The 507,783-nt window shown below is 33.8% G+C and overlaps 4 protein-coding genes and 1 long non-coding RNA gene across 6 annotated transcripts; 2 read left to right on the top strand and 3 right to left on the bottom strand.

Moving 5' to 3' along the window:
- Window positions 1-24,148: 24,148 nt before the first annotated feature.
- LOC118198934 (uncharacterized) lies at window positions 24,149-37,510 on the top strand. Its single transcript, XR_015039335.1, has 4 exons — window positions 24,149-24,222; window positions 24,648-24,756; window positions 35,168-35,285; window positions 37,283-37,510. It is a non-coding gene; the product is annotated as an uncharacterized LOC118198934 (long non-coding RNA).
- A 14,680-nt stretch (window positions 37,511-52,190) lies between these two features.
- LOC118198914 (uncharacterized) lies at window positions 52,191-137,378 on the top strand. Its single transcript, XM_085810234.1, has 27 exons — window positions 52,191-52,512; window positions 56,947-57,437; window positions 59,717-59,887; window positions 62,822-62,857; window positions 68,767-68,824; window positions 77,543-77,670; window positions 83,633-83,707; window positions 83,906-83,942; window positions 86,238-86,314; window positions 90,015-90,158; window positions 92,473-92,595; window positions 97,438-97,512; window positions 100,815-100,925; window positions 105,243-105,427; window positions 110,414-110,467; window positions 110,690-110,743; window positions 112,165-112,188; window positions 114,493-114,618; window positions 116,886-116,984; window positions 120,198-120,215; window positions 124,626-124,754; window positions 124,895-124,942; window positions 125,767-125,817; window positions 132,523-132,570; window positions 133,533-133,553; window positions 134,372-134,441; window positions 137,232-137,378. Exons 1-27 carry the CDS (start codon window positions 52,191-52,193, stop codon window positions 137,253-137,255), a joined length of 2,799 nt encoding a protein of 932 aa, XP_085666360.1. The 3' UTR covers window positions 137,256-137,378.
- Window positions 137,379-141,801: 4,423 nt separating this feature from the next.
- LOC118198907 (uncharacterized) lies at window positions 141,802-293,618 on the bottom strand. 2 transcript variants are annotated; one of them, XM_085811316.1, is made up of 6 exons: window positions 293,132-293,618; window positions 191,464-191,700; window positions 177,158-177,393; window positions 164,167-164,368; window positions 159,318-159,487; window positions 141,802-147,424 (listed from the first exon to the last, which is right to left on the bottom strand). In XM_085811316.1, the coding sequence occupies exons 1-6, from the start codon at window positions 293,466-293,468 to the stop codon at window positions 146,195-146,197; spliced, it is 2,412 nt and encodes an 803-aa protein (XP_085667442.1). In that variant the 5' UTR covers window positions 293,469-293,618; the 3' UTR covers window positions 141,802-146,194. The 2 variants fall into 2 exon arrangements, with proteins under 2 accessions (XP_085667442.1, XP_085667443.1); XM_085811317.1 differs by having other exon boundaries at window positions 164,185-164,368.
- Window positions 293,619-326,576: 32,958 nt separating this feature from the next.
- Gdh (glutamate dehydrogenase, mitochondrial) lies at window positions 326,577-396,497 on the bottom strand. Its single transcript, XM_085811315.1, has 11 exons — window positions 395,849-396,497; window positions 388,527-388,727; window positions 382,126-382,212; window positions 373,290-373,378; window positions 373,101-373,199; window positions 371,614-371,751; window positions 361,951-362,091; window positions 358,431-358,635; window positions 354,856-354,947; window positions 333,112-333,174; window positions 326,577-330,364 (listed from the first exon to the last, which is right to left on the bottom strand). The coding sequence occupies exons 1-11, from the start codon at window positions 396,297-396,299 to the stop codon at window positions 330,245-330,247; spliced, it is 1,686 nt and encodes a 561-aa protein (XP_085667441.1). The 5' UTR covers window positions 396,300-396,497; the 3' UTR covers window positions 326,577-330,244.
- A 7,142-nt stretch (window positions 396,498-403,639) lies between these two features.
- On the bottom strand, window positions 403,640-409,861 carry LOC146998619 (THAP domain-containing protein 1-like). Its single transcript, XM_085811314.1, has 4 exons — window positions 409,726-409,861; window positions 409,164-409,324; window positions 408,791-408,883; window positions 403,640-404,741 (listed from the first exon to the last, which is right to left on the bottom strand). The coding sequence occupies exons 2-4, from the start codon at window positions 409,314-409,316 to the stop codon at window positions 404,706-404,708; spliced, it is 282 nt and encodes a 93-aa protein (XP_085667440.1). The 5' UTR covers window positions 409,317-409,324; window positions 409,726-409,861; the 3' UTR covers window positions 403,640-404,705.
- Between the last annotated feature and the right edge of the window lie 97,922 nt (window positions 409,862-507,783).

Genomic DNA, 507,783 nt, shown 5'->3' with positions numbered 1-507,783 from the left:
ACTGCGCGCCTGTATCCAGGAGTGCGGTGGCTGGGATATTATTCACCAACACTTCAGTCTTCGGAAGAGTCAAATTTTTCACCATTACTGTATTTAACTTGAAGGAAGAGGGGTTTTCGTGGCCTTCGGATTTCCGCACCCTCCCGTCAGCAGAAATCCGTTTTAGTTTAAATTATTTTTCATTTCCGTGCTTTCCTTCTTTTTCCACTGGCCTTGAGACTTTTTTCCTGGATTGCTATTGAACTGTGGACGTTCCCCGGCTGTTTTTGAATGCTCGGGTTTCCTTGCCCACTGATTCGCTTTGCTTCCGTAGCCGTGTGCTTGAGTTTGCTGTAGTCTTGGCGCACCAAATTGGTTTCGCTGTTGATATTGGCGTCTTCTTTCAATGTCCGCCGTTCTTCTACTTTCAAACTGGATTGCTAGCTCAAATAACTTTTCCAGTGTAGTCGGATTTCTTAATTCAATAAAGTCTTGCACTTGGGCAGTAACCTCGGCAAAATCACTTGAATTATCTCAGGATCCGGACGGTTTCCATACAAGAGTTTGAAGACGTGAATTTTTCTTAAAATAAAACTTGAGAGATTTTCGATTCTTTGCTGATATATACTGAAAAGTTTCGTTTCCAATTTCGCACGATCCCCTACAACAGGGAAGGCTTTTAGTAGGGCAGTCTTGAAATTTTCGTAAGTATAGGTGGGACTTCCTGCTTGACCCAAGAGACTTCTGCCTATACATTTGAACCAATTAAGCGCTTGGCCCCTCAAAGCGCTGGTAGCTAAGGTAACTTTTTGAAATTCGTGCACAGGGTAGAGCATGAAGTGGTCATCCAATTTTCCCAAAAAAACTGGTTACCGGTGAGTTTCCATTAAATGTTGCTTCTGGTTTCATCGAAGCGCGCATGGTCTGGACGATGTAACCAAATCCTTCGAGGGCGGCAGCTGGCATTTCTGGATTCTGAGCCGCTTCTGCAGGCAGCACAGGTTCTTCTTGAAACTCGGCCATGGTTATTCTTCTTCGTTGGGCGCCACTATCAGGTTCAATGTTCCGTCTTACTTTCTTTGGGAACATGCAAGGACCTGACTCGGAACAGAGAGCTTACTAAAGCTATGTTCAATAACTGTGGGAAGTAGACAGGATACACAAGAAGGGTATACAAAACCCTTAATTTTTCTCTATTTACAATAATTTCCGTACTTCGGAATACAAAGACCCACTACTTGTGGTCTAAACGTAAGAATATAAAAATAGAACTAAACTCTAACTTAACTTTGAAATAATAAACGTGGAAGATTGGCCTTATATTAACAGGAAGCCGTATGTAGTACAGAGAACTGTAAACACTACAATACGTTTAAAATTATCAAGAGGATTAAACCTCTGGCCTGGAAGGCAACCAGCAACTGAGTAAAACGTCTAAGGTAAGCGGCCTGCTTCGACTAACTGCTTCCTCTCTCTCGCTTGGCAAAAAGCCACAACTTAAGTACTTGGCGTTCGCCAGACAAACTTTGCATAAATACGTTAACGCTTATAATTCAGGAAGTAGAAAATAAGAAGTGATAGTAAAGATTTAAAATAAAATAAACGTTAGTAAAACTTAAGATCCTTACATAGTTCTCGCCAGAGTTAATTAGTTTGAAACTGAGGTCTAAAACGACCTTGTTGAAAACTTTTAGCTCTAGAATCTAACGCGAGGCCAATCTTTTACAAACATACTTCGCTAGAAACTAGAAATTTAAAAGAAAGAATTTTTTTTTTTTTTTTTTTTTTTTTTTTTTTTTTTTTTTTACAATAGCAGCTCCTAGGATATACAACAATTTTTTTTCATCTGTACTGCATCTAAACAGGAGCTTTTATTCAATTCTGGTTCCTTCCAGAGATCTGGAAGGAAAACTAGTTTAATGAAATGTTACACAATGAAATGGCAAGTAACATATAATTATACTTCTCTTAACATTCTTATTTCATTCATGACTATTTTAATTATCTCTCCCCGTGCTCTCTGACATGTGTTGTAAAAGAACACCAAACACGAATGTGTTTCTGTCTACGTGTTCCACACTTCCTCCTACAATCAAAACACTAACGTGTTAAAATTCAACATAACAAGACCTCTTAACACACCCTAATTTCAACTCTAAACCCTGAGGTACTATTCTAAAAGTGGCTAACTCTAAAGTGTAGCGTCAGAGAGCCTAACTACATCATTCAACCTTTAACACATATTCGCCATGCTTTAGTCTTTTTTTTCTCTATTACAATAATTTCTTTTTACAGTCACACGAATAAAAAAAAATTTTAACATTACTTTCACTTTTACCATATCACGGTATTTCTTAACATTTAAAATAACAGTTCACATTGTATATAAGAACATATTAACATGCCGTTAATTTTACACATTTGGAAACATACATTAGTAGTACATTGTTAACTTCTATTCTTTTCAAAGCAAGTGCCAATTCTTTCTACATTGAAATAATACATTTCAAAAAGTCTTTCAGACTAAAACTTCTTTCTTGCTAGAATGTTTTAAATAAAATTTATACAATAACGTTTTACAATATTTAAGTCTTTACACAACGCTATTATACATCAACTTTTAATTTTACGCGCGAGTAATTGAAAAACATAATACCAAAATCGGTAAGAACTCATTTCTCGCCCTTTTGGTGATAAAGGTAGACCTCGCATGAGGTAAAACTTCTTGAAATCTGCCACTTGCAGTAAGAATGAAAGATTAACTTAAGTTTGCAAAGTAACATAAAATTTTTACTCATCTTTGTGATATTCGGACATTCTTTTCTGAGCCCAGTCCTGGAAGGTAGCGTAGATTCTTGTTTGATTTATCCTCCTTCTTGTACGGGCTTGCCCTTCAGTGCCTTCCTCTAGAAGCTTTCTTTTTTCTCCAGTTCGGTCACCCTTGAATACCTTCTTTTTCGCCTCTGCCTGTGGTCTTGGCCGTTTGATGGCAGCTGGTCTTGGCGGAACCGGGAAACTTCTTTCGCGTTCCTGCTTGGACCTCGTTGCTGGCCGTTCAAATTTTCCTTGTAACTTTTCCTCCGCCGCTGGTGGCCCTTCCGCAGTTCGGCGACATTTGCTGCGGAGAGTCCTGTCGGATGAGTAGATCTTCCGTTTTAGAGCCGGGTTATAGTTGCCGTCATTTCTCCTGGCTCTCTTTGCATACGTCGTCCTTCTCCCTTCTTCATTCTGGGGGTGTTCGTGAGCTCTCTTTTCTGGACGGTGGAATGGCTTCTTTTTCTTGTTACTTTCAATTTTCCCGCGGGGAAACTTTCTTTTCACTTGCTCCTGTCTCTTAACGGCTTGCCCTTGTACTTGTCGTTGTTCCACCTCTGGAGCTTGTGCCTGCCGTGTCTGCCGCGCCGGATCCTGCAAAAGATCTGTAAATATTTGCATTTTATTACGATCATAGTAGGGTTTGATTTGATCAATGTTTGCGGAGCAGGTTTCACCATTCCTGACTTTTAACACTACTACAGCGTGAGTTATTTTTTCTATGACATATGGTCCTTCAAATCGTGGAAAAAATTTGGCAGTTTTATCTTCTGGTGCTGAAGAAAGTGAATGCTTAATTTTTAATACTTCATTCCCTACTTTATAAGTTACTCCCCGTCGTTTCAAGTCATAATACAGCTTTTGATTTCTCTGTGCTACTTCAGTATTCTTTTTTGCTTCTTTAATTAGTTTTTCTATATCACCCATTTTAAATTCTGGGGCTCTTAGTTGCACATAAAATAATTTATCTAACGGCGTTATAATCTTTCTGCCTAAAAATAACTCAGCAGGAGTTTTGCCCGTTGTATCATGTTTTGCGGTCCTAAGGGCGAAAGCAAATTCATTGACATAGTTATCCCATCTTTTACGAAAATTTTTAACATAACTACGGATAATTTTCACTATATTTCTATTGACCCGTTCCGCTATATTTGATTGCGGCCGATACGGGACCATTTTTAAATGACGTATGCCCAGTTTTTGGCACATGTCTTCAAATACATTACTTACAAATTGAGGACCATTATCCGATATAACTTTTAGGGGCGCCCCGTATTTTAAAATATATTTATTTAAAATAGAATCAGTAACTAATTTCGCGGAGGCTCGTTTTAAGGGAACAATTTTGGTCCACTTACTAAAATGATCAACCATAACAAGGAGATAGCGACTTTTATTTAACTGACTTTTTGGGAAAGGGCCCAATAAATCGATGCCAATTATTTCATTTGGAAATTCGGATTTAATACTATTTAGAAACCCGGCCGGGCGGAAATTAATATAATTAACTGCTTGACATGTTGGGCAGGACTGGACATACGCCCTTGTTAACTTTTGCAGTTCAGGAAAATAGACTGCCTCGCGTACGCGTTGGATAGTTTTTCGAATACCAGCATGAGAAGCTAAAGGGCTGTCATGGAGCTCCTGCAGGATATTTAATCTAAGACTAGCTGGGATAACAGGTCGAAATTCGTTGTTGGAATTCGTAGTTTTTGTATAGAATAATTGACCATCTATTAGTTCGTAATGGGCTTCCCTATTTCTTATCGCCACAATATCTTGGTGGCTAAAATTTTCAGGATCCTTTAAATACTCATAAATGCTTCCAAACTCAGGATCCTTACCCATTTCGGTTATTACAGTTTCTCGAGAATTTATTGTACATGCTGTGAGCATTGCCACCTTTACAGTATTACCTTCTTCATCTATTTTAATTCTGGATAGGGCATCTGCTACGATATTTTCCTTTCCGGAGGTATGCTTGATTACCAGATTATATTCTTGTAGCTTGAGTGCCCATCTTATTAACCTTGGGGATAAGTTTTTCCCTGAGTACAATCTAGTTACCGCCGCATGATCAGAGTACACTGTTATTGGCGCCTTTCCAAAATAGACTCGGAACTTTTGCACTGCTAACAGAACTGCAAGTGCCTCTCTCTCGGTCGCGGAATAGTTTCTTTGTGTTTGATTTAAAGTTCGGCTAAAAAATGCCACGGGCTGCTGATTTTGCGAAAGTACCGCTCCTACCGCATAATCCGAAGCATCCGCTGAAATTTCTAAAATCTCATCCTTTTCAGGAAATTTCAACACAGGGGCTTGCGTTAATGCTTGTTTTAATTTTTCGAAAGCACTATTGGCTTCGGCCGTCCACGAGAATCTTGCCTTTTTCCTTTTTAATTTTAACAATGGTTCAGCAATAGCTGCAAAATCTTTTATAAAGGACCTATAATATGAACAAAGTCCTAGAAAAGAAGAGAGCTTCTTCGCCGTGTTTGGAGTCGGATACTTTTGTACAGCGATTATTTTTGATTCGTCTGTCTCGATTCCTTTCTGAGATATTTTGTAACCTAAATATTTTAATTCAGGGGCTGCAAATTTGCACTTTTCGACATTAACTTTTAGACCGGCCTCATTTAATAAAGAAAACACCTGTCTTAAATCCTGTACATGTTGGTCGAGATTATCACTAGTAATAATGATATCGTCTAAATAGATAAATGTGGACTTTCCAAGAACAGGCCTTAACACAATGTCCATACATCGCTGAAATGTTGCCGGTGCCCCTGAAAGGCCAAACGGCATACGCAGAAATGTATAAGTGCCAGACTTGGTTATAAAAGCAGTCTTAGGCACGTCCTCAGGCCTAAGCCCTATTTGAAAATAACCAGTCGTTAAGTCTAAAGTCGTCATATATTTGGTGGATGTTATGTTCCTTAGAATTTCTTCAATAATAGGTAACGGATATACCGGATATTTAGTTATGGAGTTTAATTTACGGTAGTCAATTGCGAATCTCCACTTTTTTGGATGTGTCAAAGGATAGTCATTATTTTTCTTACATGAAACCACCGGGCTAGCATAACTACTTGAGATGGGCGTTATGATTTTTTTACGTAGCATATCGGTGATATGCCATTCTATAATTTTTTCCTTATTCTTATCATACCGGTATGCTTTGTGGCGAACTGGCATTGAATCTCCGGTGTCAATACTATGGTTAGCAACCTGAGTAAATCCTGGAATATCACTAAATAACGAAGCAAATTCACTTACCACTTGTCGGATTCTTCGTTGCTCGTCATTAGGCAGGTGGTCAAGGTTTAACATCGGCGGTTCAGCCTTTTCTTCACGAACTGGTTTCATTGTCAGCTTAAGGGACGCTTCATTAAAATCTAGCGTTGCTTGTGCCTCTGAAAGAAAATCTATTCCTAAGATAATATGTGCTTGCAGATTCTTTACTATGAAAAACATAACCTTTACTTGTTCGTCCTTGATACGGACATACAGCGGTAATTTACCTATACACTTACATCTTTCTCCTTGCGCAGCTAACACTGTCGTATTATCCGAATTATATATACGATATTTACGAAAATACTTCCTAAAAAAATCTTCTGCCACACAGGAACACTGCGCGCCTGTATCCAGGAGTGCGGTGGCTGGGATATTATTCACCAACACTTCAGTCTTCGGAAGAGTCAAATTTTTCACCATTACTGTATTTAACTTGAAGGAAGAGGGGTTTTCGTGGCCTTCGGATTTCCGCACCCTCCCGTCAGCAGAAATCCGTTTTAGTTTAAATTATTTTTCATTTCCGTGCTTTCCTTCTTTTTCCACTGGCCTTGAGACTTTTTTCCTGGATTGCTATTGAACTGTGGACGTTCCCCGGCTGTTTTTGAATGCTCGGGTTTCCTTGCCCACTGATTCGCTTTGCTTCCGTAGCCGTGTGCTTGAGTTTGCTGTAGTCTTGGCGCACCAAATTGGTTTCGCTGTTGATATTGGCGTCTTCTTTCAATGTCCGCCGTTCTTCTACTTTCAAACTGGATTGCTAGCTCAAATAACTTTTCCAGTGTAGTCGGATTTCTTAATTCAATAAAGTCTTGCACTTGGGCAGTAACCTCGGCAAAATCACTTGAATTATCTCAGGATCCGGACGGTTTCCATACAAGAGTTTGAAGACGTGAATTTTTCTTAAAATAAAACTTGAGAGATTTTCGATTCTTTGCTGATATATACTGAAAAGTTTCGTTTCCAATTTCGCACGATCCCCTACAACAGGGAAGGCTTTTAGTAGGGCAGTCTTGAAATTTTCGTAAGTATAGGTGGGACTTCCTGCTTGACCCAAGAGACTTCTGCCTATACATTTGAACCAATTAAGCGCTTGGCCCCTCAAAGCGCTGGTAGCTAAGGTAACTTTTTGAAATTCGTGCACAGGGTAGAGCATGAAGTGGTCATCCAATTTTCCCAAAAAAACTGGTTACCGGTGAGTTTCCATTAAATGTTGCTTCTGGTTTCATCGAAGCGCGCATGGTCTGGACGATGTAACCAAATCCTTCGAGGGCGGCAGCTGGCATTTCTGGATTCTGAGCCGCTTCTGCAGGCAGCACAGGTTCTTCTTGAAACTCGGCCATGGTTATTCTTCTTCGTTGGGCGCCACTATCAGGTTCAATGTTCCGTCTTACTTTCTTTGGGAACATGCAAGGACCTGACTCGGAACAGAGAGCTTACTAAAGCTATGTTCAATAACTGTGGGAAGTAGACAGGATACACAAGAAGGGTATACAAAACCCTTAATTTTTCTCTATTTACAATAATTTCCGTACTTCGGAATACAAAGACCCACTACTTGTGGTCTAAACGTAAGAATATAAAAATAGAACTAAACTCTAACTTAACTTTGAAATAATAAACGTGGAAGATTGGCCTTATATTAACAGGAAGCCGTATGTAGTACAGAGAACTGTAAACACTACAATACGTTTAAAATTATCAAGAGGATTAAACCTCTGGCCTGGAAGGCAACCAGCAACTGAGTAAAACGTCTAAGGTAAGCGGCCTGCTTCGACTAACTGCTTCCTCTCTCTCGCTTGGCAAAAAGCCACAACTTAAGTACTTGGCGTTCGCCAGACAAACTTTGCATAAATACGTTAACGCTTATAATTCAGGAAGTAGAAAATAAGAAGTGATAGTAAAGATTTAAAATAAAATAAACGTTAGTAAAACTTAAGATCCTTACATAGTTCTCGCCAGAGTTAATTAGTTTGAAACTGAGGTCTAAAACGACCTTGTTGAAAACTTTTAGCTCTAGAATCTAACGCGAGGCCAATCTTTTACAAACATACTTCGCTAGAAACTAGAAATTTAAAAGAAAGAATTTTTTTTTTTTTTTTTTTTTTTTTTTTTTTTTTTTTTTACAATAGCAGCTCCTAGGATATACAACAATTTTTTTTCATCTGTACTGCATCTAAACAGGAGCTTTTATTCAATTCTGGTTCCTTCCAGAGATCTGGAAGGAAAACTAGTTTAATGAAATGTTACACAATGAAATGGCAAGTAACATATAATTATACTTCTCTTAACATTCTTATTTCATTCATGACTATTTTAATTATCTCTCCCCGTGCTCTCTGACATGTGTTGTAAAAGAACACCAAACACGAATGTGTTTCTGTCTACGTGTTCCACACTTCCTCCTACAATCAAAACACTAACGTGTTAAAATTCAACATAACAAGACCTCTTAACACACCCTAATTTCAACTCTAAACCCTGAGGTACTATTCTAAAAGTGGCTAACTCTAAAGTGTAGCGTCAGAGAGCCTAACTACATCATTCAACCTTTAACACATATTCGCCATGCTTTAGTCTTTTTTTTCTCTATTACAATAATTTCTTTTTACAGTCACACGAATAAAAAAAAATTTTAACATTACTTTCACTTTTACCATATCACGGTATTTCTTAACATTTAAAATAACAGTTCACATTGTATATAAGAACATATTAACATGCCGTTAATTTTACACATTTGGAAACATACATTAGTAGTACATTGTTAACTTCTATTCTTTTCAAAGCAAGTGCCAATTCTTTCTACATTGAAATAATACATTTCAAAAAGTCTTTCAGACTAAAACTTCTTTCTTGCTAGAATGTTTTAAATAAAATTTATACAATAACGTTTTACAATATTTAAGTCTTTACACAACGCTATTATACATCAACTTTTAATTTTACGCGCGAGTAATTGAAAAACATAATACCAAAATCGGTAAGAACTCATTTCTCGCCCTTTTGGTGATAAAGGTAGACCTCGCATGAGGTAAAACTTCTTGAAATCTGCCACTTGCAGTAAGAATGAAAGATTAACTTAAGTTTGCAAAGTAACATAAAATTTTTACTCATCTTTGTGATATTCGGACATTCTTTTCTGAGCCCAGTCCTGGAAGGTAGCGTAGATTCTTGTTTGATTTATCCTCCTTCTTGTACGGGCTTGCCCTTCAGTGCCTTCCTCTAGAAGCTTTCTTTTTTCTCCAGTTCGGTCACCCTTGAATACCTTCTTTTTCGCCTCTGCCTGTGGTCTTGGCCGTTTGATGGCAGCTGGTCTTGGCGGAACCGGGAAACTTCTTTCGCGTTCCTGCTTGGACCTCGTTGCTGGCCGTTCAAATTTTCCTTGTAACTTTTCCTCCGCCGCTGGTGGCCCTTCCGCAGTTCGGCGACATTTGCTGCGGAGAGTCCTGTCGGATGAGTAGATCTTCCGTTTTAGAGCCGGGTTATAGTTGCCGTCATTTCTCCTGGCTCTCTTTGCATACGTCGTCCTTCTCCCTTCTTCATTCTGGGGGTGTTCGTGAGCTCTCTTTTCTGGACGGTGGAATGGCTTCTTTTTCTTGTTACTTTCAATTTTCCCGCGGGGAAACTTTCTTTTCACTTGCTCCTGTCTCTTAACGGCTTGCCCTTGTACTTGTCGTTGTTCCACCTCTGGAGCTTGTGCCTGCCGTGTCTGCCGCGCCGGATCCTGCAAAAGATCTGTAAATATTTGCATTTTATTACGATCATAGTAGGGTTTGATTTGATCAATGTTTGCGGAGCAGGTTTCACCATTCCTGACTTTTAACACTACTACAGCGTGAGTTATTTTTTCTATGACATATGGTCCTTCAAATCGTGGAAAAAATTTGGCAGTTTTATCTTCTGGTGCTGAAGAAAGTGAATGCTTAATTTTTAATACTTCATCCCCTACTTTATAAGTTACTCCCCGTCGTTTCAAGTCATAATACAGCTTTTGATTTCTCTGTGCTACTTCAGTATTCTTTTTTGCTTCTTTAATTAGTTTTTCTATATCACCCATTTTAAATTCTGGGGCTCTTAGTTGCACATAAAATAATTTATCTAACGGCGTTATAATCTTTCTGCCTAAAAATAACTCAGCAGGAGTTTTGCCCGTTGTATCATGTTTTGCGGTCCTAAGGGCGAAAGCAAATTCATTGACATAGTTATCCCATCTTTTACGAAAATTTTTAACATAACTACGGATAATTTTCACTATATTTCTATTGACCCGTTCCGCTATATTTGATTGCGGCCGATACGGGACCATTTTTAAATGACGTATGCCCAGTTTTTGGCACATGTCTTCAAATACATTACTTACAAATTGAGGACCATTATCCGATATAACTTTTAGGGGCGCCCCGTATTTTAAAATATATTTATTTAAAATAGAATCAGTAACTAATTTCGCGGAGGCTCGTTTTAAGGGAACAATTTTGGTCCACTTACTAAAATGATCAACCATAACAAGGAGATAGCGACTTTTATTTAACTGACTTTTTGGGAAAGGGCCCAATAAATCGATGCCAATTATTTCATTTGGAAATTCGGATTTAATACTATTTAGAAACCCGGCCGGGCGGAAATTAATATAATTAACTGCTTGACATGTTGGGCAGGACTGGACATACGCCCTTGTTAACTTTTGCAGTTCAGGAAAATAGACTGCCTCGCGTACGCGTTGGATAGTTTTTCGAATACCAGCATGAGAAGCTAAAGGGCTGTCATGGAGCTCCTGCAGGATATTTAATCTAAGACTAGCTGGGATAACAGGTCGAAATTCGTTGTTGGAATTCGTAGTTTTTGTATAGAATAATTGACCATCTATTAGTTCGTAATGGGCTTCCCTATTTCTTATCGCCACAATATCTTGGTGGCTAAAATTTTCAGGATCCTTTAAATACTCATAAATGCTTCCAAACTCAGGATCCTTACCCATTTCGGTTATTACAGTTTCTCGAGAATTTATTGTACATGCTGTGAGCATTGCCACCTTTACAGTATTACCTTCTTCATCTATTTTAATTCTGGATAGGGCATCTGCTACGATATTTTCCTTTCCGGAGGTATGCTTGATTACCAGATTATATTCTTGTAGCTTGAGTGCCCATCTTATTAACCTTGGGGATAAGTTTTTCCCTGAGTACAATCTAGTTACCGCCGCATGATCAGAGTACACTGTTATTGGCGCCTTTCCAAAATAGACTCGGAACTTTTGCACTGCTAACAGAACTGCAAGTGCCTCTCTCTCGGTCGCGGAATAGTTTCTTTGTGTTTGATTTAAAGTTCGGCTAAAAAATGCCACGGGCTGCTGATTTTGCGAAAGTACCGCTCCTACCGCATAATCCGAAGCATCCGCTGAAATTTCTAAAATCTCATCCTTTTCAGGAAATTTCAACACAGGGGCTTGCGTTAATGCTTGTTTTAATTTTTCGAAAGCACTATTGGCTTCGGCCGTCCACGAGAATCTTGCCTTTTTCCTTTTTAATTTTAACAATGGTTCAGCAATAGCTGCAAAATCTTTTATAAAGGACCTATAATATGAACAAAGTCCTAGAAAAGAAGAGAGCTTCTTCGCCGTGTTTGGAGTCGGATACTTTTGTACAGCGATTATTTTTGATTCGTCTGTCTCGATTCCTTTCTGAGATATTTTGTAACCTAAATATTTTAATTCAGGGGCTGCAAATTTGCACTTTTCGACATTAACTTTTAGACCGGCCTCATTTAATAAAGAAAACACCTGTCTTAAATCCTGTACATGTTGGTCGAGATTATCACTAGTAATAATGATATCGTCTAAATAGATAAATGTGGACTTTCCAAGAACAGGCCTTAACACAATGTCCATACATCGCTGAAATGTTGCCGGTGCCCCTGAAAGGCCAAACGGCATACGCAGAAATGTATAAGTGCCAGACTTGGTTATAAAAGCAGTCTTAGGCACGTCCTCAGGCCTAAGCCCTATTTGAAAATAACCAGTCGTTAAGTCTAAAGTCGTCATATATTTGGTGGATGTTATGTTCCTTAGAATTTCTTCAATAATAGGTAACGGATATACCGGATATTTAGTTATGGAGTTTAATTTACGGTAGTCAATTGCGAATCTCCACTTTTTTGGATGTGTCAAAGGATAGTCATTATTTTTCTTACATGAAACCACCGGGCTAGCATAACTACTTGAGATGGGCGTTATGATTTTTTTACGTAGCATATCGGTGATATGCCATTCTATAATTTTTTCCTTATTCTTATCATACCGGTATGCTTTGTGGCGAACTGGCATTGAATCTCCGGTGTCAATACTATGGTTAGCAACCTGAGTAAATCCTGGAATATCACTAAATAACGAAGCAAATTCACTTACCACTTGTCGGATTCTTCGTTGCTCGTCATTAGGCAGGTGGTCAAGGTTTAACATCGGCGGTTCAGCCTTTTCTTCACGAACTGGTTTCATTGTCAGCTTAAGGGACGCTTCATTAAAATCTAGCGTTGCTTGTGCCTCTGAAAGAAAATCTATTCCTAAGATAATATGTGCTTGCAGATTCTTTACTATGAAAAACATAACCTTTACTTGTTCGTCCTTGATACGGACATACAGCGGTAATTTACCTATACACTTACATCTTTCTCCTTGCGCAGCTAACACTGTCGTATTATCCGAATTATATATACGATATTTACGAAAATACTTCCTAAAAAAATCTTCTGCCACACAGGAACACTGCGCGCCTGTATCCAGGAGTGCGGTGGCTGGGATATTATTCACCAACACTTCAGTCTTCGGAAGAGTCAAATTTTTCACCATTACTGTATTTAACTTGAAGGAAGAGGGGTTTTCGTGGCCTTCGGATTTCCGCACCCTCCCGTCAGCAGAAATCCGTTTTAGTTTAAATTATTTTTCATTTCCGTGCTTTCCTTCTTTTTCCACTGGTCTTGAGACTTTTTTCCTGGATTGCTATTGAACTGTGGACGTTCCCCGGCTGTTTTTGAATGCTCGGGTTTCCTTGCCCACTGATTCGCTTTGCTTCCGTAGCCGTGTGCTTGAGTTTGCTGTAGTCTTGGCGCACCAAATTGGTTTCGCTGTTGATATTGGCGTCTTCTTTCAATGTCCGCCGTTCTTCTACTTTCAAACTGGATTGCTAGCTCAAATAACTTTTCCAGTGTAGTCGGATTTCTTAATTCAATAAAGTCTTGCACTTGGGCAGTAACCTCGGCAAAATCACTTGAATTATCTCAGGATCCGGACGGTTTCCATACAAGAGTTTGAAGACGTGAATTTTTCTTAAAATAAAACTTGAGAGATTTTCGATTCTTTGCTGATATATACTGAAAAGTTTCGTTTCCAATTTCGCACGATCCCCTACAACAGGGAAGGCTTTTAGTAGGGCAGTCTTGAAATTTTCGTAAGTATAGGTGGGACTTCCTGCTTGACCCAAGAGACTTCTGCCTATACATTTGAACCAATTAAGCGCTTGGCCCCTCAAAGCGCTGGTAGCTAAGGTAACTTTTTGAAATTCGTGCACAGGGTAGAGCATGAAGTGGTCATCCAATTTTCCCAAAAAAACTGGTTACCGGTGAGTTTCCATTAAATGTTGCTTCTGGTTTCATCGAAGCGCGCATGGTCTGGACGATGTAACCAAATCCTTCCAGGGCGGCAGCTGGCATTTCTGGATTCTGAGCCGCTTCTGCAGGCAGCACAGGTTCTTCTTGAAACTCGGCCATGGTTATTCTTCTTCGTTGGGCGCCACTATCAGGTTCAATGTTCCGTCTTACTTTCTTTGGGAACATGCAAGGACCTGACTCGGAACAGAGAGCTTACTAAAGCTATGTTCAATAACTGTGGGAAGTAGACAGGATACACAAGAAGGGTATACAAAACCCTTAATTTTTCTCTATTTACAATAATTTCCGTACTTCGGAATACAAAGACCCACTACTTGTGGTCTAAACGTAAGAATATAAAAATAGAACTAAACTCTAACTTAACTTTGAAATAATAAACGTGGAAGATTGGCCTTATATTAACAGGAAGCCGTATGTAGTACAGAGAACTGTAAACACTACAATACGTTTAAAATTATCAAGAGGATTAAACCTCTGGCCTGGAAGGCAACCAGCAACTGAGTAAAACTTCTAAGGTAAGCGGCCTGCTTCGACTAACTGCTTCCTCTCTCTCGCTTGGCAAAAAGCCACAACTTAAGTACTTGGCGTTCGCCAGACAAACTTTGCATAAATACGTTAACGCTTATAATTCAGGAAGTAGAAAATAAGAAGTGATAGTAAAGATTTAAAATAAAATAAACGTTAGTAAAACTTAAGATCCTTACATAGTTCTCGCCAGAGTTAATTAGTTTGAAACTGAGGTCTAAAACGACCTTGTTGAAAACTTTTAGCTCTAGAATCTAACGCGAGGCCAATCTTTTACAAACATACTTCGCTAGAAACTAGAAATTTAAAAGAAAGAATTTTTTTTTTTTTTTTTTTTTTTTTACAATAGCAGCTCCTAGGATATACAACAATTTTTTTTCATCTGTACTGCATCTAAACAGGAGCTTTTATTCAATTCTGGTTCCTTCCAGAGATCTGGAAGGAAAACTAGTTTAATGAAATGTTACACAATGAAATGGCAAGTAACATATAATTATACTTCTCTTAACATTCTTATTTCATTCATGACTATTTTAATTATCTCTCCCCGTGCTCTCTGACATGTGTTGTAAAAGAACACCAAACACGAATGTGTTTCTGTCTACGTGTTCCACACTTCCTCCTACAATCAAAACACTAACGTGTTAAAATTCAACATAACAAGACCTCTTAACACACCCTAATTTCAACTCTAAACCCTGAGGTACTATTCTAAAAGTGGCTAACTCTAAAGTGTAGCGTCAGAGAGCCTAACTACATCATTCAACCTTTAACACATATTCGCCATGCTTTAGTCTTTTTTTTCTCTATTACAATAATTTCTTTTTACAGTCACACGAATAAAAAAAAATTTTAACATTACTTTCACTTTTACCATATCACGGTATTTCTTAACATTTAAAATAACAGTTCACATTGTATATAAGAACATATTAACATGCCGTTAATTTTACACATTTGGAAACATACATTAGTAGTACATTGTTAACTTCTATTCTTTTCAAAGCAAGTGCCAATTCTTTCTACATTGAAATAATACATTTCAAAAAGTCTTTCAGACTAAAACTTCTTTCTTGCTAGAATGTTTTAAATAAAATTTATACAATAACGTTTTACAATATTTAAGTCTTTACACAACGCTATTATACATCAACTTTTAATTTTACGCGCGAGTAATTGAAAAACATAATACCAAAATCGGTAAGAACTCATTTCTCGCCCTTTTGGTGATAAAGGTAGACCTCGCATGAGGTAAAACTTCTTGAAATCTGCCACTTGCAGTAAGAATGAAAGATTAACTTAAGTTTGCAAAGTAACATAAAATTTTTACTCATCTTTGTGATATTCGGACATTCTTTTCTGAGCCCAGTCCTGGAAGGTAGCGTAGATTCTTGTTTGATTTATCCTCCTTCTTGTACGGGCTTGCCCTTCAGTGCCTTCCTCTAGAAGCTTTCTTTTTTCTCCAGTTCGGTCACCCTTGAATACCTTCTTTTTCGCCTCTGCCTGTGGTCTTGGCCGTTTGATGGCAGCTGGTCTTGGCGGAACCGGGAAACTTCTTTCGCGTTCCTGCTTGGACCTCGTTGCTGGCCGTTCAAATTTTCCTTGTAACTTTTCCTCCGCCGCTGGTGGCCCTTCCGCAGTTCGGCGACATTTGCTGCGGAGAGTCCTGTCGGATGAGTAGATCTTCCGTTTTAGAGCCGGGTTATAGTTGCCGTCATTTCTCCTGGCTCTCTTTGCATACGTCGTCCTTCTCCCTTCTTCATTCTGGGGGTGTTCGTGAGCTCTCTTTTCTGGACGGTGGAATGGCTTCTTTTTCTTGTTACTTTCAATTTTCCCGCGGGGAAACTTTCTTTTCACTTGCTCCTGTCTCTTAACGGCTTGCCCTTGTACTTGTCGTTGTTCCACCTCTGGAGCTTGTGCCTGCCGTGTCTGCCGCGCCGGATCCTGCAAAAGATCTGTAAATATTTGCATTTTATTACGATCATAGTAGGGTTTGATTTGATCAATGTTTGCGGAGCAGGTTTCACCATTCCTGACTTTTAACACTACTACAGCGTGAGTTATTTTTTCTATGACATATGGTCCTTCAAATCGTGGAAAAAATTTGGCAGTTTTATCTTCTGGTGCTGAAGAAAGTGAATGCTTAATTTTTAATACTTCATCCCCTACTTTATAAGTTACTCCCCGTCGTTTCAAGTCATAATACAGCTTTTGATTTCTCTGTGCTACTTCAGTATTCTTTTTTGCTTCTTTAATTAGTTTTTCTATATCACCCATTTTAAATTCTGGGGCTCTTAGTTGCACATAAAATAATTTATCTAACGGCGTTATAATCTTTCTGCCTAAAAATAACTCAGCAGGAGTTTTGCCCGTTGTATCATGTTTTGCGGTCCTAAGGGCGAAAGCAAATTCATTGACATAGTTATCCCATCTTTTACGAAAATTTTTAACATAACTACGGATAATTTTCACTATATTTCTATTGACCCGTTCCGCTATATTTGATTGCGGCCGATACGGGACCATTTTTAAATGACGTATGCCCAGTTTTTGGCACATGTCTTCAAATACATTACTTACAAATTGAGGACCATTATCCGATATAACTTTTAGGGGCGCCCCGTATTTTAAAATATATTTATTTAAAATAGAATCAGTAACTAATTTCGCGGAGGCTCGTTTTAAGGGAACAATTTTGGTCCACTTACTAAAATGATCAACCATAACAAGGAGATAGCGACTTTTATTTAACTGACTTTTTGGGAAAGGGCCCAATAAATCGATGCCAATTATTTCATTTGGAAATTCGGATTTAATACTATTTAGAAACCCGGCCGGGCGGAAATTAATATAATTAACTGCTTGACATGTTGGGCAGGACTGGACATACGCCCTTGTTAACTTTTGCAGTTCAGGAAAATAGACTGCCTCGCGTACGCGTTGGATAGTTTTTCGAATACCAGCATGAGAAGCTAAAGGGCTGTCATGGAGCTCCTGCAGGATATTTAATCTAAGACTAGCTGGGATAACAGGTCGAAATTCGTTGTTGGAATTCGTAGTTTTTGTATAGAATAATTGACCATCTATTAGTTCGTAATGGGCTTCCCTATTTCTTATCGCCACAATATCTTGGTGGCTAAAATTTTCAGGATCCTTTAAATACTCATAAATGCTTCCAAACTCAGGATCCTTACCCATTTCGGTTATTACAGTTTCTCGAGAATTTATTGTACATGCTGTGAGCATTGCCACCTTTACAGTATTACCTTCTTCATCTATTTTAATTCTGGATAGGGCATCTGCTACGATATTTTCCTTTCCGGAGGTATGCTTGATTACCAGATTATATTCTTGTAGCTTGAGTGCCCATCTTATTAACCTTGGGGATAAGTTTTTCCCTGAGTACAATCTAGTTACCGCCGCATGATCAGAGTACACTGTTATTGGCGCCTTTCCAAAATAGACTCGGAACTTTTGCACTGCTAACAGAACTGCAAGTGCCTCTCTCTCGGTCGCGGAATAGTTTCTTTGTGTTTGATTTAAAGTTCGGCTAAAAAATGCCACGGGCTGCTGATTTTGCGAAAGTACCGCTCCTACCGCATAATCCGAAGCATCCGCTGAAATTTCTAAAATCTCATCCTTTTCAGGAAATTTCAACACAGGGGCTTGCGTTAATGCTTGTTTTAATTTTTCGAAAGCACTATTGGCTTCGGCCGTCCACGAGAATCTTGCCTTTTTCCTTTTTAATTTTAACAATGGTTCAGCAATAGCTGCAAAATCTTTTATAAAGGACCTATAATATGAACAAAGTCCTAGAAAAGAAGAGAGCTTCTTCGCCGTGTTTGGAGTCGGATACTTTTGTACAGCGATTATTTTTGATTCGTCTGTCTCGATTCCTTTCTGAGATATTTTGTAACCTAAATATTTTAATTCAGGGGCTGCAAATTTGCACTTTTCGACATTAACTTTTAGACCGGCCTCATTTAATAAAGAAAACACCTGTCTTAAATCCTGTACATGTTGGTCGAGATTATCACTAGTAATAATGATATCGTCTAAATAGATAAATGTGGACTTTCCAAGAACAGGCCTTAACACAATGTCCATACATCGCTGAAATGTTGCCGGTGCCCCTGAAAGGCCAAACGGCATACGCAGAAATGTATAAGTGCCAGACTTGGTTATAAAAGCAGTCTTAGGCACGTCCTCAGGCCTAAGCCCTATTTGAAAATAACCAGTCGTTAAGTCTAAAGTCGTCATATATTTGGTGGATGTTATGTTCCTTAGAATTTCTTCAATAATAGGTAACGGATATACCGGATATTTAGTTATGGAGTTTAATTTACGGTAGTCAATTGCGAATCTCCACTTTTTTGGATGTGTCAAAGGATAGTCATTATTTTTCTTACATGAAACCACCGGGCTAGCATAACTACTTGAGATGGGCGTTATGATTTTTTTACGTAGCATATCGGTGATATGCCATTCTATAATTTTTTCCTTATTCTTATCATACCGGTATGCTTTGTGGCGAACTGGCATTGAATCTCCGGTGTCAATACTATGGTTAGCAACCTGAGTAAATCCTGGAATATCACTAAATAACGAAGCAAATTCACTTACCACTTGTCGGATTCTTCGTTGCTCGTCATTAGGCAGGTGGTCAAGGTTTAACATCGGCGGTTCAGCCTTTTCTTCACGAACTGGTTTCATTGTCAGCTTAAGGGACGCTTCATTAAAATCTAGCGTTGCTTGTGCCTCTGAAAGAAAATCTATTCCTAAGATAATATGTGCTTGCAGATTCTTTACTATGAAAAACATAACCTTTACTTGTTCGTCCTTGATACGGACATACAGCGGTAATTTACCTATACACTTACATCTTTCTCCTTGCGCAGCTAACACTGTCGTATTATCCGAATTATATATACGATATTTACGAAAATACTTCCTAAAAAAATCTTCTGCCACACAGGAACACTGCGCGCCTGTATCCAGGAGTGCGGTGGCTGGGATATTATTCACCAACACTTCAGTCTTCGGAAGAGTCAAATTTTTCACCATTACTGTATTTAACTTGAAGGAAGAGGGGTTTTCGTGGCCTTCGGATTTCCGCACCCTCCCGTCAGCAGAAATCCGTTTTAGTTTAAATTATTTTTCATTTCCGTGCTTTCCTTCTTTTTCCACTGGCCTTGAGACTTTTTTCCTGGATTGCTATTGAACTGTGGACGTTCCCCGGCTGTTTTTGAATGCTCGGGTTTCCTTGCCCACTGATTCGCTTTGCTTCCGTAGCCGTGTGCTTGAGTTTGCTGTAGTCTTGGCGCACCAAATTGGTTTCGCTGTTGATATTGGCGTCTTCTTTCAATGTCCGCCGTTCTTCTACTTTCAAACTGGATTGCTAGCTCAAATAACTTTTCCAGTGTAGTCGGATTTCTTAATTCAATAAAGTCTTGCACTTGGGCAGTAACCTCGGCAAAATCACTTGAATTATCTCAGGATCCGGACGGTTTCCATACAAGAGTTTGAAGACGTGAATTTTTCTTAAAATAAAACTTGAGAGATTTTCGATTCTTTGCTGATATATACTGAAAAGTTTCGTTTCTAATTTCGCACGATCCCCTACAACAGGGAAGGCTTTTAGTAGGGCAGTCTTGAAATTTTCGTAAGTATAGGTGGGACTTCCTGCTTGACCCAAGAGACTTCTGCCTATACATTTGAACCAATTAAGCGCTTGGCCCCTCAAAGCGCTGGTAGCTAAGGTAACTTTTTGAAATTCGTGCACAGGGTAGAGCATGAAGTGGTCATCCAATTTTCCCAAAAAAACTGGTTACCGGTGAGTTTCCATTAAATGTTGCTTCTGGTTTCATCGAAGCGCGCATGGTCTGGACGATGTAACCAAATCCTTCCAGGGCGGCAGCTGGCATTTCTGGATTCTGAGCCGCTTCTGCAGGCAGCACAGGTTCTTCTTGAAACTCGGCCATGGTTATTCTTCTTCGTTGGGCGCCACTATCAGGTTCAATGTTCCGTCTTACTTTCTTTGGGAACATGCAAGGACCTGACTCGGAACAGAGAGCTTACTAAAGCTATGTTCAATAACTGTGGGAAGTAGACAGGATACACAAGAAGGGTATACAAAACCCTTAATTTTTCTCTATTTACAATAATTTCCGTACTTCGGAATACAAAGACCCACTACTTGTGGTCTAAACGTAAGAATATAAAAATAGAACTAAACTCTAACTTAACTTTGAAATAATAAACGTGGAAGATTGGCCTTATATTAACAGGAAGCCGTATGTAGTACAGAGAACTGTTAACACTACAATACGTTTAAAATTATCAAGAGGATTAAACCTCTGGCCTGGAAGGCAACCAGCAACTGAGTAAAACTTCTAAGGTAAGCGGCCTGCTTCGACTAACTTCTTCCTCTCTCTCGCTTGGCAAAAAGCCACAACTTAAGTACTTGGCGTTCGCCAGACAAATTTTGCATAAATAAGTTAACGCTTTTAATTCTGGCCGGAAGTAGAAAATAAGAAGTGATAGTAAAGATTTAAAATAAAATAAACGTTAGTAAAACTTAAGATCCTTACAAGTTCACAAACTGCTATTTTGTCACTTACCAGTTCTAACTATAACGAAACTGCCCAAGTTCATTCTTTTAAAATGAAACATTTTGATCTACGGGAAAACAGAAAGAACATTAACATTTATAAAGTATTCATCGCGCCTTCGTAGTGCAGTGGTCTGCACGCTGGGTGCGTATTCCAGAGGTCTGTGGTTCGATTCCCAGCGAAGACGTTGCTCATTTTTCATCTTTCCTGCTTCCAAAATATTTAATGTCTCTACAGTGACGCCCGAACTAAAAAGGGTGGTGGATGATGATTCTCCACATTCAGGATTTGGCGATTGGGTCTCCTAAAATCCCAGTCTTCCTTTAAAAGAGAGAATATATAAGGTATTTCTTCGCCCTCTTAGCGTGCGTTCGTGGCGTAAGGGTCTGCACGCTGGGCGAGTGTTCCAGAGGTCCTTGGTTCGATTCACGGCGAAGGCGTTGCTCATTTTTCATTTTTCCTACTTCCAAAACACCTAATGTCTCTACACCTGTAATGGATTTCGAGCCATTTTATTATGTTGTAGAGACATTAGGTTTATTCGAAAAGCCGGAGAGATTAAAAATTAACAACCGCCTTTGCCGAGAATCGAACCACGGACCTCTGGAATACCGGCCCAGAGTGCAGTCTACTACACCACGAAGACACGCTAGGAAGGCAGGAATAATAACTTATAATGTTTCGGAAATGGTGGGAACAGGCACATAAACTTGCCAAGGCCTGAACCCTTATGGCCCAACCTGATTTTTTTTTACCTTTGCGTATTATTAAAAGAATTCTATGCAATAAAGTAAAAAAGAGCAGAATATCTTTATACGTTGATGCAGCAGTGGATAAGAAGTGGAATAGCCTGCTCAACAAAAGAAATAAAATTCCGAATTACTTATCTAGTGCTGTTGGAGTTGCTTGCTTTCGTTTGGCAACTGGCATGATTATTTACAGCAACATTCACATCGGATTGGAGTCAAGGATTCAGCTTGTTGCCCTGTGTGTCATCAGGGTGATATGAATGGTAACCACCTCAAGAGCTGCCGTATATTTTAAAGTTCATTACAGACAACTGCATGGAGGCTAATTTTTATCCTTACGTTTCGCCATTTTATTGGGCTGCTTGTCGACTAATAGCAGAAGACGGGTATTAAGTATTAAGTATGGACGCAGTCCGACCCCCCTGTCAATCTTAAGATTGACTCAATGGTCATAGGACTACGTCCAATCCAAAACCACAAACGAGGACACCCAGCGGCCCGAGCCCCCAAACGACACCCCATGTTCCGGGAAACCAAGGCCCAGAGCCCCGAGTAACTAAAAAGTTAGAAATAAAGCAAAGAAAAGAAATTAAAAGAAACAGGCAGATCTTTACAACAGAATGAACATCAAAATACAAAGAACAAGAACACCAACATATTTTAGATCTGCCTTTCAACGGCACAAAAGGAAAGAAGAGAACAACAAAATATAACTAACAAAATAAAATGCATGTTACGAACAAAATAATATATAAGGAAATGGACAATACTACATAAAACGCATAAGAAAAACGAGAACACACCACCAGGAATGTTTTCAAACAATCAATGAATCATTATACCAACCGCTCGCCGCTCACTGTTTATAATTTTCATAATCTCCTTACAACAACTAATAAAATTATTGTAATTTGCAAAAGGATCATTGCCAATTTCATATTTTTTAACAATGTGTAGAGTAAGTTTACAGTCGCAGAGGAAGTGCTGAGCGTCGCCCAATGTGTTACATGTCATACACATATTATTTGTTTGTAATTTAAATCTTGAGAGATAGTCAGGGAAACGGCCATGCCCCGTTAAAAATTGATTGGCATCTATGTTATTTATTGGAAATAATGATTTGTGTTTCACAAAATCCAAATTGTTAATATAATGATTTCTTTTTTCAGAGTTTGACTATTTATTATGCCATTTATTATAATGAAACTTTTTTTATTAAATTACAAGTAATTCTAACAGAACTAGGAAGATTGGCAGAAGACGGGTGTAAGATTAAAAAAAATAAACATGTTGCAGGGCGTCTTTCTGCCGAAGCATCTTTTTGAAACTTTCTATCTTATCAAACAGTTACCGACTTGTGTAAAGGCCCTAAACCTTTACGAAGGGCCATCGTTGTGAAGCCTCACACTGACAATATTCCAGTTCTTCCTTGAGGACTTGATTAAAATTTTTCTTTTCGATTTGAGTTGCTTCGTCATGGATACTTCATTTCGAATTTCATTAAGAACTGATAATACACCAAGAGATGTCAGAAGAATTAGGCTTTAAGAATTTTAGAAGTACATGTTATTTCTCGTACTCAGTATCTGTTTTTTTTTTCCCATATATGTAGTATGTTTAATTTCCGATTTTCCGTCCAACTCTAGTTTTACTAGATCTGATACAAATTTTACATTCTTCCCTATTCCAGTTTATTAGGCTAGGGTAAAAACGGTTTTCCCAGAACATCAATCAGAACATGTAGTTTGCATTTCTTTTTTAGTATATATTAAAACATTCCTAAGTTCATTACTTAACGAAGCGTTTTTATTTTATTTTTAGTCCAAAGAGGCTTTGTCCCTGAAGGACTATTCTTTTCGTTTTGTGATTTTGCGTTGGTTTACTATAAATGTCTGTTTCACTTTTCAAACTGTCGCCACCAAATGTCCTGCATTATATTTGAAGAAATTAAATAATGAAAAACTGCATAAATGTATGTATATTTCTCGCATTGTGATGAAACAACGGGTCATAGAGCCATAGAATTTTGAATGACGTAATCCTCCTACAAATATGGGCAAGTGGAAGACCAAATTTGAAATTTGGAATTTGTTTTATAATCGATTTCATATTTTGTAAATCTTTAACGAATTTTTGATTAACAAAGTCAAGGATTTCAAAGCGAGAAATGGCAACATTGTACAGAAAAAACATTTTTTCTCCAGCGTGCGAGACTCTGTGTCAGAAATTCTAAAGACAGGCTCAATTTAAAGCGTTACGTCCTATGAAAGGACAGACAGTTTTACATCCATGCCTTCTCCGGGATTCGAATCTGGGGCCTATCGGTATCGCAGCCAGGCGCCCCTGACCACTATACCGTCTGAGGGGGCCCTGCTTCCAATTTATTGACCCAACATTTCATAAAGTACACATAGAAGAATTTTAATTCAATAGCCATTAAAAATTAGTCAATTAACTAAACCTTAAACCAAGACCTTTTTTATTTATTGAATACCTTACCTTTAATAAAAGTTTCGATTTTCATTTCAGACTAATCCTTCTTATACCAGTGTATGCTGTCACAATTAGTTCATCTTTTCCACTTGTTTCACGTGAGTTATATTTTAATTTTATAATAATACATCCTAGAATATATAACTTAGCATTAGCAAACTAACAATGTTAATTTTTTCCTTGTTTTTATAATTTGAAACTGATTTTGAATGAAAAAGCAGATGTGAAAATTAGTTTCATTAAAAGTGATTTATCCTGTAAAGTTTTACAGCTAAAATTATTGTTAGTAAATTTTAATTTATGCTCTTAATTCTTTTAACATTTTTTAAACGCTTAGAAACTTAGTGAAAATGGTAAGTTAGTGAAACGAGAGTTATTATTTTATTTTTAAAAGAGGATGTTTTATTTTCTAAAGCGTATGGAATAAACGGCTCTTTCTCAAGTAAATTGTCTACGCACCTTAAGTTCAAAGCATATTTGGTTATTTTTATACTTTCGTAATTAATTTTTATTTTTCCTCTAGGAACTGGTGAAATAAGTGACACACGATTCCAAAATTTTGTAGAAGAGAATAACAATGATTCCTTTAATACGTTACATATGGAACCCCGGCAGAAAAGGCAATTAAATTTGTAAGCAAAATAACTGGTTTATGTCTTTGTTAATTATGTTTAAAATGGAATGTTACCATGAGTTTGTTACAATATCATATCTATGAACTTGATTGGATTCTGCATCGTTCCATTTCCATATTTCTGTTTAGTTTTATAATGATAAATAATGTTTTTCAGATTTTCAATGCTAAAGTAAAGTTGTTCGTTGTAAAAAAATGAAAATTAGGTAAATTTATAAGCAAAATAACTGGTTTTATGTCTTTGATAATAATATTTAGTACGAAATGTTGCCATAAATTTGCTACCAATATCATATATATGAATTTAATTGGATTCGGCATTATTCCGTTTTTATCTTTATTATTTCTGTATATTTTATAAATAAATTTTTTCAGGTTTTTAATGATAAAGTTGTAGAGACATTAGGTATTTTTGGAGCAAAAATGAAAAATTACCAACTACCATCGCCGGGAATCGAACGACGGACCTCTGAAATAGCGGTTCAGTGTGCTGACCAATACACCACGGAAGCACACTAGGAAGGCGGGAGAAATACCTTATACCCTCCCCCTTTTAAAGGGCGACTAGGATTTTTAGAGGACCCAATCACCAAATCCTGGATGTGGAGATTCATCAACCACTACCCTTTTAGTTCGGGCACCACTGTAGAGCCATTAGGTATTTTTGGAGCAAAGATGAAAAATTAGCAATCACCTTCGCCGGGAATCGAACCACGGACCTCTGAAATACCGGTTCAGTGTGTTGATCACTACACCACGAAGGCACGATAGGAAGGCGGGAGAAATAGCCTATAAAGTAATGTTGTTCGTTATAAAATAATGAAAATTATGTATAGGTATTCATGTCTTCATATTCGGTTAAGTTTTAAACACGACTGGGAATTATCTGTTGAAGATATCAAAATTATCCTTGTTTTTGGCGTTTCTATGTACAAGGAAAAGAAATCAACCCCTTTTTGTTATTGAAAAGCTTTTCTCAGTCTGCCTGTCTTATCACTTGTTAAAAGAATATTTGGAATGTATTTTACACTGATTCGAACGTTCATTTCTCAGGCTTTTATGTGAATTATTTGGACATTCTTCCTGAAGATATTTATCGTGAATATAAGAAAAAAAATTTAGCAATTTTGAATAAGTATTTTTAAATATTTTTATAAATTTTGTACATAGATAGATGATTTTACTGCAATTATATGTGAAATTTAGTATTTTTCTATGTAATATAACATAAGAAAATCTAAAAGGATAACCTATGCCGGAAAAGTAAGAATACAGAACCAAGTGCATTTAACATTGAGTAAATGGATATCTCGGTAATGTGGCGACATATCGCCAAGCTGAAAACGGTTTTAGCGACTTATTTTGTCTCAAATTTCTCGAGAAATCGCCAGAAGTCGCCAAACCTCGCTACCGTTTGGCGACATTTGGTTCCGGTACCTGTATTGTAATTGAATAAATATAATTGATGACTATATTAGCTGCAACCGTAATTTGACCCTCGTATTGGTTTCCAGTAAGTTCGATAAGCAGAAAGTACTAGAAATATCTCGGTAGTCGGTTGAAAACTATATAAGGCCGGAGAGAGTATCTGCTGTCAGTTATAGTTAGTTATAAGCTCAGCTTAAATTTGGAGTATTGAGATTTAGCTTTCTCTTTAACTGCGCTTTGCATTGCGTTATGTTTAACGTTCATAGTAGTCTGAAGTGTAACTACTGATTGCAGTTCGTGATATTGAGAAGAGTTATATGACTATTTTTATGGAAAGTTCTAGATATCTGAAGTGTTCGTTTTGATAAAATAAATTCTATAAACCTATCATTGGATCTGTGTGCATTGAATCTGTAACGAACTCGTACGCATGCAACAGTATTATATTTCTATTATAGAGAATATTATTCGTGATTGATTTATATATGCATGACTGTACAACAGTATTACTGCACAAATCTAAAATTTGAATTATAAGCAAACTGCTGGAATACTGGAAGAATTTATCCAGCGAATTATGAAGATGATTAGAGTACGGATTAAAATGAGTACAAAGTACACTCCTCGTAATTTTGTAACACTGCGAGTGAATTAAGAGACTTAGAACCTAGTTTTTCTGATAAATTTGAACTGAATATGGCGTCAACTTTTACTGATGAGAACAAATGTTCTAACTTAACTGCAGGATGATTCGCTCTCCTAAGAGTACACATCAGTTACGCTAGATTTACAGACGGGACATTTTCAGTTTTAACTTTACATCGATGTTTTCAAAAATTCTTCTATTATTCTTATATTTAATTGTATGAAGCATTTATTAAATATACATATAGATAGATAGATAATTTATTTCCTAAACAGTATTGATTAATTGATTATATTATCTCCCAAGTTAAATTAAAGTAGAATTATTTTAAAAGTGTGCATCCATACTGGTAAGTTATATTTTGAAAGATGTTTTGAAGTAATTTGAAAGCAAAATGTTAATAATGTTTTAATGGGGACTGGAGTTAAATCATCACGAAGAATAAAATTTCAATTGTAAAAGGAAAAATTAAAACATGTAATCATTGTCATTGATCGGAAATTAGTTGACTTTTCAAGGGTAACAAACCAACTCCCGCTCAATGAACAATAATTGATAAAAATACGTAAATACGAAAGTGTTTCGTCTTTACTCGAGTTATTAGTTAAAGCCAAACCGGCAATTCTAGTCAGGCCAAATATTTCCGCGAATAGTAGGAATTATGAACCAATGCTGATACTCAAAGAACTTATTCTTATGAAGTAGTTTAGTCAATTCAATTTGGAGTAAAAATCAATTACTGTAGAGAAATCCTATTAAACTCGAGTAACCGTCCCCGACACTTTCATGTTTATCCATTTGAGTACTATATTATTTGTAGAAATTAAACATTGGAAATTGTCATTATGAAATCGAATTCAAAGAAAAGTTGAAATAAACATAGAAGATTATAAAAAAAGATAAATAATGCAAACTTTGTAAAAACAAATCAAAGATAATATAAAAAATAATATAGAAAATAATATAAATAAGATCAGTGAATGTACATGAAGATATAAAGGCCAGAAAAGGTATTAAGTAACTTACATTCTTTCTAGTGGGGAAGTTTGCAAAGTGTTCTCTTCGTGTCTGACTCAGAAGTGTAGGGTGTCCGAAAATTCTTAGCGGCAGTAGGGGCTTTGAATAATATCAGTCGGTAAGACTTGGGTGAAGTAATTTATGGTAGTGGGTGGGACTTGGAATTCTTGAGAGATGTATTTTGTGGAGTTCTTATCTGAGAGAGACCGTCTGTTAAGATTTTTTTGAAAATACTAGTGAATGGAAATTAATTAATTTCTGGCTAATTGTCGTGTCGCAACGATTAAGAATTTAAGAAAGGAAAAAGGCATTTTCACTGTCCAAGAGCTAATAGACAGTCTAAAGGCATGAAATAGGCCCATTTTTTTTAGTAACAGTATAGTAACAGTATATGTCTGAAGACAATTAGCTTTTTACATTATATACAATTGAGTAATTACACTATATACAAATCTTCCAACTGACAGTCATCCAACTTATACCGCCTTCTCAGGTTTAGGAATAAATTATCATATCCCTATCAGTTAAATGATTTAGAGTGAGTATTTAACGCCTGCTCTTTTAAGGCAATGGTTGATAAATTGAATGGGAGTAAGATTATTTTTGAGAATTTTGATAAGGATCAAAATTTCGCGTTGTAAATCTATTGTATCTGTGCATATAGTTTTAATTCGTTGTATTTGATTAATTATAGTATTGTTAATTACTTTTTTGGATATGTTGGAGTTCCAATTTATTAATTTGTTAGTATTGAAATTGAAGTTTCTTGTTTTGTCAAAAAGTAAAATTTTTTTGTAGTTAATGATTTGAAGATCTAGAAAGTCTATGCTATTTTGTGAATTATTAGTTTTATTAAGTGTAAGACAATTCGGATAAATCTCGGAGTGTTCAATTTTACCAAAATTATTAATTGTAATAAGGTCATCAATATACCTGTAGGTGTGTTTGTAGTAATTTAACTCTTGTGGTTGTAGATTTTTTTGGAAGTTAAATTCTTTGACAAATAAAAAGATATTACAGATCGAGGTGCTGGAATGTAAGCCCATTGGCAATCCTCTGACTTGTTAAAAAGTTGATTTTGAAACTTGATGTAGTTATGAAAAAGTGTGCATTTTAGGTAGGTTTTCCATTTGTCAAGAGTCATGATATTGAGTATATTAGGGAAAAGTTTAGGTAGATCAAGTAGACTGGTATAGATTTCGTCTAGAGGAAGTGAGGTATATAAGTTTTCAAAATCATAGCAGTTAATGCTTTGGATGTTAATGGTTTGAATGGTATTAATGACAGGAGTGTTATTATGAATGATCCAGCAATAGTTATGATTAGTGTTACAATCATTGAAAATAAATTTACAGATTTTATTAAGTTGAATTGAAAAATAATAGTCTACATTTTTCTTGTAATTATTAGTTCCATTAGCTATAAATCTAAATTTTAATGGTGTTTTATGGAATTTGGGAATGGAATCGCATAAAGATTAGTAAATCTGTTGTAATTTGCATTGAAAGTAATATTGAGTTTCTTATGAAAAGTTTTAATCCTGTTTATTATAGATGTTTCTGTAAGGTTGGCTAATTGATAAGTAGTTGCGTTGAGAAGTTCTTTATGAATAATTTCAGCGTAGAATTGTTTTCATATAATGCTAAAGTTATTAGTTGCTTTATCTATTTTTGTAATAGTAAAAAGCTGTTTTAATTTATTAATATCTGATGTAAGTTGCGACCAATTCAGTGTACTTTTAAATTTGAGGTGACTGATTTCGGTGGATTTGCGTTGAAGAATTTTAGCTTTCCATTTTAAGAAGGTATCTATGGGTAAATTCAGTTGATAGCTTGCTTTAACTATAAATTCGTTGATGTTGTTTTCGAAAGTCTTGTAACAGTAATTTGTAGTCATGTTTCTGACTGGTCTAAATTTTGTACCATAACTCATTAGTGTTCTTAGTTGATGGTTTTGTATGATATTCAGGTTGCCAGTAATTATGTGCTGGTGATGAGAATCTACGTAATTGCTGTAAATTGGTGTCTTACAATGTCATTCTGCAGTTTCATCTATTTCATGGTGGTTAGTGAGCAAGTTGCTTAAGGTCCTTTGATATTTAAATGCAATCATTGGTATTGTGTCAACTGCGGGGAAGTAATCTTTACAATCTCTGATGATTCTTGAGAAATGAATATTGTCAAACTGCGGATGCAGAAAATTGACTTTAAAATAAATTTTGCGTTGAGTGAGACTATTAGAGAGTCTGAAAAGACTAAAATCAAGAATCATGTCTTTAATGATTTGTATGTCGTCGTAGCTTTCTTGAATGAATTTTTTTAGTTTGATAAGGAATTTATTAGTACAGGAGTGTAACCAGTTGAGAAGTTTCTTGGGAAAGCAGTCTGAGTCAAAGAAACATTTCAATTGTTTTTTCAATGCAAGTGTATCCAAAGTGGATAAAAATCTCGCATTATTTTTTATTTTGCTTCCTCTTTTTCCTCTCTGCGTTTTGATGCTGTAGAGCTTAAATTGGCTGAAAATAGACTTCTTAGAAGTATCTCTATGACTATGTATATAAGTGTTAAGTCCATATGGGTAAAGTGAACGTTGTTTTAATACATATATACACTGGTTATCATAAATTAAGGAAAATCACAAAAATAGCGATAACTCCCTCAAAAATAAGCCAAACCGTGTAAAATTTGAATATGTTGCCAAGTAAGAGTAGCTGAGTAAAACTCCAATATGCAAATTAGTGGCGCTGCGCTCGGAATACGTCATCTGCAAGGAGCATAAAAGTCCATGTTTGAGAGCAAGCCCACATATTTCACTGTGATACTGACATCAGAAATCTGAGATAGCCAATTCGTAACAATTACCTCCAGGCATCATTTGCCTGCAGAACTACGATAGAGACCCATTGGGAGACTAGAGGCAGGACAAAGTCAAACAGAAGTGGCCAGATGGCTAAATGTGAGTACTTCTATGGTTCATAGAATTTGGAGGCAGTTTCAAATCACAGATTCGGCACGTAGGAGGTTCAGCCGAGGACGGCCAACTGCTACGACTAGCGCCGATGACCAATATTTGACATTATGTGCACTCAGGAATAGAACCGCTATTCCGACTCTTCTTAGATACTCCCTTGCTGCAGCTACCGGAAGGTTGGGGTCAGCGTCAACTGTGCGTAGAAGGCTTCACGAAGTTGGTCTGTATGCGAGGCGAAGAACTATTTGCGTGCCGCTCAAGTTACGCCATAAGAGGGACCGTTCGCAGTGGGCACCACAACACGTCCACTGGACGCCTGAGCAATGGAGGGCTATTCTCTTTACGGATGAGTCCAGGTTTAGTCTAGAAAGCGATAATAGGCGTTATTTGATATGGAGAGAACATGGAACCCGTTATTATCCGTCAAATATCCGTGAAAAGAGATGCATACGGAAGAGGCAGTGTCTGTGTTTGGGGTGGATCTCTTTGGGTGGACGCACAGACCTCCGTGTTTTTCCAAGGGAACCGTGAATACTCATGTTTATAGAGATGACATCCTCGATGCTTATGTGCGCCCATATGCCGGGGCAATAGGTGATGCTTTCCTGTTACAGGACGACAATGCAAGACCACACAGGGCTCGCATCGTATATGATTATCTTCAATAGGAAACGATTATGCCAGCTCGATCCCCGGACTTGAATCCTATCGAGCACGTTTGGGATGCTTTAGGGAGACGTCTAGCTGCTCTCAATCCGCCCCCTTAGACCCTTGCCGCGCTTGCAACTGCTTGAAAGAACAATGGCTCTCGCTTCCTATGGAACTGATAGACCGCATAACTGAAAGTATCACACATCGCTAAATGTGCTGTATTGCTTCTAGAGGAGATTATATTCCATATTGAAGGTACTTTTACTATAGCAAACTGACATCTTCGATTTGTTCATTTTATACATGTGCTAATTTCTATACTACCATAATTGTCTGGTAATTTCTTTATGTGTTATTTGATACCTTACTATGTGTTGTATATTGTGGGTAAATTCCATAAAATCCTACAAGTAACTTTTTCTGTAATCGTGATTTTTCCTTAATTTATGATAACCAGTGTACATTCATAATTGTCTGAACCTCGTAATATACAGTGGATGGACAAAAATATGGAAACACCTTGTGAAATGCATGTTTGAAAAGAAAGATTGATTTTAATGAAATATGTAGGTGGCGCTGGCGTTTTTGACTACTGACGCCACCTATACAACTTCGTAAATGTGCTAAACAGTTCAATTGTTGTCGGAGTACTGTTATGTGAGGTTGTCATTGCATTATGTCAGAGTTAACAGACTTCGAACGTGGGCAAATTGTTGGAGCACGTATGGTAGGTGCTTCCGTAAGCAAGGTAGCCGAGGTGTTTAGTGTTTCAAGAGGTACTGTATCGAAGATTTATTCCGCGTATTTGAAAAGCGGAAAAACATCATCTGCTAAGTCACAGCGCGGACGAAAGTGTGTCCTGAGTGATCGTGACTGACGATCATTAAGGGCAATTGTGACGAAAAATAAGAAGACCACAGCTGCAAAAGTTACTGCTGAAATGAATGTTGTGTTACTGAACCCTGTGAGTACCAAAACAATTAGAAGGGAGCTTCATAAACAGGGAATTGCTGGCCGTGCTGCAATTGAGAAGCCACTCATCAGTGATGCTAATGCCCGTAACAGGAAAAGGTGGTGTTTAAGTCATAAAGCCTGGACTATAGAGCAATGGAAGCGAGTAATATGGTCTGACGAGTCTTCTTTCAGATTGTTTCCCACTTCTGGCCGAGTTTACGTCTGGAGAACGCCCTCTCAAGCCTATAATACAGACTTCTTGTTGCCAAGAGTGAAACATGGCGGGGGTTCTGTTATGGTTTGGGCAGCCATATCGTGGTTCTCTGCTAGCCCCATGATAACTGTGTCAGGGCACATGACTGCCAAGACTTATGTGAACATTTTGGCTGATCAAGTTCATCCCATGGTACAAACTTTGTTCCCGATGGTGATGGTGTCTTCCAAGACGACAAAGCCCCTGTTCACACAGCTCACATTGTCCAGGACTGGTTTTCTGAGCACGAGGATGAGTTGTCCCATCTTCCCCTGGCCACCACAGTACCAGATCTGAATATTATCGAACCTTTGTGGTCTACATTGGAACGGAAAGTGCGTTCTCGTTATCCACCGTCAACATCTTTATCTGAACTTGCCACCATTTTGCAGGAAGAATGGTATAATATTCCTTTGGCAAACATACAGGAACTGTATTTATCCATTCCGAGAAGACTGCAAGCTGTTTTGGATGCCAACGGGTTTCCTACACCATATTAAGCAAAGAAACATGTTTTTTTAAAAGTGTTTCCATATTTTTGTCCAACCCCTGTATGTTTTCATACTTTGTTTTTGAATCCCGGCATGAATTGTTTGAGTCTTGTTTTATTCTACATGGTTTTGAAGTTGCAGTCACAAATTCGACTTAGGAGAAATTGCAGCCCGTTAGCCAATGAGATGAAAGAGGGTTTAGCATGCGTTGAGCTATAAAATGCTGTGTCAATTTCTCAGCATCTGTAGCTATTTTGTTGGATGCATAATTCAGTTCAACAGATTAGTGCTCTGAATTTGTACCTTTTTTTTTTTTTATAGCTTCAGTGCTTTAGATGCCTGTATTTTCTCATTTTAATGCTTGTATCTTTTACATTTTATAAAATTCGGTTCCCAGGTCTTTTCAATTTTCTTCTTTTAACATTCTGATTCCTACAAAGCAACAATATATATATATATATATATATATATATATATATATATATATATATTTTGTCTGTTTGTTTTGCTACAGCCTTTAAGGCGGAAAAGTGGTTAGTGACCCTCTGATAGCCCTACCCAATTATCCGGGCTCGATCGAATTCCAGAGAAAGCATGCATATAATTTGTCCGACCCTACATAGGAGGCAACGGCAGCCCACCTAGGTGCCTTCATAATAAAGAGACCACCTCTTCCGAGCTTAGTAGTGGCCGACGCCTATAAACGCCTAGAACTCGCCATGAGGAAGGGGGGAAGTCGTTTTCAGGGATAAAATATAAACGCATGTTCCTGATATGAATTGACTTTAAGACCGATTGGCGAAATTCAAATTGCGTTTTTCATGTCTCGAAATCGCGACTTAAAATATATATTAGATTTATATATAGAATTATTCTAATATAGGTATTTTAACACAAAATCGGACTTTATCTTGGCGCATTTTTTTTTCCAGTTTATGCCAAGAATAATTCAGTTGGCGGAATTCTTAATTTATGGTAACCTACTTACTTTATAATGTAATTTCACATGAAAAATTACATTATAAATTACATTGTACCTTTTTTCATTGATGCACGAGAGGAAAAAAGGTCTATCGTTCATTTTTTCAGTTAATTTTAACAAAGTGCGTAAACCACATTTTCGTTATTATCGCTTATATTAAGTACGCCAAAATGTATGTATTAGGAAATTTTGAATAAAAAACTAATTTTTTGCAGATATGCTTAGAAATACATCTACTTTAAGACGATTTAAAAAATTTTATAGGTTATAATAAAAAAAAATGTTTTCGAAAAATTTATAAAAAATACTTAAAAATACAAATTTTTAAAGTAAATAATAAAAAATATGCGAATTATAGTTGGATTAAGCCTAAATTTCGAATTCTGGAAGAAGGAATCAAGTAAGTTTAATAAAAAAAGAGGTATTAATAAGTATATATCAAATTCAATTAACGTTGAGGAGCTAAAATTTTGAGAGATAATTTTTTAAAAACTACTCGTGCGATTTTTACAAAACTTGGTAGTTTGGCGTCATTTGAGTCGTTGAATCGAAATATGGAAAAAAAAATGGCATGTCATTTCAGAAAAAGTCCGATTTTTGTGTCAAAATACCTATACTAAAACAATGCTATATATAAATATAATACGTATCTTAAGTCGCGCTTTCCAGACATGGAAAACGCAAGTTTAGTATCGTCAATCGGCCCAGTAAAACGGGAGATGTAGAACTGTGCCATTCTTTTTTGCGCTGTGTACCTTTATTTCAGTTTGATGCATGTAAGCTTTTTTTTTTTTTTTTTTTTTTTTTTTTTTTTTTTGAGCAAGTATGCTTTCCACTGAAGAAAAATAACTTTTATTAGTCATTTAAAGTATTTAAGTACTTGTTTTAAAGGCAATATACGGTTTTTAAAACTCTTTTATTACCAAACAACTATGAATTTTAAGCAGATTCATTCAAAGGAAATATTTTATGATTAAAAAAAATCAACCTCTTCCTTGATTATATGTGATGTTTTAGATTTGGATCAGACAGCAGATGGGCCCAAGTATTAAGACGTGTTTTTGCTGAAATAGTGAAGCAAGTAAGAAATGCTCTACAAAATAGAGGTTATGGTAATTCTCGTTTTATGAATGTGGTAAGTAGAGTCACTGTTGCTGTTTTCCTATCAACTTTTTAATTATAAAGAAGATTATTTATGAATAGTCCTCGCAAAACAAAACTATAGCATCATATACGAGTATTAAAACCAGGAACACATGTAGAACTTTATTTATTTTTATTTTTTTTTTTTTTTTTTTTTTTTTTATTTTTATTTATTTTTTTTTTTTCTTTTGGTGTTGCAAACATAGAGAACGGAAAAAATAAGTATTCAATGTGGTTAAATATTAGGCAATCTTTTTTTTCGTAATTTTTAAAATGTGAAATTTAGATTCTTCTACCATTTTTTATACATTTCAAAAGAAGACTTCAGAGATTTTACGACATTTACAGATTTTCTTTGGAAATGTATTTCCTACGAATATGACAGTTTTGTTTCGAAATAGTCAAAACATTCGTAACTTATGCTAAAAGGAAATGAAAAAATGTTTTTTTTTTTTTTTTTTTTTTTTTTTTTTTAAATTTATTTATGCCCTTTAATTTTTTGATAACGTAACGTAAATTGTATTGGCATTCCTTTCTAAAGATAACTGTAAATTAACCCTGAATATTGTAGTTCTAATTATACACTATTCATACCGTAAACTGTATTAATGTTCAGGTCTGCTTTGTAGCAGTTATATCAAAGAATAAATTTAGTGAATATGTTGTAAGTTTTATCCTAAGTCATTAACAGTTATTTTTAGTTAAAGCTACTGTCCTGTCCATCCTAATTTCAGCTTACCATTTCCTAAAAGAATGTGCTTTTAGAATCGCGTTTAATGCAAATGATTAAGAGTAGTATTTAAATTCCACTGACTACGAGAGAGAGCTTTAGAGTTTCTGACTAGCATGCATTTTCCTTTTGGCTACATCTCTCTAAGCTATTACTACGCTGTAGCTCTCTCTAAGCTGTTACTACGCTCTCTAAGCTGTTACTAAGTCTCTCTAAGCTGTTACTATGCTATTACTAATAATACGAAGTCTTATTTCGTATTATTTTGAGTTTAAGCCCAAGTGGAGGCTTTACTGTACGCCCTGAGAAAGGGGCCCTCTGTTATGGTTATAATGGTTAAACTCTGAATTTGAGCAGTAAAGGGTAATTAACCCTTCTCGAGTTTACTACGTCTCTGTTCCTGAACTAACGCAATTATTCGCTTAGCTGTTCACTAGGCTCTTCCACATTTAGTAGTTAGATAAAAGGGTAGAACCCCAAAATATTACCGGAAAATATGAAAAGCCGGCATTCTGCAGAATGCGTAGGCATTTTATAGGACCTTGCGTTTCTAGGCAAAGTATGAAATATGAAAATTATTACATACCTTACCTACGCATTATATATAATACCTATGCATTCCATAGAATGACGCATGTTCTTTAGGTAAAGAATGAAGAAAAAAATTATCATGAACTAGTAACCTAAACTGAAGCCTTTATATGCTTCTTGGTATGCTACGCGTTTTTCGTTAGAGAGACTTTTAAGCGGTTACAAAAAGTATGCTAATAATATGCGAGAACTTACTTTTACACATTTTACATTATTGAAGTTAAATAGATTCATTATTTTATGTAAACCTAAATATTGTATACATTTTGACAGAAAGCAAACACTTCTCACTCCCCTCCCCCATAATGCAAAATAACTTTTTAGCTGAAAATCGACATTTTTCCCAAATGAGATATTCGTCTCGAAACGACATTTTGCGTTGAATCACTATAAACAGAGTATCACTTTTCAAATTGTTGCCACCAAATATTAATGCCTTAATTGTATTTAAAGAAATTAAATAATGAAGAATCTGCATGAATGTATGCATGTTTCTCGCTCTGTAAAAAAACAATTGTAGCTAAAGCCACCAAATTTTGAATAACATAGTCTTCCACCCGAACATAGACACCTGGAAACCCGAATTTTGAATTTCCATTTTTGTTGGTTATCAATATTTATATAGTGGCTTAACAAACTATAGCATTTATTCATTTATTTATTTTTAGTTCAACGAATTGCTAAGAAGATTAACGAATGAGGACCCAGACAACAACGATTCTTCTTCGTCGCAAGATTTTGTAGACGGATTACGAAAACTCGCAAACGATGGAATCAATCAATATTTGAAAAGAATTGGCTTAAATGTGCAGTAATTGACTATATTTTTACTGAAAATGTAAATTTTTTTTATGTACTAAGGCCTTGTTTATGTAATAAATCTTCTTCTGTTTTCATCTTGATTGTCTTTTCATCGCTTTGTAACGTTTAATTCTATCTATTAAAATAATTACCCTAAAACTTTCTGTAATTCACCTGAAGTACCGTAAAAGGCTCATGGTAAGCTCAACTAAATGTCATTAAAATTCTTATGTAGTTAAAAATACATTTCCTCTAAATTCGAATTCTGTTTAATTCTCTTCAATCTCAATTTAAAAAAAATCTGATGTGTACACCACATGACTTCCTTGTACAGAATATTAAATTATAGCATTTTTTCTTGCATTTCATTTAAACTTATTGGATTGAATTAAATCTACTTCGCCGGCAGCGCATAAACCACAATAGAATAAATGCATTCTTTAAAATTCACTCTAGTATTTGTTTAACATAGCGACACTCTGGCGCTAGATTCACTTAACAGTATTATATTTCGTTCATATTATGACTCATAATGCACAAAATTTACATCATTTAAAAATTAGAATTATCTAATCGTTGCCACATGTTCTATTCAAATACTATACTGGTGTGCAAAAATTAAGAACGAGACGGTTTTTTCAATATAACTTTGTACAAAAGCTTTCCAAATCAACACATTTAATACCGTAAGATCCCCAACACGTAAGGACATGAGTAATGTAAGCAACACTTACTAAAAGAGAAATCAGAGGGATAAAAAGAAGCTTTATTGAAAAAGTAGCATGGAGCGCAATGCGACTGAAGGCCGACACATCCCTGTGATGGGTGTCCAGCAAGAAACATCCGGTCTTTAATAGGCCCAAGGCGTTTTGCTTCCGGAGTACCTTTGCAAATAAATACAATAACCTCCACAACTTCGTTAAGAAAATATTGAATAATTAAGATTAAGCATAGCTAAAGTGAGGAGTGAAAACCGTTAAGGGTTTAAAAACCAGTAATGAATGAGGAGTCCACTCAACGAATTTGCGCTTATTTGACTGTTCTTATTTGCTAGGTGTTTACATTAAAATGTTAAAGAAGGATATTAACTAAATCATAATTTAACATGTATAAATATCTAATAAACATTTTTTATCGACATACATACGACTTTTGAAATATATATTTAAAACTAAACGTATCGAATAAATACGCAAATCAATGAATGAACACTAACCTGAAAAATAAATTTGCATTGTACATACCCTTATTTCTTTGACATATTTTATACTTGAGCGTATAATTTTTAAGACAGTATATAAAGATATCTTATAAAAATAAACTTTGAATAATTTAAACCGAGGGCAAATTAAGTTCAGAACCCAAATTATGTGCTGTAAATTGCATAAGTTTAGTGGCTATATTTATTAAATTCTAAACATAATCTAAGCTAATTCAAATATCATACTGAATAAGGAACTGGCACATGAATTCGCAAATGCTATTGTAAAAAATCAAAATAGATTTTTGTAGTTGCAGATTTTTTTATGTCACAATTCGCTTTTTCAGAATCAAAAATATTTTTATTTATTTATTTTACATTATGAAGATGTATTATATATATACATATAATATTTTACACTAAGATATATGCATTTATATATATATATAATATATACAAATATTATGAGATGAATGTTTAAAAATATATATATATCAGATAATACGTAATACAAAATATATTTTTCTTTCCAAAAGTAACCAGGTATTTGCATCTAAAATTTAGTCTAGTTACGTAATTTGGATCAGTTCTGTTTAATAAAAAATATTTCTTTCAACAGATATGCTGGATACACCATTTTTTCCGCAGCTAAGCTTTGCTTGAAGAAAAATTTTAAGTATTCCTTACAATGGTTAGGCTAAAAAAATAGCGCACCTAAGATAACAAAACAAAAGATAGCTCGATTTATATGCAGTTAAAGAAATAATTTTTTGATATTACGAAATTATTTTCTTCAATTTATTTTTTCTTTTCCGCGTTATGTCACAGTTTTCGTCGACTGAATTTAGTCTTCTTTTTTGTGCTTTCGAATATTTTTTATTAACTAATTTTTGATTTAAAGTCCTTAATCGTATGAAAGTTCGAATTCTAGCAAAGGACTTAAGTAAGTTTTCATCTGTGTCGGAAAACTGCTGTTTAAGGGTTTTGACAAAGTCCTTTATAATATTTTCTCCCTTTCTTAAAGTGGAACCGTTGAAAATTAAAAATTGTTCTTCCATTTTATGGACCTGCGTTTTCCACTCTTCAGAGGGTTGAATTAGTCCTCCATGAGACAGATGTTGTATCCACGACGAAATACAATTTGGATCTTCTTTCAGTTTATACGCAGTAAAATGGGCAGAACATATCCTAGAAGAGTTTGCATTCCATTTATCTTCTCGACGGCAAAGATTTATCCACTTCCTTCTTAATGTAGGATCACTTGGAAATTTATGATAAACTATGCGCTCAGATAAATTTTTAGTTTTTTCTAAACTGTTGTGGCAAAGAGCAACGGCACATCGCATTCCAGGCATCTAGTAAAATTGAACAAAAGAAAGAATTTCAGAATCGTTTTTCTGCACTGTAAGCATTCCATAATATAATATAAAAATATTCAGTAAATCTTTTAACCTTTTGATATAGAAAACTATGTTATATTACATTAATATATATATATTTAACTTTTTAAACATTTTTAAAATACTTTTTTATAAACTTTTTAAAATTCTTTTTTGCATTTAAAGAATTATTTGAAATTTTTTAATTACGAATTTCACCTTTTGGTCTTTGTGAAAAGTAAATTTCTTACTTTATGTCTTTACTGATAATTTTTTAACAACTAATGCGCGGAAATACTAGACATGTTTATTTTTTTTATTTATTTATTTTTTTTTTAATTTGTAATTTCACATATATACACATTTTTGTAATCTTTATTCTGTAATTTAAGCTGTTTTGGCACAAATAGATATACAAAATTCGTCTATAAACAAGCTCTGAACTTAAGCTTGTTATTTTACAATTAGTACTGAAGATAAAATATTTGATAGTATAAAACAGAAGTGAATATTACGTAACATTAAAATAAAACAAAAGTACTGAAATTTTACTAACCTTGAAGAAAATATTCTCACTGACAGAGGACTTCACAGGAGTTCAGCATTCGAAAGCAATGACGGCGTTTCCCTTAGACGTATATCACGTAGGCCTCGTCTGGTCGCCCTGTGACGTCATACGTTGAGACTTGACGCATGCGCTCTATGCCTCAGTTTCCGAATGCGCGAACCTTTTCACTGTACGGACCTTGGGTGTCAATGAGTTGCTGAGGCACTGCTGCCCATTCGTCTAGCAGCGCCAATCGAAGCTCCGGAATCGTTACTGGTGGTAAGGTACGAGCTGCCAAGCATCTGCCTAGAAAATCCCATACATGCTTGATGGGATTGAGATCCGGAGATCGTGCCGGCCAATCCATACATTCAATATCTTCACTCTCTAAGAGCTGTTCGGCAGCTACTGTGCGATGACATGGTGCATTGTCGTCCATGAAAAGGAACTGCGGACCCATAGCGCCTCTAAAAAGACGCACATATGGAAGAAGAATCTCGTTACAATAACGGGTCCCGTTGATTGAACCTGCGTCGAAGATGTGAAGGTCTGTACGACTACCAAGCATGATGCCTCCCCAAACGAGAACACCGCCACCTCCATACCTGTCCCTTTCAATGATGTTCGAGGGATGATTGCGGCTTCCCCGCTCTCTCCAGATGAGTATGCGATGAGAATCGCTACTCAGACTGAATCTGTAAAGAGTACTCGTCCCTATTCATTGTCTCTCCAATTCCGGTGTTCCCGGCACCACAGAGAACGCCTTCTCCGATGGGCAGGCGTTAGAGGTACACACCGTACAGGGCGTCGTGCAAACAGACCACCACCGTGCAGCCTTGTGGCCACGGTAAAACGCGATATCGGTCGTCCAGTTGCCTGTGTCGTGTGCCTAGCGATTTCTCCCGCTGTCTGCCGCCTGTTTCTTCTGGCTTGTAAGGCAATATACCGGTCATCTGCGGGTGTGGTTCCTCGTGGACGACCACTACTAAACCCCGGATAGCTGTTCCTGTAGTTTGAAATTGCCTCCAAAGTCGTGAAACGATGCTGTGAGCAATTCCGAACTCTGCAGCCACACTTGTCACACTGCTGCCTTCGTCCAACTTCCCAATGATTCAACCTCGGGTAAAAGCATCCAGATGTCGTCTAACAGATTGATTATTCGCCATTTCTCGCTGAGGCAGCAACTCGGTGTGATTTTAACTGCTATACGGCGTGCAATCTCTTTGCCAGAAATACTGATCTTACACCGACAAGACGCTTTATACTACTCAGACACACCCCATTACGTCTAACTGCATATCTGTGCATGTGCTACCGTACATCACCTTACTTAATCTCCTGATTGGTCTTTCTGTCCGCTCTGCCTCTTCGTTCAGCTGATATGCTAATTTTTCGACTTCGTCCTTAATTTTTGCACACCAGTGTATAATAAAGCTAGAATGATGTATAAAAGAAATTAAGCAAACAAAACAAAAAAGAAACAGTTTTTCACAGACGATTGAGTATTTCTCATTTAATTAATTCAGTTCTCACATCGCGAGAAGGCAAAAATACATAAAAACTCAAAATATCTATATTAAAAATTACGAAGTAAATCTCAAACACTTATTTCCTTGAAAAAATTCCAGAAAGAATTAAGCATGATTTAATTGGCAATAATAAAGGAATGCGTTATCTTTGTTGTTGCGAAGCTAAGTTTCTCTAGATTGGCAACAAATCCACTAGTCTCCTATTTCAAATGTAAACATCAATGGCCGCCATTAAAAAAGGCTTAGCGGCAATTAAACAACTTGCTGATAATTCTAAAAATATTGCACACAGATTTACTAAAGACATAAAATCCTTAACCGGAAGATAAAAACAACATAATTCAATAATTTTTAAAGCACAAAATGTACAATTTACAAACATATAAGAGTAAAGAAACTGAGATCACTGAGCCAGGTAACAAAGTGGATATATATATAAATATATTTATATACGTTTGGTGCGGCCGATTGCAACCAAAATACGAGGTGCACATCTACATGTTATAGCAGTCCTATATACGAAATTCCAACGTTCTGAGGCTACACGTTTTTGATTTATGCGAGATACGTACGTACGCACGTACGTACATACGTTCGTACAGACGCCACGAAAAATTCTCTTCAGAATTAATTTTAAAGCAGTTTTATAATTTTTTTGAAGGAAAAGAGTATTTTATTCTGTCCTTACGTACAGATATCACGCAAAAACATCGTTAAATTACATTCGATAGCGGTGGTCAAAATGGATATTTTCGTTGAAATATGCTGCCTGAAACTTTTCGCGATTACAATACTTCCTTTTTACTTCGTACAAGGAAGTAAAAAGTATTTTTCTGAGTGCTGTGAGTCTGTACGAGTTTTTAGAGAAATGGTTAGAATTCAATTTCATTACGAATGAGGAGAAGCTACTTCTTATTTTAGCATTATTGAGGTATTTTACATATTTTCTCGTAAATCACATATCTTTTGTTTAACCTGAAAACAGTAATAATTTAATTTGCGGCAAAAGTACAACGGATTTAATTAGTCCTCTTTTTCAGCTCTAATAGCATTTTTTCCGAACTACTACAATGAAACACATTTATCAAAAGGAAAACGATACATATTATTATTGCTAAAGAAGTTAATAATCATACATAATAATAACGCAAATTAATAATAAAAAATCTTAATACCCACAGAAGAAATTATTATTGCTCTCTAAATATTTAACTCGTCCGTGATTCAGATTTGCCGTCATTGTCAAAAATTATCTTTACAAGCATAAGATTTCTCAGAAAATGGGAACTGCAATCTTATGAACTTCTGTAGCATGATACATAACGTCATAACACATAAATATAAAGGTAAACACTTTTAAGTAATTAAGTATTTAATTTTCTTTGCATACATAAAACCATGGATTTCTTCAAAAACTGCGAACTATGATTTGATGATATTCCAAAGAATGATATATAACATAATTACACTTAAATACAAAAGGAAACTTTTAAGAACACTGAATGTGACATAAATCTTTAACGTAAAATAATAAAAATAGTAGTAATATATTAAAAGGTGAGATAAAAAAAATATCTTAAAAATGAAGGCTTATAAATTTAATATCGAATGTGATCTCTTCTGATTTGTACACTGCGCAAAAAAGAAGGACGGGCAGTTCTATATCTTCTGTTCTACTGGGCCGATTGACAAAATTCAGCTTGCATTTTTCTTGTCTCGACAGTGCAAGATTTACGTATAAAGCTGCACAAACTGTAACGTAAGGCATCTGCTTTCTTGAGGTGGTCCCCCAAAAACCCTCTAGGTATCTGAAAATCATATTTGATACTGACATATAATATCTGAACCTATAAAGGGCCCCATATTTCAAATAACTTAGGGCCTTATCAAGTCTAAATCCGACCCTGTGTCTCGAAAGGTGGAACTTAGGATGTGTATTAGATTTATATATAGCATTGTTCTAACGTAGGTATTCTGATACAAAATCCGACTTTTGCTGAAATGACATGCCAATGGTTTTCTATATTTCGATTCTTCGACTCGAATTATGCCAAACTGAAAAGTTTTGTAAAAATCGCGAGAGTAGTTTTTAAAAAATTAGCTCTCAACATTTTCGCTCCTCAATGTTAATTGAATTTGGTATATGTTTATTAAAATCTCTTTTTTACTTACTTGATTCGTTCTTCCAGAATTCGAAATTTAGGCTTAATTTAAATATCATTCACCCATTTTATATACATTATTTTTAAAATATTCACTTTTCCTCAGACTTGTGCATTCACTTTATTACGAATCCGTACGTACGCAAGAATATGCTATGTTTATTTGGAAATAGCAAAGAAATACTGTTTTAATGGAATAGCAAAAGTTTCAAAATGGCTAGCCTGTAGATCAATTAGATCTTTATATATTTAGTAGTAGGGAAACTTTTGAAGTCCAATTGCATAAGTATTAAAACTTTGAAGTCCATTTGCATAAAATGTTAATGATTAATTTGATGACATTCGTTTATAATTAGTTCGATATTTGTCAGCTGAAAACCCATAAAACATCGTATCCAAAAATCTTAATTGAATTTTGAAAAAAATCACTTCGAAGTGCATTGAAAAACACTGCAGAATTTGTATCCCATATTTCTTAGCTCTGGCGAGTGTTAGACAAATACTTTTCCTACTGAAGGTCAGAATAAAATTCAGAGTTTAAATTTCTCTCGAGTTGCATGCACTTAAAAAAAATAATACATTTTATATCACGTGTATCATGAACGAAAGTTAGTGCTTGCATGAAAGTTAGACCAATACTAACAAACAATAATTTTGAAAACAAATAGTTCTGCAATCATTTATCAGTTATATCCATTACTACCATATCTTACATACAAATACATAATGAGTTTGAAATGCATATCCTTATAATTTGATACTTCTGAATGTCAAGGTAAGAATTGTTTTCTTCACATAACACGGCCAATAAACATTACAAAAGACTCATGATTAAAGGAAAAGAAATCTCGCATTTAATCCTTACTTTCATGTAAAAAAGCGCATATGAGTATTTTAGGCTTATAATATTATTAATTATTAATCAATATATATGTTTAATTTAATCCAATTAAACGTTAGCGCAATGTTTTTATAGCGCTGTTTTTATTCTATTCCTTTGCTATATAAAAGTAATAATAACCTTACTTTAGTATTTTATACTCATAGTAAATGTATTTATTTGCATTTGCATGCGATCTTAAAAAACGACATTTTCAACAAAAAGTTAATCCGTTATTTTTAACGCTATTTATTTTCTTAAAGTTTCGATTACTTTACTTTGCGTAAAATACGTAAAAACAGCGTTTTTCAAGATGGCTGACGACTGTAAAAACCGCGACAACAATTGCGCCAACGTAAATCGCCAAAAATCCGTGCAACCGTCTGCCAAAGTAGCATCGATTTCATTACTATATTATTTGGTAAAAGTTGTCAACTGGGTGCCCCTTGTTTTTTGTCGATTCTTTTTGACGCCATGATCTGGGCCAGGAAGGCACAATTTCAATATGGCCGCTACACAAAACCAAAATAAGAACTCAAAGAATTGCACATACTCGGTGTCCATGTACACATCGATCTGTTTTCACTTAAAAATGTATCAGAGAATTGCACAAACTAGGCATTGCTCACTGCCTTAACTTTGTCCATGTACACGTTGATTTATTTTCATTAAAAAAAAATCAGGAAGTTGAAACAAAGTTAAAACTATCATGGGAACCAGAAATGGTGTTTTATCGCCGAAATTTAACAACATTTGTCGCTAACTGAAGAGGCACCCAATTTTACGCTAGAGCCCATTATTTTCTTCTACGACATTCCCTGCCTGCCCTTTCTTTCAGAAAAACAATATACTTGTGAGTCACGATAAATCTGAACTATATGCATATGGCTCGAAAGATTAAAAAGTTTGGTTTCGAAACGTTGTCTAAGCACCTAAACGCATTAAAAGCAACAAATCTAAACTGTCTTGATCCATAACAGTCTCTGGCCGCCCAGATAGCATAGTGGTTAGGGAAGTTTACTGCGGAACCGAAGCGTCCGGACTCGAATCCCGGAGAACACATGAATGTTTGTAAATGTGTATTGTTTTTGCGGCACGGCGACACTCTAAATATATGGCAAGCCGAAAATCCTTTCGTGTGGTTTGATGGTAGGGGAAAGAGCTGGGAAACCCTCGGCCCCCCTCCTCTTCCCTCCCTCCACTCTCCTTCAAAACCATGGAGGTAGGAAAGGGAGGAGGGGCCATTCCGCGCAAGAAGTGAAACACTGCTTTGAAGCTTGGGTCACCAGACGGGGTGTTCTTTGTTTACATTCAGAAGCTCGCTTGACAAGATTCTGATAGTATTTCGACACACGATAGTTCCATAGAAATCGAAAAAGGGACACTCTCGCATGAAAGAAACATTCATAGTGTGATGGATGATAGCAATTTGTATAGTTTACTGACATTTACGCAAAAATCACATCTTGGTTATTTTTCGATAACTAACAACAGCGATTTTGATTATGAATTTGTTTTATAAAATTCTAAGCTGTTGCACTACAAAAATATAGATTTAAGAAAATTGCTAAAAGAGATCTGCCAAAATTTATTTTCTAGAAGATTTGAAAAGTTTGAAACTTGATGGCTAAATGTAAATATAAAATTATGTATGTTAAAATATTTGTAATTAGGCACATAGGTCAGATTAAGCTTTTATTAAATAGAGTAACGCATGCAAGGGCTATCTGCCTAAAGAGAGAGATGCCATTGTGGAGGAATTTTGAAGAAAAACTGACCTTTGAGTGGATATTAAAAATAATACTTATAATTTTCACTCAAATTATATTCATATATATTTTTTATGTAAAACTTTCGGGTCTATGCAAAATTAGTGTAAATTACTTTACACGAAAAATATAGTGAATGCACAGAAATTAAAGATTTGCACATGTCGGAAATGAAAAATAGGAAATATGTATGGGTATTTATGCATGTGCTTGCAAAAAGCATGTATCTGCCTTTGACAAAATACTTAAATATTCATTAAATTATTTATAAATGTATTTGAAATGAAGAATTTATTCACTTATAAACAACTGTGAAAGTACTGTGAAGAAATCTAATGATTAAATGTATCTAATTTATAATGATTATAAATGTTATCTAAATATATAATAACCTTAATATTGAATTGTAAACATAAATTGAAATCCTGTTGACAAATACGTTATAAAACTATTTAAGCAAGAATTGTTCGTATTGGAAAGCAATCTGTTAAAAGGTATTGTAAAGCAAATGCTATGAGATGCGCACTTAAGAACGTAATAAAGAGTTTTGGAATATGTATTGTTGAAATGAAGGGTAAAAAAAAAAAAAATCTGATAAGTATAATTAAAAGAATTATTCCCCTTACATTTTATAGAAACTCAGTTACAAGTTTTAAATAATACTTAAAAAAAAACTTATTTTATTCCCTTTCAGAAATGTTCAGAGAAAGTCAAGTACTATTTAATACCTATTTAATTATTAGGAATTAGCGAAATACTTATTTAAAGTATTTCGCTAATTCCTAATAATTCTCTAATTTGAAATGAACCGAATAGAGCATTAATTACAAATTGACTTACATTTTTCGATTTAAAAGAAGCCAAAAAATCATGTCATATTTAAGAAAGTATTTTAGGAAGAAGCTCTATAAATAGAAAAGAAATAATGCATAATTGTAATATTAATAATACAATAAACTTTGATCTTAATTTTTGTACCTTAACCGAATAAAATCCAATTACCTTAATTTTTTTTTCTAATGTAATTAACGAAAACTTGTGAAAATATTTCATTCAAATTAAACCATTCTGAGAAAACTGTCCTGTGAAAAGTATAGCATTTAATTCTGTTCAGAATGAACTGTTGTTTAAAAATATGTTGTTTTCACATACTTAGGACTCTGAAGTGTTGTAGAAAAAGAAAATATATACATTTATATGTATATTTGCGACGTAATTACAAAATATTTACACCCGAACGCGTCAAATGCCATAGAACTCAATGGTAAATGACCCAATGTTTTGGTCACCACGTAGGGATCGCCGGTGCTTCAGAGCAGGGTACGGAGAAACTTGTTTAGGGCGACTCCATCTTACTTCCTACCTCCATGTTCAAAACTGGGGTCGAAAATGGAAGTCCAGCTTCCTTGAGGCTCTGGCAACCATTTTTCTATGTAGTACGTGGACAAGACAACAACAACGACATAATTCTTTCTGTGTATTTTTAAGCCCTTAGTTGTTAACGTATGTGGATTAGGAACCATACATTGAAAAAGAAAAGAGTGAAAGAAGAGAAATTTTAAATGCTAATTTGTTAGAAAAATAAAACTATACAGCTGAACCCTAGTATACGGTACACGCGGGATTTGGTGACATTACGATAAGTAGTAAACGCGGTGTTAATGATGAGCAGTATATGAGTCATTTTGTTGTTGGTGGCGCCAAGGCCGTACCGTATACTAGAATTTTACCAACTGTACTTCCTATTTTATCGATATGGCTTGAAATAAAAATTATAAATTTTAATATTCACATTGCCATACATGTAATTTCTTTACCTTCTTTATGGAAAACAAATGCGCCTGTTCTATTTTAAAATGAGGATTTACAGGAAATATGTGTATTCATTCTTTATCTTTGTAAACTTGAAATAATCATAAATTATGATTTCGTGTAATAAATTCTGAGTTTTTAAAGTCGATATAATTTAAATGATTTATCATCTAACCCGTCAAAAGAGCTAAAAGTAACCATAAAAAGATTTCAGCGGTAAATCTCCAAGTCCTTTACCTTTTTGATAAAAAGAAATCACATTAAATCTCATTACATAATTATTTGAAAGATATGTGAATAAATAAATAACAAATGATTTACCAGGTGTCAAATCGGAAGCTCTCATTTAACTTTCACTGCAGAATGTTTTATCAAATAATTAATCTCTCACAGCTTACCTATTAAGCTTTTATATAATGGTAAAAATACCCAGTACTTGTAAATCAATTCGTTATTTGTGATGTATTCTAATTCTGCATAATTTCTGGATTTCACACAAATAGCTTCTTCATTTATTGATTGTTCTTTGATGGTGAAAAGAAGACCATAAACTTTTAAAATTTAAATTTAAAATGAGAATTACCGAAGAGAAGCTTGAAATTGTATTGTTACGAATTTTGTACATAGGTGATTTTAGTTCAATTATATGTGAAATTGGTGTCTTTTTCTGTGTAATATAACAAAAGAAAAATCTAAAAGCGAAGAGCTATGCCGAAAAAATAAAAACACAGGCGCAAATGGTATTTAACTTCAAATGGGTATCTCTGTAATTTGGCGATATCTCGCCAAGCTAGCAACGGATTTACTTTATCGCCAAATTTGGCGAAACATCGCCAATAGTCGTTTAACTTGGCGAAATTTCGGTCCAGTCCCTGTATCACCGCAATAGGTATTTGTAATGGAATAAATGTAATTGATCACTATTGTTAAGTTTTTCTTTTCTGACACCAGTTATTTCTTATATTAGACGTTATTTTCGTCCTTCACATTCGTACGGGGCTCGTAGATTTGGAGTGAATAATGACAATACTACTTGATGAAGTATCGAAACACACTTTATTGGCCGGTATTGTCAGGACAGCTCCAAAACATATTTTTACAGTCGTCGATGAGCTACTATAAACACGCTGACACGATCAGCGACACAGCCTCCAGGTTATCAGGCTATCACGGTGGAGACAGCTTCACGTCAAAGCATTAGAGTACAGCTCCCGACTCTGCTTAGTCGTTCTCGGAACTCCACCTACTCTCGAGACACTCCACGTTACAACTCGCGATGCACTCGCCGACACACAGAGCACAGCTCCCGACTCTTCGGTTCAGTCTTTCCCGGAGCTCAAAACGCTCTCTCGACGATGCACTAATCGCAATACACTATTTGAGAGAAAAGTTTCTGTTTTTCAAAAATTTATACTCAAAGTAGCATAATCTTATAAAGTAGAATTTATGAACAGGCGTCCGATTTAACAACTTCTGCAATACAACTGATATTCATAAGCAAGGCCGATTCATACAGGGATGGTTCGTAAAGCTACGGCCAAATTTATTTAGCTTGTTGATGAATGGTCACTGCGGGGCACTGTCGCTATACGAAGCTGAAGTTGATACAGAGATGGTTTTTGAGAAATTCGAACGTCAAACTGCACCAAACGCTGTGGAGTAAAAGACAATGGAACAACTGTAAAACCGCTAGATGATGCTTATTAAATCTTTCTCGTTTATGCTACATCTGAGATGAATTATGCGTACAGGAATAATATTGCAGAAGCATAATAATTTGCAAACTGTTTGAAATTTTTTTGAGAGGAAACTTGGACAGGCAAACTGAAGAGTCACAAGGAGATCACGCTGAACTATAGGATAAAAGCTGTTGATTTGTCAAAACCGAGACGCCAAACAGCTGAAAAAAAAAGTTAAATGAGTTAGTCTTATTATACTGTAAGTACTACATTTATATATCTATATAGAGTAAATAAGATCATGATGCAAAGTAGCACCAGCTGTTTGTTTAGTGTAGAGGCAGTTTCATTAAGCAACTATTTAGCTGAATTAATTAACCTGTTACTAATTCTTCGACATATCCTGCAGTTTAGCAGCATCAAGCGTTACGATGTTTCTGTCTCTCATAATTTAATCAAGAGAAATTTGCTTGATGGAGTTTACATTGATAAGGTAACTCTTAGACGTAATAAATGAATAGCGTTTTGTATAACGGTTGGTCACTGATGATGGTAAATGAAGCATTTACAACTTAATTTAGTCAAGAAGCTATCATGACTAGAGCTTGCTGATGTATTTTTTGGAGATTCTTGAAGTGGGATTTTCTATCACACTCATAGAAGATTTTGCTCAGCATTTATCCAGTTGTAAAGCGCTACTGCGCTACTGTTGCGTACTTACTGCGCTACGAATTTTTCTGCAAAACAACCAGATATTAGATCGCGATAGAGCCCATAGATGAGCATTCTGAAAATAATTATCAAGAAAAAGTACTTTGTTTTGGAGAAGGGGTCTTGTATTAGGCTCTCAATGAACAGTGCCATAACTCACATCTCGGTACTTTTCCATTAGCTAAGCAGTCTTGATATGGTGCCAGTCTATATCACTGTCACTGAATAGTTTGATGGCACTCATTGTTTAATACTTAAAAAGCAACCAAATAACGCTTCGTGGATTTTCCTTTTAACTGATAACCACGTTTAGCAATGTTTTGCAATTTGGCATTAAACCATCCTAAGATGATGTTGCTGTTGGAAAAGTTGGCATATATCAATTGGATGGCTATAAGTGATTTTATCGCGAGAAAATTGCTGGAAACTGATGCTCATAAGAGCACCATTGAGGGCTAAGCTCGAGTTTCGCAAGCAGGATCTTCGGCAATCATCGTATAGCATTTTATATTCCTATTTTGCGATATTAACGGGATCAGCGAAGGAGGATCATTACCGCAATTGCATAATTTGTGTTATGTATGTGCAGCAGTCATCCGACGTTGATAATTAGACGTAGCCAAGAACACACCAGGTGAGTACTTTTGTTGTTTCTGTAACATACGCTTCCCGTATTCCCGCGTTGTTTCGGATAACAGCCATCTTGGAAATATTGCTTCTTGACGTCATAAAAATTGTCAAAAATATCAAGGGGCACCCCATTGAAACTTTTATCATGAGGAGTTTTATACATGCATCAACATAATACAAATCCCGTATACTCTAATCAGAATTGTTCATTCGTCCTGCTCATTCGGCTTACCATATATGTATATATACACTAATAATGATATGAATATTTTCCAATGCAAGAGCAAAGTGATCATTACGTACGTACTTATTTCGAGGGAAAAAGTAATAATTCTTAAATTATTTAATTTAAGTTATTAACTTAAACGATTAAGTTAAAGTTTTAACTGCAAACCTCTACTTCTTAATAAATTACGTGAATTATAAATTTTTTCCCTATTTTCTCTGAAATCTGAGTATATTACTCTTAGGTTATCATGTTGAGCGGCAAGTTCACAATCCTAGAACTAGTGGATTTGGCACTAAGAGTTCCAGAGATTGGTGCAGTGAATTTCAACATCTTGCACACAGTTCTAACAAACATCATTCTGCAGACAGGCCTAGAGAAATTAAAGCCACTCTGCCACATTCAGGATGAAGTCCTTGCACAAGCGGCCATCACCAAAGCAAGAATGGAAGAAGATCGCCAAAAAGGGCAAACTGAAAGGCCCGGAAAAACCGTTGCTGAATTAAAGGATAGGATAAAAGCTGTTGATTTGCCAAAACCCAGAAGCCAATCAGCCGAAAAAGTATCTGAAAGTGAGTTAGTTCTATTGAATTGTAAGTACTGCATTTATGTGCGTATATAGGGAAAATAAGATCATGATGAAAAGCATTAACTGCGTGTTTCCATCTTAGAAACAACTAAATTGTATTTTAAAGGAGAGATGAGCAATAAAATGTGGTATATTTTCTGTGTATTTTCAGGGAAAAGATTTAATGCCTTATTGAAATATAGGTACTTTTCCGTTAAGAACCTGCCGTACAGGTTTTTTTAACTGTAAATATAGATTAAAAATTTGTTAAACTAACGCTTAGAAAACCGAAGAATTCCCTAACCTATGCGCTTAAAATATTGAAAAGCCCGTCTCCGTCCATTACCCATTCCTGCCGCTTCCTCCCCTCACACCTCCTACACACCTCCTACGCACAAAAAGAGGTGTGAAGATTTCAAATGGCTTCCTTTCTACTTTCCAACCTAGTAATTTTTATGATTTGGTTTTTGATGGTGCTTTCTTGAATTGTGATGAGCTTCTAAGTGCTTTTCTTGGATTATTTCGGATTTATTTCGAATGGCGGGAAAGGAGTTTCACCCATTAACTTCGGAACACGCTAAAGCGGTTGCTCGTCACCTCGTGGCGGGACTGCCGGACGAACTTGTGAAATCCACGGACGAAAAGTTAGATAAGAACTGGAACGAATTGCTATTAAAAGATCCGATTAACCTTAAGGATTACCTGAAACTTCCTAATTATGTGTCCAGAATACAGATCGAAAACGAAGCCTTGGGTGATTCGTTGTTTTCAAACCAGACTCAATGCCTCCTAGTATGGATCACTACAAAAGGAAAAGGGCGATCTGCGAAGGATTACTGACATTATTCGAAGGTAAGTGCAAAGTATTCGGTGAATTACATCCTGAATATGTTAATGTTGATTACGGTAAATTGCATGCTATAGATAATAATGTATCTTGTATTGATGGAAACCCCCATTGCTAATGTTAATTCTAATGATACTAAGGTTATTGATGATGATTGTGTTTCGATTATGCATGAAAATTATGCTTCCAACCCAAATATTTCTGATAATGAAGTGAATATTGTGACTTCGAAAGTCCCTAAGCCTAAACGGCCGTCAAAAATGTCAAGCAAACGTTCCATAAAACAAACTTTAGATGCTGATGGCTTCACTTCGCCCAAAAAAATGGCCTGATCATCTAAATTAATCAAAAGTTATGTTAAATTACTTATTCCTAACAAATTCGATAACTTACCTAAAGATGTTACAGATAACAGCAAAAATGTGATGGAAACAGAAAATATTAATATTGTCGCTCCAAAAATTAAGCCCATAATGGCTAAGCTTGTAATCAAGTACTCAGAATTTTTATAAAATGTGAGACAAGAAACTGAACTACGTTTGGGAAGAATTTCTGAAAATCTTCCCAAAAACTGAGGATGATCACAGAGGTATAACTAATTATTTAGACCAACAAAAGGTGGATCACTATCTTATTACCAAAAATTATGATCGGCCAGTGAAGGTAGTCGTTAGAGGTCTTCCGATAGATTGTCCCATTGATGACATTCAGGATGAACTCTTTAATCTAGGATTAAAGTAAGGAAAGTAGCCCAAATACACAGACTAAAAACTAAGGCACCCATGCCACTATTCCAAATTCAGCTAGAAAATGTTCCAGGTGTAAAACCAATTTATGGAATTGAATATTTTTTACTTTCTATGTAGAATTTGTTGAATATAAAGTGAATGGAGTGTTGTGCAGTGTTATAACTGCAAGCACTTCCATCACAGTTCTGATACTTGCAAACTTAAACCTCGTTGTGTGAAGTGCGCTAGTGCACATAAGACTTCTGATTGCTTAGCTAAAAGATTAGATGTTCTTAAGTGCTGCAATTGCCTGAAAGTAGGATATACCGCCAATTTCAGGGGTTGTTCTAATTTCAATAAACTAAGAAAAAACAATTCTAATTTTGACTCAATCACTGGCAAAAATGCCACTAAAACGCCTACAGAAACTAACACTTCTCAGACCACTAATGGCTTATCATATGCAAATGTCATCCAAAATGGCAACGAGGCCCACAGATATTCATCAAAACCAAGTAATACTGATGTAAACAAAAATGATAGTAACAACTTTAGCTTAAGTTCCTTAGGCGAAGTTTTCCAACTTTTTAAAGAGATAAGCAACCTGTTCAAGTGACTATCACTAACCAAAATAATTATTAAAATTACAGCCAAAATGCCGGAAATTCAATCTACGGAAAACTCAATAAACAGCTTTTCTTACTATTTAACTTATTTGAAGAAATATTTATGCAAAACAATACAAACGAATAATAATACTTATATTAGCAAAGTATTAATTTAAAAAATATATAAATAAATAAAAATTCCCATATATTGTGTTTATTATTATGTATTTATCATGTCAATTACAAATTTGTCGGCTGGCTCTTGGCTTTCGTCGACTTTCAATTACCGTTATTTAAGTTGCCACAGCTCATGTTATTTCCCTCATGTAAATTTGAAAAATTTTATTCCATCTCAAACGCGTAGTTATATTGCCAGTGTCCTTTTTTCTAATAATCACTTAAATTCTTAATTTAATTCCCTACTTGTTTTTCTAAGTAACTCTCTTACAGCAATTTATGTCACCAGCTCAAACAACTTCCCAGATGCTTCGGCATTTTCACCTTTTCGACTGATTTCACTCATAGTTAATGTTCGGTCTAAATTCTTGCACTTTTCCCAACTTCGATATAAAAAATCATTGCTTAAATTAATGTTTTTATCTTATGTTTACAAAATTAAAAAATACCCAATTTCTCTGATAAGGGGTAGGGCTTTCGGCCCAGGTACCCTGGTACCTTCTGTCGTGAAACGATTAATCTTTTAGGACAAGGTATCTGTAATAAAATGATGCAGTGCATTTGGGAAAACTGTACATGCTGCTGCATACCTTAGGAGAAGGAAAGTAAGCAACATCGCAATGTCGGTGTTTTTGGACTGCTGTGGTCGTTTGAATGAAAGGCCGTCTCGTGCGTTTTGTCCTTTAAAGCGTTAAACCCCACACATACACACAGATGGTTTGGTTCCCAGATGACTCTATTGTTGGCTCCCAGCGTGTTTTTGGCTTTCTTTTTCACAGGCGCCAAAATGAACGGGAGGTGCATAATGGAAAAGTACCGAAATAAATATAAAAGACAAAAAATCTGCATATACTTAGTTTTCCGTAACGAAGACCTAATTCATGCTTGAAAATGTGAACAATCGACTAATCTCTAATTTTAACATCACTTAGAGAGATCACTCTAATCTGTCTTAAATAGCCACACTATTATTTGACAAGTTTGTCAAATTTCAAGCTAAAAATTATAGTTATAAGTACCCTAATGTCATACTGAAAATGCATTTTGTATATACAGTCTTACCTTAAGCACTTGCAAGCTACTGGAAATTTTTTTTAACGAAACTAATGCCATTTACGCACCTTTCTTCTAACGGATAAAAGAAAACTGCGTATTCTGCTCAAAATATCTCGCAAAAAGAAAAAAAGAAAAGCCGAATAAGGACTGTGGGCACAGTATACACTAAGTCATAAAAACGCACCAGATAGAAAAATAATTCTGAAAGCTTTCAGATTTTATATTACGCCCAAAGTTTTTTTTTTTTTTTTTTTTTTTCATTTACACTTACATACATGTTCTGAGAGCATTTGGGCTAATGTCCATTTGAGCTAAAATTGTTTAGAAATGGCATGTCTTTAGAATTTCCTGTAGACAGTCTCGTGTGCTGGAGATAAAAACGTTTTTGTTCCTTACAGTGTTGCCGTTGCTCCCTTCGAAATCGTTTAGTCTGTTAATCAAATATTCATTAAAATTTTTAAAAATATGAAACAGGCAATTAAACGAATTTCAAATTCGGGCTTCCAGATGCCCATATTTGGTAGAGGACTACGTCATTCAAAATTTGATGGCTCTAGGTACCAATGTTTTTTTACACTACGAGAAACACAAATACATTTATGAATATTCTTCATTAGTTGTCTTTAAATATAATACAGGGCGATAATATTTGGTGGCAACAATTTCAAAAGTGATTCAACGCATTTAGTGGTTCTACGAAAATGAACAAAATTGGCCGTTCTGGGCTAACGTTCCTTTGGGTTAAAAAATAAGCAAAAATACTGAAATTTCTGCAATTTAAATGTACTATTTGCGCAATTATAACTATTCACTGAGCTATAATCTTTAACCATTTTAATTTTTGCATATGTATATTATTCTTTTGAATCACTCATGAATGCTTAAAGCATTTATTCAGCTGTTTGCGCATATTGACTTAAGTTGGTAAGAATGGAATCGGACTTTATCAAATAATCTCTTGAAATTCCGCAATTAAACGTTTTAAAAATCCATCTAACTTCTTATTAATTTTCGAAATTTAGGTTCCTCTTCTGAAACAGAAGATAAATCTAAAGAAGACATATCATTTGAAGATGTATCTGAAGAAATGACACAGGATGAAGCCGAAAAGGATATATCAGTTGAAGATGTACTTGAAAAAGCGGAACCAGATGAAACCGAAGAAGATATTTCAGTTGAAGATGCAACTAAAAAGGCAGTAACAGATGAAGATCAAATTCCTGAAAAAGTTGATGAAAGTGAAGGGGTACCAGACGTCGTTGAGTCAGATTTGACCTTGGAAGATGATGCGGCAAAGGCCAAAGAAAAAATTGAAGGAATGGTAGAAGATCTTGGCAGCCTAGCCCAAGATATCTTGGATGAAACAAGTGGTGAGCAACTAACAGCTGAAGCACTACAAGCTTTAGCAGATGAGAAGTTGGTAGAAGGTGAGCCGTCACAAGTAATAGCTGAAATGTGGAGGGCGATAAATATCAATAGAAGAATGGATGCCGCTGAACAAGGGCTGCGAGAAGTATGTTTGATATATTGCTCTTAAATACTTATGATATATGTTTATACACATGCTTAAGCATGTGTATAAACATATATCAGTAATCTGATGTATTGATGATAATAATAAAATTAGGTTCATATTTTTATAGGCATTTTGGTTTGAGGTTCATATATACAGAGTGCCCACTAAAGTCCGGTACCACTCGTTTAACTTCCGAACGGCTGCAGCTATAGTTTTAAAAGTGTTGTCTAGGTATAGTAAAGCGACTGTGCGCTACCAAATGGTGAGATAGCGTACAGCGCCACCTGGTGGAAAACGAAAGATTTAGCGTCCCTATCTCGAAAACGGTGCGAGATAGAAAGAAAAAGTGAATTGCAAAGTTGTAGAGCATCGTCAATTTAGTAACAGAACGCTGAAAATGCACATATGTTTCTTCGCGATTTTCGAAACGTGTGTGTTTCCGAAACTTGAATGAAAGGAGAAAAGATTATCTATTATCTTTCGGAAGATAAACGAGCCCGTATCGCGGCACAGTGGTATCGCTTGGAATTCATAATCGAGAGGCCTCTGGTTCAAACCCTCGGGTGTATCCTTGTACTGATTGTCTACAAACAGATTAGACAATATGCAGATCGTGCACAATTGTGTCGCAAAATGCATAAACTCAACGCAACTTGAGCTTGGTGTGCGAATTTTTGAATTATGCAAATAGTGTATGAAACGTCAGCCCTATTTAACTGAGACAACTATAAAAGAGATATCTCCTCAGGGTTGTATGTTGAAGCTCATGGCCATGGAGCGATTTTCAAAAGATAATTTTTGTGAGATGGTTCGTGACGGTGAATATGGGCGCAAGGTACGATCGGCAGCGAGGTTGTATAGGAATTGTTTTCCTGCAGGCCCGCATCCTTCATACAAAACCATCCTATCCTTGTGAAACTTTTACGGGAGACAGAGAGATGATGGAGAGAAGTTTGAACATCGGAAATAAAGCCAGTTTGTGATAACTAATCGTTTTTTTTTTTTTTTTTTTTTTTTAAGATCGTTTCGTCATGCCACAGTGTAGGAAACTACGAACAAACAAATGCGCGTTTAAAACGTTCTATCCTTAATATTCATGTCACGAGATGTCTTTTCGTACTAAATCGACGATACTCTAGATTTTTGTAATTCACCTTTTTTCCCCTATCTCGCACCGTTTTCGAGATAGGGATGCTTACTCTGCCGTTTTCCACACGTGGCGCTGTCAGCTATCTCATCTACCAGATCATAGCCACTTTATATACCTAGACACCACTTTTATGATTATAGCTGTAACCGTTCGGCAGTTAAACAGGTGGTACCGAACTTTATTGGGCACCCTGTACATATACGGGAAGATCGCGACTTCGATCGACTTCTAGGGGTCTTTCTGTGAATCGGATTGCAACCCAGATTTCATCGAAAGGGAGGTATATTTACATATTTCCTAAGTTGGCTGATAGGAAATGGATAATGACAAAACGATTCTAGGTCAGAATCCTAACCTTATCAATTATTTGCCGCTAGAATTAGCCGACTGTAAGTAATCACAGGACCGCTGATCCTATGTGGTCTCCAATTCCAAACAATTCCCTGAGGAGAGACAGTAATTACTTCTGAGCAATTATGGTTCCACCTGAAACTATGTGGTTCCCGTTGCGATAAAACCTGCTTTGAAGATCCTTATTCATATCCTTGTCCTTTTAATTGGTATTCAGTCCTAATAAGGACTTTTACCAATATAAGTTTCGTTCCCTAAATAGGCTTCCTGAATAAGAAATACTCCAGAAGCTAGATGCTTTTTTTTGAGAAAATAGCACCTCTTAGTGCTAGAGTCTAATTATATTCAAATTATTTACTTGGATTCATTATATTACTAACTTTTATTCTATATATTACTAACTATTATTTACTTTGATTACTGATTACTTTAATTTACTTGATTCATTATTTACTTTGAATTTAATTGTCCTTTATGTAAATTTAAATATCCACAAGTACGGGAAGTTTAAATTTAAATATCCACAAGTATGGGAAGTTTCGTCTGTAGTACAAGTTGTGCCTGTTGTGTTATATTTAAGACTAACTATATTAATCATATTTGAATCAATGTAACATTTTTCACAATGTAAGTAATTTGAAATAGTATTTAATAGCATTATCCATTAAATTTTAAATATCCCAAGATAACCGTAACTTTTCCTCAATTATTTATTCCTCATGAAGTTAAATTGTGATTTTAGTGTATTTATTCGTTACTTATTTCTTCCATATAGTTGTCATCAATCGTAGATGTAATGTTGGATAAGGTGCAAGAAGTTGAAGATGAAACTGTTTCCGTTGTAAACAAGACGAAGGCGATGTTTGAAGGTTTGGATAACTTCCTCAAAAAAGTTAAAGCTTTGGAAGAAAAATTGAAAAGTCTTGAAGTCCAACTCGAAGAATCGGTAAATTTGGTCTTTCTTCTTTCAACCATTTGAAATATTTTATAATATGGGCTTTCTAAACACAAAAATGCTATGGTCATTTCCGCGAATTATGTGAGTTATGTCACATAAATAGGAAAAGAAGACTACATTTCCTCCTTTTTTATTTGGGTTTTATAAATGATTGCCACATATGCAATTCTATTAACAGTCTCCGATTTTTTTTCTCTCACCCCGATAAAAAGCATGTAGTTTCTTAAGTTTCTTGTTTCTAAAATGAAAATTGCTACCTATTGCCAACAAGTTACTCATTTATAAATCTATTCTGCATTTCACGCTTAGTTTGTCCTGTCTGTGCCTGTTCATGTAGGACCAACCGCAAAGTAGTGCAAATGGCGCAGAACTGTGTTATACGTCACATTTCTTATGCACAGTTGTTTATTCGAAATAATAAAATCTATGCAGAATTGAATGTGGTGCAATTTTACACTTTCCTTTACCACCCTGCCAGAAATTTTCATGAGAAGCAAAATATAATATTATTGATAGTAATTAAATTAATATTTGTATATATGATATTAATAATCCTATTAATGTTAGAAGTCCTTCGCCATTCTTAAGCGCTAACAGCCACATGTAATGTTTTTAGTGCATTATAAATTTTAGCTCATCCAGCCCAAATGGTAGAGTGGTTAGTGACTCTGACTGCCTTTCCAAGAGGCCGGGTTTGAATTCCAGAGAAAGCATAGCATTAAACTGTCTGTTCCTGCATAGGAGGCACCGATGGCCCAATTATTAGGTGCCTCCATAATAAAGTGACTACCGCTCTCGGCCTTATTAGTGGCCAACCCCTATAACGGCTAATGCTCGCCATAATATTAAAAAAATTATATAATTAATCACATTTTTATTAATTGGCGGGCATCACGAGATCGTACGTACCATTTCTTAATTTATGTTATGATTATAACTTTTTCACTCCTTATGCAAGCGAATTAAGAACTTTCTTTGACATGTGTGATTAAGGACTGTATATGATAATAATTATTGTTACAGGAAATGATCCTCAATCGTAAATTGTTAGACGGGGTTAGTGCTTCCTGCGTTGTGGCCCTTGGCGATACACTATTTGATTTCGATGGGAGCTGTTTCGATTTGAGTAGACACTTTTTTCTACCTCTGAATGGCAGCGCGAAATTTAGAAAACAATAAATGGCATTAGTGCGAAAAGAGATGTTAGATTCTAGATTAGATTATTTTGTCTTTCATATACCAACAAATTCCCTTTAAAACTAAACTGAATGTTGATTTCTGATAGGAACGTCACTGAACTATTACATGCAGTAAACCAAATGCCGCATTTAGATTCACTGTAGAATTCGCAGACACTTTTCTAATATTATACTGCGCCATTATTGTCCAACTGAATTAGATTAGCCTCTATGTATAGATCAAAGTAAATTAAATGTTATTAGTAATATACTGAATGATTCATGTTCTTTTCATCAACCACAAGTCGGCTATCAATCCAGAAACATCCCCAAATATTTTAATCGCTTTTGAGTTGACAGATTGAGAGAATTGGAGACGGCCCGTTTGCAAGACATCTTCGTCCCTGTAGAGATGTTATTCTGTTAATGACTCCAACAAACTTACGCACCTGTGCCAAGCTTTGCTACTTGTTTTGTCGATATTTTTCTTCTCGAGCCTAACAACCTCTCAAAACGACTGGAAGTGATAATTACAAATTTTATTTTATTGGCTTTAACGTCCTCTCAGCATTTACGCTCTGGTGAAGTTAGTTGGAAATATTTTCATATAACATCGAACTCATTCACAAAACATCAAGCTATAGCTATTACTGAATTAGCATAAATATTATGAAATTATTATTAATTATATTCCCAAGTACGATAGCCCAGCAGAAATGCTCATACTGTTTTAATTCGGTTTTATATGTAACATTATTCTTGTGCTGAAAGCAGCTACTCCCTTCGTTGTCTTTATGCTGGTGGACTAAATTTATCATAGCATGGAACCTTTTTTTAGCAATAAATTTAAAAAATAGGAGTAAGTAATAAAATATATTAATTTTAATAAATGCTAGTTGTCAGTGTACTTTTTAACATTCCATAAATATCCAAAAATTGCATTAAATTTAAGAATAATAACTTTTTTATTTTTAATTTTTCTACTTTTAGAAAATATGTCACTGAAACTTGGAACATTCATTATTATTTCGCATTTCCTCCGATTCTACCAATTTGGTTTTCATATTTCCCATTTTAATATCACGGATCCATCTCGGATTATTAAGAACATAATTTTGCGTTATTTAAGCCTATTTATCGTTTTGAAATTTAAAATATTTAGATGTACCATCTGCTTTTAGGTTTTTCTTTAAAAAATTGTTTCTTTTAAAAGAGTTCTTTAAAAAATATCTTAAAATTCAACACTGTAAAGATATATTATCAATAATAAGATTCAAAATAAGGTTATTAATTTTGATTTAATAGAGAATTTCTTGTTAAATTTACCTTGGTCTACTATAATATTAATTAAATGCTAATCTTTTCTCAGATTTTGTATTTCGTACTGATAATGCATCCATAAAGTTTATCGGGTTGGCTTCATTTTGAAAAGATACAGTGACTGTTCGTTTGAAGCCTATCAAACATATTCGAATCTATAAAGAAAATAATTGTAGTTTACAGTAGTCCAAAGCTAAAAGTAATTATGATGAAACGATGCAATTTATTCTTTATCATCAAATTCAATAGCAACATTCTTTGTTATGGATTAGTTCCTATTCTAAATCTTTGGTTTAAATCATTTCAATTATTTTGTGAGAAGGACAAAACCTTGTATTGATCATTATTGATCAAGTTCATGTTTCTTTTTACGAGTTCTCGTATATTCAATGCATGCTAAATATTTTTTCTTATTTGGTTTCAGAACGAAATGACACGAAGTGAAGTGATAAGACTAGAGGTAAATCTTTCATTTGTATTTTTTGCTCATAAGATAAAAGTAAACATATTCTGCAATTATTCATTCAGAAGAAAGCTGAACTCACAAAATACTTTAATTTAATTTCCATACTGTAAAACATGAATTGACTCTTTAGTAGAATTCAGCTCACCAAATATAAAAAAGAAGCATCCATTTAAAAAAATGTAGAGTATTCTTATTAATTTACATAAGCCCAAACGGCGTAAATCGAAGAAGAAATCGAGATTAATTTACAAAGAAATTGTTTCGCTGCTTTGCACCCAAAACACAATGTGTTGAATGATGCCAAATAGCACAAAATATTTAAAATAATTCTAATGTATAATAAATACTGAAAAAAATCTTAAATACATATACTGCAAAAGGCAAATAATATACATACAAGGGTTGTCTGAAAAGCTTTCGACTTCTATACGTAGATAGCAACGCAAATCAATCGAATTGGGAGGAACTTGTTTGGGCATCACTTCATAACTAGCAATCAAAATTTCATCTATTTTGAACGCGACTTTTTTGTTTGACAAATACCTTTTTGAGTTGATGCGACCGTTTTTACAAAAATGGAAAATTCAAGAATCGTGCTATCATTAGATACTTGTTTTTGAAAGGTAATACAGGCGTATTATCTTTCAAATTAGAGAGGATTAAAGAGGATTTGGACACAGTACACAGCACCATCATTTATTACTGTGAAATTTTGAGCAGCTAAATTTAAACGTGGCCGTACCAGCTTGGGTGACGATGAACATTCAGGATGGCCAAAACCTGCAACCATTGATGAAAACATCGCTGAAATTCACCAAACGCTGCCGGATGACCATCGAATCAAGGCTAGAGAGATAGCCTAGGCTATCAGCATATCCCAGATGCGTATTTGACACCTATTGAACCAAGATTTACATAGGCGCAAGCTAGCTGCACGCTGGGTGCCGCGTTTGCTCCCATTCGATCAAAAACGGGTCCGAATGAACATTTGCACTGTTCTGTTGGAGCAATAAATCGGAGTTTTTTCGACTATTAACCACTGTAGATGAAATCTTCAAAAAGACAAAAACTGTTCCATCTGCTGGGAAAGATATGGCAACTGTTTTCTGGGACAGCTATGGGATTGTCTTAATAGATTATCTTGAAAAGGGAAACACAATTATCGGAGCATACTATGCAACATTACTTGACAAGCTGAAAGTAGAAATTGCGGAAAAATGGTTACATTTGCAAAAGAAAAAATTGTTACACCAAGACATGAGTCCCCTTAAGCGTGTTGGCATTTTTTTTACCTGAGCCTTAGACACGGTCAATTTTATGTTACCTGTTCAAGAGTTCGTGAGAGAACGGATGTAAAATTAAAAATAATGGATGGTCCTCTGCGAGCTTAAAAATGATGGAAAGATCTACACAAGAAATGTGTGCAAAGAGATATTTGACATCTGAATTAACATTTTATTATTTAAATCACCTTCATTTATTGAGCTAGCGGTGGCTCTTAAGAAATGTACCGCCAGTGGTTTCCTTCAGCAAGTAGAAGGGGGAAACCCCGTGGGGCAGTAAGCAAAGGGACATCCTCGCCGCCTGCCCTGAAGGCTCCGTCTCACCCCTCAGCGGTTGCGATTACGAAAATCCATGAATTACATAATATCTGGGTAGGTTTAAAAGTATGGCAGCATCGTTGGAAGAAATGATAGACTTGAAAGGAGATTATGTCGAAAAATAAAGGTAATTTTGGAGAAAAGTATCTTTTTTCTTTGTCAGATCGGAAACTTTTCAGACAGCCTGCATACAGTTTAATCTTTACTTATGCAGTCTTGAGAAGACAGCAGGTATATTGGAAGTTAATACATAGTGTTTTGTAAAGTTACATTACCTCAGATTAAAAAAGTAAGAGGCAGAAGGAGATTTGATATTTGTGAGAAATGAAGAAGGTTTCGTATTTAAAATCCTAAAATCAAATAAATCCATCAGGGTAAGCAGTGTGTAGCTGTAGGTGTTGTAGCTGTGATAAAAAGCTTAAAATACATCTGTTAACTGTCTGCTTCGCCTCAAGAATTTATCTTGCCTTAAATCTACGCAACCTTTAAAAGTCTGAATTATTAAATCATAAACAAATTTTAATTTTAAAATCATTTGTATTACCATCAGTGGTGGAAGAGGAAGTCTCATTCAGAAATATTACGTTCAGTAAGTTCAAGTCACTTTCGAAACGTTTGCTATTGAGCTTGGTTTCGATCTGCAACATCTCTTTTTAGAACTCTAGTTCTGTGAGTTCTTTGTCATCATAACGCAGCACTTCATCAGTTTCCATAAATCCAGCATCTTAAGCCAATTTCGCTATTGCGGTACTTATCGTTGCTCTTTCTAAGCTTCAAAAAATTGTTCACATTTTCCAGGAAACATCTCTCTCCAAACACAATTTTTCGTTGCTGATGCTATCAATCTACTGAGGGCGTTTCCAAGATTGGAGATTGACAGTTTTAAATTATAAAATTTTCATCGCAAAAATTTGTAATTGCGCTCTTTATCAACCATACTTGTACTAAATTTCAGTAAGTTTTATACATAGCAAGCTTTAATTTTGGCTATTAAATCTTGATTTTAACAACGACATCGTAAACTGAGAATGAGAGCCCAACATTAATTTTAGTTCCAAACTCCGCGATACTGGATGGATGAGCTGTAAAATTATCTACAGTCATAGAACACCTTTTGAGATTATTTCCCAAACATTATTTTGCAATAAAAGTGCTAACGTATCCCCTCATGTACCCATAAAAACTAATTTGGACATTCTAACCGCTGGAAAATGAGTGAGATACTAGAGATGTGTATTCTTATTAAGGCCTTTAGGTGTCCGCCAAAAAAATCGCGAATGAAAACGTCGCGGAGAAAAGAACGCAAGGAAAATGTCATTGTACAAAACAATGGAGAAAAGAAAACAAGGAAAAAATCGTTATATAAAACACTGTCGACGAAAATAAAGCAGTTCGAATTCAAAGAAATTTTAAAACATCGTCGTAAAAAATATTGTGATAAAAAATAAAGCACCTGCAAATCTCTGCATGACGATAATATCGCAGACGTGTTTTTCAAGCTTTAAAAGTTGTAAATGAATATTCGCATAATGATTTGTGAGTGAGAAAGGTAATAAAGAATATTTTTAGCTCTATATTTCGTATCTGTGGATTCATTAATAATTTTTTGCTAACAGCAAGAAGAAAACATAAGCATTCAAAATTGAAAATGAATACAAAATTAATCCTATCTACAACCGTTAATGGAATTTTAAATTTATGTATTTAACTATGAAAAGTCATTATTTAATTAATCTCTTTCATGAAGTCGTATTGGCAGTTTTTCCTGAAAAATATAGTCTAAAAAATTAGAAAAGAGAAAATTAGTAACTGAATGATGTTAACTAGATTAAGATAATTTAGTTAATTATAAAATTGTAAAATTATTATGTTCTTCTTTGTTAACCTGATATTCTTTTAGCAAAAATTAAATCATGTTTTGTTTCAGTTAGTTTAATATATGAGGTAACCTCATGCAATATCTCATTTTCCCTTTTCTGCTTTTATTGGTTTAATGATGATTCAGTCGAAGTCTATTAAGATGCAAAAATTCAATTAAAAAGTAAATTTTTTTTCGCAGTATACTTTTGATACTGCTATCACTCTGACATCCAAACCATTGAAATAAATTATTTATTAAAGCTTAATAAAATATAAATGAACTGACTTAAAATTGTATCGCATGAAAGCTCGTGTTGGATTTTATGACAGTCAGAGAGTTGATGTACTAACCAAGAAGGCTGATGTTTAATTAATTACATTGAAGAATGAATTCAATGCTGGGTGCCATCCGAGAAATATAAAAATTATTTGAAACTCTTACCAAGTATATAACGATAATTATTTAAACCCAATTATTACTGATGATAACGGTTTCCAGTTTATTTAAACAGGTTTCACCTCCATGGTTCTAATCTATGTAAAGAATGGAATGCTGTTGAAGAGGGCAAGCACTTCGTTGAACCAAGCCGTTTTAAGGCAGAGCGCAAGGGATTTATTTATGTGTTGATTTTAATGAAAATACACTCTCAAAATTTTATGAAAAGGAGCAGTTTTTTCACGAGAAATAATGAAAATAATCAATAATAATATGGACTGAGCTGTGACTGGAAAATTTGTTTTATCAGTTTAATCTAACAACAGTTATATTCATTTTACCTTATTTATTGATTTGTGCTCAGATCGAACGTGTAAAGGCGTTCTCTCTTTAGATCTAATTTATGTATGATTTTTTTAACCTTTTTATTACTTATTTCCTGAAACCCTATTTTTTAAAATTATTAATTAAATTTTCATGCACTTTATAACCTTTTAAACTTATGTGTGCCATTTGTTTGTCATTGCGCGGATTTGCTCTCTAATGTGACCTCATGGTCAAATATTGATTTAGCTAGTGACTAAGGGCATCGCCCTTAAATTAGATCACATCAAATTAAACTTGAATGCATCATATTTTTGCACAGAATACTATATGTATGTGTGTGTGTGTGTGTGTAATAAAAATAAATTTAGAAGTACTGAAGTAGGAACACCGAGAAGCAGAAATGCAGAAATACTGATTGCGTAGCACGTAGATAGCATAGAACGTAGATCCATATTGAAGAGGAAGAATTCCGATTGCGTAGAATGCTAAAATCTTGAATCCGTAATGACTAGGAAACTTGGCCGCAGAGTAAGATTAAATATTCATTTTTATTTCAATTGACATATCTGGCCACAATTCACTTAGCACTCTATAATCGTACCTATTTCCAGGATATTTACATTTTTGATACTTTTGCGATAGAAAGAGAGCAGAATGGAATAGCGTCCAAGCGGCACAGAGGTAGAAGCAAAAGTGAGCAATTATTCAATATGAAAGCTCACCAAGAAAATGTTTTGGTTTAGGTTATAAAGGTTTTCAACTCTTAAAAATCTTAGTTCAAGTTCCGAATTAGCTTCATCATCAGCGTTAGACAAGCCATGTGACATGGATTAATCTACAAATGGCTCAGTACAGAATAGTTATTTCTACTTTAGAAAGGAAATACTGAAACTAAAATTGAGGAATCAAGAGGCTATTACTAAATTAAATTATAAAGCTGATTTACATACTTTTATCTTATATATATATATATAAGAAAGTAGAAAGATAACACGAACAAGAGAGACCTTAGTGGTCACGAATTTTGCGCATTGAGCTGCAAAATCTTTAAAATATTTTCAAAGAAGAGGAATGTTCAAAAGGCTATTGCTAAAATGTACATTTGATGCTTTAGTTTCTGAGTAAAATAGTTACACCATGTAAAAACAGCAAACAATACTAAAGAAGTCTAGGTTATCGCTTAAAATCTTAATGTAAAAATTAAAAAACTAGATAACTTCAAAATCAAAAGGAATAAGGAAAAAACTAATAAATTTTAAATCAAAAATTATTTTTTTTAACTAGTGCACGCAAATAATTAAAAACATTTCAATTACACAGCAAATATATATATCCATTATCAATTACATTGATATTCATCATATAAGTATTTTGTTACAAAAATATTTGGAACAGAATATTTATTCCTAAAACTTTGAAAGTATTGTGAAAAATTGCAAATAAGTCTTCTGAATAAAATATTCCAGTTGTAATGATAATACAATTTTTCAAAATTTTAGCATTACCCTATCAAAAATATATTAAGTCTAGCCCCCCCCTCTAAAAAAGGCTTAAAAACCTCTTATCGAGATATTTCCGGATATTAAAATGTTTACCGAATATAAGATCAAGTCATCTACCCTGTATTTATACTACATATTCATGCTATTCCTACTAATATAAATTCATTTCTGGTTTAGGAAATGATAAACGAGATTCAGTCTGCTTTTGATACGACTTTAAGCGAAATTGAAGCTGGTGAGTTTTTACGATTATTATGCAGAATACTTTATCACTCCCGCTTATTTTACTTTTTTTGTATTCCAAAATTTAATAATCAACAGCAACAATTAAATTAGGATTTTTCATAGCGCAATTTTTTCTGCCTACGCAAGTTATAAAATATGAAAAGCTCTAACATTTTTACAGAAACAAGCAAAATATGGTAAATCTTTACCAGCATTTTAATGCGAATCCTATGGAGTATCCTTTATGGAACATTAACGTGGTTTACGTATAATTTCTAATTCTTCTTTACATAACCAGAATTAGTTACGATTATTACTATTAATCTTTTGTATGAAACTAAAATTTTAGTTCTTTATCATACCTTCTATCAGATTTGAAAGTGCTTGTGTTCGTAAATTTGTAACTCACTCCGTAAATTCTAAAATGTTAAATGCCACTAACTTCCGTACACACGTTATCGTGATGAAATTTCAAGGTTCATGCATACAAGGCAATAAAATTCAAATTCAATTTTAATGATCCTGTACTTTAGAATTAACATAAATATACAGGTAACAGTCAGCTTGTCTAAACATTAGTTTCGTGATAAAAATTCACAGCTTAATTTTACTCTGGGGAAAGGGGAATCACAATTCCATCTAATTTTAACGTGCTGAATTTTCAACCGTTTTTGACAAGACTTCTTCGGAATCAACTAATTTCGTCCAGGATTTAACATTCATACCAACAGCTAATTTCTCACGGATCCATTGTTGGCCTCGCTTACTCCACCTTACCTAGGCTCAGGCTCGGACTGACGCTTTTCAACCAGGCAACCTCAAACAACTTCCACGGTTCCAGCTAGTGTACTTATAACTCCTATGCTCGTCTGAAAATCTACATAACCACTGAAGAGAATAAGTAGCGTGTCTAAGTAAGAAGTGATGATAAAAATTCAAATTTATCAGTTTCCTTTTGCGTATGAAGCTTCAAAAAGTATAATTTCGATCAGTTTCATAAAGCTTAAGGCAAAATACATACTTTTCCGCTTGGGATCTTTCAAATTATGTTTTTACATAAATGCGAAATTTATTGGTTGCAAAAGGTATTGTAAAAATTTTATATGTTTTCTTTATATATGCAGTGAAACTTCAGATCACGAACGCCTCTTGTCTTAAACAGTTCTGTTCACAAACAAATTATCTGATAATTATCAAATGTCTCGGATGGCGAATGGTGTCTCCCATTACGGATAACTGAATTTGGCAACAAATAATTTTCATGGGTGTTTGAATATAACCTATGCCACAGGACTAATACTCAAGGGCTTCTGAAACATCATTTTAATAGTATCCATTGCTTAGCACTCATAATCAAAGCCAGGCAGAAGTCACTTGTAGGACTGTGAATTCAGTCTGGAGGAAATAATGACCAGATTTTGTTTCAGGCAGAGACTTTGAGACTACCTGAAATTGAGACTTTCTTTTTTATGATGTTATGTCTCTAGGCTTGGAAATGAACACTTGAATAAATTACTAAACAACCATAAAAATGAACTCAACAAGCAAGAACTACTACGATTTCAGAAAGAGTAATAGAGAACGATTGTGGAAAAAAAACTTTCTTCAGAGGAAAAGGAAAACCTACCTAAATGACTGCAACAAAAAAAAGTTCTATTTATTATATTGAAAACGACGAGGAAAAAATATACAGACCAGGTTCTGTCATAAAAGAAAGTTTCAGTAAGGTCTTTACGATTGTCGCAGGATTCTCATACAATGAGAAATCAAAAATAAGACGAGTGGAAAAAAAATGTAAAAGTCAACTCAACATACCAACTATCAAGAGAAAGTTTTAAGTTTGATAAAATTTCAGAAAAAAATTCAATTTCTTTATAATCAGTGAATTTCAAAGACCCTAAACTTCATGAAGACAAAGCAAGTCATACTTCGAAAAGCACCACTGAATTGCTTAAAAAAATAAAAACTGATATAGGTATTTCATATTTATCTTATCAACACATTCCTGTAAAGTTCTGTAACGTTTCGCCTATAGACTAATGTGCTTTTGATGCCTTGAAAAGAGCTCTTTCTAAGCAGAAATTCACCATGATTGATGGACATGAAAAAAGATTGGAAATCAATACCCATAGAAATTTTACGAAAAGCTCTTCGATCATGGCGATACAGTCGCAGACTTAAGAACATCCAGGAAAAGGATATCAGATCGTAAATTTTAAATAATATTCTTTAAACATTAATTGAACAGCTCATTCGCCAGTTAAAATTGGAAATGGGAAGTAAAATTTCTTCAATTAAAAATGGAAATGTTGCATAACAGTCATGGAGAATAATGCAAATACTAACAAGACGCTTTATACATTGCGTCCTTCAATGATTGGATAAATAAATTATTGCAGTATTTAGAAGCACAAATGTAAAGAATCAAACCAAACCGTATCAGAATTTTTATCGCGATACAGATTTGTAATCATAAAACGCGAAATATTTATCGTACACTTAGAGAAACTTCTTCGGTATGGCATGAGACGGGTAACAAGATGGTGTTATCCTAAGCCTAAGACTAATTCAGTTGTAAAGAGAAAATTGTTTCGAGAATATAATAGGGGGACCGGAAAGTAATGTCGTTTCTGCTCATGTCGACAACAACATGCTAAGGGCAGAAGTGGAAGCAAATCCATGTCAAACACTCTTAACCAACCTTAGTCGACCATCCAAGAACATTTAAAGCATAATGGAAAAATAAGCAAAGCAGCTGTTTGAGTCCCCCGTAATCTTTCCGAAAAGAACAAAGCCAACCTATCCATCGCATGCAACGCATTGCTTCAACGGCACCATACAGAACCGTTTTCGATCGTTTGATTAGTGGAGACAAAAAAATAAGTCCTACATGATAATCCAAAACTTAAAAGGCAGTTTTAATAGGAGTTACAAAGGGTTTACATCCCGAAAAGGCGGTTCTGGGTGTTTGATGGAGTATTCGCGGAATTGTTCATTTTGAATTGCTGAAACCTGAAAAAACTATTAATGTAAACTTTTATTGTGAACAATTGGATCGAGTGAACCAATCTTTAATCGAAAAATATCTGGCGATTGTCAACGAAAAAGGCGTCATTCTGCAACACGACAATGCAAGACTGCACTGTGCAAGACGAACACTGGAAAAATATAATGAATTGGGGTGGGAGGTACTGCCTCACCCACCATATTCGCCCGATATCGCGCCCCTCGGATTTCCATTTATTCCGATCCCTACAACATTTTCTTAGTGACAAAAAATTTGAAAATTTGGATGATGTCCAAAATGCCATCTCGAGATATTTTACTCAAAAACCAATTGATTTTTATTGGTCTGGGATTGAAATCGGCATACTAGATGGCAAAAGGTTGCTGATAACGAGGGTGATTATATTATTGATTAAAAATAAAGACTTGTTATAAATTTATTCGTTTGAATTTAATGTAAGAAAGCGACATTACTTTCCTGTCCCCCTATTATAAAAGAATAATTTCTGAAAGAATAGTACTAGGAGAAAAGGAAAATAGAAACCGTTTCCCCGTCAGAGTTTCATTTAACGTTGAATTGTCGCTTTAGTTGCGTCAGAAAATGGCATTTGTCTTAAATGGCACTAGCTTTTGAATTTAAGAACTAGTCATCGGTCACATACAGGTTTCGTAAATAAAGCATTTCATGTGTGAAACGCTATATGTTGGTTTTCGTATATGCCTTCTAAATACATTGAGATTAAGGACAATGAAGAAATCTATTTAAACCTCGGTATTGTGGAATACCGATATACGTAAACTACCACTCCATTCCTGAGTCCAAATAAAGTATACGTAAGTAGTAAATACGGTAGCTATTATTTTTCTGTTGGCTACTAAAACTGAGAGTTCGTGCTGCGCAACCGTGATAATGGTTAGTAATGCTGAGTGCCGCACAGAAGGGCCCGGTTTCGAATCCCTTAGACGGGATGGATGTTTGAAAATGTGTAGTGTCTGTTCGACGTGGGCACAATCTAAATATGCGGCGAGCCGAAAGTCCTCTTGAGAGGTTGGTGGGGGCGCAACATGGAGGTAGGAAAAGGAGGAGGGGCCAACCCGCGCTAAATGTGAAACACTCCTTTGAAGCTTGGGTCACCAGATGGGATGTTCTTTGTTTACACTCAGAAGCTCGCTTGACAAGAATCTGATAGTATTTCGACACACTACAGTTCCATAGAAATCGAAAAAGGGGCACTTTCGCATGAAAGAAACATTCATAGTGTGATAGATAATAGCAATTTGTATAGTTTAGTGACATTTAACGCAAAAATCACATCTTGGTTATTTTTCGATAACTAACAACAGCGATTTTGATTATGAATTTGTTTTATAAAATTATAAGCTGTTGCACTACAAAAATATAGATTTTAAGAAAAATGTTATGCTTAAAGAATGAAAAATACCTTACGGTACATTTAAAATTGTATACGTCTTTCGATACCCTTCCTTGATAGAGTATTCGCTACTTTTATTTTATTTTCCAAACGTCAAAATGTTTTAAATAAAACAAATTTTTTTCCCATCCATATATTATTGTAGCATGTACCTTTTAAAATTTTTTAGAGGAGCGGCTTTACTGCTGCTCATTTTAAACCCATCGTTTTAATTTTATATATCTGAAAAATAATCACTTTGGGCTTACACGTTTTATAAATATAAAATTATGTATGTTAAAATATTTGTAATTAGGCACATAGGTCAGATTACGTTTTTATTAAATAGAGTAACGCATGCAAGGGCTATCTGCCTAAAGAAGAGAGATGCCATCGTGGAGGAATTTTGAAGAAAAACTGACCTTTGAGTGGGTATTAAAAATAATACTTATAATCTTCATTCAAATTATATTCATATATATATTTTATGTAAAACTTTCGGGTGTATGCAAAATTAGTGTAAATTACTTTACACGAAAAATATAGTGCATGCACAGAAATTAAAGATTTGCACATGCCGGAAATGAAAAATAGGAAATATGTATGGGTATTTATGCATGTGCTTGCAAAAAGCATGTATCTGCCTTTGACAAAATACTTAAATATTCATTAAATTATTTATAAATGTATTTGAAATGAAGAATTTATTCACTTATAAACAACTGTGAAAGTACTGTGAAGAAATCTAATTATTAAATGTATCTAATTTATAATGATTATAAATGTTATCTAAATATATAATAACCTTAATATTGAATTGTAAACATAAATTGAAATCCTGTTGACAAATACGTTATAAAACTATTTAAGCAAGAATTGTTCGTATTGGAAAGCAATCTGTTAAAAGGTATTGTAAAGCAAATGCTATGAGATGCGCACTTAAGAACGTAATAAAGAGTTTTGGAATATGTATTGTTGAAATGAAGGGTAAAAAAAAAAAAATCTGATAAGTATAATTAAAAGAATTATTCCCCTTACATTTTATAATAACTCAGTTACAAGTTTTAAATAATACTTAAAAAAAAAAACTTATTTTATTCCTCTTCAGAAATGTTCAGAGAAAGTCAAGTACTATTTAATACCTATTTAATTATTAGGAATAAGCGAAATACTTTAAATAAGTATTTCGCTAATTCCTAATAATTCTCTAATTTAAAATGAACCGAATAGAGCATTCATTATAAATTGACTTACATTTTTCGATTTAAAAGATGCCTCAGAAGCCAAAAAACCATGTCATATTTAAGAAAGTATTTTAGGAAGAAGCTCTATAAATAGAAAAGAAATAATGCATAATTCTAATATTAATAATACAATAAACTTTGATCTTAATTTTTGTACCTTAACAGAATAAAATCGAATTACCTTAATTTTTTTTCTAATGTAATTAACGAAAACTTGTGAAAATATTTCATTCAAATTAAACCATTCTGAGAAAACTGTCTTGTGAAAAGTATAGCATTTAATTCCGTTCAGAATGAACTGTTGTTTAAAAATATGTTGTTTTCACATACTTAGGACTCTTAAGTGTTGTAGAAAAAGAAAATATATACATTTATATGTATATTTACGACGTAATTAGAAAATATTTACATCCGAACGCGTCAAATCCCATAGAACTCAATGGTAAATGACCCAATGTTTTGGTCACCACGTAGGGATCGCCGGCGCTTCAGAGCAGGGTACGGGAAAAACTTGTTTAGGGCGACTCCATCTTACTTCCTACCTCCATGGGGCGCAAAAGGGGAAGGAGACCCTCGGACTGGTCTCCCGAGGTGCTGTCATGGAGGTAGGAAGTAAGAAGGAGTCGCCCTAAACAAGTTTCTCCGTACCCTGCTCTGAAGCACCGGCGATCCCTACGTGGTGACCAAAACATTGGGTCATTTACCATTGAGTTCTATGGGATTTGACGCGTTCGGGTGTAAATATTTTGTAATTACGTCGCAAATATACATATAAATGTATATATTTTCTTTTTCTACAACACTTAAGAGTCCTAAGTATGTGAAAACAACATATTTTTAAACAACAGTTCATTCTGAACGGAATTAAATGCTATACTTTTCACAGGACAGTTTTCTCAGAATGGTTTAATTTGAATGAAATATTTTCACAAGTTTTCGTTAATTACATTAGAAAAAAAAATTAAGGTAATTCGGTTTTATTCGGTTAAGGTACAAAAATTAAGATCAAAGTTTATTGTATTATTAATATTAAAATTATGCATTATTTCTTTTCTATTTATAGAGCTTCTTCCTAAAATACTTTCTTAAATATGACATGATTTTTTGGCTTCTTTTAAATCGAAAAATGTAAGTCAATTTATAATTAATGCTCTATTCGGTTCATTTTAAATTAGAGAATTTTTAGGAATTAAATAGTATTTGACTTTCTCTGAACATTTCTGAAAGGCAATAAAATAATTTTTTTTTTTTTAAGTATTATTTAAAACTTGTAACTGAGTTATTATAAAATGTAAAGTGAATAATTCTTTTAATTATACTTATCAGATTTTTTTTTTTTTTTTTTTTTTTTTAACCCTTCATTTCAACAATACATATTCCAAAACTCTTTATTACGTTCTTAAGTGCGCATCTCATAGCATTTGCTTTACAATACCTTTTAACAGATTGCTTTCCAATACGAACAATTCTTGCTTAAATAGTTTTATAACGTATTTGTCAACAGGATTTCAATTTATGTTTACAATTCAATATTAAGGTTATTATATATTTAGATAACATTTATAATCATTATAAATTAGATACATTTAATCATTAGATTTCTTCACAGTACTTTCACAGTTGTTTATAAGTGAATAAATTCTTCATTTCAAATACATTTATAAATAATTTAATGAATATTTATGTATTTTGTCAAAGGCAGATACATGCTTTTTGCAAGCACATGCATAAATACCCATACATATTTCCTATTTTTCATTTCCGACATGTGCAAATCTTTAATTTCTGTGCATTCACTATATTTTTCGTGTAAAGTAATTTACACTAATTTTGCATAGACCCGAAAGTTTTACATAAAAAATATATATGAATATAATTTGAGTGAAAATTATAAGTATTATTTTTAATACCCACTCAAAGGTCAGTTTTCTTCGAAATTCCTCCACAATGGCATCTCTCTCTTTAGGCAGATAGCCCTTGCATGCGTTACTCTATTTAATAAAAACTTAATCTGACCTATGTGCCTAATTACAAATATTTTAACATACATAATTTTATATTTACATTTAGCCATCAAGTTTCAAACTTTTCAAATCTTCTAGAAAATAAATTTTGGCAGATCTCTTTTAGCAATTTTCTTAAAATCTATATTTTTGTAGTGCAACAGCTTAGAATTTTATAAAACAAATTCATAATCAAAATCTCTTTTGTTAGTTATCGAAAAATAACCAAGATGTGATTTTTGCGTAAATGTCAGTAAACTATACAAATTGCTATTATCCATTACACTATGAATGTTTCTTTCATGCGAGAGTGTCCCTTTTTCGATTTCTATGGAACTGTCGTGTGTCGAAATACTATCAGAATCTTGTCAAGCGAGCTTCTGAATGTAAACAAACAACACCCCGTTTGGTGACCCAAGCTTCAAAGCAGTGCTTCACTTCTAGCGCGGAATGGCCCCTTCTCCCTTTCTTACCTCCATGGGTGCTGTCCTTCAAAATTGGGGGCGGAACTGAGCAAATGTCGTACTGTCCCCTTGTATACTGCTCAAGGCTCTTGCCAACGGCAGGCGCAATCTTGCACTCCTTGCAGCGATGAATTTTGTGGGCTTGTGCTGATGTTACGGGGAGACAAGTGAAATAAGTCACAACACAGTTGAGTGTCTGTTTGATGGGAAATATGCTTAATGCTCTGTGTACAGTCACAATGAAATAGGAATATATTAGACCAAAATTAGCCTATAAGATTTGATTTATTGCCTGAAGATAATGAACACCTTGCAAGTTATCTGAGTTAAGTGGCATTGTATCACTTTGTTAATTACTTAACTAAGGAACTCCATCACTTTCTTTGATTTCTAACTGAATACAACCGTGACAAATAAAGTAAAAAATTAAATCGTCATGTTAAAAGAATATTTCTTAAATCAAGAACAACAAAGCAAAAAGCATAGTTCTAGACTTTCTTAGAAGAGTTCATGAGTAATACTGTAAAGATATGGTTATAAATAGATAAACAGTGATAAAATTATGGTTTTTTAATAGTTTTAATATGGTTTACCTGCAGCTTTAAAAGATTTGGAATCGCGTCACTCTGATCTTGAAGAAAGAGTTGCGTTTAAGGAAGACTTAGAAGAGCTGAAGAATTCTGGAAGAGAGTTATTAGAAACCCAAGTTAAGGAACTAAAGAAACGGGTATGGAATTTTTTCCTTTACTAGTTTTAATAATACACGCTCATACATACTTTATGTATATTAGAATTCAGCAGTATCCACACATTCCAATGCTGTTTATTACTCAATCTTTGGTTTTCATATCCCAGCTGCCCAGACGGTATAATGGTTAGGGGAGCCTGGCTGTGATACAGATAGGTCCCAGATTTGAAGCCCGGAGAAGGCATGGTTGTAAAGTTGTATGGCCTTTCATAGGAAGGTAACAGTGGCCGCATATTAGGTGCCTTTACAATAAAATGGCCAGCAATTCTGGCCTTAGCAATGGCCAATGCCATTATAGGCAAGTGCCCGCCATTGGAAAAAAAAAATAATAATAATAATCTCAATCACTGAATTATTTCAGGGAAACCATCAAAAGCACTTAATTGAAAAAGGGGCTTAAGCTGAAAAATTTAAAAATAAATACGTATTATCTCAAGTAGCACAAAATTTCAAATATTTTTAACTTCAAAATTAAATTAAATTTGGTGATCCGTATCAACTACTCTTTAAAAATATCCATCAAGGCGGCTTTAGCTATTTTTAAATAGAATTTATTAAATTGATTTATATTCCCGTGCAATGCAGCACGAGACTTATTTGAAAAGAAAGCTACGAAGAAAAATTAAAAATAGAGGAGCACGCGCATTTAATAAATATATATATCGTAATTGTACGTTTTTGCTTTTTGGGAAAAATCGAGAAAATACCAGAATATGATCGTGCTCATTTAAAAAGCTTATAAAAGCGGGATCAAAACACATCAGTTCAGTTTTGTTTAGAAAACTGTTGTTGTTTATTGTAGCAAATTCGCGGCGAAATCGGATTAGCTATCTCTATTTTTAATTAGTTCTGTTGAACGATTTGGTAATTTAAAAGGTAGCTACTGCGAGATATTGCAATGTTGACCGTTAGTTTTTCAATCTTTGGTCTTAGTCATATACTTCCAGTTACAGAAGAGTTTAAATGGAGAAAATATTCATGCTTTGGCAGAGTCAAATTTTTTAAAAATAATAGTAATATTTTTTGAAAAATAACGAAATCTATTTTTAAAGCGGTTTCACTGTTGCTCGGCTACGTAAATTTTGTGTTTTTTTGCCTTAAAAGGGATTGATTTATTTTGTTATGTTCTGGTTAAGGTTTAATGGTGTAGTTAATTTGCATTCAATAGTTGAATTATCAACAATTGAAAAGTTGTTCCAGAGCTACAGTAACAACTGATTTCTTACTTTCCATGAAAATTATAAAACGAATTGCCTAAAACGTCAAATTATATAGTTTAAATTCTAGTATACATCATTATACGTTAAGAAACGGAGGTACCAGCTTTAAACAGAAACATTTAAATATATTTAACATATTTTGATTATTATTAATTCCTTTTTTTCACATCCGGAAAGAAAATAACATGACATTGGGATATTTTTCAACATACACAAGGCCAGATTGAGTAATATGCTGTATTTAGGGGCCCTCCCAATGGATTCCTCTTCAAAATTGTTTTTCTAAAGAAGATTTCTATAGTCTATTCCTTAATTTATTGCCATTAATAATTTATTTTGGTGATAAATATTATTTTAAGCGCTTATGTAATACATTTCCTAGACTATGTGCGATTAAATTTGAAGTTTCTTTTCATTTATCTGTTTCCTCTGTTTTTACATGTTAACGAATGTTTTTCCTCAATAACTCGTGTCATATTTACAGGCTTTATTGCAATATCTTCTGCTATTCCGTTGGTCTTTAAAATTGATTTTTTTTTCCCCAGATTTGGTTTTTCAAAATTTAGTTCGCTTAATTTCCCGTTTCATTGCACTGTTTACTCACAATCATATTGACGTCTTGAGTTTCTTTTTAACATTTATTTAATTTGCTTTCCTGTCGAGGTGTTTTCCTCAACTAATTCATCTTATACTTTCTTTTTACGCTTTGACTGCTGATACAGACGTGATCTACATCGAACCAAAGACACTACGCCGAAAAAAAAACTCATAAGCTAGAAATTCCCCGATAGATAAATACTTTTATATGATCCATACATAATGACCTTTCTGTCCGGGATCCAGTTTATATATTTAAAAATTATTCTGCATACAAAAACACCGTTTAGATACACCATAAACACTTCTAAAATTTGTCTTTGGGAAAGCCTTCTAAATTCTATATTTGCCGTCAATTTATCGATTTACCATGAAAAATACTGGTTGAACAAGAAAGTATATCATCAAAGAATAGTTCCATGGTTTCTAATAGTAGAATTTTTGGAAATAACGCAATGAAATATGAATATTGACAATGAAAAAAAAAAACCACTAATCCTCTAATATTAGTTGTACGTGCTACCAGTTACACCACAAAGGGAATTATTGAGTAATGCAATAATTCCTTATTTCACCGGTCTTTTTGTTGGCGCTAAGTAAACAAATCCGTTTGGAAAAGAAATATTCCATATAAAATACATGGGTTAAGAAGAAATGTGCAAAACGCAAAAATTAAGAAAAGGAACTCTAGATTTATGAAGAATATATATAAACTTGTAACCATATTTTGTTAGCAGTCAGGCAGCGTAGCAAATGAACGTTGAAAGAAAAATTACACTAGAATTACCCTGTAATTGACTAAAATCAAAAGCACAAATTATTCAAAAGTTTACAAATAATAATAACAATAATTACGAATAATAATAATAACAAATAATATAAATATAATAACAAATAATATAAAATTTAATAACAAATAATATAAATAATAATAATAGTTTACAAATAATAATAATAACAATAATTGCTGATCGTTCTTATTTGGTTACTATTGTAGCCATATTTGTTTACATTTGAAACTTAGTAGAATAGTGGATTTGTTGCCAATCTAGAGAAACTAAGCCTAGCAAGAACAAAGTAACGTCTTCTTTTATTATTGCTTATTCAATTATGCTTAATTCATTCTGGAATTATCATTTAAGTTATTAGCTTGTTTTTGCGTAGAAACTATAATTTTAATTGCAAAAGTATTTTTTTAAATTGTTTTAACTGTGCTTGGTGTTTTTGTGTTTCTATATCTTTTAAATTTTAATGAAAATATTTTAAAATTTTTATGTACCGCGAAGTGAGAACTGAATTAATTAGTAGCTCATGCATGCGCATTACGTAAGCGGCGCTGAGTCGTCTGTGAAAAACTGTTTCTTTTTTAGTTGTTTAATTTATTTTATATATCGTTTTAGATTTAGAATAGTATTTGAATGGAACCTGTGATAATTCTTCAGATGATATAATTTTTATGCACTCTAAATTATAAAATGGATGAATGAGATGTAATGCTTTTAAGTGAACCTAGCGCCGAAGTATCGCTATAGTAAATAAAATATAGTGAACTTTAAGGAGTGCATTTATTCTATTGTGGTTAATGCGCTATCGACGAAGTAGATTTCATTCAAAATTCGTTAATTGTTAAGTCAATATGTTTAAATGAAATGTAGAAAAATTGCGTATAATTTAATATTCCGTACAAGGAAGTCATGTGGTGTACACATAAAAGTTTTTATTAATTCTGTGTTCTTTAATTTTTGATAATTCTCAATTGAACAGTTTTTACACCTTTTGTTTCCACAGTTCTATTGTTTATCAAGCCGAAATTCATCGGTGCTTCATCCATATTTCCAGTATTAGATACTGGAAGGTTGTTGTCTCATACCAATAACAAACTTGTTGTTTTGCTCCATACAGATAACAAACTTGGGAAAACTCATGACTTTATGGTCAAGATCTTGTGGTAATTTCTGCACATTTTAGTTTTCTGTCGTATTACTAGAATTTTCTGTTCATGAAACGATTGCACCAACCTAATGTTGCTTTAAATCCTTTGCCTCATTCTGGATTGGTGCGTGTGCACTTCAATGCATAAGCCCTGATCATGTTTCTTGTAGCGACATAATAATTCTGTCTCTGTTCCTGTATTCAATCTAAAATGTTATTTTCTAAATCTAGCAGGCAAGCTATTCCTTTCCTCGTAGAACATTTTTTATTAGCTCTTTTTTAACAGCATTTTCATTCTTCTCCAGTCTTTTACAGTCTTCTGTATTATATCGAAAGCCTTTGCTTCAGCGCTGTAGTTCGATTCTTTAGCTTATTTTATGGCTTTTAGCTTGAATCTTGCTTCATATTTCCTTCTTTTCGTTGGTTCCGTGTTTAAGTCCATCCTTTGCATATTTTATGCTGATTGCACTTGTAGTACAAATTGTTTAAACACACAGCACAATGAGACTACAAAGAAATTTGTTAGAGATACATGTAAATTCGCGATTCGGCACGTGCTTCTATAGTCATTGCTGCCAGATGCAAGAAAATAAATTTTTTTCCGAATGATGATCGCTGATCTAAAGTAATTTCATAGACCGTTGATAGTTTGGAGGTCATCTTTATAGGACAGATTCATGCTAAAACTATAAAATTTTGACAAAAATATATACTTGATCTTAATTAAAGGTCTTCTGTTGGCAGATATATGCGGTATTAACGTATTCCAGACCAAAATAAAGGACAGCAATTGTTACAGGACACCTACACAATAGGGAATTGCCATTAGCCATTAAGTCATGACCTTGGTTATTAATATTTTTTAACTTCACTGAAGTTAAAGCAGAGAAGTACTATTTCAATAAAAAATATACTGAAATTAGTTTTTAATTTTTACTTATGCTTATTATGTAGTGGTCCTAGTTGTAGTAGTAACATTACAGTTCATTGCTGTAGTAGTAACATTGCTGTTCTTCATATTCACAAAATCCGCTTTTCATTTCTCCCACAAAATCAGCTTTTCATTTCTCCCACAAAATCAGAATGTAATTTGTGACAGGTAGTATGCAGATTTGGAGTAAATTTCCAAAATATTGCGTTATATACAAAGTCACTGAGCATTTTTGGTACATTCTTTAACAAAAATTTTCTTTATTGAAAATCAATTTTAATCAAGTACATATTGACGATTATTATCTATGATCTTTTGCCATTTTTTGGGTATCTTCATAATTCCATTGCTGTAGTGGAACTTCTGTGGCTTATCGTCGAAAAACTTGAGTGAGGGATTTACAGCGCCTCTTCGGACGGCCAATTTTTTACCATTAAGAGAGTTTTGCAGAGACCAAAGATAATGGTAGTCAGACAGGGCAAGGTTTGGGCTATATGGTGGAATTCATCAAAATTTTCCAACCAAGTTCCGTCAATTTGTTCTAAGTCATCAAAGATGTGTGTGGCCGCGCATCGTCATGATGGAACACAACTCCTTTTCTTTTGCCCAATTCTGGACGTTATTTCTGTATTGCTTCGTTCAAACGGTCGAGTTGATGTTTAATGCCTCTGCAATTTCCTGACAGCTTATGGGCGGTCTTGCTCCACCAGTTGCAAAGTTTCATCGACTTTTTCAGTGACTGGCCGACCAGAGCGAGGTGCATCTTTGATATCGAAATTTCCTGAGCGAAATCGAGCAAACCACTCCTGGGTCCTTTGTTCACTCACAGCATTCTCACCATGCACTTCACAAATTTTTCAGCATGTTTTTGCAGCCTTTTTACTTCTTTTATAGTAATAAAGCATCACATAACGTATTTCTTCAGATATTCCACTCATTTTCAAATCAGATATTCCACTTTTTACATAAGCAACGAATTAGAAAACTATTTCCACAAACAATGGAAGCTGAATGTCACCTTTTAAACACATGTTCGTTTGAGACAATTGGGTGAGTGTTACCGGATATATAGGCATCAACCCAACTAGTGGCAAAAAAAACGCGGAGACTTTTTATATGACCCAATATTATCTAATGCGGAAACATTTTACGAAGCCGCTCTCAAATTTGTGGCCCCTCGTAACTGTCGGTGTTGCTAAACCGGCATTGATTATATAATAGTGAAGACAGATCTTAATATACTATATATATTGCGTTTCAGATAAGAGAAGTACAAGATATGATCATTTCCAAAGAAGATTTTATGGAATTAGTTACCAGAGTTGAAGTAGTAGAGGTAGGTAACGTAATTCACTTAAGCATTCTTATACGAATTGGATATTCATTATTTTTTCAAAGCTTTCCATGTAAATACTCAATATCAGAATGAAGATTTCTTTTGGTAAATGAGATTAAGAAAATTTAAATTATTAAGGGTTTAATTTCAAGTAAATCGTTGTAATTAATTTTATTTTTATATTTATATTTTTAATAGGAGACGAAAGTTAGTAGAGAAGAATTAGGACGTTTATGTAAGTATTTTCTTTTATATAAAATTTTCCTTAGGATATGGGAAACATAATGAGAAGTAAGATCTGAATGAAGTATTAATGAAAAACAGAGACCTTTTTTTTTCCTAATTAACAAGCTTGAGTTTAGGCTCGAGAGGAAATGCTTGAGTTCTTTTTGGAGACTTCCGCTGTATGGGCAAACAAAGATGATTCTAGCTGTTGAGCAAACAATACAAACTGAAATATAATTTCCCTTTTCCTTCAGTCATTTGAATAACTTGATAACTCAACATTCGTGTAAACAGTACATTCACTCTTTCGGAAAGTATGAAGAAAAACAGAAATAAATGAAGCACCATGAATCAAATATCTATTTTTAATGAAATTAAGTGCATGTTAAACACATATATTCGTACATACAGGTATAAAAAATTATTACAATTTTAAGGGTTCTAGCATATGCACCTTTAATGGTATTAATAGTAATCTGTGAAGCCTTCCTTGACTGCGATACATGATATTACATCGCGAGATAAGAAGCGAGAGTGATTCCTAATGTCATTCATCCACCACTGGTTGAGCAGTAAAGACTGTTGAATGTTGGTAGATTGTGTTGGGTTCCAGCCCAAGCAAACATCCTGGCTGCATATTTGGTTTTCGTGGTTTTCCCCATGTGTACCGTCGATATGAGACAGTTTATCTTAGAAAGCCTTCCACGAAAACATCCTTCATCCAAAGAGACAACTCTCATGTGTTTTGCTAAATTCTATTACCTAACCGAATCCCATTTGCTAGATTCGCAAACATTTCTCAACTATTATTCAAAATATTCAGTATTTTGCGATGTTTAAACTAACAGCTTAGCATATTATATATATGCCATGTATGCAACCTTTCTAGCCAAGAAAATTTGAACCAATATGGAGTCACTCCAAAGCACAAAACAAATATATATAAAATTTACAGACTAAAGACTTATTATCTCTACATATAATAAAAGAAAGAGTCTGTCTGTGTGTGTCTTTCGTTCGTGCTGCGCCTAAGCTAATAGTCCCAGAGCTACAAAATTTGGTACATAGGTGCATCTACACAAGAGCCAGTGCACCTCGAAGCGATTTTATTTTATTTTATTTTATTTTTTTTTTTTTTCAAAATTCGAATCAATGTTTTTTTATTTTATCTTTTTTGATGAAATTGCATCATTTTGAATAGTTCCATTCTTTTAGAAATGGGGTTTTGGCAACAGCTTTTCATTCAATGCTTTGTATACTGACTGTTGAAAGTATAAGATAAAATTGCTTATTTTACTGTGATTAAGATACTGAAATACAAATTTCATGCCTTTTTTTTTTTTTTTTTTTTTTTCAACGGGAAGTTGGTTAATTTATTTATTAGGATAATTAATATTTGTATTAAGGGATATTGCTTATTTCATGTTTCTTATTTTCTTTTGATTTCTGGATTCGCAACATGCACATCGCAATCTCCTTATTCTGACGCGCATGTCTCTCGCGAGGCACGACAGAAAGAATTTCTTTCTTTCTTTCTTTCTTTCTTTTTTTTTTTTTTTTCCCTTTCTCTCTTTATTAGCTAATGGCAAAGATGTTTGTATATTTTGAATTATGTCTTCCACAAAGCACCAGTTTGATTGGTTATTGCTTTTTGATGATAGTTTCATTCTTTTAGAAATGGGGTTTTGGCAACAGTTTTTCATTCATTGCTTTGGATACTGGACTGTTGACTGTTTTCTCTTGAAAATATGAGATTTATTGCTTATTTCATTGTAATTTTTTATATTATTTTTTAATTATATATAATTTTAATCATATAAAACGTTTTGCATGACTTTGTTTAGAAAACAAAGTTTGTAACTTCCTTTATACCATTTGAATTCTTAAAATTTTGCAGCGGGAAGTTGGTTAATTTATTTACTAGGATAATTAATATCTGTATTAAGGGGATATTGCTTATTTCATTGCAAATTTTTTTAATATGTAATACATTTTTTTATATATATATAGAATTTTTTTTGCTGAGTAAAATTCTGTGCAGGTTTTAAATTTAATGTTTGGTCTTTCCTTTAGACATTTTTACGGTTCATTTAAAAGTCAGACGAAGGCTGGCCGCGTAGCAGCTAATATGAAATAAATCAACTCATAAATGTTCAACAAATATAAAATAATGAGCAAATTTACAAAAAAAAAGTAAAAAAAATGTACATTAAACTATATCCATACAAAGTGAGAAATAAAACAAACATTCTTAAAAATATCTCTTACTTATTTATTTACTTTTTATCTACTTCTTCTTTTGCAGTAGAGCCAGGATTCATAGACAATTTTATAGCTGAACAAGAACGTCTTAGAGAAGACTTTGGAGAACTAAAGGAATTTGTAAGTTCTGTATTTATTGTACATCTGCATATTTCCTATTTGTAGTCTGATAAAAGATATTTTATAACATTCAGAAACAATAAAATCGAAAACCACTTTGACTAGAAATTCATATTTTTGCTAAAAATATTTATTCATGAAAAATTTTAAAATGAATATTGCATAGTGCCTGTCCATACCAATTCAGTATCATCAATCTGAGAATGAAGAATTTAATTTCACATAATTTTGAAACTTCATTCCAATTCAGTTAGCTATGAATTAATGTAAATCCTTTTTATAAGAAACCCATTACATACATTTGAAACAGGGGTTATTGATAAATCAGAGTCCAGATTTCTTGCTGCGGGAAATGGAATCAATTGCTTAGGCGTTAAAACTTAGTAAATCTAATTTATTTATCATCAGTTGCATTGGAAAATCGTGAGCCTGAAATGTTAGTTTTAAAAGGTAATAATTAACATGCTGTGCAAACATTTAAATAAATACCCTGTGTTAATGATTTATTTAACATCATATTTTATTTCAACAGCTGTATTGGATATATGTAAAATGAAATAGGGAGACTGAAATATTAATTTAAGAAAATAATTATAGTGCTGTGCAAACATTTATATAACTACCTTGTGTTAGTAGTTTTTATTTAATTTTATATTTTATCGTAGTTTAAGTTACCTTTTTGATAACTGCAGCCAACTCTAATTTTAGTAATAGGCAGCAATGTTTTGCTGTGATTTGCTACGGATTACGTGATGAGATAGCATTTTTTGATAATCAAATTTTTATTTTTCACTAACTGGCACCTCAGTCGCATGTGAGCCTACAAGAAGTTACTACAATATCAGTCCTTTTAAATGCATAATTTCGCTCCTTTTATTTAGAAATTTACTCTCTTTTTTCAAAGAATAGCATTTAGTTACTTCTATGGCATCTTTAAATGCCCTTCAGAAGCATAATAGATTTATTTAAATTAACAGCACATAAATACTGTAGCAATTCCAGTTTTTAATACTCCTTCCTTACCTAATTCCCAACTATTTTAATGTTTCTGATAAACTAAAGTTCATTACTTACCCAAAATTGAAAAATAAGAAATTAAATTTTTAAGTAATAAGATTTATTTTTATGTGGAAAAAGAAAGCAATTAATTTTGGTTCTTAAATTTTACTATATACGTAGACTTTTAGCCAACCCTAGGTGCAATCTTTTCAACTCAGACACAAGAGGTAATTAATTTTAATTCTCCAGCTTTATTCAAATAGAGAAATAAAATGCATAATATGCATATAATCAGAAATACTCGTAATTGAAAGCTTTTCTAGGTTATTCTCTTTATTTTCAAGCAATTCAGATTGATAAACTTATATTAAAGAAAGCTGTTTGACATGACATTATCGGTATCTCTGTCAAACATCTTAAGAAAATCTTAAGCCAATAGACAATGCATTGTGCTGACACTGAACTTCCATTAATTATACTTGTCACAGTGGGAAAGAAATCTAGTTGGAACTACATATAACTTATGCTTATGTTAAAAATATACTAATAGATAGAGACAAAGAGTACTTATGAGGGTTAGCTGCAGCAGTAGTTCTTGGTTTAATGGCCCTGAAGGATTTTCGAATAATACATTGCACGAAACAATAGATTCATTATTTCCAATAAGAGTCGCAACATAGAAACAACAGAGACGAAGTCAAAATTAAGATACTAAAAGAAACGCAGTAAGTCTTTAAGTAGTAGAAGATTTAGTATTCCATCGCCCAACAAGGTGTGACATTCCGTAAAGGCAGTCAGATAAAGCAGTACACGAAGTCATGGGTTCCCAGAGGAGTGGAGCCGTGCAGCTTCACTTCAGGTATGAGGCTATGGAAAAGAATCATATTTCTACTAAGTTACAGAGAAAGGATTACTACTTCACACACCAAAATTAACAGTAAAGAAAAGTATCAATAATACATCAGACGAAGCAACAAGTTTACTAACTGCTCAAGCTAAATTTCCGGATGAATCCACATAAATATATAACAGTGTTCAGACTGCGGTATAGTTACTACTGCCATATTCATAATGGTATGAGCATATTAGTTTCATTCACACCTGTGAAAAACGATTTAAACAGTAGCCATTCAGGAAGGATAAAGCTGCATGTTCGTGAATGGGCTGCTGATAGCGAAATCATCGAACGGATGTCAGTTCTCGTTACTTCGCTGTGACTTGTCGGTTCTTATACCAGGGTGGCATAGAGCTGAGCAGTTTAAATATTTAGACAAAGCGCTTATATCAATTTTCGCAACTTAATAATGACTAGTTGCCTGACAGTGGGGACTCGGCTTATGCTAACTGTTACATAAGCCTTTGAACGCTGCCTACGTTTTTGTTTAAATTACGTGAAATGTCATACAAAGAAATATCTTCCACTAGAAAAGTGTTTAAAAAACTAGATAAATTTTTAGATTAAATTCATAGATATCATATTTGATTTGGTTTTTTTAAAGCGCCTTATTCTTTTTTAATAGAGTATATACGTATAATGATAATCAGTAATATAATGACAATGAGAATGATAAGCACTTTGACAGTATTTATGTATTCTGTTGCGCATGTCGCATAGTGGACGGTAAACTGAGAAGCGTTTGCGTGTACAAATTGTGTATACGAAATATTGACAACAACATCAATGAGCTTTCATTGTTCCTAGATACATTTTCAAAAAATCGAAAAATATAATCCAAAACGAGAATAAAATGCAGAAAATGATTTTCTGATAAAGCTTATTCCAGATCTGAATGAGAACAACAATGAAGTACAATATAATTATTTTAAATAAAATTAATATTTTACTATTTACTAAAAATTCCTCTGTAGGCTAAAAGACGTTAATGGCTACAAAAGAAGTCATTTGTTTTCACGTATGTTTTGGAGGCGCGAATTGTGTTTTGATTTTGAATGTCGTCGTTGCATCTCATTACGGGCTGTGGGCTATTATTTTCTTAAACGACTTTTTGTTTTCTTTAACTAGTGGACATAGACTGCGAGTGAATCTAACTAGCTGCATTTGAAAATAAAGATATTAAAAAACATAATTAGTTATACAACTAACTGAATGTCATTAGTTTAAAGCACCAAAAATATCTAATAAAACTAAAAATTATTGAAAACATCAAACATCATATAATTTGACATTTCTTTCGTCAAGAAAGTAAAACATGATGAGAGATATTCACTGTAATTTTAAGACTTTGTAGTGACAATTGTAAAGGCATTTGTGATGAAAAAGGCTTTTCTTCGATATCTTTCAATGATTATGCAGCCATATTTTTAAGATTTTTTTTTTTTTTTTTTTTCATAAAAGTACACAAAAGTTGAAAATCCAGGTTAAGTTTTTTTAATTACATAGTATTTCAGTAACTTTTGAATCTGCTGTGTTTTACTTACGTTTTTTGAAACCAAGAATTAAATCTTTTAATTTTTTAATATTTCTGTAATATAGCAACTTTTGAGTCACCTAATATTTACTTATTTATTTAATACCACAAATTATGATCCGAATTTTTCTTTTGCTTTTTATTCTGTCTTTTTCTCTTTTTGAGCTCAAAGAATTATAAAAAATAAACATAATTTTATGTAGTTGTTCATTGTAAAGTTGCATTCGGTTGCATATTTTAGACTTCAAACAATTCTTTTGTTCGCTTTTTAGGTGAATGAAATTAATGAAGATTTAACAGCCCTTAAAACAAGAATAGATGAGGAAATACTCAAATCTATTGAAGCCAGTTTTGCTGACATAAGAAGTCACATTGACATAATAGAAGAGAAATTGGCTACTTTGGATGCAGATGATGTAACTCATTTCTTTTCATTAGTTATATGTAATGATTTTTCAATAATTTATTTTTGTTGTATATTTAAATTATTTATCTAGAAGTTTCTGTAAGAAAAGCACTTTTTCTTTTTAATTGTGAATATAAATTATTAATTTATTTATCCTTAATTTCAATCATTAGGAAAAAAAAGTGGAAACATTATTTTCTTTATGATTCTCAGATTTTAAGAGAAGTATCATCAATACTCTTCACCACATTTTTCTGAGTAACTATTTAAATTTGGCTTACATTCATCCAATAATTTCTATGATTGTTGGTTTGCGATTAGTTCTAAATATTAGGATTACCCTAAGTCTGTAATCAGATAGATAATTTATATTTTAAATTCTCTGTGTGTATTAGCATGTCTATACTTTTAGTTAATAACATAAATGATAAATTTATAATAGATAAAAACTAATTAAGTGGTGTCAGTTTTGTTACTATAAATGTAGATGTTTATAATTTAACTAGATATGAAACTTGAATTCATTCTATAAAATACTTACTGTGCATTTTGAAATTCAAGTGTGACTGATGGAATTTGTTGATTTAGTTGGAGAACTGTGTATTTTAACCCAAAATGCAGCCATAACTTTGATGAAGTTTGGTATGGATAATAAAATTATATTGTAATATGCAAGTGCCACAAATTTTAAGAGTAAGGTGAGCAAAATTAAAATTTATACCAACCTGCAAAAGGAATTGAACAAGATGTATTTAGCAATTAATTGTTGTGCCTGTATTATTCACAACTATGCTAAAAGCAGCCACCTTTTCTTGTCGCACAGAAATATATGTGATGTGCAGGCATTTTCTTATTTTTACAATAAGAGCAGAAAAATTCTGTTCTCTGTTGAAAGTCTTCATCTACAAACTTGCAGAAGAATTTTGTAATTTTTTTTAAATATTGCAAAAAAAGTACTTCATTCATGAAATCTTTTCTGCTAAAAATAATTTAGAATATTTTGATAATATATTTAACCAAATACAAAATAAGAAGACAATAATTTTTAAAATATAAGCAAATAAATATATTAAATCTTTTTTTGTCTCTCTTGCTCCCCCACCCTCAAACTATATATTGATGTGAAAATTTAAGTTTTTCTTGAATACCAGAAATTAAATAAGATACCACTAAAAGCAAAAATTGGTACTTATGTATTAATTGAAATACCTTGGCACAATTTGGCAGTCTTTTATGGGTGGAAAGGTAAAAATTACTTATTGGATGGAAGTTTGCAATTTTCAAATTAATTTTTAGAAAACATTCCCTAACTATCAGTAGTTATTGTAAGTTGACAAACATCATATCAAAGAAAAGGCATTTTAAAATACAAGTTTTAAATGTTAAACAAGGATTATATGATACATCAAAGAAGTAAAACACTTATATTTTTCACAAAACCTTTCTCTCTTTTTTTTAGTGCTGTTCCTCTTACCATTTACAAAGCAATCTGTTTTTGCTTAACATCAGAGAATTCCATGAAATTGGAATCGTCTGCCAGCTCTGTACCAAACTCATCTCATCGTTGTTCTCTTTAGCAATGTTCTGGCAAAATATTGTATTCCAGCCAAACTTTTACTGAAATTTTTTCCATTCCTGGCAATTCTACAAGCAATATTTTAAGACTGAGTTAAAGGCAAAAAATATCAAAATTTGTCTATAAAAACTATTAGAACTTTGAATATAACAAAAAGAATGCATACTAAAATGGTATTGACATTACTTGACTGAAATATTTTTATGAGCTTGGTTGGCTGAAAAATGTTTATTTCCAGAATTTGACACGTTCTGAAAATTTAATGACTTGTACTAAGGTGGCTGCAGTAATATGCAAGTACCCAAAATTATTTGATTTTTTACTGACCTTTAAAGTAAACTGTCTTAGAATTATTTTGCATAGTTTAGATAAAATAAACAAAGTAATTTATTGCATTCAGCATCTTTTCTTTCTTTCTATATACAGCAATCCTCCCCCCCAAAAAAAATCTGGTTAAAGGCAATTGGATTCATCAGTATTTTTTCTTAAATTTCATTTAAGATGAATATATATTTATAACTAATCTTTTTAAAATTGATTAAGTAAATTAAATCAGCAATATTGTAAAAACAACTCCTGTATATGCTTAATGAATCTTCTAGAGACTTCTGAAATAGGTTATTTAAAAAAGAAAAAATAAAGTATTTTTTCATGCTATTAATTCAACTTAATTGCATTTTCATACATGTTTAACGTAATTATTATTCTTAAGCAATAAAACTTAGAAATATGTATTTGCTTTTACTAGATAAATGATACTTTTGCACGCTTAGAAGAACAGTTAGTAATGATACTGAAAGATCTTGAAGAAAATAAAGCTGCATTAGAATTGTACAATAAAGAAGCCAAATCAAACTTCAAGAAAATTCAAGTGAGTTTATTCTGTAAAAATTCCCTCATATATTGAGTAAAGAGATTATCATTTAATATATTTTTACCTCACTTGTAAGCACATTTAAAGGTTGTTTTATTTTCATTTTTGTATTACTTTGAATTATGTATTCATATATAACAGAATTTAAGGTTTATCCGTCCTGGTATTAAATATTTATTTTAAAGGAGGAGAGGTACTGTTGTCGTTCAGCCTGTTTAGGACAGTGTAAGGACTGCCCCAGGGTGACTGTAGCTTGCATAAAAGGTCTTTCCTTCGAATTAGATTCCATAACCCAACTTGTCACCTTTGTTGAATCGAATGTAACTAATGTCATTAATGTAAAGTACTAAATATAGAATGTCACTAAATGTAAAGTACAATATTTTATCAATCAGTCATAAATGAAACTATTTATAATAGCACTAACTAAACAATTTAATTCATATATACTTATTAACTTGAAGCTGACTTTTCCCTTTGCAGTATGTTAATTTTTAAATAACATTTTAATTGTAAATTTTCTTTATTTTTGCTATATTTTAATAACACAAAATCTTTGTCTCTTTTGCTTTCTGTCTGTGCGTATTTTTATAAGAAAGTTAATTGTTGTTTAAGCCTATGCAAGAAACAAGAAATTCTAACACATTCATTGAATGTGTTAGAACTTCATATGAGTTTCACTAAATTCTTCTTCAGAAGTTTTTCCTGTAATTTTTATACCTGAAATTAAAATTCTGAATCAAAGCAAATATTGATAATTTTATGAAAGAAATCAGATATAATCAATATGTTGTTACAATTGCTTTTACATTCTACTAAATAGAAGACCTTGTATTTCAGAAGCTTCCTGAATTTGAAAATTTTGTCTGATAATTCTGTCTCTGTCTATATATTTATAAAATTGTAGATATATGAAATGTATATTATTTGTGGAAAGTCTGTATTATACTCACTATGTGAAAATTATTTTATTTTATAAATTATAGATATAGATATACTGTGCCCGCCACCTCTTAAACTCATCGGTTAATAAACTCAGCCACTTATTGTGCTCAAATTGCCAGGAACCAAAAATGAATATATACTAATCAATAAAAATAGCACCGTTTATTAAACTCGTCTCTGCCGCTTATAAAACTCAAATTGGGGAAAGTCTGATTATTCAGATCCAGAATAAACTGCTTATGGCTGACAAAAGTTGTTTGTAGTTAATTCATTTATCTTTCAGTTATGTAGTGCTTCAATAAAACAGGTTTAGCAGAAATCTTGGCCAGTGTAGTTAGAATCAAGATACTTAGATTTGAGATGTAGTTAGCGTAGTTAAATTCGAGATCCCCTTGGTGTAGAGTACACTCCCCTAGTTCCTCTCAGACACTATTTGCAAAATCTCTTTGTCTCAAGCTGAATACCTTTATTTTATGATTAACAAAAGCAATCATCAAGAGACATTAAAAACAAGTCCTTTGATTATAAATGAATGTTTCTCAGGATTAAAGAATAGGTGGTGCTTAAATGAACTCTGGTTCCCTTTCTCAAACACCAGCTAATAGGAAATGGACATGAATACACTCATTTAGTTTGCAGAGTCTTCTCAGAAAACATAATGAAATGCTTCTTTGCATTAGCCTACATTATCAGTGTCTGATTGGAAAAGGGTAATGGTTACTGTAGACTGAAGAAAAGGAAAAGAATTTCAGATTAGCATATATTGGTTTTAGACCAATTTGTTTTTTTAAATTTCAATGTACATAATGAAGTTCTATGGTTTTTTAATTGTCTTTTTTTGACACTATGTAATGTTTTATTCTTTTTTCGAAGTGTTTTGAAAATGTGTAGGGAAAATTCTGGTACATTTGAGATTCGAGTTTTCGGTTTTATATGAATTTTAAAGTCTTTAAAAAAAATTCAATGACATCTTTTTACGGTTTTTGATCTCAAATGGACCAGGAGAACGAAACATATTCATCGACTGTTATGAAGCTTTAATTCATTTTCCCCTTATGAGTTCTGAATTGGAGTTTCAGTAAAAGGAGATTATTATTATTATTTTGTATATTTCCCTCTCACATTTTTATTTTTCAAGATTGTTCTACTATGATTTCTCTCTTTAATTGAATTAGTTTTGATATTGTGTTATACCTCTTATACACAGTTGCAATTATTATATTATAGAGGAATTGCTTTACCTTTGTTCCAATTTACTACTTAATTTAGATGCTTTAAGTTTATATATATATCTGACTCATGACTGTGATTTTTCAGATACAGACATTCCACACTATGCAGGAGATTTTTTTATTTGCCAGTTTATTTTCACGAAAGGTTGTGTTTTCATTTCAGTTACAAAAAGAAATCTAATAATTATTTTATGTTTTATGAGAAAGCAAAAAGTGGAAATATCATGCAGCACTTGTTTTATGCAATGTCTGCAGATAATTATAACTTTGTGATAATGCACAAAAGCTCAAAGCATTTTATAAAAATGTTTTGATTATGTATAAAGACCTGTAAAGTACAAAACATGTATCTGTTTAAAAGTCTGAACATATTGCCATATTTCAAGCTTTCCATATTGGTTTAGAGCACACAGCAAAATTTGATTTTCATTTTTGGTAGACATTAGATTGACAGACATAATGACTTTACAGATATAGATGATAATAAATTATCTATAGATAATTGCACTATTCTTCTGTATGTATCTTTTATATCACCTACTACTAAATCTGTGATGACTACTACTATTTCTAAGCTTCCTAGAATCACTTTCTGTTTCTTTCGAAAGAAATATCATGTATAATAGACTGCTTATTTATCCTATTATTCTTGTTTTTTAGTTATTTAGAAGGTTTTTTTTTCAGGTCTGGGGATGTTAAAATATTTTTCTCATATAAATTAATAGTAGTTGCTTGTTTGCTTTATGCAGGAATTATGCATTTTCCTAACAGCATTGTGCAATTTACTTAAACAAAGAATTAAAATTGACAAAGAACTTGAAAAATGAAAATTGTTGCCAAGGGGTGGGATTTAGCATCAATAATAGAGAAGTGGGATGTCATAACATATGCATAATATCTTTGCCTTGATTTTATGTAGTCCTGATACTCAACCTTGATGTTATTTTCCTTTCAATATATATATTTATATATATAGTATATATCTATTAAAAATTTGACCTGCCTTCTACAGGATAACAAGCAGTGGAGTAGTTTCATAGTTATGAGACCTATGTATATGTTCAAAGCATCAGAAACTGTGAGGTTCATCAAAATGGTGCAATAAAACACACAGTGCAACTGCACAACACCAGTTAAATTCTCATTTAAGCAAATAATATAGCAACAAATTTACTAAAACGACAGGTTTTTTCTTTCTTTCTTTTTCCTCTTTTAAATATTATTAAAGATTTTTGCAGCTGGAATGACTGGCACTAGCTTTAATAAATTTGTTTGTCATACAATCTGAAACCTTGAATGCTTCAAGTGAATAATAATCATGAGTGAATTCAAGAAATCATGAGTTAAAAATGATTCATTGATATCATGAATGAATTAAATGTTTTATATATTATATCCAGATCTTGTGTCTTTAGATTATCTAAATAAAAGTTAGAAGGGTCCAGATTTACCTAACTACATAAAGAACAATCTTTCAAACTTCTGGAATAGTTGGCACAAATGTTGTAAGATCTCTGCCAACTTTCAGTTTCAACTGGAAAATATGAAAGTACCCTTTATGCCGACTCAGTTTACAAAATTTTTCATTAAGATTACATATGAATGGACTGTATGCCCGGGTACCTCGAGTTTGTGTTCCTCTATTCGTCCAATCAAGAAGGGCACGATCACAGTGGTGCCGGTAACATGTCAATTGGAATGTGTCTGACTGGGCCAATGTCATGTTTACTGATGAGTCAAGATTTGCTCTGGAGCCAGATGACAAGTGTATAAGGATATGGTGTGAACAACGAACACGCAATCAGTCCCAAAACATCACCGAACATCACGCATTCCGAGTTAGAAGCATTATGGTGTGGGCAGGGATTTCACTAGGATACCGAACCAACCTGAACATCTTTAAACGGGGTTCTTTGATGGCTGTTCAGTATTGAGATGAAGTCCTAGAACCCATTGTGAGATTGTTACTACCATTTTCGGGAAGTATTTTTGTAAAAAATGATTTTATGAATTTTTTTTAATGTTAGGCAAAAGGCATTTATTTATACTTATTAGTATAATACCAAACTATGTTTCTAACACTATATTATACATCTTTTCCTAACTTTTCCAAGTGTGCTTATTATAGCTGTGACATCTGCCTCAAAAGTCTAATGGCAATGGTGAACTCTTCTTTTTCTTTTTTAAAATTGGACTTAAATAATCAACAAAGAATAGAATAGTTGTTCTATTTATTCAAGTTGTATTAGTAGAAGATTAAACTGAGTACTAGTAATTTCATCTTATTGATTAAATTAAATTGAGTACTTACTAGTCATTTTATATAAAAGTTTGATGGTCTTAAATTGGTGCACCAACCAATTTTGTAATATTATTTCAGGCCTATTTATATTTTAACCTATTTAAAGGCCAATTTATCTATTTACAGCAGTATTCAATTTCTAATAATTTATTTCATTAAAACTAATATTAAAAAGAGGGTATATAAATTGTTTATTTTATCAATACAGCAAAATCAGCTGTATGGTATAAGTGAATAGAAACATTAGCCTAATTCCGATGTGTAATTTGATTCCAAAATGAGACTCAAGGAAGCAAATGTAATTTTATAATAAAATGTTCATGTAATCTTAAAACCATGTTAATAAGTTATTTTTAATAGGATGTAAATACTGTATTGGACAGATTAGAAACCAGAAAAGCTGATAAAGAAAAAATGTATGAAATGTTAGCACTGGTAAGAAAATTAAATATTTGAGATAATGTAATTTTATGAAACATGTATAATTTATTTACCTTTTATGTGAAATAAATTTATAGACATGATATAATGTTACAAAATGGTTTTAATGACTATGTGGTGGTACATACTTTCTTGTGAGTATTTATAACTAGGGGAGGGGAGACTTAAAAGAAAAACAGAATTTAATACATAATGGGTTTTAAAAGGCACATAAAGCTGCAGCAATATAAGATATTTAATAAAGATTCAAATTTGTTTATCTAAGCAAGAAGGAACTATTTAATAATGTAAGCTCTTCTTATCCAGAATTGTCCAGCTAGTTCTTGATGAGGGAAGCTCACACTATTAAATTCTTTTTTGCTTAAATAAACAAATTAAAATTTTTATATATGTTTGTAAGTATATTTGTATATATTGCAAGTATAATAATCAAAGTGAATTGTCATATTTCTGGGAGCAATTTTTAAGATCTGGATCAAGTTTCTTTTAAAATATGATATTCACATGCTATTTTAGTTTAGTAATTATTAATTATTAATTAAACTCTCATAAAAATAACATGTGCACTCAGTTTTTCTGTATAGAGATTAAATATACTAGATAGATAGAGAATAAAGATAGAGAATTTTGGTAGTGATAAAAAAATGACAGTAATTTGCCAATAATTGTCTACCTCTCTGTTGCAAGCTTTTTCTGTTTCAGTCATATTCTTAATCTTCAGTGTGTCTATGATGTGTATAACCCTTCCACATGTTATGCTTTGTTATTTTCTGTATGGATCTCTGGAATTTATTAATTTGTAAAATAGAAGTTATGTAATTGAAAACATTATATGCAATTTATTTTTTCTATTCTTACAATTGATTTTTTTGTTTCTGTTCAACTGAATTTAGTGTTTCTCTTCAATTTTATTTACTGTTTCTGTTCTTACTACACTTTCTCGCAAAATTTGCAACACCATAAGTGAATCATGAGAATTGTTTGAGATTTATTCCATGTACGATCTGTAATGATATAAAAGAATAAAATCCACAGAGTAATACAATAATTATTAAATGCCAAAAATCAATATTTGGTGAAGCTACCACGTACTACAATAAGAGTTTGTACTCATTGTAACCTTGAAACCAAACAGGTTTTGAAAGTGCACATAGGAATAGTACTCAGTATTTCTTCTATTGAAACTCAGAATTGATCCGTACTGGCTGCCAAACAAGTGTCATGAACTAGTGTCTGGCCTAAAAAATCCTGTTGCAAGTTGTTGGCATATTCAGTGGATGACATGTCTGATGAATTGACAGGCTGGGAAAAAAGTGTTATCTGGCATGCTGAGAAAGATTTTGGTGTCTAGAACCACCCTGATGTAATATCTGCTGCTGGGAGTATTCGTGATTCTTAGTACAACAAAATCACCTATCATATCTAATGGCACCTCAAACTATCATGCTTGATATTCTTTCAGTATGATGCTGCATAATACACTCAGGAATAATGGCATTCAACTGTAGAGTGTATAATGCATTCTTGACCATCATTCTACTCTAAAATGACATAAGATTTGTAAGAAAGTGTAATTTGTGGCCAATCAGTATGACAGTGTATGTGTTGATGAGCTCATTTTACATGCAGCCATCAATGATTTTGCAGCTGAGGATATCTGTACAAAGGAATTTATACACATGAACCATTGCACATCAGTTGCTGGTGAACTTTTGATATTAACAATGGCACACCTGCAACTTTGGTATTGTGCTAACTGTCAAGAAAATTCTGCATGGTCTGTCAGCCCATGTAGAAGTAACATCCATCAATCATGTAACATGTTATGGTTTGCTGGAATGTTTGTGACTTAGTCAATTCTTTTGAGTTCATTGCTACCATGCATGCATCTCTGATGAGACGTCATGCCCTATATAAGCTGCTATTTCATGATAGAAAACTCTTTCACAGGCTGATCATTTGCTCTTTTTCAATCAATGCAGCTTGCTTATATTGGGACATTTATCATTAATGAGTCATAGTGACTTCTTATGGAATATTTATCATTGGTAGATAACAAAACACTTTGTTTAATGTTCTGTTACATTCTTCTATTTATGCAATTAACATGATTCTATAAGAGCTCATGCATACAGAATCACTCTGAAATTCTAATTATTTGCATCATATCTTTCTTTGCATTTCCTAAGTTTTCCCTTATTTGCATGATTCTTTCATTCTGTTGCAATTTTTACATACAGAAGTGTGTATTTCAGGTGACAGGCAAGCAATATTTGTCAGGGAGGGGCATCAGCTGGAAGACCATTATAGTTAACACTGTTGCAACTGCCAATTGGTAAAATTATTTTTGTGCCTGCTTAAGTTCCTAAGCTAAGATATGACTTAAGTACTAATTGATTTAAAATGGTTTAAGTTTAATTTACAAAAGGTTTAATAAGGCTTTGGCTTCTGCAGAAATTGTAAGAAGGTTTCAACTTTTTTTTTTTTTTTTTTTTATTTAAGGCCCACTGATGAGCTATGTTTCATTTTATTGGAAGAAATTCATGATTGCCTGAGACATTAAAGTTAAATGTTTACAGAATTACGGAAAACTCAATGTAATTTTGCAAAATTGCATTAAATTTAACTTTTGGTTTGTTCTTATAAAGAATCTTCAGAAATGGAACTCCTATCTATAGTCATGTATTGTGATTGGAAGTTCAAATTCCAAATTATCTGTTCCCATATTTATAGCACTTAATTTGTTTTGAGTATTAATGAAGTTGAATAAGGCTGCTATTTTATTCTTTTAGATTAATTCTCATTTTAAATCCATATTCTATGACACAATGTAATCAAAAACTGAAAAGGGAAGGAAGACAAAATGTTGTTCATAATTTTTATAGTAAAAATTCACTGCTCTTATACTTCTAGCTTAGTAATGTGTAGTTCTATAACTAATCTGTGATTCTATAATTAATTTCCAGCGACATGGTTACCATTATTTATCTTAGTATAATCTTGATCTGAATATGAACTTCTATTTATACAATATTACCTATTAATTACATAAAAGCTTTGCTGGTTTTTTTCAAATTGAATTTTAAAAGAATTTTGAGACAGTGAAAAATATCACAAAAATAGGCAACATGTTAAGATCAGTATATTTATGTTTAAAATTTTTAGTATTGAATTTATAAGAGCATTTTGATTTATAATTCAGTTCTTAAGTGACACATTAAATACAGTTGAATATTTAATAAATTATATTTTTAGGGAAAATAATTTTTATCTGTTGCTGTTATATTATTTTTTAGAAAGCTGATATAGAATTGGTTGGTAATAAACTAGATAGAAGTGAATTTGTTGCTGTAATAGAAGACATAAAAGATGATGTGGAAAGGCTAACTATTACAGTGAAAATAAATGTGAGTAAGTATCATACTGTATGAATATGAATTCACCTGCTGTTGTTTTATTTTATTTATTTTTTAAAAGCCATCATCCTTATTTGCCTGGCTTATTTAAGTAGCACATTTACAGTTATTTAGCATTAATACTTATAATGTAATTACATATATTTAATCTATCTATATATACACTATATATATAATCAATTTTTTTCGACAAATAACAGATGCATCAGTATGAAATTACTGACGCTATATGTGTACATATATATAGTAGTAGAAGTATATGAGAATAAAGATACATTATTTATATTGTAGGTAATCTTATATTAAATTTTAAACCTATTCCTATTAACAGCATAATCATTTTCTGATTATTTAAATTTATTTAATCACTCATACTAAAATCTTTGAGTAATAAACAAAAGAGCATATTAGTCTGGAACACTTTCAACTTTTTTAGGCTCCTCGCAGCTTCCTCTTTATATTAAATGTTAAAGTTGATAGACGGGAGCACTACTACTACTTGTATTTACTGAAAACTCTCAGAATATTGCTAAATCAATAAATTGGCAAATGCTACCAACTTCACAACAAAAAATTATTATTATGGGGTGCATCTTGTAATTGATGATGTCCTTAAACAAAGCGGTGTAATAATAAGTTGATAACAATGAAAAATATCATTGTTCTTAAATTTTAAATATACATTGATATCATATCAACTTTACTATTATATAATATTATATAAAATTTAATAACATTTAAGGTACTATCATTCCATTGCTATTATATAAAATGAAGAATATTTTTGTAAAATTAATGCATTAATTATAAGTTTTTTTTTAATTACATGGCATGAGCTTAAAAATTAACTACTACACCATGGTTAAAATGAAATTAATAATGAGATAAAATATTCTAGGTTCACATGCTCGAATCATATTTACACTTGTGTTTAAACGGGGTTCCAGTGTGTCATTCTAGAATATTTTATTTTGGTTTAAACTTTAAAATTTGTATGTTTCTATTTTTGTAAACTTTCATTTAGTTCATGGTATTTCACTGTGAGTGGATTGGTTTGGTTTGGTTTATTTAATTATGGCAAAGCACACTAGGGCTATCTGCCTAAGGGAAGGGATGCTTTCAAGGAGGACTTTCTAAGGGAAACTGGCTCGTATACATGTTACACATGCACTGTGAGTGTAATTTTGTCGTCAATTTTTAAGCTACCCTCTGAGAAGCTATCAAGTTCACATTGTACTTATACACTGTTTGTCGGTGACAATGTAATACAATGAAGCAATTTTTTTTTTTTTTTCAGAATTTAGATTTTTTTTTTAAATTTAGTGCTTGAATAATTTCTTGCACATATCTTCAGAAAATCTAAGTTATGTCAGAATTTTACTGTTTGCACCATCAAAAAGAATGGGAGTGAAAATTGTAATTTAATTTCTAAACTTTTGGCAAGTTTTTTTAGACTATTTGGCATTCATGATTTTAAAATTTCAGCATCTAAAAATGTATCGATTATTGTCTTCAAACTTTCCGAGATTATAAAACAAACTTTTTGCCTTTGCCCTCTTTTAAAACAAGAAGATAGAAAAGTATTAATTGAGCTTTTATTATTATTATTATTATTATTATTATTATTATTATTATTATTATTTATTTATTATTATTTTAAACAATTTGTTGTATAAAGGAGAAAGACGCATTTCTTGCAGGAACATAGCTTTTGTTTTTGCCAAAAGCTCACTTAATCACAAAGTTTGCCATCTTAGAGCACTTAATGATAAATTGGCGATATATTCATTTTTTTCATTTTAGCCTCAAGTAAAATGCCTATTGTAACACTGTTAGTACATCGAATTTCAAAAAATGAATGAATATTCAAAGTGATTTCTTCATTCTCTGAATGATATTCAGTTATTTTTCTTAATTCACAATTTTATTATTTATTGTGTTTTATTGACTAAAAATTCATCATCAATAGAGTGTAATTGAGATTAAAAAGCAGAAAATAAAATAGAATTAAAAAAAAAAGTTTTTATACAATAAGCATTTATTTAAAATGGGCATGACAATTCGTGCACTAAAAGGAGAAAAATAATTTATGATATAGTTTAAGGAAATAATAGATTAAATAATTCTATTTTTATTATTACAATTTTATGTTAGGAAAAATTAAAAGTGTGAGGTATCTAAATAACAAAATCTATACATTTAATTGTTGTCATAGCTTATACATTGTCAAATATATAAGCCATTATCTTTTTTATTGGTCCAGTTTTTATTATTTGCAATCTTTTGTAGATTAACTCTGTAAATAGAAATATTTAATCTATTATTTCCATTAAACTATCAGAAAAATTATTTTTCTCCTTCAAAATTTTTATCATATCCATTTTAAACAAAGGTTATTTCATAAAAACTTTTTTTTTTTTTTTTAACCAATAAAATGCTTATTTTCAAAAGTTCCTCTTTTGAGAATAGCTTTTTAAGCAAACTTAGTTTAATTAGAAGTTTTTAAATAAGTGTTTATCTTGCTTAATTTTTTAAATACTTGCTGGGATCACATTTATACCTATTGAATCTTTAGGAATTAGTTAATATTTAGTTAAATTATATGAAGCCTTTTTGTTTAATTTATTGAGCTTTTGCTTATAATAAGCTAAAATTTTAAAAATAATAAAAAAAAAAGCAAAAATTTTATTAAATTATTAGGAAAAGAACTTACAATAAAATGTAATAAGTAAAAAATATTAGCAAAAGTTTAAAGTGGTTAAATCTATTTTTTTTATAAAATCTATTTTTTTTTACTAAGTTATTTATATATTACAAATAAAAATACTTTACAGCTGTTAATGAAAATTTGATTCTATTTAAATATATACTTGTTATTTGTACATTTTGCATAAAAAGAAATTTTTTTTTTAACAAAAATCAGCATAAATTTTTGGAAATGCAGATAATCTAAAAATGTATTTATAGCTAAATTTTGTGAAATAATCAGTATTTTAAAAATTAGAATAGCTTATAAAATATAAAAACCATTTAATTTTTATTAAAATTGTCATAAAATTGAAAATGGTTTTCAGTTTTAAAATGTATAAAAATAATAATGTAGTAATTAATTTAAATATTTAAAAAAACTATAAATGTATATTTTAATTTTAAGAAATCATGCTTGAATGCTCATTTATTGTATGGTTAATACAAATTTCATATAATGTATTGAGATATAGAAGTTATCTGATGCACATTTCTGTAAACATTTTTGAATAAATTATTTTAACCATACTGAATTTAATCTTTTGCAAATTAAAAAAAAAAAAAATATTCAAAGTATCATTTTTTATAAATTTAGATGTATTGTTATCCATTTCTATAAATTAAAACGTTTTTAGCAAATATTAATATCATTTATAACAAACTAAATAAAACTGTAGATAATAAATATGTTCTTTTTAATTTCAGAGTAGAAATAAATATATTATAAAGTATCCAAATATCTGTTAATTTATTTTAACAGATAACATCCTGCTGAAATAAATTATTGGTCAAATATTGAAATTATCAATTACTAATTGTTCCAGTTTAATAATTTAAAGCAAATGCAAAATAAGCATGAAAAATAAAAGATTCTGATATCTTAAGTGATAATTTCTATCTCCTAAAAGAGTGATCTAGAAACCTTTTTGATTGTGTATCCCAAGACCAAATAATCATAAGTTGTACCCCTGTAATATAATGTAATATCATATGCACAAACATACATGTGCAAAATGATCGTGAACTTACTTCCTTTGGGTGCCCTAAAGTATCACTTTGTGGACCCCCTGGGTTATATGTACCCCATTTTGCAGACCATTGACCTAAAATATACCTAAGAACTAATTAACCAGGTTGAGTGCATGGGTAAGATTATAAGGTATTTCTCCCACATTCTACGCATGCCTTTGTGTAGTGGTTCTGCACGCTGGGCCGGTATTCGAGAGGTCCGTGGTTCGATTTCCGGCAAAGGTGTTTATTAATTTTTCATCTTGCCTGCTTCCAAAAATACCTAATGTCTCTACAAGATAACCCTACTCTGATTTAACTTTATTGTAAATTACAATTTATTTGGCATTAAAGTTCTATTGAAACTAAATGTTGGACAGCTAATGTTACTTGAAACTACATTTCATTTAATAAAAAAATTTTATCACAAAAATTTGTCAATGCTAAATTTTACATCATTGCATATGGTGCCTACTTTGAAAATTGGAAAACAGAAAAGTAGTGCAATCAGATCCTGTTATGGAATTAATATAGTGCTTTATGTTAATGTAGGAGGAAGAAATGAATGAGAATGTTTTAAAAATAAGGAGAGAACTTTCCATAAAAATGTATACCGAAGATTTTATTACTGCAACAGAACCAATTCGAAATAGAATAAAAGCTATTCTGTATGAACAGGTGAAGATAAAACAAATTGCCTTAACCCATTTGTTTCCCGATGCTCCTGGTATTGCAAAGTATGTCTCTCAATGCTCTCATACGAAAATCTGTAAATTTATACGAAATCTAATACGAAAATCTGTAAATTTATACTTTAGAATTGTTCATATCAAACAATATTATTTCATATTCTTTATCTTGTAAATGCATAAAGATACTTAGTAATAATTAAAAGTTGTATTTAACTAACCCTCAGATAACAAAGTACAGTTTTGTCTTTGCAAATTGTATTTTTGTATTTTCATCAGTAAAGCCTAAATTTAAATTATTACTCTTTTAACGAGGATTCCAGTTTTAAAATTTAAAGGTGCTAGAAAGTATTTTGACTACTGAAATATTAGTTTTAGTAGCCAAAGATTTTCTCTTTCCTTCTGAAGGAATGAGAGCTTTTCTCAAATACCTCTAATTTAAAAATTATGTTACTATGTAAGGATTTAAAATATCACTATCAAGCATATACTTTCAGCTGCAAAGTTTCTTTAAGTAAAGTATAAAAGAATTCGTTTTTTATCTGGTTCCTGTGGAGTAAAAATGCTGACTAATAACATTGTCATTACTCATTAATTATTTATAAAAAATGTTTCATACCTTTTGTGGGTTGCCACTGTCCCAGTTTTACTGGAAGACTCCTGGTTTTTTATCACATCTCTTAGTCTCTCGGTAGATTGTCGAATCTTCCAGTTTTTAATTTTGGGCCTTTTACTGAGGAAAATGTTTCCCAGCAATAAATGAAATTTATTGAATTCATGAAATTTAAATTAAGCAAATTACATTTTATTGATCTTTGTGATACGAAATGTTATTTGTTCTGAGTTGTCCTAATCTACTGTAAACATTTGTAGATTTTTATAAGATGATTCATGCAATGTTTAATTAGTTAATATTTGTATTTACTTTTGTTGCTTCAATACATGATACATTACTAAATTTATCCACACATATACTGTGCATGTTAATTATTTATTTTATTTTATCGTATTTGAAAGTACTTCAATAAACAAAAACTTTTCTTATAAAAGTGTAAGAAAACTAGAAAAGAAAATTGTCCAAGGAACATAAAATTTACAAATCCAATTAAATGCTAATGCATTTTACATCAGCATGCATTATAAAGTGAATTAAAGTGCCTTAGCTTGCATTATAAATACATTACCTTAGCATTACCTTTACATGCATTAAAGTAAATTAAAGTCAATTTGAAGTTCCTTTAAAATGCTGCTGTTGCACAGAATGAAAGCCTTCTGTTTTATAAAATTTCAAAGTTAGCAAGTATGTGATTCTTACAACACCATGATGTTTTTCATTTGTGTGTAAATCTAAAATATTCTCTTATACTCCAATGGTGTAAGCCTTTCTGCTTTTTTGTTTCCTTTTAAAATTTGCAAAATCTCAGGAGAGTTACTGAAGCCGTATTTAGTTGATAAACTATTCAGCTATTTTGTTAGAAACACAGTTTTGATATTTATATTATGGAATCTATGCTCGATTTAGTAACTATTTTAAAATTTTCAATATTAATGTTAAAAAATTATTTTTTAAACAGTAATATTAGATTTGATTTAATTGTGTTAAAAGTTATCTTCTTTACTATTCAGGACTGTATCTTCCATATCAGGAAAGAATGTAAATATTGTTACGTTCTTCTTTTTCTCTTCTGACACCAGTTGGTATGTTATTTTCTTCCTTCACATTCGTACGGGGTTGTAGATTTGGAGTGAATAATGACGACACTTGATGAAGTATCGAAACACACTTTATTTATCAATAATTGTCAGGACAGCTCCAAAACACATTTTACAGCCGTCAAAGATCTACTATAAACACGTTGACATGATCGGCGACACAGCCTTTAGGTTATCAGGCTATCACGGTGGAGACTGCTTCCTGCAAAGCAGCCGACTCTGCTTTCCGGAGTACAGCTCCCGACTCTGCTTGATCGTTCTCGGAACTCCACGTACTCTCGAGACTCTCCACGCTACAACTCACGATGCACTTCACGACACTCGAGCACAGCTCCTGACTCTTTGGTTCAGTCTTTCCGGGAGCTCAACACGCTCTCTTGACGATGCACTAACCACAATACACTAACAGACTCCTTCAGTGGACTCGACGACTCACTCGGCACTCGCTGCCCGGCTGTCAACTCGATCGACTCCGCAGGGATTGACTCGCTAGACGAGGCACACACACTCTTGATGAGAGACACACTTCTCGATGAAGCACACTTCCTCTCGATGAGAGGCACACTTGCTGACTGCAGACCAGCACGGTTTATATAGCTTTCGGCTTGTGTTCGGGAACATTCTGGACTAAACCGGTAAGAATTCATTCCAGAAGGTTCTCCAACCATCCATAGTATATCGCCAATTTTGTCTCCAAATTTTGCAAATGGGTGATTTCTCAACAAACGTGGCAACCATGCCTTTTATGTTTGCCACATTTGGTGCCATTTTATGGCAACCCTAAAACTGCTTTGCGGGGAAACCAACTCACCGCGCCTGTACATTTGGTAACAATATTTACAGCAAAGCTCACTTCAATTAACTGTGGGAAGTTCATTTGACATATTATGATTTTGCCAAAATTTGCATTTCGTATGCATTTTTATACAGGAGCGAAATAATCAAATGATTATTTACAAAATTGAACAGCTGTACTATGTTGTAGTTTTTAGTATGTAAGTGAAAGTACTGCATTTATTTGCATAAAGAAAAATAAATTATTTTGCTAAAAAAATTAGTTTTGCAGCTACATATTAAAAGTTCTAAGAATTTACTTCAGTTTTATACCATTAATTTTGTAATGATCTTTTTATTTTTTCCTCAAAAGAAAATAATTGATATTTATTTATTTATTTTCACAGATGTTTTTCATGCAAACGAGGAGCTAAGCTAGCAGGAATGTAAGTCTTAACTCTTTCTTTGTCTTCAGATAAACACATCCAAACTTTCTATAGTAGTTACATCAGTTTTTAAATTTTTGTACTGAACTGTATATACAAGGGTGGATCCCAAAAAAAAAAAAAAAAAAAAAAAAAAAAAAGTTTACCAAGGGTAATAAAAAATTATTTATAAATAATAGACAGAAAATACAAAAGGGACTTAAGAGGCATACTTGCTTATCATTTTTTTACATAATCACCAATTTTATTTAGGCATTTATCTGAATGTAAGACAAACTTGTTTTACCCAGCTGTGTGGAAATCACATCCCACCCATTGAGCCAGTCTCAGTGGCTGTTTTTCACATCTCTGTTCGAAGAGACATTCCAGATAAATGTTCCTTCAATTTCGGAAAACAAAACAAAACAAAAAATAGTCAGTGGGTGCTAATGGGAGGAGCAATTCCAGATTTTCCACTTAAATTTGAGGAGGATGACACCATCACTCAACATGCCAGGGCTCTTGCTTTTGGTGTCTTCACATAACCTTGTCTAAGTGGCACAGTAAGAATCATCAGTAATGGTATGGTCTCTTTCCACATAATCGATAAGGGCAATAAATCATGGCTCACACCTCCAACCGAGACCACTTTTCTAAATGTCATGCCATTTCACTCTGACACATCTGCAGACTTGCTCTACCTACTCACTTCAACCACTTCTAGACAACTACTGCCATCTGTCTACACTCTGGGAATAAAGTATCCTCTTCACAATAATTACTTTTCAAATGCTAATGTTTGTAACCTTTTTTTTGGGGGGGGGGGAATCCATCTACTTACTTTTTATTTTAAATATTATCTCTTAATATAGATATGATATTAGGAGCTATTTTATTATTCTTTTGAAGCTATTTGAAACATGATTTGATTTTAGTGTATCTAATTTAAAATAGCTTTTATGTCTTCTTCCGCATCAAAATGGTAAATGGCATAATAATGATATGCAGTACAAAGTCCAAAATTCAGTCATCCAGTATCTGGAATGATTGAATATTGGAATCTGCAGACCAGTATAACAGGGGAGGGAAAGCTCTCCTCATTACAAAATTTAGAAATGGAGGATATAACAAATAAGCAGGTGTGACATAAATGCAATTTTTATCCCAGCTAATTCAGATTCCTCTGTGTCACTTTCATACACCCACTGGCTAGGGAATAGAACCATGGCCAATAACAATACATTGATTGGTGCTGTATTGATGTTTGCAGCGATCACATTTTCAATCATTAAATGGTTGTGCGAAGGTTAGCATTTTTTCTGTCTGACCTAAATAATAAAGGAAACCCCAGTGAGGCCATATCTGTATGTCATCTTACTGGATTTAAAATAATGACGTAAAATTGGGAAATTTCCAAAATCCGGAATCTTTCAAGTCTTGACAGTTCCAGATCTTTGGTAGGAATTTTAGTATTGCCATAAGAGGATCTATTATTTTGAATTCTAATTTAAGTATCTAATTCTTAATTAGTGTTTGAAGAATAGCTTAATCATTATAGTAATATTTTAAATTACACTGCCATTGATATATAAGAAGTTTAAATTGTGGTATATTATAAATATTTTAGAACTATAGAGTGTGTCATAAAATATTAATTTCATTAGAAGAATGATGTATCCTTCCCTCCAAAAAAAGCTTCATTCATATAGAATATTATATCAGTATATATTACATTTTTACTTATTCAGTTGAAAGTGTACTTTATTTTTGGTCTTTGTATAATTTTTTGCTTCATGCTATCCATTTTGATTTCTTATTTATTTGGGATATAGTCAGAATTTTGTATTATATTGTGGGAGTATTAGATTGATATTTATTGAGTATAATTATAATACATTCTTCTCCTCTTAATATTATGTATATTCAGCTCAATCCCCCCTTCATTTCAAAAGAATGAATGTGCTGAAATAGATTATTTGTCATATGTTATTTAAATAAATTTCTTCATTACAATAGCAGATTTTCTTAGATTTATTTTCTGTATATTAAAAAGTATACTGTAGCAATAAAATATATTAAATGCCACTCAACCATTTATATGCAGTTTGTTTCTTTATATTAGGAAGTATGGGAATGGAACTGGTTCCCCTCTGAAAATAATAAAAACAACCTCTGGGTATAGTATTATTTTACACTAATGTTTTGTCATTTAACAGTGAAATGCTGAATAAATATGCTTTATATCATTTGTCCTATTTTTAAAATACAACTATATCAACATATTTTTAATATATAAAATGCATATTTTTCTTTGTAATTTGGTTTATTTTTTTAAAATTTATTTTTATTTAACTAAATTTAGGTTTCCAAATTATAATTTAGGTTATTTTTCTTACAGAACATCTGCTGAAACTCAACAGTCTGGTGCTGCTGAACATGTCACTTCTGTCAAGTTAATATTTTGTTCTAATATTTGTTCATGAAGTTCTTGTTAGAATTCTTTGCCTGTAAAATCAACAGAATCTGTAGAATTGCATTAGAATCAACTTATATTTTTTATTCTAATTGCACACTTAGTCATTGTGATATTTCTAATACAGTCAGTCGTTAATCCGGACTTGTCTAGACTTCGGCGATTCCGGATTATTGATTTTTCCGGATTATAGATCATCAGTTTAAATCTGGTAAGATGGCATGCAGAAATTATAAAATTCAAAATATGAAACCGTAATTTATGAAATAAAGTACAATTATGATCTAAAGGGTATCAAAATTTACAAAAAAAAAAAAAAAAAAAAAAAAAAAAAAAAGCTTAATATTTATTTGTTTACTTTATTAAATATATCTTTCAATGTAAGTTGTTTAAGTTGCTTCGCTTTATGTGATAATACTTTCTCTTTAATTCTATAAACACACATAATTTCTTGTTCAGTTACAAAGTTCCGCTGTTCAAGTCCTATAATTGCTGTGTCGAGAATACCGACTAATTTGTCAATTGAAATTTTTTCGTTTTCAATAACCTCTGTGTCACTTTCTTCACTATCGGAAGTGAATTATAATGAGGAGGAATTTGATTTAAATCATATCAAAGACGGAGCACATCGAGATGAAATACTACATTTAGTAAGGAATTATAGGCCAAATAAAATAAAAACATCTGCCCTGAAGATAAGGATAGTGCTGACAGATCAACTTCCAATTCATTGCGCCTTGCGGATATCCCCCCTCCCTCCGCCACAGAGCAGCATGAAATTGATAAACAGATTTCGGAATGGTTAGAGAAACGAAGGATATGCCTTTATCCATTTTTTGCAGCAATTCCACTATTTGTGTAATGGACTTCAAAACATACTTTCGCTTTGTAGATCCTTTACATATTAGTAATATATATCGGGAATTCTATTTGACATAATCGAAAGTTCAAGCTTACTTTTATAAAATTGCTCTAACAGTGTGCAAAAAATAATAAGCCGGATCCAATTCGAAGATTAAGGAACAACGCAATCTGCAACATTAACTGAATTAGATAATTTTAGCTTAGCTTATACCGTCTGTTATACATTAAACAAGAATGCATAAACGTATTATGCGCATGCGCACATGCATATTCGCAGCCGTAAAGGTCTTATGCGCATGCGTCAACACGATGCATGCGTAGAAAGTTTATAGATTTGAGGTCCGGATTATGGGTGTCCGAATTAACGACTTTTGACTGTATTATTTATTATGTATACTATCATTATTGAGATGAATAAGTCATATGTTCTCGCAGAACTCATGGTGAACACATAAATTAATTCATCTGCTATGATAATGAAAAAGTTAAAATAGTTTTTTTTAGAATTGTTTTATATATATATTTTTTTCTTTCAGATTACCTACTATTGATATAGATAGGTACGTATAATTAATTACCTTCTTTTGTAACATTTGGTTTAAATTACAAAATGCCAGCTTTTTCAGTTTCAGTTCCCATCCATAAAAGAATAATAGGTATTTCCACAAATTTTATTTTATATTCAATATTGTTGTGAGTTGCTTAGTTTTGAATTCACAGTTTTAGCTTTTACATTTCCTAACAAACCTTCAAAATTAGATAAAAAATATCATCTTTACTTGTAAATGAAAATTAAAGTGGTTGAGATAATTAATTTTAAATGCACTTAGAGATATTCTCTCTAATTGCATTTTTACAATTTTCTGTTTTTCAGAACTTCTTTTAGCATAGGCTCTTTTTAATTTTATATCTGTGAAAAGAAGATTTTCCAGTTTTCTCTTCAGGCCTTTTAAAAAGTTCTTGCAATCAGTAGAAAATTCTTTTTACTTCCTTGTACGAAGTAAAAAGGAAGTATTGTAATCGCGAAAAGTTTCAGGCAGAATATTTCAACGAAAATATCCATTTTGACCACTATCGAATGTAATTTAACGAAGTTTTTACGTGATATCTGTACGTAAGGACAGAATAAAAGACTCGTTTCCTCCAAAAAAATTATAAAACTGCTTTAAAATAAATTCTGAAGAGAATTTTTCGTGGCGTTTGTACGAACGTATGACGTACGTATCTCGCATAACTCAAAAACGAGTAGCCTCAGAACGTTGAAATTTTGTATATAGGACTGCTATAACATGTAGATGTGCACCTCGTATTTTGGTTGCAATTGGCCGCACCAAACGTATATAAATATATTTATATATATATCCACTCTGTTACCCGGCTCAGTGATCTCGGCTTCTTTACTCTTATATGTTTGTAAATTGAACATTTTTTGCTTTAAAAATGATTGAATTATGTTGTTTTTATCTTCCGGTTAAGGTTTTTATGCCTTTAGTAAATCTGTATGCAATATTTTTAGAATTATCAACAATTTTAGTTGTTAAATTTAAAGTATTTTACACTAATGTTTTGTCATTTAACAGTGAAATGCTGAATTAATATGCTTTATATCATTTGTCCTATTTTAAAAATACAACTATATCAACATATTTCTAATATATAAAATATAAAAGTGCCGCTAAGCCTTTTTTATATGGCGGCCATTGATTGTTTACATTTGAAACAGCAGACTAGTGGATTTGTTCCCAATCTAGAGAAACTTAGCTTCTCAACAACAAAAATAACGCCTTCATTTATTATTGCAAATTAAATCATGCTTAATCCTTTCTGGAATTTTTTCGAGGAAAAATAACCATTTCTTTTTTGTTTTATTTGCTTAATTTCTTTTATACATCATTCTAGCTTTATTATAGTATTTGAATAGAACATGTGGCAACGATTAGATAATTCTATTCTTTAAATGATATAAATTTTGTGCATTATGAGTCATAATATGAACGAAATATAATACTGTTAAGTGAATCTAGCGCCAGAGTGTCGCTATGTTAAACAAATACTAGAGTGAATTTTAAAGAATGCATTTATTCTATTGTGGTTTATGCGCTGTCGGCGAAGTAGATTTAATTCAATCCAATAAGTTTAAATGAAATGCAAGAAAAAATGCTATAATTTAATATTCTGTATAAGGAAGTCATGTGGTGTACACATTAGATTTTTTTATTATTATCATAATGCTTGAAAAACTGCATTCAGACAGAGAGCTTATCTTGGAGAGTCTGATTTTTGCATGCATGTAGTAAGAGTTTAACAGAGAAAACTGTAAAAGAAAAACATTAATTAAAAAAAATATATCTCACACAGCGATCAATAAGCTGTTATTAAATCCTAGCAAATGAGCAATTTTTTCAAGTTTTTCTTCTTGAGTAAAACAAATGGAAAAAATAATTTTCTTTTAGAAATTGTCCATGAAAGCATTTGCCTCTTAGGCAGCTAGTAGTTATATTTCTCACTATAGTTGGTTAAATAATCAAACAACATAAAATTTGCTTTTTTTTTGGTTTAGAATATGCCAAGACAAGTAATATATTTGGCAAATGAATATGCTAATATGATTACTAACAGGGTTACAGATGAAAAACAGCATAATGAAATTAATTAGTAATTAATGCCTTTTGTGGTAACATCTGCTAAAGTTCATGGTACCTATTTAATTCTAACTGATATATTAAATCATTAATGCTAAATTAGTAAATTTGCTGCAATACAGTCATCAAGACATTCCAGCCTAAAATGATCTTACTAGTAATGTATGTAATTGCACATTTATGAATGAAAACCTTCCAGGTTTATCTGTTATATTTTTACAGTGTTCCTATCCCTCCAGCAGATCAACCACGGGAAACTGATGCTCTTCAATTACCTGCATTGTTTGCTTCTGTGACGCCTCAGATTGGTTTAGCCCATGAGAAAAGAAAGAGTGTCATTGATAAAGAGTATGTTAATTCTTTATTTGCTATTTTTTTTTAATAAATATGCATAATGGTTATAGATATGTTGCTTTGATGGAAAGAAATTTTGGTAATAATGAATTTCAAATATATTGAAATAACTTTATTTTAGAATGGTGAGAATTTCTAAGTGTCTATGTTTGGCAAATTTGAAATAAAATTATTTACCGAAAATGAAGAAATTATCGAGTGATGTGTGAATAATTTAATGTAAGAATTTTATATCTTTAAAATATTAAGTGATACAGTTTTACGGATAGAACGAGATGCATGTTATGCATTCTGTTTCTTAAGCTAATTGAACAAAATTATTTTCCATCTGCTGTTGTTGTTGTTGCTTATGCTCACTTGTCTGATGTAGTCAGCCCAGGCCCACGAAATTCCTCATGGCAAAGAGCATAAGAATATGCCTGCTGTTGGCAACAGCCTTAAGCACCATGCAGATAACAGTGCGAATTTAACTCAGTTCCGCCCCCAATTTTGATGGACAGCACCCCGGGGAGATGGGCCCGAGGGTCTCCCAATCCTAACCACAAAGAGGGCTTTCGGTTCGCAGCATATTTATGTCCCAATCACATTATGTTTCAACTACGCGGGACTGGATATCAAAAGGAACAATTCTCAGAGCTCGCACATTTCCAGGAAACCACGTAGCTAAGTTACCATTTTCACTTACTGCAAAGACTTAAATGCCAAACAGTAATCGATTATCGCTAAGATTGGGAACACATGATCCTTTAGAAGTGGAAATATCGTCTGACTAGTTGATCTCTTCTTGAGACAGAGCTCCAGCCAAGACATTTTCGGTGAGGTTTGAAAAAATCTCGCATAGCCACTACATTGTTTCTTAGCCAGGCGAGACTTTGCTTCCAGTGGGGCTCTTTTTTCTAGGAATCATTCCGTTTAAACCAGTGCTACCGGAATCTCATTTCTCAGAAAAGTCCCGTCTAGCAGAGACTGTTGCTAGAAGTGATAAGCTCTTTAGAATGCTGCCATGCCGCACTAGCACTATTCATTTACAAACATCCACACCTTCCCCGGAATTCGAACCTGGGCGCTTTGGCCACGCTAACCACTATACCGGTTAAATGGCATTTTTCCTTCTAAGTGAAAAAATATTTCAATCCAGTGTAAGGATTGCTAAGGAAATCACATTTTTATGAACATAGGATTGTTGCTTATAACTTTGTTATGAACATAAGATCGTTGTATATAAAAAAGTAGCAAAACTATGTCTGCATAGCTTCTGAACCTAGTCAATATAATTTATTGACAAGAAAGTTTCATTTAAGCTTTTTCTCAAACTTTTAAGTTTTTTCTGTGTTTTGTACAATATTTAATAATTTAAGTTTTTTTATCCATAACGTTATTCATGTTTTATAGGTAAAGAACTAAACATATTATAGATGTTTGAGAAACTAGCTACTTTGAAGCAGTTAACTGTCAACCCCTTAATACTTGTTTTTCTTCTAAAAAAAACATCTGCAATAACTATCCCTTCCCTTGTCTTTTAATATAAGATAAATAATATCATTTTCTATTTGAAAATGAGTGTACCAGCTTGATTTTTGTCATAGGGAAAAATTCAAAACTTTTACTTAATCAAACATATAAATTTTTTAGCTTCAAAAACAAAATTTAAAATCGGTAAAATTCGATTATTATTTATGAAATGCTAGAAAGTTGAAAATCAACCTTCATAAGATGCAAACATTAGAGTGACCAGCATGTTACACACTTAATGTGCTAATTGCTTTAGTGTTCCTAAATAGAATAATGGAGCACACAAAGTGTTTCTCATGCGAACAACTTAGAGTTATTAGTGTTATTTTATGCAGGAGATATGAAAAATAAGGAATGCCCTCGCTGGGACTCTAACCTGGACCTCTTGAATACATGCTGAGTGTGCTACCGTTACACCATGAAAGCATGTTGGAAGAAGGGAGAGTATACGTTGCATAACATGACAATTTTATGCTACTGGAAAACACACCCTAAGTGTATTTTAGAATGAATTTTAGAATCACACTCTAATGTGAAAAATTCTGTCAGTCCTCAGTGTCCAAGTGTTACTCATTTATGAACACTAATAGGTTACTTATAATTTCAATGCATACATCTCAAATATTTTTATTTGGGTTTCAAAATTAGCATTATTTACATTTCAGAATTTTCATTCCTCTGCTTTTCTTTTTTTCACGCTTCTCTCTCTGATCTGAAACATAAATTATTTTATTGTATTTTTTATTTAGAGTTTCTGCCTATTTTTCTACAAAAACTGTCCGAGCAATCGATGGAGAGCATACCAAAACAATGCCTCAGCAAAAAGGGCTTGCATTTACCAAAGTTATGTAAGTTGAAGTTGTTTTATGTTCTGTCATTAACTGAATTGATTCTGTAATTAGCTAAAATTAAAGAATAATAAGAATTCAGCAAAAAGTTTTTAATATGCTCAAGATTTCCTACAATTTATTCATCACTTTTAACACTGTAAATTGTAACATCACACAAAGCAAATTCTTTTTATTTCAAATAACTCAGAACAATAGCCAAGGAAGAACTATGTGAAAAATGTATAAAATCTGCAATATTTTTGTGTGTGAAAATTTTTTAGATATGACGTAGCTGTAAAAAAAAATACTTCAGCATTCTCAATCCATGCAATACATGAATATTTTCAACCTTTGGTTAAGCTCTTTGAATTTTTTCTTCTGAGAAGTACTAAATCATAAAATTCATTTGATGTTATCTCAGATCTTTATCATTTCTTCCTGCATATTATAGCTTAACCAGAAACTGCAATCAAAATAAGACAGTACTAATTTGTATTAAGACAGTACTCCTCCAAAGCAAAAAATACCAAAATAGTCTTGAATTTTTAACTTGTGTTAAATATTCTGCTTAGCTCATTCTATCAGTTTTCTATGCAATTTCAGTCTTTTGTAATACAGTCAATTCTGCTTAATTGGGACACCGCTTAATCGGTACAGCCACTTATTTGGGACTAATCTCAAAGAACAGATACCAAACTAAGAAGCTAATAGAAAATTTATATGTTTAATTGGGACAGTAAATTTAAGATCACAGTACATATTACGAGTTAGTTACGGAGCGTTGTCTTACAGCTTATTGCGCATGCGTTGCCTTACAGCTTATTGCACATGCGTTGCCTTACAGCTGATTGTGTATGCATTGCATCACAGGCGAGCACAAGGGCGTTCTTATTCAGTTACCATTACACCTCGTACATGACGACTGTTTCGATTGTTGCATATTTATTCACTCACAATACACATCACGCATGAACAGTGCATAAACTTATTGTTCAAATATTTAACCCTTGCCAAAATGCCAAGAAATTATTTGACACTTTCTAGCAAAATTGCTTTGCTAGATAAAATAAAAAGCCAGCCACCTAATACAAGTTATCGCCGGCTCGCTGAGATAACTGGAGTACCAAAATCTACCATATCACGTGTCTTACGACAAGAAAGTCAACTTCATGAGGAATTGGTTTTACAAGAAGGACAAGCAGGAACATCCAAAAGGAAATGTGAGGGGAAGGATCCAGACGTCGAAGAAGCACTAGATCAATGGTTTTCTATTGTTAGTGGCAGAGGCATAAATATCAATGCCCTGATATTGAAGGCAAAGTCAGAGGAGTTAGCTAAAAAACTGGGCCACAATGATTTCAAAGCAACTGACGGGTGGATATCGTGATGGCAAACAAGACACAACATTAAATTTTAAAAAGCGCATGGTGAAAAGGGCAGTGCCGACAAGGAAAGTTCCAAACAGTGGAAAACTATGAAAATTCCTTCTTTTTTAGAGAATTTTTGTGCTGATGACATTTACAATGCTGATTAAACCGTCTGGCGTAGCACGATAATAGAGGCTGATGGCTGTGCTACGCCAGACGGTTCATTATGCTATAAACACATTGCACTGACTGGTTATAAAAAGGCGATGGACCGCATTACTGTGTTATGCTGTACAAATATGTCAGGTACTGACAAACGAAAGCTACTGATCATAGGAAAAAGTGCTAGACCTCAATGCTTTAAGGGGTTGAGCATGGAGGGTTTACCAGTGGAGTACCATGCAAACAAAAAATGTGTGGATGACTTCTGAAATGTTTCGAAATTGGCTTACCAGTTGGGACCGAAATTTACAACATAAAAAAAAGCAAAATTTTGCTGATTGTTGACAATTGTGCGGCACACCCTCATTTAGACAATCTACAAAATATACAGCTGGAATTTCTTCCTCCTAATACCACATCTTTAATGCAACCAATGGACATGGGGGTAATAAAAAATTTTAAGACTTTGTATCGTGGGAAATTGGTTAATTACATATTAGAATCTATTGATGAAAATTTATTAACGACTTCCACAACAGCCAGAGAGATAAGTTCAAAAATTTCCCTTTTGCAAGCAATACAGTTTGTCGCTGATAGTTGGCGAGCTATAAAAGCCACTACAATACAGAACTGTTTTACTAATTGTGGCTTTAAACCCCTAGAAATTTCCAAAAATTTAAGCAACAAAGAAAATGAGGATATGTTGCAAGTTCCTATTTGTATTAACTATGAAGAATTTTCAACAATAGATAACAATTTACCATGTTACAATGATAATGAAAACTGTGAGGATTCAGTCATAGAAGGTATTAAATCAAAACATGGAAAATTAGACGAAGAAGACGATGATGATGATGAGTCACCTGTGCCTGTGACTAACCAGGAAGCAAAAAAATGTATTGCCACATTACAGCATTATTTTATGCAGGAAGGAAATGAAGGGAGCCCTGCATCCGCACTGAATATCTGCGCTGATTTTGTAGAAAAGAAATACTACAAAAACAAAAAACAGACTACACTTGACTGAATTTTGTAATTTTAATTTAGAATTTTAGATAAATATTAATACATAATTTTCCCATTTGTAATTTACATTTATTAAAATTATTGAAAAAATATGTATTTGTTTAATTTATTACCAGTTATTGGCCTTAGTTTCCAAAACCAAATAAATTTATTTAAAAAACTGTGAAATTCGCTTAATTGGGACATCTGCTCAATTGGGACAAAATGCCTGGTCCCGATGTGTCCCAATTAAGCGGAATTGACTGTATTTATATGAAATCACATATTTTGTAATATTTATATAATTTGAGATAAATCTATCAATTTGATAAAAATTCATAAATTTTTGTTAATATAGCTTGAATGAAGCATGAAGTTTAATGTAGCTTGGTTTAATAAATTTTTATAAGTGGTTTAATTTGAAATGCAGTATTGATACTTGATAATATTTAAAATGGGTTAATTTACTTGAGTATCTACTAACAGAAGTTTGGTTTTACAGTATTGTATATTCTACATGTTTTCATACTGTTAATATTATTATTGCCACATTTTTAGAACTTAATATGATGCATTTTTTTCAGTTTTTCAAATTTTTTAAATTATGTTATTTATGACATAACTTATATTTTCTTCATTGAGTTTTTTTTTTTTTTTTTTCATGTGAACTGAATTAAACTTTTTTGTCTAATTTTAGGTTACCTCAAGGAAAGAGGTGTGTATAATGAGTTTTTTATTATTTAAATATCTGCAATTTTTTAATAACAAGTAAAATTATTTTCTTTGAAAGCAAATGTCTGATATAAAATTTCTCATATTATGCAATATAGCACATCTTGTGGGGAAAATGTGAAGAAAGAATTAAGAATTTGTAACATGATTTTAGCAAAATATTAAATTAGGTTTGTTATTTTATGCAAGTATGGTACTCTTGCTTTGTTTGCCTAGCACTTCCATAAAGGTGACTATTTTTTTGGCCAGACTAACACATGAAAAGCAGTAACCATTTTTTAAAAAATTGCAGTGCACTGAAAAATTACATAAAACAGGAATAAATTAAAAAATAAAAATTGCAAAATACATCCATAATTAAAAAGTAAAAAATACATGAAACAGAGAAATGAAATGCATTGAATGAATTCATAATTAAACACTTAAAATTTCATGAAACAGTAACAAATTAACTAAATTAAAAATGCACAAACATTCATAATAAAATATTTACCTTTGTATTTTCTTAGTCTCTGTGTACAGTGAGTGACCTGTTTAAACTTTAAAAAATAACAAATAAAAAAATCAGCGAATAGCATAATTATCGGTCATCACAGAAAAACATACAGTACAAAGTCTTTAATTTGGACTCGTTGGGACTTCGGCGATTCCGGATTAGGGGTTTTTCCGGATTATAGATCATCAATCCGGATTCCGGATCAAGATGGCATGCAGAAATTATAAAATTAAAAATATGAAACCATAATTTATGAAATAAAGAGGAATTGTGATCTAAAGGGTATCAAAATTTACAAAAAAAAAAAGCTTAATATTTATTTGTTTACTTTATTAAACATTTCTTTCAACGCGCATGTGTAAAGCATACATTACGCATAGTCGAAATTAGAAAATTGCAACCAGAAAACTATTTGATGTGTTTTCGTGATATTTATAATGACGAGGAATTTGATTTAAATCATATCAAAGACGGAGTACATCGAGATGAAATACTACATTTAGTAAGGAATTATCAGCCGAATAAAATAAAAACATCTGCCCTGAAGATGAGGACAGTGCTGACAGATCAACTTCCAATTCATTGCGTGCCGCGGCGTCCCCCCCTCCCCCCGCAGAACAGCGTGAAATTGATAAACAGATTTCGGAATGGTTAGAGAAACAAAAGATGTGCCGTTATCCATTTTTTGCAGCAATTCCACTTTTTGTTTGATTGATTTCGAAACATGCTTTCGCTTTGTACATCCTTTGGCAGCTCCAGAATTGGAAACTGTTTTTGGCATAATCAAAATTTCAAGCTTACTTTTTATAAAATTGCTCTAACTGTCTGCGAAAAATAATATGCTGGATCCAATTAGAAGATTAAGGAACAACACAATCTGCAACATTACCTGAAATAAATAATTAGATAATTTTAGCCTAGCTTATACGGTCCGTTGTACATTAAATGTGCATGCGTAAAGGTATTACAGTCAAAAGTCGTTAATCCGGACTTCAAAGCTATAAACTTTCTGCACATGCGTCAACACATAATGCGTTCACGAATGCGCATAGGCGTTTATGCTTGCGCATAATACTTTTACGCATGCGTATAATACGTTTATGCATGCACGTTTAACGTATAACGGACGGTATTAAGCTAAGCTAAAATTATCTAATTATCTATTTCAGTTAATGTTGCAAATTGCGTTGTTCCTTAATCTTCGAATTGGATCTGGCTTATTATTTTTTTCAGACTGTTAGAGCAATTTTATAAAAGTAGCTTGAACTTTCGATTATGTCAAATAAAATTTCCGATGCTGGAGCTGCCGAAGGATGTACAAAGCGAAACTATGTTTCAATGTCCATCAAACAAAAAGTGGAACTGCTGCAAAAAAATGGATAAAGACATATCCTTTGTTTCTCTAACCATTCTGAAATCTGTTTATCAATTTCACGCTGCTCTGCGGGGGAGGGGGACATAGCGGCGCGCAATGAATTGGAAGTTGATCTGTCAGCACTATTCTTATCTTCAGGGCAGATATTTTTATTTTATTTGGCTTATAATTCCTTACTAAATGTAGTATTTCATCTCGATGTACTCCGTCTTTGATATGATTTAAATCAAATTCCTCGTCATTATAATTGGCTTTCGATAGTGAAGAAAGTGACACAGAGTTTATTGAAAACGAAAAAATTTTGATTGACAAATTAGTCGGTATTCTCGACACAGCAATTATAGGACTTGAACAGCGGAACTTTGTAATTGAACAAGAAATTATGTGTGTTTATAGAATTAAAGAGAAAGTATTATCACATAAAGCGAAGCAACTTAAACAACTTACATTGAAAGATATATTTAATAAAGTAAACAAATAAATATTAAGCTTTTTTTTTTTTTTTTTTGTGTAAATTTTGATACCCTTTAGATCATAATTGTACTTTATTTCATAAATTACGGTTTCATATTTTGAATTTTATAATTTCTGCATGCCATCTTACCAGATTTAAACTGATGATCTATAATCCGAAAAATCGATAATCCAGAATCACCGAAGTCCCGACGAGTCCGGATTAAAGACTTTTTTTCAGTATGCATTTACGCATGCACAGAAAGTTTGTAGCTTTGAGGTCTGGGTTATAGATCATTCCAGATTATGGACGTCCGGATTAAAGACTTTGTACTGTATATATTTCACATATTTTATATTAAAATAAGAATCATATTACTTTATGTAAAGGAATGCTGAAAGTATCGGTCTTATTTATAGTGTTTTTGTATTGATGCTGTTTTTATATACTGGCTGTTTTCTTAAGCTCTCATACTTCAACAAATAATCACATAGCTTTTTTCGCCATAGTGTTTTAGTGCCAGTTTCTCAAAATTTTAAAAATATTCACATAGTATTCCCCTTCTTCAGTGCTTTCAGAGAATAAAATCCCTTTAAAATGGATTCACCCATGTAGTGATTATTAAGTCTTACTAACAAAAACAAACCTTTGCAAATTTCAAACAATGTCACTCGGAACTTTTCCCTTCTATTGTTGAACATTTAATACATGAACCAACCAATCAAAGCGAAGCAAACATGAACAGACATTCAGTCTACCATTTTGCTGAGTAAGCTGCAAATTCGCCTTCTGTAATTATTTATGGATGATCTGGGACCTAAGTAGCAGCAGACAGCTATAAGAACGGGTACCATTCAGATTACAGGAAAGCTATCTTGCTAGATATTGCAATGCTAATGCTACTGTGTATTCTTATTGGAATCTAGATTTTTCTTTTAAAGAAATAATATTGTAGGTAGTTACCTGTAATTTATGAATGCACAAATACTTTTCATTTCATATATTCATACTGTAACTACATTCTTTGGAAATTAAATTAATTGCATTATTTTTCCTTCTAGACTTTTGGACGATAAATTAGTAAAAATTAGGTGGGGAGAATGCATGAAGAAATATGGTATTCATCATTAAACAAGCCAAAACATATGTAACAAATTGAATGATTTCTCACTATTAAATCTTCATGCAATATATGAAGAATGATTTATAAAAAGACAAATAGAATAGTCAAATTATAGCTAAAATTTTTAAATGGCTAAACATTTGAAACTTTGTGCATTCATCTTTAATGGACAAACACATTCCATTTAGCCATCTCAACTCCAAGGATATTGATTGCCCAGGGTACACAAAAGGGAGTGAATGAATTACAGCCATGGAGAAAGGAGGAGTATACTTAGGGAATATACCAGTACATAAAGGTTTCCTGCCCTTCATTCCCTATAACCAGGCCTCTTGAGAGAACTGGCTGCTTGACAGTATTTAAAGTGATCTCCTGCTGAAGGGCATTACACACTTATAAACATCCATGCCATCTATAAAATTTAAATCCTGACCCAAAGCTATGGCAGCTTGGCTTTCTTATCAATATGCTTGCAGGGCAGCAGTTTTCAAACGTAAATCTATAAATTTTTTCACGCATTTGCTTAAAAGTTTAATTATACTATGCACCTTTGCTATTATTTGGAAAAGGCGCTATAATGTGTTTCAAGTTTACTTCAAGTTTAAGTTACTGTAAAATTAACTTTTTCTTAATTTGAAGAAATTATTAGTGATATATTATTGATGATTACATAAGTGAGAAAGCATTTGTGTTGAACAATATTACTGAACCCAGAGATAGAACTGCATTTACAAATGAAGTCAAATTACCTCCAGTTGAATTAAAAAAGATTCAAAGCAGCATTTATCTGCATTAAATGTAAACATGACTGCTATTTTAGCAGGGTTTATAGTAAAGTTTATTGCTGACTAATGTAATAAAGAATAATATCTTGAAATATTCAGTTATTATGAATGTGTTAATCAAATTAATAATTCTTTTTGATTTGTTAATAACTTTTTATAGGTCTGAAATATTGATTAAAGGCATTGATGATCGTATTTACAAAGGAACCATACATGATTCTGAAAATATAGAAACAGATGTCACCAGTGATGTTTCACATAGTTCAGATGATCAAAATTTGGAAACTAAGTAAATTTTAATTCAAAATTATACTTTGTGAGATATAGTGATAAAATATCTGCTTTCCTAAATTTTTAATTGAATGGTGTTTAAAATTTCATTATGCTTAACATTAATTATTAACTGTTTTCATTCCACCTGCAAATTAGACAAGGAAAAATTTCTAAGCCAGCTAAGGAGAAACCTGATATTTCAAGGTAAGAACTGTTAAGTTCAATTAATGAATGTAGTAATTTAAAACTGCAGAAATAGATTTATTGTTATTATATATAAATATTACTAGTGTCTTTTGCATAACCAAATTTTCTTTTCAATGGATCTCAGCAGACTATTTTAAGCATAAATATAGCAACAATTATTCTGAAATTTTAAATATGTATTTAGGCTTTTATACATCTGTTTAAATATTATTTATACATTGTAATGTAACTGAAATAGCTGTATAAAATTTAGTTAATATGGGTATTTTTAATGATGGCAATTCAATAAGTATTTCAAATAATATAAATAGGTAATAAAATTAAAATTCAAAATAAAATTACCTTTTCAGTACAATATCACTTAACATGTTAAGTATAATTTCCATTGTATAATGGATAAGTAATCCTCTTTTAAAAAAGTTGTAAAGATATGTATTTAAAGAATTATTATGTGTGGAGGGGATTAAAAAATATAAAATGACAATTTTAATTTTTACAAATGCACTTTTAGAAAAGAAAAACACATTTTATTATTTGCTGTTTCTCTATATATTTTATATTGTATTCTTTCAACAAATTTGAATAAAATTTATTAGATATATGGACAGATTATAATTTACAATTCAACATTTTTCATTAAATTGAAATTTTTCATTAAATTTAGAAAAGAAAAACAAACAAATTTTTTCATTTGCCATTTATATTTATATATTAATTTTGCATTCTTTTAATAAATTTCAATAAAATTTATTACATCTATAGATTATGATTTATAATTAGAAGTTTTTCATCTTTTTATCTGATGTTATTCTTGCTTTTAGTCTTAAAGAGCCTAGAACAAGAAAAGGCTTCAAGAAACCTGTTATTCATAAGTAAGTTTGCACATACCAATATCAATTTTTGATATTGATATTTCAAAATTTCAATATTAAATTATTTTTGGATATTTCAAAGTTTTTACATCTTTAGTAGTTTGCAACATCTATTTTCACAAACAGTAGCAGTTCACAATTTTTACTTTTTAACAATGCCTCAAAGTTAGCAACATTTTTGCACAAAAACAAGCATTTTACATTTTACATTATTAAAGTTTACAGCATAGGTTTTTTACAATAGCTGTCACAGGTAACAGCTTTACACTCAACTTTGCATTGTCAGTGCCCTCTTTTTTATACAGTTAGCAGTAACAAACTACTCAACTTCACCTAGTTTAGCAAATGCTAATCCAACTCAGGAATTCAAATATATAGTTCTATGTAAGTTAAATTAAAACTTCCTATTATTATTATTATTATTATTATTATTATATTTTGATATATTGTATATAGTTTATTTCAGGTTTACATGTATAATTCGTGTAGGGGAAGTTTCAGTAGGCAAGAGATTCTAAATTACTTAGGTTTTCTACTTTTAATTGACATTTAATTATTTTAACTCTAGTCATTTACTTGCTAATTTCTCAAAATTCCACTGTTTAAATTTCTTTTTTAGTAATTCACAACATTTGGTTTTTAATTTTACTTTTACCCTTGCCTATATGGATGATGAAACACGAATTGAGTAATTAAGACACAATAACACGCCGAATAAATACTAATTCAGAAGTCAAACAACAAAAATCAGCGTTATACCTACAAAATTTTCACAGGACTAGTTTCGATGGTTTTACCGAACCATCATCTTCAGCTGCAAAACCGCAAATGAACAAGACAGGAAATAATGATTAGATAAGATAAGAAAGCCTGGACAAGAATAAGCAAGTGGCGCCATCTGTTGGCGAAACCAGAACTAAAACATAATTTCTCTAAAAGCCGAAGGCAAATTTGGATTGGAATTAGGATCGTTAACTAGAACAGAAAGATTTTTATGAATGTGAAATGCCTCTAGAAAATCCAGTTCTCCAATGGAAGATGTTTTTTGAATAATTTTGGCAGCAGAAAAATTGAAAGTGTGATTTTCGGACCAACAATGTTGAGCAACAGAAGACTTCTGTGTTTCCTTTTTTCTAACATATGCCTCATGTTCTTTGATGCGAAATTTTAAGGCTCTCCTAGTTTGGCCAATGTAAATTAAACCACACTGGCAAGGAATCCTATAAATACCCCAGGAATTCATATCCGGAATGGGGTCCTTGAGTATAGAAGTTGGAATTTTATTGATGGGAGAATAAACAACTCGAAAGTTAAACTTCTGCAAAATATGTGCAACTTTATAGCTAATTGATGGAAAGAAGGGAATGACAACAGAATTTTTATAATCTCCTAAAATAAGAGTGTGGCTTTTAGTGTGTTGAGATGAGAATTTTTTAACTGCTTGATTAATAATGTTGGGTGAAAAGCCCCTGTCAATTTCACCCAACATTATTAATCAAGCAGTTAAAAAATTCTCATCTCAACACACTAAAAGCCACACTCTTATTTTAGGAGATTATAAAAATTCTGTTGTCATTCCCTTCTTTCCATCAATTAGCTATAAAGTTGCACATATTTTGCCGAAATTTAACTTTCGGGTCTTTTATTCTCCCATCGAAAAAATTCCGAGTTCCATACTCAAGGACCCCATTCCGAATATGAATTCCTGGGGTATTTATAGGATTCCTTGCCAGTGTGGTTTAGTTTACATTGGCCAAACTAAGAGAGCCTTAAAATTTCGCGTCAAGGAACATGAGGCATATGTTAGAAAAAAGGAAACACAGAAGTCTTCTGTTGCTCAACATTGTTGGTCCGAAAATCACACTTTCAATTTTTCTGCTGCCAAAATTATTCAAAAAACATCTTCCTTTGGAGAACTGGATTTTCTAGAGGCATTTCACATTCATAAAAATCTTTCTGTTCTAGTTAACGATCCTAATTCCAATCCAAATTTGCCTTCGGCTTTTAGAGAAATTATGTTTTAGTTCTGGTTTCGCCAACAGATGGCGCCACTTGCTTATTCTTGTCCAGGCTTTCTTATCTTATCTAATCATTATTTCCTATCTTGTTCATTTGCGGTTTTGCAGCTGAAGATGATGGTTCGGTAAAACCATCGAAACTAGTCCTGTGAAAATTTTGTAGGTATAACGCTGATTTTTGTTGTTTGACTTCTGAATTAATATTTATTCGGCGTGTTATTGTGTCTTAATTATAGAAGCCCCAAACAGGCTTTTGTTTTGCTTTCTTTTTTGCACGTGGTGTGGCCGCCATTTTGTGATTGTAGGAGTTTCGGTGAGTACATTTTTGCAATTTTCAAGTGTTTATGTTTTGTACATTTGGATATTGTGCTTTGCTTGTCTGATTTCATGCATTTTGCTTACAAACGTTTTGTTTTCTATTCATTTCAGTGAGGGATTTTTCTGCTGTTTTGTGTGTACTTTATTATTGCTCAGTTAATTTGGTTTGATTTTCTGCATTGTTTATCATGCCTTCATCCGTTAATCGTTTCACTAAATTACGCCTGAAACGGCAAAAATTCCTGAATCATCTTGACTTTTTACTTAAATGTAAATGTAAAAAATTGATCCCTAATTTTATTCAAATCAAATGTAATCAAAAACCTTCGAGTCACGTTTCAAGAATTCTGTTAAATTGCAAGCTTGCCTTACTTCGGTCCGTGATAAGGGATACACGTCAACAATTGTCCAAAATTGAACATGAACTCTATAAGCTTCATCTGGAACTCGCTAAATCATATCCAAAATTCACTGCCCTTGAACAAAAGTCTTGGTCTAGAACGGAGAATGCAGTTAACCTTCATAAAAACACCCTTGCAGTTAAATTCGAAAAACTTCTTTTGCGGTCTTCCATTTCAAGTAGTTCAAAAAATCTTCCCATTGTAAACATCAAGCCAATAGTTAATATTTCTAATGTTAGTCTTTCAGAAGAACAAGAGAGAATTCTAAAATATAATTTTAACTTCTCACAAACCTGTAAACCCTCGATTCCAAAGATTTTGGCTCCTATCGAAAAAGCTTTCAAGTTCAGTAAAGTTTCAGATTCACAGAAAGAAATGATTAGGCATCTTATCGCTCATAATGTGAAATTCAATAATAAACCTTTGAAACCAAATCTAACTGCGAGAGAAAGAGCTACAATGCGCGAAATTCATTCTAACCCGGATATTATCATTTCAAAGGCTGACAAAGGCGGCCAGATAGTCGTCATGGATAAGAACACTTACATCGATGGTGTCACTAAACTCTTAAACGAAGGACCATATAATCCGATCCCTAAAGATCCTTCACCTTCGGACTTATCCAAAATAAAAACTGCGATCAAATCTTCGCAAATCATTTCAAGCAACTTAAAACATTCGCTTATCCCATCTGTTGCGAATTGTGCCAGATTATATGCTCTTCCCAAAATTCATAAAAGTGGTATTCCTTTCCGCCCTATTGTATCAAATTTAGGTACTGCCTCGTATCCTTTAGCTGAATATTTAGTTTCTAGATTTTCCACTCTCTTAGACAATAACATTTACACCATAAAAAATTCAATAGAGTTTGTAAAAAAGGTTAAAAACATTTCTAGTAATTTACTCATGGTTTCTTTTGATGTAAAATCATTATTCACCAATGTCCCAGTGGAGGGTGCATTAAGATGTCTAGAAACCAGACTTCGCGAATTTCATTTCTCTTGCATCGAAATTGATGAGCTAATTTCTCTCACTCAACTCTGTTTGAAACAAACACATTTTGTTTTCCAAAATAAATATTACAAGCAAACTGAGGGATTAGCCATGGGAAGCCCCCTCAATCCCATCCTAGCTGATTATTATGAATTAAAATTGTTTGAAACTTTAAATTTCCCGGTATGGTTCCGCTACGTAGACGATACTTTTACCCTGTTTGAAGGTAATAAAGATGATTTAAATAAAGTTCTTTCAACAATGAATTCTATTGATCCTGCTATTCAGTTCACTTTTGAACTTGAGACTTGCAATTCTCTTCCGTTTCTCGACATTCTGGTCACACGTAACACATCCAACTTCAGTACTACAGTTTACCGTAAACCTTCATCGGTTTGCCTTCCACCACACTTTAAATCATGTCATCCGACTAAACAAAAGTTAGCTTCATTTTATTCCTATGTTTTCCGTGCTCTTCAAGTTTGCTCCTCCAAACTAGCCCTTGATGAAGAACTAAATTATTTAAAAGCAATAGCTGTTGACAGGGGCTTTTCACCCAACATTATTAATCAAGCAGTTAAAAAATTCTCATCTCAACACACTAAAAGCCACACTCTTATTTTAGGAGATTATAAAAATTCTGTTGTCATTCCCTTCTTTCCATCAATTAGCTATAAAGTTGCACATATTTTGCAGAAGTTTAACTTTCGGGTTGTTTATTCTCCCATCAATAAAATTCCAACTTCTATACTCAAGGACCCCATTCCGGATATGAATTCCTGGGGTATTTATAGGATTCCTTGCCAGTGTGGTTTAATTTACATTGGCCAAACTAGGAGAGCCTTAAAATTTCGCGTCAAAGAACATGAGGCATATGTTAGAAAAAAGGAAACACAGAAGTCTTCTGTTGCTCAACATTGTTGGTCCGAAAATCACACTTTCAATTTTTCTGCTGCCAAAATTATTCAAAAAACATCTTCCATTGGAGAACTGGATTTTCTAGAGGCATTTCACATTCATAAAAATCTTTCTGTTCTAGTTAACGATCCTAATTCCAATCCAAATTTGCCTTCGGCTTTTAGAGAAATTATGTTTTAGTTCTGGTTTCGCCAACAGATGGCGCCACTTGCTTATTCTTGTCCAGGCTTTCTTATCTTATCTAATCATTATTTCCTGTCTTGTTCATTTGCGGTTTTGCAGCTGAAGATGATGGTTCGGTAAAACCATCGAAACTAGTCCTGTGAAAATTTTGTAGGTATAACGCTGATTTTTGTTGTTTGACTTCTGAATACAAATTGAGTAATTGAGTTGAATTTGGAGGCAACTTCCCCTTGATAAGCCTGTCTTCTGCCTGCTCAACAGTTATTCACTTATGCAATTTAGCTTTTTGGAATAATATATTTTTCAGGGTTTTAGATATGTGCATTTAATTTTCATATGCTCTTAGAATTTAAATGATATTGTAAATTAGTTTGCAGCAGTAACAAATTTTATTTTTTATTTTTGAAATTAAAATTTTGTAATTAATTTTAATTTTATATTAGCTATATACAAATAGAGAATATTTGTTAAATTAAATTTTTGGTTTAATGCATCATTTTTTAATGCATTGTTTTTATAACATCTGAATATCTGATCTATGAAATCAAGATATGTGACATACGATAAGTGCTCAGATGTATTAAGCCATTTAAAGGAGAGTTAGGACTTAAGTTAGCAAAATTAGTTGTTAATATATGGTGATTTTTAACATTATGTTGATTTTAATTTCTGAATATTAATTTTTAATAGAAATTAATGCCATTATCATTAATTTTAATTTGCATTTATTATGTAAAATCAACATTTAACAAAACTGATACATTTTATTTGTGCATTAAAGCATTTTTTTCTTTTTTTAATTCCCTTAAAATACATTAAAAATTTTAATCAACTGTGTTAAAGAGAGAAAATGATGTAAAATGTAGCTCTTTATGATAATAATTTTGTTTTTGTGTATGCAGAGTATTTTGCTGCTGATATTTAAAAATATTAAGTGGTGTTTATATATATATATGTGTGTGTGTATTAGAAAGAAATTTTTTCTTAATTTTTTTATTCTTATTAACAGTTTAAAATTTGTAGTTAATCTTATTTCATTACTTAGCATATATTAGGCTAACAATGGCCATTTGCGACTGGGCATATCGAAATATATATATATATTTTTTTTCATTTCAAAACCTTTTTTTTACTGCTATGTTACAGATTTTAAAAATTAACCCTTCTTTTTATTTTTATTTTATGTTTTTTAGATCAAGTTTTTATTTTTTCATATATTTATTTCCTTCTGCTTATATATTTTGTTTTTTGGCCTCAGTTTGCTTAAACAGAAACTAATTTTTATTAGATTTTTAAGATTTTCTGCTTGTTAATGATTTTAATGTTATAATTTTACAGAATTTTTAATTGTATTCAATTTTTTTTCAATTCATACAATTGGATTAGGTTTTGAACTACCCTCATATTTATTCATTTATATATATGTTAATCAACATAGTTATATAGTTAATCAACATAGTTATATTTCTTATAACATAGGATAGCCAGAGTCCTTTTATAAAATTATATTTGCTTTAACTTTTGTAATAATCATAATTTTTATGGTGCTGCTATATATATATTTGGTGATGTAAGGTAGGGATTTTCAGTTGAGTATAGGATCTCATAATTTCAAGAAAAATTTATTGCCTAAACTACTGCAAAATTCTTATGGCTAAGATCTGCTATAGCATTACAGAAATCACATGCCTTTTTTGAGGCTGAAAGCAAATGTAGATATCATAATTAGCCATATTAACTAATAATTAATGTTTTATTTAGTAAGTTCTTGACTTTTTAATGAACTCTTTAATTAAATAAATTCAGTATTTTACCTTCATATTGTACATTTCTTCAGTCAATTATGCATTTAAAGTACCACCTTCATATTTCAGGCCTAAATTATCAAGCATCAGAGATACACATCTGCCAGCTATTGTTAGGTAAGGTATTTTAAGAGTGGTTTCTTTTACTAATTTCTTATTTTTATCATTAATATAAATTGTTTACTTATATGCTAGAGAATGTAGTATTTTAGGTAATATTTGTAATGAAAATTAACAATTTGATTTATATTATACATTTTGAAAATTGCGAATTGCTTGCATTTTCCATGCAAGTATATGAGAAGAAAAGATGTAATGAGTAAAAATTAAGCAAAGTCTATTATGAAAAATGTATGGGCTGCACAATATCAGTTGCCAGGAAAACAGTCAAACCATAAGCAAAATGATAAGCACGTATATGTAGCACTAGAGGAAGTAAACATAATATATGTAATCATAAAGGGAATTAGCTTACCATATGCTATATGCAGGCATTTGTACCTGAGAACTGATGAAAGGGCCCACCAGTTAAAAAAAATAATGCAATGTAATAATTGAAGACAAAAACGTGCTTATTATTGTTCTGTAAATTTCACTGCTTCCTATTCTATCTGTCATCATTACTCTTTTACTAGCAAAAATAGCATGTAGTACTGAAATCCACAAAAAAATGACAAGTCTGTTTAATTTTTTGTATGAAAATATTTGTTTAAAATTTCATTTGTATGAAATGCTGCATTGCAACTTGATGCTCTTTAGTGAATTCATTTTTGAATTCTTATATGCAATGATTACTTGGATGGACATGTGGTAATTTCCTTTTCAGCCAAGGAATGTGATACCTATTTACTTTAGCACCATTTGCACATTTCTATGTCATTCATTTCCTTAAAATTATGATTACTTCCCTGGTGATCAATGTTGTTATCCTTCCATAGTTCTGAATAATATTCTGCCTTTTTTTAATCCCATAAATGATTCTGATGATACATTAAATCAATATTTTACCAAGCAATTGTTGATATGTCTTGCTGCTTTAATTTATTTTGTTGAATAATCTTGAATTTTTATCTTTACAGCTTACATGTGGATGGCAAACCGTAAGTATCATAATTTTAATTCCAAATCAAAGGCATTCAGTCATTGCCATTTTTGATAGTAAATTTTAATATTTGATATGAGTAGACCCAGTGGATTATCTTAAATAATTGTGACAATTTTTCATAGTATTAACCTTTTTATTTTAAGCACGTGTTAAAATTTTTGAAATTTTTTCATGCATATAAAACTGTACATCATGTATAATAAATTTTGATATATTCATTTCAATTATATACATTCAAAAATGTTGTTTTCTTTATCACTATTAATATTTAATATAGAAGTATACTTACTAATTTAAATTTGGAACAGTATTTGTTTTAGCCATTTAAAAGTTTGTTATTATAAGATGTGAAGTGTCATGAATTATATAAAGCATTACTTTAATGTGAATTATTAATTTTGTAGCCAAGACTAAGAAGTAAAATGTGATTAATTATATCATTTTTAACAGTCTTTCTCAATTCATCATTTAGTTGTGGAATGGTATAGTTTGTATTATTAATTAAATAATGTATTTGTAAATCTTAAAATAACATTAAGTAAAGAATATTAAAAGTAATTATCAACTAAAGAGTCTAACCAAAGTGTTAATAAATTTTTGAACTAAGCTTACAATTAATATAAAGAAGAGTACTGTATACATTTAATTCTTGCAAAATTGCTATGCTGTCTGACCTTTTAAATTTGATATTTATTTCATAGTATTATGTTCTGGTAAATTTAATAAATTTACACTAATTAATTTCTAATTAATTAATTAGAAAGAAAATTTAATAAATTTGCACTGAATTAAAATTTTTGTTTTGTTTTCCAGGTTACAAACTAGCCCTGTCATAATAAAATCTAATCCCGTCTTTATGGTACCTACAGATCAGTTAAAAAGTGTAAGTTTGTAATAATTTTAATAATTATTACATTTCTATACTAATATTTCATTTTCTTTCCTCCCTAATCTTGTTTAAGTATATTTCAAACAAAAACCTTTTTTTTCTCTGATTGTAACATACTATACAACATACTATACAACAATAATTTTAATAAGTGTGTTTAATAATTATTACATTTCTATACTAATATTTCATTTTCTTTCCTCCCTAATCTTGTTTAAGTATATTTCAAACAAAAACCTTTTTTTTCTCTGATTGTAACATACTTGTATATATTTACTATACAACAATAATTGAATTCAACTAATATTTTACTATTTTTTATGATACTAGATATTATTATGAGTTTTCAGTGAAATTGCTAATGTAGCAGACATATATTAACTGGTGTTGTATAAATAATAGTCAGGCTGACAATTTTAGAAGCAAAGGCAAATATATTTGCAGTGAAACCACAGTACAAAAGGTAATTTTATGGCTCTTTCTTATCTTGCTTTAAAACAAACATTATAATGTTTTAAGTCAAGATAAGAAATTTTCAGCATTATAAACTGTCTATTACTCTGAAAAGTAATGGTACCATATGTTCTGATTCTGACATGCATGTTCTATTATGTTTTATGATCAGTCTTATAAATTGCTCTGCATTGAATAATAGTTGTATTTAAGTTTTTTATAAGTTATTTTGCTGTCAATATATTAATCTTTGCCCAGTTTACAGCATTTGTCAGGGTAAACTAAGACTTACTTAAAACCTAATCATACTGTCACACATTTTATAAGAAATCTTTTTCTTTTATGCTTCTGCCTTTTGAGATGACAATAGTCATTGTCAGTTTCATTTGTATTTGGTTGGATATTGTAGCTTTATATTTCTGTTCATTAGTGAAGTTCGCTTATTGGTGGGAAAAAAAGTCATGTCTTAACTAGAATGGTTCAAAGAGAAAAAATGATTTATGCATTCGTAACTTTTAAATCAATACTCCTGCAATGCATATACGATTTTCTCTAATTAAACTAGATCTGAAATGTTCATGTATTTTACTTGATTGTTTCTTATTAAGTAATGCAATGAAATTTAATATAAATAAATAAACTGTGTAATGTTTTATTTATTTCAAATACGTTCTGCCTATCAGTGGCCAAGCTACAGTATGCTAATATTTTAGCTGAGGTCTTATTCCTGATGGCTGAACAGGCTGACTAGATGGGATTTTTGTAATTTCCTTCTGTTTAATGTGAATATGAAAACTTTCCCTCGTGAAATTTTCCATGAAGAAAGAAAAGTTTATAACATGATTTTTTTTAAGGAGTTAACTGTTATGTACTTTTCTATAATCAGTTAACCAACGAATCAATTTACTAAACAAAAAAATATCATCTTTTGTACTTTTATGCTATTTTCAAATTCAAAATTTGCATTAAAGTCATTCATTAAAAAATAAACAATTATCTATAAAGAAAAAAATCTGTGTGTTTGGTTGTCCTCTAATAACTCAGTCATGACTATAGCTGTCATCACCAAACTTTCAACAATTCTTTTCTGGGTCCTGGAAAAGGTCAACGTCCTTTTTTTTCCAAAAAAAAGGTAGCTAAAATGAGAGATATTAACTCAGAAAAACGATAGTTTTCACCCTCATTATTCCAAGTGGCAACAGTCTCACAAGCTGGAGATGAAAATCTGCTGTATTTTGAAAGTTGTTGCCATTGCTCGCATTTAAATCCTAGAATTTGCTAATAAAAAAATTTCTAAGTTTTACAATGAAATAAAAGTAGCATTGACAAACATTAAATACATTATTCCAATTCCAAAAAATCGTGGGAAGCCATTTCGAATATTTCTGTCTTCGTATGACTTTAATCAGCCAAAATACTAATTAAAAACTCTGAAAGCACTCATTTTTCCGAGTGGCAACAGTCTCAGGCATTAGAGATAAAAATGCTTCATTTCAAAAAGTGTTGATACTGCTCGCTTTCAAATCGTAGAGTTTGTTAATCAAAAATTTGCAATTTTTACAAAATCTATACATATAAAGAAGAATGTCTGTTTGTGTGTTTGTTTGCTTGTATTATTGATTTCTGAGCAATTATGAAATTTTTTGCCACATTTAATTGACTAAAATTGAATACTGGATGGGAACCTGAGCTTTTATGACCATTTGATTAGAAAAACGAAAATCATTAAAAACTGCGTGCCATTGTTGCTGATATAATGAGAGAGAATTAGCTTCTTTTTCTATCGAAATTTTTTATGTGGGTTCCATATTGCATCAGACTGAAAAATGTATGACTATGAACCATATTTTTTGCATCATTATTAGAAAAGAATAATTATAGCGGTATCATTTCTCTGTTATTAGATGCATTACTCTCAATCTAACTTAACTTGCATCGGGTACTTTCACTATTTATATGAAGGTAAATAATATCTTGTTCTGAAATAGAATTTAATTTCTAATCCTATCAGTGTTTCTGCTTTATGGTTAAGCAATGTAAGATAGAATAATTTATGCATGTCATAGATTTCAGCATTGGCAAATATTTCAATCTTGTTTTTTAAATTCTCTTGAAAAATGGATCATTTACTATGGTGCTTGAAGCCATTTTAAAGAGTAAACATATACCTTGCAAGTATTTAACATGAGATTCAATAAACTTCATATTAGTTTCTTTGTTAAATATAATGCATGAATAAAGTATCAATGGATTTTTCAACTGAATATTCATAAAGTTATTTAATTTTTTTCAGTAAGTAGTTATGTAAAAGATCTTTTTTATATTTTACAGGTAAAAAAATCATCTGGGATCTAGAATTTCTAAAGTCATGTCTCTGATTTATAAAAAGTAATATTTGTTAATGTGTTTTTTATATTTATATTAAGATGTTAAAAGACTGTAATTACATGAATAAATTTTGACTTAGTATATTTATAATGATACTATATTTATACAAGCATTATATATAATGCTCTATACACAGTCTTTCAGAAGGTCTCCCAACATTGGCTGAAAAATGTACAGTTAGTCTGAGGTCTGAAATCCTAATCTTTTCAAAAATAAATTCCTTAGAAGTATCTTTCATTGTTGCAAATATTTCTGGGAGAAGCACTGTGAATGAAATGCTGTTGTAGCTTCACATTCTGTGTAATGTCTTCTAATTACTCAAATTTGGTTCATTTTAATGGCATTTTAATTTTGGGAGAAAACATTTGAAGACATTCAGGAGAGTAGAAAGCGTAAAAAATGAAAGAGTGTTGTGTTTGGTGAAGAAAAATCTGAAATATGTACAAAAAATTAGCTAGTGTATTATATAATATAACAAACCAACAAGTATTTACTGTATATAAATTTAGTCTGTTGGGTTGCAAAGCATCATGAAAGCAGCAGTGGTATTCGTTTGCAATATTTTAACCTTGTGGCATACAATGTGTCAGTCATGTGAGTTAAAGTAAAGAGACAGTATGACTTTGTTACAAACCGATTGTGTATTTTTTAGTCTCGGGGGAGATGAACTTTTCCACTGTGATTATTTTACCTTGCTATCTTGGTGATATTCATAAACTCAGACTCATCACCAGTTATCATAGTATTTAGGAAAATGGTATGGCATCTATGCATTAAACATGTTCTGCAGTGTTTCCACATAGATTTGTTTCTTTTTTATTTTAGCAAATTTGGTATGAATTTTGCAAACATTCTGCATGACCAAATCCTCTATTAAAAATGAAAGATACTGAACCAGTGCTTATTCCTGTCTTGTCAGCTTGATCTTTGTGACACAATGATACTGCATGACTAAAATCTGTATATGATTAATCACTTTATCATTTGAAGTTGTGGAGGATTACCAAGAAAGTGGTCCATTCTCACCTAATGCACAATCATTCTTTGATGCATATTTACCACTCCTTAATTTATGTTATCCACCAGAATCCAGGAGCAACATTTTGAGAATAAAAAGTGATCACTTCTGACTGATGATAGATTACATAACTACCACAATAACAATTTATTAGGCTAAGCTTTTGAATGAACTTTAACTAGCCACAAAGTTAAAATACTGTAATAGATTTAACAGAAAATGTTATTTTTGCATAGGAGACTCAAATTTGTTATATAACTATTCAGCAATTCTGATTTTAGCTTCTCCCCTGTCCATTATTTTCGCCAAACCTGACTTCAGTTGATTTTTTTTTTTTTTTTTTTTTTTTTTTTTTTTTTTAAATTTTAGAAAATTAAGCAGCATTTGTATTTACATGCTGCAGCTCAGAACATGTAAAACTTGAAGATTCAAAACATTCTTTTCTGCTTTAAACTGATGCTTAACTGATCACTGTGCTAAGGGCATTAGAATTAATAGGAACTATAAAAATGCTGACAGAGTAACTTTAGACATTTATCTTGTATGAGTATGTAAAGTTTGAAGTGTATTGAAATTCATCTGTACACTGTGGGGGAGGGGGGAAGGGACAGTTCTGTATCTCCTGTTCTACTGGGCCAATTGACAAAATTCAAACTGTGTTTTTCATGTCTCGAAAGTGTGACTTAGGATATATATTAGATTTATATATAGTATCATTCTAACACATTTATTTTGACACAAAATCGGAACTTTTTCTGAAATGATATGTCAATTTTTTTCAAATTTCGATTTCCATTCTATGGCTCAAATTATCCCTAAATATTAAATTTTGTAAAATTTGGTGCGAAATTTACAGGAAATTCAAAAGTTTATCTTAACACTTTTTTTTTTTTTTTTTTTTTCCGTTTTCACAAAGAATAATTTGCTTGGCGAACTTCTTAATTTATAGCAATCTATTTTCCTTTTCTTTTTTTCATTGTATATGAGCGGGAGAAAAGTCATCGTTCATACCTCCAAATAATTTTAACAAAGTACATAAACCACATTTGGCGTTATAATTGCTTTAAAAAAAAAAACTGCTCCAATATGTAAATTAGTATATTTCAGAAAATTTTGAATAAAAGACTTAATTTTTTGCGGGTGTGCCTAGAAAGACATCTACTTTAAGACAATGTTAAAAATTGTATACGTTATTATAATACACAAATATTTTTTTGAAAAATTTATAAAAAATATTTTAAAATACAAATTTTAAAAATAAATATAAGAAAATGTGAATATATTTAAGCCTAAATTTTGAATTCTGGAAGAAGGAATGAAGTAAGTGTAATAAATTTAAAAAAAAAAAGAGATATTGATAAATATAGATCAAATTTAATTAACACTGAGGAACTAAAATTTTGAGAGCTAATTTTTTAAAAACAACTTGTGCGATTTTTATGAAACTTTTTTTTTTTATTTTAGTTTTATTTAATATTTACATAATTTGAGTATTTTGGCATAATTTGAGTTGTAGAATCGAGACATGGAAAACAATTGGCATATTATTTCAGAAAAAGTACGATTTTGTGTTACAATATGCTATATATAAATCTAATGCATATCCTAAGTCGCGCTTTCGAGACACAAAAATCACAAGTTGAATTTAGTCAACTGACCCAGTAGAACGGGAGATATAGAACTGTCCTAGTACAGTGTACATAGCATTAAAAATGTTAATACAGTGGCTGTATAACATATTTTTTTCACATCTTATTTATACTACAATTTACATTATAATATTGAAGCACTGTTTCATTACACAAACTGCAGAAAATTTAATTTGTAAAAGAGTCTGGAATTGGAATTCAGATCTTTGTAACTCTACCTATTTTGCCAATTGTTTTCTTTCTAGAAGAAAACAAAAGCATATCTTTGAGGCACAAAACTTTTTAAAATTGTACTAGCAGTATATAAATATAAATAAATTAATAAATTGTCATAAAACAGCCAACAGAATCTCTGTAGGGAAGCTGTTGTATATGGACTACAGTTATCTTACTTATTATTGTGTTTCTATTAAAAACTCCTTTAGTAAGAAATATTTATTTTTTAATAACTGATGTTTATTTGGATGTTATGCTGATCTATTTTGAAGATGCTGAATGAGTTAGTTACATCGGCCTATTTTGCCAGACAAATCCCCCCTTTCAAAATGAAAACAAAAGCTTCTCTTTCAGGTATTAAAATTTTAATTAGTTAATAATATTAACTTTTTGTTATTGTTTTAAATTATTATTTGCTTCACAATAAACATAAAAAATGGGGGGGGGAATTTAATTATCTTTTTTAATATTATGCTAGAAGCTGGAGGTAGACTTATTGTGAGCAAGCTCTTGATCAATATTTAAAATTTTAAAAAAGTGCCTTCTCTTTTTAAAACTTTTTTGATGAGAAGATCTGGATAAAAAGCTGTTATTATGTTTAGCTCTTTCAATTCATTTCACAAGCCTTCTTCTTTCTCATGCGTTCTTTTGAAGGTTTTTTCTTGGTCTCACTCAGGATTGAGCACAAAATTCTACACCTTTTAGTTCACTGAATGAAGAAATGAACCGACAGACCAATTATTTGTAAGATTACAGCTAATTTGCTAACTTATTCCTTTGTTATCCAACCTCAGTCAGTATTATGAAGATAATGGCTGAATATCAATGTTATAAAGCACTTAATAATCATTATATAGTTTCTTCAAAAATGACTGTCATTAATCAAAACATGAAAATGTGAATGCGATAACCATGATCTAAATGATTCATGCTGAGAATGTATGGTTATTCAAAGTGATTGACAAAATTTCTTAAGATGAGCATGATTTTATACCTATCAACCATGCATTGATTTTATGTACATCAAAGAAAAAAAAGACTCTAAATTTTAGAATGCCATCAAAATAATACATTATTGTTATTGCTGTTAAAAAAATAACTAAAAACTCTGAAAATTTTAAATTATAATTTAACAACATGTATTTGATTACAAATATGTAAAAAATCATACAAATATTTTCTTCTTAAATGAGTATATCTATTTTTACTAATTCAAAAAAATTAAATCTATTGCAGAATAAAATTAAGAACTCAAGGTAAATAGAATTTCAATTTTAGAAACTAACTTTTATTTCTGTATTTCTTTTTAAAATATAGAAAAGTGTTATAAATAAAAGAACAAAATATTAAAAAAGTATCTAATAGTTTAAATTAAATTATTAAAAAATGGAGAAATAGACTTATAATTTATATGATACTACACATTTTATCATAACTATTTAATTTTTTATTTTAGTTGCAGATATTAGTGTGCATGAGAAGAGGAGTTAGAATTTTTGCAGTCAGTATTCTATAGAATGCTAGAAACCCATTTTATTTGGCTTTCAATGTAAAAATAAAAACTGTTGCATAATACTTCTAAGAAATTTGGATAAAATCACTTTTTGAGTAATTAAGTTATGTTGCTGAGAAATGCACTTAAAATATTTTTTAAAAAGTGAAAGACATTATATATCATTGAACAACAACAAAATCTATAAACGAAATGATTTTATTCAGTGACTGAAAAGAATAACAATATTGCAGATGTTAAGAAAATTGTTTGTTAATAAAATAGCAAATACATGAAAGAAGGCATTTTATATGCTGGGGTTTTATTTGTTGCTCTGAAACTGATTCACGATTTGCTAAGAGAAATCTTAGGTTGCATCAATGCTTCTTGTATACCTGGGAAAAGATTATCTTGCACCATGTGTGATCACACAATTTATTGTTATCTGTGTGATCATTATTGTTGTATGTAGTTCTTAAAGCAATGTATGATTTAGTGATCCATAGCTAACTACCTAAATTACTTTAACATACAGCATAAGGTGTTTCTTTTGCAAATATGTTAAAAATGCTGTGTTGTCTTTTGCTGTTTGTCTTTTTGAAATAAAAAATTGCATTATTATATGAGACAATCTTAAAGGATATTATGATGTAAGTGTAACAAAAATTTAACTATCTTTTTAAATTCTTAAAAATTTCATTGTTATAGAAAACAGTAGCAAAAGATGTGCTCTTTAGCAAATTTGACTAAAGATTCATTATCATCTTGATGTTATTAATATGATGAAATGAAAGAATTCTTGTAAAAGTTATCATGATGAAACTTGAAAATGTATGTTCCTGCAGATACAGAGTTTTCCCCCAGTATTCCTTATTATGCTGTAAGCCCTAATTTGTGTGCTACATGACACAGTACAAAAAATGGTCATCTGCAGTTGAGGGGTTTGGGACTTCAGAATTCAGAAAAGAGAATCCAGTTCCACAAATTTTTATCAAGTTTCAGAAAGTCACTTCTAAGCAGGAAATATTTCTTCAATTATACAATCCTCATTGTCCTTGTGAAGAAACTGGACATGTCAGTGGGTCCTTCCAACAAAGCCCAAAGAAATCAACAATGACAGCTAGTTATGAACTTCAAATTCCACAGCCTAGAATTTGTAAAATTTTGCAAAGACATCTGAGATTCTTTCCATATAAATTGCAGCTGTAGCGAGGTTTAAATGAATTGGGTAAAATGAAACAAGCATTCATTATTGTAGATGTGATCATTTTTTCTCTTACAACCTACTGTCATGTGACACATGGTGATCACCTACATCACTGTGTGGAATATTGAACATTTCTATGTGCTTGCACATATCCCTTAAGTTTCACTGTGATGATTCTTTACAAGCTATTAAAAAGAAATACAATTTGTAAATATTTACAAATTATATTTCTTTTATAATAAACCTATATTTTGATTTCAAAATTATATTACTTTGTTTTAGATCACTAAAATTCTAGTTTTTACAGAACTTAATCTGAATTCTGCTGCTGTTTTTCTAAAATGTGCATAATAAGAAATATTAGTTCTTAATGTTTTCTATACATTTTCTTTCAACTTCTATATACAGCAAAGCTTAGTTGCTACAACAGAATGTTAAATGAAATTCACTCCTTCATTACACTATATCTAGTCAAAGCACTTTTTCTGTTTATACCTGTTGCTTTTAACTCCCCTGAAAGCTTAATATTGGTCTTTGTACTAATATTATGAACACAAATCTATTTTATGTGTTTATTGTTATAGTAAGTACAGTTTTAAAGTAAGTTACTGTATAAAATATAGCAAAGCAGGGAATCAGTACAACTTTTTATGATGCATTCAAAAGCCTATCAGATGTATATAAAATTTCATTTACCAAAGGATTAACTTAAATTAATGTATTATTTACATTAAGTATGAAAGTATATTTACATTATAATGAAAAGGAACACGTTAGTTTGAAAGTTAAAAATATTTACATATATAAGCATAGTGTGAAACACATTCAACCTGGAGACCAGTTTCATTTGTCTGATATCAATCAATATGCAGTTATGGTTTTCTTTTTTAAGAAAAGCAATTTTTACAGCTTTTTTTTTAACTTTTCCCTCTGTCAGTAACTTTCTATTAATCCATTTCATTTTCCTACATCATGTCTTATAATTTTGTGGTGCTTATTAAACCAAATTGTTATTTGCCACATATGCAATGCTTTTCTCAACTTGAGGAATACAAGATTCACTAAATGTTAACATTAAATGGGAAATATAAAACTTGCTGAGAACATTCTGCTATAAAGACAGGAATTTATTCATATTTAGTATATTAATGTATGCTTAGTGTATGACAATCTAAGCAAATCTGGATGTTGCATTTTTTTAAGGTAATGTAGGTAAGGTGAAGTGAAAACCACTCATCATTACCTCTAGTGCAGATCCTTTCAGCTGAACATTGGTTTTCTGCACTTTGATGAGGATGTCTATGCCTGGCTCAATAAAAAATTTTTATGAAGATGAATTGGAAGAAAATATTCTTTGGGATAGATATGTTCTTCTGATCTCACACCATATGATTTTTTGTTTTGGAATCTAAGTATAGATTTTTGCAACAAAACCATATAATGCTGGCAATCTGCTTTAAAGAATTAAAGCTGCCATAGACACTTCAGCATCATACGTTCCTGTACAGTACCTTTGGACAAATTTCAAAAATGTGTTGACAATGAGGGCAAACATATGAAAGTTCCATATTAATTTGTTCAGTCAAAAAAGTGAACATAGATTACCAGTTTTCCTTTTTCTCTTTCTCGTATAGTGTTAACAGTTTTTTTAATCACCTTATAAATAAATGATTCAGTTGTTTGAAGATTTTGTGAAATAAGGTAATTCTTTTTTATTAAATTTCTTAAGTTGTAATTTTTGGTGCATTTCATTTATTACTGTGATTACTTCAGAACAGGATGATTTTGATTTAGGTGAAAAAATCACAATCAAAATCTTTATGAAGGAAATTTCTATGGGATCTATTATGGACAAATTGTGGTGGGCATTCTACATAGTGCTGAAAATGGGACATCAAAGTATGAAATGCTGTAATTTCTGCACATTTCCTTGTCATTCTATGGAATGCTTAAAAGCAAACTGGTAAAGTAATCACGATGACAGAATAGCTGTATGGTCAGCTGCTTCCATTTAGACTATGTACTGCAGCCAAGGGATCATGAGACATACTGAAAAGACAAGTGACAAAATTCGAAGTGTTTTTGTACAAAAAGACAATTAAGTGCTATTTAAAATGCTAGTCCAGTCTGCTTTATAACAATAAGTAGCTTGATACAACTCTTTTGCTATTTCTGTAGGTTTAAAAAATAATCTGTATCTTGTATTATCACATGCATGTTTTTCAAGGAAAGCCATTTTCATAGCTTGCTGAAACACTAATTTTATATCATGCTAAGGTATTCTATATAATCCCAAGGAAGAAATATGTAAAATAATAAAATAAAATATGCATTTCATACTTTGCTTAAAAACCATCATACACTGTACAGAATGCTTGCTTTTCACACATTTTTTTGGTAACACATATTCATTTGAATTGGAAAAAAGCTTATTCAGATGTAGAATCACATGGAAGAACTAATTTTACAATACTGCTTTCAAAAAATAAAATTTAGTGATGAATAAAACACTGAAGGACCAGTTTGAATAATAAGGAGATGATGTAAGGAATACTCTTTCTTCATGGGGGAAAAAAAAAAAGAAAGTTACAAAAATTTAAAGAATCAATACATAGGTCATCAAAATACAACCAGCACTTGGTTTTATCCTAATTTTACTGAAATGTAGATCAAAGGTGGAATTGTCATTAAACTTTATTTTATTAAAGTTTTTCTATTATATTTTTAAGATTAGAGTCGGGAAACTATAAATAATGTGACCACTGATAGGTTGTATAGCCTGACAGCAGTACAGCTTGTGCCCTACTGATGGGTCACAGCACTTTGTTTTATAATGTATACTTATCTTACACCTTAAATAAGGCAGTTGTGACCATCAGTAGATCATGCCACTTGACAGAGTTACAATCTTGTAAGTCACACTAGGTGGTCACACTTCTTAAGCAGATAGAATCTACATGTCGTCAGTTATTTTTATTCCAAATTTAAAACTTTCACAGTATTCATAAATTCGATTAAGTTTATTGTCATATGGATTTTTAGAACTTTTAAAATGAAATTTAACAGAACTTGCTTTTACCACATAATGATTGATAAATAGTTAATTATGTATGGATAAATTTAATAATTATTTTTAAAGTTTTATCAAAATCAGAGGTGTACAAAGTAATGTATCCTCAAATATATAAAAATAATTGATCCATTGACTTTAAACTAGTATGGCTTGTTGGCTATAAAATCTCAATTTCATAAAATGCTAAGAATGTGTTAAACTACCTTGTAACAGTAATAAGGAATCCCCCTTACTACTGTTTAATAAAGAGTTCATTTTACTTCTGTTACAATATTGCAAGAACTACTACAATCAATTATATGCGATCCATTTAGGGTTTCAATGTTTAAATCATTAACTGAAGGTTTTTGTTTTTCACTGGATATTTCTTCATCTAATAAATCAGGACTATGTTTGCTGTTGAGGTCCTTCAATCCTCCATGAGATAAACTAGTTGTAATACTAGTTACTGTGACCACTTTAGAGTTACCACTTCCTTTAGTAACTGTCGTTTCTTCTGTTACAATGGTCGTTGAATGATTGTTCCCTTTGGGGCTGATGGACGGTGGGCTTTTCTCCACGGCAACTTCAACGCTGACTGAATTATCTATTACAATTTCTTTTGCTGGCAGTGATTTGGTTTCTTTAAGAGATGGCGGTTTTGGCATTTCGATTAAGCTCTTTAGAGCCAATGGTCGGATTCCGGATTCTAGTTTGGTAGCAGCAGATCCATTACAAGAAGCTGATGTTTCACTGCTTGATTCACTCATTGCAAGTTTTGCATCACTGATATTATTCGAAAATATTTTATTGTTTTCTGAATCTTTGTTATCCAAATTATTGCATATGCTTCCATTTTTTTTATCCTCGATCTTTTTGGACACAGGAGTGATGGGATTGCTGATGTTTAGAGATGTTTTTTTCGGCTTAGGTGAGCAACTAAATGAATCCTTCAATCTGGACTTTGGTGTACTTGGTGGAATTTCACCGACTTTCTTTTCCTTTTGTGCCGATGCAATACTTTCAGAAACAAGGGTTTCGTTTCTTGATTGCTCTGGAACTTTAGTGCGTGGATTAACTATGGCTTTTCGATTAGGAGGGAGGACAGATCCACTTGAAGAACTATGAGACACCTTGTCTTCACTGTGATCCATTGTTGATTTAGAACTCGTCGAATGGCTTTGATAACCATTCGCTATCGGTTTTTGAACCTTGGGGCTTTCACTTGAGCTTCTTCTATGTCTATGACGACGTTTTGAATAGTTTGTTAGTGTTCCATGAGAATACCTATGAGATGGAGAATATCTAGAATTCCCTTGTCGCATATAGACAGTAGTATTTTTTCGTGAATTTTGACCATCTGAATCGTTTTGTATTTTTTTATAATTGTAATTTGAGCTCATGTAATGAGGAATTGTTTTTCGTTCAAAGTTTTCTACATCTTCCCATGGGATTCTTGGGCCAGCCGTTTCCAGTCCCTTCACAGATGGTTTTGGACAAACCTTTTGATAAGAAGAAAATATGTAATATTATTCATACTGCTATATATAGCAAGATGTTTATGTGAGAGCTTAACTTTGTAATAACGTATATTTCTAAAACATAAATATTGGTTTGGCAAGAAAGTAACTATGGTTTGCATAAATAGACTGCATTATGTTTGTTTTATTATTTTTCTCTCAATCTTATATTTTGTTTTTCTTTTGAGATTTGGCAGCTGACACTGTTAAGTTGCTATAGAAACAAATTCCATGTATTTTTGTTTGCAGCTATTAGCTTACGGTCAATTTTAACATGGCATACAAAAATAAACATTTTCGACATATTTTACTTTTTATTTTTATAAAAGCAAGAAAGCGACTGTGAGGCCCACAAAGAGATGTGTAAAGTTTATGGTGTTGATTGTTTAACAGAATGCATGTGTCAAAATCGGTTTAAAAAATTTCATTCTGGAGATTTTTCACTTCAGGATAACCAGGTCAACCTTCTGAAGTTGATGCTGACAAAATTAAAGCTGTAATTGAATCGAATTGTCATATAATTGTAAGAAAAACCGCAAAAAGATTAAGTGTATCACACACAACAACTGAAAATCTATCTTAAAAGCTGCATATTTAGGTTCTGCAAGAATTGAAAGAAATTCACTGAATACAACCAATCAGTATTTGCAATATGCATTTCTAATTAATGCAGTCGACCCTTTTTTTTAAACAAATTATCACTAGTATAAAAAATTCAAAGAAGATTATGGATGAATCAGCACAAATCATATCAAAAGCTAAATTGTATCAGAAAAATATCATGCTGTCAATATGATGCGCTTACAAAGGTGATGTGTATTTTGAGCCACTTTCAAACAACCAAACGATCAACTCACATGTTTATTGCCAACAACTTGAAACAATCAAAGAGAAAAGGCCAGAATTAGTAAATCGGAAAGAAATCATGTTCCTCCTCACACATATTTAGCAAAGGGTACAAAATGATTGGAGCTTGGCTGAGAAATGATGTCACATCTCCCATATTACCCCGTCTTTGCACCATCGAATTATCATTTATTTCAAAGTTTACAAAACTTCTTAAAGGTAAAAATCTCAGTAATAAGGATGATTTCAAATTGCATTTGGATGAGTTTTTTGGCATTAAAGACCAGAAGTTCTGTGAGCGTGGAATGATGAAGTTTGTCAGAAAGATGGCAAAAGGTCACTGAACAGAACAGACGATATACTAAGTTCAATTTTTCTATCAAAAATCCTGATGTGGACACCACATGACTTCCTTGTATGTACTTCCTATTAAATTATATACATTTTTTGGCTGCATTTCATTTAAAGTTATTTCCTTGAATTTCCTTATAGATATATTTCTCATGCAATTAATTGTTCTCACTTCACGGCAAGGCAAAAATACATAAAAATTCAAAACATCTTCATTAAAAATTGTAAAATACAGAAAAACACTAATTACAGTTAAAAAAGCAATTTCTACAATTAAAATTAGCATTCCTACACAAAAACAAGCAAGCGGGCAAGGAGGCAGATCTTTCATTGCACAAAACTAGAAGTTTATATTTGGTCCCACTCGGCAAACAGACACTGAAGGTGCAGAATCCACTATTCCGGTAAGTTTCAAATATAAACAAATGGCTACTCCATCAGGTTTAGCCGCACTTAAACAACTTTTAAACTGTTGATAATTCTACAATTATTGCGTGCAGATTTACTAAAGGCATAAAAACCTTAACTGGAACATAAGAACAACAAAATTCAGTCATTTTTAAAGCAAAAAATGCACAAATTACCAATATCATATATATATATATACATAAATAGCTCACAGAGTCGAGTAACAGAGTGGGTATATATTTATATACGTTTGGTGCCTCCAATTGCAACCAAAAAGGGAGATGCACAACTACATAAAATAAAAAGTTACATGTTATAGCAGGCCTATATACAAAATTTGAGCTTTATGAGGCTACTCGTTTTTGAGTTATGCAAGATACATACATACATACGTAGAGACGTCACAAAAAATATCTTCTGAATCCATTTTACAATCCATTTTGGGAGAAAGAGTCCTTTATTCTGTCCTTACGTATAGGTGTCACACAAAAACATCGTTCAAATGGTTTCGAGAGCGGTTGAAATGGATATTTTTGTTGGAATATTATATCTGAAATTTTTCGCCGTAACAGTATTTTCTTTACTTTGTACAAGGGAGTAAAAATTGAGTTTTATTTCACACTAAAAAACCGAAATTAAATTCTAACCAACCCGATGAACTGGATATACTGAATGAATTGGATATAATAATATTACTTGTAATACAGTCAAAAGTCGTTAATTCGGACACCCATAAATCGGACCTCAAAGCTAAAATCTTTCTGCGCATGCGCCGCGTTGACGCATGCTCATAGGCGTTTTACGCGTGCGCGCAAGACATTTACAACTGCGCAAGCGCAGAATACGTTTAATGTACAACGGACGGTATAAGCTAAAATTATCTAACTATCTATTTCAGTTAATGTTGATGATTGCGTTGTTCCTTAATCTTCGAATTGGATCCGGCTTATTATTTTTTGCAGACTGTAAGAGCAATTGGATCCGGCTTATTATTTTTTGCAGACTGTAAGAGCAATTTTATAAAAGTAAGCTTGAACTTTCGATTATGTCAAATTGAATTTCCGATGCTGGAGCTCCCAAAGGATCTAGAAAATGAAAGTATGTTTCGATGTCCATCAAACAAAAAACGAATTGCTGCAAAAAATGGATAAAGGTATATCCTTTGTTTATCTAACCGTTCCGAAATCTGTTTATCAATTTCACGCTGCTCTGCGCGGGGGGGGGGGACGCCGTTGCGTGCAATGAACTGGAAGTTGATCTGTCAGCACTATCGTTATCTTCAGGGCAGATGTTTTTATTTTATTCGGCTTATAATTCCTTACTAAATGTAGTATTTAATCTCGATGTACTCCGTCTTTGATATGATTTAAATCAAATTCCTCGTCATTATAAATATCACGAATACAAATCAAATAGTTTTCTGGTTGCAATTTTCTAATTTCGTCTATAAGGTAAGCATGTGCGTAAGGTACGCATGTGCGCGTTGAAAGAAATGTTTAATAAAGTAAACAAATAAATATTAAGCTTCTTTTTTTGTAAATTTTGATACCCTTTAGATCATAATTGCTCATTATTTTATAAATTACGGTTTCATATTTTTAATTTTATTATTTCTGCATGCCATCTTACCAGATTTAAACTGATGATCTATAATCCGGAAAAATCGATAATCCAGAATCGCCGAAGTCTCCACGAGTCCGGATTAAAGACTTTTGACTGTATATTTATAAAAAGAAAAGTGTTTGAAAAGATAGCTACAAGCCGTATTTCCTTAAATATTGATCCTAGACGCGCGCTTCCGTCAGGGCCGATGTAAAAGCCTGTGTGTCTACACCAGGCGGTGAAATTTTTATAAATTTTAAGTAACATAGGCGTGGCAAAATATAGCAGACACAAATATTGCAGTGGGCGACAAAAAGTCTAGCGCCGTCCTGGCTTAAAGAGTTTCTGAAAATAAGGTAAAGAATTTTATAAGAACAGTTTCTTTTTTGTTGTTGTTGTGTGTGTGTTGTGTATGTAAAAATTTTTACTCCATCGGAAGAGCAAAATATTCATTATTAAATTATTCTTCAGTAATAAAATTAACTACTCTTCACACTGGGGAAAACAATTTTTCCATGCGAACAGAAAGTATTAGGAAAGTTCATAAAACTGCCAAGGGAAAAAGTATTTAAAAAGGATTAATATATACCTATAAAACATTTTTACTGTAGACTGTTTTAGATAACTGCACTAAATCATGATGGCAATTGGGTCCCTTAAAAACCCCAGTCGCCCTTTAAAAGGGGAAGTGTATAAGGTATATCTCCCGCCTTCCTAGCGTGCCTTCGTGATGTAATGGTTCTGCACGCTGGGTCGGTATTCCAGAAGTCCGTGGTTCGATTCTCGGCGAAGGCGTTTGCTATTTTTCATCTTTCCGACTTCCAAAAAAAAAAAAAGCCTAATGGGTCTACAGTGGCGCCTGAACTAAAAGGGTTGTGGATGATGATTCTCCGCATCCAGGATTTGGCGACTAGGTTCCCTAAAACCCTAGTCGCCCTTTAAAAGGGGAAGTATATAAGGTATTTCTCCCGCCTTCCTAGCGTGCCTTCATGGTATAGTGGTTCTGCACGCTGGTTCGGTATTCCAGAGGTTCGTGGTTCGATTCCCGGCGAAGGCGTTTGCTCATTTTTCATCTTGCCTGCTTCCAAAAAATGCTTAATGTCTCTACAGCTTTGTCATGTAGGATTAAAAATAAAATCGTTTAACTACTGTAGCCCAGAAGCCCTATATTATATTTTAAGAAACTAAATAATGAAAAATCTGCATGAATGTGTGTATGTTTCTCGCAGTGTGAAAAACAACAGTACTGTGGCAGTTTGATGTTCGACTGAGTGTGCTACCAGACCACGTCATGTGGTTTACGTTAAAAACTGCCACCGCGACAGCAAACTCGCCCACTTCGCCCTTAGCTCGAGTAGATGGATGTACGAGAAGTTTTCTGTTATGTTAACGATAGTTGTGTTAATAATATGGTGTGTTAACAAAGTTATGTTTAGCGAAGCGGAGTCATGTCTTTGACTTTTATATCACCGAGCCATAACCCATGCACCATAGTACCTAGAATCATCAAATTCCGAATAACATAGTCCTCCACCCTAACTCAGAAACCCGAATTTTGAATTTGTTTTATTGTCCATTTCGTATTTTGTAAAATTTTAAGGAATTTTTGATAAAAAAACTCAACAGTTTCAAAGCAAGTAGTGGCAACACTGTAGGGAATAAAATATTTTTATCTTCAGTGCATTAGACTGTCTATCAGAAATTCTAATGATATGCCGTTTTTAACCATTGGGCTAAAAATACATGTATGTGTCTGTAAATAAAAAATTCGAACAATAAATCTCTTGTGAAAACAGCATTTGATATTTATGTGTCCTCATCGATAATAGTCATAAGCTATATTCAACAAACCTCTCGGATGCACTGGCTATTTAAGTATCTGCATCGCATATTTGAGAAGCAATGTAAAACACTGTTTGAGTAATTAATTCATTTTATCGAATATGAATAATCAAAATCACATAAGATTGTTATGTTCAAAATATTGTAAATTTAAATTGTGCTTTCCAAATATTAATTCGGGACAGCTATTTTTCTATTTTTTACTTATTTTGTGGAGTAGTAATGAATAAACGGTACAAGTCAATAATATTTGTCTTCAGCTAGTTACTAGGATTGCTGCATAGTCAATAATATTCGTCTTCAGCTTGTTACTTAGGATTGCTATTGATATACCTGTTATCTGAAAAAAGTTTAAAAATACTGAAATATGGTTAAATTATACATATCTTGTAAAAAACAAAATGCATGTATTTCTGCACTTTAGTCGAATGTTCGATTATGATAGTTTGTTAAGAAACAGTTATGTTTAGATTTGGATTTTAATTTGCTTTTATCGTTGCCGTTTGATTTTAATTTTTAACACTTGAGATGTGTTTGGCTGTAATAATTGGCACTCATTAATTAATAAAGTAATTTTGTTTAGATCTGAAGTTTAGTTTGCTGTGTTTCCTTGTGTTGTAACCTAACGTAACTCTGTTATTTTCCATGGGATTCCTTCATTAAGTAATTGTGTTTCGATTTTTGAGTTTTAGGCCCTTTCACTCTGTTCCAACTTAAAATATTCTCCTTAAAGGCCGACGCCTAAAAAGTGTCATAAACTCCATCTGAATATGTGCGAGCTTTTCAAAAATTCAAAATCATTTTTTTATGAGAACAAATATTCACTTGTACATGAGCGTCATATGCAAGTTAAAAACAATTAATATAATCTACTTTATGAGAAGCATTCGCTCATACCCACTGCTATGGGAATTTTTATCTTTATTTGATTTTATACTCTATATTGCAAAAAGCGACTCACCAAGAAGGAATTGTCCGAAGGGGACGATATTACGTGTGCACGTACCTTACCATCGAATATGCAAATTTTGGCGGCCCATAATGTACTAGCTGAAGCTCCAGCATATTGCAACGGAGCATCCGGGTGATGTATAAAACAGAAAGCATTCCAATGTTAAGGCATAAATTCTGTGCGAATGTGGTTCCGTCGACCCGCATGGATTGTATCAGTGTCTCGCAGACGAGTTCGCGAACAGAACCAACAGTTGAGAGAAGATGTACAACTGGACGAAGGGAAACAGAGTGGTCAAATCAAAGGTTGACATTTGGATCTAAGCGATGCTACCATTAGATGATGTTGGTAGGAATGGGTGAACCATGGCCGAAGAGAGAACTTCAAGAAGGTAGCGGTCCACCGAGAACGACGACAGAATAATTATTCAATAAGCGCTGACAGCCGCTGATGCATCCTTATCGACGATCCGGTGTGTAACCGGAACGCCAGTGACTGTAATGACCACTGAAAGGAGATTCAGCGAACGGGGGCTGAGGTTATGCAGGCCATTGTGCCGATTGCCGCTCACCGTCAGGCACGTTTGTAATGGTAACGGCGTATTTTCCTGGGATTTCACGGGAGTCCTGCTTTGAACTGACCTCAATGGCCAGTGAAGACATATCTGGAGACGTGCAGGACAGCGGTGAAATACTCACGTGATTGTCGTCCACATGAAGATATTACGGTATGGGATACTATTCATTTTAATATAATCTATTTTATTATGAGAAGCCGGACCCCTTTAATTCTCATCCGTGACACCCTTACAGCAAGGTGGTACGTAGACCAGATGCTAAGCCCCATAGAGTTTTCCCTTCCTTTCACGGACATCTGGGCTTACATTTCAACAGGATAATGCCCGGTCACACATGGTGCGCCTTCTACTGCTTGTCTTCATGCTTCTGCAAAATTTCCTTGGCTAGCGCAGAGGCCATGTCCGCTCCCCAACAGACCACGTTTGGGCATTGATGAGCAGGCGTCTCCGACCGTCCCCGGATGGAGATCAAGTCGCCAGTTGGAACAGGTATGGCAAGTAATCTCGCAAGAGGTCATCTGCTAACTCTACGAGTCAGTCCCCAGCTGGATAACAGCTTGCATCCAGACCAGAAGAGGGTCAACGCAATCATCATTGTATTTCCTGAAAAACATCCAGTTCGTATAATACTATTAGCGTTTTGTTCTTTCTTGAACCGATTCTGATAACTTCTTGGTGCGTCGCTTTTTACGTTATAGAGTGTGTAATTTGCTTTTCATGTGTTTTTTATTTTTCGTATTTTGTACAATAATTTTATCGTGCATTTTTGTTTAATAAAATATGTAGCCATCTACTATGCTTATTTTGTGTAAAAAGAATATACATATTACAAAGAGTTATTTTGTCCAAATTATCGATCCCTGCGCCTCGCCTCGACTATTGGCGAAACGAATACATAGTCTAGTTTATATTAATAGCCGCTAGATGCCAGTTGTCTTCTGTTTTGCGTGGTAACCGTCGCATGTTTAAAATGGCTACTTCGCAGCAGAAATCATTTTGTGTTTTCGACTTTGCGAAGTGCAATTGCGTGATTACAGTACAAAGACGTTTCAAGTTGAGGTACCAAAGTGATCCGAATGGGTGGAACATTCGCAGATGGTATCAAGAGTTTGTAAATACAAGATGTGTATGTAAAGGAAAAAGTCCTGGCCGCCCTCGTGTTCCCGACGAATGTTGCGTGAATTCAATCTGCTTTCCAACGTAGGCCTTCAAAATCAACTCGTCGTGCCAGTCGGGAGTTACAACTGCCTACAACAACAATTTGGCATGTTTCGAGACGTCGGTTGGTTATGAAGCCGTGCAAGTTACATTTGTTACAGGCTCTGCATCCTTGTGACAAACGCAAACGTGTGGAATTTTGTAAGGAGATTATTGAAGCTATTGACAATGATAACATTTTCGCACAGCGCATCGTGTTCAGTGATGAAGCGACTTTTCATGTTAACAAACACAATGTTTGAATTTGGGGCCTACAGAACCCACATGCAGCCATTGAACATGTACGAGATTCGCCCAAAATCAATGTGTTTTGTGCGATATCCTGATCATCTGTTTACTGCCCATTCTTCTTTGATGGAAACACGGTTACCATAGCAGTTTTTTAACATAGCAGTATTTCGCTATGTTACAAAATTGGTTGTTTCCGATGCTGCACGAAGACAACTTCATTTTTCAACAAGACGGGGCACCCCTCACTGGTGTCGTCAAGTGTGTGATTATCTGAATGAAACTCTACCAAACTGTTGCATTGGTCGTCAAGCATGATGGTGACTTAGCATGTCTCAGCTGGCCTCCACGGTCATCGGATTTGATACCCTGTGGCTTCTTTCTGTGGGGTTTCATTAAAGACAACGCTTTTTGGTGGTACATAAGCGATTAACGCTTATGTACCACCACTCCCACAGAACCTGGAAGAGGTGAAGAACTGGAACCATACTGTGACGACGGACATGCTTGGCCGAGTATGGGAGGAATTTGAGTATCGATGTGATATTGTTCGTGTCGCTGATGGAGGACATATTGAACATCTGTAATCTGAACTTGAGAGGTTCGTACATATGTGTGTAAAGTTTCATATTCGCATGTCATACATTTTAATAAATATATGTATTCGAAATACGTATATTCTTTTTGAAACACGCTGTATATTGCAGATCATATAATTTTGACCTGATCTACATTTCATACGTAAATCTAGCTCAGTTAGAATTTGAAACATGGGCAGGAACTGTTTCTGACTAGTCTCAATGACAACCTTTAATGCCAAAAAGATAATATTTAGCAATTTTCCTACATTTGGCTAGATTCCAGAAGTTTCTGAATAATGCATTTTCGAAGCGTTAAGTTCAATTCTTGAAACTTCCAAAAATATTGGCAGCCTTGTCTATATTGGAGTCGATAATCAGCTAAATCTAGTGAAACCTTGGTTCGCGAATTTAATTCGTTCCTAAAGATAGTTCGTCATCCAAAATATTAGTAGACCAAAACAATTTTTCCCATAGGAATTAAAGCAAAATAAATTAATCTGTTCCCAGATCCCAAATGATTGCTTAGGAAAGAATACATTGTGTGTAAATTCATAATACAAAAACAACGTAATTTTTTTAATCTAACCCATGCACAGTATTAAAGCTTGTTAAACATATAGAAAACTGGAAAAGGTGAATTAGATTTTACCGTATTCTCTACGAAGGAAAGTTAATAGCGTAAGTAGAAAACGGTGAAGAAGCGAAAGGTACAAAATGTTATTGTTTGAAAAAGAAATCATCTACTGTAAAAATCTCAGGTAATTACTGTCTTCCTTTTTTTTCCAAGGGGGGGGGGCTTAATATCGCGTATCGTGTTTACTATTTACTTCAAAATCACCGTGAAGTGTTCTACGAACCTTTGCACTTTACCCCATTCTGCTCAAATTTCGCAAATCAAATAACTAAAATCAACCTCCTTATGCCATTTAGTTCTGATGACATTTCCTCCATTGCATTAACAGCATTTCGGAATGTTATCTTGTTGTTGTTACTTATCCTTCATCGATAGTCATTAGACTATACCCGATCCATGAGTCCAAGAACCATAAATCTAAAACGAAAGTAGGTCTTTTCAATAGGTGCTCTTTTACATGTCCCAAACAGGTGAGGATATGTTCAGGAGCAAATGATCAGCATCACATTTTCTACCGATGAGGTAATTTAAAGTATTTCAAGTATCCACTTAGGGGCCTCGTCAAAACAGTCTACTGAGCCAAATTCCCCCAAAAGCAATAACACCTCCCGGCTGCCTGTCAAAGCACAAGTCATGTGTCGAAGGATAATGCCAGGAAGAGGCAACAGTAGATATAGCTCTGGAGCAGATCTCCGAAAAGGTGAGGATGCCAGTGGTCAGAGTTGTACCTTCCTTAGCTAGACATCAGCCATTTCATTACTTCTGAGGTCAGTATGTGAAGGAATCCATTGCAGATATACATTACGATGGGAAGAGAATTTTGCAGCAAAGCGAAAATAGAGAGTGAATTTTTGTCACCATTACGAGGCCAGTTTTGCAGATGCTAGATAGAACTGCGACTGTCAGTCAAAATCCAGATATCTTTGTAGGCAGTGCAGGTGTATGCAGGCCCTCCTCAATTGCTATAAGCTAAGAATAAAAAACAGAACAGTCATCAGGGTTTCTCGTCTTAATATTAAAGCTGTTAAAAGAACACCTAGGTGTTCTAATGAAGACTCCACTACCACGTTTCCCATGTTCATTTTTACTGCCGTCAGTGAAAATCTGAAGGGTATTAGAGGAAATGCCATTTTAAGTTTCCAGTGTAGTCTGCCGAAGATAATCTGGAAAATACTTTTTGTTGTTGTTGGTATAAGAGGTTATATGTATATGGAAACAGACTCTAGAAAATCCTTCCAATGGGTTGATAGTTCGAATGACATTTTGGAGTATCATTTGTTGCTGGCTTACTTGTTCATATCTTCAGATATCGTTCGTGAATCAAAATTCCACTGTCATAACCGTACGACTGTATAAAGTTCCTGCTCGGTTTTTTTATTTATTTTAATAAAGTATATAAGATCTTTCTGCTGATCTGGCGTAGTCATCAAAGAGATCCCGTAGCTCAGAACGGTAGCTACGGGACCCTTCAACCCGTAGCTCAGAAAGGTAGCTATGATAGCTAGCATTAATATATAAAATGGATGAAAATCAGAAAGAAGAGACCAACTTTGCTTCTCTTCTTAATTATAAAATAAAGAAATATATAAAAACATTTCAATTTTTGTTGCTATATAATTTCATTATTCTTCATAATTCTGATGCATGTGTTAAGGTAAAAGCAAAAGAATCAGCGAGAAATACAGTAGTCAAAGCACATAATAACGTTAAAAATATTTTTTGTTAGTGATTCTAATAGTATAAGGGTTAAAACTTGGTAATAAAATGAGTGACAAATGTTAATAAAAATTTAAAAGATTTCGGAATTCTGCTTTAAATTTTTTATGCGAAATGTGGAAATTTAGTTTCGTATACTTGGATCGTACAGAAATGATTGACACAACGGCTTTCACAACGAAGCTATTACACTATGCGAAAAGAAAACAAGTGAAATAGACACAAAGGGGCGTGAGCTACTCAGATTGCATACATGGAACGGTATAAGTCAGCGCCCGTCCCTTTCGCCGTCGTCATTGAGAGCGTGGATAGCAATGATGGAAGGTGATTATCACGGTCAACGTTGGACATGGATAGAATCCTATGGAAGGAAGGGATACAGGGTAATGAGATCCATCGTCGTATGGTGTTGGTGTGCGGGAACAAAGCACCCTCAAGGTTTACCGTATCCCATTGGTTGTACAAGTCCAGCAGTGGAGTGGTGACCACTGCCACATACAGCAGCAAATGTGGCAGCCGTGCAGATTTGATCATGGCGAACAGGGGCATATCGTTCAACAAGATGTAGGAAGAGACAAGGCTTTGCAGGCGATTTTACATGGTGATTTGGAGATGACAAATGTGTGTGCAAAGTGGGTGGACCTCAGATCTCGGACTACGCCTTGCTTGACAACATGAAGGACGCAGTCAGGGGCTAACGTATTGAATCTTCTGCCGAATTGCTTGCAGTTGTCCATAGATGGTGCACCAACATCCCCGCAGACTGCTTTACCAAAGCCCTTCAGGACCTCCCAGCCAGATGGCAGAAGTGTATTGACATGGGCGGGGATTATTTGTAACTGATGTACTAAATTTTATTCGGCTCTGAGGCAGCATTTGTGTCATTCATTTCTGTACGACTTAAATAGAACTATAGTTACCTGTTGAACTAAGAGCTGAGTCTGCGTTGCAACCGAATGGCAGTGAAGTTTATCATCATCTAACCACTCTAATGGTGGGAACTGAGCTGAAAAAGCTACGTGTTTGCTTGACTTGTCCGTCAAAGAGTGCATTCTTTTCAGAATTTTGGCCAGCATTGATTGTTTTTCACCTGTTTTGAAAAGATTATCAGAATAAGTAAAATTACTTTGTGAAAACTAATTGCGTTAAGAGATATTCTTCTAAATTACTAAGCAGTTCGAGAAATATCAAGCGTTCATTGTAAAACCTAATGTTTCTAAGAAAATGTTAATTTTTATACGTGTGATTATAAATAATACTTTGCAAAAAACGCAATAAAAGCTATTGTAGCATTAAATAGTAAAATTTAATTTGTGGAACACGAAGAGATGTCATTAGATTTAGCAAAATACTAAACTTAATTTTAAGATTAAAACCTTGGATTTTAAGAAATATTTAAATCATTATTTCTCCATTTTGTATACAGTTTTTAGATCTTTATAATTGTGTAATTTTAAACTCTTCATCTCGTTTTCATATGTAATGTGAATTTAAAAATGTGTCTCCAAGCTTAATATAAAAACTAAAGAGCACTGGAAACATTTTTTACGAATTACAGTATTTTTTTTTTATTATTATCAGATATATGCATTATAAATAACATTAAACATATATGCCCTCGAAGGGTGCATATATGTACTATATACATATAAGCAAAAGTTGAGAAGATTTTAAATTAAGATGATGTATATTTTTAAAACGGCGCAGTATGCTGCGAAATTAATTCAATAATCAAGATATAATAATTAAATTAAATCATGAAAGGAGGAAACTAACCAATAGGAAATATTCAAATTTAAATTAAAACAAAAACAATAAAATAAAATAATGAAATAGAATAAACTGATATAAACTATATGCTGTATAAAATATAAAAATATAATGTTGAACATTTTTTGGTCTTTTTCAAGGAGCAGCAGAAGAACGTTGAACAGAACCAATTTTCTGAATTGTATCCAGATGATTATGAATTTTCGAAATGTTTTAAAATTTAAATTAAATGCCAATTAAAATTATTTAATTAAAACAGTGCTTTAAAAGTACAATAAAATAAATTTAAAAAATATGATTTTAAATTAATAAAATTATTAAAAATTAGTAGAAATAAATTGTACATGAGGAAGTTAAAAATTTTTTAAGTAAGAGAAATAAATTGTATGTGTCTCCAAGTAATACGTGGGTGATGGGGGTAGTAGTAATAGTAGTAGTAGCAGTAACGGAGGACGTGAGCACCATTACGGTTAATCGGTTCTGCCCACGTCCGCCCTTATCTAGTTTTTATTAATAAAACCAATTTTACATTGTAACAAGTAATAAGATGATGTATATTGCAATAGTTTTTACATTACAAAACATTGTAACATTGTAATAGTTTTTACATTACAAAACAAGTAATAGTTTTTACATTGCCGTATAGTGCCATATAAAAAAAATAAATAAAAATAAAAATCTTAAAGTAGTACTTTATAGTCCTTCATGAAGTGTATCTTTGTAAGTAATTCTTTATAAAATGTCGAAATTTGTCCTTAGTAAAAAACGTATGAAACTTATTCCCTCGTTCTTCTTCAAGAAATTCTTCTCTTTCTTTCTTCTTCTTTTCTTAGTTCTTCTCTTTCGTTTAATCTTCCTTTCATTTAATCTTCGTTAAATCTTCCTTTCTTCTATCTTAATTTCTTTCCTCCATTTTACATGTATTTTCTTCCTATATATCCTTTATCTTTTTACTTAATATAGCGAATAAGAAATCCATCTTTAAGAAATACTTGTTAACATATTCTTTCCATCTTCTACAGAAAATTTTCCTTTTTCTTTTTAAAACCTTTATTTGTAATTTTAAACCTTTTCCCTTTAAATCTTTTTCCTTTGAAGCCGCCTTCTTCTGCCTTTCCTTCGAAACCTTTATTTGCAAATTTAAACCTTTTCCCTTTAAAATCTTTTTTCTTTGAAGCCTCCTTCTTCTGCCTTTCCATAAACGATTAAGTAGTCCTTCATTAGCTAAATCATTGATGGGGGCAGGAAGAGTTGTCAAAAAGGAAAAGTTGAATTAACAGTTAGAAAGTATTCATCTATTTGGCGTATTATAGGACTGGAATAGAAATGGCCAAATTACTGTACATTATAAATTACTGTATATATTGTAATTTAAAAGCCGTGTACGGAGCAGAGAACAAGATTCAGGGGAAAATGGAGTTTGGTGCCTAAAAGATGTAAGTCGTAGTTACCAATTTAGCACTTGTTTATTCTTAAGAAGATTTGCTTCACTTACACTTCACTACACAGCCTAATGGGCGCATTTTGCGTACCCTTATTAATTACATTTGTTCATTTTCTACGAGTACATCTCTGTAAACAATTAATTTCAATGGAGGGAAGAGCAGCGAACTGATAATACAGTTCGTTCAATAGTACAATACTGATCATACAGAGAATGGAAGATGTCTAAGATGAAAACCCGATTCCGAATTATTTGATTTTGATTCAGCTTCATCTGGATTGGTTAATTTAAGTTCCGATTTGCGAATTTGAAATTATTTTTGGCCGAAGTTATTCCATGTAAATTAGCTGAATCATTAACGCTATATAAGTATCATGTGAGAAAGACGACGTAGTTTATAACGATTTATTATAATCAGTTACTATGTATAGTAGGGTTTCTTAAACTTTTGTATGAGGACCCCATAATATTTACGAAAATTTTGTGGGACCCTTAAGCATTGCGCAAATCGACACACGCGTGACTGAAACTATCAGTTTCTTCACTTGTACTGTAATATGCTATTGAAATTTTAGGTCATTGACTTTAAGTAAATCAATTTAATTTTTTAAGTAAAATGAACTTTTATATTATAAAAAAAATGCGTAGAAATGTTTTAGTTTTTCCTTTGTCTGTATTGTCTTATCTTTATCTTTTTCAGATACATTACGTAAAAATATTCGGTAATTGTAAAATTATTATAATAAGTTAAATATCAAAATGACTAAAGTTTTTGACGACCCCTTACTGCAGATTCCGGCGCCCAAAGTTTAAGAAACTCTAAGTTATAGGACTGAAAGTGAAAATTACCAACTTAAAATGAAGCATTAAGAGACTATTTCTAATTAAATTTAAAATTTCGAGTTACATATTTTACATCTTACATTATATATGTATATAAGAAGTTACTGCTATTTGAATAACCAATATAAGAGGTAAATAGTGATGGATTACTTCTGATTATCAAAGATATTATGTTGTCATTACATAAATGAGTTTATAATTAGTTAGCAAAAGAACCTATTAACAATGCACTGTATCTTTTCTTGCAATTTTTTTTATCTGACTATTAATTAAACATTAAAGGAATATTCTCACGAGTGTAAATTTTTCTTTTCCAGCTACACGCTGTAATGTTCGACTGTATTCGTTTTTTTAGGATTTTGCATATTATCGTATGTATCAAAGAATAAACAGTGAAATAGATTCTAATCATACTAGTCTGTTTCGCATTAATAAATTTATTTTCAGTTATTTCGGCAGTTATTTTCAGTTATTTAGAATTCTTTTTACGTATTCTTTCATTGTCAGAGCAATTTTTTTTTCTATCGTGCTACGGGAAATTTTACATAATATTTTATTTTAACTATATTTCTGTCCATACAATTTTCTAGCAACTAAATGATTTCTTGTACAAGCTATAACTTTATAACATTTCTACTCAAGATGAGAAAAACTAGTGAGAAATAGTCAATAAAAGCTCTTTATATTTAATACCAAACAAAAAAGTGTCAATCGCAAGCACGATTAATCATCATAGCTATTAGTTCTGAATTTCTGCCGAAAAAAAATCTAGCCGCGCAAGTATTAATTAATTATTTCTATTTATTTTGAACCATCCCCCTTTTTCTAACTCACTCTCTGATTTTGAAGATCACCAAACACATGTTCTAACTCTCAGTTTCCTCTATTCAGAAATGTACCTAATAAAAGTTAGGCACAAAAAGAATCTTCATGATTAAATTGTGGATTTTACAACGGTGGTGACGCTAGTACAGATACATTATTTATATTTGCAAACAGAATGAAAGATTAAATTTAAAAAATGCTCTTGAAAAATGTAACATAATAAAAAAATGACTTCTTGCGGAAAATAAATACGTTTAGACTGGTATTTAATTTGCCCATTTAGAACAAGATAGAGAAAAATATATTTATTAACACTGCATTTCAAGAAAACGTTTAATGCGGCTTTTAGAATATGGAAAAGCTGACAAAATGTATTTAGCACTCTTGTTTATTTGGAATCATATATTATTAATTATTACCTAGGATTAGATATTTCGTTAATTATTATTTAGGATTAGATATTTTATAGATTCAGTGTTCTTTATTAAATTAATCAAGTGTGAAGATTCATGTTAATTCCCAGTAAGGTTTCAGCGCCTGGGGAGAATTGCAATTTTTGCGCCCTCTCCTGTTTACCAAGAATGGAAGACATTTCATTTTAAAAATTCCTAACATCAATCAGGAGCCTCCTGGATGCTGTGCCCGTGGAAAAATATCTTCCCTTGCCCCCTCTAGCTACGCCCCTGTTAAGCCCCTAAGGAGCTCCTTTTATCTCCTTCAAAAATTTCATCTAAAACATTCATCAACATTTCCGATATCTAGTGCTTGAGATTCTTAGAGCCAACCATTCCAATACCCCCAGCCATGGGACAGGATGATTATAACCTTGAGGTCTATATAGCAAACGTGAATCGATTTAAATAATCTGTGAATATTATGTTGCTTACTGTGTTCTTGATATTTACTTTTGTGAATTTCGTTCATGTCACTTTCCAATTCCGTGGCCAGGTAACCTAATTTGTTCGCTGTTGATGTCTCTTTGAAGGAACCACCTCGATCCATCCGCTCATTGGTCTTGCTCCGCCCTTTTACCCGAAGGATCTTTAGAGAATTGCTTCTTTCCATCATTTGTAATTCTGGGGATGCTACCTGTAAAATAATAAACAATTAGCATTGCTTATTCTGCGTTTTTTAATTTCGCCTCTGAACAAGATATAGTCTGGCAATTTTAATAACATGAATAACGGCATCATAATAATATACATGTATTAAAAAGGAGGATTGTAGATAACTTATCAAGATTGTATGTCTTTTGATTTGTTTCGGGAACATCACGTGTCCTGAATAGGAACAGGGAGCTTACTCAAGCTATGTTCAAATATGTGTGGAATGGACGACACAAGCAGGAAGGGTTAACTTTACCCTTTATTGTTCACGATATTACAGGTGCTCCCGCACTTCGGGATACAGAGACCAAACACTTGTGGTCTGAACTTAAAAATATAAAAACTAGTAACTAACTAAAAGTAAGAGTTAACTGCGAGTGCTTTACACAATTGACTAACGCTAATCCTGGCCTTTTAAATTATTACGTGTGTAGTACGCAAACTGCCGAAACTACAATACGTTTTAAATATCAAGAGGACTAAACCTCTGGTCTTAAAGGTGGATCTTAAAGGTGGGAAGCAGCTGATTGGAAACTCGCGTGTAATACAGTGGCTGACTTTCTCTCTCTGCTCTTGGCGAAAACCCACAACTTAAATACTTGGGTGTTAGCAAGTACAATTTGCATAAACAAGTTAACGCGTTTAATTCTGGCCGGAAGTGGAAAATAAGAGAGGAAAGTAAAGTTTTAAAATAAAATAAACGTTAGTACAACTTCAGATCCTTACAAACTTAAAGGAAAAGAAATTTGCTTGCATTTGGGAACTAACGGCAAAGCCCCAAGTAATACGTGTAAAAGAAGTCGAAAAGTTCATTTCATTTTCAAAGGAATAATTTACCGGTTGGGCGAGAATTAACTTCCTATTGAAAACTGTTTATTACTTTTTAAATAGTTAACAAATTTTCATAAACAAAAAACACTTTGTTCCTTGCAATGTTAGAATTTATTACATGATATCTGATTTATGTCACTGGTATCAGTGATGGACCATGGCGCAACGTCTATCCTTGCTCAGCTGACATTCCGGTACGATTCGGGTTCGAATTGCGTGTCGCAAAGATAGGCACTTTAACCACATGCCTATCTTTGTGATTTCCGAGGACTTCGAGTGAACATTTCCTGAAAGCATTTGCACGTTTTCCTCCGTCTTGGATGATGAAGGCCGACTGCGTCTCCTAACACTTGATACAGAACCGGCGCCCGTTAGGTCCCAATCACATTATGTTTCGGCTACGCGGGACTAGACGTCGAAAGGGACAATTCTCAGAACCCACACAATTCCGGGAAACACACGTAGCTAGGTTACCATTCTCACTTACTAGAAAGACTTGTAGTAAGTGAGATTTATTGAACGCCAAACAATACTCGATTATCGCTCAAATTGGGATCCCGTGATCCTTCAGCAGGACTTTCGTCTGATTGGTTGTCTGTACCCGGGACCCGAGACATTTTCGTTGCGGTTTGAAAAAATCCCGCGTAGCCGCAACGTTATTTCCGTAGCTAGGCGGGACTTCTCTTCCAGCGGGACTCTTTTTTCTAGGAATCCTCCCATTTAAACCAGTGCTACAAGAATATCGTTTCTCAGAAAAGTCCCGTCTAGCAGGGACTGTAGCCATATGTGATAACCTCTTTAGCTTCGAGTGGCAATTCGTTATGGTCTTTGCATTTATCGAGGCACGAGGTCCTTTCATACTTCGCCACCATCTCTGTACTTGTACCACGGACCGCCATACTTCGCACCGAGATGCCAGCTGAGCCCGCTCACGCAAGGTTAGACGTTTCTACCATGGTCTACCACGGATACCTGCAATGGCATAAATGAGGTACCATGTGAAAAATTCTATAATTTGAGGAAAAAATATTTTTCGTTTCATAAAAATTCGTTAAAGATTTAAAAAGTTACCGGCAATTTTAAATAATGAGTTAATTCTCGCCAACACTCTGTAGATATACAGACCTCTGCTTTTTTTTTCGCAATGTCTGCGTCTTTGTAGTTTGAAAGTTTTTTAGTTCTTCAATCCTTTTATTACATTCTCTGTCACTATCGATGCATTTCTGCTAAAGAATCATCCGTTGTTCATAACACTCGTTACCAATCATGTATTGGAGACTTGGGAACCTAACTGCTTGCAGCTGCATTCTGTTTTCCTGAACTGGCGCCAGTTAATTTCTCGCTCAAATATCGTATGTTTTTATTTTATTTTTTCTCTTACATTTTTTTAAAAATGATTTTCCCCTTTTGCAGTGACCAACTGGTTCAGGATATTCAAAATAAAATAAGCACCCACCCAGAAATCCAGTTTTCCCTCAACTAGGTGAAAGCCCGCAACGGGAACGACGGCAACGAACAGTGAGGTGATTCGTGTCCCGTGGCCCAAGTCCCATATAAAATTTACACTGAATGCAATTGTCGACTCAAAGTGGCAAGAAGAATGGGATTCTGCATTGCAAGGCAGAAGAGTCCACGATTTGTTCCCAAGAACTGACAAAGAGGCACTGCACTATGACCATGTTCTGAATCAGTGTATCACAGGACACGGTCCTTTCCCCACCTACTTCCATGACAGAGACATGTGCCCTACGGATCTCTGCATGTGTGGCGAAAGAAGTGACCCTGATCATTACATTTTTGACCGTAATCTAACAGACGGTAAACATTTGATTAACCTAATACCATTTAAGAAATACGCAATAAAGAACCTTAGGAACACCTTAGGGCCAAAATCAGAGACGTTCTTATACATATCCAAGGACTCGGACTGGATATTTGTCATATCTAATGTTTATTCATCTCCATATATTACTAAAATATATTTATTTTTATTTTTTAATTTATTGTTCCAATAATTTCATTTTTCTAAGCAATGCTGATGGACGGAATCTCCAAAGACTTGCTTATTACACCTTCTGCCTTATAAAGGGCATTTGTTCATACATTTAGACTTTTGGAAGCATCAGTTGTTGAACTTTTCAAGGACAGTCTATTCTCAGTATGGTTTGTGTACACTATTAATACCAGAAATCAGTTATCTCAGAAAGTCCTCTCAAGGGGTTGATAGTAAAAAAGAGGGGCAGGAGATCCTCGAACTCCCCCCCCCGGGGGTGTTCTCCCTCAAAATTGGGGTGGAAAGTTTAACAGTTAGCTAGGTTCAGCAATATCTCAATTACCTGTGGTACTACGGAAGTGCTGCCCTAGCTTCTACCTGTACCTGTACCTGCAATTGTACATTTATTTATGTATTTTGTTAGTGTTATAACTTACTTGTGTAAGCCTAGCTGTATACTTTATGGAACACGAGGGGCTGGAATTAAGAGTTAATAAAAAAAAAAAAACTCGTATGCATGGAAAACATAACGACAATAAACAAAATATCATCATACTGCTCCAAATGTTAGATAAAATGAAAATTTTCACAAACGCTAGGAATAACGTATGTCGTCTCAACAAACAATGCGTTGATATTGACAGAGTAATCAAACTTTGAAGCAGAAAAATCTAACCTTTATATCTAAATAATTTATGGGAAATGAAACGTACTTTTGCATCAGCCTACATGTCAGAATAGCTTGTCAATTACACTTTACCACTAGATATCGTAAATTAATAGCAAAGCAAGAGCTTCAGTGATAAAATTAAGTAAATGACTGAAAATATTCTTTTTATCTGTCTCTACTAAATATATATTGTGTCATGTTACAAAGTAAAAAAATGTGTATATATTATCTTCCTTATTAGTAAATTGCTCTGATAGAATTGAAGGTATCACATTCAGTAATTTGGAGAAATGTCGCCAAAACTCGGTCACCAAAATTCTGATTATCAGGGTTCGTACACATTTCTGCACACGGAAATTAAGTACTTTTAAGGACTTTTAAGAACCATTAATGAAAAAAATTAAGGACCTATGAGCAAATGGGAACTGAATAAATTCAATTAAAATATTATTCTATTCTTGAATGTCACTTTTGCAATACCATCCTAAAAATAAAATAGTTTTCTAAGTAGTCTGCATTATTACTAAATATGAATTTTTTAACATAGTTATTAAAAAGTTTGAAAATAAAATAAACTTAACGCAGTTTATCAAGTAGCAATAAATATTTTACACATATAATAGGTTGGACATATTTGAAAGAAGATAAGTGACATTTACGTTTTACTAATAGTTAGCTTGTAAAGTTGAGCGCTTCCAACCTGCACGCAACAAAGTGGTGACTGTTCCAACCTGCACGCAACAAAGTGGTGACTCTCTGCACGCAACAAAGTGAGAACTGGAAATAGACCAAAGTCTTGAGAAGGGTTTAAATCCCTTTTTATTCAACTTTAGACATTACAATTGCGTGCTCTTGACGCTCACAAACTACGCCGACCCGGCGGTAAAATAAAAATAAGAAACTGAAAAGAGATAATAACAAGTGACTAACTAAGAGGCTCTCTAAACGTAACTAACCTCACCGCCTTCTAAAATACCGCTGATAATTCAGCAAACTCTGAATATTACGTTGAAAGATTAACAATTTGCCGAGGCAAGCACACAGGCCGAAACGCGTGGTTCTTCAATTTCTAACTAGCCACCTCCACACTCGTGAAGCAAGAAAGCACACTTTCGAACTCGTTTCCTTTCTATTTAACTCAGAATACTTCCGCTGATAATTTGAATCCTTGCGAGTTCTACTAAAATTTACATACTCTGGCATTGGCAATTCCAGGGAAAAGTAAGGCTTGACAGGAAAGATAGTTTAAACTTAAAATAAATGTTAGTTAAAATAAATATAAACCCTACAAGCTTTATGTTGATTTTTTTTATGTCTCATTTTGTCACATACTTGGTCAGTCTAGATCAGAGTCTCTCAACCGGTGGTACGCAAGAAAAAAATAAGTGGTACACAAAGAAGCAAAATATTTTTAACTGTTTGTTTCAAAAATTAAAACCCCAACATCCTGGTTGAGTTTTTTTTCTCTAACACTCGTAAATTTATGCGATCTGAGCTTTGTTCAAGAGTGGTGGTGGAACTAAAGGTTTTCAATTTCTGTTTAGATGGTACACGTTAGTCAAAAGGTTGAGAACCGCTGGTCTAGAAGTTTAGTAAATAGCAGGTAGATTTTATGTCAAACGGCATAGGTTAAAATTAGAAGTAAGATCATAATTAGCATGATTCATAACAAAAGACTGAATGTTATCACCGCTGCTGCTTGTCTAGAGAGAGACCTGTTGATTAGAACAAACCTGGAAGGCCTGATTTAGGCACGGTTGGCAAGTGTTGAAAGTTAGTCAGGCTGTGTTTGATGCAGTTAGTGTCATAGCTTTGTCTAGAGCTCCAGAGGTTGTAACCCAGTTAATATACTTTCAGGTTCCAATAAGCTATTAAAGTACCAGAGGTGATAAGTTGTTTTGTACTATTTTAAGTCTCACTAGATGCAAAGAATAAGTTTTACTTGAATTTCTACACTTTTGTGTTTTGACTTGTGACCATAGTGAGTATTAATGAAAGGCAATAACTCGCTTTAATATGTAGGGATAATTTTTAAGGGTAAGCAGTTAGTTACAAATAATTAAATTAGGTAAACAAGTAACCTTAGTCATCATGGACTTGCATAGCCACTATTAAATTCTATTTTTTAACAATATTTGTTAAAAAAGCCCTATTACATTCAAAATCTAATAAAATTTCACAGTTTAAAATACATGCAATTTATGACATAGATTCTTAAACGATATTAGAATAATTGCACATTAAAAGCTACAAAACATTTATGTTTTGTAACAACACTCAAAATATTTATCCGTCATTTTAATTTCAAGCTTTCCCAAACATTTTGGCTAGTGTATATCGATTTCCTTCTGTTTAAGCATCTTTTCTAACAATAATTAGATATTTTCCTCAATATGCAAACCAATGTTCTCGCTAGTTTCTGCGTGCTTTAGCTCCTAACTTGTCAACCTCTCCACAATGTACCTATAAAGGTTTACTTGATCTGGTAAAAGTTAAATAGTCCAAAACCCCCGACAGACGTGAAACAAATTATCACTGTCTGAAAGTAACTACAATATCAGACAAAGGTTTAAATAATCCTCTTATTTAAAAAGAATTTACAACTAGCATAAAGGCATGTCCTGATGCTAACAAAATCAATTACATCTCACGGTGACTTAATTAAACAAGAACCATGGACCTTATAAGAGATAGACTAACTCAGTGGGCGGGGTGCGCGTCACCGACATCTCGGCAAGAAAGAGTAGGGACGATCTGGTGTACTTTAACACTGAAACTTATGGCGTTTGTATCACATAACTCTATTTAATTATTAAATGTGATACGTTGTATAATGAGGAGATTATGAAAGCCTCAGTTTTTTCCAAATAGGATTTAATATATTTCATTAAAGCACTTTTTACTGCATTTCGCGCATTTTTTTCATGCGTAATTTTTGTACATACATCTTTACTTTGGTAAAACGGTAAAAACTCTAAACACAAAATTTATGAACTTAATTTTGCGTAAAAATAAAGTAAAATTAAATAAGATTGATAGTACGCGATGTTTTGAAATAAATAAGGTAAAATTAAACAAGATCTCATAATTGTTTTTTATTTTAATGAACATTTTCAGGCAGTGATTTTCCAAACTATAATAACATTACAAAACGATCATATTTATTTGATTATATGATCCTTAAATTATTAACATTAAACTGGATTAGTTATTTTAATAGTTCATAAAATTCGGAGCATAAAATTTTCTGAGCGTAATGAAGGGAAAAAAAGATAAAATAAAATCTAGAAGCACTCATTTTTTAAAGTTTTGTGTGTTACCTATACTTATTATCTGTGTGCTCAAACTTATTATCTGTGTGCTATTATCTGTGTGCTCAAAGCTTTCGGGGTCTTTCAAATATGCATAGATACTTCCAAATTCAGGATCAGCTTTCAATTCAGCAATAAGTGTATCTCTAGAATCTAAAATTTTTGAAGTCAACACAGCGCATTTAAGTTCATTACTTTCATCGTCCAGTTTTATACGAGAAAGTGCGTCAGCTACATTCTTTTCCTTACCCGGTTTATATTTGATTATTAGATTATATTCTTGGAGTTTTAAAGCCCATCTTATTAACCTGGGCGTTAGGTTTTTCCTCGAGTAAAGTCTACCAACAACCGCATGATCCGAAAAGACTGTTACTGGCGCTTTGCCGAAATAAACTCGAAATTTGTGTACAGCCATTAATACGGCTAATGTTTCTCTCTCTGTCGCTGTATAATTCCTTTGTGTATGATTCAACGTTTTACTAAAAAATGCCAAAGGATCACGTAGATATCACGTTCTTCGCCAGTAAACCAAATACATTTGAAAACAGCATATCTTTAGAATTTCCGCACTGGAGATAAAACTGTTATTTTCCGTACAGTGCTCGCTCTGAACTCGTTGAGTTTGTTAATCAAAAACTCGTTAAAGGTTTACAAAATATGAAATACATTAAAGCAAATTCGAAATTCGGCCGTCCAGATGCCTATGTTCGGGTGGAGGATTACATTATTCAAAATTTGATGGCTCTAGATACTGTCGTTTTTGTCACAGTGCGAGAAACATACATGTATTCATGCAGATTCTTCATTATTTAATTTCTTTACATATAGTACAGGGCGATAATATTTGATAACAACAATTTTCAAGGAGACACAGACATTTATAGTCAAACAGCGCAAAATGCCGCTTCGAAACTAACAGCCTTTCTAGGCTACCGCCCCTTTGGGCTAATAAATTAAATTAACAGTAAATAAAAAAAAAATCTTATGCAGAACTAAAAATAAATTTAAAAAATAATCACTATAAAATACAAGCAAAATTAATTATTACCGTTAAATACAATTTTAATATTAGAATTAAATGTATAAAAATTTTTAAGGAGTCAAAAGTGTTTATCACTATGATGTATTATGAAATATAATTGAAATAAAATTCCTTTATAGAAATTGTGCTATGATACTCATCTATAATTTTAAAAAAGCAGCGCGATTTAGAATTTTAAACAAAACTTTCAAAAATATTTTAGTATTTTTTGCTTATTTGCACCAATAAAAAGCATAAAAATTGCAAGAGAAAATTGCTTGTTTGAAATTTTCTAATTTTCTATTAGTTAAGATTTAAAATATTATTCTCTAAAAGAAGTAGTTACAAATTTCCTTACAGCATAGGAAAAGCTAAAAAAATATCCAGTCCTGAAAGCATGCAACAGCTTTATAATTATTTGGAACGTTAATTATGCTTGATAAATATGCTACATTTTTAAAAATCAATCTCAATTTCAAAAATAAAAATATGTAGAAATTCTAATTTGTGAAATGAGGCGCTACAACCAGCTTTTTCTTGACAATTATACGCGCTGCAATAGGCAACCAATGTTAAATTGCTGCAAGTCGTCCCTACTCCTCCGGATGTGATCAAGGTGACAGCGGGCAACGCCTCAGACGAGGGAGCAAACCCGTTTGGGTTAGTCTATTTCTTATAAGGTCCATGACAAGAACAGTCAAATTCGAACTAAAAAAATGTGCACTAGTGGTGAAAAATTATACAATTTAATTTTAATTTAATATGGCTCAGTAACTCTATCATATGAGGAAACGGAAATGGAAATAGTAAAGGCTGAAATCATAAACAATTGGGTAATTTACATAATAATACCTGCACATATCTTTGAAGAATAATTTTCTTTATGTATTCAATTTCTTTTTTCAGCATATTTCCTTTTCATTTTAGAATTTTTGGATTTAATCAAGGATTTCTGTTTTCCTAAAAAACACTAAATACATTTAGAATGTATAGAAAAAGTGACTAATTTAATTTCTTTACTAATATGAAATTCAGAAGAAATATGAAATATATATGATAAAGCCCGGTTACAGAGCTGGTGTGGCAGAATTTTTAGAATTTAGTAACACACCAAACAACAAAACCTAGAAATGCCAAAACTTTTAGAATTTAGAGCAGGCATTGGAAGCAGAATTTAGAAAGGTACTAACTATGCAGTCGAATTCAAGATCCACAGAGATTGCATCAGATGGGAAAATCCCTAGTGCGAGCTCTGTGTATGATGCATTAAGACATATTAGATGGATCTTTTAGATGGTAAGTTTTCAATTTCTTTATTAGTAAAAAAATCCCTTTCTGTAATGTCTGCCCAAGTGATAATATTAGAAGCATTTTTGATATTTTCCATGCTTGGGTCTGGTGAAAAGCAGAGAAAATAAAGGGAAGACAAACATGTTAAGAAAAATATTCTAGTATCAGGAGTAAAATATTCAAATATTATGCCTTCATTGTTCTTCCAGACGTTCTCCAAAAAGTAAGAAATTTCTCAAATCTTCCAGAATCGTACGTCTATAAATCTTGTCTTCAAATCCTTCTAAATTTTCCAAGCTGCAATGTCAAAAATAATAAAGAAAAATTATCCCAACCGATTCTGTAACAGCAAAAGGCCAAAAATATTTTGGGGAAAAAAAAAAAAAAAAAAAAAAAGGAGGCGAAAAATGTAAAATTAATTTTATAGAGAAAACTGATGCATATTCTGAGACAATTACATGGGGAAAACGCTTACTATGAAAAAATTAAAAAGAAGACATTTTAAATTAATTACATAGCTAATTTTGCTTTTGCTAAGAGCTGTTTCGTAAATTATGCTTTATAGCATAATACCTTGTTTTTTTTTCAGATTCGAAATATTGTATAATATGTTGCCAAAATGAATTACTTTAATGTTATTTTTTAAGTAAAATTCCAATATATTACCATTATTTTAATTAAATTTATCAATGTTATAATGTTTTAAAAAATCGTTGAAAAATTCTCAGATTTCGGAATTAAAAATTTTCTATACAAAGTGATCTCAAAATCGCCAAAATATTGACAAGTCGCCAAATTTAGAACAATTTAATAATAGAATTCACATCCCCAAAAGCGAAAATTGTTTAAGAGCTCTTTATTACAAGAAATTAATTTTGAAATGCTTATGTTTCACTTCTTGCTTAGAAACTCGAGTAGCCCATCATTTATATTAGAAATAGAAACAAATTTTAACCCATGAACCCATTCAAAAGATAACCATATACGTCAATGAATCGCCAAAAATATTCCTCCAAAATGCTAATTCACACTCAAAATGGCAGTCGTAAAAACAGACAGAAATTTCAGATGATTAAAATTAAGGACCTTCTACTGATTTTGGCTAAAATTAAGGACTTTTAAGGACCAAAAATCGATTCCAAAAAAATTAAGGACTCTTAAGGACCGTACGAGCCCTGTGATTTGTAAGCTTTTAAGATTTCGTGAATACTTACGCATGAAAGAAGCTCTGAAAATTTGCAGATTCTTCCCCTCTCGCATTAGCTCGGTTCCCAGCCAGTGGAACTTATAAACTGTTGACGCGGCCTCCCTCTTTATCCAAAAATGAAAAACAGGGTTAGTGCAACTTGAAAATCAGGAGTTGCACTATCTTCAATGCGTATTGGCAGTTTAATTTAAATGGCCACCCAGACAGAAAAGTGGTTAGTGACTCTGACTGCCATACCAATGGGTCGGAGTTCGAATTTCAAAAAAGGCATGGATGTTTTCAAGTGTATAAGGTCTATACGGTAAGAGAAAGCAAGCACTCAAAATACACAGCCTCTTCAAAAGGTCAGTGTCGAGAAAAAGGGGATAGGAGAATTTGGGACCACCACTCGAGGTGTTCTTCCTCGAAACTGGGGCGAGACTGCACAGTTATGTGTGACGTGATAACCCTACATCTGTGTGACCAATGGTGAAATTTTGGTGTGCCGCTCTCTTTTACTTCTTCCTGTTTAAATGAATTGAACGTGCATCTCTAAGGCCGAGAGCAACTAATAAATGATGTTGAAAAAAGATAACATACACAATTAAATTGAAATCATGGCAACTTCATATTAAAACTTCACTCACTCACTTCATTCACTCAGTTTCCTCGAATTTCATTAGAGATATATTTCTCATTCAATCGATTCAGTTCTCACTTCGTAGTGAAGTAAAAACAGATAAAATCTCAACCTTCATTAAAAATTGTAAAATACAGAAAAACCTAAAACACCAAATACAGTTAAAAACAGTTTTAAAAACAATTTTTAAATTAAAATTAGAGTTTCTAGGCGCAAAGCCAAGCAATTTGGACAGCGGGTAGGAAGACGAAATTTTCAATTCACAAACTTTAAAGTTAACTTTTGGTCATATTAAGTAAAAAGACAGTGAATTTGGTGCACCAAAATGACTTAATTCACTATTCTACTAAAGTTCAATTATTCAAATGTAAAAAAATGGCCACCTCGTTAGGTTTAGCGCCACTTAAACTTTTAATTTGTTGATAATTGTACAACTATTGCATGCAGATTGATTAAAGGCATTAAAATCTTAATCGGGACATAAGAATATTATAACTGTATCATTTTTAAAGCAAAAAATTGCATAGTTTACTAACATAACGGGAATAAAAAACGGATCTTACCGAGACAGGTAAGAGGGTGGCTATATATAAATATATATTGTTACAAATTGCCCAGCTCAGCTAAGATAGCTTCCTGGCAAAGCGGGGTTAGAATATCCAGATTTTGCGACAAAATTAGTGTCTTGAGTTCAGAGACTAGCTTGAGAACGATCGACTGAGTCGGGAGCTGTACTTAAGTGCTTTGCCGTGAAGCTGTCTTCACCGTTTTGGCCTGAAGGCTGTGTTGCTGGTTGCTTCAGAGTATTTATCGTAGATTTTCGACGACTGTAACGCGTCTTTGGAACTGTCCTGTGTAAATACTGACTGTAAATTGCGTTTTGATGCTTCTTTAAGTGTTGTCTTCAATTATCCAAATTCACGAACCTGTAGAACGCAACAATATATATATAATATATATGTGTGTGTATGTAATATTAACACGGCACACATTATATGTTTGGTGTGGCAGATTGCAACAAAAAAATTAAAAAAAAAAAAAAAGAAAAGAAAAAGAAGAAGAAGAAGGTATAGAACTAGATGCTATAGCAGCGCCATTGACAAAATTTGAATGTTCTACGCTTATCGTTGTTGAATTATGCGAGATACGTATGTACGTACATACGTCACGAAAAAAATCTCCGTTTTGGAGAAAAGACTCCTTTATTCTGTACGTACGTACAGATGTCATGCAAAAAAGTATTCAATTGGATTCGAGGACGGTTAAAATGGATATTTTCGTTGAACTATGACACCGGGAATTTTTCGCGATTACAATACTTTCTTTACTTCGGTCAATACAGTAAAAATGGGAATTAGATGATTCCATACCAAAAGCTGATCGGACAGTTAGTTAGCCCTTACGCGCTCGAAAATAAGAAATCGTTAACATTTTAGGATAAGTTTGACGAGATAAAATGAAAGTCTGTATTCCATGAGAACATCATTGTGATTGGAATTTCATTGCTTCTAATTAGAACAAAAGGCAAACTGCCTAATTAAATACAATATTTTACTCTGGCATAGAACAAAAAAAGGGGAGAGAGAGAGCTGTGATAATTAACTGTATACTGCTGTTATAATAACTGTAGTTTTTATGTACGGTAAGAGCGCGGGTTATTTTTAGGAGTTAAACAATGTAAGTATTCTATGTGGTATGATAGTAAAATCCTTTCTCTAATTCCAGAATTTCCTATACCAAAATACTCACTAAGATCCTACCGAATTTTAGAACAAACATATGGCAGAAAAAGGGGATCTTGTTTTCGAGTAAATATGGTAATAGAAGTACTTGAGAAGATTGGCAAGATGCTTCCTTTTGTTGAGTGGTTGCATGAAGAAAAGACGAAGTGGAGCATTTCCATGCAGCTGCAATGTCCATTTCGTCTACCTGGATGGCCATTGAGCAATCTTTTCTGTGTCCGTGGAGTCTCACAATAGCTTCTTCATTTGTCATTAGCATCTGTCGCTCACATAAAGGAGACACCGACCTTTGTCGATAAGTATCTTGACTTACTACAAAATATCCTGAAAGAAAAATGGATTTGTTTTAATCAAATAATTCTTCATAATATCACAACATCACTTCTTTATCATGCTTTTCATTGTATCAAAAATAAATTACTGAAAACGCATTTCTGCGAAAGTCTGACTTAGAGAAAGGCAGCCATAAAATTTAATTCTGCAACTAGAATTTTAAACAGTAGTGCCGGTATGGGCTTTGCTGTATTGTAAAAATAAATATATGCATCCTCATGCTAGGGTATTTAAACAGGGCAGCGAAACGCTTGTACACTTGCACATGAGAAGCATCATCATGGCGAAATATTAATCATGGCCGTTAAGCAGTGCAAACTAATAAGATGCATGCTCACGACGAGTTGACAAATATGTTCAATTTCCAAGACAGCTAGATTAAGGAGATTGGTTCTCTGATTCGTTCATGTGAATAAAGTATCCTCAGTTAAATGCATTACCGAAAAAAAAAAAAAAAAAAAAAAAAAAAAGGGCGTATGTGTTCTTCCTAGTAGTGCATTAGCTAATTTCATGTATTTATTCCCAACTTCCGTCTTTTTTTCAATAATTTGTGACTTGATAATCGGAACCGAAAAACTTACGCAGTTCATGCTTAACGGAAGAATTTATACGATTAAAAACGTGTATGAACAAATGTACAAATACAGGGTAGGGCAAATAAAAGTGGTTCGGAGAACAGAGTTACTCTAATTCAGAAGTCAAACAACAAAAATCAGCGTTAATTTACAAAATTTTCACAGGACTAGTTTCGATGGTTTTACCGAACCATCATCTTCAGCTGCAAAACCGCAAATGAACAAGATAGGAAATAATGTTTAGATAAGATAAGAAAGCCTGGACAAGAATAAGCAAGTGGCGCCATCTGTTGGCGAAACCAGAACTAAAACATAATTTCTCTAAAAGCCGAAGGCAAATTTGGATTGGAATTAGGATCGTTAACTAGAACAGAAAGATTTTTATGAATGTGAAATGCCTCTAGAAAATCCAGTTCTCCAATGGAAGATGTTTTTTGAATAATTTTGGCAGCAGAAAAATTGAAAGTGTGATTTTCGGACCAACAATGTTGAGCAACAGAAGACTTCTGTGTTTCCTTTTTTCTAACATATGCCTCACGTTCTTTGACGCGAAAAGTTGACAGAGTTACTCTGTTTTTCGGGTCACTTTTATTTGCCCCAACCTATATTATTACTATTAGTTTTTTTTTCCCTAACCCAAATGGCAATTGTCCAGAAGGGCTAATTATAATGCCAAAAATTTTGTGCTGATTCACTATAAACGGCGAATGACTTTTTAAATTGCTGCCACCAAGTATTAAAGCCCTGTATTATATTGAAAGAAATTAAATAATAAAAAATCTGCATAAATGTATGTATGTTTCTCGCATTGTGATGAAACAGTGGTACCTAGAGAATTTGAATAACGTACGTCTTCACCGAATATGGGCATCCGGATACCCAAATTTGGAATTTGTTGTATTATCTATTTCATATTTTGTAAAGCATTTATAAGTTTTTGATTAAGAAATTCAACGATTTCAAAGCGAGCAATGGCAACACTGTACAGAAAAATAAAATAAAGTAAAATAAAAAATAAAAAACTCCAGTGCTCAAGACTGTGTATCGTAAATTTTAAAGATTTAAATATTTTGTGATACTGTTGTTGAATTGAATTTTATGGTTTTAGTGCGAAGAACGTGATATTTAATAAATAAATGTAACACATAAAACGTTAAACAAACACCTCATTGGGCGTAATGTAAAATCTGAAAGCTTTCAGATTCCCTCCTCTCATTCTTCATTGCTATTTGTTTCCTGGAAGGAAGGGCAAAAGCAAAATTTCTTGTTAAGCGTATAAAATTTCGTTTAGTTAATTAACCAGCTATTTCATATTAATGTGCTTTTCTGTCCTTCCTGCTTCCCGTTTTCCTACCAAGATATAAATTTGTAAGCATGCGTGGCGCTTTCTGTTAAACATTGAGTTAAATAAAAGGATCCTTTACACACTTTCCCAGTCTTTGTGATGCTTTACAAAACATAGTGATAATTCATTTAAGGTCTTTAGAAGTTTCGTACATTCATGTTACCAAAGAAGACGAGACTTTATAAGTGTTGATCTAAATATTCTTATTACCAGCAAAGGCATATAACAATAAACTTAACAACAATAAAAAATATAACAATAAACAATAAAAAATATTAACAACAATAAACAATAAAAAATATTAAAAAGAAAATTGTTTATTTTATTTTCAATGGTCATGGTATGTAATTTTTAACTATTTGTTGGAGAAGGATTACAACCAGAAGGACATTCAGTGATTGCAACTATTTGAAGATTTCGAGAGAAGGAAAAGGTGTCCACTTCTATGAAAACGCATTCCTCCATCCTGGCTACAATCTGGTATATATATATATATATATATATAATGATAGCAAAGTATAACGATGGTACCTTTTGAAGATATTCTCCAAGACATGGTGTCGTTAACTTCTACGTCCCCTCCATTTCCATTTTTATCTCTATGGAATAACCAGCCATTTTTGCTAGGGTTTTGAAAGACCGAATGGCTGTCTTCCAATGCATCTGCAAAGACTATCAATCTCAGAAAGTCAAGGAAATGGTCATTCTTCTAGTGGAGCCGACATCCTGAATACAGTGAGAAAATTTGAAATTTATGCCTACAAATCAAACGTTTGCAAGCTGTAACTTTAAAAAATAGAGAAAATACACGAAGGGGAAGAAACTTAAGTAGAAGCAGTATATCAAAGTAACGGAAACCATTGTTCAAACAGCTACAATTTTGAATGCCGCAGTGGGTTCACCTATATTTTCTTAACTTCCTACACAATTACTGTTAGTATAAGTCAATTTCCTAGATTCGCAAGGTCATGAAGAACTTCTCTCTTCAACTACCAAACATAAATAAATAAGTAAATATGAAATAGATGTCAAACAAAACATGGATTTCGCTTTACATCAACAACTCCTATTTGATCAAATTTTTATCGTCTCTCCATCCTTTATAATTATTCATTCCGTAATTACACAAAATTTATATTCTAAAAATAGATTCACAGATCATGAATAAATGCAAAATTAAACGTTCAAGAACTTTATCCAATAATGCGCTGAATGCAGAAATAATTGGTAATAATATTCTAACTTAAAAATAAAAGCAAAACATTTAAATCCATCCCATGGTCAACTTGGAGTAAAACATTAAAAATAAAATTGAGAAGCACAGTAACTAATTGCATGTAAATGGGAAAGAAGAAAAATCTGAAAGCTTTCAAATTCTACATTACGTTCAAAGGAAGGGGGGCTTTTTTAAGCTTTTTGTGTTACCTTTATTTATTGAATACCATGTTCTTCGCACTTAAACCATAAAATTCAATTCAACAGCAACATTACAAAATAGTTTTAAAATGAGCATATCTCTAGAATTTCCGATACACAGTCTCCCGCGCTAGAGATAAAAATGATTTTTTCCGCACAGTGGTGCCATTGCTCGATTTGAAATCTTTGAGGTTTTTAATGAAAAATTTATTAAGGTTTTATAAAATATGAAATAATAAAAATATTCCAGATTGCAAATTTGGGCTTCCAAATGCCTATATTCGAGTGGAGGATTACGTTATTCAAAATTAAATGTCTCTAGGTACCGTTGTTTTTTCACAATGCAAGAAACATACATTCATAGAGATTCTTAATTATTTAATTTCTTTAAATAGAAGGCAGGGCTCTAATATTTGGTGGCAACAATTTGAAAAGTGATTCAGACTTTTATAGTGAACCGACGCAAAATGCCAAAACGAAATTAATAGCCATTCTGGGCTAATGCCCATTTGGGCTAAACATGTACACCAAAAAAGAAAACCAGTAAAGGAGGAAGTTTTTTTATTTCCTTCGCCGCGTCGTTTTCAGGGAGTTGGTGAAATGAAAGAAATAAATGAATTAATCTGTTTGGGAACCGAATAATGACATAAATTAGAAAATCAGAATTTTTTTCCTTTATAATTTATTTTTCATTTTACGGTTTTACTTTTTTCCTATTTTTTTACTACACTATCCTTAATGTTTCTTTAGAACGTCTATTCAATTAGACAGTTTTATTTTGATTTTAATTTTATACAAAGCACATTTTAGGATTAACTCAAGATTTATTTTTATTTATATCCTGCTAGTTTAATAGAATTTATTTTATATGGTTTAGAATTCTATTTGTGTGTTATTCAAAATTTTCATACTAAACTAACTCGCCCCTTTCTTTTTTCTATAGTTATTATAGTTTATATAGTATATATATATATGGTATCATGTGCTGTTTTACATATATTTAGATGAATTAGTTATTTAGTTAGACTCACTCTGCTGGAATGATATTATTTCTGCATAATTTAGTTGTTTTTACTTTTTTACGCAAGTCACTTCAGCCTAATTCCAGACTGATGCGTAGAACTGATGAAGACATAAATTTCTGTGATAAATTTTCTACTTTTAGTCTACAACCAGAAAGCATCTGATGTGAACACCACATGATGTCTTAGTACGGTCTATTGAATTATACATATTTTTTGCTGCATTTCATTTAAACTTATTTCTTCGAATTTCATTAGACATATTTTTCTCATTCAATTAATTCAGTTCTCACTTCGCGACAAGGGAAAATCGCTTAAAAAATCAAAACACCTGCTTTAATAACAGGGCTGTGGAGTTGGAATCGGAATCAGAGACATGTTAAGACAGATTTGGGGATAAAAGGAGTAGGAGCTGGAATCGCTAAAAACACGTCGACTCCGAATTTTTTTTTTTTTTTTTGGACAGTTTGAAATGAAATGAAAGTGAATTAAAAAAAATAATGACAAGCCGAGTTATTATTTTTATTTATGTACTATATACATTAATAAATAGTTAATTTCTATTTTATTGACCATATTAATAAATAAGTATAAGGGATGAGGATGGCTGTGATATTTGCCATTAGTGATTAAACTGATTCCTTTAGTTACTTCTTCAGCTCATAGATAGCATTACTATAGCATAATTCACAACAAGAAAAAGGAGCCCATGGCTGCAAAATGCGTTAAATACTACAGATCTGATTGCTAAATTTATGCAAGCAGCAATAGCAGCAAGGACTCCCAAAAGTGACGCCATCCTTAAAAAGGCGAGCAGGAAAAGGAGCAATTATTGATCAAGCAACGCGATGGGGAAGTACATATTTGATGACAAGAGGTTTTTAGAATTAAGAACTTTTTTTTAAAAGATGTAGATAATTCTAATGCTTCACTAACAGATTGCAGAATTGGAACCTCTTCTTTCTACACCGTTATATAGCCACAAAAAAACTGCAATCTGAAGAATTAACAGGAGGCAAGAACGGGTGAATGTGATGTTTGTTCTTTTTGAAATGGAGTACTTACTGCAGAAGGATTCTTTTCTTCAACGAAGAAAAAAAACTAGTTTGCTAGACAATAAGATCTTGTTGGGTTCAATATATGTAGATCCAAAACACCGAATTTTGTTGGATGAGAAAAAATTAAAAAGGGAAAGAAAGCCATCTATGAACTTTCACTAAGAATGAAATTATTCTCAGGACAACTGGAGTATTCAAATCAAGACAGTCAGACTTCAGACACTGCCACTATATCAACCTCTTCCATTGATGAATTAGATTTTGAGAAATATTTGGATAACATTGAAACGGTTAAGGCAAAGCGAATGAAAATAAAGAACCAAGAGACTTTAGTTATAAAAATGAAAAAAATATAAACAATATTTCTGCATAGCCCTTGAAGAAATAGAGAAATATGATCGCTCTTGCAAGACACCTCTTTAGAACTTATATAAATCTGTCCTCAAAAGTTAAAAGAAGTAGCTCTAACAGTAGCAGTTCTTCCTCCTGAAATTAGTTGTGGAAAGACTTTCTCAGCTCTGAAATTTATCAAATCAGATCTACAGTCCTTTAATCAGATCTACGGTCTTTATCAAAGATCTTGCCGAAGCTGTGCTGTTTCTTAGAAATTTCTAATGCCAGTTTTTTTCATTTCATAAAAAATGCTAATAAATATAAATAAACTGCTATGCCATCAATTTTTTTCCTGTACCATCTATAACTTCTTTTATATTAAAAAAATAAGCTGTACCACATATGTATATGTTTAAATATATATGAGGGAGTCGGAATCTTTAAATTTCCAGGAGTCTGTCATTTTCTCTACCGACTCCACACTGTTAAAAACCGTAAAACACAGAAACACATAAAACACTAAATACAGTTAAAAACAGCTTATTTTTTTACAACTAAAATTAGAGTTTGTACTCAAAAACTATTAATTCGGCCAGCAGGAAGATAGAGTTTTCAGCGCACAAAATTGAAAGCTTACTTTTGGTCCCACTCGGCAAAAAGACACTGAATTTGATGCACAAACTGACTTAATTCACTATGCAACTAAGAGTTTCAAATGTGAACAAATAGCGGCCTTGTTAGGCTTAGCTCCACTTAAACTTTTAAATTGTTGATAATTCTACAACTATTGCATGCAGCTTAACTAAAGGCATTAAAACCTTAACCGGAACATAACAACAACTTAATCCAGTCACTTTTAAAGCAAAAAATGCACAATTTACAAACATATAAGAGTAAAGAAACTGAGATCACTGAGCCATATATATATATATATATATATATATATATATATATATATATATATATATGTAAGATAAAAATATATGAATCAAAACTATAAACATTAATTCTTCCTCTTTATTCTAAAATCCTCTAACTTCTCTGTCTGTTCTTCTTCTAAATTCTAAACTTCTCTGCATTGCGTCATTTCTAGATCACTCTTTGGCCCGCGCAGCTCTGATGACGTAATAATTGGGAACGGAAACTGCCTTTATAAACCAAAACTTTTCTCTTCGCCGTGCTTCCATCTTTCATAACAGCGCACTTCAGCTTTACTCTCTACTGTGCTAAGATGTAATTTCGCTGGCTTGCTTTCTATCTCAACACTATCAAAAATGTCAATCTTCTGTGGAAAAGCACGACTAGAGTGCCAAGTGATTGTGGCCACAAATATCAGTTGCAAATAAAAATGGAATTAAAACTGCCTCGATTGCCAAGTTCTTTAGATGTTACCAACTTAGCATTACTAACATACTACGCAATCAAAATCTTCTTCAATATGGGTCTAATCACGCATCGATACTGCTCCAGTTTTTCCTTTGCTTTTATTATGTCATATATATATATACACCACTCTGTTACGTGTATACATATTTAGTGCGGCCGATTGCAACCAAAAAGGGAGCTGCACATGTTATAGCAATCCCATTCACAAAATTTCAACGTTCTGAGGCTATTCCACTCGTTTTTGAGTTATGCGAGATACATACATACGTACTCACGAAAAAAAATCTGTTCTAAATTCATTTTAAATCCATTTTACAATACGATTTGGAAAAAAGAGTCCTTTGTTCAGTCCGTGCGTACAGATGTCACGCAAAAACATTGTTCAAATAATTTCGAGAGCGGTTAAAAGAGATATTTTCGTTGAAATAGGATACCCGGAATTTTTCGCGATTACAATATTTCCTTTACTTCGTGCAAGGGAGTAGAAAGAGTAAATGCTGCTTATAGAATAAATAGCTAGTTGCTGACTTTGAAAATTCCAGACTTTTAAGAGTAAACAAAATAAAGTTTTGATCAAAAGTTTTTCTCCTCCCCCCCAGAATCATTTCAAGATTTTTAAAATGTCTATTGTCCTGCAGTTAAAAAATGACAAGTTGCATACGGACTCTAGACAATGTGTTCTGTTTCGAACACAAAATTAATTGAAGAAATTCTTTCTAACTTTTCAAAGAGAATTTGTATCAATATTTAATTTAGAAGGAAAAGTCGAATATTGACAGAAAAATAATCTCTTTTCAAAAGAATTCATCACATCTTCTACAATTCAAACCTGCATACAAGTATTTACATAGTGACCGTAACATAAAGTAAATGCAAGCAATAAGACTACCTACCGAAGAGAACAATTTGCAAATAGAAAAAATATATTTAGGGCAAACCGTTTTCTTCAATATTTGGTTTGTATGTTTACCATAAACTCTACATTTTCCAACTTTTGCATTCGCATACAGCAGAAAGGTTTACGTTTTACATACTTAATGTTTAGAAGAAACCTTTATGTTTTACATCCTTTTTATAGGAAACGCAACGGTACTTAATATTTTCTTCCAGTAATTAAATAAGAAATAAATGTTCAAAATCAAAGAATCCGTCTTTAAAACTAAATTATTTTTTCTATTTAAACTACATTTATTAAAATCTTTATTTTATGTAGATTAAAATAATTGCTCCATTGGTTAAAAATATAAATTGCGACGTGGAAAGGTAGTGGCTCAGTTATTGCATGAGTAATGATTATTAGCCTAAAGGACGTTAGCCCCGAAGGGCTATTAATTTCGTTTTGGCATTCTGCGTTGAAACACTTTAAGTGCCCTTTTCACTTTTCAAATTATTGCCACCGAATATTATCACCCTGTGCTATATTTAAAGAAATTAAATAATGAAGAATCTGCATAAATGTATGTATGTTTCTCGCATTGTGATAAAGCAACGGTACCTAGAGCCACCCAATTTTGAATAACGTACGTCTCCACCTAAATGTGGGCTCATTATAATAGCTGCAAAATAAAAGCAGTAAACTTAGCTATTTATTTGTAATTATGCTGTTCCTAATCATAATTCAGTTCGAATATCAGTAGTCAAGGCGACAGAATACCCAGTGAATGATGCTATCAAAAGAGAAGGACCGCTCCATGAGAAGTATTCTTTGAAATTTTAAGAAATAAATTATAATGAGTATGAAATTACACCAATCAAGACTAAAAATTGTATCTAACAGTTGCGAAAGGATATTAAAAACGCCTTTTGAAGCCCACAGTTGATTTGCACTGATTTATTAACGAATAGACAGCCTCTTTTAAAATATGCTTATTGATACTTTTTAGTTTTATTCTACGGAAAAGAATAAAATTAAGTATTTACTAATTCTACGATTCACATAATTAAAAACCTAACTCCTGTAGGATAAAAACATAAAAACGTTTTGTCATGAAGTTCTACATTCTAATCGTCAATTTTGACGAATTTTTTCAAAAAATATTTGGTACCTTATTTTAAAGCTGATATATTAAACTTCCCAAAACTACTTTTATTTTGTCTCTCTGGTCGTTAGAAGCAGCATTATGGCTGTTCTTGCTGCATGCTTTGAGCCGGAAGTTTCTATTTAAGAACCGGAAGCTGTTGTCTAAAGGTACACAGACTACACCAAATAACGTTAAAATAAGAATTTTTCATTTGAATACTTTTGGTGATGTTTAAAAGATGATTTTGAACCTTTTTATTTGTTATTAAGTGTTTGGGAACAAGATTAATTTTGCAATTTAATTTTCATACTTGGCAACATTTTTCTTTTTTTTTTTTTTTATTTGTGTGCTTTATATTAAACCTATCTTTAGAAAAACTTGATTTTTTTCAACTTTTCTGTTATGACAAAAAACAACAACTTTAACTTAAAATATTACTACAGTAATTTCATGAAACTTTCCACAAATATTCTATGAAATATTCTGAATTAAATGGACTAAATGTTTAGGTTTATGTGCATACCTACATTTTTTTCAGATAATTTTGTAACTGAAAAAGAGGAATTTCTCGAAAAATAGATAGTGCATGTATTCAAACAGAGATATTTAATAGACATTTTATTTCATCACATAGATTCAGTCTATTTAATTCCTTATACCTTAATAAAGATAAGAGACAAATATAAAAGTAAAATATTGATAAATACTTTTGGAACATATCTAATAATCCTGAAATTTAACGCATTTTTAACCCAAAAGAGAAGAAAAAACAAAAATTATACTTTGGTAATATATTTATCATCTGTTTTTATCATTTTAAGTAGTATTTTGCTAAATAACCCCAATAATAGATTTAGTTGTACAAATTTCCAAAATCTGGGTGCCAAACGTTGTCAGATACTTTAAACAAATTTCTTAAAAATAGTAATGGTATTACTAACACGCTACTATAGACTGCAAACGAAAGTAAAATTATTGCAGGATTGATTTAAAACTGTTTAGTTTAAATTCATTCCCCATAATTGTACTTACGTATAATAAACTAAATGTTGCACTCATGATATATATTTTTAATGTTGCCAAATGCAACCTCATTTTTCCAAGGAAATTTATATTATCTGAAATGGATTGCTGAATTATCTGCTTTTTTTCTCACAATTCTAGTAGCCCGTTATAATGCAGATTTAAGCTTTTTAGGCACTGTTAGGAATACGATAATTGTAACTGTAATGTACGACAAGAAATGTGTAATGTGCACTATTATTATTGTTTAAACTTATTCTTTCTAATTTTGTAAATATAACGCTGATTTTTGTTGTTTGTCTTCTGAATTATTCTTTCTACTTTAAAAGTAAAAATGTATGTTATTTTATAATTTTCCAGAATTGATGTTGATTTGAAATGGGCTACTAGAAATTACTTTTTCGTGTTTAATTTTGATTTTTTTTCTTCTCTCTGTGCTACAGCTAACAGTTTTTTTAAAAATTCTTTTCGATCTACGTTTTCTTGGAGTATAAATGATTGCAATATATTACGTATTTCTTATCTCTTCGTATGTAATTCTGTTACTGATATGAAATATTTCATAAAAAAAAACAATAATAAGAGCAATATTTTTTCAATTGGCAGCTTTTCCATTGAATTTTTTCCAAAATTTCAAATAAAATCTGTTGTTAGACCAAAAACAGTTGTGTAAAAAGGTTAATGATCAACTTTTCGCAATTTCTTTCTTTCTTTCTTTTTTTTCCCCAGCAAATATTAAAATACAAAGCGTTATGTTCCATTTCTGGCTTTCCCTATTCAGGCTTTCTGGAAGTGGCAAAAAAAAGTCCTGCCATTTCAGTCCCCTTTCCCTCTGCAATTATTATGGATGGCAACATCAGAAATCGCACCATATCAGCCTTTTAATTTTAAACCTTTCATTATAGTTGGAAGAGAAACATTGGAAGGAGACAGAGCAGTTGTTCAAAGAAATAGGCTAGACTAAATGTACTGTCATTTCATTTAGAACTATGACCAGTTTTAAATATATCTGCCAAGGAAAAACGCGCTAAGTGTCCCATAGCGACGAAGGTGGGCTCTGTTTATGGGTTCCATAAGATCACAAAGTGGGCAAAATGGTTGAACAAATATACCAGTTCGGTAAATATGTACGCCCAAGGCAATCATGACCTGTAAGTATCCGAAAAAAGGCCACAGCATTACATCGTGAATATTCAGGCAGACCAGCAAGATCTTCAGCCTTCCACTGTTTCATTTAAAGCTATCCAACAATTTCTCCTGATAGCTTTGTTTCATAGTCTGTTTTATGTTTAGCTTTATTGAGTGATATGATAAATCTGAGTTTGTTGATTGCAATAGTGATGCTTCTTTTCCTGCGACGAAAACTGCTTGTTCATTTCCATAGATGCTGCTGTATCCAGGATCCGCTGCATTCTAATTTTCTTATTTTTCTGCAGCAGGCTTCGGATTAATTCTCGTCACTGAAGAACATTTATTTGCATAGGAGCTTCTAAAGAGCCAATGGCTTGAATTGCTGCTCTTGAATCTGATAGCAAGACAGCATTCTCGAATTAACAAAGCAATGTCAATAATTGTTTCAGGCAATTCTAAGAGTCTCTACAGCCCACCAGCGGCCGAGCGGTAAAGTCGCTGAACACTGGTAGTTCGGTCCGAGGTTCGAATCCCGCGAACGGGCTGGCTGCATGGGCGTTTTCGTGGTTTTCCCCATGTGTAACGTGCATACGAGTCAGTTTCCCTTAGAAAGTCCTCCACGAAGGCATCCCTCCTCTTAGGCAGATAGCTCTCGAGGCTTTGCCATAATCTCACGCACAAACAAACAAACAAACAAGAGTCTCTACCTTACCATAAATGCATTTCAATTTTCCCCAGCAGAGGCATAGAAGAAAAAAAGGCTTGAATAAACCCCCGAAACTGCAGACGTTAGATCATCACTATATGAGCCATCTGTATAAACATGCACCCAGTCATAATTCGAGTATTTAGTATTAATGGTTGCCAGGCAAGGGATTTCAAGACCTCTATAGATGTTTCGTTCTTGGTGACCGAATCAGTCAAGTTAAGGTGTGTCTGGAATTGGTACATAGAAAGAGGGTTTGTTAGTGGCACAATTTTCTTGTATTCGATCGATTAGACCAAATTCCTTCCTAATTTTACAAATTTTTTGTAGGAAGCCACATTGCGTCTTAAGATTTCTTGTTGGGTCACATTATTCCAGACTGGATCTCCAATGCGAAGAAACTTTTCATATAAGGTAGCAGCTCTCTTCAGTAACAGTTCTTAATGGCAAATGTTTGTTAGCAGTAGAATAGCTTCAATAGGAGTGGATTTAACACCTGCAGTAATAAGTTTCATTGCTTGATTATGATAAACTTTCGATTTCTTGAGAACTTGCTCACTTGCCGTTAGGAGTGGTTCGCAGCAATATAGAATCAAAGGTATCTATTACAAGTAATATTTAAGAGTTGTTCTGACGCCTCCCCAAAAGGAGCCAGCCAAGCGTTTTAAATATTGTCAGCCTTTGACAGGAGCGTTCTATAAGTGATTCTACGTGTAGTCTCCAACTCAACTTGTTATCGAAGATAATACCTAAGTATTTCAGTTTATCGGTATTCACAATCCAAGCATCTTCATACTTCACTTCAGGGCAGAGTGCCTGATGGGTCAGTGAGAAGGACAGCACTGTATATTTATCCAAATTTACTATCATGTTATTTTCAGTGCACCAGTTTGAAAACACTGTCATTGCTTGATTCAGCCGCTCCTCTATGACGAGCTCTGCATTACATTTTGGTGCCTGAGTCCAGATAGCTAAGTCATCAGCAAATAGCAAGCAGTGGACACCCGGAATGTTCGTTAGGGCGACAACTATATTATTAATATAGATGTTAAATAGGGTGCTGCTGCTTAATGATCCCTGTGGAAGGCCGGTTTGTAAGTTATAATAATTTAGAATAGCAATTTCCATATTTAAATTTACAGATTGATTGGTCTGTAAAGTATGTTATCCATTTTAGCATCTTAATTCTGTTAATTCCCATATGAAGAAGTTTCTTCTAAAGCTTTTTCTCGCCATATCACATCATAACACCCTTTAAAAATATATTGATTATTTCGAAAAATTTTGTCGTCGCCGTTAAGTACATCAAATAATAATAATATTCTTTTCAAAATTTCCTTTCGTACTTGATAAGAAAGTCTTCGAAGAAGATAAACCTTTAGACAGAAAGCTCCGCTGTTTTTTGCTGCAATCAATTAATTGATTAACCAACCATACGGTGCTTGAGAATATTGTTCCATGCGTACGGTTCGCAATGGATTCAATGCACATAGAATCGATAACTTGATAAAAATTTATTTTATCAAAAGAAATACTTTACGGTTCTGAAACAAAAAAAATCGTACTCTTCTTCTCAGTATCACAGAGTACAATCAGTAGTTTATAAGTTACTTTCTCTCTCCTTCTAGCATGCCTTCGTGGTGTAACAGTAGCGCAATCGGTTCAGAGAGGTCCAGATTAGAATCCCGGCGAGGGCATTGCTCATTTTTCATGTCACCTGCTTCAAAAAAAGGCCCTAATGATTCGACAAATGGCTCCCGAGCTGAAAAAATAGGTGGTGAACGAAACTTCGTCACCACCAGATTTGGCGATTGGAATTCGTAATCTCCAGTCTCCCTTTAAAAGGTGGAGTATACTAAGTATTCTCTCTAAAATGCCGTTTCGAGACTAATAGTCCTTCTGGTCTCACGCTCCTTTGGGCTAATAATAAATAAATATTATTAAGCTATTTGGCATGAATATCTGAATTTATGGTAAAAATTACATTTCCTATTTGGAACCTAATAAAAATATAAACTAAGGCAAAAAAATGTTAAGAAACTTACCGCTTCCGGTATGGTAGAGTTTTCTTTCTTTGATGAGTCCACCTAGCGTCTTGTATAATATATCTTCGCTGGGCACTTGCATTTCCGGGAAGTTTTCTTCCAGTTTGGCCTTGATACTAGATGTCGTTGCTGGAATTTGTTCTCCGTTGAGATCCGCGACCACTTTGCACAGTGCTTCGGAGAGGGGAGCAAACTGAGTTTGAGCAACTGGGATCATCTCCAGAATCCCAATGTCCCCTAAAAATCAAGAAGAATATACTTTCAGATTTTGATAAGATTGCTTAGAAAGTTACAAAGCATATTTTTAATAATATAACACTTTCTGTGTCTCAATAAATAAAAAAAGTGTTGTTGAATTGAAACGGTAAAATACGAAAAACTTAAACTTTACTGTGATCTCTGCTACTCCAAGTAGAAAATCAATAATCACAATTTTATGCCTCCTTTCTTGGACAAGAATAAAAGTTAGTACTAAGACTTTAAATGAAATTTTTAAAAGAATAAAATTATTATTATTATTTTTTTTTTCATTTATTTAAGATGAAATTTTGGCCACCCAACCCGGATAGTGGTTATCGACGCTAACTGCCATACCGAAAGGCCTCAGTTCGAATTCCGAAAAAAGCATGGAATATTTGCAAATGTATAGTGTCTGTGCGGCATGGGGGCACTCTAAATATGCGGCGAGCCGAAAGTTCTCACGAGCGGTTGATTCTAGGGAAATAGGGAATAAAGACCCTCGGACCCATTCCCCTGAGGTGCTCTCTCTCAAAATTGGGGGCGGAACTGAGCACTAGATGGTGCTCAAGGCTCTGTCAATGACAGGCGCATTTGACTCATTGCAATGATGAATGTCGTGGGCTTGTGCTGACCATTGTCAGACAAGTGAGATTGGTGACAACAACAAGATGAATTTTTTTAATATCATTTTATTTAATTTTTTAAATGAAAGTACGGATTCAGCTGGTCAGATATTTTCTCATATTTTTTAAATGTATCATTTAACTCCATCCGAGTCAAAAAATGCTTAAGATTCTTCTTAATTTAAAGTCCTTTAAATTTTATTTATGACAATCGTGAATTTTTTAATATATTTATTTTATTTTGGGATATAATTATATGCCTTCTTTCTGTTGAAATGTATTTTATTCAAAATCAATAAATATTAACTCACTATGATGAATAACAATTGTATATTTTTATTACATCACCGAAAAAAAGGAAATATTGTTACGAAACGCCGAGCTGCAGTGAGATATCTTCCCCGCAAAGCGGTGTTAGGGTTGCCAGGAGGTGTCACAGAAAGAAAGGGTTTTAGATTTGGCGCTATTTGGCGACAAAATTGGCGATATGCCGTAGACGCAATAAACATTTTAGAACGCCTTCTTGGCGGTTTTTCTACAGGAATATTCTCGAAGGTAGGATAAAGCTATATACAACATGCCTGCACGCGGAGAAAGTAGTATCTTGAGTATTCATGTTATTCGAGGTGTTAAGTCAATTAGAATCAGAATAATATTCCTAAATTGATTTTTATTGCCCCAAACAGCTCCAATAATTTTAATTCAGACATTTCCTGTTCACATCTTCCTTTCATCACATCTTAAAAATGAAATTACTGATTTATTAAATTATGATTAATATAAGCACTGAAAGCATCATGAAGGTTTCAAATGTTCTTCTAATTATGTTGAGCCGTTTCACACATAGCATGTTACCGTTTTTCACACCAGAGCGTCATTTAAGGCAGCACTAAAAACAAAATTACTTTGAGCAAAAGAATGATGCAAATTTATACCGAATTTAATAGCACTAGACTAGCTGTTGCTAAATAGTAGGTACTAGGATTGCAGTCAGCGATAATGATTCATATTTGAGCCATTATCTGGCAAGAAAAAATAAAAACTGCCTTCAACTCCCCCCCCATTTATCTTCATTCTTTGCATTCTTATTACCATATTCTTTGCAACAACGTATTCGCATTTATAATTGCTACAGAATTTATGTAGGCCATTTTCTTCTTGACTCGACCATACAGCGAAGAAAAATGAAAAAAAGATCGCCTGTATAAATCTGGCAACATTTACTTTCGAAAATAAGACACTCACGACTGACAACGAAACCACATTTTGATGGCGGTCACGCACATTAACTATGAATCACGATTCCGAGGCGGATGGCAGCTTTTCTCCGGAAGGCTTTATTTACATGCGTCCTTGACAAGGGAAAGTTCAGAAAATCTCAGACAATTGAAATATTATGGCAATTTTAGCTGATATAAATCACCTTCGAAAAATATTTACATTCGAGGATACGATGGTTCTTTGCCACTCGCTACCGATTCCGAATTCGAATTCCAAGGTGCAATCCGGTCATTTATCGTCTGCGATTTTTAGCAGCATTTCGATTTTAATCTTACGTTGTAGGAGTTACGTATATTGTTTTTCGGATGACACTGGGTAGATTGCTTTAGGTTTCTTTTTTATGTTTAGTATAGTTTGGCATTTGTTGATGACAGTTAACAGCCGGATATACCATAGATTATCTCGAGCAGTGCAAGCTATTGTTTTTAAATAATCTGGAATGAAATATGGTTTCGTGTTTTTTTTTTTTCCATATTATTTTTGACTTCCGTGCTGTAAATTGACTTCCCTATTTCAATTTTGGTTGAGAAAAATCACAGCGGAAATTTTTAGGTAATTTATGTTATACGACTGAAATTAAATTATAAGCACTCAAATTAAAAGAATCCTGGTGCTCATTTCGAAAAAAAATATTAACAGCATATGAAATTTTATAAAATGTGAAATTAAAGATATTCCATCATAAAAAAGTAGCATTGAATAATAACATAAACGAAACGTTTATTAACCGAATAAAAATCACTAATTAAAAGAAGGGGAATTAACTAGAATACCCATCTAAGAATGAAAAACTAGTACTTGTATTAAAGTAATTCACTTTAAGCTTAAATCTAGAAACAAATTCGATTTTCATATCATCGAAAAACTGCGAAATGTTTTCTGAGGAATTTTAAAAATTAAGCCTTGAACACAGTACGCTAAATGCTTATATAATAAAAAATTCGCTTTTCAAAGACCACATCACAAATTAAATCTGTGATTCTAAAAGAGAACTTAACTTAATTAATTTGTGGTTCTAAAAGAGAACTTATAGAATTTATTTGTTGTAAATGGTTGACGTTAAAGCACTTAATTGCCATCTATACAATGGAAAAGAAGCTGAACTCTTAGGACAGTTATGAATCATACATTAACATCTACGATTAAAGTTCTAGAAAAAGGGGAAAGGGAGTCCAATGTAAAATATATATCCATTTCACATACTCCAACAATGTCTTTTGCTGTGATATCGGTAGTTTACTGTGCTTTCGAATTGTTGAAAAATGCTCTTCTTGCACATCAACTATACATTATTGACAGACTAGATTCGGAAAAATCATTCACGATAAAATTTAAAAATGTGCTCTTGTCATCGAAATCAGGATTGACAGTTAAATTTCGGAGCTGCCCGACTAAACATTTAAAATTATCATATTTTTATTATAATTAATTGCTTTAAAATCTTCAAAAAATTGGCACTTACGCTCTGATAACATTAAAGCTGTCATATATTATCTAGAATTTATTAATATTATAACTAGTCAAATTAATGAAAAAAATTAAGAGCTCATTTCATTCAAATTCTGTGCATTTTCATTTGCTAGAAGATACAATATACGGTATTTTGTAATAACGCCTTGCTAATCTAACGTGCAATGCAGAAAAACTATCTGAATTACTTAACAGAAACTAGACCTGGCACTGCATATTTGGCTGATTTAATACCAGCATGGCAAAAGAGAAATGCAAAAAACATCGAGTTTTTGAAAATGGCAATCCTTCAGCTGAAGAATCAACGACTATGGAGAGAGGCCGAACCGAAAGTGTACTTCGTGGTGAATTATCGGATCTGCTTGTCACGCAACGGAATTCATAGAGGAAACCCGTAGGCGACGAAAATTACGTGACTGAAATCACCTGTCGTTGTAATTGTGCATGAAACAATGGGAGGGGGTGTGACGGTGAGTGCCTGGTGTTTCAGTCACGATTTTCGGGCACCCCCCTCCCCCAACAGGTGTTTTGCTGATTGGGCCTTATTAGAAATTTGAGGAAAGGATTGATCATAGCTGTACACAGAGCGTTATAATCTCCTTCTATCCTTTTTTTTTTTTTTTTTTTTTTTTTTTTTTTTTTTTTTTAAATTTATTTTAGCAAATAATGCAGTTTAAATGGAAAACCATAGAAATTGTTTTTTGAGAAATTTATAACTATGAATTTATCAGTCGCTATGGATTTATATGAAACAGATATTTGTCGTTTTCATTTAGTGTGTCGATATTATTAATATGAATGGGCAATGCAAATGTGGAGTTTAAAAAAGGATGAATCATATTGCTCAAATGATATACTGCAGTCAATATCCACTAATGTAACTAATGCAGGTTACATTTCGTGGAACTGGTATATACAGGGTTATCAGTACAGCGGTGACAAACTTTCGGGAGAGACAGAGTACACTTAGACGATCGGAAATCACATAGGAATGCATGGTCGGAAACACTATCCGGTGCGCTTAGTGACAACACAAAAGTCAAGAAAGCAAGGACACGAACATGTGAGAAAATATGTTTATTCGGAGTACAAGAAAAAAGAGAAAACAACATAAAGAGACAACGAATCATCATCAAAGAAGGTATTCGAAATTACGACCCGGACCGTGATGCAGATATTCCATGCGCCAGAGAAGTTAGGGTCCATCACGGTCGGGGTCGTAATTTTGAACACCTTCTTTAATGACGATCGTTGTTTGTTTTTGTTCTTATTTGTAGGTTTCTGCTGTACTAAACATAATAAAACATGTTTGGTCTCACTGTTTGTGTTCTTCCTTTTCTGCGTTCTGTGTCGCCACTACCGCGCCAGGAAAACGTTTCCGACCATGCATTCCTATGTCAATTTTCCATCGTCTAGGTGTACTGTTTCTCTCCTGAAAGTTTGTCACCGCTGTACTGATACACCTTGTTTATTGTCATACGAATAATAAATGTCCTGGCATCGTAATACAAAACGGCCCTCAAAATTAGAAAAGCTTTCCTGTACTTGTTTCTAACTTCAAAATATTTATTAAGAGAAATATGAGGACATAATTTTCACGCAAAAATTATTTAAATTGAAGTGAATCGGAGCATCTAAATCACTTGTCATAGGGAGGAGGCAAAATTCATAATCAAAATTGACAATATCTTTATAATAGCATTTTAATGTTTTTCAAAAAGCCAGCAAAATTATTAATAAATTATCTGCTACTTGAAACTGGGACTTTTGTGCACGAAGAGCACAAAGTCACTTCACGGACGAAGGCTGAACAAGTGCTGACTGCGTGGAATCTAGATGTCCACCTTAGACAAGCTGAAAATTTACAAGTCTTCAGATGCATTTAAATAACCTGATCGGTGGAAAAAAAGCGTGCTCTATACTATTCTGCTGAACTGTCTACTCAGCACAAAATTGCAAATATGTCTGTATGATAATGTATGTAAGTCCTATGGCCCAACACACACTAAGGCCTTCTTGTTCTTATGAGCCTGACCCAGTTCCAATTTCGGTTGCATCAAATGCATCGCTGAAATAATCCAAAATAAGTATTCCACGATCCAAAAACACAATGTGTGCTTGTTGACAGCTGATTTTATTCATTGACATGTTTTCAGGTGTGCACAGAACTTACAAATTTTGCCTTTGGCCTCAGCCCGCTCATTTTGCGAGCTTGCCCACTAGTCGTGCATCATATAAAATGAAACAGTACAAATCATGACGATATTTATTGCAACCATTTTATGCACTAAGTATGACAAGCCATGCATTTGAACACAATCTTCTAAAGACAAGATATCAAAAGAATGTTGCTCTTTATTCCAAGAAGACAGCTGATGTTGTCTACTTTTCTGCGATGACCCTCAGGCTTTTTCAAAAACCTTATCGAAAATATAGCAGCGTTGTGATACAAAACAGGTAATTTATTTGCATTAGTTGAACAGTCTGCACCAAAAACCAAAAAAAAATATAACTACATCTGGTCATGCAATAGAAATAGTGAAATGGACACCCAACATAGTCATACATCAATAGTCTAAGAATTTACTTCTACTCAAAGCACTTCCTGGTTTATGGTATTTAATTTGGAATAATTTTAAAGTTTGAAAAAAAAGAAAAGGAAAGAAAAAAAATAGGATTCAGGATTTCGGCACTGAACCCGGAGGCTCAGAATAAAATTGCCGATACGCCCACTTACACTACCGGGTGTAGATTGAGAACGGCATATTTAACCGCGTGTTTGGACGAGGACAAAGCACGATCACACACGTACATAAAAAATATCGAACGAAGTGAAAAGAATAGGATAGAAACATCCTCTAAAATCGGTCGGAGGAGAAGGAACAATCAGCCGACAAGATGAGGGTCAAGGTCGTTCCACTTCGTTAAATAAGAAGACAACCGCTCCGGTTAAGCTTAGAAAAGAAAAGTGACACCTGTACGTTTCTGTTTCATCGTTTATCTGTCCCTGAACTCAAATAATAAGAAACAGCCAGAAATCCAATATATCTAATATATTAATTTCCTAACTTTCCCATTTCTCAGTTATTCTACACGGCGCATTGTTTCGAAAAAGTTTGGAAGCATCTGCTAAAATTCACTACATAATAAAGAAGCGAAAGCGGTAGTAAGGAAAGCAGATACGTTAGGATACAGTTTTTAGTATTAAGGACAACTCCTGTATTTTTTTACCGAAAATAACAACAAAACGATGAGGAATCTAAAAATATAGATGACAGATTTCTTTGGCTGTCGAACACATTTAATGCGTATTTTGGTTTTTCGAAACGCATTTAATATAATTTGCTAGAACTTGCTGTGCTGACAAAAACAAGAACATTCGAATTTTCTTGCAGTACACACTGGAAGTGTTCTTCATCAGACTAAAGATATGACTGTATACTCACACTTCTTGAAAGGTATTGTTGCATGCACAAGGGTTCTATGTGCATTGCATGCACATAGAACTAATGATAGCTTGATAAAATTTATTTTACCATGTAGGATTCTCCACTGTGTATTTCTAAGTTACAGTTGAAAGTGAAGAATTTTAAGAACTAGTAAACGAATAATCGCTTGAGTTCGTGTGACAGGAAACAACAAGACAGAAGGGTAAAATAACTCTTTATTGGTCCGTCTTGGAGTTGTACAATAAAGCCGACACTCGGGCTTGAACTTAAGAAACTAAGAATTAAACTAAACTAATCTTAACTAAAGAGATATAGCCGCAGCTATCAAAATTCTAACAGAGTTGGTTCCTTAACGCTAATTGACTGCGAAGCTATCAAGGGCCTAAAGTACGGCCGAGCGTAATAATAGTAGCTTACGAGAGAATAGCCTAAAAAGGCGGACGCGTGCAGCCAGAATATCTGGTATCTCTCTCACTTAAACAGAAGAACTTCGCGGTTAAATACCGCTCTTTCTCATTAGCATTCAAACGTGATTCTAAAACTACGTTCTGGCCGGAAATGGTTAGTTGAAATTAAGAATCGATAGGAAAGGACGTTTAACTCAAAATTTAACTGTTAATAAAATTAACATATTCCTTACAACCAAAGGAAACACTTTACAACTCTGAAACTTTCCGCGAAAATACTCGCACAGCTCTTAATACAATTACACTTCAAACTGCTAAGAACGCTAAACACGATACAATGCAAAGCGCATCTAAAAGGCGAAACCCGCAATGCTCTCAATACTCCGAAGTCAATTCTGAACTCAAAACTGAAGAGCTGATTGTGGATTGTGGTGGTGCATAAGCATTTAACCACTGTGGGCTTTAACTTATCTTTGGATTTGCTCCTGTTTTCCCGGTCTTATATAGTTTTCCTCCGGCCGATGAGAAATCTTTAGTACCTTTTACTTCTGAAATTACTGAAAGGCATATAAAAGCCAGATGCGGCTGGAGTTTCACGTGAAATCAATTGCATTTATTCAACGAAGTTACTTATTAAGGTGATACAGGGACCGCTCCCAAATGTCGTCAAATAGTTGCCAAAAGCGTTGCCAGTTTTGCGATATCTCCCCAATTTAGCTAGACAGCGATTTACTCAATGTTAAATAGACTGGCCCCTGTATTCTTACTTTCCTAGCAAGCTTCTCTCTTTTAGATTTTCGTGTTACAGAATGAAAAAGAAATACAACAATATGACATATAATTTCACTACAATTAGCTATTTGTCTATGCGTATCATTGCCCCTTATGCACGTTTTCAGGGCAGTACAATTCCTAGACAGGAAGCCATACTTACAGTTATCCAATGACAATTACACAAGTATCGGACCAAAATTTCGCCATGTTTAGCGGTTTTGCGCGATTTCTAGCCAAATTTGGCGGTAAAAATTATGTATAAGGAGAGTGAATGGCATTATTAACAAATGGTCAATGATTTTGCATGAGATTTCTTTCTTCATTAATAATGATACGCTGCAAAATATTCTAAATGAAAAAATCTTTTTCATCTTTTTTTAAAACTTGGGAAGGATATATTTCCAATATATGACGTAAGAACTGAGCGTATTTCTTATATTAATTAGCAGCAATTCTTGGGATTCTAATACATACACGTGTTGAAAACTCAAGGATAAGCACCTTTACGCAAAGTTATCGCAGCAGAATCCGGTGAATCAACTTTGAGTTCGATTCTAGACGAGCGGGCTGTCTGCATAGCTGGTTTTCGCGGTTTTTCTTATGTGTAATGTGAATACAGTCCAGTTTTTTTTAGAAAGTCCTCCACAAAGGCATCCCTTTCAGATAACCTGCCCTTGTTTTGCATAGTCAAATAAACCAAACCAAACCCAAACCGATGAATCAGCTAAGTTTGAAGTTTGCACAGTTAAAAAAAATGCGCAATAGAAAGTCAGTAAATATGAAAATTTTCGAAGTTCTCGTAGTAAGTCGATTAGAGCAGAATAATTGTAAATAAAGAAATTAGTATTACCAACACAGTGCATTTTCAGAAATTTTTAAACATGAAAGAATAAATATGGAAACTTTATATCCTCGACTGTAATCATTTGGATCTTTCTCTTTGCCATCAAAAGAATTTTGAAGAATTCTCAAATTTCGTTTCAATTTATTAAACTGTCACTGATCTCAGAATGAAATGCTTCAATACCCCGAATAATCAGAATGCTTAAAAAACCGACAGAATTGAAATTATTATTGATATGTAATCTGCACGATAAAAAAAATATTTAGTCATAAATAAAAAAGAATACTTAGTTTTAATGGTTATTACTTTAAACTAAATAGTTATTATGATTTGAATCCATATTTTAGTTTCTTACCGTTTGCTCATCATAATGCAAATGATATAGCCAGTATTTAAACTAAAAAACTAAAGTTTTAAGAGTTTAGGATAGACGCGTTTATGGACTGAGAGTGCACGCTTGTCGATATGTCGTGCATTTAACACAGCTAAGGCATTTAAGTTCACTATCCTCTATTTAGCACCGATTTAATAAATAATCATAAGTTAGAATAACTGTGAAGTCTTTATTTAACAAGTTAGAGAATTTGCTTAAATAACAAGTTAGAGAATTTGCTTAAATAGAACACAAATCAAAGTTAACAGTCTTCACAAGCATTTACATTGAAGTGTTGAAAAAAAAAATATAAGAGACTCGTAACTTTTAAATATCCTCAGCCTTCCCTATTAGGCAATTGTATCAGGAGCATAAAAGAAGGTAACATGGCTGAAAAAGAATGAAGCTCAAATACAGCGCCAAGTACAAAATCATAAGACTTCTACGTCAAAACCTTCTACAGCAAAACTCTCTGGTTAATATATGGTTTGGCTCTCGTTTGTTTTTGACGTTGCCAAGTATCATAATGAAAAAGTGACACTTATTTATTCTAACAGTAGTTCTTGCCAGCTCTGATAGTTGCAATTATTCCGGTTGCATTATGTCACTGAAAAAACTTTGATTTGACGCTCACGGTAAAATTACTGACACAATTTTAAGTATATTTAAATGGCGTAGTCTTTGACTATTCAACGTTTTAACTTTGCGGCTGATATTGTTAGCACAAGAAAGTGCATTTATGTTCTAAATTCTGTTTATAAAATTGCTATTAAAATCATTCTACGGCTTGGTAGTTACTTTAGACACATCGATCATTCTCTTTATGTCTGTTGGGGTTATTATATAAGGTATTTTATTCCTCCTCCCAGCATGCCTTCGCGGTGTGACGGTAGCACACTCGGCGCGTATTCGAGAGGTCCAGGTTCGAATCCCCGATGAGGGCATTGCTCAATTTCCATGTCTCCTGCATCAAAATAACCTAATGTCTGTACAATTGGACTAACGACTTTATCGAATAAGGTGAAATCACACGAGTTAAGATATTTGACATTTCATTTCTTTCCGTGAAATTCCTTTCTTTGGGTAACCTGAAGGCACGTATGCAGGACTGATCCTAGCGGGGGGGGGGGGGAAGCGAGATGGTACACAGAACATGGACGGCCAAATGTAAGGGCGGCAAAATGATTATCAAACATGTTATAAAGCTCTAAGAAAGGGCGGCCAATTTTAATTTACACGTAGGCGGCCGATGGTCTAGGATCAGAACTGCATGTATGTAGACAATTTAGAGATGCATATTTCTTATTTATAGTTAGAACATACTAGCTTTATTCTTTTAATTAGCTACGTTGAATGTTGAGGAAACAAATTAGAGAAAGAAACCAAATTAAGATATCAAAATAAATAAATAAATAAATAAATTACTGAAACAATATTATCCTAGTGAACAATAAGAGTAATGACCCAAGTTTGTAATCTTACATATCTTTTAACAGATCCTATTCTACAGTATTGTATCGATTTCTGACTTCTTAACTCCTCGTGTATCAAACGCCCCGTTTCTGGATAACTTCCTCCACTTTGTTTTAAAAAATTGGCCGGATGTAATTTTATTTTTTACATGTGTGGGTCTGTCTTGCGAACTTTAACCTCCACTTGAGTACTTGCGCACTGAAGTGTAACAGTTACAATAGCTGATGATGTTAAACTTTTGACAAACATTTGTCCTGAAATATGGCTCATCATTAAGAAATATAAAGGCAAATCTAAAAAAATCACAAGAATTATACCATTTCTAGTAACAGCGATGTCAGCAAGATAATCATAAAAGTATTTTAGGATTCAACACTCCTAAACAGAAAGACAGATGCTGAATCCTAAAACGTTGAACTTGAAAACAAGAGAAATACAATATTTATTACTATTTAGTGTTAAATATATTCGTATCTAATTAACATTTCAGAATGCTGCAAAAACTATTAAGCATTTAATTATTTTCAAATTATTAAGCACTCTAAAGAGATAAGAATATATGACATATTAATATTATTTACAAGAGAACTTCGATAAAATTCAGAGTAAACCTATCGCACACTGTGACCACAGGATAAATCTTTAAATGCACTTTCGTTAATTTCCAAAACTTACACAGAGTTTTAATTCTCATATTATATACAGTGTATACAGAGACAAGAAGAATTTTTGAAGCAAGAATTTCGTTTAAAGTGTATTAGTTCCTGTAACTGACGTATGCACCGGGACAATATACTAACCACAAGAGCTCCATAATGAAAAGAATGTTTTTAATTTTCTACAAGGAGATCAAAACTAGCAATATATATATATATATATATATATATTCACACACATATATGCATATATATATATACATATATATATAGTTGCGTTCTACTGGTTCGTGAATTTGGAGTAACTGACGATAACACTTGATGAAGAATCAAAACTCAATTTATTCGACAGTATTGCACAAGAGAGTTCCAAAGACAAGTTTAGAGTCGTTGAAAAATTACAATAAATACGCTGAAGCAATCATTAACACGGCCTTCAGGCTATCAGGCTAAAACGGTGAAGACAGCTTCACGGCAAAGCACTAAAGTACAGCTCCCAACTCGGTTTTGGTCGCTCTCGAGCTAACCTCTGAACTCAAGACACTACTGAATTCAAGATACTACGATATAGTCAAAGTATATATAGTTTTAACCAACCTTCGACAATATTCTCGGGAAAACCGCTAAAAATGCGTTCTAGAATGTTCTCGCTCCATGTAGAGCATATCGCCAATTTTGTCGCCAAATGGGGATTTCGGGCCAAATTTCGTAACCCGTATGAAGACATTTAAAGGCCCTAAGCACTTTAAAGATTCTTGATGGCCCCTCATACATTTTACGTCTGTTTTTCCCCGTTCCTTCTCTCTCAGTTAAGCTGGTTAGCTCAGTCTTGGTTTAAACTGACAATGAATGCTTTTGTGATGCCCCTTTGCCTTGAGTTTATAAGCACCTTTTAATAGCCCCCTTTCTTTGATGTCCTAAGCACGTGCTTATTTTGCTTAATGGTTTATCCAGTTCTGGTTTTAACGTTCTTTTTGGTTACCTAGATTTTAATTATAAGCTAGATAAACAAGATTTATCACTTATAGAAAAATAAGTAGCTAGTTAATTTTGGTCTGTCTAATACAATTCTATACAAATCTCAAAATTTTCATCTAACGACCGATCACTGGGCCCAGAGTAGTTTCTGCAGGCAAGAGAATTCAAGAATGGCAATTTAAAATAGCCATCGAAAGAAATAAATTTGCTAATTTTAAAAGATCTCATTAAAGAACGAAATGAGGATTTGACAACAAGATACAGGTTACTTAATTGAAATAACCGATAAAAAATATCCATTTTCTCATTTTTGGTAAAAGGGTTGTTCACTAAATACAATAAATATTTAACCCATGCCTGTAATAGCATACAATGTCCTTTAAATGCAACATAAAGAACATTGGCGAAAGGGTGAGAGCCTGGAGACAAGTTTTATAATGTACGTAAGTAGATTAAAATTTTCATTACCTTCTATGAAATAAAACAATGATTTAACCCTGAAGGTCACTGTTGTATTAACAGTTCAAACTCTGCATCGCAGTAAATAAAACTAATCATTTAAATGTAGAATAAGAAAGAATGGAAAATCAACTGCAATTAATCAAGTCGACTTCACGATTTCGAAGAGCAAAAACACCTGGCACTCGGTTAGATGTTAAATCTCCCTCCCCCTCTCAGTCTTCTCATTAAAGGTAGAAATCTTGGCACTATTATTTTTCTTAAAAAAGGGCTTTTCGAAGATAGTTCAAGCACCAACTAAACAATAAACAAAAAATATAATTTATTTTTATGTGCCAGAAAATTATCTTCTCACCTTGCAGGATGAAAAGGTGGGGTTCTTCACCTCACTTTCAGAGCTAAGGAAACATTTTCTTCACAAATAACAAAGTTCCACAATAAATATTTCCTATGTGATCCTTTGTATCTTTGTCACATGTTATACATATATATGTAAAATAAAGTAAATTTAATTTTAAATAATTATCTTGCGCCATTGCTGCAAGAATTAACTTTTACTCTTGCCTACATGGATGACGAAACACGAATTGAATGATTGAAGAGTTAGGTTTGGAGGCAACCTTCCCTTGATAAGTCTGTCTCCCTGCTCAACAACCATTCACTTATGAATTTTTCTAAATAATATTTTAGGATTAAATAATTTTTAGAACTTTATATTTTTCATGAATTTGCTACTTGTACTTAATTTACCTTTAAAATTTGCTTTTTACGAATAGAGAATGTTTGTTAAATTCAAATATATATATATACGTATATATATGAAATCGCAATGTTAGAATAAAATAAAAAAGAAATAAAATACTAGTCTTATGTAAAATAATTTATTTGTATAACCAAGGCACCACAAACCCAAGCGTTGTTAGTTTCTTAAATATTTTATTTTTCTCCATTACAGGTAAAAGGTAAAAGGTATTTTCTTCCCTCCTTTCCGCATGCCATCGTGGTGTAATGGTAGCACAATCGGCGCGTATTCGAGAGGACCAGTTTCAATTCCTAGGGAGAACATTGCTCATTTTTCACGTTTCCTGATTCGAAATAACTTAGTAATTACAGTGGCGCCATGGGGGATGATGATTGTTTACCACTAGGATTTGGCCAGTGGATCCCCTAATCCCCAGTCACCCTTTAAAAGACGGAGTATATAAGGACCTTTCTCCCTCCTTTTCGCATAATCTTGTGGTGAAAAGGTAGCACACTCGACGCGTATTAAAGAGGTCTAAGTTGAATCCCGGGAATAGCATTACTCATTTATCACAACTCCATCATGAAAATAACCTAATGCCTCTATAAAGGTATGTATGTTCGTATTATAATAAAAAACTTTTAGTACGAAAATGCATTCGTATTTTATTATTCAAATCATAAACAGAAAGAATTACCAGTCATGTAAAAATCTCAAGCCAGACATAAAACGTTCACAGAACTCCTGTCCTATCGTTGACACTTATCCTTCACTGTTTGCCCTCTTCAACGTCTTCTTAAACATGGTTAGCACAGAAGGGCTGGTAATCTCAAAACGGCATTTTGCATCGAATCTCTTTAAGTGTCCGAATTACTTTCCAAATTCTTGCCACCAAATACAAGGTAAGCAAAAAAGTTCTTGCCGTTTCTGATATTCTGATAAGACATTGGAAGAGTGAACCACAACATAAAAATAGTCGCCAAATTTTGCGATGAAGTGGTTAGGATGAGAGTACGGATATTGACAAAGAGTGTAAATGCGCCCTACGGACTCTCTATCGTTATGTCTTGTTAACTTTCCTTTTGAACTTTGGCATTTGTACAGTTGTAAATAGCAAACAAGATTGTCAATTGCACCCATTTTAATTATTATTTGTTTATTACTTGCTTTGAATTTTGTAAATAGGCTATTTTAGAAGAATTTCCCTGGGAATCTCTCTACCAATGCCGTGTTTGCTTACTGATCATGTGACAAACGATCACCGCCCCTTTCACCATCACCTCCTGCCCTCTTGGACCTACGGTTCGGACTCAGTCTACTTTCTGTAGCCTTTGTTCAATCACCTGATGACAGCCGGAACAAATAATGCATTTTGCTTAATAATCACGGCAAAAGAGGAACTTGGACTTCAAACATAACTCACACAGCGACTGATTGAAATGGACGCGTCAAAGGCGTTCGTTCGGAGTTGTTTGTTGTATGATTTTTAAAGTGGGTCTGTTAGCAGCAGAATCAAGTCGCCGAATTTGCTAGGCCTTTGGGGATGATGCCGTTAACGAACGAACCGCTAGGCAATAGTTCCAGAAGTTCAGGTCAGGGGATATGTCTCTTAGTGATGCGCAGCGGTCGGCCATAAGCGCTGGACGATGAGGTCCTGAGAGCAGCCATAGAGAGTGACAGTAGCCAATCATGTGGTGAGCTTGATACACACTTCCAGGTATCTGATGAAACGATCAGACTCAATTTGCACTGCATAGGAAAGGCATACAAGTTGAACTTCACTCACAGACCGATGCAAACAAGCATTACGGATAAGGTTGTAGTTCACCTTTATTTTAGAATTAGGGATATATTTGGGTTAATATTGGTGTTTTTATTTTATATATTTATTTGTTTGTAAATATCTTATATATTTATAGATGTAGAAAATTTTATTCTTTCAAATCCGTTAGTTACTCCAATTCATGTTCAGCCCAGCGTGTCGCTGCCGGTTTGTCATTGATTACTTGGCACCGAAATGCATCCATATTTGATCGGGTACTCACCAGTGATGAAAGGTGGGTCCAGTATGACACACCCAGGCGTTCCAGACATTGGTTGTCACCACAGGACCCTGTGCCTCACACTGCGAGAGCTTCTCTCCACCCACGCAAGATCATGCTCTGTATCTGGTGGACTAGTCGCCAAGTGATCCACTATGAGCTCCTGCCAGTGGGCCAAACCAACACGGCAGGCCTGTACTCGCAGCAGTTGGAACGTGTGAATCAGGCACTGATGCATAAAGACTGATGCATTGGTCAATCGTAAGGGTGTACTCCTCTTCCATGACAATGCGAGGCCGCATATGGCTCGGGAACACCATCCAGTGATTGGGCTTGGAGACACTACCCCATCCACATACTCCTCAGACCTTGCGCCAACAGACTCCGAACTCCTAAACAATCATCTTCGTGGGAAATCCTTCAATAACTGGCCAGACCTCGAAAAGGCCCTCACGGACTTCTTTGCGTCCAAGACTCCTGAGTTTTTACCCCGATGGCATTGCACAGCTAACCACTCGCTGACAAAAGGCACTGGATGCCGATGGTCATTATTTTGAGGATTAGCAGTGATTATTATTTGTTTTAAGACTTTTCTTTCTGATTCTTCGTTTTATGACTGATTTGTTTTACGATTAATATTATAAATTAAATAATTATAAAGCATACCAATTATATTTTTTTATAAATTGCATCAATAATAGTCAAGATGCCTGAACTAGACTGAAAAATTTAATATAGTTCACTGGCGTGCGAAAGATTATTCCGAATCAAAATGTGTTAAAGTGTGCTAGAAATATTTTTCGTTAATTAAAGTAATCACGTAAATGTTTGCAGAAATTAATAGTTAAATTTTGAAAAATGCTTAGCATGAAATATATTATAACAACATTACTATGCGTTTGGAACACTGACGTATAAATTGTAAATAAATTAAAATTATTATGCTAAAACTTTATCTAGAAGAAAAGAATTAGATAAACAGTGCTGCAAATTAATATAATCAATGAGGTCTCTTAATAAATGAAAGCTTATTTTTTTAACCAAAAAACTAAAAAATGGGATGCAAAACTTTGTGTAATATACTTGGAAATATCTGAACATATAATTAATTGGAAACGTGCAATTAAATTAATAACAAGCTAATTAAGAGTAATATTAAACTTAATTTCATTCAATCTAAAACAAGCAATCGATCAAGAGCTCCGCATAACTGAAGTTTTATTGCTATTTTACGTAGATTTGAGTGCAAAATAAATATTTTCCCTTGTGAAACAAGTGAATAATAGTGAATATACTGATAATCAACAGGAATTAAAGTACAGTGGTAAAAAATATAACTACTTGTCAGAAGGTACGCAAAGTTACCATAGCTACAGAAATTGAATGATTATATAAAACTTATGAAGTTAAGCGATACAATGTGAAAAGAAAATTCTGGAATAAACACGTTAAGAAAATTAGATGGAGAAATAATCCTTTATTTATTGATATCCATATAAAGTCTATGGTTTTGGAAAAGGTTACATATAATTTGGACCGAGATATCAATCATCGAATCCGAGTTATTTTCTTTCCTTATTTTTTTATTAAAGGGATTTGTATAAAGATATGCTAAGGTGAAATGTTTTGAAAGAATAAATTTAAAAAAATATTTTTGCTTCATCAACTGTAATTTTTACGATACATTTGTACGCAGTAAATAAGTACAAAAAAAGAAACAGCTGGGGGATTTCTGGAATTAGAAAACTTCGGTCAAACTACCATAATGTTTATTGACTTTTCCGCTTGATCATAAGACCTTTTGAAATTAGGTTGAACGATATACATTCATGTCCATAAATTAAGGATAATTCGGAGTCACGCGGAAATCGAACTCTAAAATAAATATATCACCTGTAAAATCACTACACACATCTTCAAGAATCATATGCAAATTTCAGGAAGTAACCAGATAACACCGATGGTACGTCACAATGACAAGAGTGTAAGAGAGTGATATATAAGGAATACAGGCAAAGAAGTAAAATTGTTCGCAGGCGCTTTATAAGCATTTCAGTGCAATAACCGAATAGTTACGACACAAAGGACGCATTTGGATGATTTTTTACGTGGTAGAATTATCCGCCGTCTAGAATGTGGGCGTATCCAACTGGAAGTATGAGACGAACTTGGAATTGCCGAGAGTGTCATCTCCAGGCTTCGACAACGATTCCAAGATGATGGTAATGTGAGTAGACGTTACAGCACAGGTCGCCCCAGAGTTACAACGCCGAATGAGGACCAGTATTTCGCAGTTACCGCCAAAAGAAACAGGCGGAGCACAGCCTCAGACCTGTCTCGTCAGCTCTCTGCAGCCATTGGTACGACAATTTCAAGGAAAACCGTGTACAGACGCTTAGGACAGATTGGTCGACATGCTCGTAGGCCTGTCAGATGCGTTCCATTTACTGCAACTCACTGTCGCCTGCGGTTAGCCTGGAATAGAGAGCATGCATTGTGGACACCGCAACAGTGGCTTGTGTGATGTTTTCCGACGAGTCCAGGTTTAGCTTGCAATCTGATTCTTGCCGGACTTTCATATGGAGAGCTCCAGGTACCCGTTACCACCAAGAAAACATCATTGAACGACACCGTTACGGTGGTGCAGGAGTGCTCGTTTGGGGTGGAATTATTCTGGGTTCCAGAACTGACCTGCATGTTCAAATTGGAACCATGACAAGCCAAATCTAGCAGGACGTCATTCTGGAACAACATGTACGTTCGGGGCGCCATGGGCGCACAATTTGTGTTTTCAATTTGTGTTTTCAATTTTCAAATTTACCATTTTAGGTTGTAAGGTTTTTTTTAGGTTGTAGGATGACAACGCCCGTCCTCAACGTGCAAACATCGTAAGCGAATGCCTTCAGTCGGAGGATATCACCCGTATGGACTGGCCAGCATTCTCACCGGACTTGAATCCAGTAGAGCACGTGTGGGACATGCTTGGCCGACGAGTTGCAGCTCGTCAACCTCCTCCTACATGTCTACCGGAACTTCGGAGAGCATTGCTTTTTGAGGGGTGTAATATCCCCCAAGATCAGATCGATAATTTGATACTCAGCATGCCTAGGCGTTGTACGGACTGTACTGCATCGTCTGGGAGACATACAATGTATTAACAATCATACCAAACATGTAATATTGGTTTTTTGTAAATAGGTTTTTTTTTTGTACCTTGCTCCAGGGAGAAAAAATCGCTATTTTTTTTTAATAATATCAAACATATAGCACCTTTTTTTTTTGCTCTTTACCTTTTGTTTAATAAATAAGCTTTACAAATAAGTCAAATTTGTTTTGCTTCTAACTCTGCCTTTGCTTGATTTTGCATTATCCTTAATTTATGGACATGTGTGTATTAAGGAAAACAGAAAATACAGCAGAGACAAGAACAAAAGTGGGCTGAATTAGAGGTTTACATGTTTGGTGAACAAGTTATCTGTATGCCATTATGAAATATTAGGAATGTAGCATAAAAACATCAGTGAAGATTGCGATGGCAATCTAAATCATTGTAATCTAAATGTATAACATTATCAGTATCTGCTATTAATTTCAATAGTTTGATACAATATTATAAATTACAACAGTTAGAAATATTATTAGCGTAATTTAGCAACCATCTTTGTTAACAAATAATTTCAAATAATTAATTTTACAAATAATCCATACTGAAACCAAGTTGGAAAATGTGCTGCGTGCTGAATATTAAGCTTTACCAAGGTGTTAGAAACATCTTCTGTTAACTAGAGTTATGATGCAAAAATTTGAAAAAATTATCTATTAAAAATTAGCATTTAAATATCAATTGGCATAAATACAATACAAAATATATAAACTCTACATACATGAAAACTTTAATACAGTGCAACGATATGTGAAAAAGGAATGGATTAAAAGGAAATTGAAAATCCGAAGACATGAATATAAGAGAGTTTAATTTTTTTATTAATTATGAAAATTCGGCAGACTCTCATAATTATCAATTTATTAATTAAATGTGCATTAGAAATTAAATATATGCCAAAGTACATCAAGTAGAGTAACTGGGAAACAGAATAAATATTTAAACTTTTCTAGTATTCAAATATGGAATTTGTAAGAAAGTTAATTAACCTTAAAATAACTTCAATGACTAAAAATGGAAAGCTTAATATGGCAATATATTGCAATAATATTAGTGTGAATTTAGAAACATTTAAGAAATCCAATTTTTAGATTTAATAAAGAGAATTGTTTAAATTAAATTAGAACTGTTTACCTTGTAAGGTTCCTCACTTTGGAATTTTAAGTTAATGTTGGAAGTGAGGAACCTAGGAACTGATAAGCGAATAATCGCTAGAGTTCGAAGACAGGAAACAACAAGAGAGAAGGGTAAATAACCCTTTATTATTTCTATAAGATTTAACAAAACTCCGCCTGGGAGTGAACAAATAAAGTCCGCACTTTGGACTTGAACTTAAAAGACTAAGAATTAAACTAAAACTAAGATTAACTAACTAAGTATAGCCAAAGCTATCAAGGTTCAATGAGAGTTGGCCCCTTAACTTATTTTACTACGAAGCTTAGCAAGGGCCTGAGTACGGCCGAGCGTAAAACAGCTTTGAGAGAGAGAGCGGCCAAAAAGGCAGACGCGCGTAGTTCAGAAACTCTGTTTCTCTCTCTGTCTCAGTAAGTAACTTCGTGGTGTAAATACCGCTCCTTCTCATTAAATATTCAGCAAATTCCAAAACTACGTTCTGGCCGAAAGTAGTAAGTTGAAGTTAAGAATTTGACAGGAAAGGAACTTTAACTTAAAATTTAACTGTTAATAAAATTAACATAATCCTTACAACCTAAAATGGTAAATTTGAAAATTAAAACCGTTCTGTTATCTAAGAAGATTTGTTAATATTTTATCTAGACAAGAGACTTATTTAAGGTGCGCTACAAACCCGATATTTGATAGGTTGATTATGTATCAGTTTTGTCTATGTCATTAATCTATCAATTTTATTATTCAAATATATAATCAATGATATATATATAGCACCCAGTCTTCTTGGGAATTTAAGTTCTTAGAAAGAGGGGAAAGAAAAAAGTCACGCAATTCGTCTATTAGATAAGAGGGGGGGCGTAGGGATCTTCGATCAAATTTCCCGCAATTCGTACCTTACCCTATTGAAGTACTGATATATCTGTACTGAACACTGCAAAGTATGCTGCCATTTTAGCATACTGAAATATATAAAGCAATTCCAATCCGGCCTGAATAAGCCAGAGTAACCGTTTTCTGGAAAATACATTGATTGCCAAATTTTGTAAACTGTTGAACTTAGTTTTTCCGCATTCACATATTCTGTTGAAAGTATCATATTTCTAAGCTATGTAAAGTTCTTCATTATACCAACGTAGAGCTTTTCTCTGTATTAACGTAATGGTTAAAATTTTGTTAATATGAAAAAAAAAAATCTGAAAGCTTTCAAATTTTACATTACGCTCAAAGGAGCGTTTTTTAACGTTTTGAGTGCAACCTTTATTTATTAAATAATATGTTCTTCGCAGTTAAACCATAAAATTCGGTTCAAAAGCAATATCGCAAAGTAATTTAAAAAGAGCATATCTTCAGAATTTCCGATACACAGTCTCGCGCGCTGGAGGTTTTTTTTTTGGGGGGGGGTGTACAGTGTTGTCATTGCTCGCTTTGAAATTTAGCGATTACTTAATCAAAAACATAAATGGTTTACAAAATATGAAATAGATAATACAACAAATTGCAAATTTGGACTTCCAGATGTCCATACGCGGGTGGAGACGTACGTTATTCAAACTTGGATGGCTCTAGGTAGCGTTGTTTTATTGCAATGCGAGATACATACATATATTTATGCTGATTTTTCATTATTTAATTTCTTTAAATATAATACAAGGATCTAATATTTGATGACCAACAATTTAAAAAGTGATTCGCCGCTTATAGTGAATAAACGCAAAATGCCAAAACGAAATTAATAGCATTTTGAGCTTTTTTTTTAAAAAAAAATAAATAAATAAAAATAAAAAAATATAATAAATAAATAAATAAATAAATAAATAAATAAACCCGCATATTTCATATAATCTGAAAAAACTGAAAAGCATTGTTTTTCGAAACAAATATTCACTTTAGAACGCGAGATGGTATTTCATTTTATGCGTATCAAAGAGTTCAACGTAGTCGGCTACCTTCAAAGCGAGAAGCGGCAAGAACTTCAAATAAGCGAGACCTAACAAAGCTCCCTGCAGTTTTGAGCACCTGAAGTTGGTTACTGGAGATCAAAGATCTTAATCCAGATCGGACGTCAACAACCTTGGGTCGTCGGAGCAACATTTCACGGACAGCAAGTGGTAATCGCTTTCTTCTTTTCGGGAATCACAATGCCGAAAGGAAGTAAGAAAGTTTTAATAAAATAAAAACAAAATGCCCGCTAGGACAGTAGCCCTGAGCAAAGTTCCGAACTATCCCAAGGTCACTTCCGTAAATACCCCGAGGAAGATTATAGTTTTACCTTTTCTATTAACCGCCCACATTTAGTTGGCCACATACTGATCTATGTGAATCATTATTTGAAATCGACTGGATAGTCATTATTCTGAGTTTGCGTGTGTTGTAATAGGCCATTCATCGATAGAAGTGAGAACACGCAGCATTTTGGACTTTTTAAAAAAATTACAGCTAGGGGAATTTCTGAACATTACGATTCTTTCATATTGCGAACATGCCTACTTTGCAAAAGTTTTTTTGACCGTTTTTACAAAGGATTTACATTCTTACTCTCCGCCCGTTTGCTAACCCAAAAGAATTCTCAAAAACAATTTTCAAGTCTAAAAAAATTGGTAAGCGAAAGAGCGTTCGCCATTTATTCTATGTAGTTTCGAAGAACCGAACGGCTGATTTCGAAAGGCATCATAATTTAGAATAAACTTTCAAGATGTTCTGGTTTTGGTTTTCTTTAGTTTGGTTGATTATAGCAAAGCACACTAGTGTAAAGGGGGATGCCTTTGTGGAGGCTTTTCAAAGGAAACTGGTTCGTACACACGTTACACACGGGGAAAAAACACGAAAACGCCCATGCAGCCAGCCCATTCGTTTGGAATCGAACTGAGGCCGGAACTAGCAGTGCTAGATGATTTTCCCACTGGGCCGCTGTGGGCATCAAGATGTTCTGAGCAGCAAAGAAAAAAAAATAAGGGCTTAATTTCTGAAATCAGCAAGTTTGGAATCCCTAATGGAAGGCTAAAAGATGCGTAAACTAAAATAACAATGATAATAATAAAAAAATCAGAAAGCTTTCAGATTTTATATTACGCCCAAAGGGACATTTTTTTAACGTTTTGTGTGTTACCTTTATTAATTAAATAACATGTTCTTCGCACTTAAACCATAAAATTCAGATCAACAGCAATATCTCAAAATAATATTTAAAAAAGCATATCTTTAGAATTTCCGATACACAGTCTCGCACGCTCGAGACAAATCCGCCCCCCGTACAGTGTTGCCATTGCTCGCTTTGAAATCGTTGAGTTTGTTCGCTAAAGTTTTACAAAACATGAAATAGATAATAAAACAAATTTCAAATCCCAAATTTGTACTTCCAGATGCCTATATTCGAGTGGAGGACTACGGTTATTCAAAATTGAATGTCTTGTTTGAAAACAGTTTGTTTTTCACCTATACATTCATGCAGATTCTTAGTTATTTAATTTCGTTAAATATAATGTAACGCTCTAATATTTGGTGGCAACCATTTGAAAAGTGAAATGGTGAAATGCCGTTTATAGTGAACAAACGCAAAATGCCAAAACGAAATTAATGGCCCTTCTGGACAAATTTCTTCTTTGAGCTAATAAATAATAAAGTAAAATAAGAGGAAATAATAAATAAAATATTAAAAATGAAGTCAAATTAATGAGACATTCATAAATAATAAAATGAAGTATATGAATTATTAAGACACAATAACACGCCGAATAAATACTAATTCAGAAGTCAAACAAGAAAAATCAGCGTTATATTTACAAAATTTTCACAGGACTAGTTTCGATGTTACCACCATCCTCAGCTGCAAATAAACAAGTCATTTACGGTTTTGCAGCTGAGGATGGTTGTTCGGTAAAACCATCGAAACTACTCCTGTGAAAATTTTGTAAATATAACGCTGATTTTTGTTGTTTGACTTCTGAATTAGAAGTATATGAAGTCAATGAAGTAAAATTAAATGAAATAATAAAACAAATGAAAGGTGAATAACTTAAAACGAACTGAACTGAGAGCTGAAGAGTAACTGAACTGAGAGCACAAAGAAGGTAAGCATTATGAACTGAATACTTTGCGGTCAGATAAAATGGCATCTCCATTATGGCTCCTAAAATATTTGAAACTTTTCTAACCAAATCACTACCTGCTTTACCCAAGCAGTGAAACAAATCTGAATATCCAATTTTACATACATGCAATGCTTAAGATCATTTAAATGTTTAGAACAGAACAGTTGTATTAAATAACAGTTTTGCAGATCATATTATTAGCACTGTATATTTAACGGAAAAGTTGTGGTTTAGAATATTCCTACTTTGCTATCTATTTTCAAGGTAAAGCACAGTCAGGAATTTATCAAATACAGAGGCTGTTCGCACATTTTTAGACGACTTAGCTTCGCTCTAAAAAAAATCGCCTGCTTGGAAAAAAAATTTTAACCGAAACTATTTTTGAAAGTGTAAGCTATCGTCTGCTATCTGATAACTTTGCTGTCATGCAAAAAAGCGCTTTTAAAGAAGCAGTGGACAGAAGGCTATGTTTATGCTCAATCTGAAGAAAATTATTCATATTTAGATTTATTAAAATATACTCCGAAAGCCATGATTTTTCGGATCTAAAGCAAAGATAGATAATAATGTGAATAAGAAAGAGGGAAAAAAGCGCCAAAGTTTAGCTTCTAGGAGAAAAATGTTTCGTACATATCCAACGAAAAAACGGATCGTTACGAATGTTGTAAAAGTAAGAATTTCAACGTTAAAAGAAAATCTTCGTAGCCAAAGGAGAGTTGCATAACCATTAAAATGCTCTATGTCAACTGTAAACAAAGTGATTAATGCTGATTTGAAACTTAAAAAGGTGAAAAAACGTAATGCGCATTGTCTTTCTCCACGACATATCGCCGAAAGCAGAACGCGCTGCAGAATTCTCTACGAGAGACAATTATTCTGACAAAAATGGAAAACTGTTATCACAATAGATGAACCTTGGGCATATTTAAATGACCGCAATGAAAAGAGATCCATTTATTATCATCAAAGAGACGAAAAAATCTTAGAACATGAGTAAAAATCCTTTCCTTATTTCAATATAATGAATATTGAATCTTGTAGGAAGAATAAAGCTAATTTTTCAGAATAAACAAAATACCTTTATTTAAATTTTAAAACAGAACCAAAAAAAATAAATACTGCAGCTCTAAACTATCAAAATTTTAAACTCTTAATTACTGCAGTTAAAACTCTTACAACTATTCAAAAATTAAAAACATTCAACTCTCTAAACAAAAATATATATAAAAATCTTTCGAATCCTCTTCTTGTTGCCACACCGTAAAATGCAAGTTCTTGTCCTATTATTTATATTTCACGTTCTCTTTAAGTCACGATCTTCACAAGTCATGATCTTTACAACTCACGATCTTTACAAGTCCCCCCACAAGAAGCACATTCGTCACCGTAGAGACAATGTTGCTCAGAGTTCATTGAGAGAGAAAGAGTTAACAGCTAACCTTGACAAAGCATCAGCATTCCCATGTGAACTCCCTTTGCGGTATGTCACAGTCATGCTATACCGTTGTAACGCTAAGGCCCAACGAGACAGTTTAGCACCATGAGGGGCGCTTTGGGTCAAGTAGGTGAGGGGATTGTGATCAGACACAATCTGCACTTTGGCACCGAAAATCCATGTGTCAAATTTTTTCAAGGCTGCGATGACACATACTGCTTCTCGTTCGAAGGTTGACCATCGTTGTTGACAGGGCGTTAGTTTCTTGCTGAAAAATGCTATGGGCATTTCTTTTGTAAATGGTTTATCTTCATTATCATTCTCACCTATGGTAGGCAATTCTAGTAGCTGTTGTTCCTTATCATCTTTCTTCTCTTCTATCTTTCCAATGGCTTTGTCGAGTAGCTCATACCATTCATCAATTGTTTCAGCTTTATCAATTTCTTCAAATATGGGATTTCTGTGCTTGGTGAAAGTCCTATAAACTAAAAAAAAATCTCAGCAATTTTTTTTCTTCTTCTTTTTCTAATAATTCTTCATCAACATGATGTAGATTGTCTACCTCGGACTCGGGCTCTTCTATTAATTCAGCAATTCCTTCCGTTTCTTTCTCGTCTTCCAGTTCTTCGATGTCATCCGAATAACTTTCGGTTCAATCTTCCATGTTTTCACCCTTGAACTTGAAAGGTTTCTGTGGTTTTCAGTTTCATTGTGGATGACATTTTCCTTTTCAGTTATAATTTCTTCCTTCTGTGCTTCCTGTTCAACAATTTCATCTTCTATCATTTCTGTTTTCTCTATTTCTGTAAAGGGCAGTTCTTTACAACTTTCACAGAATTTTTTAACATCTTGCTTAATAGTAGGCCAAAAGAATGAGTACTTGATTCGTTGAATTGTCTTTTTCTCACCGAGATGGCCGACAAGAGGGATTTCGTGTGCCATTCTTAGGACTTCCTTTCTTTTTTCTAAAAGTAACACAACTTGCTTAATGATTTCACCACAGATATATTCGGAAGGAAGTAATATGCCATCATCGAAAGTATATGAATTTTGATTTTTATTTGCCCATTCAAAGCATTTTTTTAGAGTTTCGTCTTGTTCTTGATGTGTCTTGAATTCTATTCTTACCCTGTTCGTTGTTTTCAGAGACTCTATGTTTTCTTGGGAAATCTGATGAACAACAGCCAAATTTGTAGTATTGTCTTCAACTGGTGAGGGTTTATCATCTGTCTCTTTGTACTCTAAGGGGGATGCATCCCAATGACGATCACAGTTCCACAGTTCGATATTTCCACAGAGTGTTTCATAAGCTGAAGAACTCAATAGCAAGTCGGTAACTAGCTTTTTTGAAACAGCACACGTAATGGACACTCTACCGTGAAAATCATCGTCAATTTTCATCTGGAAAATCTTTAGTGGAGTAATTTCGTTTTCACCAAAAGCAGAAGATATCTCTATTTTACTTTCTCCTTCGCAAGGTATGTTGTCAACCAATTTCTCACGGACTACTGAAATTTGTGCTCCCGTGTCTACGATTCCATTTAGAATAATATCTCCACATTTAACTTTGACCAGTTTTAATTCATCTATGTTTCTAGATACGTCCACTGATTTTGAGACAGGAATAGAGATCTTGGCAGTTAGCACTTCTGGTTTTTCTTTTTCTGCTAGGGGTGCTTGTGTTTGTATTAAGTTGTTTTGTGCTGTTGCAGAAGCACTTCTTGGTATCCGATTTTTGGTACATAACTTAGATGTATGACCTTCTTTTCCACAATTATAGCAAGTTAATTTGAAATTAGTCTTTTGTGGTTCGTCACTCTTACGGGATGGGTACACTCTTGGCGTGTTTTCAGCGTACAGCGATTTATTTCTGAAAGCTCTTTCTGGAAGTGGAGAACGAGGTTGCCATTTTTTATTAGTTCTGTCTGCTGATGGATTACCACCATTCTGTTTTGAGATATTATGAACACTGTCATATTCGTCAAGTTTATCAGCTAATTTGGTTGGAGAAACGAATTTCGCCCAGTCGTCAAGAAGATGGTCTCTTACTTCATAGGGTACTCTTTTCTTAATTTGGTCAGTAATAATCAAGTCTTTTAACGCGGCAAAATTTGTGATTTCAAGACCATTGATCCATTCTTCAAAATAACTTGTAATTTCGTAGCAAAAATCTCTCCATGATTTTTCAGCGCTCTTTTGGTGCATCACAAATTTTTTTCTAAAGCTTTCAGGATTTAATTTAAATCTCTTCAATAAAATGGCCTTAATGTACTCATAATCTTCAAAATTTTCTTCAGATTTCCTACCAATTAATTGAATGATTTCAGATGGCATTAAAGTCAATAAACATGAAACCCAATCTTTAGGATCAATCTTTGTCCTTTTAGCTTGTCTTTCAAATAAGGATAAATAAATCACAATATCATCGTGTCTTAAATTGAATTTGGGAATAAGCTTAATTAAATCAAAATTATGATGTCCATTTTCATTTGTTGGTGGAGTTTGTGTTAGTCGAACACGAGATTCAATTTCGAGTTTCCTCAATTCAAATTCCATTTGCTCTCTTTTCTGCTGTGCTTCTAATTCTTCTTTCCTTCGTCTTTCCTCAATCTCTTCTTTTTCCTTTCTTCGGTGTTCCTCAATCTCTTCTTTTCTTTTCCTCTCTTCAATAATCGTTAAAAACACTTCTTTAGCAAATGCTTCATCATATGTATCACTTTGAATTATTTCATTTTTTATCGCCACGATTTTCATACTTGGATCTACTTGAATTTCTAATTCAGCAGCTAAAGCCAGCAAATCCTCTTTTTTCCCACGTCCCATAAAAGCCATGTCTCGATTTTATTCAGCCAATAGACTCTTAGTTTTATGAAAAGCTATTTTTTTTCTTTTCTTTTTCTATTTAAATATAATTCACAATGAATTTAATTTTATTCGACACGAAAATCAATCAGTAGAATCAATACTTAATGTGTTGTTCACCTACTCTGGCGAGTCAAACGAAATTACATTTGAACACTGGCGTATTCATTACTTTGAAAATTACATTTGAACACTGGCGTATTCATTACTTTGAAAATTACATTTGAACACTGGCGTATTCATTACTTTGAAAATTACATTTGAACACTGGCGTATTCATTACTTTGAAAATTACATTTGAACACTGGCGTATTCATTACTTTGAAAATTACATTTGAACACTGGCGTATTCATTACTTTGAAAATTACATTTGAACACTGGCGTATTCATTACTTTGAAAATTACATTTGAACACTGGCGTATTCATTACTTTGATAAGTAAATAAACTAAGATTCCATGACGGAAACAATAATTAAGTTTTCATAATCTTAATTAACTATTTTACGTTTCCAAGGTAAATTGATCTCTCACCTGAGTTATTTTGGTTCGTAATTATATGCGGGGAAACTCCGATCCTACCGGCTGCGCCAGTAAAAATCCTTTCCTTATTTCAATATAATGAATATTGAATCTTGTAGGAAGAATAAAGCTAATTTTTCAGAATAAACAAAATACCTTTATTTAAATTTTAAAACAGAACCAAAAAAAATAAATACTGCAGCTCTAAACTATCAAAATTTTAAACTCTTAATTACTGCAGTTAAAACTCTTACAACTATTCAAAAATTAAAAACATTCAACTCTCTAAACAAAAATATATATAAAAATCTTTCGAATCCTCTTCTTGTTGCCACACCGTAAAATGCAAGTTCTTGTCCTATTATTTATATTTCACGTTCTCTTTAAGTCACGATCTTCACAAGTCATGATCTTTACAACTCACGATCTTTACAACATGGTTCAAAGAGTCTAAAGAAAGTTTTTCAAAAGTATTTATGATTTTTGTTCGTTTTTGATATATAACGACAAATAAAAATTAAAGAAAGTGCAGAAAGCTGTTAACTCCACATATTATCGGAAACTTATTTTAGACCCAGTTTTCAAATATGAAATACCCACAGTGCCATTAATCAGTAGAACTGCATCGAGACAAAGCAAGCAGCCGCACGTCAAAATCCACTGTTCATTTCCTGGAAAAATGGAACTTGTATTACGGCCATATCCTTCACTCATATCCCTACTATATCTCCTGTTGTATCATCCACGGATTTTTGCGCTTTTGGACTTTCAAAAAACGGATTGTCCAGACACCTATAACGCTTTCTATACTTTGGAAAGCTGTTCAAAAGGAATGGGATAAAATATCTTTTCCGATATTACAAAAGGCTTTATTCTCTTGGAAATTACGCTGTGAAAAGACACTGAAGAATAAGGGTCATCAAACAGAACATTTAAAACGCAGTGATTTTAGATAAAATATTTCTGTTACACGTGGCAAGGATACGTTGAAAACCACTGCTCTGGATACACACGTTGAATTGAACAGTGTAATTCCTAGTGAGGCCTTTGTATTTTTACAAGTCGAACACGTCCATTCCTATCCAGGAATAAGTTCTGTTATTCTTCCCAGTGGCCACTTGATTTTTTTTACTGTAGTCTCATCCAATTAGAACTATATCTCCAAAGGCTATTTTGGCTCACTAGCGGCCGAGCGGTAAAGTCGCTGAACACTGGTATTTCGGTCCGATTTTCAAATCCTGCTGGCTGCATGGGCATTTTCGTTGTTTTCCCCATGTGTAACATGTATACGAGCCAGTTTTACTTAGAAAGACCTCCACGAAGGCATCCCTCCCCTTAGGCAGATAGCCCTAGGGGCTTTGCCGTAATTAAATAACCTAACCTAACCTAACCAAACCAACGGCTATTTTAGGAGCATCTTTACGTTTTGATCTTTGAGAGAGAAGCCTAATAACTCACTTCTGAATTGATTTCTCACATCTTCGAAATGAAAGTGATATAGGAACTATTTGTTAATCTGGCAGATTGGTAGGTTAAAAGTCGAGAATTCATTAACACTTCGCAGTCACAAAGAACAGTCACCATTTCTTCATAAGTAATTCTGCTTGATCTAAGGCCCTTTTCAATGGGTCCTTGAGCACTCAAATCAACCGCTCGCACCAGCCTCTCCACTAATCGTGTAATTCGTGGCTGTTATGAAGCTCTTAAGGTGCGAATTTTATGAGTAAAAGGAATAAACGACACGAAAGTTAAACTTCACATAGTTTAAGTTTGATTATGAGTACGGAGCTATTTTTTTTTTTTTTTTCAGAGGCTCTCAACTGTCGGCCATTTAAGTTGTTATGCCAAATACAGGTACAGATAGAAGTGAGCGGACACCAGAAATTCAATATTTGTCGTATAGAGATAGTTCCACTTTACTAACTGTGCAGTTTCGCGCCTATTTTGAGTGAGAGCATCCCGGGGAGGGCAGTTCGAGGGTCTCCATTTCATCTTGCCCTATCATCAACCTCTCGGCTCACCGTTTACTTTCGTGTATATTATCTTTCGGCTCATCACGTATTTTGAATGCCCTGTGTGACGCCATCTTTTTAACAAGCACAACGCTCGACGCATGTTGCCCGTGCTGCCCTAACTTTTCTCGACGCCAAAGGTGTTCAACTATTAACCTGGTCAGCTCATTTTCCAGATCTCTTAACCATTGAGAACATCTGATCATGGATTGTCAAGAGAATTAGAACTCAACAGCCACTTCGATTGATGAATTCTAGCATTGAATTGAGGCTGCATGGAATGAAGTACCTTTATCCATCATTCAAACTCAGTTCGACACTCTGCCCAGCTGGATTACTGCCGTTGTTGTTGCCAGAGGTGACAGCTCTGTGTACAGAATTCTACACGGCGTGTACCCCAAACCTCCTGCAAATTTAATCATGTCTTCCTTCTGTTATACTCTAAATAATATTATGTTTTGTGCTTTCCTTCCTGGTGTAGTAATTTTAGTGACCAACAGTGCAGAATTATAAGGTATTTCTCCCGCCTTCTTAGCATGCCTTCGTGGTGTAATGGCCGGCACACTGGCCGTGTATTCGAAAGGTCCGAGTCCTGGCGAAGGCATTGCTCATTTTTCATGTCTTCTGCTTCGAAATAACCTAATGTATCTATAGAATGACTTTTATGTTTAGCGATGAAACTCGCTGTCTGGCCTTCCATTGGCAGACTACATATAGCGTGACCGTAAGGTTGAATCTGCTGCTGTTTGTAACTGAACGTATTGTGCAGTCATGGTTTGCAGGTGCCATTAGCATCAATAACCAGAAATAATTATAAATTAGCAACACATCAGTAATATGAAAAGCCTTAAGTATGACTACGTGTGATACATGTTTAAAACAGATATAGTGAGAAAGGGAGAATCTTTCAATATTAGATAATTCAGAGTTTTGAAGGAAATTAATGTTATACATTAATTTTTAACACATCTTTTTTTATTTAACTGTCTAAATTTGATTAATTTACGTTACACGCAGTAGTGAAAAAGCACATCATAGCATGTGATTAATTTTGTATTAAACAATTTTGGAAGACTATTTTACTTGAAAGTTTTGCATATCTTTCGACTATATTAAGTAAAACTCATTTTTAGAAAAACATGAAGAATGAATTATTTGATAAAATATTGTGAATAATTAAAACATTCCTTCTAAAAATTCTTCTGTTTTAAAGCTTATATCAGTCAAGTACTCCTAAGATTACGTGTTTGGTTCCAGGCAACAACACAGTGTATCTTCAAATATCTTTTGCTCCTGGACTGCCAATGTATTTTTATGCTATGACGAATAAATTCTTCTGAAGCTCTACAGAGAGAAAATGTTTCTCTTGTCTCGTTGAATTCCCTGGCTTTTTGTGTATTTTTATGTTTGAAAAATAGAAATATTTCTGTAGTTTTCTTATGTTCTTTTAACCTCTTTTTTGTTCTTATACTGTGCTATACCTGCAAGATTGAATTGCCGCTTTTTTCTACCCAAAACAGAAATATGTGCTTCACCATGTTTTTCGGTTCTTTGTTTCTGATAAGCTCTGGAGAAACCAGAGGATTATTAGCGCCTCGCGGAACAAAAGAAGACATACATGATACTGAAAGATAGTTCCGAAAAATTTTCGTATCAATAAAAACGTGACCATGTTTTCGGAACATCGTCTCAGACACAGCTGTCGATCGTGATGATGTACAAAAGAAGGAGATGCTCCAATGATTATGACTGCCTCATCTGGAAACGCTCCTGTGGACTTTTTTTACTAACGAGATTACGCGCACAATGAAGTCGTGAGATTATTTGCTTAGATTTGCAAAATAGACATCGTCACAAAACATCTCTGTATCATCAATACATATTTTGAATAATGTAACAATTATTTATTATACTAGTCGACTTATTTTTTTAGGTATAAAACAAAGGCATTATTGTTCAGAAAAACGTTGGCTAAAATACTCATGAATTGCCAGTTACAGAACATAAATTACTCAGGGCTAACAAATCGCAGGATTAATCGCACACTCTTATCACAACAAAACAATGCTGTGCTATAATGTAGTTTTTAACAAGAGCTATCTTAAAGTACAAGGAAACTACTCTTAACGCGATTAAGTAACTATTAATTAATTCCCGAAGAGAGAATTTTTCGATCTGCGTTAATTGATACAGTTAAATTGATAAAGTAAACAACTGGATCAATTGTTTGCTTTATTACTGAACAGTTGATTACTTTATTACGCATACAGTTAAATTAATAAAGTTATAAGGTATTTCTCCCGCCTTCTTAGTCTGTCTTCGTGGTGTTGTAGTCTGTACGCTGGGCGCATATTCCAGAGGGCCGTAGTTCGATTCCAGGAGAAGGCGTTGCTCATTTTTAATCTCTCCTGCTTCTTATTAACCTAATGTCCCTACACTGGCGCCCGAACTAAAAAGAGTAGTGGATGGTGATTCTCCATACCCAGGATTTGGCGATAGGGTCTTCTAAACTCCATTCGCTCTTTAAAAGAGGGAGTATATAAGGTATTTCTCCCGCCTTCTTAGTGTGCCTTCGTGGTGTAGCAGTCTGCACGCTGGGCGCGTATGCAGAGGTTCGTGGCTCCGGCGAAGGCGTTGCTCATTTTTCACGTCTCCTACTTCCTATTAACCTAATGTCTCTACAAAGTAAATAATTGGAACAATTAAATTTTTCCTATCAGTTTTAGCACAATTTAGAGAGAAACGTATATACAGGGTGATTCAAAAACATCTGGTAAGAAAAATGTAAAGGCAGATAGAGAGACTGTAATAAGTAGATTTTGTAGAGAAACATGTGTGCGGAAATGATGCGTTGAAGTGTAGAGCACGCTGTTAAGTGGTAGGTAAAACCGTTCTGTTGCCGTAAATTGCCATTTCCCGTGAGAATTTCGAGTATGCATTGCTACACCAATGCAGAGCTCGTCAACAATCATTTTGTGTACGGGGCTGCTCAAAGGGCATACTCGGGAATCGTTCTCTGCAACGTGTGAGCAACTGCTATTTCAGACGCAGCCCTATAGATAAAAAACATACTGGTGAGCTGCGAGTTCATGCAGAGATGCATACCGCTCGGAATTAGCACAGAGAATGACGATTTACGCCAGGAGCACGCTTTTACTTACCGCTTAACAATGCCCTATATCACCACAACGTGCCATTTCCGCGCACACACATTCTATTACAATATCTGCTACATAATTATTTTGTCCCCTCTATATTTTTGCCAAATATTTTTCAAGCCCCCTGTGTAAAATATTTAAGAATATAAAATGATGAATGTTAATAAGTTTCAATAGCTTAAATAGTTGTTTATATCTATAACAATTAGATTAAGCACTTTTAAAAAAAAATATTAAAAAAATGTTTGAACAATGATCGACTTTTTATGTCAGGACTTTACCAAAACTTCGCCGGACTTGCATATTTCATAAATCTTCAAAACCTGAAGCGAATGAAACATGCTTAGCATGCTCCGTGTGATAGAAAACTTATTCAGATACTTGTATTTAACGTTACAGTCTCTTGTCTAGTTTCATGTTTAAAAAAATAAAGACCTAGAAATTACATGAAAGTGTTTTTTTTTTTTTTTTTTTTTTTTTTTTTTTTTTTTTTTTTTTTTAAGCTCTTAAACGAGAAGAAGATTTCGCATTACCTTTAGAGTCCAGTTCAGAGTTGCCTCACACTTTTATGAAAATTACAGGAGAAAACGTCGAGAGAGAGAAACGAATTTTACCTTTTTATTAAATTTAATACGACGTTTAACAAAGTTGGCTATTAAAATACATTAATTACTGAAACTAAACTATTGCTCAAAACAAGTAATATTTCCTTTTAATCCCGAGTATTAACCATCTACATGGTATTTCTCTTCTATGCATTAGCTATCCATCATCAAATCTCTTTCTATCTAGTTACAAATATTTAAATCTAGCGACAAGAAATATCACGTAACCTTAATAAATAAATAAATAAACATTTTATTAACTGATTAATATCTGGCTTAATACCGTGCTAACTGATAACTATGCAAATCGAATTCAAGATAAGCGGGGTCTTCCTGCAGCTTTAAATTAAGTTTAACTTACTAAGTTTGTTTTTTGTGGATAAAATAATATAGTAAATTTATAATGAATTAGATATATCAATTTACTAGCTTCAGCAAACTGAAATTCTTAACTAATTTTTTATTTGGTTAGATTTATTTCAACTATTGGGTATTTCTTCCTCCTTCTTAGCATGCCTTCGTGGTGTAGTGGGCAGCACACTCGGCGCGTATTCGAGAGGTCTGTAGTTCGAGTCTCGGCAAGGGCATTCCACATTTTTCCCGTCTTCCCGGCATCAAAAATCCTAATGTCTCTTCACAATAAACAACGATTTACGAAGATTAACTGTGTAAACTTTGAAAACTACTCTGTAAAGTCATTAGGTTATTTTGAAAGAGGTGACGTGAAAAGTGTGCAGTGCCCTCGCCGGGACTTGAACCCTGGACCTCACGAATACGCGCCGAGTGTGTTACCGTTATACCACGAAGGCATGATGGAAGGATACCTTTACGGAAGGATACCTTAAATACCTCATAACTCAATGATTAAAAACCATGATAATGTTGAAAGAAACTTTCAGGCAGAATTAGTAGCCATCCCCACGCAATTCTTACTTCAATCAAGATCAATTTAGAAACAATTCTTATCAAATCCAACAGCCAATCAGCTGTAGAAGCGTTAAAAATCATAACAGTGGTAACACAGTAATCCAGGACATTCACAATACCACGAGAGGCCAACCAGCGGCCGAGCGGTAACGTCGCTGAACACTGGTACTTCGGTCCGAGGTTCGAATCCCGCGAACGGGCTGGCTGCATGGGCGTTTTCGTGGTTTTTCCCTTGTGTAACATGTATACGAGCCAGTTTCCATTAGAAAGTCCTCCACGAAGGCATCCCTCCCTTTAGGCAGATAGCCCTTGAGGCTTTGCTATAATCACATACACACACACAATACCACGAGCTCCAACTCAGACACCCTTACCCGATTAGAATGGGTCAAAGCCTACTGCGGGATTCTGAGGAACGCGCAAAGGATTCCCTGGAGAAGGATGCTATAACTAGCACAAACAGTGAAATAATCAAAGTTCCCTGGCCGAAACATGCACTAAAATATAAATTAGAAAAAAATCGGAGTATCTTTATGGCAAAAGGAATAGGACAATGAAAATCAAAGGAAGAAGACTGCATGACTTAATCCCAAAGGTCAAAACAGAGGAATTACAAAGCAACCCATTTCTGAACTGCTATGTGATGGGGCATATATTCTTTCTAACCCATTTTGAATACAAAAAAGCACACTAAAATAGATAAATGACTTTAAAAATTAAAAATTAAAAAAGCCTCGCGAAATGTGACTAGAAAGTTGAATACGCACAAATGTAAAAGGTTTGGTTACATATATAAACAAAAACAAAAAGTCCGAACATGAATCTTTCAAATACAGACCATTGAAAAAGCGCAAAACACGTGTCCCTAATTTTATGATTTTGAGATTCAAAAATTATTTAAAAAATATTATATTCAGCTGTGCTTCTGTATATTAACATTAATACTATGCGTTGAAGGCCTGAATGATAACTTGCTTTTGACAAATGTTCCTTCGGAAAACGATTTTCCTGAATAATGGTCCGATATATTGAAGAAGACGGGTCTCTTTTTGAAGGTAAAGCAAAATAAAGGCATTGCTGAAGATGAATTTTTAGATTTAAAACTTTACTGATACAAGAATAAGAAATCATTCTCATCAAAACTTGATGTCCTGCTCTGATACTAAGTCAAATAGGTCGACGAAATAAAATCTTTCTTTTGTAGGAAATGAGACTTCCAGTATTATTAACAAAGATTCGAGAAGCACTTACTATCCCATTATTTAATTCTTCGCAAAGAAACGCTTTCGGAAACAGTAAGAAAACAGTTCCTGGGTACTGTTGAAAAATAAACTGACGCTGTTTAAACAAGTATTAAAATAATTTAAAATCCTTATATATCATTTACGGAAATATGTGGCAAAATCCTGTTACACAATGAATAAGGCTATTGGAAAATGTCCTTTTTAGTGCAATCATGATATAAGGACCTACGAAATGGTACGGAAAATAGGGTTAAATATGGAGGTTTGAATTTTTTTAGATACGGGCAGACGATAAGTGAGAAGGAAAAAATTAACGGTTAGATTTGAAAATATGAACTATTTTAGCCTAGCAGACGATTTTTACTGGCCAATTGCAAGCAGTTTAGCGTAGAATAAATTTTCAGCAGAAGGAAAAATCGAGTTGACGCGAGAATATTACTGGGCTATGATTTTCTATGACCTTTAAAGTGGGATCAAATCAAGAAGAATGCGTTCAACGTCTACATTTAGTATTTGGATATGAAGATCTATCTCGTGCCATTGTATTCAGATGGTTTATAGAATTTCACAGAGGTCGCAACTCTCTACAGGATGAAGAACACACAGGAAGGCCGTTGTCAGCAGTAATCCTGGATAATGTGTCTGCCATACGGAAAATGTTAATCGATGATAATCGCTGCACGTACCAAATGATACAGAAAGAACTGAACACTGGATCTGCCGCCATATATAAATTTATTCACGAAGAACTCCATATGAAAAAAACAACTAGTTTGCCTTTGGGTTCTCCTTAATTTAACTGATCACCGTTAAGAGAAGTCTGTCAGAATCAGTAAGGAAACCCTTAAAGCTAGTGGCCACCGCATTATTTCTAAAGTCGTAACTAGTGATGAAACGTTCTAACCATTTTTGAGGTTCTAACATGTCAAGAAAGTAAAATATGGGTCTTTGGAGACGATCCTACGCCTACAATGGTGAAAAGACAACGTGCCATGAAAAAAGTAATGTATGTCATTTACTTCAGCAGTACGGGACTGGTCAAAGCCATCAAAAGCTGGAAGGACAGAAGATAGTCACAGTTAACTGGTACACCACCAAGTGTCTTCCAGAAATTCTTCAAGAAGTGAATGTTAGAGGACTCATGCTCCACCATGGCAATGCATCTTCTCATTCAGAAAGATTGACAGTTCAGTTTCTTGAACAAAAACGCATCAAAGTGACAGAACATTCACCCTGATCACCCGATCTAGTTATGTGTGACTTTTGGATATTTTTAAATCTAGAAAAGAATTTAACATGCACGTTGTTTTCATTCCGGAGATGAGAGTGATGAGGCTCTAAATACATTTTTTTTATCGATTGCAGGAAATCAGTGGCTTTAATCTTTCGAAAATTCGCCTGCAGAAGTATATTGATGTTGGAAGAGACTACTTTGAACACTCCTAAAATTTTGCAAGTATAACTTTAAAAACCTACGTGCATCTCAAAAATTTCAGAGTGACCCTCGTAATAAAAGTTAATCAGCCTTTTTGCCTTTTTTGTTTACATTCATCAGAGAAGTATTACGGTAATTTATTAATCATTAACCAAATGCATTATGTACTTCATACTATGCAAAAGTTTCAATATGTTTCGTCATTTATCAGCTATTTCTAGAAAGATGCAGTTTTTGTTTATTGAATGGAAATACATAAGTCAGACGGTCGTAAAAACTCAGTAAACTTGTAGCGAACACAATGGCAATAATGCAACAAGCATTAGTGGGAATTCTGATCAAAGCATGTTAGGCAAATAAGCATCACAATAAAAATCACCGTAATTTTGTTTTTTTAATTTTAAGTGACCTGCAGACCATGAATTTTTTCCTTATGCAAATCCTTTTGCAGAAGGATTTGCATAAGGAAAATTTCCTTCTGTTAATTTAGTCTTCTTTGCTAACCTTCGGGTTGGCGACTGCGCCACAAAACGTGAAGGTCTGGACATTAAAATTATAAAAATTAATTTCTTCGCGATATTAAAGCTTTGGAACTCAAAGTGATAAGCCCTAAGCAATTCTGAGAGCAGGGGTACTTTCGTCTTTTACTTTCCATATTCGCTGACTTTTTCCTATACATTTTTCCTTTCCAGGTCGTCAGAACATCCGGTTTAAAAAGTGGACGCTGTTCGCAAGTCTCAGAAAACGATTTGCCAAGAACATTCCAGCAGCTGAAGAAACTTTGGAAAGGTACGTTGTTGTGCGCAAAATTAAAGGTATTAACTCATTCTTTTACAATGATTCAAAGTAATTGCCATTAATATTTTAAAAACTGAATTGATATATAATTTGGAGAACGATATATGTATGCGGTGGTTTTTAAAAGAATAGCTTTTTAAGGAAACAGAAAAAAGTTTTCAAAATATATGACATTAATCTATAGAACTAGTTTTTGGCAAGGTGGTATACAAGTCATTACATTAATCCCAATCTGCAAATCACAGATTTTGCCAAAGCCGTCCAAAAGCCACAACGCCTGCGGAGGACAGAAACATAGCAATAAAAGTACGACGCTATACAGAGATAGCGGCAAAAATATGTTTCTGCGACTGGAAATACAATTTTCAGGCAGATTATAAAGTCACCTAGCACAGCAGTATCTTTATGTCAGTCGACGATGTGTATGTATCTGCTTCGAAAGATCGCAGAAGAAAGGCCGTCTTTTGTGCAGCCTGGCGTACAATTATTAGATACAGCAAGCTTGGGGTCATTATCATTATAAGGGCACAGCCCCGATCCTCCTAGCCGGCACAAGCCGCTTGTATGATAAAAAAAACTGGACCGGCCAGAAAGCTTGGGGTCATATTCTCTTGAGCGATTAGTCGAAATGCACTACATAGAGTGATTCTCAACGAGTCTTGGCCTGGAGAGAACATGGGTCCGCTATCATCCCTGCAAACAAAGGGACTTCGACCACTTTGATAGAATTCTTGTATAGATAGAAATTGATTTGAACTGGAGCATACTACTTCATGTCTTCGACGCGGACTATGAGACTGAACAGAGTTATACGTATGAGGGTTTCGAATATTATGTGAGGCATTTCCTGAAAGCTAATAGAAACGACTCTACTTTCATGAACGATAAAGGAAGGGCAGACAAAGCTCAACTAATCGATGATCTTCTAGAGAGAGTATGCGTCGCATAGACCAATGACATACCTGGATCTAAATAATGTGCAGCATTCTTAGGATGCTTTAGCAACAGCTATAGCACGACTTAAGGTGAGGCAACATGCAATTCTTTGGTTTTACAAAAATAGGATTTCTTACCAGAAGCTACGACTGAAAACCTCATTTACAGTTAGAGGGCGCTATAGGATGCTCATAAAGCTTTGTGTGTCCGCCATACTTCTTATTAGCTGGACTATTCTGGAAATATGAGATGCCATGTTTTGGCTGTTTCTGGTTTCATTTGAATGTTGCAAAACATTTATCTCATGCTGAATTTGTCATTTTATTGGTTTTGTCATAGCACTGAGCGTCTGCGTTCAAAATTTCATTACATTGTAGGGTTTATATTTATTTTAACTAACATTTATTTTAAGTTTAAACTATCTTTCCTGTCAAGCCTTACTTTCCCCTGGAATTGCCAATGCCAGCGTATGTAAATTTTAATAGAACGCGCAAGGATTCAAATTGTCAGCGGAAGTATTCTGAGTTAAATAGAAGGGAAACGAGTTCGAAGGTGTGCTTTCTTGCTTCACGAGCGGGGAGGTGGCTAGTTAGAAATCGAAGAACCACGCGTTTCGGCCTGTGTGTTTGCCTCGGCAGATTGTTAATCTTTCAACGTAATATTCAGAGTTTGCTGAATTATCAGCGGTATTTTAGAACGCGGTGAGGTTAGTTACGTTTAGAGAGCCTCGTAGTTAGTCACTTGTTACTATTATTTTCTTAGTTTCTTATTTTTATTTTACCGCCAGGTCGGCGTAGTTTGTGAGCGTCAAGAGCACGCATTTGTAATTTCTAAAGTTGAATAAAAAATAATTGAAACCCTTCTCAAGACTTTGGTCTACTTTCCAGTTTTCAGCAGTCACCACTATTGTTGCGTGCAGGTTGGAAGCGCGCAACTTTACATTGGCGCCCGAACACTTGTCGAACTGAAATGGCCGAAAATTGGATGGAAGTTGCTGGACAACAACAAGAAATGGCAAGCCAACTGGAAGGATTTGGATACCTGGTCCAGACGATGACAGCGTCAATTAAGCCAAACGTCAATTTCGACGGAAAAATTTCGGTGGCGATATTTCTACAAGGCCTAGACAATTACTTCCAGCTCTACCCTGTGCCTGAAAGACAAAAAGTTGTCATCGCCACATCTGCACTAAGAGGACAGGCACTATGGTGGACTATGGTGGAAGAATATAGGCAAATTTTTATTAGGGGAATTCGGAGGCCAGACATATACATTTGAAAATTTCAAAAAATCGTTATTAAAGGCCTTCCCCATAGTGAAAGATCGAGCAAGGCTAGAAGCCGAACTGTATAGTTTTTATCGAAGGGAAAATACCGTAAGAGAAGGACGCGTATTTTGAGCTCCGTCGTTTCATCCATTATCAGCGGAAGTTTTCATCATAGCGATACAAAAGTAGTTGCACCGTATTACTAAAGCTCTTAGGAACATTTTGAGACCAAAATTTTGAATCTACGATAATTGGTTCCTTAATTTTGATTTTTTTTAACGAATTTACATTGAACAGAGCCATTTTCAACGGTCGCTGTGAATTCGAGGCCCTCTGTGAGAGCCGTCGTGCCCCGCCGCAGGAAGAAAGTTATACCATCTTATAGAGCACTCTCCGAGGAAGAAAAGCATGCCGGTTTCAAGTGTCTACGACAATTAGCAGCGGAGTTATGAATATTTAAAGTATTAAATTATCAACCACGAGGTCTGGTGACCTTCGACATTTCCGCAGTGAGCAACCATCGACATTTCTTCACTGGCAGTACAAAGGGAGCTATCAACGACCCCCCGTCGAACTGGATTCCTTTTGTTGATAAAGGGGGATTTTCGACTAGTGGACGTTTTCTTACAATTTGCTAATTTCGCCACTAATTAGCCTAGCAAATTACTTTCTTCGAAATCGTCTCTTTGAAGCCATGAGGAGCGTAAGGATGTAAATTTGGAAGAAATCGACCAATAACTTCTCGAGATATGGATTAATTTCCATCTTTAAGGAAAGTGCCGCATTAGTGTGCCAGTGATTTAATGTGTTAGTGCCTGTGTTTTCATATGTGTTACACCCTGCCTTTGGATTAGATGTTAATAACAGATGAAAAACAGAAGAAGATTAACGGCTAAGAAGATAATCAAGTAAGCCTTTCCGTGCGACTTCAAGCGCCCATCTAGCAGCCGCCGTTCGCCAACACTCCTTGTATTTTATATCATTGGATTCGCAATTTCTTCACGAGTGTTTTGATGCTTATTGCAAGTTCGTATGTCAATTAGAAGCCCAGCAATAAATAAAGTTTTTCACGTGCAATTTTATGAACTTTGACCTTTTCGCCTTACCAACGGTCAACCGGAAGCAATCTACCCCCCGTAGCTTTCCATTCAAAGCTTCTTAACAAAAGGAGAAAATCGACAAGTGGAGTATTGTTTCAGCTGTAATTACGCGGCTAATTAACAAGCGACGACTCCAGCACTAGTGCCATTGTTTCAGTCACCCAGAGAGCGCTACAAGTTTTTAAATTTTGTGAAATTAGGACAATTTGTTCAGAAGTTATAAGTCGAATTTATTAGACTTAAGGAATTTTGCCATCTTCGTGTTTACCGTGCAAGCTATAGTGTGTGTGTGTGTCTGTGTAATTAATGCAATTAATTTGATACCTCGGATTACTTACTATTCTTTAAAAGATGAAAAACAGAAGAAGTTAAGCTGCTAAGGTAGGAATTTTGTTTCAGTACCTCTAATTAACAGCTTTTATTAATTACCCTATTGCCAAATAAATTCAAGCATAGCCTGCCTCAGTGAAATTAAATAATCTACATTAAGCTACGCATGGCTTCCTGACTCTCATTTATGCCCATTTTAGCATAATTACTAATAGGACATTTGTGTTAATTAATTATATGTATGAACTGATCTCATCTTATTAATTACTGTTTATAATTTGTGTATATTGGTTCCTATACCCTTTGCACACAGGTTATAACAATTCTTCGAATACTATTTCCTGTTCGTTTATATCTCATAATTAATTAATACTGTAATTATTGTTATAAAGTACTACCGAGAAATACCAGCACTGACTGTGTAGTTTTCAGTGTCAATTTAGTATTATCTTCAGTACCATCAGTGATTCCTCAGTGTTTTTACAGTGTGTTAGTGTTCTGCCAACGCTTCAGTGCTTTCACAGTGTAAGTTAGTGTTCATAGTATCAGTGAGTATAGCATCAGTGTGTAGAGATCAGTGTTTAGTGAAGCATCAGTGTTTAGTGGAATCCCAGAGTCCAAGTGAATTTTTCTGTTTTTATGAGTATACAGAGATACACCCAACGCTCATTTTCCCAATGTTTAAGTGCTTTGTCAGTGAATTTTAGTGTTTTTAGCTTCAGTCTGTAGTGACCAGTGTTTAGCATCAGTGTTTAGCTTCAGCGCTTTAGTGAAGCTTCAGTGTCTAGTGGAATCTCGACGTTCAAGTGAATTTTTGTGTTTTTAAAGAGACTACAGAGAAATACCCAACGTCTGATTTCCCAACGTTTTAGCATTTTACTAGTGAATTCTAGTGTTTATAGCATCAGTTTATAGTGCTCAGTGTTTAGCATCTGCGTTTTAGTGAAGCTTCAATGTCTAGTTGAATCTCATAGTTCAAGTGAACTCTTGTGTTTTTAATCAGCATTCAGGGCTTGTAGTGTTCTATCTGTGCAACAGTCCAGTGTCCACGGAACTTCCACCATGAATGACGGAGGCACCTCGATTTGTGCAGCAGTATTAAACCCGCAGAGCCTCTACGACAGTGATTCTCTCAGCTATGCCGAAAAAATAGATGCCCTAATTAAGGAAGCTATCAGTGTAAGCACTATAGAACGGCGAAATCGGCACTTACTGCCTAAAGATTTGCGAGAGCGCATGCTTGAGATCCTAGAAGTCCTCAGGCATTTGGCCCACAAAGGCCCGAATGAATACCCCCAATTGGCAACCGTGGAAGTTGGTACCACTACAGAGTTTAACCCCATAGGGTCCTCACCCTCGCCACAGTACATGGAGCACTTCTTAGGGACGAAGCACACGGACACGCTTACAGATGCCCACAAGCGACTTAATTATGCATATCAGTGCTGTGAAGGCTTGCACGCTAAAGTGACGGGCTCGACAGTGCTTCACGAAAGTGTCATTCAAGGAATGATTCAGTCTGAGGACACACATCTAGGTGGCACGGCAAAGAGACGCTCATATGCAGAGACACTGCAGCGGAACCTAAGACCGAAAATTAAGGATCTTCCCACGCTCCTTATTTTTCCTACGAAAGACGAACATGCACCAGACCTGCAAATGGAACTGGAAAGGCATGCGCCCTTAATGGATATGGGGGTGTCACTGAAAGGAATACAGAAGCTCAGCAAAGGAGGAGTTGCAGTGCGCTGTCACTCGAAGGAGGATGTGGCAAAGTTACACCATGCCCTGGCACAGAATGTTAACATCAAAGATAAGATCAGCACGAGGATTCCACATAAAAGGTCTCCAAAGTGCGCGATAGATAACATTCCAAATGGTACCCCGGCGGAGGAGGTAGCAGACCTTGTCTCTAGGACCTTTACTATCAGTAAAGATGATTTCAAGGTCTCTTTCAGGATCAGCGATCGGAGGAACAAGGCGGCTAAATGGATTTTAGACTGTTCACCGACAGCCTTTAAAACGTTGATGGATCAAAGAGTTTCGTTCCAGGGATGGAGGGAACATCCTGTGACAGAGTTTACAGGGGCACGCAGATGCTTCATCTGCCAGGACTTCGAACATTCGGCAAGAGACTGTAAATTTAGGTATCATTGTGCACATTGTGGTGGAAACCACGATGTCAAAAAATGCATGGCTGATAGCCCGAGCTGTGTAAACTGTCTAATTGCCAACCAGCACTCGGGGAGAGACTTCGACTTTGTGCATGCCGCATATGCCCCTGACTGCCCCTCCTTTCACTTGCAAGTGCTTAAGATCAAGGGCCGGACAGATTACGGTACCTCAGTCACCAATTGAATACCAAGTGTACCTATACTGCATAATGGTGACACCAAAAGCTTACTCTCTAATCTGTCTCATTTTCCCTCCATCGTCACCCAACGTTGTAACCTTACAGAATGTCACAACAAAGTAATAGTACCGAAAGACAGGACATTAACTCTCTCCTAGATGCGCAAGAAGAGGTTAAGATCATACCTCCAGAGAGCTCGGGCAGCTACCGCCCAATTAGTCCACTATGCAATGGAAACAGAGGCTGACCTTCTGCTCATACAAGAACCATACATCCAAGCAGGAAGGGTGGCAGAATTCCCCTTATCCTGGACCATTTTCGAGAACCCGGAAAGAGAAGGGTCAAGAGCTGCCATAGTCTGCTGTCGTAACAAATGGTCACTTACGAGTATCTCACTGTCAAGAGACCAAGTTACCATAGCAATTGATGCAGTGGGACTAAGTCTCCTGATTACGAATACCTACATCCCACCCACAGCGGAAGCCGCAGAATATCTTGACCAGCTGCAGACAACACTCCGAGACTATCCCTCCAGCAACCACCTTTTAGTCTGAGACTTTAACTCCCACTCTGAAGTGTGGGGCTACTCATTTACTGATCCACGTGGTAGACTTGTTGAGGACTTTATAGCGAGTCATGACCTAATTCTACACAACACCCAAGGATGCCTCCCCACTTTCGAGACAACTACTGGACAGGGATGGCCAGATCTCACGCTGTCCACAGTAGAGTTGGCTACAAAAATCCAGAACTGGGAGGTGCAGGATACGCCCACAAACTCAGACCATCGATACATCACTTTCAGCCTCATGCATCCCCATTCCCGATTATCACTTAAACGATATAGAACCTCGGCACATAACTTAAAGAAATTCACCCGAGAAATGAGACTGGTCCTGGAACAGCAAAGAGATGAACTGAACAATTGTTCCACGGCACAAGACGCAGATCGCATCACATGTAACCTGGTGCAGTTAATACAGCAAACATGCGACGGTACGATGAGCATCAAATCTCCCAAAATTCTTAAAGCTGCCAGCTGGTGGACAAAGGAGCTACGGACCAAGCGAAGCCGCACGCGGGCGATGCGCAGAAGGTTGAAAAAAGAACGGGACCCGGATCGTAGACAACAACTCAACGTAGAATACAAAAGAGCGCAGGCTCAGTACAAGAAGGACATTCTGAAGGCAAAGCTCGATAGCTGGAGGAACTTCTGCACACAGCACACTGAAGTTTTCGGCGTACTACACAAGATAGCCTCCAGCAAAGTATTCATACCACCATTACATCGCACGTATGCTGGTTCACACATAGGGTCACAAGGCTTCATGGCCACCACACTTCAACGCATCCTTGACGCAGTATTCCCACATGATGGGAATGATGTTTCTTCTGAACATGAGGCATACAGCCTGTCCACGACAGTCCCAGATGATCCCCCATTTACAGTTAAGGAGGTCACAACTGTTATACGAACTCTCCCGGTCAAAAAGGCACCAGGGCCGGACTCTATAGACTACCGGATCTTGAGGGCAACCTACAAAGCCTGTCCAAGACTACTAGTGGCTTACTTCAACAAACTTCTAAGTCTTAAGCACTTCCCAACACATTTTAAAACGGGCCAAGTGGTCCTCTTTACGAAAGAAGGCAAGGACCCCAATGATCCTTCGTCCTTTAGACCAATTTGCCTTCTGCCAGTCCTGGGAAAGCTCTTCGAGAAGCTTCTCGTTCTCAGGCTGAAGCATCATATAGTAAAAAACGGTGTTCTCTCAGATGCACAATATGGCTTTCGGGAGCATCGCTCTACGTTTAATGTCCTGGAGCACGTCTGCGAGGAAGTCAAGCGACTGCGCAAAGAACAACAGCATGTGGCAGTCCTCAGTCTGGATCTGCAAAGTGCATTTGACTCCCTGTGGTGGCCGGCAATCCTAGAAGCTTTGCATGCAGCTAACATCCCAAATAACATCCTACAGATTTTTAAAAGTTATCTCAGTAACCGCAGCTTCATCGCGGTTCACAATAGTGGAATAATTACCAGGCCACAGCAAAGAGGCTGCCCACAGGGATCATGCGCAGGTCCAGACCTGTGGAACTTAACATTTAACTCGATTCTAAAAGCAGAATGGCCGGCTCACACAACAGTCGCAGCCTTCGCAGATGATGCCACTTTCGTGGTCAGTGGGAAAAGCCGCGTCATCCTTGAACAAAACTGCAAGGAAGTCATTGACATGTTCTATGACCTTTGCAAGGCTAAGAAGCTTAACATCTCGCATTCAAAATCTAAATATATCATCTACCATAAACCGGGCCAGACCTTACAAAGAAACCCGACAATTACGATGGCAGGTCACAGGATTAAAAGAGTTAAAGAGATGAAGCTCCTAGGTATCATACTAGATGAATGCTTTACCTGGATCTCCCATTTAAGATCGCAAAGAACAAAAGCATTAAAAATACCCATGAATCTAAGGAAAATGCAAGGCTCCAAATGGGGACTGCGTCCCCATATTCTAAAGATCCTATACTCTGCAGTAGCAGAAATGATCATGATCTACGGGGCGGCAATCTGGGCAAACCCCATGACCTGCAGGAAACAAAAAATTCTTCAAAGTTCCCAAAGACCTTTCGTACTGGCGATTACAAAGGCATATCGAACAACGTCGACAGCAGCCGCAGCAGTTCTGGCGGGACTAATCCCGTTACCAATAAAAGCACAGCAGGAAGCCGCAATTACAATGTTTTCCCAACTGCATAGAAAAGCACGATTTGGGGAGCTCAGCTATGACCCTGCAGACTTCGAGTTTAAAAATTCAAAACTTAAAACGCACCCTTCAGATTACGGGAAAGGTGTTGTGACTCACTTCGCCCCTGAATTACCACCATCCATAGAGGGCCCGGGCTTCATTATTTACACGGATGGGTCGAAGATGGACAATGCAGTCGGCAGCGCATATACAGTTTTCCATAATGGCACTGAAGTGCAAACCTGGAAGTGCCATATGTCTCCGCACAATTCGGTCTTCCAGGCGGAAGCCCTTGCTTTGCTGAAAGCAATAGAATGGGCACAAACTACCACAGCAGAAGATTTTACAATCTATACTGATAGCCTATCGGTACTATACGCCATCAACGACCCACGCCACACCTCCCCACTCGTGTCCCAAATTCAGGAGACACTAAGAAATACGAGTCCGGTCCTAAAAATTGAAATCTCTTGGGTAAAAGCGCACGTTGGTGCCCAGGGCAACGAACGCGCAGATACCCTGGCAAAAGAGGCAGCACAGGACCGGGATGCGGTGCAAATAGACCCACCTTTACCAAAGTCACTTCTCAAGCGGCAGACTTGGCAGTCAGCTCTGTCGCAGTGGCAGCAGGAATGCAACACGTCACCACAGAGTCGGCGAACTTTCGAATTCATACGAAAAGTGGACACGGAACGACTCATATCTGCGCCCTTCTTAACAAGATTCATCACAGGACATGGGCCGTTTCCGACCTACTTCGCAGAGAGAAATATATCCTCCACAAACCTATGTGTCTGCGGAAAAATCGGGTCCCCCGACCACTACCTGACGGAGTGTCAACTCACCACACAATGGCACATTAAACTCCCGTCGAATAATGTGGCCGCCTTTAAAAGATTCGTGCTGAAACAACCACGACTAATGGACAAAATCAAAAAGATCATGGATTACTTAGAAGTACTGGGGCAGGAGCTCTGCAGCCCTGCATAGGTGCCGCACATGCCAGTTTCTGTAACATACGTGGCAAAGTGAGTACCTCGCTAGCATATATGCTCAGCGTGCCACAGACGCATTAACAACGTACCTCAGCATGCACTGTACCCATCGTACACGCACCAAGAGAATAATGCATAGACAAGTGTATAGTGCAGTCTAGAATTCTCTTACAGTTTATGTCCGCCTGTTTCTTATGTACATCTACCAGCCAAAGTGTAAATTTTTAATATCATGTTGTCAAGTTTTTAAGAGGCTCAGCCCCTGTAGTAGGCATGTATTAAATATTCACATTAATGTGCACTTCATAATATGTCGAATCCACGTAGTATTTAGTGTTCTCATATGCGTATGTGCCTGCATATTTCAGTGTATTGCATTCACGTGTATGTAACAGTAGTATAGTATAATTGTTTAATCTTATTTACGTGTACTGTATTCACGTATTATCAGTGTATTGTATCCACGTGTATGTTACAATAGTATAATTGAATAGTTGTATAATCTAATTCACGTGTATTTTTGTGTACATGGTACTTACGTATCAGTGTCAATGTATATCAGTGTAAAGTATATTAGTGTGTCGCATTAATGTGCATTGGTGTATTGTGCCTATATTTTAGTGTATCGTGTATTAGTATTTAGTATATACGTGTATAGTATATTAGTGTGTCGCATCTATGCGCATTGGTGTATTGTATCTATCTTTTAGTGTATAGTATATTAGTGTGAAACATTTATGTATATTGACGCATCGTGTCATTGGTTTATTGTGTCTATAAATATATTCTAGCATCATGTTGTCATGTTTCAAGATCTAAGAACATACAGAGTAACACCTGTAGTAGTACTGTGTATTATTAATATTTACACAAAAGTGTATTTTAAAATATATAGAATTTACGCAGTATCTATGTGTATCAATACTTAACTTTTTTATATATTGTAACTTAGCGTAAGTTTCTACCTATCTCAGTGTATTGTATCCACGTGTATGTTACAGTAGTGTAATAGAATAATTGTATTATCTTACCTATGTGTATTTTTGTGTACATGGTACTTATGTATTAGTGACAATGTATACTAGTGTGTCGCATTTGTGCGCACTGGTGTATTGTGTCTATCTTTTAGTGTATAGTATATTAGTGAATTATTGTATAGTATACTGGTGTATAGTATATTAGTGTATAGAATACTGGTGTATAGCGTATTAGTGTGTCACAATTATGTGTATTGGTGTATTGTGTCTATCTTTGAGTTTACAGTATCTTAGTGTGTTGCATTATGTACATTGACGCATTGTGCGATTACACGATCAGGTCTATTTGTAAACTACTATATTTATGTCTATTTAAAGTTTCAGCTACATATAGTTGCAGGGTCCGGACAGCACCCGAGTAGTCATTGTAAGCCGTCCGGGTGTCCGGCCCTGCTGTCACCTGTCACCTGTATAGTTTTTATCAACGGAATATAGAAGAGTTGACGTACTTTATTCTGCGAAAAATTAAGCTGACGGATATGCTGTATGGGAAGAAACCCGACGCGGAGATTATTGAAATAATCTTACCAAGATTGTTACTTGCTGTTCAAGACTACTTCGAAATTAGAAACCCAAGCACATTGCAGGAGCTCTTCAAATTGGCGGTCAAGTTTCAAAATCGCAGAATAGCGGAAAAAGCTAGAGGGGCATCGTATTCTCAAAGTATCCGAAGGCAATCTTCAAATGAGCAGACCAGAAATACAAACCGCTCTTATGGGGGAAAGAGCTATCAAGCTAACTCATCGAACCTCGAAGGACAAGGCCCAAAAAGGAAATTTGAAAACAAACGTCCGCGTACCCAGAAGGCAGAAGTTGAAAGGAAAGCTTTAAACGAGTAGAGGGGCCTGTGAAAGCGAGGGTCCAGACACCGAAAGTTTTAAAAAAACCCTCAAGAAAACACTTAAATACGGTCATCGTAAAGAACTCCCAGTTACCAATTATGCAAGTCCTGGTTGGCGATGTACCAGTAGAAGCCCTCATCGATACAGAAGCAGAAGGTAATTTTATGAGTGATATTTTTTTAAGAAGAACTTTAATAGGTTTCGATTATTTAAAACTAAAAACACAGAAATCAGAGCAGCACAAGGACAAACTTGTCAATGTATCGGAAAACTATCTTTAAACATACAGGTCCAAAATGAAAGCCTTAAAGTATTAATTTTTGTAGTAAAACATTTGCAAAGTCCACTTATTTTAGGTATGGAGTTTTTAAGGGCCGCGAAGGCAAACTCAGTTTTCAGGACCGTTCTATTATGCTGGAGATGGACCGGAGGTTGGTGGAACCAGTGGAACAACCGCAAGTTGACCTTAGCCATTTGAATGACCATGAAAGTCAAGCCATCCAGCAAGTGGTGAGTACTTTTTCAAACTTGTTTTCAGAACGGCCTGGTAGCTGTCAAATAGTTACGCATGAGATACAGTTAACTGCCGACAAACCCTGTAGGACTAAACCTTATCGCTATGATAAACAGAAAGAGCTAATCATAGAAGAATATATTCAGGAAATGTTAAAGAACAAAATAATAACGTACCATAAATAGTGAGTACGCGAGTCCAGTCGTACTATGTAGGAAAAAGAACGAGTTTCCTCCTTCGGATAAAAGGGCTTGGAGGTTTGCTATCGATTACAGAAAACTGAATAGTATTACTAAATTCCCAGTTTACCCTTTGACGGTTATAGAGGAATATATTAGAAAGATTAAATCTACAAGATACATGACTACTTTGGACTTAATGTCTGACTACTATCAAATAGCTATGAGACCTGAAGACATACATAAAACCGCGTTTATAACAAAATCGGGCACTTATGCATTTTTACGCATGCCCTTTGGGTTGTGTGGGGCCCCCATCAACATTCCAGAGAGCTATGGACATTGTTCTAAAGCCTGTCCTAGGAAAATAGACTTTAATCTATCTAGATGATATAATTATAACGAGTAGTACGTTGGAACAACATATTAAAGATCTAGAAGAAGTTTTTAAATTATTAAAAGAGGCCGGTCTTACAATTAAAGCCTCAAAATGCAAGTTCGCAAGTAAAGAACTTAAATATCTGGGTTATAAAATTTCGCAAAAGGGTATAGAAACTCAAGATTCAAAAATAAAAGCAATCAAGAATTTCCCACCTCCCAACACCGCCAAGAAACTTTCTTCTTTCCTTGGGTTATGTTCTTATTATCGGTCATTCATAAAAGATTTTGCTAATATTGTTGAACCCTTGTTGGTAATTAAAAAGAAAGAAAAGTAAATTCACGTGGACAGCAAAAGCAAATACCGCATTCGAAAGGTTAAAAGAAGCGCTTATCAATGCCCCTGTTTTGAAATTCCCGGAGAGGGATGAAAACCTGGAAATTGCAGCAGATGCGTCGGACTATGCTGTGGGTGCGGTTCTTATGCAAAATGGCCATCCTTTGGCATTTTTTAGTAAAACGTTGAATCATACACAAAGCAATTATACAGCTACAGAGAGAGAAACATTAGCCGTATTAATGGCTGTACACAAATTTCGAGTTTATTTCGGCAAAGCGCCAGTAACAGTCTTTTCGGATCATGCGGCTGTTGGTAGACTTTACTCGGGGAAAAACCTAACGCCCAGGTTAATAAGATGGGCTTTAAAACTCCAAGAATGTAATCTAATAATCAAATATAAACCGGGTAAGGAAAACAATGTAGCTGACGCACTTTCTCGTATAAAACTGGAGAATAAAGGCAATGAACTTAAATGCGCTGTGTTGACTTCAAAAATTTTAGATTCTAGAGATACAATTATTGCTGAATTGAAAGCTGATCCTGAATTTGGAAGTATCTATGCATATTTGAAAGACCCCAAAAGCCTTGAGCACACAGATATCGATGCGATAAAAAAAGAGCAGAAAACTATGAAATAATAGATAATTTATTGTTTTATACGAAAACAACAAACGAAAATCTCGAGTACAAACCAGTCATCCCAACCTCGCTTCGATTAAGCATTTTGAAGGAATTACATGACGCGAAAACAGCGGGTCATTTAGAGGTCAGAAAGGCTTTAAAAAGGGTACGCGAGGCGGTATATTTCCCGCAATTATACAAAATAGTAACTGCGTATGTCAGGTCCTGCAATCAATGTCAGTTAATAAATGATATTAATTACAGCCCGGCCGGGTACTTAAATAGCATTCGCGCTACATTTCCGAATGAAATTTTAGGCATAGATCTTCTTGGTCCTTTCCCCCAGAGTGAGTTAAATAAAAATCGTTTTCTTTTAGTAATTGTAGATCATTTTTCAAAATGGACAGAAATTGTTCCACTTAAACGCGCGTCAGCCAAAACAGTCGCAGATGCATTCTTACACAGATACATTTTAAAATACGGTGCACCGATAAAAGTCATTAGCGATAACGGTAAACAATTCATTAGTCAAATATTTGAAAACATATGCACTGGACTTGGCATACGCCATATCAAAATGGTTCCGTATAGACCACAGGAAAACATAGCAGAAAGAGTTAATAAAAACATTGTAAAAATAATTCGAAGTTATGTTAGCACACATCACAAGCGCTGGGATGGCTACATAAATGAGTTAGCTTATGCTTTAAGAACGGCAAATCACGATAGTACGGGAAAAACCCCAGCAGAATTATTTTTAGGACGGAAGTTAATTAGACATTTAAATAAATTATTCTTTGTGCAACAAAGAGAACAAGAATTTAAACAGAAAGATGTGCAAACCCTTATTGACCAGGCGGTTAAAAGCTCGGATACTACAAGAAATAGACAAAAGTTATATTATGATAGAAAACGCCGTGAAGCAGATTTTAAAGTTGGGGATAAAGTGTTGAAGCGGAAATTTTCTTTATCAAGTGCCCCAGACAATTTTACTGCAAAGTTAGCTCCAAAATTTGAAGGCCCCTACGTAATTCAGGAAATCAAGGGAGTCGTATTGTACCTTAAGAACGAGAGAGGGGAAATCTGTAAAGCAAGTCCCGACCAGGTGAAAAAATATTATAATCAAAATGATTTTGAAATCCTTAAAAGTTTCTTGCAGGACTCAAGCGTAAAAGAAGTAGAAGGTCCAGAAGTAACGTCACCCGTTCCACCACCCAAGAAGCAGAGAACTGAAGAGAAACCTAGCCCTTCTGCAACCCATACGACGGTACCGAAAAGAAGAAATGAAAACTTTCAGACTCCGGCATTTAAGAAATACAAGAAAGCAAAGCTGCCGCGTAAAGAAACGTTGGTAAAGAGGAAAACACCACTTACAACATATCGCAGTAGAAAATCTAAATCGAAGAGAACGCTTCCAGGGCCAGAGAGTCAGGTGCAAACAAGGCCGCCGTTCCCGAAAACGAAAAGACAGCAGGAGGAACGAAAAGACAACCACCAACAGAAGAAATTCAAGCATGATTCAAGACCGGAGGACGCCAAGACCAGCCGTCCAGGGGAAAAACGGAAAAGACAGCAACCCGACGACTACCACTCCAAAAGGCCAGCATGCAGAGGGAGAAAAAGAAAAAGCAACGTGGACGAGACTCGGAGGACACTAAGGAGAAGACTGACGTCGATGAAACATATAACGTGGGAGCAGTTCTGCCAGAAGAGGATGGCGGAGTTCCAATCATCGAAAACTCAAAGATAAGTTAAAATCTTCTATAAAATTTTTTTCTTTTGTTCCGAAATGTTATGCGTAAATACGAAGTTCTATGTTTTGACGGAAGTCAATGTGTCTCGGTTGAGACTTAGCTTGTTTTACTTTATTTAGCTAAGGCAAAAGTATTATTTTCTTTAAGTATAAAATCTAAGAACAAGCAGTTTCTGTTGGTCGAAAGACTAATTCTGTTATGTTAAAGCCAAAATTTGGCCGAAGATAAAAATAACTTCGTATTCTTGTATTAATAAGAACTTTAGTTTCAGTGCCGCCAGCTTGGCGAAGAATGAGTAAAGTAAAAATTTATTTTTCTCTTATTCATTTTATGGTAAATTGTAAAAATCATATGTATTAGTATTTTGTAAATATACGTAAATACTTGAAAGTTATGTAAAAGTAGAATTTAGTCTAGAAGCATAAAATTTTAGATGCTAAAAGTAAATGCTCAAAAGCAATGAATTCAAATTTAAGTATCAAACTGTAGATAAAATCATGCTTTAGAGCGAAAGCCTGCATGTCTGAAGATGAATGAGGGGGAAGTTAGAATGAATGTGTTTTGTAGGGTTCTTCACCTACACTTGAATTTTAAGAATGTTAAAGTAGCTCATCGAGTTGTAGAATGTCGAGTAAGGTGTGTCTATTTGGTCGTTGAATTCTAACAAATCATTGTGGTTAGGGGAAGTGTTGCAATACTAAAACACGAATATTCCCGTTTGACACCACACATGGTGGAGAGCCAGGGTAAAGTTAAATTCATGTTTGAATACTTGAATGAATGTGAATTAAGCAGTAACCAAGGAAAATAAATCGTTCAAAAACAAAAGCTTATTCAGTGTCAAGAAAGTGTAAATTATAATGTATTTAGAAAGATACTGATACTCATTCCTTCCAGATGCTGGAAGGAAGAGAACAGATTGATTGCTGAAGTCCAGGAAAGGTTGCTGTAAGAAGAGAAAATTAAATAAGTATATACAGAAATTTATTCTACCTTTTGTGAGATAACAGATTATTTTTATGTAAACGAGGCTCTTAAAATTTAGTTCAGAATTGTGGAAACTTTTCAACAGGTCGTTTCTAGGACCTGCTTCCAAGTTTACCAAATTCTGGCAGCGGCAAATGTAAGGTTTATATTTATTTTAACTAACATTTATTTTAAGTTTAAACTATCTTTCCTGCCAAGCCTTACTTTCCCCTGGAATTGCCAATGCCAGAGTATGTAAATTTTAGTAGAACGAGCAAGGATTCAAATTGTCAGCGGAAGTATTCTGAGTTAAATAGAAGGGAAACGAGTTCGAAGGCGTGCTTTCTTGCTTCACGAGCGTGGAGGTGGCTAGTTAGAAATCGAAGAACCACGCGTTTCGGCCTGTGTGTTTGCCTCGGCAGATTGTTAATCTTTCAACGTAATATTCAGAGTTTGCTGAATTATCAGCGGTATTTTAGAACGCGGTGAGGTTAGTTACGTTTAGAGAGCCTCGTAGTTAGTCACTTGTTACTATTCTTTTCTTAGTTTCTTATTTTTATTTTACCGCCGGGTCGGCGTAGTTTGTGAGCGTCAAGAGCACGCATTTGTAATTTCTAAAGTTGAATAAAAATAATTGAAACCCTTCTCAAGACTTTGGTCTACTTTCCAGTTTTCAGCAGTCACCACTATTGTTGCGTGCAGGTTGGAAGCGCGCAACTTTACAACATTCACTAGCAATTTTCTAAATATCACATTTTTGTGTTCGTAACTTTACATATTGAACATCAGAGTATATATTCAGCCCTGAAATGAGTTATTTTAGTTTCTAGGACACGAGTCTGAAAACTTTGCTTTCCAAAATGTAAAATGACGCACATTTCTTATTTTCTTTCTTAGCGCAGCTTAACACAGTTAAACACAAAGTTACTTTCCTTAGAAAAGAGGGGGGCTGAACATCTGTGATAGTTCTTTCTGCCACAAACTAGATCTACACGTTCTGCATTCCCTCCCTCTTCTTCTTTTTCTTTAATCACATTTTGTTTTTTAAATATGCAGCGGCGTAGCTAGAAGGCGGCGGTCTGCTCCGGACGGCACATTTTGGAAAGGGGGACGGAATTTTTAACGGTAAATATTATTTTGTAGGGGTTAGTGATTTCGATTATCAGCGCACGTAAAGAGCAATGACATGAGATTCTGAATTGCATATTGTATTAAATTGAGGAGAAAAAATAGTTTTTACTCGAAATAAAGTATTCAAAGAAATCAGCACGAGATTTTAACAGCAACATTTGTTACACATTTTTTTATTCCGTGGAAATTTTTGAAAGAAAATTATGAATATTAACTAAATTACGATCACGGTAACATTCACAAGGAAGAAATCTTCGTTAAGAGAGAACTATTTCAAAATTGTTATTTCCGTTATTATTAGGGGAATGAAACAGAAACGTTAAAGGTCGACCCTTTTGAATTTCGGCAGTCTATTCTAATATACAATCTCTAGAACAAAGTTCCAAATATTATAATAACGTCGCGAACTTTCCTCACAATAACTGTAAGCACTTCTAGTTGTGAGAAAAGTTTTTAAATGAAATTGTTTAGAAAGTATTTCGAAATATAAATGCTTATATTGCATTTAAGAAGTATAAATATTTATTTTTCATTTAAGAAATCTTTCTATGCTGTGAAAATTCGTTTCCGTTCCGATGGCGGTACAAGTGTTATAATTGGTTTAAGCCGAGCTTCGTTGCTAGGTGACCAGACTTTGCTTCGTCACAAAAACTGGTTTAGAGGTTTTGACATAAAGTTCGAAGTTTTCAAATTTATGCCGACTTGGCATAAGAGTCGACCAATTAGAGCGAACGCGGGAAAGCTATAGACATATCCACGCATGCGCAAGTTTAGCTTCTCTAATTGGCTACTGCATAGACCTTGTGTTGCAGGTGTGAAAGGAACTTTTATGCATTATTTTAACTTATGTGAAAAGAACTTTTATCGCTTATGTCTAATGCATCCATGGCATTTATACATCGTCTGAATGGAGCCTTGCAGCAACTGGAACAATCAGGTAGATCCCTATGATGTCATCGATGGTTTTGAGATTTAAAAAAAAATATAATAACATAATTTTGAAATGCCGAAATTAAGTTTTTTCCTTAAAAATAAACATAGAGTTTAAATTTATTTTTTTACATGTCATTTTTGATATTTTAGTTATTTGTTTGTATGTCAAAAAGGGCGGCAAATTCAGGTACCAACCTGGGCAGCAAAAGCTCTAGATACGCCATTGTAAATGCATTGCATTTGTAGGGGTACTGATCTAGACTGAAGATCAGTTGACACGAATCTGAATCTCTCACATAAACGGATTTCTCTTATAATCAGCAAATTCAAGGGAAATTCTGCCCTGGATAAGTATGTTCATTATACATTATATTTATCAAACTTAAATAATTTTTAACACTTTCTTTATTAGTTTTTAAATCTTTTTTTTTTTTTTTTTTTTTTTTTTTTTTTTTTTTTTTATCAACATTCTCACGATAAAAATTTATCTCATTTTATTTCTTAATTTCTCCCAAACCAAAAATCGGCCATTGATCTTTTTTACTTCATTGTACTAAATTAAGGAAGTATTGCAATCGCGAAAATTTTTGGGTATCATATTTCAACGAAAATATCCATTTTGACAGCTATCGAATGCAATTTACAGATAATATTGCGTGATATCTGAACTTAAGGACAGAATAAAGTATTCTTTTCCCCAAAAGCCCGAATTGCAAAAAGGTGTTTGTGCCTTTAGTTAACCTGCAAGTTATAGTTGTAGAATTATCAAAATTTAAAACTTCTTTAAGTGCGGCTAAGCCTAATTCTTTTACCATAGCAGCCATATTTGTTTACATTTGAAACTTAGCAGACACCTTTCTACACCTTCTGTGTCTTTCTGCCGAATGGGACCAAAAGTAAATTTTCCGTTTTGTGCACCAAAAAATCTGCCTTTCTGCCCGCTGGCCGAATTGCTTGTTTTTGCCTAGAAACTATAATTTTAATTGCAAAACTTGTTTTGTAATTGTTTTAACTGTTTATGGTATTTTTTATTTTTCAATTTTTAATAAAGGTATTTTGAGGTTGTATGTATTTTTGCCTTGCCGCGAAGTGAGAACAAAATTAATTGAATGAGAAATTTATCTATAATGAAATTCGAGGAAAAAAGTTTAAATAAAATGCAACAAAAAATGCGTATAATTTAATATTCCGGACAAGGAAGTCATGTGAGTACACATGAGATTTTTTTAATTTTGAATTATACATAAATAATTATAGCATTTTTCTGAGAACGATCTGGTGGCATAAGCAAAAAAACATTCATAGTGTCTACATGTGGAAGTTAAAAATAGAAAGAAAGGAAATATAAGATTGATTCCTTTTTTATTCCTGAATGATAAAAAAAATAATAATAAATAGCATGAGAAAAGAATAAGTGATATATCAATTAGCATGACTCTTTCCGTTTCCTTAAATGGTTTAAATTATGATTAATCTATAACTTTCCCATATTGTATTACAGCGTAAAATTTACTGACTTTCTTACCGCAAATAAAATGTTTTTTTTTTTTTTTTTTTTTTTTTTTTTTTTTGCTACAACATCTATAATATTTTATAAGCAATTATTTTTTATCTTTAAATTTTAGATCTTTCTTAACACAGTTTCTACGACACACCGAATGTTAATATAATTTCAAAGCTTGGAAAGAAGCATCAAAACCTATGCGTACATTGCTATATCACCAAGGTCCTTCATTTATAGATTGCTGTTCGACAAAAAATAAAAACAACAATAGTCCGTAGCAAAAGAAAACGAAGGAGGTTTCTCCCACCCCGTTCTATCTATCCTGTTCTCCCGCATCCTTAGGAATCAATAGTGATCACGGCTGCAGCCACCCTGGCACCCGCCAAGTCGTCTGCTTGTATCTCCTCTTCTTATTTCGACCCCGAGTCGGTCTTTTCCCCTATCATGCTTCGCTCCCCTATCGTTTGGATGCTGCCCATGCTTCACTGGCCAGGGGGGTGGAAATAGTCTCTTGAGGATATCATATGAGGGAGGGCATTCGATTGTCATTTCAACGTCTGTCATTTGCGAACAATGCGTTGTTATCTCTACAGACAGTAACAAGAATGTCGATGATGTTGAAGGGAAGCAGAAGATCAAATGCAATGCTGAATGAATTTATACACCCGATAATATCAGAACATTCTGCAAACGATTCGAATTCATGTTTGTAGTGCCCATAACATAAAGAAGGATAAGCACTGCTTAACTTGGGCTTTACCTCATCGTTAGGGAAAAAATATTGTAGATGTGTTACAGCTCACAGTCATAACACTTCTGTTTAATATAAAGATCAGCGTATTTAAACTCTAGTACAAAACCAATCTGTCTGCGATTTTATATCTACTCAATAAATGCTACAACAATATAGTTGCAAGGCAGGTACCGACTCTTTCGAAAACACTCTGAAATGAGATACCTAAATCAAAGAATATGGAGCACTGAGTGTTAAATACAGTCATGTTTGTTTGTTTTACACAATTATGATGTTTATAATCAGTCAAATACGCTTGTTTGTATATTGCTAAGCAATTCTTTTGTCCTTTTCTTTATTTCTAGTAAAAAAAAAAAAAAAAAAAAAAAAAAAAAAAAAACTTGAATATGCTTTTTTAATAACGAGATCATAAAAACTGGATTTTATTAACTTAAAAAATCCAGTTGAATAAACTTATCTGAGTTAAAATTTTTATTTCAACTTGTAGAGTCATTAGGTTACTTTTTAAAGCAGGAGTGATGAAAAATGAGTCATTTCATGAATTTGTCGGTTTACTGTATCACTTGATCATGAAATACTATTGAATTCTTTAGCCGCTTTTCCGTTGATTCATGTTAAAACTATATCTTTAGCTGCCGGTAATATAAGTTTCTTTCCAATAGTGTGACCCTGCCCAGTCTTGGCAATTCTTAGGCTTACTAGGTAAATTAGCTTCCGAAGTTTTTCACTTGAAGTAACAAAGCCTTTCATTACATGTTTACTATTTTTGAGCTCCGATAATTTCCTCTTAATATATTCTTCAGATTTATCCTTTAAATTGGCATGCTTAAATTGAAGATGTCTTTAAAGAGACGATGGTTTCATACTTTGATCAGATAATAATTCACCGCAAACCAGTACCGGCGCTAGGCTTTTCGGCATCCAATACAATCACTTCGATTTCTAGAATCTGCCGCGCAGTAACTCTCTAAAATTTTACAAATTTTGATGATCTTAAATTCTGCCATCCAGTCCGGCTGTAGCACATGCTCTAGCGCCACCCCTGCCACAAACAACACATTGAGGTTGAGGGTCCATTTGATTTCCATTCGAAGTAAACCCAAATGATAAATAACTTTCATTATATTTTCCATAAACAATATTTCTTTTCTTTTCAGTATACTAGTGATAGTATGCTTGCCTTGGATCCATCACCTGTGAATCGTCGCTTTTTCGCTTAATCTATTAGCCATTTTGAAAATTTAGGTATGTTTTATTATTTTTTTCACAAGTATTTAAATGCAAAATATATATTATGAGTTCTTCAGAAACAAACGACTGTATTCTCAAAAAAGTAAGAGACACAAAGTCAAAAGAAGACAAAATACCTGCTGTTAAAGACAGCAAATCGACGTAAAAATGAGCACGGAAATGACATCATAAAGTGAAGACATGCTAATAAATCGATTAACTTAGAATCATGCTAATAAATTGATCAAGAATTAAATAAGATTCTTTCTATGAAACTTATTTTTACTTCCTGTTAAATACGACATCCATTTCTATTACTCCTTTTAAAAACACCATTTATGGCAAATTTTGTTATGTCAGTGGCTAAAAGAATATTTGCGAAAATAAAAACGGGTTACTTTGCTAAAGTTTATGACTTTGAACAAAGATCGCATAAATTTACAAGTGCTAGAGGAAAAACTTAATACAATGTTGGGGTTTTTAATTTTTAAATTGAATAGTTAAAAATACTTTGTTTCTTTGGCGTACCATCCATTTTTCTCTTGCGACCACCGGTTGAGACCGTTGCTCTAGAAGTTTACTTCCTCCAGTCAGTCTCAGATAGCGTTCTAATGAAAGAATGGCCATTGCTAACATTTGGAGTGGCTGATCACCTCATTGAAAATATGGACAACTGCTGCAAAGTTGTGTGAAAGTCCGGGGGTGGTAACATATTTCATTAATATAAGTTTTGCTTATTTGCTTTGAACAGCGATTTGCTTATGACCCAAATGTGACGACATCATATAATATATGAACATTGATTGTTGTTTTCATCTTCATTAAATAATACTTATTTTTTAATGCATAAGCGCATTTACTTCCTCCACGTGCAATTTGATGTTAACAGAACCTTTGTTTTCCCATTTTTGGTGATTTTGACTTATTGACGAGTGCTTTTAAGAAACAAGTATATTATTCTCTCGGCCACAAAATAAATATATAAAAAATTAAAGAATGGCATTTATTTTACATAAATTAAAATAAAACTATGATAATAAAATCTGAAAGCTTTCATATTTTACATTACGCACGAAGAGGCGTTTTTTTAACGTTTTGTGTGTTACCTTTATTTATTAAATATCATGTTCTTCGCATTTAAACCATAACATTCAATTCAACAGCAATATCGCAAAATAATTGTAAAACGAGCATATCTTTAGAACTTCCGATATACCGTCTCGCGCGCTGGATATATCTCACCCATACAGTGGTGCTATTGCGCTTTACAAAATATAAAATAGATAATAAAACAAATTCCAAATTTGGGCTTCCAGATTCGTATATTCAGTGGAGGATTATATTATTCAAAATTTAATGGCTCTAGGTACTGTCGTTTTATCACAATGTGAGACACATACATACATTTATGCAGATCCTTCATTATTTAATTTCTTTAAATATAACACAGAGAAATAATATTGGGTTGCAACAATCTGAAAAGTGAAACGGACATTTCACGTTTTCGACGCAAAATGCCAAAACGAAATTAATAGCCCTTCTTTCTGGGCTGACGTCCTTTGGGTTAAAAATTCAGAGCCTCCTTCTTTGGTCGAGTGATTGCGACAAACCTTAAATATTTGTTTTCCATATCGCGAGCAGTATAGCAGTTTCTTGATAGATTATTATTTTTCCACATGTAGCGCCTAAAGCTAAACAAGCAAATGTTGTTACAGATTCTGGGATTTATTATCCATTCGATTTAATAATGATACATTTTAGTGAAAGTGAAGCAGCAACAAATGCGAATATTTGACGCATGAAATCAGGTGCTATACTTCCACTATGCCAGTTTCGTATCCTGGCAAAATAGTAACTGTTTTTCAGTAAATGTTCTTTGTATGCCATGTGAGCCAGCCATTAAGTGAAAAGATCTGATATGGACACCAATATGGACACCACATATCTTCCTTGTACAGCCTATCAAATATTCTTATTCTAACAACAATAAACTGATATTAAATATCGTTAGTTATTTGTTGTTAAACTAACTGCATTTATAAACTGGTATTATATATATAGTCAGATTTCACTATTTTTCAAAAAAAAAAAAAAAATTTTTTTAATCTAGCAAAACATTAATATTTTTGTCATTTAAAACACTTTTGTGATTGCAGATATATAACTACAACGATTACGAAAACAAAGGCCGGATGAGGACTTTCAAGCTGGGTAAGGGGGTAAGTGTATGATACTGCCGATTGCAATAAAAAAAATCTGATGTACACACCACATGACTTCCTTACGGAATATTAAATTATACGCATTTTTTCATGCATTTCATTTAAACTTATTGGATTGAATTAAATTTACTTCGTCCATAGTGCATAAACCACAATATAATAAATGCACTCTTTAAAATTACTATATTTGTTTGCCATAGCGACAATCTCGCATTACGTTCACTTAACAGCGTTACGTTTCGTTCATTTTTTAACTCAGAATACACAAAATTTATATCATCTTAAGAATTATCTAATCGTTTCCACATGTTCTATTCATATACTATAATAAATTTAAAACGATGTATAAAAGAAATTAAGCAAACAACAACAACAGTTTTTCACAGACGATTCAGTATTTCTCATTCAATTAAATTCAGTTTTCACTTCGCAACAAGGCAAAAATACATAATAACTCAAAATATCTGTATTGAAAATTGAAGTATTAAGAAGTAAATCTTAAACACGTGTTTCCTCGAATAAATTCCAGAATGGATTAAGCATGATTTAATTTGCAATAATAAAAGAAGGCGTTATCTTTGTTATTGCAAAGATTACTTTCTCTAGATTGCCAACAAATATACTATTCTCCTGTTTTAAATGTAAATAAATATGACCGCCATGGAAAATAATTAGGCTTAGCGGCACTTAAACAACTTTTAAATTGTTGATAATTCTAAAAATATTGCATGCAGATTTACTAAAGGCATAAAAACCTGAACCGGAAGATAAGAACAACATAATTCGATTATTTTAAAGCAAAAAATGCACAATTTACAAACATATAAGGATAAAGAAACTGAGATTACTGAGCCGAGTAACAGAGTGGATACATATATTTATATACTTTTGGTGCGGCCGATTGCAACCAAAATACGAGGTGCACATCTACATTCTATAGCAGTCCTACATACAAAATTTGAACGTTCTGAGGCTACTCGTTTTTGAGTTATGCGAGATACGTACGTACGTAGACGCCACGAAGATAGACGCGACGAAAAATTCTTTTTAGAATCCATTTTAAATCAGTTTTATAATTTTTTTTTGGGGGGGGGGAACTCCTTTGTTCTGTTCTTACTTGCAGATGTCATGCCAAAACATCGTTAAATTGCATTGGATAGCGGTCAAAATGGATATTTTCGTTGAAATATGATACCCGAAATTTTCACGATTACAATACTTCCTTTTTACTTCGTACAAGGAAGTAAAAAGAGGAACACAACTAAATGCTACAGCAGTCCCATATTCAAAATTTCAACATTTTACGTCTAGTCGTTTTTATATACGTACAAGCGTACGTACAAATATCACGCAAAAAGAGTCGCTCACTTGGATTCGGGAACAATCAAAATGGACATTTGCGTTGAAATATCATACCCGAAATTTTTCACGATTACAATACTTCCTTTACTTTGCACAGGGAAGTAAAAAAAAAGAGTCGAACAATATCTTAAATAATTAAGTAAGACTACTTCTTCATTAAATAAACACAAAAGTCTCCACGTGGCGTCAACTGATGATGGAATAATATAGCACCAATTTTTACTTCTTTGTACGAAGTAAAAAGGAAGTATTGTAATCGCGAAAAATTTCGGGTATCCTATTTCAACGAAAATATACAGTTTGACCACTATCGAATGCAATTTAACGATGTTTTTGCGCGACATCTCTACGTAAGGACAGAATAAAGGACTCTTTTCGCAAAACGAATTATAAAACAGATTTAAAACGGATTCAGAAGAGATTTTTTTTTCTTGGCGTCTGTACGTATGTACGTATGTATGTATATATCTCGCATAACTCAAAAACGAATAGTCTCAGAACGTTGAAATTTTGTACGTAGGACTGCTACAACATGTAGATGTGCACTTCCTTTTATAGTTGCAATCGGCAGCACCAAAAGTATATAAATATCCACTATGTATAGCCTGATATGTTTGTAAATTGTGCATTTTTGCTTTAAAAATGATTAAATTGTGTTGTACCTATCTTCCGGTTGAGGTTTTTATGCCTTTAGTTAGCCTGCATGTTTTAGTTGTATAAGTATCAACAATTTATATGCAGGTAGTTGTTTAAGTGCGGCTAAGCATAATTTTTTTTTTACCATAGCAGCCACGTTTGTTTACATTTGAAACTTAGCAGAATAGTGGAATTGTTGCGAATCTAGAAAAACTAAGCTTCGCAAAAGCAAAGTAACCTCTTTTATTTTTGCGAATTAAATTGTGCTTAATCCATTCAGGAATTATCATTCAAGTTATTAAATTATCCCATATATTGACTCAGCATAGCGTCCACAACAAATTAAATCAGTTTCTACGCTTTAAGTGTCTTTTTGTCGAGTGAGACCAAAAGTAAACTTTCAATTTTGTGCACTGAAAAATCTATCTTCTTACCCTCTGGCCAATTTTTTTTTTTTTTTTTTTTTTTTTAAATTATTTATTCCTCCCTTCCTCCATAGAAGCTGAAACTTTAATTGTAATCTATTTAACTATATTTGCTGTTTTATGTTTTTCTATATCTTTAAATTTTTAGTGAAGATATTTTGCGTTTTTATTATTTTTGCCTTCCGCAAAGTGAGAACTGAATTAATTGAATGAGAAATACATCTCTAATAAAATTCGAGGAAATAAGTGTTTCATATTAGCGTAAGTCTGTTCATGGTCTGTTTCGGGCACAGCAGAATGTTTACGAGTAGCGCATGAGCATTAGGTAAGCAGCGCTGAATCGTCTGTGAAAAACCGTTTATTTTATATTTGTTTAATTTCTTTTATACATTGGTTTATATTTATTATAATATTTGAATATAACATGTGGCAACGATTAGATAATTTTTCAGATGATATATATATTTCAATCTGAGTTACAAAATGAATGAGATGTAACGCTGTTAAGGGAACTTAGCGTCAGAGTGTCGCTATGGTAAACAAATAAAGCAAATTTTAAAGAGTACATTTATTGTGGTTTATGCGCTATCGACGAAGTAGATTTAATTCAATCCAATAAGTTTAAATGAAAAGCAAGAAAAAAATGCGTATAATTTTTATATTCCGTACAAGGAAGTCATGTGGTGTATACATCGGATTTTTTTTAAAACGTCGAAGCGTTTCCGGATATCACGTAACGAAGCGATACCGTATATCACGTAACAAAGTTACGTGATATACGGTATCGTATACTAAATAGTTCTTTATGTTAATATCTGTTTTTAATGATATTAACGATATACCTAGAATTTATAATACATTCTAAAATATTGTTAAGAATGTTGAAATATAATGTCATTGATTTTTATGTGATTCATCTTATTATGTTGATAAGCAATATGCTCTTAAAATATGAGAGATAAATGAAAGACCTTAAGTTATTATAATGGGTAAGAAATTCCTTTTAGGTTTCGGATTTCATTTTCAGTCTATTTCCAGTCAAATTTAAAAACAACCTGATGTGGGCGCCACACGATTTCCTTGCATATTTTTTGCTGCATTCATTTAATCTATTTTCTGGAATTTCATTAGAGATATATTTCTCATTCATCAAAAAACTCAGGACATCTACCTTAAAATTGTAAACTATAGAAAAATCTAAAACTCCAAATACAGTTTAAAAAAAAATTTTTTTTTTTTGAAATTAAAATTTGAGTTTCTACGCAGAAACAAGCAATTCGGCTAACGCGCAGAAGGACAAAATTTTCAGTGCAGAAAAATTTAATATTCCGTTGTTTAAGTTTACTTCTGATTCCACCGTGAAAAAAAGGACACTGGGAGTCGGTGTACCAACTGACTTAATTCACTATAGTATTAAGAGTTTCAAATGTAAAACAATAAACCCCACGTTAAGCCTTGTGCCACTTACACTTTTAAATTCTATAATTATTGCATGCAGATTAACCAAGGGTAGGGTTTGTTCAGTTCAGCGGATTGCAACAAAAAAGGAAGATGCTCAACTAGATTGTTATAGGAGTCCCATATACAAAATTTCAACGTCCTACGGCTAATGGTTCTTGAGTTACGCCAGATTATTTACATACATACGTACGTACTGGTGTGGTTGTGTATTTAATTAGGCAAAGCACACTAGGGCTATCTGCCTAAGGGGAGGGATGCCTTCGTGGAGGACTTTCTAAGAAAAACTGGCTCGTATGCACTTTACACATGGGGAAAACCACGAAAACACCCATGCAGCCAGCCCGTTCGCGGGATTCGAACCTCGGACCGAACTACCAGTGTTCAGCAACTTTACCGCTCGGCCGCGATTGGGCCTCGTACGTACTGACATCACAAAAAATTCCTTCTGAACCCATTTTAAATCCATTTTAGTATCTGTTTTGAAAAAAATGTGTAATTTATTCTGTCTGTACGTGCAGATGTAGCTCAAAAAAAGTCTAAATGGATTCGAGTGCGGTCAGAATGGATATTTTCGTTCGTATTAATACGATATCCAAAATTTTCCGCAATTACAGTACATCTTTACTTCCTTCAAGGAAGTGAAAACTATGTCACTTTCTTCTCTCAGGTTTATTAGCTGAAGGGAATTTGCTGTCTTGCACCTAAATTTTCAATTTTGACTGTGCCGCTGTTCACGAACGTTATCTGAGAGAAATAGGAAGAGCATCGTATGTTACACTTATGAATAATAATATTATAGACTTTCAATCTTTGACTTAATGTAATATTCTGTAGAATCTACTTCAGAAGACCGAATTAGAAAATTTGAGTTAAAGAGCTGGAATACAGTCTTTTGAAAGAGACATAATTTAATTTTCTCAGTAAACTTTGATATTCAGGAAGTACTCTTAAGTGCAACCAGACTTCAGTGTATCAAATCTTAAAGCGATAGGAAGGGAAAAAGTGCATTTTCTTAAGCAGATCTGCCTAATACACTGTGTCTAATACTGTTAACATCGTATTCGATTGAAGAAAGATTCGTTCGAATTCTTCGCTTTCATTCGTCCGAATCATCAGCAGTTATCAACAGAATTCTGATTATTTTTCAGTTCTTGGAATAAATTTTGATACATATTTGCATAGTATTGTAAATAAATGGTTGGATAACTCTACATATAATTTTTTATTCGTGTAACCAACTTTAAGTATTAAAAGATGTTACTGCATCAGGAAAATATTTACTGTCTATAAAATCTATTGTTTTAAACAGCGTCAGGATTAAAGTTACAGTTATTTGCACTAGATTATTAATTAAACATCGGTTAATGCTATAACCTATTCTTTCTCTGATATTGCGTATTATTAAACTTTACTCTTTAGTGTTACATTCTGTTTCAAGCAATATTTTTAAGTTATTGCCTTAATATTGATCTGCCTTGATAACTTTTAATAGATGTTTTAAGATTGTTGAATTAATTGTTGACTGATATCTGTTAAAAGATATTAAATTTTAACAGATAACACTAATAACAAAATAAATTAAATTTTAAAAGATGTTAATTTCATTACCATTACTGAATGCAAAAAAGATACTTATTAAAACCGATTATGGCAAATCGATCAGTAGTGCAATAAATATGTGACTTTCCTAATGTCGGTATTTTTAGTTATAAATAAAAAAAAAATCTGATATGGACACCACATGACTTTCTTGTACAGTCTATTAAACCATACACGTTATTTTTTACATTTGTTTAAAGTTATTTCCTCGAATTTCATTACAGATATATTTTTCATTCAACTAATTCAGTTCACACTTCGCCGCAAAGCAAAAATACATTAAAAAAATTTAACAATTAAAATTAGATTTCCTGCGCAACAACAAGCCATTCGGCCAGCGGGCAAGAAGGCAGATTTTTCGGTGCGCAAAACTGAAAGTTTACTTTTGGCCCCACTCGGCAAAAAGACACTTAATGTGCAGAAATTGACTTAATTCACAATTGCACTAAGTTTCAAATGTAAACATATATGGCTGCTCTATTAGGCTTAGTCGCATTTAAACCATTTTTAAATTCTTGATAATTCTACAGCTATTGCATGCAGATTAATTAAATGCATGAAAACCTTAACTGGAAGATAAGAAAAATATAATTCAATAATTTTTAAAGAAAAGGAAAAAAAAACACAACTTACGAACACATAAGAATAAAAAATAAAAAAATTAAAAAAAAACTGAGCTCACCGAGTCGACTAACAGATTGGGTATATTTACATACTTTTTATGCGGCCGATTTGAATCAAAAAGAAAGGTGCACAACCACATGTTAGAGCAGTCCTACATACAAAGTTTCAATGCTCTGAGGCTATTCATTTTTGAGTTATGCGAGATGCATACATACGTACGTACAGACGTCACGAAAGTATCTCTTCTGACTCCATCTTAAATTAATTTTATAAACCGTTTTGGGAAAAAGAGTCCTTTATTCTATCCTTGCGTAACAGATGTCACTCAAAAACACTGTTAAATTGCATTCCACAGCAGTCAAAAGGAATATTTTCGTTGAAATATGATACCCGGAATTCTTCCTGATTACAATACTTCATTTACTTCGTAAAAGGAAGTAATGTCTTATTTAGACGCCACATGACTTCCTTGCACGACTTATTAAATAATACACATTTTTTGCTGCACTGCCTATAAACTTATATCCTCGAATTTCATTAGCAAAATATAGTCAATTAACTGAGTTCTCACTTCGTGGCATGGCAAAAAAACATAAAAACTCAAAACATCTTCCTTAAAAATTGTAAAACGCACAAAAACCTTAAACAAATTATACAATTAAAATTAGAGTTTCTACCTAGAAACATGCAATTCGGCTAGCGGGCAAGAGGACAAAATTTTTCGGTGCAGAAAATTGCAAATTAATGGCGACCTCATAAGGCTTAGTATATATATATATATATATATATATATAATATATATATATACGAGATCACGCAAGTAAATATATATGTATGTGTGTGTATAAACAACATATTACACATCTAAACAATTATATGTGCAGTTATCCATAATATGAAGCATGTATCATATATTTACCTTTAAAGTACTAAGTATTTTATTTTATTCTTTTTTATTGTTTACTCTTTCTTTCTTATTTTAATTTCTATGGTTATAAAAATCGCTAAAAATTTACTTTTCAGGAAACAAACATCTAGAGAAAACAAATATTTGAGGGTATAAACGATAAAATCTTTTGCAAATTGTATATAATTTTACATTATATTACATAAATTTACATGTACACGAAATTTTTTGTGATACATACATATATGAAACCTACAGAAGAAAAGCATTTACTAATATCTCATATAAATTAATCTGCTAAAAATTATATTTTCAGCATTTGAAAGGAGTTAGAAAGTATTTAAAAGTATCGACTAAACAGCATAGAAACAAAAAAGATTTTAAAATGCACTAATGCATATTGTATGTAAGATACTAAAACAAGAAAAAAAATTATCATGTAGTTTAATGGGATCAATAAATAATTCTACTTACAGAATCCATCGACAATTTTCTCTTACGAATAACAAAAGCGTTGGACGCCTATCAACCATAATAAATTTTGTGATAGATTTCGTTATTTAGACGCCCCATGCTATTATACGCCGTATAAAATTGTAGGTGAATTCTCTAAATAGAATTATTTAATCTGTTTTTCTATTTCAAACTGTATTAGAAATTATTTTTCGCCTTTTAGAACATTAGTTATTATATCCATTTTAAATAAAAGCTTTTTATTGTATAATTTTTTTTTTCATTCTAATACATTTTCTGTTTTTCAATCTCAATTACACGTTATCAATGATGAAATTTTTAGTTAAAACATAAGCAATAAATTATAAAAAAATTATGAAATAACGAAATATAACTGAATGCCAATCAGGGAATAAAATGTTTTATTAAAAAGTTATCCTATCCTAGAAAAAATTGTTTAGGGTATTAATTTAGACTTTTGTTAGTATTGAAATATAAAAGCTAGAGAAAACTTTTTTAAAAGAGAAATTAAATTTAGAAAAATTACACTTATAGAAGAAGCTAATTAAAAACTTATAATCATCTTCAGTTTAAAGTTTCAAATAGAATTTTTCAAGAGTTTATTTAAAACACTAAACTTTGATGGTGCCGAACGCACGTTTTGTTCTTCTTGCCACTATGCGATTCAAATTGTTACTAATTAATTATTAATAACTGCAAATTAAAATTTCCACAATTCTCATATTGACAAGAACTACCCTGACGTGCGCTCGGAATCCTTTTAGTTTAAAACAAACAACAAAATAAATCCACAATCGAACTAAATTAAATGCAAAATGAAAATGAAATACTTGAGAAAAAGATATAACCATAATAAAGTACAATAAAGTAATGACTGAAATCTCAAACAAGCTATAATAAACTGTAGATTTTCAATATAAATTTCCATAAAATGTCTATAAAACATTCATAAATTGCATTTACTCCTTATTTCTAAAATTTTCTCATTTGTTTTAGTTTGCTGAGATTTTTTGAAGACAGGAAGCACAGAAATTCTATTTCAGGTCATAATCGTAATGCTTGGTTATCATATTAACCTGTTTTATTCTTCTTGATTATTGCACTGACCAAATTTTAATTTTTTAATATTATTATATATTTATGGTAATTTGTAGCTTAACAGTGAACTTTAGATAATAGGCCACACAAAAATAATAGTGAAAGTCTAAGACATTCAATTTTGAAAAAAGCATTCAAAAAGATAGGTACTTAAATGAAAACCACTTAAAATGAACGTGGACTGAAAACAAATACTGCGCCTGTTCATTTAAAAGGAAGCAAGGTGTAATAATAAAGTGTTTGGAAGTGGTGAGATTATAATCATCTTAAAGCACATAATACGATACATAGACAAAATACATCAATGAAAGTTCTACCAATTATCGAACCATCTGCATTCTTTTTAACACAATAAAGCCATGACTGGAAAAAAAAGCAAATAAAAAAAAGAGTTAAGAAATAGAGAACATTGACTTGTAGAATTTCGTTAATGAACGGATGGTATTTTAGAGAAGCTACAGAATCGAGAAAGTAAAAAAAAAATATAGTAAGTTAAGTGGCATTATTACAGATCAAGTAACTGGAATTTCATCACTAAAGAAGATAGAGCAAGAGAAACTTTTCATTATTAAAATCGTATGTATCCTTAAATTATTTGAATTTCAATCACTGAACTCTTCAGCATTAATGCTGCTTAGAATATTTCAAAAATGAATAAAAGATGATTTCATTATAAAATTAAATTAATAAGAATAATTATATTCAAATTTAGTCACTGTGAAGAAAGACTTAATTAAGACTTTTTATTAGGAATATTATCAAAATGGAGTAAAAAAGAAAAATAAAAATGAAAAAGGAAATAAGAATACCTACAGAGAAAGAGAGGGAAAGCAGATGATCTACTGATCGATATCGTGTTCAAACTTTGAACATCGTACTTTCATTATTGACATAGGTGGCTGCAAGCAATGCTTTCTGCTACGGAACGTCTAGCATACTTTTAATTACTTGCATTTAAGATTTGTTAAACTATGCAAGACATTTTCCATACGCAAGAAGAGGAAAAATATTTAAAAAATTTGCAATTTGACTTAATTTAAATTCTAATTTAACAACAGAAAGGTGTATAAAATCTCTCATGTATCAAAGTATGTCCTATACGTTTTAATTATGGCAATAATTAATTTAAACAACATTATAAATGTAAAAACAAAATTGAAGAGGAATTAAATGAATGTGTCAAATATTGTGATAGATATTTTGGTTTTGTTTGTTTAACTGAGTAAGACAAAACACACAAGGGCTACCTCCCAAAGGGATAATGCTATCGTGGAGGATTTTCGAAGTGACACTGGCCTATTACTGCGGAGTTACCCAATATTGCGGAAAACCACAAAAACATCCACTCCAGTCAGCTTATTCGACAAAGATTCAAATCAAAACCGAATAACCAGAGTTCCATAATCTTATCCCGTTGGACAGTAGTGGGCCCAGAATGTTTGGTAAAACCTAGCTTACTTCTGTGTAAATTTAAATGAAAATTACTTGAAAATTTAAATGAATTGAATCTCTACTTACAAACATGCAACATACACGTTTTGAACTTGGTTTAGATTTCAGCTTTCAGGAAAAATTACAGTCATGAAAAAAAAAAAAGTAATGAAAACTCTGGTAACGATTGTTTTCCCTTCTTCCAACGATTTGTGATCTCAAAAAAACTTGATTTGCTGCGCAATGTGCAATGTTATTGAAAACTTTTATCGCTGCTTGCCAGTTGGTTTGAATCACATGAACTCATGATTAGATTACGCTAAAATTCCTAAAGCACTTACTTCGTAAAAATAGACAGTTTTACTGAGTTGGCTTCCAACAATACACTGAATATAAGCGACATGGAGCTAGCTGACTTTCGGATTTCGATAAAAGATAAAATTCTGCTATTAAGTGGTACAATTTAACAAGTCTGAATTCCATTTGTGACATTATAATTTATGCAATGCTGGTTTTCGGCAGTCTCAATGATAAACAAAAATTGCCTTTTTGTATCAACGTGGAAAGGAAATGATAACTTGGGAGTATGAGAAAGTCATCATCAATCTTTACGCAACTCCATAGGATTAGCGGTGGGCTTCTTCTCAGTTTTCTTTGCAAATTTTCTTCTGTAATATCTGCAACCACGATAGCTGCTGACATGATTTTCTTGACAACAAAAGACAGTTTGGTGCTTCATCTTGTCTGAGGGGACATTCCTTACTCCTGTGAGAATTGCCACACTTGCAACATCTCTCTAGGTTAGTGCACAGGTGCTGAGTGACCCCACTCCATGTTTTGAATAAAAACAAATTGTTACCATTTCAGCAAAAATTCAGGAAAAAAAAAGAAGACGAAGGTAAAGAAAAGAAAGAAAAAACAAGAATGACTCTGACGGAAGAAACACGGAAAGCTGAAAGTACACTGCAATAAAATAAAAAGAGAGACAGTTCTTTAGCTCCCGTTCTGAGCTCGACTTAGTATATATATATTAGATTTATATATAGCATTGTTCTAACACAAGTATTTTAATACAAAATCGTTTTCTGAAATAACATATCAATTTTTTTCCATATTTCGATTCTTCGACTCAAATGATGCCTAAATATTAAATTTTGTAAAATTTGGTGCGAAATTTAAGGAAAAATTCAAAAATTTATCTTGGCGGAATTTTTTAAGTTTGCGCCAAGAATAATTCACTTGGTGAACTTCTTAATACATGGCAACCAACTTTCCTTACCCTTTCATTATGGCGGAACGGAAAAAAAGCACCTCGTTTCTATCTTTTTACATTGTGATGAGCGGAAAAAAGTCGCATCGTTCCTACTTTCAAATAATTTTAATATGTGCGTAAACCACATTTGCGTTATTATCGCTTTCAACAAATATGCCAAATTTAAAAACGCGCCAATACATAAATTCACGTACACCTTCGGAAATTTTGAATAAAAATTTCTAATTTTTTGCTTGTGTGCTTAGAAATACTTAGTTTAAGATGATTGTAAACTCGTATGCTTAGTTTAAGATGATTGTAAAAATTTTATAGGTTATAATTCAAATTTTTTTTCGAAAAATTATTTAAAAATACAAATTCTAAAAATAAATCTTAAAAAATGGGTGAATTTTATTTAGAATGAACCTAAATTTCGAGCTGTATAAAGGAATCAAATAAGTTTAATAAAAAAAGACATATTAATAAATACATACCAAACTGAATAAACATTGAGGAGCTAAAATTTTGAGAGCTAATTTTTTAAAGACCATTCGTGTTATTTGTACAAAACTTGGTAATTTAGCGTAACTTGAGTCGTAGAATCGAAATATGGAAAAAAATTGACATGTCATTTCAGAAAATGTCCGATTTTGTGTCAAAATACCTATGTTAGAACAGAGCTATATATAACTCTAATACATATCCTAAGTCGCACTTTCGAGACATGAAAAACGCAAGTTGAATTTCGTGAATCGGCCCAGTAGAACGGGAGATATAGAACTGTCCCCCCTTTTTTTTCGCAGTGTACCTTTTATTAATTAAAATGATGTTGTAAAAAAGTTCTCAAACATTTTCGCTTAGGCATAATGTATTATATATATATATATATAACTTATTAAAATAAAATTGATCGACGTTGACAGTTAAGGCCGTTTGTTACTGGTGATTACCACGCTGACGGAGACAGAGATCGTTGGTGTGAGTCAGAGCAATAAATTTAAACAGATTTTCAAAATAAAACTGAACCAAAGGATACCTGTGTCCTGTCGTTTGACGGTCACTGGCGGTTATTCCATAAATCACCAGTATACGGCAATAAAATAGATTTAAGTAGATCGTTAAAATGAGCCAGAGGACACTTGTGATGTCCAAGGTCGTTGACAAAGGCACTGATTAGCAGAGGCCTATAAACCGACATCCATCGCTATAGGTATAGAGCAATGCAATGCCACAACCTGCCAGTGACAGTTGATGAAAAATACATGGTAATTTTAGGTATAGCCCAAAATTTTTTTTAAAGCACTCCACCGAGGTCGTTTTTAATGTCAGTATATACGACTGTATTTCGTATGTTGCAAGAGAAATGTGTTGATACTATGATCAAACCTCTATAGGACACCGTCACGCTCGGGACTAGTTAAAAAATGACGTAATTAAGAGAAGTGATTTCTAAAGCAAAGCTGAAAGAGACCTACATTTAAGGTGACCCATACGTCCCGAATTTCCCAGGACAGTCCCGAATTTTTAGGCCCTGTCCCAATTTTTTACAACTCGTTTTTTGGTCCCGAATTGTCCAGAAAAACAGTAGTGTGAGACCGTAAGAGTCTAAATGCATATACTTATTTAAGTAGTGTAGATTGCAAGTGTCCGGACCAGCAGGTCCGGACACTTGGGTGGCTTGCATAGACTAATTGGGTAAGGTCCAAACTGAGAATACAAGCGTAAGTTAAGAGACGTGCGCCGTACCGGCCGCAGAAACAGGTGGTTTCCCATCTAGCCTTTTCCTTAGAAACACTGTAGTGGAGGAGTTCTATTTCCCGCGAACATACACGAATTTTTGCTCACAGTTACTGTTTAGACTTACAGACACCATTGCAATTTTTAACTGATACATTAATTCCATTGTGATTTGAATTTATAATTATATACATATATTTTTAATTATCAACGCCCCCTGCATTACACACATTAGTATGTATCATTCTTTTACATATTATTAAACGGCATCAAAAAATAATTCTTTTGTCATTCGCTGAAATTTCATTGCAGATATATCCATCTAAAATGAACTTTCTTTTGTCACGTTCAGATCGCCAAATTTTTATTCAATCGTCAAAATTTGGAAAAAAAAATTTGCCGAGACGATGACGTGTAATGAAGTTTCCCGTTTGGCAACGACATATATCTTTAATTATCAACAGTGCATTACATACGTGCTAAAGATATGTTTTAATATTATCCATAAAAATCTAAGAACATCAGATGATATTTTACCAGTTGATATAGAAATGATTATTTCTTATACTTTAAATCTTATGTTGTTCGAGTATGAATATAGAAAAATTTCTGCAACCTCGTAAAACCCGATTTTGCAATGATATTAGGGTATTCACAAACAAAATGATTAGCCTTATTTCCCGCCACTGAAAGGGTACTCCAATTTACTGCAGTTTAATTTAATTTATTATTTATTTTTATGATTGATTTTTCAGTAATGGGTTCAGAAAAAAAAAAGAAAGTGCACATTTAACAAAGATCTACAGAAGAAAAAATACCCGTGTACTGAAAAAATTATAAGCGATTCCGATGTACTGTGCAATACATTTCTTCAAAATCTTCAATAAGCTATGGTGAACGTATAGATATTAAACTTCATATAAATACTAATAAACATAAAATATCGGACTCTGCTGTTGCATCTAGCTGGTCATTAAAAAAATTCTTCAAACAAGAGAAAATGTGTGATAAGGAAGAAGATTAGCTGCAGCATAAAGTACTATTACATGCCATACTATTTTTTACAACCATAGCTTTAGGTCCAAAGATTGTACGTATAAGATGCTTCAAATGGCATTTGAGCCTAAATTTACATATGCGTGAACCAAGACCGAAGCAAAAATACTAAATGTTTCATACCTTAGACTTTCAGAGCTTTACACAATGATATGGAGAAATTTTCATTTGTTTCAGTCTTAACTGATGCGTCCAATCACCCGGATAAAACTTTTCTAATACTTGTTAGATTTACAGATTTGAGTTATCGAATTAGAGCAAAAATTTTGAATTTATATCTTTACCTGATGAAACATCCGATATTGTCAGCAACTATTTAACTACCTGTCTTGAAGCAAATAATTTAAGAGAAAAAATTGTTGGTCTTTGTGCCGGATATCTTTGGAGGAGCTGATAGACAGGGAGAAAATAATGTTTTTGTTAAATTGAAACGAAACTTTAACCATGGTTTAATTGAAGTTGGATGTGCAGGCATATTATCCATAAAACTCTAAGAACATCAGCTGATATTTTACCAGTTGATATAGAAATGATTATTTCTTATACTTTAGATCTTATGTTGTTCGAGTAGGAATATAGAAACATTTCTGCAACCTCGTAAAACCCGATTTTTCAGTGATACTACGGTATTCACAAACAAGATGATTAGCCTTATTTCCCGCCACTGAAAGGGTACTCCGAATGTTTTTACCACTGAAGAATTATTTTCAATCTCAAGAAAAGTGTCCCATGTTTATTTTAAATTTCTTTGAAAATCCAGTTGCAAAAGCTTGGTTACATTTTATTAACACACAAGGTTTCAATATTTCCTAAAGTTATTAGAACAGTTTAAAAGGAAACTACGTCTATATTCGATGTAATTGCTTCCACAGATGAAAGGCTCAATATGGAACAAGACAGAGGATAACTTTATTCCAATAAATGTTAAAAAAGACTCTGTAAGATTCTGTGCTGTGTACTTTTAAGTTACAGTTGAATTTGAAGAATCTTAATAACTGATCAGCGAATAATCGCTTGAGTTCGTGAGATAAAGAACAACACGTAAGAAGGGTAAAATTACCCTTTATTATTCCAATAAAATTTAACAGAACTCCGTCTTGGAGTTTTGCAATAAAGCCGCCACTCGGACTTGAACTTAGGAAACTAAGAACTCAAACTTAATAACTAATCTATCAAGATTCTAACAGAGTTGGCCCCTTTAAATAACGGTGAAGCTAACAAGGTCCTAAAGTACGGCCGAGTGTACTAATAGCTTAAGAGAGAGTAGCCTAAAAAGGCGGACGCGCGCTAGCCAGAATCACTGGTTGAAGTCAGTAGAACTTCACGGTTAAATACTTTTCATTTGAATTCAAACGCGATTTTAAAACTACGTTCCAGCCCGAAGTTGTAAGTTGAAATTCAGGAAGACAGGAAAGGAACTTAAAATTTAATTGTTAGATAAATTAACATAATCCTTACAACTCTATAGAAACTTGAAGAGGATAAAAACGCGTTGCAATACCAAGTTACTGAATATCGAAAAGCTGTTGTTTCATTTTTTTTATCAGACGGCTCTTACTGGAAACGTATAGCTGGATCATATTAAATTAAATACCTTCTTACAGTCAAGTTGAAACAATTATTAATTAATCAAATGATAACAAATCAGAAGTTATTGTAAATTGATATATATGAGAAAAATGTTTACCTTAAACATTCACAGAAGAAAAAATAACATACCATGGGAAAAAAAAATATTGGAATGCTCACAACATAATATGTGCCCAGTTCAGAGGTGGAGGGAAATTACTGCATATTTTTAATAAGAACCAGATGCCTTGTTCAAAATGTTTTAAAATTTCCAGAATTTTCTACTGTCTCTATAGCACTAAATGCTGTAACTGAGCGAGTATTTAGCATTATGAACAGTTTATGGACTAATGATAAGACACAGCTTAAAGTGGACAACTGAAGTATAAGAACAGCAAAAAAGAAAAAGATATTCCAAGAAATATTCATGCTTCAAAGAAATATAAGGCTACTTCATCGAACTAATTTAGAAGGGTTACTAATTTATTATTTTGTTTAAAAATTGAGTTATTAAATTAAAATGCAGTAAATTAAAATGAATATTGAGTTTTGGTTTATTCTTTAATTATTCAAAAATATTATATATCACTATTAAAAAATAAAGCAAAAGTTACTTATTTTGACTTATATATATAGACAGACCTACATACCACTTCCGCTGCAATAACAATAATAATAAAATAATTTATTTGTAAAAAAGGTATATAAAATTATATATATACAGCGTCCCCAAATTTCGAACTTCGAAATCTGGTCACCTTACTATATATCTTTCAGTACGTTTTTTAAAAAAAATACCAAATAAAATTTAACGTAGAGAAAGAAGAATGAATGTTGATTTTTCATGTTTACTTTATTTAAAAACTATCTATATACCCTTTCTCCCTAAGAAGGCGGGAAGAAAAAAAAAGAAAGAATAAAGAAACTACTTCTATAAAATATTATAAAATTCGCAAAAGTACAAAAAATGAAAAACAAGTCAGTAAACTATTCGATAAGGCAACAAATTATGTAATATTACATAGAATTCTAAGCAGATAATTTTTTTCAATATATTCATTATAATACAGCTAGTTTTTGAGCATCCTTCTGATTGGAAAAGTAGTCTTGAATGTGCTGACGAAAATTCCTGAAATCTATTTTTTATTCAGTAGTAATATTTTTCAGCACTATTTTCTTCACAACTTAGACATATATACTGAAACGACAAAAGAAAGGCATGCTGAATTTCGAAATTAATTATTCAATAATAATAAAGTTCTTATTAATTAGCCCCCTTTGCTCTCGTTGTCCAACGCATATGCCTCGACTACGTATCTTTCTATTTTTCTTTGAAATGGCTTTCTACTGTTGGTCGTCAAACTAAATACTTTTATCAATTCTTAAATGCTCAGTTTCAGATTAGACCTATGAAATTAAATTTTACACCTCCTGTTGAAATTATTTCTTTTCCTTCCGATGGAGCCAATTTGTCTTTTATTATTTATCGTCTGTCGCCGACTAGGTTACGTGACTGGCGGCAGAGAAAGAATGTAATAACTTTTTTAGTTTAGCTTGAGTTTGACGCTTGAAATGATCTGTTCTTGCCCGCATAGCGGTAATCAACAATTATAATAATTGTTCTTGATAAACTAATCTTGGCCCTACAATGGGGAAATTTATGTTATATGTAAATTTTGTGTTCTAAATAATGTAAATAATGTACATAGGCGCTTTATTAAATATTTCTGTGTTTCAACTAGAAGTTCTTATTTTCAAGTTGAGTCTTTAACTGTTTCAACTGAATTTATTAACTGTTTCAAGAATGCTGTGGATAACAATGATTCTTTGTCAAAAATAAGTAAATTTCAATATCTGAAATCTCTTTTGACAGGTACTGCATATAATGTCGTATCAGGGTTTGATCTAACTGATGAAAATTATGATGAATGCCTAAAATTGTAAACAAAAGGTATGGTAGGCGGGATACAATCATAAATTGTCATATAAATAAAATTTTGAACTTAGAGCCAGTAAAATCATCAAATAATATAAGGGGGCTTAGAAATCTGTATGATAAATGTGAAATACACATCAGAAATCTTAAGTCAATGGGTGTAACAACAGGTTCATACGGGCATCTACTTTTGCCTATACTGTTAAAATTGTTACCAGAAAACATGGTTCTAGAATTTCATAAGAAAAATAATACAGAAAATGAGTATAAGGTCAATGACCTATTGGAATTTATAAGAGAAGATTTACGTGCCCGAGAGGCCACATTGTTAGTAAATAATTCTTCTAGTGATAAAATACATGACACTTACATTCACTTTAATTCCAAACAAAAATATAAACAGAACTTTTCTTTTAAGAAAAGTGTTCCATCGGCTGCTGCCTTGAACACTTCTATAAAAATATTTTGTGTATTTTGCGACTCTTCAGATCATACAAGCTTGAGTTGTAAAAGGTATACAGACCAAGAGAAACGTTTTAAATTAAAGAAGGGAGGACGCTGTTACAAGCGAACTTAAAATCACACCTGTCTTCTAACTGTAAAAGTAAATTAGCCCCATGTTTGAAATGTGGTAAAATTTCACAATGAACTGTTCTGTAATAAATCAGAAAAACATGAAAGTCCTGAAAATATCAACAAAGATAAATCCACAACCTTAGTATCTTGCGTTTCTGAACAGAAAAATAAAACTATTTCTACATTACTTCAAACTTGTATTGTATGTGTCTCTGGTGGTATAGTGGTTCAGAAAAATGCTTTATAAAAAGAAATTTAATAAGAAAACTGAATTTAAAACCCATTAGAAAAGAAAATTTATTAGTATATTCATTTGGCGGACGAAAGCCACAAGAATCATCATTTGACGTAGTTTCTCTTGAATTACAAAATGTTTCGCAATCAAGCAATTCCATAAATATTGAAGCCTTGGTAATTGAAAAAATAATTGGCGCTACAGTTAAAATTCCAGACAAAGGTTTGATTAAACGCTTGAAAATGAGAGGATTTAATCCTGCTGATACAGGGCATGAACGGGAAATAACTATTTTACTAGGGTCAGACTTTTTATGGCAAATTCAATTAGGTATTGTAGGAAAAATTGGAAAACATTTATAAATTACAGAAACTATTTTCGGACATACTATTCAAGGGCAGATAGAATCAAAAAATAGAAAAATTAATTGTTGTACTGTATCAGTTGAAAGTGAAAATAATGAACTGAAGAAATTTTGTGATTTAGAAGTCATGGGTATTGCTGAGAGTAACGAAAAGAATTCTACTGATTTAGAAATTATAAATGACTTTCAAAATAATTTGAAATTCAAAAATGGTCGTTATGAGGCAAAGTTATTATGGAACAAATCTCGTGATTTATTCAGAAACAATCTTGAAGTGGCTAAAAGAGATTCGCTGGTCTAGAAAATAAATTTAAGTGTAATGAAATGTTATTTGAAGAATACAATAATATTCTCAGGGAATAAGCACATTTAGGAATTGTAGAGGTATGCCCTGAAAACAGCTCGACACTTAATTCTTATTATATGCCTCACCATCCTGTAATTAGAGACGACAAAACAACAACAAAGGTACGCGTTGTTTACGATGCTTCTTTCAAAATCAAATAATGCTCTTTCTCTCAATGACTGTCTTCACTCAGGGACAAATCTAAATCCAAATGTTTTGGACGTTATTTTGAAATTCCGTGAAAATAGGATCGCCTTTTCGGCAGATATCGAAAAGGCATTCCTTCAAATATCAATCGCAGAAGAAGACAGATTATCTGAGATTTCTTTATTTTAAAAACCTTAATAGAAAAGAGAGTGTAATTTCTTACAAAATGACAAGAGCATCCTTTGGTGTAACTTGTAGTCCTTTCATCCTCGCCTGCACAATAAAACACCACATTGATAAGTACAAGAATTCTAACTTTAACACTTTTGAAATGCTTAACTCAAATCTTTACGTGGATGACCTATTTTCTGGAGCGACAACTGTTGAAGAAGCGCTTAATCTATCAAATGAATCTGTTAAAATTCTTGCTGAAGGAGGTCTAAATCTAAGAAAATTCGAAACTAGTTCCCTGAGCTTAAGCAGAAATGGCTTGAGGAAAAGTTAGTCTCTCTCAATAGTGAAACTCCATGTACATCCTTAAAGGTACTAGGTTTAATATGGAACAATGATGAAGGTGTCTTAGGATTAGAATTAACATCCCTACTGTCCTCTATAAACACTGACTGTACCAAACGTAATGTATTAAAAATAGCAGCCAAAATTTTTGACCCATCTGGATTTATCGCACCATTTGTAATTCGAATTAAATGTTTATTGCAACAGCTATGGCTTCAAGGGGTACCTTGGGATAAGGTCTTTTCTGGAGAACTTAAAAATGACTGGAAAATATGGCTCTCCGAAATAAAAGAAATTAAAATGTTGAAAATTCTCAGATATTATTTTCATGTACCAAATTTAGGCAGGGACACTGTTCAATTACACATTTAGTGACCCTAATCCCAATGCGTATGGCTCAGTCGCATACTTGAGATACAGAACTGATGAATATAAATTTGAAACTACATTTGTTTTGGCAAAATCACGTGTTGCACCATTAAAGAAATTAACGCTTCCCCGCCTTGAATTGATGGGAGCACTGGTGGGTGCTAGGGTTGCCAACTACCTGAAAAATATTCTACATATTTCAAATGTCATTTTATGGTCAGATTCGGAAATAGTTCTACATTGGATTAAAGGTACAGCTAAAAGATGGAAACCCTTCATTGCTAATAGAATTTCAGAAATACATGAAATTTCAGATCCTTGTTCATGGAGACATTGCGAAGGAAAACTCAACCCTGCAGATCTAATAACAAAGGGTTGTTCTGCAAAAGAACTGATAGATTCTTCGAAATGGTGGCATGGCCCTGCATTTCTTTCGTTACCTGAAAGTCAATGGCCAAAACCCAAACTATCGACGTCAAAATTACATGATGTATCAGAAGATCTCGAAAATCGGAAGCTATCCTAGCGTGTTTGATCAAAACAGACAAAGCTGAAAATGTTCCACTCATGAATTTGACAAAATTTAGTTCCTTGAAAAAACTTTATCGTGTGACTGCTTGGATTTTCAAATTTATATCAAATTTAAAAGTAAAAAGGGAAAATAGAAATTTTGCGGAAATTTCAGCAGATGAAATAAGTAAATCTGAAACCTTTTGGTTAAAACAAGCTCAAGAAGATAGTTTTCCTGAAGTTATAGAGTCTCTAAGAGAAAACAAGCATATTCCAAAAGATTCTAAATTGTTCGAATTAAATCCCATATTATCAGATGAAGGTCTACTTTTGGTACGAGGTCGGTTACAAAAGTCAAACCTACTATTTAACAACAAACATCCAATAGTAATCCCTTCAAAACATAAATTAAGTGAATTAGTAGTACGAGACGCTCATGAAAAGGTTTATCATGCGGGTGTATCGGATACTCTAGTGCATATACGTGAAAAATTCTGGCTCTTAAGAGGAAAACAATACGTCAAATCAATCCTGAGTAAATGCTTAATATGCAAAAAATATAATGTACGTCCTGGACAACAAATCACTGCACCTCTTCCAGCGGATAGAGTTAATGAATCTCCACCTTTCGCAATTTGTGGACTCGATTTTGCAGGTCCTTTGTATGTAAAAGAAAATGACAACAAATATTACATTTTATTGTTTACTTGCGCTACTACAAGAGATATTCACCTGGAACTCGTAAAAGGCATGAGCACTGAAGAATTTTTACTTGCGTTCCGCATGTTCGTATCCCGAAGAGGTTTGTATTTCACTGTCTACTCGGACAATGCTAGAACATTTAAAAGAGCCGAACTTGAATTAAAGAAAATGTGGAAAGTGATTAACCACCCTGAAGTTGAAAAATATTATGCTTCGCATGGAATCGCATGGAAATACATTGTGGAACGTGCTGCCTGGTGGGGCGGTTTATATGAACGTTTAGTTCGCAGTGTAAAAACTAGTTTAAGAAAGAACACTGGAAAAACATCTTTGACTCAAAGTGAATTAGAAACGCTTTTGCTTGAAATAGAAGCGATGATAAACTCGCGTCCATTAACATACGTCTTTTCTGATCTTGAAGAGCCCTCCGCACTTACTCCAGCCCACCTGTTGATTGGTAAACGACTCTTGAGTTTGCCAGCTGTAAGGAGGAATGACTTGAATTTGCCAGGTTCCAGAGAAGTAATGTTAAAACGTTTCCGTACACGAGAAAATCTAATAAATCACTTTTGGAACAGATGGAAAAAAGAATATCTCCTGTGCTTGAGATCTGCTCATTATACCGGTCAGAAGAAACCATCTGCATTCAAAGTAAATGATATAGTGCTTCTTCATGACGAAAACTTACCTAGAAGCTGGTGGAAATTAGGAAGAATAACCAAAACTTTTATTGGTAGAGATGGAATTATCAGATCATGTGAAGTGAAAACTGGTAATTCGGTAATCAAACGTCCAGTGCAGCTATTGTATAATTTAGAAATTGATGATATCAATAATTGCAATAATTAGTGACTGGTAAAAAAATAGACTGAATGACTGATAAACTGATAAAAAATATTCTTTTTCCTAATGTTTCCATTTATACATTTTATTATTTTCCTTGGTTTAATAATTTGTGTTGATTTTCAGAAATGTTAATTTAAATGTTTTGTTTTTTCTATAGTTTCAGAAAAAATTTTCTTGGTATTAAGAAATTATTGATATACTGTGACCTGTACATGTAAGTAATTTTTATTTGTTTCTTATTGTTATAGTAATATTGTAATGGTTAGTTAAATTTGTGATGAACCTATTGCTCATCGGAAGGGGGGGGAGTTTGTTGAAATTATTTCTTTTCCCTCCGATGGAGCCAATTTATCTTTTATTATTTATCGTCTGTCGCCGACTAGGTCACGTGACTAGCGGCAGAGAAAGAATGTAATAACTTTTTTAGTTTAGCTTGAGTTTGACGCTTGAAATGATCTGTTCTTGCCCGCATAGCGGTAATCAACAATTATAATGATTGTTCTTGATAAACTAATCTTGGCCCTACAATGGGGAAATTTATATTATATGTAAGTTTTGTGTTCTGAATAATGTAAATAATGTACATAGGCGCTTTATTAAATATTTCTGTGTTTCAACTGGAAGTTCTTATTTTCAAGTTGAGTCTTTACGTGAAAATGGTATATTGACTCTTGAAATACTAATATATTCTTAAAGTATTAAAATGATGCTCTCCCAATCCGTGAATAAAAGAGAATCGTGAATCGTGATCATAACGTAATGCATATTAAGATTCTAGACTTAAAAATATGCAAAAGTCACACATAACTAGATCGGGTGATCAGGGTGAATGTTCTGTCACTTTGATGCGTTTTTGTTCAAGAAAGTGAACTGTCAATCTTTCAGAATGAGAAGATGCATTGTCATGGTGGAGCATGAGTCCTCTAACATTCACTTCTTGAAGAATTTCTGGAAGACACTTGGTGGTGTACCAGTTAACTGTGACTATTTTCTGCCCTTCCAGGTTGATGGCTTTGACCAGTCCCGTACTGCTGAAGTAAACGACATGCATTACTTTTTTCATGGCACGTTGTCTTTTCACCATTGTAGGCGTGGTATCCTCTCCAAAGACCCATATTTTACTTTCTTGACATGTTAGAACCTCAAAAATGGTATGAACGTTTCATCACTAGTTACGACTTTAGAAATAATGCGGTGGCCACCAGCTGTAAGAGTTTCTTTACTGATTCTAACAGACTTCTCTTGACGGTGATCAGTTAAAAAAAAGGCAAACTAGTTTTTTTCATATGCAGTTCTTCGTGAATAAATTTATATATGGCGGCAGATCCAATGTTAAGTTCCTTCTGTATCATTTGGTATGTGCAGCGATTATCGTCGATTAACATTTTCCGTATAGCAGACACATTATCCGTGATTATCACTGAAAACGGCCTTCCTATGAGTTCTTCCTCTTGAAGGAGCTCTGTGAAATTCTGAAAGCCATCTGAATATAGTAGCACGAGATGGACCTTCCTTTCCAAATGCTAATTGTAGACATTGAACGCATTCTTCTTGATTTATTTCCATTTTAAAACCATAGAAAACCATTGCGCGATAATATTCTCGCGTCAACTTCGCTTTTCTTCTTGCCTAAAATTTATTCTACGTTAAACTACTTGCTACTGGCCAATTGAAAAATCATTTGCTAGGCTAAAATAGGTCATATTTTCAAATCTAAGCATTATTTTTTTTTCGGTCACTTATCCTCTGCGCATATCTCAAAATTTTCAGAGTGGCCTTCGTATTGGCCTTCTACTGCTCGAAGCATTAGAAAAATCAAATTTTTTTAGTATTTACGTTTAAATCAAAGTTCATGTTTACTTACCGTCGAAATATGCTTGTAAAAATACTTTTATTTTCAGTTTTGTTAATGGAAATTAAACAGTGTACAAATAGTATGATGTGAGTTCCACGAAAACATCAGATTCTAAGATTGTATTTAAAGCAAAATTATTTGAAGGTGAGTAGTAAAACTTTGAATGTCTTATCGAATAATTTTACCAAAAATAAACTCCAAATTTCAATTAAAAAGTAATAGAAATAAAATTCTAAATTCAAAACATTACTCAGAGAAAGACACCAACATCCTCATCAAATTATAGAAACAGAAGGAACTGCTTCAGATATCAGCGTATAAACATACCATTATTTTGGCTTACAAAATTTCTAAAATTAATTACTTTATTTGCTATGTGTGCAGAGCTCACATTGCGTCTGATTTAGGGATGGCGAAGTCTATGCACTTAAAATTTGAAAGAATATAAAACTTAATATAAAATAAAAACAGTCTGATAAACCTTACATTTGAAGCTAACAATGTCCTAGCTTTGATGAAAATATATCGGGTTGGCAAGAAAGTAATTTTTTTTCTAGTATGAAATAAAACTCAATTTTTTTATACAAATAACGAGCTGCAATCAGTTAAATACCTTCCGTTCTGTTCGACGATTTTTTCTCATCTTTCTGGTAAATTCATGATTCCGCGCTCAATGACTTCTGGTCTTTACCAGCAAAAAACTCAACCAACTGCGATTTGAGGTCATCGTTACTAATAAAATTTTTACCATTTAAAAAGTTTTGTAAATTTCAAAATAAATGATAATTCGATGGTGCAAGATTGGTACTACATAGGGTATGCGACATCACTTCCTAACAAAACTCCAAAAGTTTTGTAGCTATTGTTAAAACTGTGCGAGCCCTCGCATTATCGTGGTCGAACACGATTCCTTTCTGATTTGCCGATTTTTGCCTTTTATCCTTGATTCCTTCTCCCAATTTCATAAATCGTTAGCAGTAAACATCTGAGTTGATCATTTGGTTGCTTGGAAGCAGCTCAAAATATGCAACACCTTTGTAATTCCATCACATTGACAGCATAGTCTTTTTCTGGTACAATTTAGTTTTCGATATGATTTGTGCCGATTCATCATACTTGGACCATGATCTTTTTCCATTAATATTATTGTAGACGACCCATTTTTTTATCACCAATATTAATTCTTTTCAAAAAAATTTAATTGCATTACGTTTGAAATGAGTATCGTAAATATTGATTCGTTGTGTTAAATAAATTTATTTCAATTCATCTGAGACCCAAATATCGAGCTTCTTAACGAGTCCAAGACATCTTATGTGATTTTCAGTTGTTTTAACCTTTTGCAATATCTCTCACAGTTACATGACGATTCGATTCAATTATAATTTTAATTTTGTCATCATCATCCTTTACAAGGTCAACCATTACGTCGATCATTCTTCTCCAGAACGAAATTTTTTAAACCATTTCTGACACAGTCATTCTGTTAAGCAATCAAAACCATTGACTTCACATATCTCTTTGGAAGCCTCAACCACTTTATGAAATTTGCCTTTATGAAAATAAAAATGTAAACTATGTCGAAAATGTTAATTTTTGCAGCCCATGTTGAAATTGACCGTAAGCTAACAGTTTAAACAAACATACAAAGAACTTGTTCCTGTAACAACCTCAAATCTCAGAAGAAAAAATTATAAGATTGACCAAAGAAAACAAAACTAGCATAATGCTAGCCATTGTGCAAACCGAAATTACTTTCTTGCCAACCCAATAAAAGTTCTTGAAAATTCCGATCAAGAATAAAAATTGTTATAATGCATAAATGCCCCCTCAAAGCAGACAGAACTTATTCCGTTTAATCCCCCCAATATTCGGGAGAATAATGATCATTGCTTACTCCCGGATTGAAGCAAGCGGACAAAGAATGTTCTCAGGGTCAGCTTAGAGAGATTTACGGCCCTCCACCATAGGGACAGGAGGGAAGAGAAGCTTCATGAAGGGAACGGAAACCAGAAATAAATCACAAGACATTTTGAATTAACTATAGAGTTGAACAAAGAGTTTGTTCATAGCTTGCCAGTTAGAGGTTTACTTATGATATCCTCTATTTCCAGATTATTCTGAATTTTAAAATGCTTTCGAATGCCATTATTGTGCATTATTTCATGAGCGAGTAATAAAATTCAATGCCATAAAGGCTGGAAAGGCCACTAAAGGAATATGCATTACAGTATATAAATTTATTATACAAATACCAAACATTAGCTTTTAAGCCATTGGTTCACGGGCTCTCCAGTAATTTTTAACAATGTCCTCAAACCAAGAAGGTGCAATACAATTATTTAAATGTTTAAAAATCATAGGCTGATTGGAGTCACACAAAGTACAGTTTCGGGAATCCGTTACTCCAATTCTCTTTATTAGTAGATATATTTATACTATTTAAACTAGATATCTTATTCTTTTTATAGTAAATATTTATAGTTTATAGTAGATATTTTATTCTGTTCATAGAGCTAAAAGAAGAAATCATATTCTTACGAATAAACAACAATTTTAATGCTAATTGTAGTTTCATTACAGTTTAGTCTAAGGTAAAACAAAATATCGTTCTTGCTACTAGCATTAGCAACTTAAAATACTGTGCGTAGAAGTTGGAGTGTTTAATCGAATGATCAAAGTATAGCTGAAAAACGTTTTGTCTATACTTAAGCTACAGAAACGAAGTAGAAGCAATCAGCTGTTTCTTCGTTGTTTGTTGTTATGTGTTTAGAAGATAAGCATAAGAGCATAAGAGGATTATTGCGTAAGGCAAGGAATATTTTCATGGAAGACTTTCAGATGAAAGCCGTCTCCTCTATTCACGTAACACGTAGCAAAAACCACGAATATGCTCATGCAGCTAGCTCACTCGTCGGGATTCGAACCCAGGTCATACTACAAGTATTCAGAAATCTTGGCCAGTAATGGGACCGTAATTCCTTGAAGGAAACTTTATTTGCTTCTTTTCAGGGAACATAGCCCATATCGAATCGCTTTGTTTTGTTCTGATCAATGAACTCGTGAAATAGTCTAATTGTTGTCTTACATTAGATATCATTACTGCGATAGAAACAGATGCATATTAATAACCAACTGAAGCGAGGTATACCATAAGATTTCGCGTACATTCAACTCAGTTAAATCCTTCAGTTCATAAGCATAAATACAAGGCGCGAATTACCACAAATATACTTACGCGAAAGTTTTATTAATATTAATGATTGCAAGCATTGCCTAAACTCATAAAGAAAAATCTCATGTGGATACCACATAACTTCTTCTACTGCCTATTAAATTATACATGTTTTTTGCTGCACTTCGTTTACACTTATTTCCACTTTCTAGAGAAATATATCTCTAATGATTTTCTCTAATGAGACAAAGTTTCAATTAATTCAGTTCTCACTTCGCGGCTAGGGAAAAAAAACCCTCAAAACACTTTCACTAAAAATTGTAAATTACAGAAAAATATAAAAAGTAATAAATACAGTAAGAAACAGTTAAAGAATATCTGATGTGGCCACCACATGACTTCCTTGTACGGAATATTAAAGTATACACTTTTTTTTTTTTTTTTGCTGCATTTCATTTAAAACTTATTTCCTCGAATTTCATTAGAGATATATTTCTCATTCAATTAATTCAGTTCTCACTTCTCGGCAAGGCAAAAATACATAAAAACTCGAAGCATCTTCTTTAAAAATTCTAAAATACAGAAAAACCTAAAACACTAGATACAATTGAAAACAGTTAAAGACAAACACGTTTTATAATTAAAATTAGAGTGATTGTGAATTATCTGAAAGTTAAATATCTTAGGATTTTTACTGAATTGCAACACATTGGGCTTTAGAAAATAAAAGTTTTGTATCTGACAGTGGCAACACATTTCAAATAGCCGAGTTTGTTGATAAAAATGAAAAATAAATGTTCATTTTGTAGTATGACAATAGTCTTGCGCGCTGGAGATAAAAATGTTTTAATTCGAACAGCGTTGCCACTGCTCACTTTCAAATCAATGAGTTTGTAAATCAAAAAATCATGAAATTCGTACAAAATGTGAAATATATAAAAAATAAATTCGGACTTCGAGGTACACATATTCGACAAAAGGTGTTAAAATTTTGGCTGCTCTAAGAGCCGGCTTTTCTTTTTTCACAAACCTCTGGTACTAAAAACAGAAAGAAAGAAAGAAAAAGATCCTCAAAAAGGTACATAAGAACATAGAGTTAGAAAAGCTTTTTATATTTATAAATTAAACTGACTTCAATATTCTCAATTATGACTCAACTATTTTTAATTTGTAAGGTTTATCTTGAGTTTTTAACAGTTATCTTTAGTTAAAACTATTTCCTATCCCTTCTAATTTCAGCTTACAAATTTCCTGCCAGAGCGTGTTTTTAGAATCGCGGTTAAATGCAAATAAAGGAAGAGCAGTACTTACGTCAAGTTCCACTGACTTCGTTAGACAGCCAGAGATTCTGAGCAGCGCGCGTTCCCTTTTGGCTACACTCTCTTTAAGCTATTACTACACTCGGCCGTATTTCAGGCCCTTGATAGCTCCGCCGTGATAGACTTCGACTATAACTTTTTAATTAAGCATTAGTTAAGTTTGATTTTTCTTACTACTCTTTAGTTCAAGCCCAAGTGGAGGCTTTTCTGAACGTCCTGAGAAAGGGCCATCTGTTAATCTTTCTTTGAGCAATAAAGAGTAACCTTTCTTGAGTTTACGTTTCTGTTTCCTGAGCTAAAGCGATTGTTCGCTTACCAGTTTTCAAGGTTCCACATACATAGCTGTAACTTTAAGGTTGGAACCTTATAAATTATTAAAAACATAAAATAAAGATTTAAATTATTAGGAGCTCTTTTATCGCTTTTAAATTGCTGATTGTTAAGTAATTAGACTGATTATCCATCGAAGATAAATTGAAGGTCTTGTTGTTTGTCAAATGTCAAAACTGAGAACTGGTTATGTACGAGGTGCGTAAAAAATAAATTTAAAAAAAAAAATATGTTTTTCGGTGCAGCAACATTTTCCAAGTGCATGTAAGTGTAATACACGTAACAATTCAAAAGTTCCGAAAATAATGTTCTAATTTTAGAAAGAAAGTGTTCAACAAAGAATTAAAAACATTTAGAATTGAGTGTATACTTAAATCATGACAACATATAAATTTTGACATTACGTTAAACCAGAAAGAAGGAAGATACAGAGGCTTACATTTGTTTATCTGCACTTTTATTTCTAAAATTTATTTGCGTATATCTTGTATTAAATATTTAAATATGGACTCTAAATGTTTTGTCTAATATATTGTTTGTCTTCTGTTTTTTTAGCCTTGCTTGCTACAAAATAAATATCATCAAAACATCCCTTGTAATAAAATATTTTATCCAAAATATATTCATCTATAACTCACACAATAAATCGAACACGCGAACTTCTGTTTAGATGTTTTGGCAGATAATGTTTCGGCTAATCTTTGGAATATGGTAACAGGTAGTTTGGCGACATTTTGGTAAGGCGATAAAGGTTACTAGCTAGGACTTTAGCAGTGTACATGGATAAAGTCAAGAGTGTGCGCAATGCCATTTTTGTGCAATTCTGGGATTTTTTTTTAAGTGAAAATAGGTCGACGTGTACATGGATACCGTGTATGTGCAATTCTTAAAATTCTGCGGCAAGCAGTGGGCGATTCTGCACTTTCTCCCAACAATTTCGCACCTAATCTTCGTCATAGTTAAGCATTTTTGTTCCATAAAAGTTCTAGTATAAGCGTAATTCGGTTAGCAGATTGTTGGAAAAAAATGTTGAGTTAAAAAAAAAAAAAATGCCTTTACTTCGTGAAAACAAAATGGCGTCCAAAACAAAACTAGCAGGTTGCTGTAGCAGGGTTGGTTGCCAAATTTTCGCCAAAAAATCGCAAAGTTACCATAATCCAAAGATTAACCAACGTTTTTTGCCATAAATTTTTGTTTTAAATGAAAATGCATTACAAAAATTATCGTCTGCATTTAAAAATTATTACTTGTTTAGCAAAATATATTAACAGTTCTTTATCTAAAGTAAACATGGCAGGAAGTTTCAAACAAACTAGAAGTTTTGCTAGAAATCTAACCGTTCATTATTTTAAACACATTAAAGGTATTAAAAATGTCAAAAACCTTTTTGATGTAAAATAAACCTTTTATTACCGCTCTGATGGGCAAGCATGTTGAAGAAAACTTGAAATAAAAACTGCATTCAAGTTCTATCAAGACTACGATCCTAAACACTTGCCTGTTGTTTGTTACACAACTGCCCTTAACCCTTAGCGCTCCGTTGGTTCCGCTACGGAGCCGTCCGTCATTTGTTCCGTAACTACGGAAGGCTCCGCTGTGGAGCCCAATGTTTTTAGCATGATTAGGCTTAAGATGTTACCGAATCGTCGGCGTTGCCAATTGTTATCTGTAGTTAAAACGTGCTCAGTCTCGCTACTGTTACGATTGAAACGTTTGACCCATTTTATGGTTAGCAACATGGAGAAAAATAATTATTATTATGAGAATATAGAGTTGAGTGATAGTGAAGATGTGTTTGATTTTTCATTGTTAGAAGATATTGTGGAAGACAATGTTGATTATAACTCTGACACTTCAAGTAGTGGTTCCGAAATTATACTACCACAGAGACGACGAATGGTAGTTATTGAAAGCGAAGAGTCGCCGGAAGACTTAGATGAATGGCGCGATGTCACGGAAGAATTAGATATTCCGGATAGAATATATTTTAGTGTATCGTCAAAGGTCATTGGACCACAAATTCCTACAAATATTGTACAGCCGACACAGTATTTCAAATTATTTTTCACAAACGAACTGTTAAATGAAATTATAAAAGAAACTAACAATTACGGAGAAAATGTTCTAAAGAATAAAGAAATATCTAGTAAACGTGGCGTGCGGTGGAAGAGGATGAGTTTTGGGCTTTTATTAGAGTTATTATTAATATGGATACGATACCCCTAGCGAATATCCAGGATTATTGGTCAGTTAAGAAGAATAGTCACATCCCTTTCTTTAGTAAAATATTTACAAGAAAGAGATTTATGCAGATATTCTGGATGCTGCATTCCGCTGCGAAAATGTGCCGGAGTTGCTTGTAAGTAGTGGTACAAAAACGTGCGTAGCGCTAAGGATTAAATTATCAAAACTCCTCCATATTCTCCGAACTTAAATCCTCTCGAACATGTATGGAGTGAGTTGGTGAAAGAATAAGGAAACAGAACATTTCTTCGAAAGCTCAACTAAAAGCAGTTCTTACGGAGCAATAGTACAAAACAGAACATACTTTCACGAGAAAAAAAAAAAAAAAAAAAAAGTTGAATCCATGCCAAAGCTTAATTTTAGCCAAAGGCTAACTATGCCCAATAAAATCTTAAATATCAAGTTATTTTTATGTTTTTATTAATTATAAACTGCTTTTTTCAAAGTGCCCGAATGAGCTCATTTTCAGAACTTTTTTAATAACCCCCCCCCCAAAAAAACGCTTTGAATAATTTTTTCCCAAACAAGTACGTTTAAAACAAGAGGTTTAATAATATAGGAGAAAAAAAAAATTTTTTAATTTCACTAGTGTTTAGTGACTAATATCTGAAAACAAAAATGAAAAATACAGTGTCCGAAAACAAATGAGAACCATTGTAAGTATGCTTAACATACAACAACACGGTACATTCAAAATTTATCCACACAGTTTGTCAAGTGGCACAACAGAACAGTGAATTGAGGTCTAGATTTTATGAGGCGTATGAAATAGATTCCAACAAATACCTGGGGAATTCTGCTGGCTTTTCAAGAATGTAAAAAACCGGCAGTGGCTAGACTTATTCTTAAATCACAGCCGGAGTTCTGACAAGCATTGTTCTTCTGAGAGGAACAGTTCCGTCATTTTTTTCACGGTGATGTTTGCGAAAGTTTCATTTCAAGAAACATATTGTTCAACTGACGTTTAGAAAAACAGACGATCTTTATAGAACATATTTTGTCGCCATTATCATGCGGCGCTGACGATGAAAACATATGTTTATTTTCTAAAAAATTGGCCGGAATACAAATATAAGATTTTACTGAAGTTTAAAATTTGACAAAATTCGAAATGACGAAATGTTGAATAACTTTTACTGCAGAATCCTTCGCATTGAGGTAGCTAAATTTTTACTGAAACTGGCAAAAATAAACTTTTTTTACTGATAAATAAATTCTAATAGTTAAACAAATCGCACGTCATTTTGTAATGATCATTAATCCTTAAGATATTTTTTCAAGTTAAAATAAATGTTTTTTTATATTTATCTCAGAAATAAAAACCAACTCGAATTTATTAATTATAAATACAGTGTCTCAAAAAAGTGATGGGACACTTGTGCTTTACAAAAGGAAACTGCAATAAAATAAATTTAAAAAACATGTAAAATTTTTTGTGGGTGTGTTTCATACTTAAATTTAGTAACAATTATTACATAACATACATTTTCTCAAAATATTAAAATATTAATTTAATAAAAATACAATTGTTTAGAACGGAGCAGAAAATGGCTCATTTAAGTGATGGGACACTACGTACTATGCAACAAAAATCGTCTGAAGTAAGCAATAAAAATATCTTTTGGAGTATTTATTTTTAATCAAAAGCAATTGCCAATAATTTATAAAATCGTCTGCAGTATTTCTCTCCAGTTTGTTTTGGAATTTTTGTGTTTTTTAGCTCTGTGCAGCCATGAATGCTAAACGAAAAGAAACTTTGCCTGGAATTCGAAAATTAGTTATTAATTTGCATATTGAACGTGGAAAATCTATTAGAGAAACTACTGAAACAGTTAACTTCAGTCATTCAACAGTTTTCAATATCATTAAACGATATAAAAAGAATCATATGATTCAGGATAAAAGAAGACCTGGCCGACCATCAAAGCTATCCAATGGAATAAAGCGAATTATTGTTCGAAATATTTAAAAAAAAATCCAAGAATGAGTGCTCCTAAAGTTGCTGCTGATTTACAAGCATTATATGGAGTAATTGTTAATTCTGAGACTATTAGAAGAGTAATTCGATCTACTGGATATCACGGTAGAGCAGGCAGGAAAAAATTCTTCGTAAGTGAAAAGAATAGAAAACTCAGACTGGCTTTCGCAAAATCCAACATAAATAAGAATTCTGATTACTGGAATGAAGTTATATTTGCTGATGAGAGTAAATTTAATACATTTGGTTCTGACGGTAGAATCTTGGTGTGGAGAAAGCCCAGGGAAGAATTTCGCAAACAGAACTTGGTACCAACAGTAAAACATGGTGGAGGAGGAGTTAAGGTATGGGGGTGTATGTCGTCCGCTGGAGTTGGTAATCTTGTTTTTATTGACAGTATAATGGATCAGTACATGTATATTGACATTTTAAATCAAAATTTGAAATCTTCAGCACGAAAATTGAACCTTCATAACGATTTTAAATTCTACCAGGACAATGACCCCAAGCACAGTGCTTTGAACGTTAGACTCTGGCTGCTGTTTAACTGTCCTGAAATAATAAAAACACCCCCACAATCTCCACAATTAAATCCCATAGAGAATATTTGGCAAGAATTGGAATCAAGAATTCGCGAACACACCATTTCTTCAAAATAACAATTAAAATCGGTGCTTCAAGAAGAATGGGTAAAATCACTCCAGAAATCACAAAAAAATTAGTCGAATCCATCCCAAGAAAATTAAATCATGCTTTAAAAGTAAAAGGTAATCCAACAAAATATTAAAACCTTTTAAAAAGTAAAATTTTTGGATAAATATTTGATGGAAAAGTAAGTGTCCCGTCACTTAAGTGAGCCATTTTCTGCTCCGTTCTAAACAATTGTATTTTTATTAAATTAATATTTTAATATTTTGAGAAAATGTATGTTATGTAATAATTGTTACTAAATTTAAGTATGAAACACGCCCACAAAAAATTTTACATGTTTTTTTAAATTTATTTTATTGCAGTTTCCTTTTGTAAAGCACAAGTGTCCCATCACTTTTTTGAGACACTGTATACAACTTATGTCTGGTGAAAATTTCATATGAAAAGGTACTTCAAGAAACAAAAAACTGCTGTCTCTATTCTACAGAATCCCGCAGTTTATTGCTTTCAATATTTTACCTCTTTAAGATAGCAAAATGTTAAAATTTAAATAATTTGACCTAATAAAATTTTTTTGTATTATCAGGTATAGAATTTAAATGAATTTTGCACTGCAAATTACTTAGGCAGAGAATTTTAATTTATTTTATATTACAATGATAATATTCAAACAATAGAGTACAAGAAAGAGAATTAATTCTTAGCTGAAGCCCACAGTTCTTCGCCATCAGAAACATTTTTTAATTGTATCCATTGCCTATATACAATTATAATTCTAAGAAATTATAATTTCTGAAAGTTGTAAGACTGCATTGCTGTTATTGAACAGCGGATACATTGAATAACTTGCCGAGTACAGTAGAGAAGTCCGGAAGCTAAGCAGGTTGCGCAGTTTCTATAGGTACTACAAATGAAAGACAATGAAACAGTGATAAAAGATGAACGCGACATTAGATGTGCCACCTAGATTAGAAGTGCCGCATCCAGAAGATAGGAAATACGTCGCTAAAGAGGTTTTTAATGTCAAAATTTTTAAATGTTGTTTGAGAAATTGATATCAGTTTATATAAAAATAAATTATAGCTCGAATATACTTTTTTTAGTATGGAAGTAATATAAGTTTTTACGTTATTTTTCATGAAATCTGCAGCAATTTTTTAAAATTTAATTAGCAAAATTTATGACATATTGCAGTACTTCATTGAATCGGAAATTTTTATCTATTATTTTGGAAAATTAATTTTTACAGAAAGGATGTCAAACAAACTAGCTCCAAACCTGATCAAAAAGACGATCTTCATTTAGCGTCATTTATTTAAATCTAATAAATTTGGAAAATAATCTAAGCAAATTTTTAATCGCATTATCTGCTTTGCAGGTTGATTGGAAAAGGAAATAAGTTACTATGTTAGTTATGGAAAAACAGCTACATTATTAGTATAAGACAGGGTTTATCAAAATTTTTTTGCCGCATACGCACCTTTCACTATTACTAGAAGATCATTCTCCCCCCTTTTCATAACTCGAAAAGTAAATACAGAGTGATTATAATTAAAGTTTAAGTTTCAAAACGCTATAAAAAAAGAACCACTGATGAAAATGACGTCAAATTTGATAGGAATGTTATTGAATAAGGGGAAAGCTTACGGCAAAAGAAAACATTTATTTTCAAAAGTTAGCAACAGATGGCGCTGTAACCGGAAGAAGATGGAAATTAAAATATTAGTTAAATTTCAGTGTTATAAAACCGCCAGGTAGCCGGCTGGGTTAATCTTTGAATTATGGTAACTCAGCGATTTTTTGGCGAAAATTTGACGACCAACCCTACTACAGCAACCTGCTAGTTTTTTTTTTTTTTTTTTTGTTTGGATGCCATTTTGTTTTCACAAAGTAAAGGCATGGTTTTCTTTTTTTTTTTTTTTTTTTTTTCCTCAGCAGTTTTTTCGAACAATCTGCTACCCGAATTACGCTTATGCTAGAACTTTTATGGAACAAAAGTGTTTAATCATGACGAAGATTAGGTGCGAAATTGGGAGAAAGTGCAGAATCGCAAACTGCTTACCGCGTTTTTAAGAATTGCACATACACGGTATTCATGTACACGGCGACCTATTTTCACTTAAAAAAAATCCCAGAATTGCACAAAAATGGCATTGCACACACTCTTGACTTTATCCATGTACACTGCTAAAGTCCTAGCTAGTAACCTTTATCGACTTACCAAAATGTCGCCAAACCACCTGTTACCATATTCCAAAGATTAGCCTAAGGCTGTTCCTCATTTCGCGTCTCAGACGTTCGCCATGGGTATTTCACTGTAGGACCGCGCTCTGCTAGTAAAGCTGTATTACAAGAATGACGATTATGCAAGATTAGATCAGCAAAAATTCAGGACATATTTTTATGCAAGATGGCTCTCCTCCGCACATTGCACCTCCCGTGAAAGCAGCTGCTGAGGCGCCATGTCGGAAATGCTGGAATTATCAGCCGTCATTTCCCTACAGCCTGGCCGTCCCGATCGCCTGATCTTCCTCCGTGTGACTTCTGGCTGTGGAGATATCTAAAGGATGTTATGTTCCGTGCTCCAGTTGCAAATTTAGTGAATTTAAAGGAACGCATTTCGCAACACATTCTGAACATCACCCCGGAGACACTGCAATCCGTTGTGGAACATGCTGTTTGTCGCTTTCATCTTGTTGCACACAACGGTGGACACCATATTGAACATGTTATGCGCCAGTCTCGCGACAGTTCCGAACTTCTTTGATGAATGGTTCTTATGCGGTATGTCGCCACAAAACTCTTGAAACCGATATGTCCCTTTCGATGTGATATGTACAGTCATGCAAATAAAATTACTCAACAATTCCTCTAATTTGTCAGTGCGCTTTAATGTGTAACTTACACCTTAGCCGTTGTTGTATGAATCATTTCTCATTTCTCGTCGTCATTCTGCCGCGGCATCTGTTGCTAAAATTCGAAACTAAATTTTTTCGTCTGCCATACGCTTTCCGCCTTCACCAATAACATTCCTTTCAAATTTGAGGTCATTTTCATCAGTGGTTCTTTTTTTATAGCGTTTTGAAACTTAAACTTTAATTATAATCACCCTGTATATGCATTTATCTACTAAAGAAATATCGATTATATTATCTCCTAAGATTATTTTAGTAGAATTATTTTAAAAGAGTGAATCCATAATAAGTAAGTTCAATTCCGAAAATTGTTTTAAAGCAACTTGAATGTAAATTGTTAAAAAGATTTAACGGGGACTTGAATTAAATCATGAATAACAAAATTTCAATTGTAAAAAGAAATAAATTAAAAGCAAGTAATTAAATTAAAAGCAAGTAATCATTGCCATTGATCGGAAGTTAGTTGACATTTCAAGGGGAACAAACCAACTCCAGTTCAATGAACAATAATTAAGAAATAAATACGAAGGTGTTTCGTCCTTTACTCAAGTAATAAGGCGATGCCAAACCGGCAATTCAAGCTAGGCCAAATATTTCCGTGAATAGAAGGGATTCAAGTCCCCGTTAAACATTTTTAACAATTTACATTCAAGTTGCTTTAAAACAATTTTCGGAATTGAACTTACTTACTATGGATTCACTCTTTTAAAATAATTCTACTAAAATTAATCTTAGGAGATAATATAATCAATATTTCTTTAGTAAATAAATTATTATTAATTTACTTTGCAGCAATTGTGCAAGTAGTAGAATGACTCGATTTCGCACTAAGTGAATTTAAGATCATACAACATATGCATTTATCTAGATATAGATGATTTTTTAAAGGCTTGATAAATGAAAAAACAAAAAATGCAAAAAATATTGATAAATACTCAAACGAGAATAACAGTAATTTTTTATATTCCTAAATTAAAATTAAATACTTAACAGCAAAATAAAAGGCTGATCGCATTGTCCCCCCCCGCTCCTGAAACTATGAAATTTCTCCAAAAGGAGGAATTCTCCCTAAAAGACATGTCTTTGTGGAGGATTTCATGAAGAAAATAATCCTGTTCAGTACTGCAAAATATAACGTCTCATCTGAAGTTAGAAATTAGTGAGCATACTTTAATATTAACAGAAAGCAAAGAAGAAACCACATCAGTCTTCTGAGAAATGCATAATTTTTCTATAAGACCTCCATTAATTAAGGACTGAAATTCACCTAGTTTTAAAAAGACGTAAAAAATTTTCACAGACAACTAATATAAAACAAATGGGCTTAACTAATATAAAATATCACCTCGCTTCATATAAGAAAAGAAAAATACCAAAGAATATCTTCAACTCTCTTCAGTAATATATAAACAGTAAAAGAATATCGTCAATTCTTTCAATTATAGAAAATTTCGTAAAAATACTGTTTTTGAGTTGTAAACGTATATTTGGCTATAAACCATTTTAACTTGTATAAAAAATCTGAACATTAATTTAAATTAAAATTTTTATTTTTTCTGCAGCAAACCTTTTGCATACTGCATCACTCTGGAAAGCATATTCTGGGATTTAAAGACTCAACGCAAAAATTATCAAATTCTAAGGAAATTTAAATACCAAAGGATATCTTTTACACATTAAATAATTAAAATCAACTCACTCACCCAGCTTGCTAACGGCATATCCTTTCGGTGGTCGGAGTACTCTTCGCGCCCATGCTGATCGTACTACCTCCAAAGCAAAATCAGTTCCAGAAATCAAGAGGGTGCTAGGCACGAGACACCCTCTATATTCCAAACTGGCAACACTTCTAGTAAGGCACGCGTTCCAAAAGCACATTGAATTTTGTTGCAAAAAATCCGCAAATATTGTGTGTCCGTCCTCCGGTATAGTACTCGCGACATCGGTTTTGGTTTTGAACAACACGAGTGCAATGCAATTGCGGCTGATTAATACGTGTTTCTGTTGTTTAAAATCTACCAAATACTGTTTCGAACTCATGAGAAAACACCGATCATTATTAGTGAGGTTTTCGTAATTTGCTGATCCCTCCAAGTAATCAAGGTAAACACATTCGTGACGCACACAAATTTAAAATTTCGCGCTGTTTACACGCGTTCCGGGGTCAGTAAACGCATAGCGCAGAATGCGAGCAACCGGAGAACACATTTTCGCGCGGTTTGGTTTTTCCCTCTTGGCGATATTGGCAGCAAATCGATCAGCGCATAATATCGCCAACAAGAAACATTCAGGTTGCTATCTTTAAATGTGTTTGAGCGTCTTACCGAACGGAGAGAATGTGATCGCTGTAATTAAGCAAGTTAATTCGCTATTGATATTAAACAGCTGATAAAACTGAGACTATTAAGCTTGACATTTGAATGGATAATGCTCGCGAAATAAACGTAAATAATCGAAGTACCAGATTAGATAGACTGTTATCAGCAATTAACTTCTAATTTCCTTTTATAGGGGAACAGGTCAGGACAATCATTCTCTCTTCACTATTGGAAATTTAGGTTTAATTATCTTGGATAAAATTAATACATATTTGAGAGCTGTGCTCCTGGCATTGTAGAGAGAAGGCTAATGGCCGCGAAACGTACTCAGGCTTTCTCTAAATTTCACGTTTCCTTCGAAAAGGCATTCAAGTTTTTAAGATTTAACATTTCTTGCACTGTGCTAATCACTTTTCGAATATGAAATACAAGGAAATGTATCTTGCATGCGCTGAAGCTGTTGTCATAAGCAGAAATTTTATACCAGGAACAAGCTAATTTTTAACACATTGCCTGTAATGAATTGAATATTTCACAAAAGTGATTGAACGCTATTAATTGGTAAAAAAATGTAAAACTTTTTTAATATATATTATACGGAAAATGTAAAACGTGGTTTCCATCGAAATGTTTACGTTTAGTTCACCTTTATTTTTCCCAAACAATTTACAACTTTTTAATTTAAGAAATTAATATCTTCTCTTTAGAATGCTAAGATTGTATCAAATGTTTACTTCGCCTTTCTTTTCCCTTAAATAATTTACAACTTAAAAAATTTTTATTTTCTATTTAGAATGGTAAAATTACATCACAAAAGTTTCCATGCTCTACTGAGAATGAAAATGAAATAATAAGCAATGAATACAGTATGTAAATTTACGGGATTTTTTATATTACATCGAATCAGGATATCTAAAAAATCGTTTTCTTGAATTCTTCAATTAAATTTTAGTAAAACTATTTATTGAAAAAAAAAATAAGTGAAAAGAAATCGATTAAAATTTTTGTTAAAGACTTTTAAGGGCTTTTTTTAAAGCATTTAACAGTGTATTCAAAGCTTTGTAGAACTGAAAAGGGAGGAAGGCATAAGAGACAATCAAAAATTTTACTAGAACGCAAAGATATGTTTTAAAAACGTAAATTAAAATAATTGAAGACAATATTCTTAACCTTGAAAGCATAATTTTATGAATGCGGGTCAAATGCACTACGATCTGAAAGCAGCTGATGGGCCAAAATTGTTTGTTACCAAAAAAAAATCTATAGACACCACATGACTTCCCTACACGCCGTATTAAATTATACACATTTTTTGTTTCTCTTCATTTAAATTTATTTCCTCAAATTATTCTAACTTAATTAACCGATTCCTCAAGGCAAGTTGGAAATAACATAAAAAATTGCAAATTTTTGAATTAATATTCCCAATTTTTATCATACTCGAGTCAAATTTCTCCTAATTTTATTGTTTCATAACGAGTACAAAACTTTGCCAAATGTAATTATAGGAACTGGGAGATAGCATTAAAAGTCAGGTTTCGTTATTTATCCAAACATATTATTATTATTATTATCATTATTACTATTATTATTATCAATATTATTAATTTGACATTGCCAAACCATGACTATTTTCGTCATTTAAAAGACTTCCGTAATGAGAGGTATATGACTACGACCAACGATCACGAAAATAAAGGCCAGGTAAGGAGGTGGCATATATATATATAATTACAAAACATTTTTTAAAAATAAAATTTAATCATGCCTAGTGTTTTCGCGCATTAAGCTGCTAAAAAAATTTCAGTAAAGGCATAAAGTAAGAAATTTAGAACTAATTTTTCACAAAGACCAAAAATTGAAATTCACAAGTAATAAATTTCAGTTAATCCTGTAAATGCAAAAAAGAATTAAAAAAAATGTTGAAACCGAAACTTCTCAAACAAGCAATACCCCAATTCAAAAAAATCAATGAAATTTAAAGAAAAACGAACATAATAGAAGAGGAATTCGATCAACTTTAATGCCAATTCGTCAGGAGGAGGAACACTGAAATGAATTGAAATCTCTCTTCCACAAAAACCCTTGCTTTTCTGTATCCAGAATTAGCCGATGAACCATTTCAATGTATTTAAATTATAATAGTTGGTCCGCAAAAATCTAGCCTTTCTCCAAAGTAACGAAAAAGCAAAGTAAATTCTAATTAGAATCTTGTACCTTAAATAAAGATAATTCTATTTAAGGAATTGAAAACGTAAGTGAAATAATAAAATACTTCAATGATAAATCCAAATCAAAATATTACCTTTAAACAAGTAACACATAATCCAAAGAATTTAAAGCGAAAGTGAAATTATAAATTTTTAGTGAAAAGACTATATATATGGGGGTGTATATATGTGTGCGATAAAAGTTTAGTTCGTTGCAGATAATTTCATATTAGATGAGTCCTTGATTAGGGAAGATCCCAATTATATTGCCCAGTCGTCTGTGGACTGAAGTTAGAAGATCACTGAAATATCGATTACGTAATGTCGGGAACTTCTGAAGAATTACAACTTGGTGATCCAATCATATCTTTATTGTTTATTGATTACTATAAGGCATGGTACATCACAAGGGGAACAATCTGCACCCCACGAATTTGATTATGACTTATTACATTTTTAATTAAATGAATACAAGAAGCCAAGCAAGTGACATTCAGTTGGCAATCGTAGTTGCAGCACTACACTGACGGAAAAAAAATGCCGGCACCAAGAAGGAGTTATGCTACATAAACGAAATTTGGTAGGCGAGTTTATACGTCTGAAAGATGACGTCTATTCAAATTTCGCGCTAGGCGCATAAGTGTGAAACATGAAAATCAGGTTTGCTTTAAATACGCACTGGAAAGTTCGTGAGCGTTATTTATCGTTTAGATCCGACAGAGTGAGTTGATGTTAGTTAAGAATTTCTTTAAAAAGAAGAAGAAATTATTATCAAAGAGAGTGAAGAACGTCATGTGTTCAGCATATGGTTGTGGCCCGTCGTATTGCTTCTGCAGCAAAAAATTCAAGTTACCAGTTGGCATCATAGTGACACAAAGAACTGCTACAAATCGGTAACTTGAAGGACAGCTCCCAGCCAGACTTGGATTGGCGGAATCAAAGCTTGACGAAAATTTGTCGATTTTTCCAGACTGTCGATAAATTATTTTGTAAAATCTCGAATTTTATTTCTTCTGTAAACCTTTATCCACTTCGTCGAAAGAAAGCATTTTCTTCTTTAAGTGTTAGACATTTCTTATCATTCAATGCAAACTAACTTTAATTAAAAGAATCTGCAGTATAAAACCAGAAATAAAAATAACGTGCTGTTGTTGCTTAACCTTAAATTGGTTTGCGTAACAGTATTGGCAAGGGAATTTTTAACAACAGGGTGAACAAATGCTTTCTTATTTCGAGAATCTCCCTTCCGTTGTTGTTTTCGTGTCCATATTACATGGAAGAATAGTTGCCAGAGCCTACTCCAAAGAGATGTTTGGATTTCTATTTTCCACACCAATTTTGAGGAAAACATCCTGGGCGGTGGTCTCCCATCCCTCTCCTCTTCCACCGAACCACTCAAGAAGACCTTCAGCTCGATGCATATTTAGAATGCTCCCATGCCGCACAGACACTGTACATTTACAAACACCATGTCTTCTCCGGGATTCGAAACCGGGCCCTTCGATACCTCAGTAGGCTCCTCTAACCACTATACCGTCTGAACGACTGTAAAATGGAATGTGACAACAGCCTGATTTTTTTTTAAACCAAAGCTGTATGCACTTACGTGCAAAGGAATAAAGAATTTTAAAGTAAAAAAGAAAAATCTCAAAAACCTGCCATTTTAAATCTTCGTTAAATAGAGAGTGATTTCGCTTTTATTGTTATTATTATTATTAGTATTATTATTATTATAGAATTTAATTCACACCTTGGGGAAAATACCAGAAAAAATTTCTCTAAATAGAGGAAATTTTATAATTTCATTTTGATACATTTAAAATTTTGGACAATATTCTCAGTTCCTTTTGTTATATCTATTGTATTTAATAAAGAAAAGATTTATTTATTCGAACTTGTCAAAAACCAGTAGCAAATTATGCAAATATATTTTTTCTTTTCTTCAACATGAATAAGATATAATGTTGCCGTTTGATAAAATGATATCTTTGACATTAAATAAAACTAAGACTGAATTAAATATATTTCAATTTAATATGCTGCGATATCAGAACAAATTTTAAAAAAAGGGGGGAAGAATCTGTATGCTATTGAAGAATTTTATCATTACTATCACATTTTAACATTTGCTGCAGACGATTACATGCGACCCCGGGCCATTTCAACATTTTCTGTTCTTCGTTGCATGATAGAAAACATAATTAGAAGTTCATAAACCGCCAAAAGAAGCGAAATTTATTAAAAAATTTGACTAATTAGTTTATTTAAAATCTTTACAGTTGTTTTTCTTTTGGGAGGGGGTGATAAAATGTTACCTAAAGTATGAAATTAAAAGAAACATTTTACAATACCAAATACTGTCCTTTGGAATATAATACAGTGTTGTCAAAATAATCAAAATGATCGAAGAGTGATTGTTTCCAAACTTGTTGCAAATTTCTGTAGGTACAGTGAAACTTCGGCTCACAAAATTAATTCCTTTCTAAAGGTAATTCATCACCGAAATTTTCGTTAACTGAAACAATTTTTCCTAAAGGAATTAATGTAAAGTGGATTAATTCGTTCCCCGAATCAAAAGGATTGTTTATAAAAGAGTAATTTATACGCCAGTTCTTAGTACAAAACTAATGGAACTCTAATTTTAACAAATGCATATTACAAACACAATCCTAAACATTCAAAAATATTAAAAAAATTGATAAATTTCTCCATACCTCTACGAAGGAAATTCGGCGGCGTAAGTAAAAAACAGAGAAGAAAGGAAAGAGACAAGAGAAAATCCTTTTCCGTATTAATAAAGCAGCTACTAATCTCTCTGACTTTTTCTCTCCTCTCTTTCTCTTAACACGGCTCATCTCCATTTGACAATCGCATGGTTTTTATCCCACTAAATATTTGTCTAGTGTGATTTGTTTCTATGTTTTAAGATGTTCCAGAGGTAAGACATGACATTATCATTGAAAATACTAATGCTAAGGCTTGAACAATATGATAACATTCTATAAAACCTTCGACCTCACCCTATTTTGCACAAATTTTTGGATCAAATAGCTAGGACATCCTCTTTTCCTTTTTCGTCCTCTGAAGACATTTCCTCTATAGTTGCTTTTGCTGCTGCCTCTGATATTTTTCCTGTTCTTTTGGGCTGAGTTCATTTTTGTGGTCTTCTAGTAACTCCTCCCCCCGTCTTTATAGTTAACTTTCATGCCCATATTTTTGCCTGAAGACACACTGCTATCGATAACAAATCTTTCTCAGTGTTAGAGCACTCAAAGTCTCTGCCTGGAACATGATTTGGCCACAATTTCCCCCAGGCCGAATTAATGATTTTGCCAGGCTCTGTCTATGAGACTTAAGCAGTACAGAATATTAAAATGATATTTCCAGAAGCTCTGAGAGTTAATTCTGTGTCAGAGGTTACCGCAGAATGTTCTGAAAACGTTCTTTGGTATAGAGCTGTTTGAAATTGGAAATAGGCTGCTGACCTCTGCGATGTATTAGAGGAGTCGTGTTAGGAGACAAAAACCTCACTGTGATGAAATCTAATTCTTTCACCAACTCGTCTACCAAGCAGAAGAATAGGCAGGTGCATTATCTTTCACGGGAAGGTACAGGGCATATTCTTTTCTTGAAAGTATGTAAGTATTTCTTGTAAGTATTACTTCACACCTGGGTAAAACTTGATGTATCAACTCGATCACAAATTACTTAGTTACCCAAAGCTTATACTTAGCTGTCCACATAACGGGCATCCTTCGATTCTCTGAATGGTACCACATGTAATGGGCCAGCCTTAAAGGTCTTCCTTTGCATTCCAAATAGCATAGCAGAAGCCTAATAGTCTATCTGGACTTATATCCTTGGCCCTTTTTTTTTTCTAAGATAAACCGGTTTTGCCAGACCTGAACGCTTGCTAGGGAAAGATTTCTTCATCTTTTACGTGGTCATTAAAATATACCATAAATTCCTGAGCAGCTTTTGGTTCGTACTCATAGCTTCTCCGGGCTAACTACGCTGTCTGTATATGCTACTTATCTTAAGAATCACAAACCACTCTCTATTAAGACATCAGTGTCAATATTCGTGCTAGATTTTTTTTTTAAACTGGGTCATTTATGCAATCGTCTTCTGTTTTCACAAATGATGCCTTCAAAACTATTGCTAGCAGCTAACATTGTCTCGTTTATCCAAATAACCAACAGTTTCCCCACTTCTTCAACTATCTGTGATCTTTGTTTAGTAGAAAATACCGCTCCTCTTGCAACATTGGCTGCTTTAATTGTTTCTTTGTTTTAGGAGAATAGTGCTATGATTGATTTTGCCGTACCAAACTGCGCAGTAAGACCAGAGTCACAAACACCAAATTTATATCTGTACTTTTTTACTTCAATTCTGTTATGGTTTTTGGCATTTGTCCTTCCATATCTTCCTTCTTTGACCGCATAGTAATCTAATTTATAATTGATATCACAAAACAGAAATCATAAAAAAATTACGTGATAGCTAAGATGTACAACACCAAGCGAAAGCCACATAGCAACTGGTAATCTCATGCCACTTTTCCCGCCTTATCATCCCTGAATTTGACGAAATTAAGGATTTTACAGCTTTACGATGTTTATTCCAGATACTTTTCTTATGACGTTGCTAGACACGAAGCTCATACGTCACGTGATCTTCGTCTAAAGTTTTGAGTATCATTTGTTACCGCTTTTGTATCTTAAGACATTATTTGTCATCTGAGGCACTTTTCGGTCAGAACATTCGTTCATGATCCTTGATTTAAGAAATCCAAAAGTTTGTAGAAACATTAGGTTAATTCGAAAATCCGGAGAAATGAAAATTAGCAAACACCTTCGCCGGGAATCGAACCGCGGAGCTCTGGAATATGCGACCAGCGTGCAGACCATCACACCACGAAGGCATGCCAAGAAGGCAGGAGAAATACCTTATAAGTTTCGCTATATTTAAATTATGTTAATTTCTTTTTTAAATGAATTGTGTAATGCAGTGTATTATTAAGTCATTTATTTATTTGTTGTTTTTAGGCTGGTAATTTTAAGGTTTATTTTTTGCATAATAACAAATGTATGACCACAAATCAACAAGTCTTTATATCTTATACAGAATTATATATCTTTCAACTCTAAGACGAAAAACGCTTAAATTGTAAAAATATCTTAAGTAGAACGTGGGTTACGGGAAAATACGCTCTTGATGAGCTTTCCCGACAATTTTTGTCACTATGTTGAAAGCATTTAGTGATGTTTTGCCAGTTTGGCTACTTTTTGGAAAATTCGGGAAGTAAACCTATTTTCGAAACCCTACAATCACTTTTCCCCAAAGCTTCTCGAAGTCTGTACAGCGTCAGATCCATTCCCGTGCTACTGCATATAAATAAAGCTCGAAAGAGAGCTCGGCTCAAAGAGAGTTAGCTGAATTGCAATTTAGAGTTCATTCTTGAAGTGGTTTTGGGAATTTGACAATATTTTCGAGCGCTGAAGAGGGATTGTTTAATATCCGTGTTCTCCTTTAGCAAATTTGCAGCATTTTTAGCCCAAAATGGCTATTAGTCTCAAAACACGATTTTGCATTGTTTCACTTTTCATTTGAGTCTGTTGCCATTCGAAAAAACGTACAATTATATTCCTTCATATTTAATCTGTCTGTTAATAATTTATAAACTAAATTATTTAAAAACTATAGACTTAAAATACTACTTTATATTTTTCTAATATGATTTAAATAAAAATGCATTTAATTCATGATATATCTAAATAAAAACATCAAATATTTTTACATAAAACTGCATTACATATTTTTTCACTTTTTATTGGGTTGGAAAGAAAGTGATTTCGAATTGCACAGATAGCTTTATGTTCGTTTTGTTATTCGTCCAATCTTATATATATATTCGTTCGAGACTTGGCAGCTGACACTTTTAGATTGCTATAGAAGCAAATTCCGTGTATTTTTATTGGCAACTGTTAGTTTACGGTCAATTTTAACATAGGGTCCAAATAATATATTTTACTTTTTTATTTTCATAAAGGCAAGGAAATGGCTGAGGTTCACAAAGAGATATGTGAAGTTTACGGTGTTGATTACTTAACAGAAGGCATGCATCAAAATTGGTTTAAAAACTTTCGTTCTGGAGATCTTTTCATTTGAAGATGACCAACGTTCTGGCTGACCTTCTAAAGTTGATGATGACAAAATTAGCTTGACATGATTGATGAGAAGCCGTAATTGAATCGAAACTTCTGAACAAGAGATTGCAAAAAGGTTAAATGTACAGCAAATGAAAATCACAAAATATGTCTTGGACATGTTAAGAAGCTCCATAATTTCACTCAGCATGAATTGAAAGAAATTCACTTAACACAACGAATCAATATTTGCGATATGTTTCAAACGTAAAGCAGTCGACCCTTTTTTAAAACGAATTATCACTGGTAGCGAAAAATGGATGGTCTGCAATAACATTAATCGAAAAGATCATGATAAAAGCATGATGAATCGGCGCAACTGATATTAAAAGCTAAATTGCATCAAAAATGATCATGCTATCAGTTTGGTGATGGAATTACAAAGGTGCTGAGTATTTTGAGCTGCTTCCAAGAAACCAAACGATCACTCAGATGTTTATTGCTAACAACTTATGAAAATGGAGGAAGCAATCAAAGAGAAAAAGGCCAGACTTGGCAAATCGCAAAGGAATCCTGTTCCACCTCGACAATGCAAGGCCTCACACATTTTTAACAATACATACGAAATTATTGGAGCTTGGTTGGGAAGTGATGTCTCATCCCCCATGTATCCCCGACCTTGCACCGCCGTATTATCATTTATTTGGAAGTTTACAAAACTTCTGAAATGGGAAAAATTTCAGTAATACAATGACCTCGAACCCCACTTGGTTGAGTTTTCTTGATGATAAAGAGCAGAAGTTCTATGAGAAAGGAATCATGAAGTTACCAGAGAGATTTCAAAATGTCATCGAATAGAATGGAAGAAAATTGACTGATTAAAGTTTATTTTTTGTACTGAAAAATTTGAGTTTTATTTCGGACTAAAAAAAAACTGAAATTACTTGCTTGCCAACTCGATAAATATGCAGAAGACATATTAATTTTCATGCTAGTCTAAATGCTTATTCATCTAATATCCTATAAAATGCTTCGCTAATCCATCTGCGCCATGTCTATTGATATTATCTACTGATAAACCGTGGTAAACTTTAAAAGAGCCTTTTTGGGAAATTGTTAAAATCTAAACCATGAAAATTTGTGTGTGTGTGTATATCATTATTTATAATACGTTATCACTTTCTTTCTGCTCATCCAGAATTACCGAAGAGAGAGTCATGAAGCAGTAGCTCGCAGAAATATTAATGGTACAGAATATTTGTTAATTGAAAAATTGCTAAAATAGAATTAATGCTAGTTATAAGGGCCAGGAAACAAGAAAAGAAATTCCGAGTGAGTGAAAAAAAGAGGACATTTCCTTTTCAAAATTTATAAGAAATGCGAATTTTCAATATGGAAACAAAACAAAGTTTGCTGAGAGACACTTCTTACATCTGTTACATAGGAGGATCAGTTTTTTACAGGGAAAAGATCCGAAAAAGAATTTCGAAACTAAAATTAATTTCAAAGGCAGAATCTAGTTGAGGTTATGTTATGATATATATGAGGCATGGTTAAACAGCGGCTCGTTAACCTCTTGAGATTCTTTGATACATTAAGGGGTCAGGTACCTTTTGAATGGTAAAATATGTCAAAAAATTACTCAAATTACAAGTGATGTATCTCCAAAACTAATAGTCCCATAAAAATGAAATTTCTAACACATATAGTAGAACCCTTACTTATTTGTTTAAGATTACTAAATAAGTCATGTGCATTAGTAAAACTTTTAAGTGAGATTCGCCACCAACAAACATTCGTTTTGTTTTTGAAGTACACTTACAGTTAGGAACAGAAATTATGCAATGACAAGCATCATTAAAAATTTTATTTTTTAAATAATTCATGTGGGTAATAATTCATTCGATTTTGAATTATTCATCTTATAAGTGAGAGAACCAAGATAATTTCAAAAACAGTTGCACCTCCTATCTCCTTCCACACGGCATACCTTTCATGGTAATGTACCGTTAACCTATAGAGAATGAAGATACTACAATCCTAAAAATCCTAATTATGTACGCTCAATGAACTTGTTGGAGCTAATAATAACCGTAACAGTAACAGAAACTGCCCCAAGTGATCTTAAACAATTCCCTCTAAAACAATGGTCGGCCATAAACACTTCTTAATTATCGGCTTCTTTCACTTTGCTAAATCAGTGAAGCGAATAGCCACTCATAAAAACGCGTTAAGTCTTCATCTCGTGTCATTTATCAGCGTCTATATTTAAAATTTGTATACATCCATGAGCTCTGGCATGATTGTATTCATTAGCACGCGTTCTGTTTGCTTTAGGTTTATTAAAAAGGAAATACTTTCTTTCAGAATTCAAAAGAAACTGTCTGGAGCACCTGGCTACACAAAAGAAAATGGCAGCTGTTGCCGTTCTTAATAAGTAAATAAATTATAGAATGTTTTTTTTATGGAATGCAGCGACACATATATACTTGAATTTAGATAAGCTGAAAATAATAAAAAAAAAAAAAAAACAACGGAAAAAAATAAAACAACCGAAAATTCAAATTATCATTTAAGAAATTATTCATGGAAAATATTTAGGATTCTTGGTAAATAAATATACATGCAAATGTAATGCATGTACACATGTAAATGTAATTGTCACAAGAACAGAAAACGTGTAAGGTTCTAAAAATGAAAAAAAAAAAAAAATTCCACAGAAAGCTATAGTGCTAAGAAATCAAATTTTTTCAATGCAGAACTACCCTACATAATGTTCACGTGACTATGATCATGAAATGTTTCCATTTAATTGTACTCTCCCTTTCCAGTAGTTAAAATATTATGTGAAAATGTTTAGTACACGAAATGTAACACTTTCCAAAAAAATTAAAGCCCAGAAATTATATTTTAATTTCTTAAATGAAGTACACTCATTGTCCAGAAACCGTTGAACCTATAAATAAGCCATGCACCTGAGTGAAATTAGGTGCAGCTGGAATCTCAATTAACCGACAACAACGGTACATCGCCGATAAAGATAACTGAATATAAATTTTTAGAACTCAATAGTTTCATATTTTATAATGCCATCTTTAAAAACTGCAGGCTGAAAAGTCTGTTGGTCGTGCTTTTCGATCTTTCAGCCAGAATAAAATAAATAATATCAAACACCATACAAATTATTTAAAATTAAAACACACTTATATGATTTTATATTCCAGAAAAACAAAATAAACATTTTAGACTTACCGAATGTATTATCATATGAAAGTTGCGAATTTCTTAATGTGATGACATATAACTAATGCTTCTGCATGTTTATAAGACAGACGCCGGAGTTTTAAAAATTCTCTGTGCATACAATAAAACTTTCTTGCGTGGTTTTTATGGTAATAACCAGTTATTATGATTTTGATCTTTACTTTAACCTCTTCGTTCCGTATTCTTCACCAGAATGCAAATTGGCAAGTGTATTTAAGCTAAAGGTTGGATCACAGCAGAAAGAAAGTTCTGGTACTCATGCAACTCTGTTACACTTTTGCCAATCTCTACATATAATAAAACAAAGAGTTTGTCTGTGTATGTGTGTCTTTCGTTCGTGCTGCGTGTAAGCTAATAGACCCACGGCTACGAAATTTGGTACATAGGTGCATCTAGACAAGAGCCAGTGCACCTCGAAGCGATTTTTTCGAAATTCAAATTAGAATTTTTTTTTATTTTATGTTTTGTGACGAAATCGCTATAGCTTATTTCATTTTGAGACATAATGGGCTATAAGAAAGAATTTCATATAGCTTATTTCACTTTGAGACATAATGGGTTATAGGAAAGCGAAATTTTACTCTACACACTCTATTTTCACATCGTCATGAAACGTAGGCACTTAGCTATTTTATGAACTTAAAATAAATTTCGTGTTTCAATAAATCGATTAAATACGAATTTATTTAACAAAGTGAGCTTAACACCTTTTCGACGGGATTTTTTCTAAAAACGTTTATGTTTAAAAATGTACAGTTTATTTTTCTTTGATTTTTGGACACGTTAAACTTTCATCCTTGCGACTGCTTATACAAAAAGAATTTTGGAAAATTGATAATATTTTGCACTTTTAAAAAAATTTTTAAATGAAGCTTCCGAGTACACTTCTCACATCTTTACAAATGTGATTTTGGCAACAATTTTCCTTTCTTACTGTTTTTGATAGATTTTTGACGAAATCGTTTCATTCTTTTAGCACAGAGATGTCAAACTCATAGGTACACTTGGGCCAAACAAACAAGGTTTAACTTTAGGCGGGACGAAAAAAAAAAAAAAATCAATATTCATAGAAACATAGATTTATTTCGAATAATACAATAATAAATATATATATATATTTATATAGAAAAGAACAAGAAAAATTTAATGTTTACGTCCTGATATTTGACATCTCTTCTCTGCTATTATCTTTCCTATTTCGGGAGAAATTTTGTTTGCAGTGATAACTTTCAACGCTGACCCACGGTGAGCATCATTAATACGGTTTCTAATAGGAGACTTATTACCTTTCATGACTGAAAATAACTGCTCGCACCGATAAGTGCTACCAAACATGGAAATAATTTCATATGCGAATTTTCGAGTATTTTCAAACCTGGCTGGTAAATATTTGTAAAATTCAGGCACGCCCACTTCAATGAATTTTGCTTTCAAATTTGAGTTGCATTGAATCTCGATCACCTCCATTTGCATATGGCTGGGTACTGAGTCAATACTTATTGAGAAAATCGAAGAAAACAAAAAAAATTTGTCTTCGAGGGAACTAAAATCATTAAACCTCGTTTCAAATTCAGTTGTTAAATTTGCAATTTTTTCTGCGTAATTTTGATACGAACAAGTATCATCTAAACTTGATTTGTTCATGCTGCACGTCGGGAAAGGCGTCAAATCTTCATTTTTAAGTTGTTTTTCCCAAAGAACTAGTTGACATCTGAATGCTTTAATTATGTCAAACATGTTCGTAATGATATGATATTTTCCTTGTAACGATAAATTTAAATCGGTTAAGTGTTTGGTTATATCAACCAAAAAAGATAAATCTTGTATCCATATTGGATCGTAAAACAAACTTACGTCTTGATTTTTCGTTTTTAAAAACTGACATATTTCTTCTTTCAAATCCCAGAATTGTTTGAGAATCTTGGAGCAAGATAACCAACGTACCTCGGTATAGTAGGACAAACCCGAATATTCACTATCTAACTCACTTAAGAAAGCAGTGAATTGACGCTGATTTAAACCTCGAGATCTTATAAAATTTATAACTTTTTTTATATATGACAAAACATTCTCCATATTTATTACTTTCGTGCATAGAACTTCTTGATGTATAATACAGTGCATATGATGAATGTTTGAACCGTGAATTTCACTAAGTTTTTTTATTAGTAATGCTACGAAGCCCTTGTTTTTCCCGGTCATTGATGGAGCGCCATCTGTAGCTACAGAATTTAATTTTGCCAAAGGTAGATTGTATTTCTGCAGAAGTCCAAAAACACAAGTAAATATATCTTCTCCTGTGGTAGTACCAGGCATCGGTATTAGTTCCAGTAACTCCTCAAAAATGTTAAAATTCTTGTCACAAGAACGAAGAAACACTGCTAATTGAGCTTTGCCACTAATGTCCGTGCTCTCGTCACAGGCAATGGAGAAACTTTCGAAACTAGATGATTTTGCTTTGATCTGATCACTTTAATTCGCGGCTAAATCAGTAACTCTTTCCGCAACTGTATTTCGAGACAATGAAATTGATTGAAAAGCCTTCACATTTCCAGGACAAACAATTTCTCCAGCTTTCATTAGGCATTCCTTGACGAAATCACCGTCAGTTAAAAGGCTTCGAATGTTTAGCTATCAACTCGGACAAGACGTAGCTTGCATGTACCGCCGCTTCACCTTTCTTGCAATACTTTACTAAACATGGACTGTTGCTTTTTCACTCCTAACTTGAGCTCTTTCAACTTTTCTTCTCTCATTAATCCTTCGTAATTGTTATATTTCGATTTGTGTTGTTCGTAATGACGTTTAATATTATATAACTTTGGTACATTAATAGTATTATTACATATCAAGCAGATTATTTTATCTTTTATTTCAGAGCAAAAATATTCTAATTCCCATTTTACTTGGAATATTCTATGTTCGTCAGCGATTTTTCGTTTAATTTTACTACCACTTGGTTTTGATATAGACATACTGAATACAAAGGGCTGGAATAAACACGGTTAACGTTAAAAATTTAACAAAAATTTATTCTTTCCACAAGAGATAAATCAAAATGCTGAAATATTTCTTCAAAAATATTCCAACAATATCACAAAATGTCAAACGTTTAGCAAAAATCAATTCAAAACATAGAAACTAATTCTATCTCACAGCGAAATCGCTACAAATCAATCACAGCATTAAGTAAACAAACAGTTCGCTAGAACTACAGCTACTACTGAGATGAGTTGTTTGTTCTCGGCTTTTATAAGCTTTATAATTAATTTCTCGAATATACTGGAAACATCTATAAATATCTTGATTTTTGTGGATGGCTACAGCAATTACGAGATATTTATTTATTAGGTATTAAATGCACGCGCTGTTCTATTTTTAACCTTCCAACGCAGCTGTCTTTTCAAAAATCGTCTGCGTTGCTAAGGCAACATGAAGCAAATCTAATTACAATTCTAAATAAAAAAAAACTAAATAAATAAATAACTATGAAATCCGTAACAATATGAATTAAGTAATAATTAATAATAAAGCAAAGTGCATGCACCAATATATCGTACAAAACTATGATTGGAAAACTGAGACCATGAGTTCGGCCACATTCGGCTATCGGGGGATGCGTACAAGTTCTGAGTGCACGTGTCCCCCAAAAGCCGAAGGTAGCTGAACGCAAGCTACTAACACGCATTTGTAATTTAAGTAGTGTGTGTGTCAGCTCGCTGTGAGTAATCTAACAACACTGAATAAATTATCGTTAATTACTTAGCAGTAAACATTTCATTTTTTTCTTCGTCGATATGTTATTTTATTATTATATATTATTATTTGCCGATATATTGGCCGGGCCGCAAAAATATTTGTTGTGGGCCGCGAGTTTGACATCCTTGTTTTAGAAATATGGGTTTGGCAACAATTTTTCATCGTATTTCTTATGTCACTGTCTTTAAGAGATTGGCATATTTCACTGCCATTCTTTTATATCTATATAATACATTTTTATTGATGTTTTTCATAAATTTGTTCTGCAGAGTAAAATTCTGCGAGGAATTTTTTGTTTTTTGAGTTTCTTTCATGTTATTTTTTGCTTATTTCACTGTTTGTAAGATATCGAAAAGTTTTGTATGATTTTTTTTCTTCAACGGAAAGTTGGTTAATTTTTTTATTAGGATAATTAATATTTGTATTAACGGATATAGATTATTTCATTGTAATTTTTGGTGCTACTTTAGTAGACGGTTGCACGGATTTTGGATTTTTTTCTTTTGGCGAGTAATACGACTTATTTATGGTAACCGACACTTATTTATGGTTATTTATGGTAAGTGTCGGTTACCATAAATAACTTACCCATTGCTGGATAAGTTATTTATGGTAACCGACACTTTGTTGTCATTTTATTTAAAAAATAATGCGTTTTATTATGCATAAATTCCGTGTTTTAAATATTATTTATGGCTTCTAAATATTAAAAATCAATTTAATTTTGCATTTTTATTTGAAATAAAAATTTTGTTGTTTATAATATTTAATATAATTTTATGTTGTGGATGATGTAATCAATGACGTCACCTTACTTACAACGTAATTGGTTTTATTAATATCTGTGGGAATCGTGCCTCAACGAAGCACCAGATGTCGCTACCTTACTAATCTGTACCAAGGAGGTTAGAATAGAGGGAGGAGGGTTCGCAGTTTCCTCCACTATCGGGGAATGAAACTCCACCGAACAAGCGGCGTCCATGTTAGTAACTTCAAAACACTGCATTACGGCAGTGAAACGTACGTGTTTTTAAGCTGTTCCGTGCATGTATTTTTCACTAAAAATATATAAAATTTATGATGAAATGCTTCGCTATTGTTAGTTTTTTGTTTTAAAGTTATAAAAATGATATTCGTAATTTACTACGTACAGAAAATCATTAAGAAATAGTTCGAAATCTAAATGCATGTGCATAACATTAAAGCCTTTAAAAATAATGTTTCTGCATATTTCTGGCATTTTTTGGGTTTTTATTAGCAACCTGTTGGGTGTACTTTCCAATTTTTCCTTAAGAAGTGATATTTCTGATTTATTCACAATATTGTAATTTATTAAAGAATCATTTAAAATAATTTTAACCTGAAATTAATAGCAGATAATTATCTAAAAAAAATAGTCACAAGTTGCATTTTTTTTTAAATGAAGTTTTAAATAGATTCTTTTCACAACCAATAATCTTATAACAACAAGAAAATTAATATTAATAAAATAGAACAGATTTATGTGAATTCAGTGATTTCAGTTTATGCGCGTTTCATATTTATGAATCTCAAAGAAATTGCCTTGAATTAAGCTGAATTACAGAAATATACCTATACCTATATTTTTGGATACATCTTTCCACATGTTCAGTTGTGTAAATATTTTACTTACTTTTACTGCCCACAAATTTGTAATTTTATGCAAAAGAAATTCTAACAACGGAAAAGTTAGTTTATCTTGATCAAATGCACAAATTATATTCCTAACAGTTCACAAAACTTAAAAATAAATAATAATTAATACACAAAGAAAAGCATTACTTACTCTAACACCTTTACAATTCATAAAAATAGTAACAATTGGTGACTTACTTTTCATGAAAATTATCAAACGAATTACATAAAATGTTCAAATTATATAGTTTAAATCCTAGCATACATCATTGTATGTTAAGGAACAAAGATGCCAGCTATAAACAGAAGCATTAAAATGTATTTAACATATTTTGATTATTATTAAGTTCTTTTTTCACATCTGGAAAGAAAACAACATGACATTGTGATATGTTTTACCTAAGTTATCAAATTACATAAAAAAGAGAAAATCAGTACTTACGAATGAAAAGTAATCCCAGGAATCTTTTCCGAAAATCTGTTTGTGCATCCATTTACAACACAAGCTGACATGCTTCAAAAAGAAAAAAAAATATTGCAATTACAGACTTCCTTGCACAAGTCTTTGCGATAACAGGAACGTGGCCGCCAAGCTTCACGGTTTGAGTTAAACCTTCCCTTCTTCTATTCTAACCTCCTTGCTCTGTACGAACTCTCCAGGTTCCATGATCTTCAGTTGGTTCGAGAAGTCCGAGAGAAGCGGTCTGACAGAACCAAGGAGGTTAGAATTGGAGGACAGAACGCTCGCGAAGGAGCTACAACTAGACCTTACTGGTCGCGCGTAGGCGATCGGACTTTAAACTTATCTAAAGTGACCGCACGTAGGTGGTCAGCTGTGACTTTTACATCTCCATAGTGGAACCAGTGTGATTACTCTCCTAAACATATTTAATCCATTTGTACATACTCATTCCGTTTATCTTTTCTTCTATAATTCAGGAATAAAACCTGATGCTTTGAATCGTGAGTGTGATCTCTGTTTGATGATAAGACGCACCCTCACAACTATGGGGGCTCCAAGCCGGCGAACTTCAAAAAAGGTACTGTGAAAACTTTTCCTTCTTTAAGATAGTGATACTTGTGTTTCGTTTTAAAATGAGTTTCTTAAATAATTCAAACAAGAGTGATTTAAAATTAATTGCCGAAAGAATTGGAGAGAATGTTCCAGAAAATGCTAAGGTAAAATCCTAGTATACGGTGCAGCCTTGGCGCGACTTTGAAAATTATTGCCAACACCAAAAATGATCCAAAGAACGTCTATAAGTCGCCATCATAAAGTCGCCAAAAGTAGCCAAATCCCGTGTGCACCGGATACTAGGATTAAACCAATGCTAAAAAAGATGACATTATAATTAAGAAAAATTATAGAAAATTCTAATGTTTTCAAAACGAACATTGAATTTGTTCGTGGCGTCGTCAAATCGATCGTCGAGGATCGGACGCCTAAGACAAGTAATGAACACTATCTGTTAGAAATCGAACGTCTTAAATTAGCCCAAATTGAGCTAGAAAATTTTTAATCACAATCATTACCGGGTGATAGAAGAAACGCACAGACCAGTGTTGAAAATTTACTGAAAAGCGTTAAAACGCTTACAATCTCTGTTCTTGAGCAGCCAGAGGCATTGCATTTGTTTTTCATTTCATTGGAAAAAGCTTTTGCCACCACAGAAGTTCCCAAAGACTTACAAGCTGAGATACTAATTAATTTGCTAGGGGTTAATACTAATAATGTTTTAACGTATGCAACTGAAGAATAATTGTCGAATTACGAAAAACTAAGAGTTGTTTTTAGCTGAATTTCAGCCGACACCAAGAGAGATTCTGAACACCTTTAAACATGCTCAACGCACAACAAACGAGTCGCATGTTCAATTTGCATCGCGATTGACCGCAACATTTGAATACTACTGTCAGGTTAGGGAGACACAAAAGGATTTTAAAAAGTTATTTGATTTAATTGTTGCAGACAAATTGTATGAAACTTTGATTTCAAAACGAAAGAATATATAGGTGTTCGCGAGGGCAGAACATAGTTTAATCCAACACAGTTAGGGTGAGAATGTGATTTATATTTTTCATCCCGAGGAAAATCATTGTCTGTGAATCGAAAGTACCAAGTGTTCAAAACCAAAGTATTAAAAATGACTCATTCCGTCGTAGCAAATCTAAAAATAAACAGGATGTCATTTCGTCGACGCCAGAGAGATTATGTTACGTCTGCGGGGAAAGGGGTGAAAATTTTCATTTCGCTAGGGATTGCGTAAAACGTAAACAAAGTGAATCGCATAAGGAAACAGAAAAAAAAAAAAAAAAACAAGTGTTAACGTTAATAACGTGAGTTTTATTCACGAGTTGCAATATGCTGATATTTTCCTAGAAAATAAAAAAAATAAAAGCACTTATCGATTCAGGCGCTGAAGTTCCGGTCATAAATTCATCATTCATTCAAATAAAGACACCGCTGGACGGTAAAATAATACTTAGCTCATGTTTTGACGAAAAAAAAGAGGCAGATATCGCTAGAGTAGGATTATCTTTAAATAGCAATTCACCAAGGTTAGAAATCATTGTTGCAGCCGTAAGTAAATTATCTGTTCCTTTAATTTTAACACCAAACATTTATTCTCAACTTCTAAAAGTAAGTCGGGAAGACAAAAATGAAACATCTAATCATGATACCGAAAATGATTTTAAAAGTGAATCATCATTACAAGAGTGTTTTGTATTAAATTTGCAAATGTGATTGACGAATGGGATGTGGATTTCTTGCATGTTACTAATGTGAACATTCGTAACGATTTATCGTCATTGATTCATAATTATAAACCATATAAAACTAAAGACACGAATTTAAAAATGAATATTGTGTTAAAAGATGATATTCCAGTATCGCAACGGTCTCGGAGATTACCGTTTTCTGAGCAAAAAATTGTTGATAAACAGATAGACGAGTGGTTGCAAAAGGGGATAATTAAACCATCTTGTTCCGAATACGCATCTCTAATTCTGTTATGTAAAAAACGTGATAAAACACATAGATTAAGCATAGACTTCAGACAGTTAAATAAAAAAGTAGTGAAAGATTCTTTTCCTATGGCCCAGGTAGAGGAAGTACTTGATCATTTGGGGGAAGCGAAAGTTTTTCCAACTTTGGATTTAAAAATGGTTTTTTCCACGTTCCAGTCGATGAAAGATGTACCAAATATTTAGCATTCAATTTGTCATGCAGGTTTATTTGAATTTTTAAGAGCACCGTTTGGTTTGACCACAAGTCCTAGTGTATTTTTAAGATTTATCTATAATGTATTCAGGGAATTAATAAAGGATAATACAGTTGTAATTTAGATGGATGATTTTATCATACCTTCCCGTGATGAAAAAGAGGGATTAGAAATACTTAAACGAGTTTTAAAAGTAGCTTCAGAATATGGACTAGAAATTAATTTTAAAAAATGTCAATTCCTTAAAAGAAAAATTGAATTTCTCGGTTATTTAATTGATAAAGGTACAATTCGTCCTTCTCCAAATAAGACCCTTGCAGTTAAAAATTTTCCTCAACCTAAGAACGTTAAGCAATTGCAAAGCTTCCTAGATCTCGCAGGCTATTTTAGAAAATTTTTACCTGGTTATTCGAAAATAGCCAAACCATTGAGTGATATGCTTCGCAATGGTGTTAAATTTGAATTTGGGCCAAGACAGCAGCAGGCATTTGACCATCTTAAAAAACTTTTGAGCAAAAGTCCTGTACTTAACATCTTTCAGCAGGGAAACCCTTTGGAATTACACACGGATGCTAGTAGTCAGGGTTTCGGTGCAGTTTTGCTTCAACGCTCAGATGATGGACAGCTGCATCCAATCCATTACATGAGCAAGAAAACATGACCTCAACAAGAAAAAATGTCAAGTTATGAACTCGAAGTGCTAGCGATCGTCGAAGCCTTGAAAAAATTTCGAAGTTATCTCTTAGGCACAAAAATCAAAATAGTTACAGACTGCGATGCATTTCAGAAGACAATGCAGAAAAAAGACCTGACACCAAAGATAGCTAGATGGGCACTGCTACTCGAAGAGTTCGAATATGAAGTTATCCACAGACCCAATCAACAGATGAGACATGTCGACGCATTAAGTAGGCATGCTGTGTGCATGGTCACTCGTTCGCAAAGTGAAATCACTACTAAGATCGCAACAGCGCAATAGGCTGATGAGCGTCTTCAATTATTGAAAACTCTGGTCAAGAAAGGACTTGAGATGACTATCTGTTAAAAGATAATGTGTTGTATGTATCTGCATGAGAGAGGTCGAGAACTCATCGTTGTGCTGGAAGCGATGGAATTCGAGATCATCCGTGGCATACATAACAAAGGACACTTTGCTGTACAAAAAACAGAAGATCTGTTGAAAAGAGATTTTCATATTTCGAATGCTACAAAGAAAATCGAGCACGTTATAATGAACTGTGTCGAGTGTATCCTCTGTAATAAAAAGCGAGGCAAAGCAGAAGGTCTATTGAACCCAATCCCAAAGGACAATATTCCGTTAAGCGCATATCACATAGATTTTGTAGGACCCCTGACATCTACAGATAAGAAATACCGACATATATTTACAGTGGTAGATGCTTTTACAAAATTTGCCTGGTTTTACCTAGTCAAGACAACATCAACGGCAGAAGCTGTACAGAAACTAAAACTCCAACAAGCTGTCTTCGGAAATCCTTCAGGAATTATCTCTGACAAGAGATCTGCTTTCACTTCAAAGGACTGTAAAGGAAAAGATGAAGGAATTCAGCACATACAAATCACAACAGGCGTTCCAAGAGCCAACGGCCAGATCGAAAGAATTCATGGAACCTTTATCCCAGTGCTTGCAAAACTGTCAGTAGATGATCCTGCCAAATGGTTCAAATTTGTGCCTGACGTCCAAAGAATCATCAACAGCACCGTCAGTAGATCAACGAAATTCACTCCTTTCGAGCTGATGACAGGCGTGAAAATGAGAAATAAGGCAGACCAAAGAATTCCTGAACTTCAGTATCCAGGAGAAAGAGTCTATTCGTGAAGAGGCTAAAGCGAATATCTTAAAACTGCAGGAGGAGAACTGACGACAGTACAATCGACGTCGTAGAACCGCTCCACTCTACAAAGTCAACGACCTAGTAGCCATTAAAAGAACCCAGTTAGGAGGCGGTCTCAAGCTAAGACCTAAATTCTTAGAACCTTATAAAGTGATCAAGCCACATGATCGATACGATGTAGCCAAAGTAGTATCTCATGAAGGACTTGAAGCAACTTCCACTTCGGCAGACCACATGAAGCTTTGGTCTGATGACATCGCAACTTGAGATCATTTTGCAAACTATTTTTCAAATGTTTCTTTCTTTCTTTTTTTTTTTTATTTTTTTTTTATTTTATGTTTTACAGATGTATTTAAGTGTTCGGAGGTCCTCACCTGTCGATGGCCGAGCGTGTGGGAATCGTGCCTTAACGAAGCACCAGATGTCGCTACCTATCACTACTCTGTACGAACTCTCCAGGTTCCATGATCTTCAGTTGGTTCGAGAAGTCCGAGAGAAGCGGTCTGACAGAACGCTCGCGAAGGAGCTACAACTAGACGCTTACTGGTCGCGCGTAGGCGATCGGATTTTAAACTTATCTAAAGTGACCGCACGTAGGTGGTCAGCTGTGACTTTTACATCTCCATCTCCATAGTGGAACCAGTGTGATTACTCTCCTAAACATATTTAATCCATTTGTACATACTCATTCCGTTTATCTTTTCTTCTATAATTCAGCAATAAAACCCAATACTTTAAATCGTGAGTGTGATCTCTGTTTGAAGATAAGACGTTACCCTCACATATCTATAAATTTAATCTAATGTTTTAAACATTATTTATGGCTGTTAAATATTAAAATACAATTTAATTTTGCATTTGTTTTAAAAATGATTTTATTATGAATGTTTATTTAAATAATTTTAATTCTATGCGTAATGTAATCAGCTCCTTTATTGGTTACTGAATATTTATGCATTACCGCGCCATTTTAAAATTTTATTATTCATCTCTTCGAATTCCTCAAATTTCAAATGGAATGGATATGTTCGTTTCGAAGATGAATGTTGTTATTGGTAATTACCAAGAATTATTGGTATCGGAATAAAAAAATTGCCCTTTGAGACCTTATTTTGGCCAACCTGTCTTTCCTAATCAAAGATTTATTTATAAATTGTTAATAGCGTCTGAGGAAATTTATTTTAAATTTTTGGAGAAAACCTCGCTAATTGCTTCTCCAATGAAGTGGGAGAGATGTGGATCACAGATGAAGATCGTTTTTTTACTGGTACTTATCAATATACGACAGGTAAAATACTTTAAAAAAATGTAAGTACATAATTTTCTTTTACTTTATAATTGTATACTTGAACTTTTATTAAAAAATTAATACAATGTTTTCAAAAATTCCTGAGATATTTATTGCCACATATGTTTTAATGTTAAATAATTAAATCCTATAAAACTTATTTTAAAGTATTTAAGTAATATTTTAATTCTTTTAAAGGTTGGTATGATGTTTTTAATTCGATTTTCAATTTAAGCGATATTTTAATCCAATTAAATGTTGGCGCAATGTTTTTATAGCGGTGTTTTTATTCTAGTATATGAAAGTAATAATTTAACCTAACTTTAGCATTTTATACTCTTAGTAAATGTATTTATTTACATTTGCCAGCCATCTTAAAAAACAACGTTTTCAACAAAAAATTAATCCATTATTTTTAACGATATTTATTTTTTTAAAGTTTCTAATACTTTACTATATGCGTAAAATACGTAAAAACAGCATTTTTCAAGATGGCTGATGACTATAAAAACCGCGCCAATGTAAATCGCCAAAAATCCGTGCAACCGTCTACAAAAGTAGCACCTAATTTTTTTCTCTTGAAAATATAAGATAAAATATCATTAATTATACTTTGCTTTTCAGAATTTTTTGCTTTTTTGTATTCTTTTATGTTATTTATTGCTCATTTCACTGTTTAAGATATTGAAAAGTTTTGAGTGATTTTTTTAGGAAACAAAGCTCTTAACCTCCTTTATACCATTTGAGTTCTTAAGATTTTGCAAAGAGAAGGTTGGTTAATTTATTTATTAGAATAATTAATATTTGTATTAAGGGATATTGCTTATTTCATTGTAATTTTGTTATAAATACATTTTTCCGGTACATTTAAAAGCCAGACGAAGGCTGGCAGCTGAGCTGCTAGTTCTATATAAATGTAATTATCTAGGCTTTCGCATTCTCACATAGCCGACCAGTGTTGCCAGAAAATTTTCAACTAAAGTAGGAAAAAAAGGCTAAAAAGTCGCAAATGACGTCAGAGATCACGTGATTTTTATGACGTCATAGTTGCGCAGGCTCACATGTCATGGACCTTATATAAGAAATAGACTAACCCAAATGGGTTTTCTCCCTCGTCTGAGGCGTTAACGGCTGTCACCTTGATCATATCCGGAGGAGTAGGGAAGACTTGCAGAAATTTAACAGTGGTTGCCTATTGCAGCGTGTATAATTGTCAAGAAAAAGCTGGTTGTAGCGCCTCATTTCAAAAATTAGAATTTCTCCATATTTTTATTTTTGAAACTAAGATTGATTTTTAAAAATTTAGCATATTTATCAAGCATAATTAGCGTTCCAAATAATTATAAAGCTATTGCATGCTTTCAGGGCTGGATATTTTTTTAGCTTTTCCTATGCTGTAAGGAAATTTGTAACTACTTCTTTAAGAGAATAATATTTTAAATCTAAACTAATAGAAAATTAGAAAATTTCAAACAAGCAATTTTCTCTTGCAATTTTTATGCTTTTTATTGGTGTAAATAAGTAAAAAATACTAAAATATTTAAAAACGAATTTTTGAAAGTTTTGTTTAAAATTCTAAATTGTGCTGCTTTTTTAAAATTATAGATGAGTATTATAGCACAGTTTCTATAAAGGAATTTTATTTCAATTATATTTCATAATACATCATAGTGATAAAAACTTTTGACTCCTTAAAAATTTTTATACATTTAACTCTAATATTAAAATTGTATTTAACCGTAATAATTAATTTTGCTTTATTTTATAGTGATTATTTTTTAAATTTATTTTTAGTTCTGCATAAGATTTTTTTTATTTACTGTTAATTTAATTTATTAGCCCGAAGGCGCGGTAGCCTAGAAAGGCTGTTAGTTTCGAAGCGGCATTTTGCGCTGTTTTTTTATAAATATCCGTGTCCTTGCAAATTGTTGTTACCAAATATTATCGCCTTGTATTATATGTAAAGAAATTAAATAATGAAGAATCTGCATGAATACATGTATGTTTTTTTTTTTTTTTTGCACTGTGACAAAAACGACAATATCTAGAGCCATCAAATTTTGAATAATGTAATCCTCCACTCGAACATGGATATTTGGATGGCCGAATTTCGAATTTGTTTTAATCTATTTCATATTTTGTAAACTTTAACAAATTTTTGATTAACAAGCTCATTGAGTTCAGAGCGAGCACTGTACGGAAAATAACAGTTTTATCTCCAGTGTGGAAATTCTAAACATATGCTGTTTTCAAATGTATGTGATTTACGGGCGAAGAACATGATATTCAATAAATATAGGTAACACACAAAACTTTAAAAAAAAAGGTTCCTTTTGGGCGTAATATAAAATCTGAGTGCTTCTAGATTTTATTTTATCTTTTTTTTTTTTTTCTTCATTACGCTCAGAAAATTTTATGCTCCGAATTTTATGAACTATTAAAATAACTAATCCACTTTAATGTTAATAATTTAATGATCATGTAATCAAATAAATATGATCGTTTTGTAATGTTATTATAGTTTGGAAAATCACTGCCTGAAAATGTTCATTAAAATAAAAAACAATTATGAGATCTTGTTTAATTTTACCTTATTTATTTCAAAACATCGCGTACTATCAATCTAATTTAATTTTACTTTATTTTTACGCAAAATTAAGTTAATAAATTTTGTGCTTAGAGTTTTTACTGTTTTACCAAAGTAAAGATGTTTGTACAAGAATTATGCGTGAAAAAAATGCGCGAAATGCAGTAAAAAGTGCTTTAATAAGATATATTAAATCCTATTTGGAAAAACTGTGGCTTTCATAATCTCATCACTATACAACGTATCATATTTAATAATTAAAAAGAGTTATGTGATACAAACGCCATAGGTTTCAGTGTTAAAGTAAACCAGATCGTCCCTACTCTTTCTTGCCGACATGTCGGTGACATGCACCCCGCCCACTGGGTTAGTCTCTCTCTTATAAAGTCCATGTCACATGTCCTCTGACGTCATCTCAAATTTAACCCATTTACCGTCTATTGGTTCTGTAACTTAGACTGTATTCTATTCTTAGTCTTTTTAATTACATATCTTAGCTTTAACGAAAAAAATTTTAAAACTATATTCCTCATTTTCAATTGTTTAAATATCCATTTCTTTTTTAATTAATTCTCATTTACCGTAATTTCCGGAAGAAAGGCCGCATCAGCGTAAACGCCGCACTCGAGAAAAATGGCGGGAAAAAAATTAAAATTACACAGAAACGCCGCAATAGATTAAATTGCGCGTGACATCGTCGTGGGCCGTATAGATGCAAAAACTCAACCTAAGTCCTGATATATGACACACCAGTTAAGAAAAATGCATGAAATGAAACCATAACTCAAAAATAAATTAAAGGTAAGAAATGTATAGCTTCTGTGCCGTTTAGAGACATTTTCAAAAATTTTCCGCTCCCTTCTTACTTAAAAACTATCCAACAAGTACTTGTACCCAAACTGATGGGATCTGTATTTATTCATGCTGAAGGGAAAATACGTCAGAGTTCGTTATTGCGAGGCAGGTGGAGTCGTGTCCGCCTTTGAAAAAAATTGCAGAAAAGGCAGGGGTGGGGAGAGGATGGGTCCTGGAAGATTCATGGCAGAGGAGAGAGACTATTCAAACTGATGAGAATGTTGATTTGAAAGGGGGAAGAATGTTATTGTTCTGAGATCTCGTTTAGGGTGAATAAGGCATGTAGGTCCGTTCAAGGGAAAGAATGTAAACAAAATAACGTTCGCAAAAAGCAACTGAGTGGTCTTTTGTGTGGAGTCTATGCACAATGACAAGGCCATCCAAACTATGTACAATGACCATCATAGGAAATATTTTATTTTTAGTGCACCTAAACGCCGCATGGGTAAAAACGCCGCACCCGCTGAAAATTTAAGTTTTAAACACGTAAACGCCGCGGCGTTTCTTCCGGAAATTACGGTAGTTTACTTTCAATTTTTAAATTAATTTGCAGATATCCATTCTTAAGAGATTCCTTAGACTGTTAGCTGTTTTGTATTATATTTTTTTAATTGGCAATTAATTTTTTTAATTAATTCATTTTTTTTTTTTGCTTAATTGTGAACATTTTAATTGAGGAATGCTTTTCAGTGAGTTTTCCGTTCTGTGTGGTGGATCTGTTTCAGATTCTGATTACTAAAGAAAGCCTTGTTCTTTCACTGTTAAATTTATTTTTGTTGTTATTTAGAAAAATGCCGTTGCTTTGATTTTCAAGTCATTTCCATTGCTTAGTTCTTAGCAATATTATAATCAGGAGTATGAATTGAATTTATTTCTCTGTTTGGGTACCCAATATATGGCGCGCAGGCTGCAAGTTCTTTGGTTCGATTTATTGTCATTATAGAAAGGGGGGGAATTGACTTAAAAACAAAATGCACGGGGGTGAGGGAGGGTGTTGAGAGGTCCCGAAGCAATTTTTTTTCTTTCTTTTTACTTTTTTCACTTCCCTTACCCCTTGCTCGTTATACCGGCATCAGGCTACAGCCTTGAAAAGGAAAGCCTACATCTAAATAAGATTGCCAGATGTCAAATATTTAATAATAAATATTTCTAAACAGTTTCAATTCTGAAATCACATTGCTGTTTTCACGATATTAGTTCTTACTAAAACTATTAAATGGCACTGTGCTCATTTCTCTTTAGAACAACGTTCAGTCTTTAAATCAGAATTTATCATTTTGACAAGAAGTCTCTGTCCACGTTGGTTTCAGCATGTGTGTTTGGTTTCTAAGTTCTGCAAAGATTATCATTATGAATGTTCGTAAGTTATATCTTATACCAATAAATCTGATACTCAAGATGGATCCACCTTTACCAAGTTCTAAATATTAATAACAATAACAATAATTTAAATGCTCCTACAAAAAAGAGGGGAAGAAAATCTGAAAGCTTTCAGGGATTTTTTTTAACGTTTTGTGCGCTACCTTTATTTATTAAATATCATGTTCTTCGCACTTAAACCACATAAAATACAATTCAATAATATGTTACGAATTTTGTATTTATTTATCTATTTTTAGTAGAATTTGTAATTAAAACTGTTTTATATTCCAGTGCAATACAGCACGAGACTTATTTGAAGAGAAAGCTACGCCGGAAAAATTAATATAAAGGAGCACGCGCATTTAATATTTTAATAAATGGATATCTCATAATTGTACACTTTTGCTATCCAGAAAAATCGAGAAAAAACTAGAATGTTCATTCAGAATTAAAAAGCTTATAAAAGCCGAAGAAAACCATATCAATTCAGTTGTTGTTTAAGCTTTCTCTGTTTTGAATTGAGTTCTATTAAAAGTTTTAGTAGTTGAAAATATAATTGCGATATTGTACAAATATCTCTGAGAAAATTTCAGCATTTTGTTTTATTTCTTGGGATAATAATAAATTTTATAAACTGTGCTTTCAGTCAATTACTAACCCGTACGTACGCAACAATATTTAAAAACAGCATATACGTAGAGTTTCCGATACATAGTCTCCCGCGCTGGAGATAAAAATGATTTTTTCCCCCCCTGTACACTGTCGCCATTGCTCGCTTTGAAATCATTTAATTTCTTAATCAAAGTCATAAATGCTTTACAAAATAAGACAAATTCCAAATTTGGGCTTCCATATGCTGTTAATCTACAGTTATACTTTGTTCATAAAATAACAAATATATGTAGGTAATAGAAGTACATATTTAATTTATTTTACATTAGGAAAATATAAAATCATTCAAAAAATTATTATAAGTTTAATTACTATCATCACTTTCATGAACTATTTGTATTTTCTTGATTGGTATGATATCACTTGAACGTTCTTGTTAAGATTGTGCTTCAATGGTTGACGGATTAGGGAAGATCTCAGACTGACAAGACTTTCTAGTGAAATCCATTATTAACAATTGCCTAGTTTTCCCCCTAAATCTTTGTAAACCTCCCTTTGGAATTGGAGAGCTCATTCAACATTTGTGTCATATTGTAAAAAATGATTACCTAATTTTCTTCCCAATTCAAGTCCTACACTGTGCTGTGAACGCAACTGGTTCAAATTGCTCTTCATTAAAATCATTGCCCTCATCATATTTATTTCTTTCATGAATAAACTAACTCAGCCTCATTTAGTTCATCAGCCATTATTTCTTCAATATCCGCCTGAGCTAAATCTTCAAAACCTTCTCCTCCTATATTTTGGGCCAATTTAGTGATCTGAGAATATTCAAGCTCTAATGGTAATAATTTACCATTCTCATCTTTAGCAGCATCCGGCTATACTGCTTTCCAACATGCAATGAGCACTGATTATTTAATCTGTGTATATGACAGTCCAACATGCTTAACACAATCCAAGATTGTAAATTTCTTTCAAGCATCCATAAGAGTAAGAGATTCATCATTCTCCATTTGTTCTAAAATATACCAAAAATTTTGTTTGATATACTATGCTTTAAAACTTGAAATTATTCCTTTATATAACGGTTATAACAAGGAAGTTTTATTCTTTGGTAAAAAGACAACTTCTACATTTTTGTGTTGTAAATCTTGAGGATGACCAGGTTATCAATAAATAGAAGAGCCTCAAAAGGCAATCCCTTTTTACTCAAGTAATTTTGGACATCTGGGACAAAAATGTTGTGAAACCATTCATCGAAAGCTATAGTAGTGACCCATGTTTACTTATTTGCCATCCAATACACAGGGGAGTTATTTATGCTTATTTCTTCAAAATGAGTGTGGCGTTTTTGATTTGTTAATAATCAGAAGTTTCATTAAACAATTGCCTGAAGCTTTGCAACAAAAAAGAATTGTTACATGACTTTTCACTACCTTATGACCACTAGCTGATTTCTAAGCTTTATCTAAATAGGCTCTTTCACGCACTTTTTTCCAGAACAACCCAGACTCATCAACATTGAAGGGATCTGATCGGAAGTGTAGGAATTGGCAGCAAATTTTGCTGGATATTGTTGTGCTGCATCCAAATCAACGGATGAACTTTTTCCTTTCAATCTTAGATTATGTAAAAAAAAGTCTGTTTAAATCTCTAAAACCAATCTTGACTTGCGGAAAAAGATACCTTTTTTACTTCCTTGTATGAAGCAAAAAGGAAGTATTGTAATTGCAAAAAAATTAAGGTATCATATTTCAACGAAAATATCCATTTTGACCGCTATTGAATGCTATCTAACGATGTTTTTGCCTTCCATCTGTACATAAAGACAGAATAAAACTCTTTTCCCTAAAAAAAATTATAAAACCGATTTAAAATGAATTCTGAAGAGAATTTTTGTGGTGTCTGTGCGTACATACGTATCTCGCATAACTCAAAAACGAGTAGCCTCAGAAGGTTGAAATTTTGTATCTAGGATTGCTATAACATGTAGATGTACACCTTGTATTTTGGTTGCAATTGGCTGCACAAAAAGCAAATAAATATATGTATATATATATATCCACTCTTATTTGGGTCAGTGATCTCAGTTTCTCTATTCTTATATGTTCGTAAATTGTGCATTTTTTTATTAAAAAATAATTGAATTATGCTGTTCTTATCTTCCGGTTAAGGTTTTTATGTCTTTAGTAAATCTGCATGCAATATTTGTAAAATTATCAACAATTTAAAAATTGTTTAAAAGCCTAATTATTTTTGCCATGGCAGCCATGTTTATTTACCTTTGAAACTTAACAGAATAGTGGATTTGTTGCCAATCTAGAGAAACTAAGCTTCACAACAACAAAGATAACACTTTCTTTTATTATTGCAAATTAAATCACGCTCAATCCATTCTGGAATTTATTCGAGGAAATAAGTGTTTAAGATTTACTTCATAATTTTTAATATAGATATTTTGAATTTTTATAGATTTTTTCTTTGCCACAAAGTGAGAAAATTAACTGAATGAGAAAACTGGATTGTCTGAAAAACTTTTGTTGTTGTTGTTGTTTGCTTAATTTCTTTTATACATCATTTTAGATTTATTATAGCATTTGAATAGAACATGGGGCAACGATTAGATAATTCTTCAAATAATATAAATTTTGTACATTCTGGGCCACAAAATGAATGAAATGTATCGCTGTTAAGTGAACCTAGCGCCAGAGTGTTGCTATGGTAAATAATTATAGTGAATTTTAAAGAGGGCATTTATTCTATTGCAGTTTATGCGCTTTCGATGAAGTAGATTTAATTCAATCCAATAAGTTTAAATAAAATGCGTGAAAAAATGTGTATAAGTTAATATTCCGTACAAGGAAGTCATGTGGTGTACACATCAGATTTTGTCATTTGACGAAGTCGATGGTGATTGATTCTTAAGTGCTTTATAAATCTTGAAATCCTTAACTGTAATAGCACTAGTATCAATTGGAATCCATTTTTGATTTTGGTCTTCTATCCATATGACTAAAACCTTTTCCATACTATCACCTGTTATATATGAAATTATGCTCTTACTGCTGCAAGTTCCAGCTGCAACACTTTTATAAAGATGCCACAAAAAATATAAATACTATCATTCCAATTTAACTTTAAATAACAAATCATCTTTTTAAGCTTCAATTTGATTAATGCTTTTAATTTGAATTTTAAGAATATTATACTTTATAATGCAAGAGACGTTGAAAAGATAAGATGTCTATCTCACCATCAAATATTAAGTTCAATCTAAGTTTCATCACACACCTGGCAGAAAGAAATGTTTCTGATTAAGCATGCTAAGTTCAACAATGATCACCAAATATATAAGCCCACTGAAAAAACTGGATTTTGTTAAAGGTCACTCACTATGTAAGGATAACTTGATGGGGAGAGAAGCTGTGATTCAGTCATTACAGACTTGTGCATAGTTTCAGGTTAGCTTGATCAAAAGTATCATTCCTTCATTAGTTACAATACAGCATCAAATACTCAAAAAATTTATCAGTTGAATATATTAAAAATTAGTCATTTAAATTATATCAATTAGATAAAAGTTAAAAAATAAAGATTTAAGTTCCACAGAAATACATTAACTGCTTTTAATATCACTAGTTTATAAAGCATTACATTTAAAATTTTGAAAGATCATATGTCCCACGGAATGACAACTCAAGAAATTGGTTATTTATGAGACTATGAGGAATGCAAATCAGAGATCTTACATTTGTACAATGACAACATTTATCAACTTCAGTGGATAATAAATACATACAGCATAACATACCATAACATAAAATTAAAAAAAAAAAAGTGTGTGAGAATTTCTAGCTTCAAAACCAATAATTACAAATATGGCATATACTTTATTAGGACTAAGCAATCAATAATATGTAAATAATGTTATTTATATTTCTCAAACAGAAAAGACAAACTATATACAAGTGTGAGAAAATATATATTAAATAAAATTTCCAAATATCAGGTGAAAAGTATTTAATTTATTTCAGCATTTATAAGAAATTTTATACAGTCAAATAATCTGTATAAATGATGGTGATTGTGAAATAAGTAACTTGACTAAATATTAAAATTTTACTGTAAAAATCATCTGCATGAAACAAAAACTCAACATTCCTTTAAATGACTAATATAATCATACTGATAACAAAAAGTTCCAATTTTTTAAAATAAATAACTCAATTTTAAAAAAATGCAAATGTCCACTCTGACTTAAGAGGAAACTAGGACAAAATGGTACCTGTATAAAAGGTTAAATATATAAAAACATACTTAAAAGGAAGTATTAATCTCAAAGTGCTGCAACTCTGCAACTTGACACAATGTTGGCTAACACACTTAAAACCTTGGCAAATAAAAACAATATAAATTTTGAAATCAGAACAACATTTAAAGCTGGAAACTATTCAAAGCACTTATGCAATAATTGATAATGTTTTCATATTAAAACACTTTACACAATAAAACAGCAACTAATGATTTAGCATAAAGATTAACTATGATACTAACAGTAAAAAACACTGGCTAAATTTAAAAGCAATTTCAGTATCAAAATGTTTAATTACTACTGTCTGAAATTACATGATAAAATCTAAAACAAAATAATCAATTTTAAGATTTTCAATTTAATTACATATGAAAGAATTTGAAGTATTTTGACTGTACTCAATTTCTTTGACAAAGTGGCAATAATTATAAAAGAATAAGTATAATTTATGGTTAAATTATGCAAGAAAAAATTAAGCCCATAATATCTGACACATATAAATATCTTACATTAGCATACATCATTTAGTTAATAATTTTATCACTTCCTTTTTGAAGCTTTTAAATAGTAAAAAGTATCCCAAGATGAATTATTTCACAGTCATTGCTAACTTATTCTTACTTCTAGGACTTTGACAAGCATACCTTTCTTTAAATATGCATCATCTGTAAAACTGTCATAACCTAAATATATGTCACTTAAGAATAACAAATGTTTCTGAAGTATAAAAGATAATTAAGAATTAAATCCATATTAAACAATGACCTTTTTATCATACTAGTATCTAAAGCAAGAGATAATAACATACTTAACACTCTCAGCAAATGACTACTTTAATAACATAATGCCCAAACTTTGCAATCTATGCAACTCAGATGGGTCATCAAGAAAATATCACAATATTGTGCCTTTTCTACAAAAAATATTCAGCTAATGAATAATCCTTTATACCTGAGCCTGATCAAAGGAGGGTGAAGACCTTTACCTTATACTGTGCTATAAAATTTAAAAATAGTTATCTAAATTAAAGGAAGATTCGCTACTTAAATTTTAGGCCAAAGAAATTAAAAAAAAAAAAAAAAAAATCAAAGGAATAATCTATTCCCAAACCAACTGCAATGTCTACAGATTTTAAAAAGGACACTTTTTAATTTGACTACCTTCACAGGTTGCCTGTCTTTTGACTCAAAATTCTAAGATTTCATGCCAGAATTCTTTCTCAAAGGAAGGTGTAAACATTGTCCTCCAGCTGATTCCCCCCACTCCGCAAACACAAGCAACCTGTTAATTTAATTTAAATACTAATACAGAAAGAAACAGTTTATGAATCATGTATACAAACTGTTAATTATTGCTTTTATTTAAAAACGTTTGCAAATAAATAAACAAAACTATATGTAAACAAATATGTAATCATAGAATAACAGCTAAGAAAGTTCCAGTACATTCATTGAATAATTTCTTAATAATTACAGAAATTGCAACAAGTATACAAACATTATCACATTTCATTTCAACATTTTATAGAAAACAGCAAATACTTCACAAGAGAAAGCCATCAAAACTTTTAACTTACAGAGAAAAAAAATTCTTTTGATATTATTATGCATTACATATATACTAAGCAATTTCAACTCAAAACTATGGTTTTGGAGACAATATGAAAATAAGACACTCCTTTTATCAATTCTAAAAAATGCCCAAACTAAAATGTTCACTTGTAATTTACAGCAATAATAGGAAAAAAAGAAATCGGAAGGGAATTTCTGTGAAGATACAAATCAAAAAGGAGAAAAGAAACAGAATATATATTTTATTTATTTTTTTTAAATCAATAAAAATACATGCACACCATAATTTTTATTAATATTCATATATTTAATATATAAGCAATCCGGATATTAAAAACACATCAGAGAAAGACAAGTATTTTAAATTTAGTCACTGAAACAAAATGAACAAAATTCTTTATTGCAGGCACATTAGGGAAATAAGGGATTCACGAATTTCTCAGTAAAAGTTTTTATTTAATGATCATTATGATTAACACTTGCAGAAGAAATATTATAAGTATTCACCATAAAGGAATTTCAATAAATAACAAATTTTTCATTATTATTGTTTAAGAACATAAGTATTTAACTGCTTCATGTATTAAATGAATAACTAATTCTATTCTCAAATATTTTGTTGTTATTTAACTTATTTAAATATTACCAGTGTTAACTAATTACTTTATAACTTCGTCAACTGCACTTCAAACTCAGTCATTTAACCAACTTATCTAGTTACCCTCAGAATTGAACTATAAAAGCCCTTCTCATAAATTTCAGCAATAGTTTCTGAAGAAAGAAGGGAGGGAACAAGACTTTCAAACAATTAACAACAGTTTTGAAATTCTATACAGTGAACTAAAATATGCATAGGCAAACAGAATATGAAAATAAAACGTAGTCTTACTCATAAATATATGAATGGAAAAAAAAGCTAACATCACCCTAATTAAAGATATCTCAACCTATTTTAAATATTAGAAGCATTCACATTTACATAATTGTTTGACTTTTCATCCATATTCTTTTAATCCTAATGGCAAACAATAATTGAGGAAAACTATAAATGAAAACACTTGATTATGAAAGAATTGCTTTGAAAGAAATATTCACCATCTAATAAAATCAGCTTATTTTTAAATAAAAATACACAGGAGGAAGAGGGCTTGCTTTCATGAAAATACTTTATAGTGGAAATATTCTTTCTCATCAACAATATACAAATTATAAGCTTAAATTTAACATTATAAATATATGACTGGAAGAGTCAGCAAGGCTGAATATACTTGCTTCTTTTTTTAATATATGGATTAACAATGTTATGATCAAACTGAAAGACTTAAATTCTACAGTAAATTTTTATTGAGATAGAATATCTACAAAAATTGGAAATAATCATGATTTTTAATTTATGTAAAAGATGGTGCTTTAACAAATAAATTTATCATTTAATAAACAAATTTTAAAGGACTCAAAATAAGTTTCAATAGTTCTTGATTAAAAAAGCTTATACTGCAATATCCACACATCGTAAACACCAAATTATAACAAATGTTAAGCAACGATAGTATAGTGCCTGCTATATTTGATAAGCAAGAAATAAGTTTGCATTTCAAATGGAAAAAATATAAAAAAGTAAAATTATGGTTTCTACAATAAATCAAACTACTATAAAATTATTATATTGTCCAAAAAATTACAAAAGTAGTTGCACGCATATGCACATCTAAAGTTAACGACTACGTGTTCAATTGAAAATAATAAAGCAAGTAAATAAACATCTATAATTTTTTTTTAAATGTATATGTTTATGTGAATGTAAGTCCAGCTTCCCGATAAGTAGCATATATCTTCTCTATGGAATTGACATAAGCAGCAGTTCTGAGATCAAGGCCTAGGTTGTATTTCATAGCAGTTCGCATAATAGCCTAATAATAAAGGAAGAAAGAAATGAGAAAGAAACAACGAGAATTTATATATTACAAGTGACTACAAAATCATTAAATACAGTCTTTCGAAACAATTTCAGCAAATTTTTGAAGCATAATTGACTGCAGAAAGTCTGAAATCCAGACCTGGACAAACATCAACTTTTTTCTTCTTCTTTAAAGAAATCTTTATGTATAGTTTATGCATGCGCATCTGATATTTTCTCATAATGAAATACAAAGTCTACTCTTAATTTTGCTTCACTAAATAAAATACCTCAACATTGAAGAAAAAAATCATTTATGAGCATAAATTTGTATGATCAATAATTTGGATCCCTGGCCACGTTTCTGCTCAACACACATCTCAAACTGAAATATTCTACATCCAAATATAGCTGATTTTACACCTACTAATTAATTTATATCCCTTACAACAACCTGGCAAATTATTTATTATTATTATTGCTTTCATCACCACATGGTTATCAACACAGCTTGAGAAATGACTCCCACAACAATATATAAACAATTGCAAACCAAAGAGCATGGCAAAATTTTATGTTGACATCATATCTGGTGATGATTACAAACTTCAGCTAACTACGGGGCAAAGTTTTGAATGTGACGACCAGGAAAAATTTAACATTAATTTCTTTCCATATGTAAAAATTAGACTTTGCAAATGATACTCAGGCTAAAGATTATATTTAGGGCTGTATGAATTCATAACATAAACTGTTATAAGTCAGGACTGATGCAGAGCTGGTGCAGCCATATACTGCTGGCAGAATTTAAGAGAGATTATATTTTCAGAATTCAGGGAAAGCACTGAGACACAAAATTTAAGAGTGGTAAAATTTGTAGAATTTAGGGAGCAAAATTTAGGAGCTGCAAGAGACTGCCCAGGTTGAAAATGTCTAGTGTCTGCCCTGGATAAGCCTTAAATAAATATGGGAATTTATTTCTTTGGGACTCGCGTGATAAATTTTTATGAGTTTTTTTTTTAATTTATTTTTTAACATTTTCAAACTGAGGTGAAACTTAATTTTTTAGAAACATCCTTTTGCTTCCAATCATTATTTTTTAGTAATACCTGAATTTGTCCTCTTAATTTCTCATTCAAATATTTCCTTTTATACATTTGAGTTAATAAATTTCATAAAATTGCAATGGAAAATCATCTAAGAATTAAAACAAATATAAAAAATTTAAATAACAATAAATTAAATAAAATTAACCAAATCTAAATTTATTATACAAGTGAAATAATGAAATACAGCTAAATGTTAACATACAGTCAACCTTTCTAAAAAAAAAAAAAAAAAAAAAAGGGATAGATAATTTATTTAAATGCAAACAAATAAAAATTGTTGCTATTACTGTTTGTTAAATAACACGCGACAAATTTAATTCATTTAACAAAATATTTGCTGAAACAAAATAAAGATGAGAAAACTTAATACACTTTTGAATAAAAGATTGAGATGATAAAGAAAAAAGATTTATAAGATTTTGCCAGGACTAATTGACTTTCACTTTTTATGCCATCTATGCTGTGCATTAAATAACAAAATGTATGCAGACTTTCTCTTTACATTACACCTGCAGATATCCATCCACAAAAGTTTTATGCAATACATGAAAATACAATTTATATACAGTCAAAAGTCTTTAATCCGGACTCGTCGGAACTTCGGCGATTCCAGACTATAGATCATCAGTTTAAATCTGGTAAGATGGCATGCAGAAATTATAAAATTAAAAATATGAAACCGTAATTGATGAAATAAAGAGCAATTATGATCCAAAGGGTATTAAAATTTACAAAAAAGCTTAATAGTTCTTTGTTTACTTTATTAAACATTTCTTTAATGAAATGTTTAATAAAGTAAACAAATAAATATTAAGCTCATGTGTAAAGCATACATTACGCATAGTCGAAATTAGAAAATTTCAAACAGAAAACTATTTGATGTGTATTCATGATATTTATAATTACGAGGAATTTGATTTAAACCATATCAAAGACGGAGTACATCGAGATGAAATACTACATTTAATAAGGAATTATAAGTCGAATAAAAAAAAACATCTGCCCTGAAGATAAGGATAGTGCTGACAAATCAACTTCCAGTTCATTGCGTGCCGCGACGTCCCGACCCTCGCAGAGCAGCATGAAATTGATAAACAGATTTCGGAATGGTTAGAGAAACAAAGAATATGCCTTTATCGATTTTTTGCAGCAACTCCTTTTTGTTTGATGGACATCGAAACATGCTTTCACTTTGTAGATCCTTTGGCAGCTCCAGAATCGGAAGTTCTTTTTGACATAATCGAAAGTTCAAGCTTACTTTTATAAAATTGCTCTAACAATCCGCAAAAAATAATAAGCCGGATCCAATTCGAAGATTAAGGAACAACGCAATCTGCAACATTAACTGAAATAGATAATTAGATAATTTTAGCTTAGCTTATACTATCTGGTATACATTAAATGCGCATACGTATACGTATTATGCGCATGCGTAAAGGTATTATGCGCATGCATAAACGAATTATGCGTTTACACACGCACAGAAAGTTTGTTGCTTTGAGGTCGGGATTATAGATCATTCTGGATTAAAGACTTTTGACTGTATCAAGGCCAATAACTGTGTTATTAGCTATGTAACATGTTAGAAGATTAAAAACAAATGACTTAAAAATTAAAAACAAATGAAATAAAGATTACAAAAATAACTTACCCGTGCAGATCTTTCCATGGTATAATCCAATCCTGAATGAACAATGTCCTTTTCTGAAGCTCCCTAAATAATTACAAAACAAACAATTTATGTATTAAAAGTACATTTTGCAAAAAATTCAGCAATTAGAAGAAATTTATTTAAGGCTATGAAAAAATTTACGTGAAAATACATGTCTGAACAAACATTATTTTTACTGTAATAAAATCTCATTAGAAACTGTCTGGTGTGAAAACAATTTGAATAACATCTTTTCTGGACAACCTAAATTTAGGGTTGTTCCTGTAAAAAGGAAATGGCTCATTTTAGTAGACATTTTAGACAATTTGAGTAAAATAACTTAAAATTTCTGTTCTATCTACATTTTCATTTACATATATGACCCCCCCCAAAAAAAACTAATTACCAAATAAAAACTGCAATTATCATTTTAGCTACTAAACTAATATCCCATAGATGAAATTCCAGAACACTTGATGAAAATGATCAGCACTTTAGTTTATACAGAAGTTTTCAGCATTTTTTCGAGACAACTCATAACAACACAGTTAAAAAAAGGTTGTATAATATACCAAGCAAATATACACTCTTCTGAAATACTGTTAATATCAGGGGAGCTTATTGATGAATTTCTTTACACAAGAAGGGGGAATTCCCTTACAGTACATAACAAAAATGTGTCACTGCTCCCCTTTTTTGATATTTTATGAGTTTAAGAGAAAAATCTTTAGCACAACAATAATTTTAATAGTACTGTTCAATTAGCAGGGACTGGGTCTTGAAATGTATGCATGTATATATGGATGTATGTGCTCATGTACATGTGTATGTACACTGCAGGAAAAAAAAAAAGGAGGGATAGTTCTATACCTCTCGTTTTGGGCCGATCGACAAAATTCAAATTGCATTTCCCATATCTTGAAAGTGCGACTTAAAATGTATATTAGATTTATATATAGCATTGTTCTAACATAGGTATTTTGACAGAAAATCACTTTTGATTCTATGGCTCAAATCATGCCTAAATATTAAATTTTGAAAAAATTTGGTGCGAAATTTATGGAAAAATTAAAAATTTATCTTGGAGCATTTTTTTTTCAGTTTTCGCCAAGAATAATTCACTTGGCAAACTTCTTCATTTATTGCAACCTACTTTCCTTTCCCTTCTTTCATTGTAAATGAGTGGGAAAATGTCATTGTTCATTATTTCAAATAATTTTACCAAAGTGCGTAAACCAACATTTGACATTATTATCGCTTATAACAAACATGCTAAATTTCAAAACGTGCCAGTATGTATACTCACGTATATCTTAGGAAATTTTAAATAAAAAACCGTATCTTTTTGCAGGTATACTTAGAAATACATCTACTTTAAGACCATGGTAAGAATTTTATAGGTTATAATTAAATGTTTTTTGAAAAATTTATAAAAATTATTTTAAAATAAATTATAAAAAAGGGTCAGTTTTTTATTTGGAATGAAAATAAATTTTGAAATGTGAAAAGAAGAATCAAATAAATTTACTAAAGAAAGAGATTATAAATATATACAATATTCAATTAACATGGAGGAGCTAAAATTTTGAGAGCTAATTATTTAAAAACTACTCGTGCGATTTTTACAAAACTTGACAGTTTGGCAGAATTTGAGTCATAGAATTGAAATATGGAAAAAATATCGATATTCTATTGCAGAAAATGTCCAATTTTGTGACAAAATACTTATATTAGAACAATGCTATCTATAAATCTAATACATATTCCAAATAGCACTTTCGAGACATGAAAAATGGAAATTGAATTTTGTCAATCGGTCCAGCAGAACGGTACATATAGAACTGACACTTTTTTTTTTTTTTTTTTGCACAGTGTACGTTTGTATTTGTGGTGTACACACACATATATGCACATACATTTCTGAGTTCCGTCCCGATATAATTAACAATCTATCAATGAGTGAATATATTTAAAAACTTCGTTGCACAAATTTACTTTTCAAATTTTTTCTTGAACAAAGATATCAAAAGCCATTCTTTAATGGGGGGGGGCAACCATTTTATATACTGTAATTACTTGTTTACATTATAAAAAAACACTATTTTTTAAAACCAAGGAAACAAGAAATAAATTGAAAAACTGAGATCACTGGTTTTTATGCTTGAAGTTAAAGGTTTCAACTTTCAGATTTAAAGATTAGTTTTCTTCACTATGAAAGTCAAGGAAAGTTTGTTTCAACAAGACTTTTATTCAGCAATAAAATTATATAAACAAGAATTTTAATCTACGAACTCTAAAAAAACTAGTTCATTAAATTATTTTAATGTGAAGAACTTTACACACTATATGTACAATAACTATTCTTTTGTCATGCAAACTTGATGCAGTCAATTTTTAATGCACTGTTACACACTGCATTGCATAATCTAGAAAATATTGTTTATTTTTAAATAAGAATTTTATTATTCCTATTTTATTATTATTGTCTGTTTTTCTAAAGTGTGTTTTGTCTTATTATTGTGTGAAGTTGGTAACTATATTTCTTTTCTTGTGTGGCAACAACGCTTCTGTAATTCTTCGATTTGTTCTTTTGGATGTGTGCCAAGTTTGATGCAGTAATGCTCTGGAGAGAGCGTCAGCTGATTGTGTAGATGAAACATGTTGTTTCAGAATGTTATTTCTTTAAAAATATGTAAAATAAATGTTTTGTTTTCTAACTTGGATTATGCAAACATTATTTAGTTTCAACATAAAAGTTTGGCATTCGTTTGACAGGACAGTTGTGTGATTTCAAGTGGAATTGTTAAAAGGAAAACGTAAAAGTGAACGTACTTTGTTTATGTTAACTATGAAGATTGTGGAAGAAGAATTGCCTATTTGTACGGATCCTGAGAGAATGCAAGTATTGTTAGGCAACTAATTGACAAATTTGAACGCCTGGACAGAACTCAAAGTAGTGTTTTAGAACAAACCAAGGAAGCTGATTTTGAGAATGAACTTAATATGGCTGAATAATACAGGGATTCCTTTATAGCTTTAAAGGTGGCACTTCAGAATAAAATTGGACAGTTGAATTCGATGAATGTTACTACAGATATTGCTTCAGTTTCGATTTCAGATCCTAAAGAAAATAAAAACAGGAAGTTCAAACTTCCTAAACTTGAACTGAAAAAATTCTCTGGAGATGTAAGAGAATTTTTAGGCTTTTGGAGCCAATTCTCAAAAATTCATGAAGATGCGGGTATTGTTCCGGAAGATAAATTTTTGTACTTAGTGCAAAGTGCAGTACTTTGTTCAAAGGCAGCTCAACTTTTGAACAGTTTTCCTGTTACCGCCGCCAATTATCCCAAAGCTATCGAGCAGCTGAAAGAAAGATTTGGTAGAGAAGACCTTCTGGTGCAGATCTATGTAAGAGATGTGCTTGGGCTTATTACGAAGAATGCTACAACAGGCAGAACAGCGTCAGACTTAGGAGTACTTTACGATAGTATAGAAAGTAAATTATGAGCGCTGGAAAGCTTAGGACGCACCAAGGAAAAGTTTGCTGATTTCTTGGGACATTTAGTAGAGTTGTGCCTACCTGAGAATATTTTACGTGAGTCGAACTTCTGAACAGGGACAGGAAAAGAGTTCTGAAAGAACGCTTGAAAAACTAATGTGTTTTTTAAGGCATGAAGTAGAATTGGAAGAAATGATTCAATTAGCTCAATCAGGATTTACTCATTCTGTTAAGTATGTTAATAAAAATGTTATTTCAGGTAGTTCAGATTTAGCAACAGTTGCTGCGCTGTTACATACAAATAAAACCAGTAAAAGTAAGCAAAATGTTTGCATATTTTGTGGTACGCTTCATATGAGTGCTAAGTGTTTTAAAGCTGAAACTATGAGCTTAAATGAAAAGAGGCACATTGTACAAAAGAAAGGTGTTTGTTTTTCATGTTTAAAAATTGGTCATTTAAAAAAAACCAATGTAAAGCCAATATTAAATGTCCCATTTGCAGTTTTGATCATATAAAATTTATGTGTCCTCTGAATGTTAGTTCTGTAAAACAAATGACACTAGTTGGATGTTTCCCTTTCTAATAATAATAAGAGCGAGAAAGTATATTTGCAAACTTTATGTGTTCTAATTAAAGTTAAAGATCAAGAGAGAAAAATTAGGATTCTCTTGGATTCGGGATCCCAACGATCATACGTTGGGGAGAAAATCATGAAGCGAATGAAAGCTGGTCCTATTCGACAGGAGAAAGTAATTCATGGTTTATTTGGAGGGAGGAAAACTGCACCCGTAACCCATTCTATTTTTGCTATTGACATCAGCAGTTTAGATAACACTTTTAGGTGTTGTTTAGAAGCTTTTTCTGAAAAAAAGATATGTGGATTTGTTCCAACAATTAAGGATGCTCAGATTATAGAGGAATTGAACAGCAGAAAAATTGAGGTCAGTGACGCATTTTGCGAGGAAAGTGAAATTGATTTATTGATAGGCGCAGATGTCATTGGTAAACTGTTAACTGACGAATACATAGAATTACCCTCTGGTTTAACTGCAGTTAAAACAAAACTGGGTTGGACGGTTATGGGTAAAGAAAATGATACTCTTAGGGATAATGCTCTAATAAGTCTTTCCCTACATGTAAATAATGCTTCTTTGAAATTTTTATGGGAGCTTGAAGTTTTGGGTATTTCTGATCCAACGGAAAATAGTAAAACGAAAAATTTTCATTGTGACTACGGGATTGATTTTTAGAATAAATTATCTATTTGCCCCGATGGTAGATATGAATTAGAATTACCCTGGAAATGTGAAACTACCAATTTATCAGATAATAAAAGCATTGCTTTGACACGTCATCAAAAAATGATTAAGAGGGCAAAAGAAAATAATTCTTTGAAGGAATATCAAGAAGTGTTTAGAGAGTGGGAAATTTTTAAATATTATAGAAAAGGTTTCGGAAAAGGAATTAAACAATAAATACCACTTTTTACCACACAGACCGGTTATTAAGATGAATAGTGAAACCACTAAGGTAAGACTTTTTGATGCTTCTTCATGTGAAAAAAGAAAACCATCTTTGAATCAGTGTTTATTGAAAGGACCTAATTTAATAGAATTAGTCCCTGATATTTTAGACAGAATGAGATTTTTTCCTATTGGTCTCAGTGCAGACATAGAGAAAGCATTCTTGCAATTAGGAATTTCTCCGAAGGATAGATTACTTGCGGTTTTTCTATCCAAGACATGACGGAGAAATAGTGTATAGGCATTGCAGAGTAGTTTTTGGCGTCTCCTGCAGCCCTTATCTACTACGTGCGTTTATTAAACATCTCTTGGATAATTGTTCATCCGTTTTTGTAGATGTGGCTGACAAATTAAAAAATTCATTCTATGTAGATAATTGTATTACGGGTGTTTACAATATTGAGAAACAAGAGTTTTTAATTCAAAAGGCCAAAAGTCTTATGTTGAGAGGCAGATTTAATTTACGGGGATGGAAGAGCAATGTTGCTTCCAAATATACTACAAAACATTCTGGGGACACACTTCTTTTAGGAATATTGTGGAATTTAGACAGTGATACTTTAAGGTGTAATATAAATGTAAATATGATAACTTGTGATACTAAGGTAACTAAGAGACTGATTCTGTCTATTGTACAATAAATTTTTGATCCAACTGGAATACTTACACCAATAACTTTGCTTCCAAAACTTTTGTTACAAGAAACATGGATGTTGAAATTTTCTTGGGACGGGGTATTGCCTCATGATTTTGTAAGTAAATTTTTTGTGTGGTTATCCGATATACTTTTGCTGTAAAAATGTGGCAATACCCCGATTCATTGGAACCTTTTCAACAGTTGAATTGCATGTATTTGTCAATGCCTGCAAATATGCTTATGCAGGATGTACTTTAGTGAGAAGTGTCGATTCCTGTAGTGTAAAAATTACTCTCTTAAAAGCAAAATCTAGAGTGGCTCCTATTAAGAATTTGACAATTCCCAGATTAGAATTAATATCCTATTGCATTGGATTCCGATTATTATATTCCGTTTGTAAAGCTCTTAACCCTTTCAGGACAGGCTCCCATATATGCATTCCCTAAGAACATCTCTTACAGCCAGGTGTCCCATCCACACATCGCTAGAGATTGCATTCAGAGGACGGGTGATGTGTATGCGCATTTTAGGCTGGAATGTCTTTTTGAAGGCCACTAGATGGCATCCTATGTCCATTACATTTGAAATGAACACAGTTTTAAGTTCTTGACCTTGAGTTTGATATATTCTGCTTGACTTTGGTATTTTACTCATCAGCTCTTGCGAGGGTGGTGGGGGAGGGAAAATGTAAACAGAGGTGAGCTTTTTAAATCGCTGCGTGCTAATGAAAACATTCGCGTGTCTGATTTATATCCAATTCCTTTTTTTATTCTATTTTTTCCTTTACTATATACGGTCTTTTAGGGTTAGTATGTGGAGTATTGTTACGTTTTGCATTGCCCTTCAGATATATTTCTGTTTCTGCTCTTTTTATTTCTGAAAGCCTCACCTCCAGTCTATTATAGCAGAAAGGGGCTATTTATCAGAGGAAGAATACCCTCGTATGGTCAATGAACCGTTTATTAACGCAGATGAGAGTGATGATTCTTTTTCTAAAGAGCTAGAAAATGGTACTTTTTCTAAGAATTAGAAAGTGATACTTCTCCGTACTTCGAGATTTACCAGAGTCTTCATTTTAAATTTTGTTACTTCTTACTGCAAATAGTCTTTATTGTGTTGTTTTATTAATTTAAAACTTTATTGATGGATTTTATTAATTAAAACTTTGGAATAATTTGAATAGTGCTTCCAAAAATTATTTTACAAGACAAGCAATTTTTTAAGTATATTTTCATGTAAAATAAAGAAAAAAAAGTTATTAAGTGCTAATTTTAACATATCTAAGAGCCCAAGTAATAATCTAAAAGAATACAAAAAATTACGATGCTAGAAGCGAAACCTTTTTTTTTTCTGATCTTTTTTTATCAAATTAGGCTTTGCGATGCAAATCCTCCATCCTGTATGGTGACTGCCTTTGATTCCCTTCCATCCCGCACAAACGTCTTAAACAAAGGTGCGCCGTCGCAAAAAGGTTAATGGTTTTGATATAAATGTAACTTTATGGTGTGATTCCACAGTCGCATTATGGTGGATCAGAAATCCTGGTAATTGGTCAAACTTTGTAAGCAATCGTATTATACCACTCCTTGGTATGCAGAAAGAGTTTGATTAAGAGAAAATGATTCGTGTAACCGGTTGGGTGTTACGTTTTACTTCTAACTGTAGGAAGAATTCAAATTTGTTGAAATCATAAATTCCGAAAAAGTTTTGATTCGGTTGGTTCAAAGCTCAAATTTCCTCGACATTGGAGCTCATCACCCACTTGATGTATTCATTGATAATGAAAAAATTATAAGAGTTAAAACTAGAATATTGGAATGCAAAGACAATTCTGAATTTTTAACACAATTTTATTACCAAGTAAATGTATCTTTACTACATTGTTAATTGAATCAGTTCATAAGAAACATTGTCATGCTGGAACTCAAATGCTTAAATCTATTTTAAGAGAAAGATTCTGGATACTAAAACAACGTAAAACTGTGCTTGATGTGTTAAAAGGGTGTGTAATATGTCAACGATATAAAGCGAAACCGATGTATTGTGAAGTGACTACTCTTCCTGAAAATCGCGTAGGAGATTATAGGGCTTTTGAAATTTTGGGAGTAGATTTTAGCTGGCCCATTATTTTTGAAAGACGGTAAGAAGGTTTGGATGGCACTCTTCACATGCGCTGTGTACAGGGCAATCCATCTTGGACTTGTGATTTCATTATCAACAGAATCTTTTCTTTTGGCTTTAAGACGTTTCATAGCCAGACGCAGCAGACCAAGAACCATTTATTCTGACAATGGGACTAACTTCCGAGGAACTTATAACGAAATGTCTAAACTTAACTGGGACATAATAGAGAATGAGGCAAAAATAAAGAGAATAGTATGGAAATTCAATCCATCAACAGCCTCCTGGTGGGGAGGTTGGTGGGAACGGCTAGTTCGCATGCTTAAAGAACTTTTAAGACATTCTTTGAGAAAATCTGTTTTATCTTATGAAGAACTGGACACCTTAATTTGCGATTCTGAGTCAGTAATTAATTCTCTACCTTTAACATATATTTCGGAGAGCTCTAAAGATGCCATCCCTTTAACTCCGCCAATGTTTTTAATTGAAAATTGTACTTCGAATGTAGCAGATTTAGATAATTGACTTGCAGCATTTTCTGAGAAGAATTAAATACCATGCAAAACTTCTTAAAGATTTAAGGAACCATTTCCGAAAAGAATATTTGGGGCAATCAATAATGAAACAACCACAAAATAAAGTAACCCGGTTGCCTAAAATTGGGGAGATAGTCTTAATAGGGGATGATTTAAAAAAACACTTGTATTGGCCTTTGGGTAAAATTATAGAGAAAATTCCTGGTCAGGATGGCAAAGTTCGAACAGTTAAACTAAAAACTCAAAATGGGATTTTCATAAGGCCTGTTCAACATATTTATCCACTAGAGATACAAACAAATGAAAATTATTTAGTTGAAGAGCCTAAAAATAACGACGATAAGAAAAACGATCAGACTGACATAGAACATATAAAACAGAAATTTACGTTGTCAGGATGGCTTGTTAAGAAGCCTAATGTACTAGACCTTTTCATAGGTTAACATATGTTTTTGAATCGTTTGCCACTGACTCAAAAAGGGGAGGGGGGGATGTTGCATAATCTAGAAAATATTGTTTATTTTTCAATAAGAATTTTATTATTCCTATTTTATTATTATTGTCTGTTTTTCAAAAGTGTGTTTTGTTTTATTATTGTGTGAAGTTTGTAAGTATATTTCTTTTCTTGTGTGGCAACAACACTTCTGTAATTCTTCGATTTATTCTTTTGGATGTGTGCTAAGTATGATGGAGTAATGCTTTGGAGAGAGCGTCGGTTGATTATGTAGATGAAACATGTTATTTCAGAACGTTATTTCTTTAAAAATATGTAAAATAAATGTTTTGTTTTCTGAACTCGGATTATGCAAACGTTATTTAGTTTCAACACACTGGCTTACTGATTCCCAACCTCAAAAATATAATTTTAAAACATATTCAAATATAAAACATGAAAAAATTAAATCAAGATGATTTAAATCTGTAATAACAATAAAGAGATGATTAATATCTTTATAGTAATAGGCCGTTATTTACATCCACAAATAATCTATCCCCCCGAACCTGATACTTTCAGTATAGTAAGCACCAATCAATCAGACAATTTTAAAAGGGTTTCCATCTCCATGGTTGCAAAATTTTTTCAATTTCTAATACTGTTTCAATTTCAATACCTAAATTTTGTGGTTTATCGATGATCATGTGTTTCTTTCATTTATGTTCCATGAAACAACTATCTGTACTTTTATCCCGATTCAAGGAACTAATATACACTGTTAGCATCCAAATTCCAGTATGAAGAAGGACAAGATATACCAAAGGCAAATTTTCTTCAGAGATTACACAAAGTCTCAATGATAATTGATTTGAAATGCAGTCTTCTTTGAGGTGAAGATAAGAAAATCAATAATGAGTGTTGCTTCCAAGTTTATCAAATCAATACCATTGCTATGTGATGTAAAGTGAAAGAAAGGCTTAGGATGGGGAATCCCAGCTTGTGCTGCCTTCCCCATCAACTGGTGTACTCATGGGTTCAGCATGTAGGGCTAGGGGTTTTCCAATTACTGACCTGGAATATTTGATTGGTGACAGATCTGGAGAATGAGCAGGCCAGGGTAACATTGTAATATAGTGGTCTAAAAAGAAAGTCTGAACATTGCAGGCAATGCGTGGTCGTGCACTGTGCTGTTGAAATGTGGCTGCAGGAAAGCCCTGAAAATAAGGACGGAGAACAGGCTGGAAAACCACAGAGAAAGAGCAATGGCTGGCTAAGTGCACCGATGATGTGTACTATCATCCGAAAACACGGTGTCATGCCATTCTCCACTATACCACTACAAACCTACACACCTGTGTTTTAGAGGTAAATGAAGCAATAGACGTCTAGTACTATACATACTATCCGTTACTATATTATACTAGTACTATACATACTATATATACTATCCATTGTACTATAAACCACATTGCACTGTTCCTGCTGACACTGATTGTTATGTAACAAACTGTTCATTGTGATATGATTGTGGATGTGGCAGTACACTACATCAGTGCTAGGCACAGAATATGCCTGTCTTCTCATGGAGTGGTGCTACAAGGCAGTTACAGTTGCTCCTGCCCATTAGTTGTTCTCTTTCACATTCACAGATTCCATATTTGTATTACTGTTGTTTGGCTACACCTGACATGATGACCAATTTTCCAGAAGGATAATCTACAACCTCTGTATGCAATGATTCTGTCTCTGGTGAACTCAGAAAAATGCTCGAATGATGCTTATGTTTTTCTATACAGCAAACGGAAGCTGCACACACAATAAACCTTATGACAAAACAATTCCCATTATTCAAAATGGTAATTTTCCCACCATTTATATATATGGATTGAAAGGGGTGTTTCAGCCACCCATGATGTACACATGTGCAAAAATTTTAATCATTTGCATATTCCATCCCAGTATACACATGATGCAAGTTTTATGCAGTTTGGATGCTTCTTTCATGGTGTTGCATTTTGGATAGCCCACAGTTTATTTAAAATACTTATAATTTTAAATTAATCTTTGTAATACACAAATGCTAACTCATTTGCATTTACATCAGTATTTCCCATGTTATGAGAGGTTTTAGCTTTCATTTCAAGGAAATCAATCTCCTTTATTACCCTAATAAACTCACGATTACGTAGTTAAATTCTAAATTTAGTAATTAGTTGGAAGGAATACAACTTCAAGATGTTTTAGGCATACATTAATGTAATCTGCCCTGCAGCTGTCAGATCATTGGTGTCACTTTTCAGTTCATTATCCATTTTTTAAATTCATTCAAATTGATTAAGAAGTATTGATGCTATCTATGCATTTGATCAGCAATTAAAGATTCACTTTGTCTCTTCAGATTACTATACCTTTTATATGAATCTTCATAACTTAAATTTGTTCAGAAAGACTATAAACAATTAAATTTAGCACATAGTTAAATTAAAAGCCCACCAAATCATGTGACTTCTTTTCAGCTAAGAAAATTTTTAATCTAACAGCTATTCTTTTAAAAGAGTAGCTGATTATAATAAATGATGAATTATCAATTTCTTTACAATAAACAAGGTGATTTGACAACTCGGTAACAATACCTGAATAAAACATTAATAATAACCACATTTAAAAATGACTACTGCATAAATAAATACAAATTAAAATGGTTATTAATTACTTGTCCCTCAAAAATTGCTTTCAATATTTAAAAGTAAAATTTAGGTAATAAAAAATTTTATGCAAATTCTTAAAAATATCTAAAATTAATTTTTCATATTTACAGTAATCAAAAACGTTTTCATATAATATGCAAAAAAGTAACTAATTATAGCACAAAAAGTAACTTTTTATGTCTTGGGTGATTGTATAAAGTTTTCTAAAGGAGCTTGGAATAAATGGAAAATATAAAATATACAGGGTTTGTACACACTTCTGCACACGGAAATTAAGTACTTTTAAGAACCATTAATGAAAAAAATTAAGGACCTATGAGCAAATGGGAACTGAATAAATTCAATTAAAATATTATTCTATGCTTGAATTTAACTTTTGTAATACCATCCTAAAAATAAAATAGATTTCTAAGTAGTATGCATTATTACTAAATATGAATTTATTAACATAATTATTAAAAAGTTTGAAAATAAAATAAACTTAACACAGTTTATCAATAAGCAATAAATATTTTACACATATAATAGGTTGGACATATTTGAAAGAAGATAAGTAACATTTACGTTTTACTAATAGTTAGCTTTATGTTGATTTTTTTAATGTCTCATTTTGTCACATATTTGGTCAGTCTAGATCAGAGTTTCTCAACCGGTGGTACGCAAGAAAAAAAATAAGTGGTACACAAAGAAGCAAATTAAAAGCAAGTAGGTTAAAATGAGAAGTAAGATCATAATTAGCATGATTCATAACAAAAGACTGAATGTTATCACCGCTGCTGCTTGTCTAGAGAGAGACCTGCTGATTAGAACAAACCTGGAAGGCCTGATTTAGGCACGGTTGGCAAGTGTTGAAAGTTAGTCAGGCTCTGTTTGATGCAGTTAGTGTCATAGCTTTGTCTAGAGCTCCAGAGGTTGTAACCCAGTTAATATACTTTCAGGTTCCAATAAGCTATTAAAGTACCAGAGGTGATAAGTTGTTTTGTACTATTTTAAGTCTCACTAGATGCAATGAATAAGTTTTACTTGAATTTCTACAAATTTTGTGTTTTGACTTGTGACCATAGTGAGTATTAATGAAAGGCAATAACCCGCTTTAATATGTAGGGATAGTTTTTAAGGGTAAGCAGTTAGTTACAAATAATTAAATTAGGGGAACAAGTAACCTTAATCATCATGGACTTGCATGGCCACTATTAAATTCTATTTTTTAACAATATTTGTTAAAAAAGCCCTATTACATTCAAAATCTAATAAAATTTCACAGTTTAAAATACATGCAATTTATGACATAGATTCTTAAACGATATTAGAATAATTGCACATTAAAAGCTACAAAACATTTATGTTTTGTAACAACACTCAAAATATTTATTCGTCATTTTAATTTCAAGCTTTCCCAAACATTTTGGCTAGTGTATATCGATTTCCTTCTGTTTAAGCATCTTTTCTAACAATAATTAGATATTTTCCTCAATATGCAAACCAATGTTCTCGCTAGTTTCTGCGTGCTTTATCTCCTAACTTGTCAACCTCTCCACAATGTACCTATAAAGGTTTACTTGATCTGGTAAAAGTTAAATAGTCCAAAACCCCCGACAGACGTGAAACAAATTACCACTGTCTGAAAGTAACTACAGTATCAGACAAAGGTTTAAATAAGCCTCTTATTTAAAAAGAATTTAGAACTAGCATAAAGGCATGTCCTGATGCTAACAAAGTCAATTACATCTCATGGTGACGTAATTAAACAAGAACAGTCAAATTCGAAATAAAAAAATGTGCACTAGTGGTAAAAAATTATACAATTTAATTTTAATTTAATCTGGCTCAGTAACTCTATCATATGAGGAAACAGAAATGGAAATAGTAAAGGCTGAAATCATAAACAATTGGGTAATTTACATAAAAATACCTGCACATATCTTTGAAGAATAATTTTCTTTATGTATTCAATTTCTTTTTTCAGCATATTTCCTTTTAATTTTAGAATTTTTGAATTTAATCAAGGATTTCTGTTTTCCTAAAAAAAAACACTAAATGCATTTTGAATGTATAGAAAAAGTGACTAATTTAATTTATTTTCTAATATGAAATTCAGAAGAAATATGAAATATATATGATAAAGCCTGGTTACAGAGCTGGTGTGGCAGAATTTTTAGAATTTAGTAACACACCAAACAACAAAACCTAGAAATACCAAAACTTTTAGAATTTAGAGCTGGCATTGGAAGCAGAATTTAGAAAGGTACTATGCAGTCGAATTCAAGATCCACAGAGATTGCATCAGATGGGAAAATGCCTAGTGCCAGCTCTGTGTATGATGCATTAAGACATATTAGATGGATCTTTTAAATTGTAAGTTTTCAATTTCTTTATTAATAAAAAAATCCCTTTCTGTAATGCCTGCCCAAGTGATAATATTAGAAGCATTTTTGATATTTTCCATGCTTGGGTCTGGTGAAAAGCAGAGAAAATAAAGGGAAGACAAACATGTTAAGAAAAATATTCTAGTATCAGGAGTAAAACATTCAAATATTATGCCTTCATTGTTCTTTCAGATGTTCTCCAAAAAGTACGAAATTTCTCAAATCTTCTAGAATCGTATGTCTATAAATCTTATCTTCAAAATTTTCCAAGCTGCAATGTCAAAAATAATAAAGAAAAATTATCCCCACCAATTCTGTAACAGCAAAATGCCAGAAATATTTTGGAAAAAAAGAGGCGAAAAATGTAAAATTAATTTTATAGAAAAAACTGATGCATATTCTGAGACAATTACATGGGAAAAACGCTTACTATGAAAAAATTAAAAAGAAGACATTTTTAATTAATTACATAGCTAATTTTGCTTTTGCTAAGAGCTGTTTCGTAAATTATGCTTTATAGCATAATACCTTGTTTATTTTTCAGATTCAAAATATTGTATAATAAGTTGCCAAAATGAATTACTTTAATGTTATTTTTTAAATAAAATTCCAATACATTATCATTATTTTAATTAAATTTATCAATGTTATAATGTTTTAAAAAAATCGTCGAAAAATTCTCAGATTTCGGAATTAAAAATTTTCTGTACAAAGTGATCTCAAAATCGCCAAAATATTGACAAGTCGCCAAATTTAGAACAATTTAATAAAAGAATTCACATCCCCAAAAGCAAAAATTGTTTAAGAGCTCTTTATTACAAGAAATTAATTTTGAAATGCTTATGTTTCACTTCTTGCTTAGAAACTCGAGTATCCCATCATTTATATTAGAAATAGAGACAAATTTTAACCCATGAACCCATTCAAAAGATAACCATATATGTCAATGAATCGCCAAAAATATTTCTCCAAAATGCTAATTCACACTCAAAATGGTAGTCATAAAAACAGACAGAAATTTCAGATGATTAAAATTAGAACCTTCTACTGATTTTGGTTAAAATTAAGGACTTTTAAGGACCAAAAATTGATTACAAAAATTTATGGACTTTTAAGGACTCTTAAGGACCGTACGAACCCTGAATATATCATAAGCCTTATATTGCATGGATTCAAAATGTGCTTGAAACTGCAAAGGCTCCATGGCGTCTTACATGTTGCGATTTTCTTTTAATAAATTTATATTTACGTATACATACATTTATGCCAGGAAAGCCATCCAGCTGGTATGGTGATTAGGCAAGAAGCCTACTGCCGTACCGAAGGACGCAGGTTTGAATACCACAGAAGGCATGGTTCTAATTGACCGTCCCTTCATAGAGACAATGGTGGGTGCCCATTAGGTGCCTCCACAAAAAACTCCAACACTTCTGGCCTTAGGAGTGGGTAATGTTGAAAAGGCAAATACCCACCATTGCATTTTAAAAAAAAAAATTATACCAGAAATGGCTAAATCTTATATCAAAAGCGTGCACTAGAATTCAGAAAAATCCAAATGCAAAAATTACATATTTTTTAAATATTAATATAACCCAAAAATGATTTTTTTATCTGATTTCCTATATAGTAGAAAATTATAAGCATGCATAGCAAAAAAAATGAATAACAAATAAATTACTAGATTTGAATGCCTGTATATATTTCATCAGATTTCTAAATTGGGTATGCAATTTGTCAAGGACATCACATGGCTTTTTTGTATGACTTTTTTTCCACTGTTTTATGTGCATGATGTTTTATTAACCTTTTCCCGTGGGCTCGAAAAACAGTTGTGTACCTTCACTGGAAGCTCTTGGTTCAGCTATTATGGAAAAGGGGGAAAAATATCAAATCGAGTCTTAACGACTAGGTGATTAGTACTCCTTTGTCGCCAGGCAGGGAAATGGTCAGGATTTCTATTCAATCCAGTTCCAGTGCTCTAGGCGTTAGAATGCAGGATATACTCGAATTGCTTTAAAACTGCAGGTAGATGAATGCAGTTTTCCCAAGGGAAAAAAATATTATTTTATCTTCAGATGAAATGTATGTTACACCTAGAAAATTTTACTCTAAAAACATGTTCCATTTTATGATTAAAATACATTTTTGAACTTCCATGTAGATTATGAACTAAAAAATAAGTAAAGCAATATATTCACTTGTCATCATATCGAAAATTCAGCAATTTAAAATATTCAAACATTTCCTTCAAACAATATATACATTTTCATTTTTAATAGTATTATTATTCTGATATTGAAGTGCAAATTAAATACAGTTTATTTATTACAAGTGTCATTTAAAAAGCATTTCCAGATTCCCAAATGAGTGTTATTACATTTATACCTCTGGTAATATTAATTTCTGAAGAAATAAAAATTGGTCACGGCATTTGTACTGCACTAAATTATTATTGAACAACACCTGCACTAACAAAAATTTACAATGTACGAGTCAAGATTCTTTTGTTTATTTTTCTTCCATGTGGCTTTGCAAATAGCGGTCTCAGAATTGATCTGCCTTTACGCCAGGTATACAAGATGTTTAATTTTTTTTAACCACTTCACAGTTTTTGGTTCAGGAAAGAAATGCAGATGCAAACCCTGGAGCTTTAGAAAATAAAACCCTTGTCGAGTTTTAATGTATTCAGTAATAAAAATTTAATTTTATCACTTAGAGACATTAGATATTACTTTTACCTTAGAACAAACAGAAGGGGAACAGTTGTTTGATGATTTATATTGCTGCTACAATTTTTTTTTTTGAATGCAAAATTGCATATACAATGAAAGCATTGAAATTTCAAAAATAAAAATCTTTGTCGAATGGCGACATACTTCTTTAGTTTTTTTATGATATACATTTTCAGAATGCTAAAATCGCCTTTGAAGTATCAAACTGTTATGCGAAATTTTCAGATCTTAAGCTATTTACTGTTGCTTTCTTTGGAAGTAACGAAGCTGCAAATGAAGATTCATACTGAGTTGATGAATATTAACGAAGATTCGCACTGAGGATTAAATTCAGGGAACTAAAATGTGGTACATATCTGAATTCCTATACACGTGGTTAGTATTCTGATATCTTGTTTGATTCCCTCCAAAACACAATTATAACGTAAAATTAATTACTTTCTGAACACTATTAGTAACTGAGTGGTTAAGGCCACTGAATGCTGGTAGTTCGACGTCAGGCGATCGAGCTGGCTGCATTATTGGTTTTCATTGTTTTCCCCATGTGAAACGTGAATATGAGCCAATTTCCCCTAAAAGTTCTCCCTGAAGGCATCCTTTCTTTTGAATAGGCAGCCTTTGTGTGCTTTACTATATTCAATTTTGGTAAAGCACACAAAGGCTCCGAAGAATAATAATAATTTCCGAAGAATTTCGGCAGCCGAACTTCTAAAAATAAAGTTCCTTTGATATTTGACCTCCAAGCCGATTTTTTTCTGCATATATCATTTTTATTCCTTATTTCAGTAGTGTAATTTTCAATGTTAAGGGTATTTCAAACTGATAAAAACAATGTATCAGACTCTATCTGGAGAACTCAAAGTAGTCTAATTTTTAATACCTAGTTTACTACGGCCATTATAAAGTTTTGACAATTAGCAAAAATTAAAATCAATTTTAATACCCTTTTTAAATAATTAAGCGAAGACTTCATTCAAAAGATTTTACAAAATGAGTTACATAGTTTTAATATAAGTAATGTGGGCATACTCGCAAGTAAAACAAACAAACAAAAAAAAAAAAAAAAAAAAAAAAAAAAAAAGAGAGAGAGAGAAGAAGAAAAAGAAAATATAAAATTACTTATGATAGTTTTCATAACAATCTCCGAGACATTGGTTGGAGAAACCGTACGCAAATTATTCCCATCACGTTTGAAAAAATTGATTAATTAAATTCATGCAAAAACTTCTGTGATCAATCTTGTTTCTCTCTTTGAATAATATATATGCGTTTAACATGACAATGTTCAAGAAATGGAGAAAGAGTTTCTTTGTCCATTTGTGAGACTTTTTTGAAAATCCGTAGGAATTAGCCATTCTGTCGCTGAGGTCAACATATCCCATATTTTTGTTATAATCACGAATGAGTGTAGGTTTTGAAGTTCTTTCGTAATTGTTTGTAACTGGAAGGAGTTCACCGTCTCATTCATGCATACAGCTTAAAACATAAACTTCTCTTTTATCTTTCCAGCACGCAACAGTGAGGCCATTTGAATATTGCAGATCCAAATCACCTGCTTTTCTGGCCGTCAAATCCTTGGGTAAATTTTTTCATCGGATCTGCTCTCTTCCACAGCAATTTATCTTATAATTATTTCCTAGTTCTAGAAAAAGTCGCGGAGTAGAAAAGAAATTATCGATAAATCCTTTTCACATGTTTTGCTAAATGTAGAACAACAGATTCCGATGCGCAGTAGAACAACCTTCAAATCTTTCATCTTTCCCGCAACAAACTTTCATTTCATACGTATAGGCATTTTCGTCACACAGTTTATAAATTTTTATTTTTAGGGATATACTGATGGAAATTTACACAACCTTTAAAATCACGATCACTTCATCAACTGCCAGATTTTTGGGGGTATCGTAAAATGATTTAAAATTGCAGTTAAGTATTTCAAATACTTCTCTAAGTTTCCACAAGCAGTCGTAATCAGAATTTGTCTTTGATGGCGGTGTTTCATTATTCGCAAAATTAAGAAAGTGTAATATTTTTTAAAGCGGTCAAGAAACAGGATTTTCGGAAAAATCAAGTCTCAATTCATTTGTGCTCCAGTAATCACTAATTGAATTCTTTTCTTTGCATCCACATAGTAATGTCAGTGCTAGAAACGAAAACATTTCAGATGCTGTAACATCTTTCAAATCAGCATGATGTAATCTTTTTATCTCGGGAGAAATTTCTGGTACACTTATTTTTTTTTTTTTTTTGAGCAGCATAACGATTTGTTTTCTCTACAATTTTATCTATCAGTTCATTATTGAAAAAAGTTTAAAATAATCAATTTCATTCCTATCATATAATTCATGCTTTAGTCCTAATGTTCCCATAAAATTGTAAACTATTACTTCTTCTGCACTTGCGAAATTATCGCATAGCTTTTTCCATACAAATTCTGTTTCATAATTTACAGTTGAAAGTGATAAACCAATCTGATCAGACGAACAAACAGGCGTTTCCGAGTCATTTCTTGATTCTGTTATTGAACTTTGAAATTCCACTTCCATATGATTTCTTAGATCTGTGGTTATCTTTTTTCTCTGTCATCACAGCAATCAGAATTTCCGCAAATGTTTCATCCAACTCATCCCACCACGCGATGATATTCGAAATTTCTTCTTTCATTAGGCATCTTTTACGTTTAGCCATTACTTAAAACTGAACTAATATATATATATATATATATATATATATATCAACTGAAAGAAATAGTAACTGTATTTGCACAGGAAAAATCCTGAAAACACTAACGCGTTAAGAATTGAAGTAACAAATTATTCTTTTTATTTTCTTCTCTCAACAAAATATTTCCTGGAAGATACCAAATTTGCAAACAAGCCATGTGGTTTAAAAACAGGACATTTTTTCCCAATCCATTAGTGGAATCCCACAAAAGAACCCACTCTGCGGGGTGTCATAAAAAAGTCATCAAGCCTCAAGAGCTAGAATTTCTACCCCTGGCACCAACGACAAACTGTCCCAAGCCCCCAGTTGCTGTATACTTAGGCCCAGCCTTACTAAGTATACTTAGTGTCCCAGCCTCCAGGAAAAGGTTAAAGAACATCACAATGAAAAAGATTCACAAGAACACCATCTCCCAAAATTGAAATTAGTTAATAAATGGCAGTTTTAATTAATGACAATGGTACAAATTTCAGAAATTGATTAGAAAACTAGATGTACAATGCAGTTTCAGAAACTCTGTCTTTTTGCATTTCTTTCAGTAGTATTCTCTAATACACTGGTGTGCGAAAATTAAGGACGAGACGGTTTTTTCAACATAACTTTGTACAAAAGCTTTCCAAATCAACACATAATACCGTAAGATCCCCAATACGTAAGGACATGAGTAATGTAAGCAACACTTACTAAACGAGAAATCAAAGGGATAAAAAGAAGCTTTATTGAAGAAGTAGCATGGAGCGCAATGCGACTGAAGGCCGAAACATCCCTGTGATGGGTGTCCAGCAAGAAATATCCGGTCTTTAATAGGGGATATGATCTTCCCTGACTGCTAGGCAGGTTTCACAGCGTCTGCCCATGCTGAGAATGAGGGTGTCAATGAGTTGTTGAGGCATTGCTGCCCATTCGTCTTGCAGCGCCAATCGAAGCTCCGGAATTGTTACTGGTGGTAAGGTACGAGCTGCCAAGCGTCTGCCTAGAAAATCCTATACATGCTCGATGGGATTGAGATCCGGAGATCGTGGCGGCCATTCCATACGTTCAATATCCTCACTCTCTAAGAGCTGTTCGGCAGCTACTGTGCGATGACATGGTGCATTGTCGTCCATGAAAAGAAACTGCGGACCCATAGCGCCTCTAAAAAGACTCACATATGGAAGAATCTCGTTACAATAACGGGTCCCGTTGACTGAACCTGCGAAGATGTGAAGGTCTGTACAACTACCAAGCATGATGCCTCCCCAAACGAGAACACCGCCACCTCCATACCTGTCCCTTTCAATGATGTTCGAGGGATGATTGCGGCTTCCCTGCTCTCTCCAGATGAGTATGCGATGAGAATCGCTACTCAGACTGAATCTGCTCTCATCTGTAAAGAGTACTCGTCCCCATTCATTGTCTCTCCAATTCCGGTGTTCCCGGCACCACAGAGAATGCCTTCTCCGATGGGCAGGCGTTAGAGGTACACACCGTACAGGACGTCGTGCAAACAGACCACCACCGTGCAGTCTTCTGGCCACGGTAAAACGTGATATCTGTCGTCCAGTCGCCTGTGTCGTGTGTCTAGCGATTTCTCCCGCTGTCTGCCGCTTGTTTCTTCTGGCCTGTAAGGCAATATACCGGTCATCTGCGGGTGTGGTTCCTCGTGGACGATCACTACTAAACCCCCGGATAGCTGTTCCTGTAGTTTGAAATTGTCTCCAAAGTCGTGAAACGATGCTGTGAGCAATTCCGAACTCTGCAGCCACACTGCAGCCTTCCTCCAACTTCCCAATGATTCAACCTCAGGTAAAAGCATCCAGATGTCGTCTAACAGATTGATTATTCGCCATTTCTCGCTAAGGCAGCAACTCGGTGTGATTTTAACTGCTATACGGCGTGCAATCTCTTTGCGAGAAATACTGATCTTACACCGACAACATGCTTTATACTACTCAGACACTCCTCTATTACGTCTACCTGCATATCTGCACATGTGCTACCGTACATCACCTTACTTAATCTCCTGATTGGTCTTTCTGTCCGCTCTGCCTCTTCGTTCAGCTGATATGCTAATTTTTCGACTTCGTCCTTAATTTTTGCACACCAGTGTAGCTTTTTACTGTGTATTACATCAAAAAACAAATAACCACTTTAAACAATGCCAATTATAAAAATGCTCCATAAGCTGCAGTTTGACCATTGGACTATATGTGCATGTTATAAATTTCAAATAAAATAGGAACAGACTATATAAAAATACAATTAATCTTCATAAAAGATATATTATTATATTTATTATATCAAAAGATTTATTTTATCACAATTTTTTTTAATAATTTGGCTACAAAGAAAATTAACATTCCTTTTATAAACAACTTGTACACATAAAAGAATATAAAACAATTTCTTCTTTTGTTCATTAAATATGGAATTTATTAGTTCCCATACAGTCCCTAGTATGTAAACATTGAAAATAACTTACAGAAATTTTCTTCTGGAATGCTTCACTCGGCATTATTGGAATGCGTCCACCAGCTTTACCAAACCTCCTTTCTAGTGACTCCTGAACACTTTCTGCATTAAAAAAATGTCATGCATATGTCAATTTATTATTTAAAATAACCAAGTAGTATCTCAATCAATTTCAAGATTAAATATCATTATAAAAATTTTAAATTCATATAAATGTTCTATAAAATTAAAAAATTTTCCAAATTCCATATTAAAACAAATACATTCTGCAACAGCATATGAATAGAAAACGAAATTATGGTAACTTTTAAGTCTTATTTTGTTTATTTCTTTATGGATAGCCCTCTTCATAATAATTTTAAATGAAGGAAGTTTCTATAATGGCGAAATTATACGAGTTTCCCAAATGAAAGTGGCACTGCCGTGATAGCACCATATTTTTAAGATATAGAAAATATGCATGCCCTTACAGAGGGCACCGAGTGCTGGGAATACAATAGAAAGCTTGTGTGATAGTGTAGGAGCAAGGTTAACTGTACCATTCGTATCATGGATGCCTTCAAATGTTGTGAAGAGCAGTCTTGGAATTTTTTAATGGCTGAAAATAAGAGTGCTTGAGATTCATCGTTGCATACAAAATGTGCATGCCACATAGTGTATGTCATGCAGATCTGCATTCAGAAGGTGTAGTGATTTTCGTAAAGACCGAAGCAGTACCCATGGTAGGGCATCAGCAGTCAAGCACACGTGATTATCACCCAGGAAGCAACTGCAGCTGTGGACAGTCTCGCGAGAAATAATTGACGAATCATCACTCACAAGATGGCAGATGGAATGTCTATGAGCAAAGGAAGTGTTTACACTTCTGCATGAAAAACTGCAATACTGAAAGGTTTGCATGCAATTGCTTCTGAAACATGTAATAGAGGAGCAGAAGATTTTCTGCATGGGTGTTTCCATGAAAAATTTTAAGTGTTATCATGGAATAGGGAACAATTTCCTTTCTTGAATTATTGCTGCTGATAAAACAAGGTATCATCACTTTGATCTGGCCACCAAACGCATCAATACGGAATGGCCACACCCTTCATCTCCATGGCCAAAGAAGGCTCAGAGTTGGAAAAGTCATGCTTACATGCTTCTTCAGTGTTGATGGCCCATTGCTTTTGGAATGGCTAACTCCGGGCAAGACTGTTAATGCTACCAGCTACTATGGCACATTACATTTACTGCGAAAAAAAATCAAGAACAATCTACATGGCATGCTATCATGTGGGGTTATTCTCTCACATGTTAATGCTTGTCCTAATATGGCTGCTGCGTGTAAAACATTGTTAATGCAATGGAATGTATCCCCTATAGACCTGGCCTTATGACTACCAAGTCTTTGGTCCACTCAAGAAAGCTCTGAAGGAACAACAATTTGTAGACAATAAATAAGATCCAAGCTGCTGTTGAAACCTGGTTGCACACCCAACCCAGAAGTTTCTTCACCCAGGGTATCCATCATCTCGTGGACACATGGACACATATTTTAACCTCTAAGGCAAGTATGTCTAGCCTATATGTTCCATATGTATTACTTTTTATTTTGTATACTTACTTTAATCATTTGTTACACTTTCATTTGGGCGATATTTATACATTAAAAAATCTTGAAACAATATGTTATAGTATGTCATCGACAACACTTGTTCTGCTGATAGTTCAAATGCAGCAGTCTATCAAGTGATGGATCTCTGGATAAATTTTGAAGAAAATTGCAAAAAGTGTTTCTCTTAGCTTGCGAATGAGGTAAGGCTTGGCAGTATATATGATGGAGAACACTTCTCATCCCCATCGACTGAACTTATCAGCTACAGCTTATTGTGCTAAATTAAGGATGGATTCTAAAGAAAGTGTTGCCATTTTCTTCAAAATTTATTGTAGATTGTATTCCAAAACTGAAGAGAAATAACGAGCTTCAGTGACTTGCCCTAAATGTATAAATTAGGACACCACCATCAGCTTTATATATATAAACTGACAACTCTTCTACTGCCTGAGGTTTGAAAGTTTTCACAATAGCTCATAATGGCACTACTAATTTATAACGGACTTTTGAATTTTGGCTTATACAATCTGGTTCCTGTCCCAATTAACCTAATGTAACAGCATAAAAAAAACCTTTTATTTTCTTCAAATTTATGCAACATCATTTCACTGACATTTTTTCATTTACATCAAATAATGTAGAAATCATGTTTGTGCTTCACTATGTGAAGCTCAGCCATGTGTGTTACGGGTCCTGTTTACAGGAATTAACTCACACTTTCAAGATTTTCCAATCTTCATTCATTTCAACTGTAATAATAATTCCTTTAATCAATCAGTTAATTGGTTGCATTGTAATGATGCATGAAATTGAAAAGAATTACTTCCCAAACATTACTTTACCGGAACCGAGGAGGAGGGAGAGCAAGTAAGTCGCATACAGAAGACTAAAATAGAAAACGACATTTTGATGAGGCTCCTTATAATTTTTGCAATAATTAAAACACAAACTTTCCGTATAATCTCAATTATATCAGTAACAATAAAATCAATGCACATTTGTAAAGTTTTATAAATATTAAAAATAAGTAAATATTGAACTAATGCAATAAATGCTTGTATAGTAGATGCTTTATTTCATTATTCAAGATATGTTTTAAATATACATTTTACTGCAATAAAAGATTCAAAAAACAGGTAATTAGTGTAATAAAAGAGAAGCCAAATTATATTCCTTGCAGTACTATACAAGAGTGCTGAAAATTTTTATACTTTATTCTTGCATTAGTGGTGAGGAAAGAGTAAAGACAGCATTTTAGTTCACCTTACATAATAATTTTAAATGAAGGAAGTTTCTATAATGGCGAAATTATACGAGTTTCCCAAATGAAAGTGGCACTGCCGTGATAGCACCATATTTTTAAGATATAGAAAATATGCATGCCCTTACAGAGGGCACCGAGTGCTGGGAATACAATAGAAGCTTCTGTGATAGTGTAGGAGCAAGGTTAACTGTACCATTCGTATCATGGATGCCTTCAAATGTTGTGAAGAGCAGTCATGGAATTTTTTAATGGCTGAAAATAAGAGTGCTTGAGATTCATCGTTGCATACAAAATGTGCATGCCACATAGTATTATTAGTTATATTTCTTAGTATTATTAGTTATATTTCTGAAATTTTGTAAGTATAAAAAATATTTTTATTTATTATTTATCAGAAAGATAACAGGTTTCATAACAGAATATTTTGTCTAATATTTCACCATGAAATAAAAAATTTGAAGACTTTAAATTTCAGATAGGGGGGGAATATTGTTAATGATCCACGAAAAACTGTATGTGAACTCTAAATGGACTTAATACTATGATGTTAGTAGACAGAATGCTGTTAAAAACACTTATCTGTTTTATTATATTTTTACATACTTTTTTTAATTCATCTTAAAACCAGTTTTTTCCAAATGACTTTTAACAGAAAGTTTATGTAAAAAATAGCACACATTAAAGGAGCATTAGAATTTAATTTAAATGATAATTGAAGGAAACATACCTAACAAATGATAATTGGAATCACGTTCATACTTAAACAAAAGTCGGCCATAGCTCACATGATTTAAATTCTTCAACCATTCAAAATATGAGACAGTAACACCACCAGCATTAATATATAAATCAGGTATAACCAAAATGTTACGATCCATTAATATTCTATCAGCAGCAGGTGTTGTTGGTCCATTGGCAGCTTCAGCAATAATCTGAAAGTTACGTAAAAAAAAAAAAAAAAAAAAAAAAAAATCCAGCACGTGAATAAAGAATGTCATAAAAAACAGCCTATGATGTGGATTCCTGAGATATAAATTAAAAAAATTTCTATATCTTAGAGGACTTACTTATGCATTTATACTGAAAAATAAACAACTAAAACTCTTTTGTAATAAAACTTGACAATCATTCGTAGTCGATGAAATTGTTGAATGAATTATTGAATTTAGAAAATAAACTCATCCAAACAAATGCATAAACCAGATTCAATGATAATCCGTTTTACACAATTTAAAATAATCATTTTACTCAACTGTATACAGTGTTTTTATGAAATTTAAAATAATAATTTTATATACTCATTGCATTGTACAAAATAATTATGATTTAGATTACTGACGGCTATAATATATTTTTATATAATGAAATAATGGCTACTATATATTTTCATAACAAAATTTATTATTTAATAAATTTTGCAAATTTGTGTAATTTTCATATTTTTAATCACAACAGGGACTACACAAAGATTATTTAAAATTAGTACTACACGAAACCTGAAATGATTGGTGTTCATCCCAGTTATGTAGTGGATCATTCCCATACATACCTCAGCAAAATTCCTTTCTCACCAATAAAGGATTATTATTCGGGCACAGATTCTTAAATATTTGCTAAATGTAATTTACTGCAGTACAGCCCACAACTGCAAGACATAATTTAAAATTGCCCTCCAACTTACAGAATTTGCTCCTACTAGTTTAGACAAAAAAAAAAAAAAAAAAAAAGTAAATATGTTACTTATGTATTAAAGCAACTACCTTGGTGCCATTTGGCAGTTTCTTACAGGTGCAGAAGAATGATGATATTAAATCATCACTCTATTCAGTTGAGAGAATTTACTTATTACATACATGAATATAATTACATATATATTTTCTATTTCAATTAGGTATTAAGACCAAAAAATATTAATAAAACTACTAACAAACAGGCTTTGTTCTGGTGGAAATTTAATAGCGATTGCTTTACTATCACATTCAAAGCATTTGTTCCTGTTACGATTTTGCAGCAAAACATTATTTTTCTGCAGAAACTTTACTGCAGTTTTTTCCCACTGCCAGCAAATTCAGAGGTGCATATTTTAAAATTGAATTTAAGGCAAAAACATTTCACACTATAAAAACCACTTAGAACACAACAAAAAGAATGCATATGAAAATGGCAATGGTGCATATTTTAAAATTGAATTTAAGGCAAAAACATTTCACACTATAAAAACCACTTAGAACACAACAAAAAGAATGCATATGAAAATGGCAATGTTGTTTGATTTAAGAACTGCTATGAGTATGGTTGCCTGAAGAACTGTTATGTGCATGGTTGCCAGAGTTTGGCACATCCTGAAAATCTGATGATTTCTCTACTAAGGACCAAGTTGTTTTCTTACAAAGTACCTTTGCAAATAAATGCAATTACCTCCACATCATTGTTAACGGAAAGATGTATTAAATAAGACTGAGCATTCGCTAAAGAATAATGAAAGAAAAGCTGCTGAAGTCAGATCCATACTCTGTGGTAACACGTAAGTACTCAATATAATTATGGATGACTTTTACTATCGATGATTCTGTGGTAAAATCCTACAGAGGTTATTAAAAGTACTAATAATGGCTGTTCAAAGGAACTCAGTTGATTATGGGACCAAGTAATAGACCTTATCTTTAGCTCAAGGGAAGAGAAAAAAAAAGTTCAAGTCTATGCAAGCAGTCTGTCCACACATTTAATACGGACGACCCTATAAGTATAACTTTATCTCAACGATTAACTAGATCATATAAAATCTGCATCCTGCTGGAACCAATCCACTCCAAAAACATTTAATTTTTTAATCTGGGGAAAATTCTTTTTCAAAAAGAGCTTAATATCAAGTTGTAATCAGAGCTTTTAAAAAGAAAATGATACAAAAACAATTTGGCCTCATGAGATATATATCATGTGGCTTTGCGATATTTTTTTTTTAAGGCATTCACTTCAAAAACTTCATCAATTACTTTTCATCTCAAGCACAGATCCGAGAAGTTGAAACCTTCCATACCTAGCTTTTACTGTTCTCTTTACAGGTTTCACTCAACCATGGTTTCTTAAACTTTTGTCAGTCGCAACCCGTTTTTAACACAGATTTTGTGACCCCAGGACCCCAATATATTTATGAAAATTTTGTGGGATCCCATAAACATTGCGCAAATCCTACACACATATGAGCAAAACTGTCAGTTTTTTCACTTGTAATATACTATTGCAGTTTTAGTTCTTAGTTTTGCAATTCATTAACTTTAATTTCTAATTTTAAGATATACAACAATGTGAAAATTTCAAATAAGTAACAGACAAAATGACAGTCATGTCCAAAGCAAGTAAAATGAACTTTTATATTATAAAAAGAATGCGTTGAAAGGTTTTCATTTTTTCTTTATCTGTATTGTCTTATCTTTATTTTCAAATGCATGGTGTAAAAATATAATGAGTTAAATATATATAAAAAAATTTGCTGACCCCCTGCTGCAGTTCCCACTACCCCCATGGGGGTCACGACCCACACTTTAAAAAACCTTGCTCTAAACAATGCTAGTTGCTCTGTATTTCATCATACTGAATCTAATACTGATTACATTTCATTACATTAAATTTGACATCCATGCATATATTTTATATACATATTATTTTTATACAATTCTTTTTAGTACTTGGTATATTGGCATACACTTCTTAAATTTGCAATGTCACAAAAGCGATGATTCTGCAGATGATATACATTAAATGAATCTATATCTTTTATAAAATACAGCCAAATTCTTCATTTTGTATTAAGTCAGGACCTTTTTTTTTTTTTTGACTGCACATTAACAGTTTCATATTCTTCATTAAATAAAAGTATGTAATAAACTGCAAAATCATTCGAAAACATACACATCGATAGGTTACCGAGAAAAATATTTTGTAAACTCAAAAAACGATAAACTATATGAAATGAGGATCTTTCATTGGTTACTTTATAAGCTACCTTTTAAAATCCTACAAGTTTTTCATCTTTAAATAATTTAGAAATGTAACAACTACAACAATACAAAATTTTTAAGAACTAGTCTTGTCAAAAATCTTTAATGCTACTAACAATTTTATGGCATTTATTAATGACAGTTGGAATTATTTGTGTTATACGGGAGACTAAAGGTTTTAAGAAGATTAAATGAAGTCCATTTTTATATTTAGCTATACAGCAAAATATATAATAATAAAGCACATACTTTGCATTGCACTCTATCAGCATTACTTTTTGTGATAACTTTTTCAGTAGCTGCAGGTATTAAGATTTCACATGGTTCATACAGAAGGCTTTCTCCTGTGTATGGTTCAGCTCCAGGAAATCCAACAATTGTACCATTGGCCTATATTAGGTAAATATTTCATGATTTAAAGAACTCAAAACTTCAAAAATATTGACAACTAATTAAGACACAATAACACGGTGAACAAATACTAATTCAGAAGTCCAACAACAAAAATCAGCGTTATATTTTAAAATTTTCACAGAACTAGGTTTGATGGTTTTACCGAACCATCATCCTCAGCTGCAAAAGCACAAATGAATGAGAGAGCCTTCGGCCTTTAAGGAAATTATGTTTTCGTTCTGGTTTCATCAACAGATGGCACTATTAGCTTATCTCCTGTCCAGACTTTCTTATCTCATTAAATCATTATATCCTATCTCGTTCATTTGCGCTTTTGCAGCTGAGGATGATGATTCGGTAAAACCATCGAAACTCAAGTCCTGTGAAAATTTGAAAATATAACGCTGATATTTGTTGTTGGACTTCTGAATTAGTATTTACAACTACTCTAACAGAAATAAGTTTTTAACTCTAATAAATGACAATATAGGAAAACTAACCAGAAATAATGCCCTTTTAAGTAATGTAGTAACATGAGATGAACAGCATTTTGAACAGGTTTCCCTAAAATATCATGTATGTCCTTCATTATTACATGCTTACAATTTTCTATAAAAAATCTACAATTCTGATCCTGTAGATTACTAGCTCAAGAAGAAAGGGCATTATTTCTGTTACACCTTATATTCAAATTAAACATCATTTAAAAAATATATATAAAAAATATTAAAACATTTTATAATATATTTTAATAAATATTTGGATCTAAAGCAGAGCATTATTTAAATTTTAATTTCTTCTATTTACTGGCAGTTAGACCAAGTGGATGATCAATATGTTGGTAATGTAACAACAATGTAGATTTAAAATAAATAAATAAGTAAAAAGATCAGGTTTTTTTTGGGGGGAGGGGCAATAGCATATAACAGCAAGTAAAGCAGTTTTGAATTATAAAAGCTTATTAAAATCAGGCAAAGCATATTTAACAAAACTCTTTCTCTGAAAAATTTAAAAGACACCTATTATTTATTTCCAGAGCATTTTAAATTAAAGTTTAAAAGTATTGTAGATCTAACTCATTAGCTAGAAAACATGAATTGTATCAAGCAAATTCATACATTAACTACACGGGGGGACACACACTAAGACATTGATCTGAATGAAATAATTAATAAAGAAGAGGGCAATTCTGCAAAAATTAATCTCCCTTGTTTGGAGCTTCATAACAGACCTTGTTAAGGAAAAAGTGTTTTGAAGCTCCATACTTGGTTGATTAATAAAACAGCCAAGACAAATTTCGTTCTAACTTTTTCACTGAGACTTGTAAGCGCAATACTTAATCAATTAGTCAATTAATTACAATTAGAAGTCTCATTGAATTGTCTCTTTTCCCTATTTATCTTAGCTTTCTAACACAAAAATGAAAATAGAAATATTTTACATTTTTACAAAAACACGTGATAAAAATTTTGCTTTCAAAATATACAAATAGAAAAACCTGTGAACTATGAAAAGTTTTACTAAGAAAAAGGGCAAATAGGAAAAATTCAAAATAGCCTCAGTTAAAGAATTAAAAGAGACAGTCCTGTAAAACCACTTAAAAAAGGAGAGTCTTGAAAAATAAGAAGAAACACCGTACAGAAAATTGTAAATTTAAATTGAACATAGCCTATGTTAAGAGAATGTTCAAAAAACAGTATTCATTTTAAACTACGATCTGTAAAAAGAAAAGTTTCCCTGAAATGAGGCAACTTGCAAAAGCAAATACATATTTAAGAAAAAAAAAAAAAAAAAAAACTATTTAAGAAACAAATTTTACAGTTCAAATGAAGAGGTGTTAACCTAAGAAAAACTGTAAGCGCTAAATGAAAAATAAATTTTAAGTTACAGATACAGCCTAAGCTTAAATAAAAACAGTCTGAAAACTGAAATTGAAGTCAACTTACTTAACCCGTGTGCTAAATTTAGACCATAAGACAGAAATATGAAAAACCAATTCGGAATATAAGAAATTAATTCAAATCTTATTTTAAAATATTTCTAAATCCTACTGCTCTAAAGTATTCTATAATGCAACCGACGAGTCTACTCAAATCTTGTCAAAACTAATAACCTTACTATCTGAAAATATGGAATCTTCAGCCATAAAAAAAAATACGTTATACAAGTATTTTTAAAGATATATTTGTGAGAAACACAAAAGAAAGTGAATGAGAAATTCATTTTTTCTTTGTAATACTTCCAAAAATTTTATCATTATTTAAAGAAATCTTACGTTTAGATTCCATAAATCAGAAGTTGGTTGTGTTATTTAATTATAAACATAAAAACAATGAAAATATTAAGTTTATTTCTATACTAAGAGGCACGACTAAGTTCTGAAATTTTACAAAAACTACAGCTTTTTCCAAAAGAAACAAAACAAATTTACCAGAGTGCTATTACCTGACCATTCTCATTCATCATTAACTTTTCTCCGAATGCAACTGATAGAAAAACCTAAAAATTTAAGAACTCCAACTTTCACGTAGATATATATTATTTGAAAATACTTTACTAGAATATATTTAGAGATCAAAATGTACTTATACATGAATACAGATTGAATAAATCCTCTTGTAATTAAAACTTTAAATCTGCTTTCCTTTGAGGTAAAAGAATTAATTCTACATTATTAATGAAAAAAATCTATTGCCTATCTATAATGAAAAAAATCTATTGCCTATCTTTAATGAAAAAATCTATTGCCTATCTATAATGAAAAAAACTAATGAAAATGTCCGTTGCCTTTTGTGCATTAGCTAGATGAATGATTAGTTGGCAACAAATTCATGCTCTTCAAAGCCACCAATAAGATCTTGACTTTTCGGTAGGGATGCAGATAATTAGAGAGCACTAAAAATTGCTATGATACTATTTCATTATAAATTAAAGCAACATGGTGATGCATGCCCTTATTAAATAAACAGACTTAATTATTCAAGATTCAGCTATGTGCTTATTTCATTAGATTACCTGAAAACACGGCTTGCAAAAAATATTTTCCTCAAGTGCCAATACTTTTTATTTTATTAAGAAATGAAATCCATCTTCGAAAACAAACTTTATCTCTCCGAGTTAAACATCTTGCAGAAATGTTTAAAAAAGAAAAGATGAGAGAAAATTTTTTGTAATTATCCTACTTTTTGTATTACAATTATATGTACACTCTGCAAAAAAAAGGGGAAGACAGTTCTATATCTTCCGCTCTACTGGGCCAATTGACAAAAGTCAAATTGCGTTCTTCACGTCTCGTTTCGAAAGCGCGAGCTAAATTTATGGAGAAATTCACAAATTTATGTTGGCACTTTTTTTTTCAGTTGCACCAAGAATAGTTCACTTGGTGAACTTCTAAACATATGGCAACCTATTTTCCTTTCGCGTGACTGGAAAAAAGTCACAATCCTTCCTTTTTTCAAATAATGTTCTTTATATTATACTTTAAATTACAATATATTATTTTAAGTAATTTTTTCTTTTTCGAATTTCATTTAATTATTTAATTTGAATGGTTTCTTTCGAATAACTGTTTTAAAAATTTCTATTTACCCATTTAAACAGCATAGTTTAAATAAAAGGTGCATCGTTTATTACTTTTAAATAGTTTTCTTTATAATTTATTGATTTATTTTTTTGTTATACAGTCAAAAGTCGTTAATCCGGACTCGTCGGGACTTTGGCGATTCCGGAAAATCGATTTTTCCTTAGTATAGATCATCAGTTTAAATCTAGTAAGATGGCATGCGGAAATTATGAAATTCAAAATATGAAACTGTAATTTATGAAATAAAGAACAATTATGATTTAAAGGGTATCAAAATTTACAAAAAAAAAGCTTAATTTTTTTTTTCCTTTATTAAACATTTCTTTCAATGTAAGTTGTTTAAATTGCTTCGTTTTATGTGATAATACTTTCTCTTTCATTCTATAAACAGACATAATTTCTTATTCAGTTACAAAGTTCCGCTGTTCAACTCCTATAATTACTGTGTCGAGAATACGACTAATTTGTCACTCGAAATTTTTTCGTTTTCAATAATCTCTGTGTCACTTTCTTCACTATCGGAAGCGAATTATAAGGACGAGGAATTTGATTTAAATCATATCAAAGATGGAGTACATCGAGATGAAATACTATATTTAGTAAGGAATTATAAGCCAAATAAAATAAAAACCTCTGCCCTGAAGATAAGGATAGTGCTCACAAATCAACTTCCAATTCATTGCACGCCGCGATGTCCCCCCTTCCCCCAGAGCAGTGTGAAATTGATAAACAGATTTAGGAATGGTTAGAGAAACAAAGGATATGCCTTTATCCACTTTTTGTTTGATAGACATCGAAACATACTTTTGCTTTGTAGATCCTTTGGCAGTTCCAGCATAGGAAATTCTATTTGACATAATCGAAAGTTCAAGCTTACTTTTATAAAATTGCTCTAACAGTCTGCAAAAAATAATAAGCCGGATTCAATTCGAAGATTAAGGAACAATGCAATCTGCAACATTAACTGAAATAGATAATTAGATAATTTTAGCTTATACCATCCGTTATACATTAAACGCGCATTCGTAAACGTATTATACGCAGCCGTAAAGGTCTTATGAGCATGCGTCGCGCGCAGAAAGTTTGTAGCTTTGAGGTCCGGATTATAGATCATTCAGGATCATGGGTGTCCGAATTAACGGCTTTTGACTGTAGTTATTATTTTAGGTAATTTTTAAATTTTGAGACTTTTATTTTAATTGTTTGTGTTGCATTATCTCTTCAGATAACTGTTTTAAAACTTTCTATTTATTTATTCAAACTGCGCATCCAACTTTTCAAGACATCTTGGTATTTCTGACATTAATTTAAAATAAAGTTATCACCTTCCATTTCATAAAGGCCCACAAACGGCCGAACGGTAAAGGTCGCTAAACACTGATAGTTCGCTCCGGAGTTCGAATTCCGGTGAACGGGCTGGTTGTATGGGCGTTTTTATGGTTTTTTCTCATTGTAACGTATATGCCAGATGGTTTCCTTTAGAAAGTTCTTCATGAAGGCATCCCTCCTATAGGCAGATAGCCCTCCTTTGCTGTAACTTAATAATCCAATTCAATCCATTTCATCAGTATTTGGTCAAAGCCTTTATCAGTCTTTAGAGGCTAAGCATTTTGAAGGCATGAGATGAAAGAAAAAACTGGTTTCATCAATAGGGAAAATATCTTTAGGTGACATCCACATACATCACTGGATAAATTCCTGAATATTCAAATAATTCGACTAAGAAATCATAGGATTCTTTGTTTATGATGATATGATGTTCTATAACGTAATTTAAATTTATACAAACATATAGTCAAAAACCAGTTGCTCTTCACTTTAATTTGCAATGATATTGTTTTTCCTTAGCACAAGCTCAATTGATGGTATTTGCTGGTGTATGCGTCCAAGTGTTTTGCCTTTGAACACCAAATTCCTTGAAGTATTCTGAAAGTATATTCAAAAGCATCCAACTTTTCGAAACACCTTGGTATTTCAGACAGCCAAATTCCCCTTCAAATTTTTGCTCACTTTTCTCCCTAATCTTCTTTTTTCCTTCTACATTTATTTTCAGTGCTCACTACAAGAAAATTAAGATTTTTACACTTCCATAAATTTTTCATTCTGGTCAATTTTTTTAAAATATCAATTACATCAACTGCATTTCAGTTAAAGATAGCTTTTCATTTTCCATGCATTTTAACTAAAAATAAAATTTAAAGCAAAGTTCAAAGAATAAATATTTTAAATAAAAGATTGTTTGCTAAATGACAAAGAAATAAAACAGTTCAGCAGTTTTATTCTGTACCACTGAGTGACTCAATTATTATATCGGGTACAAACAATCTAAATCATCGTTAATATCTCCAATAGGAATCTTTCGGAGGATCAGTTAAAAGTATTAAAATATAATTTCAACTTTTCAAAGACATCTAAACCTTCAATTCCTCAAATCATCGCCACTATACAAGAAAGCCTTTAAATTCTCCAAAATTTCGGAAATGCAGAAGAATACAATCCGCCACCCAATTACTCATAACGTTAATTTTAACAACAAATCTTTGGGTTCGAATCTTAGCAAAAAGGAAAATGAGATCTTACGTGAAATTCATTCTGATACTAATATCATTATCTCTAAAGCTGATAAGGGCGGACAGATCGTTGTTATGAACACATACATTACTGGAGTCTCTAAACTGATAAATGAAGGCCTATACTGCTCGATCCCTAAAGATCCTTCAACTTCGGACCTCACGAAAGTTAAAAGTGCTATCAAATCTTCTCATATTCTGTCAACGCAGTTGAAGAAATCACTTATTCCATCTATTACTAATTGCGCCAGGCTTTATGCTCTTCCAAAAGTCCACAAAACCGGTATTCCTTTTCGACCAATTGTTTCCAACATAGGTACTGCTTCATATCCTTTGGCCAAATATTTAGTTTCCAGATTTTCTCCTTTACTTGCTAACAATATTCACACTGTAAAAAATTCTGTTGAAGTCATTGATAAATTTAAAAACATTTCTCCACTTTGTTCCATTATGGTTTCATTTGATGTCAAAATCACCGTTTACTAATGTTCCGGTCGAAGGAGCACTAAATTGCCTTGAAACTAGACTTCGGGAATATCATTTCACACATACTGAAGTTAATGAGTTGGTTTCGCTTACTAAAGTCTCTCTAAGTCAAACCCACTTTGTTTTCCAAAATGCATATTTTCGTCAAGTTGAAGGATTGGCTATGGGTAATCCTCTCAGTCCGGTACTTGCCGACATTTATATGCACTATTTTGAGATGAAATTATTTGATAAACTATCTTTTCGTCTTTGGATTCGGTATGTAGACAACACTTTCGCGCTTTTTGATGTTATAAAGAGGATTTATCCGAGATTCCATCTATTATAAATTCAATTGATCCAGCCATCCAATTCACTCTTGAAATTGAATCCAACAAAGCCCTCCCCTTCCTTGATATTCTTATAATCCGCAATGAAACTGATTTTAGCACTACTGTGTACAGTAAACCCTTTGCTGTTTGTTTACCACCCCATGCCAAGTCAAACCACCCTGTTAAGCAAAAAATGGCTTCTTTTTACTATTATGCATTCCGCGCGCTTAAAGTTTGTTCCTCTGAATCTTTGCTTACCAATGAACTTAATTATTTGAGAGCAGTTGCGATTGACCGTGGATTTTCTCCCGTGATTATTGATAAAGCCGTTAAAAAATTATCTGATTCCCATCAAAGAAGACATTCCACTGTTAGAAATAATATTAATGACCTTGTCGTGCTTCCATTTTATCCTTCTGTTAGCTATAAAATTGCACGGATTCTCCAGAAATTCAATTTTCAAGTCGGTTTCTCCCCTATTAATAAAATTAACCCTTCGATTCTAAAAGATTGCGTTTCTGTCTTGAATTCTTGGGGAATTTATAGTATATCGTGTCAGTGTGGTTTAAAATATATTGGCCAAACAAAAAGAGCGTTGAAGTTTCGTATCAAGGAACATGAATCTTATGTCAGAAAAGGCGAAATTAACAAGTCTTCAATAGCGTATCATAGTTGGACTTTTAACCATAATTTTGATTTTGGGTCTGCAAAAATTATCCAAAAGGCTTCTTCTATAGGTGAGTTGGATTTTCTTGAGGCTTTTCACATTCACAAAGATTTAGCAGGTTTAGTTAATGATTTGAAGCCCAATCCAGTCCTTCCTAATGCCTTTAAAATTATACTATCTTAATTCAGTTACTATTTTTGCCGATAGATGGCGTTACCTCCTTAGGTTTGGTACTACCAGAGGGTATAAAAATCCGTTTAGTGGTTGCTTTCCATTATTCGAAGTTTAGATTTTGAGCGTGAAGGTGCAGTTGCCCCTCACTCCCTATTCTTAACTTTGCTAATTTCCTTGTACTTTGTGTTACATGCGTGATCAGATAGCCTGGCTCAGTAAAAGTAGGCGGCCAGTGTAACTCTGATTAAAATCCGGTTATAAACACCTGCAGTGCTGATAAGGACCACGTGTTTCTGAGACTCCTTCTCCTTTACTTTTCTTCTTTCTAGGTATTTCTTTCTCCTGATGAGGAGGGGACCTTTAGCTGCCCTCGAAATCGATTGAGTGTTTCAATATACTTACCCTAAATACAAGGTTTTTATGATTTTGATAATCTAAATCATATTAAAGATCAAGTTTTTTATATAATCTATAACATGAGAGAAAATTAGCTACTTAAAACATTCTTTTGAAGAGGATTAATGTACAAATTTACTTATATATAATAATTTTTAAAGCTGGGACATAACCCAAACTGTCAATGTCCTGTTTGCATAAAAACATTGTGAAAATAAACATCAAACGAACTTTCTCAGTTTTAGACAATTCAATTTAAATGCAGTCAAAGTAAAGTAGCAGGCGATAACGTGGCAAAGGTAAAAATTTACTCTTACAAATATTTAAAAAAAAAAAAAAAAGGAATAAAAAAATTTTTAAAGAGTTAAAAATTTGTATAATATCTATAATTTAAAAAATAGCTTATTATACAGTATTAATTACACATCATTGAGGGAAAAAATTTCATATTATTAATTCTACGTAAAAATTTATTTCAAATTAAGGTTAAAAATAGCTGTTGCAATTCACTGTAACAAAAATCCATAAATAGCATTTAGCGTTATTATCGCTAAAAAAAAAAGATGCCAAATTTCAAAACATGAAAATATGTAAATGTATGCATATCTTAGAAAATTTTGAATAAAAAAACTAACTTTTTGCAGGTATGCTTAGAACTACACCTACTTTAAGATGATAGTACAAAATTTATAGGTTACAATTCAAAATTTTTTTTGAAAAATTTATAAATATTATTTAAAAATAGAAATTTAAAAAATAAAACACAAAAAATGGATGAATTTTATTTGGAATGAAGCTAAATTTCGAAATGTGAAAGGAAAAATCAAAGTTTCATAAAAAAAAAAAAAAAAAAAAAAAAAAGGAGATATTGACAAATATATGCCAAATTCAATTAACATTGAGATAAAATTTTGAGAGCTAATTTTTTAAAAACTACTCGTACAATTTTTACAAAACTTGGCAGCCTAGCATAATTTGAGCCGTAGAATTGAAATATGTAAAACAAATCGGTATGCTATTGCAGAAAAAGTCCAATTTTGTGTCAAAATACCTATGTTAGAATAGTGCTATATATAAATGTAGTATAGTATATACTAAGTCGCGCTGAGACATGAAAAACGCAATTTGAATTTCGTCAATCGACCCAGTAAAATGGGAGATATAGAACTGCCCCCCCTTTTTTTGGCGCAGTGTACCATATTAACACAGATTGAACTATTACCTACAAAATGAACAATAATCTTTATATCAATAAGCTACACATTAACGATGAAACATACAAAGAGTAAAATGTATTTAGAACTATTTCTAAACATAAACATAGCTCTTTACCAACTTCCAGTCTTCCAATTCCCGAGGATCTATTCCATTTGAATTGAAAATGCTACCATCAACTTCCATAACTCCTATGCATCTACCTCCAGCTCTGTGTAGGTATCGCATTACATGAAGACCTACATTTCCCAGGCCCTATAAGAAGAAAAAATAGCATAAGCATCATAATCGTCATCATATATATACACACATAATAACTGGGAGAGAGAAACATAAAATTGGAAAACTTAACTGTTGGAATTATCTGTATAGATACTGCAATACAAATACACATAGCTTTAAATACCTACATCACAATACAACTATCACAATTACAAATCAAGTTGTTAGCACATATTCATTTGTGTCAGTACAATAATGTACAAAATTCAAGAGCAATTCCTGGAATAGATTATTTAGATTACCACAAAGTAGATAAATATTTGACCAAGAGAAGACCTTTTTAAGAGAAACTAGCTCTTATTCCCTTAGATATTTGAAAAAACACAAACCTTTCCTTGCAGCTAGCATACTAATCAGTATTCATGTAGACATTCACAATTAGTAGAAAACTTCAGACACAAAGCTCCAAAAAGCACTGTCTATGCTATGTTAGTGACGTACTTTAATAATACAAAGAATATTACTTGAAGAATATCACTTCCAGCTTTAGAAACTTAACAGATATTTTTTGCATTAAATCAAAATAAAAGTTAGCAGAAATATTTTTCATAACAATTTTGAACAGTCATGTAAATTTTGAAGATACAAATACAACTGACATTTGTAAAGCTGCTTTTTGGAAAATAAATAATAATAATAATAATAATAATAAGGGGGGAGGGGAATATTAAGTTATAAATTTCTCATGAGGCCTGATGGTAGAATGGCTAGCACGTTGCACAGCAGCACCACAGGTCTGGGGTTCGTCTCCAGGCTAGGCATGGTTGACTTAGCCTTTCATCTCTTGAATGGGTCGATAAAATATGAACGAAGTTCACTTGGCGACTAAACACTGGGAGTCCAGTGACAAATTGACCACTTGTCCAGGGCATATGCTCACGCACCCCAGGGCCCCGGTCAGGAAAGCAGATTTCAGAGGAACTGCAGCCCTTGGCCGACTAGGACTATTGTGTCACAGAGTTCAGTTTTTATAATTTCTTATAAAATTAACGTTAATTCTTCATTACTAGCACATTGATAATAGAGCGTTTATAAATATAACAGTCGCAAATATGGCATAAAATCGATTAAGAGTTAAAACTCAATAAATGTTTTCTTTATTCTTCATATTACTCCATAAATGATGACAAATTACAGATTGCCTGCTATCATTATTCCATAATTAGCAAACTAAGTAAATTTGAAGTATTATGACAGGGTTATTTAAAAAAATTATATGTACAATTGATGCAGCTACATTTTTAATTGAAATATTTTCTATATAGATGAAAATTTACAGTTGCATAGGCATAAAAACATGCATGCATTATTTAATGACTTACTTGAACTATAAAAGTTTTCCCACCCCATCCAGGAGTTGTACCAATCATACTCATGTAGCTTGCTTCATTCACGAAGTTATCAAGACCATGATAAACTCCCTGCCATATATTTAAAATATTATATCAACAGATAAAAACACAATTTTATATTTGCAACATATGTTAGAACAATAAAAATATGATTCTTACCCTCCCTGTAGCTGAAATTCGACCATGTATGCCACCTTGATTGATAGGTTTGCCTGTCACACAGGCATGTGAATTCATATCAGTATGGCCTATTAAAAATAGTTTATTCATTGATTATAAATTAAATTTAGTTTATTTTAACATATAAAAAAAGAAATCAATTCATAACCCATTTTTTTTCAAAAGTATTGCAATTATATACAAACTGAAAGACATTATAAGAATTTTAAATATCAAATATATTATTATATTGTACCTTAAAACTATGCTCACGAGTTAAAATGTAGCTTACTTCAGATTTTATTTTATGCATTATTTTAGGGCAACTAATAGTTGGATATTTAATCCATTCAGAATTACCCAACTTAACTGTTTCAGGGTTCATAGCCGCATTTCAGTTAAAAAAATAAGCACCTATAAGCACTTTTCAAGCACATTTTAAGGAAAAAAATAAGCACCTGTCCAATTACATTATACACAACTGCATAACTTTAAAAATTAGACTCATAATTTAAAATATGAGAAATGCAGTATTTATTAAGAGAGAATAAGCATTACCTCAATCATGGAAAATAATTACTTTTTTTTTAAATTTTAAATAACAGTTCAATTTACGGAACTAGTTTACAATGAGAGGAAAAAAACTATGCAGAACTAAACTATACTAAAAGATTTAATGATGAAATTTCAGTTCAAAATAGAGGAAATAAATAATAATAAGGTATATTTATTCTATTCGCTTGGAACTTAATAATAAATACAATTTATTTTTTCACTCATATTGATATTTAACTAATTTAAATCTAAATTTTGAACATTTTCTAAATTTTCATCGTATATCAGTTTTTCCTTAACAGATATTGCAAGCAAAGTAATTTAAGTAAAAAAGAGGAACATTTTTGAAATCAGAAGACAGAAATTTGCTTCATGCAGTCATCCTTTAACAGTAAAAGCTTAACTACCCGCATACTTGAAAATTGGCGAATATTCGGACAGTCGAGCGTAATTTGAAAAAGAGGAGTGGAGGGGGATAGACAGCAGCCGTTCTTTAGATTTTCCCGCTAAATAAATGCTTTTTACATTTCGATATGTGCATCAAATAAAAACAAACCAACGGAACAGAAAAATATTCTGCTTAGCAAGCGCGGTAAAACTCTTTTAAGTGTTCATAAACAAATTTCGGACCGAACATCAAAATTATTTATCTCTGCACAATATCGCAAACATTATTGCACAATACGTGCGCCGTAATTCTTTCCTACATGATATTATGCAATTGGATTCAACAGCTGTTGGTATTGGGAGAATAAAGAACTAAATAAAGGAAAAGAAAGACTTCTGGGGTGTTTTTCATTCTAATTTTCAACAGACTGCGTTAAATTTCCGGAATAGAATCATTCTTCGCTTGGGTTGGTAGACCGTAGAACAGGGATGTCAAACTCATAGGTACACTTGGGCCAAACAAACAAGGTTTAACTTTAGGCGGGCCGGAAAAAGAAAAAAAAAAAAAAATCAAAATTCATAGAAACGTAGATTTATTTCGAATAATACAATTATAAACATATATATATATTTATATAAAAAAGAACAAGAAAAATTTAATGTTTACATCCTGATACTTGACATCTCTTCTCTGTTATTATTTTTCCTATTTCGGGAGAAATTTTGTTTGCAGTGATAACTTTCAACGCTGACCCAAGGTGAGCATCATTAATATGTTTTCTAATAGGAGACTTATTACCTTTCATGACTGAAAATAACTGCTCGCACCAATAAGTGCTACCAAACATGGAAATAATTTCATATGCGAATTTTCGAGTATTTTCAAACCTGGCTGGTAAACATTTGTAAAATTCAGGCACGCCCACTTCAATGAATTTTGCTTTCAAATTTGAGTTGCATTGAATCTCGATCACCTCCATTTGCATATGGCTGGGTACTGAGTCAATACTTATTGAGAAAATCAAAAAAAAAAAAAAAAAGTCTTTGAGGGAACTAAAATCATTAAACCTCATTTCAAATTCAGTTGTTAAATTTGCAATTTTTTCTGCGTAATTTTGATACGAACAAGTATCATCTAAACTTCATTTGTTCATGCTGCAAGTCGGGAAGTGCGTCAAATCTTCATTTTTAAGTTGTTTTCTCCCAAAGAACTAGTGGACATTTGAATGCTTATTATGTCAAACATGTTCGTAATGATATGATCTTTTCCTTGTAACGATAAATTTAAATCGGTTAAGTGTTTGGTTATATCAACCAAGAAAGATAAATCTTGTATCCATATTGGATTGTAAAACAAACTTATGTCTTGATTTTTCGTTTTTAAAAACTGACATATTTCTTCTTTCAAATCCCAGAATTGTTTGAGAATCTTGGAGCAAGATAACAAACGTACCTCGGTATAGTAGGATAAACCCGAATATTCACTATCTAACTCACTTAAGAAAGCAGTGAATTGACGCTGATTTAAACCTCAAGATCTTATAAAATTTATAACTTTTTTATATATGACAAAACATTCTTCATATTTATTACTTTCGTGCATAGAACTTCTTGATGTATAATACAATGCATATGATGAATGTTTGAACCGTGAATTTCACCAAGTTTTTTCCTTAGTAATGCTACGAAACCCTTGTTTTTATCGGTCATTGATGGAGCGCCATCTGTAGCTACAGAATTTAATTTTGCCAAAGGTAGATTGTATTTCTGCAGAAGTCCAAAAACACAAGTAAATATATCTTCTCCTGTGGTAGTACCAGGCATCGGTATTAGTTCCAGTAATTCCTCAAAAATGTTAAAAGTCTTGTCAGAAGAACGAAGAAACACTGCTAATTGAGCTTTGCCACTAATGTCCGTGCTCTCGTCACAGGCAATGGAGAAACTTTCGAAACTAAATGATTTTGCTTTGATCTCATCACTTAAATTCGCAGCTAAATCAGCAACTCTTTCCGCAACTGTATTTCGAGACAATGAAATTGATTGAAAAGCCTTCACATTTCCAGGACAAACAATTTCTCCAGCTTTCATTAGGCATTCCTTGATGAAATCATCGTCAGTTAAAAGGCTTCGAATGTTTAGCTATCAACTCGGACAAGACGTAGCTTGCATGTACCGCCACTTCACTTTCTTGCAATACTTTACTAAACATGGACTGTTGCTTTTTCACTCCTAACTTGAGCTCTTTCAACTTTTCTTCTCTCATTAATCCTTCGTAATTGTTATATTTCGATTTGTGTTGTTCATAATGACGTTTAATATTACATAACTTTGGTACATTAATAATATTATTACATATCAAGCAGATTATTTTATCTTTTATTTCAGAGCAAAAATATTCTAATTCCCATTTTACTTGGAATATTCTATGTTCGTCAGCGATTTTTCGTTTAATTTTACTACCACTTGGTTTTGATATAGACATACTGAATACAAAGGGCTGGAATAAACACTGTTAACGTTAAAAATTTAACAAAAATTTATTCTTTTCACAAGAGATAAATCAAAATGCTGAAATATTTCTTCAAAAATATTCTAACAATATCACAAAATGTCAAACGTTTAGCAAAAATCAATTCAAAACTGAGAAACTAATTCTATCTCACAGCGAAATCACTACAAATCAATCACAGCATTAAGTAAACAAACAGTTCGCTATAACTACAGCTACTACTGAGATGAGTTGTTTGTTCTCGGCTTTTATAAGCTTTATAATTAATTTCTCGAATATACTGGAAACATCTATAAATATCTGGATTTTTGTGGATGGCAACAGCAATTACGAGATATTTATTTATTAGGTATTAAATGCACGCGCTGGTCTATTTTTAACCTTCCAACGCAGCTGTCTTTTCAAAAATCATCTGCGTTGCTACGGCAACATGAAGCAAATTTAATTACAACTCTAAATAAAAAAAAAAAAACTAAATAAATAAATAACTATGAAATCCGTAACAATATGAATTAAGTAATAATTAATAATAAAGCAAAGTGCATGCACCAATATATCGTACAAAACTATGATTGGAAAACTGAGACCATTAGGTCGGCCACATTCGGCTATCGGGGGATGCGTACAAGTTCTGAGTGCACGTGTCCCCCAAAAGCTGAAGGTAGCTGAACACAAGATACTCATACGCATTTGTAATTTCAGTAGTGTGTGTGTCAGCTCGCTGTGAGTAATCTAACAACATTGAATAAATTATCATTAATTACTTAGCAGAACACATTTCATTTTTTTCTTCGTCGATATGTTATTTTATTATTATATATTATTATTTGCCGATATATTGGCCGGGCCGCAAAAATATTTGTTGTGGGCCGCGAGTTTGACATCCTTGCCGTAGAACTTTTAGTCCTATTCTATTGGAAAGTGACAAAAAAAAAAAAAAAAAAAAAAAGGCCCGTTGTTTGTTGTGCAGCGAACTGTAACAGTTTCAATTTTCGAGATTTTGCGGAGAAAGGGGAGGAGAACCTCCCAACCTTCGTACTGCATAATGTGTTGGCCAAAAAAATGAAATTATTTTGACTATTCGATTACTTTCCATTTATTTAAGCTGTTCCGAATATTATTAATTAGAAAGCTAATCTGTGTTAAAACACAACCATTTTTGGAAGTTTACTATACTTCAGCAGTTACTGCAACTATGTTATAAACATTCATACATATGCTGATAATATAAGCATAATGATCATAATAAACACGAATATGAACTGACCAAGCGGAACGAGAATGCAAACTATTAAGATCTTGATAGAAATTCACACGTGTGCAATATTTGGGTGGGAGGAAAAGAATGCCGAATGTATCGGAATTTTCTACTGCTTTCGCAATTCTTTGACCAACAGAATGACGGGCACCTGTCTGTACTCTCCGCACACACCAAAGGTTATGTTAATGCGGAGAAAGGGGGCAAAGCTATTTCCGGGAGTATGATTCACCATCTGACATTCCATATTAGGAAGAAAAGTTGTTTATTTAGTTTCGGCTTTGGTACGGGGAAAAATTGCACGTTCATTTAAAAAAAAAAGCAGTAAAAGCAAAAAGTAAGCACTAAAAACAAAAAAATAAAGGCTTTAAAGAAAAAGCTTGACTAGCTTATATAACATTTTCTACATAAAAATATTCATTGGCACAATTGTCTGAAAATTTCCATTAAATGAGAGGTGAAGAGAGAAAAGAAAAAAAAATCCCCTCCCCCCATTTTTCTCAGCAGCTACTCAAATTTAGTTGAAAAATCCACAGTTTATAACTGCGAAGAAAAAAATGCTATGAATACTCACCAAAGAAACATATGAAAAGTAGAAATATTTTCAAATTACCAGGTACTTTCTTTTTCCTGTATTTATCACAGAATGATGTTTAATCTCATGTATTATATTAGACAATGCATTGAAACAGATTTGGTGAAAAATTCAAAGCATAAAAATAATTGCCAAAATATTTACAATATGGTTGGGTGGAGGAAAAAACCAACAGAAAAGACTAATTGGATATTCTACAAAAATAATTGGATAACAACAAAATGTACATTAACTTGCCATAGAAAACAGTTGAAAAAAATCAGAGAATTGAGATTAGAATGGAGGCATGAAACTGTGGATATCTTCTAAAATGTTTGAAAAACAAACATTTAAGACGCTTTTGCTGCCACATAAACTCAAATAAGAATCTAACTGGTTATGGTCACAACCAGTATCAGGATCGAAAAAATTAAATTTACGGCTAACACAGAAATGTTCAAATTTGGCCACTTTTAGTTCTTCAGCGTCTTTCCAACAGTTGAAGTACATTGTAGTGCCATCAATAATATTTTCTTCAATAACTTAAAGTTCTGGCAGAGCGGTTAAGCACAGCTACTAGACTATTCTTTTGTTTCTCGGCAAATCCTGCTGCACCCATCAGGGCGGAAGGATTCGACCAACGTTGTTTATTGACATTAAAATAGGTTTTCCGTCAACTTCAATATTACCAGTGCTGCTTATTTTAAATGAACATTTAGACTTTAATGCATTGCCAGAGACTTCCGTCATGTAAATCTTCCAATCAACAACAGTGCAATGATTCACATAAAGTTCATACTGACAAAATTCAAGGAAAGTTAATTCTAAAACATCATGCATAAATGAAATGAACACCCATTAAGAAACTGATTCTAGATCCTTAACACCAATTTTGAGAATGCAATCCCCCTCTTTTTTTTGACACATAACTTCACACTTCCATTTTGGTGCTTCCTTCAACATGAAGTACAGCTTCATTGTATGGTTTATTTTGTGCACTTTCAGAGTGAATTTTTCCTCAGTCGCCAAATGCGGCGACAAATTTCTCGCCACCATGCTGCCATATTACTATCTAAATGTTTTGTCTACATTTCGAACTTTAAGCCTGAAATATCTCCAAAAACGCGGTTTTCGCACATGCAAAAACCACGTTTTGAACTCACAATTGAAGCTAAAAATCCGAAGCAAAAACAAAAAATTTAGATAGCAAAAATGTAAAGTTTCTAACCCAAAATATATGACAAGAATCCATGTACACAGCGATATCTTTTAACTTAAAAATAAAATCTACAAATTGCACAATCTAGGCAAAGAACGAATCTACGAACTACGCACACCTCGCTTTAATAAATTAACATAACAACAATAAATTTCAAAGAATACCATGTACAAAGTATCCTGTTTAAACTTTAAAAAAAACCATCTACAAATTGCACAATCTAGGCAATGAACGAATCTGCGGACTACTCACACCTCGCTTTAATAAGTTAACATAATAAATTTCAAATATTACCATGTACACAGCATTCTGTTTCAACTTTAAAAAACATCTACGAATTGCAATCTAGGCACTATGCACTAATCTACAAAATAAACTAAAATAAATTTCAAACAATTCAAAAGAACACCAATAATGACAGAAATTCACACCAAAAAAAGAATGAACATAACATTCTGCAAAATAAGAACATAATAAAATAAAATGCACTTACCATGAATGAACTTTTCGAACAGCAGAAATACCAATTTCATACTGCCTTCAACATGCTACCACGTAATCACTATCATATTTATATGACAGCTAGACACACTATCCAGAAAATTCATACTATGGTTCAAAAATAAATGTTCAAAACCATTTCCTAAATCCTTGTAAGATTTCCAGCTATTCGAAAAAATAGTTGTACAAGGCTCAATCCACTCTTTAATACACTGCATCAGCGTTTCCTTACTTATATCATGCACAGCCACTAAAAATAATCTAACAGACCCTCTTGTAACCACTTCTCTCACTGCAACCTAGGCCATTTCAAAACCCGCACGACACGAACCAACGAGCAATTAAACAAGTCGGGCAAAAGAGTTTTCAACATCAAAAGGATTTCCATACAACACGCAATCGCACCAAAAACCAGCTCAAAACACATATTGCCACATTTGGTGATCTTAGGGCGCATATAAGAGTACAGCCAAATTTTACAGCAGATGTCTCATCATTGGATAAGTTCCAAATTTCCACAATAAAAACAGAAGTGACCATTACATCTTTAGATCTTATTCTTGATGCTAATTTTGAAAAGGCATACCAGAACAATAATAAAAAATCTGATGTGAACAACACCATGACTTCCTTGTACGGCCCATTAAATTAAACACTTTTTTTTTTTTTTTTTTTTTGCATTTTAACTTATTTATTTGAATTTCCTTCGAGATATATTTCTCATTCAATTAATTCAGTTCTCGCTTCGCAGCATGGCAAAAATACATAAAAACTGAAAACATCTGCATTAAAAATTGAAAAATTTACACCAAATACAACTAAAAGAGTTTAAAATTTTTTTTGTTTCACAATTAAATTTGCGTTTCTGTGCAAAAACAGGCAATTTGGCCAGTGGGCAAGAAAGCAGATTTTTCGATGCACAAAACCGAAAGTTTACTTTTGGTCCCACTAGGCAAAAACACACTTAAGGTGTCGAAACCAACTTCATTATTCTGCTAAGTTTCAAATGTAAATAAATATGGGTGCTGTATTAGGCTTAGTCACACTTAAACAAATTTTAAATCGTTGATAATTCTACAACTTTTGCATGGGCATTAATTAAAGACAAAAACTTTAACTGGAAAATTAGAACAACATAATTCAATCACTTTAAAGTAACCAGCATAAAAGATTTAAAAAAAAAAAAAATCTCAGCTCACCGAGCCAAGTAACATAGTGGCAACGTTCCGAGTCTACTTGTTTTTGAGTTATGGGAGATACATACGTATGTATATACAGAAATCACAAAAAATATCTTCTGAACCCATTTTATAACCCATTTTGGAAAAAAGAGTCCTTTATTCTGTCTTTATGTACAGATGCCATGCAAAAACATCATTAAATTGCACTCAGTAGCGGTCAAAATGGATACCTGAAAATTTTCACGATTACAATATTTCCTTTACTTCATTCAAGGAAGCAAAAATGAAAGGGACTATTACATCTTTAGAACTTGTATTCTTGATACCAATTTTTGAAAAGGCATACTATTACTTTTTAAAAAAGAACATAACGACTACTTCATATGAACCAGTCTCTTAGCGAGTTAAGCAAAACATATGGCGATGACTCCAATCCCGATAATAGAACAGTAATGAATAAACCTCAGTTCCAGGACAAGGAAACACTAAATTTAGTAAAAATGTGTTTTTGTAATTACAGAAAGAAAATGCGTAAACTAAAATACGTATGGAAGGAAATGCATAGAAATGCAGTATCATTTGTTAAAAACAAAGCACCGTGGAAAAGTGGTGAAAAACTGAAAAAAATATATAAATATGAAAATAAAATTACCAATTGTTTGTGCATATGTATCAGCTATCCAACTCATTTCTCTCTCCCCAGTTCCCATATCTGGTGCAGGTACATCCAAGCCTGGCCCTAAAAATTAAATATGATAATTTATTTTCACTGAATACTGTATCAGTTGGTTCAGACAATATGTAATATTCACACAATACCTTGTGCACACGAGTAATAACTTACTCTGGTTCTGACAAATTTCACAATCTGACATATAAAATTATTTCAGTTATGTACTGTCCATTTATAAATATACAATATATCATAATATGCAATATTCACACAATACCTTGTGCACACGAGTAATATACTTTGGTTCTGACAAATTTTACAATCTGACATAAAATTATTTCAGTTATGCACTGTTCATTTATAAATATAGAATATATCATATACTTTTATATTTTATAATTTATAATTTAAAGATACTAATTATTAGTCATATGCTTAAATATTTGTTATCAGAATATACCACAAATCAACAATTTCATAGAGCAATCTTAGATGATGGATTTATTCTGGTTAATCACCTCCCCTTCCCCCCCCCCCGTTAAACAAATTCACAATATCAGTTTTGAGTGCCTTTGCAAATATACACCCTCCCCCCCAAAAAAACCCCATTATAAACAGAATTATTTATACTTTTAGGCCACATATCACCTTCAGGAGAAAGAGGAATTTTTTTTCACAATAAAGTAACAATTTTATGCAGTATCATTCACTTATTAACTGCTCTGGAAGTGAAAACTGAAGATTTTGCCCACAATTTTTTTTTCAAATTATTGACAGCTATTCTTATTATAAAATTATTAAGCTTAAAAAACCCCTCATTATTAACTCACTAAGTCTTATTTTATGTCTAGGTCATAACAAAGGAATTAATTCAAATGAATATTGCTCAGAATTTTTCACCCAAATTCAATACATTGTAATCTTATGTCAGCGATTTTTTTCTTTCAGTATTTCTTTTATGCAAATTCACTAGAAAAATATTCCATGGTAAAACTATCATCATACAGGCAATATTTGTGGCGTTCCGACAGATACTTCAACTTCTATTCATGAGATGGTGCCACGTGTAAAATCCAGTTCTTAATCGGAGCAGCAAAGCGACGTCATTACTCACTCAGACTTCTCACGAGACAACTGTACGCGGCGGTAGCATGAACAGTGTTCCGAGCTCTGCGTTGATCTCTGCAATGTAATTTAAATTGTAATTTAGTACTTAATATATTCTTTTGTTATAGGAGATTGTCTACTCTTATTTTCTTTAATTATAGCATGCATTAAGCACACACGACCACCAAAAGTGGTGACCTTTTGACTGAGCACGCTACTGACAATGGATTTTCAACGACCCTAAGCCATGTGCATCCAAGGCATTCTGAAGAACTGACTAAAAATAACAACGAATATGGACATTAAACGTATGCTACAACGTACCCTTTCAATTATTTCTAGAAGTATTGATATATATTGCTTGTGTTTTTTTTTTCAAAGTCGTGCATATCATCGCAAGGAGCTTCAGCAAATCATCAATGTGATCTGTTCCGTTCCGCTGACTTTGCCAGTCGTGCAATAATTCTTCGATCATTAAACTTTTATGACAAATGTGATACAATAGTGATTTTCGCTAAATGTGCTACATTAGTAATTTTTCTGCAACGTGCTACGGCAAAATTCTTCCCTCAGTGTTCGAAAGTATTAAATTTTTTTCCCATGTGCTACAGGAGTGATTTCCTTTTTCCTTCGAAAGTGCCTTAGCAGTGTGAAATGGTGATATTGTGCGTGCGCAATACAAAATGAACGCATCATTTTTTTTTCTCAAATAAGGGTTTCTTTTCAAATGCATTTCGGTAAAATAGTATTTGTGTGTGTAATTCCTGACCCTGTATTATTTGTGTGTGTATCGTTACGTAATTTTTTTCTGCATGGTTAAAATATTTATTGTTATCATGGTAAAATATCAATAGTGTATCCTCATGCTACAATATTTGTGCTGTTGAGTGTTTATTAATTAAAGTGAAAATTATCTATCAGTATGCCCGACGATATTCCACCAGAGCCACAAATCACACGCGTCGCGGTGAAGCCACCGCCTTTCTGGAAAAATAATTCTTCATTGTGGTTCGCTCAGATCGAAGCACAATTTTCTATCGCTTGCATTAGTGAGGATTCTACAAAATTCAACCATGTAGTTGCAGCAATTGAGTCTGATATTCTGAATTCAGTGCATGACTTAATTCTCAAACCACCTGATTGTGATAAATACTCCAAATTGAAACAGCGGCTCACTGAAATCTATTCAGAAAGTGAATCTTCAAAAATACGTACTTTACTACAAGGACTTGAACTTGGAGATCAGCGACCTTCATACTTGCTGTCACGAATGCGTGATCTGGCAGGAAGCCATTTTAGTGACGACTTGTTGAAGTCACTATGGCTTTCGCGTCTCCCTAATAACATACAAATAATTCTTGCTGCTGCTTCCAATGAAGATCTAACCCGTTTAGCAGCAATGGCTGACAAAATTAATGAACTTGTTACTCCAGCTTATGTCAGTGTTGCTAATGCTGCACCTTCCAGTTCATCCCTCGAACAACAAGTGGCTGAATTGACCAAAAAAGTATCTGAACTCTCTACAAGTCTTCATGCTTCACGGAGATACAATCGATCAAATCAGGGCCCACGTAATAAATTTCGTCCCCGAAGCAGGAGTCAATCTCGTCACAATACTCGAACGCAGTACAAAGAACCCACAAGTGGCATATGTTTTTATCATATGAATTTTGGCTCTCAAGCTCGCAAGTGTGCCCCTCCATGCACTTTTGTACAAGCGGGAAACTAAATGGACGGTCTTCTGCTGGCCAACAGAATGTCCGCCACATCCACAGAATAGTACTGGCTGATCGTTCAACTCAGTTATGTTTTCTAGTAGATACTGGAGCTGACATATCAGTGCTCTCGAGAACTAAAACAAATGCTCACCAACTTAATAAACTTGTACTGTATGCAGCCAATGGTACCCAAATTGCAACCTACGGCACCAAACTATTGACACTTGATTTAAACTTGCGCCGGACTTTCAACTGGCCTTTTATTATTGCGGATGTAACTCAAGCAATTATTGGTGTCGACTTCTTGACACGTTTCCACCTTCTAGTGGATGTCAAGAATAATTGCTTAATTGATGCAACAACTCAGCTGACATCACAGGGCCAAGCTTCTCACATATCGAACGTACCTACCAACATAAGTGTTGTATCGGGCGGCACACGCTTTCATCGGTTATTAGCAGAATTCCCTGACATTTTAAACCCATCCAAATCAGGGCAGCATACTCATCAGCCAGAAGTGTGTCATCACATTGAAACACATGGTCCACCTGTATTTTCCAAGCCTCGTCGTCTTTTTACAGATATGCTAAAAGCTGCTCGCAAAGAATTTGAATTCATGCTAGCGCAGGGAACCATTCGCCCATCTAAAAGTCCAGGGGCCAGTCCACTTCACATGGTTAAAAAGTCTAATGGTGACTGGTTTCCTTGTGGAGATTATCGTCGACTTAATGCCGTCACAGTCCCTGACAGATATCCAGTCCCACATATCCAAGACTGTACCCATCTTTTTCATGGAACAAACATATTTTCTACCCTCGATCTTGCCAGAGCATATCATCAGATCCCAATGCATGCTGAAGATGTACCCAAGACCGCAGTGACTACACCATTTGGTCTCTTTGAGTACTTATATGCCATTTGGCCTTCGCAATGCTGGCCAAACATTTCAGCGTTTCATACACCAAGTACTGTCTGGCCTCGATTTCTGCATCGCATATTTTGATGATATCCTGGTTGCATCTACAGATGCGGAAGAACATTTTCAACATCTGCGTCATATTTTCACTCGCCTTAAAGATCATGGATTAAAACGAAATCCATCCAAATGTCTACTTGGTCAACCCTCAGTTTCCTTTCTTGGATGTCTTATCACCCAAAATGGAGTCAAACCTTTACCGGAAAGAGTCAAAGCAATTAACGACCTACCTCAGCCCAAAACCATCTCTCGACTGAAGCGTTTTCTAGCAATGTTAAATTTCTACCGACGCTTTCTGCCAAATGCCGCAAAAACGCCTGCCTACATGAGTTTCTGAAGAATAGCAAAAAAAAAAAAAAAAAAACGATCAACGAGCTGTTCCTTGGACTGAATCTGCATCTGCAGCATTCGTGCAATGCAAACACGATCTGGCAAATGCAGCCACACTTTCTTATCACTCACCTAGTGATCAGCTCTCTATAATGGTAGATGCATCTGACACGGCCATAGGAGCAGTGCTTCAAGCCCATACCACTAAAGGACGTTCCCCAATGGCATTCTTCTTCAGAAAACTTACTACTGCAGAAAGGAAATACAGCACATATGACAGAGAGCTACTTGCTGTGTGCTGTGCTGTTAAATACTTCCGGCACACTTGGAAGGACACGACTTCATCATTTTCACTGATCATCGACCATTAACCTTCGCTTTTAGAAAAAACTCTGACTCATGTTCTCCTCGTCAGCTTCGACATCTGGATTTCATCGCCCAGTTTAGTACATATATCAGATATGTCTCTGGTACTGATAATTGTGTCGCTGATGCCTTGTCTCGTGTAAAGAATATCAACCTCACTACCCCAGATTTCTCTGAAATTGCAAAAGCTCAATTGCATGATGAGGAACTCAAGAACCTAATCTCAAATCCCCAAACTTTCCTTCAGTTACAACCGCTGCACATTGATCCAACGCTTAAAATTTACTGTGACATAGAGAACAATAGAATACGTCCCTATATTCCTGTCAATTTTAGACGTGAAGTGTTTAATGCCTTGCACAATTTGGCACATCCTGGAATCCGTGCCACCAAAAAGCTGATCGCAGACAGATTTGTCTGGCCAGCAATGAATCAAGACATCACAGAATAGGCTCGTTCATGTATTAGATGTCAACGGTGTAAAGTATCCCGTCACACTCACAGCCCCATTCAACAATTTAACCTTCCAGCAAGACGCTTTGATCATGTGCACTTAAGACTTGGTTGGCCCATTGCCTCCTTCAAATGGTTACACTTACCTCCTCACTTGTATTGATCGGTACACAAGATGGCCTGAAGGCATTCCTATTGAAAATATATCCGCTGAAACTGTAGCTTCAGCATTCATCTCCCAGTGGCTTTCAAGATTTGGCATGCCTACCACCATCACTACTGACCAAGGCCGACAATTTCAATGTCACTTGTTCGCATCCCTCACCTCTCTTCTTGGCATTCGCCATATTCGCACAACACCATACCTTCCATCTGGAAATGGGATGGTGGAACGCTTTCACCGATCTCTCAAACAAGGTCTGAAGTGCCACAGTAGCACACACTGGAAAGAAGCCTTACCCCTAGTCTTGCTTGGTCTTCGCACAGCATTCAAAGAAGACATTGGTAGCACTTGTGCTGAAATGTTATATGGTGCAACCCTCCGTCTGCCAGGTGAATACAATTATTTCACCCAGAATCTACTCCAGTTATCGACCCTCCAACATTCCTTCAACGTTTACGTGAGACCATGACCAATATCTCGCCAACCCCAGCATCTTCGCATAACCGGCCAAGCTATTTTGTACATCCTGTGCTTGAGACATCTTCGCACGTATTCGTGCGCAACGATGCAATTAAGCCAACTTTAACACCTTCATATGATGGTCCATTCAAAGTTGTCAAACGAACACCGAAACATTTCACCATCATCTGCAATAGCAAACAATCAGTGATTGGAATCGATCGTCTCAAACCAGCATTTCTAATGCAAGATCCAACAACTTCCTCATCAACATTGCTCCCGGAAGAAAGCTTACATCCCGTTAAAGAGCAACCTAAAACTACCAGATCTGGAAGAAAGGTTGAATTTAACCCAAAGTACTTATAACGTACCGATGGTACTTGGGGGGGGGAGTACTGTGGCGTTCCGACAGATACTTCAACTTCTATTCATGAGATGGCGCCACGTGTAAAATCCAGTTCTTAATCGGAGCAGCAAAGCGACGTCATTACTCACTCAGACTTCTCGCGAGACAACTGTACGCGGCGGTAGCATGAACAGTGTTCCGAGCTCTGCGTTGATCTCTGCAATGTAATTTAAATTGTAATTTAGTACTTAATATATTCTTTTGTTACAGGAGATTGTCTACTCTTATTTTTTTTAATTATAGCATGCATTAAGCACACACGATTACCAAATATTCATTGTAAAACTATCATTATGATACAGACAGTATTCACTGTAAAACTACCATTTACCACATTAACAAGTAATTCATCACTTTATTATACAGATAATAATATTGTTTAAAGAAGAAAATTGTACAAACCTAAAAAGCCCTTTTTGGCTAGCTGCAAAGCAAAATTCCGAGTGATTTTTTCCAATTCAAATTCACTGTATTCCTTAGGATTGATTTTTAGTCCCGCTTTAGCTCCACCAAATGGACAATCTACTACAGCACACTTGAAAGTCATTAATGCTGACAAGGCCTTGACTTCATCCAAACTTACGTCTAAGCTAAATCGGATACCTGAATAAATGAAAGGTGAAAATCACAATACAAATATTTCATTTTAAAATATATCAACTTAAAAATACACAACTCTTGAGAAATATATTAAGACAAATTGGGATCTTTTTCAGCATAAATATGATTAAGCAGCTAAGACCCAGAATTTAAAGAAAGACTTATTATTTGGATGCTAGATACATCTAAATAATCTGTCCTTCCAATTTTTTAAGCCATACCTGCAACATGTATTTAATACCCTGAGACTTAATAAACATTACCATTCTAAAACAAATATTAATTTTATGTCGTATGTCTACATCCTAATTTTCTGCATTATTATGCCATGTATAGGCTATCAGTACATTTAAGGGGACAGAGCAAGTATCATTCAGAGACAAAAGATTTTTATAAGTTCAGCCTGGCAAACAACCAGTTCTCAAAGAACTGGTACAGTACAAAGTCCGAGATCCGGATGTTCAATATCCGTAATGATCTAAAATCCGGACATCAAAAGCAATATATATATTTTTTTTTTTAACGCAAAAGTATTTAACTTTTCTTCATATAATAAAACATGTGGAGAGTCCCGATTCTTGATTTCACTTAGGCACTAAATAAAATACATCATTATTGAGGAAACAATCATTTAAGCATAAATTCGCGAGATCAATAAATAATTTGGCTACATAGCTGGGTAGCTGCTTGGCATACATCTTAAACCAAAACATTCTACACGGCAACATCTTTTATTTTATACTTACCAGTATTTTATATAAAACACCGACCCGACGAATCACTATTTATTTATTATATTTTGTTTTCATCATCGCATGTTTCTCAATACATGGCAACTTCAATAATGTCTCATACAGTGATGACTAAGCACTTTTTTTATATTAGTAATTGAATAACAAAAGTATGGCAACTTTTTATGCTGACATTATGCTTGGCGATGATTACAGATTTAAGCAAAATGCGCTAAGAAATGTTGATGAAAAATTTAAGAAACATCTCTTTCCATATGCTAAAAATAGGGGCTAATCTTTAGAATATGGTAACAGGTAGTTTGGCGACCATTAGGTAAGGCGATAAAGGTTACTAGCTAGGACTTTAGCAGTGTACATTGGATTGGATTATTGTAATTTGGCACAAAACCTGTCAAGGTTATCTGCGCCAGACAAATGGTAACAATGCAATTAGTCATTTGTAAAAACTTCCAGCTTAGGTAAGAGACAGATTACAGTCTATGATAAGAGCTGATATCTTTTAAAAAAACAGGTTAAAGTCTATTATAAAAGCCAATATCTTTTAAAAACAGAAACAAATTACGATGATGTGCTTTTCCAATTAAATTTCCTAAGTCCAGTTCTGAACAATTAAAATGTTTTTGGCGAAAATAATTAAAACTCTGGCATTCCACCAAGATATGATGGACTAGCAGTGTACATGGATAAAGTCAAGAGTGTGCGCAATGCCATTTTTGTGCAATTCTGGTATGTTTTCTTAAGTGAAAATTGGACGACGTGTACATGGATACCGTGTATGTGCAATTCTTAAAAATTCGGCAAGCAGTGGGCGATTCTGCACTGTCTCCCAATTTCGCACCTAATCTTCGTCATGATTAAGCACTTTTGTTCCATAAAAGTTCTAGCATAAGCGTAATTCGGCTAGCAGATTGCTGGAAAAAAAATGTTGAGTAAAAAAAAAAAAATGCCTTTACTTTGTGAAAACAAAATGGCATCCAAACAAAAACTAGCAGGTTGCTGTAGCAGGGTTGATCGCCAAATTTTCGCCAAGTTACCATAATCCAAAGATTAACCAAAATAGGTTTCGTAAATGAAACTCATAGGCCAAAAGATTACATTTAGTGCTATTTGAATTAAGAAAAACTGATATGTTATTCACATAAACCAAGAACTAGCGTCAGACTTCATATGGCCGCACTGGGTGGCAGAATTTTAGGTAAGACAAAATTTTTAGAAACTAGAAAAGCACCGAGCAGCAAAATTTTCTAATTTAGGAAAGCACTGGGATCCAAAGTTTAGGGACAGCAAAAATTTAGAACTTAGGGAGGCGCTTTATAGGACCCGCAGACTGCATCAGGTGGTATGTAGTGGTGGGCCTAGATAAGCCTTATGTATATGTGGAAGTTTATTTATTCAGGACACAGATTAGCCTTAAGCATGTGCAAGAACTAGACACAGGTATAATAAATAACTTAACTAACACAAGTCAGGCGTAACTGTCTTAGTGCATGATAAAAGCAAAACAAAATTTAGCAGAACTTTTTTTTTTTTTTTTTTTGTTGTTGCCAATCTTATGATACATAGCCAGTAATGTATAGCTAGTAATCTAGGCTAAAATTATACTGTACTGATTCCAAGGAATTTCAGTTAATACAGCAGATTGTGCTGTCCCTTAATTTTGATTTGATCAAGCTTATTATTTTTTGAAAGTGATTATTATTAGAGCAATTTGATGAAAATTAAAGTTTGAACTTTCGATTATGTCAAAAAGTTTTTAATTCTGCAGCTGAGAAAGGATCACAAAGCAAAAGCATATTTCTATGTCCATTAAACAAAAAGTGGATTTGCTGCAAAAAATAGACAAAGGCATATCCGTCTCAAAATTATGCGAGTAATGGCATTGAAAAGTCAACTGTATATGACATGAGAAATAAGAAAAAGGAACTTAATGAATTTTTTGTGGATTCCAACACCCCATGTGCAATGAATAACAGAAAAATTGTTCATTATGTAATAATGAAGTGATGATTGAATGGATCAGACAACGTCACAGCGAGGGCATGCCACTGACGGGACCACAATGGATCAAGCTAAAATATTTCATGAAGAAATGAACTTAAAAACTAAGTACACATAATCGATAGGCCTCGTTAATCAAATTTAAAAATCACAATAGTATAAGGCAATTAAAAATTTCAGGTGAAAAAGCTTCAGCTGATACTGAAGATGGTGAACTATTTGCAGATGAATTCATTGAACTTGTTACCAGTGAAAAATTGGTTGGAAAATTTTGGCTTGCTATAAATAAATGTTCCAATAATTACATCAATGTTGGGAAAACTTCCATCAAGTAGTTCATCAAATTATTAATTAAAGATTGGTCCTCTTTTATGTGTTTTTAAATGTCAAAAAATTACACACATAACAGTTTATTTTATTGACAAAAAAGATAAAATACAAATTTTGAAGTTTTAAAATATTAACCGTAAATAAAATATATGGTAAAGAACTGCGTAGCAATTTCTTTCTCAGTGATAATAAAATGATAGGTGCTAAACTATTCCATTCTTTTAATGCAAATGAAAAATAAAAATTATCACGTCGTACATTACATAAATTTACTAATAGTAGAAAGTATATATAAATAGTACTCTGTATACATAAAAAAAAAAAAAAGCCTACGATTGCAATATTTGTTCACTCATTTTATGCTTAATCTAAGTTACCAGTCATAGCTTACCTAGGCACTACTAAAGAGGCAGAAAATGAAATGATCTGCACGACTGACTGGAATAAGTTCCAGAAGTTTCTCAGTCAGAATTCGCCCATCTTTGATACTCTGAACTAGACAGGTGAGAAGAAATAATAACGCTGGCATTCTGCCACAGAAATTTAGAGAGATGATTAAGGACCGGAATAGGATGACGAAAGCGTGGCACCTTACATGGAGCCCTCACGTAAAAAGAGATATGAACAAATTAAATAAATTAATTAAAAAGAAAATAGATGAGCATAAGGGAGATGTATGGGAGGAAAAAATTCAGAATCTTAGTCCGAATGATGGCACTCTCTGGACGTTCATGCGTAACTTGAAAAGGCAGTGTACATGCAATAAGCCGATTTATACTGAAAACTCTGTTGCTCTCAATAATAAAGACAAATCGACGGTCCATTTAGAAGGGCAGTTCAGACCTAACATGACACCCATGGACATTAATTTTGTCAATGAGGCATGCTTCTTTGTTAGGAAATGGCTTAATGCCCATACTGCTAAGAGATACATTTAAAGTCAAAAAAGCCCTTGGCATAGACGATATTAATAATCACGCACTTAGAAATCTGCCCTGCAATGTTGTGACAAAATTCACGAGTATTATCAATGCGTGTCTTAGTCATTGCTATTTTCCCACAAAATGGAAAATCGCAAAAGTTATTTTATTGCCTAAGCCCGGTAAGGATAACACTAAGCCAGATGGGTACAGGCCCATTAGCTTGCTTCCGTGACTAGGAAAGATCTTTGAGAGAATAATCTACAGCAGATTGAAAAACTATATTGAATTACTGCCTCCGGAACAATATGGTTTCCGGAGAAAGCTTTCAACTACGAAGCAGCTGGTTCGGCTCGTCGAGTTTCGTGGGGATGCGCTCCACAAGAAACAAAATGTTGCCTTACTCATGCTAGACGTGGTCGAATGCCTTCGCCATGAGTGGCTTATTAATAAACTTATAAACCTCCCTATGGATAGAGAGCTGATTCAGCTAATTATGTCCTTCATCACTAATAGGAAATTCACTGTGGCTATTGGAAAGGACATCTCCAGTTTACGCACCATGAATGCAGGCGTCCATTTTAGGGCCCATCCTGTATTTATTTTATGTTCATGACTTCCCTAGGGCTCACACTGGCAGAAATCACTTTCTTGGGTGCTATGCGGACGATACAGCATTAGCCGTAAAGTCCGCAAATGCACACCCTGCAATCAAGAAGTTACAGGAGCTTCTACCAGAGGTAGAAAAGTGATGTGCGACTTGGAGGATTGCTATTAATGGCAGCAATCTGCAATTATTAATGATAAGGAGGAAAAATACACAGTTGACTATTAATAGCAAGCTCTTCTTATTCTCTGAAGAGATTCCTAGAGTTAGTAAGGTGAAATATTTAGGAGTAATGCTAAATGAAAGATTAAAATGGGGAGGTCATATAACAGAGGTCAGAAGAAAAATTTTCACTCTTGTAAATAGTCTCATCCCTATATTGGGTAATTATTCTAGCTTAGACCTCAGGAAAAAGAGGTTAGTTTATATCATGGCAATTAGGACATTGATGACTTATGCGTCGCTGGCCTGGTGCACAGCTACCAAAGAGGATATAAAAAGACTTCAAATCATGCAAAACAAAGTCCTAAGGCTTATCACCCATGCTCACTTTTTTGTGAGCAATGCTACACTGCACTGCGACTTAAAACTGGACACTCTAGAAGAGCACCTGAATAAGATCAACAGGAAATTCTTCACAAAAACTCTGAACTGTGACCATATGAGAAATTTTGATATCTTTACCAACGAAATATTGAATAAGGACGCTAAACTGCGCCCACTTGCGGCCCAACTTATCAGGGACTCGAACTTTCCCACCTGTAAATAATGTACCCAATGTGTTTATTAGCATTCTTAATTTTGTATCTTACTCATTTATTGTACTGTGTATTTCTTAAATTCACTAGTTTTATTCACATTCTACACTCATTTTATGACTCCCACTTAGTCACGCCTTTACCGGGCCGGTTACTTGCGTTGCTGGTCTTCCTATTCTTTATTCGTCTTAGCTCCTCCTTGCAGATGACACTATGTGAAGATAGTTCTATGTTATCGTGCCCATCTGGCATAAATTTGATCGAGCCAGATAAACTACTGATCTCAGTGGTATTATGGCTATAAGTTATCAGTCAGTCAGTTAATCTAAGTAAATAATGTTAACATTTTGCTTTAATTCATGCAATGAGCTATGGTCACAAGCTACGAAAGAGTAACAGTTAAAATGAGCTAGTCATCAGTCCTAACTCTTCGACTATGAATTTAAAAAAAAATTCCATTTAAGTGGACAAAATATGTCATAAATAAGGAAAATTTAGCATTTGGGAATTTTTTGACAAACAGTTTTGAAGCCAAAGGCTCGGACACATGTCCCAGCCATAGTTAATGATGGGATACCTACGTTCCACATGTAGCGATCAACTTACTATCAGCACAATTATTATTCTGGAAAACTTTATGATATGAAACAGATTTTAACATTGCATGGTACAGGGTAAAGCATTCTTTGCATAACCCAATACTACACATTGGGAAACTCGTATTTGTTCTTTTCTCTGTGTTTATTTGTGTACAGTGAGCACAGCAGTATCTTGATTTTCCAATTACTGGAAGATGATCCCCAACATTCAGGAGATTCTAAGTACTTTCTAACCCAGCAGAAATTTTCAAACTTCTAGTGGGTCATACATATCCCATTAGTAGTCAAAAGGTTAATAATTAACTATACGAAATCCTTTAGAGTTTTAAGAGTTTCTGAATACTCATATGTAAACATGCTTATGAATACATAAAATGTATAATTTTTAAAAGAAATAAAATTACAATGAAAAATTCTTTGAGAGGAAAATGCATACAAATGTCTATGAGAATTTCATTTTGATTTAATAACCACGTAAAAGGCATAAAGAGAAATAAAATAATATAAACTAAAATGGGAAATTTCATTTGATGAAAGAGAACTAAACAAAACCAAGATCTCAAATCAAACTTTTTGTTTTAAGAATATGGGCAAGCAAATAATTTTCATACGCTTTACTTACTATTTAAATATTTTTGAGAATCTTGGAATTACAAAATCCTACTGTGCAAGAAACTATTTATACAAAACTGCATGTACCTCATTTGACAGATCATAATTAAAAAAAACTAGCTGGTTGAATGCCTAATGCACTTTAATCTCATTTGCTTATAACACACAGACCTAAAAAACATAGAAATGCAGCCAGAATGACATCAAATCATGCCAAACAGTTTGCAGAAAGTAACGTAAATATTTACTTATAATACTTCCAGCAAAAGGTCAAAAGGAAGAAAAAAATACTCATTATCTGCATAAAACTAAGGGAATATAAAGTTTGAAAAATTCTAAACGTTTAAAAATTTTACATTCTTCAAGTACTTTCTGCATTAAAGAAAATTTAATATTAAGAGTAATAAATACGTAAAGTTTTAAAATCTAACGCAAATTTCGAAATTTCAAACATCATCTAAAAATCATATGCGCACCATAACGGTTACATCCTTCTTAAAATTAATAAGCATTATTTTAAGCAAAATATACTAATCTGAATAATATACCTCCTTTGCACGGTGTCCGGTGATGACTGTGTTGCGCTCTCCAGCCATTTATCATAACATATTTTCCACTGTCTCTTTTCAATGGAAAGCAAACTTCCAGCACTGAATGACATGGTCCCAAAATTCCCAAATATCCCCTAACTTTTTCACGTTTTTCTTCTAAACTTAACTTTCCTTTAAATTCTTCGACAAGTTTATCTTCAACGACTTGCCATCCTTTGTGGTAAAAATACTCAACCATATGAAAAAATGATGGTTGCTCCGCATCTTCGACATATTGCAAATTTTCTGGTATAGAATGTGAACTAAAATATCTTGACAGTAAAAAACTGGAAGCCCTCAATATATTTGACCTTGCCGCGTTTAGGCCTAAATCTGCTATATTCCGATTTATTTTACTAACTCCTACCTGACGAATATTATTTAAAATTGAAGCCGTTTGCCCCAGCATATTTCAGGATGGATGTAATACGGAAAATTTGAGCACTGTGGTGAATATACTGGGATAAAACTAAAATGAAGTGTCCGGGTTATTGCAAACTTAAGAACCTGAGCAACATTTCATCTCCGCTTCGCAACTCGCCAACACAGTTTCAACTCACACTAGACACTACAGAAATATCGCGCATCTCTGTGATAGTATCTTCTGCGCGTCGGACATAACAGTACGTAGTTTACGCAATACTCTTTAATTTCCCTATTAGGATCTTGAAAAATCCCTAACAGCTTTGATTTTCAAGATATTTTTGTTTCCGTTTGGTAAAACCCAACGAGATAATATACTGTTATATGAAGTCGTTGGTAAAACCTGTGGTATTTCTTAATTACGGCATCCACAAAAAAATTAAAAGGCTGAATTATTTTTGTGGAAACTAAAAGAAAGAAGACAGAAATTAAAATTCCACGTTTTGGACTAGTCGAGTTTTATAATAAGTTTTCCAGCTGTCAGTGTTAGATCCATTTTTATGGAAACATGAATACTTAAAGCATTTCTGTACTATATTACATGTTTTAAAATGTATTTTCAAAATTGCTATTATTTTAATAACATAATTATTCAGTAATATTATGATATAGTGATAGTTTTGAATTACGTAATGTAGTTTAACAACACTTTTCAATCTTCAGAACGCAATTACTGAAATTGAAATGCCGAGAAATTTTGACGATATTTTCGTGCAACAAAAAATGTAGTCGTAAATATTGTATAAAATGGCTAAGCTGTATTTTCGGACACTTACATTTTTAAAACTTATTTGCATGGATCTCACGTCAAATTTTGAAACACATACTTAGAATGTTTTTACAATGTACTATTTTGTCTCTAAAGCCTTGCTTGTTACAAAATAAAGACCACAAAACATCCCTTGCAATAAAATAATTTATTCAAAGAGTGTTAATTAATAACTCGCATAATAATTCAGACACTTAGACGTTTTGCTGAAATGTTCTGACAGATGATATTTTGTATCAAATGAAAACTCATCACCAAAATTATTATCGCCTGCATTTGGAAATAATTACTTGTTTAACGCATTAACAATTCTATATCTGAAATAAACATAAAAAGACGCTACAAATTAAACAACAAATCCTATGATAAATTTAATTATTCATCATTTTAAAGATGGTAAAAGTATTCGAAATATCCAAAAAAAGTAATGGATATAAAGCTTTTGATGTTATGAAACGCCGCAAATAGCGCTGAACTGTTGAAAATGCATGCAGTAAATTTAAAACCTGAAAACATGCATCAGATTTAGAAGAACGATAGGTTAATCTTTGGATTATGGTAACTTGGCGATTTTTTGGCGAAAATTTGGCAACCAACCCTGCTACAGCTACCTGTTAGTTTTTGTTTAGACGCCATTTTGTTTTCATGAAGTTTTGGTGGTCGTGTGCTTAATGCATGATATAATTAAAGAAAATAAGAGTAGACAATCTCCTATAACAAAAGAATATATTAAGCACTAAATTACAATTTAAATTACATTGCAGACATCAACGCAGAGCTCGGAACACAGTTCATGCTACAGTCGCATACAGTTGTCTGACGAGAAGTCTGAGTGAGTAATGACGTCGCTTTGCTGCTCCGATTAAGAACTGGATTTTACACGTGGCGCCATCTCATGAATAGAAGTTGAAGTATCTGTCGGAACGCCACAGTACCAACACCGACTCTACAAGCCAGATGGCGGTTTTGTGACGTCACAAGTTGTGGTCATCGGGGATTTGCAGGGGGGGCCCAAGAGCGATGCGTAGTGCAGGGAGAAAATTATGCCACCTGCGCATGACGTCATGTGGGTGACAGTCGTTAGTTCTCGGCGTTTGTTTACATTCGTTGCATTTGATCTGGGATACATTTGATTTGTGTTGTTAATTTGCTTTTATACCTAGTCGGAAATGGCAAGTTGTGCTATAGCGTTGTGTCAGAATTATAGAAGGAAAACTAAAAGTCAAGGCATCACATACCATCGTTTTCCAAGTGATCCAGAACTTCGTAAGTTATGGACTATTCGCTGCAAAAGAGCAGATAATTTCAACATCGAAAATGCCAGAATATGTGCTATTCATTTTATCATAATTTTCCTTTTATGAAGTAGACTTATAGCGAGATATTTAATCTCAGTTTCGTGTTTACCAATAGTGACTACCTGAATGATTAGTTGATAAATTCGCTTATCCAAGTTAATTCACATGTTTTGGTTACTTTCTTTACATCCCAAAAGTAATTCTATGTATTGAAGCAATGTCTGGGTTAAGCATTGAGAACTAAGTAAACTGATACATGCTTCAGAAGAAAGAACAATTTCTCGACCACACTATGATGCAAACATCGATGAGCGAGCAACATATTTCCTTCAGTGTTGTTTAACTGATGCATATGTCTGATGTAATTTAATTGATATAACTAAGTGAACTTACACATAGCTGCTCTGAAGGAAAACAAATCTGTGTATAAAGCTAGAATACAAATAGCGAAAGAGTAAGTAGATACTCTTCAGTGTTATTTAACTGCTGCATATGTTTTAATTTTGATTCCATATAACTTGTTTTTAATTATAAGAGAAAGAAAAATAATTTAATATTGAACACATATTTTGAGTATAACAAAAGTATTTTAAGAAACAACCTGATAAAAATACATTAGTAATTAAAAATATTTTATTTGTGTACAGGCTGAATTGAAACTAAGATGTGGTGGTGTATTTAATTATGGCAAAGCACACTAGGGCTATCTGCGTAATAGGTGTGATGCCTTCTTGGAGGACTTTCTCAGGTAAACTGGCTCGTATACACATTACACATGAGGAAAACCACGAAAACGCCCATGCAGCCAGCCCGTTCGCGGGATTCGGACCGAACTACCAGTGTTCAGCGACTTTACCGCTCAGCTGCTGGTGGGCTGAAACTAAGATGTATGGCAAGTTTATTATTATTATTATTATGCGTATATGTCTAAGAAAATGTATTTTAATTGTTCCATTTTTAATGTATGGAAGGAAGAATAGGATGCCAATATCGAAGATTATTTACTATAGCAAATAATCACGTCAGGATAAATGTTATATAGAAATCTTGGGAGTGTAAGGGATTATAAGAGTACTTTTAGATTATACTGAAAAAATATGCACTTCTGCTAAAATCTGAAGTGAATCAGTATGAAGTGACTTTTCACTTTAAAAAGAATGTGATAAGTATACTATTTAAAAGTATAATGACGGATATTAAGAAATTTGTAGAATTTCATGGTATTTAAATATGAACTTGTTAAGTCAAATCTTTTTATATATATTTTTGCTTGAGATATGTAAATTAAACTGAAAATCACGATCATATCTTTCTCATGGAATGTCAAAGTTCATTTGTATTAAAAAAAGTGCATGAGCAATGAAAATAAATAGAATAATACTTTTTGATTATGTTTTTACCATGGTCTTAGCAGTTATGCCATCATATGTTCTGTTCAACAAAATTTATTTAGTGCAAACAATACTACGAAAAAATATTGAAAAATACCTTGTTTTACAATATTTATTTCCCTTAGTTAACTTAAATATCGTTTTTCATTTTCTAAGGCTTCCCTTTACGAAAAGAATTTAATGTTTACAATTATTTTCAGCATTCGTACGAATTCTATGCATAAAATAAACATTTTCTTTAACAAAATACTTAATCGGAAAGTATATACCCGGTATTTCCGGTGTATCTACCACATATAAAATGATCATTTTGCTTTAGTTTACATTTTTTGCATTACCAAAATCATGTAGCAGACGCGTCGGCCGATGCGTCCTGTCTCCCGGGTGACGTCACTACCAGCAACCAATGGCACGCTTTTTCCGTTCCTGGCCTAACCTTAGTATATTAAAGAACCTTGGGGGGATTTGATGCGTCGTCCGTTGTGACGAATGAAGCGTGCTTGTTGCTATCGCTATTTTAAAGTGTCCTTTTGTTGACATATTTGTTGGTCGATTCCGACTTAATTTTGACAAATATGGGTGGATGTGTTGCATCAAATTGTTCCAATCATTCAAAAAGTAAGTTTAGGACGTTTCGCCAAAAATGAAGAAAGATGAAGAAAATGGATAATTAATTCTCGTCAAAATCAATGGATTCCGGGGTCTCAAAAGCATGTTTTTGAGGTAAGTTCAGCATCGAATTTTCTCATAGAATGTTAGAATAAATTACTCTTCGTATTTCTTTAAAACGTGCATTTTCGTTTAACTATCATTTATTAATGATCAAATGATTTTATAAATACAAAATAAACTGCGGAATGTGTGTGTGTCTGTGCAGTAAATTATAGCCGATACTGTTTGTGGTGTTTCTTTTATTATCGTTTGTAAAATTGTACACTACATTTCATGTAAATTTTGTGCTTGGTTAGAAATGTGATATGACTTTTCGTGTTTCAATTTTACTCTACGATTGGTAATTTAAAGTCGCATGCTATATTTTGATGTATTGTCACCAAACCTGTTGGTTTGCACCTTTGTTAAAAATTGGATACATAGTTATGATCTAAATTATAAATTATTTAGGTTTTTCGTTATATTAAGATAAATAAATTGTGTATTTGTCTAGGCATTTTGAAGAAGTATTAATTTAAATATTCTATGCATCATTTTGATCCTATTATCATACTTTTATGTTATAGTAAACCTTCATGTTGTATTTCTAACTATAGTTACTTTAAATTTATTTTTAATGTGTGAACAGGAAATATGTTTTAATTAGCAGTATTAATTAATTAATTTTTCAAATTTAGGGGGGATTTAAAAGTCCTCCTGAAATTTTTAAATTATGCTTTCTATGTGAAAAAATAATTCAAAATTTTCAAGACAAAATAATATGTGGAAATATAACTATGGACGAAGAATTTATAAATATGCAAAATCAGATGAGGTAAATATTCCCTCCTGTTACAATATCAAAACAAAGATCATAAAATGTTTGACTGTACATGGAATTTTTTTTTTTTTTTTTCAAGAGGCTTATTCAAAATAAAAAGCAGGATGAGGAAAGTTTTGAAGCTCCTGCTTTTAAAAGGAAGAAACTAAATTAGAATCTGAATCGACAGTTTAAGAAGTTTTTACTGTTCAGTTCTGTCTGTGAAAAAGTACATTAGTTATTGCTGAAAAATTGTTGCTTATCTCTTAGAACAATAGTTATACCCACGAGTAGCTGAATGGTTAAGGTTACTAAATGCTAAGAGTACATTTTCTGTTCTTTTTCTGAACATGCTGTCTGCATGGTTGGTTTTTTTAGCTTTTTTTTTTTTGCGTATAAAGTGAATACAAGCCAGTTCTCATTAGAAAGTCCTTCACCAAGAGCAGATAGCACTTTTGAGCTTTGTGATAGTCAACTAACCAAACTGTTATGAATATTAGATAATAAGCTTAACATTGGTGAAGATCTTTCTCGTAAATTTGACATGGAATATCTCTTGGTCTGCTAAATCAAATTTACTTTTGTGTGACCTTAAATCAGAGGCACCAATCGTGAATCTGTTTTGGCGTGTTTTAAGAATTATAAATGAAAAATTTATTGCTACTGTGGAAGAATGCTCAACTAATGTTTACCTTACTAATCAATTCTAATAGTATTGTAATGGCTTGCTCTGTTGCAAATTATTCGCTAACCAGAAACTTTCAGTACTGCATTTCCTTTGTGTTTTTGTTTATGCCCTTTCAGTTATAATTCTTATAATCATAGGGATAATAAAAGTATTTAATTACTTTATATTTAAGAAATAATTAAGTTTTTTTATTTATGGTAATATTTTGCACAGATTATAAAGTAAACATTTCACAAAAGAGAGCATATATTTTCGGGAATATTGTTTAAAGTAAAAATGATATCAGTTTTTAAACATTATATATATATATATATTAAGAAAATATAATCAGGCTCTAGTGTAGAATTGGGTGCCCCTTTGATTAGCGACATTTTTTTTTTTTTTTAATTTTGGCAATGAATCTTTGCTTCAGGTTACCATGATAGTTTTAACTTTGTTTTAGCTTCCTTATTTAAATGAAAATAGATTGATGTGTACATGGACAAATTTAAGGCAGTGCGCAATGCCTAGTTTGTGCAATTCTAGGATGCTTTTTTAAGTGAAAACATATCGATGTGTACATGGACACAGAGTTCGTGCAATTCTTTTTTTTCCTTTTACTTATTACATGCTCCACCTTTAAGCACTACAGGAAAAGGAGGAATGCCCCGTGGAGGTCTTGCTAAAATCCTAGTATACGGTGCAGCCTTGGTGCAATTTTGAAAATTATCGCCAACATCAAAATGACCTGTTTAACTACTCATCGTATATGTCCCGTTTACTGCTCATCATAAAGTGGGCAAAAGTAGCCAAATCCCTTGTGTACCAGATACTAGGATTAAACTTTTAAAATCCTAGTATACGGTGCAGCCTTGGTGCGATTTTGAAACTTATCGCCATCACCAAAAATGACCCAAAGAACGTCTATGTATATACTATACACTATATACATAGTATATGCTATGTATAACTATATATATTCTTTGAATGACGCGTTTACTACTCATCATATATGTCCCGTTTTTACTGCTCATCATAAAGTCGCCAAATCCTGTGTGCACCGGATACTAGGATTAAACCGAGGTCTTTTTAAGGTAAACTGGCTCATATCCAAGTTACACATGGGGAAAGCCACGAAAACGCCCATGCAGCCAGCCCATGCCGGGATTCGAACCCTGGACCGAACTACCAGTGTTCAGCGGCTTTTACCGCTTGCCCACTGGTGGGCTTGTGCGATTCTTTGACTTCTTATTTTGGTTTTGTATAGTGGCCATTTTGAAATTGTGCCTTCCTGACGCCAATCTTGGTGTCAAAAAAGAATCGCCAAAATACAAGGGACACCCAATTGTAAACTTTTACCTAAAATCACTACTCATCATGACATCAAATTTTTTAAAATAAATTTAGATCAGTAAAATATTCAAGACTATGCAAATTGTAAACAAAAACCAATGCATGTATAAAGAATTCTTTATTTGATTGCAGTCTTAATGTGACATGTCAGAACACTTTTCATATTTCACATTTTATTTATTTATTAAAAATTATTATGCATTCAAGTTTGTTTTCATTTTAAACTTAGTTTTGAAAAGGCATAATAAATTATTTTCCAGAATATAATATCTGTTGTAATGTCCATAGATGGATTTATATTAAAATATAAAATTTTATTTGTTAGAAAATAATACAAATTTTCATAAATTCAACTGCTAAAGAAAAATACACAACAGTACATTTATAACAAATTTTATTACAGCATCTTTACACATATCATTATAACTGAAATCCGACACAATTTATTCTGCGTTGACACAAAAGAAATACAATGCAAGAATATAAAACTCGATCATTATAAGAAATGAACATTCGTAATATGAATCATTTATTATCTTCATAATAAATGCTTTTCTCTCCTTTTAATGCAATATTCAGGTATAGAATCCAGTACAGTTCTGTTATGGGGAAGCCATCGGCAAATTTTTTGCTAAACTCGCCAAGAGACTGGTTCATATGAAGTCGCCAATGTTTACTTCTAAAGTCATTAGAATGTTAACTTTTTTAAGAAAATGTAAAAGAATGTCTTTTCAAAATTGGCAATGAGAATGCAAATTCCAAAGATGTAATGGTCACTTGTATTTCAATCAACAGGCCTTCAACACAAGTTTCCCATATTCTATTATAAAATCTCTGGTTTCAATGATAAATGTAAGAGAATACATGTCAATATAGAATAATGACAATACACCAATGGCATTTTAGGGGGAAAAAAAAAAAAAGTTTGCTTATTATCAATAATTAAATTTACAGTTATATGAAACAAAATAAACATACTCATTACATGCATCACAAGGTAATTTGTTTAAGAAATATTTTTCCATTCTTATGATACTCAGTTTCATAATATCCACAATTATCTGGGACATTTTTTTACTTCTTCAGCACATAAAGCTCTTGCAATAATCAAAGATCTTTCCATCTATTTTATAATACTGACGATTTGTTACACAAGACACCACACTGATAAGCACAAATGTATATTACCAAATGAAGAGTTTTTGTTGAAAATAAGGAGGATGAATTATTCCAATACTTATATTTGGAATTAAATCATGCACACAATCAAGTTCTAGATATTCCTTTGTTAATCATTTTCTTTATCATTCAGGACTGATCGATATTCTTGAACAGAGTGGTGTGACAATGGATATTGCACATATTTTTTAGTCCACAAAGCACCAATTCTTAACTTCAATAAACTAAGATATATCCTATGCATTTTTACACCTGAGAGCCATTTCATGATAAAAACACTCCTTTCTTCGTTATGAATACCTGAAACAAAGAAAGAAAAAACAGAACAAATTTATTTTTTAGTCTTTAAAATCATATATCATAACTATTATACAGGTGAAATGTTATAAAGACCTATGTATATAACTTTGTAAAGACTTATAAATTAATATTATAATATATTTATAGAGCTTGGGTCAAAATTATTATTATGAAATATAATTATTGCTGTATGTCTCTTTTTCTTTTTAATAAACAACAAGGTGTTAGCCGAGGTTTCCAAGCCTCGTTACCAAAGTGTACGTGGTAGAGCCTTATCATGTCAGGAAAAGTGCAATGACAGAAAAGGATACCGGACGTCCCTTGCAGTCACACTTCATCATTCTTTATTTAATTATTTCAATAACTTTTCAAACTTTTAGTCTGTTTGCTTATTTTTCATGTTCCAAAACGAAAAGTCCCTAGGCCATTTCCAAGTCGTTTTCCAGTAGAAGCAGTCCGGCTAATTCTATCTTTGGATTTCTTAACAGTGAGATTTTTTATGGGGTGGGGTAGTTAGCCCCACACCCAACCTGGAGGACCAGTTCCCTGATATAATCCCCAGGGGCAGGGTGCCCGGCTATACCCCCAGATGCTGGGTACCCATTTTAGTCGCCTTTTACGACATGTATGAGCTACATTGGGACTATTCTTTCACACCCGGTCACCACACGGGTATATTAGTAGATTGATTTGTGCTTATTCACTGTGAATAATGTGAAGAGCAAATATTACTTGAGCTGAACATGTAGTACTATCCAGAAAGAGTCCATACAATTATTGCATAAATAGAAATATTAGAGTTAGATTGTGCAGAAAGAAGACATTATGGAATTTGTCTTTTTTCTACACTACTACACTATGCCATGTAATATGTTCTTTCTACACTACTACACTATGACTACACTATGCCATGTAATTGCAGGATACAAAATCTTAAATAATGATGAACATTTTAAGAAACACAATTGAAATACAAAATAGAAACTTGGGAACTTGAGAAGTAACTGAGTATAAAGAAAATTTTAAATATAAAATCTTCAGTAATGCCAAAAACTTGGTTAAATAACTAAATAAGCAAAGAATAATATCTACAAGTCCAGAATAAATTATGATATTTAGCATTTAAATGTATAATAAATATGCTTCTTAAGTCTCAGCTGCTCAGCAACGATGACACGTAGATATTTAGCAAAGGCGCTTGTAAATACAATATAGAAATTTCAGGACCTTGAGAAGTAACTTAGTATAAAGCAAATTAAAAATTATATAAAATTTTGAGTAATATTAAAAACTTGGTTAAATAAGCAAAGAATAATATATACAAGTCCAAAATAAATTTTGGCATAAAGCAATTTAAATGTATAACAAACATGCTTCTTAAATCTCAGCTGCTCGCCAAAGATGACACGTAGATATTTAGCAAAGATGCAGTTTGAGAGAACTTTAAAAATTACTTTTAAAGACAGCATCAATGTTACTTTGCAAGTGTCTGAAGTTTTCTTTTTTTTTTCTTTATTGGACTTAATATCGTCATTTTTCCTATTGCAAAGATTCTTGAGCATGATATTTGTTGATATCCAAATTATCAGTTTGCTTATACTTTCACTTGTATGACCATTATCACAAATAATATCATCAAAGAGCATTTCTTTTAATTCTAAAATTTTAAAAGTCAAATTTGCAACAATTTTCCTCTGATTTTGTTCCAACAAAAAATCTTCATATTCTTCACTACACAGCTTATTTACAATTAAATAATTATACATAATTATATTTACAATAAATGGTTTTGGCCACCTGAGTCCACCACGATCAAGATTCTTTATAAGATCATACGTTTGATCATGATTAACTGTGGAATTTATTGTAATGTTTTGTTTGCAGGTACAGCATTTTATTTTCTTTAAAACAGCATGACAACAGTAACCACCCAAATAAGTCAGAACTGGCAGATGGCTACTAATGCCCTTCACATCACTCTCCGTAATATTTAATGATGGGTAATATACTGTATTATCTAATTCTATAATATCATGAAGATTATCATCATATTCAAATGATGTTAAAGGGACAGTAGTATTTTTAATAATCAATTCTAACTTAATACTTGATTGTATTCTTAATTTTTTTTCACATTCTAATAACTGTCTCATTGAAATATGATACTGAGAACCAGAAAGTTGTCTGTGTTTACCAAACCGGGCTTCAAGAGCATCAGTCTGAATTTTTCCTGGAAGTATATATTTCATTCCAAGCTCTTCAACACAATTTCTAGTCAACTCCAGTATACCATAAGTAGTTTGTTTGAGAGCTGCATGAGTTTCTTTTGTAAGCATGCCTGTTGAACATTTCATTGATTCCCATGCATCTAACCAGTTAAGAAACTGATTGAGGAAAATAACTTTTGGATCAGAATCATCTGCTGTTAATGGCTTCATAAATTCACTCTTTTGATGTATACCTTTAAACATAGTTTTAACATTCATAATATCCCACCATTTGCATAGTATGGATATAAACTCAGATGTATCTGAATAGTGTGGTATTTCATGCAAAGGACCTAAATGAATCAGACCTTCAATAGTAAATTTATTGAAAATCTTAAGAACCAGTTTAATGTTTTGTTTCTCTAAATTAGAAGGTGAAAGAGTTAAACCATTAGAAAATGTAATCAGTTGGTCATTTTCAATTTCATGTAGCTTTCTCAAAGACATAAACGAAGCAGTTTTGAAGTGCTTCTTTGAAAGATCTTCAATATTTGGAAAAAACATACATGTACCAGGATTTTTCTGGTTCAGCCAATTGTTCCTTATATTTTTAAATAAATGAACTGCATCTATTATGTAGAAAAGAGGCCTATTCCCATTCATTGGATGTTTGTAAACAAATGAATTATGTGGTGGATTTGAAAACAAACTCATGGCTTTTCTATTTATTGCATTGTTGTCTGTAATAACACAAATTACAATAATTCCCATATTTTCAAGACCTCTAATCACTTTTTTAATTACATAATGTAATGTTTCAAAATTTATTGTGTTAACAGGCATAATATGTACTACCTCTTTGAATGAAGATTCCAAACTGGATATCATAAAAGCAAATGCACTGGTTGCCGGACTGGAAGAATCAAATGCAGCCCCAATGACAGAGCCTCCTTTGTAATCAAAATATGGCTGAACATAAATTTCATCTACCAAAAGAATCACTTTTCTTTCTCGATCCTCAAGGAAAGTTACACGATTTTTTATATATTTTAAAAAATTTTCATCAATTGTTTCATTACATGGTGACAATACTAAATTGCTACAAATTTTTTTTAAAGTCGAAGGATGAGGCATAATAATACTGCCACTATCCCTTAAAAATTTATATGCATGTGGTGATATAGTATTTAACAAGCATGCTAACACTAGTACATCAGGATTGTATCTAAAATTATTTTTAGGGCAAAGTAAAAGATTCATCTGGTCTTGCAAAAATTTAATAATGCTCTCATTTTTGTCGTTAGAGATAGTTTGCAGTAATTCATTAATTATATCAATTGTTATGGTTAATTTTGAATTTAACTCTTTGGTTTGAAGATTAGCCAATTTATCTAAAACAGTCCTAATTTCATTAAAATTTGTAACTTTATGTGGGAATGTGTAAGGAGATAATTGCATAATAGATTTTTCTTTAATAAATACAGACATTTCTTGATTGTCATTCACAACTACAGAATAATCAATTGATGGCCCAGGACTAAAAACAATATGAATAAAGCAAACAGTTGAGGTATCTGGAACTGTGTATACATGCCAAAATGCTGATATTCCATAGCGATCAATACATGACAAAATATCATTAGAACAATTAATTTTCAAATCATTATTATACATTTCATATTCTTTAAGGCTTTCACGCAATGCTTTCTGTAAATTATGGCACTCACGGGCAGTTTTTTTTGCATCAGGATCTTCTCGTATAATGGTGCTACTTTTTGAACTGTATACAGATGGATAGTCCTTAAATATTGATGGCACTGTATTTTCTTTTAATCTACGCACCTGAAGTGGAGCAGAAATTAAAATTCCATTCTTAGAATCAAATGCTGAAGCTTCAACTTTAAAATCACTTTCCTTGAAATGCAATTCACAAACCTTTAGAGAAAATTAAAAAAAAAAAAAAAAAAAAAAAAAAACATTATGTGAATAGTAATAATTTAAAAATCAGAGGGTTCATTCTGAGCATTTGTAGTAAAGAATATTCATTTCACAGATAGAACCAGAGAATATTTGCAGTGATTAAAGCTCTATTTCAATCCTTTATTTCTGTATATCCTGGTTTATGTAACAAAATATTATCATTTAAAAATTTCTGAATGAACCCTTATATGTAATTAGAATCTACACTATTAATTAATAACTCTACTTTACTTACCTTTGAACTCTTTTTGGGTGAAAAGTCTTTCCGTTGGATTGCAGAAAGCCACTCTCTCTTCAAATCTTCATTTTTAGGAAAGGAGAATACAGACACTTTTGGTCCTGTTGGGTAGTTTCCCTTACATAATGGTACACAGCATCTACCCGGCATTTTAATAACTGAAATGTTTTTATTTAAATTAATATATAAAAGGGAGTAAATAGTTATGTATAAAATATAAATTAATTATTTTTAAATATAAAAGGGAGTAAATAGTTATAATGTATAGCTAATGGCATGTAAAATTTTAAGAATAAAATGTGTTAGCTTATATTATAACATCAAATTTATACAGGTCCATAAAAGAATGTTTCATTCTGAAACAGATCAGGTAATATAATTATGCGAAGCCCGTTTATTCTACGATGGGCTGACACAACATTATTCAAAAAGAAATTATACATAGCACAGCAGCCTTGTCTCTACCAGAAATAACACATGTATACTAGAACATACGCCTAAAAACGTTGATATAATTAGAAAAATATAACTTTACAGAAGTAAAGTAATGTATTCTTACCTCTCTAAAATACATCCAACCTTAAAACCATAAAAAAATCAAAGTATTCTGCTTCACGTTCGCACAACGTAACAAGCTTCAGCAATCAGCAAAGAGCCACTGCATGCGTTCCGAAGTTTATTATGACCAGAAGTCGTGACGTCACACGAATTTTCGAACCGCGCGCTTAGGCTTGAAGTAGAGTCGGTGTTGACAGTACTCCCCCGAAGTACCATCGGTACGTTATAAGTACTTTGGGTTAAATTTAACCTTTCTTCCAGATCTGGTAGTTTTAGGTTGCTCTTTAACGGGATGTAAGCTTTCTTCCGGGAGTGATGTTGATGAGGAAGTTGTTGGATCTTGCATTAGAAATGCTGGTTTGAGACGATCGATTCCAATCACTGATTGTTTGCTATTGCAGATGATGGTGAAATGTTTCGGTGTTCGTTTGACAACTTTGAATGGACCATCATATCAAAGTGTTAAAGTTGGCTTAATTGCATCGTTGCGCACGAATACGTGCGAAGATGTCTCAAGCACAGGATGTACAAAATAGCTTGGCCGGTTATGCGAAGATGCTGGGGTTGGCGAGATATTGGTCATGGTCTCACGTAAACGTTGAAGGAATGTTGGAGGGTCAATAACTGGAGTAGATTCTGGGTGAAGTAATTGTATTCACCTGGCAGACGGAGGGTTGCACCATATAACATTTCAGCACAAGTGCTACCAATGTCTTCTTTGAATGCTGTGCGAAGACCAAGGAAGACTAGGGGTAAGGCTTCTTTCCAGTGTGTGCTACTGTGGCACTTCAGACCTTGTTTGAGAGATCGGTGAAAGCGTTCCACCATCCCATTTCCAGATGGAAGGTATGGTGTTCTGCGAATATGGCGAATACCAAGAAGAGAGGTGAGGGATGCGAACAAGTGACATTGAAATTGTCGGCCTTGGTCAGTAGTGATGGTGGTAGGCATGCCAAATCTTGAAAGCCACTGGGAGATGAATGCTCGAGCTACAGTTTCAGCGGAGATATTTTCAATAGGAATGGCTTCAGGCCATCTTGTGTACCGATCAATACAAGTGAGGAGGTAAGTGTAACCATTTGAAGGAGGCAATGGGCCAACCAAGTCTAAGTGCACATGATCAAAGCGTCTTGCTGGAAGGTTAAATTGTTGAATGGGGCTGTGAGTGTGACGGGATACTTTACACCGTTGACATCTAATACATGAACGAGCCCATTCTGTGATGTCTTGATTCATTGCTGGCCAGACAAATCTGTCTGCGATCAGCTTTTTGGTGGCACGGATTCCAGGATGTGCCAAATTGTGCAAGGCATTAAACACTTCACGTCTAAAATTGACAGGAATATAGGGACGTATTCTATTGTTCTCTATGTCACAGTAAATTTTAAGCGTTGGATCAATGTGCAGCGGTTGTAACTGAAGGGAGGTTTGGGGATTTGAGATTAGGTTCTTGAGTTCCTCATCATGCAATTGAGCTTTTCCAATTTCAGAGAAATCTGGGGTAGTGAGGTTGATATTCTTTACCCGAGACAAGGCATCAGCGACACAATTATCAGTACCAGAGACATATCTGATATATGTACTAAACTGGGCGATGAAATCCAGATGTCGAAGCTGACGAGGAGAACATGAGTCAGTTTTTTCTAAAAGCGAAGGTTAATGGTCGATGATCGGTGAAAATGATGAAGTCGTGTCTTTCCAAGTGTGCCGGAAGTATTTAACAGCACAGCACACAGCAAGTAGCTCTCTGTCATATGTGCTGTATTTCCTTTCTGCAGTAGTAAGTTTTCTGGAGAAGAATGCCATTGGGGAACGTCCTTTAGTGGTATGGGCTTGAAGCACTGCTCCTATGGCCGTGTCAGATGCATCTACCATTATAGAGAGCTGATCACTAGGTGAGTGATAAGAAAGTGTGGCTGCATTTGCCAGATCGTGTTTGCATTGCACGAATGCTGAAGATGCAGATTCAGTCCAAGGAACAGCTCGTTGATCGTTTTTTTTTGCTATTCTTCAGAAACTCATGTAGGCAGGCTTGTGTTTTTGCGGCATTTGGCAGAAAGCGTCGGTAGAAATTTAACATTGCTAGAAAACGCTTCAGTTCAGAGATGGTTTTGGGCTGAGGTAGGTCGTTAATTGCTTTGACTCTTTCCGGTAAAGGTTTGATTCCATTCTGGGTGATAAGACATCCAAGAAAGGAAACTGAGGATTGACCAAGTACACATTTGGATGGATTTAGTTTTAATCCATGATCTTTAAGAAGAGTGAAAATCTGACGCAGATGTTGAAAATGTTCTTCCGCCTCTGTAGATGCAACCAGGATATCATCAAAATATGCGATGCAGAAATCGAGGCCAGACAGTACTTGGTGTATGAAACGCTGAAATGTTTGGCCAGCATTGCGAAGGCCAAATGGCATATAAGTACTCAAAAAACCAAATGGTGTAGTCACTGCGGTCTTGGGTACATCTTCAGCATACATTGGGATCTGATGATATGCTCTGGCAAGATCGAGGGTAGAAAATATGTTTGTTCCATGAAAAAGATGGGTACAGTCTTGGATATGTGGGACTGGATATCTGTCAGGGACTGTGACGGCATTAAGTCGACGATAATTTCCACAAGGGCGCCAGTCACCATTAGACTTTTTAACCATGTGAAGTGGACTGGCCCCTGGACTTTTAGATGGGCCAGTGGTTCCCTGTGCTAGCATGAATTCAAATTCTTTGCGAGCAGCTTTTAGCATCTCTGGAGAAAGACGACGAGGCTTGGAAAATACAGGTGGGCCATGTGTTTCAATGTGATGATACACTTCTGGCTGATGAGTATGCTGCCCTGATTTGGATGGGTTTAAAATGTCGGGGAATTCTGCTAATAACCGATGAAAGCGTGTGCTGCCCGATACAACACATATGTTGGTAGGTACGTTCGATATGTGAGAAGCTTGGCCCTGTGATGTCAGCTGAGTTGTAGCATCAATTAAGCAATTATTCTTGACATCCACTAGAAGGTGCAAACGTGTCAAGAAGTCGACACCAATAATTGCTTGAGTTACATCATAATAAAAAAAAGTCAATAATAAAAGGTCAGTTGAAAGTCCGGCGCAAGTTTAAATCAAGTGTCAATAGTTTGGTGCCGTAGGTTGCAATTTGGGTACCATTGGCTGCATACAGTACAAGTTTATTAAGTTGGTGAGCATTTGTTTTAGTTCTCGGGAGCACTGATATGTCAGCTCCAATATCTACTAGAAAACATAACTGAGTTGAACGATCAGCCAGTACTATTCTGTCGATGTGGCGGACATTCTGTTGGCCAGCAGAAGACCGCCCATTTAGTTTCCCGCTTGTTCAAAAGTGCATGGAGGGGCACACTTGCGAGCTTGAGCGCCAAAAATTATATGATAAAAACAATCAAGAGAAGCCACAAGGCTCCGAGTTTTTGGGTTTCATGAAAAATATTTCCGAATTTAATAATATTTTAGGAATTAACAATATCAGATTAATGAACAATGTGTTCAAAACTTATTTACCAAAGTTAAAAGAATTAAGTGACCCTGTTGATAAATTATTTATGTTTTATGAAATAGTAAATGAAATTAACAATAATGTATCAGCTCAACCATAATATGCATTTAACTTGTGTTACTTGGAACGCAAATGGATTGCTCCCAAAAGCTTACGAGCTTAAGAAGTTTTTACATGAAGTTTCCCCTGATATTTTATTCCTACAAGAACACATGCTTGGCCCCCAAAACTACTTCAGAGCTTGCAACTACGTGACGCATCGTTGGGACAGACCTACAGAAGGCAGATATGCTCCAAGAGGCAACGCAAGAGGAGGGCTGCTTATTTTAATCAAGCGCTCCATCCCTCATTATGTTACAACATTACCACAGCTCTTAGCAGTTGAAGCCCTAGCTATCACACTCACGCCAAACACTTCAAGACCAATCACAGTCATCTCCACCTATTTCCCTATACACTCACCTACAAATTCTGTCAAGACAGATTTGCAAACCTTATTAAACACAAACAATCGAGTTATTATAGGTGGAGATTTTAACGCACACCACCGCGAGTGGAACTGCTAGGATTTTAACCAACACGGAAAAGTCATTCACACCATTGCCCAAGCGGCCAATATCCACCTCGCAGTTCTTGAAAAACCAACACACTATGGGATAGGTAGACCGTCAGTCATGGATTTCTTCATCCTGAAAAATATCAACCCACCTAGTTATGTGGAAAGTCTGACGGAATTATCATCAGATCATAACCCTGTGATGATGGAAATTACTACCGACTCCTATAGTACACCACACAAACGAGCCCTTATTACGAACTGGGCAGGATATGCCAAAGCTCTCAACAACACTCAATACCCTACCCACACGATACAGTCGAGGGATGAGTTAGACGCCTTCACGGAAGAATTCACAGAGGAACTTCATGATGCTTTGCTGAAAAACAGTAAAACTATGAGAGCAGACAAACGTTACAAGAATAAGATCCTCAGAGAAATCATCAGACGAAGGAACCACACCCGTAAGCAGTGGCAGAAATTCAGATGCCCTACGGACAAAGCCCTATTAAATCAACTTAACCAGCAAGTCAGGACTCTACTCAAAAAACATGCACAACTTGACTGGGCCAAACATTTGGAATCACTTTCCACGGATGATAATTCGCTGTGGAACGCTGTTTCTAAATTTAAAAGACGCAACACTAATATTCCGCCCATTAATGGCCCGAACGGGATCGCATACACTGATTTTGAGAAAGCTGAGTCTATTGCAGATCACTGCACTTCTCAATTTGCCACTCACAACATTTCTAACCCCCAAACAAAACTCGCAGTCGCATCACTCATCACACAATTCCAAACAAAAACACACACCCCTAATCATGCCTTTCCTTTCCTTTCCTTTTCCCACTATTGCCGTGTGTAGCTTGCTGATAGCAAGCTGTATACCGGCTGTCATGAATTAAAAAGTACATTGCAGGTATAGCAAATGCTTGAGTGTGTCCGGAGGACAGGATGCAAAATGAAAGAAGGTGTGACTACTTTGTCACGTGAGGCTATAGCGGTGTCTGGTAGGCTGGAGAGATGCTGGTCCGAGTTTCAGGTACAGTGTGCATTTTTACAAATATTCAGTGCATAAACTCATCAAAGTGCATTTTTCTCACAACTAGAAAGACTATATACAAAAGTAAAATTCCGCAGGTAGTCCAGCAGAAGCAGTCAAAGATATCTCTTAGAATTGGTCTTTTGATTGGCTTTTGAGACGTGTATGCGAAAATCATGAGAATTTGCTATTTACAAAATATTCAATTGCAGAGACATAAAAACATACTTTCCAGTAAACTAAAAGTTAAATTAAATAAAATAAAAGAAATTTGAAACCAATAGGAGCAGTGAGAGATCTACAGTAAGCAGTAGAAGACTTTAGTTCGTAGACCCGTGGGAGGTCACCCTCCCGTGCCTTGACCCCGATAGTGGCTGCTTAACTTTAAGCATTTCAGTTTTCCAAGTAAACACAGGGTAAAAACTTAGGTTGGAAAGTTCTGATTTTCATTGAGGATAAATGCAGTAAATGGTCTAAGGTGCCTGTCTTCGTGCAATATTTCATATTCAAAGAGGTTAAATTGACGCATATGATTGCAGTCCTGGGCTTCTCTGAAGAAATTCCGATTTTGCTTTGCGATGAACTTATCTAAGGGGTCGATCCTGAGGTCATCTTGTAGACACTTATTTGTCACGAAATAATGAGCATTCGTAATAATCCTGAGATAGCGGTTCTGCACAACACATAATTTATTGAGGTCAGTTTTGGTCAGGGCGGCCCACGCTGGGGAGGCGTAAGTCATGATCGGTCTGATCGCAGACATGTAGATGAGCCGCTTTTTTCCCAGGTCGAGAGTGGAGTATTTACCAATAATTGGGAAGAGACATTTGATAATTTGCAAGGCCTTATCCCTGACGTAATTTATATGGTTAGTCCACGTTAAGCGATCATTTATAATCACTCCGAGGTACTTGGCATGGAGAACAATTGGAACAATTTCGTTAAATAGATAAAGTCCTCTTTTGACAGGTGTGTTCCTTTTATTTCTGCGTATGAGGAGAAGTTGAGATTTGGCTGCGTTTATTTGGACTTTCCATTGCGCGCACCATCGTTCGATGCTAGGAATGACATCTTGTAGTTTTTTGATGGCGTGATTCATATTAACAGACTTTACTGCCAGGGCAGTGTCGTCTGCATAACAGGCCAAAATAGCGTTATTTTGAGATGCTTGAGGAAAGTCAGCAGCATAAAATAGATACATATAAGGTCCTAGAACTGACCCTTGCGGAATACCGCTATGGATATTTCTAGACGAGGAGATAGCACCGTTCACACAAACACAAAAAGTCCGGTTTGTAATGAAGGAGTGAATTGTCAAGATCATTTCTCGGTCCACGTTAGCAGTAATTAATTTGGATATGAGCCCCTCATGCCAGACGCGGTCGAAGGCTTTCGCCACGTCCAACATGAGGAGAGCAACACTTTGTTTGTTATGCAAAGCAGAGCCACAAAAGTCAGTAATGCGTAACAACTGCTTCGTAGTAGAAAAGTGCTGGCGGAAACCAAATTGTTCCGGAGGCAACATGTTTAGATAGGATTGCATACGTGAGAGAATAATGCGCTCATAAATTTTTCCGAGCACAGGCAGGAGACTAATAGGTCGATAGCCATCTGGTTTCGTGTGGTCCTTTCCAGGTTTAGGAATTAAAATAATTTTTGCACTTTTCCACTGCTGTGGAAAGTAGGAGTTAAATAAACACGCATTTAAAATGCTAGTGAAATTCGCTACTGCACAGGGAGGTAACATTTTAACTGCAGTATTTGAAATGCCATCATTTCCGGGAGCTTTGCGTGATTTGAGTTTTTTAATAATTTGAGACACTTCTACAGGGGTAGCAAATTTGGGAATATTTCGTGCTGTGGGGGCATTTAGCCAATCTTTCACATGAGTAAGGGTGAAAAGTTCAAAGTTTCTGTCCACAGGCCAATCATTTGGCGTAAATTGTAGTTCCAAATGCGAGGCGAAAACATTTGCTTTATCTTCATTTGAAAGGGCAACAACTCCGTTATGGAAGATGGGACGATTGGTAACAAAATTTGCTTTGAGGTTTTTTTATTAAAGTCCAAAGAGATCCGTCACGGAAATCTAAGTTGCACATTTTTTCACACCAGAGTTCGTCCTTGTGTTGCTTCACAGCAGTTTTGATGTCCCGGTTTAGGCGATTTATCGCCCTTTTGGCGACAGGATCCCAGGTAAGGTTGTAAATTTTTCTGAGGCGATTTCTATGCCTCATCATTTGACGTATTTTAGGCGGCAGTCGGAAGAGCGTGTTTGTATTTACAACTGTATCACTAGCATTTTCAATAGCCCTTTGAATTTTTGAGGTAAATGAGGATACTGCAGAGTCGATGTTATCAACACAGATCAAATTTCTGACATCAAGAACACTGTCTTTCATGAAGAGTTCATAGCGCTGCATGAAGAGTTCATAGTCAGTAATTTTCCTAGTGGAAGCAGTATTACTTTTGTTCACTCCTAAAGTAGCAATGATCGGTAAGTGATCCGAGGATAGTTCGTGCAATACTTCAAGCGTGATAGGGATAGTTGTGGTGGACAAAACAATATCCAGAATGTCGGAATATTCTATTCTGTCCGGGCGATAAGTGTATTCGTCCGGTGTGTAAATAACAACAGGATGGCTTAAAATGTAATTTTGTAGAGTTTTACCGTTTGTATTTCCTTTACGGCAATTCCATGCGATGCTCTTGGCATTTAGGTCTCCTGCCAGGATCGTAGGAGTATCAGGAGGAAGGATTGAGTCTAGTAGGTTATAAGTTAACACATTATGCGGTGGATTATAAAAAGCACTGAAATAAATATTTTTGTACATTTTGTACATTATCCGGAAGGGTAATGCACACTGTAATCAGCTCGCAACCAAAGTCTTTACACTCTTTAACTAGGCAAGATGGTAAATTTCTCTTCACATAGATGGCGACACCTCCGCCTCGATGGCTAGTTCTATCACAGCGATAGATTCTGTAGTTGGAGATATTCAGACTGTAACATCTTTGAGCATGTGTCTCAGTAATGAGCGTGAAGTCAATATCGTGCTCGTACAGAAATTCTTGCAGTTCTGAGATTTTATTGCGGAGACTATTTGAATTCCACACCATGAAGCGGATTAAATTTGCCTTATTAGTGTGTTGGACCATTATCTGAGATCACATTTTCTTGAGGTAGAGCGTTTTTTTCTTGGGTTAGTTGCTTGAAGAGCAGGGGAAGTCCAGAATTTTGAATAATTGCGACAAAGCTTTTAAGTTCATGTAGAATGGTTTTAGCTTCGCTTACCGCTTCAGGGGCAAGTCCACTGGCTAAGGCTTGCGAGTAGGATTTGTTACTAATTACTCGATCTGCATAAAATGATGGCTGAACCTGAGCTTTAGGCTTTGGAAACTTTTCACAACCACGAAAGTTCGCAGTATGTCCAGTCATCTTACAATTCGCACACGTAGGGGGAGTATTCTTGTCTTTTTTACATAAAAACGATTGATGAGCTGATGAGCGTCTCCACACTTAACGCACCGAGGTTCATGGTGGCAATGTGTCTGAGCATGGTGAAATCCCTTGCAGCGAAAACACTTCAGGGGTCCAGCTCTACCTCGGTATCTTTCTACTTTAATCCTCATTCCTAGGATGAATTCTTCGTCGAAGATATTTTTACTTTTTTCCTTACGATCCAGGGTGATCAAGAAGAGAGGCATATTTATGACTTTTCCGTCTCGTCTTCGTTTGAGTTGATTCACTCTGATGATGCTATAACCTTTTTGAGTTAAATACTCAGCAATTTCGCTTTCGTCCGTGTCATTGGGGAGATGTCTAATAACAGCCGTAACATATTTGTTTTCAGGCAATTCGAAGCAGTGATATCGAATACCTTTGTCTTTGAAGACCTGTACGATTTGTTTATAAAGCGCAGGGGATTTGGATTGGATTTTAAATCCACTCTGAATTAATTGACCAAAGTAATCCTTTTCAGCCTGCAGATTACAACCGATGAGGAGTGCTTTAACTTCTGAAAATTTGAATCTTTCATCTTTAACCATGATAGGCGGTGGTTTTCTTGAGCTCGTGTTAGGATTGGTCGATGGTAGCGTCAGCATTGGTTGCGGACTGGGAGAAGTGTCCATGACGTTATTTTTTGGTGTTTCGGTAGCCGGATCTGCGACCTGTACTTCTGGGGCTGTATCCATATTATCAGAAGTTGTTTCCGTGGTCGGCTCAGCTGTCGAATCAGAGGAATTCGTCAGGGTAGGCTTTCGAGAGGGTTTTCTTGGTCTTCTAGTAATATCTCCTTTAAGACCTGAGTCCGTATCGGAGCTGTCTTCATCCAATGCTTTATATTTTTTCGATTGCTCTTCATGTGAGCGCGCAGGGCTGCTGGCTCGTCTGGCATTAGTTTTGTTGATTCCAGTTATTGAAGAATCGTTGTCATTAACCTTAGGAGCTATGTTTGGTTTGGGAAGAGAAGTAGAAGAACGATCAGCATTCAATTCTCTGTCGATGAAAAGTTTGAGACGACGAAGGAATTTAAGGTCTCGTGCATCTTTAGATGAGAGATCCATCAGCTTCTTCAACGCATTCTAAGTTGGTAATCTCAGCGGCAATAAAATCAATCATTCGATCCATGGTGGAGCGGATGGCAGAGAATATAGCAACGGGGAAAGCAATCAGAGTCTATTGCAATGCCGGCCTACTGTTACAGCGGCATGCACTCTGATCAGGTATAATAAAAGAAGAGTTCTAATATCACAAAATCAGGAGCGAGCAGATGCACGTCTTACATGTACGATAGTCAAAACTCGAAATCTCTGGGCACGTGGCCACGCAAGCGCGGCGATTAGGCCTAGGACAGGGTGATGAAATCGAAGAACCGGATCTGGTGGAACGAGCACTCGCAAGCGACGTGCTACTCTCACGAGGGATACGACGACAATCTCCCTAATCATGCCATCAGAGGTTATTAGTTATATCGAGAAGAGAAAAAATTGAAAAAGCCCTGGACTGGATAAAATTAGTAATAAAATGCTTAAAGAGATGGGAGTGAAAATAATATGTAATGCCAATGCCAATGATTTAAAAATTTCGGAGTTCCTATGGTTCAAAATCATCTACCTCCACATCAGAATTAATAAAAGCGAGCAGAAATAGGAAAAATTTGGCATAAGTGATTTACTTGATGCACACTAGAGGGAGCCACAGGCTCAAGAAAGTTTAGGGATAGAGATGAGAAAATAAAAACTTAAGTATCATAGTCTTTTTATAAGTTTTTAGGTTTTTAAAATTTTTTTTTATATTTTATACTTTTTTTGGTTTTTTATAATTTTTTTATACACAGTACAAACACTAAAGCAAAAAGTGGATAGGAAAGATTTTACAATTAATAGGCTCATTGGCATGTGGCTTGTGTTGGAGAGTGCAAATAATTATTGAGATCGCGATGAAAATATTCTTAGGCAGATTTGAAATCTGTGGGAGATGTGATTCTTAAGTAAACAGATTGATAACTTTGCTTGAAGATCTTGATGGTAGTAGCAGAGGATGAAATAAGCAATTATATGGCAGCTCGCTGAAGAGACGTCCTTCCTTCATGGCGCGGGGGCTGGAACTGAAGTTGAGAGGGCGTGTCTTGCCCTTTTGGATGGCGGATAGATGCCAAACTCTCGGCCAATCACGGCTCTCGGTCTCTTCTGTGAGCTGCGAATAGCAGGATCGTATGCTGGAATCTGCTGAAGTGCTCGGTTATCAATCTGTTCAATTTTAAGGAATAAATTTTGACTAAGCTTTTTAATATGGTAATCTACAGGTTTAATATTTAGGTCCGAATGAATCACATCTGTACGGACGTACCAGGCTGCATTCAGGGCCATACGTAAGGTTTTACTTTGAAAAGATTGAAGTTTTTTCACATGAGTTTTTGCAGCAGTACCCCAGATTGTACATGCAGATTGTCATGAGCGCTCCGACGGAGATAGGCTCTACTGCCGAGGCTACTATACGGATGGATGTTAGCGTCCCGCCTGAGACACCTGCCGCCACTGAGAGTTGTGTTGGACTTCCCCAGCAACCCCAATCGGATATTAACGACAACCTGGAATATTATACGGAAAAGCTCATGGATTTAGAAAAGGAAATTGATGCTGTGAAGACCGCTATTAAAGCATGCCAACGGCTACGCGCGGTTTCTGACCCGGATACCACTACGGATATCATGATGAAGAATTTACGCATACTCCAGGCCCAAGCTGCAGAAATAAGAGGTAAGTGCAATTTATCTTGCTCTTCAGGCATTATTCCCCCTGTTACTTCTAGCATGAAAAGAAAAAATGAGGAAATTAAAGCTAAGAGGAAAATTAGTCATGGCAATTTGATTATAGATAATGATGGATTTAAGTTACCTGTAAAAACTGCTAAGCAACAAAAATTAGATAAAGTTCCATTAAATTTAGAAACTGTTAATCGTTATTCTGTATTAAATGAAAATTCTAGTAATGATGAAAAAGTAAATGCTAGTAATAACCCAGACGGACAGGCCGTGCAGCAGCAGCCGACCATCAGCCAATCACAGGCTATTCCCCCCATAATGGTTAATCCCGGAAAACTGACGCACGAAGTTTTTCTCAAGGAATTAGCTCTGCAAACTGAAGCGAAATTTTTGGGAAAAGTCAATGGTGAACTTTTGAAAGTCCTACCACGCACTGCAGATGACCACAGAATCCTGACGTCTCTATTCTTGGAAAAAAAAAAGTAGAGCACTACGTCATTAACGCAAATTACGCCCGTCCAATCAAAGTGGTTCTCAGAGGACTGTCTATAACCACAAAACCGGAGGATATAGCCACTGCCTTATCGGAAAAGGGATTCGGAATCAGTAAAGTCACGCAACTTACAAGACGAAGAACCAAAGCTCCCATGCCTTTATTCCTTGTACAAATTATCAGGAACGAAAAAGCGGACGAGATTTATCAAATCACCGACCTCCTTCTCTTTGCTGTCTCAGTAGAAAAATATATTTCGAAGAATCAGGTGCCACAGTGCTATAACTGCCAAAAGTGGCACCACTCCTCCGAAAATTGTCACTTTGCTCCTCGATGCGTTAAGTGCTCGCTAGAACACAAAACCATGGACTGCCCCACCAAAGGAAGGATGGAAGAGCCCAAGTGCGCCAATTGCCTCAAAAACCATGTAGCTTCATACCGTGGGTGTGAGAAATTCCCACGAAACAGACCTGCCCAGCAAAAACAGGACAACGCTCTAAGAAAAGGCATCTCCTATGCAGATATGGCAAAACGACATAACAATATGCTTAATGGCAATACTAAATTTTATCCCTCAGAATCGGCTTCTGCTGCACAAAATTTGCACTCAATGAAAAATGATAATATTAAGCTCAGTGATTTAAGCAATGCTTTGAAAAATCTAAATATGACCAATAGTGATAACTCTAATAGTAAAAGAAATGAAAATGTTATGGATAGCCAGGAGAAGCCACAAGGCTCTGAATTCCTTAATTTTATGAAAAATATCGCCGAATTTAACAACATTTTAGGTATCAATAATATTAGATTGATGAATAACGTATTTAAAAATTATTTACCTAAATTGAAAACCTTGTCTGACCCTATAGATAAGCTATTTATGTTCTACGAAATTGTTAGTGAAATCAATAATCATGTATCAGAACAACCCTAATATGCCTCTCACTCTTGTCACGTGGAACGCAAATGGATTGCTCCAAAAAGCCTATGAGCTTAAGGAGTTTCTACATGAAGTTTCCCCCGATATTTTACTCCTACAAGAACACATGCTTGGTACCCAAAATTATTTCAGAGCTTCCAATTATATAACGCATCGATGGAACAGGCCTACCGAAGGTAGATTTGCACCTAGAGGAAATGCACGAGGAGGTCTGCTAATTTTAGTTAAGCGCTCCATCCCTCATCATGTCACTCCACTTCCACAGCTTTTAGCGGTTGAAGCCCTAGCTATTACACTCACGCCAAACACATCACGACCACTCACTATTATCTCCACCTATTTTCCTATACACTCACCTACAAATTCTGTTCGGACAGATTTGCAAACACTTTTAAATACTAACAATCGAGTCATCATAGGTGGAGATTTCAACGCACACCACCGCGAGTGGAACTGCTGGGATATCAATCAACACGGACGAGTCATACACGACATTGCCCTAGCGGCCAATATTCACCTAGCAGTACCAGATAAACCAACACACTGTGGGATAGGTAGACCATCAATTATGGATTTTTTTATATTAAAAAACATCAACCCCCCGAGTTATGTCGAAAGTCTGACAGAATTGTCTTCTGACCATAATCCGGTGATGATGGAAATATCTACCGACTCCTACAGTACACCACACAAAAGAGCCCTTTTTACAAACTGGGCAGGTTATGCCAAAGCTCTAAACAACACTCAGTACCCTACCACCACGATACATTCCAGGGATGCGTTAGACGCTTATACTGAAGAATTCACTGATGAGCTTCAAGATGCCTTACTCAAAAACAGCAAAGCAATGAGAGCTGACAGAAGATACAAGAACAGTGCAATCCGGGAGCTGATCCGGAACAGAAACCGCACACGGAAGCAATGGCAGCGTTTCAGATGTCCTACGGATAAAATTCTACTTAATCAACTAAACCAACAAGTCAGGACTCTACTAAAAAAACATGCACAACTTGACTGGGCCAGACACTTAGAAGCATTATCCACAGATGATAACTCACTGTGGAGTGCTGTTGCTAAATTTAAGAGACGCAACACTAATATTCCGCCCATTAATGGCCCCCACGGGATCGCATACACCGATTTTGAGAAAGCTGAGTCCATTGCAGATCACTATGCATCTCAATTTCGCACTCACAACATTTCTAACCCTCAAACAGAACACTTGGTTTCGACACTCATCACACAATTCCAAACAAAAACACACACAAACAACACACCCTTAGTCATGCCTTCAGAGGTTATTAGATATATCGAGAAGAGAAAGAATCGAAAAAGCCCTGGTATAAACAAAATCAGTAACAAGATGATCAAGGAAATGGGAGCAAAAATGTTATGTAAATTCTCCAAATTATTGAACGCTATGCTCCGCCTACATCACTTTCCAACCAATTGGAAAACTGCAATCATAGCACCGATTCTGAAACCCGGAAAAGACCCAACGCTGGCTTCATCCTACAGGCCGATCAGTTTACTGTCGACCTTAAGCAAAGTCGCTGAAGCGGTCATCTTAAATAGAATCCAAGAATTCCTTGAAGAAAACCAAATCCTCATCCCACAGCAGTACGGATTCCGGAGCAAACACTCTACAACTCATCAATTGTACAGAGTCACAGAAATGATTGCTGAAGGATTCCAAAAAAGACACATCACTGGAGCACTCTTTCTCGATATCTCGAAAGCCTTTGATTGTGTATGGTTACAGGGCCTCACATACAAACTAATCACTCTGGGTTTCCCAGATTACATCATAAACATCATTAATTCCTATCTATATGATAGATACTTTGTCGTTCGTTATAACAACACTCACTCTACACGGAAAGTAACCCTTGCGGGCTTACCGCAAGGAAGTTTGCTTTCGCCCACACTATTTTCTATTTATACGAACGACATCCCTCACAACCCTCTCACAACACTAGCACTCTATGCAGACGACACCGCGATCCTATATCAAGCTGCGTCTATGGCCGCAGTCGTACAGGCACTACAAGAACACATCCATGCACTAGAGTCCTGGATGATTAAGTGGAAAATCAAGATCAATGTTGAAAAGTCGGAAGCTGTCTATTTCACGAAGAAAAGGATCTTCGACTTAAGTATCACCCTCAAAATGTATGATATCAGTATTCCCTGGGCCAAGCAAGCCAAATATCTCGGAGTCATTTTAGACCAAAAACTCACTTGGGCCCCACACATAACATTTGTTTTGAACAAGTTTCGGGGTACTAAAGCCTTACTCAACCCCCTAATTGCCCGAAACTCCGTTTTATCTATACAAAATAAACTTCATGTATATAGATCCATGTTGCGACCCATTATCACCTATGCCTGCCCAGTCTGGGGTTATGTGTGCAAAACCCACATGCTTAAAATTCAGCAAAGTCAAAATGTCGTGCTGAGGATTATATCCAACAGTCCCTGGTTCTTCAGAAACGAGGCTATCCAGAATGAATTAAATATTGAAAGTATTAGCATACACATAGCAAAAATAGCACGGAAATTCTTCAACAACATAGAAAAGATTAACAACAGTTCCATCCCAAGACTAAATTATGATTACAATAGCGAAGCTAATAAAAAAAGACCCGGAGCAGTTCTCCGGCACTTAATTTAATCTATCTACTGCTTTAATTACTAAATTTTGTATTTCAATAGCTATGTTATGTTTGCATTCCCTCACCATACATGCAATTCTCAAAAGCACACGGGCATGTGTCGCCATCTGTCATACAGAATAGGAACCAATAATGCATCACACCATCACTTGATATGTCCAATTTATCCTATTTTTATACTTAGTTCAGAACTCATTAAAATTAGGCCAACTTATTTCAGTCCAGAATCCCGTTACTTAATGTTATTGTATAGTATCTAGACAACTCTCTTTTTTATTTCATCATATTAACGTACCCAGGATTTAAACGAAGTTTTTAACTTTAAACATTTTCCCCACCAATGCCTGTCGAGCAAGGAAATGCACTCTCTTTCCAGGACTCCCATTGGATCGCATGACAAGTAGCTCCTCCCACTCTACCATGGACCTGCCCTGCTACCCGTTTCTCACTCATTTGAGCGCCGGACGTCGAAGCTGTGACTGCTATGCCTATCTCTCCTGACGGACGTTCTGACCCTACGAGTTGTGAATACGCAAGGCTCAAAATTTAATACCGTCAATTGCTTATCACTTACTTATGCCATGACTCAACAATCACTGAACTCTCTTGAGGAATATTCTTCCTCTATTATCCTCTCCAACATGTTATGCCAGGAAAGCCATGCTTATCCAAAATGAATTATGCACAGGATATGGCTGTCCCAGCCTAGGAGCCTGATGAAGTGCCCAGCACCTGAGCCTTCGAGCTAAAAATGGGTAAAGTTGGGCTTTGGCACCTTTCGCTTTGTTGAGAACATTTTCAATGTGAAGGCGCCAGGTTAATTTTGAATCAAGTACAACTCCTAGGTACTTGTAAGAATTTGACCAGGGAACATAGTCATCAAAGAATTTAATATTAATGGAAGGGTACGGGAGGGGGCTACGTTTGAATATCATAGCAGCACATTTAGCAACATTGATTTTTATTTTCCAAGTGATGAGCCAGTGCTCAAGGCTGGAGAGATATCTCTGAGTGATTTGGACCAAGTTTTCAAGGCGTTTGTGTTGGGCTAGGATGGCCGTATCATCTGCATAAAGTGCAAGAGCGATACTAGGTGATTTTGGTATGTCATTTATGAAAATGTTGAATAAAATTGGGCCTAAAAGTGACCCTTGGGGGACGCCGCTTAGTATAGGACGGGGTGGCGAAATGAAAGAATTAACTCGTACAGAAAAAGATCTATTAGTGAGGTACGAGTTAATAATATGAATTAAATGGGCCGAAACGTCAAGTCGTATGAGCTTGATAATAATTCCTATATGCCAAGTCCTATCAAATGCTTTGGCTATGTCAAGAAATAAAGCGCCAGTAAGCATTTTGTTACGAAACCCTTCGTGAATGAACTCCACTGTCCTCAGCAGCTGGTGCGTGGTGCAGTGTTTTGCTCGAAATCCAAATTGTTCATCAATCAGAACGTTGTGATTTCGGAGAAAATCATTCAGGCGTTTAAGTAACACAAACTCGTATATCTTAGATAACGAGGATAGGAGGCTGATAGGTCTATAATTTTGAGGATTTGAAAGGCTTTGGCCTGGTTTTGGAATAGGCACAATAAGTGCTTGTTTCCAGCTTTGAGGAAAATAGCAATGCTGTATCATAAAATTTATAAGCATTACTAAGAAAAATAGATAATTGGTGGGTAAATTTTTAATCATACGATTAGAAATAGAGTCCATACCAGGGCCTTTTTTGGGTTTGAGCTTGGTAATGTATTCACTTACCTCGCTCATGGATGTATAGTGTATATCTCTCGCGAAAGGCGAGGAGAGGAAACGTTCAACATCTTGTGGGAAAGAACTTGCGGTGTTCGCAAAAATTCCTTCATTATGTGGTGTGAATTGAGTTTGAAGAGAATCCGCAATTAATTCGGATTTCTCGGCGTCTGTGTGAGCCACCACTGCGTCCGTAGCTAAGGACGGAATGTGAGATTTGTGTTTGCGTAGGCGGGCTGATGCGCGCCAAAGACTGTTATCATTGGTCGTTAGGGACTGAATGTAATTCGTGTATTGTGATTGGAAGAACTGGTCACATGATGCCTTGATCTCATTTTGGAGAGCACGGAGTTGAATTTTTAAACCTGGATTTCTATTTCTTTGCCAAAGTCTCCGTACTTTATTCTTTTCTTTAATTTTGAGTTTAATTTCTTGAGGTAATTTACGAAAATTGGGTCTAAGGGTGGGTTTTGATACTTCCGTATAAGTATCTGTTAAAATGGTCGTTAAGTGATCAACTGCCGAGTCTATATCATGGCTGGATTTAATTTCAAGGGAGGGCAAATTTTTACTTTTAAGTTTGAAACCAAAATTGTCCCAGTTTGTAGAGACGAGTGCCGGAGAATTTTGATTAAAAGTAGTACAGTTAAGGTCGATGATCACGGGGTTGTGATCTGATGATAAACAGTTTTCAACAGTCACGTGATATCCAAACGGGATGTTTCGAAAGAGTGCCAAATCTATGAATGAAGGGGCACCACGTGAACCATATCTAGTAGGGGAATCCGGCGCAATAATTTTAATTTGGGCGCACTGAGCCCATTTTAGGAGGCCACGACCAGCTGGGTTTGATCTATGACAACGACAATGCTGATGGTGACAATTTAAATCACCAGCTATGATAAGATTATTTGAAAAATTGAGCAGTTTGTTGAAATCTACCACAGGAAAATTTCCACCTGGTGGGAGATAGGCAGAGATCATAACTAGGGAAGGCGAATTTTGAATAAAAATTTCGATAATTGTTGCTTCAAGTTTGCTCATATTCGGTGTGTCAATTCTTCGATGGGGTATTGAATTTTTTATGTAGACACAAGTGCCACCATGATAAACATCACGTGAATCTGAAGCTTGTCTGTCATTTTTATATAATGCATAGTTTACAAGCTTGGGAGCTCTCCCTGGCTGGAGTTTGGTCTCTTGGACAAAAATGATATCAAAATCCTTCTCTTCTACATAGTCTCTAAACTCATGGAATTTGGAAAGAATGCCATTAGCATTCCAGGTGCATAGTTTGAGATTTTTCAACCGTTTCAAAGTATTGAATTTTAATGAATGTGGGAATCAGAGAATTGGAGAGTAATATAACTCTCAAAGATGTAGTAGGCCGCGTCAGCACCAGATGGAGCCACTCTGAGCTGCGGTAAGGCGTTTTTGAATGCCAGAAGTAATTTGCTCTGGTCAATGCCAGGCTGATTTGAAATTTGGATTATAGCCAAAAGGATCTCGGTACAATTTAGAGTCGAGTTTGCTCCTAAGGGGACCGATAAATTTGGAAGAATTTGGGGTGCAGTCTGTTGCATACCCGTAAGGGCAGCAGAGTATGATACTCCAGGGCGAGTATTATTTGCACTGGGAGTGTGTGCAGCCGGCAGAACTGGAAATGTATTATGTTGTAAGTTAAATTTGTTTGTGTTGTCAACGGTCTGACTGGGTTTGGTACTTGGCTTTGGAGGTTGTCTGTTTTTGGAGCCTGGGAACTTCGGGCAAGAACGCCAGTTAGCAGCATGGTTTCCCGAACAATTTGCACATTTGTTCGGCTCTTCAAAGGGTTTAGTGCATTCCTTGGCTTGATGCGGCCCAGCGCATCTGACGCATCGTCTTGGTAGGGTGCAAACTTCAGATGAATGAAAAAATCCCTGACAACGCCAGCATTGGGAGGGACCCTTCTGTCCTTTGAAGTGCTCCATGGATACTTCAGTTCCAAGGAGTTCAGTTATTGAATAGATTTCTTCGGCTTTGAGGCTATTGAAGATTTGTAAATAAAAGAGAGGCATTGGCATTTTGGTCTTCCATTTCTTTAGTTGAGAGATTTTGTGAATTTTGAAGCCAAGCACTTCAACCGCAGTCTGCACAACGTTGAGCGGTGTATTTGAGGGTAATCCCCTAATGACAACTTTAAGTGGTCTATCTGATTTGAGTGTGTGGGACTTGAATTCAATGTTATTGTCTGTGAGGAATCTAACAACTGTTCTATAGTCTGTTTCATTAGTGGTGGTGAGTTTAAGAAAATCTATGTTTTGTTTGGAAAGAACAGTTGGTGCATGTCGGCATAACTGATTGAGGAGAAAGAACCAATCAGCTCGCGGTTTTATGAAAATTGGAGGTGGTGCTTGAATTTTTGGTGTTTGAGTGACAGCCGGCTGCTGCGTCGAGTGTTCAGTGTTATCAGAGTTTTGTATGTTTGTGAAAGAATTGGATGTTGTAATGTTTTCATTATTATTAGTGTTGGGAAGTGGTTTTTTGGCAATTAAATGTTTAGGAGGAACTGCAAATCCTTCATTATCAGTTGGTCTGGTTCGTTTTTTTGAATCATTTTTGGGATTTTCTTTTGGAGGATTTTGATTGGCTGAGGATGAGGGTGGATTTGAATTTTGAGTTTTGGGATCCGAATCAGGGGTTTTAGAAGTCTTTTTGCATTCTTTGAAGAATTCCTCTTCGGTGGCCGGGAGGGTGAATAAATTTATGCCGAGTTTAGAGCAGAGGGTATGTAAGGAAAATAAAACTTTCTCACCCTCATCCTGTAACTGTTTGATCATCAGTTCCTTATTCGGTGTCTCTGTTCGTTGAAGACGCTGGATATCGAAAAGGAGGTCTGTGTGCCGATTCTTGAGTGAGTATATCTGGATTGCGCTCTTGGATAACTCTAGTGCTGAAGGAGAGGCAGGTGGAGTATTTGCTGTTACTTCCATTTCGGTTTGTATCAGTAAAGGTGGAGGAGAAGAAGGTTGATTGCCCGCTGGCGGCGCCGTATTCAGGATACCATTTGCATTGACATTACGGAGCTCAGAGCTCGTACGTCCGTCACTGTTAGAAGCCATCGCTGTCAATCATATACTCAGCCCGCCAATTTTAGACCTGGCCGCCTTTGATACTTTGATACTTTGATACAGAAGTATTTATACAGGGGGTCTACCGCATTTGCAGTACTTCCCTGTAAACCTGATGTAAATCCACGATGGGCATGGTGATGAGAAACCTAAATAAATCCCATGGAGGGAGCTGTGAGTGAGAGGAAAATAAAAAGTAATATCAGTCAAGTGTGTCGCCCTCTGGCGGCGGTGATGGTGGTTAAAAGAAATTCGCAGTCTGTGGGCGGAGAGCCGGGATCATGGGCTGGCGAATCAGAAGATCAAGGATCAAGGAAGTGCAATTTACGGAGTTCATAGGCAATTACGCCTTTACCTCCACATCTTCAAAGGAAATTTAATCATCCGAAAGAGGGTATTGTCAAATAGGGTAAAAATTTTGATAAGCCGAATGACTTGGAGTAAGTGCCTTCACACTGAGTCAAAAAAAGGCAAAAAACTCAGAAGGTCTTAATTTTGCGCCGAAAAAGGGCCAGAATAATTTAGATAGGGGCAGCCATAAAAATTTTGACTAGAAATATAAAAGGTGAAGTTTCCTTGAACCTTGATAATCATTTTCTTGGCATACGTCAGATGAAGGGCACGCAGGGGAATTCCGATGCGCGCTCTTCGAGGTGGGGGGGAGGGGGGAACCTGTTTACAGGTCGAAAAAGTGGTTCTGTCAGTGATCAGCTGGGAGGGAGAAGTTTCATTTTATTTTTGACCGCTAGTCATTGCGGTTTTTAAAAGCCAAAAAGGACGCTGTTAAGCGCCTAAGAAAGTTCCTTCTTAAAAGAAGAGAGAAGTTAAAATTTAAAGAATATTTTTCAGTTTTAGAGGGAACTTTTTCAGTTTTATTTTAGTTGAAAGATGATAGTAAGTTAAAGCAGTCCTATTTGACTGTGATGTTTCTTGTTAAAGAAACGTTAAAGAGGTTCCTCGAGTTAATGCCGTGTGCATTAAAGAACTTTAGAGGCGGGGGGGGGTTAAGGAACGAGAGGTAATTATTCACGTGGTTATCGGTGTGCTCATATCTAGCCCGTTTAAAAGGCAGAGCCGAATATTCCCTATTGAGTACCGCTCTGGGTCTCTTTCGGGAAGAAGCAACTGCAGGATCGTATACGGGTAGCATATGAAGCACATGATTAGCGACACGTTGAATATTTTTGAAAAATTTTTCCGAAAGTCGCTGTATATAGCGATTAATGGGCAGAATTTTGAGGTCGTTATGAATCTCTTCGTTCCGTACATACCACGGAGCTTTTAGAATTTGCCGAAGCATTTTAGATTGAAAAATTTGGACATGTTTTCTGTTAGTCAGTGCGCATGGGCTCCATACGGGACACGCATACGTAAGAACCGGCCTAATCATTGATTTGTAGAGCAAGATTTTGTTATCAGTTGACAGGTCGCTATGACTAGCTAAGAGGGGGCGTAGGGCGGTCTTGACAGCTGTCGCACCCGCTATGATTTTGCGGATGTGAGGCTGCCAAGTTAATTTTGAGTCTAGTAAAACACCTAGATATTTGTAAGAAGAGACCCAGGGAATAGGTTCACCGAAGAGCATTAAATTGGGTAAATTTGGGATATTTCTTCGGATGAACATGGTGGCAGCACATTTTGCGACATTAATTTTGATTTTATACAGACCGAGCCAGAGTTCTAAGGTCGAAAGGTAACTCTGCAATTGTGAGATTACCTGGAGGGTGTTGGAGTGTTGAGAAATGATGGCTGTATCGTCTGCGTATAATGCAAGATCGATATTTGGGGCCTTAGGAATATCATTTACATAAAGGTTAAAGATTGCGGGGGCGAGGAGACTTCCTTGAGCCACCCCAGCATAGATTGGGCGGGGAGAGGAGAATTCGTGGTTAACTCGCACGCGGAAACTGCGTCCGGTCAAGTACGAGTTAATAATTTTAATGAGATGAGCCGAAAAACCAAGCCGCATGAGCTTGTAAATAATCCCGTCATGCCAAGTCCTGTCAAAGGCTTTGGCAACGTCTAGATAGACAATTCCAGTTCTCTCTCGCTTACGAAAGCCTTCATGAATGAATTCCACTACACGGAGTAACTGGTGTACCGTGGAGTGTTTAGGTCGGAAGCCGAATTGTTCCGGGATTAGTAAATTTTGATCCCGACAGAATTCATTCAGGCGATTAAGTAAGACAAATTCATAGATCTTAGAGAGAGAAGATAACAGACTGATGGGTCTGTAATTGACGGGCAGGTTTAAATTTTGTCCCGGTTTTGGAATGGGAACGACTGCTGCAATTTTCCAACAGTCGGGGAAATAGCTTCTCCTGAGCATTAAATTTAAGAGGACCGTGATCCATACGATAAACATAGGGGGGAAGTTTTTGATCATGCGATTCGAAATAGAATCTATGCCAGGTGCCTTGTCAGGTTTCAGTTTGTCAATGAAAACCATGACTTCAGAAGGGTCCGTCGGCCTGAGTTCTGGTGTGGTAGGTTGTGATAGAAAATCTTTAACCCGTGCTTGTATGCGCCCCTGTGTAACCGGACGGTTACAGTAGGAGTCGTGGTTTGTTGTGAATTGAGTTGCAAGGCTGTCAGCTATGACATTTGCCTTTTCTGAGTCAGTGTAGGCCATCTGCGCGCCATCGGCCGTTTGAAGGGGCGGAATGTGTGTTTTATGTTTGCGTAATCGGGCGGCTGCGCGCCAAATCGATTTGTCTTCAGTCGTTAGGGACTCAATGAATGTTTTCCACTCCGCTTGTTTTAATAAGCGGGTTTCGGTCCTTATCTCGTTCTGTATCTTGCGAAATTGGGCACGGATATTGGGATCTCGTGACCTTTGCCAAATTCTTCGCAAGTAATTTCGCTGCTTAATTTTGAATTTAGTCTCAGGTGGGAGCCTAGCACCTGGATGTTTACGTGGCTTTGAAGCCGCAGCTCTCGCTTCTTTCAGTAAAGACTCCAAACTTTTGATATGCCTGTCAAAGTCCGAATTGCTGGAAATTTTGATGGGAGGGAGTGAAGTTTTTTCCAAAATAAATCTAAAGTCGTCCCAATTTGTTGAGACTTGCTCCTCTAATTTTGAGTATCGATTTTGAATATCTAGGGATATCAAAACGGGGTAGTGATCAGAGTCCAATTCCTGAATCACTTTTGTCTCATGCCGAAAGAATATGTTATAAAAGGCAGCCAGATCAAGAACTGCAGGGGACCCTCTATGAGGGTAAAAGGTCGGGAGGGTAGGAGCAATGATCTGTACATGGTTACTCTGGCACCATGAATTTAGACTAATACCATACCTGTTCCTGTTAGAACAAAACCATGCGGTATGGCGTGAATTTAGATCACCAGCAATTATTAGGTGATTTGAAATATTCAAAATTTTATCAAAATCACTGACAGGAAAAGCTGGCCTTCCACGTGCTGTAGACAGTGGAGGTAAATAAGCTGAGACTATTGTCAGCGGGGAGGAATTTTGAAGGAAAATTTTGATGATAGTCGCTTCCAAAAAATTTAAATCAGGGGTCGGTATCATGTGGTGCTTTAACGAACGCTTCACATAGATACAAGTGCCGCCACAGGGATTTCTGCCCTGTGACACCCTGTCAGTACAATAAATGTCATAATTCCCAATTTTGGGAGTATTCCCTGGGGTAAGGTGAGTCTCTTGGACTAAAAACACGTCAATATCGTGCTCTACTACAAAATCACGAACTTCGTGAATTTTTGAAGTTAAACCATTGGCGTTCCATGTGCAAATGGTCAGTTCTCTGATGGTGTTTGAACTGTTATTTATACAATTGAATTTTATGCCGTTGTTAAAGGTTCATCACTGAAAAAACAGAAGACATGGGTCTAAAAAAGCCTAATTAGGTTGAAAGCTCAACATAGCTTTCATAAATATAAAATGCCCTCATTAAAGCATCTGCATGCCTGAGTTTAGGCATTGCTTTTTTGAAGGCAAGGAGCAGAATATGCTTATCTACCGCTGGGTCGCGGGAGATTTCAATTAAGCATTTTAGTGTAGATGAGAAGACGTCGTCTGAATCATTGCTACACTCTGCTGTGGCTGACACTGCTGGGGCTGCAGGGGCTTCTGCAACCGGCAGTCTTGGATTCGTGGATTTGAATCCGTGGTCGGTGGTGTTCTTCACCATCTGTGCATAAGATGGTGAACTGACGTTGCTTGGGGGAGCAGGCATGGGACGTATTGTCTCAGCAGTTGCTGGGGGCTTAGAAGAACCCTGAGGGGGGGCTGTTTGAGCAGCTGCCCTAGTCCTAGGCGCGGAATTTTTACCGCGAGCCCGTTTGTTGCCTGGGTATCGGGGACAAGATTTGTATGAAGCTGGATGATCTCCACCGCAGTTGCAGCAAGTGGCTGGTACATCTAATCCTTTGGTACACTCATGTGCCCAATGGGGTCCAGAGCATCTGACACAACGGATTGGAAGAGTGCAGAGTTCCGAAGAATGGAAAAAGCCTTGGCACCGAAAGCATTGAGTACGGCCCTTGCGGCCGCGGTAACGCTCAATGCTGATCTCTGTGCCCCACATGTCAGTGACGGCAAACAGATGATCGAGGAAGGGGTGTGGGATAACTTGTAAATAAACAAGTGGCATTGGGTGTCTGGAGCCAGGCTGAGTAAGCCGAACGATGCGATGCACTTTAAATCCCATCGCCTCAACTTCCTCTTTGATATCCCCGATTTCAGTTTCAACAGGAAGGCCTCTGATAACAATTTTGACTGGCCGGTCCTGCTTTAAGTCGAAAGTTTTGAACTGGATGCCGGCTTGCTTCATCCAGCGGGTAACCTCCCTGAACTCCAGCTCTGTCTGAACAAAAATTTTGAGATAAGGTCCAGTCAGTATGCTCCGTAAGTTTGGGGCAATTTCTCTCATGAAAGACACTTGCGTCTTCCAGTTTTTGCTGCTTTTGAGATGTATTGCCGGAATCTCAGACTGCGGTGGGGGGGGGAACGTTCCGTGCCTGCTCGGAATTTACTCCCTCACTTTTACTTGCAGTAACAATTTCTGCTTCATTAGAAGGCTCATTGATTAAAGAATTTTTGATTTTCTCGTACTTGTTAGTACTCCTCTCCTTTTTAGGAGTAGCATTTTTTTCAGCGGCTGTCAATTTAGAATTTGGAATAGAGCTATTTTTATCTTTAGCGTTTAAAGCCAAATCATCTATTGTAAGATCCACAATAGGCGCCTTCCCTTGCTTTCGAGCCGCGGGGGTGATAAACCCGTCTGAGTCTATTGTCTGCGTCTTTCGCTTCCGCGATGACGTAGACTGGACTGGTTTCCCCCGCACCTCGTGCGTGGGATTAGATGCCTCGTGCTTGCAAGGATCTTCTGCGGATTGAGCGACGGCCATCTTGGCTAAGCGCTCGCTCTCCAAAATATTTAAGAATTCCTCTCTAGTTGAGGGAAGATGAAAAATTGGAACATCTAGAGCATTAGCAATGTCATTAATCTTGTGAAAAAGTGACTTACCCGCCCGGTCGAGTTGATCGTATCCATTAGTGTCCAGCGGAGAAGGAGTTCGCTTCATGAAGCTCTTCTGCCTCTGGATAGCTTCAAACTGTTGCTTTAGATCGTAGAACTGGATGACAAGATTCATGCGTTCATCATCTGGCGACGCCGATTGCACAGGGGGAGCCTGATCCCTTACTTCGTTCATATCTTCATCAATAACCACATTATTTTCACACAAATTCAGAGAATTACCCTGCGTTGGCGGGAGCTCGTTACACGAGCGACCGTCACCCTCGCTGTCCATCCTCGGAATCCGAATCAGAAGACAGCTCTGGTTGTTTGAAGCGAGACTCTTTGCAGTGGTCAGGTCGATCACGTGAGGTGGTCACCCTCTCAGAAACTGACCCTAGTGAATGCTGCTTAATTTGTGTGGGAATTTAACATGTTAATAGTATGGGCGGTGAAGGGTCTATTGTAGTAATCGTCCTCTATGATTTCGTAATTTAAAATGTTGGAGAAGTCTGCAGTACTATTATGGTTTGCTTTTTTGTAGAAGTTTTCGTTAAGCTTATTGATGTAGGTTGTCACATATTCAATTTTTAAGTCTCGGTGCAGGTTTTTATTTCTGATGTAATATGGGGCTCCTGTGATGATTCTGAGAAACTTGTTCTGGATAATCTGCAGCTTTTTGAGATCGTTTTGTTTGGCATTTGCCCAGACTGGGGATGCATATGTTATGATGGGTCGTATGATTGCTGTGTATATTCGTCTCTTCCTATTGAGGCTCAGACCTGAAGACTCAGCCAGGAGGTGAAACAGTTTGCACATGATGCCGAAGATTTTCCCCCTGGTGATGTTGATGTGCGTAGACCAGGTGAAAGTTCTATTGAAAGTAATTCCGAGATATTTGGCCCGAGTTACAATCGGGATTGGTGTGCCAAATAGGGTAACTGTAGTGGAAATGTTATCCAGGTGCTTGTAGCGCCGGATAAGCAGAATTTGGGATTTGTCAGCATTAATGTTGACTCTCCACTTCGTGCACCATTCTTCTACCTGGGTCATTTTCTTTTGGAGTTGGACGAGAGCGTTGTTAGGTTTCCTGGATTTTTGTATAAGTGCGGTGTCATCCGCGTAACAGGCAAGTTGAAAGTTGTAGTCTTCTGAGAAGGTAGGAAAGTCGTAGACGTAAATGATATAGATAATGGGTCCTAGGATACTACCCTGGGCGACCCCTCCTAGGATAGGATAAGGATTAGTAAGATGATCACCCTGTCTAACTGAGAAAGTTCGATTTTCGAGGAACGACTTCAGGATGAGGACGAGTTCTCTCGGGATATGCAGTTGTATAAGCTTATAGATGAGGCCTTCATGCCAGACGCGGTCAAAAGCTTTGGCCACGTCTAGCATGAGGAAAGCAATACTTTGTTTATTTCTGAGCGCCGATCCTATGAATTCAGAAATACGAACCAGCTGATGGGTGGTCGAGAGTCCTTTCCTGAATCCATGTTGTTCTTTTGGGATGAAGTCAAGGTGGTTTTGCAGTCTATTGTAAATAATTCGCTCAAAAATCTTCCCCAGTGTAGACAGGAGACTAATAGGTCGGTAGCTGGTAAGTTTGTCAGGTGGCTTCTTGGGTTTTGGAATAAGAAAGATCGAAGCGTGTTTCCATACATTTGGAAAGTAAGAGCTCGTGAGACAGGCGTTGTAGATAGATGTTAGTTTGCAGATGACACCGTGCGGGAGCTGTTTAAGTAGTTTATTTGAGATTTGGTCAGGTCCAGGAGCTTTTCTATTATTTGAGTTTTTGATTATATTTTTCACTTCACTTGGGGTAGTGAGTTTGATCCCAGTTTGTTCACATGGTGCACTGAGCCAGTTTTTGACGTGGTCAGTAATGGCGGCAATGCTTGTTTGGTCTGCAGGGAAATCGTTGGGCGTGAATTGCTGGGTCAGGTGATCGGCAAAAGCTGCAGCTTTTTCTTCATTGGTGTACGCAATGTTAGATTGCGTTCTGATTGGAGGGGTGCTAATTGTAGGGTTTTTCCGTTTACGAATGTACTTCCAGAAGGAACCGTCTTCAAGATTTAAGTTTTCAATTTTTAAATTCCAGGATTCGTTTCGATGCTGCTGGATACTAGATTTAATTTTTCTGGTGAGTCTATTGATAATTGGTTTTAAGGTAGGATCCCAGGTGTGATTGTAGAGTTTACGGGTTCTGTTCCGTTGCTTGATTAATTCTCTGATGTGCATGGGTAGGGCGCCGTAATGAGAGGAATGCCTCTTTTCTGTAGTTGCTAAAGCAAGGAAATCCTGAAGAGAGTTCGTAAAAATTTTTGCAGCTTTCTCGATATAAGTTGTGGTTTTTAGAGGACCCAGGTTTATGGGGGATGTAATTGCAAGGTTGTGAAGTAATTTCCAGTCTACAATTTTCTCTTTCTTTGCATCTTTCGGCTTGTTGTAACCCAGTCTTGCCATTACAGGGACATGATCTGAGGTCAGCTCATGAGTAACTTCCATTGCAAGGGGTATGTTGAAATTAGTGAGGAAAAAATCAAGGATATCAGGTCTTTTGCGTGGAGTGTTTGGGCGGTATGTAGGTTCTTCGGGTGTGTATAGGAAGATGGGATAATTTTCTACGTAGTCTCTGATGGTGTGTCCGTTTGCTTTGCTGTGATTGCAGCCCCAGTCCACATGCTTTGAATTGAAGTCACCTCCAATGATTGTGGGAGCTGAGTCTTGCAGGTAATGATGTAAATCACTCGCAGATATTTTGTTGTCAGGTGGGTTGTAGAGTGCACAAATTTTTGTATGTCCGATTTTGGGTAAAACCACGTTAACACTGACAGTTTCGAATGCTTTTGTATTATCCACAGATAATAAGCCAGAGCAAAGAGTCCTTTTCACGTAGATGGCGACACCTCCGCCACGGTGTCTGATTCTATCGCATCGATAGGTGCTATAATTTGCGATATTGATGTTGTGCTTTGAATTTGCGTGCGTTTCAGTGACCAGGCAGATGTCCACTTCATGCCTAATTAAAAAGTCCTGAAATTCTGGTATTTTTTGAGTAATGTTCTGTGCATTCCACAGAGTAATCGTAATGGGAGCAAAACTTTGATGGGGATTAGTCATGATTTTTCTGAGGAGGCATGACTGAATTTTGCACTGCAGAAGCATTGAGCTGCGTAGTAGTGTCCTTTAAGATAGAGATAGCGGCCGTGAGGGTTGCTATCAATGATTTGGCCTCTTCGAGTTTTGCTGTGAGCTCGGCAATTTCAGGTAGTTTCCTGTTTTGAGGTGGCTGAGCACTATTCATGACAACTCTGTCCGAATACAACATTTTTCCTTGTGAATATTGCCGGGGTTTGGGGAAATAACTACATCCACGAAAGGATGCAGTGTGACTTAAACCACAATTTGCACAGGTGGCTGGTTCATCCGATGGTTTTGTGCACGTTTTAGATTCGTGCCCCTGTCCGCACTTTACACACCGCGGAGAGAGGTGACACTGTGCTTGGGCATGGTGAAAATTTTGGCAGCGGTAGCATTGAGTGGGGCCTCGTCTGCCTCTGTAAGTCTCGACTGAGACACGAAGTCTCATCAAGTATTCAAGTTCATGAATCGTCCTGGCTTTGTCACTTTTAGGCAGGATGACGAGGTAGAGGGGCATCTTTTGGATTTCCATGCCGCGCTTTCTCGTAAGCTGAACCACTTTATTGATTGTGAACCCTAGGTTCACAAGGGCTTCTCCGACATCTGTTGGAGGAGTATATGAGGGAATGCTACGGATAACTACCTTTAGCATTTTTTCGTCCGGCAGCATATGCGTGTAGTATTTGATTTCGTTTTTATCCAGTAAGGCAGTGATTTGCCTATGCATATCGCTACTGAATACTTTGATTTCGAAATCATAGTCGCTTTTCATTTTCGCTTTAAAGTCCAATTTTTCCTTTTCAAGGAGATCATTTAGCTTTTTCCAGGTGATGTTTGTGTCCTGGACCATAATCGGAGGAATTTTTGTATTTCTCCTGGGGTACTGGAAACCTTCCGTGTCTGCAGAACCACTTAGCACTTCTTCCCGTGTTTCCTCATTGGTCGGAAGTAAGCTATTGGTTGGAGTAGCAGTTTCATTGGCTGGTGCCTGGGGGTTTGGTGTGCGGATGGTTTCCTGCGGTTTAGGCGTTCCAGAGATGGGTTCCTGCGATTTGGGTGATTTCATGGCTCCGATGGAAAGAACCTTAGAAGCACTTTTTGGTAATTTTGGTGCTTTAGGTTTTGCCTTGCTACTTTTCTTCTTACCCTGCTTAGCAGAGATGTCAGTTGTCATGGGGCAGTGGGGATCTTCCACATCATCCTCTAATGCGGAGAATTTGTTGTGATGCAGATTTTCCGTAGCTTCCAGGTTTTCATTAATGGGACTGCGTGGTCTCTTAGATCTTGTTTGGATGAAATCCGTGGAATCCATTGCCTCAGTTTTTGAAGCTTCCTCCGTAAGTGGAGGAAAATCCTTTGGGTTTAGAGTGGACGCCTCCGTGGAGATGAAATTCATCATCTTTTTTAGGATGCGGTAAGCAAATTCATCAGCAGGGGTGAGAGTCTCGTTACTTTTAACGAGATCAGACAATCTTCCGTACTCAGAGACCAGTTGTTGAATGAAGGTAGCCATCTTACAATCAGGTATCACAGAGATGTTAATCCAAGAAAAATAAATGCGCAAAATTAAAACAGTGAAAGCTCAGACGGCCTACTTAAATTGCGTCTGAAAATAATTGTGCTTTTTGTATCCCACACAAGGCCGTTTTACAGTTCTCAGAACACGAGTTTCAACGAGAATCTAACCTTTTCAGAGCGAGATACAAGTAAAGCTAAAATAGCAGGTAGATCAGCAGGGCTACGAGCCGGAACTCGAGGTGAAATCCACTAGAGATGAGGAGCAGCGAAATGTCCGACCTTCCTCGGCCCAAGGCCCAAGGCGATATTTTCCGGAGTACCTTTGCAACTTAATGCAATTACCTCCACAACTTCGTTAAGAAAACTGAAGTAATTAAGAAAAGGCACTGGCTAAAGGGTAACGAAGGAAACCATTAAGGGTTTACGGGGAACGAAGTGAATTAGGAGTCCACACTAAGGACGAAAAAGTTCTTTCTGCTTTCAACCTGTTTTACCAGATTGAAAGAGAGAGAGGTGATGATTAAAGGCGAATTCCTGAATGCGTTGCATTAATGGAATCGGAAAGATTGAAAGACAATCAGCCGGGAAACATAATTTTCCAGGGCTTGGGAAAGGTGTATTAGGTAGTACGGAAAACCGCAGTAATTGCTAATGCCTTGGGGATGGGCTGGGGGGGGAGAGAGTCTTGCGACTAAAGCTCGGAGCGAAAAGAAGGGGGGAAAAGGATTCAAGAGGCGAAAAAGTTCTCCTACCGCCCGTGGCGAGAGAAGAATAGGAGCAACTTTTGAAGCGGAAAGAACCGTGAAGAAAGTTAACTGTAGAAAAGACGGAGAAGTTTTAGGATAGTTAAAGGGAAGGGAAGTTAGGCAAAGTGTTTAAAGTTGGAGAGGAGAGGTGGATTAAAAAAGGGAAAGAAATAAAAAATTGGGACAGAATTAACCAAAATTACCTGATTGCAGATGATGTTTGAAGATATGCAAGCTTGTATGTATGCAGATTGCTGGAACAAAAATACATGAAATAAAAGTGTTTTGAGTAGCATATGGGGGAGTTAGATTTTAAAGATTAGAATATTAATTTAAATTTTAATAGTTAAACAGTTTAAGTTAATTAATTAAGTTAGATGATAAAATAATAAAGAAACGTTAAAACTATTGCAAATCTGATTTTTAATTGTCTGGACCGTGTTTTATGAAAAGATGAGGTCTTGGCAAGTGGAGGAGCATGTTACCTATAGCAGCACGGATATAAACCCGAGAAACGAGGCCGGATTAGGTCCGGCGGGCATGTGGAAATATAGAAATAGTTAAGGGTCGCCGGGTTAGGCCCGTGAAGTGCTTGTTAATTTAAAAAATATTTAGAAAGAATTCCTAGTCAAGCAGACACCTCCGCTTTGGCTTCCTAGGAAAGATGTTAAAAGTTCTATCAAGAACGCTCCTAGGTCGCTTAGCTGAGCTGGGCTCAGCTGGATCATAAGCAGGAAGTGAATGCAAGACTGGGTTTTCGATCTGTGTTAATCTATTAAAGAATTTGGCCGAATTTTGCCGGAAAAAGGCATCAAGGGGTAGAATTTTGAGATCGTTATGAAGCACTTCATTACGGACGAAATAATGAGCATTTGTCAGAATACGAAGCGTGATGCTCTGGAATACTTGAATTTTCTTCAGGTGGCTATTGGCAGCAGTTGACCAGACGACAGCAGCGTACGTCAGGATCGGTAGGATGGTACTCTTGTATAAAAGGATCTTATTATTGAGGGAGAGGTTGCTGGTTCTTTTGAGGAGAGACATCAGTTGGGTTCTTGTGGTTCTTGCTTTTGAGATGGCATAATTGATGTGGGTATTCCAGAGCAGCTTCGCATCTAGATATACTCCCAGATATTTGTAGGATTCCACCCAGGGTACATTTTCTTCAAATAATCTGAGTGGAGGGAGTTGACTATGGACATTCCTCTTTCTGGAAAAGAAAACTGTGGCGGCACTTTTTGCGACATTAATTTTGATTTTCCAGGTAATGAGCCAGGACTCCAAGTCTGTTAAATACAGCTGTAGGTGATTGAGAGTGGCATGTAATGTTGAGTGCTGTGAAATGATGGCTGTGTCGTCTGCATAGAGTGCTAGATCGACACTTGGTGTTTGTGGTATGTCATTTACATACAAGTTGAAGAGCGTAGCGCTAAGAATTCCTCCCTGAGGCACCCCAGCCAGGATAGGGCGAGGAGAAGAGACAGAATATTTTACTTTGACAGAAAAGGTACGATTAGTGAGGTAAGAGTGCATTATGTGCACAAAATTAGCCGAAATTTCAAGTCGCATGAGCTTGAATAAAATTCCGATATGCCAACATCTGTCGAAAGCCTTTGCTACGTCTAAATAGACAATAGCTGTAGGCTTTCCACTGCGAGATCCTGTATGAATGATTTTAACTACCCTCAGTAGCTGGGCCTGAGTTGAGTGTTTAGCACGAAAGCCGAATTGCTGAGGAATAATAATATTTCGGTTTCGGCAGAAATCATTCAGGTATCTAAGCAGTATAGCTTCGTAAATCTTACTAAGTGAAGACAGAAGGCTGATCGGCCTATAATTTTGAGGGACCTTTGGGTCCATTCCAGGTTTTAGAATAGGAATGACTAATGCATTCTTCCAGCTATGGGGATAATATTTTAGCCTTAGCATTGAATTTATCAAAACTGCTAGGTAAAATATGAATTTAACTGGTAAATTTTTAATCATGCGATTAGAAATCCTATCCAGGCCAGGTGCTTTTGCGGGGGTGAGATTTTTGATAAAAGCAGAAATCTCAGTCATTGTTGTGGTGATGGGTTCCTCAGAATTTGTATCTGAGGAGAGAAATTCTTCAACTTGGTGTTGGACTTCATGCGTGTGCTCTGCACAGGAATCGAACATGAGTCCAGTGTTAGGTGAAAATTGTGTTTGAAGGCTGTCTGCTATGCGTTCAGCCTTTTCGGTGTCGGTTAATGCCATCCGGTCGTTGACCGTGCCCATTAGGGGGGGAATGTCGTGCTTTGGTTTGCGAAGCCGTGCGCTAGCAACCCAGAGGCTATTATCAGAAGTCTTTAAGGACTTAAGATAGTTTGCGTATTTTTCGTCTGTGTATTTCTTAATGTCAGACTTGATCTCATTCTGGATCCTTCGCAGTTGCACTCGAAAGTTTTCCAAACATGTATTTTGCCAGTCTCTGCGAAGGCGGTTTCTAATTTTGATTTTATCTTTAATGTGATCAGGTAATTTATAATAATTTTGCCTGAATTTGGGTTTGGAAGCGGCTGTAAATGCGCTTCCTAGGGTTTGGTTGAGCCTGTCAATGGCTAAGTCAACCTCCTGATTATCGTGAATTTTGATAGGGGGGAGAATACCATTTTCCAAGACATACCGAAAGTTGTCCCAATTTGTGGAGACTTGCGCCGGTAAATTTTGGTTGATTTTGGATGTTTTAAGGGTGAGGTGAACCGGATAATGGTCAGAGGACAATTCCGGAATCACTTCGATCGAATAATCTACTGGAATATTTTTAAATAAGGCCAGATCAATAATGGAAGGAGCACCTATCCCTCCAGGAAACTGGTAATGGGTAGGTGTGTTTGGCGCAATAATTTGGATACGGGCGTCCTGAGCCCAAATTTTGAGTTTATCGCCATAGTTGTTGGCAGTGACACAATCCCAACTTCTATGACGGGCATTTAAATCTCCTGCGATAATCAGGTTATTTGCAACACCACTTAATTTTCTGAGATCAGAGATAAATGCGGGTCCCTGTCTCGGAGGCATATAGCAGGACGCTACTGCTATTGGGGGACAATTTGGAATATGAATTTGTACTATAGTCGCTTCTAAGGCCTCCAGTGGTGGCGTGGGAATCCTAGAATGCTTTAGGGAGCGTTTTACATAAATGCTAGTACCGCCACTAGCACGAACAGTGTCACTGATGCATACCTCTCTGTCATTTCGGTAGCAGAAATAATTCGCGATGTTCGCGCTAAGTCCCTCAACCAGATGTGTCTCCTGAACGAGGAAGAGGTCCATGTGATGCTCATTAATAAAATCCCGGACTTCGTGAATCTTCTTCTTGATTCCATTAGCGTTCCAGTAGGAGATCAGGAGAGAATCTTCACTAGTTGCACAGTTGAACTTGAGGCCTTTAGTTTAAGAGGCCACAGTATGCCTCATAAATATAAAATGCTCTCTCAGGCCCCGTGGAGACATTTCGGAGCCTAGGGAGAGCATTTCTAAAAGCCTCGAGGAGGATCTTATGTTCTATACCGAATTCCGAGGCGATTTGAAAGACGCTCCGGAGGGTATCTGTGCAGCTTCCATCATCTACGGTCGTCATCTACATCATCTATGGTCGGGGCTGGAGCCTGGGCCGGTGGAGTTGGCTGGAGGAGAGGACTCTGCTTCGGCGCTTGCTTGGGAGCTTGCTTCGTCGCAGGTGCTTGCTTCTGGTCCTTAGTAGATGATGGTAGTCCGGGATTTTTCCGTCCAGAAACGACATCACTAAATGAGGGATCCGTGCTGCTAATTGGAGCTTTAGCCGGAGCCGGTACAAATTTTGAAATCCCGCTATCCGATCTAATAGGGGGGTTTTTATTTTTATTGGCTGGGTTTCGGGGACAGTGAAACCAGTTGGCTGCGTGCCGCCCAAGGCAGTTCGCGCAGGTGTTGGCTTCCTCCGGGTCTTTGGTACATTGGTACGCGTAATGCGGGCCGGCGCACCTCAGACACCGGATTGGCAGTGTGCACACTGCGGAACTATGGAAGAAGCCTTGGCAGCGCCAACACTGGCTCGGTCCCTTCTTCCCAATATGCTTTTCGAACTTAATCTCAATGCCGAACATTGTGGTTTCCTCAAATATGTCATAGACATTTAAAGCAGGATTTAATTGGACTAAAAATAATGGCATTGGATAGCGGGACCTGTGCCTACGGAGTTGGGTTACAGATATGACAGAATAACCCAGGAGTTGTAATTCAGCCTTGATTTTATCTGTTTTTGCCGAGTTGGGTAAGCCTCGTAGTATTGCCTTTACGGGCTTTAGATTAAACGACTTATATTCGGCGCCCTGATTGTTTAAAATTTGGGCTACCGAACGGTAATCTTCTTCGGTCTGCATTTCGATGCGCAGAAACTTACCCTTCATCCTACGGATGGCCGTAGGCACAGTAGCTTGTACTAAGGATGTAAGAAATTCAAAGTCTTTGGGCTCTACAAAGAAGAATGGAATTTTTCTCTTTGAATTCTTAGAGCTTTCAGTAGGGGGGGAAGTACCGTCGCCGGGTTGCTCCACGAGATCGATTTTCTCTTCCACCCTAACCGCAGGTTGGGTGGGAGGCAATTCCTCCTCTGGTTGTTCGCTCCAAAATGGAGGTAGGCTATTGTTTGATTGCGGTTTAGAAGGGGAATTTGGCGCACCACGTGCTACAAGATGGCGAGGAGGCCGCTGAAATCCTTCATCGTCAACTTTTCTAATTTTCTTATTTTTAGGCAAATCGTTAATATCTCTTGAATTTAAAGTTAATTTTTGAATCTTTTTAGCACTATGGAGGATTTTTTCTGCATTTAACTTTGCAGGTTTTAGGATTGGGCTATTGGATTGATTTTTATCTAATTTTTGAGTTTTATCAGAATTAGCATTATTTTTTCCCGAGATAACATCTTTAGTTAGTTCTTTGGCCGATTTGAGTAATTTCTTTATACATTCGTCCTCAGTTGGGGGAATGGCAAAGAGAGGCAAATTAAGGCGTTTAGCAAGAGTGGTAAGATTAAAAAGCGTTGCCTTTGATTCTTGTTCCACGCACTTGAGATCAAAGCTTGCAAGAGGAGTAGATCTTCGAGCCCTGGACAGATTCTGTTCCAACTCTGTGAATTTAGCCTTGAGAAGGTACAGTTGCTTGATCTGGATGAGTAAATCGTCCGGATTCACCTCTGGAGCTGGATCGGAGTCGGAGACAGGGACGGTCGTGTCCATCTCGGCGCTGGTATCCGTGGGGTTGCCGGCCATAATTTCCAGCGTCACGTCGCTGCAGGTGGCTTGTGGGGAGCTCATTGTCATGCGTCCGCACTCTACGAGAGACACCCTGCTGCTTGACCTTCCTCGGTGACGGCTGACGAGCAACCAGACCTGGCCGCCAATTTTAGACCTGGCCTTAAATGATGTCAAAATAATATGTAAATTCACAAAACTTCTGAATGCCATGCTCCGCCTCCAGTATTTTCCGACCAATTGGAAAACAGCCATCATATCTCCAATTCTAAAACCAGGAAAAGATCCTACCCTGGCTACCTCATACAGGCCGATTAGCTTGCTATCGACTCTCAGCAAAATTGCAGAAGCAGTTATCCTAAAAAGAATAGAAGACTTCTTAACAAACAACAACGTCCTCATCCCACAGCAATATGGATTCAGAAGGAAGCACTCAACGACGCACCAACTCTACCGAGTTACTGAGATGATTGCTGACGGCTTCCAGAGGAGGCAAATCACAGGAGCTCTCTTCCTCGATATTTCGAAAGCCTTTGACTGTGTATGGTTACAGGGCCTCACTTACAAATTACTCACCCTGGAATTCCCAGATTACATCATAAACATCATTAATTCCTATCTCTACGATAGACACTTTGTCGTTCGATATAACAATACGCACTCCACACGGAAAGTAACTCTTGCGGGTTTACCTCAAGGAAGTTTACTTTCGCCCACATTATTTTCAATTTATACGAACGACATCCCACACCACCCCAACACTACACTCGCACTTTATGCAGACGATACTGCGATCCTATACCAAGATGCGTCCATGGCCGCAGTCTTACATACACTACAAGAACACATCCATGCATTAGAGTCCTGGATGCTAAAATGGAAAATTAAAACGAACGTGGAAAAATCCGAAGCTGTTTACTTCACTAAAAAAAGAATCATCGATCTGAATATCACCCTCCAGATGTATGAAGTCAACATCCCCTGGGCCAAGCAAGTCAAATACCTTGGTGTCATTTTGGACCAAAAACTCACATGGGCCCCACACATATCCTGAATAAGTTTCGGGGAACTAAAGCATTACTCAACCCCCTAATTGCCCGAAACTCGGTTTTATCTATTCATAACAAACTTCATGTATTCAAATCCATGCTGCGACCAATTGTTACTTACGCCTGTCCCGTCTGGGGTTATGTTTGTAAAACACACATGCAAAAAATCCAGCAATGCCAGAATATTACTTTAAGAAGAATCACTAACAGTCCCTGGTATTTCAGAAACGAAGCCATCCACAACGAACTGAATATCGATAGCATAAGTATTTGTATTGCTAAAATAGCAAAAAAATTTTTCAACAATATTGAAAAAGTTAACAATAGCTCCATTCCCAGGCTGACCTACGACTATACGATCGAAGAAAATAAAAAGAGACCAGGAGCTGTTGTCCGGCATTTATTGTAGTTTTTAACCCAAATTTTAATTTAACTTCTCACACCATATTTCATAAAACTCAATTGTATTGTAATACTTCTTCTATGAATTTTTAGGACACGCATAAGTGTCGCCATCTATATGCACTCACACGAATTTCAATTTTTATTTTTCCACTATTACGACCATATACAATAGTTATTTAGGCCACATATTATCTCAGCACATGGTCCTTTCACTTTATTGCATTCTACATATTTTTAGTCTTATATTTTTATTCTAATTATTTTTTTTATCCTGATATCTTATTCCTAGTTCTGACTTTAAATCATACCCTCAAAAAGTTTCAACTTTAGCTTAGCCCCTCCCCCAACCAATGCCTGACAAGCAAGATTGTGCACTTTCTTTACAGATCAACCATTGGCGCACGTGACCAGTAGCTCCTCCCTTCACCTCCTCGACCATCTCTATGCCACTCCATCGACATTTGAGCGCTGGACACCGTAGAAGTCGCATCACTTAGGCCTTGCTCGCAGCTCCTGCCATGAACGCGACTAACTCTCCGTGCTGTTTATGCGAAAGGCTCATCCATTGACAATCACGCCCACTGCTTATCACGAGGAAACCTCCTCTCCTAAGTAATTTGCCATGATATGCCAGAAAAAGATATGCCATATTACACGGGATAAACACAGGATACGGCTTTCCAGCCGAGGAGCCTGAAGAAATGCCCAGCACCTGAGCCTTCGAATATTGTGACGAGATCAACTCCTGCTTCGGCACGAAATTTATTAAGTGGGCCCTGATTTGATCGATTGTATCTCCGTGAAGCATGAAGACTTGTAGAGAGTTCAGATACTTTTTTGGTCAATTCAGCCACTTGTTGTTCGAGGGATGAACTGGAAGGTGCAGCATTAGCCGCACTGACATAAGCTGGAGTAACAAGTTCATTAATTTTGTCAGCCATTGCTGCTAAACGGGTTAGATCTTCATTGGAAGCAGCAGCAAGAATTATTTGTATGTTATTAGGGAGACGCGAAAGCCATAGTGACTTCAACAAGTCGTCACTAAAATGGCTTCCTGCCAGATCACGCATTCGTGACAGCAAGTCTGAAGGTCGCTGATCTCCAAGTTCAAGTCCTTGTAGTAAAGTACGTATTTTTGAAGATTCACTTTCTGAATAGATTTCAGTGAGCCGCTGTTTCAATTTGGAGTATTTATCACAATCAGGTGGTTTGAGAATTAAGTCATGCACTGAATTCAGAATATCAGATTCAATTGCTGCAACTACATGGTTGAATTTTGTAGAATCCTCACTAATGCGAGCGATAGAAAATTGTGCTTCGATCTGAGCGAACCACAATGAAGGATTTTTTTTCCAGAAAGGCGGTGGCTTCACCGCAACGTGTGTGATTTGTGGCTCTGGTGGAATATCGTCGGGCATACTGATAGATAATTTTCACTTTAATTAATAAACACTTAACAGCACAAATATTGTAGCAAGAGGATACAATATTGATATTTTGCCATGATAACAATAAATATGTTAACCATGCAGAAAAAATTTACGTAACGATACACACACAAATAATACAGGGTCAGCAATTACACACACAAATAATATTTTATCGAAATGCATTTGAAAAGTAAACCCTATTGGAGAAAAAAATGATGCGTTCATTTTGTATTGCGCACACACAAAATCACCACTTCACACTGCTGAGGCACATTATCGAAGGAAAAAGGAAATCACTCCTGTAGCACGTGGGAAAGAAATTCACTACTTTTGAACACTGAGGGAAGAATTTTGCCGTAGCACTTTGCAGAAAAATTACTGATGTAGCACATTTAGCGAAAATCACTATTGTATCACATTTGTCACAAAAGTTGAATGATCGAAGAATTATTGCACGACTGGCGAAGTCAGCGGAACGGAACAGATCACATTGATGATTTGCTGAAGCTCCTTGCGATGATATGCACGACTTTGAAAAAAACACAAGCAATATATATCAATACTTCTAGAAATAATTGAAGGGGTACGTTGTAGCATACGTTTAATGTCCATATTTGTTGTTATTTTTAGTTAGTTCTTCAGAATGCCTTGGATGCACGTGGCTTAGGGTCGTTGAAAATCCATTGTCAGTAGCGTGCTCAGTCAAAAGGTCACCACTTTTGGTGGTCGTGTGCTTAATGCATGATATAATTAAAGAAAATAAGAGTAGACAATCTCCTATAACAAAAGAATATATTAAGCACTAAATTACAATTTAAATTACATTGCAGAGATCAACGCAGAGTTCGGAACACAGTTCATGCTACCGTCGCGTACAGTTGTCTGACGAGAAGTCTGAGTGAGTAATGACGTCGCTTTGCTGCTCCGATTAAGAACTGGATTTTACACGTGGCGCCATCTCATGAATAGAAGTTGAAGTATGTGTCGGAACGCCACAAAGTAAAGGCATATTTTTTTTTTTTTACTCAACAATTTTTTCCAACAATCTGCTAGCCGAATTACGCTTACGCTAGAACTTTTATGAAACAAAAGTGCATAATCATGACGAAGATTAGGTGCGAAATTGGGAGAAAGTGCAGAATCGCAAACTGCTTGGCGCGTTTTTAAGAATTGCAAATGCACGGTATCCATGTACACGTCGACCTATTTTCACTTAAAAAAAACATCCCAGAATTGCACAAACATGGCATTGCGCACACTCTTGACTTTATCCATGTATACTGCTAAAGTCCTAGCTAGTAACCTTTGTCGCCTTACCAAAATGTCGCCAAACTACCTGTTACCATATTCCAAAGATTAACCGAACGATATGCCCTAAAAGTAGTTCCTGGAGCAGTCAGAAGTGTCATTAGGGCACAGGAATGCAAGGGCGAACAGCTGGAAGGAAATTTTTCATCGACAAAAACACAAGGTAAGAAGTCTGGTGTTTTCAAAATCCACGGTAAGCAAAGATTTATCATATTGGAATAATGAGATGAGTGAACATTTAATATATTTCTAACAAATGGACGAAATGTCATACGTGAAAGCTAAATTAAGACTGAAGACCAACAACCTGCTGTTAAGAGAGGGGGACATAAGGGTTTGGGAATGTTTCGCTGTCTCCGGAATTGGAAATTTCATTTTTGTAAAAAAATTATGTGATTCAGTATAAATGTATAAATATCGTTAATGAAAATCTGAAATCATTTTGCAAGAAAACTTAGAAAACAAAATGCATTCGAGTTCTATCAGGATAGCGATCCTAAACATACAGCCCTAAATGTTCATGTTTCATGGTATACAACTGCTTTAAAATTACCAAAATCGATCATCTCCTTCGGATTTACATCCCGCCGAACAAATAAGGAGTGAGTTGGAGAAAAGAATAAGACTGGCTTTTTTTTTTTAAAACCGTAATCAAAGCAAGTCTTACGAAAAAACGAATGGAACATTCTGGCAGGAAAATATTAGTTGAGTCCATTAAATGGCGTGAAAAAGCATAATTATATCAACAAAATGTATAAAATCAAAAATATCAACAAAATGCTGAGTATCCCATTATTTTCATTTGGTGAAATGTAAACTATTTATTAAGAGTGTTCGAATACGTATGTGACTTCATGTACAGAGCATTTTAAATTACCTTTTTTTTTATAACAAAAACGCTTTCAATAATTTTTAAAACATGATTAGTAGTATATGTGAATGAAAAGTAAAATCATGTAGCTAATACTCAGTAACTGATATTTGCAAATAAATTTGAAAAATACGTGTACAAAAACAAACGTCAGCCTCTGTAATAGAGAAATGTAAATAATCACTGTCTTATTTATTATACGTTGTAATAAAAATTAACAGAAATATGCCACATATAATTAGCAAAACATTTTTTGAAAACTATGATGCAATTATAGACTGGTTAAAATGCCATCTGCTTGTTATTTTCATATTTGAATTCACAGCATATGACACAGTTCTTTCATGCTTACGAAACCAAGTATGAAAGCTGCCTCTTCATGCTTACTTATAAGTAAGAGCAAGATATTGTCCTGTTTCCTTTGTCTGTTTTTCATAAAGTTTATAAGTCAGAAAAATTTTCAGGTTTACTTTTTAAACTGACATATTCAGTAAACTTATAAACTCATAGTTTTGTTGATATTAGAGGCAGGCAATATTTTACTTAAGGAAAATTTTTATAGGAGCCTATTATTCAAATTTCAAAAATATTACAGAAAAGACGAAAAATTATCCAGCAAAGCCAATATTAATTCTATTTATATAAAAAATTTAAGTAAAGAAAATCAGGCATTACTACAGAAAAAATCTGATGTGGACACCATGACTTCCTCGTACGTCTGTTAAATTATACGCATTTGTTTGCTACACTTCATTTAAACTTATTTCCTCGAATTATTCTAAATTAATTGATCCCTCAAGGCAAGTTGAAAAGGACATAAAAAATGTAAATGTTGAAATTAAATATGTCGGTCAATTTTTATCGTACAGAAGTGAAACTTCTTAAAATTTTATGTTTTTATAATGTGCGTAAAATTCTTCCAAATATAAGTGTAGAAGATGGAAGGCCGCATTAAAGTTAGATTTCGCTATTTGTCCAAAATAAATTTTCTTTTAAAATTTGATATTGCCCAAATATGAATACTTTCGTCATTTAAAACGCTTCTGTAACTAGAAATCTACGTCTACGACCAACGATTGTGAAAATGTAGGCTGGGTAAGGGAGGTGGGTATATATATATATATATATCATAGTTTATTCAATTCATTGAAAAATTTGTCGCGCACAGTTTCAATTGTCTGTTTCGGCGAAACACGTGATGGAGTTAGCTTAGTTCGAAATTCATTTAAAAAAAATTTCCCTTGGCGAGCCAAAATGAACTTCGAATTGGGCTAATTAACCATTTACCGCTTCTTAATTTTTATTTTTTATTTTTACTTCGATCAATTGATTAGTATTTTTCATTGTTTTAAATCTACTCAATTCGTTTAGCATATAGCTTACTATTTTTGCCTCGATCAATTGATTAGTTTTTTACTGTGTTTTAAATCTACTTAATTTGTTTAGCATATAGCTTACTATTTTTTTTATTAATTTTACTTGTAAATATTCATATGTTGTATATTCCTCCTTTTTCACACATGCCATACCAACTAAATATGCTTATGTTGAAATTTTCACGGAGCCACAGTTTTTGGTAACTTTTTAGCTTGCGCACTAAAATTTATCTTCTAATTTCCTTAAATTTGCAGCACAATGCGCAAAATTTTTGACCACATAGGTCTTTTTTCGTTTGTTCCTACTACTACTTTTCTGAATGGAAAGCTGGGTTGATCTTTAGATTATGGTAACTTGGCGATTTTTTGGCGAAAATTTGGCGGCCAACTCTTCTACAGCAACCCTCTATTTTTTTTTCCCGCCGCCATTTTGTCTTCACGAAGTAAAGACATGTTTCTTTTCTTTTTATCTACTGAACACTTCTTCCAACAATCTACTAGCCGAATTACACTTATGCTAGAAATTTTATCTAACAAAACTGCTTAATCACGACAAATATTCACTGCAAAATTGGGAAAATGTGCACAATACCATACTCCTTACGCGTTTTTCAAAATAACACATACACATAAACCATGTACACGTCGACTTATTTTTACTTAAAAAAACATCCCAGAATTACACAAAAATGGCATTGCGCACACTCTTCACTATATCCATGTACACTGCTTTTTTCTCATAAATTAGAAAAATTTCACGAAAATACATGACAATTTTCTGAATCTTTAAACCCGGTAAAAAGAACATATATGAAATTACCTGATCGCGAAAAAATATATACCCTTTCCAAATATGAACATTTCCACATATAAAATAAATAAAATATCCAAAAACTTTTACCTCTAAATCATCTATTATATTATAAACGTCACCAACGAATTCATACCGCAAGCATTACAAATACTTAGTGTCAAATATTTAAATTATTTCCATGCACGTTTACTTCAACTAAAACGTATACCAAATTCCTACAAACATAAAATTCACAAAATAACTATCATTTAATTAAAATATAATTAAATTCAAAAACACTACTTAAAATATAAATAAGCACATACATTAAATTAATAAAAATTAGCTTACAATCCTAATTACTTTAAACTAAATCATTGCTAATAACAATTTTCCCAATAATACCAAATTACTTTACTTCCACCTTACATTTAGAACAATGCATAAAAATAATATCCTCAAATAATTAAAAATACTAACTTACCTAATCTTCTTCAGAATCTTGCTTACATGGTGGATACACTTTTATTATGGATTCAATAAAATTATTGAACGATTTTTTCTGCGAATTTTTCCTCCACACTTCCTCCGCTAAATAAAAAGCAAAATTCTCTTTATCACAATGCCTCGGAATGGCGCTTTTTATAGCACTCCACGTGCCCTCTATTGTATTGGTATGTGCACCTGTTTCCGGATCTTTAAAATAATATTTGTGGTTCAAAGCAAGATGTTTAAAACCTTCATCTTCCAAACATTCATACGATTTCCAGCAATCTGAAATAATTATAGTACCCGGTAGAATATATTCTTTTATAAAACTTAATAAACAATCTTTACTTCTATCTCGCACAACCTTAAAAAAACATTTATTACTATCCCTTTCAATCTCACCAAACACCCATTTTCCTTCCACTCTCCTACCTCTCTGATACTTCCGCTTCCCAAACTTACTCTCATCAATTTCCACAATAACATTCATACCAAGCATACTCATATCATTTTCGCAAAATTCCACGCACACTTCCCTACAAAAAGAATTCCAATCAGCTGCAGTCCTACTCCTAATTTCTAAATCCGAAATCCAATAGTCAACTGGCAATCTATTCACCCAATAATAAGAAATCAATAAAATCTCACCCATACTCAAACGACTTTCAGCAAACCACGTACACTTCCTTACACTCCGTTTCACAAAATGTCCATTTTCACCAGATTTCTTGCACCGCCATTCAAACTTATCAGTAATATCCTTCCTTTCACACAATCTCATTTCATTCCCACATTTTGGACATTCATACTTATCCGCAATTAAACCTACACTCATGCACCATTCAACCAATTCTTTTGAATTATCACACAAACGCATTAAAAATCTAGAATTCACTTTAGACAGCGCCATACAATCCCAAAATTATTGAACCCTACTTCACACAACACACAATGAAGCTTAATACAAAATAATATACAGCCACAGATATTTTACCAAATTCCCCCCTTTTCCGATTAAAGAACCGTAATTCGTCCATTAATATCACATGGCATATCCCATGATCTCTCATTTCCCTCACACAAAATAATGCGTAATCGGAACTCAGTACTGCTCACATTATTACCAAAGTCCCAGGTAGCAACCTTTATCGCCTCCAAAATGTCGCCAAACTACCAGTTACCATATTCTAAAGATCAGCCGAAAGCTGCACTAATTAAAGAATTTCAACATTTAGTTTTCAAGTCGCCTTATTTCAACTCTTTGCACAATAAAAACAACTAGATAATCTTATTCAAAAACTGCAAGTACCAAAAGTTATCTTAAAGAAATAGATTATCTTTTTGCACAAAAACTTCGCCTAATACGTGACCTAATTAATAACAATGATTTTAAGAACCAGCACTGCAACTGGATGATTTCAAGTAACGAACTAGTTCTGAAAACTGTAAATTCACTTAAAATAGACTATATCTAATGCTACGACTTTGAAAACCTCTATACTACTTTACCACTTGAAGAAATATTTACAAGCTTACTTGCTCTTCCAGATTTATTTCCGCAAATTTCTACAATAATAAGCAACGAAAAATGGCAACTTTTTCTCTCAAGCGTGCTTTTCAATAATTTTATTCAATTTAACAATAGCATCTTTAAACAAATACAGGGAATTCCAATGGGAGGTAGTCAATTTTTCAAGTTCTGTCTGTGAATTATTCCTTTTTACAAAAGAATTGACCTTTGTCCGTTCACTCAGTAAAGAAGAACATAAATTTTACCAACACATCCATCGTTATATTGATGATGTCATAGCCTTTAACAACTACAACAAAATAGAAGTTGCTAATATATACCCTACATGCTTAAAACTAACTAATACAAATACGGTGCAACATAATGTAGTCTACCTGGACTTACATATTATTGATTACAATTTTATAAAAGTTTACTACAAAAGAAGAGAATTCAGTTTTTCTACACTAAAATTAACCAACTGGAATTCAAATATTTCCAAAAGAGTCATCCTAAACACAATTTATTCACAGCTACTTAGAATAAAAAGAATATGCAATACCACAAAACACCTTCAAGAAGAAATACTATACTTCGTGACAATTTTGAAAAATAACCTAATTCCTCAAAAAATAATTAAAAATACTTTAAAAAAAAGCTGGCATTAGCCTTACCATTTTTTGAGTTAGATAGTGAAGTTTTATACTTAAAGCCCAATGGGACGGTATAAAGTAGATGGTTGATTCAGAGAATCTAATGTAAAAATGTACAGGTAATTCTTGTCACTACGTTTTCTTTCCTCCAAAAAATGTTGGCACAATACTTTTAATACCATTGTTTAAATAGTTTTAAATTACTTTGATGGCCAATTCTACTTTTATTAACAAATCGGGCATCTTCGTTTTTCATTGTAGCTTGATCGCCCTCTAGCTTTAAGAACTACGACTTTTATTAACAAATGACTGTTTTTTTTTTTTTCCCATTTTACTCTTACTTTTGTGGCCATGTTGAGTAATTTTAGCTGAATTAGCCATTTTCACATTTAGAAACAGTTTTATTCTTCAAACAACTTGACTGACGCCATTTTGAATACTTTCCACGTCTTTTCGAGTCTTTCAACCCCCTTTTTTAGCTCTGGGGGGACGAGTTTCCGCCAACGGACAATCTAATCGCATTGGCTGTTGTCCAGTGACATTGTTTTTCCCCGCCTTACGTCACACGACGAGAGAGATGGCGTTGAAGGACACAGAGGGGAATTACAACCCCTTTTCAGCTTTGCTTCACGATGAGAGGACTGCATAGCCACAGGTCTGTTTTTTATGTTTCTGTTACAAAAAAACATTTCTTGGTCTTAGCAAGACCAACTGTGTTTGTTTTCATTTAAATTTAATTTCAGATCTATAAAATTTATAAAGGTTTAATTCTTTAAGCTTGCAGGTTCAGACCGTACGTTATTGTATAGTTTGACTAATAGCAGACCGCTATTTATTTTATTTTAATTATTGCTGTACATCGGAGTTGCATTTACATTTTTTACACTTTAATGTGTCATTTTGTGCGGACGCGTCGGGAAATTGGAACAGAGAATTGAGACTCTAAAAAATTTTTAGGACAATTCATTTAATTAAAAAAATTTCGTAACACAAAAGTTGTCTGTTTCGGCGAAACGCGTAATGGAGTTAGCTTGGTTCGACATTCAACTAGAAATTTCCCTTGAAAAGCCAGGTTGGAAGTCGAATTGAGCTAATTTACCATTTACCGCTTCATAATTTTTATAATTTTATGTTTTTCATATGTTTTTATTTGTTTTATTTGTTTTAACTTGTTCCATCGATCGGTTTTTTATATGTGTTAACTTTTCACTTATCACATCGATAGGTTTTTACTGTATTTTTTGCCATTTACCTGTTTCCAACGATTAATGTTTTACTGTGTTTTATATTCAACATTTTATTTCGCGTGTAACCTAATTTTTCACCTTTCAATGTCATTGTTTTTAAAAAAATACTGTGTTGAACTATTTCTTGGAGCCACAGCTCCTGGTAACTTTTTGGCGAGCTCACTACAATTTATCTTCTTCTCATTTCCTTAATTTTGCAGCATATTGCGCAAAAATTTTTAAGACCAAATAGGTGTTTCTGCACAGTACTTACTACCTAGCTTTTTAATTATATATTTATATATTATATATACATATATATGCTCAATTATATGTTATACTAGTCCAATATACGAAATTTTAACTTTCTACATCTAATCTTTTTTGAGTATGCCAGATATATATTTACATACGTACGTACATACAACACGAAAAAATTCAATTTCAATCCATTTTCCGCTCCATTTTGTAATACCTTTATTCTGTCTATATGTACAGACAACACGCAAAAAATTGCCAAAATGAATTCCGGATCGGGTAAAATGGACATTTCCATTCAAATTGGAAACCCGAAATTTTTCTCGATTACAGTACTTGTATTTCGTGCAAGAAAGTAACTAGAATTATGAATGAAATCTGGATAATTTATGTATTTCTAAAGAAATATATTGACCATTCACAGCCTTTGTCAACTTTTCGTTTTTATATCTTTTTCCGCATTTATTTCATTGCATCTTTTGGCCCAAATGTATTGACCTGCTTCCTAATGAGGAGGCTATTAGTTTAGCTAGCCATTTGTTTCTACGTTCATAATCCATTTCTAAATAGATTATTGGTGAAATAGTATTTTTAAACCTTTTTTACTTTATTTAGAATTTGGTTTATATTTTAGTGTATTAAGGGTACTAAAGGAAGGCTGCATCATGAAAGAAATTCATTGTAAGATGTAGTCACCAAATTTTCTACTCCTAAACTATCTACCTTTGAGAACCAGACTCCACAAAGGCTTTAATAAATAAACATTAAGGATGAAATAAACATTACGGATTAATCTACATCGGCGATGTTTTTGCGTGATTTCTGCCATATATGCCAACGCCAAGATTTCTAAAAGGGTGGGTAAATACTATTTCTGCAATAAGCCCACCGAATCACATGTTCAAAGTTCAAAACTGAAATGAAATATAGTGACCCTTCACAAATTATATTAATAAACTATCGTTTATATTTGCGTAAGTCTAACGCGTTTATATTAAAGTAAATAAATACATAACAAGCAGATGATACATAATAAAATTGAAAATTTGCATGCAAATTAGAACATACAAATGATTAGCATTTCAATGGTGCGCGCAAGCTAAGACAAAAGCAATGGATGTTCGAAACAGCATGAAAAAGCAAATTTAAATGTCATTTTTTCCATTCAGAAATTGCATTTATTCCAAGGAACTTTCTTGGTTTACTTGTGCTTTCAATGACGTATATGGGCACATAATTGGCGCCAGACCTTTTGTAGCCCGATTCAATTCCTATAACTCTTAAATTCTGCTGCCACGTACTCCCTAAGTTCTTAAATTTTGCCACTTCTAAATTTGTCACCCGGTTGCACTACCCGTGAATGGGCACGTCAGTGGCTTAATAGTTATACATTTATTTTTATGAATACACTTTTGCTTATTTGCCCGTGCGCGGATGTACGGATGGGAACGGACGTTGGAAGCTTGAATTCTTCCACCTCATTCAGAAGCTTGATTGATACGCGTTACCCATGTTCCAGTGGAGGACTTGGTAGCTGTAGGTGCAGTCATTTTTCCACAATGCGAGGGACAAAAACAGATACATACAAAATCCTCATTATTTAATTCTTTTTATATTGCACCACCACGATAACATTTGATGGCAACAATTTGAAAAGTGATTCGAACACAAAAGTGCGTTTTGAGACTAATAGCACCTCTAATGCTAAAAAGATTTGTGGGGATTCATTTAATTTATCTAACAGCTAATTTTTATTTTAAAGCAATTTTCCGTTGATCTTCGTTTTCCCCTCCCCCACGCTTTCTTGTGTGGGTGTTAGCATGCATGTATTCAAACTGAGGTAGAAAGAAGTAGTGTATAGTATTTAAGGGAAGGTTTTGGGAAGGTGATTTTAGACTTTTGCCTTAACGCTTCCGTTCTCACGAACTACATCTAAATATGATTCATTGCTTTTATACGCCATTTAGGCATTATTTCAACTGAACTCAGCGATATTTCACTACTGGTACTGGTGTTTATTTTAGAGCGTATTATGCCTGCTTGAAACCCATATTGTTACCTTGAATTTCTAGTTATTAGATTTCTGTGCCGTTGAGTGCTTCTAATGAAGGCAAACGTTTTCGCCGACTTTAAGAGTCAGAGCCTTCCTGTGCGTTAAATTACCCTGTGAGCCTTTAGGCTAAACTTTCTTCATTTAATTTTAATTTCATCGTTACCTGTTTGAGTTAAGCAGAAGTGCTGGCTTTTATGTACACCAGCACTTCTGGCTGGCGGCCAGCTGTGAACCTATATTGAACTAATAAAGGGTTCTTTACACCCTTGTGTGACTCTGTCGTGCTCAAGACCTGAGGATAATTCCTCAAACAGTCTTCTAGGTCTCATTAGTGTACGCTACCAAAGAAAACGAAACTTTATAGATTTAAATTTATTGGTTGATATTTATTATAACCTAGTAAAAGAAATCCTTCAAAACGCAATTCTCTCATTATTACTTACCCTCAACATCGCGTCGAAAGAAACTTTTCCGCAAATTTTCCTTTTCGGTATGCGTATATCGGACTGATTGACTTCAGTGCCTATACTATAGCTTAGACCGAGTCCTAGGTCTGTGCCCTATTCCAGGCCTCTATACTACTGGCTTAAGCTATATTTTAAATAAGCTTGGTAACAGTAACCAGTCTTTTATTATTTTAAAAAAAAAAAAAAACTGACTGATTGAAAACAAAAGTGATTTTTATAAGCAGCAAATTGTTTATTTTGAGATAATTAAATAACACGTGTTGTTGCAAATAGTGTCAATAACCAAATGATATGCTGTTGCATATAAAAACAAACGTAGAAGGAGCAGCAATAAAAGTTGGCCTAGAGAAGATCGCAAGATTTCTTTTACTTGAGGTAAATTATCTGGTTTAAATCGTTTACAAGTTTAAAAATCTTCGTTTAGTAAAAAAATGGGATCATTTTTGCTCCTGATTAGCGAATTGGGAAAATAGTATATAAATACTAAAATGTACTTATATATAATATATATAAAACAACAGCATGTTTCTATGAGATGCATAAAATAAAACAGCCAAAGAATAACTACAGACAATGGAATATACCACATAAAAATTAAAAATACCTAAAACATGCATGTCTAAATAATCTGGAGGTAACGTTACATTCTTAAAATATGAAGAAGTTATAACAAGAGTCTTTAGCATCATAATAATCTTTATTTAATATGAGTGATTTTAGTCTAATAAATAAGTGAAATACTCGTACATATATAAAAGTTAAAGTTTCTTTCATTTCGGAAAAATTATCGATAACTTTATCATAGTCTATTGTCTGCAGTGTATCACTTTCTAGATTAAGAAGAGCCTACAATGATGTATTTTTCTGGTTAAGAGAATTTCTTAGACACGTCTAAACTCATTTTAATGCAGAAAATGATCGAATATACATTGCATATTGATTAAAAATTTTTTGATTAAAAATTCTAACATACTTTCTGGGTTATCAGTAGCCTTGCTGGACTTTTTGGAAAGACACAATCCTATATTGGATTATTTCGTCCTCTAAATTAGTATTATCAGCGTTCTGACAATAATACAACAATTTTCAACATTTTTAAAATTAGTTTAAAAAATTTGTTCTTACATTCTACGAATAATATATTAAAATATCGTTAATAGGCTCTTAAACGTCCTTTGTTAATAACAATTCTGTTATAAGCTTGTCACAAACAAGAAAACGAAACAAAACAAAATGATAATTTAAAATTTCAAGTTTATAAAAGATAACCAAAATAGCCTTAATACGAAATTTCTGAAAACGGTCTTTCTGTGAACCTTCTCCACCCCAAGCAGATGACTGTCATTTTATGACAGGATCATAAGTAAAGCACAAATTTCATCTCCAGTCACAATTTGTTTGAAAAAAAATCATGATGAGAGTAGGTAATTTTTTATCAAGCAATGACTTGCAGAAATCTGATCTTTTGAAGCTGCAGTCATTGCATGACAGACAGAACGAGAAAATATTTGTTTCAAGATTTTCCGTGACAGTTTTGTGAGCAGTGTCTTTACTGATGTTAGGCTCATCAGGTATCATTCGAAAAAACAGATGGACAATTTTATAAACGCAAACGTTAAAATATTTCAATGTTCTCACCCGTTTGAGACTTCAAATGGCAACCAATTCTCGATTCATCATCCATATCTTCGCGTGTATCACAAAATCATCTGTATCACAAAAACAATGGATAATCCGTACACAGGAAGTTTTGGGGACAGGGAGACGTGAAAAGTTAATAAATCTTCTCAAGGATTCGAACTTCTTCGCCTGGAACTCCCGATGCTAGCCGGACGTGTTACCCCTTAAGCCATGAAGGCGCATAGTGGGAAGGGCGAAAAGTCCTTATGCTTTTTGCCACATAAAAGGCAACTGGTAGGAAGAAGAACCATTCGTCAAATCCAGATGGTAACGAATTATCGTCCATTACATTTTTAATCAGGTACCAGTATAGAAGTATTAGATTTTCAGGGGTGGGAAATGCGAGAAATTAATTATATTTCGATGCTAGCCAGACGTGCTTTACATTACAAAGGACAGCCAGCTAGAACGAAAACTCCTTATACATTTTCATGCGTGATCTCAATATACCTTACACAAGTGCCGTTTGCGGGGGGCGTTTCCACCATTTTACAGTAAACTTTTATTGTTATTCTTTGCTTAGCTTTCGAATCGACGACAACAAATGTTCATTGGATCAAATCAAACAAGCAGTTACTTCCTACAAATCTTGTTCGTAAACAGACGATATTTTAGAAAAAGCAAGTTCGAATATAACAGGCAATAAATGCTGCCAATTATTGTTTGAGAAATTTGCTGAAATATGTTAAAAGAATTAGCTTGAAATTTTCTGGACACACTGTGTATATATATGAAATCCAAATAACTTAATATATGCTAAAATTTTGTAACCAAATAGAAAGAAATATGCATTCATTGGGCACACAAACAAAAGCTTACTTATCGTGTAGAAACAAGTTTGATCAGTTTTAGACTTTACCCCTGATTTTCGTTTCGCATATATTCTGGCACGGGCGGTGCTATTTGTTGAAAAGAATATAAAAAGTGTGATTTCGCTGTGTAGAATCGAATTCCAGAACTTACAAACCTGAAGCTTGGTTTGAGATCTATCTTAACCCGTCGGACTAAAGGTGTATTCTATTGTAATGTTTCGAGTGCAGCTACAATGAAAATCTTAACAACCTAGCCAGCTCTTTCATTCAGATACGTGGTTGAAGCAAACCGAAGGAAACGGGTTAAGAACGATTAATTAAGAATGATTCTCAGTTAAGAACGATTATAGCACAAAACAGAAAAACACAGCCTACGTAAAACATTTACTTATTTTACATGAACTTTAAAAGCAATACTTCATAACAATAGTATAAAAACTTATATTTCAGAAATCGTCATGAAATATTTGCTCTGCATATTATTCATATTAAGGTCAATTAGTGAATTTAAATTGACATTTTTACTCTAAACAATTAGTCATTCATAGCCACTACAACATTTCACATTACATAATAATTTAAAATCACTGATAGATCCTTTTGTTAACCCTCTTTCACATATTTTTGTAATGCTGCATAGTTAAAAGAAAAATTTTGAATGCTTTAATGATCTAATAAATATCCGCAATTATTTCTTCAATAGTTTTCCCCATCTATATATATTTGACATCAAAAGTTTCAGAATCAAAATCATTATGCCCTTTTGGATGATCCATTATCAATATTACTGTCTTATTCACAAAAGAAGATATTTAAATTAATTTTTACAAATTTTATAACATATTTTTCAGAATATACTCGTGCGAAACTATGAAATCTCTCGACTACTAACAATTAATAAAAATATTTGCTTTTTCTGGAGAAGAAACACTGAGATGGGTTTTTACAAAATTTGTTATGGAACCCTAAATTATTATTTGTTACATTTTAAGGTTCATTAAAAAAATAATTCAGATATTGTTAGCTTGTGTATGCTTTCAAGTGAGATACTATGAGCGTTGTGTCAAAAAAAGACTTCAGACCTACTTGAAATTCAATGAAAGCAAAGTATATCGAACTAGAGCAAGGTACTTCGGTTTTTTAATTTCATTCCATAACTTAAAAGATTTAATACACACTCAGGATTAAGTGCTTTAAACTTCTTTATCACATTTGTCCTACTCTCTTGATAGCGACATCTGATTTAACTCCAGGATGAAGTCGCGCTTTATATAAGGTCAAACCAATCACTTATTGACTCACGAATAATACGATTAAAACAAGAAGTGTATTTGGTGGAGGAGAAGGAAGAAATATGGAGTGTAGTCGTAAAAAAGAAGGGGGGACTTTAAAATGGAAAACTTGCAAAATATGCATTACGCAAATGCACAAATGGAACAAAAGAACAAATAAAAGGACAGTTACGAAATAAAGGTAAAAAGAACTTTTAAAAATTGTTAATTAGATTTATTTATTAAAATCAACTACTTCAATTAAATGGTGAAAATGAAAAAATAGATATGACTACTAATTGAACCTTTGCACAAAATGGTTCAAATAATAGTGTTGCGAAATGCCCAGCGACGGCACGGTCAGATAACTAAATGGCTGGCCTAGGGTTATCAGAAAGGGGCAAAAAAGGGCAGCATTGCGAGATTTAGCGAGATTTGGCGACAAAATTAGCGATATGTCATAGACGGAGAATATTCTAGAATGCATTCTTAGCGGTTTTCCTCAGGAATATTCTCGAAGGTAGGTTTAAAGCTACATATACCCTGTCTGTATAGAGGATAGTAGTGTTTTAAGTTTAGAGATAGTTTGAGAGCGATTGACCGAGTTGGAAGCTATGCTTTAGAGCTATGTTGTGAAGATTCTTCACCGTTGTAGCCCGAAGGCTGTGCTGCTGGTTGTTTCAGCGTGTTTTTCGTACTTTTCCGACGAGTGTAAACGTGTCTTTGGAACTGTCCTGTGTAATAATGCTTACGGGCGAAACTGTATTTTGATTACAAAACTGTATTTTGGAATAAACTGTATTTTGATTCTTCATCAAGTGTTATCATCAATTATTCCAAATCCACGAACCTGTAGAACATAACAATAGTTTTATCTATTCATTCACTACTATCACTTTTCCCAAAAATTGAGCTGGCTGTAAGCAGGTTTTATGCTTTTTCCCAATATAGGATAAAGTGAATAAAAGACAGTTTTTCAATGAAAACCCTCCACAACTGTATTCCTCTCCTTAGGCAGATAGCATTACATGCTTTGCTGTAAATCAGAATAAGTAGCCAACCGTCTTTTAGAGAGCCTTTACTAAAATTTAAACAGAAGAGGGATTCTCAACTAGGGAAAATTTCATAGTTTTAGGTGGGCGGGAATGCGGTCAGCCGTCTATTTTCCTGTTAAGTATTCCTTTTATTTTATGAATATAAAAACTGCTTTTATTAAACTTTTGATAGTTATCACATTTTCTACGGTTTTTCTCGCTTAATTCATAAGACATATTAAAAAATTATTTAAATTTAAATAAATGTATATGCATTTTTCGAGTTTTAGAGTGGGGAGGAAGGATAATTCGCCAGCAATGGTGAAAGGGATGCATGGAAAAGCAAAAAAATGTCTGAGAAACAGAAGTTAATAAAACTTTTGTATGATTCATAGAATTCTACGGAAATCTACAAAGTTTTCACATTGCAATCAAAAAATATTTTTAATTCCTGAGGTATTATATAAAATAAAGAAAAATAAATACTTTTTATTCATAAGGTGTTGAATCATTTTTGGCTGGAAATATTTCCCTTTAGCTTCAAAATTTATGTAACACTTTGAACAATTTTTGCTACAGTATTGCTTATGCAAAAGTTAAATCTTGAAAAAGCATAACATCAATTTAAATTATAAAATTAATTCAAAAGTTAACTTTAATTCATAAATTAATACTTTTAATCGCTGTTATATGTCTCTCTGATAAAAGAAATGGTTTCTTAATATTAATTCAACTTAACTGTTATTTAAAATGCATTTATTTCATTTAAATGTTTTTAGAAATCAAAACGATATTGAATTTTTTTTATTAGAAAAATATCATATCTGTTCCTAAAGTTTTTATTCCCCTCTTCTCTCCATGTTATAAATTATTTCAAAATTAAGTCAACGTATAAAATATTCGTTTAAAAATGAAATTCAATTCGTTGTTTTTAATTCCAAAAGAAAATTTTGCTGGATGTTAAGTACTATAATGCTTTTAAATACTACTAATTGAACGTCTGTGGTAACTTTTAAATTAAACAATTAAATTAACAAATTAAAGCAAGGAAACGTGTTCGGAATTCTTTAGAATTATGGTGCACCTTTCTGTCAACTGATAGATGTAATACTTTCAGTAGAATTCTTATGCATATTATATTAGGTTCTAAACGTGGAGCTCTAGAAATTCTGCTCAAATTTTTGTAGGATTTTTGCAGAAATCTAGAGAATATCTACTCATATTTCTATAGAATCTTAATATGCAACTGTGTTGAAATCATAGCTCAAATTTTACAGAATTTTGTAGATATGATATCTAGTTTAGGGAAACTTGGACTATAATATTAAAGGAAGTTTAACATTTTATTCTTTTATAGAATTTTTATAAGATATTTTCTGAAGCGAGTCTGTCATATATATTATCGCCTAAAAGACAAAGATAGCCTTCGGTGCACTTTGCTTTAAATCAGGTCTGTATCGGAGGTTTCTTTAGTTTACATCGTATTGCTAAAAAATGAAACAAAGCATGAATGAATGCCATTTTAATGCGTTTACTTCGATTTCTAAATGCTAAAATTTGGTAATGGTTGCACAGTTTACGTAATACCAACTTTTAAATGGCTCACAAACATACGAATAACCCTGAGAATTAGTATAAACAAGACGAGGTAGATGAAAAAAACACAAAAATTTCTGCGTTATCGTTTTTGCAAAATTAACAAGAGTGTCATCTTGTGTACAAGCCTTGAGTTCACGCACGTCCGTTTCGACTGAGCATGTAACAGAACTTTTGAAAGTCCATTCAGAAATCGCCCACAGTTAGGCCCGCGCCGTCAATAAGTGCAGGGTCTTGCGGCGCACGACGGCGCCGTGTCAAAAAGGCGCCGGGCAGTCATTAAAACAAGCAGAACGTTTCGCTGTCTGCCCGAAAAGAAAACTTTTAGCCTTTCGCTGACGTAATCCGACATAGGCCTCCTCGTGACCACGTTAGTAACCAGATTCGCCTGGGCTAACTATGTTCGGATGACCACTCCTGGGGGTCGACCAGGACTGCCAATCCCAGTGACTCGCTAGATCAATATCAAACAGCTTCGATTTCTCGGGTAAATAAACTGTCTTCACAGTGAGTAGAACCATCGTTTATTCGGCTGTAGGTTCAGGCTCGGCAGGGAGCGTACTGGTACTGTCTTGTCTGCCTCTTCGTTGTTAGGGCGTTACATGGTCAGATATCGAAGGTTTCCCTTGGAGGATGGGCAGAGGTGTAGCTAGGGTTTTCAGCGTCCGGGGACAATTGAAGATTTTGCACCCCTTTCCGTGTACCAAGAACGGAAAACATTTCATTCTGCAATTTCATCACATCAATTTGGCGCCCCTTGGATGCTGCACCCGGGGACAGATGTCCTCCCTTGCCCCACCCTAGCTACGCCACTGCGGATGGGCTCCCGTTGGTCAAAATTGGGGGACGGTCGAATTCCAACTATGACCATATTCTATGTGAAACATTTAAGTTTCCCTGCGTAGACCGGGGGGATGTCGCCTCCTCAGATGGCCTCCAGAGGCTGGGGCGATTTAACCGTGTAAATGCTGTCTAATGCATGCCAGGTCTGCATGCCTCTTCCTTCTTGTACACTGTTTTGTTTGAACCCTCAGGGGGGTAGACTCAGGTAAAACCTGGGATGCTACTGGCTATAACCTGTACCTATGCAGTCTGAGCCACAGGGGTATAACTTACACACAGGACTACAGTCACCGCTTCACAAGACTATAGTCACCGCTGGCGATGGCTGGTTCAGGCCCAGCAGGAACCATATGGTACTGTCTTATCCGTTCCGTTGTTTTTGGTGGAGCTACATAGTCAGATATTCATGGTTGTCCGGGGAAAAACACCCCTGTCGGTGGAGGTGGCGAATTCAGCGAGCCTTTAGACTGCTTGAGGTTTTCATGGGGCGGCTGGAGTCTCAAAACTGCATATTTATATCCTTCCTTAAATTCCCCTTGGGGTCGCCTGGAACCGACGTCTGTATACCATAACGTAGTGTTAGCAGGCCGGATTGGTGGCCCGGTCTATCTGATAGTGTTTGAGTGTTTTCGTTCTGCTGTCCGAGGTTGGGATCCCTGTTAATGGCAGATGTATTTATTTACCTTCTCTCCAGAACGGGGACGTGGAATGTGAGTTGCTGAGTATTCTTGTCGATTCGGCTTAGTCTTGGTTCGTCGGCCCGATCGATAGGTTAGGGGCCCTTGGAACTTCTCTAGGGGGCGTTTAAATGCGTTAAGGCAGCCTCGGGCTTGCCAGGTCTGAGTGCCCCTTCCTTCTAGAGCACTCTCGTATTTGAACGGAAGGTTATAACCAGGGAAGAAGTTCATCTCTGGTGTCTCTTATGTCTTAATTGGACGTGAAAATACTCGATTGTCGCTACGTATGTAAGGGTAGACGCCGGCACCGTAGACGCTTTCGATAAATTGCTTAATCCTTATTTTGCGTCTACTGTTACAATCGTAGTAATTTGTGCAACCTTTATCTTTTTTGTGTTTTTCTTTTGCTAATTGCTTGCTGTTATTTTACATAACAAAAGATAAGCACAGTTACATATTATGTTAAACTTAGGTTAAATTTTTAATTCAGAAAAACAACGCTTTGAGCATAACTACTCGAAAAATGTTTACTTCCTGATTTTTGAATCATTGTCATATCCTTGGCCGAGTAAATTACTGATAACTAAACCATTTTTCTCTAAAGTCTTTAATAAGAATGTTGTTAGTCATTCACCTGTCGTATCAGTTGCAAAACAAAATACTAAAAACGTTTCTTTAATAATCACGTCTGTATTTTGTAAATTAAGATACCTCATAGAAACTGATATCTGCTCTTGATGGCTGGCATCAGGGCCACAATCATGTAAAATAGAAAAATACTTTGCCTGTTTGATCTTATTTAAAATAATTTGTTTTATGTTATTCCATAATATTCTAATTGTTTCATTTCGAATTTTATCTCCAAGGTAATGAGGCATGTTGTTTTGAGTTTCATTAATATTAGGATGTACAGACAAGATAGGGGCAAATTTTGTGATCATTTCTATATATTTTAAAAAGTTATTTTTTCTTTCGAATTATTTGTTATTGAAACCATGAAAGACTAAGTTTCGTTTGACTAAAAACTGAACGGCATAGATAATTCTTTCAATAACATCGCGTCAGTGCTTAGTTTCTTTTTTTTAATAAATTTTGAAATTCCGAATCAACGACTTTATTCTTTCCTAATCATTCTAAGAAATCGGACAAAAGTTATAATTTCCGAAAATGGATTTTACTGTTTTCATGACATTTTAAGTGCTCACTTAAGTGGTTTCTGTCATCAAATCCAGAACTACTCAATCTTACGTCACTAAAAAAAAATGCAAAAATTATTTCTTCTGTTACTTCGACCAGCTAGATTGAAGTTAATGGCAATTCGCGACTGAAAACGATTTCTAATTCTTTCCGATTATTATTATTATTTTTTTTTTTGGTAATTTCAATGGTAGCTGAGACGTTGATGGACAAGTAGTGCTGGTAGCGTCAGCCTGGGTATTCTCTGGGTTTTGGAAAAACTAAGTAAATTTAAAGTTCTGGCTTATTAAGTCTTCCTCTCGTTTTCTTTTCTTCGGTAAATTCTGATACCCAGACAATTTTTTCTGTTTTTCTTCCGACATCTGGGAAAAAATGAAACCAGAAAAAGTGGAAGTAAAAGTAAAAGTAGAAAATAACTATTATAAGAAGCATTGGGAGAAACACTTCTTGTTAAAAACACTCGGAAAGTCACTGTTTGAAGCATTTTACCTTCCTTCTGAAAAATCTGAGTATATCTTTAACCACTGCTGGGAAAAATATAAACTATTAGATCAACACCAAATAATTCAAGGAGGTAGTGGAACTCTTTTTGTTTATTAAAAGAAAGGAATAAAATTTAAAGTATGTGTTTAAGACGTAATGAAGTAACGAATAAGTTTTCTTCGGTTTTCCGTACAGCTAAAAATGAGAAAATAGCCAATCTGTAATTTCAGAGCACTTTGTGTATTTTTATTTCACTTCAAATCTCAAATAGGTATATTATAAACTCTGTTATTCCGTAATATGTCAAATTTAATAAATAAATGGTTTATGTAAAAATATTATTGAGTAATTATGCTCAAATCGTCGCTTTTCTGAATTAAAAAGCTAACCTAAGTTTAACATAAAAAGTAACTACACTTAATTTTTTTTATGTATACTAACAATAATAATAAGCAATCACCAAAATGATAATTGTTATATAAATTACTGCGATTGCAACAGTAGACTCAAAACGAAGATTAAGCAATTTGTCGAACGAGTCTACCATTACATACGCATCGGCATTACGGATTTCCATTTATATATAGTACAAGATCAGCTCAGCTTATGTCAAAAACTGCAAAAAGCATTAATTAATAAAAATGAAAACTATATAAATAGTATAGATCTTGCACATGAACTGCAGTTTTCACAAATTTTTGGAATATAGTATGTAGCAACGCCGGTTGAAACTTTATATCGTTGTCAACAACATTGAGGTAGGCAGAAAAGAATTTTGGAAATCAACCCTAGAGCATTTTTTTGTTCTCTGTTGTTCACAATTCGCACATTGTCGTAAACGACGCTAATAACAACAATTTATTAGTTACAAACTTACTAGATATGTAAATTAACTTGTTTTCAATTTTAAGAAAATAAATAGTGTTAAGCAGTATATTTGTTATCCAATGCGTTTAGTATATTATTTCGCTTCGCTTGCAATGTTATTTTTTCATAATGTATAATTCTTCAATAAATATGTTTGAGCATCATGGGTTTTAAGAAATCGCAAAAGGCTTGCACATTTAGAAAAATTAAAAGAGAAAATGTATTTTTTATTGTTATGTTAATAATACTTCACTTTAAGTGTTACCCTTAAGCCCCTTAAGCAGTTTTTTTTTATTATCGTCACTGCATAAAGGCGCTTGCTAGATATTTGCACGACAGCGCCGATTAGGCTTGGCGCGGGCCTGCCTACAGTTATAAAGATGTTGCAAACAGCTACGTAAAAAACGTTTACACCCCCCCCCAGAATATCCCAACTTTTTTTTTTTTTTTTTTTATCATTCAATGGCAGAAAAGTAAAAAGGATTAAAAGTGATGCAACCAGATTCTTTAAGATTATCACGTTATCGCCTTAAGATACATTTTTCATTTAGATAAGCTGAGTATCTTTCTGAAATATATTCACTATTTCTTAATACCACGATCTCGGCAGAAAGTGTGTTGATGAAAGAGATGCTGCAGCTAATGAAATATGAGGCCACTGGTTGCATGCAATTGGAAATAAGAATAAGCGAGGAAAAGAACAGGGAAATTTAATCTGAAGATTGCTTGTAAATCAGAAGCAGAGGGAATGTTAAGCGGAATCGTTTTTCAAACAGGGAAAAAAAAAAGAAAAAAAAAAAAAAAATTAGTACGCATGTAAAGGTAGAGAAGAAATTCTACACCCTTTTTTATTTTTTTTATTTCTCTGCATAAAAGAATTCTATGAGTAATGAAAAGTTTTTAGTTCGGTATAGAAACTGATTCTGAAGTTACAAGCTTATACAGGTTTATGATGAGATTTCGAATGAATTTGCAGTTTGAAATGAGATATTACTAGATGAATATATAAAAAAAAAAAAAAAAAAAATTGTATACTTTATGCGTTGTTTACCTGTTCTTTAACTAAGCTTTTATGCCAGCTTATAAAGCAACCGGCAGAAAGACGGCCCGGAATCATCCGTTTTCGAATCTCCTGTTGTAGAATGCTAACCTGAAAGGAGTAACCTGTCATAATTCTTCCAAGAACCATAATTCTTCCGTTAAAGAACATTCTTTATATGGCAGGATTGTTTAAAAAAAAGGCTTTTTTAAGGAAATCTAGCTGTGATATCATCTGAAGGTTTCAGATATCTTTGTTGCGTTAATTAACACAGGAAACTTTTACTTTCTCGTATGAAATTTTTAAACGTTTTAGTATTTTCACTGTCCAAAATTCTTGGTATTAAAACTTTAAACCAGCGGTCGTCATTTTCATTTATTAATAAAATTTTCGAAACATTTGGTGTTCAGCAGCATGTCTTAATGGAAATTCAGACTACGCCTCTGATTATGAGTAACAATTAAAACACTATTAACATTTCACTGATACACATATTTCGTTCACATTGAAAAATTATATTAAAAGTACAAAAATCTTACATTCTTATACTGAAAGCTTCACATTTCCATATCACTGAAGAGGAACTTCACGAAAAGCAAGAACAAACTGGCAAACGCAAAGCAATATCAATACACTGAAAGTGTTATGCCGCCAATTTTTAATTATTATAATGTTTATAATAATCATCGCTTACTCAGCAATGGCGCCATCGATCAACAGTTAGACAAAACAAAAACGAAAACTTCCAGTGATGCAACTATAAATAAGAATGCAGATAGTTCTTATAAAAATCCATCAACTTGCCTATTGACACGAAAAAAAAAAAAAAAAACTGTGTTATTAAGGACTACAATAGCACCTGCAAAAGTAGCTAAATTCTTTGAAGGGATTTCGCTAAAAGTAGCAGCTAAAATTAAAAAAAAAAAAAAAGAGTATAATTCATATTCCATATTAGGTTTTGTTACTCGTCATTTTTTAAACTTAATCTTCATAAAAATATAAATAATGTCCCAATTTTTCTGCGGACCGTGAAAAAGTTTTCACGGACCATCGGTTAGCCACTGCTGCTTTAAACTAACTACGAAGGGAAAGAAAGCTCTAAAAATTCATTATGATTTTATAGCCAACTTTATTCTACGCTGCTATTCTTGACCCAGATCTGGAAGTGTAAATGCTCCATTTTTCAGAAGTTATTATATTAAAATTCATAAGTGGTTTTATTATTTATTTCTTTCAATTCACGGATTTCAGCTTCCTGGTAAAACAGCAATACCCATTTGAGACGAATAATTGTTAAAACTTCATATGGAATTAATACAGTGAAACAAATAAACAGCTAAGGCCTTGTATAATTAAATATATTTTTCAATAAGTAGTGGTGCGGCTTTAATTAATAATGAAATGAATTCATAACAAACTACTTTCAACTCGTATTTGGCTTTATCATTTGAATACTTCATTTTAAGAGTTAACTGAATATTACTAAGCTCACAAAGGCTATCTATATAAAGGGAAGGATGCTTTCGTAGAGGACTTTCTAAGGAACCTGGTCATATTCAAATTACGCACGGGAAAATCCACGAAAACCAATTCTGCAATCAGCCCATTCGCCTGGAATCGAACCGAGTCAAATCCTAATATTCCACAGTCTTAATTACTCGGCCATTGGCGGACCCAGTAATTTTAAAACTAATATTTTTATGCTCTATATGCTTAATATTTGAAGGTTCAGTTTTTAACTAGTAAAATTACCTTAAAACTACATCAAGTGAAATCTTCATACTGGTATCAAATTGCATTTTTAAAAATTATTATTCTTTAGTTTGCAATTATTAAAAAAAAAAAAAAAACTGTTTGAATTTTACAGAGAAAATCTTAGAAGTGTTAGACTGTAATTTGAAGTTTACAGATCGCGGCTTTAAATTTAAAAATACATTTTTAATTGAAACTTTTTGGGCCGATGTACTCCTCGTAAGGCTTGGTTGTAAAGTCCTATTTACACAGGTAAAGAGCTACAAAATATCTTTACGGTAGAAAAGAAAGAAATTGATGATGCGGACAAATATATCGTTTCATGATGTACTTTTGATCAAAATTCGGATGACGCAGCATTATTAGGAATAAAATAAGAGATTATTTTGATGTTAGGAAATCTCAGATTTTGAACTGGGGGTGGGGAGTAATTCCCAGGCACTTTATGTTACACTGCCATGCGGCTTAGCAGATGTTGCCATTCCGAAACATAAAATGTTTAATTTACACAGCCTGGCAAATAAGCATTTAGTAGCTATTTCGAGGTTCCAAAAGGTTTTTTTATTTCCTTACAGGAAAAAAAGGAAGTATTGTAATCGCAAAAAATTTCGGGTGTCATATTTCAGTAAAAATATCCGGAATAAAAATGGATTCAGAAGAGATTATTTTCTTGATGTCTGTATAATTGTATGTATCTCATATAACTCAAGAACGAGTAGGCATAGAACGTTGAAATTTTGTATACGGCGCTGCTATAACATGTAGAACACCTCTCTTTTTTGTTGCTATCGGATGCATCAACCATATATATATATATATATATATATAATATATAGGACTTAGGAGGATATATAGGACTTAAACTTAGGAGATAATATAATCAATTAATCAATATTGTTTAGAAAATAAATTATATATATATATATATGCTGTATGATCTTAAATTCATTTAGTGCGAAAACAAGTTACTACTACTTGCGCAATTGCTGCTAAGTAAGTTAATAATAATTTATTTACTAAACAATATTGATTAATTGATTATATTATCTCTAAGTTTAATTAAAGTAGAATTATCTTAAAAGAGTGAATCTATACTAAGTTATATTTTGAAAGATGTTTTGAAGTAACTTGAAAGTAAAATGTTAATAATGTTTTAACGGGGACTGGAATTAAATCATCATGAAGAACAAAATTTCAATTGTAAAAGGAATAAATTAAATGCATATAATCATTGTCATTGATCGGAAATTAGTTGACTTTTAAAGGGAACAAACCAACTCCCGTTCAATGAACAATAATTAATAAATAAATACGAAGGTGTTTCGTCTTTACTCGAGCAAAGGGTAAGCCAAACCGGCAATTCAAGTCAGACCAAATATTTCCGTGAATAGAAGGGATTATGAACCAATGCTGATATTCAAAGAACTTATTCCTATGAAGCATTTTAGCCAATTCAATTTTGAGTGAAAAGCAATTTCTGCAGTGAATTTCGAGAAAACTCGAGTAACCGTCCCTCGACACCCTCGTGTTTATGCATTTGAGTTCTATATTATTTGTAAAAATTAAACATTGGAAATTGTCATTATGAAATAGAATTCAAAGTATAAAGTTGAAATAAACATAGAAGATTACAAAATAGGATAAATAATGCAAACTTTGTAAAAACAAATAAAAATATAAAAATAAAAAATATCGTAAGAAAAGTGAATGTACATTAAGATATAAAGGCCAGAAAAAGTATTAATTAACTTACGCTCTTTCTAGTGGGGTGTCGGCAAAGTGTTTTCTTCGCGTCTGACTCAGAAGTGTAGTGTTTCCGAAAAATTCTTACCGGCAGCGGGGTATTTGAATAATATCAGTCGGCAAGAGTTGGGTGAAGTAATTTATGGTAGTGGGTGGGACTCAGAATTCTTGAGGGATGCATTCTGTGGAGTTCTTATTTGAGTGAAACCGTCTGTTAAAATTTTTTTTGAAAATACTAGTGAATGAAAATTAATTAATTTCTGGCTAATTGTCGTGTCGAAATGATTAAGAATTTAAGAAAGAAAAGAGGAATTTTCACTGTCCAAGAGCTATTAAGTCCAAGACTAAAGATTATGAAATAGTTTTTTTAGTAACAGCATAAGTCTGAAGACAATTAGCTTTTTACAATATATACAACTGAGTAATTACACTATATACAAATCCTTCAACTGATAGTCATCCAACTTATACCGCCTTCTCAGGTTTAGGAACAAATTATCATATCCCTATCAGTTAAATGACTTAGAGTTAGTATTTAACGCTTGCTCTTTTAAGGCAATGGTTAATAAATTGAATGGGTATTAGATTATTTTTGAGAATTTTAATAAGGAGCAAAATTTCGAGTTGTAAATCTATTGTATCGGTGCAGATAATTTTAATTCGTTGTATTTGATTTATTATTATATTGTTAATTACTTTTTTGGATATGTTGGAATTCCAATTTATTAATTTGTTAGTATTGAAATTGAAGTTTCTTGTTTTGTCAAAAAGTAAAATTGTTTTGTAGTTAATGATTTGAAGATCTAGATAGTCTATGCTATTTTGTGAATTATTAGTTTTACTAAGTGTAAGACAATTTGGATAAATCTTGGAGTGTTCAATTTTACCAAAATTATTAATTGTAATAAGGTCATCAATATATCTGTAAGTGTGCTTGTAGTAATTTAACTCTTGTGGTTGTAGATTTTTTTGGAAGTTAAATTCTTTGATAAATAAAAAGATATTACAGATCGAGGTGCTGGAATGTAAGCCCATTGATTGGCAAACCTCTGACTTGTTTAAAAAGTTGATTTTGAAACCTGATGTAGTTATGAAAAAGTGTGCATTTTAGGTAGATTTTCCATTTGTTAAGAGTCATAATTGTGAGCATATCAGGGAAGAGTTTAGGCAGATCTAGTAAACTAGTATAGATTTCTTCTAGAGGAAGTGAAGTATATAAGTTTTCAAAGTCATAGTAGTTAATGTTTTGGATGTTAATTGTTTGAATGGCATTAATGACAGGAGTGTTATTATGGATGATCCACAATAGTTATGATTAGTGTTACAATCGTTGAAAATAAATTTACAGATTTTTTTAAGTTGAATTGAAAAATAATAGTCTACATTTTTCTTGTAATTATTAGTTCCATTAGCTATAAATCTGAATTTTAATGGTGTTTTATGGAACTTGGGAATTGCGTTTGTTAAGAGTCTGTTGTAGTTTGTATTTAAAGTAATATTGAGTTTTTTACGAAAAGTTTTAATTCTGTTTATAATAGATGTTTCTGTAAGGGTGGCTAATTGATAAGTAGTTGCGTTGAGAAGTTCTTTATGAATAATTTCTGCGTAGAATTGTTTTCATATAATGCTAAAGTTATTATTTGCTTTATCTATTTTTGTAATAGTAAAAATTTATTTTAATTTTTTAATATCTGATGTAAGTTGCGACCAATTCAGTGTACTTTTAAACTTGAGGTGACTGATTTCGGTGGATATGCGTTGAAGAATTTTAACTTTCCATTTTAAGAAGGTATCTATGGGTAAATTCAGTTGATAGCTTGCTTTAACTATAAATTCGTTGATGTTGTTTTCGAAAGTCTTGTAACAGTAATTTTTAGTTATGTTTTTGACTGGTCTAAATTTTGTACCATAACTCATTAGTGTTTTTAGTTGATGGTTTTGTATGATATTCAGGTTGCCAGTAATTATGTGCTGGTGATGAGAATCTACGTAAATGCTGTAAACTGGTGTCTTACAATGTCATTCTGCTGTTTCATCTATTTCATGGTGGTTAGTGAGCAAGTTGCTTAAGGTCCTTTGATATTTAAATGCAACCGTTGGTATTGTGTCTACAGCTGGGAAGTAAACTTTACAATCGCTGATGATTCTTCGCTGATTGAGAAATGAATATTGTCAAACTGCGGATGCAGATGCCTTTTTTGCTTTAAAAGTTGTAGAGACATTACCTTATTTCGAAGCAGGAGAGATGGAAAATGAGCAATGCCCTCGCCGGGATTCGAACCACGGATCTCTCGAAGACGCGTCGATAGTGCTGACAACTACACCACGAAGGCATGCTAAGAAGGTGGGTGAAATACTTTATATGCTGCCCCTTTTAAAGGGCGATTGGGGCTTAGGGGACCCAATCGCCAAATCCTGGTGGTGGAGAATCATCATCCAACACCTTTTTTTTTAGTTCGGGCGCCACTATAGAAATATCAGACTTTTTGAAGCAGGAGACGTGAAAAATGAGCAATGCCCTCACTGGGACTCGGACCACGGACCTCTCGAATATGCGTCGAGTGTGCTGACCACTACACCACGAAGGCATGCTGAGAAACACCTTATAAAGGGATTGAGTTACATGGTTTTTATCTTCCGGTTAGGGTTTTTATGGCTTTAGTGAATCTGCATACAATAATTGTACAATTATCAACATATTAAAAGTTTAAGTGGTAAGTTAAGCTTAAAATCCCGCCGTTCGTTAACATTTGAAGCTCAGTAGAATAGTGAATTAAGTCAGTTTCGAAAAAACCGAAAAATCTTCCTTCTTGCCCGCTAGCCAAATTGCTTGTTTTTGCGTAGAAGCTCTAATTTTAGCGGTAAAACAAGTTTTTAACTTTTTAAAACTGTATTTGGTGTTTTATGCTTTTCCATATTTTACAATTTTTAATAAAGGTGTTTGAAATGTTTATGTATTTTTGCTTTGCCGCGAAGTGGGAGCTGAATTAATTGAATGAGAAATGTATCTCTAACGAAATTCGAGGAAATACGTTTAAACGAAATGCAACAAAAAATGTGCATAATTTAATAGGCTATACAAGGAAGTTCATGTGGTGTCTACATCAGATTTTTTCATAAGCTTCTATTTAATTTAGTCTTGGTGTTTGTCGCTAGAGTCAAATACTGTCATCGGTTTTTAAACTACTTCCTAATAACGCATCGTACTTAAATTTTGCATGCTATCTGTGGATGAAAATACAATGTGATGAAATAATTGATTCAAATTTCGATTTTGAATTTTTAGCCCAAAGGGCCATTAGGCCAGAAGGTCTATTAGTCTCGAAATGGCATTTTGCGTCGAATCATTATAACGGCTGTATTACTTTTCAAATTGTTGCCACCAAATATTTTCGGCTTGTGTTATATTTAAAGAAATTAAATGAAGAATCTGCATGAATGTACGTATGTTTCTCGCTTGTGAAAACACAACGATACCTAGAGCCATCAAATTCTGAATATCATATACCTTCATCCGATCATGGGCACCTGGAAGCTCAAATTTGGAATTATTCTCTATTTCATATTTTGTAAAACTTTAACGAATTTTGGGTTAACTACATGAAGATTTTCAAAGCGAGCAATGGCAACACTGTAGGGAATAAAACATTTTTATTTCCAGCGCGCGGGTTTCTCGATCGGAAATTCTAAAGATATGCTGTTTTTTAATATGTTTAGCCCAAATGCTCTCCAAAGGTGTATGAGTCAGTAAATGACAAAAAAAAAAAAAAAAAAAAAACCACGCGCGTTTGAGCGTAATATAAACTGTGAAAGCTTTCAGATTTTTTTTTAAAATTGAGTGATGAAATTATTTTTTTGGCGAATATTTTCGTTTAACGAAGAAACAGAAAATGTTAGACGTTTACTGTTTGTGCAAGCCGCCTAGACAGGAAAGTAGTTAGTGACTCTAACTGCCGTACAGAAAGGTCCTCGGAAAAGACACGGATTTAAATTGTCTGCCTCTTCATAAGAAGCAACGGTGGTCCACCTATCAGGTGCCTCCATAATTAAGTGGCCACCGCTTTTGGCCTTACCTTAGCAGTGGCCAATGCCTCTCTATAATGGATAAATTTTGTACATTTGGAGGGTGTGGACGAACCTTTAAATAAAATTATTTGTATGAAGTTTTTAAATTTCTCACTTTTTGGTGAATTTTCAGAAATCTCTCAGTTGTTTCTTCCGCTTGACGTAACAAAATTTTCGGAAGGAAAAGAGCGATTTTTAATTGCTGGAAAATGGTTTTTATCTGAATAATCTAATTGAGAGCGTGTCATTGAAACTATAAAAATGAAAATAAAATGTTGTATGATCTTAAATTCATTTAGTGCGAAAACAAGTTACTACTACTCGCGCAATTGCTGCAAAGTAAGTTAATAATAATTTATTTACTAAATAATATTGATTAATTGATTATATTATCTCCTAAGTTTAATTAAAGTAGAATTATCTTAAAAGAGTGAATCCATACTAGTACGTTACATTTTGAAAGATGTTTTGAAGTAACTTGAAAGTAAAATGTTAATAATATTTTAACGGGGACTGGAATTAAATCATCATGAAGAACAAAATTTCAATTGTAAAAGAAATAAATTAAAGGCAAGAATTAAATTAAATGCATGTAATCATTGTCAATGGTCGGAAATTAGTTGACTTTTCAAGGGGAACAAACCAACTCCCGTTCAATGAACAATAATTAATAAATAAATACGAAGGTGTTTCGTCTTTACTCGTGCAAGAAGGCTAAGCCAAACCGGCAATTCAAGTCAGGCTAAATATTTCCATGAATAGAATGGATTATGAACCAATGCAGATATTCAAAGAACTTATTCCTATGAAGCATTTTAGCCAATTCAGTTTTGAGCAATTTCTGCAGTGAATTTCGAAAAAATTCGAGTAACCGTCCCCCGACACTCTCGTGTTTATGCATTAGAGTTCAATATTATTTGTAAAAATTAAACATTGGAAATTGTGATTATGAAACAGAATTCTAAGCATAAAGTTGAAATAAACATTAGAAGATTACAAAATATAAGATAAATAATGCAAATTTTGTAAAAACAAATAAAAAATAATATAAAAATAAACGCATCCACGCTACATAATGTGTAAAACTACGCAAATGCGCACGCAGCCAGCCCCTTCATTGAACTCGGGTCGAACAAACAGAATTTACGACTTGGCCGCTGGTGAGCCTACAGTTTAATGGAAACAAGAGATGAATCTCTATATAAATTTTATCTGTAATTTTATGCCACGAATAATAAAAACATGGGCGACTAAAATCGAAATCGAGTAATTAAATTGCATTGTCAAAAGTATAAGCCATTGTCTGTATAAATTTATTGAAGATACCTCATACTTTTATTATTTGTGATATAAAACTGTAGACGTATTACTTTGTTTCCTCGCGTATTTTATTACGTAGCATTTTAGTGTTAGGTTTTGAAAATTTTAAAAATAGTCGCATAATTTTCCTCTTCTGCTTTCGTGCCTAAGTTTTCCTCGGAGAGCTAAATTACAGGTAAAATTATATTCTGTTGATAACTTTTGTTTTTATATATTGTAATCAATTTATATTTGCAGTTTTGCATTACCATTTCTTCCATTTTATTTTCCCTTGCATTTATTTACTTGAAGCGCATTTTGTGCAGATTCTTCGTTAGGCTAGACATACGTGAGAGGTGTTCTCACACTTAAGAAACTTTAAAAACATGCATGTGATTTTACCATACTTCTGTTATTTACGTTCCAGCTCATTGTAGCCTTATATGCTGCTTTCAAAATCTAAGTCTTTTGTCTCTTCTCTTGAGAATGAAGTTAAGAGTCATTTGTGTCATGTGCTCCTGGGTGTTTACAAGGTAACCGAGAGAGGCACGTAGAGCAACGACTCAATTATCGTCGGGTATCTATCACATATCGGCTCAATATCAGTCAGATATTGTATAAGGTATTTCTCCCACTTTCCTAGCGTGCCTTCGTGGTGTAACGGTAGCACGCTGGGCCGGTATTCCAGAGGTCCGTGGTTCGATTCCCGGCGAAGGCGGTTGCATATTTTTCATCTTTTCTGCTTCCATTTAACCCAATGATTCTACAGTTGTAATGTTAATATTTCTACATATTCTTATTGGAATATAAGTTTCTTTTAAATAGATAATATTGTGATTAGTTACCAGTAATTTGTGCATGATTTCTTTTCTTTTGTTATGTCCTTACTGTAAGCGTGTTCTTTGGAAATTATATTATACTCAAAATTTTACCCTCTCGATTTTTTGGATGATAAAATTAGTTATGGAAAAAAAAAAGGGGGGGGGGGAAATTACGAGAGGAAATACCGTGTTTAATCTCTTATTCTCATTTCATTATATAATAAGTTATTTTTCCCTTTTCTATTTATATAAATTGTGTTTTTATTTTGCGTTTAATAATTTGTGTAATCAGATGTATTTTTTCACACTGTCATTAAAACGTTTCCGAAAATATACAGTAACTGAGTCTGAATTTCCCTGTAAACTTTTATAAAACCCTCACAGAAAATAAAAAATATAGAATTTTTGGCCTTAAAATTGAACTAAATTAAAAAGAACCATATTTTGCTAAAGGCATAGCATAAAGGAAAGAACTTACTTGGTTTCTGCTGCTTTGCTAGGTTGTCAATAATTTTAGAAGTTCTTTTAGCTAAAACTGAATACAAAATACTAGGTGCTGAAGAAATTTAACACTCGTATTTGGCAGTGCAAATTTTAAACTTTTAAATCTGTTAACTTTAATGAACAGCCCATTTCTTCAATATTCCATGAATTTTTGCAATTCAAGAATCTTACTGCAATACAAATTTATTTTATGTTTACTAATTCTAGAATCTATTATGGATACTTTGGCTGAAACTTAACTTTCGAAACGCATTTACTTTGATTTCATTCTGTGAAGTATCTATAAACATTTCATTTAACATCAAGCAAAATTAACATTAATTCTACTATTCTGTATAAAAAAATTACTTAAATATCCGCTATATCTAAATACAAATGGTTTTCTAAACATTGCATCAATATGAAAAGAAGCTATTATCAAAACAGCGTTTGAATCTTGATGCAGGTTGTATCTCCTTAATCGTCTTGTGTTTCAACAATTCTTATTCGCCATTTTTGTGGATCTGTACCAGAGCGGTGTTGCTAATAGCATTTCAAGATTCAAAACCTGCTGCATCCAGAATGTTCTCTTTAGATATTAATGCAATATTTCTCTTAAGAAATAGCTGTTAGTTGTGTCGACTAAGACATTGTTTCAAGATCAACGGAATCCAACAAGAGTAACTAAAATACATTGTAAAAAACTAGGATTGTGTTACCATTACTATCTAGAAATGACGTATCTGAGGTATGTATATATAGGCGCTTCATTTTTAGCCCAATGAGGTGATAGTCCAGAAAGGCTATTAGTCTCAAAACGGCATTTTGTGACGCTTCACTAAAAACGGCGAATCACTTTTAACTTATTGCCGCCAAATATTATCACCCTGTATTATATAAAAAAATCAAATGATGAAGAATCTGCGTGAATGTAGGTGTGTTTCTCGCATTATGGAAAAACGACGGTACCTAGAGCCATCCAATTTTGAATAACGTAATCCTCCACCCGAAAATGGGCACCCGGAAGCCAAAATTTTGAATTTCAAATTTGTTTTATTATCTATTTCATAATTTGCAAAACTTTAAGGAATTTTTGATTAACAAACTCAACGATTTCAAAGCGAGAAATGGCAATACTGTACGAAAAAAGAAAAACATTTTTAGCTCAAGCGTGCGAGATTCTTAATCGAAAATTCTAAATATATGTTATTTTAAAATATTTTGTGATACTGCTGTTGAATTGAAATTTATGTGATTTAAGTGTGAAGAGCATGATATTTAATAAATAGAGGTAACCCACAAAATGTTAAAAAAAGTCCCTTTGGACGTAGTATAAAATCTGAAAGCTTTCGGATTTTTATTTATTTATTGTATATCTTCCGTATTTCTCTAAAACCGTGCTCTGTATAGCTTGACTTAGTTGTAAGTGACAAACGTGCCAGAGCTTTGATGTTTAAGTCGAACTATATGCAGTTAAATGTACAACTGAATTATTCCCTTTTAGAAGAAGCATCATACTGTACACAGAATTTATTTTTAAAGTGCTCAGGTAAAAAAAAAAAAAAATAAATAAAATAAAAATAAAAATAAAAATGGTCGATTTTACTGAGGCTAAGTCCTTTAATTTTATATACCTTTTAAGTGTTTACATTTAGTTCAATTATGATCTTTTTCGAATGTCATTTAAAAACTAAGAGGTATAAATATTAATACTAGTACTGATAACCATAATTACAAACCATTGTCTCACATTAAAATGTGGAATTAGGAAAAACGTTAAATTAAGGAAATTCTTTGAACACATTTTATGTATAACATGGGGATGAATTGCAAAACTATGTGAAGCTTAAAGGGAAAAGAAGAAGAGTTTTGAATTTTTCTTTTTTTCTTTCTTTCTTTCTTTTTTTTTTTTTTTTTGTTTTTGTTTTGTTTTGTTTTGCTGAAAATTAAATTCAGTAGAGTTTAAATTAAGGAAAACTTTAAAAAATGCTTTGTAGTATAAAATTATATAGGGCCTTTACAGAGTTGCTTAGACTCTGACATATTGAAGAAGCAAACATTTATAGACAGATGCTGATCCATTAGGTTAAAGTTTTTCATACGGATCAAATGATGAAGAATCTGCGTGAATGTATGTGTGTTTCTCGCATTATGGAAAAATGACGGTACCTAGAGCCATACAATTTTGAATAACGTAATCCTCCACCCGAAAATGGGCACCCGGAAGCCAAAATTTTGAATTTCAAATTTGTTTTATTATCTATTTCATAATTTGTAAAACTTTAAGGAATTTTTGATTAACAAACTCAACGATTTCAAAGCGAGAAATGGCAATACTGTACGAAAAAAGAAAAACACTTTTAGCTCAAGCGTGCGAGATTCTTAATCGAAAATTCTAAATATATGTTATTTTAAAATATTTTGTGATACTGCTGTTGAATTGAAATTTATGTGATTTAAGTGTGAAGAGCATGATATTTAATAAATAGAGGTAACCCACAAAATGTTAAAAAAAGTCCCTTTGGACGTAGTATAAAATCTGAAAGCTTTCGGATTTTTATTTATTTATTGTATATCTTCCGTATTTCTCTAAAACCGTGCTCTGTATAGCTTGACTTAGTTGTAAGTGACAAACGTGCCAGAGCTTTGATGTTTAAGTCGAACTATATGCAGTTAAATGTACAACTGAATTATTCCCTTTTAGAAGAAGCATCATACTGTACACAGAATTTATTTTTAAAGTGCTCAGGTAAAAAAAAAAAAAAATAAATAAAATAAAAATAAAAATAAAAATGGTCGATTTTACTGAGGCTAAGTCCTTTAATTTTATATACCTTTTAAGTGTTTACATTTAGTTCAATTATGATCTTTTTCGAATGTCATTTAAAAACTAAGAGGTATAAATATTAATACTAGTACTGATAACCATAATTACAAACCATTGTCTCACATTAAAATGTGGAATTAGGAAAAACGTTAAATTAAGGAAATTCTTTGAACACATTTTATGTATAACATGGGGATGAATTGCAAAACTATGTGAAGCTTAAAGGGAAAAGAAGAAGAGTTTTGAATTTTTCTTTTTTTCTTTCTTTCTTTCTTTTTTTTTTTTTTTTTTTTTTTTGTTTTGTTTTGTTTTGCTGAAAATTAAATTCAGTAGAGTTTAAATTAAGGAAAACTTTAAAAAATGCTTTGTAGTATAAAATTATATAGGGCCTTTACAGAGTTGCTTAGACTCTGACATATTGAAGAAGCAAACATTTATAGACAGATGCTGATCCATTAGGTTAAAGTTTTTCATACGGATCAAATGATGAAGAATCTGCGTGAATGTATGTGTGTTTCTCGCATTATGGAAAAATGACGGTACCTAGAGCCATACAATTTTGAATAACGTAATCCTCCACCCGAAAATGGGCACCCGGAAGCCAAAATTTTGAATTTCAAATTTGTTTTATTATCTATTTCATAATTTGTAAAACTTTAAGGAATTTTTGATTAACAAACTCAACGATTTCAAAGCGAGAAATGGCAATACTGTACGAAAAAAGAAAAACACTTTTAGCTCAAGCGTGCGAGATTCTTAATCGAAAATTCTAAATATATGTTATTTTAAAATATTTTGTGAACAGACCGTAAATAAACAGACCGTAAATACGCGTTGTTTCCTATTTTAATCTATATCTAATTCTATTGTTCCATTCGTTGAACTAAAGCGGACAGATTCTTCATTTAACTTAAATTTATGGCAGTTACTAGTGAACTTCTTTTCGGATTTATAATCCAAGGTAATTCGATGATTTTTCGTTTTCACTTTTAGAAAAGAGTGCATTTTTGTTGCATAATTTTTGCTATACCATATTTAATGTAGCAGTGGAGGTTTTTTCTAATTATTTTTATTATTAATCAATTTAAAATTCGTAGTTTATCTAATTCCATTACTTCTCACATACATACATTTATTAGCAACGGTATTTTGCTACCAGGCGAGACGAATATTTATTTTTTCATTTCAAAGCTTTTGCTGCTAGATTTTAAGAAATCTCTTTATTTAAATTTTTATTTTTATAATTTTAGTTCAGATTTTCATATGTTGGATTAATTCTGTTTTACATGTTTTGGGGATTCGGTTCTCTTAAACTGAAATTATCATTATTAGATTTTTAAGTATCTTTGGTTGTTTATGATATTGTTGTTATAAAAATGTTTTATAAAATTTTTACCCTGACCTGTATAGATTCAAAATTTATATATATATTTATTTTTTCATATATTGTATTTTTTATATTCGCATGTTTTTTTTTCTCTCGACTCAATCTGCTCAAAATAATAATTTTAAAAATTTGTTTATGTTTTTGACGCTATAATTTTGCAATTTTTTGCACTGCTTACTTCAGCCTGTAGGGGGTCGGCCTAATAAAGACGCAGGTTAATTTAATTGTTTTTCTGAGGTTATTTTAAGTTACAAACATTAATTTGCGTCTGTGTCGGTTCAGAAAACAGGCTGATTTATTTAGTTCTTTCGTTGCTCCATCCCCCCTGATGACAATGTAGCGAATTATGCAAATTTCTTATATCATTTTTGTTTTTTCACGTGTTTTACCCACTTTTTCTTGCAGTTTGCCGGTGTTTTTTTTTTTTTTTTTTTTTTTTTTTTGTGCTTCTTTGACTTTTGCATATCTTGTTCCAAACTGAATATGGGATGAATTTTAAAGTATTATTTATTTAAGTTTATTTTGCATTAACAGCACAAAAATATGTATGGTGTGAACTGGAAATAGTAGGGATTGGAAATCCGTTTATTGGGCCATAAAATGTCTCTTGGCTCCACTTCCGGTTTTCAGCGATTTTCTGTGATTTGTAGATGACAGGTTTCAAGTTACTAGATTGAAGAGATACAATTTGTAGCTAATGGCAGTCCTTCAAATTGAAAAACTCTAACGATGCCTTTAATTAATTATTAATAAATAAAATATCTCTTAAAATCAATGAGCCTAAAAAGGTAAGATAATATAATATAAGACTAATGCCATTTTGATATAACTTGAGCAAACTCTTTCCTCGGCAGAATACACTCTATCTTGAAAACCTTGACAGGATTAGTGGACCTATTTTCCTACTCACTGAATTTCAGACCCTTCAACTATTGCTGTTTATAAAGTACACGAATTATTTACTTAACACTTTTCATTTTTATTTTCTGTTATCTTACATCTTGTGTTTTCAGCAATTAAAATTAATAAAGATTTAAAATCATATTTTAATTCTTTGTTAAGTTCCAGTTCAGAGGGAAAAATTGCTGTCATCCAAGTTTTAGAGATTTCATTTTCGGAGCATTCCGTGTCTCTCACCGCAAAGTGTTTACGTCATTCGGAATTTCGTTTTTTTCATTAGTTCTAATTTAGTTTTTCAGCTCAAAATTGTTTGAAAATATGATTCTTAGTTAAATATGCATACGAGCACGAATCAGAATACAAAAGAACATTTTTGTGCTATTATCGGTTCTACGAACATTTTCTAATAGCTTAATAGCAGTTTTTTGCTTCAGCGTATTCATGATGCAATATGGTTAATTGCTTAACATTCTATAGCATGCATACGAAATTAACGTTTTTAAACTAAAATATCTGATGTGGACACCACAGGACTTCCTTATACGGTATATTAAATTATAAACAGTTTTTGCTACACTTCATTTAAACTTAATTCCTCGAATTTCATTAGAGATATAATTCTCATTCAATCAATTCAGTTCGCACTTCGCGGCAAGGCAAAAATACATAAAAACTCAAAGCACAAAAAATACATAAAAACTCTTCATTAAAAATTCTAAAATATATAAAAATACAAAACACTAAATACAGTAAAAAAGAGTTAATTTTTTTTTACAATTGAAATTAAAGTGTGTGTGAAAAACAAGAAACTCGGCCAGCGGGTACGAAGACAAAATTTTCAGTGCACAAAATCGAAAGTTAAATATTGGTCCCAGGGGGTAAAAGGACTCTGAACTTGGTGCATAAACTGACTTAATTCACTATTCTACTAAGAGTTTCAAATGTAAACAAATGGCGGTCTCGTTAGGCCTAGCGTCACTTCGAAATTTTAAATTGTTGATAATTCTACAACTATTACATGCAAATTAACTAAAGGCATAAAATCTTAACCGAATATAACAATAACCTAATTCAATTACTTTTAGAGCAAAATATGCAGACTTTACTAGCATACAAAGAATTAAAAAGAATTAGCTCACCGCGCCTGGTAACAGAGTGGGAATGAATATATGCTCTCTCAATATATATATGTGTGTGTGTGTCAGATATAACAAAATACGATAGCTGCTTTAAGAATAATTGGCGATCTCAAAATTAACATTCTAGATTTGGTGCTCTTCCCCTAAATTCATCTGTTCTCCCAAATTCGAGATCCTTCCATGTTATATAACAACCTACAGTTAACCAATCGCAGATTAGTTCTACATCAGACTTAGTATAAATACTCTTGGCCCAAAAAACTACGTCATTCTTTTCCTAGCTTCTGCCACGCTGTCAACTCTGTGCTACTCTGTCTATCTTTCTCTTATTCTGAACTCACGTCGTATCCCCTTTAACCTATGTACATATAAAAATATTTTAATTGCTTATGATCTAGAACTATTTCATCCTTCAAGAAAATGATTTAATATGCTTAAAAGTAAAGATCGGTGATTTGTCGGATTTCAGTTCCGTTACCTTTGTCAGTACGCATTCAACCCCCGGCCGTGACGACTGCAAACTGATTACTCCTACGCATTAAAACATTACATATATGTATATATGTGTGCGTGTGTATTCGTTTGGTGCCACCGATTGCATTGAAAAAGGGAGGCGCTTCACAGAGTGTTATAACAACCCCATATGAAAAACTTTAACTTTCTAAAGTATTCATTTTTGAGGTTATGCGCGATACATATGTAAGCACAGACATCACGAAAAAAACCTGTTTTGAAATCGAATTTAAATGCTTTTTACAATCCATTAAAAAAAAAAAAAAAAAAAAAAAAAAAAAAAAAAGAATTCTTTATTCTCTCCGCATGTACAGATGTATGTGAAGAGGATTTTATCTTTTAAATAGATTCGAGAGCTGTAAAAATGGATATTTTCGTTGAAATATGATACCCGAAATTTTTCGCAGTTACAATACTTCCTTTATTTCGTACAAGGAAGTAGAAGTAGTACAGAAGGATTTTTAAAAATTAAATATGCACTATCGCGTTCTCTGTTCTATTTAAAAGTGTAAGACTGCAATGTTAATAAAATTATAATTAAGATAATTCTGAAATATTTATTATTCTTCTCATGTCTAGAGTTTCATAAAAAGATTAATAATATCGGAAATGGGAAACTTTAAAAATTCGGGTGAAGATTTTATTTTGAGAATAAGCTCAAGTGTAAATAGTACAGAGAACAAATTAGATGCAATACGATCATAAACAAAATGATATGAACTGTGCAACGAATGTTTGCCACCTGAGCTGTGACAGCAGAAATTGCAACACTTGTGCAAAAATTCCTTTACAACCTTCTTTATTAGCGTGTTTTTCGTTTCTGAGCTATAATGAGGAGAAAATGATATCACGAAACAAATTATTTATATCAATGGTACATATTTTGGAAAAACTAACTCAGATGAAGGTATGCAGGGAACAATATTTGTTCCATTTTCAGTAATGATTTTACAAATGCGTTTCTTTTTTTACACTTGTGAGAAAAATTAGAGTATCTTAAAAATGTAGCACTTATTTGTAGAATATGAAAAAGACAGTCTGTATTTGTTGAGATTATTGATACGTTTCGTTGCGAGAAAGCCAAAAAATAAATTTAAGGCATCAAAAGGATTGAAACTTAAAATTTCAAAAATTGGTCTGTCCAATTACTAACTGCATTTATATAACGAGACAAAATCCAGGTAATAAGGAATCATCATCGACAGGCATCTAGCTTAAACCATGAAATTTTTTAAAAGATGTCAGATGAAAATGCACTATCCTTTAAAAGTTGTGTATTTACTAATATATCACTAGTGAAATATTTCAGAATATTTCTACTTCATCTTCATTCCCTTTAAAAGTCTTTAAATTTTGAAATGGTAAGATAAAACAACGAGATTTTCGAAAACTGTCTTATGAAAATGAACTAGCCTACAAAAATTCCTTGACTAACATATCACTAGTGAATTTTATTCCCCCTCAGAGCCTTGCACTTTTCTAATGGTACGGTAGAATTAAGAATTTTCAACAAATCTAACTTTTTTTCCCCAAATATTCTGTTACAGAAACTACAGTATAAAAATATAACTCATAAATGGTTAAATGAACCATCCAGAACTCACCACGGGAAGTGGATCATAGCGAATATCCATTCACGCCCCTATCCCAAAACCTTACCTTTGGGCACTGTGTCCTTAATATTTACTTCATAGCCCTGAATTCGGACTTACTTTTGAAAGTAAGCATGGACGACCTGTCCAAAACTTTGCTTTGATTACCCCATCTCGAGCTCTAACCCTGCATATTTGTCCGGAAAATTCCATAATAGTTTTAATACACCTTTCAAGCGCCTTGGATATAGTACAGGAAGTAGAAAGTACATAGAAAGAATGGGAAGCATTCCTTGATACACTGCTTTCAAATCTTCGTTTGACAGATTGGAAATAAGAGGTGGCTCTATAACTGCATAATGCCGCCAGTTAATGAGGTCAGTGTAGTGTTGTACATTGATATTGATTACTGAAATTTTAAGTTTGGGTATTGACAGGGATTACTTCCTTGTCCTGACATCACAGAAAAATTATTCTCGCATGTAACTCTCGAATGTGTTTCTGTTCATCTGCGAACATAGCTACCAGCAGATTCTCTGGATGCGCAATGTAACCATTCGCTCAGTGGAATTATCCACGATGACCTTCAGATTAACACTAAAGTACCGAGAACAAGAGAGTATGTCACAGATTAATGAAAGCATCCTTAATGATTGAACTGGATTTAATGTAAAACCACATTGAAGAACATGCTCACATGATAAAAGACATCATCTTCTTCATGGGGGCAAATAGATACGTGGACCGTGTTGACTATAGTGAACTTGATATTTGCAATAGAAAGTTTCAAAAGATTTCGCGTCTACATATTCACTAGGCGTTTACCTAAACAAACAGCTTGGCTTATGCCCCACATGTATTTTTAATTAATAATTAGATTTAGAACTCATTCTCTCCCATGACTGGCAAATTTCAATAGATTGGTTGAAAATCAACTATTGAAAGGCGCTCAGAGTTCACTAAGCTCTTGCCAGTAGGTCCGTAAAATGCATAATGAGTCATTGTCGGTCCATCTAGATGATTCACCATGTGCCTTAAATGCAGCTCTTTGAAGTGAAGCTGGTATATATCTTACTGTAAAGATCTTCTCTTCCATTACTAGTTGTCTTGTCCTGTCTCCTATTCAAAGAACAGAACTTGATACTTGATTTTTTCTCCAGTTACTTGGTTCTGTGGAATCTGTCGCTGTTTTCTTCATGACCTTCGAACTTTACATCTGCCTACGATGATTGGTCAAGCAACACATTTCTTAACTTCTTCACCTTCCACTAATTTCTCAGTATTTTCGCATTACATATCGCATAGAAATGCTGACGCAAGAGTGGCAGCAGGTCTGTCAGGAATGCAGTATCTGTTGCATGTTCTAGCAAACGTTGCAAGCTTGATTTCGGTTTAGAGGATAGTTGAAGTTGATGGCAGAGTCCAAGACATTTGGTTCGCTTTTTCTAGCAGGAGACTGGGGACTTTCGAAATCCTCTTCTACTATTTCGCTTTCAACTGAAATGCATCTACCTTCTTTGCTTTCTTGAAATTTGGGAATTCATGCCATTGCTTCCCCCTATACATTTTTTTTTAAATTTAGCTGTTGAGTTATTCGTAGATCAACGGAAGTTCCCTGGTCAAATAGAAAAGCCTACTTTACAATATTCACAGTAATAATGTAAATATTCACAGTAATTTACATAATTCACAGTTTACAATATTCACAGTAAGTGCATTTTTTGCATTCGCAGTTAGTGCACAGCTTTACTTATTTATTTACTTCCGCTCTGAAAGCCTGAACTTTAAATTTGCTAGCTTCTTTTCTGCTGCTGTGTGATTTTAAAAGATCATGTTTCTTTTCATGCTCTGTTCTTTATCAAAGCAAATATTCTTACCCATTGTAGACCTGGGGTTGAAGAACTACACAAAATTTCCTCGAGTTTGCGGTCTGAAAAAATGTTAGAAAATATAAAAATTAAACTTAAATTATAACTTACGTACTTATAATTTTTATATTTCGAATTTTCTAAAATTAAAAAAAATTGAAATTTGGTAAACTTTTCAAGGGTCAGTTTGAAGTTTTCAGAGACAGCAGTTTCTTAAATACTTTTTTACTCAAAAAATTTTTATCTTCAGAGCGTTAGACTTTTTTTTGTTTTTAGATTTAAGTATTTTTTTCCGAGCAATTTTTACAAGCATTCCCTTTTTCTTTTATACGGTTTTACAGTAGATATCAGCCATGATTTTTAAAGCTACTTTAAGCAAAAAAAATACATTAGTTTTTTAACTCTATGTCTTATAATATTGCTGTTAGTCACAGATTATTAACAAAATATATATTTTTTAATATCAGTTTGGATAATATATATTTTTTAATCTCAGTTAGATTAGAAATTTGAATGTTTCTGAAGAGTTGGAAGAACGACATAGAAGCATCTTGGAAATTAATTCTGATTCACCGTTGTTCACTTTCGATTTGAATTTTGTTTCCATTAAACCATTGGTTACAACAATTCCATTTTACAAGAGAATTAAAATTATAATTCTAGACTACTTGGCCAACAAAAACTTTGATCGCATTTGAATGTTTTTTTTATTTATTCTTAAACGCGTAACAACTACTTCTGAGAAGTAAAGCTGCGTGGTAGAGTAGAATAAAGAAAATTACAATTTTCGCGAAAATCAAGGTTGAGTTCTTCCATTGTAAATGTTATGAATCGACGTATTCATAAAATAACTCTCTCTTTTAATATAACCTTGAATGTATTTTCCCCCGTTTGGATACTTTCCAAGTTCACTCCTTTCTCTTCGATAAAAAAAAAAAAAAAAAAAAAAAAAAGGCCCAATTTGATCTGAGATTGCTAATTTGCACGTAAAGTGTCTGTGATGTCATGTTTTTACTTGAAGCTGGATATTACGTCAATTTGCTTACGCGAGCAAAACGCTTTGGGAGAGTTCGTGCTTGAATGCTGTTATACGCATGTGTCTAAGAATGACCTAAATTTGAGAATGTTAGCAATTAATTAGTTCCTTTATTAAAAACACATTCCGTCAAAACATTAATTGTTAAATACTTGCTTTATTCAGAAACATTACCGTCAACATTACTGCTCAAAAACTTAGAGTTCAAAATATTATCGTTCTGAAAAAAACTGTTGTTGCCAATCGGGAAAATACATTTTAAATAAAATTAATACGTTGCGTTTACATTCGGGCATCCTGATTTAGTTACGACCTCGGAACATTAAGAACTTATATTTAAAAAATTAAATCTCTAATATTAATGTTTATAGTTCGAAAGCCTTTAGCTGTCATATAGATTCACCGTCGTTTTCTATTCTTTTTCCGTGTCCTAGTTTTAGTAATATGCGGCGTGTTGTTATCGTTATCCCCAGTAACACTAATGTCATCACCATCATCATCGTCTTCTTCTGATTCAGCTTGACACTGCCATGACTTTAATTGGCTCACATGAGCTGTCGTACTAAAGAAATGTCCTTTCACCTTCTCTTCTAATTGAGTCACTCTATAGGTATCATTTGGTAAAACTTCTGTAACTACCAAAGGTCTTCGATACTTTTGTTGTGTTTTGGTTGATTCTCCAGTTGATTTAGGTACTCTTCTCATAACTACTATTTCTCCTCGTTCGAATGTTAAAGAATTACTTTTCTTCTTGTCATAATTTGCTTTCATTTTCATCTGTATATCTTCTTTAACTTCTTCCTTTTTAGATGCTCTCTTTTAGCAGTAATTACTTTCTTAGGAGATCTGTCTATTCCCTCATTTATCTTAGATTGCTTTGCAGATGGATTTACATCTTCCCGAGGTTTATTTCCTTTTGCAATATCTTTCTCCGGTTGTCTTTTGTTTTGTTTCTCAACAAACTTATTTCCTTTTAATTTTGTTTCTTCACCAGCAAAATTATCTATTATAGTTTCTTTTTGTAAACTTTTTTCTTTCCCTGTATTAAACTCTTTCTCAAGTGCTGTAATTTTACACTTATTACTATATTTCTTAAGCTTTTGATTATAATGCTTTTCTTGAATAGGCTTACATTCTTTAATATCATTGATGCCATCACTTCTAGCTTCTTCATTAGGATACTTATTTTCTTCACTTGTATTCTGTTTAACGATTTTCTTTGAAGTCCCCTTCCTTTTCAGTGATTTTCTACCTTTGGAATTAGTGACTTTTACAGTATTTGTATTTTCAAACTTTCCATCATTGTCCAGAGTTGCTGTCTTTTCATCGTTGTAGTTAGTGACTGGTATCACTGTTTCTCCCTGTATTACTTCCAATAATGAGCCCAAGTCATCTGCCGATCCACTTATTAAAACATAACCGTTATTTATTTCATCAGTTTTAACTTTCACGAAATTAACCGTATTACTTTCGATTTGAGTTTCTTGGGAAGCCTTCAGTTTAATTCGCGGAGTATTGCTATCATTTTGCAACTGTGAAAATGGGCAGTCATTAGCATAGCGTATGTGCAAGGTATTTCCTATCTTGGCGTATGCAATATGCGGTAAATCAATCCATGTTCGACCAACTAATAAGTCGCATGGTTGCGTTTCATCTCCTACAATTAGAACTGTAATGTCCTTTCCTTCCACATTATCAATCTCTAAGTTAACAATGTTCTAGCGGCTGGTTTATTCTGGTTCCCAAAGCCAAACAATTCCTCCACATCAGGTTTTATAATAAGATTCAGTCTCTTAGCCGCAGACTGTTTCAATAAACACGAACTAGAACCCGTATCTATGATTGCAGTAATTTCTTCTCCATTATTGATGCGAGCATACTTTAAATATACAGCTGGTGAAACACCTGAATTCTGGTCCACGGATAAATTATTTTTAACATTTGTCAAGTCTGGATTCTTAGACGTACACTTTTTAAAAGTATGACCCTTTTCATTACATTTCCTACAAATAATTTCTTTTTTAGGCTGAGGACAATCCGTCGCTATATGTCCATAATCATCACAATTGAAGCATTTCGGCTCACCCTTTTCATTGCGGATGCCAGAATTATATTCCCTTTTCCTTTCGTCTGTTTTATAAAACTTATCTCTCAGATTGTATTTATTATCAAAACTGTTTTTAAAACCCACTTTGAAATTACCATCTGTCTGCATGGAATCGTTAACATTTCTTTGTCTTGAATACTGATTATAGGATCCTTCATAAAATTTAGAACCAGATTTGGGCTTAGAATTATGCCTAAAAGTTTTATTTTCTACTTGAAGTACTTTTATCCCTGCCCGAATATTTTCATATTCATCTAGTTTTTCAGCTAACTCTTCAGGATTAATGAATTTAGACCAATCATCAATGAAATGGTCTCGGATAGCAGCGGGGACCCTCTTCTTTAATTGATCAGTAATAATAAGTTGTTTTAAAGAGTCAAAATCTGTTACATTCAATCCAGCAAGCCACTCTTCAAAATAATTTTTTAATTCAAACGTGAAGTCCTTCCACGTATTACGCAAAGTTTTAATATGATCAACGAACTTTTGCCGAAACTGTTCAGGGCTTAACTTAAATTTTCTCAGTAGCAGTTGCTTAACGTGCTTTAGTCGTTAGCTTTCTCTTCTGATTCACGGGCAATAAATTGAGTTATTTCATAAGGCAATAGACCCAACAGCTGAGAAACCCAGTTTTGTTCTTTTAACCCAATACGTCGTGCCTGTCTCTCAAATAAAACTAGATAAAAACTTATATCACCTTCATTCAAATCATACTTATGCATTAATTTACTCATATCACAAATATTACTTCTACTAACATTAGAAGGAACAGAATCATTTACATTACTACTTCTGATTTCCGCTTCTATTTTCAATTTTTTAAGTTCAAAAGTTCTTTGCTTATCTTTTTCTTCCATTTCAAATGCTCTTTGCTTATCTTTTTCTTCCATTTCAAATGCTCTTTGCTTATCTTTTTCTTCCATTTCAAATGCTCTTTGCTTATCTTTTTCTAAAATTTCCATTTCAAATGCTCTTTGCTTATCTTTTTCTTTTTCAAAAATTTCTAACTTTTCCCTGTCTAAACGATCATTTATAATTCTATCTAGCATTTGTTTAGTAAAGTCTTCGTTATAATTCTATTCAAAATCATATCTCTTAAGCCTACAATTTTAATATCAGAAGGGACATCTACATCAAGTTCCAAAGCTAGTTCTTTTAAATCACATTTTTTTCCTCATGCCAAATAAGCCATCTTAGACTTCAATTTTCAAATACTAATACAATAATTATACTTAAGTTCTTTCCGTTTAATACTTAGAAATAACATAAACAGTTTGTTGATTTTTCCGATAATAATCCTATGTGCTATATCTGACTTCGATCTAAAATTTTCGAATCTAAAATTTTCTGAAGAACACAAAAACCTTGTCTAAAACTTAAAGGTTTATTTAACTGGAACTTCAACACTGATAAAAACTTAACATCATAAACGAAAACTTAACATCTTGGGTGGAAAAACATTCAAAGAGCTTTAAAGTAACAGCTATGCCGGCACGGTGAAGAACACTTTCCTTTAAAAGACAGAATCCATCTAGCCCTTTCGGCGTATATCTCCATTCGCTGAATTCAGACATCCGCTCCTACGTGTTTTGGACTTAAACGGCCAGACTGGAACTGGGATAGGACTGGATCAGGACCGGAACAGGACTGGAACAAGACGGGAACCGGAACAGGACTGGATCCGCAACAAGACGGGAACCGGAACAGGGCGGGAACCGGAATCTCTCATCCCCTGGCTTCTCCCCGGGCAGGTCTATTCTGGCTCGAACTAAAAGGAACTGCGGTGCCACTAAGGAAAGCACCTCCTTTAATTGCCGGCGGTTGCCGTTACTACAGGCGACTATGCAAATATTTAACATCCTTCCACCTAAGGAAAAAAAAGAAAAAAAGTGAACTTTCACATCAAAGTAAAACAATGCCAAAGAGCCTTAATATACCAGTCTGTCCGGCGGAGTTACAGTTCTACCAGATCGTGTTACAGGCCTGACAGATTTATCATCTACGTTAAGTTCAGACAACGAATCTTGTTTTTCATTCTGCAGCTTCACGGGTACATCATTAGTTCCATTATCACTGTACACAGTTGTGGGTTTACCTCTTCGTGACACGAACCGATGAAAAGCCTGAAGAAACACTTCTGTAGATAGAGAAGTCAGCAACTCCAAATGGACCGCTCTATAAACGGCGCATGTAAAAACACAAATCCATGCCTTTTCTTTGTTTCTCAACAATAAAGGACCACAAAGGTCTATACCCGTTACTTGAAATACTGCTGAATCATTTACTCGCTCTATTGGCGGTGGGGCTGATATGTGGTCAACAGGTGCAGCAGAATATCTCTTGCAAGTAATGCATTTACTCAAAACAGAACGCACCGTTCTTCTGCCAGATAACAACCAAAACCTTTCCCTTAAGGTATTCAGTATATATTGTACACCTGCATGTCCTTTTTTTTATGTTCTTCCATAATTAAATTCCTAACTAATGGATGTTCTCCTGGTAATATTATAGGTGTTCTAAACTCTAACGTGTCATCTCTTCGAAACGCACCAGTTTTAATTCTTACAATTTCCGCATCATAAAATGGACTAAGAGTTTGTAAGCGTGCGTCTTCTATATCCTGAAACGATTCCGATTGAATCAAGCGAATAACAACCTTTTCTGCAAAATCAATTTCATCAACAGTGAGTTCACCTTTCCTTTTTTTTCTTATTTCTGCAATTAAAGAAAAATCGTTGAATCCAACCAACAACTCTAACTGTTTTTCGATAGCTAGAAAATCGCTCACTCAAACTAAACCTTTCAGTAGACACTAGAGATGAAACCACTGCCTTTTTTTTTCTCGCTGGATATTTCCGCTTCATCAGTTATAAATTCGGCACTCGGCCAATTTTCTTGCGATTTTAAAAGCCAGCTCGGACCCTCCCACCATTTTGACCGGGAGAGTTGGCGAACTGAACACCCTCTACTTGGAAGATCTGCAGGGTTAAGGTGACCAGGTATATGCCTCCAATCCTCCACACGTGTCAAAAGCCTTATTTCCTGTACTCTATTTTCTACAAATGCCCCCATTGTTCTTCCCTTTTTATCCATGCAAGGACAGTAGTTGAATCTGTCCAGAAAAATATACTTCTGGCCTCAAAGTCTTTTAGAACGTCTGCAGCAAGACGAGATGCAATAGTTGCTGCTAACAATTCTAATCTTACAATAGTAGTTTCCTTTTTACCACAAGGGGAAACTCTAGACCTAGCCTGAAGTACCTGGACTTTAACTGATTCAGGTTCTTCTACACGAATAAAAACTACTGCCGCATACGCTGCTTGACTGGCGTCACAAAAAACATGGATTGAACACTGTTTTGGCTGATATCGTATCCACCTTGGAGTTTTAATGTTTTTCAAAAGAAAAATGTCCTTTACCCATTTCAAAAATTTACTTTTAATTTCGGTGTTAACTTCTTCGTCCCATCTTACTTTTGTTTCCCATGTACGCTGTAATAACATCTTAGGTAATATAAGGACTGGACATGTTATACCGATGGGATCAAATACTTTATGGGCTATTGCCAAAATACTTCTTTTCGTAACTTTCTCGAAACAAAGATTTTGTAAATTAGCAACATTTATTTGAAGAGTATCGCCTTGTCTTTCCCATAACAAACCTAATACATTCGCAATAGTTTCTGTTTCTAAACTACAGTCGGTATATTCCCAACCCCGTAATTCAAATTTTCGTTCTGCCATAACATCTGAAGATACTTTCATGAAGCGCTGTAATTCATCTTCACTTCCGACACTTGTTACACAGTTATCAACATAGAAACTATTCATTAATTTAACAATAATGTTGGAAGAATATTTTACATCTGCATCATTTTTCTCCAAAATTGAATTTAAGTGATATTGAATAACAGCTCCAAGTAAAAATGGACTACTAGTTACACCAAATACGACTCAACAATGACGAAAATGCTTCAAGCCATCTTCACCCTTTATCCAAAGAAATCGGAGGAAGTTTCTGTCACTAAAATTCAGGCCAATTTGTAGAAAGGCCTTACGAATATCAGAAATCACCCCTATTTTTTCTTGGCGAAATCTATTTAAGATTGTAGGAATAAATTAAATAAGGTTTAATCCCTTTTCAAGACAATCGTTGAGACTCGGCGAACCCTTTGCTTTAGACGAAGCGTCAAATACTGGCCGTAACTTCGTAGTACTATGTTCCTTAACAACATGTCTATGTGGCAAATAATGATGGGGTAAATCTAATTCATTTACGGGTACTTCCTCTATTATGCCCTCTTTGAGCCATTCTTGGAATATATTTTCATATTCTTGGCGAAGATTATCTATTTCAAGTTGCCTAATCGTACCGTGCAACCTTTTAAGCGATAACTCAAAATTATCCGACAGGGGAGGGTGCCCTTCCAACCAAGGCAAAGACACTACAAAGCGGTCATCTTCTATTTTTACAGTATCAAGAAAATGTTGCCTGGTAGCCTCATACAATTCCAATTTACTCTTTTGTTCGGATGGGTCCGTAATACCAAGCGAGTCGAGGGCCCATAAATCAGAAATACAAGCTTCTTTATTCAACATTGATGTAACTAAGAATGTTGAACCTCCACTATTCAACTCCCCGGTTTTTCCCATAACCGTCCATCCTAACTTTGTTTCAATAGCTACAAGACCGTTTGAAATTTGTGTACGATTCCCCGTTAATAATCGTCCTGCAACATCGGCTCCTATTAAAATTTCTATAGGTCCTTCTAAACGATCTGTTAAACTTATTCCATAGTCAGAAAGCTCTTTAAGCCATATTCCTTGTCCAATAGAAGGTATACTATTACAAATAACAGGCTGACTTAACGCATCAAAATTACAACTGTAAGAGCTAGACATATTACGAGTAGATAAATGAATTTTGTAAACTTTATGTTCACACAAACTGGTCGTTGTACCGCCAAATAATGCGTGGCTAAGGTATTCCTTTACCGTGTACCTGTAACCCATATCTTGAGCTGCGCTTTGCAGAATATATGACCTTTGAGAATCAGTATCAATTATAGCTCGAGCCGAACGAGATTTTTTATCTCTTTTAATTATTACTCTTATTGTTTGCAGCAAAACTTTAGGAGACCTTAAAGAAATGTTGGCGAGTGTTTCAGCCTGATTTGGAGGCTGTTCCGTTGCCCTTGTCTCACTCATTTGTGAATGGCCCTTACATAGAAAAATATGATGCCTTTTGCCGCATGTAAAACAAACTGTTTTTAATCTACACCTCTTGACAGAATGTCCAGATTTCAGACACAGATAACAAGAGCGTGTCCTTTGGACCAAAACTTCTCTTTCTGACAACGATAAGTTACGCGCCTGAAAACATTCCGCAGAACCATGATTTATACTGGAACAAAATATGCAGCCTTTTCTAGCTTCATTAGAAGAAGTAAACAGTTCAGCTGCCGTAGGTTTTAAGTGAGGTTCTCTTATCTTTAAACCCGAATTCCCTTTCTTATTACCGTGAGCCAATCGATCGAAAACATTGAAAGATTTAGCTGCTAAAGAAATTCTTTCCTCACTTTCAACTTCACCGCGCAAGAAGCATAAAAGGCGCTCAAGGTCAGATTCCCTTTCTCTTAACTCGGCGTTTTCACCGGTTAAACTTTCTGATCCTTTACGCGAAAACCTAAGTCTCTCCCAGGTTTTTAAGACTTCATTAGGCAATGCTGATTCTACCAATGGATATAATATCGCGCAATATTTGCCTCTATTTATTCCCAATATCTCCAAGGCTCTTAGATTAGATTCGAGTTCATCGTATAGTTTCCGCAAAGAGTGTGTACCTTGTTTTTGAATAACAAGGGTTAGCAAATCACGAATATAAATCTCCGTTAGTAATTCTTTGTTACCAAAACGCGTCTGCAATGCTTCGATTGCGCTCTTATAACTATCGCCAGTTGGCGGAAAGCTTTTAACTATTTCCTCTGCAGGAGAATTCTTCTCCATAGCCTGTGCTAAATAAGCAAATTTATCATTATTATCTAATGTAGAATCTTTATCAATCTTTTGGAATTGCCCCCAAAATCCTAGCCATTTCTTCAAGTTGCCGTCAAACATAGGCAATTTAATCTTCGGATAATGTAACATTTTATTCTGAACAAAGGATGGATCAATTAAAGTTACATTCGGGGTTCCAGAAGTGAGATCTTTTACTTTACTTTCCAGAAGTCTCCACCTATCAAAATATAATTCAGATTCATCTATTTCCTTAATAAGTAAAGTCTCATCTGTAATTTCTTTAAACATTAATTCTCGTATTTTCATTTCAGTATCAAACAAAACTTTAGCTTTCTCGGCAATAACTTTTATTTTAATTAATTTTTCTTCCTGATTAAATTTAGTTTCTTCATTGTCAAATTCATTACAAGCTTTACTGAATAGTCTTCTATATTGAGTTCGTGCGAACTTTAAAGCTTCCATGATTCAAAAATAAAAAAGTCGCTTACCTTGCAGACAATATCCTGTAGCTTGATGCCAAATGTTGATTTTTCCGATAATAATCCTATGTGCTATATCTGACTTCGATCTAAAATTTTCGAATCTAAAATTTTCTGAAGAACACAAAAACCTTGTCTAAAACTTAAAGGTTTATTTAACTGGAACTTCAACACTGATGAAAACTTAACATCATAAACGAAAACTTAACATCTTGGGTGGAAAAACATTCAAAGAGCTTTAAAGTAACAGCTATGCCAGCACGGTGAAGAACACTTTCCTTTAAAAGACAGAATCCATCTAGCCCTTTCGGCGTATATCTCCATTCGCTGAATTCAGACATCCGCTCCTACGTGTTTTGGACTTAAACGGCCAGACTGGAACTGGAATAGGACTGGATCAGGACCGGAACAGGACTGGATCCGCAACAAGACGGGAACCGGAACAGGGCGGGAACCGGAATCTCTCATCCCCTGGCTTCTCCCCGGGCAGGTCTATTCTGGCTCGAACTAAAAGGAACTGCGGTGCCACTAAGGAAAGCACCTCCTTTTATTGCCGGCGGTTGCCGTTACTACAGGCGACTATGCAAATATTTAACACAGTTTATAAATTCACGTACCTTTCTACTTTCAGTTTTGGCGAGCTTCCGCATTCAGTTTAGGCTTAGCGTACGTTAAGGCAATACGTTGTTAAATCTAGATAATAATTCTAGTTTATCCCACTTCTGAAATGTTAGCAATTAATTAGTTCCTTTATTAAAAATATATTCCGTCAAAACATTAATTGTTAAATACTTGCTTTATTCAGAAACATTACCGTCAACATTACTGCTCAAAAACTTAGAGTTCAAAATATTATCGTTCTGAAAAAAACTGTTGTTGCCAATCGGGAAAATACATTTTAAATAAAATTAATACGTTGCGTTTACAAGAATAAATGTGACTTAGATTGGAATACTCAGATGTTATTAAAGGAAAAAAAAAAAAAAAAAGACTTCGATTACTTATGCAAAATTAACAACAGAGAGTGCGAATAAAAAAAATAATAATACTAAGCGCAATACATTAGTATTACCATCCTGAAGTTACGAAAAACGCTAGCAATTTTCATTGGGGTATTTAAATATTAAAATCATAGCCTAAAAATATACTCATCTCTGTATAACGTTACGTTGAACATTAAAAATCCTATACAAGGAGAAAAAAGTAGGAAGATCCCACTTGTCATACTGGGCAGACACTAACAAAGCCAGAGCTCTGCGAGTTTCTGCTTAATATGGTATTTGTCCTATATGTGCCATCAAAAAAATTTTATTTAATGAAACACGGGTGCTATGAGATTTCTAAAGGTGTTTCCTATACAACGTGCTGCAAGCGTCTAAAGTCATACATGTTTAAGCTACTGCAAATCGAATTTACTGTTTCAACACATCACAAAGGCCCACTAACGGCCGAGCGGTAAAAGCCGCTGAACAGTGGTAGTTTGTTCGGGGATTCAACACCCGGCGAATGGGCTGCCTGCATGGGTGTTTTCGTAGCGTTCCCTATGTGTGAAGTGAATACGAGTCAGTTTCCTTTAATACCTATAAGAACACGTTTTCCTTATGACGCATAGTTACACATGCGATCATTTTGACCGTGTATGCCTTTTTAATGTTTTTTTAACCTATATTACTATTTAAAAAATATCGTAAAGCAATAAAAAACAAAAGAACATTTAAATTAAAAAAAAAAAAAAGGTTATTAAGCATGACTGATAGAGTAAATGTATTACAATTTTGAAACCTTTGTAAAAGCAGAAAACTTGTTGTTAACAAACATTGACATGTTATACACTGGTGTAGTGTAAAGTTTACAAATTCCCTTAGCTCCAATCAACCAGTGTTGCCAATATCAAAACGTAAAAATGTCCATCGGTCAAATTGACCGATTTGTACTTAGGTGTTAAAAAGTACTCCACTGAGCATCCTTCCCTTTGCGTATACTGCCAAAAAGGCGGAGCACATGATAAATAAATAATAATAACACATCACAAAAGATGTTCGATTGACTTGACACTTTTTTAATTTGGAAGACTGGCATTATATTGAATTATTTTCTACGTTCTGAAAAACCTTCCCAGAATAGTCTAGGCATAGGGATTAAACGCCTTTTTCTGCTGAAAGAAAGTACGAGGGCAATCCCCCCAGAAAAAGGTCTATATTTTTAGATATACAAAGAACCGTTTATTTTCTATAATTCCTACATCACTTTAAAGATTGAAGAATGCTTTATTTTTCAACATAATCGCCATTTCGGTCGATGCATTTTTGTAGACGCTGTGGCAGTTTTACAATGCCCATGTCATACCAGCTTGCCGCCATGCCCTTCAGGAAGTGTTGAGGAGCTTCAGGAGCATCCAGATGATCCTCCGAGCTTTACGCACTCAACAATCGCGAAACTTACGAATACGAACTCAACAATCGCGAAAGTTGATTGACGGCCTCCCGCTCCTTTCTTCGTCATGAATTTCAGTACGACCGGCTGTAAACTCTCTACACCACTTGCGAACGTTTTTGACATCCATGCACGACTGTCCATACACTTCTGTCAATAGGCGGTGAATTTCAACCGGTTTAACGCCTTTTGCGTTCAAAATCGAATAACTGCGCGCACTTCGCACTTGGCGGTAACGTTTATCGGGAGCTCCATTTCGAATGGCTGTCAAGTAGAGTTGGAGCAAACCGCATGTATTCGTTACTGAGTAAAGGGTACATCGGTTGACTCGAAGTACCGATTCGGTACTCACAAATTCATTTCGTTACTCGCATCTGTTCGTTACTCGCATCTGTCGTACGATGCGGTTTGTTCGAGTACGAACGATGCGGTTGCCATACGAATACGAATGATGCGGTTTCTATGCGAATGCGAATGATGCGGTTTCTATGCGAATGCGAATGATGCGGTTGTGTTACAACGTGCTCATATTTTTCATAGATAATTTTGAATTTTTTTGGGCATCAGGCAAATTCTTGTTTACATTATGTGTTTTAGTTGAAATACTATTTAGTTTAGTTGTTGATATTTAAGAAGATGAGCAATTTTGATAGCGGGAAGCGTTATTTTGTCTTTGCTTTTTACTATTGCTATTTATGTTTGTAATTTGAAAATTTAGATGATTATTATTATTATTATTTTTTTTTTTTTTCTTGAGCGTGCCATAGTGAGATTTTATTGATTTGAAATACTTATATACTGAACTTAGGTATTGTTTATATAAGAATATGTAGGTTAATATAGGTTCTTTACTTCCTTGTATCAAATAAAATGGTAGTAATTATTGTAATCGAGAAAACTTTGGGTATCATATTTTAACGGAAATATCCGTTTTTGACGATTACGGAATCCATGTGAATTATTTTTTGGGGTGACGTATGTACGTACGAACACAATGAAGGACTCTCTTTTTTTTTTCTTTTTTTTCAAAAAAAAAAAAAAAAAAAAAAACTTATTGTTAAATGTAATCCCATTTACTCTAAGCTGATACTTATGACTAATGATTATGACTCTAAGTTGATACTTGAAAGGGATTTTTTTCGTGATGTGCAAGTACGTATGTATGCATTTTGCATAACTCAAAAACGATTAGTTATAGAACGTTGAAATTTTGTATATGGGTCCGTTATAACATCTAGATGTACACCTCCCTTTTTATTGCAATCGGTAATGCTACCAAACGTAAATATGTGTATATATATATATCAAATAAATTATAATTAAATGTAAAGTACATATATATATGTCCTTATAATTAAATTTAAAGTACACACACACACACACAAACATATATATATATATATATATATATATAATAAAAGCTTTGGCTTTTATTTTATTTAATTATCACTAAATAAGTTACTTGACTTTTATTTTCGCAATCATTGGTTGTAGTCAGGACTTAATTTTTAAAATTAGAAGTGCTGGAGCTCTATGGAAGGCCATCAGGAAAGATGAATAAATAAATAAATAAATAAAAATAAATAAAATAACTATTACAATAATAAAATAATTAGCAACTAGAATATTAAATGATTATTATTATAATTCAATAAAAATTTAAAGAAAAATGAAAATTTAGTTAATTCTTAAATTAATGATGAGTAACTAAATAATGAAATAAAATACCAGACATCGTCTTGTTTGGGGGCTGTGGCTAAAATTGCAATTTAAGAACTAAGCCGAGCATTAGCTAAATTTAGGCTTTTGATGAGAAAATAATGTACTGTTTACCAGAGTATAGATAGAAATTTGGTTATGTAGTAACCATTTTTCTAAAACGACGTTTCGTCGCTGCCTTCCACCACCAATTCTCTCTCTCTTTTTTTTTTTTTTTTTTTTTTCCGGTTTCGGTTTATTCGGTTACAGCAAAGCACACTAGGGCTATTGCCTCTACGGGGAGGGAGGCCTTCGTGGAGGATTTTTTTAAAGGGAACTGACTCATATGCAAGTTACACACGGGGAAAACCACGAAAACGCCCGTGCAGCTAGCCGTTAGCCGGGAATTGAACCCCGGACCGAACTATTAGTGCTCAGCGACTTTACCGCTCGAGCTCTGGTGGGCTCTTTTTTTCTTTTCATTCGCTGTTTGAAAAACGGGTGTTCACTTTACGATAAAGTAAGCACCTGTTTACTTCAATTAAAATGTGTGAGACGATATGACTCTTCCTACTTTAATCTCACTTAGCTTTTGATTTCTAATATTGATTCAATGTTTTCTGTAGACAAAGTATTCTGATTAGAATAATGGATATCAAACATGTTCAAAAGGTGCGTATCTGAATATAACTAGGTTTTTATAACATAGGGCCCATTTTATTAGTTTCACATAGTTCTAAAGCAATTGACCACAGTATCGCTGTTTTGAAAGAAAGTAAAAATGTGAGAAATGTATAATGAACATTAATATACAAGCTTTATTAAAAGTAGTCAGCCTTTTAAAACGTGACCGTCTATGCTTTTAGATGATTTTTGGAGCTCTGTGCATTTGTTCTGGCATCTTAAAAAAGTGATGTTCAATATCAACGTATGTTTATGTTCTCAAAAATACAGGTTTCTTTCAGAAAGCGACCTCTTAGAAGTCGTCAATAAATGATTCAGTATAGTTATTTTCTAATAGACCATAGAATAAATTTATTTTAACGTCAATTTTAAAATGGCTGCTTGTACTAAGAGTTAAGAGCAATAAGACTCTAATTTTTCTTTCGCAATTAGCTGTCATGCCAGCTGAATTGTTTTCTGCAAAATCTTATTGTGTATAATTGAAATATTTAGCTATGCATTCAACAAATATACAACAAATGGAAGACAAATCATTAAAAAAATTAAAATTTGGAACATTAATAATAATTTTTTTGTTATACATAAAATATTATTAATGAATGATGAATTTATATCATATTATATATAAATCAAAATTTAACTCCTATATTTTTATAATAAATTGGAGAAAAGCTATAAAGTGAATTAATTTTTAAAAACAAAACGAAAATTAAAAAAAAAATTTTTTTGTCATATACCTCGAATCTAAAATTGACGAATACTGAATTTTACGCCTCATGTGTGTATGCGTGTGTTTAATTATGGCAAAGCACACTATGGCTATCTGCCTAAGGGATGGATGCTTTCGTGGAGGACTTTCTAAGGGAAACTGGCTTGTATACACGTTACACATGGGGAAAACCACGAAAACACCCATATAGCTGGATCGTTCGCGGAATTTGAACCTCGGACCGAACTACCAGTGTTCAGCGACTTTACCGCTCGGCCGCTGGTGGGCCGTTTTACGACTCATATAATAATAAATGCATATTCATATTGTAACAGAAATTTTGTTAGAAGTCTAGCATATGTATAGTTATTTGTGATCTTTTAAAACTGTCGTAACATGATGCATATTTATCATTATTGTGAACCAAAACAGTATGCTTTACATCTTTACAAATATACGTGATAGATTTTAATATTTATTTCTGCATATACTTACGTTTCCCAAAGACACGAAAGCAAGCCAAGCAGATTAAGCAGACTTAAGTTCTCCGTTAGCTAGTGTAACATAATTTCGGATTCTATGAGCCTTCCAGAATTATTAGAAAAATAGTGGAAATG

Source organism: Stegodyphus dumicola, chromosome 2 (genome assembly GCF_044657685.1).
Source record: "Stegodyphus dumicola isolate Sdum_Otavi_A_Nest chromosome 2, ASM4465768v1".
Lineage (NCBI taxonomy): Eukaryota > Metazoa > Arthropoda > Arachnida > Araneae > Eresidae > Stegodyphus > Stegodyphus dumicola.
The sequence above is the reverse complement of the archived record's forward strand: the minus strand, read 5'-3'. Positions and strand labels throughout refer to the sequence as shown.

What these genes read in the sequence shown, in the direction of transcription:
- LOC118198914 (XM_085810234.1), top strand. Translation starts at nt 52,191, where the DNA reads ATGTTGAGCGGCAAGTTCACAATCCTAGAACTAGTGGATTTGGCACTA. An exon ending in GTGAAGTGATAAGACTAGAG is followed by an intron (nt 62,858 to 68,766) that starts GTAAATCTTTCA and finishes TTTCTGGTTTAG; the next exon opens with GAAATGATAAACGAGATTCA. An exon ending in CAAACTTCAAGAAAATTCAA is followed by an intron (nt 92,596 to 97,437) that starts GTGAGTTTATTC and finishes TATTTTTAATAG; the next exon opens with GATGTAAATACTGTATTGGA.
- LOC146998619 (XM_085811314.1), bottom strand. Translation starts at nt 409,316, where the DNA reads ATGCCGGGTAGATGCTGTGTACCATTATGTAAGGGAAACTACCCAACA. An exon ending in CACCCAAAAAGAGTTCAAAG is followed by an intron (nt 408,884 to 409,163) that starts GTAAGTAAAGTA and finishes TTTTCTCTAAAG; the next exon opens with GTTTGTGAATTGCATTTCAA. An exon ending in TAATTTCTGCTCCACTTCAG is followed by an intron (nt 404,742 to 408,790) that starts GTGCGTAGATTA and finishes TCTTTGTTTCAG; the next exon opens with GTATTCATAACGAAGAAAGG.
- Gdh (XM_085811315.1), bottom strand. Translation starts at nt 396,299, where the DNA reads ATGCTGGGGCAAACGGCTTCAATTTTAAATAATATTCGTCAGGTAGGA. An exon ending in CCGGACACCGTGCAAAGGAG is followed by an intron (nt 388,728 to 395,848) that starts GTATATTATTCA and finishes TCATTTATTCAG; the next exon opens with GTATCCGATTTAGCTTAGAC. An exon ending in CTGATAGAGTGCAATGCAAA is followed by an intron (nt 358,636 to 361,950) that starts GTATGTGCTTTA and finishes CGTAACTTTCAG; the next exon opens with ATTATTGCTGAAGCTGCCAA.
- LOC118198907 (XM_085811316.1), bottom strand. Translation starts at nt 293,468, where the DNA reads ATGAGTTCGAAACAGTATTTGGTAGATTTTAAACAACAGAAACACGTA. An exon ending in ACTCTACCATACCGGAAGCG is followed by an intron (nt 177,394 to 191,463) that starts GTAAGTTTCTTA and finishes TTTTTCTTTCAG; the next exon opens with GATATTTTGTAGTAAGTCAA. An exon ending in CATCTTGCCAATCTTCTCAA is followed by an intron (nt 164,369 to 177,157) that starts GTACTTCTATTA and finishes ATTATTTTACAG; the next exon opens with GTAGCATCCCCAGAATTACA.